This window comes from Pieris rapae, chromosome 2, assembly GCF_905147795.1.
Source record: "Pieris rapae chromosome 2, ilPieRapa1.1, whole genome shotgun sequence".
In the NCBI taxonomy this organism is placed as follows: Eukaryota; Metazoa; Arthropoda; class Insecta; order Lepidoptera; family Pieridae; genus Pieris; species Pieris rapae.
In genome coordinates this window covers 6475575-7005760 of record NC_059510.1, presented here as the reverse complement: position 1 = coordinate 7005760, position 530186 = coordinate 6475575, and the positions used below count along the sequence as shown (strand labels likewise).

The window sequence follows — 530186 nt, the reverse complement described above, 5'->3', positions numbered from 1 at the left end:
TATATATATATAAAAGAAAGTCGTGTTAGTTACACCACTTATAACTCAAGAACGGAAGAACAGATTTGGGTGAAAATTGGAATGGAGGTAGCTTAGAGCCAGGAGACGGACATAGGATACTTTTTATCCCGTTCGACAGCGTTCCCGTGGGACTTGACATGAAACGTCAGTCACTATAAAACGTGGTATAACAAAAAAGAATAATAAAACGCAAATGATAGCTATGTAATTGACGTATAATGACAGCTATGTAATGACGTATATATGACAATTTGATATTTGTAAGAAATCAATATTCAAAATATTTCTATTAAATAAATAATTAAATGTAATGATAGTGCCATTGCCCATTCGTATAAACAGTGAAGAGAACTATAAAACTCGGTATGGTCGTATGTATACAGTTCATCCAAAGAATGATGAATGTTTCTATTTGTTGTTGTTTTTGAATGACGCATTTAATCGAGTACATATTGGAACGGGAACGTGAATATGATCACCAGGAATTAGATTTAGTAGTTCAAACGAATGTACCCCTGTTGAATTACCAACAAAAGGAAGTTTATGATACTTTAATGAAGGCAAACGATGATGAAAATGGTGGTTTATATTTCCTAGATGCCCTTGGTGGAACTGGCAAGACATTCTTCATGTCATTAGTTTTAATAGTTAACCGAATATTAAAAGATTTACGCAATGACTCGAGATGTTTTGGAGGAGCAATGATTTTACTGTCTGGTGATTTCCACCAAATACTGCCAGTAATTCCAAGATCTACGGCTGTCGACGAAATAAACGCTTGCCTCAAATCGTCAAATCTATGGCGCTATGTGAAGAAACTGCAGCTGACAACAAACATGAGAGTTACATTGCTTAATGATACATCTGCTGAAGATTTCTCGGAGCAATTGCTGACTATCGGTAATGGTCAAGTACCTGTCGATGAATGGAATCAAAAGACGAACTTATCAACAATGTATTTCCAAACATTATTTCTAACTACAAAAATAATGAATGGTTGAGTGAGCGAGAAATTTAAGCGGCTAAGAATAAAGATGTAGATGACCTGAACTACATAATTCAAAATAAGATCATTGGAACAATGAATTCATTCAAATCTATTGACTGCGTCACAAATGAAGATGAAGCCACCAACTATCTAATTGAATTTTTAAACTCTTTGGACTTGCCTGGCTTACCACCGCACAATTTACGCCTTAACGCCTGGCTACGTAGTAATCATGCTTCGAAACATAAACCAACCAAAACTGTGCAACGGTATGCGTTTGGTGGTTAGAAAATTGAAGAACAATGTAATTTACGCTACGATAATGATAGGAAAATGAAGGTGAGGAAGTTCTTATTCCGAGGATCCCGATGATCCCAACCGATATGCCGTTTGAATTTAAAAGACTTCAATTTCCGATACGTCTTGCATTTGCCATGACCATCAACAAATCACAAGGCCAATCCTTAAAAGTTTGTGGTTTAAATCTAGAACATTCATGTTTTTCCCATGGTCAATTATACGTGGCATGTTCACGGGTCGGAAGACCATCAGCGTTGTTTGTTTTTGCGCCTGATAATAAAACAAAAATTGTCGTGTATCAAAAGGTACTTAAGTGAAGAGCAACCTATGTACTAAAATACAGAAATAATAATGAATGATTAATGTAGGTATTTAATTTTTTTGTATTTTTTCCAATAAAAAAAAACAAACTGCTTATTTATTGCCATTAAGGCGGAACAAAGTTCGCCGGGTCAGCTTGTTATATTATATAATTATTCTAGAAAATGTCATTTTATTTGTGATTTATCAAGTTAAACATAGAATTGCTCGTTTAAATATGTCAGTCAAATAAAAACTTAAATATGAATATAATTATATTATTAATATCTTTATTCGATAATAATATTCATATTTCATAATTCTATTAGTATGTAATTCGTACTTAAATAAAATTTCCAAAAAAACAAGATAAAATACCGAGCTAAGCTCGGTCATCTAGGTACTTATAATAACAGGGTTGCTTGTTTATGATGGTCTGCGTTGAGATATGGCCTATCATTGCAAAATATGATAGGAAGATTGTTAATGTTCATCAGCGTTTGGCTGAAAAGCTAGTCTTATGAATATCATATACGTTATTGAATGGACGTTACAATTAAATTGTTGATTGTTTGTTGACCGTGCCGGAAATAATTCGCCTCAAGTGACTCAAGTCGCGAAATGCAACGTGGTCCAATCGTACATTTATCTTGGGGCTCAGATTTCGAGCAATGGCGGCTGCATCGACGAGATCAAACGTCGTATGGACATAACGAGAACGGCGATGGACAAGATGCAAAAGATATGGAGAAACAGGAATATAACAAATGCCACGAAGACCAGGCTCGTAAAGACACTTATATTTTGCTTATATTTTGCTGGAGAAGAATGCTTGGGGCATCGTGGACCGAGTTTCGTAGAAACGTCTCGATACTTCAAGAACTCGGTGTTAAGCAGCGTCTATCTAACAGTACAATCTCGCATCCTTACATTCTTAGGTCACGTATCTCGGCGTGACGATCAGTCCTTAGAACGCCTTTTCGTCCAGGGGAAGGTGGAAGGCGCTAGACCGCGCGGCAGGTCACCTACACGCTGGACTGATCAGATTCAGGAAATTTAGGGACTCAGTCCGCCGTAGGAGAAACACTGAATCAGTGCAGCAGGATGACCTCCAATAGACAGCGGTGGCGAAGCGTCGTGAAGCGCATCACATCTGCGCCTTCTACTTCTACTACATAGCGATCACGACCGCTCTGGCAAGAGCGTACCGAATGAGAAGAAGAAGTTACAATTAAATCCATTCTGTACAACGTAAAACTTACGATTCTAAAGTAACATCTGGAATGTTGTTGAATATACCTCGTGAAACCAGATTTATTATTACATATGTACCTACTTATGTTAAATAAAGCTAGATTTAATGTGAAATGAAGTTATTGGTAATTGAATTGTATTTATTTACTACCAGTATCAACTAAATTAAATACAAATAAATTTAATAAACAATATTAATATCTGATCAACTATGAACTGAATATTACTAAAACATCTTACTATATTTATTCGTTTTAGTTTGGGGGCCAAAATAAAGAGGGCGTCGTCCATTTTAGTAGTGAGGGCTTGTCTATTGCCTTTCCTTTCCTATATAAGAAGTTACTCTGTGCTACCATTCTTCTCTTTGATATATAATAAAGAAGAGGTTATAATTAATATATAACTTAAATTGTGAAAATAAAGAAATACTAATATAATCGTAGACATTAGATATCTGTGCAATATACAAAGGAAATAAATTTGACTAAGATGGCACTTATGAAACGTTTATTTCTAAAAAGTATTTGTTTATATTATATATTAATATTAAAAGTTCAGTTAAATATTTTGTATTAACCTTACCATTTTATTTTTATAGTTGTTTATACACCTCGAGCATTAACTTACAATGTTCGACATTTGTCTACAGAAGTAGCATATGATGATAGCCCTGTGGAAATGGAAAACCCATTCACTAAAGAAAAGCGTCAATGTATACTTTGTAAATTTAATATAACGCCAGACTACAAGAACTACAGGCTTCTGTCACAATTTCAAAGTCCATATACAGGAAGGATATATGGAAGACATATAACTGGACTTTGTCAAACAAAACAGGCAGCAGTAGAGAGAGAAATCACTAAAGCACAAAACTGTGCTTATATGCCTTACTATTATAAGGACAAAACATTTTTGAAAGATCCTAAGCTGTTTGATCCTGAAAATCCAATCCGTTCACACAGATTTTAGAAACATGAGGTTAAATGATTGCAGTTGTAAAAAAATGCTGTAGCTTAATTAAAATTATACATATTAGGTACATACATTTTAATTGAAAATGTCAATATGGTGAAGTAATTGACTTTGCTTTCTTTAGTTGATAAAAATAATAAATAATTATTATTCATATATTTTATTATTATGTGCCTTGTTGCTTCTGAAACATTATATTATGGAGATAGATAATATGCACACATTTACAAAAATATAAAATTATTTAATTACAAATTAATATATAAGTATTAAGGTTACTGTAGCTTACTTGAAGAAAATATTTTTGAATTTGTTTTTGCATATTAGGTATATATGGTAAATTTATTTAGAATTCAACTTAAATGTTTATACTGGATAAAATAATACTATTATCATCTGGAGTAGTAAAGCAGTCGTTTTCTATATCATAACCAACTAGTTCCGGAGGTATATTTAAAGTTTTTAATATTTCGGAATAATCCATATTCTGACTATCTGGGAACTTCTTTTTCATAAGATCAAAAAGTTGAAAGAGTGCCTCTTGACAGCCTTTTTGCCACTTTTTAATTAAATTCCTAAGTTCTTCAGTATCCTCAGTCATTGCTTTGGCAATTAAGAGTTTTTTTTTTGTCTCAATTCTTTGTTTTAATTCATCAATGTCTTTTTGAGTTATTGATCCTGTGGACTTGGCTCTGGAGGGTTTGACCACTTTCTCATAAGTTTTTCTGACTAAAATGGTTTTTTTAGTAAATTCAAAGTCATCATCATCATTATCAAATGATTTTTGTAAAGTTTTTTTTTCTATCATTGGTTTACCATTTTTTTTTTCGTTTATATTGGGAATAGAGTTACGGTTAGTCTTCTTTTTCACCAACAATGTATTGACAAAATCATTACCTTGCTTTTTATTTAAATCACAAAGAGGCAAATCATCAGAATCTGAATCAAATAATGATTGTGAAACGGATGTATTTATCATTTTGTTTTTGTCTGAATTATTGTCATCTTGTTTGTGTGTTTTAAGCGATTTTAACATTTTCTTTTGTATAAGAACAATACATTCCTTATTTAAGTTGTTAGGTTCTTTAACCTTAAGTTCATTGGCTTGAGTACTATCTACTTTAGAAATTTCAGTTTCAAGTTGTTGAACAGTTTTTATATTTTTTTTTGAATCCACTCTAGACAATTTAGAGAGGGTTTTATTATTATTTTGAGGTGATTTACGCACAATTTCTGTATTTTTTGTTATGTCATCTTTGTTATTTGCATCTACATTTTGCATCATTAAAAGTACTTTTGTATTTTTCTTAGGAGGGATATTTCGTGATGGTGTATCACTAATGTGAGTGGGTGAAGAAATACATGCAATCCTTTCAGGTACTAATACTGTTTTTTCAGGGGATTGAGGTGAACAAGGTGATTCCTCGCTGATGATACATATCTTTCTCTTTTTACACTCTTTTGTAATTTCCGGGCTATTCTGACTTCTGGATAGTGGCGAAATAAAGGGCGATGGTCCTTTTCTATTAAATTTCCTGGATAAACCTAAGCGCCTACAAGGTGTCAATAGGGTTTTGCTAATTCCACCGGGAGTTTTAGGAGAATCTTCACTCGACTTCATTTTAATGAAGCTTTTGAATAAATAAAAATTATCTTTTATAAATCAAGCCTTTTGAAATATTTTTTTCTATTTTGTTTTTCGGCGCGCTTGCAGCTCAAGGATTGCTTATAGTTTTTTTTTAATTTATTTATTAGCCGGATACAAAGTCCATTGGCACTTTAAGAAAAGGTATAACAAAATATCTTACAAAAATAATTATACTAACTTAACATTATATACAATAAAATTATATAAAACAATGGTGAACTTTAAATTTTCTCAACTGTGTTTTTTATATAATAGTAAATAGATTTGAATAAAACTGGCAATTTCAATAAATCTTGGATACACGGCGGGGAATTATTGCTTATAGTTTTAAATAAGTGTTGCCATAAGCGAGAAAAGTAAAAACTGAATATTTGTGAGTGTAGAGAAGATATTGGTGGACCATATTTTCTTTTATTTTTCCCAACGTGACCGCACCTCCTTTCTGATTTTCTCATAAGTACAACGTGTTCCAATTCTGACTAAAATCTTTTTTCTTTTTTTTCTTAATTGTGTTATAATGCATTATCTTCTTTCATAATCAATAATAATGTAAAGATTTAAGTTTATGTAAATATTTTGTTTTTATATAGCTTATCCCTTTTAAAGTGTTTATTTATTTTTTTCCGCAAATAGTTTCCCTGCCTTTTGCTTGAAACTGGCATAAGCCATAACGTTAAAACTATTGCCATAAAAAAATGTTGTGTGGTTTTAGGAAACCATGTGAAAAGTGAACTTTTTCACATTATAGACATTTAACTAAAAATTTTTGGAATAATATTTCATTAAGGGTATAAAATCGCTTTTTCAATCTTAATTTTATACTTGGAAAATTGGAATGATAATGGGACTAATAAAAGTAGACCAAGTCTCCAACTCATATTTTTATTGAAACCTGTGTATTAGAGAGTACGACATACATAATACTAAACAATTATTTAGATTATATACCTAAGTACACATGTTAAAATTCTAGTCTATATTAGTTGAAATGAGGTGTTTTATGCATCATTGCTTTTGATGTCTCAAAATTGTTCTATACATTCTAATTTAATTTTTATGTAACTATAGAATTTATATTTAATTAGAATTACATCGTTCTTTGATAGCTTAAACGAATACGGCTAGCGCTAGACCCAGGCTGAGCTATTAGTTAGCCACGGAAGAAATATGGCATCGCATAATGACACTGACAGTGACATTTACATTTTACCGAAACTTCACGGAGAAAAGTGAAATTCTAAATTCTCCAATAATCAAACTGATCAAAAAACATACTACGCCACTTGCTATTTCGAGTTCGAATTCAAGATCGCGATTTGACTGGGATCTTGTCTATAAGTACGCGAAAGAAACGAAACTTAGCTTAAATACATTTAAATAAATTTATGTTGTGTAATATTGTGTAAATTTTAAGAATTAAGTTTTGAAAATATTACATAATGCCACTCTTAAGACTTACTTCAGGAACATTTGGACAACTGCGCACTTTCGCTACGTCAGCAGCTTTGGGAAAAAGAGTCAAAACATTTGCCGTTTATCGTTGGAATCCTGATGAGCCAGACAAAAAGCCATACACTCAGAATTTCGAGGTGGATTTAGATGATTGCGCGCCCATGGTTCTTGATGCATTACTAAAGATTAAGAATGAAATGGACCCAACCCTGACATTTAGAAGGTCGTGTCGTGAAGGGGTGTGTGGTTCTTGTGCAATGAATATTGATGGAGTCAACACTTTAGCATGCATCAGTCACATTGATCAAAATTTGTCAAAGCCTACTAAAGTGTACCCATTGCCCCATATGTACGTAGTTAAAGATTTGGTTCCAGATCTGACTAACTTTTACCGTCAGTACCAGTCCATAGAACCATGGTTGCAGCGTGATAATGAAGCAGCAAAGGGCAAGGAGACTCAGTTGCTCCAGGATGTTGAAGACAGGGCTAAACTTGATGGTCTATATGAATGTGTCCTATGCGCTTGTTGCTCTACAAGTTGCCCCTCATATTGGTGGAATGGTGACAAGTACTTGGGCCCTGCTGTTCTCATGCAGGCTTACCGATGGATTATTGACTCTAGGGATGATGCCACCTCAAAACGCCTTTCAAACTTAAAAGATACATATTCAGTATATCGATGCCACACAATCATGAATTGTACGAGAACATGCCCCAAAGGTTTAAACCCAGGACGAGCAATTGCTCAGATCAAAACACTCTTATCAGGAATGGTAAAGAAACAATCCCCAATAATGGACCCGGCTGGCCTTCAAAAACAATCTGCAAGCAATTAACTATGAAATGATTACTTAGTACAGTATTATTTATTTTGACATGTTGCAAAAAATGCAATTATCCTTTTGATGTAACCTATTTAATTTTTGACTGAACTGCTTGTTCTATTAGTTGCCGTAGGGTTAATACATAATGTTGTTTATTAAAAATCTGATTGATGTAAGAAAAATAAAATTGCCAATAATGCAGTTTTGTCAATATAATGTTGTTTCAGTACATACTTATTGTCCTTAGTACCTATGTACCAAGACTTATTGATATTATGAAAATAAAGAACCATGGTATGCTACCAACTTTGTACAATAGTTTTCATGAATAAATTCTTTTTGAATAGAAACCTGTCTTTTATGTATAATAATTTGTAGTTCTTGGCCATTTTTTACCAATAGGATTGAACATTACCTTTGACTAACATAAGTAATAGTTATTTTCACAACATTTTAAAATCTCATGTTAGGATAGGCCTCTAATATGAAGTGAATGATAAAAATTACTGATTAAAATTTTATTACTATTTAGTTGCTTTTAAATTTATTCAATCAATAAACTAGAACATGAGACTAAATGAAGAATGTGATTTTATATAAAGTTATGGTTAAAATATCTTATTAAAGAACTTGAAATATAATGTGTAATTTTATATATATATATATACACTGTTATTTCTATCATAAAACAAGTCAAATTTTTAAGAAATTATACACATTTAACTCAAAATATGCAAATATATTATAATTACATATTCTTTCATATCACAAATCTATTTTTATTTACATACATAAACAAATCTGAAGTAATAATAGCTCATCAGGAAATAAGGCATTGCTTTTTGCAGGCCTAGAACTAATTTGCAATCTTCATAACAAAGAAATCTTTAAATCACTTTAACTATACATTTTTACATAGTAGTTTAGTTAAAGATTTATTTGATTGCATATTCAATTAAGTTTACAATAACACATATTGGCAGTACCTTTGTTTATTTATTGTAGGTTGTTAGGAAAGTGTAATGGTATAAAATACTATCAACACTATTTTAAACAAATGTATTGTTTAAGATAGTAATTACAATACACTGTATCTTATAGTTTCAAGATTATATTATTCAATCAAATCATACAAATCTATAAAAAAAAGACTAAGGTGTTTAATATTCATACTAAAAGACTCAAATAGCTTTGAATCATCTGTATGCATCACATCAAAAATCTACATTAATAAATGTAACAAAACATTCAACTTTTTGATTATAAAACTATGATATTACTTATGTAAGAAAAAGAATTTACCATTATATAATTTGCTATAGTAATTTTATTTTATTTTACTTTCGTATGTAACTCATAGGTAGTAGTATAGTATATTACAGTCGTTGTATGATGACCAACATGTCAATATCCACCAAATAAATATATTTTTTAAAACAATTATTCAAAAATAACTGTAATGGAATAGAATATGTATTGGCATTTATTTGAATTTAATAATGGAAGTGATAGCTATTTACCATTTTAGCCTGGTATCATTTTAAAATCTAACTGACATTTCGCCTAGACAGAAAATGTAACTTGGGTTTATAGAGGTCTGATGTTTCATATCGTTGCACCATATGTCTTGGAGCCTTTACTTTCCCATTGGAAGTTTTTGTAGGAGTGTTCTGTTCATAGTTCTCTACTGATTTGTCACTGGAAGGACTGTTTGGTAGTTCTAGAAAAATAAAATTTTATGGTCAATGCAAAAAAAAGAAATATGTAGTGGTTCAGTGTTCATATTAAACAGAAAACTATTACGGCCAATAGAAATAAATAATAGAGATTTTTTAAGAAAAATAAAGTATGTGAATACCTGTCCTCTTTGGTCGTGGGAGGCCAACTCTTTTCGCCCGTCCTAAATATTTTGATCTGACACTGGCTAGATTATCAGTATTTGGTTCTTCTGTATCTAAAAAGATAAAGGTTTTTGTGTAAATGCACCATACTCAATCATATAGACGGTGGATTCATCCAATTACGTGGATTGTGCATTATGGAGAATAGACGCCATAGTTGTTTTAAATATTGATCTGTGATGTAATTAATAATCCATATTCATCAATATGGTTTATTAATTACATCACAGACAGAAAAGAAACACATATTTTTAATATAATAATGAATAAAAACTATTTATCCTAATATACTGAAAACTAAACTATGTTTCATACCTTGAAGTGTGAAAGGTATCAAATCAAGTTTAACGTAACACTAAAACAATTTTTATTTTGAACAAACACGAACGCGCATTCTTTATGCTGCGTGTGTTTAAGAATACACTTGCTTAATCCGAATGTAAGTACAATATAGAGATGTATTTAAGTGTCTACTCAAAATATTTAAAAGATTTACCTTGAGTGGTAGAAGTAATAAGTTCAGAAGTGCTCATTTTTCTTATTTTATAGGGTGTTAGAACGGGCCGATTATTATTTTCTGAGGTTTCATTATCATTAATTTTCCTTTTCATATTATAATCGATAGCGTTATCAATATTCGATTCGGTAATATAATCGATTTTTGGCATTTTGGATGGTGATCCATCAATTATATCGCCTAAGATAATTTGCATGATCTCTTTTCTAGAAGTTTTATTTACCATTTCTTGTAATTTAGCATCATAATCATTACTTAATTCAAATGAACAATCTGATTTCTCAGGACTAAATACTTGGCATTTTATATCTGAGTCACTAGACTGAGACTCGGAATCAATTGGTAATGATACTTCAGCAGTCAGATTCAAGTTTTTTACGATTGCCTTTGTTTTAGGCATTTTTAATTGGCCATTTCTATGATAACTGACAATGTCAAAGTCACCAAAAGTACTAGCAACATCTTTAAGTACATTTTCTTCATATGTATCACAATTAATTAGATAAAGCTTATTGCATAAATTTGTTTTCTTAATATATGATTTAAGAAACTCAGCATATTTTGTTTTTTCTAGTTCCGAGTTACATTTCTCATGTTCAGTAAAGAAACGCAATTCATCTTTTTCTATTTCTTTTTTACTTATTTCTAAATTTTCTTCAGATTTGCATCGTTTCCTAGATTTGTTTTTGTTTGCTCTATTTTCTTTGTCATGGAGTTGCATTTCATGTACATCATCGTTGGCGACTTTCTTAACATTTGATTGTCCTTTAATTTCTGAAATAGTGACGTCACCAGAAAGGGTTATATTTGTTTCTTTTGAATCAGAAGATTTTTCAATCTTTTGGCTTATTGTTTCTTGTTCTTCATCACCAATTTCAGTGTCATTACCTGCATTTAACTCTTCATATAATTCTGCATTTGTGTAGGTTTTTGTCTCAACATAAGTCCGTTGTCTTTGGCGTGGATCAGTATTTTGTATAATATATTGATTTGCTGTGTTAGTATTACATGCAAACTCTAATTCTGGTCCAGGTATACTAGAGTATACTTGACTTAGGCTTGGTCTGACATTCGCTTGAAACTCCAAAAGCAGAGCTGCTTCTTGATTCATACGTCTTTGCTCTTCTTCTAAAAATTTGCGCATTTTCATAATTTTCTTTGCTTCTTCAAAATTAGCTGCTATTTTCGGCTTTTTTAAAGTAATATCAGGTACAAAAGGCAATCTTGGTGGAGAAGCTACTGGGGTTTCTAAATGGGTTTCTAATCTGACAATAGGTTTGGTTTGTAATACTTCAGCTTTCTTACCCATATCATGTGGAGCTTCTTTATCACTTGGAGTGGTTGAACCACTCCCAGATGTGTTATCAGATTTACTATCAGATTTTGAAGTGCTTTCCTTTGTATCTTTTTTGCATTCTGATGATTTGGAACTAGAAGGCTGATGAGAACCTTTTGATGAAGAACTGCCATCATTGGAATCTCTATCAGTTGAACGTCTATTTGGATTCCCTCTACCAGATAGGCTATAGTGATCATCTGTATCTTTTTTAGACTTTTTATCTTTATCTTTATCACTAGATCTACTTTTACTGCTACTACTGCTTTTTCTGTCTCTATCGGCATGGTGAGAGCTGGATTTTGAATCCTTAGAATGCTTATCTTTAGAAGAAGATTTTTCGGAACTCTTTTCTTTGTCTTTTTGATTTGCCGATGAAGACTTTTTATCATCTGATCGGTTTGACTGTCTATGGCTGGAGCTTGAGCTTCGATGAGATTTTGAGTCTTTATGGCTTGATTTGTGAGAACTTCTGTGTCTAGATGAATCTTTAGTGTCTTTTTTATCACCTCTATCCTTTGACCTGTCTTTTTCGCTTGGTTTATGTTTACCATCATCTTTAGATTTTTTATCATGGCGACTGGTATCTCTACTGCTCGAAGGTTTTGACTCAGACTTTTTGTCTCTTGCAGAATGTTTGTGTTCTCTAGGCCTATGTGAACTTTTATGACTGCTTTTTTTTTCTTTTTTACTCTCTTCAGAATTTTGATCAGCTTCTTCTTTAATTTCTGTATTTACTTTACTGTTGGCATCACTTTCATAATCAATTTGTAAATTATTGCTATTAGAACTGTCTTCATATGCAGGTGTTACAAAATTATTTATATTAACTTGATTTAACTGGTTGGATAAATCAGTTTCATTTTTATGATCCATTTTAGGTGCATCCAAACTATTTTCAGTAGATTTAGTGTCTAATGCAAATCTAAAAGTACTTGGCTCTTTAATTTCTTCCTTTTTACCTTCTATCAGTTGGTTTTCAAATGCCTGTTGAGCGTCGCAAGAGTTTTCATTATTGTAACTTCTGATAGGAGTCAAAGGTGACATATTTCTACGTAATGATGAATCCGAGCTAGAGTCGTCGTCATCACTATTAACAGTTTTAAAGAATGTACCATTTTCTTGTTTTGGTATTTCATCTGGTAATGGAATATCTGTAGCGACATCTGGTTCTTTTGGTAGTTCTATTTTGTCTATCTCAACCTTTTCAATTTTTGGAGGGCTGTGTTCAGGAGGTGGTATATCTTCAGGTCTTATCTCTTCTGCCGGGAGTGGAATGTTTTTATCGTCACTACCACTTGAGTCATGTATTGTTAGTTCACTAACACCAGAAGTTTCCGCTTCTTCCATTTTCTCTGATACTAGTACTTCAGCTAACTTTACTTCTTCTTTTTGTTCATATACTGCCTCAGATATGCCATCCATCTCCATTGCCTCATCTTTATCTTCATTACTTTTAACTGAACCTGGACTTACTGCTTCTAAGTCTGTTGGAAGCAAATCTGCAATTCCATTTGATGTTTCAACTGCATTCTTCTTTCTTGTGATACCCAGATAGTCATAGACAAGGTCTTCTACTTTTGGAACAAATACTGTAGCTAACTTTGGGTTTACAACTTGATCTACTATTCTTTCAACCCCTTGCTCCAGGTAATTGCCACTGTAAAAAGAAATAAACAAATAAATTCAACACATAAATATTTAATATATTAACTGAATGCTACAGAAGATTAAAAGGCTCTAAAATTTCTAAAATAAAGCATTATGAAAAACTTTAATTGCAATGATTTGTTATGTAAATATATCACTTAAATAAATCAAAAGTTAAAAGCTTAAAAATCAATTTATTTTAAAACAAACTATCACACACTCTAGAATATGTTTTCTCAATTTTTCTCTTAGTTGATTCTTGTTGAGATCAGGTTTCCAAACTTGTCGGGCAAGGAATGATGATACAGAGTTCTCTACACGCTGGCGAAGATTCTGATATGCTGGCCTTGTATCTACATCTGCTATACAGTCTTTTCTAAACTGTAAATAAATATATTAAAATTAAAGGTGGCCAAGGCTATGTTGAAATTAAGGAGAATTAATATTTTATAGAGTAGTAATCATGTGATTTATTTTACCTAAAGTTTATCATTTTAAAGATAATGAAAATGAACCAAATGATGATAATATAAACTAGCATGCAAGAACCATATAATTTACATAATTTTAAAAGGTTCACAATCAAATGAAAAAAATTACATTATAATCTAATATAATGATGAATCTAATCAGAATATAATGATGAATACATATTAATAACTGATAAGTTGGTAAACCTCTAGCATATAATTGTATTAATAAAGATGAAAATATATGAGTTATTAAACTGAGTTGTTATAGAATATTATGTTGGTTGGTTAGACAGAGTACCATTAGTTCACTTGAACAAAGATTGTTTTTTTATACCATATAAATAGAAAGTACAGTAGTTATTAATTAAAAATAATTTACTATCAATTTTTCTTAATTAATTACTACTGTACTTTCATGGATATTAAGAGTCTGAATGTAAGTAAATGTAAAAAGTGTATTTGCTATATTCAGGTCCATGTATAGTTTAGTTTTCCAAAATAGTTACATCACTAAAATCATTTATATAGAATCATATAGTGAATTTCAATGCCATACTAGATTATGCGGATATAGCTAATAATTAAGAAGTAATATGTATGTTTTCACTACAAAATGTTATATTTTAAACACTGCTGTCAAATACTTCCCTAAATTCATATGGTCATCACACATTATGGTGTGATATCCAAGATAGAAGATTGTTTTAAATAGATAAAATTAATACAGTTTTAACATGACAGAGTTTACTGAAAATACATTCTACCTGATCGAAAATTCCTTTTGATTTCAGCTCGTAAACCAATTGATCAACTAAACGAGGATCTCCAGGTATGTACTGTAAATGAGCCATTATCAATTTGACAAATAAATAGTCATTAACTAATAAAGCACGAACTGTAAAGGTTTTATTTGCATATTTTATGCTACGATACTTTTTACTAGAATAGTTAATATTATCCCTTGACTCTTACACAAATAAAATCAAATGATCAAAACTTAAACTTTAGGTGCACTCAGACAAATTCCTTACTCAGTGTTGCCAACTTGCCCATATAAAATTTGCTTAACTGCTGTGGCCTGTGGAACTATGCCCAAATTAATAATATAACTTAACTAATTTAAGGTTACATATATATAAACGTAAACCAATTAAGTTTACGCCCTCATAAATTGTAATAGGTACATTATTTTGTACGATAATGTACAAAAAGATCGACTGCACTTGTATAGAAGTGTCTCTTATATTTATGAAATGGGGTAGTTTTTGCTAGTGTTGCAATTCCACTACCCTAAATTTTGTTACTTATAAGCTCAGTTGTTACTCTACCAAACAAAAAAAGCGTTTAATTTAGATATTTAAAGCGTTTACATATCTGAACATCCTTACAAACAACCACCACAAACTTAATTCGGTTATACAAAATAACTTTAAAAAATTCAAAAGAGAATATAAACGATACATATAAAACGTGCTCAGAAGTTTTAGGAAATCATATTAGGGAAGAGAATTTCAATATGACCTCTTTTTTTCCAGGCAGGCTTTATTGATATTTTAAATCTGGTTTGCAATAGCTTAATGAATGAATGAATGATCACCCACTGCGCTTGTGTTTTATGCATACAACTCCATCGTCTACGTAAAGACTAATGAAAATTCGTTTGTCCTTTATTTGTAATATATCATCAACAAAGATTAACTCTGCCGGAATCCAGAATGTCAAGTAGTCTATCAGTAGAATCCATCGCTTCTTTAAAGGTCGTAGCTTCAGTAGGTTTGTGAATATTTTCAATTTCTGCAATTTTCAAGGGAGCTGTGATATTTGATCTACTTCTTAACGATCTTATTTGAACGGATGCGGTTTCTAAAGTGTCACTATTTTTTACTGCTCTCCGACACCGTTGTTAACAGGGTCTTAAATGTTAGAAGAAACAGAAAGTGAGGCGTAGTTGCTTTCAATATTTGTTGGTTCCTGAATATTTCATCAGGAAAATATTATATTTATCTGCAGGCACGGGACCTGATATATCATAATTATGCTCTCTTAGTCTCATTAAAGGGTGTTGTAAGTCCGTACTTGTTTTCTTCGCAGTATAATTTCATTACTCGAATAACTTTTGAAGTAATGATATTGTTTTTTCGTAGGAATGTGGATTCTGAAAGCTTTTGATGTTTCATTGCAAATTTGTGGCCATTCGATCCCTTTTTCAAAACAAAAGTCTTACTACCAAAAATATGTATAAATGATTTACACAAGGCTTTCTACCAACCCATCGTTCAAATGGTGTTTGATTTTGAATGGCAAAGTTTTTGTTTCTATTTGCCAAATAATTAGAAGTAGCCACTGCCTTGCTCCAAAGTTTCAATAGTGTACTAGTAAGGGGCGGTAAGACGTCTTTAAATACGACACTGTTTTGTTCAGCAGAGCGTTTAGCAAAAAAGAAAAAGCTGTGACAAAATGTCGATGGCGAGAATAGATCCTTTAACAATATAATACTGATACATAGGTAATACAGGCTGAAGCAGTTCTAGTAAGAAACAAAGTACGGAAATACATTGAAAGTCCTTTGAGTAAGGATCCAAGTGCAGCTGAAACAGAAGGTGACAAACAAGCTAGATCTGAACTATTTCTTAAGATTTCTCCCTCTGAGCTTAATTAAAAAATGCCTTTCTGCAAAAGCCTTTTGGAGAATCGACAAGACATTTATGCAAGCAAAGGACCTGCCCGTACAGCTTTTTTACTGAAAAAACTAATCCTAAACTAAATTAGATGGACATGAAATACAAAGTCACCTAAACAAATTCATGGATATAGTTAAAAAACTAGCAGACATGGACTTAATTATCAACGAAGACATTTTTACAATATAAATGCTATATAGCCTCTCGAAAGAATACGAACGTCAGAGTCGCGATAGAAATACGAGATGTTCTACCAAAGCCTGAAGAACTACAAATAAAAAATATTGTAAGAATATGAATCTCGTCATACTAACAATATATCCAAAGACGATGAATATGAACCTCTATTCTAGAAGAAGCATTATTGCATTGTATAAAGTTTGTAAACAAAGAGAATATCTTTAAACACAAACGCCATACAATTTGTTTAAACCGCTCAGAGGAAAATAAAGGTAACCACGATCTGTTACCATGTCAAGTTTTAATAAGTCAACAAGAGAGATAGATCAGTTATAAAGGTTTTATTTATATTAAAGGAATACAATACTTTTCTATGATACATTTTTAAATCAACTTATGTTCTTATAATATGTATGTTACCAAGGCAACTTCTTCTATGCCAGTATAAATTAAACATATTTCACAGATAATTTAGCTTAGAAATAAAAATAGTCATATAAATTAGAATCGTCAATCAAAGTTTTTATAAGATAGACACGCCATTCTCGACTCAAATTTGATTTATTGCTGGATTGTATTATATTTTGGTTTTAGTATTAGCGCGGTCTGTAGGCACTTTACAGTTTACCATTGTCTCTGATTTATCTGGTATACACATTACACTATACATCTGTGTCTTTTATCTCTTTTCCTGTGCCCACTGTCCGATTGTTCATTGTTGACACTGGTTCAAATTAAAGTAACGGTTGTTTACATGTGGTTTTATTAATTAGAACAAAAAAACCAACTCAGTATGATAAAAAATAAGGATATTGACGAAAATATTGCCTGCCATTTAAACCAAATTCTTAAAACTGTTATACAACAGGACGAAAATGAAGAAATTGCTAATGGTAAATATAGTTTGAAGTTTTGACTTGACAGATCCTTTATTATTATTTTTCTGTAAAGCGCCTTGACAATTTTTTAGTAACCTTTTAAATTCTAATTATTTTATTAATACTATTAAATTACAAATAATTATTAAATAGATACTATGAATAAGCTATCTTCCTATAGTATAAGAGATATACATAAAGCGTATCGTGACAAGTCTTTGAATCCTCGGTGTTTAATTGATCAATGTTTAGATAGAGCTAAGAAATCGAAGGAATTAAATGCATTTATAACTTTAACACCTCAAGTAGCTCAAGAGCAAAGTTTAAAATGCCAAGAACGACTCCAATCAAGCAATAAATTAAATATGTTACAAGGAATTTCCGTTTCTTTAAAGGATAATTTTTGTACAAAAGGTATTCCTACAACTTGTGCTTCAAATATGCTTAAAAACTTTATACCAACATATAATGCTACTATTTATTCTAAACTAATGATGGCGGGAGCATGTCTTGTTGGAAAAACAAATTTGGATGAATTTGCAATGGGCTCTGGGACTGTTGATTCTATTTATGGGCCAACACGTAATCCCTGGTGCTATAATGACAATTGGAGAATCCCAGGAGGCAGTTCAGGGGGAAGTGCTGCAGCTGTCAGTTCTGGTTCTTGTGTTGTGGCTATTGGATCAGACACAGGAGGATCTACAAGAAACCCTGCTGCACTATGTGGAATAGTTGGCTTAAAACCTACTTATGGTCTTGTGTCCAGATATGGACTAATTCCGTTAGTTAACTCTATGGATGTACCTGGAATCTTGGCTAAAAATGTTGATGATACCGCTATTACATTAAATTGTATAGCAGGGCCAGATGATTTGGACTCAACAACTATAAAGTCTGCATTTAAACCTGTATCAATAAAAGATGACTTTGATATGTCTAATTTAAATATAGGTATACCAAAAGAATACCATTGTAATGATATGAGCATTGAAGTCATAGAGTGTTGGCAGTTTGTTACAGATTTGTTGGAAAAATTGTGTAAAATTTCATGTGTGTCTTTGCCACACACATCTGTTTCATTAGCTGTATACTCTATACTTAATCAGTGTGAAATTGCAAGCAATATGTCTCGTTATGATGGTTTGGAATATGGATTAAGAACCAAAACAAATTATTCTACAGAAGAGTTGTATGCTACAACAAGATCACAAGGTTTTAACAATGTGGTTAGGTCAAGAATATTTGCAGGAAATTACTTTTTATTGAGACAGAATTATGAAAAATACTTCCTAAAGGCTCAAAAATTACGCAGACTGATTTCAGATGACTTTAAAAATGTTTTTAATGGTGACAATAAAGTAGACTTGTTGTTGACACCAACTACATTGTCTGAAGCTCCTTTGTATACTGATTTTACTGTTAAAAACAACAGGGATCAGTGTGCTCTTCAAGACTATTGCACTCAACCAGCAAATATGGCGGGAATACCAGCTATTTCTATTCCTATTAAACTGTCTAACAATAAATTGCCTCTCTCCTTACAATTAATGGGACCTGCTTTGTCAGAAAATTTATTGCTAAATGTAGCAAAAAAAATACAGACTTTAGTAAATTTTCCTGTACTAGATTTTAGTCAAATTTTAAATAAACACTGAAATTCTTTGTTTTATTATACTTAAAATTACCTATTTTAGTTTAAAGAAATAGGTTTAATTCTTAGGTTCTGTGATACATACTTGTGAATGAAGATGACTAATGATATGACTTTAAATAATTACTTTATTATTGGGTTTTTACAAATTTGTATCTTAGGGAAGGTAATTTCTAGATTTACATTTGTATTTTTCCAGCAGAACTCACTTCTGAGATTTTGTCTAAACTAAATATTAGCATCAACAAACTGCCCCCAAAATCTCTGAAGATCCTCCAGGACTGTGTAAAATACAGAGATTTAACTTTAGACCCAATGTCAATTTCCTTATTGGAAACAAAGGTAATTTCTGAAAAATTTCAAGATGAATATGAAATTTTAAAGTTGAATCAAATGAATGCAAGGCTACAAATGAAAATAGACAGAAATAACAAGTATATTGAAGGTTTAAAGAAAGAATTACTATCTTCAAGGCAGTCACTGATGCAACAAAACCCAAACCCTGAGAATATCCATGAGAGTATTCGACAGGTGAAGCAGAAATTAGCGGTATATGAACAAAGCTGTGAAAAGGCTAAGGTAACGAACAATTAATGAATATAGTCAATCAAAGTTTATATTTCCACCACACCACTATATAAAAAGACATAGCTCTTAAAAATAAAGAGTATGTGTTACTTTAATTAAGTTTAGGTTTCTTAGAACTTAGATAATATTGAGATTCAAATGGACGAAGAGTAGACATTACGATTTAATAAAAAATTTAAATCTATTAAGTAATAAAGAGAAAAATGTATCTGACTAATTAAATTAAATGTTTTGGTTTGGAAATACAAATTCAAAAATCATTTATTCATGTTGGTAATTAATAATGTACACTTATGAACGTGCACTTATGAGTTATGATGTACACCTATGAAATGGTTGAGAACCTCCAAAAATAAAACAAATATAATGATCAGTTAAAAATTTCTAAAATTTACCTAATTGTTTGTTATAATGTAAATTTGCAATTATTTTCTAGACAAACTTCGCAAGTCTAAAAGTTGATGAAGTCATCTTGCCGAAATCCTTGATGTCATTGGTGACGTCACTGGCCGCTTTACGTGAAGAGGCAGCTAACCTAAAACGCGACGCTGATGATGTGCTCTTTATGAAAGAAGCAGTTTCCAATATGAAAATGATTCGCGGATAATTGTTTAAATAATTATATCTGATATATTGTAACATGCCACATGCTCTTGAGTATTTAAAATTTATACAAATGTAGATTGCAAGTTTCAATCTGTAAAAAACAATGTTTTGTTAGTTCCTAATGATTGATTTCAGTTGAACTTGCATGATGTTAATTAAGCATAATAATCCTTATATTAGCTTCTGATGTTTTTTTTATGTAGTGAGGTATCTATGATATTGTATTGCAATAATAATAGGGGCGAAAAGTCGTTCTCCACTCTACACTACACCTATATGGTCCTGTAACTAGCTTTACATTCCTACTAAAATAGAAATGTATTTTTATAACAAATAAAGACAAAATAATGATATGATGAAATAAGAAATGTCCAGCACTGCAAAACCGGGCTGGTAGTTAGTCAACGTACGCCCGAACCCAATAATTAATCCACAATCCCAGATTGAAAACAATCTGAGATCAGACTGTGACAGTCGATCTGACTCCTATCTAATATCAATCCGTCGATTGGTTATTGGCACACTTTTATCAATATTTGATGTTAGTTCTCTATCTGGGATAGAAAATGGATTAAGATAGGTTATTGGGTTTGGGCGTTATAGATTTTCTATTTAAGTGTAATTGCGTTTAATAAAATAAAAAAATATTTTTTTGTTTTATTTTTGAAAACTCACATGTTACAAAAAGTACAGGTGCCATCACATTTTTTAAGGGGGTTATCTATATAGATATATGTTATATTGACATATGTTTAAAATATATTTCTAAACCTGACATGCAACAGATTTTTAAAATATGTCTACAAACTAAGCAGTATCTCTACAATTCCATTAGACCTATTCAATGGTCCTTTAAATGTTTACCAAAGCTAAAGCTGTAGTAAAGCTACTTAGTAAACGATAACAAATATGGAAATAAATTCGAAAGGCGTTCATTAATAAACATTAAGATTTTTGGTTCGGCTCTGTTATGCTTGACTGCAGCGCCATCTACTGATCCAGAGTTAAATACTGTCGCGCTCTGCTGAGCACCCAGGTGTGCTGTAGCTGTGATGTTCTGAACAGATGACTTTAGAACTGAAAGATTTGTCGACTCTGAGTATTCCGATTCTAGCTGTGGCTTTTAGGGGAGTATGTGCGAATAGTGTTACGCGGTGAACGCGCAACTTGTCTTATTAGCTTTAAACACTAAATATCTCATCACTGTACGAGACCCGACCGATTTCCAATACATGTTTGCCCCGGCATTGCTCGGAATCAACCGCAAAAGTATTAGCATGGCCAGTGTAAAAAGCGTTCCCAGTGCAGTGCTTTTAGGTCAGAACATTTTCCGTCGACACCCAATTTTGACTCGCACAGTTTCACAGATAATCATACGCTAGAAGTTTCGCAATAAGTGTCTTGTCGAAGGCTTTCGCTATTTACAAGCCTCCCCTTTGAAGTCTATCGTAGCCCATCTGTGAGTAAGATACCTCTATACTAAAATATCTGCTAACGGTCACGGCGAAAACTATAGTGAAGGTCACTGATCGGATGCCGCTTCTCCTATTAAAAATTGACCGAAAGAATTTTTTAAAGGAAAATTAAATGGACTTCATTATTCTAAAGAACAATGAAGTGATGGGAATGGGGCGAAAGTTAGACTGACTAGAGCAGGAAGACTACGAAGTAGGGGACTTCGGTGTATTGAGACAGGCTTTCGGGCCGATGCCGTGTGTGTAAGTGTACCGGATAAGACAAGTTAAAACTGGAGCTAAGTCTGGAGCACAACTGCGCAGTACAATTGGAGGGACATCGTCCGGCCCACTCGACTTGTGAATGTTCAAGAAACTTCTTTCTGTTTCACTGGTTTTGCAAATACTCGTAGTATCTACGTTGCCGGAATACGCTTTCCGGTATTGAAGTATCACCCCGAGTAATCGTCGGTGGTTTATTTCCCTGATCATCCAGTTTCGCGTTATACGCACCAAAAAGTGGTGGAAGTGAGGGCTTCCTATAAATTCCGTAATACAGCTTTTGCAAGAGACTGAAAGCTCATTCATTTTAGCTCATAAGAAACGATGTTTTCAAATACATACCAGATTGTGGAAAAACTGTGGATGGCTAAATAGAAGTAGAGTTTTCTGAAATAAATGTATTCAATTATATTTTAATAATTATCCAAATCAATCCACGGACTATATATAATAGAAAATACTAAAAATACCCATCGAATTCACAATCTTCTTCCGTTTATTTCAATTCGGTATTCAGTATTTCATTCAGTTTAGATATTATTGGTTCACGTCAAGTTCTTTAAGTGGGTAAATAACACTTATTTCAAAGTAAAAAAAATAAACAAAAAACTGACGTAATTTTATTTATGTAACTTATTTTATTACTTCAATAGCAGTTTTGTTTGTACGATTCGATAGTACTATTCAACGTTTATGTTGTAAATTTGAAGCTAGCAAATAAGTTGATAATCTAGTATCTATTGTACAGTTATTGACATGGTGATGTCGGTGAGTGACCTCTAGTGTGTCGAGAAACGGTAAAATATCACCACTTTGCATAGAAATAATAGTATTTTATGTAATAGGCATAACATACTATTAAATTATCCCGTTTCTTGTAGTTCAAATAACAGAACATCTGATGGTGTCGATTGCATCAAATTGTATGATAAAAATAATTTGTACCTGTCTTTCATACTAATTCATAACTAAATAATATCAGTATATAAAAGAAACAGTGGCGCTTCAACGCCTTAGATTTCTGTATCGATCGAGTCTTAGATTTACATAATTAAATGTGAATCGTAAATGCACTCACAGTTTGTAGTTTATATTTCTAGTTGCAATTACCCTCATACACAGTACAATGTTATTAGTTTAAGTGTAGGTACTTGCAGATATTTGCATAATTAGGTCAATATCGCTAGTAAAACAGAAGATTTATATTTTTCAATACTATGTACTTGTGTTCAGGGTTTTACAGGGAAATATGCGAAGCTTTACTGCTGTTTTAATGAACACTGCAAAAAGAATATATACAGGTTGTGAGGATATAACTTTTTAAGAAAATTATCGTAGCTCTCAAACTGTGTAGTATCTATAAAAAAATTTCATTGACCAAATTTTTCTACTGAAACATTTTGTCTGTGGTCTCCTATTTAAACGTATACTCCAAAGCAGTGTATGCTATATTTCTATGTTTAAAAGTCTTTTCTGATAAACAAATACGTTGCATATTTTTTAAATGGAATTATTAAATTGCTTTTTTGTATATCTGATAATTGTCGCCTCTTTAAATCTAAAGAGGATCTAAAGAGCACTGATCCAAGATCAAAATAAACTTAGTTTATCAAGAAGCGATTATTATGGTCTAAGAATCGCTGTTATAGCAACTTCTTACAAATTTTATTATTATGAAGCAACATATGAACACATTATTCAATTAGTAGAACGAAAGTGTGTTTGAATAAAAATATTTGACTGCACCCTAACCAACACAAACGGGGGGATGTTTCAAAAAGTCATCGTACTTAGGGCTATCTAATAAGTGACTATCGAATTGGGCTATGAGTTAAGAATATTTCAACTGGCCGAAACATATTTACTTAAGTGAATCATTTGATTATGATGTAATCTAAAAATATTTTTTCTAATACAGTTCATAAACAAAGCCAGATCTGGATTGAGACTCAAGCTTCAATAACAAACCCTGTATAATCAATTGATTTTGTAATCATTGGTTAAAAATGAATTGTCCAATAACGTAATCTATCTTTAGTCTGTGGCCGGACGTTGGAGGTACCACACGGACGGTGAGTGACTTTTTTTATATAAAGTCTCGTAAATTTAATAATTATAGAATTTATATTTAAGACCTCGTTGTGTAATGCTTCATTAAATGCAGTTGTAACTTTCTCTTTGTGCCGGATATTAAACGAAAGTTTTTGATATAAACGGCCATAATACGACTTTTATCATGTTATTCTTATGATGGCACATAGGCTTCGATTAAGTAATAGTTTACACCTCATTTATGAAAAATAAATGAAAAATTATATTTTCTATGTCTTAATAACTCACTCAAGACGTTTTAACTTAAAATTTAAATACGTGCTTTGCTACCGTCTTGTGATTTTATAATAAAGATGATAGAAATAAAATTATAAATGAATTCATCAAATTAAGCATAGTAACGTATATACTTACTACGGTCATGGTGAAGTGCCAGAAGCCAGAGTGTACGGGAATCATTGCTCAGTATCCCGCATTCAGCGATGCGAAGTTTGATTTAAAAAATAGTGACAAATAACACCAAAATAAGACCGGCGTAATAGGAAATAAAGTATTGTACAGCTTAGGAGCAACAGCACTCAAAAATAGCTAATGGTCCATGAAGTAGAAGTGTAGACAAAGTCATATTTATGCAAGGATGCGTAAATAATCAAAAGTGAGTGCTTTTATTGATATGCGTAGCACACAATACAACCTTATTCAGGGTCACACGTTCAAGATTATCCTGTAGCCTTATGCCGTATTATAAAATATAATTCAAACTTCAATCTAGTTTGAAGAACTGTTCTACCATTTTCTATCTCTGAAGCTTGACCTTCGAGGAAGTAGCACACTGGTCCTGGGTTATCACTTTTTGAAATCGTTCTATGTTATCTTGTGCCTCATAGGTCGTTAATAGTCGAAACTTGCGACTTGTTATGTGTATAAAAATATGTTTTTATGTTCAAAATGATTAAGTGTTAGCTGACACATTTTTGTAACGTATTTTAAAATACATATTATTGTGCAAATATTAGAGGCTAATTTATTATTTGATTTTACAATTTCCTTATAATATCTTCTGCAATAAACAAGCATTTAGGCTTATTTATCATCGTTTGTCCGGTTTCTCGCGATTCAAGGTTCGTTGTACCTTAAAAATGACAAAATGGAAATAAGCTAACGGCTTGTATAAAATTATAAGACATCTGATTACCTAAATTTTATTTAAACAACGTCATGATTGCACCAACGAGCTATATGTTACCTATGTAACGGCTTATGTGATATTATACCGCCGCCTTTGTATACTTATACTCAGGATACTTTTTTTATTGTACTCTACCCTCTGTCGGTGTTTCTTTTTCTTTGTTTAACATTAGGGTTGCCTGGAAGAAATCCCTTTTAAGCGATAAGGCCGCCCGTTGCCTTATAACTTTTGTAACCTGTCTTTTTTTATTTTTGTTATGTGTATTTTGAATAAGGTAATAAAGTATTAATAAATAAATAAATGCGTTGCCGGCTATTTTACGCCCGATAAGCCGATAAACCCGATAACCTATCTCAATCCATTTTTGACTATTCGCGATAGAGATCTTAATCTAAATATTGATAAAAGTGTGCCAATAACCAATCGACGGATTGATATTATAGGAGTTCGATCGACTGTCACGGTCTGATCTCAGATTGTTTTCAATCTGAGATTGTGGATTACTTATTGGGTTCGGGCGTTAGATAAACTATAAATACGTACGTACGTGGTGGTACCACTGGTAAGGCAAGTAACAGTTACTTAATTTTGCACCTAGTAAAAACAGGCAATATAAGTTACGAAAAATCAGAGTTGTTTAAGGATCAACTAAGAAGACTAGTATTATAAATCTATTATCTATCTATCAGTCAAGTTTTCATTATAATTATGTATATCTACTTACTACGTTTAGGAAGCGCAATAGATTGAATGTTATGGTTTAAATACGGCTTCATGCACTGACCTTGTTCTAATTTCAGTAATAGGTTTACGATTGCATTTTACCAGATACGACAGGTCATCGTGTGACCTAAAAACTATACGTAACAGCTAATGTTTGCAGTATTTTTATGCGGCGATTAAATCAACAAACGCATCAATTTTACCTACAAATCTATATGTTTGCTAAAAATGTTACTAAATTTAGGTAAATAGTTTTTGAACATTAGTACATCTACATATAGATACACTTTTGAGATCGTGTAGTTAACATAGGATATTATTTTAATGAAAATATGAAAATACTATAATGCAAACCAAGCTATTAAATACTTACTATTCTAATGTACACTGAGCTAACTATGATTACATATATACACAAAAAATACACGTTGATTTTAAAACCTACTCTTCTGGCTGGTTCAAGTTAGTTAAAAATAATCCACAGAGACAGATCATCTACTTGCTAGAAACCTGATGACGACCTAGAGTTTGAAACGCCACTGGTTTTTAATAACACGTTTTACTAACTATTATTTATCCACAAATTAATATAGAAAATTCGAGTAGAGTCCAATCTTTTATATTCCAATCCAATTTCGTATTTAGAATTGGATATTTTTATATGTATTTGTATTAAAACATGAAAATAAATGTAAACAAAACGAAGCAATAAATAAAATATTATGAGTTCTAAACTTGAATTGTAATCAAGTGTAAATAACATACCTTCTATTATTTCTGTATTAATAACCGTTATACGATAATTTTTTTTTAATATTTAATTTTTGTATCGTAAATAAAATCGTAGAAATACATGAACAATTTTGTTTCGCATAAATTTAGCCACACTTATAAGTTTAAAAGTTTAAAGTCGCACTCACGAATATCTTTACGAACTTTACTATGCGTCATTTTCAATGTTGACATCATATTTAATTTTAGCTCAACTCTCTTTTAAAGTATTATAGCATTACTTCAATAAAACTATATTAAATAAGTAACTATCAGGTGAGCCTCCTGCCCGTTTGCCCCCTGTTCTATATAAAAAAATAATACTACTATATGTATACACAAGCTATATTTCTGTATCCCATTTAGTTGCATTAATTTTTCAAACCCTTTCCTGCGCAAGCGGGTAATAATTTAAGCAAACAATGCAAATTCTACAGGTATAGCAACTTAAGAAAAACGCATTGTACATAAGGCCAAAAATCAAGGATCCTTAGCTAGCCTGTTAAAACGACTTTTACGCTGGTTATATGACCAGATAGCTACTTTTCAAGTGCTAGTATTGTTAAAGCGTGCATCAAAAGATTTGCTTTCTTTGTGCAACACCCTTAAAACAAACGCAAAAGTGTGTCTATTCCTTGGCTCAAGGTGCTCACAAAGGTGACGACATAAACAGAAGTTTGTTTGTGAATAATAAAGTATAGACACACAACTGAAAAAGTGACATTGTCTATAAATTGAAAGCGTTGTCAAGCAACCAACTCGATTGTGCAGATACATTCATATATTTCTACAAGTATACAATGTAAAAGGAGCGAGTAATGTTATAATTATAGTATAGTTACAGTAAGGATTACCCGTTCTTCCGTCTATGTAAGTTTATTACACACGAATTACTCAGTATAAATCATCTATTTACATAATTTAAGTAGTTCACGGCCTCCGTGATTTTTTTTGTATATATGACGGATTCTCTCTCAATTATCGTTATTAAAACAGTCTGATATTTCTTTGTTAATACTTTTTATTCCGGCGACCTTCCCGTTCCGGGGAACCCATAAAAACTCGAAAAAATAACTAGACAAGCTAATACATATAAAACAGTAACAATGTTTACTTGTCCAAAATTATTCTGTTTCTAACTGAAAGTCAAGTACATAATATATTATTAAATACACCCGACCCTGATTTGACTGAGTAATTTATAAAATATATAACATGGCAGGTTCTGTGTAATTTACATAGTCATGCCATGTCATAAAACATATTGATTGAATTTCTACGGCTAATGTGAATAAAATATTATGCCTTTTTAAAACCTTTAAAGCTGGCATGCGATTCGAAACAATAAGTTTTGCTTTATATTATGCCATATGGGAAAAACAAAACGCTTTAAATAATATACATATAAGAAAAAAAAAATTGAGTTCATGAAATGATAACAAAATGCACATACACGTGTAATTTTGTAAGAGCACCTAGCTACTAAGTGAAATGTTTTCCTCAATCGTTGCAAAATATATATATCTATAATGAATATTAGTTCTTTTACTTAGGTATACTGTTGTATACCTATACTTATGAATACTTATCTTTTGTTTAATTTTATGAAATTGAAATTATACATAAGACACTATTTCTTTAGTTTCGATTTTTGCGTATCTGTTGCACCATGCGTATTGATTATGTAGTTTTTGGCGCCATTCAATATTCATGCGTTTTGTTGACCCTATACACACTATTACGCGGAAAAAGTTTTATTTTGCATAAAAATTAACCGATATAAAAAAAATATTTGAGTTCGTCAAATATTTTGAAAGCGTCGACGTAAATTATTTAAATATTAATAATTATGTAAATAGAATAATTATGCGATTAACGTTCTTAGGGCTTTGTTATACACAACAAACATAATAATAATTAAAAAAATAAAAACAATATTTGCCTTTTCGAAACTCGTACTCGGATTAGTAGGCTTAAACTACTGGTTCGTTACAACAAGAAGCGATAGAATGGGTCTATATATATGTTACATTAATGCGTTATTGTTAATCCACATGTTTATATATTAGTAATGATATTCAGACATATATAAATTATAAATACCAGGTTAATAGCGCAGGTTAGTAGCAATTTTAATGTTTGTTATTCATTGACTTTTCCTCTATGTAAAATAGAATAATGTTTATGTATATTGTACAATGTTATGCCACAATATATTAATAATTTATAGTAGGTTTTTAATTGTTCTTTGTAATATTAGCTATTTTAATACAACGGAAACTAAGGCAAAAAATGTTTTCCAGTAAGCAATGTGGGGTACAGTACTATGTGTGGTTGCGGCTAGCAGCCTGGTGATGGGCGAAGGAGAATATCTGCTCCCAGGTGACGTCATTCCCTCGCACTACGAAGTGAAGTTAGCGTATGACGTCGATCCTAACACTAACTTCAGTTACTTCGGTGTCGTTGATATTTTGGTAAGTTTAAAGATACATACTAGTATTTGTTTATTTTATTACTATTTAGCTTAGTGCACGTAGTTTTTATTTACGATCGAAAAGTGTTAAAGCGGCATTTTCGTCTAGCTTTCTCTATGCTTGAAAAATATTTAGGTATTGATAATATAGGTAACGCGTCGTTAAGTCCCACTTAGGCTACAGTAGGTTATAAACATAATAGATGAATCTATCATGGACAGCTGAAATCATTTTGCAGCTATAATTTACCGATGTGAATTACCAGTAAAACTGTTATAATTAAAACGTGATTAAATGTATGACATTTGTAATCAAAAAAATATCATGTCTATAAAAAAATTTGTTCAAAATAACGTACGCCTGTAATAATAATTTGGAACGACAACAAAATCCATGACGCATTCTTTATGTTCTGAGACTATATATTGGGGAATCCCACAAAAAGATGTATTACAGATAATTAAAATGTCACAATAAAACATCACGAACAGGCAACATTCGAGCACACACTGTACTAGTACAAACTGCTAAAAATATACATATGCAAATGCAAACTTATAGGAAGTCTCTGGTAATTTATAAACTAAAATTATACTTAGGTAAGTTCTAATGAAATAATATAAAAAAAATAACCGAAACAGATACATAAAACTGACTTCCAGATCTAGAAGGCTGTTTTTTGTTGAATTCCTAATTTAATTCACCTTACAATCGAATTCAAAAAATATAATTTTGAAGCAATGTTCTCTTTCAACATACAAATAATTAATTATTGGAAGGAACAAAATTCGAACAATTTCCCCACGGACAGTTCAAGATCAGATCCACAAATAATAAATGACAGCCTTGTAAAGATATTGCAAACGTTTGATTGTCATTTTGTTACGGTTTCAAAAGTTTTTTGGAGCGAACGTGGTTTGAATGGGACTAAAGCACAAAGAATAAATTAGCGTGCAATGGAAAGTGGGTTAGGGCAATAGTATATTTCTACTTTGTTATTCATTAAACGTATTTTCTAGGAATGTGTTACCTTAAATTACCTTCCCCCAAATGAAGCTTGATTATCTGTTAACTGTCGTCTCAGTTTTAATGAGACTACAAAAGATCACGAGGGACAAGTTAAAGTTTCTAAACGCATGAAAACATTACAAATTTAACTTAAATGAAAGATTATTTTTTATGAATTAGCAAAATGCATTTACTTAGTTATTTTTGAACGTACTTAGTTATTTAATAATTTAAATAAAAAATAAGGTAAATTTTCTGATTAGCCGCTTGTCTATAAACAAAGCTAGTTTATTGACCGTGACTAAATTATTTATGTAAACGTCATATTTTGTATTAATTCTGATATGTGGTTATGGTCACCTTAAATATATTTTCTCATTAAATACAATTGTACTTTACTGTAAAAATACTCATTGTTTACGGAATAAATTATTTATTCAGACATTGTAATATGCGGTTGTCATATTAGGTACTTACAATTGTTCATACAGACATATTAATATGCCTTTGTTAAAGCTTTTTGTTATCTTTATACATATTTTTAAATTCGTTGAATGTCTCCTGTCATCCTGGAGTTTCCTGGCGACTGCGCTGATATCAACTAATGATATACATTTTGCAACAACATATAAAAGGCGTTATTTATTTTTATCAGGGAAGCTACGCGGTTTTCTTAATGTTTTTAAAAATTATATAAACATATAGCAGATCGAAAGTAAAATCGTGTTTATTACAGAAATTACGCAATTGAGTAGTCTGTTTTAAAATATTTGCGTACATTGTGTAAAGATTAGTTTTGGTACCCAGTAGTCGACATTACAATATTGGGACAATGCCAATGCAATGACAATGGACAATATTTTTGGTAAATCTCATTATAACCGGTCTTTTAAACCAATGCGTATATATAGGAAAATGATTTGTACATATTTAGGGATTGATTTATGTAGGACAATTGTAATAACGGTATACTAATTACCTCTGCATAACAGGAAATTATTGTACCTAAACTTACGATTAAAATTATAGAAAGTTGTTCTATCAAACATTGTTGACCCTAGGACTGCTCGCTAAGGTCACTGTTTCTTGTAGCTATTAATTTAATACAAATAAATGTTGCAATATTCTATACTTTGGATTATATAAACTAGTAGATCTTTTTTGATTATTTAATTAGACTTTCCTTTAATTAGGGTTTCAGGTAATCTTTATGCGATTAATAAATTTAAAGTCAAACCAAATTAAAAAACCCGAGGCACTACAACCTTTTAAGGTCATCTTTGGGAATTCTGTTTCGTGATCAGTTGTTTTTCTAATAGCTTTTCGGATCTACTATTTTCTGCGTTCTTTCACCGTACAAGCGAGTAGAAAGACCATCTGTGGATTGAAATTAAACAGGAACTGATAATGCCGCTTTATTTCAGCTAAGAGCTAAGCAGCCAACATCTAAAGTCGTTCTTCACGCTCAAGACTTCACAATAGCCAAAGAAAAAATATATTTAAAGAGTGACAGCGATGTCTATCAAGTGACGGGTGTTGACCTTAACGATACCTATAATTTCTTAACGTTACAACTAGATAGAGAATTGAAAGAGGACGATAGTTACCACTTGACAATACCGTTTTTCGGAAACTTGAATCTTGGACTCGATGGAGTATACATCAGTTCTTATGTGGATAAAGATACTAAGAAGAAGGAGTGAGTCTTGGAATCTTTGCCTTTTACATGTTTACTATTTTCCTCATAAATTTGATTCTTCTATGAAAAATTACTTAAATGAAAACAATATTTTTAGATACCTTATAGCGACGCAATTCGAGGCAATATCAGCTCGTAAGGGGTTCCCTTGTTTCGATGAACCGATATACAAAGCCACGTTTTCGATTAATATCGGTCATTCTAAAAGCTTCACAGCTGTCTCCAATATGCCATTGAAGACTTCATCTAGTGACAAGTAAGTAAAAATACTTTGGCACATAAACTGTGTCCCCGGTTTGTTAAAAATCTGATACATCGAGTTCTTACAGAAGAACTACAAAATTGAGCCACAGATGTTGTATGGTCACCTAGTAATTATTAGCTATCGTGTTAAACGAATATTTGTCGTAAACCTTTTGGGAATTATGTTTGGATTTATTATGCACTTAACTCTATGTTCTTATATTTAATATATTTTTTAGTGCTTTAGAAGACTTTTGGCCGTGGGAAGTAATGCAGCAGTCATTTGGGTAAGTTAAGGTCTCTTAGGTTTCTATAGTATAATTTTACGAAAACCAATTAAATTATTGTTTAAAATTCTCTATTAAGTTACACCTCATAAATAATTTTAACACAATATAAAATATTTAGATGTAGTCACTGCCTTGCTTCTATCTAATTCTACAATTTGCGCCTGCAAACAGTATGGAAGACGTCATAGAATTGAGTCGCAATAATAAAGAGTTTGCAACCACTAAGCTTATAATAGCTCTCTTACTTTGGGCCTTATGACCGGCCAGTCAATGATTATACTATAAAGGATCCTCCCTTTAGGCCGGAGTAAGGCATTACATTTGTTCTCAACACCAATAAGTTTCTTTATTATAGAAAAAGAGGCAAAAATCAGAGTTCTTCAATTTTTATTAATTTTACAGAAAGCCCAGAACAAAATACGTGTGGGATGAATTCGAAAAATCAGTTCCGATGTCAACATATCTCGTGGCATTCGTTGTCTCCAACTTTGCGTATGTCGACAGTCCTCCTCAGTTATCCAGTACCAAATTCAGGATCTGGGCAAGGAATGACGCTATTGACCAGGTATTCAGATAAATTATTTTTGCAAATAAAAGCATTCGGTAAATTATTATATTTTTATTCAGTTTATATTAAGATAAAGAATCGAAATTGTCCGATTTAAATCATAATAGAAACTCATACGTAATAAATTGATTTCCTAATGCATATACACAATGTAATTGATTAACCAACTTTCAGCATGCGAGTAGATTATGTCGGCATGGCGTATGCTTCATTAAACAAAAAATTAACTTAAAACAAAGGTTTTAAGCTTTTTATATATATAAATATACGTATGCCATGTTATATATATATATATAAATATATATATATAACATGGCATACGTGCTAAAATAAGTTAAAAATCAGTAAGATAAATTAATCATTGATAACTTTGAAATAAACTTACGCGTTCAAAAATTTCCAAATAAAGTAACGATTTACATTAACATCAGTAAAGTAGCTCTTGAGATATCAGTAATTTGTGTATGGGTTACGTACAATATTGGTTATAGTGAAAGGTATTTGAAATCGGAATATTTTTGAATCACTTTTTTTAAAGTACCTTACACAATTTGTGATTTTTTTTTTCAGACATCTTACGCGGCCACAGTGGGTCCGCGTGTGCTCTCATACTTCGAAAAATTCTTCAACGTCACCTTCCCACTTCCCAAACAAGATATGATAGCGATTCCAGATTTCTCCGCTGGTGCTATGGAAAACTGGGGATTAATAACGTACAGAGAAACTGCGCTCCTCTATGACAAGGAACAGTCTTCTTTTATCAACAAAGAACGGGTTGCTGAGGTATATTTTAATATATAGTTTCTATATAATACTATTTATTTAGAAAGAAAAGCATATACATATATATTCAGCTATTTATTTTAAAAGTTACACTATATTATACATATAAATAAAGAAGTAACGTAACATAAAAAATAAAAAATTGTTATGACGGTAGATCATAACTTAATTGAAATTGATATTATATTATGACAATATATTTAGTTAAAGTTATTAAGTTTATTTAATAAAACACAGGCTGCAAAAATAAATAATAAAAATATTCTATGCCCTCTAAATATTATTAAGACATTACGAAATTGGCAATAACATATAATATATTGTTTCCAGGTAATAGCACACGAGTTAGCTCACCAATGGTTCGGGAACCTGGTGACGATGAAGTGGTGGTCAGATCTGTGGTTAAATGAGGGTTTCGCGACGTTCGTGGCTTCACTTGGGGTGATGAACGTCGAACCCACCTGGCATGCTGATATGAGTTATGCGGTGACCAATATCATGTCTGTGTTACACCTGGATGCACTGGAGTCTAGTCACCCTGTGAGTATATGTTTTGTAAAATTTGTTGTCATGTTTTTATCTATACATTATTATTTTTGATAGTTGTGGTAAATTACAAGCAGTCTTTATTCATATTAAATATACCATGAATTTTTATTATATTACGTACATTATTATAATTGAATTGTTGGAACGATTTGATTTTTTTTCACAATTTTTACAGTTTTGTTTGTTCGGAAGAAATTGCTTAGTAGCGATATGGTCCATGTATCGCCATGATTCTCTATTTTTAATATTAATAATAATTTTAATATATTGGCTAAAAGTGAATTATTAATTGAATCAGAATAACAATATTAATTTTCTGTTGTAAGAACACTTTCTCCGATAGTTAGATATATAGATATAGATAGATGCAGAAGTATTAGTTCTAAAACGGGTTATGTAAGCGCTCATCGCACATGAGTTGATTGATCTCAGGGATCATGGTCCTGTGATTGGATTTATGAAACTTTCTAATATTTTTAAATTAAAAATATGGTCTTTGGTTTTCGATGGGAATGGGAATCCTTTATCACTACGAGGCCGTGGACTGCAGATTAAAAAGTCCTTAAGTAGATCCGCTCCTGTTCCTACCAAATATGTACCTCATAGACCTAGCATGAACAGAATAACAGATGTTACGCGCGCAAGCGCGAGTTAGCGCTGTAAACGTTTCAATAAATTAAATCTTTGTTTCCTTCGCATCTTTGCCTTTTACATCTTGGTACTTATAATTATCAAAAATAAAAATACTGCATATTCGCTCCCTGTTGTTAATAATTACTTATATAACTAAAAAATACGTAGTCTTGCGCATAACAAGACAAAAATCTTTTCAAGATGTTATTTTACGTTTGTATAAAAACGACGCTAACAATAGAAAAATGGTATTTAATACATTGGAATTTGTATTATAACGCATTATCTAGTTAAATAATGTTTGTTTAAATATCATAAAAAACTACAATGTTGACCATAGCTAAATTCAGGGTGTCGGTTTTTTGTGTGAGCGCGCGCATCGTAAAAATTTACTCTCATAATTTCTCCCCAACTTATAGAATTAGAACTTCAATAATAAAAACTATTAATTTTCAGGTATCTGTAGAAATTGACAACCCGAAACGTATATCAGAGATATTTGATGAGATCTCGTATAAGAAAGGATCGACGTTGATTCGTATGATGTCAATGTTCTTAGGTGAAGAAGTGTTCAGGAAGGCGCTTCATAAGTAAGTATTTAGTTTTATAATATAAGGAAAGGAAATAATTAGGAATTTAATTGAAATAATAAATCACTGGTAATGTAGTGAATGACATTCGAGAATGTTCTCGGTATGAGTAGTACTGAGTAGGTGTTCTATCGTTATCGTACAATTATGGAACCATAGAGCATTTTATCCTTTTAGCTTTTGTTCTTAACGCATGGCTTAGTAGTATGTTCAGTCTATCTTCGAGAAGGCAAACCATCCATATCCCTAGAACGGTTCCTTCACCAAAGGGGTACTCCACCCACTCCTGAAACCGTTTAATGATGCCTTTTCCAAAAAAATATTGAACGAATACAATACAATTACAATCTTAGTATTTGTATTGTTTGTATTTTGTATTGGATTTAACACTGGCTCCTACGGCGAAGGAAAACATCGCGAAGTCATAGACTCAAATAGTTGTGTGTCAGGCCTAGAAGGCTGGTCACCTATCATCACTTGACTATTATAAAAAAAAAACAAATGGTCACGAAACATATTATACATAAATATTAGGCTGTAAAGGACTGTAGCGCCACGTTTCTGTTCACCTATAAATCTATGGAGTCGTTTTATTATTATATTATTCCAGCTACCTAATAAAACACTCGTATGGAAACGCGGAACAAGACGACCTCTGGGCGGAACTGACTCAAGAAGCCCAAAAGGCTGGAGGGCTTACCGCTAATGTCACGGTTAAGGAAGTGATGGACACGTGGACAAAACAGACCGGATACCCGATACTTGAAGTCCAGAGAGACTATTCTGAAAAGTCACTGACCATATCGCAGGTATGGTACCAAACAACATAGTTCTTATTTGAATGTACTATTATAGCTCTGTGGTTACACCAGCAATTATTCAGTTGTAGCATAATGTTCAGTAGCCTAGACTCTAGGCTATCGAGAAACTCTCTAGGGCCTAGATGTACTTTTTTATGTTAGACATATGCGAAAGCAATATGATTATGATAAAAAATATAGTCATCAATTCTTTGTAGATATTGATGACTAGAAACTGCGACATCTCTTTGCTCTGTTGTCAATAGTTTCAGCGTACGCCTTTTAGGGACTTTTATCAGTATTATTTTCAAAGCTAATCATATCTAAATATAAAAAAAAGTCGTGTTAGTTACACCAAGATCGGCTGAACCGATGTTAGTTATCTCTGTTTTGGTGGATTATTCTTTGTTTCAAATAGCAGAATAAGTAATAAAATATCGGATTAGTTATCGAATAACAAAAGTAAATAAAATAAATGAATTAATTTTACAAACAGCATCTGTTGACATAACTACACATCATTTTACATAGAATTGGTGAGTGAATTAAGTTTAACTAAAGTTAACACCGTTAACAGTCACTTATTAGACCATTATGCGAAAGGATGTTAGCCGGGTTACCTAGTTTAACATATAAATGACATGTCTATACTAGATTGGCGTTTTTAATATATAATATAATTCTTTTTTTTTCAGAAACGGTATTTATCTCTCGGTGGATCTTTCCGTACTAACTCAGCTTGGTGGGTTCCTCTAAGTGTTCTATGTGAGAGGGATACCATGGCTCAAGATGTTCAGTGGTTGTCAGACAAAGAGGGCATTGATAAGGAACACAGGTTTGAGCACGGCGCTAGTCCTGATGAATGGGTCCTATTCAATTATAATATGATTGGTTAGTTATAATTTTAAGTAACATTGAGGCTTTTCCATCACATACATTCTTAAAAATAAAATTTTATTTTCATTTTTTTTGTATTGTGGCAAAACCATTATTTTGTTATAGGTTGATTCTTTTCATACGTTTTTCAGTAGGATTCAGCATGACATATTCTATATTCATTTTTATATACAATATATGTAGTTTGTCTATCGAAATATTGGTACCCTATTACACCTCAAACAAAGAGAGAACATGTGATGCAGCAGCCTACTTAATATACATAGGAAATAAAAAATAATAATATAAAAACAAGTTTATTACCGCTTAGATTTTATAAAATGGCTGTAAAATGCATTCAATTCTACTTTCTATGCTTTCTATTATTTATTTCTTTGCTTTCTATATCATCGATTCGTAACTATAAATAGCATAATACGGACGTCAATAATTCATCACTACCAGCCGATAATAATTCCACAGAATGTGGAATATTTTGTCTATCGTTACCTAAACGTAATTCTACAGACGAAACCGTGCGTTAAATTGTGCTTAATTTGACGCAATATATCGCGTGTGTACGTCATAATCGAAAGGAACGCGTCATCACATTACCATCGCTTACTTTGTATTTTTAAATCGGAACCGGAGGCGGGCTCAGTTCCATCTCGATTTCCTCTGTCCAGAAAAACAGAAAAAAAAAACCATCACACAGAGAACGATTATATCCACAACACAGGCTCCCTAGAATGTGGACTAGCGCTAACGCTAAATTATATATAGATAAATAATAAAAAAATTGATCTAAATCAATTTCGTCACAACTATATTACTGTCATTAATATCTTTATTATTAATAGAAAAAACATATTTATTTTACAAAATCAAAAATGGGCGCAACTCAGCTTCCACTGCTATCAACAGCAATATTAATTTTCAGCGGGTCCATGCCTTGAAGTGATATACAAATTAAGCACGTGTTGATAATCAAAATCTCAAAAAAAGAAATAGCAAACAAATATAGAACATACATGACACAATGCAACTGATTTCCTATATCAGCAATCAGCTAACTAACCTAGTTACTGTTTCTTGTAGCCCCGTACCGCGTGAACTATGATGCTCGTAACTGGCAACTTCTGGTCTCCACTCTTACTAGTGACAAATTCGCCCAAGTGCCGGTCATGGGAAGAGTCCAGTTACTGTCTGATGCATTTGCACTGGCCTGGACCAACAAATTGGATTATTCGACTACTTTGCAGTAAGTTTTATATACTGTATTTCATATTAACTCTTTACAAATTTTAAATCCACAAAGTAGCTTTATCTATACTAACATAAATTCTAAAGAGTTGATCCTGTTCCTGTATGAATGGGATAAAGGTGGTTTTTTAATTAAACAGCTAAAAGTAATTCATAGCTAACAACATCACAGTCAACAACCCAGTCAAGCTAACATATAGATACTTTTTTTTTTCACGGATATTTTTACGTTATCAGTAGTATATTCACCAGAATCTAACCCATCATCTCTGAGACCTACCCAACTTTGTTACAAAGGTAATTGAAGATAGATTTTATTAATAGAAGCCATTCGAACACGAGAAATCAAGTCTATTTTCTCTTAATTAATTGGCGCTATAAATTATATGGGCCTCATAGTGTTCTGTTTCTTTGATAATGTTTATTTTATGGACTAGCTGATCAGTCTTTTATCTGTCATACGCCGTCAATTTTTGGTCTAGGGTATGCCCGTTTCTTCTCGATGTTTTCCTTCACCGTGCGTGGGAGAGAACAGATAGAAAGTCCATTTCTCCAAAGCGATGAGGAGGATCGCATATACGACCTCTGGGATGAGAGTAGCATGAAGCACTGCACTAGTCTTGCTCAAAAAATAACACAAAAATCGATAATTGATTGTCAGTCAAATGTCTCTTAAAGGCGCCAAATACGTTGTACGCAGGCAACACAACTTATGATAATACAACCTACTTAGATTGAAAATATTTTAATGAATTATTATTGAATATTAAAAATGTATTTTTTACCAATTATTATTTAAGATTGGCAAGTTATCTCCAACACGAAGACGACTATCTTCCCCTAATGACGGGCCTCAACGCGCTCTCGAAAATCGAAAATGTACTGAAACGTACACCTCATTATGGCGCATATCAGAAGTTCATGAGGAAGTTAATTAGAAGAACATACGAAAAGGCTGGTGGCCTTGCTGTCAAGAAGATATTAAATGGAGATGACTTGAATAGCGTAAAAATGCAGGTACGGTCATATTCTGTTTATTTTTCTAAATGTGCTTATAGAAGAGAGTGGAATGATTATTATAGTAAAATATAAATATTTGAGTGTGACTAAGCGAGAGTACTTAATTTATATTGTATATCGTATATTATTCCTATAGGAGGATAAAATGCTTTGTAACCATGGTTACGATGCTATTTTCGTAAGAAGAATGATAACCATCGGAAACTATTTTGTTAAATTAAGGCCTTTTTATAAAATATGGACTAAAAACGTGTTACTATTGTTACTATATAAATAATAACTAAGATTTCAATATCAGCTTATTTATGTGTCTACCTATGTACACTATACATTTTTTTATTAAAAAAATTTAAAAGGTAAATAAAGTGAAAAAAAAGTTTAAAGTTTTCCTCGATTGTTTGGATATTATTCTTAAATTTTAAATGTTATCAATCACAGAGTAATTCGTACTGACGAATTAGATGTTCTGAATCACTGTCGCGGACTTTACCTAAAACGTTATTTTAATTTTACTAAATAATATTTAATAAGCAATCTTATCATTATTTTAACGTGCTTAGGTAAGAACCAGTTCAACAGCGTGTCATGCGAAGGTGCCAGGATGCGAAGAGAATGCCCTACAGTTGTTTGAACAGTGGATGAATACTAAGAATCCCGATGAAAACAACCCGTAAGTATAAAATCATCTAAGCGATTCTACTTCCACGACTCTAGCGCCATCTACGCGGTGATCATCTGAAGTTATATTTAAAAAAAGCAAACAGATGCAAATTGAGGCAACAGAACGAGAATAGCTCTTAGCTACAACGCTTCGTTTTAGATATTTATAAACAAATATGCTATCAAAATATTAAAATGATATGAATTAAAAAAATCGATGAATCCAGCCGAGTTTCAGCTTAGCTAGATATTTTGCGATTTAAAAAAAAAAACCTCTATTATCTGTGGCAATGTACCTAAGAATATTTTTTATTTATCAATTGAATAAACTTATTCAGATTTTAAGATTGTTTTTTTACATGTTTGACATTTGTTCGCAGTATTCCTTTAGATCTCCGTTCGACTGTGTACTGCGTGGCGATAGAGCGTGGATCCGTACGTCACTGGCGATTCGCGTTGGAGCGTCGCCGGCGTACGAATGTCGCGGCCGCCAAAGATCAATTACTCCGCGCATTGTCCTGCTCCAGAGACATTTGGATACTTGCACAGTGAGTTTTTTTACTTGATATATATGTGTATATATATATACCATTTTTAAATCAATCTCCCATCTTATTTGCCACACAAAGTGGGAAAGGAAAGAGATTCCCTTTCCCACTTTGTGTGTACCACTCAATTTAGATTCTGTTCCATTTTTGCTTCTTGTCTCCCATCATTTGACCCGTCCATATTAGTTTACGGTATGCGTCCTTAAATATTGTTTTTATTTCAATTAAAAGATATATTAAAATAAATAAAACCCGTATTACATTGTATACAACGGGACAGTAGGCAGTAGGCTCACCTGGTGACAAAGCCGCCCATAGACATCGTTGGCGTGGCAACCTTTTAAGAAATGGTACGCTCTTTTCGTAAAGGGCCCTAAGACGAATCGGTTCAAAAAAGAATTTACCGGTATTAATCTTATTAAATATCTTATTGCAGATACTTGGAGTGGTCGATTACTGATGGTTCGGATGTGCGTCGCCAGGACTCTGCTTCGGTAATCACAGCTGTGATTTCATCAGACCTTGGCTATTATTACGGAAAGGAGTTCTTATATTCACGCATTGAGGATATTTACAAGGCGTAAGTTTATATAACCTACCTACTTACTATTTTTTTAGATACATGTATCTTCATAGAGATATCATGGAACATAACAGCTTAAATTAAGACAAGTAAGTAATCATAAAGATCATATAAACCATTGTTAAAATTATAGTGTTTTGTAGAACTAGTCTTCCTAAATCAATAAATAAATAAACCACTATTGAGTATGTTTTACTCAGCATACTTATAATATTTTTGAGCAGTGTTGACCTAGTGGTTTGAACATACTAGCCCAGGCATGTTGGGCTCGTATGTTCGATCCGCGGATGTCCGCCAATGGAATTCTGTGTCTGTCTATGTGCGCATTTATCACTTGTGAAGGAAATCATCGCAAGGAAAGCGGCATGCCTTCCCAAAAAGTCGACGGTGTGTCAAGCAGAAGGTTGATTGCTTGCCTATAAGAAAGGATTACGAAACAGATTCAGAAATTCTGGCACAGATACAGAAAGGTTGAAAGTTTTTTTTATTAATCAATATATTTTCAGATTTAATGGTCAGGGACGTCGTTTGGGCTACGTTATTAAAACTTTACTCAACCAGTTTACAACGCAGCGGGAACTTGACGAGGTATTTATTTCGTAATCCTACAGCTAATAGAAATTATATATAACAATATCAATTATATTAAAGATGTGGACAGAGATATTCCTATATATATATATATATATGATATATACAAAGAGGTTACATTTACAAACGAAGAAATATATAAAAAATATTAAATACATTTAACTAAGCAATACCTAATTCGGCTGTGTTGTGTGATAATTAGCGTTACGGATATTCTTAATACTCCTTTTACTACATAACCGTGATGTTTCAATTTTACTAACTACTCTATATGAGCAGTGTTTGTCTATTGGCCCACGTAGGTCACGGCCAAGGGCCAATGGATTTTTCTACGTGAGTATGGAACCACAGAGTAAAGCTCGAGTTACGACCTGTATCAATGATAATATAAACATCTAATCTGACGGTATATTTGACATTTGGAAGCTTAAGCAAACATTAAGATTCATAGAAAGTTCACTCTTCTATATTTAATTCATAAGTGCCTCTATATAAGGACAAATAGACAAGTTCTCTTATTGTTATGATAAGCCCGGGCAATAATCACCGTGACTCGGGCAGATGCGTTGCAGACTCATAGTGAGAAATTGTATACGGATATTATTTTTATTACGTTCGTGTTTTTTGAATGTACTTACTTCAGTAAATTTCGTACCGTATTTATACAAAAACATAAGTTGTTTTAAAAAATTTCCAATTCCTTAATTGCAATTCTAGAGACCAATTTACCTTTTTTGTAGAAATATTGATAAATGTGTGGAACTTTATATATATATATTATCCAGTTCAATACGAAATTTGATTAAAAAGTTACGGTTTTTAAAGGGAAAATTCTATTTGCAACGGTAGAAAAGCGACCGCTTTTATTTAATTTTTTGTGTGCATCGATTGTTTTTTTTTCAGTTCCTGAAATGGTACGAACAGAACTCCGAATACCTTGATGATGCGAAACTGGCCGTGTCTCAAGGTATAGAGCGCGCGCGAGTGAACATAGCCTGGATACAGCGGAACCAGGCACTCGTTGTTGACAAACTGAGGGAATATTCGCAGTAAGATATTGTGTTATTACATCGGCTGCGTAATTATAGATTTAACGTACTATAAATCATAATTAACTATTATTTTGTGTTACACTCAAATAGTGTCAAAAATTGTTTGATTAATTAAGAAGGCTCTCCGTTAAAAAATACTAGTTGAATATATAATTGTAAGATTTTTCTGTTGTCTCTATAAAAACGTAAAAAAAAATAGCCTATGAATAATTAGGATAACAAAAATAGCCTATTAATAGATTTATGAATGAAATGCAAATACATTATGGGCACTAACAAGATTTCATTTCGCGGAAATTTAGAACCGAATTATTATTGTTGTTTAAAGATGTGTAAAAATGGATACTATTTAGTATTCGTTTTGGTAACAAAATATTTATTTTTAAAGTGTTGACATTTTCATAATTTAAGTTCACAAATTTACAAATATTTTGTTAATAGCTGTATTAATTGTATCACTGTATAAATGTCACTACAGTAGTGCTATTGCTTATAAAAACATATTTGTGGGCACTTTGTGTAATGTGTATCGCTTTTTTTCGTAGTTAAAAAAAAATTTGAACAGAATGTATAAAAATATCCTTTCTCACCTGATTTTTCACAATTCGGCAAATGCGAAAAGAAAAAAATGCAATCCCTTAAGTTATTCGTACCTATTAAAATTATTTGGTGGTAATATTCCATACAATAATTACGATATTCACCAAATTTGATACAAAAAACACCAAAAACAATTAATTATGAAGTAAATAATTAACGGCTAATGTATTGTATTAATATTTATAATGTCATTAAAGCTTGCAAAAGGTAGATCGTAAATACACGTATTTTTAGATGCATACAGATTTTCTTTCCTAAATATTTTTTTTTGTCAGCATCGAATCTGCTGCTTGGAGAGAAAAGCCGATCTTCATGTCTTCACTATATGCGATACATAATATATCAAGTCATCGTTTAAAATCATTTTATTAAGACCAATTCATTGATTATTTAGGAACGTACTAAAAACCTGGATCAGTTAAATAATCAATGTTTTTTTAATTTAATTATTATTATTACTTATAAATATCTAAAGTTTATACTTATTTTTTAATAATAAATGAGAAAAATGTATCAGATTAACGAGAAAGGCTTCTGGTACGTTCATGAGTAATGCCACTAAATATTTACTTAAAATACATATAATGCGTTACATATTTACAAACATTATGCGTTATTTACAAACATTTGTCATAATTATTTTGATTTGCATAATTTTTTTTAATTGTCTATATTTTTTGTGTAATTATTTTTTATGTAAAAAATGTGATTCCGTCCATCAAAGGTTGTGTGTAGTTGATCAAGTGATTAGTGAATTTATTTATAATTATTTATAACTATTGTGTGTAACAAATAAATTGTTTGAAATATTTTTTATTTAAATGATGCCAATCATAACCTTCACCTTTAAACATCGAGTTGTATATATTTTGACGAATAAAAGCAAAATGTATTCACAAATTATATCCTTCGTTCAAACCAACTTGTAGGGAATGGAATTAATATTACACAAGGTTGAAATTCTTCCCAAAAACTGGAGAAATATTCAACGATTATGTGAAAGAATAATGAGACTAGTAGAACAGACGCCACACTACAAGTTTGACGTAGAACATAAGGAAACAAATTTGTGTGTAAATATTTAGCGCCACTGAAACATTTTAATGTAGATACATATATGGAAACTGACGTCAGACCAATGTGTGACACTTAAGAGGTATGGTTAAATCTTTACTGGTGATGGTAAATATATCGTGAGGAACCCGATACTTGAATATAAGACACTAAAAATAGAAACCGTCAGGCGAACACCGACTTGTTTATTCAAAAAAAATTTTTTTTTTAATAATCAAGATTGATATACATTTAGTTTTAACAACCAGCAGATCTACCAAGTATTTGACTAAGTAGTAACAGCTGGCTAAAATAAGTCCATGTCCAAAATTCGTAAAAGAAATCTGTCGTTGTCTGGGCGCTGTAAGTTTTTTTATTTGTTGATGCCATTTGAATTCGTATGATGATAAATGGCGTAGATAAGATTACATTTTGACATAGACATATTTAGACGTATTTCAAAATTCAAATGTAAAATCATTGAATATTAAATTACAGAGATTACGTTGACGATCCGAGAATTACACCACGGAATTTGGGACACTCAGTGAAGGTTATTTTACATCAAAATTTATTCCTTTTTACCTTGTATGCATTAGTAATTTAGTACTGTTGTAAATAATAAAAAATACATATAAGACACTAAAGTATTTATATTTATTTTCAATACTTGAAATATACAATACAATGCTTTGGATGGTCCAAAGCATTTAACGAATAATTTCGTGGGAAAAGGCCCTATCAGGGCTGACGAAACGACAACCGTGCCTTCATTCTTTCTTAGTTCTTGTAATATAAAAATAATTTCTCGTAGTCTAGTAGTAGATAGATTCGACAATGTCGTGGTAATTTAATAAATAAAAAATGTGGTAATTAAATATACGTTTATTGAATAATAATTCTTAAAATAAATGCTTCATATGGAAGTCGATGGCACCAAACGGTAACTTGTCAAGTGCAATATTTGTAGATAGAAGACCATAGATACATTATGCCAGATTATGATATAAACAAGTTTGTAAATTCTTTGTCTTATCTATGGTTGTCTTAAGTGTCTTCATTTATGAACACAATTTAAGGCACTTTTAATCTATATTTCTATAAGCTCTATAATCACTATAACCTAAAAATTATCTATGTTTGAAATTTATTTTCTAATTATAAACATACAAAATGGCAATTATAAGTGGCAGAACGCCATAGTCTCATTTTAATTAAATATAAGGAACACTATAAACAGACAATTATATAATAATTATTGTACTATGTACTATTTATACAGTAATATCTCAAATTTTGATAAAATATACTATCGCATATAATATATTATATACGTACATATTTTAAAGATATATTCGAGAAACTCGAAGTATTACTGTATATTTACTAACTAGTTTCAATAGAAAGTAGTGTTAATTTCACATTTAACTTAGCTTTAGTACATCCATTTTTGATGACATTTCCATAATAATACTTCCAAGTATAATTCGTTTTTAAAAGCCTCTATAGGTTTTGATATAAACTCGGATTCGCCTTACGTGCTTAAGCTAAGACAACTCTAAGCGCGAACTCACACGTTTATAGTTTGGAGCGGTAGGGTAAGATTCAAAAAGGAGACTTAGCACTAACGCCTGTATCACAAACTTAAATCTAGTTTCAAGAGCTGTCAAACCACTGTCTATATAAACATAATCTGACTTCCTAAAAGTCAAAAAATGTTAGGATTTAGAAATAAGGGAGTCATATTCCGCCCTAAGAAGCGGTTTTCTAAGTACACTTAAACTGCACTAGATATTGTCTCTGACTTACTTCCGATAACTATATATAAACAAGTGTACTACGATCTAAAGTCGCAACATAACAAATGTTACGTTTTGAAAAACTTGTAAAATTTACCAAAATGTTGTAAAACTTGTAAACTACCCACAAATATCGTCTTAATCTACTACAAGTATGATTCCATACTTAAAATATAGTATTTAAAGTATATAAATATAACTATTAGTGTTCTATCAAAAAATTTGTAAGATTTATTTTTTTCTATGAAAAATAAATCTTGTGGCATTATAAAGATTAAAGAGATAATGAAATTACTTAATAATAAAAAAGTGTGTATAATTTACACTACTCGAAATTTCGTGCATTATCAATACCGTCAAAGAGGTTTTAAATAAACGACGACGGAACCCAATTTTTTTTAAATACATACCTATATAATATTCATGACAAATTTGAAATTTCGTAGGATTTTTTGTTTTTTACTTTAATATTGATATTAATTAAATTGAAGCGGTAAGCTTGCTTGGATAAAACAATATTTTTCATACAAATACAGATGTAATTGGCAATAGAGTTTAATACTTTATCAAACTATACATTTATTTAACTATATAATGTATATTTATATATTTTAAAATTAATAAAAATATCTTATAAATGCTTACATTTAGCAACAGCATGTTTAATATTCACATTTTTAATTAAAAAAAAAAACACCAATATAGGCACTTCAATATCACGATATTTATCAAGATTTCTTTTAAGTCCTCACGTATTTTCTGTGATCAGGCTAGGCCTATGTCCGCGTCGCTTGCGCAGAGTTCCTAATATCTGTAGCATTTCTTTGACAGCCTCGGGTTGTTCGTCCTTGGGTTTCTTCTCAACTGCATGATCTGTGGACTTTAGTTGGAATTTGCCTCCCTTTATTTGGTCAACTATCGCGTCTATGGCCCCACCTGAAAATGTTTATTTATATTTTATTAATGTATTATTTATATTATTTTTAAGAGTAAGGGCCTGTTTAACAATGTATGGATAAAGTGCCAAATAGCTAAGCCACACATAAATTATTCGAAAGATAAAAGTTCCAAATAAAATACTTCACATTTCATGACGTTTATCGCTATCTGACAGTCGTGAAACGCAAAAATACTGTTTATCCTACAAATAAGTAACAAATAGCTTATTTGGAACTTATCCGGACATTGTGAAACAGGCCCTAAATATATATATTACTATACGTCATATTTAAAAAAGTTTAATTACAGATACATTTTGTATGTACAAATGTATTATTATTAACAAATGATTTTATAACCGGGGACACCATTTTTTTATAAATTCAAAATATTTATTAAAATTTAAGTGCGGCTTAAATTTTAATAAATATTTAATAATTTATATCCACAAAGAGAAATGTAATATGTAACATTTAACATATGTAAAATTTTTATTAATAATTATATTTAATGAATGCTAAACTTGTAAACTTAGGTTCATATTTTATTTCTCAAGACGCAATGTCAATTTGAGCGCTGTCAAATATGCCACTGTCAAATATAACTTCACATAGAAAAAGTGATTTGACAGCTATTGGAACTAGATTTCATGTTAATTTACGTTGTAGAATACGGGCCTTGTATTTGATCGCAAAAATGTATTTCGATATTAAAATTTCAAACAAATAGTGTAAAATGAAGATTCAACTAAAGAACATACCACCATTTTGTTTCGTCTTCTTCAACGTGCCCGACTTGCTTGCAAGCATCTTTGCCATATCCATATCACCCACGGATTCAAAGGCCACTGGAGGCGGGGGCGGCGGAGGCGGCGGTGGGGGCATAACTGGTGGGGGTGGTGGAGCAATGGGAATTGTGGTTATTGGGATTTCTGGTGGGATTGGTGATGCAGGGGGAGTTGGAACCGGGGGTTTAGTTATTGAGGGTAGAGTTATGGGGGCTTGGGGTGAGGGGGCAGGAGTTTGTGTCAGCGCTGGTTCTGGAATGCATTTTTATTATATGAATTGCAGTGTTGTATTTTTAATATTATATTTATATGAAAATAAGATCGTAACCATGGTAACAAACGCAGTACTTAATGCTACTCTCTTGCGATTAGGAATTACCCTCTTAACATTCTGGTACTTATTTTTAAATTATTTTTATAAATAATAAAAAAAGTGGTGGAGAGTTTATTGCCAGTCCTTCTCTTTCGCTCTTCGCCCTTGATTTGAGAACTGACAGTAAATGTAAAATTAAAAGCATTTCTTTTTAGACCTTCCTAAGTGTACATTATGTTACCTACTTGTATATGAAAAAATGATTTTGATTTTTGATTCAGCAATGTTGGCCTTTTGGCTTGAGCGGGCGGTTCTACACTCTGAGGTCATGTGTTCGAATCACGTCTGTGCACCAATGGACTGTTCTGTGCATGTGTGCCTTTAATACTCCCCCTTCCCACAAGTCCACGGCGTGTGTCAGGCATAAAAGACCGACTATATGACTTATTTTGTTATTAAGATTTTTCTATCAGGAAACAAAAAGATACCGAAAACTCAGCTAGTTCTGGAGTATAAATTAGAGGAACCTACCTTCTTCCTTGATCTCTTTCTTAATCCTCTCATTCCCACCACTTTCGAAGTAGCTAATGCGGCTTTTAAGCGCAGATCTCGGTTCACCTTTAGCTCTCTTATCAAGTTCCGCCAATTTCTTTTCAGCTCTTTCTGCTCTTTCTAACGCTTTCTGTGCATCTTCCTCTGCCAGTCTTATTTTCTCTTCCCATAGTAGTATGTCTGTATCTTCATGCTTTTCAGTTAATTGTAGCTGAAAGAAAGGTAGAATTAAAAAATACTACTTATTAAATCGACATTCCTCATATTAAAAACTATAAACTCGAAGACTCTTGGAGATTACTACCCGCAAAATACTTCGCCGGAAATCGAGTTTTCGGAAACCATGAAGAGAGTTGCGTTCCACAACTGAGCGTTTTTCAAATCAGCTTTTGCCGCTCACCACCACTTTGTGGAACCAGCTGTCTAGCTAAAAGGCCGGCAACGCACTCGCGAGCCCTCCGGCATTGAGTGTCCATGGGCGGCGGTATCACTTAACATTGGCCTCCTGCCCGTTTGCCCCTGTTCTATAAAAATTAAAAAAAAAAAGAGAAGCATTATAAGTAAGAACTAACCTGCAACTGCTGAACATGATCCCTATGCCTGTTACTCTGCTGTTCCAAGGCGTCTCTAAGACTATCCACTTCACCTAAAAGCAGCCCCAGGCGTTCATCCAGATCTAATTCGCCCATCAGCAATGCGCTCTGGTGAGCCAGTACTGTTGCACGCTTTTTGGCGTCGCGGGCTTCTGATTTGTAACTAAAATTAAAAAGATATACAGATGTTACAAAACTGATTTTTATCAACTGTCTCAATGTTATTCGATATACGCAACATTTTGAGAAAAGAGAGAGAGAGAGAGAGAAAAGATGTACCATCATCTATTTAATGTCAGCAAAGAATATAATATATTAGACATGGTTGAGACTTTCATTATTATCAGAGGCAGATGACTCGTTAAACTAAATACTTTAGTGATTACTATCATTGACATAAGCTAGACAACTAGGCTAGGCTTTATGTAGATCTTTATTATATAATATCTATATTTTATTATTATATATAATAATGATAAAGGGGGTGTCATATCATCCAACCTACATACACATTTTATTGTTGTAATAGTGGGGTTCCATTCTCAGTTGGTTACATTACCAGCAAAACCATTACATATATGGCGAATAGGCCATATTTAACATAATGAAAATGAAAGTGTTATTGAAAATTAACGATATAAAACACGGCCTTTAAAAGTTTTTTGGAGTAAAATACCTTGTCAATAATTATTAATTTATTTTCCATGTAAAAATATACAGTTACAAATAACTATATATTTATCAAAACACATAACGGTGTAAATTGTTGTGTCAAAACACATAACGGTGGCGCATTAGACACACTTTGATTGATGGTACGTCATAGATAATGGTGCGCCGCCATCTTGCTTAGAGAAAGATTTTGGCGGGTTTTTGAAGTTAATGTTTCTTTGAATTTTTAGAGCCAATAATAACAAATAAACTTAACAAATAAAAATTTGTGCAAGTTAACAATTTGAAATGGGTTTAAAACTCAAATAGTCTATTGTGTGGCATTGCAGGGTAATTGATACATGACTATTAATGAAAATAAACGTACGAATGACTACTATATAACACTGGGCTAATAATAACTTAATAAATTCATGCATTTATATATACGTACGTCTCGGCCATTTGTCTGTCTTTGTCAGCATTGTCCTTGAGACCCGTGACCTCTTCCATAAGTAGTTTAGACACTCGGTTGTGTCTCTCTATTTGAGATCTAAGTTCCTCCAACTCTTTCTCCTGTTGCGCGCATTTTTCTCTTTCTACCTCTAAGTCCTGAAAATGTAATGTTTGTTATTTATTGTCTTTCATAGATCACCAGTTGCACCAGATCATGTGAATAAATGAAAATTATAAAAAGGCAATCTTTGTATGTTTGGACTAAATATACTCGAAAAATACTGGACCAATTTCAAAACTGTATTTGGTTTCCATAATGTTTTATAAAAACACTCTTCTTCCGTTGGATATCGCATTACGCGTGAATGGACGGAAAAAACTGTTTTTTTTTCTTTGGTGTTTATTATTGGCAAGTATTATAATTTACCTATAGGTAAGACAAAGTGAAAGTATATTCATTGAATAAATAATATTATATTTTACAATTAAGTATTCAAATAATGCAAGAATTTTAGGCCGACGAAATGATAACGAGAATTTTCTTCGTCATTAATTATACTAAAATGAATAATTGTGTGACAGACAAAGAGAAGTAATCAACAACATAAAATTAAAACGACACAAAAACACATAATCCTACTTATTAAAGTTGCACTTATTTCATTTAGGGCCTGTTTCACAATGTATGGAAAAAGTACCAAATAGCTATGCAACACATAAATTATTCGAAAGATAAAATGTCCAAATAAGATACTTCGCGTTTCATGACGAATAGCGTCTGATAGTCGTGAAACGCAAAAATACTGTTTATCCTACCAATAAGTAATAAATAGCTTATTTGGAACTTATCCCGACATTGTGAAACAGACCCTTATTATAATATTTTATATATAATGAAATATTAATATATCATTAATAATTTTATAGATATGAAACAGTTTATGGATGATATAAAATTCGGATTAAGCTGATAACGGTGTAATCCCTTCTCAAAAACATTTAATAATTTGTAACTAAATCATTTCGTGTATCACAGAGCACATTTTCATGTCTTTGTCTTATCTTTATCATTATATCGTCCGAAATCGAAACCGGAAACTATGACATGTGCCTTACAAAGAGTTAATTGTATTTTGTCAATTTTCAAGTAACCTTATAGTTAAATCCACTTATAAAAAATAATAAATCAGTGGCGCTACAACCTCTTTAGGTCTTGGCCTCAGATTTTTAAATCTGTTTCATGATCATTTTTTAAATCTAATAGGCAAGTAGGTGATCGGCCTCCAGTGCCTGACACACGTCGTAAACTTTTTGTGTCTAAGACATGTCGGTTACCTCACGATGTTTTTCTTCACCGTTCGAGCAGATGTTAAATGCGCACATAGAAAAAAACCCCATTGGTGCATAGCGGGAATCGAACCTACGACTTTAGGTATGAGAGTCGCACGCTGAAGCCACTAGACCAACACTGCTCTAAATCTACGTATAAACTTTTCTATACTAATATTACAAAGAGGAAAGGTTTGATTTTTTGTTTGTTTGTTTGTTTGTATGAATTGAATAGGCTCCGAAACTACTTGGCAGATTTGAAAAATTCTTTCACTGTTGGAAAGCTACATCATTCCTGAGTGATCTTAAATAAGAGGAATCATAAATATAATCAAAAAAGAGAGACTATAAATAGAAAGTAGAGAATCTGACCTGATTCAATTGCACATTGACCTCGTGGGCCTCAAATTCGTGTAACTTCGCCGCATTGACCTCCGTTTGTAATGCCGCTATCTGCTCGGACAGTTCTGATACTGTACGCTTCAGAAATTCCACTTCTTCATTACTGCTCGCTTCAGATGCTGCAGATAATAAAATATAAGTATAACTGCAATATTTAAACATTTTAATACGAATGTTATATGTATTGTATTTGTGCATACCGCACCTATTATCGCGGCCACATGTTTGTTACTTGTTCCTTTTGTTAAGTGCAGCCTTGTTTGTGTGGGTTTATATATATTCAGTAAAATATAACGAATGGTAATATTGTAATAAGTTTGCTTTAACGATACTGATTTTATGTGGTCGGTAAGTATCACATAAGTGATTTTTAGAAAAAATGGATAACGGTCGTATGTTAAGTGACTCCTCCGCCAATAGACTGTCAGGAAGCTCGCAAATGCGTAGCCGGTTTATCTATTCAATTATAAATTTATAAGGTCTCTAAGCTAAGCATAAACGAATGTTTCGCTTTTAACGAACGATATTTCCTAATTCCTCATTCGAATTCATAGCAAATATTATAATAAACATTGCTTATCCATTGATATATAGGGAAGTGGATTAATAAAATCATTGTTAAGCGCCTATCTGGAACTTTATCCGCATTAACAAAAAAAATACTAAAAAAATGTTTAGTTTATCTGTAAGTGTAAGTGTCCATTTTTATTGTTTGAAAAATTTATATCCACCATAATTATAAATAAATATATATTTTAGAATAGATAGCAGATGTGTAGAATTATATACTTAGTCTGGCCATAAATACTGATACAATTAAAAATAAACAAAATATTACATTTTAATTTTGAATCTGTTATTTTTATATGATTGTCCATTAAGTTTTCTCATTTTGGCGCCAATACTTTGTATAATATTTTGCTATATTAAAATGCAGTGGGGTGATGAAGAGAACCGAATCGCTGTGATTGCATTACCAAAGTAGGTATAAAGCTAAATGCACATTTTAAAACTCTCCATACGCTTGGTATTTGTAAAATATTTGAGTACTGGGCTATTAATAGGTACAATGAGATCTCCTCTATTTGTGACAGAAAAATATCTGGCCTTCCACGTAGTCTTCTTAAGAAAAAGGTGGTCAAAGCAGTAAGGGAAAGAATTCGAAGAAATCCTGTCCGAAAGCAAAAGATTTTATCTCGGGAGACAAAGATAGCACCTAGAACCATGTTGCGTTTTTTAAAAGATGACTTAGGACTTGTAGCCTATAAGAGACGTTCTGGTCATTTCTTAAATGATAATTTAAAAAAGAATAGGGTGATAAATCGAAAAAATTACTGAAGCGGTACGCAAAGAGTGGTCACAGAAAAATTTTGTTTACGGATGAGATTTTTTTTACAATCGAGCAACATTTTAACAAACAAAATGACTGTATTTGTGCTCAAAGCTCTAAGGAAGCTTCCCAATAAGTCGCCAGTGTGCAACGTGGGAACTATCCGACTTCAGTGATGGTTTAGTGGGGTATTAGCTATGAAGGAGTGACTGAGTCATACTTTTGTGAAAAAGGTATCAAAACTTCGACACAAGTGTATCAAGATACCATCCTTGAGAAGGTAGTGAAGCCATTTAATAACACCATTTTCAATAACAAAGAATGGTCCTTCCAACAAGACTAAGCAATGGGTCATAAAGCTCGGTCTACGCAGTCTTGGTTGAAAATGAACGTTTCGGACTTCATCAGCGCTGAAGACTTGCCGTCGTCTAGTCCCGATCTTAATCCGCTAGATTATGATTTATGGTCAGTTTTAGAAAGTATGGCTTGCTCTAAACGGCAAAATAATTTGGAGGCCCTAAGACAATCCGTACGATTGGCAGTGAAGATTTTTCCCATGGAAAGAGTGCGTGCTTCTATCGATAACTGGCCTCAACGTTTTAAGGACTGTATCGCACCCAATGGAGACCACTTCGAATAAGCTTTTTATATTATAAATTGTTTTTTATTTATGTATTAAACTAACACACTGTAAAAGTAATAAATGTTATTTGCAACAGAAAAAAAAATATATTTCTTTGTTTCAGTATTTATGGCAAGACTAGGTATATGGTGTGCTGTACTTCAATTAATAAATAAAATAATTCGTATATTTTCCTGGATAGCAATAAAAAAAATATAAAGATAGTACATACATGTATCTGTAGCGTCAGTGATATCAATGTCAACGGTGGTAGGCAGAGCGAGCAACAGCGCCGTACTTCGTCTCTTCAGCTGCTTATTCTGCTTGTACCATTCACCCGCTTGTTGCATCACCCTGGAATTCAGGGATTTCATCATATGCATTGCATATATGAACAAACATTTTGTATATTTTAGTGCTACAGGAACAACGTAACTATTATATAGTTGAACAATACATCAACGTAGTGTCGCATCGTAAATACAAAGAAAAAGTAATTTAGCTTAATTAAGCTTATTTCAAACACACAATTCGTAAGGCGGTAAAAATATATCATACAGATGATTTGGTCTAAGGAACAAAACTATAGCTGGGACGGAATGGCGTCCCCGTTGTAAAATTAAAAAAAAAATTTCTCTATATATATCAATTTCTATATAAATATATTCCTGCGGTCTTATTTTATTATGACACATTGATAAACACAGCTTTTTGTTAGTAGCATTTTATTATTCACTCGAGTCATTACTCACAATAGTTTAATAACAATCCGAAGTAGTTTTCCATCGTTCACGCATTCGACACACATTTTAACTTTTTAACAAATCTTTAACGAACATAGTAAATTTTAAATTGAACCGTCTCGCACACACTTAACCAGAAAACTATTTAATATTACAACTTTTTCATCGGCAGTGAAATTGGTACCGAAATTATCATATTTAGCGGCATACAGGATGTTCTAAGCACGTTTTATTTCCTATGTTTCTTGTGGGAATTATAGTTTTGTGATGTTTGGAGTGGGAGACTTGATTTAAATATTATATATTAATAGTTTAATATTTATTTATTTTATTTATTCACACTTCGTTACAAAGAAATACCAATAACACAATACATAAAAATTGAAAGGTATGCAACGGGCGGCCTCATCGCTAACAAGCGATCTCTTCCAGGCAACCCCTTATTGATTTGGTAAACACAACTTACACCTATTACAATGTATTAATACAAAAGAAATAAATAAATTAATAACAAAGTACATACGTGGTCGCAAACTGTTACACAAAATTACGACCGTGAGTAAAGTACCGAATATACTGACTTACCAAAAATCGCAGAGATCATTTATAATCATTTATAATTACTCTGTGATAACAAACAATACTATTAAGGATTTGCAGTTCACTCATTAATCAAACTAAACAACAAATTGTCTATTTAATTTCTTTTTAATACGCGTATGTTTTGAACACCCTATGATTTGAGCTTTCTAGGCAAAATGTGGAACGCAAATTCGGTACATCACAAATTTATTAATTCATATTTTATAAGCATTGATCTTGCGCAAGTTAACAGTCGTTGATATTCTGATCGAATGTGTCGACATAAATATTAAGTAAGCCTCGATCTATGATTGATATTATTCTCAACTACCCACCCTGGCTATTACGAGTCTCCTTATATATATAAGAAAATATTTCATTATTCTTACACGACAAACACATCTTACAAATATTTTGTTAACAAATATTTTAAAGCAGTACATCACATTTGTCTCATAACAGAAGTGTTAAGAAGAAAAAAATTGGCTAATCTGCCTAATGATGCGTAGAGCATTTAAAATTATGAAAGTAGGAAAAAATTCATTTGTCGAATAAAACAGGAAAAGCAATCTCACTGATAACTTTCAAAAATATTTTAGTTAAATGAATGATAAATTTGCTGTCACTTTCTTAAAATATTAATAATTAAAATAATGACATAGTTCATCAAAAATTAATTAAAATCTTACATCTTGTTCCGTTACCCGGCCACACCGATATTTAACCTCACACTGAGCTAAGACAAATCACCTAATTACTTTATACTTAACGCATCCCATGCATATGCAAGGTTCCTTTTAATCATATGAATATGTAATGCAAGCCCTTACTTAATATTCAACCTTATTTGGCAGAAATAGTACACAATTTTCCTTAACCTTCAATGACGTATAATCAGAATATTTAATTCTCCGAAAGATTTTGCGTCATTCGGGACGCTTTTAGAATATTTAGAATTTTACATCAGACGACATTGAAATAATGTATTTCAGTCACGTACTACTAATTAGTTAAATTCTAGTTAATCAATTAATAATTTATGATTTATTTCGTAAACATTGTGTGATTAAGAAAAACATAATTGATAATTTGTTACTTTATAACATAACACCTTGTGATACCCATGACAAAAAAAAAACAAAGATTAATTCGCCTTCCCGTTTTGTAAAACTATATCTCTATCAGCAACAAGTTTACAACGAATTATTAGTTAAGAAATAATTATTAGCAAACTCTTTAGCTGACATAAAATTTCGAATAGGGTGGGAATAGGCGTAAATGGGTTACTTCAAATTACGTATACATTGAGAGAATATTCTTGAAAGAAAATCTTTGAGATCCTGCACTAAACACAGTAATGTAGAGGTATTATTGAACTTCTTCCCAAACCAGTGGTCTATAGAAAGAACTTGAGTACCTACGTCTTTCTGTCCCCTTCACTGAATTATTTTAAAAACAAATTTGATGGTCTTCAGCATTTTACTGCTAGTATGTTCACAAATAATATTAACTGCTAGTAAAACGCATTATTCGTTATTGCACATAAAGTTAAAGAGTGTCAGAGCTAATAAATGTCTAGTGTAAGTGTAGTTAAGCATTTCAGGTTCCAAGTTCTAGCGATAATATCAGTGATTTCTACAAATGTGATTGCAGATATCTCGGCATTACGTAAATGCACCACAAACGCCTACGTACTCCCACTTACAAATAGAGCAGTTATATAACGATTAAATAAATCGAAAAGGAATTCTAGTTACACTATATAATTGTTAAGAATTTATATTTAAGATGTTTTTTATTAGAATACAATTCTTCAATATTTTTGCTTATAGTACTAGAAGCTCCTTTCAGAGACTTATTTACGCTGCGACCTGTGCGGAGAGTACGTTGCCGGCCTATGACTAAGTAGCACATAATTTTAACAAACCTATGTCTGATACAAAGTATTCAGCGTCTTATCACAAGAATGTAATTAGGTAAAGGATTTGCATAAGCATTATACTTAACTACAAAGCATAAAACTTATTAACTGACGATCTTGTCAGAACGTAGAAAAAATTAAAGTGTTAAAGAGGTAGTAAACAACACAAGGTGCATAATAGTATTAAGTAAGACTAAGGATACAAAGTCGATAAGCCTATTAAAGAATCGACACGGCTAGACATTACCTGCATATAGCAAATTATATTATATTACATACTTCCAAAATAGAATTCCTTAACAGATAGATTTGTTAAAAAACATGCACATATAAATTAAGTCCATTCATAAAAACATACCCTCCATCAAACACCTTACCTGTCTCCATCAATAAACCAATACATTTTATATGAAGCAAGCATTTTATTTGATGTGTTTCTAAAAGTTTATAACTGTCCTCATTATTTTTCTTGAAGTAGTATATATAAAAAATGGGAGGTAGTGTAAGTGTGTCCACACACTGCCTCCCCAAGCTACAATCCATTACATTAGCTTGTAAACATGCTGACCTTATTATGTTTCTTGATGTAGTTAAAAACACAAAAATATGTGTATTCCAAACACACACCCTACCACCCACAGACTTCAATCTACTACTTTAGCTTGTAAACATGCTGTCCTCATTAATTTTTTATGTAGTATGTTTAAAAACACAAAAGTATGTGAATTGGACACACTTTGGCTACTTCCCCAAGCTCCATTACATTAGCTTGTAAACACAAGCCTAGTAACTACAGCTAACCAAATATTAATCCTAAAAATTCTATAGTTAGTATTTGTAAATTAAAGAAAAAAGGATTTCTTACTTTTGCATAACCCCCGAGTCAATTTCATGTTGGTTTTTAAGCTGTTGGTATTCTTGAAACAGTTTCTCAGAGGCATGCCGAAGCTTGTTGAGCTCCCGCTCCCTGTCATTGAGTTCTGCATCCAAATGATTTCTTTCTTCCAATAAAATATTATAACGACGTAGAAGATCATCATGCTCTCGACGAGCTGAAAAATAAAATAATGACAAATATTGTTACATAATAAATTTCATATATCAGGCATTTTAAAGCCTTTGATTCAATTATGTTATGTTTAACAGTATAGTTCCAAGCATATTTTGAGTATCTCACAGAGAATATTATTTTATTTACACATCTGTGTTCTATCAAATAGAAAAACTAATTAGTTCTCATTGCAAATTGCCCATTTTACATAGCTTATTAAATATAAAATGGATCAATATAAATAACAGAATAGTTACTGTGGTTAATGATCTCAGTCATTAACAAAATTTAGCCAGTAAGTTTCTGTTTAGTAACAATAAGATTTTATTTTAACACTGCACATTCTATATTGAAGCAAAAAATTCATTAAGTTTTTGTTTTAATTTAAATCTTAACGTTTGATTTAAAATTAAAAGTATCTAGTGATAAGGTAATGTGCAATACATTCATTGTTGGTAATAGCTTGATTAAACTGATATTGATTTGGATGTTGAAATAGTAACCTAAGATCACTGCCAAGATACTGGAAATAAACTTATACTCCTAAATATACTTAAAAAAGTAATAAAGTCAATTCTATCATCTCTTACAATATCTCATCTCAATAACTAAAAAGAGCTGTTGCTTACAAATAATAATAAAACAGATTATATAGATTAAGTGCATATGATTGTTAATTAATTCAATATTACATACTTTTGTTTGTATTAATATATAGAACCCAATAGAAACCATTACCAAAATATATGGTAAACATTATATTTTTGAGTTTAAAAATACTAATCAACATTAATAAAACAGTTTTTCAAATTAAAAAGATTATATAGGAAATTATTGCAGATTCACAATGTTTATGAAATCTAATGATGAGTTTAAAAGTTTCTTAAAAATTTAAAAGGATGTGAGATTTCTGAACGAAAATTAAGCCATTATTTTCATAATACTGATATTGGTGAAATCTGATTAACTTATAAATCATACCATAACAAATTCAAAAAATAGAAATGAGTCATTTGTACTTATATTTCTTCGAACTTAATCTTTGCTTGTTATAAAAATGTATTTACTATATTATAACAGATCAACATTTTTTTATGATATAAATTACATTAAAATACCTTTTTCAGATTTAAGGAGATAGGTTTTATGTTTTCTTTCGGCATCCTCATATCTATTTTTCCATTTTTCAACGTATGTAGAGAGCGCGATATTAGCTTCTTTAGTGTTTTGCTGCGCATCGGACTGCGTCATCCTGCCAGCAGTGGCTCGCGGGATCCTTGTGGTTGCACTGGGACAGAGTGAGACAGTACTCCGTCCGCCTTGACACTGATTATTGTTCGATGCGATCGCAAACACATTATCACCGTTCCTTTTAATCATTTTGCACACGCTCTTACTTGAATTAATAATTTGAGATCATTTTCATAATTTCCATAATTATAAATTTAATCTATAACTTAATGATTGTTTTAAAATGATTTAGCACATTATCATCATTATTCCCTTTGTTCTTGCGGTTAAGGAAAATACGCACTGTATTAATCCGGCACTATTGCATTGTGTCATTCGCGCTCACTTAGCAACCTTGGCAAAATGATATAGAAATAAAATTGAAATGTACGAGTATTAAAAAGAAATGTATAAAAACAGCACGACAAATGTCGTTCAGTGGCAGATTGCAACTAACTTTAAACGTATGCTTGCCTTGTAGTTGTGATATGATAATGAGAAGCACGTCATCGTTGAGTCATTCAGTCTAATGTTTACGTTTATTGTTTAAAGTAGATAGATAGTCTCTGATTTTATATGTATTTTTCAAATTAAAAATTAACTTTAAAACAGATTTCATAATTATATAAATTATATTCTTAAAATATAATTAGTTTTATCTAACTTATTCCAACCACATACCTATATTCCACTTATTCGTTGTTTTAATAAGGTTAAAATTATTAACTTATTTTATTTTTTCAGCGTTGTTTTTAGGTCGGGTACCCATTTCATGTGCATTGTGCGTTCATGTGCAAACAATAATTAGTTTACCAATAAATTGACTCGTGTATTATTTTTAAATTATAGGTAAGTACTTAACAATGAATGGAATAAAAATTACTATTTTTATTTACGTGAATTACCATTGGACGCCACAATTAAGACAACTACAAACACTGCATCACGAGAATCGTTCATCAATCGTACTGAATGCATTTCATCCAAGAACGGAAATTCTAATTTTAACATAGTTTCTAGTGAAAAGGTCCGCCCGTATTGCAAACGACAAGACTGAAGCGTGGGTAAACAGGACACAAATGGCCGGTCTTGATTTAATTGTCGCGATGAATACTTACGACGATCATGAGCTATTGAAAACTACATTTGACCACCCAGATGTAAAAATATATTGTGATATAAGCATTCCAAATAGGATAAACAGCAGTTAGCAAGCTAACAAGTAAAATATATATATTAATAGCATTATTCTCAAGTTATGGTATATTACGACTGCAATATTATAATTGTTTTCTAGAAAATTAACACGACTAAACTTCTATTCCACCTGTATATTATCTGCATATGTAGTAGGTATGCAAATACAATTAATAATAGAAACAAGCGCATAGGGATAAAGGTAGGTCACACGAAATACACAACGTAGAGTAAGTATCATTCAGGAAGATTCTTTATTATCTGACCTCGCTGGAACGATTCATACGTAATTTACAAATTAGAGTGAGTGAAGTCAAAGTAAGGATATAATAGCGGTTTAAGCTAATATTTGGATGTGATGAATTAAAAATAATAATACCTTACAGCACAACTTAATTAATTGGTTAACATTTAATATAAAAACATACTTGGCACATTAACTAAAAAAACATTTCAGGCTAATAAAAAAGCGAGCCGTTGGGGCCGGATGGCCTTACAAAACTTTTCCATATTTACAAAATGAGGTCACATTGAGGCTTACCTTTGTAAAGGGCTCCGGGTTCGAGCAAGGCAATCCGATTACCTCACGATAGCCAAATTGGTCTACCAACTATTCGTTATTAACTCGTTACTCAAAATTCGTATCGATATTTCTAACGCTTGCACATCACTAATAATAAGTTTTCTTCATAATTCAAACAGCCCTTTAAAAGACAGTTTACTAAAACTCATAATTAGGTAGACTATTATGATAATATGATAATGAAAACTTGAAATGAAGTAGATATTTTATCAATGCGTAACAGATCATTATTCCGTCATTATTAAGTCTGTGCATCATATGTTATTGCAATCATATTTGCAATAAACTCTGATTAAAGTATGCTGTGTGTTTTGTTTTTGTAACTTTTTTATACAAAAAACGGGGGCAAATGCGCATGGGGCTAGTCTGATGTTATTTGAGACAGCCGCCCATGGACCCTCAATCTCAGAGGGCTCGCGAGTGCGTTGCCGGAAGTTGAAGAGTTTTCTGACTGTAATTTGTTGTAACTATAGATTAGTGATGAGTCTAATTCATAGAGTCATTTAGAAAGAGCGCTATCTTTATTTTAGAGTTATTTTCAAAATAACCCTCGTCATGCAAGAAGTATGTAATAAAATTCTACAGGATTTCATCTCAAATGAAAATAACCATTACAAATATACCTTGCCCTCATTTTAAGTGCGAAATAAGTAAATTTGAGCACATGTGCGACGTTTATTGCTTCCTTGAACACATGATTCACGTCTTTGAATGTTATTATTTTTACTACGAGGATGAAAAGTTGGGATCATTCACCCCAGTTCTATTTTTACGATTTATCCCGAAGAAGATCGTAAAAGATGCGATTGTAAACAAAAATAGGAGGGGGCGTCAATTGTGTTCCAATTAACTGTCTTCTATTGACTTCGACCGTTAATTATTTAACAAATGGCGAGGTAAACATTAAACCACAATATTGTATTTACTAACTCGATAAATACCTAATGAGTATTAGTATATAAGATGAAATGATACGATTTGTGATATGATGTGGACCTAATACAAAATATTTTTAAGGTTATTATTTGAAAAAAAAATAGATTTAAGTTGTGTTGGTTCAAATAGACATAATAGTATCATGACGTGTCATCGCGTGTGTACGCGTTTTGCATTAGAGGTACCGTTGACCAATCACAATCGAATGGAACGCGCACAATGTGCTCGGCGGTGCTTAAACAGAAATAATAATTCAGAAGCGGTACGGTACAGCGCTTTATGCCAAGTAGATATAGATAATCGGCCATCTGTCAGGCATAGGCACGCACGTCAAAACTTCGATCAAAACCTTAAGATTATAAATAACCTTACTGCAACTTTGGTGAACCGGTTTTTTTGTGCAATTTGTTTTCTCGATCATAAAGTTAACATTTTATACATTTAATAGATATTCGATATTAAAAATTGGTATTTGGCTTGGGTTGCATCTTTCGAAAACTGTGCTAGAACAACTGCGCAATTATTTTATTTACATGAAGAACCTTACTTAATCCTTTATACGCGTTCTCAATATTCACGTTAAACTTACATAATCATTGTAAAAGGTCGTTCCAAGAGTAGGTCATTCCATGTAGGGTATGTTGACGACAATTGCGAATATATTCAATTTAAAACGCTTTTTGCAGCTGTCCAATTAAAATGATTAGACGGGACCGGACAAGCCATAGATAGCGTCATTCGATCTTAATTGCGTGTTAAAGGAGGATTGTCTATTTTGTAGTTAATCTAGAAAGCAATACATAAAAGATAGATTACATCATCTTCTTAAGTTTTTTAGTACAAGGATTTATTTGTATAAGTGGGTTGGTGTCCAAATATATAATTTGCTTTTGTACGTCTATATTCTGCTGTGATTACATAAGTTTTGACTAACCTATACAAGACGATGCCTACTGCATTTACTATATTATGTTGCTTACATTAAAGTAAAAAACTCTCTAGGCATAGGATACACAATCATTATGACAAGACAATGATCATTCTTGGCTGTACAAGTGTTAATAATAGACTCTATAATCCTCTATAGTCTATCTTTTATCACAGGTAAAAATTAATTTTGTAGTCTGTCGATTATTCTCTCTACATTATTCAAAAAAGCAACGGTATACGACAGTACAAATAAGCATAAATCTACAACCACTTATTTCACCGTTAAGTTTTTTAAGCAATTATAATTAATCAATTTAAAAGTTAAAAAACTTTATCTTAATGCAGGTAAGTGATTTCGATTGTTTTCTATTTTTGAATTAATTAAAATGTATCATATAGTTAAAACGAGATTCATAATTTTGTAGACACTAAAGTGTAGGTAAATTTTTGTAATGTAGATAAATTCTGCGATGTTAAAAATGTACGGTTACTGTGGATATGGAATATACTTAATGCCGTGGCTATCATGAGGAATCGTTTCAAGACTGTCGTTAAACGAACAAGCAGGCAAGTTGGTTGCTTGTCATGGGCTATACAAACCGTGACCAGACGTCCCGTTTTGAACGGGACTGTCCCTTTTTCCAATTACGAGTCCCGGTGTACCCGAAATGAACTGTGGGACGCAAAATTGTCCCATTTTCAAAAACTGCGCGACAATTTGAGCGAAGAAAAAAGCATGCCAAGAGTTTCGAAATCTTCACCAGCTATATTAAAACAAATTTGTTCTTCCGATGAAATATAAATACCAGTAAACATTTTGGATACTTACCTATATTTTGTGATTCGTAGATAACTTTTAAGCTAACTAACTTTAAACTGAAACATTGTCTTAATAATTTACTTTGTTTTTTTTTAATTGACTACTATATTTGGCCTAAATTAAACCAATGAACTTTTTTGAGTCGCAGAATAAATGGTCACTTTAGCTATACAGTTAAATTATTAAAAACATCGTTGTCATAAAAATATGCCTAAGTTAGATTTCCGTATTGCCTTTTACATCTTAACGAGCAACTTTAAAGGTGTGTTATGTGTGTGTGAAGGAGGCAATAGTCTACACGATCTAGTTAAATAATTATTTAATAAGAACGTAATACTGTTAGCGTTGTATGTGATGTCGTAAATCAGATTCATCTTATCTGTATTTGATACGTGATAAACTGTAATAAATAATATACCACTATTTATTAATGTAAAAAATAGATTCTGGATTTGTTAAACATTTTGCTTCAACATATAACGATTTTATAGCTTACTTTAGTCGAAAGGCGTAAATGGGTAAGTATTAAGTCTCTGTAAATGTACTTCTTTTAATTAAGGGAAACATAGGCTATACTTTAACGTGGTTAGTACTTGCATAACTATTACTCAAAGCTAACGCAGCTTTTTGGTGTCTTAAAAATCCCTGTAGCTAGGCTAACTTGACATATACATGACATTTGATAATTCTGGAAATATTATTGACAGCAATGGCGGTGTTATTACAATATGTAACTCAAAAGTGACCGTTATTGTTAAAGAAATAAATAAAAACAAAAATTACTACAAACAAAATTATAAAATAAGTAGCGAGTACTAAAATTTATTATTATACAGTAATCCGAAAATATTACACTAGACCAGAGTTCCCCAAACTTTTTTGTGCCGTAGACCCTTTGCCATGTTTTTCCTTGTTGGGTAGACCCAATACTTACCTGATATTGATTTCCTGTAAATTTCTAACTGTAGTGAAGTTTAGTGTTAAAAACAAAGTAAAAACACATGTCAATTTATATATTTATTCATTGAATTTAATGTCTTTTTGTTTTTACAAATTCAAAACTTACCAATATCCTACAACTTACACAATTTTATAAACATATGTAATAAATTTAGGTACTTTTATAAATAATGTATATGTTTTTGATATTAGTATGATGTAAGTAAATAGGTACTATCAGTGTATGTGTTAAGATCCACTAGCGTGGACCCCCATTTACATTTCATGGACCCCCAAATTTTTTCGCTAACGTAGACCCCTTGCAGGTTGTCATAGACCCCTTGCAGGTTGTCATAGACCCCTTGCAGGTTGTCATAGACCCCTAGGGGTCGATATAGACCATTTTGGGAATCACTGCAATACGAGTTATCATATAGGAGTATTATAAACGCCTGTTGAAAATATAATACACCTGTGGTTGTTAATTATCGCATTGCGCTAAACTTTTAACAGGAACTCATTATTCAAAATTTAAGTACATATGTATGTAGTTTAAAACATTTTGTAATACATTTATACCAATCGTATTACTGTAAAGCTGCTAGTTTAGTTGTAAACAGACGCTGCTATTATGGAACTGCAGATCATAGTATGGATTGGAATCAAATAAAATGGGCCAATTTAAGTTTAAGTTGGCGGTTACTAGTCTCCTTAGAAATTGGCAGATATCGCCAGATGGACATTAATAAAAAAAGGAAAAATATTGTCAATAAAAAGGGTTTGATAAAAAATACTACTAGCTGTCTTTACCTACTGACATAGATATGGATACTTCTGCAAATGTTATTTCTTTAGAAATCTGTTCAAAACAACTTGTATTGTATTTGCATCTTCTAATTTTTTTGACCCATTTTATTTTATTGTTGCGTTATTCTGAGAATGCTGCTAAGAACTATGTAGGTGTGAAAAACATTGGTCCTTCAAAGATAATTTTATCTAAAGTTGTAGTTGTAGTAGTAATAGTTAAACAAATAATACGTGAATAAATACGTAATTATGATTAATAAGTAGCATTTATTATATAAAAAATATGAATAAATAACTTACTAAGACATACTTTCTTTAATTTGATAAACAATTTAAAAAAACGTTATTAATTTCATGTATTACTATTACAAGTCTAGATAGAAACTTACACTTTATTTACTAGTAAGTAAAATACTTAGTTCGTTATACCCGAATAAGTTTAAAACTGAAAGTGTGATGAAATTAATTTAGATATACAGTATTTAAAACGGATGATAATTCGTAACAATTTATGTCGAATGCCGTAATTTTAATATCTGTAATGCATATTACACGTAGCGCCCATCGTAACGCCGGCCGTAGCGGCGTAGCGGGCGGAGTCTACGCGCTACGTGGGGCGGCATACCCCGCAATGTTGCCACAGTAATGAATTTAAACTACCAGAAAAAAATGTGATTTTAATATTACAAAAATGAGGTGCAATGAGATGAGTACTTTCGTAATCATATTGTATAACAAAACATTTAATTTTTAGTTGTTTTGATAGAATAGATTCTTGACAAGAATTTATTATTCTAAAATTAATCTTAATTTCTTATTTTCAACCATGGTACATAGGTGAAATCTGATAAATGCTCCTTTCCTTCTGTTAAAAGTAAGTTGAGACTTGTACAAATTTAGTTTTCTCTATATACTTTATACTAAATTGTAAAACATATACATTAAACATTTAATAAATCAGAATCTCCCACATTCCAAGCGAAATCGGGTAAGAGTATCACTTAATAACTACGGCAGTGCAATTCAAGACGGCGCGGCATAAATACGCGCCCTTTCGCGACGCACAATAAATAACAAAGTAATTTTTATATACCCATTTGTACGCTTAATAGTGTAAAAAAACAATTTTCATATTATTCATAAGCCGGTCAATGATTTCTTAATCGATTCTTAATCAATGCGTTCAGTTATGTTCGATCGTGGTTTGGGATTGATTTTTTTCAGTGTCACACTTTAGAGCGTTGCGGTATTTTTCGGATAGATTGTACATTTCTATGCGGAATTGAATTGAAATAAATCTCACATATGTCTCACAAAGATGTTGGGTATCGTATTTATTAGATATAAAAGCAATACTTTTGTAGAGATTTGAAATTTTTAGCCCTACATTTTATTAAATTTCAGATATTTCTATCGTAATCTTTTACACTTTACACTTGTATTTTAAATAAATTCAGGTGAGTTATAATTCTTTTAAACTGTTCTACTTGCAAATTCAAATATTGTGATTCATACTAATACTCAACAATAAATTATACTTCAAATTCAAATATACAGAAAACGATTTTCAAACGATCCATTTGTTTAAAAAAATGAAGGTTTTAAAATTGCGCTTGGAGACATAAAATTTATATTATAGAATATAAACAAATATGGGTAATATTACTATATACTAAACCATTTTTGTAAATAAAAATGTTTTATACTATAAATATAAAGCGATAATTTTTAAAGAAGAGATTTTTCTGATTGTGAGATCGCTTTTTTCATCCTTGAGAAGTACGAAACTTTTTTATTGATTTCTTACAGTTACCTTGCCCGGAGTATGAGTCAGAGTTTATTGTATGGACAACTAATCTTTTGGTCAGCAAGACGTGTAAGCGTAGCCAAAGAAAAGCTATTAAGTTTGCTTAGTTTTTTAAGCAATATTGTTTAGGTAAGCATTGAAAATCGTGTCCTCTTTTTCAAAACGAGGTTAAAAATATAGGTTACTCCGTGAGCTTTCCTTGTTTTCATTTTAGGCCGCACCAGGAAATCTAGACCAGTAATTTTTAGCCTACTTGATTGCTATTCGATACTGTGAAACCTTATTACTGAATAAATGGAAAATTAAATCTTTCAAAATCCTTTATTTATTACTTCAAAACTAATCATTTTACATAACACTTTGCCTTTTATTATTAATGATCTGATAAAGTCTGAGAAACATTAAAGTCTGAAATACTAAATCGCCATATTGAATATATCTTCAATCAATCAAATAAAAATCAATGGTTGGTCACGGTTTATAATGTAACCTATGACCTATGACTAGTAAGAAGTTTAATTTGATATAATTAAACTTGAAATAGCACATAATACTAAATAGTATTCATCGTAGCGAAAAGGCGTTGGCGTTCTGACATTTCGGGCTGGTTCCATTAAAGTTTCGTTTTATAGCAGTTTAACTATAGCTTCAACTTAAATACAGATTACAATTTCATAATAAATGTATGGTTCAATTATAACAATATTTAACCATTTTTAAATGACTGACAGGCAAAAGTATTAATAATTTTTTAATCGTTTTAGATAAAGTGATGTCTTCTTAACATATTTTAAAATATCATAATAAAATATTTAACATATTCATCTATGCAAAAATACGTATGTATAGAATTGTTAGAAGATGTATAATATATTTACATTAATACGATATTCCTTGTATTTACGTAATCTCGAAGTACAGTCAAGACAAATAGGAACCCGAGGAACCTAATTAGGCGGCGTACATTCAAGACGACATTAATTCAGACTAGTTTGCTTTATTTCAATTAAACTCTGAAACTAGATCACGTTTTGAATGTAACTCGTGCCAGAACAGTTTTAAAACTCATCCTTGTGATCCTTTATATGTATTATACAGTATGTCTATTACATTATCTCTAACAGAACATTTATAAAAAGTACTTTACACGAATGATGCAATTAAACTACTAATTAAATATCTGGTTATTCAACAATTTAGCAGATAGTCTATTGATATCCCTTTTTCTAGAATAAGAGTTATGAATTGTGAATACTCTCGGATATTTAGTAAAACTAAAATTTCAACTTTTTAAATTATTTTTTTGGCCAGGGTATAATATCAGGTTAATCCTTATACTTCTCCAATTAATCCTTATTTGGTATACTAAGTTTAAAAAAAGGCATGAATGTAACAAAGGTTTCGGAAGATTAACCTTAGATTATAGATTTTCTGTGATGTTTGAAATCACGTAGGTACTCGTAACTTAATTTATCCAACATTTTATTTCATTTTACTGACATTATGCTTTACTTCAATATTAATATGGATTGTCGCTTCCAATATTGATTAAGTATAAAAGGCAGATAGTGCAAAAATCAGTAACTAAAATGAACACAATTTAAATTCTTTGATCATGCCTGTGCTGAACCACAATCTTCAAAGCTAGAATTGTACAACAATACACCTTAAGTAAAGTGTATGGTACTGTAAATTGAAAATTTAAATGTATTTTGCTGCAGACTTCTAACTAATAATAAAATACAGCTTATGCTGTAGAAGGTTCCAGTTTAAGTTTTCCCATTTCTAAACGCATATACGTCACTTACGTTAGAGATATATTAGTGTGTGAAGTCAGAAGTGATATTAGCAACGTTGCTTAATATCACTTCTGACTTATATGCTGCTATTAAGTATACAACAAGGACTGAGAAACCAATTTCGAAAGGCAATTTTTGTCGTCAAAATATAACCGTTGGATATCTGAAAAACCATTTCGGCTGCTGTATTAAGGAATTAAAATACGTCTTAATTAATATTTCGTTACATACAGGAAAATAATACAATTACCATAATTAAATGTAAATGAGGGCTACTGGTGGCTTTATCCTATCAAGCGATCTCTTCCAGGCATCCCTTCTAATTTCTGTGTAAAAGTTAACGCTCCTTTAGGAAATATTGTTGTAGTCTATCGTACCAAACCCATCCCCAAATATTGTGATCGCATATAGAGGCAAAAATTGTCAACAATCCTTCAAAATCCACAAAAAACTTTACATAAGATAAGGAGGCATTTGTCCTTCTAGCTTGCTTATGCAATCAGCGTGAGCTTATCTAGACATTGTTGTATAAGCAAATTGTTGCGTAGTTTTCTATTTAGGCGAGTATCTAATTTAAAGAAAAGGCTATCCTTTATCAATTTTACACGTGTGTGTTCTTTAGTTTATTTACAGGCCCTTATACAAATCAATTATACAATAATAATGTAAACTAAGACTGTATCGTCGACAATAAATAGTGATATCATAATAAGATGTAAAAAGTGAATGGATGCGTATTGTGTAAGCTAAAAGTGAAAGTCAGTCAGTGCGGCTAACGGATCTACGCCGTGTGAACGCGTGCGACAGAAGACAAATCCGCTAAAACTGATATCACTTTGGAAACCCTATTTCTAAAGACAAAGGAAGGAATAGATTAGAGAATAGATGCTTTTGGAGAGTTTTGGATAAAAGAAATGACATCTGGAATAGAGTGTGTATTATTTTGAATTTGGAATAGATATACGCAAAGCGTAGAATACCACGAGGTTTTATCACATTTAGTGTATTGCCGCCCCCGGCGTTCAGCCAATGACGCTGAGGGTTCCGCCCCGGAGCGGTCCGACGCTTCTAGCGTTACTTCTTATACTCCATGCTGGTAAGTAGTTTTTGTTTAATTGGACATAGTAGATATATAAGTAGATATTTTACTTGTATTACTGGCTTTTATTTATTGAACAGTATTTGAATCCAGAACCTAATATGAACAATTAATCAACTTGTAATAGAATAGTAATCAAAGTAAATAAATAAAATACCGGACAAAATTTCAAATCAGTCAATTGGTTAATGCTGGATTATAAGAAAGTGTTTGTCTTTGACGTGTATGGGCCTTATTATTTTCTATACATATCGATGATATTATAGATCTCTATACAATCAATCATTTAGCCTCGACCTAGTCCAGTTGTTGTTACTACCTTCATATACTTTTTATCTACCGTCATCATCGAAACTTAACTGTAACAGTATATATAACGGGAAACTTAACCAGAATTGCATAATTCGTGATATGCGACCAAGTACCAACACCATAATGGTCACCGTAACATTGTTTTTTTTAGTTTTATTCACTGAATACTTAATAATTTGTCGCAGGTACTACGATGTAAGTAATTTGCTTAAAATTCTTTTAACCATTAGCTTTTCAAAATAGTTTGGATTTTGACGGAGGTGTGTCTCGGAGTTTTTTACAATCTACGATAAGCATTTCCTGCTTAACCTTCGGTTGGTAATAGGTTTCTGTCCCATACCCCAGACACGGGACATATGCGCCTTTCGTGACCTTTCCTAATGAGAGCGAGCTCAGATCAATATAGTACATGAATGTCAAGTGCATATTAGTGGGACACCTTACTGTATGACCTTATCTGACGTACTTGAATAGATTTACTTTGCACGCTTCCCTAGTTCACTTGTGAAAACCTTTATTTTAATTTACACTTCGATATTCGAATAGTATTTTAAATTTCGAATGTCCTATTCTCCTTTGATTGGATCCGGTCAAAGAGTGACATTTAAGAAAATCCAAGATTTTTTGTGAACAGAAAATCTTCAATTAGCAATACACATATTTACATTAGGATTACATTCATAACTAAATAAAATATCTAATTTATACAGTAATAAAAAGTATTTGACTTGGCTATCCCCTATATCGTTCACAGAGCTTCGCCATCACGTTGTAGTATTTTTTTTAGATTTTTGAGCTTACAGAGAAAAATAAAACTATAAATCTGATCGTGTCCTTTAAGATAATGTGTCATTTTGTATTTGTGTCTGGTAACTAGGTCATGTTATTGTCAAGGATATAAACCTGTTACCAGAGTCTACTGATTAATGATGTTGAATACAAAAACATTTAGATGCAACCGGTCTGGGAATTTTCCATCACATTGTGTTATTAATGAATAGTTTGGCTCAAACGAGCGTTTTTTTACACAATATTTAATTTTCTAGGGCAGGCATTTTTCATTTTGTTTTACTACTGCAAATTTTTTTTTAAAGCCCAATGAATCGAATCTAGGTCAAATTTGGACAAATTTGAGATAAGGGCATCTAAAACTTAAAATAAATTATACATCTAGAGTTCAAACTATAATGTAGTTATATTAAACTAAAAGTTAAAGCTAAAGTTATTTTAACTGTTAAATATGTCCCAAACTACAATAAAACAACAGTATACGTTTTACACAATGTTAAAAACTTCATTATATCACTTGGGTATATTGAATTAGCCTTTTTATCGTGATACTTTTCCGTTAAGTAGATTGTCGTAATCCCATAATCGGCGCGCGCCAGCAGCGTCGTTAACACTTATTGTTTTACACCCCACCCCTTTACGTGATGTTCTCATAGTATTAACATCTTAGTATCAAGTGTCCGTTTCTTTACCAAAGTGAAAATATTTTCATCCGTACTGCTGTATCGCATAATATTTAGTACCTGAATGACCGAGCCTTGCTCGGTTAACTTTTTTTTTTATAAATTGTGTTTTTTGGAAATTGTATTTAAGTACGAATTACATACTAATAAAATGATGAAATATGAATAATATTTTTTGATCTTACAAAAAAAAGTAAAAAGTAAGTTTATGTTTAAGTTGATAAAACACGAATAAATGACATTTTCTAGAAATTATTCCTAGCTAGATCGATTTATCGCCCCCGAAACCATACTACATTTCATGTAAATCGTTGAAGCCGATTCTGAGATTCCAAATACATATATATATGTATATATATATTTATATACAAGAATTGCTCATTTAAAGATATAAGATACTAATGTGATACAAATATCAATATCAACATTATTATTATTATTTATTCAAATTCTTTTGCGCGATGGATAACGATAAATATCGGTTTGCAAAGACATAAACAAATGTTATATAATATTTTATAATCGCTGCAAAAAATTTCTTATCTACATTCCAATTACGGAATTAAAAACCTGTATCTATAAAGTTAATTTAGAAAGTGAAAGATCATTGAATCAGGTGGTTTCAAAACAAGGTTCCCTGCATTATGTTAATGGTCGCCCCGGAGAAGATATATTGCGATGGGGTGCATAAAATTTTAGATGGGATACACTGATTTGATAGAGGAAATCTAGGGAAATTGTTATCATAGCGTTGAACCGTTCATTGTTTATTTAATACACCGTTTCAATTAAAAACCTATAAATTTACGTTTTACTTTTTAAGTTGCTGTCAAAAGGAATCTATAAAAATAAAAGTGAACAAACTATCATTGCATTTTATTTTTTATTATTCTCAAATAGGTCAAATTTGTCCTATTTTCGATTTCATTTGTAGTTCAACACTTAGGAAATATCAGATTTCTACGGAATGAAAAATCAGAGTTTTTGTAAAGGAAGAATCCATATAGATACATATATTGTTTTTCACTAATATTATCTACATAAATGTTAGGATCAAGGCATAAGAGACCATGGTTTAATGTTTTTATAACGGACGAATTGCAAGCATGAACAAAAATTCATATAAAATCGATGAGAAAACATCGTTGGCTAAATGAAAATGGGGAACATTCATCTGAGTAATAGGAGTTTTGTGAACGTGACTTCGCGTCAACGAAATAAATTTTATCCTTTTGAGCAACGCATACTAATAGCGTTCCGAGAATTTCTATATAAATTGAATTATTTTATTCCTCGTTTGAAACTTGTTGATTATAACTGTAAGAAAGCGATGGTTAAATAGAGTTGCAGGGCTGGAATTTGCCTAAAAATATCCATAATTCGACAAAACTCGGAATAGTTTTGCACACCTGTAACGATGATTTAAATCTCATTACACCTTCTCTCACTCTATGTGTAAAAATACTATAAACATATTAGTTCCCTTTGTATTGCCTTTTTGATATTTGCAAGTTCACAACTATTTTCACAGTCACATACGTTAGTTAGATAGTTTTTATTATTATGATTGCGTCGCACGCTTTATACATTTTACTTTTTTAAATCATATTATTTAAATTATATATTTTTTTATATTGTCTTGTAATGTCCATTGGGTTCTACAACTATTCCTATAAAGTGTACTTTATAGGAATACAACCTTAACCTTTCTGAACTTTTCTGTAAATATAATACAAAATGTAGTTAACTGAAATAAGTGGTACTCAATAATACTAGTTACAAATTTGATTCTGCTAATAATATAGCTATATGCACAGAAATTACTGAATACCTTCGATCAAATTTTAGTTTTCGATAAGATTTTAACAAAAGAAACAAAATCACACGTGGTGCCCGTAGAACTTCAACAATATTGGCTTCAAGATTACAAGACGAATTAAATTTGAATTTTCAAGTTTAATATAAATTTAAAATTGATAAAAACTACAATGAATAATACAGTTTTATAATTAAATTTTATTAATTTTGATAAAAACTAAAATAATTACAGTTTCAAATTCGTAGGAACGACAGTATTAAGAGACAGACACATAAATTCATAAGATTTAACGTAGGCAAAAATGAGACAGGAATATAATAATTTGCCTTTCTCAATTTCTTTTAATCTACATTCAAATCATGACGATGCTAAAGTTTTTCACTTTCAAATAAATTAAAATATTAACATCACCCGAAGGTGCCTGACACATAAGCTTGTATAAATATTTTCCGAGTGTTCCGAATGCAGCAAAGCTTTTTCAATAAAAATAGTCAGATTTTAATCGATAGCACAGTACATTTATACTATGTTAGTAGCGCACCAACGAGGTCGTCAAGAATAAGTTTCCTTTGCTTTAATGTAAAACGGCGCAGCTGCGTTCGTTTCAAAGAGCTTAGAATCCTTGAAATGTAAGCCTTCAATGTATGTTAAATTTTATTGTACATTTGTAATGCTTTATGTTGTTAAGGGTAGTCTGTGTCGTAGCCATACGTCATAGTCTAGTAAAATAAGAAATATTAACCGGAGTTTTCAAGCTTAAGACCCATATTCAAGACAAATATGGTCATTTTTTTAACGTTAGCTATAAACCGGTTTAGTTTTTTTTCTAAAATCGAAATCACTATGAGACCAATCTAGTCCATCATCCTACTTAAACTATTTAAAAATTGTGGACTTTTACTTTGAAAGCATTTGGTTTATCTGGAAAATGCAAGTTATTTCAACGATTTCTGTCAAGTTCTTGGCACTTCGCATTGTTTTCGCTCAAAGGGTTCACGTTTAACATCTTATTTGGATTTAGCGGTTTTCGATAAAACTCGAGACCCGATACATTTTACTTCCTATAAAATTGTAATAACTTTGAGGGGTTTAAAAAAGTTATAGCTGATTCTCAAGAAATGAAATCGTTAGATGTGAATAACCCAGTTTTATTCACATTACGCATTATTTAAGACGTAGAAAACATATCAAAGGTTTTTCCAAGTAGTTTGATATTGATGTAATCATCAATAAGTAGTAAATGTTTAATCAAATTATAATAATTGTTTAGGTTTATTTCCTAATATTCACGTCCACATACATGTCAAATTGCTTTTTTATTTAAAAATCTAACATACTTAATCTTTTTACAAATGTGTATCGCTTCGCTTCGCCATCGTCGCTTCGAATCGAAACAATATTGCACAATAAGCTGCAGGATATTGGAGACTTGAATTTATAGCTGATATAAAATATCCAATATGCGTTCGTTCCTTTTAACAAGTTACAATAATGTTACGATCGTAGATTACACTACCATATAAATTAAAAACAATATTGTAAATTAAATTACCTTGAATTGTATAGTAATTATGTAATTTAAAGTGATAATTTGATGATTTTAAAAGTATAAAACCAACTAATTGCTCAGTAGCAATGAGTTATTGAATCTTCTATGAGAGAAATTTCCGCAATCTAGAGTGGAATGAGTTTCTTGCAGAAGGGAATGTCGGTAATGTACAGACGGAAAGTTAGGGTGAGCTAGGGTTGATGGAACCAATTCAGGAATAAAATTTATACGTTTTCTTAATTAGAATTATTACACCATATCTAGCTTATAGATTGAGAATAGCTTTTTTTTTCATACGTCTAATATCTTATTTAATATAATGATCTTTGTATTATCTAGTGAATAATTACGTTACGAATATCTTTATTCCCAAGCCCCAAAGGTTTTATTTACAAAATGATAAAATGTTAAATTGAACGGTGAACGATTTATTTGTTAATTTTCACTTAATTTTACTATCGCTTTAACAATATAATTTAATCAAAAACAGACTTTCGTCTTCGATAAACAAGACAAGCCATTCAAAATATTTGTTGGTAGCCCTAAAAGAGCCCTTGCGTCGCAAATCTGAGCTCGGCGGAGCACGGGGCGAGCGTCAATCAAAATATCTTGTAATGGGTTCGTTCCCTTCAGGATATTAGGAAATACTCCTGAGCGATTATATGTATCACTAGTCTGCGCCAGCAACTTTGTTACCTCGTGTTATATATAATAGTAGTAGCTCTATTTATACGGACTATGCGGTAATTTATTTTGCTTACTTTATATTTTTTGAAAGGGTTAGGTTGTGTCTGTATCATGTATTGTTAGTACGCAAATAATTTGTGTTAAAGATAGAATTAACTTTTTAGCGGTAGAGTGCCGGCGTCCTGAGCCGTACTATGGCCGCATAATCGGACGCTTAACTCAATATGCCCACGGCATACGAGGCACGGCTTATGCCGTAGACGAGAACACAGTCTTTATACGAGGCTTTGCATACGATGGGACTGGACCAGACGCCTATTTCTGGATTGGAGATACCCCTCAACCTTCGCCAGAAGGCATCCTTGTGCCATATCCTGAAGATTATCCTAGCAGGTAAGAATATGACCGTATTAATTAAATACCATTTACGAGATATAATTTGAGAATATCATAAAAAAGTCCTTTTTGAGGACTGAGGTCCATTAAATCTCAGATATTGAAATTCTTATTTCGTGGTAATAAAACATAGTATGCTACAATCGAGTGGTAATAAAACATGTATCTATCATTTTGTATCGTATTTTTTACATAATATAAAACTTTTCATGCTTGTTCAAACGCTCACACTAAAAACCTCATTCTATTAAAACCCCGTTAGGTATACAAATGTAGCGTGGCGCATAAATAGTGATTGATATCAGCCATTCGTTTAAAAGGAATTTACTAAAACCTTTTCCATTAGCATTTTATATCTAAATAGGTTAATATCGTCTCGTCAGTCGTTAAAGGATTAATCATTTCATTATTTCCTTGGTTTTTAACTAAGGGGCAATGACCGAATGGTCTTTCAAGGTTTAAACATCCAAGTTTAAAGTCGCGTAGCATAACAAAATGTTTTTCTGCATTTTTGCGGATTCATATTGTTGCTTTTATATATCAAAGTCAATATAAAGATTTCAAAGCACGTTTAAATATGTTGTATGATTAAAGTATGTAGTATTGTGATTTCCAGTATTTATTATTGTATTGAAACGGAGAATGTTCAGAGTTGTTATTCAGATTAATACCTGCAGCTTCACGTCAATGTCGTCGTTCCACAACTGAAATTGTGAAACGTTTTTTAAGGCTGTTTTTGTCGCGCACCACAACTATGTAGCACTAGCATCCCACTGCTGTAGACAGAACCAAATCGACTTAGGGTCCTTGAAAAGAGACAATTCTAAAAAGGCCGCCAACACACTTGCGAGCCCTCTGGCATTAAGAGTATTCATGGGTGGCGGTATCACTTCATCAGGTGAGCCTCCTGCACGTTTGGCCCATGTTCTATAAAAAAAGTCGCTTAGTTAAGAATGTCCGTAATCTTGAGATATATATTACAAAGAATTAAAAAGAAGTATATCTTTCAGCCGAAAGTTCACAGCGTTGAATATCAAATTCAATGTTTTGTCCCTTAATGGCTTGGATGTTTTCAGAGATCCACCGGTATTATCAGCACATTCCAATTCTGATATCCTTTTGCGGTTGCCAGGAGGCAAACGCCTTAGAGACATCAAGTGGATCAGTGTGTGGTGTCGTAGATTTACTGTAAGTCCTTTACCAATGTATAATACATGGCGAACACAGTATCAATTAAAATTTTGTGTGTCCTGCCTTGGCTTCTTAATTTAATGTTAAAAGCGTACAGAGTATTATTATGATGCCCCTAAGACCAGAGACGAAGACAACGGTATCTTAAAATACCGTTTAGTTTAGTATTAGGAAATTAATATTCTAAATTATATCTGTGTATTAAACAATCGGAGTTTAAAAATCTTTTACATAATATTTTTATATTGATTTGACTAAAAAAATATATATATATATATACATAACTTCGTTTCAAATTCTTTGAACCCTATTGAACTAACTTATAATTAGGTATTTGTAACATTGACGGTTCTCATATTTTTGGTTTACATTTTACTTCGTTCTATTTGTATTTTTTTAATGCCTAATCTTTTGTTTTATACTTTTGTAAGGAAGTGCAACCCATTACCCACCTCCTCACAGTTCTAAAAGCAAATAATTATAATAACACTAAATGTGTTGTTACTGATTCGAAATTGGAGATAACGAGATAATTTTATCTTTATTAAATACATTCGCAATTATAAAACATGTAGTAGATATTAGAATAGTTACGTTTTACTTTCATTATGAACGATCAAACGAATAAGCCAATGAACATGTTATCACATATATAGGTGTAATAATAAGGATCAGACAGAAGGATAAAATGACAGTCCGTTAAAGGCCAAAATATCGATTAGAAGGTGGAAGGCGGGGGGAGCGACGCGCGCAATTTAGCTTCCCGCCAAAATGTCAGTTTTGTCAAATTAACTTTTTAATTTACCACAGACTAATGTACTTACCGAACTCTCAGTCACTCTCAACATAATATGCAATATTATGTCGTATATTACTTTTAAGCAATATACAATTTTCATACGATCAGAGCATCTGTACATCACAACATTGTGAATACACAGCGATCATGATATACCAATAATTTGTTAATGTTTGTGTATTTTAGTTTTACCGAAGACAATTTAGACTGAAGATATATATTTAACAGCATAGCAATTAGTTGCATGTTTTCAGATATAATGTACATGCAATAGGCAAATGTTTTTATTTGAGTTTTTATTGGTAAAAATAAACAGTTACCCAAAATCTAAATAAATTTAGCTCACTGCCACATGGACCAAACTTTCTAAGTTTGTCTAGTTATTAATTTTTAATTATTATTATTAGGTACTATGTAAACTACATTACTAAGAAAGTTATAATGTGATATATTTGTGAGTTGGAATAAAATAACAGAAGCACAGTAAAATATCCGTACCTAACAATAAATTTTAATTTACACTTTCATAAAGGTTGAGTTTCTGGAAATACGGAGGCTTTGCTTCATTGAAATCGGATATTTCAGTTACAAGTCAAACTTTAATAATAACAACAATATCACGTATCTAGTAGTACCAAAGCTGTGCCGCTTCATCAAATTTTATAAATCATATTTTGCATTTTGCATAGTTTATAAAACACGTTTTAGGTAAACTTTGGCGACGTGTTTGTCCCTCCCGGATTAGACCCCCCAAGACCACGTGTATTGCCAGAGTTCAAGCGACTTGCTCATGGCCTGCGATCTGGTAACATTAGCGTGTTGGATGCAAAGACCTTCTACATTCCCAACTTGCATTACGATGGAGCTGGACCTGACGCCTACTTCTGGGTTGGGAACGGTAGTGAACCCAGTCCTTTTGGAACAAAGGTTAGCGTACTTTATAATAAATCATTACTATTACTTAGGGTAGAGCACCATTAGATATTGTTTTTTGAACTTGGTAAGACGAATTAATTGAATTGAATTTTTGTTATCACTGCAATGAATTAAACTTTTCTTTTTTATTTAGAATCTTTTTAGACGTAAAATAAATAATAAATCGTATTGGTTTTAGTTAGGGATATTCTTTAGGTAGATAATACAAACAAAGTTTGTGTCTAGGTACCTAATGAAATGGGATCCCTCAACCCTCTCCGAGGCTACCAAGGTGAGGATATAGAGATCCAGTTACCCGGCAAACTGACGGCTTATGACATCGACTGGCTTGCTGTCTGGTGTGTAGAATACAGGCATAACTTTGGACACGTTTATATTCCTAAGGATTTAGATGTACCACCTGCGTTAGGACAGACGAAGATTACTGTGAGTAATACGATTTATTTATTATATGTATTTGGATATAATCACGGTCGACTAATGCTCTCTATTGGGATTCCACATTACTTTAGTAAGGGTAAAAGGTCCTTTTTCGACATTAGAGATGGAAATACATTTGCGCATTTAGAAAGTAGCAGTAGTGGGACCCGTCCCACACCAGAATCCAATGTGTTCAGAGACTGGGTGTGCAATACTCAATAAAACCACCTCAGGTAGTCATTACAAGGCCGCGTAAGTGGCCGCGACCCGATCTTTCTCGATTCTGCCTATCTTTCGGGGCATATATTTAGGCCCATAAAAGTGTTGGCTTAGTTATAACACCTACACTATCCGTGAGATTTACGCTACGTCGCTGGTAGATATATGTTTTGGTCTGGAAACAATTGCCTGTAATGCATACAATTTCGTAGTCTTACAGTGTTGTTGTTTTAACAGGTTTTTTTTAAATATCCAATATGTTAAAACTGTTATACAAATGTTGAAGTTATACAAAAATTTTTTGTACATTTCATCATTATTTTCGTACATACGTTGTCAAAAAATATCTGCGTACGTTTCTCATGTCTTAGCTTTTAACTTATTTAAATTTATAAGAATAGGAATGTTGTACAACTCGATATTTTTTTATTAATTTGTTTTAACGAATATCTCTTTACAATGCAGCTTACTGGAATCATACATTGGATTATCGCTTTTCAGGTTAACAGGAAACCATCAATGCTAACGAAACTAACAAAAACTTATATTCAGCCAACATTTTTTTTGGACTGGTTTTATTAATTGCATAAACTGTGTTGATATTTTTAAAATTTAACAGTCATGAAAACCTTAAATAAATATTGAAATACTAAAATTATCAACACATCATAATATATAATAAAATGTATTGTGTAACATAATGTCTGTGTAATAAGACTGCTTGCAATAAAACTAATCACTATTTCTTGACATTTTCTTCCGCTTCCATTGGAATACAAAATTTAACAGCCTGCTTGGTGGTATAATCCGGTGAGTGCTTTGGAAATAATATGTACAATTTTTTAATATATGTGTATTCATTTAACAATATTTGTATTGACAGCAAATAAAAAAATATTCCAATAATCTTTTTTCGTTTAAATAATACTTTTTACTTAAGATTTAACTAAATGGATATTACAGACGAGTTCAACCACTTCTCAGACGCCATATAGCTCTACTAACAATTGTAAGGAAATTCTTGATAAAAGGCTGCAAGTGCGATGGGAGATACAGGTAATGATTACTTATGACTATCAATTATATAACTAGAATATTAATAGTTTTTTAAGTTATACTTTTATTAAAACCATATTAATTTTTCATGTTACAAACTAAATAAACTACTAAGACATGGTCCTTCAACATAAATACATTACTTACATGTATGCATACGTACACCGCAGAGCTACAGCGACCTTCGACCATCTTGTTCCTAAAACCTGTCATAGTATTGCAATTTATAAATATTTGAATACGCTGTCTGGTATTATCACGTGAGAACCAAGGGCCTTTATTGTAGCACAGTAACAATAAAATTAGCTATGCAAATTATATCCGTCATTAAAACTGAAACCTCAATTTAGTAAGACACAGCTCAAGCAATTCCAGCTATTACCATCCCGAACCCTCCCTCCCACATTAAACTCTCATATTTCATAATTTAATCTACATAAGCGCGAGGGCGGGAACTGAATTATTATGAAATATAAAATGGGATGTTTCAGAATATGGACGAGTACACTCCATGTTTCATTCAATTGTTAGTTTATTACTCACGGTTAGGGTACACTGAACTTAAATGCATGCCTTACTTTATAGAAAATTAGTATGTTGTTGTATTTCTGATAAAATTAAGATATAGGCTTCCGGATGTTGTTAACCCAAAATGTGTTTAACATCGTATTCGTAGAGTATAAGCGATGGGAACCGATTGAATATATTATTTTTAATTTGACTTGGATTTATAAACTACAAGAGAGTAGTGGTGCGACAGTTAGACGAAGTCATATGACCGTTTTTTTTAAATCCCTGAAATTCGCTATAGAAATCGAAATAATATTATGTGTAAAACTGATCGAAGTTTATTATTAATAATATAATTTTCGTTACAAGCGAGTGGTATGCAGACAAATGTAAAGGTAAATACGATATAATAATGTAAAAATTACCCTAAGAGAACCAACCTATATAGAACAGACCTATATGTTATATTCACATGAAATAGATAATAAATTCTTGTTTTTATTCATACCTACAATATATTGTTGTATTCTGAAAGTATCATACCAACTTTAATATTGAGGTTTTGTAGTCTATATTGTGTTTCTACCCATAGCGCTGGTTTCTTAAACTTGAGATTCTCGTGGTACTAAAACTAAATATCGAAGTGGGTATTGCTATCGTATTTTACAGAGTACCTACTGATTGCTATGGTCATGAAATAAAAATGGAAATTTTTATTTCATGACCATATGACCTTATGACAATATGACCTTATGACCATATGACCTTATGACCATATGACATGACCATGACATGTAAATATGCAGCTCTTCTTACTGCATATAATGTTAATCTGAAATAGAAAACCTCCCATATTTACACAAAAATATAAGTTTAATAATGTATTTGTATATCTCCAGGGTGACCTAATCCAAATAACGCTGGCTGCCCGTCTTCGTAAGGAGCAGTACATGGCATTCGGTATTTCTGGTGCTGAAGGACGTCCTGCTATGCTTAACGCTGATGTCGTTGTGGCATATTGGGATAATAGGTAACTCACATACAAAGTCATAAACGTTTGACATGGTTATAAGATTTATTTAGTACGGGTATTTGTTTTGTGATATTATATTAGTTTATTAATTATTGATGCTGTGCAATTGAAAATGATGATATAACCAGTTCCGAACACTGCAAGTCGAAAGAATAACACAATGGTCTCCCCAGTTATGATCTGATATGATACCTTCAAATATTATTAGTTGTCTGAACGCAATAATGTAAATTTAAAATATGACATGTAAAGTAAAATGCAACAACCATCTGAGTAGATGAAAAGTAACGTCAATAATATAGTATTGTTTCTTAGTAATGTAGTATTTAAGTTTGCCAACGAATATAGCAATAAAAGCTAACATATAGGAACACACAAAAATAACAATACAAACTGATGATACATCATTTAATAGACATACACAGCTTGTTATTTTCAATAACTATAATAATCAAAATAATTCTTACATAATATAAAAATGTGACAGCGAAAAGGCAAAAATAATAATGTCATCCAAGGTTTTGGAAAAACTCTGCAATACTGTGGGTAAGTTAATAAGAGTAATTTTTTTTTATATATAAATGTGTCTTCGCTAAAACATCATGGAACATTACGATCTAGCCTAACTTTAGACTAATAAGTAATTTAAGTCTAACGTAATTTACTAAAAAGGATATTCATCATAAGGAAGTGTCCAATAGCATTACTTACAGTCTCTAGTAAAAGAAAGACACTCTGATCTTGTGTTCTAATTTTAATGAGAGTCTCTTAAGTTTATTTTTGAGAGCAATAGAATATAACATTCAGATCCGGTAAGTACAACCTCTTATCTATGGACAAATTTTAAAGAGTTTAACTGATGTGATGCATAGTGCGGGCACCACATTAAAAAATAAAATCATTTATTCATATACCTAAGTAGGTAACACAATGTACACTTGTGAACGTCAAAAAAGAGATATATATATTAAATGCTTCCAATTTTACATTTACTGCCAGTTCTCAAATCAAGAGAGCTTAGAATGAAAGAGAAGAACTGACAATAAATTCTCCGCCACTCTTAAAATCGGCAAGATATTTGTTTTACACAATATTTGTATGCATCTGCAACGACCTTGTTTCACATGACATCTTCAGTTATTAACAGTTAATTAATAATAATAAATAAATTAAAAACAAAGATTTGATAGATCAGTAGCAGGCATGGTGAAATAGGAGCACGTACTTACATTCTCTGCAATACTCGATTATCGACTCTATTAAACCACAAACGAATAACAAATTCTTGGTGGGCCATTTTTTGGAACCCAGATTAGACTATGACAATTGCAAATCCAATATTTTGTATATTTTGTACATAATTTATCAGATATTTTTTAAATTTTCTATCCATATTTCAGATCAAACCAACCGCGAGTAGCAGACTACACAATTACTCACCTTGCACAGTGTGATGGAGAGAGAGGGGTGTGTCCTGATGCCAGACTCGGTGGAAGCAACGATGTGGTACTTGGTATGTCCTCTTTAAATTTCGTACGACACTACAATTATGTTTTCATAAAACTTAATCGGTAACCCAGTTTTTTCAAAATTGCACATACAGTTTTACCAACGAACACCAGCCAAGATACGTATGTGTATGCAAAGCTGACATTATTATATATGGATGTCTTCAAACATTTTAATACAATTAAAAAGGAAGTATTAAGTAGTATTAACTGTTAAATTGTCTATAGTCCTCAATAAAATTTATAATCCCCAGTTTCTGGACAACAAAAAGACGGTGTAACAACCATAACTTACCGTCGTCCGATTGCCGCGAAGGAGCCTATGAAGGATAAGGAAGTGCTGACGTCACGGTCTCAGTCTGTTATAGCAGCTTTTGGGCCACTCAACTCGAGATATGAGGCTAATGCTCACTCATTTATGGATACCACTAGAAATGATGTCCAACTCGACTTTGGAGCCTTGGTATGTATCATTGATTCCAATTGTAATATTAAATCTGATGAAATATTACAAATTTCAAATAAATTTTTAAATTTCGCAAATTACACATCAATTATAATAAGAGTATTTAATTTAATTTTTAACAGTCTTTTCTTTGTTGTTTATTTATTTGGGGGCGTCCATAAATTACGTGAGGTGTTTAAGGGGGGGGGGGGGGGTCTCGGCAAATATCACGCAATTTTTTTTCTGATTGAAACAAAAAAAAAATTATACTATTTTGGTCCATTTAATCCAGATTGTACATGCTTAAGATTTAATCTTAAGCGTAATGGTAATACGATTAAGATCACTAGTCGTAAATAAAAGCACGAAGCAAATTTGTTTTTTTCTTTTTACAATAACAATCCAACGCGTTTACGTAAGAAACTCACATTTTGAAAAATCTCTCGTGAGATCGGGGGATGGGGGAGGGGGTTGAATAAAATCTCACGACATCTCACCAGGGGGGAGGGAGGGGCAGAAAATTAAAAAAAAAACACCTCACGTAATTTATGAACGCCCCCTTTTGTATAATAACAATTTATTTTTATAAATGTCCGCGTTGTGTTTTAAAATTGTGTTATAAAATAAGTTTTTCTTATACAGAACGACAATACTTGTGTCGGTTTGGCTGAACTTGAGGCAGGCGGACCGGCACCTTGGCCAGCTCGAATAATCGCAGGAGTCAGCAACTTCACAGCTCGGATTGGTCCCGCAGGTGGAAGGAGAGGATACACTCCTATTACTGGTACATTACTCATTAGTTATTGTACGTAATCATCACTGCAAATAACTTAACAGGCCATTTTTCAGATTAATGTTTATCAAAAGGGTAGGTACGTTTATAAGTACTCGACGTAGAACAAGAACTTTACTTTTCATACTTATTATAATTTGTCTGATTGCGTAATTTGGTCCTAAAATTTTAATATTCACCAGTTTTTGTCTATCATAAATTCTTTTTCATTTCACGCAGACAATGAAATCACAGACGGATTTCTGCCATATGGTAATTATTTTTAATCTATACATGTTTAAAATCTCATTTAATATTTAATCTCTGTAAGGTAAGTACCATTAACGTGATGTCGACAGAAAATTTAAATTAATTATTTTCTTAGATTTAACCGAGTTGTATTTTTTCAGAAATCTTATGAATTTGTATTCACAGAAAGTACTTAATAATATTTAAAGCTTTATTAACAAAAAAATTTTGTCTACTCTTCCCTCCACTATGGTCCACTTATTTCTATCCTATCAAGTCGACACAGTATAGAGATGACCCTGGCATGTGGTTTCTAGATCATTCCTCCATAGCCTGATCCTTTTCTCTTGCGAGTTGCGAGGCAGCCATTCGGAAATGATTCCATTTCTTATGGCTCTATATATGGTATAGATACTTACGACTTGTTATAAATTAATAAAAATAAATTTTCGTGCTTTCAGGACATCCTTCTTGGGGTATCGCCTGGTATATCAATGATATGTTGATCCCTGAAATATACGTTGAACGCGGGAAAACGTACACTTTTTTGGTAGAAGGTGGTGACGATAGGACAAATCCGGCTAAGTATGTACCGACAGTTTTATTTTTAAGTAGGTAACAAGACTAGTAAATTATGTGGTTGGTAGAGATACATTTTGCCGTCGGTTTTTTGTAATAATTCTGTGTAAATGGTTTTCTCATGGTATTGAACCTTGGGCATCGAGAGTATCTAATGTGTTAATCAGTATGCTACGACGATTAAAAAATATGTTTATTTAGCAGCAAGTGATGGCGGAATACATCTGTGGTATCTTAAAACCCAGTAAGGGGTTAAAACTAAATATTACAGAACAGAAAAAGCCTATAATTTATCTATAAAAAATGTACCTATTATTTGGATTACAAAATGCGCAGCACTTCTGACATTCTCAAATTATAATTAAATTCATGCCTATTATTTTTCTACTTCTATTCTTTAGATTCCATCCATTCTACATAAGCGATTCTTCAGAAGGAGGATTTGGACAAAAGCGTGAGGAGGATCAGAGGAAGCAACGAGTATTTGCGGGAGTTGCCTATGATAATGAGGGATACCCCTATCCAACAGCTGGTAAGTTTATTCCCGTACATTTCATTTCGGAGTTAGCGCTAAAAGTGCCATTTGCGAACCGGTCACACCGGGCATTAATAATGTTAGGAAATGACTGCAATGTTTCTCGATATTTCCACAACAGACGTTTTCAACAAGCTAAAATGTGATTTATAACCATTTCAAGAGAGGTTTTACCACATTTCAGAAAATTTTAATTGGCATAAAGTTTTCTGAGTGAAAGTTCTAGGTTGTAAGCCGGAATGATACGCGAAAGAAACGGAAGTTCGGAACCTTGTCGAAGTCAGATTGAACAATAAGAATATGTTCATTCATTCATAAGTTTTCTATTACATTTCAGTGGGACGATACTGCGAATGGACACACAAGACAACAGACCAATCTAGCACTTCTGAAACATTTGAAGATTACCTTCAGACTCTGCAGCTGGAATGTAACGAGGGTGAACCTGCTGCATTGGAATGGACTGTCGCACACGAAACACCTGACTTGCTTTATTACCAGGTAATGTTGGAACACATAGGAAAAGATCTTTGACATGAAAATAATAATTATCTGTTTCTGGCGTATTTCTCGCCGAGGTGTAGGTAATGTTAATCATTCTAGTAAGTCTAAACAAAAACATGATTTCACATTCTTAAATTTCAGTGTTACACGCATAATAACCTTGGCTGGAAGATCCATGTAGTTGACCCAGGGACACAAATACCACTTCCGGGCCAAACAGGCGTCTGCTCAAATTTGGCGCCATTACCGCTGTCAATTATCGCGCCAATTCTGACAGCTGTCCTGTACGCACAGCTTAGATAAAGGGAACATATAATAATATTGTCGAGCTCTGGTTCATTTTTTTAAAGAATTGTTCTCGATTTCCGAGATTACCTACTCTGTCCAAATAAATTAATATTTTTGTACGTGGTTGGATATGTCAATCGCCGTACCAAAATATAAATTTATGAACAACATACCTATGCTAGTATAATATTACTATAGCCTGAGGCAAATGATAGTAAATAGAGTAAAACGGTTTAAAATTGGTAGAAAACCAGAGCTCCTTTCCTATAATTGTACAGATTATGTTATGAAAGGGTATTTAATGTCAATATACAAAATATCAATTTCATATCAAAATTAAAACGCATATTTTGTGCATCTATCTTTACATTTTAGACTTATTTGAAGTTTGTAGACCTATTTAGAGATTTTATTCATAGATATAATTGTATGAGAGAACGATGATGCGTCTTCTCTCTTTTCGTAGTATAATGTATGAAAGAGACAAATTAATGTTACTGTGACAATAATAATTATAACCTATAAAGTAAAAAAAAATTCTTTAGAATTTTATCGATTGTTAAATAATTATACGGATTTCACTCAAAATAATTCAAATTATTAACATATATTTAAAAGTGAATGTTCTCAACCTATGTAATATTGACAATAATAGTATTAATTATTAATTATTATAAATTCTTTACTTATTAAGGTCGTGTGTGCTTGACAATAAAAAAAACTGTTATAGATTTATAGAACTGTTTTCGAATTTTTATCTTACATTTAAGTTTGACATATGACTGTTGTAATTTTGACAATAAATTCAATATATTATAAGAATAAAACTAATGTTTAAGTATACAATATGTATTTATATAAAATGAGCCTACATTATAATTGTATCTCATGTATTGATATTTATAATTTTTTCATTAGAGTTTTATATAATTTTATATAGAATATATTAATTATTAAGATAAATAGTTTTCATAAAATTATAGACATTTAATTCTATATACTAAAAATGAAATATGTATATTACCAATATTAAAATCCAGCTTATAAGGGAATTGAAAAGGAATTACAAACAACCTAATAACTTATTTTAACCACATACTACATTCAACGCATTTTCACTGAATTTCAAAATTTTATCTGTATCCTTTGTCTTATGATCTGTAGATGTTACAAAATCACATTAGATCTTGGTCGGCAGAAAATGTTTAGCTGAGGAATATATTACCAATAGATATTATAATAGATCAGACTACGCACAATGTTGAATGCACAAATGAATATAGCAAAATTTTTATCTGACAAATTAACATAACCATAAGATTATTTATGTATAAATTTGACTCAAAAAAATCTTACATTACCTCATAATATTTGCAGTTAAAAATAATGGGTTTTAATAATTTAAAACTTAGCTTTGCTTCCAAAAAATAACATACTAATCGAAAGTAAAAGACAGCCAGTTTCCTGCTTATTGGTGTGAGTGGAAAATGTATGAATAAATAACTAAAACCATACTATTGGAATAAAATGCAACACGACGAGTTGTTGATTTAACTAGTTAGTAAAAAGAATCCATACAAAGATGGTATGAGAAGCGCTAAAAGAAAGCCGAATAATTATTCCTCTTTATTTTAGCGTCTTTTTTTACAATTGTAATAATAATTGACTTTATATGGCTGTAGCCAAAATACATTAATTAAAACTTAATACCGACACACATTTCTACTGAGGAAAAGACAAGATCATTTCTAGTCTTTCAAGTCTATTTTTTATTTTAGGCATTAAAAAATATGTACGTATTCACTAAAACATATACATTAATTATCGACTTATTTTAGAAATTACACACAATAATGATTTATATACACACATGAAAATCACAATGATAATGCCATTATCCTGAAATACTAAGTGTAAATATTATAATATGTAGGTCTTTTATAATATTAAATTTTGTATAAATCGGTTGAATGCAATGCTGTGAAATTATTGCTGGTTCTTTTAAGTACTTAAAATTTGAAATAAACGATTTCCCTAAATGTGTTTTTAATGTTCTCTACATATGTATTTACTTATTTATTTTTATCTGGAGTCTAGAAAATTTTTATTATAAACATGGTTGCCTGATTGACTGATCGCTTCAGCTTTTAAGTAATCTGTATAATACCTACGTCAAGACGTGTGTTGAATATAAAATTATCTAATTTTCTTGTTGTATATCTGTGGGTCAAGTGAACACACAGATGTTCACACTTCACAGTTCACAGTTGTCAAGTTTTAGTGAATGCCGAAAGGTGATTCATGTTGTATTTTTGAGCATCTGTCACCTTACTTTAGTTCATAGTTGTATTTTAATTTTTAATTTATAACAACTTAAGTAACATAAGCATAATGAAAAGGTCTTAGGAATATTGATAGACTTTGTGGTTAAATAAGTTTAAAATTAACATGAATTCTATGTAAAGAAACTGTCACATGCAAACGGAACTGTATTATTCAAACAATCTTTTATTTGTCTAGACCAAGCATAAGTGATTTTTTATTTGAGTTTGAAATCAGGATTATTGATACAACTATGGTGGTAAAGGTATGGTATTGTCGAAATTTGTGTGTAACAAAGCTAACAACTTATACGTATCTCCGTATGAAACCTTTGTAGTTTGTTTTACCATGTGTCACCTTATAAAAAAGGACAACAGTTGTTGTCAGATGAGTACAGTTAATTTTTTTGGTTTGTTACGATGTGTAAATTCTTGTTTTTGGAACGAATGATTTTTGATTTGAAGTGAAGATATTTAAAATGTTAATATCAAAATTTTTAAAAATTACAGACAATCCAAGAAAACCCACTACCAGTAGCTTCTCGAATGGAGCTAGATAAGCCCAAGGATTTGCCACATCCTGCTCCAAAGACAACTGTCACAGTGCCTGCACCAACCCCCTGCTTTAGCTTCCCCTCATTGACAAAGACTCCACCCAATGAATTGTACAGGAAATTGTTGCCTGCCATACTTTTTGTGCTCACATTTGTTACGGTTATGACTATGCTCCTAATTTACATGGATACAGTTGGTAAGAATTTTTAATAAATATTTGGTCAATCTCTATCTAATTAAAAAAATACAAACTACTTGTTTTGTGAATCCATTGATTTCAATGAACATCACAGACACCCTTAAGAACTATATTTAGTCTCAATATACATATTCATAAATTCATTTATTTGAGATAATATGTATTTCAGCATTAGGTGCTCAACAGTTCCGTCTTAACATGTCTCGTGACTATGAGCTGGCTCGCATCCCTGCTGAGTCAGCCACATTGGTAGCTTATGTGAGGCAATTACACCTTGCTCCAAGGCCGCCTAAGACCCCACCTCCTGTTCCATCGATTACAGATAGAGTGGAAGTACTTGATAAACTCTATGGAGAAATTGTAAGTTATCTATTTTTTTGATTACTTTCAATTAAATTAACATACCTGTAGGTAATGTCAAATAAAAACATTGCATGGGGAGAATATTAAGTTCACATTGAGTTACTTTTGCAATTTTAGAGTCTAAGAGTTCTCATAAGTAGAAGAATATGTAAACTTTTCTTTTATTTAAAAGTAGTTTTTATTTTATATTTTTGTAAGTTGTATACTTTAATAAGTTTGTATTACATGTCTTTTTAAATAAGTTGGAGGTAAAAGAATATTATTATAATCATTAATTTTATCAAATGCACCAATAAATAATTGATATATTAAATTTCAGTACAACGGAACATTTGTTGAGTTTATGCCGCGTGGCGGCCGTGAGCCTACTACGGCTTATCTTGAAACTGTTCGTGGTTGGAGAGGAGTTGTAGTAAGAGCAGCTCCTAGAGACTTTTTGGCACTGCGAGGAACAGCCAGTGCCCTACAGGCTTGTTTAAGCCCTACTACACATCCTAGAGAGGTAAGCACTAGCTGTAACTATAATGGTATAAGGGCCTGTTTCACAATGTCCGGATAAGTTCCAAATAAGCTATTCATTACTTATTGGTAGGTTAAATAGTATTTTTGCGTTTCACGACTGTCAGATAGCGCTATACGTCATGAAATGCGAAGTAGCTTATTTGGAACTTTTATATTTCGGATAATTTATGTGTTACATAGCTATTTGGCACTTTATCCATACATTGTGAAACAGGCCCTAAGTATATTATTATTGTAGATTAGGAATATATATGTACACAACAACAATGTATGTCAAATTGTTACAAAAATGTCGTTATAATCAAATAAAAAATAAACGTAGTATTTACAATCAAATTTGTCATAATCTTTTAAAACAGATGGATTTTGGAAACAATGATTTTATTATTTTTATATATCTTGTGTAAATAAACTATTATGATACATAGGTGAGCTACCAAGAGCCAGATAGCAGCGGTGTGTCGTTCAGTTCGCGGGTGCTTTGCCTACCTTTGTATACAGTGCTGTTGGCAGCAGATACCGCCACTGCAGACTACGTCCTTATTGCTGGAGACTCGGCCCCCGCTGCTCTCACTCATTTGCCTTTTAATGAACCCAGTGTGCGGCTACAGGTATATTTTCTTCCTACTAAGATATTTTTTTTTATTTCGAATTCTACTGTTATTTAGTCTGTATGTTATACTACAGATACTTAATTAAAAATAATTTATTAACTTACTTAATTTTAATATTTTAGTAATATATTTTATATTCTGATTGCGCCTAGTTATTATAAATTTAATCAATTTTTTTTTACAAGTATGTATTCCAAAAGGATATGGTGCCAAATTAGTTAACTCGAAACTGCTGAAGCGATTTTAATGAATTTCATAGATGCATTTATAATATTGGTTATTGATTACTGAATCAGAGGGCTGGTTTTTTGTTAATGTTTGTATTTGTAATGTATTAATGTTTAGTTTTATATTATTATTATATAGTTTTATATTTATACAGTATTGATTACGGTATTTTAGGTAATCGAATTCCGTTCTACGGATATGTCGGCTCGGAATAGAACCACTGAATTCCTGCTTGGTAAGAACTACACTGTGGCGGCTGAGTTTCGAGACGGCGTTATGTATGCACTTAAAAAATCACTGCCATAGACAAGTGCCTTTCATAGACTAAAGTATTGCATTGCAAATTTTTAATTGAATAAAAATGCATTATCCCATAAATCATTACAATTGTAACGATTTTATTGCGTATTATATTGATTATGCAAGGTTTCGATAGGTTTTTGAATAATTATAGGTTCCCAGGAAATATTTTAGTTTGGAATCAGTTTTTTTCTATACTATAATCTGTGTGTGTTCAAGTCAAAAATATTTTATTCGATTTTGTGTATGTAATCAACATATGTTTGCACAATCCAATCAAATTAAACGGGAACTATTTGCAATGCAATGGTTTCATATTAATCGCATACCTACACTGTGACGTAGACGTCATATAGAATAATGACAATACCTAATTATCGAACAAAAAGTATTAAAAAAATATTTTGTGATGAAAGCAGCTGTTTATGATCAAATTTTAATTCAAAATAGTGACATTATACTATAATAAATTTGAAGATATTTTAATTCAGTGATTTTAATTATATGCTTATTATTTTAACTAGATTTAAGTGCCGCGTAATAATTAAGGTTAGGGTATGCACTACACTAGAATCTCAAGTTCCTTGCATAACTATTTTTGTCACATTTACATCAATTCACTATGCCCACAAAAGTTCAGTGCGCGGAGCACTTTTTACATAAAAGTATTTATATAATTACGCGTGATTATGTATGAAATATGTTTCTTTTCTCTTTAGAGACATCAATGTTGAATGTTGTGTATTCTCAGTATTATTTTCAAAAAATTGTGTCGTAATAATTTAAAAGTATGTGCTCAATTTTAAGTAATTTCAATGTCCACTAGTTTTATCGAATATTATAACAATTTGTTAATTAAAAAGACTGATATGGTTTATGATTCTCATTTTAATTTGATTTAAAATTTTATTTTTGTATTATTTCAGTATGTATTAATAAGTGATTTTAATGAATTTGATGTATTCTGCTGCATTCTGCTGCAAGACTTTATTTTTGTCATATTCATATGATTAAAAATAAAGTGTTGCTTAGTTCTAAGTGAATAATGTTTCTTTGTAATTAGACTAAACTATTGATTATAATTCAAAGCGCTTATTTTCACAATTAAATCGCTTTAATAAACTTATATGGGTTTTATTATACATTCAAATTAACATACTATCGTTAAACCCTAATTAAATTACAGTAATATTCATCATTGAATTTGCCATAAAAGAAGTGTACTTCGTGCTCATTACCCACTGGCTTAGGCTATAAAATTAAATGAAATTGGGAAATTATCATACTCGGCTAATTCCCCTTCGTAAGTATTCAGCCCGACTATTTATTATAAAAGAAACACCAATATACTTTTTGCGCTTCTTTCGACATAAGGGGATGATTTTTGACTTGTCTAAAGACTGATTTGCAGACATACATATACTTAGCGATCGGAATACCTTCGCTAGCGTGTTTCAGGGTATGACATCAACGCAATGGGATAGTTCATATGATATCTGTTATATAATAACGTATTAATAGCGCAGCCTCATATCACTATTATAGCGCGTTAGCCGTTACCGTCATAAAGAAATATGCAAGCTTCCGTATCATTTTTGTGTTACGAAAATGATGAATTGTCATTATAATATCAAAATATGAGATTTGATAAACATAATATTATATTAAGAATGCTTGCACAAAATGTGCACGAAGTTTACAGTGATACAAAAGGTTTAGAAATAAAAAATCAAATATTTGTTACATATTTTAATAAACAGTCGTTCTTTTACAATGTTATTTACGATTCCTATATACAATATTAGTTAATAGTTAAATACAGAGTTTCGCGCGAATTAACAGAAAGCGACTATCTCTTTCTTTCTGTAATCAACGTGACAAATAATATTTGTCTCAATAATGCTTTTCAAACATTCATTATTTAAGCCTAAAAATCAGCGTATCAGTAAGTTCTTAAAATAGAAAAAAACCATTAACTTTGCTGTTAACTCGCGATTTCCCTTAAAAAAAACTTGTGCGAACAACTGATGAAACTAAATTAGTCGAAATAAACTATTCATGACAACAACTAGAAATAAAATTTTAAATAATATTTATTGCTTTCAAATCCCTAATGAGCGGAAGAACTTATTTTTTAAATACATAATTATATACACAGGTGGGCTCTAGAAATATAGTATATATTGATTATATGACGTTGATATTTTAAATGAAATCCATAAGTTCTGTTAAAATGTTATTAAGCATTATAGCAAACGCTACATAATAGACTTAAATATTGCATCAGATTTTATTTTGAATTAAATTCAGAATAGCACAGCAAGAGATTTCTATATATTTTCATTCAATGAACATCAGAGATAAACTTACTAATAATAACTCAGTAGAAGCGCAACTATGAATAATTTACGTATTTCGCTGAACCCTATGCTTTAAATAGATAGAATACCTTTAAAAACTTGTTAGAGATGAGAAGGTTTTCTTGATTTAGCCTTAATGTGTTAATAAACGCGTTTAATTTACTTTTGAAGAAATGCGTGTCAAATTTTTCACTAAAGTCCATGTACCTAATTATCGGAGTTCACCCACCTACGACTTATACAATTAATAACATTGGTTTTCTCGAATTAAAAAAAAACTAATCTATTTGCACCTAAGAGCACAAGACATTGTGTAGTATAAATGAATCTTCCACATACCGACATACATATGCTTGTTTTAATATAGAAAATTATTTTGACGGTAAATTTGCTACATTTCAATGTGTGAAGCCATCTTTCATTTTGGTCCCAACTCGCTTCGTTTACACTACACAATACTACATTAAAAACAGAAGTATAGTCAGCAACAAAATCTACGTTATTAAAAAACTGTTTTATCACAAAACTCCCTCAGCACAAACTTCATATCTTGTCAAGTGAAAATAAAGTCAGTCGCACATATTTTATTTGCAAATTCGGCACACAATAATATTTTTTTATATTCCATTACGCGAATCAAGTCTCCATGTCTGTGCTAAGGACGCCATTATGCCAGTATATTTTTGGGGCTGACAGAACTAAGCTTATACTAACTGAGCTGCCTTTGCCACAACAATTGTATCTGAGCCTTCTCCATTTATAACATTTCTCGTCCATAATTTCACTAACCAAAATGCACTTTAAAATGAAAACACTTGTTTAAAAGCATAACATCACTTGAAATTCAGACTTATCCATTTTATACAACTGAGGGGTTATACGCCTAATCGCTTGAAGATTATTTACAAAACATCTTGGGACCACAGCTGTAATGTATTTCGTGTGTATGTAATACTGTGAACAACTTAGGCCTGCTTTTATATACAAAGTACAATTTCATTTGTCTATAGACCATATAATAGACGGATTTTCATTAGTTTAAACTATGCGGAATTCAAATACACCTGGGCCCCAAAACCAATAAAAAGTCAATATTTAAATGAAAATGACATTTCATTAACAGTAAGATGCGCGCGAAAAAGTCAATAACAATGATTTTGACAAGTCTACGGTCTCTGGCGATAATAACCCACTCCTGAGTGCTTTCTAATAAGTGAGAGTTTATGGGACGTTATACGTGTCTACAAGGAATTTAAGTACATTATAAGTACATTACTAGTAGGTTGTCCTTAACTGTATGGAGCATTACTAAAAAAAAATTGTTGTTTGTTTGCATTTAATTGAATAACTATGTACGAATAATTATCAATTATCTATCGTCTATGTTTTAGTACTAATATACAGTAATAAAACTAAACCTTTAGTCACTATTCTTGAGCATGTTAATCTTGAAATTAAAAAAAAAAGAATTTAACGAAAACGAATTTAATAGAACTAGTTCTGTAAACTTTGAACAAAGTATCTTAAAACGGAATTGACGTACAACTACTTCTACGTATATTTAAATAGCCCCATACATTCAACTATGTCGATATAAATACATAACACTTATATTACGCTACTGATGAAGCAGGTATAAAAATATTCTATCCAACTTCATAACAACGACCAACGGTTGTAACTGATATAGGTATGGCAGTAGAATGGCCATAAGACGAGGTGTTCCCGCTTTGTAGTCGCAACAAGCAGGTTATGATAAAAAATGTTAGACAATTTAGAAGAAATGCAATTTTAGCCAAACCTAGAGATCAATAAAATACGATTTAGGAATGTTTTTATTAAATTCAATACTTTTATAATTGTAATATTCATTGACCTTTGGAGTGAATAAAATTATCTTACACTAACGAAAGACGCGCTTTTATTCTTCAAATTGTTCTTGTCTTCTCAACGTGTACTTATATACACGTACGTAGATAATAAAATCATGATTTTTAAATGATAATTCTACGCATTTTATCTGCGTTTAATCTTGTGTTATTAAATTTATAATCGTTAAAGATCAAACACATTAGTTTTTAAAGTTTATGTATTTTCTAATATAATATATATTAAATATAATATCATGTGATATACAATGATATGCACGACTGTACACGCTTACACATGTAATATCAACTCGTATAAAATTGAAAACTCAGGTCTCTAACGATTTTTAAGCAATGAATTTAGTTACCAAAGCCAATATTTACAAAAATGCTACATTGGAATGCTTAAAAAAATGATTTTCGAATAATTGTATTATATTGCGGTTATGGTGTAAATTGAAGATAATCCGTCCGCAGAGTTGAGAAATGATTAAAACTATCTTCAATATTTATCTTCTTATCAAAGTTATTTTTCTGTTATTTGGAATAAACGGGCCGTTAAGCTGTCGTTGAACTGCAGTTCTTTATTAATGTTTATTTTTTAAAAACTAGACGGCTTAGTTTAATTTGATACTAAAACGCAATGAAATAAAAGTTTCATTTCCAAAAAATACACTTCCTCGATTGTAAACTACTGAAAAATATTTATCTTGATTCAAACGTTTGCAAGATGTCCTCTGATCTGTGTCCCGTCCTAACTTTAAGTTTGTACGTCGTTTGCATAACTATTCATTGCTCAAAAATTTAACTTTGGCATATATCTGCCAATAACAAATATCATTGGAGGAAATTGTGATTTTGCGGCCTCATGTTGTTGTTCACTGGGAAATTGTTGTTAACGTTGGACATAGGCGTTTGCCACATTTGACCCGCCGCCATGTTGTTTAACGGCATCATGTTGGGCATCGTTGGTGCCATATTTGGAACAGGTGCCATGCTGGGCATACTCGGTAGTATGGGCATATTAGCGTTTACATTGGGTTTATGCGCTGGACTATTGGGGCTAGATTTAAGCTGATTGATGGTTGGGGCGGGGCCGGCTTTGGGCGATCTAGGGGCCAACAAATTGTCGACATTGATATTAATAGCGCCGGACGTGTCGGCCCACGTTGCGCCCAATTTTGCTGATGGCTTTGTGTTGACCAAAGCTGGCTGTTGTTGACTAACTGGTGCAATCGGTTGAAGCAGGTCCACAGGCGTTGGCTGTAAACCTAAAGGGAAGGACAGTGTCGGTGTTAATAATAAAATTATATTATTCAACTCTCATAAAACTTATTCGTCACTTCACCAACATTAAGGGGATAAACAAACAAATGATATAGAGACATATTTATTCAACTAACGGTGGGTACAGCATTTTCAGAAACATTTTTAATAGACAGTTAAATTGTGCACTATTTCAGCTCGCATTTACATTTAATACTTATAAAGCGGAATACTAAAAATTATTCACAACTATAGACAATTCGAGAAACAAATGCGTGCTTAATATATTCCTCCACAAATTTCGTATAGAAATTCTGCATAAACTTCCTAAAGTCCCTGGATTAGTTAGTCAAATTCTTCTCGATCAAATGCAACACTTGTCCGGCGAACACGCCCGCTTCAGTTTTAGCACCGCTAACATTCATCGCCAAGTCAATGTTATTCAAATAATCCATAAGCCAGGCGCAAATCTCTGACATCATTGAGGCAAATTCATCCCGAAGTATGGTTGGAGGCAAAACCATGACTATAGACGCTATTATTGATATAACACACGTCTGAATCTTTGGTTCTGGCGAAAATCTCATGTACAAAACCATTGGAATTATTTCCTTGCAGTAAATTGCGACTTTTGGACAATTTTTTGACGCTAAAATCACGTTGCCTACAACGGACAGGTATTTGAGTAGGAGAATGTTGTCAACGTCTTGCTTCGTATTCTGATAGCTTAACGTCAATTGACGATGACCAAAACCCCCAATGAGGGGATAGAAAAAACTGTCAGCCACCGCCGCAAACTGATTCTTCTTCGCTTTCGCAAAAGGGTGGGGTCTTTTTGTATGGAAGTATCGAGTTTTGTTGATCAATCTTCGTCTAATCACTTCTTCTGAGATCGCGTCGTCGGTTTTTTGCTTTGTTTCAGTCTTAGGTTTTGGTTCGGTCTGTCGAACATCTGCAATTCTGTTCGCGGCTTCGGATAAAACATCTAGCATGAAAATTTTTGTGGCAATCGAGTATCTACCTACGTCTGTGTGTATTTCTTTGCATAAATGTTCCGCGGCGTCTTTCGGATGAGCGCAAACTATAGCCACGGACGTGTTGAATCTAATACTGTCGAAATTGGAGACATGAAACTTTTCCTCCAAATGCACGAAGAGATCCAGCAACTCTATGGCAAGAACTTTGTGTTCGAGCTTCATTTGTTCGTTGACTAATGCGTCAGCGCTTTCTAGTGCCACTTCAAAGGTTTCCTGTTCTTTGGCATCTCTAATCATTTCCAGTAAATCTCGCAAATAATTGGGTTTCTTTTTTGCCGACATTGGCTCATCATTACTCATATCATAAGGCTGTAAATCATCATCTGAATCCAATTCCTCGTCAATTCCATGTTTTTTTAATTCATCCAATTTAACTGATATGATAGTTTTTACAATTGCTTTAGTTTGTTCAGATGTTTTAACTGCACACGTGATAACAGAATTGTTAACGGGTCTCTCTACATCATCAACTTTAAATGCAATAAGATCTAAGATTTTACTTAGATTGACTGCAGTTGATTCATTTCCTGGGTTAGCATGTTCTCTATCTATGAGGCATTTATTTGTAACACCTTTAAGAACCTTGTGTATTTCTACAGACGTATTTCCCATAGAATTGTAATCGAATTTTAGTTGATGAACAGCTTCTCTATCTTTGCTGTCAACTTCCGATAGAATTTTAAAAATCAACTCGATCGTGGCCATTCCAATACATCGATACTCTTGTGTTATGACGTCAAGATGCTTGGACATGCCTCTGATTAAAATTGTTTTTATCTGTAATAAGTCCCAATCGTCCGGATTTTGTTTCCAGAGTATTGCTCTATATTTAATAGCTAATAACAGTAATACAGACGTATACATATGTTGATTAACGTCAGTTACGTTTTTTGATCTTACATCAGACCAAACTTTAGCCAAATTGAGAATCAAGCTTGATAGAATATCCTTGGAGTTTTTGCTTGTAGCAACATAATATAACAAATTTTCTTGTATTGCAGTATCTTTATAGTCTTTTAAATGAATGTTGTAAGGCATTTTATATAATAAAATTTCGTTCCAATCTTTGCTTGAGTCAATGTTATCGCCAAGTAGCGTTTTAATAGGCTGTTCGTCGTTTTTGTAGTAAATCGGACATCTTTTGAACAAATAAAACACGAGTTTATCAATGGCCCTACGATGTAGGCGATTCAATAGCGTCTGTAAGAGTTTTCTCCTCACGAACTTACATTGATCTTTATTATCTGCATCGGTCCAGGCTATGATAATATCAATTAAATGAAAAAATGCCTCTGTGTTACTGTAGTAAGTTAAGAATTTTGAAACGAGATGCGAAACACATGCAAGATCATATCGGGCACCTTGAAAAAAATTACTCTCCGCCATAAAATCTAGAGATCTGACAATTTGAAATACCACAATATAGGAGAAATTTTCATGCGAAAACTCCTTGGGAGTTTTAATTTCCAGTCGATTTGCGACTCGTTCGGGCAAAGTTATGAAGTATTGAACATAGTTCTCCCATTCATTTTGTAGTTTCATTCTATCTTGTCCATCACCCATACTGTTTGAGCAATCTATTATAGCGGCTAGAATCGCATCACTTTTGGCATATTTCTGTAAAATAAATGACGTGGCTTCCAGGGCCAGTGCATTTCTCTCTTCTTTCAAAAAACCACACAAAATAGACAAGCACTCTTGGCTCAGATGAAAGCCTTCTTCGATTGTGAACAGCATGACCATTTCTTGTTTGAGAATTGGCCATTGTTGAAGGAGGCTTCTACATGACGAGAGTAGTTGACTGTAGGCGTCCAAATGGTCATTTAAAATTTTTTCATCGCAATCAAGCAATTTCTGTGGAGTTATGGGTCCGGGGAGGTAATTAAAAAGGTTCATTAAACAAGTTTTTATTCGTTTTAAGTCCTCTTCAGATCTAATTCTTTCTATGTTCTGTAGTGTATCAACGAGGTGAGATATTTCTGTCTTCAGTCGGTGACTGGATCTCTCGCAGCCTGGAAATTAAAAAATCCTGACTGTGCCCAAAAGTAGATGGATCAAACACCGAACATTTAAATAATTGTTGGTCAAGTGACGAAAGAAATTAAATATAACTGAGAGGAGTGTTCCTTAATAAAGTCAACGACAATAGAAGAACAAAAAGAATAGAGATGAAAAAACCTTAATAAAATTAATAGATTTAAACTAACATGTAGTTTTTACGTAATTGTAGTCAATTTTTTTACGGAAATCTTTTGAACAAAATTTGACAGCCATGTTTTTTTTAAATTTACGATGCATAAGCAATTACCACTACGATTTTGATAAATCCTGAGTGAAGTTAATTAACGATACAAGTAAAATTATTCAAAGGAAGATTTAAATAATACAAACACAGATCAAGAATAAAGAAAACTGCAAAGATATTTAATAAAATTTCTTTCTTTTTGTGAGCGGATTATATAATTTTTTTTTTCAATATTAAAATACTTCGTCAATAGTTTTTATATATATATATACCAAGGTAAGATTACTTATTAAATAATTTCGTTAGTTTTAAAATGATTTTTTTTTACTTTTAAAGCTTTTATCTATAAACGGATATATATCTGCAGGTAATATAAGTAAGCTTACCTTGCATGGGCTGTAAGTGGGTGTGCGTGATGTTTGTGCTTGCCAGTTGTCCGGTGAGTGAGTCTAAATCAAACCCATTGTCCGGAGGTGATAGATCACTTAGGAGGTCTAGGTTTGATGCTGGCGCTGAAACTATACAATTTATATTTAAAATTCCATGGCTCCATGTATATTATGTTAGAAGGCCACTTGGAAGTTAAACTTAATATACATAAAATATATTTCATATAAGGTGTGGGATTTTTAATAAGACTGTATGTAAGAATGTCTGTATGTGAATATCCGAAACTACTAGTTTTTTCGCGGTCTTCACCAAAATAATTACTGAATGAAACAAAATATTAGAAGATATAATTCATAAATATCTCTGCTGTTTCTGTGTATGAATTAATATATATATATTAATTAATACACATTATGAATTAATAATATATATATATATTATTTTGTTTTCTTGTTTTGATATTGTTTCTGGCATAAGCCGGGAATAAATAATGTATGTTAAATACAAACCATTTTGAGTAATGTTGCTATCTGTGAAGGCGCTAGTGAAATCGGCAAAGCCATCACTGGATACAGCGGGTGCAGTGAACGCGTTCGTAAAATCACCAAATTCCTCCTTTTGTGTGGGCTTCGGCTCTTCCGCTCTGTAATTTAAGTTATTAAATTAATTATAAAATTAATTTATAATTAATTTAAAATAATTAAAAAAATCGCCTGAATTAAAACCTGACTCACCAAAGCTATATATAATTGCATTTAAGTAATATTTCGTCCTTTTCTATCAAATTTTGTTTACGCTTTGAAGACACGAGTGCGTCAATGGAAATAGTGACATTTTTGGCAAACGGGCAGGAGGCTCACCTGATGTTAAGTGATACCGCCGCCCATGGCCACTCTCAATGCCAGAGGGCTCGCGAGTGCGTTGCCGGCATTTAAAGAATTGGCCTCTTTTCTTGAAGGACCCTAAATCGAATTGGCAATTAGACTGAATTTATTTTTTTACCTATATAATAAATTAAATGGAAAAATTAACATTTACCCTCTATCAAAATATGAATGTAAAAAAACGGTTACTACTTGGCTGAAGACGTTGAGTTATGATGAAACAGAAGATTTATTAACTGTTACTCTGTAAAACACCAAATCACCCACACACACACACGCACACACATCGAGTCACACACAAGCGCATACGCACACACACACCTAATTTAATTTTACATCTCTGTTTGCAGTGTTTTTCTTTTAGCATTTACTTTTTTCTTCTATTGTATATATACAATGTATATAAAATGACCTATTGTACGTGTTCCGGTTCGGTGGTGGAGAGGCTGGCTATCTGTCACTTAGGTGTCCTGTTACAAATACCAGTCTCTCACATACACTTTTAAATGTTATCTTAGTTTAAATCGTAACCTTGTATGTATATGTGAGAGAAGAAAATAAAGATTATTATTATTGTTATTTATTTTGTATGAAATACCTTGGATCAAAGTCGTCTTCAACTAGATTGGCAACATTAGTGCTTGTTGTTTCAGCAACTGGACAGGTCTTAAATAAGTCATCGAGCAACTCCTGAGACTTGTTCGTTGCCGGTTGCTTAGTTACTGGCGATGGGGCAGTTGCCGCTTTGGCGTATGTTGCTGCGGCACCTGAAATTTTTTTTACTCTACAATTACTATAAAGTTAGATATTATCTAGTCGATAAAAGGGCCTGGGATTAGTGATGGGCAGGCTACTTCTAATTTGCTATATTTGTTTTAAATATTGTAGTATTGTTTGATGATTTGCTTGACTTTGATGATACTTTTAGAGAGGGAACTTGAACTAGGTCTTGGCCACATCTACTTCTTTAATTTTTTATTAACTATAGTAGTTTAGTTTCTCCACGATATTTGGATTCATTGTAAGTGCAAGTGCTAATGGCCCACATAGAAATAAAATTGCATCGGTTCGAGCACTTAAACCACTACATGTAGGATTACCTCGGTTGATTTTCTGTAAGTATGGTAGAATTTAAAGTGTGTTTACCTAGGTCAATCTTCTTAGCAGGTGTAACGGGTTTAGTACGAGCAGGACTACGTAGGCTGATGTTAAGCGGCTTGTGGCGGTCTCTTACTCTTTCTGAGGCCGGAGGACTTTCGTCTATCACCTCTGAATCGCGATACACATTTTCTCTGAAAAAAAAATTATATACTAACGCTCGCACCCAATAATTAATCCACAATCCCAGATTAAAAACCATCTGAAATCAGATCGTGACAGTCGTTCGATCTCTTATATGCATCCCAATAACCAAACGCTATGATGACAATCCATTTTTGCCATTCACTCATATTTGATAAATATAAACCAAATATAGTAAATAAAACCCAAGTAATATAACAATATACATGTATATGTTTAAAACATATCAAATAGTTTTTAACTATTTTAAAAACTTGTGTAAGTTCATATCTTAAGATAGGATGGCACAGTTGAACTGTTATTTTCATACAAAGGTCTATATTGTATCGACAGATGACTATTACAAGCCGTCGATTGGTTATTGGCACACTTTTATCAGGATTTGGATTAAGAGGTCTATCTCAGGTGGTCAAAAATGAATTGAGATAGGTTATTGAGTTTGCGCGTAAGTTTAACGACAAAAGCACTTATTTACTAAACTACTCTGCATGAATTGACATGAAAACCTAAACTAAATTAAAATAAGAAAATATTGAAAATTAAACAGGAATACAATCTAATAAGTACTTTAAAAGATACTATAAGGACACTGAATTCGTATTCCACTTTTAAAGAGAGCATATTTTTATATTCAAATTAATTTCATATCCTAGGCAACATCTTTAGAAAACAAACAGGTTGTTTTGACAATGAGTTCAATATAATTGTTAATCTATGTTATAATATTATGTATGGTAGTATGTTTATTTACTTCTGCGGTTTCTTCCCTCCATTTTCTCCATCAGAATCCTCTCTTTCATAATCATCGTCATCATTTCTTTCCTTTGGCTCATCTGGAATAGTTAGCCAAAAATTTTATAAAACAAATGAAGGTTATATATATAAATATTAAAAATTGTATTTTAAAGATAAGGAATGTATGTTAAAAACATGAATATTATGATAAGAGTGTTAATCAGAAGCACTTGAAAACAATTTATTTACCCCATGAAGTGTTCCTATCACTGTACTCTCCCCAGCCTCCAGAACTTCTGCCCATACTCCCCATGCCCTCCATTCGCCCCATTCCCATACTGCTCATACCTCCTGTTGCCTCAGAGGACATACCTGGAATAAATTATAATTCACATAAAACAAACATAGATTATGTCTGCCAAGCATTAATATGAACTACAAGTTGGCAATAGCATAACCAATGTTCCTGTAAATAACTAAAAGATAAGGATATATCATATATAGGAATATATGATAATAATAAAGAAACATATTATGGAGTTCTGTAGGCATTATATAATACAAAAACAATTTTTGTAAAATTTGGAAACATTTTCTTTAAGATTATCTTTTCAACAGGTTATGCAAGACAAATAATTTTAGTAATCAATTCATGCAAATACATGGATATTGTGTTTATAACAATTAATAGTATAATATTCTAGTAAATTACATAACTTTACATCATATGTATATTTAATATTTGAGAACAAATGTGATGTATATAGCATCAATCTTGAAACATACCAATATATTTGTCCTTGTTCTTCTTGGCTTTTTTCCTCTCTTCTCTCAACTTCTCATCATCTTGAATAAAGTCTATCAGTTCACGGACTTTGTGCCGCACATTTATACCCTAAAAAAAATCAATGATAATTCAAATATTAATAAACATTATAATACATAAAAAAATTGATGCCTCTACATTTTTGATTAGTATTTCAAACTGAATTGTGTCTTTATTTCAATACAATCTCAGTGGCATTGAAGGTAATGTACCTAGATCAAGCAATGAGCATGTTTATCAACAAAGTTTACCAACACAAACAGTGACCACAAGGATTTTTTGGTTAATAAAATATTTTTGCCTGCAGGCATATATTTTAGATAACGTAGGGTTTAAGTATCATAATTTAATAAGTTGATTTTTGATTCTCATCATCAATCATATTGAATTTTATCATAAATTTATATTGTTTTGTTATTATCTAAAAACTACAACAGGTTAGATTATATTTATAACTAAGGGATATATATACATTTGAAATAAAAGGTACAAATTTAATAAAACTTCTTTTTACCTGATCTTTTCCCAGATCATCAACGTAAGTGTAGTTTTCCAGTGACCTCAAGTCATAGATATGTTCCCGAGCTGAGGTTACTACACGCTCAGACCCATTGCGGACCAGGTAGCTCAAAAGAAGAAGACACTGTGGAAAATGAAGGCTCAAAATTTGTATTTTGATATTATATAATAGTTAGTTTGAATTTTTAGGCAAAGATGAGAATACAAGAACTGAGAATTTGCTTCTAAAGTTTATTGAAAAAAAAGTTACTTTAATTTGAAAATTATTGTAGTGTATACAATAAGTGCCTCTGAATTCACACATTAAAATATATAGTTTTACATAATACTTGAATATTACATTTTCAGTTCCATTCAACTCAATTCAATGTATTTATCAAAAATCTTAATATTTGTACAATATAAAAGTAAGGTATATATAAAACCTTAATATATAAAAGGACAGTTTAAGAACCTAGACAACAGAATACCTTGTAAGTTCTTCTCCAGTGTGATCTATTGTCATGCAACATTCTCCGCCAGAGCATAGACATGACTTCAGGAAAATGCTCATATGTGAAGGTGGCTAACGCCAATTCCTGCATCTGCTGTCCAGTTGGTCCCCATGCCTCATCTGATGTTGCTTCTCTTACTTTGCCCTCAACTTCTGTGTAGTTCATTACTACATTGGTTCTAAAATATTCGAGTTATTTAAATGTTTATTTAATATAATTTTAAACACCTTATTGGTTTCTATCAAAACTAATTGACTAGTGTCAAGTAGTAGTGAGATTTGTTTAATATAATGGTTTATATAAAACAAATCTCAGACGCATCCTCACTAATAGAAGATGTCCAGTAACAAATTATAAATGAAGTAATAGTAATAGTGCCAACAATTTGAATTAAGTAAAGATGTAAACATGTTTCTGTAAATGGCAAAATAGTAGATGTAATAAAAAGGAGGTTACAAATAGTTTACTTTCAAGGATAACTTTCCAATTAGTTTACTTGTAATTATTTAAAAATATTAAACTATCATTTATCATATAAGCAAAATGTGAGGTCAAGGTTGTTATAAAATATAATTTTCTTCACACACTAACATATTTTATTTTAGGTAATTATATTTCATATAATATATGATAAAGAGAGAGGATAATACTTCTTTATTTTTTATATATATTACAGGAATGTAACAAATCTGTTGTAATATAAGTTTCAAAACAAAATGTAATGTCACAAATTGATAAGATTAATATTATCAGTTTCCTTACAAGGGAGACATATTTGCAACTATATATAAGTAGTAGTGTAGAAGGTAGTTGTAGATTACTTTATGTTTAGATGTACATATTTTATTTTATCTTTTTCCTAGGATTTATAAATGTATTAAAATTATACAGTTTTATAACAAAGCCATGTACAATAATTGCACTATGTAAATACCATAAGCAGAATACACTAGCCATACATTTATTCACATTTATCAATGTGAATTCATTTAAAAGTTGGAATTTGAATGAAACTGACTTTAAAGAAAAAGTTATATTCGGGTTTGGCAGTTCTCTTTGACGACTGAATATTTAAGGTTATAGTTTAGGTAATACAAATAAAACTTTAAATTAAAGTTACAATTCTGAGATGCAATTTACATACAAATGAGTTGAAATATTGTTGTAACTTACACTTTATCCGCCAGCTCTCGAACCTTCCACATGCTGATAAAACGATCCATTTCACTGCACTTTAGTTATTTGTAGACTTAGAGTGAACAACTTGAATAAATTTCCGTTAATATCACGAATTTTTAACTATAAAGGCAATCTGATGATTTGGCTGACATTATTGAAAAATGTAAAATGGCGACGATGATGGTCGTACACCGATCATGCAATTGTCATTTGTGTTCTTGTCAGACTGACACGACATAAGGATACACGATGAATGATGATGCACATAATACAGATTATATTATACAGAATATCAATAAAATCCACACGGTTAAACTTTAAAGTACGAACATAGGTAAGGAAAAACTAAGTAAACTGCCTAGTCCACACGCTTGTCAAACCTTGACAAGCCTTCACAAATCCAAATGTGTGGATGGGGCGATTGGCTTAGCTTGCCTAGGTTTGCGAGCGCTTGTCGCTGATCCGATCGAGTGTCGGCTTTTTGGGCACAAATCAAAGGAAGTTTGCGGTCCATCCACATGTTTGTGCCTTATTAGTATCGCTTGCGCGAGTTTCACCTTAGTGAAAAAAATGAGCGGAGGAGTGGTAGAATGGTCGATTGATAAAGCTCTACGCTTTTTAGAGCTTTATCAAGGAGAACCATGTATTTGGAACCCGAAAGATAAGGAGCACAAGGACAAGAAAAAAGTTGCAGATGCATGGAACCGGCTCAGTGAAACTTTAAAAATTTCCGTGAAAGAGTTAAAAAACAAAAAAGAAATACTGATGGTCACATTCCGAAAACATTTTAAGAAGAAGCAAGATTGTATTCGTTCTGGCTCAGGTAGGTATTTATCAGAAAAATATTCAGTACCTACCTACCTACTTATAGATTTATCAAAACTGTGTTTGTCGTATTTCCTTTCCTATAATTCGTTACTACATAGGTAGGTACCATAATAACACTCTAGTTACTATTACCAAAACTATATTGAATAGGTAATAAATACCTATATGTGTAGTAAGGTGAGTGTACAGTCACATGCACATGATAAGTAAACACGTAGCAAAATTAAAATTTCGAGGAATGGACAGATATTTTCTTTTCAAATTCTATATAAGTAAGTACACTGAAACTATACCTGCTGATGAAGCTACATTGCTGGCATGTTCGTATTTTTCAAAGATATTTAAGTTTTTACTTGGTGGACTGAATACATATTAAGACACGCGACTGTACCACTTGTTCAATTCAATTAAATTTAGTTTCAATTTGATGAACAATCACCGATACTCTATATATACTTTCTTTCCCTCAGGTGCAGGTGAAATTTACGAACCTACATGGTTCGCCTACCAATTGATGGAGTCGTTTCTCCTCCCCGTATATACGAGAAACACGGGTCTCAATTCGAAAACGGTGAGTAAAATAATGGGTCTGTAATAATTGTATTATAGTTTCTTTATTATTATGTTTCATAATGCAATCAGTAACTCACATCGTTATTAAAATGAAAAAAATATTTAGACCTTAAGTATTCGTACTTCTGCAAAAATACGAAGTAAATTCTTCCCTTACATTAATGGCATTTAATGGTGACCTTCTAGGTAATTGCGGTAAATTTTGTATTACATTATATTCGTTTATGTAATTGCGCCATGCACCAGGTCTCAGCAGATTTCCATTGTCATCATATACATCTAATAATCCGGGTGGTCTATATCTATCTGAAGAACTTTTACTATTTCTATGAAAATTATGTAATAGTACAAAGGTCATCGTAAGTTCTATCACAACGTCTTTATCTAAATTGATAGGTCTTCGAAAAATTCTAAATACAGAAGCTAAAATTCCAAAGGTGTTTTCGACCACAACCCGTCATCTAGATAAACACTGATTGAATTTTCTTTTTGGTGAACCGATATCATGATTGCCTGGATAGGGCTTCATGACGTGTGTACTTAGTACATCGTATTTGACCCGGGGAGTGGGCATGGTGAAGGAAAATTAATTTCATTCCTGCAAATCTCTACCATAGTAATGAATTGTTGAAAACTCCACCGTCACTGATTCTCCCTTGACTTCCTATGTCTACAAAAATAAATTTATAATTGCTATCAAGTAATGCTAGGAGAACTATGCTAAATGTTTTTTTATTGTTATAATATTCAGTTACACTGTGAGGTGGGCTTTCAATAACTATATGTTTTCCATCCAGTGAACCCACGCAATGAGGGAATTTACTTCTGAATCCTCTCTCTATAGCGATCCAGCCTATTGCTGTTAAGGGCAACTGAAACAATACATTTTTTGTGTCATTAGCGTTGATTAATACTTAGTCACTCGTATTTTTATTATAAATTGCCTGGGACCCGCGGCTTCGCCCTCGTAACGTAACAGATAGACAGACAGACAGTAGCGTAACAGATACAGACAGTGTTACTTCGCATTTATAATATTACGTATGGATTACTTTACTATCATATTATTGTAATAATTAATTACATAAGAAATCAAATTCTTGCAGCAATCAACGCCAAAACCAGAAGCCAACGATACGGAAAACGATACTGAGACGACAGAAAACCACAACAACCTGGAGGGACCCTCAAATTTCATCGCTGCCAGTTCATCTACGCCATCAACAAATAAATCTACGGAGAAAACGCGTCGTCGCCAACATCAGGATATGGCTGAACAACAAATGGCCTCGGCGTTTAGCCAACTGACTAATGCATTAAGTCATAGATCTTCGGAGGTAGTCAAAGAAGATGACGAATGTGATCTTTATGCTAAGCTCCTAGCTAAAAAAATAAGGGAACTGCCTAAAGACGATAGGCGATTATTGATGTACGAAATAGACGGCCTATGTATTAGGCGAATTAACCGGAGGTCATTTTCGCGTGATACACCATCTCCTAACTATTTCGAACCTTATGCCCGTAGTTATACCGCAAACCGGCCATCAAGTGCTCAAACCTCATATTCAGAACCCAGCTCAAAACTGTTCATATCTTCCCATGACTACGAACATCGTCCGAAATCATGACAGGTCATCCACTCCATTACCGCCACCCGCTGAAAATATCACGCAGCCCAACCTAACTCTTTGAATCCATCTTCAAACTCCATGAACATTTTATCTGAAGAAATAATAGTGCCCTCCAACAACACCTTGATTAACGAAGCACTCCAGAATACATTTCTAAACTTTGAAGATCAAAATATTGAATAATTTCATTGTATTTACGTGTTGTGTATTTAATTAAAATTATTTTTCATGCTCTAAAAATGTGTCTTGTTTTCTAAAGTGCAAACTTAGTAGACTAGTGTACTAACCTGCATATAATAAAAATATTTAAATACATCAAACATGTTTTACCTTAATTTCATCATTTAGAACTTTATTAATAGCTCTGCAAACTTCAGGTATGATTTTTGATATTATTTGAACAGAAACTTTAAACAAGTAGTGTAAACTTTTGTAACTATCACCAGATGCTAAAAATCTTAAAGTTATTGCAAGACGATATTTCGCTGGTATAGCTTCTCTGAAGTCAGTATCTTTCTTTGAAATGATAGGGGAAATTCTGCTTAGCAATAATTCAAAATCAGTGTAAGTCATCCGGCAGAAGTTATCAAATTGTCCAGAGGGTTCAAGAAGGAGATCATTGAATTTTTCTTCAATAAATTTTCTGTGAAAAATAAATAAAAATTATGCACATTGTGTTGATGTGCATTGCACAACCTGGGGAATTAATATAAACTCTTATAGCAGGCTCGTTTAAGAATCGCTGTCATTTTATTACGTTGAAAATTGAACTGTAACATAGTAGTATTACATTACAGTAGTAGTATAGTAGTAGATGACAGCGATATCTAAACGAGGCTACTGTAACAGCTCATACTAATCCCTCTGGGCCGTCAAGTTCGACATTATGGTAGGCGTCCGAATTCTTCGCCGATGAATGAGTATAGTTGATCAGAGATAGGTGCACATGAAAAATTAATGCAAATCGATTCAACGCGATTCTTCTTAGTCGACGCCTACCTTCATGTTCAAAAGTAACAGGATATAATTAAGTAGGTAATGAAAAGCGATAAATATGAGTAAATACCTACCTAGTGCGGTTTCTATGAATTTTTATCATCCACCATCTTCTTTGTTGAACTTTTCGCTTTCTTTTCAATTTGCTTTTTTAATAATAAAAATAAGTTAAGCTAAACGTTATGGCAGATAATACCTCGACGTCCATCATGCTTGTGTCTCCTGAACACACTAACAAGCTCGCAAACGTGTGGATAACGACGTTTGTCTTACCAAAGTTTGCCAAGCGTTTGTAGAGGTTTGAAGTTTGCGGCGAACGCCAAGCGTGAGGACGAGGCATAAAGCTTTATTAAACTTAGGTCAATAATGTGAAAATTCTCTCATTATATTTATTTTCAACCAACATTTATTTTGAAATTTTACACATATAAAAATAATAACTAAGAAATAAACCCTTTGTATATACTGAATATTGAAAGCTTTTATTTGCAAGCACTAGTACATAGCTTGTTTAGTAAATTTTTTACTAAAAGAAACGCAATTACAATTTTACAATTTGCTTTAACATACTGGACTATTTGTTTTTATAGATTAAACTATGCATTATTGTTTTTCTTAATTTTAAATTTATGCAATATATTAACTACAACCTTAAGAATCATAGTCACATTCAGTGACCATCTTAAATGTCACCTTATTCATAAGTTGAAAAGGCTCAATGAGTACTTTGTTTAACCATTTCATATTTGGGCTAGCAATATAAAAGCACCCATGTTCATCCATTGAAATCTTCAAACACAATTTTCTTCTAATGAGTATAACTCATTAGAAGGTCATACATCATTTTTTCAGCTGATCATTTTGTGGTTGCGCATAGTACTGCCATAATTCAATTGCTTTGTTTGCTACTACTTCTTCACATTGTTCTGGAATCTGTAATAATATTATTATTAAATTTGAAACATAATAAAATAGAAACTAAAGTCCTGCAAAACATTCATTTCAAATGACATTGGCCAATCCAAACATTTGTGGAAAGGATAATTGAAAAGACTATATATTTATTGAGAAACTAGCACCTAAAATTGTATATATATATGTATGTAAACTTACCTCAGATACACACTTTAGCACCTGATCTGCTGATGTTGCTCTAAGAATATTCCTCCGTAGGGTCATAATTAACATCACTGCCACAAAAGATAGAATTTTTGGTGCCCCACTACATACTTTATCCCAAATCCTGAAATACAAAACAATGAATAGTATCACACAACAAGTAACACAACTATGTATTAAAATTATCAATGAATGAAAAGTTATTTGATATTATATACTTTATTGAAATTATCATAGAACCTAACTACATACAATTCAATAAATTTATAACTTACTTTGTTAGTGAACTATCATCTAAAACTCCAGCAAAGCCACAGTTGAACCATTTAGTAAGCGGCAACTTCTCTAATGCCTTGATTTCTATAAGGTGGCTGAAATTATCAAATTCATATTGTACATACACAACTTATTTAGGTATATATTAGATAACTTTATATGAGATGCATAAAAGACATGTTTAACATCATGTAGAGAATTATCCAATGAGTATGGGAACACATTTCTGTTACCATCAAATCCAAAAGTTGAAGTAGGAATCAAACCTTTATTTAGTATGTTTAGATCATATTAAAATCAAATTATATATTTTTTTTATAAATGTTATGCAATTTCATATCTATGAAATGTGTGCTATTTTCCTTTTATACCATATAATGTTCTTACACAATATATAAAAGTTACATTTATGTCACACTATAATTACTTGTACAACTCTCCATCCTCCTTTTCCAGCATGTTCTGAAAGGCTTCCTTTAGTTTTACTAAATCTTTTTGCATATTTCGAACAATATCTGTTAATCCCTTGCTGATCCAATAAACATCTACTTCATGGTCATATAATTCTAACAATGATTTAGCTATGGGAATAAATGTGTCTGCAGACTAAAAATATGATAAAATACATTATTAATGTAATTGTATTTAGATATAATATTGTAATAAGAACTAATAATCATAAGATTGAAAATAGTGCCAGACAACATAATTAAATTCTTGAACTGGCCAGATTCAATATATAGTTTAAGTATGAAATTATATCAAATATAAAAAGAAACTGGTAAGAATTCCCATAAATGGATGGATATATTATGTTAATAGGTATTCATATTATATATTAGGTATATCGTAAATTTGTAATTTGCAATAGATTTTAATGCCAGTGAATCTATAATAATAATTTAGTGAAAATATTTAAACCTTCACATTAAAAAACATACAGAATAGTTGGTCTCTGGAAACATGGGTGGTTCACGTTCTTCTAACTCAAGCAACCACATTGCTAACAGCACTTCACTTCGAGGGGCTGTCATCTCTACTCTCTCCAACATTTCAACTGCATACAAGAGATCATTATATTGTTCTGTCCGTTGTTCCATCACAAATTGATGCGAATCAGCATATACTGGGAGGATATCTATGAAATAGCAATAAGTGAATATAAAAAAGTGATTGATTTTTAATAAATAATTAAAGAATAGTTATTAAATTATGTTAATTGCAATAAACTTTGTACTTTGATGTAATAAGTGTAAAGTCTCTCAGCTTAAAGTAGGAAATTGCTGAGTTTAAATGTATATCTTACCTAATAACACCTTCCAAACTAAATTTCTATATGCAGCTGGCACGGTAAACCTCAGACAGAACTGTTTCAGCTTTACTCTATCCCACGGTTTCTCTTTCATAAGTATTTCCAGCGATTTCTTCTCTTCTACCCCACGGCATCCGACTTTTTCGTAATACGATGAACGAAAATTACGCTCGTCCGTCATAGTCGGCATTTTGGGATGAAACTGGTAGTTTTTAAGTTTTCTTACATATATTTACCTAAGCTGCATTATCATTTATTTTCATTAAATTATTACCATGTGACATATATGTTATATTAAATAATAACAATGAATCCTGAAATGTCTTTTGTTCTTTGTTGATTATTAGAACGAAAACAAGCTATTTTTTTAACTGAAAACGTTAGATTAACAACTGTTGATGACACTAACAGTGACAGATTACAGAATACTACAAAACTTACACTGTCTTTCCTGCCACAATTTCAAAGAGTACTTTATGCGTGATTTAATAATACCAATGTATATTTCTATTTTTTATGATAATTAAACTTTTGATCTACTGATAATATACGTAGAATAATGAAAATGCGTTGAGAGAAAAACTAAGCGAATAAAAGTCGTTGAATAAAAGTGAGTTGTTCCTAATTCAAAAATGTATCTTTTATGTCATTGACAAAACAAAAAAGACTGTATCCCAGCAACTAGCTTTGGTTGAGAATTGTTAGTCAGTTTTTGATGCGAATTGGTATTTAGATATAATATCTTAGTACCAAATGAATTCCCAACTTCCAAAAACAGATTCAAGTTTTATAGAGGCTAAACGTCGCGAGTTAAAAGAGTTTTTCAAAGATAGCAAATTTTCTGAGAATGTTATTAATAATGTTATAGAAAATGAATTAAAGCCCATTATTGAAGATAAATACGAGGTTGTCCCTTATATTGCTGCATCGGGTTCTGGAGATGTAAAATCCGAATATGAAGTGATGTCAGGTCAACCTTTTACGGAAATCGCTGATTATAACAAACCTTTAAATTCCGCAGAAGTAAAGGAAATGATAAAAGACAGTCCAATTATTGCAGAAAAAGCTCGCCAAATACAAATAACATCTAACCGCGAAGGACGAGCAAAAGTTAATATAATTCCGTATGATCAAATTAACATGGACACGATTGACGAAATGACTCAAGAGCTTTATGAAGCCGATGGCGATGCAGACAAAATAAAAAAAATAAAATATAAGAATATGCAGGCATTGTTCAAGTCTGTTGACGAATTTGCAGGAAGAAAATTTATAAAGGATTCTGTTGACGAAGAAAATAGAAATGAAAGTCAAGAATCCAGTAGTGATGAGAGAGAATTCGAATCAATAGATAAAGTCGTTTCAGAATTAACAAATAAATCACATGAGACTCGCTTTAATGAAACAAAAGATATGCTACAAAAATTGGCGGATAAATATGATGATCCGAATCAAATAGAAAGTCGAGATCGGTCTAGGAAACTAATCATTACAGAGGATCCAATATTAAAGGCATCTTCATCTCAAATTATCAAAGGTGTAATAAGACGTTCAGCAATTGACGAAATCAAAGAGAATTACAAAATCAATGAAACAATGAATATTTCTCTACTTGATAATCCAGTAAAACTGGACCTTAGATCAATACAATTAAAGCAAGAACCAAATGCAAAAACTATATCCGAAGACGAGATAATTAACGCGGAGGAGGTTTTTCCTAAGACCTTTGAAGCAAAAATAAAACATACCGAAAAGGCGCTAAGAAACATTAACTCTATTTTAAGCTCTATTGAAGTTGGTAAAGATAAAAAAAATACATGTGTTGATGCAACAGATCAAGACCTAATAAGGATATCAAATGATAATTGTGTAGAATCATTAACTGAAAAAAATGATAATGAAGAGCAAAGTAAAGTTAAATTAGACGTAAAAAAGGAAGAGTTACATCAAAATATTAATGAATTAGGAACTTCTGATAACTTAGAGAATAAACAATTAGAATATAAAGAAATGAAAAACCTAGCTCGCAATATCGTCGACGGAGCTGAGAACCTCAGCTTATTGATACGAGAAGACATAACAAATAAACTAAACAGTATGAATGAACTGTTGAATGATGTAAATGTTGCCCTAGAAAACTCTAGGAAATCTAATTTGGCTTATCAAAAACTGAGAGAAGAAAGCGAACAGAGGATAAAGAGTAAAGAAGACCGCGTAGGCAAAACTGAAGACACGGAGCTTGGTGAGAAGAGTACCAAATGCTCTGTGACACAGTTAGACTTGAACGATATTCATTCTGCTATAAGTAGTCTTAATACGGAAATACACTGTCACGAGGACCGAATAAAGAAGAGCAAAGCAAGCTGTGAAATGAGAACGAAACAATGCAAGGAATTTGTCAAAGAAATAAATAATGTGTTACAAGTATCACATGAAGTATTACACCCTAAGCCTATTTCTTCCGCTTCTATAGATAATCTTACATCTCAAGAAGTTTCCACAAAAACTTCTAGGATACCAGATGATAGATCAAAGAAAACACGCAAAGAGTTATGGGATGTTGAAATTGATTGCAAAGATGAAAAAAATAAAAATATGCCTGATCCAAATCAACAAGAATTAAAACGTACAGAGCGGATTAATGATCTTTTGTTAAATATTAAAGATAAAATGAAAGATAATAAGGAAGTCTTGAGAATAGCAAATAATTTATTACATAGTGGGAAAAGTCAAAAAGTTTCTGAAAATTCATGTAAAATAATAGAACTTCCAGCTGATAATGATATAAAGGCACAAGGGGACCATATGCGCAAAGAGGAAAATAATGCCATTCCAAAAGCATCCGTGGTCCCGTTACTTGAAGAAGGTAACTATAATGTTATATATTATATTAGATAATATATTAGATAAATACCTTTCAAAAAGCTATAACCGCTTTTGCACTAAAAGGCTGTTTCACGTACGGAGTTGATTTAAAAAAAAGAAAGAAATTATTATTATATTATTTTGTTACATTATGTCCACAGGTCGATGGTGTCGACCTTTTGGCCTTTTTACGCAAAACGGACCAAATTCTAGTCTAGTTGTGGAAATTGAGCCCACCTACCTAATACCTAATGGAGTCCTTTATATGTTTATAAATTCGCAACGCATTGAAGCATTCAAATATCATTTACTCAACCCCTTAGCTTTTATTAGTACACGATTTTTTCATAGGCTTTCAGACAGATATGAGATAGGAGTTCAGACACCTCTCTTTAGAATTCTGCGCGATTATAAAGGCAACACTATAAACATTAATTGCTAAACAGTGCTGGATATATTCGATAGTGTACTGATCTTAAAAAGTGTGTATCTCATACGTAATCCATTATTTGCTGTTAATTATTTTTCTGCTTCACAAAAATTTCTGGTATTTTTTTGTGACTTTTATGTTAACCAAAGCCATATATTTTAGATATAATAAATTGATGTGATAATTAAAAATGACGAGTTATGTAAATAACGTAGGTACCTAATTAATTCGCGTTAATATTTGTTACATATTGTTTTTAATTTTACAAATCACATCAATACCTAATCTAATCTATCATTCTGCCTAATAAAGAAAACGCTTCACCATTTTCGGAGTCGATTTAAACGATTTAATCTGGTTAGACCGAGCACTTGAATTCGTTATCCCGACGGTTAAGACAACAATACACTTTGTAGTTCCGTTTGAAGGACATACTTGGTGTAAATTCTTATAAGACTTTTTGCCACGTTTATGGATGGCTCCATGCTTATTTTTTATCTGCTAACTGATATAACTAATAAAAATAATTGGTATAGATAGTTTTCAGTATCCTCTATTATCTCTATTTTATGTTTTTATTACCTACCTTCCTGTTTCTGGTTGGTACTTTACGTAATTCTGCGTAAACACAGTTAAAGGCAGAAGCTACTTATTTTTTATACATTTTAAAATATTTCTTCCTTTGCTATATTAGATAAAAAAGATCTTGAGACGGAAAAAAAAGATGAAGTAAAGCAAAAACAAAGGGAGTTCAAAATGAAAATAGAAAAAGAATTAGAAGAAGAAAATAAAGGTCCACGAATGACGAAGGAGTTTATCCGCAAACTGTGCAAACAGCATAAGCTTTACTGCACACCATATCTTAACGACATATTATATTTGCACTTCAAGGTAAGCCATTGAAGATATTTCAAAATTAATCTACTACGTTTAATAGTTATCTTAGCTTTGTATAGGCGATGTTTTCGAAATAAATCTAGTCACGTTAACCATATTTATAATACAGCTCTCAATTTTTGGTTAGGCGATTGTGTGAAGCCGTTCTAAGATGAAACGTTTATTTATAGGGTTTCTCAAGAATCGAAAACCTTGAAGAGTATACTGGTCTTAAATGTATATTCTTAGAAAACAATGGTATTCAAAGAATTGAAGGTTTAGACACTTTGTCGGAGTTAAAGTGTCTATACTTGCATTACAATATTGTACGTAAAATAGAAAACCTGGATGGTTGTCCAAAGCTGGATACATTGAATTTGGATCACAACTTTGTAACAAAGATTGAAAATTTGGATGCCGTCCCAGATCTTCATACCTTGAGTATAGGCCATAATATGTTAACTACTGTTGGTAAGTACTACGTGTAGGTATGGTAGACAAAATCGAAGTCCTTTATCTAAACTCACTTCTTACGCTTTTATTGTCATTCTATAAGTCCGTTTAGTACTTGTATTTGTTTTGTGCTTAAAAAATACACAATACATATACATTTTATAAACGCAGTTTATAATTATTGAGCATAGGGAATACCAGAAGAATAAAGCGCTCGCTGGGATTATTATAAATTTTGATTCATGTGAATCTTGTATCAAGTTTGGTTAAGTGTTTCTTTTTTGACGGGACAACGTCTTGCGTTACCTCGCAATTCGGCGTTACCTCCGGCGCGTCGTTACCTCTGATGCGCTCCATTTAAAACTTGAAGTGCAAGCGTATTTATTTATGCGTACAAATAAAAGTAACTTGATCAATTCAATTGTGATTTCCATTTACCTCCTTCTCTATATCCATACAAAATATGTATCAAAGAAATAAAATTAAAATTTTCTTTTGAAAAATGCAACCATTCTATCAGTATTTTCTTATGACGTTGTCACGTTCAACTATCGTCAGTAAACGATTTTATCTTATGTGTGTATTTAAATAAATAAATATAAGGGTTTCAAACAAGATCCTTTAGAACTTTCAATAACACATCTACAATAAATAGGTATGTGATTTAAAGTGAATAGTATTTAAACTAATGTATTTGAATACTTTGCCTTATTAATACAATTCTTTTAGATGATCTGGAACACCTGAGAACTTGTAGAAATCTCTCAGTTGTGGATTTATCATATAACCGATTGGAAGATCCTCTTATAGTCGACGTTTTGGCTGATATGAGCATATTAAAAGGTATTTTATTAAGTAAATATTGTAACGAAAGTATTTTTAGTAAGAATATTATATGAGCTACCGTAATTTTAATATAATTCTTATTTAACATACTTTTCAGTCAGTCACCCTTTAAGGGCAAGAGTTGAGACTTAGCACGAACTTCCGCATTTTCTAGACTCTAAATCTTACCTAAGATACAAACAAGTCAGCCAACAGCCAACAATCTAGCTAAATACCTACTCCATGTAATTTTCATTTCTTTATAGTACTGGTATTAACGGGTAATCCAGTCGTCCGTAATATTCCTGCCTACCGTAAGACTTTAACACTGCGACTAAAAGAGTTGCTGAACTTGGACAACCGTCCAGTATTCCCGCGGGACCGTGCTTGTGCTGAGGCGTGGCAGCGCGGCGGTGTGCAAGAGGAAATTGCTGAGAGGCAACGGTGAGAATATTAGAGACATCCTTGAAAGATCCCTTTGCGTTACCATATACAACATTCAATAGGCTGACAGAATTAAGCAATGTAGTTGTAGAGTAATTGAAACGGTAAACTGAGTAGAAGACAAAATTTGATGTAAAGTTTATTAAAAAAAAGTAATATACTGTATTGCAGCTGGATTGCCCGAGATCAAGAAAAAGTAATGGAGAGCGTAAGATATCTCATGAAAATGAAAGAAGAGAATAGAGCCAAGAGAGAGGCGAGAGAGAAAGAAGCGAGGGAGCAAAATGGTCTTTCACCAAAGGTACTTTTAAAAATCTCTACTTTGGACTTAACACTATAAAGTTCCTTTAGACTTGTAAGAAAGGTCAACACCTAACTATGACTAAATATCAAAAGAAACAGAGTCTCATAGTAATAAATTTTACAGGACGAAGAAAAAGAAGAAGCAGACGAAAAGACAACAGTAGATGAAAAAGTACTTGAAATGAAAACCAAGGATGGTGTCGCAGTAGACATGCTAACGGGGTCTGAGGCTGAAGATAGCACTAGTGAAAGCTCCAGTGACAGTGATGGTGATAGTGAAGGTTTGGTACCTAACGCTAAGCTAAGATAAGCTGCATTCATATTTGTTACATTTGTATGGCGTATATGAAGTGTAATTCGTAATTATTTAGTTTTAATATAAAAATTAAATGCATTATATTTCGGTGTTTTGCAGAACAAGAAACGCCGAAAATCGAATGGTCACAAATCGAGAAAGGGAAGACTTTAGTACAAGAGCTGAAGGAAGAGCGTCATAGCGAACCAGTTGATTATTGGACCGGCTTTGGAAAACCACCTTCTACGGTCATGGGGGATGTGTAAGTAATTTAAGTTACCTTAAAGCAATACAAACTTCTTAAATTTGTATGCAATGTAATGCTAGAACTAAATCACGTAATTGTCTGAAGCATCAATTAACATTTTAAAAAATCTCATTTCTGAAACGGCTAATTTTAATTAATTATTGGAAACCATTTTTACCATAAAATTCTTTTATTTTTTCCCTTTAGGCAATTCTCATCTGAAGCACAAGCATTAAGTAGCATACTCTTCGGTCAAACACCACACACGACAAAGAAAGATAGTAAGGGGAATGAAAGTAAGTACCCATACTATATTAAAGTTTGACTTGTTAATAATTAAGATGTATCATAATTACGGTGATATTACAGAACCTAATACTTCAGGCGTAAAAATAATCGAAGTACATAACGACCAGTCATTAAATGTGGATACTCAGAAACCATTATTAGAAGTAATTGAAAAAAACACAGTCGATGAAGATACCCCGATACATGAAAATGTGACAAGTAATATTACGGAAACGAATACAGGGATCATAGACCATGACAGAAAGTTATTGATAGAAAAATGTAGTGTTTCTAAGTCCAAATTTTTAACTTCCAAAAAAAAAGTTAATGTAACTATTAAGGAAGTGCATAAAGAAACAACGGGTTTAGAGGAAAACATGGTAGGAAATGATGGAAGTGATGAAACAGCTGTAAATAATACAGAAATAGAAGAAACTGGTTATGACGTAATCGGTGTTGAAAGAAGACGACGTGGTAATCTATATTTTCTTTTGTTATTCAGACATGATATAAAAATATTATTGTTACCTACTATTTAATATTTTGAAAGTATTTGTTTGCCGACCGACATGAGATATTCTAAGAAGTGCAAGACGAAAACGACTTGCGATCGCAATTTCCTGCTCAATTTTCTTGCTTTTTTTACAATATTTGAAAGATTAAATGAGCTAAACACGAAAATGTATCTGACCTTAGCCTAAGTCAAATTCTTAGTTTACTCGTATAACTCCAAAATAAATGTTTGAGGGTTGTATAAAATCAATGAAACAGAACACGCAGGCTTTGGTACTAATTGTGTTTTGTCAACTGTTTATGCTTTAGTCGAACAAAGTAAAGATGACGGTGTAGCCCTTATAAATTTTCTCGGGAACACTGACGTGGAGACAAACGATGAGGCCTTGCAGCCAAGTTCTGAGGACCTGGAGATATTTGCAGAACTGGAGCGAGAACAGATAGAGAGAGATGCACGAATCGCACGGGGAGAACCTGCTGTTGATCCTATGGTGTTTACTGGTTTTATTTATTAATTACTCTCCATTCAAACATTTTCACGGCGTATAATGGTATAACCATGCTGTTATTATAGACGTAATTTTTTTTGTACAGTATATAATGACTATCAAATGTTTGTGCTATCAAGTGGATAATTAAAAAAAATATGACTGTACCTCTCTTCTCACTGTAAAGTTATGACAGAAGCTATCTCTGTTATAAGGTAAAGTACATACGCACAGAGTCAATACTGATTTTTATGATTTTCCTCCTTGTAGAAACTTTACGATAAGAATATAATGGATGAGTACCATAAAAATTTGGAGCGTGTGCCAGCGCATCGGGTCACTGAGAAAAACTATGTCACCACATACAAAAATGACAACGCGTTCGACCGCATCGCTCTCAGCCAACTCACTATGGGAGAGCAACCAGGTAATAGTTAGATTCTATGAGAGCAAGCAGACATTCATTGTCATACTTTTTTTTTTAAATGATATTGTTATTGTGTACCAAGCTAAAAAAATGATGCTTAACTTAACAATCTTTTAACAGATCCTAACAAGGTTAAGCTCACTCACGTTCCGGGAGCTGTTCTCTTTGAATATGTTGAGAAGCAGAAGCCCATCGAACTTCAATATGAGATAGGAGAGGAACACTTCGATTCCCCGCGTAAGAATTTTTATATGTTGCGTGCTTTATCCCGGGAATGCAATCAGGTCTCAAATTGCTTTGTAGTGTATCCTGTGTTATCATGTGTTAGGTAGGTAGGTAGGTGGGCTTAATTTCCGCAACTAGACTCGAATTTGGTCCTTTTTGCGTAAATGTTATCATGTGTTATTTATGTAACGGATACATAACATGATTATTATTTTATCACTTCAAGCATCATCAGACGAAACACAGTCTATACACATAGATAGTGATTCAAACAGCGAGGATATCGACGTGATACCAAAACAGGAAACAACTAAAACGAGACCAAAAACAGCAGCAAGTCGACGCAGTTTGACGCAAAAAGATGATGCGCAAAAAGGTGATGATTTTAAATTATTATGAATTAGTTTTAAGGTGTTAAAAGATTTATAGTTTGCATTGACATATAATATAATGTAATAAAACAAGGCTGAACATTTAAATACTTACTAATATATTAAATGTTTCATTCTTGGGAGTCCGCAAGAAGAGATAAATAATAAACAATCGCCAGTATATACAATTTACTACCCAAAATAAATGTAACAACCACCAACTAGTGATTGGCATGCATATAATATATATAAACATACTAATCGTTCGGTTGACGACAAAAAGCGTGTATCGAAAAATCATGTAGAATTAAACCAGGCCAGTTGAACTTGGGACCACCTAGTTGAGATGTACCTACATAATTTGTGAAAGTTTTTGTGTTATTAAAATGTTTCTTAAATTTGGCTTAATATCATTAGGCGCAGTAGAAGTCAATGAACCAAGTACGTCTGGTGTAAACTCGGCAAGAGATGAAGCTAAGCAGTCAATTATTCAGACGATCAATAATTCATGTGATGATGACAGGTTTCCCTCGCAAGGTAGACTTACAATAAATTACTATACTTATTTCTCATATACATATAAAACGACTTACATTAACATTACTACTAAACATTTGACGGTCTTCTGTAATTAAAATCGGATGTGGATGAGAAAACAATTATAGTAATACTAGCTGACCAGGCAAACGTCGTTTTGCCATGTATATCATTTATAATAAAAAATAGGGGTTGATCGTAGAGGGTTGAAAATTTAGGGTTGTATGTATTTTTTAATGCTTCTGCTCTATCTTCAAGAAACGGCCTGTCCCTTAATATCCGTCCCCTCAAAATAAAAGCCGAAGAATAAATGAATGAAACGTAGTAAATTCAGCTTTTGTTATAATATTTGACACTGTTCGTTCTGAGTATTTATAAAATAATATTTATTGCCTATTTGAAAAACTAATCATTTTAAGGAATAAATTTTGCTGACATGGAAGAAAACGCTCGTATAGAGGACACAGTGGCCTCGGAGATTTTGGACAAAACTTTACAATACGAGGAGGCAGAGCACTATCGACAGTGCGGGATCGTGACATCACACGCTGGGAAGGTCGATAATCGCACCAATTCTATCATAGAGAGCATCTCGGAACAGCTGGATAACCAGTATACGGTATGATCGTTGCTATATAACTCAAAAGTTTCCATATCGTCTAGGTATAATCTTTGTCCATAATTTTTAACCACTGTAAATTAAATTCCTTATAACTTATTTCCACTATTACGGTATTTTTTGAACATTCACTTTTGCAAAATAAACTTTTAATTGTAATAATAGTTTAAAATCTTTACAGATTCCCGAAGTATCCCAAATAGTAGATGCACATATAGGCTTGGCTGAGCAAAGATGGCGTGCCGGCGAATACGTCCATTACATTCCAAGTCCACCTGAATCTATAATTGACAACGTCAGTGACAATGACACAACACTTGTACCAAGCAACGAGAGTTTGTTGGAAGACACTCTAACTGACGAATGTAAACAAGTAATGGCAAATAATGAAGCAAATGATTCTGGAATTGGGAACGATAAACTTGATAATTCAAAGGCTCTTGAAGAATTTTATGAACCTATAACAAATGAATCTGAGATCCTTAATCTTTCTGCAAGTGAGGAAGTCTTTGAAGATTGTTTTGATACTGAAACCAAGAGTTTTGATAGAGTTGATGAGAGCTATAGTTTGGAGATGAAGATTGCTCTAGGTATTGATAAGAAGTAAATTTCTTAGCATACGCACAAGAAGTTAATGTATCATTGTCAAGGACTTAAGTTGCGCGTTTCTTTGTTTTAGTTTCTTTTTTTCTTATTACAAATACGAGCTGTCTTGATAGTTTCACATTTGATTTTATAGTTTGTGTGGTAGTTAAATGAGCATTAGACACGTTTAAGATTTTTAGGCTCAATTCTTGTAAGCTACGTTGATTACGTCGTTAATGTGATGTTGTTATTATCAACATCATTCGTTTTATGAACTACAATTATCTTCAATTGTATAAATCGTTGGTAGCCGCCCTTGTCATCGTAAAACTGTGGTTGTTTGTCTCTTTCGATACAACTTCGTGTTATTTTATGAACCTTCGACATTAAACTGTACGCATGTTTTACAATTGCAAAACCTACAGTTTAACAGAAAGTTTTATATAGATCCAAATTTAAGGCTCCGACACACCTTACATTAGCTTGAGTAACAAAATATGCACTGGATTATGGAAATATAGGGTTGGTTGTGCACTTTGTAGGAAAAAATTAAAACGGGAATTCTTTTTTAATTATCTTATTAACTTGTGATTAGGATTGTTTAGCTAAAGAGTTATTTTTTGTTTGCTTTTAATTAATTTTTGTTGTTTAATAAAACATTATTTATGAAACTAAATTATTTATTGTTCCGCCTTCTTAAAATATAATTCTTAGTTTAAATTATACATCTAACAACAATGATATAAAAATAGTTTTCATTTACAACAATATATTTACAAAAATATAATTAGTAATAAATAACATCCAAGAGTTGGACAAAATATTATAATAATTTTTGGTACTTTTCTTAAACAAGAACGCATATAGATTTAAATTAGTGTACTATCTCAAATGTGAATTTTGATAAACTAAAAACTAATAATCCTCGAAATTTTGATAACATAATTACTAGCAGGTTATAAAATACATTAATAAAATTATAGTGCAAATGAAACACTGGTCGATAAATTTCAACTGCTAATATCTATTGACAATAATAGAATTTGCTGCGTTATCCAATTATTGGCACCATGGGTAGTTTGTTGAATCATTTTAGATTCAAATGACCATTCAAGGCCAAATCTAAAGTAAATGCAAAATTTAAATAATTGCGTCAAATTATTATCTAAAAAGGCAATTTAAAGATCACTTCTGTATATACAGTGAAGTAAGCAAATATCAATATTTCATGCAATTAATAAGATTTTCCAGACGGTAGTTAAAATACTAATGAAAAAAAATGTAAATTGACATCAATATGTTATCCAACGAAAGTGTTATACCAAGTAAAAAATCACATATTTCATTAACTTTTTTGACAACAACTACAGTCAAATAAGCATTGAAAAGAGGCACTTCAAATTTAGTTTTGACAAAGTTTTTTTTTGTTGGACGCTGTTTCGATGACGAAATTATCTTTGAAAATAAACTTTTATAACTTCAAACCAGCTTAAAGAATTTAAAGCAGCTTTAGATTTTACTCATTATACCTTTTGATGTTTCTCAACTAAGCGGGATGTTGTTTAAGATCGAATATTTCCATAAGCAATGGTTCAATGGGGTTCACGTCTAAATAGACCTCAGTAACTTCTGCCGCGAATCGTCTCAGTTCAATGGTCTTTTGGATGAGCTTCAAAAAGGTTGATTTCGCTTCGCATCCAGGATATACGCTTTCCAAATAACGCCGGAGGAGGTAGTAGTAAGAGTTCTGAAAATTGATTTTTGTCTAGTAAAACGAAAACTATAGAATCGTTCCAATACAATTAAACTGTCCAAAATATTCGCAGATCCTTTGTGTCTAACCGACATTAAAAAAATGTTTTTTACTTATATATTGAAAAAATTGTAAATGTAAAACATTAAAAAATGCCAAGAATCTACCTTCCTTAATAAAATATAATCTTAACATTGGTGTTTACGTAATATAATAACTATGTTTGTGCGTGTTACATACGACCATATACTTTATTTTATTATGGATAGATAATTGTATGATTATTCATTAATTAATACCAATTACCTGTTCCAATTTGATAACATCTCTATGCACAACTTTTGCCCTGTCTGGTGTAAATAAAAGTAATGCAGACATAATCAGTATGATGTGCTCGTCTGTCCGCCATTCCGGCCTGAAGGACCTGATAAATGCCTCATGCGACCGATAGATATCACCTTTTGCAAGTTTTAATACATCTGTACGGATACTGCTAAAACACGACTGGCTATGTGGCAACTGAAAGTAATAATTATGAACAAATTAAAACAGTATTTCCAAGGAGGAATCTATTTAACGTATTATATTTTTGTACAGATAAATCTAAAAAAAGATTACAAATTTACAAATATTTAACCGAATTGGACTATTTTTATGACAAAAGATCTTTATTTCTTCAAATACAATGAATATGTTTTTAAGGTAATATTTTATTATTTCGCTGGGAAGCCACCTATGTAAAAAAAATGCTTTTTTTATTTACCTTCCACTGGTCTCCTTGTCCGTCATACGTCATGGCACTGCGCAAAACCATCATCTCTATGCAACCGCCTTTTAGTAACGCCACCTTTTAATTTTAGTCATACTTTCAGTGCGTATAAGTAAATAATAACTTCTGTTTCATTAGTAACTTCTTGGACTAAATGCAATTTTTCAGCAGCAAAAGTTACGAATTGTAAGATATAATTTAACGTAGATATAAACGCAACCAATATGACTAGTTATATAATTATTTAGGTATTTTACTATGGGTAAGCAGGCGACGATGTGGATAAGGAGATATGAATAAAAGTCGCCACTAGGCCACAGGTTGATATGTCGACGATTATGGGTGCATGGGACGACGCGTCACCATGGTTACGCACGATGTGACTCACATTTCACTCGCGCAGTTTAAAGCGAATTTTGTATGAAAGAACTATACCTGATCTTCTTCGCACATGTTCTTAAAAGCATTTATCTTCTTCGCCATTTTGATCAGCCGCCTAATTGCGACTGCGGTCAAGTTAACTATTGTCACTAGACGCGGATCGTGTTTATTGCTGAATGCCTGAAAAATTATAAAGGCGTATTTCCAAAATAGTCTTAAATAAGGCTCATTTTAAATGTGCATCAAATAATTGTATGAAAAACATTAAATCAAATTTCATTTAAAAAATTCGATCCGTAAACTACCGAATATATTATGCTCTGATTAAATAGCGTTCATTCTGTTGTGGTCGACAAGAATTCGAATGAGAGATGTCTAAACTCCTGTTTTTATAGACGGAATTCGGAAGATTCTGTTGATTTTTAACCTTGGTAATGAATAAGGGATAATAATGTAAATATTATGTACTGAATTTAACAATTTGTATAAGAACGTAACACCGGCTAGAGATTAGAGATCTCTGATCGTACTCTGGTCGCTGATTATACGGTCAGTCAGTCAAGTCGCCTGTGAGAAAAACCTTCAATCATGAATGTAAGGTGTCAAGTAAATGACATTTGATTATCTTAAACTTTAATTACTTCAAAACTACGCGAAAGTAACATTTGTGGAGCGCTTACAAAAAACTATTCATTTATTACTACATAAATGCAATAATTTTTATTTTACTTTTATAAATTCTAACTTATAATGTTAGATGCTAGCCTTTAAGTTTAGTAATATTATTGTTCAAATAATGTATTAATTTATATCTATAGCGAATAACTCAATAATTCTTAGAAAAATAATAAGAAGACGATTAGCCAAGTACTTATAACATACCTTAAATCCTGAAGTATCTCCAATAAGTTCTGAGACGTCGTCATCAATGGGCGCGTTGAGGGCTTTGTTTGCTACTATTAGCTCATTCAACTTAGCTCTTTCTACCTATAAGATTGATAAAACTATTTCTCTCTATTTCCAGACTGGTAAGATAAAAGATTTGTCAACGTTTATTCATAGAAACTAAATCAGCCCATTATGCTATTATTATTTGGCAAAATTCTGAGGAGACTACACATATAAGTGGACTTTTATCATAATACTAGCATAGAAGATCAAACACTACTTTCGTTTAAAAAACTAGGATTGTAACAAAGGCATAAATGGGTTTGTCCTGTGGATAATCTGCATTTTAAAGTACACACACATGGTCTTATATTAAGGCAAGATCTTCACTATATTGTGTTATAGTAAAATTGGTGCAACTTTACGCTATCTTTTTAATGAGTTTTGGGTTAATCTACATATCTTCTTTACGACACATGATTAAACAATTATGATTCATAGATTTTAATTTTTGTGATTGAAAATAGTATCCAATCCAAAAGCCATTCTAACATTAATTAATTATTCTGTAGTTCTATACAAAGAAGATCAGCAAAATCTTTAGTTGGGATTCCCACACATAATCCAGTCAACATAGATCAAGTATTGAAGTAATTGTATACTCTAGTAAAATTGACATTAAATTATTAATTCACACCTCATTCAGTTCCCTAGATGAACTGTTTACATTTGTAAGTGATGTGTAAGCTTCAAATTCCAATTTTATTGCTTCACACAATATTGACTCCATAGAATTAGGCTCAATTCTGTAAGAAATAGCATTATTTTACACAAAACCTATATGAGTAGTATCGAGGTCCTATACTATTATTCTTCTTTATCACTTACAGTAAAAGCATGCCAGTGATTTAGTTTTGTTATCAGAAAATATATGTATTATTTAACTTTTATGAAATATATAATTTAAGCTATAAAATTTATGTTTTTTTTTATTATTTTGAATTAGATTAATATTTAAAATTAGCTAATGGAAAAAAGTAAAGTTGTATTTTGTTTTGTCTGGAAATAGAAATCATTATGTAAGATTTTTCTAAATCAGAGAATCATGTAAGAACACCATAAAATAAAGGTTATTATCGTGTGATTAAATAGTGTCAATTTTATTATAATACCTTTCAACATCCTGTAATATTTCTTTAGCTTTATTTACATCGGCATCACTTGTGGACGGAATTTCTTCATGACTCACTTCATTTAATATAACTGCATGTGATATATTATCTCCATTGGTTAATAATGACCTGTTATATTATAAAATAAAATTGTTTTATGATAGTAGTAAATATTACTGAAAGACTATATATATATTATGTCTTTTTGTATATATTTATTTGTTATTTAGTAATACTTAATTATAATTTATTAAAATTCTAGTTAGTTAATGTATGTATGGTAAATGTATTCTAGTAGTACATACATATGAAAACTGAAAAGAGTAACAAGTTATATAAATGTAGAGGCCATTCAGTATCACTTCTATTTCAAAGTCACTTTAAAGATAAGGATAAAGTTACTCTTTTGTAACTAACCATATCTAACATAAAATACTAATAAAATACATAAAATACTAACTTTATACTCTCTTGTTTTGTAGTTTCACAGTACATGCTATCTACTTGATTATTGATATAACCTAGCTTTGCTTCATGCAAATCTCGACTAATAATCAATTTTTCATTTATTGGTCGCAGTTTTACATACTGGGTATCACAGCTTGATTGTGAATTATAGCCATAGAAAGGTGGGGAACTCAATGAGTTTTCCATATCTGTGCTTAACGGAGATTGTACTGTGCTATTTGGGCTACAAGTAGTGCTATTAAGAACATTATGTTGTATTGTAGATTCAATAACTGGAGGTACATCTTCCTTTCTTATTTTAAAGCTTGTTACAGATTCATCACCTTCTATTATCTGACGTTTCTTTGCTCTGTTTTCTTCTATTTTCCGTCTTTTTTCAGCTTTGTCCTCATCTGACATTATAAATTCCTTCACCATCCCCACTGCAAAACATTTTTCGAGTCTACATTTCTGACAAAAGCGTCGCGTAACCACTGTAATTTCGCAGTTGTCCGAAAAGGGGCACTTGAATTCTTTGTTAGTAAGGGCATTACGACGGAAAAATGCTTTACAACTCTCGCAGGATATCGCATTAAAGTTGTAACCTAACGCTCTATCACCACAAATTAAACACACTTTCCGCAAGTTAGACGGTACCTCCTTTTTCTGGCCCGTCGTTTCATCCTTTATATTGTCCTCGGTCTTCTCCATTTTCACAAGCACATACCAAAGTTGAATATCGAAACCAGTTTATAATAAAAATTAACCAATTTATTTGGCATAATCTTACGCGTGAAACGTTAACAAGAGAGATAACACTGCTCAAGTTACATGCGAATATATCGCGATAAGACAACGATTTATTAAAATAATTTGATTGCAATGTTATGAATTGTGGTAGGTACGTAAATAAAAATAATAAATTGCCAAGGCAGTTCGAAGGTGTAAATGATGAGTAATGTCGATTGTCATTATATGATTTGTACGTCAATGTCAATACTCCATCAAAGCAGTCTATTAGAGGTCTTAATCTATAGAAATAAACGGAAGACACTGACTGAAATCTCCTGAGATACATAAAATTACGTACGATGATTTATTCATAGAACTATCCAGTGTATCAGAAAAGGAAAAAACTGTGGGTTGGGTCGCTTGTCTATTAAAATATTTCGGTTCCGCGATAAGATTCTGGGTGTTTCTAGAGAACAAATAAACGTCTATCGTAGAGAAGGCATCTAAAAACTTAAGCTTGGCGGGAAAGCGATTGTTAAGAATTTGTACCCGTAAATAACATGCATTAATTTATTACATTACTGACGATGGTCTTCAGTGTAATGATATTATATTTGTATAAATTCAGCAAGTAGGTTTTCTTTCGAAGGCAATTGAACCCAAGCTAATGTAGGTACATAGCAATCCATCAATTTTAATAATACAGTAAAAACCGTTTACGACCTCATCGTTTAGAACAACATACCGGTTATATTGACCAAAATCAAAGGTTCCGGTTGAATTCTATTGTATTAGGTACATAATAACAACGTTTTAGGCTTTACGACTATCAGTTTTTACTAAAAAAGAGTTTATTTGCCTTTTCACAATTTTGCTTTTTACAGGTTTATGTAGCGTCCTGTACGCCTTCCATCGCGAATAGAAAAATGTACAATGATGACTTAAAACTACTACTAAATAACAAAGAAAATAAAACTAAATTATGAGTGCTTGTGTGTTTGAATATGTGTAAATGTGTATGACTAAGGGTGTGTGAAAAATAATCTAAAATCTGGCTATGGATAACAAATTTTCTATTTCTTCATCATCAAGCCTGTTTAGAAATTTCGAAACAGCCACTTTTACTCTTTATGTGTAAGAATATGTAGGTAAGAATTAAGTTTGTTGTACAAAAATGGCCCAAAAAAGGACCGAAAATTACGTGAATATTGAGTATTGTGTCCTTACTCTGTTTGTTAGTTCGTTGGAAGTCTTGCTTTAAAATATAATTTAAAATACACGTTTATCTTATTGTGAGGAAATCCCACGTTGTTTCAAGTACAACCATTGAAAAGCGATGGGCAGACCAATAGGTAAATAACTTAGCATACAATTAGCATTCTAAAGATACGGGACTGTATTTTTCAGTAGCAAACAGTTAGAGTTATAAGGTTGATATGTGTGTGTGTGTGATATAGCATCCTAGCTCCTAAATGAATAGGCCGATTATGATGGTCTTTTTAATTAGAAATCTGGCGTGATCGAGTTGCTTCTCCTACGACTTATTAAGCGCGCCATGATATTTTGGCGGAACTTGAAGGGTTTTTGCAATATAAACAAATATCAGTTGTATAGTCGAAATACAATGCGAAATATTAATATGTACCTACCTATATCAGTAATAATGAACTGATACTATTTCGATTTAGAAGTTTATCGGAAAGTGCTAATTGTTTTAAAGATTGGCAACAAACGAAATTTTATGTGATAAAAACATAGGTTTTAATTTGAACGTAAAATAGGAAGTTTCTTCTGATGCAAGACGGTTCAAACGATGACTTAGCAAAAATATACCGTTGTACGTGTTTTATTTAATGTTTATAACACACGCTCCAGTGAACAGAATTTTTGCAATCAAGCAAATCTATTTTATGAATTCAGCATCTTATGTTATAGTCAGTAACAAATTTAGTGCGTTGTTTTATTTTTTAATGCAATGCGCAAATATAAACGTCAATAATTTAAATAATGAAGGGAAAAATATACTGCCCATTCTCAAACGGCGTAGAAAGCAAAGTAATAGAGAAGTGTTTTTACAAACTAGTAGATACTACCTGAAAAATCTAACTTACATATTAAGTATTAAATGTACCTACTTTTTGCACATATGCAAAGTCACTGGTAATTATTTTCTCACGATAACGGATAAAAACACGAATAATTAAATAAGTTAATAAAATTTCACATTAAATATATTAAAAAATTATGTTTTTGATCAACGGACACAGAGCCATATAACATATAATCCGTGAAGAAAAATTATCAATAATAAAATGGCTGAGGTTCATCCAAGGTTTACGTTGTTATCGAAATACGAAAGATAATTATCTGATAAATAGCACACCTGTGTCTAGTTCTATTTGAAATGAGTCAATTTATAAGAAAAACGGATAGTGATTAGATTTGAGAGATAAAGTTAATCTATAGTAAATGTATTAGGTAATATTATTTGGTTTAGACTATTGGTATCAAATGTTTTAAAATCCTGTAGCATAGCGTTGAAACCCACATATAAACTTGGGTTTAATACCAAGTGAACTTCATGAGTCATTATAGAAATATATTTAATTATTTTATAAAAAAAAATTTTATTAGATATAATAAAATTTTCACGCTATCTATAACATACCTTCTCGCATCACATAAAATGACTTCCGAGTTTTCCTTACGTTTATTTATCAAAATGTTGTACCTTCACTTATTAGTCTTTTGTTTTAGTTTAGTTAATTCGACTATTTATAACGTCAAAATTTTTACAGACAATTATGTAAATCTCGTAGACAGGCGCTTCTTAAGTTTAAGTGTTGATCCTAAGGATCTGTTTTCATTTATTGGAAAATATAACAGGTCAGTGTATTTTTTATTTAGGATCTTTTTTAATATTATGTTTTTAAGCAAAGAAAATGTAAATTTATAATCCTACAGAAATATTTTTTACGATTGTTTCACTTCAAAATTATTTAACATTGTAAATTATAGATTAGTTCTACTTTAGGATCTAATATGTTTAATGAATAACAACGTTTGATATTTAAACATTTCTCCTAGAAGACAGAATGAAAAGTATAAACCATATATTCCTGGCAGAATAAAAACCCTATCTTGGTTCGTAGCTTTGGCAGATTTTGGATAATGGAAGAAAGTTTACACATTCCTTATTTATAAAACTTTGCAAATATTTAACTTCTGCCCTTACTTATTTGCCAAGAAATTAATTCTCTTTTTAAAACTTTAGCAAAGAATGCAGTTGCATGGCTTCTGCTTTGACGCCGGCGTTTCTGCGAATTGCTGGGCCGTCCACAGAGCACCTTACATTCAAAAACAACACGTTCGCTATTGATAATCAACCTAGGTGGCAGTCTAAAGGTTTTATTTTTTTTATTTCAAAGCATACATTTTTTTATTACCATTCATCAGCACGGAGAATGGAGTCCCACAAGAACCGGTAGGAAGTTTTGTAGATGCTCTTTTAAGAACCAAAAATTTCACATCAAATTGAACAGTATGTAACATGTTCTTACTAATGATGTACGTAACTGATACTAAAAGCTAAACAATTTTACAATGTTTTATAGATTTATATCATTATTTCGGAATATTCAGATATGTTCTTCGTTCGTTATAGCTTAGTAAGTAAAAAAAGTAATTACGACTTTACTTATAATCGTAATTAACTACAAATGTTATCTGTCTCAATCAGCAGCGAAATTATAGCACGCACATTAATTTTAATAAGCTAGAATCTAAAATAACATATTTTGTTGGTGTCTTGTAACTAGATAAAGTGAAGATTGATTGGTCCCTGCTAAATGACTATACTTATATACGTGTACTTCTGGTGACAGGTCGGACTTGAATTTGTATAAATAATAATTATTAATTTCTGCGTTACCTTGACATTACGAGTACCTGTTTACGTATTGCTCCCGCAAAATAAAATAAAAATGACGACGTATAACAGTATTAAAATGTTTATTGCCAGCTTTTCTCCGTCCTACGCCTTCCTTTGAGAACTGCCAGTAAATAAAGTATTAGTGGCATCATAATAATGTACAGCAAAATTTAATGTTTTTTAGATGACCATATAACAGTAACACGGAAACAGTGGGAGAAATTCATTAAATCGTCGAATACTACTGGATTCGACCTGGTGTTTGCCTTAAACAGTGATCAGAAGACTAAAGCGGGTATATGGGACGCAAACACCGCTTTAGATGTTTTAACAACCGCTGATCGATTAGATTTGGCTAATGTCTTTTGGCAATTGGGTTATGGTAAGTCTTGAAAAGTATTTTCACCAGAATAAATCATATAACAATAATACTGTGTTTATCCTGGAAATTATTAAATACAAAATTTTATCAATATTTAATTACATATTACAACTCCCAAGATTTTTATATTTTATACATTTAACATGAAGACGTGTGTATTGGAAATTGTTGTATTAAATAAAGCTTTTTAGTTGGTATGAATTGTATTGAGAATTTCGAAGCATATTTAAACATGGTAAGACGTGGAGAAGGGATGTGAATTGGAGTAATAAAATTAAATAAGATTCTATTTTGTAAGATAAATTTAATGTTTATTTTTAGAATGCAAGAACCAGTCTATAGAAGAATACCTTAACGATTTGGAAACCCTTAAAGTAATAACAGAGACGTTTTCACGTCCTGGATGGAAAGTTGTGGGAGGTGACGTCACACCTTGTCTGCATCTAGACTCCAAAAGTGACTTCGCTGATTACGTTACCTTGTCAAATGACGTGATGGACGCTTTGTTTTTAAATGGGTATGGGATGTTCATCATTATAGTGAACAAGTATTGTGCTAAAAACCCTAATATTAAACTAGATTTTGTCTTAGAGTTAATATGGAAAAAGTAAAAATCATTAAAATATTACGTAAAATAAAAAGAAGTACTTGACACCAAATCGTATAAAATTGTAATATAAAGCAAGACCGATAACATAATATTGATTACAGCAACTCATCCTCGCAAGAACTTGAAAGAATGTCGGAGAAAGACCGTAGGAAACTACTTAAGGTCTTCGCTAAGAGTCAAGTTCCGTTATGGCTGACAGAACGGACTCATACAAAAACGGAGTTGCACAGGGCAGCCGAATGGCTTGCAAGTCTTGGCTTTGCAGCCCGAAATGGCTTTTCGATACACTACAGGGATTTGCTTGAAGAGGAACTGCATGAACCTACACTGGTAAGGGCTTTCATTTCACCTTTTGTAACTAGATCTTGTCTATGAACAAACGGAGTATTTTTATAAAGAAATGTACTTCAAGTATATTTAAATATGACGGATTAAAGAATTTATAATTAGGTAAAGGATTAATATTGTTTTGGAACTATATAGAAACAAATTGATAATTATATTAAAAGATATCTAAGCCATACATATCAGGTTCAACAACTTTTGTTTCATTAGATTTAACACTATGACTACTTTTTCTTGAAAAATTGTTTCAAACATGCACCATGCACCACAGAACACTTGTATTCTAGTCACCTACGTCACAGCACAGTGCAACGATTTGGCTAACTAGATCAATTTTGTTATAACCATATTTCAGTCATGAATAAAGTTTTATTATTATTTTTGTATTGAATAGGTTTAACATTCAACCTTGTTAGTAGGTTTTTGTCAAATTGTTACTGCGACATTATAAATCTTGCAGAGTTTCTACATGGCGCTCCTATTCAAAAATCTGGTTGGTGAACGAGTTTTGGACGTCGACATAGACGTAACAAACGCAACTCTCTTCGCACACTGTACTTCCCTCGGTCACAAACCTATTCCTGGTGCTTTGACACTTTATGGTGCTAATATGGATGATGAACCAGCTCGGTTCTCAATCAAATTACCCAAGAATGAATTAGGGGGTGATATTATGCAGTTTGTACTAAGTCTTGATAAAAATCAGTGAGTTTCGCGTTTCGCAGATTATGAATTTTTAACGAATTTTAAATTAAGTTCATATTATTTCTCACGAAAAGGCAAAAATATTTAGCTAATTAACCTTCTCGTTCTATTTCAGATATATTTAATATTTGTTAATTTATGTAATCTTGTTTGTTTTAGAAATATTGTGGTAAATAGCCACGCCATGTATTACGAAGGAGATATTCGGCCAGTAGTTAAACACGTTCGTCCATACAAATCTTTGCTTATAAGCTTGCCTCCTAAATCATTTGGATTTTGGGTATTAGCAAATACTCAAGTTCAAGCTTGCCGTGACCTAGCTAAGGACACATTTGAAGATAGTGTTGAAGAAGTTGTTGTTTTAAGTGAAGAAGAACCAAGTACAAGGAGAATTAAACGATCGGATTTAAGTGAGAATAAATTAAATGGTAAAGAAATATTAGACCAAGTAAGAATTAGCTTGGCACAAAATAAAGCAGCCTTACGGGATCGAGTATATGGGATAAATAAAGACTTACAGAAAATGCATACCATTTTTCAAGCCAAAAGGAACAAAAATGCTTTCAATAGACTTAGAAGAGAATCTCGTAATAGCCATGAACATTTTAGGAAGCCCAGAAGAAAATTTGTGGGAATAAGTAAAGATCTACCGTTTAGTTCTAATTTAATAAGCAAAATTCTTGATGTAACAAGTGACTTTACACGAACCAAAGATTTTTTGAAGAAAAACAATAAAAATAGCGTTATAACCAAAATTAATAAACGCAGAAGATACTCAGAGCCTACAGAAATGCGAATAAATAGAAAAGGTGTAGATAAAAAAATAAATACAGAATCTTTAGACTGTAATCATGGATTGGATATTAATAATAAGAAATTAAACGACGACTTGCAATTGCAAAGACTTGACGGTGGCGAAGATTCTACAAGAAAACGACGTAGTATTGCACGGGATAGTTTACGAAAGTATGACGAAGTTGATTCTCTAGAAAACGCCATAGACTTGGATAGTAAGGAGAACAGAAAATTTTCTAAAATTTTCGATAAAGTAAAGAAATTGGGAAAACTACCTATGGATATTGCTCTGAAAAATGATGACTATGAAAACACAAATGACAATTTAAATGCAATTGTATTGGAAACAAAGATAGAAGATGATGGTGCGATAATTAAAATCAGCGAAAATCCAAATTCTAAAATAATATCAACACTCGAAGACGTAATATCATTCTTTTCTAATGTCAACAAGAAATTGAAAAGGGTTTGGGATATGACTACACTTTTAGACTAATTTTTATCTAGGATGAAGATTAAATGTTTTCTATAAATATTATAATAGAGTATGAATTTTTAAGATTTTCCCTTATTGTATAATTAAGGAATTGTTGTGATATTTTAATAATTTAGTTAAGATAAGGTGTAACGAAATAAAACAACAAGTGGTGGTACAATGTAGTTTATTTATTATTTAACAACATGGTAGATACACCACTTTCACACTCACAGAAAGTTAATATGAAAATGGCTACCTCTAAACTTTATACATAACTAATAAGGAGTAAATAAATTTAACAATGCATTGCAACAGTTAGATATAAATCAATAAGTAGCGAAAAAGCCTATTCTAGTACGAAACTACGTAAGTGATAGTAGAGACAGTTTAAATTGGAACTAATTAGTTGCAAGACCTCAGAATGGCAGTCTGTCGGCCGAGCTCGGAAAATGAGAACTTATTAGTAACAACAAGGTTTTCACAAAAGCTCAATCCGATTTATTTACCTAAAAACATTTTCAACAATAACCTTTTTCGTTTTCCTCCATTACTCTAAGTTAATTAATCGTGGATAAACTACAAACTTCTCTTTATAATAACAATACAACATGCTTATGAACCAAGTTCATACTTGATTAATGGATTACGATTTATTCAATTACATTTTGTTATACACAACTTTTTAAATATTTAGTTTTAACTTCCATAAACTTGCAATTTTAACACTAGATGTCACTAATATTAAAAGCTAACGCACTAGGTGATCTTAAATTGGCCAAATAACTATCCTATGTGAACAAGTGAAGCAGGTACAAGGTACGAGCGAGTCCTCAAAGTTGTTTCAATATTATTTTCAAGGGCAGCAAGAACTAAAGGGCTCGTCGAACTGTACATGCCTTCACGTAAAATCCTATTTAAAATATCATCTATGAAATTTTTTCTTAAATAAATACAAACAAAGACTTTTACGGACAATATAGACATTATAATTTTGTTAAAAATATTATTCAAAGCGCAGTTTTTGCAGTCTGTGGCATTTGAACATCAGTTCCTTGATCTTCAAAATTATTTCTATACTATTCGGAAAAGTCTACAAAATATATAAATTTATCTAACAATCAATTAATACTGTGTGTTGAAGCTCTTGTGTTAGTGTGGTACGAAGTGTCGTTGTCTCTAAGTTGTCTACTTACTAAGTTTTTGCTTTTTGTTAACTGATTTTTAAATCGCGTATAGTTTTATTACGCCTTTTATTTCATCGTTGGAATAATTAATAATTGCAATATATGTATGTTTATTCATAAGGTTTTTTATTTTATACTGGGAATTTCAGACACGCATATTGAAATAAGATATTTCTGGCAGATGTTAAATTAATTTATTAATACGACGACGGCTGTAAAGATTTCAGTCAGGTTAACTTTTATATTTACTACCAAAACATTTTGATAAGCACGTTATTATATATACCATATACAACTTTATTAGTCTTTCTTGAAAACGAATCTATCCGCCGTTTATAAGTTTGTAAGTACTAACGGCTATCTAATAACCGCATACATTAGGAAACTGCGAGCATAGTAAAGCAAGGTTGTTTAAAAAGACGGTAGATATTGGCACCGCAAAGCCAAAAAGTCACACCTACTAAAGAATGTAAACAGATTTAATATAAAAACAACAATAGTAACATTACCCTGAGTATAAAAGTCATAAGATCAATCACTCAACTGGTTTTGTTTTGGAAAAGTCAGAAATTGGTCAAATCACTTAAGGTCTTAAAAATTATGCTACAAATGTAATAAATAAGTCAAATTCTCACGGAATTTATAAAATAATGTATAACTATTTCTATACTACGTATCTACCTTGTATAAACCTCGTTTATATAAAACATGTTTAATCAAATGAAAATTAAGTAGTTACCTTGAAAGACTTTAGGTTGTGAGTGTGTGAAATCGGTTAATTATATACATAGTAGCTTAATACAAGTGAAATCGAATAAAAAATCATGCGACAACCATTTGATATCACCCAAATTCCTTCGCGTTTCGAAGCAATCATTTACCTTACCGTAACCACTCGTTATACGTTGCTATACACCAAACATCTAAAGCTTACTTACATACAGTTGCTTTAAAAGCGTCTACTCATAATCTGTGGATATTTGAAACGTGTAAGAAAGACAAATGAGAGAAAACGACACGTCACACTTTCAGAGCTTTAAAATTCCATGCAGCCACACGCGACGGTCAAGCTTTTTGAAATTAGTGACAGTTAGCTAATTTATTAATATACATTACATCTAAAACTCGCTACGTATCAAAATAATTCTCTAACCAACTATATCTACGTAGTGAGAGCCAACAACGAAGATTATAGTTCTACAGGCGAAAGGTAGAGAGGAAAGAAGAAGGTTAAGACGTGTACAAATTTCGTAGGCTGAGCTGTTAGGATCTGAAAACATTAGTCATGATTGGTAACATGAAAGTAACTGGTCAAAGTATTGATCGATCGTAGTTTGAATTTCATATGCATAATAAAACATTGGCAGCGAGCTGCTAAGCCAATGTTCAAGCGAGTCAATTTAAGAAATTAAAATTCATGTCACCATTTCAGTAACTTGTATTTATTGGCAGAGTTAGTGAAAAATGGATTCGTTTTCAGATATTCAGTACTCGAGCTCTGTATCCAAACGTTAATTTCAAAATTGGTCATGCCAAAATCATTTAAAAACAGACGAGTTGGAATCTTACGCTTATTATTGTATATCCCAAATATCTACGAACAACCGTTTAGCTAATCTGTCATGCGCATACATAGAACTATTACAATATATGATTAACCTAGCCTAACACACGTACACGGTGAAGATTTAACTTTTATCTTAATTATTAGAGATTGTGAAGTTTTAAATAGCTTATAGAGACCGGCCGCTTGACCTGATCGGATGATTGTGAGTTTAATGAGTGGCTAGAAGTGTTAGCGAGGCCTATTGAAGTAAGCTAAGAAAATATATTGCGAGAAATAGGTATCTTATCTGAAAATATAACTTTATACAGAATCAGAAATTATTGATTCATATTTACATTGGGGTGTATATGGAATAGAGTTTTGCAAAGGTAGTTATAATTGACCTGAAAGTATAAATGATGAAGGTGGCAATAATTTTTCAAGCTTTGCTATGAGAGCGTAATTATGTTGAAGTGTGCTTTTCGAAGATGATCATAGTATTTTAGTGAAAGATCAAAAAGGGAAATACGTAAGAGCTAATGTACGAGAATGGAAGGGCGCGAGCGGTCGGGCCGCGTCGGGCGCACAGCGTTAGTTTATTTTATTCTTATATCACAGCTTTTGACGATAACAAATCTTTTGCATTTGCAGCTTAGTGGAGTCTAATATTCGAACAATTATCCATTCTACAATTCGTTAACCTGCATTCCCATCCGCAATACAACTCATTGATTAAGTTTTCCGTATACAGTTGTTTCAAAACGGACAATAGGCTGGCGGATCTTCATAAACGTACGACACCAATCGCTCGAAAAATTTACTCGCACAACATTAACTTTACTCTAAGCATAAAACATCGATAAACATTAGATTCGCGTCAACTACTCTAACTGACAAACGGAACAACAAGGTGTCGTATCTACAATATTATATACTAAACGAACATTGATCTTATATTAGACATGCAAGAACAAAATGACAACGAACATCAGCGAGTCACGCTCGATAACAACAATATTGTTAACTATGAATTACAATTTCGATGTGGACTTTAAGGCTAGGTCGATAAGGTATACTATCCTAACGGAATACTTGACACGATCCGTACGCATTGCATAAGCGAGCATGCAAAAGATTTAGAGGCAAAGTCGAAGAGCTGAGAGAGAAGATCGAAGAGCGCAAGCCACACCCAGTGCCAACTGCCAACTGCCGGCTGCCAAGTGCCAACCGGGTCGAGGGGAATTTGGATGAAACAAATATTACAATCGAATACATTGTTATTTTAATGTAAGTCGGAGTCCAAGGGGAAGAGAGAGCAGAATTAGACGCGTGCAAGACTTCTTAAATTATTCGCGCTATTTATACCGTAAGTTGTATTAAAATTTTCATCTTTACACTTAAATAACAATATATCACAAGCGTTAACATATAAAACAGGTTATCCTAATGTCTGATCGCAGCAGCGATGACTTTTTGACCTAACGCATCAACCGCGGTTGTGTCGGGGCTCTTTATTATGAATGTATAAAAATATTATTGCTTATTATCAAGCACCAACGCGCCACTAGCCAACTACGTCCGAAATAATTTAGAATTCAAATCTCTCCTACGAAATGTTTGAGCGAAATGGTTCTGAGGGTTAGTACTGTGTGTGTGTGATGTGACGGAATGATCAGCCTCGGCCGCGATGCTCACTGCATCACGCATTTGCTCTCAATCTGCGACTTCAGCTCGTTCACCTGGGTCTCGATGGTGTTCTTCAATTCTGTAACGAATAGATGTAATTTTACGTCTTGATATTATTTTAGCTGGGCGTACAATGCGCATGGACTCAAAGTGCGTTTTTTTAGAAGGCCTATCGGTTAAATGTACATTTAATGAATACATGAGCAGTTTAATATTTCTACCTGTGTAATAAAATAGTTATCAATTATTTTGTTTCTAATAATAATTTACACAATTGAGCGAATGGGCATGAATAATCTTACTTGTGAACTCGTCCTGATCTTCGAGTTCCGCTTCAGCAGCCAACTCCTCGGGAGTTTTTTTCTTCCTCATCAGAGGGTTGTCTGGCTCCTGTTGCTGTTGCTCAACCATTTCCTCTTTCTTTGGGATTTTATACTGAAATGATAAATTTTCATAAGTCAATACTGTTAACTAACAACAATTATTAAAGAAAATTTCAGAAACATGTGAAATATACCGAATAATATATAGGTATATTTCTTTAATCCCTAACACGGCTATTAATTTAATAGTTGCAGATTTTGTCAATATAGAAAAAAACAGGGTAAGCATTCATACAATGAAATTATACATATTATTACAAGTAAAGCATAATATCACCCCCAATTATGCTAATATATATTATTATAATATATTTTTGCGGTACATATATTAGTTTAAATATTTGAATAATTAACATCACCTTTTATATTAATAACAAACAAACTCAGAGTATTTACAAAATTATTAACCAACATATAACATAATATACAACTGTTATTGTCTATAACAGATACAGTGTTATAATAACTAAACATACAATTATAGGTCAAATATTTCTATAAATATAATATAAGTAAATGTTTATGTTGGCTGATGCAACCTGTTCAGTTACACTGGCCCCTTCCCATCTACCAACAACAGAGCTGGTGCGCTAAAAAAGCTAAAGCCTGCAAATACAGGGCACCGAATGATTTGTCCCATTTGTTGTCGAGACCCTTGGTCCGTGGGGTTTTAGCGCTATAAGGCTTTTTAGGGAAATATCAAAAAGGTTAGTCGATATCACAGGAGACCTTCATCAAAGAATTAGTCTAGCTATTCAAAGGGAGAACGCTGCCAGTATTTTCGGAACCTTGCCTTTTAATAATATATTTCAAGATTACTTATTGTTTTTATTGTTCTTTTATTTATTTATTACATAAGCATTATATTATATGATTTAGTATGTATGCTATTTACAATAATAGAATTGAAATTATATAAATAATCAATCGGTCAATGGCGCAAATCGCAAAGTACATGAATATAGCAAAATACTTTGTACCAATACTTTTCATAGTAAGCAATATCGGTTATGCTCAAATTCCACTAATTTCCCAAAGGGTTAAAGTTAGCATACTGAAATATATTTCAATCTCCGCTTCGTTACGATTTAAAAAGTTTCTAGAAAATTATGGAGAGGCTTTTTAGATAAGCTAGAATTACGAAAAACTTTTTGGTATTCTTTTTATTTTACTTTGACTTTGTACTGTCATATATAATGATCACGAGGTTGAGAAATGAGGACGGCATAACGAAGAAGCCACTACGTATCGCAAATATAGAGCGTGTTACGTAAAAAAGCAATCACGTTAAATAGTTTTTTCCATATATAAATAAATCATACTGGTTTTAGTACCACTTCGAACGAAATAACAACCAGCATTTTGTTAAAATAAATATAACTGATATTTAAGTTTACATAATATGCTACAGTTATATTGATCTCAGATTGCATTTATTTTGAAGTCTTTTGATGATTTTTATAGGCAAGTGATCTGGCTGTCAATTATAGATCTAAGGCATGACGTGTTCTTCACAATGTCTTCCCTTACCATACCTGCGAGTTATAATAAAAATTATTTTTGCAGCTAGAATTTATACGTTCCGTTTGCCTTAGCAAATAGCAGAAGGTGCCTGTACACTGTACTGTACTTTAGATGCGATGAAAGAAATCCAAAGATAAAAATATGTAGGTCCAAAATCGGCATTATTATCAACTTTTATAATCCTCTTGGTTTAAATCTCCAATTTGCATGATACTTTAATTTAATATTTTTCCCCATCATTTCCCCCGGGATCTCATTATAGGAATTGGGAGTCGCGTCTTGTCAACACGCCACGATCTAGTATTAGTTTCATTAAATTTGAAAAAAGTTTGCCTCCATTTATTTTTCAGCATTAAATTACGAAGTAGGATTAATATAAATTTACATATTACACAAGAAGGGAAGCTACCAAATGTTCTTCGCTAGGAGCTTACTAATAGCTACATATATATATTGAGACGGATTAGGCAGTTGTTATATGAAAACGAAACATTATTCATCAACTTACATAAATAGAATTAATATTTACTTTACCATTTGTAATATTATTTGAAATTAAGAGTGATAAACATTGGCAACATTTTTAGTATATTAAACATATTGTTGAACGTTCGTGTTGCTATACAATTTTATATACACATGTAAACTATAAGTACCTACAGCAAAATATATATCATTAATATATTTTTCTTTCTTCATGACGACTATGCCGCAAAGAAGTCAACCTGACTCGATTAGGGAGTCGCACAGAGATGGACTCCCTACTAGAGTCAATTTAACATCCAAGGGCTCTGCTTCTGTCTTCTTCATTCTTCTTATTCTACTCGAGCTTGATTTGAAAAAATTGTTAGAAAAAACATCATTCACATAGTATCAGCGTAATTGAAAACATTGTTGTATTGTATTTCTAAAAATAAATTACAAAAGTTCAATACGTCAAATATAAAAGTCTATTGCTTATGATATTAAAAAAGGTTCAAGTCCACTTGACAAAGCAATTACATTATCCAATTCGCACACAATGTCAAAATAACACAAGCACTGATATACTGAAAAAAAATAAGCGGTCACCTAAGATCTTAGATTAAATTATTAGTTTCAAAAGTATCCGTCAAGTAGACTGCTGCCGACAATTTATCCGGAATGAGATCGTAACGTGGTTAGTTCGCAATCTGGTGGAGATTGCACCCTAATACTTGCTAATAGACTATCGATGGACAACGGCATAGACAAAAATTGCTTTTAGCTGAAGAGTAGCAGAACGTCTAAATTCTTTTGGTTAAATCGAACAGTTTTAAACTAAACGTACTACACCGTAGAGAAAAGGTATATTTTAAAATCAAGATGGAGTATGATATAATAGTTAATATATAACATTTAAAACAAAAATATTGTATAAATGTAGTATTGTTTTTATTAACATAACATTTACACATTTAAAGAAAACATTTTTTTAACGAATTAAAATTATGTATTATTTTAAATTTATCCAACGTGTTGGAAATATTGTATAACAAGAATAATGTATGTACATATAAATGGCAGACAGGTCTACTAAAGGAGGCCATAATGTTCGACACGCGCTTGGCTTGTGCCGGAAAATTGTTTGGCGCGGGGAAAATTACGTGAGAACGTTAAGCGTCAGCAAAAAGTCTAATCTTTTTTCAAACATCATTGAGCTTTTTTAAGCTTATTTTACATTTGGGAAGAGTGCGTTTATACTGTGTTAATCACAGTGGTATTATGAAGATTACGATTATTAAATAATGACTTATTAATCGTTTTAATAATTCAAATTAGTAAAGTAATTATTTTCCTCGCAAAAATTATTACAGAATTAGTATAAAAATGCAATGAAAATAATTTAATTTTTTTTGATAATGTGGAACAATTGATGTCGTCAAAGTGTTCAGCTTTATCAAATATAGTATGATTTATCTGCTAACCGTACCCTGCGTAACGTTATGGAAACATTCCAACACGGGGTGATTTTTCTGCGATCCGTACAAGCGTGGAATAGGTTTATTGATTTTCACTTTATTTGCGCACGTAAAGTGTATCGATACGTTTAATGCAACCTTAACGCAAATATTTTACGACGAGCTGGGAGAAACTTTCATATTCGATAAATAATTTTATGGCATAGAATCAGACGTGATGGAAATATGAACTGATTAGATAGTTTTCAGTTGTTTAACTTAATTTTGACACTCTTGTAAGTTTGTTTGGTAGGTTTATTCCATTTATGATATTCTAAATTGAGAGGCTGAAGTATCAATTTATAAACTTATTTCCTTTTCTGTATATTAAACCCAAATCTTAATACAGCCCACGAAAACCAGAGATTTCTTTACTTAGAATGCTTTTGTCAATATTTGCAATAATAATATAAAAAATTTTCTATGTATATTATATCAGTATAAACATTTATGTTAGCTTATGTCAGAATTCTTAATCAAACATAATGTGAAGCGTCGATTCCGTAACAAAAACATTTTTGCATTAAGTGTCATTACATAACACGTTTATGGAAAGGTTATTTTGACGAGAATGTGCTAGCGTGACGACCTCGAACCGTCGAAGCCTCTTGCGTATCGACTACTCCATATTATAGATACTTTGTATCATACAGTTTTCCATAAAAATAGGTTATTTATTTCGTTATCTTGAAAGCTAATTGATGGTACAATATATTTATAACGGTATCTTTACGATTATTAAAATTAATGAAATATCTTTCGAGAAATAGGTATATTTTTTTAAATAAGTAATCCATATTCTGGAGAAAAGCGTCAGTTTTTAAGTAAAACACGTTTTCTCCAATCACATCAGTCAACAAAAAAACCTATTATAGTACTTTTGGCAAATAAATTGCGTCTTTTCGCAAGACGTGAAGTCCCTAAGCATCCTCCTGTCAAGCGCTCGCGTCTCTAATGTGTTAGTCCATCTCGACAACACAAATAGAACACTTTACGAATTAAGTTTTAAATTGACCTTTTGGTCTACGGCTACGGTGGAATCTAAGAGCATCGGAGCATACATAATTTGTCTATTTCAAGATTATTTTTTCAGTGTTAACGTTTAAAAAAAATAACTCTTGGCACTAATGTTAGGACAACCTGCCAGTTTCAAGAGTGTTGCCTCGTTGATGGGGTGTTTAAAACTTAATACTATGCATTTCAATTTTGGTTTTTTAAGTTTTTGCGACCAATTTTTTTCTTATAGAATAGTACTAAAAAGGAAGGGTTTAATTTTAGAGTCACATGTTCTAGATAGTTTAACACATAGTAGACGGTTCTATGTAAAGGAAATGTGTCGTTTGCACTACGTGAAAGTTGATCAAAGTTTTAATTGTGGGGTGTGGCCCCGGTCCCCATTGGGAGGCATTAATAACACTTAATTACTGTATAACTACTTCAATCAGTTATTGGCACGTTTTTTTTTGCGAAAATGGCTGAGATAGATTCTATGTTGTTCGGGCATAGTTTATTTTTTGCTAACTTTAGTAAGCTTAGTTACTTGAATAATAAATGTTTGTTGGAGACATTACAGATTTTGCAATAATTTTTAACGCAAAAAAAATATTAACCTTTACGAAAAAAAAATTGTGTTATCAAATTTATACTCATATTACATTATCTCCTAAACTAAACATTTCAAATGCTTTGGCGTTTATATATATTTTAGTCAAACGATTAAACAAAATTTTGATAAAACACGTAATTTCTTAGTTAGATTCTCGACGATAGATTGTTTTATGAGAATTTAAAAACCCTAATAATATAAATAATTATTTCCTGACCGGGATAAGCCACAGTGATTAAATATTTTCCCGTCTCCGAATGTAGAAAACCTTGTGAAACAACTAGTACAGTAATTGTATAATATATTTTATTCCAGGACCTAACAAAACGAATAATGGAGGATTTCCGAAGGCGTCTAATAAAGTAGCCTAATTTCTTACGTATGGCATTTATCGACTTATACGGAAGGTTATTGGAATCTCACTTTTTACGATAATAGACTCACTAAAAGATAATGGTCGGCCAAATTTCCTTCGGCTGCTAAACGATTGACCAATCTAAGTTTGTGAGATAAATTATGTGAAAATGATACCGTCAAGTAGCAATTTGATAAATTTGATATATTCCAATATCTATAGGGTAAAATTAGCTGAGTATTTTGGTACCATTATTATGACAGGAATCGGTATATAAAATATTACTAGTAGTTGTAATGAATCTTAGATTTAAAGTTCCGTTATTATAAGTATTGTAGCAATGACTACTGATATTTTGAATAAAAACACACACATTTATACATATGTTACGGGGTGGTTATTGAATATACTAATCATAGCTTTAAAACTACAGAATAATATGAAAGTTCTTATGGGTTTCTCTGAGTTATGTAACTGTAGTCCAAAAACAGCTTACGTCTACCAAAATATATCTTCCTAATATTTGGACCTATTTTGTTTATATACTTACGTCTTATTAAAATCTAATAGACTTCATACACATGAAAAATTGTTAATGCTCGCTGGCTGGTTTTACGTAATTATTACAGTGAATATAAGACTGAGATTCTAGTTAGTACAAGTCGTAACAATATTAGCTGTGGAGAGTAAATCAATAACTCCGAGTTCATCACGAAGCGACAAATAACAAGATCTTAGCAAGTTTCAGTGGGAACTACGATCTACGTTAGTTAGCTGCCGATATAGTGCGGCTCATTAACTAGTGCCTAACTTTAGTTAGGACATTAAGATTTATATTTTTTTTTTATAAGGCAAAACCCTTACGGTAAATTCCACTAATAAGCAATACCAATAAGGTACAAGTAATTTGACTTTCAAGTAACTTAGATAATTGTCTAAAATGCTACTAACACTTAACCTTAAATTTGGTATCCTTTGACGAAACTCAACAAATTTCGTTACAGTGCCGTTTGAGCCCAAAATGGCTACTAATTTACAGACACTAAGTTTTAAAAGCCTCACACCTCATACCATATAGTGAATATACAAAACCTTGTCCATATTTCATGAAACAATTTATTTCTTTGTGTGTTTAAAAACACTATGATCTCTTATTCTTATTTCTTATTTATTGATGTCTCTTAATCGATATTTTGTAGTAATTAATAATTTGCATCTTCTATAATGTTTCTATTAGGTACTGAAACTGTGATTATTTAACTGTAAAATTTGAGTAACTATGCTATCTAACTGTTTTACGCTTCTTAAAGCCACTACAAGACTCGCTTCTTTATTACTATTACAAGTCCTGTCCTAGATTTAGAAGAATTACGACTATTATGAACCACTTTCTTTGTCGCAAGTCATTTAGTGTACCCTTTGACATTAGGCAGCCGCCATTTTGTCGTAAATTGCCTCAAAATGGCGTTGGTCAAGTACCGCGAAAGAAATTACCTACGAGTGGCTCTTTGCTGAATTCTGTTTGAGGGATTTCGATTGTTTTTTGGTTTACGACTTACGTGCTAATGCCAGGACGAGGAAAACTATTAGGAAAAAAGCTAAAACTTTTTGGTGTTAGTTTTTAATATATTACTAAACTGACTTCTTAATATATAAATTAACGTCCAGTATCCGTAAATCGTTTTAGGTTAACAATGTATGTTAAAAAGCATTGAAATGTCATTAAATATTATTCAAAACTTAAATGATGCCTTTTTATTATATCCAGAACTATATCATACTATATAATTCGTTGAGGTTATACATTACAAAAGCTACGGCAGCCATCAATTATTGCAAATACTTTATCTGATTTTAGTGTTTGCTTCTTTCGTAAAAAAATGATCTTGTAAAATACACAAGGTTTATACTGAAATAGCTCATTTAAGGGTGATTTAAACTTGATCACATTCATGTCAACTGACAATTTGCATAAGTTGTAAACTTTATGGCTCCTTATACGAGTGTTTGAAATGTTTTTACAAATTTTACAGGCGAAGTTACTTCTTTAGAAAATCCTTACTTCGAAAAGTAAACAAATATTTAGTCATTTTGCGCTCTTGTAGCTAAACGATAAATTACTTTTAAGGTCTTTCCCTCTTTTCCGTCTTTCATACTTAAGCTGCCGATCAAATTTATACAACTCGAGGCAACCCTCGAGTTTTATCTACACTTTGTATTGTTTTATTCTTAATCGAATATGATAATGAAGCCCTTATCAGCGTTGTATTACTAAAAAATACACGAAACAGAATATTCCAGAACTATTTGGAGTAGTTTTATTTAAGAATAATTATTTGAAAATAATAAAAATGCAACAAAAATATAGCTTAGTTTCTGAAAATGTTGATGAAATCAAAAGACTATTGCTTGTTAACCGTGTGTAATCTATTCATTTTCATAAACGTTTTTAGAATTAAACGTTTGTTATATGGGCTTTCCGAAAAACGTTCAAACATTCCAGTTAGCAAAGCTGAATCGTTCAGTGACAAAGCCAATGACGGGCACAATTAGTGCAGGAAGCGGGTCAAGCGCACTTGTCGCGGACAATTTGCTCGTCACCCGAGTACCGGTGAGAGGGCTGGCGTTACAACGCGTTTATATTCATGTGGAAATGTTGGAATTTTGTAAAAATTCTAGTTTAAATTTCATTTTCGCGTGCAAAATTTAAATTACCATGGAATTAATAAAATCAATTTACAATTACAATTTTTTTACGGAATCGCTGTACAGTATCTTTGAGTGTGTCTCGTATCTTGTTTTAGTTTGGCTTATCCGAAACGACACTCACCTTATCCCTAATCTCCTGTCGCATCTTCTCCCTCTCTTCCTCCATCTTGCGATGTTTCTCCTTGCGTCTCTCCTCAGCTTCACGGATGGCCTCCTGCCGTTCACGTTCCGCTTCTTCTTCCTTCTCCTTGTCGTCGCTGTCATCGCCGTCACCACCAACTGCGCCTGCAAAAGAAAATATTATGAATCTTGCTTTCTTACAACAGAACCAACAAGAAGAAAATTTCTTATACGGTCTCTATAGGAGTAAGAAAATATTTTAGGATTACATATCATAGAGATCGTATTTTATTCAAGAGGTTATAGGTCCTATTTAATCGCTTAGCGGCTGATTATATAGCGGCGGCATTTATATTTACTGATTATAATCAATCGTATACAGTAAGAAGGTAGCAAGAGTCAAAGAGAACATCGATCGTTTACCAGCTGATGAAGACCAGCTTATTGTGCTAATATGCTTTCTGATTAATGCTATTGTTTAATTAATCTTATCTCTTATTATAGAACCAGAAATTGTTTCGCTAATGTTTTGTTTTGGAATAATTAAAGTGTCTGACCAACGCTCCTGGAGATTTATATGGTTAAAAGTTGAGAGTTAATTTCACGATCTCGGAATTAAAGTTAGGTAACGAACAACTTGGGTTTAAGCTTCCTTTGTTTTATGCTTCACAAATATTCGATATGAATCTCTTTTGACCGGTAATTAGGTTTTCGAGAGATTATAAGTGTGATTAATATGGTAAACAATCACGATACGTAGCATCTTAATGACAATATGAAGTACAATTTAAAAAAAATTAAGGATATTTTAGGTATAATATTTATGAGTCTAGAGAGTAAAGGAGACAAAGCATTGTTTGTGTTTGGTGAGACAGTGATAAGCAAATGTAGTTAAAAACCGTAAACAGAGCGGAATATCGAATACAATAAAAAAATCTCGACCCCGATGGTGACGTGACGAATGCTCAGATTGACGTGTAATGGATTTCTCTCCCCACGCTCGGCCGGAATTCGATCGCAGCCGGTTTGTACTAGTTTTATTTAGATCCTTTTAATACATTTCCATAGGATTTTGAACGAATTATGAACATGAAGTATTTATAGAATCATTTCATCACATTCACAGTGTTTTTTTTTCAAATCAGTATTTAAAGGCCCACCAATGTAACGTTTATTTATCGCACTCAAAATACAAAAAATATAAATTTGATTTTCAATACTTTTAGAAAATAATCTATCACACGACGAATAAAAAAAGATATTTTAACTATTTTAAAAACTGGCCTGTAATGGTTTTTATCTCCCATTTGACAGTACATTACTTTTTTTATTTAGAACCACATTAGAGTAAATTGAATTTTTTTTTGTGGCCGCTGTGTACATTTACGATACAATCATTACTAACTCTATTTTACTGCTATACAAAGAATTTACATAACATCGAATGAAAGCCTCAATGTACGAAGACATTTTATATACAGGCTGTTACCACACGACGTAGTCATGCAAAGGGGTTAGGGTGTAGCACAATAGGTCATTGACCCAGGGAGGGGTAGGCGAGTGTAATTCACTGGACGACCGCTTACACGTAAATTGCTTGTGACAACACCGGCGCGTATGGCAAATAGTGGCGACAAAGTTTCATAGTTATTCGTTCAGAATTTATTTGCAATAACATTTTATAAAGATACATTGCCATAATTAGAACTACTTTTATTGATGTGTAATATATATTCTACGAGTATCTGTGCTGTAGAAGTGAATTTTAATTTGTCACTACGGCGTAGCAGTACTGCGTACGTTGGTTTATTGCTCTAAATTTTTGTATGTAATTTGTAAATATAATGCATCGTTATACGAATGTATAAAACATTATTTTTGAATTGTTACCATTTATAATCCCCAATCAATTATCATTTATTTGAAAAACCTACGCGAACTTCTACGAAGCGAAATATTAATTTGAAATATCTCTTGTATTTAATTTCTTCAATTAAAGCTCTATGAATATTCATCAGAGAATTTGAATGGTAATCGCTTTTTTCAAATAGTCCTCTAATGAAATATTGATAGCAGAATACCTAAAGGAAATTCAATTATTGCAAATAATTTATTAAAAGTTTACTATGTGGAATAAGTGGGATAAATAGCTGTTATTTCTTTTATTCATAAATAAAGCATTAGGATTATAAATAATATATTATTTAAGAGATCTTTTTTGAACAAAATATTGTATCAAATCCTTTTTTCACTAAAAACTAAATCAGATGTTACGGATTTTTAGCCACTCATCACTATTTGATCAATAATCCTCAGAGGGGGGTCTATAATACTTTAAAACACCAATCTAAAATTTTAATACAATTCCATAAATAACACCAAAAGATTTTATTGAAAATTAAAATATAATAAAATTTCTACTCAATGAAATTCGCATAGAAACGGGGGTTTATTTGACAAAATCTTGTTACAATCTCAAAAGGAGCTTTACTTTACAAGTTCTCAGTAGCTATAATTTTGTACAAAATATTCCTTTGAGTGAATAAAATCAAATCAACGAAGTCAAAAGTCGGTTAGCGGCGGAACAGAGCTGGAGCAATTCAATTAAAACAGAAAAGCCACGGCGATATCTCTGTAAATAGATTGCTCTGTGGCACATCGGTCTTGTTTATGATAGCTCTGTGGTCTATGTCTTGAAAGTTTGTTCTGAAGTCTGTATACAGCAAAATTAGTTTTAGTCTCCTTTCGGAAGATACCTACTGGACTTTGACTACGTGCTACTAAAGTACCTTATGTTTTTATAATTCAACAGTAAAACTTGTTTCTTTAGAATAGAAGTATTAATTGATAGGTAGTATAAAAAATGTTACGAAAAGTAAGGAGTGGAAGCCAATATAAAAACTAATAATAATACCGTTCGTTCTACCGTTTCTCTATGATTATGTTTGTACCATATCAGTAATCTTGCATTAAGTCAATTATAGTGTGGACAATTTATCGTCATTTTCCTACAAATGTTGTTTAAGTATAAAAATTTGATTAAATGCCTTCGTCAGTTTTACGTCGAATTAAAATTCTTCAATTGATAGGAACACGTAAAGGAAAACATCCAAACGCTCTTCAGTATGCACTTCGGTATTCTGGGTGAAGTGGAATTCCGATCATCTGACGATAATTATTCGTCCCCCCTCGATGTCGTAGCAGAGAAATTTAATTTAGCCAGGCATTAGGAAAAAGGCGCCTGCGACCGATTCGATTATTAAGCGATAAAGGATCGGGTATTCGTTTTGAAACACGGTTGTGGCATAGGGGAGTCTTGACAATGTATTTATTATGTATTTGTAAATTTCGCTACACTTTCGTTTACACTTTCGTTTACACTTTCGATTACACTTTCCACTTTTAATCTATTCAAGGAATCTTATCTCTGGCTATCTTAATAACACTACTACAAATCTTAATATATATATAAATCTCCTGTCACGATGTTTGTCCGCGATGGACTCCTAAACTATTTAACCGATTTTAAATTAAATTGGCACACCTTGAGCAGTCTGGGCCAACTTAAGAGATAGGATAGCTAAGATGTTTAATTATAGTCGCAATTTTATTTTGTTGCAAATTATTTGTTTATTATTTGATACAATTCTAACAGATGGCGCTGTGTTAAAAGTACCAACGTTTCACAGACACAGAAAGCTATCTACCTTTAACATAAGTTTTCCTACCGTTTCCCTTGAATAGTTTACTACTATGTAATAACAACAACCTTAGCCACAGCAACGCTTGGCCGAGTCTGCTAGTATAATATAAAAATTGATTTATAATAAATTAATAAGGTATAAAAATATTGAAATAAGGAACACGTCTATGGAAAATTGAGCAGGATTTTTGCTGTTTTCATACTACAGTAATGACAGCACCACATTCATCATCATACAATAAGTAACTCATTAGTTTTTATAGTCTATTAATTACGCCCGTATTATCACAAGGAAACGTAATTGTGTTGTTTACAAAAATATCCTTGTTTATCGATCGTAAACATAACGAGAGCGGGTCGACGTCAACACTGTCGTTAAATTAATTCCTGATATTCATCGCACCCTGTGTCAAGAATGAATTACATCGTAAACAAACACATACTTCATATTGGTTATGATAAGCGAATATATGATGATGTCATATGAAAAAAGAAAACTTTTATCTCAAGAATCAATTTAAAACAGGAATGGCGGCAATCTATTTCTGATTGTTCAGACAAATCTCATAAGCCAAATTAATTATTTAAGCTTGAGCATGAGTTAAAGGTACAAAATTGTTTAAAAAATGTTCAAGCGCCTACTGAACTTCGCATTCAAGTAATTTTATGGGTATCATTCGTTTAGACTTCTTTCTTACTATACCGACATTTAAATCAAGTCAATAAAGTCAGCGTTTGCCTAATTAAGGTAGGTAAACAACGTAATAAGCTTGTGTTTATATACAATGAAATTAATGTACTAATTGTACCCATTGTACACATAGCTCGAACTGTTCTTCAAACACTTTCGATGGCGGAAAACTTAGGTCACGTATATGTATAGCCTTATCTACTTTAACTGTGCTGTAGGGTTGATATACATACAAACACATATTTAATATTTTACAGAAATAAACTGGTTTTACATCTTTTTAACTTGAGATAATATATCAAGTTACTAGACACTCTGTGTGTTACCTTTTTTGAACTTAATTTGTTGTGATAAAATATGGTCGAATAGAATCTTTGGTTTCTACTGCAATATAAGCTGCGCTGGGAGTGCGTTTGTATGTTTGTCTTATTACAAATATATATAGAGCAAAATCATTAAAAGCAAGTAGAGCAATTGGCCGGGACTTTTATTTGCCCAATGTGACTACTATCGATAGTAATTAATTAACAAAACAAATGTTATAGTCATTAAAAGCTTTAATTTTGTGGTTTTATTAGTTATAGAGTGCATATTTATATTTTGATTATGCGTATAGCACAATACAAAATCACTTTCACGGCTATTAAACAAAGAATATTTTTTATGACGACATAAAAAGTACATAAAATTTAAAGGGCTTCAGTTTTCATAAATACGAATGTGATTGCTTGTTTACTGTTTCTGGGTAAGTGCAAAAGCTAAATTGTAGAATTTAAATTGAGATGGTATACGGATAATCTTTTCTTAGGTCGTAAAAAAACAGAATTTAGTTCTTTATTTTAAGAGGAACATACATCATACGTCTGTCGCTAAAGTGACAGTTGACATTGACATCAAATTTGTGATCCAATCTAAGTAATCGTATACAGAATTTTCTTATTTATGAATTAGATTTATTATATGTTTTAGTCTTTGGAGTTTTACTCCTTCCTCATGGGGTGACCTTCCATTTGTTTTAATTTTTTATGTATGAATTGTCGTATTTAAAAATATATATTAGACCTACTTAATACTGATTAAACTTTAACTTGGATACTGATCTTAGTTTATAAGTATGTAGATGTCACTATAATATTTTGCCTTCGGTGACAACACTATCTTTCGTTTGGATAGGCTTAGCGAATATCGATCTGTCTAATAATAGACTTGCCTCGACAACGAGCCTCTGTATATTTTATCACAACCTTTTCACTTTTAACTATTGCTTTAAAATTCCATTTCTCCGTTTTTAATTGGTACGACGTCAATTAAAATTATTTACGGTTATATTTTTATTTCAGTAAAAAAGGAAACTATTTAGAAATATTTATTTTTAACATACTTTTTACGTACTTGGTTTATTTTCATAGTATTATTAATAGCAAGTACTATTATTTCTATAAAATGTTACTTGGCCATATTATTTTTAATTACCACTTAAGGATTTAAAGAATAAATGTTATAAATATAAATATTATATTAGATTTATTAATGTAAAATTTGCAATTAATTTATTACTTTAGGAATATTTCTAAAAATACATACATTAAAAAGTCTTATTATATTCAACAATCTACTTCAATGTTAATAAAATAATAAATACGTAAAAAGTACTAGCAATGTTTCGTAATAACCAGGATTATTATCAGTTATTAAGAGCTCTTGAGGGCCTCTAAACGCCGCTCTAAGTAATTACTAAGACAAAGAAAATTTAAAACAATTGAGGCTAATACGCTTAAGTAACTTTGAGTTCAGTCAGTGTAAAGTCTTTTATATTTCTTATAATATATAGAGTAATAGAATCCGTCTGTAGTAGCTTTAATAAAGCTTTTTTTTGTTAGTAAATTAATTTAATAGATAATACTGAAATCGGTCCTGTCATGTGGTGTCTTCGGAATTTAGTTTATTTAAAATTTAATCAATAAAGCATGTAGCGTTAAAGAAATTAGTAATGTTTTTAAACAAATATTCTTCTTAATTTCCCTTTTCAACCTCCTTTCGCGTACCAGGCAATTATAAAGACAATGGAAGTTCAAACCAATTATCTGCGCTGTAATGAGCCGTTTAAGTTAGTTACAAGTTTGAAACAAGTTGGGTTTTATTACAATAATTGAGAATCATGACTATAGAATATTCCTTTATATAAGCGTAAAAACAGCTGAAATAAAAGTAATATTATTAAACAGTATTAATTACATTAATTTGTTATAGTTAAAATATTTAATACAATGTAAAGTACGGTTTATAATAAGCTCTGTTCGTAACAATGCCTTTTTATACTATTATTTGGTAGCCTTAACTTGACAGTTATAATAATTATTAAAATTTAAATTAGCTGAAGTATGCCGACCTTTTCTGATTACGTCAGTGTTTAAAATCTCAATATATATACAATGTAAATAAATTAAATGTACCACAATCCAATACGTAAACAAATAAAAGCCAGTATTTGCTCAACCAAGTATTCGCACACCGTATGGCGAATATCATCGTTATCACACAACAATAATTTACTGCCACGGTGATTACGTCACGTACTCCACTGATTGGGGGACGAACTTGTGACCATACTTCACGACGCCATGAAAATATCATAAGTTTTTGTGTTTTAACAAAAGGTATTAAGGTAGTTTTTACTAGATGCCTAAAATTTGTCGCTGACTTAATAATATTAGACAACTTGATTGTATTAATTCCATCCATATACTAAGGTAAACTTCAGCTTTGATTTTTATTGAAAAAAATACTATTTAATCGCCAGCCTAGACTTATGAGGCACCTTTCTCTCAGAATAAAAAAAAATAACAATAGTAAATAATAAACTTCAAAGTGTGTTTTATATTGGAATAAAGACCACACTTTTAATAAATTTAGAATATTTTTTAAGCTCTGAAAATCTGTTTTATGGCTTTACAGGAGAGTTCATTTAAAACTCTTTAATTTTATTTAATTCTCACGGTAGACGGTCCCTACCCTTTCGTAGGCTCTATTATAAAGTCCGTCCCCTCTCGACTTGTAGTGAAATATAAATTATTCAGTATTCAAATATATTGTCCTCGACCGAGCGATAACGTGCTTGCGTTTCACTATTTATAGCTTCAGCACGGTAAAAGGGATGATCAATTTAACTACCTGTCAGGGAACTCTGTTTTTAATTATATAATGGATACATTATTTAAGATTCCGACTTTCTGTAGGTAATTTAAACGATAAATTAAGAATAAGATGCTTATGTTTGAATAAACAATATATTTATTTATTTTTACAAATATATTTTTAGAGTGTTCCGTTATTTTTGTATCATCACCAGCTGACCTGGCAAACGTCGTTTTGCCATGTATATTATTTATAATAAAAAATAGGGGTTGATCGTAGAAGGGTAAAAATGAGGGGTTGTATGTATTTTTTAATGCCGTATCATAAAAAAAATTAAAAAAAAAAATTAGGGGTATGAAATATAGATAAAAGCCAATTTTCAAACCTACTGAATATGCGTATAATATTTGATAAAAATCGATCAAGCCGTTTCGGAGGAGTATGGTAACTAACATTCTGACACGAGAATTTTATATATATAAAATTACTTTATATATAAGATTATTAACTTATTTGAATGCACCTTAAATGTACAGTCAGCTAATGTAAACAAAGATGTTGTGTCTTCCATGATGTTGCACATCGGTTTATCTCTTTTACAGCAAAGAGTTAAGTTAGGTTAAGAAAATACATAGTTGTTTTAAAGTGGGTTACTAGTATATAAAGTAGAGTGATTCTCAACGCGGCCCGGAACTCGCAAGTTTTAATTAAGAGACCGTTCGCCATTGATTCATTGGTGGAGCAATAAATAAAATTTCACGGATTAGACAATAGCATTTTTTATGTAGTAACAATCATATAAGCAGGTATAAGTAGTATTGATCTGTATATATATAAGTAGTAGTAACCTGAATTTAACGTTCACTTAAGTTCTAATGCAAATTAATACCTATAAAAAAAAGTGTGTAAGTGGATCGTAAATAGTCATCCGGGGGTATTTTCCGTTCCGTTAATGGAGAAAAATATCAAACACAGTGCCTGAATAACGTGACCTTCGAATATAAGCAGACAATTAATTTTTCTAGTGTTTGGTTTTAAAGTGTCAAATGCGAATTTGCTATGGGACCTTTTTTAACGAATTTTGGTCAAGTTCTTAAATGCAACACAACGTCAGTATAATGCGACTCAAGAATAATATTACGAACACATTTCTTACAATATCAATAGCAAATCTGTTCATTCAGAAGTATTTACGAAATACCTTTCTGTAAGATCTCGTGTGAAAATACGTAAGCCTTTTAAATCCCGTACCACAAACAGGATAACGGCGAAATAAACATATTTGAACGCAAGAATAGCGACGAGCTCAGAACTTTTACAAATTTTTTATTCTTCACACTATATGGTTTTAGTTTTTTTTATAGAATAGGGGGTAAACGGGCAGGAGGCTCACCTGATGTTAAGTCATACCGCCGCCTATGGACACTCTCAATGCCATAGGGACCGCGAGGGCGTTGCCGGCCTTTTAAGAATTGGTACGCTCTTTTCTTGAAGGACCCTAAGTCGAATATAGTTTGAATGTAAGTACTCAGAAAAAAACAGTGTTCTCTCACTTGTAGGAAAACGATAGTTTGCCTTTTTATCAAACCCAATCCAGAACCTATTCCTTCATTTAATAAGTATAGGTGTGTCTGAACTTAGAAAACATTTAATATACCATTTAATTTTGTATTTTGAAGATATTTTAAAAGTAATCGGTGCATCGCAAGTTAATTAGGTTTGTTATTAACTTTTGGAACATCAAATAAGAATTACCAGAGCTTATCCGGGTATGAATGATCCGGGTATAATGCAGAAACTCGGGCGCAAATCCGTTCACATTAATTCCACGTTTTATTGTACTGGGCTCTATCAATATTTAGGTCACGATCAGTAACCATTTGTTTGGCCGAATAAAGCGGAATTTCTACATTGGAACTTGAATTTTATGTTCATTGAAATAGTGCTTTTGCATTGTTTATTTTAATTTTTACTTCGAAATGAATCAAGTATTGGAGCGAAATTGAATAAAGGTAATTGGACTTTGAATGTTAATAAAACATTTTTATATATAGTTAATCTTTTTTAAATAGTAGTAAAGAAATTTAATTTCAAATTAATATTTCTGTCAATATAACATAAATTAACAATGAATTGATAATTTTGTGTTTTATTAACGTCTTCCTTCATTTTCTTGCATTCTAAGGAAACCGGCATGGAATTGGCATGTATCGGGTACAGCTACCTATTAGAAGCTACTTTCTGATTAAAAAAAACAAATAATTACGAAGAATGGTTGTAAACCACCGCGGCATAATATGATACTTTTGGATAACTAAACCTAAAACTTTCTTACTATGTATGCAAGAATGCTCCGCGTTGCTAATTAAAAAAATGATGATTATTATAATAAATATAACAATAATAATCTGTTCTATCTAAAAGTTAAAGACGGAAGAAGGTTTTGAATACAAAATGAAATAGTTCATATTGTCACGCAAATATTTATTCTAGTGTATTTTGCATATTATATACATTATGAATATTGCGTGTGCGTTCTACAAAAACTTTACGGCTTCCTGCATTATATTGTACTCAACCTTTGACCTGTTAATGTTACACTCGCGGATAAAGTAAGTCACAGTCGTGCTAGCTACAATTTATATATTCAATTGTCTGTAATTTCTTTATTATTAATCTTAGGACCTTTACACAAATTATTCGAAATTCCTCGATCTAAGACCAGATATTTTCGAAACTCGGTTATATATCGTTATATTTAATGTCCGCAAATCGGTATATTTAATGCGACTAAAAAATTCTTGCAAAATATTTTAAAATCTCTGGTATCATTAAATGACTATAAAATAATGTTTAGCATTATTATCCTCGTATATAAATGCTTTGATAATAACAATGGCGGAAATCAGTGTTTCGTTATCCTGCGTAGTCTATACATAGAAATTGAACCATTTATAACCATAAAATGACATATGTACCTAACATAATTTAATTGTGAAACAAAATGATTGATACTTTAATGGCAACAGTTAGCAGAGTTATATAGCACTCTCAATATAAACACATAATAAATCAGATTTATCGTCGAACAGTAAACTTTATCGAATGGAATTTCAATTAGTTTCCTTCAATATCGTTAAATGTTCAATGTTTTAAGTAATTAAGTCCAATTATTCATGTATGTTTTGCTCTAACCGAATGATTTTGTTCGAAAATGGGGCATAAATTTAGTTAAGTTATGATTTTATTCCAAGACATTTCAATATTTGTAAGTTATCAATTGTTTAACTTTATAAGTATTTTTATTCTAAATTCAAAAATATATTTTATAAATTATGTGGTTCTAAAAAAGTCATATACCTAGATGTGCCTCATGTTTAATTCTAGACATTAGTGAAAACTGCAAGAAATTCCCTGCAGTAGTTATTGCGTTTAATGTTATGTGTCCTACATAGAGGCGGAGGATTATTTTTTACATAATATTAGGGTAGACGAATTAATTTTATTATTGACGTTTTGTAGGCATTAATAATTTCTAATACGTCTATCTAGAACTCGATAAATATATTTGTCATTGTTAAGACAATTCCCGTAAGAAATGTTTTCGATAGACGATGTGTTTTCGATTTATTTTGCAAATCCGTCTAACACAACAAAATATTGTTTTTACAGAATTAAGAAAAGCGGACATCACAGCGGGTGGGGCTATAAACTGGACGGCTACTTAGCTCCATTTGCCCGTATATATTTCATACAAGCCACCGTTTTAATCCACGTCCGCTAAAAGCTTTCTACTGTAATGTTTGGTCAGCTCTCACTCCCAAACACAATTGGTTAGACAGAGAGGGAAAACCTTTTGTGTTTTTTCTACCAGACTAAGATTTGCGAAGTATTTTTTAGCTTCTTTGATATGAACCTTTGTTTGAGATTAGTAAGAATTCGAATATACCGTCGGATATTCTCATAACTTTGACATTTCTTACTTCTTAACGTTTTAACATACCCTAATTAATTACTCCCCTATTATAATAAAGTATTAATGTATAGGTATTTAAATTGTAAGTTTACTTATGTATATATAACGCTAAAGTAGAATAGATTTATTAATACTATTTGCAAGAAAACGCTACGGAACTCGTAGCAACCTCCGCCTCGTAGACGTCTACGGTCATATAATGCGGCTCGTAGCATACTTAGAATTGTCTACGAGTGTTTGACTACGTTTTTAGACCATTGTTCACTGTATTCTGTTATTTCAACTGCTAATATTTAGCTTTTGTTCAAGCTTATAATACTTCTCTAAGTATTCCAGTCTCATTAACATATATTTCGTAAAACAAACGGTAATTACCGGGATCCTGTTTAATTTTATAATTACTCCACCCTTTAAATAAAGTCTTGTGTCTTTTAAATATAATTATATAAAAAAAACATTATTTTATATCCGTAGGTATCCTAAGTCCTTTCTTAAATAACAAGAACATCATGTAGGAATTGATAATGTAATGCCATACGCCCTCTATTAAAGAAATATAAAAAGAAAACGATAAAGCAAGACCAACATAAGGAGTATTTTATCTCAGTAATATAAAGTTATGTATGTTTTAAATTTGGGCTTAAATAATGTAGGTTAAGCAATAAATTATAACGGGCCATTACATCTAGGGTTCAGCACAGCAAGGTCTAACCTACTTGGCTCTTTGCCAAACTCAAACCCCTACATACACTCGTTGAACATGCTTACCCAGATCTCTATATAGATTCAGCTTATTTAATGATAAGGTTTCTTCCGATCGTAAGTTTTGAATAAAATTAAAAAAGGAAGTCACGGAATTGATCCAAGCTTGGTTATGCATATATATAGATGTAAACTTTTTATGATGAAAATTTAATGATTTTTTTCCACAAATTACTATAACATCAGTTTTATTATTATAATTTAATTAATTTAGATATTCTAGTTTCTCGTTAAAAAGGATGGTATAAAGAGTTTAATCTTGATACGGTATATTCTTTATTTACGATATAAAGTTCTATTTAGTCACTCAAGTCTTTTTAATAAAAGCTGTTGGCAAATTAAAATATAAGCAGAGTAAGAGTAAAAACTGCAGTAATTAAAAGTGACGCATAATTTAACGTAACCACATAAAGGATTATAGAACCACACAAAAGTGTATTAAACTATATTTATAAAGGCTAGTTTAAGATCACTTACCTATGAAATTCATCTTGGTTGGGTTTTCACTTATCCGAGAAAAAAAAGCCTTATCTACCAACTCATAACAAACTTGAAATATAAAAAATATTATTTATTTCCCTAATGAGCACCAAAGTTTTCTATAGAAAATACATGATACGTATCGTTAACTAGTACTATAATAGAAGAAGAGAGTTGGGATCTCGGAAAATTACATCGTGTTCACGACACGACCGGCCGCCGCGGGTAACGGAAGGCCAATGCTGGAAGTTCTGACATGCTACGCTATTTATGCCGTCACTAACGCACACCAGTATCGGGCATGCGTTCGAGATACTCACACTAGTGTAAAATTAAGTGCGAAGGGAAATGGAAGAGCCATTGTCAATCTGTAATGGGGAAGGAAAAGTTGGTTCCCGTCAATTTGTGTATAATGATTGTAATTGCCGATCCCGTTCTAATCATTTATGCGGATCTCCTGGGCGTTATTCAACCCTAGTACTTTACACAAAAAGAGATAAAAAAGCTTCTAAAACCGATACGATTCAATGATTCCGATAAATAAAAGAGTAAAGTAAGAAAAATTGGCCGTATATTTTATTCGCTATTGGTTGAATGTGTGCGTTGCGCATGTGTAAGAACAAAGAGGCCGCTGGCTATAGGCGTGGCCTTCTGCCTGTGTGTGTGCATTAAATCTTTTATAGGTCGATGCATTAAGTAATTTACTATAATATCATGCATTTGACAGAGTACACTGGAAATATATTGCAGCGCTATTCTAGAGAAAATAAACTACTCGATTTACAAAATATTTGTAAAATCAACTTGATAAAAAACTTGAAGAATAATACTGAAAATGTTAAAACGGAAAGAGCTCTCATTTAGAGATAAGAAATTCCTTTCTTTAAAAAATGTTATCTTTAAAATATTGATCATTCAGATGAAAAAAGTCAGAATTTATAATATTCATTGAAGAAGCAAATATATCACAATTATAGTATTTAAAATAAAATGTGTAATAAGACAATATATACTTTGTAGAATGTTGTAGCGTTTCGTAGCAATAAAGTTGTAACGATGCATGGCGCAGGAACCAAATGGTGGTTTGATCAGATATTTCTTATTCTTTAATTACAATACATTTATATAAAAAGCAATTTATTGTCATTCATTTCTAATAAATTTATAATATATATATATTATTTTTAAAACCAATATATATATATTTTTTTTTGAACCAAATGTGCAACCAACAATTCTATCGTCACAAGCACTGTTTTTAAGAATGAAATTTGTGTTGCAACTAGCTTTTATTCATTGAAATTTTATCAGCGTGTTACAGGATTATTACTGTATTCTGTGCAATAAAGATAATAGGAATAGGAGAACTGAAAATAATAAAAATCATAGGAAAAACAGAAATATTTCGGCCGTTGCAATTGTATATGTTATTAAGTTAAGATAACTGCAAGTTATGAGATTTTAAAGCATATTTTAATGAGTACCCTTCCAGGCTTTCACGTATTTAAAGTAATTCTTAGTGAACTATTCACAGCACGCAATTGAATATAGATTAATAGAGCATAAGAATTCAGATTGTTCCACAGCGGCGTAATGAAAGCGTGGCATTTTAATATAATATTCAAATTCAATGTACGAGTATATAGACGTCGCTTTTGGTATGCATATAAGGATATAATTATTGTGAATGATTTACATATTATTAAATGCGTTAATAAATACCAAGTTTAAAAGTAAGTAAGTTAAAATAGCAAAAAGTTTATTTAATATTTCATCTTTATGTATAAACTAAATAAAACTGATTAAACAGAACAATTTTATAGATCATTATTATTTAAATTATATTTTGTATCAAATTTACGTTACGTAAGTATTTTACGTAACATTTAAATTTACGTAGCAAGAAGTTTCCTACGGCCTTATTAATTTTATTGATGCCTATCAAGTGGGAATAGCCCGGAACCTGGGGATTGATTTATAATCTAATTAAGAACTAGCTACATAAGCCTACGAACAAATACTTTCCTTTTTAGGTTACAAAAATACTATCCACAGACAATATGTGGAAAATGTTTAAGACATGTCAAAACATTCTGGAAGCTCAAAAATATTTTTGTATTATTATTATTACTCTACATATTATATTGACAAATATGTGCACTTAGCATGTTTTTTGTAAATGTATTTATATTGTAAAAGTAAAGAATTCAACCGAACAGTGCATTTTATTGTTATCTAAAGCTAACCGCAGCATTCCTATTAGCATTTAAAAGAAATTTAACTAGAAAAGGCTTTATATATTTGTTGCACAATAAAGTTGAAAAGCAATAGAAAACTTATGAATAATATTACGGATAGTAAATATATACTTATTTGTTCTTTAAAAAATAATGGACAGTTAATTCACTTTTGACCTCTAGGTAAATTGAGATAGTGAAAAAAAACATCAACTCTTTATATAGTTAGAATAAGTTAGATGAACATTACCAGTTTTGACGAGAAACTATGTCACTAGTACAAAACAAAATTTCGCCCTGGGCACGTCATAAAAAAATATGTTTAATGCTTAATATTTGTGATGATTGCCTTGTCTAACTATTTATCAAACTAAAATATAATAAATAAAATAATATAAAACATAATACATGTGTATAATTCCCTGTGTGGTTAATTTTTTATTTTATTTTAGTAATATGTGTTATAGTATAGTAGAAGTTGTATTATATTTTATAACGTTAATCAGTATATAATTTTCTCTTTTTCTATTATATTAGAAATATTACGAAGATGAAACCTCCGATTGCCGTGTATATCAAAGACCATAAATAAATTAAATTAACAAACGGGAAATCAACGTGTCAAAAAACTCCATAAATTTAATTATTTCCCATCAATTGGTGGTGTTAGCATTGCGTTACATAATAATGTGTTTTTGAAAATTATCGGTCATTATTAATTTAAAATAAGAATTGATAGATTTAGGTCGAATTTGTATCGATCTTAAATCTGAACACGCAAAGCATGACCCACTAAATAATTTAATGGACAGCTATACCTTTATATTGCTACGATCGATGACAGAAATCTTCAAGAATAAGCTCTGAAAATATAAGTAACATAGTCTTATTATTTCCATTCAGCTATTTCCTTGGCTTTTCTTTTAATATAAATTATATGATGCGAAAAAACATCGCTTTTATTGTATAAAAATGAGTATGTTTTATATTTTTCGCATTTGTGCTTGCATAGATTATACCAATTCAGAAATACGCCTAATGAGTTTAAAACATAGTTTGCATAGAAGTGGTTCAGAGCGCTATTTAAGTCATGGCATTGAACTACTTACCCACACTTCAGCCGCTTTTCAACTTTAAAACCGTTTCAATTTAGTCTCGAATATATTACCGATCGTTTTCACCCTAATTCGAGAGTTCCTTTTGCAGCTCAAAACTTGGCTAGTCTGCGAAGTTTGACAAAAACGATGGTTTAAGAAAAGGAAAAATAATGCGAAATCCGAAAAGCGTTTCGTTGTTCAATGGTGTGAAGTAATTCGTAAGTTTATATGAACCCGGCCAGCGTTCTTCGCTTTTGCCTTTCAAAATAATTGCGTAATTAAAGTATGAATACTATTGGACCTTAAAGTATCCTTAGTCCTTTCTTAATTGAATCAACAGTCGCAGGCATCAGTAATTAATTAATTAATTTTAGACATGCATCTATCTGTACGGTTCCCTATGTTGATAAAGTTTTTTTAAACATTTTAGTAATGTGTGTTATATAGAAGTTGTATTAAGCAATCCTTCTAATTTTGTCTAAAAATCAACTGCTTAAATGTCTGAAACTAAATCCATCTCGTTCATGCCTACAGTAAAAATACACTCATCGTGCTCTAATACGGAATTTATGTGTAATGAAAAGTTAAGTGATTTGGAAGGGTAGCTGTAATGGCTTAGATATCGCCGAATTCACGTGTTATTGCTAAAATTTTGTATAAATTTTCGTCGTTAAGGCTTGATATTAGAATTTAAATACTGTTGGGATGTTTTACTAGAAGAAAACACTTTTTCAACGAATTGAAGCTATTAAAAATTTATAATTATTTTATATATAAATTTTCCGACGTTTCGCGTGCTTTACAGCGTGCGTGGTGACGGTGACTGAAGACAAAGGGGTGTTGAATGTCAAAAAGTATTACAGCTGTAGAAAAGTAATTATCTGTATTTATAAAACATAGCTTTTATCCATTGAAAAAGTATTTTCTTTAAATGTGTAAAAGTTATGTAATAAAAGACAATACTATGTTTTATATGAATTTTATAATTTGTATATTGAGGATATATATTTGTATAGTAAGTGAAAACATAAAACTGTGTAATTTTTGTCTGTCCTATTTTACCTTACAAAGATGTGTTTAACAGGGGAGGGGGTACCAGTCCGCATTTTTGTGCTTACCTGAAAATAAAAGTGTTAATTGTAATTTGCATATATGATACTAGGAGATGCAACAAATCATTCTTACTATAAAGAGCCTGTTTGACATGTACATCATAAGGTTTCTTTACTAAATGAAAAACTATTCAGATTTTCAGTAGTCAAAATTCAAAATCGTTTACTGCATCCTTACTAGCAATTACCGAAAGGAATAGATTTCTTTGTAAATTCTACTGAATACTTGGTGAAATTTCAAGTAAAGTCTCGAATAATAGTAAGACTTTAATATTGTTGATATCAGGTGTTTCGCAGTCGGTAGTGGAAGCGGACGGACGATAAAACGGCCGCCACTCAGCATTGATTTCATTTACAATTCATTTGATATACTTAACAGAAGGCGCCTCGGCCCTAGGGTTGGTAGAGAAAAGATTTTATGTTTACGTAGCTATACTTAAAAATTTTAGCAATTCATATACTAATTTAATTATTTTGACAGCAATTAAATTGTCAGTCAGTAAAATCTCAGAAAAACCATTAAAGAAACCTCTTATTAAAATTATATTATAAACAAAAGATAAACAGCGTTGCGTACATTACAACCTTCTTAATTCATTTTGGGTTGCAACAAAACAATTGGGATGAATTAAATTTTATTAATTGGCCTGTAACAGCCCTAATCCCGTATAAGGTTACACAGCACAAGTGGTCCGGGTAAATAAGCTTTCTTATTCACCCCCCTGCCCACTTTCATACCCCTCCGCCCGCGATAAGTGTTAATGGTCTGTTTGCTTTGCTAATTAGAATAGCTTTTGTCTCTGTGTTTCGGCTTTATTTTTTACATTTCGGTATAATTACGTAATTATATTATACGGAACACGATCTATTTAATGTTTGCAATGGTCCTATAATATTCGACTGCGTCCTTACTGGCCGAACAATTTTAATAATTCATACAATGATAAGTTAATACTTAATTTTTAACATAAACCTACAGGATAACCTAAGGGTAAAACCCAATTTCTATGTAGTTTGTAATATCCGTTGTTCTGAGGTCGTAAATTTGGAATTAAATGGCACGAAAACTGAATTGCTATCGCTATTGAATGGCCTGAATGCACGTAGTGAAGAAGTGCGTTACTTTGCCATTAGTACTAATTAAGTTTAATAATAATAATAATCAGTGGCACTACAACCTCTTTAGGTCTTGGCCTCAGATATCTGAATATGTTTAAATCTAATAGGCAAGTAGGTGATCAGCCTCCAGTGCCTGACACAAGTCGTCGACTTTTTGGGTCTAAGACATGTCGGTTTCCTCACGATGTTTTCCTTCACCGTTCGAGCAAATGTTAAATGCGCAGATAGAAAGAAAGTCCATTGGTGCACAGCCGGGGATCGAACCTACGACCTCAGGTATGAGAGTCGCACAATGAAGCCACTATATATTCAGAATTAACTGATTCTAAAGTTATACATTAAAGATCGAAATTTCTAATAGGCTTGCTGAAAACTGACTCGAATTGTATTACGTTAACACTACTGTATTTTTCATAAAAGATGATTAAAGTCTGATGTTATACATGTAAAGCGAAATATACAATACCCGAAATCCTTTTAAAACATAAACGAATTTTTAGAACGCAATCCAACTTGTGTAGGCGAAAAAATAACCCGTGCGTCTTTGACCTATTCTGCCAAGCTCTGTATATAATTAAAAATAAAAGAATCTACAAACAAAGAGTACAGAGGTTTGCGAAAACAAAACGAGCAGTTTAAATACAGTTCCGTGTGCCTTGTAATAAAACCTAATTGCTCATTTGGGGCTGTAGTTACCAGTAGCAAGTTGTTTGTTTTATGTCTATGCTTTTGATTAGAGATATTCTAACGACTATATTTTATTTACCAGTTTGAATAGTCTCAATAAACTCCGTGAAATCTTTAAATATTACAAAATGGAATATCAAGTTTGTAAACATTGTGTTAACAGACATGCAAACATTCAAAAACATACATATGTGTGATTAATGTTTGGACATGCAAATCTCTCCTGTCTATTGTAACGATATTTTAACTATGAAAAGACACAAGGTTTTCTTAGTTATATTTCATGAACACGTTCGTAATAATTTTAAAGCTATGTATATATGTATGAGTTATAAAAATGTTTGCTAACAATAAGTAAATTTTAAATTCTGTATTTCTTACGTATACGAGATAGAAGTAGAAACAATATTACCAGAACAAAACTTATTAAAGTTGTGGTACAATGTTTTCTTATAAAAATAGTAATACCAAAAATTCCCAACACACAAATATGATTTAACTAAATAAATTTCTTGCTCTTTTATTAAAATTAATTTAATTAAACAAAAAAAAATCAATTACAACCTTCAAATATAATAACTAAAATATTTTATTAAAAGTCCTTTTAGGCAAGACTCCGAAGATAATGGCGTTCCTCCTTAGAATAACTAATTTTTTTTTTTTGAAAGAAATAACTTTATTAGACACAAAATACATTAATTGTTTCTATAAAGTAGAGTGCACTGGCCCCCACACTAGGATTCCCTGTGTTGTGGGCAGCCAGTCTCTTCCTTTTACATCTAAACGTTACTTAATTAATTAATTCTACTTAACAAATTTATACCCATACTATTTGTACGATAAGAATGTTTTCTGTGTTTATCAAACTATAGTAAGTATAGTTAGTATATTCCAATTAATATAGTAAACACTATATATTACAAATATCAACTGAATAGTATATGGTGTTCAATATTATAACGCAACCCGACATGGGTGTCATAATTTTCACTACGTATGCTTAATTATTTTTACTTTAAAAACACCTCTGAGATCTTTGAAAGTGTACATTTGCTAGATAAAGTGTAGAAACACATCGAGGCAATTGCAAGGAAAATAGTTTGGTTTACAAAGCTAAGTTGCCTTAGTAAATAGAATGCAGTGGAGTGGGCTGGACGGAAAAAGCTAACGTAGACGGGACGTACGTATCAAATTAGCGTATATTCTATCCGCTATCAGGCTGAGTGGCCGATAGGAGGCTACGTAAGTGATAAGATCTTAGCTTTAAGTAGAAGCCACACTGAAAAAAAATTGTGATTTGCCAATCCTTATTTCAAATCTCAATCAGAATACGCTATTTTAATTATAGCAGTAATATTAGATATAGTTTTTATGAACGGGTAGGTATATTATCATTTAATGACATTTAAGTCAACCTTAAGATAAGATTTAAAAACAAACTTCATGTTTTGGGTGATACATTATTACTTGTTTTCCATGAGTTCAAATTAGAGGTGTGGTAATTTCTCTACCCGCATTCGCCTCACATCTAAACTAAATTAACTGAGTCATAGCTTACAGTTTGCACCACTCCGTATTTTCTTTCGTATTAATTCATTGACAGAGAAGATTGAAAAGCTTTCTCGGGTTTATTTATTAACGAACTTACCTTTTATTTTTTAAGACATTATCGTTTATGGAACAATATTCGATAGCTACCTTCATTTTTAAATGTGAGTGATCGAATAATTCGGATATGTAACATATCGAACGGTTAAATGGCTTACAATTTACATAGATTAGAGTATCATATTACGAAGATATGTAGAAAAGAAAGATATTAAATAGTAATTGTAGTCGAAACAATTTCTTTATTAGTTGTTTTTGGCCACGTATTCTGATTATCCATAAGCATAACTAAACAGAACTGTAGCTTTAAATATAACAAATACAAAAAGAGAACGTTTTATGCTGAAAACCTGAATAGGTTCTACTGGAGGTCCCTCAGGATATATGCGAACAAAGCCGCTGCTATACTATTATTAGACCCTGTTATATGACAGATTTACGTAAGGAATATTATTAGAATTCAAATACCTTCATATTATACAAGTATAAACAGGTTTTCAGTTTGACTCAGCTTAACGAGCCAAAACGTACGTATAATTAATGAGTCTCTTAATGAATTTCTTTCACATACAATATTGTAAAAGCCGAAACATAAATATCTAAATACAAATTTCTTCCGGTATAAATACCAGGTAAATTTATATAAGGTCTACTTTCAAATAAAATATATGTAAGTTATAAAGTTACTATTACAATTATCTATATTGATTATACACATTTTGATATCTATATTATCCAAGACATTATGCATTTTAATAAATTGAAATCATCAATTAACATATGGATAACAACAGGTGAAACGATCCCTGCTTTATGACTTAACCTTTAGATGTAATCATTGTTGCATAAATGTAACATCTATCATATATATCTGCTATATTAACTACCTTTTTGTACGATTTGCACTTAGATGACTATTACAAAACCAAAGGTAGAATACATACTTAGGTAGAATACAGATAACCAAGCAAGCCATATTATGTATAACTATAAGCACCTATGGTACTCAATAGCAAAAAGTAATAGTGACAATTAGAACTAATTATCGTATTTTGTTTACACAATATCATTTCTTGTATTTAATTTTCACCATGATTATGACGATGATAAAAATATAATATGTTTTAACTACTAGTCTGCATACACCTAGTAGTACATTTAGTACTACTAGGTGTATTATCGTAGTAGTATCATTTTATAAAAAGAATAACATGTTTAATCACAGGCTTCTGACATAATGCGTAGCGTAAGTATATACAAAAAACAAATTAACAAAAACCTTATTTTAGTCTAAGATTAGAAATTCAAAAATGATTGCGTATAAACAAATATATCAGTGAACTAAACATTACTGATCACCTGTAAATTATTGTTCACGAGACACGAGTTAGCCTAGTGATTCAGTGAACCACTATAAATCACTTTGAATTAGCATTTACAAATTCGAAACGTGTCGTATTACCATTAACAATTCAAACACGACTGGGCGTTACCAAATTATTTAGTTTAAAATTTTAATATGATCATTTCAGTCATAACGTAGTAAATTCATATGGTGAAGGAAAACGTTTATAAATTAACACACTATAAATGTCGCCTCCGCTGCTTAGTGGTTAGACATATGGGCCCTTACTCTGAAACTTTTAATAGCAATACCCACAAAATTTACGAATTTGCGACATTGAGAGAATTACATCGTCGTTCGATGTAGTTCTCTCAATGTCTCTCTCGTGGAGAACACAGGCGTTGGTGTTTTTTTTTCAGGTTGGCAAAGATAGCCAACTTATATAATATATTATATGGAAAATATGTTATGTGAGTAATATATAAAGGAAGTGCCCTTTTTCAAGATGTTACTTAAATAAAACCTAATATTCTAAGAGCCACTACAATAAAATCACAATGGAGCTGAGAAATAACCGAATCTCAGTAATTTCGTCCATAGTGATCCGTCATTTTCATTAATTATACGTATAATTAATCACAGGGGCGTGGGTTCGGTACTAGGATAACAACACACCGAAGAAATTCATTTAATAACCCTTTATTATTCATTATTTTACTCGCCAAACCTAATCAGATATAATCAAATTAATGATTCCACTAGTAGTGATGGCGTATGCCTCTAGTTATATATTTATTATTATATATATCAGAGCCAAATTAGAAATTTAAATAAATTCTTATTCTAAATTTGTTACTGAATTATTGCATATTGTAATATCTTTGTTATTCTCTGAGGAAAATGTTTAATTAATTCCCAATTAAAATGATTAGGGTTACAATTATTATAGTATGCTCGCGACATAGTTAATAAACATACAATCTGGAATCATCCTAATGTTACCGAGAAAAATATTAATATTACAACAAGTATCTTCGCAAAATCAAAACAAAGATTAAACTAAAGATTATTCTTCACTGATTTATTATGAAAAGACACTTGTTGCTAAGGGGCCTAGAAAGGGGGAAAGGGGGAAGAACAGACGGAGGATTTGCGGCGATGTCACGCGCGCTCTATCTACCCTTTTACGATGCATTATAGGATGTCTAGTATCAGTCATAGGTGTGAGCGATTACATCAAAAGTATTGCCAGCAATATATATGAATGTGTTGATAAAATCTTTAGAAATACATTTTCCTAAACTTTATTATTCTTATTAAAAAGATTTTATATTAAAACAGAATCTGGAAGTAACCAGACCATATTTCATCTTTCTAAGAATTTCTACAACATCATTTACAAAGTGTTAATTATTTTTAATAAAGCATGCTGTGAGCAGCTACTCTTTATTATACTATTCTTATTCCTACCATCTTTGTTTAATGTAACCGTAGTTAATGGTTTTATATCGTCTCTGTATCGAATTATATTGCAGGTTTTTCAACGTTCAGTTTTCCGTCTTATCACCTATAACTTACACCACCCAAACAATTGCTCGGATAGAAGATGGCACGCAATAAGTTAGAATTTTCCTAATAGTGTTCGGAGCGAGGCGACCGGGAGGGAAATGGCGCGAAAATGATGCCGACAATGTGTGAGATTCGTGATATCATCTTCTTAAATATACCTTTATAATTTACTATCTTAGCAGTGCAGGAACTAAACAAAATATTTTTATTGTTACATAGTTTTTACCACATACTTATTTAAAGCATAAAAAATGCCAAAGAATACTAATTTAAACTGCTAGCATATTGATTACTATTGAAAAATAAAATCGTGTTACAGTCGTCTCTAAGTCTTCTTACATCTGTCACTAGATATATTCATATCTAGTTCATAACTGAGGAAATGGTTAAGTAGCGTTATCATGTGCGGGATTGGCGATCGCTGTAGGAGGCAATCCATAGCTCCATTTAGATACCAGGGCATGATTCAGGGATCTAAGCTGTCAGGAAAATACATCCTAAGCAATCCTTAAATAAAAGTACAGTCTGTACTACCAGTTAAAATATATATTATTTAGTTCAATCGAATATAATAGAAAGCTAATTGTGTATTATATAATACTTTTGTATTCTCAAAGCCCCTTTACCCTACCAGATAACCAACAAAATTACTTAAACAAATTCCTCATTATGTTGAGATTTATTCGATCGAGAAACTCTTAGGGAGGACACTTCAAAAATTCAGGAAAAGGGTACAATCGTCGTCCGGGCGCTTGTTAAAACTTTTAAAATTATCGTCTTAAATGTTAGTTTAAATGCTTTGGGATTAATCCTTTAAATTTTCTAAACATCGCTGAATAGGTTTCGTTAAAATGTATAAAACAATTCTAACAAAATACGCAATGTAAATTAAGTGTAATATTTGAGACATTAATTATAGTCATCGTTTTATTTAGCCCTATATAATATAACATGGGTAAATAACTACAAAATACTTATGATTACTTATATTTTTTTAAATTAAGTTGCAGAAAAGGCTATTTATTACTTGCGTTATTTAAATATAAACGTATTGTCTCAAACAATTCTTAAACACGAGTTATATTGGCAACTATGTCGATTTATCGCATCTTAAAAAGGCCTGAGCCTCCAGTCGTTATCTATAGCGCAATATATCACAATAATGGAGCCGAAACACAGTGCGATTGGATTTAGCAAACTATCTGTCTATTGAATTTCATCTTTATTTATTGGGTTTGAGGAAAATGGCCCAAATGGCTTCTAAAGGCATGTCCACTTCCGGTCGTGGGCCAAGATGGCGTCGCGACAATTTCCGGCCCTTGACCGCCATTATTAACTCACTTTCTGCTTTGATTTTACGTTTAAATTGCTTTGATAAAAACTTTTATCCCTCATTAAACATTGAAATAAAATGTATTAAAAATTAAGGAAATTAATATTTTCAACGAAAACTTACGTCTATGTATGAATTTAGAAATTAAATTTAAAGCTATTAGACAAACAATGATAATAATGAAACATAAAAATCTTTTATCTTGAACAATGATGTCTATAGGTTTCATTCTAACTATTTATGTATTTACGCAACGAATTTTGTTCGTAAACATTATCACGGATTAACTATTACACTCGATAGTAATTTCTTGACATAATGAAAATGCTTTATCACTTAAAGGGTTACTGGTATATGATTTCAGAATGAACACAAATAATTCATAAGGATATCCATCAGCTCGGGTCATTACCACTCACAATGACGTATCATGTTATCAATCTTCTACCCCTTGATCAAATTAATATACCAAAACTGTGTTTATTTGAACCAAGAAGCCTTTGTTATAATTTAATGACTTTTATTAACATAACTTTTACACATTTAAAGAAAACACTTTTTTTAACGGATTGAAGTTATGTATTATTATTGAGAACTTATATTTATTTAAACAAAATTTTAAATTTATCCGACGTTTCGCGTGCTTTACAGCATGCATGGTCACGGTGACTGAAGACAAAAGTTTACAATAATACTAACTTCAATCCGTTAAAAAAGTGTTTTCTTTAAATAATTTATTGATTTAGCTTGTTGTATTTAACTAGAACCCCTACTGGCTGTGGTCTAGAATAATAGTGCATGGGTAAACGGTTCGAAACCCAAACCTGTTGTAAATTGTATTTACGCAATTGTATATATATGCAAGGCTATAAAGCCAAGGGACCTTAGAATTTTAGTCAAATGCCTAAGATGTTTTTCCTCAAAATTTATTAATGTTGTACTCAAAATATAAAAAGGTTCGTTAGTATATACTATATTCGCAGCCATACATATTATCTTATATCTGCTTAACTTGAAAATATAAAATGTATGTAAAGACTCAGGTGTTCAGACTCATATTGAAATTGAAAAATGTGCCCGGCCAAAAAGGTTTATGATAATGACATGTCAAAAATGATAGCTGTCAGAATTCTACGGAATTAAAAATCAGAGTATAGTCAACTTAAAATAACTCAGGAATTTGGTTTACTACTTTATCAAACTTCTCGGTTTCGGATTCAGGTATATATATTTGTTTAATTTTATAACATTCATTAAGTGTTATCAAGTAAGAACAAAACTATACACAAACATAAACTATAAGTACGGCGGTATAAGTTGTGATCATCAAAGTAACATTCGTCAAGGATCGTTAGTTATCTAAAACAAAATAATGAGACCCTTAATCGACGCTAGTTAGAGTATGTTATCGTTATATACTTTAGAAAGAAAATAGATGAATCACCGAATTGTATGTATAAGTATGTTTGAAGAAAAACAGAGAACAAAAAAATCACAACTCAGGTGACCTATTTTAACCTTTTCCCAATTCCTATATCAAATAGCAAACAATTTAAATAAGAGCCGACAATAAATCGTAACAGAATCTTTGGGCAGTGTTGCCATCAGTATAATCAATATTCTCCCCAAAATTCGGGAAACGAGATCCATCAGAATCGGACAGATAACACGGGCATACGTCAAGGTGAGCACCTCATGTTAATGCATTTTGTGTTACCGTGATTTATTTAAGAGAAAATAGTTTTGCGTTTATATAAAAATATCGCTTTATGTAAATTATGTAGTTGATGTTCTCTGTTCGGCCATCTACATAACAAAATACACAAACAAAAAACGTATCCATAAATTTGTATTTACAAATGAAACCTCAAAGTTAAATATAGAGAGAGAGATTTAGGAAACACAATTTCGTTATTCTAAGATTAAAAGCAGTGAACTAAGGAAAATATGTTTTTAAATAGAATTTAATTATACTAAACGATTTTATTAAGTTAACATCACGCGCTGGTAACAAAATATCTCTGTTAAAATAAAATTATGTGAGAAACAAAACAGTGAAAAACGTTTATTTATTCGCTATTCAACTTCATACAAAATAATACTGTCTGAAATAAAGTTAATAATTTCTTAAGAGAAAGTGTGGACATCTGAGGAGCGTTTGCATTCACGGACGAAGTGATTCCATTTTCAAAATATTCGAATTGGGTAAATACATATTTAGAATATACTTAAATATCCCGTAAAATGCCTTCATTTAGTTAACATTAACATTCAAAATTGATATCAAACCTTATATGAAAGTATACATACGGTAAAGCTTTCACAATGAACACAAACACATCAATTTTTTTTTAACATTAGAGAGTTTTACTAAGCTCTCCTTCAATATAACATCATTTGGTAGATTTAATTTTTGCACATATAAGGTTACTGAACCTATCCAATTAAAACCATTGTCAATTCTAACAAGGTAGGTAGGAAAGACCGAAGCAGGCTAAACATATGAAAACAAATTCTTGAACTTGCGCCATAGTGGTTACAGAAAGGTAAGCGTAGTGAATAGCTGGATCCAGTTACTTGCCCGATAACAACGATCGATGACGTAATAAAATTAGTCCCGGCGGGGGTCGTAAGAAGCCTGATTTGCGTAATCAAAGAGCGTCTAATCGGATTTGCTGCGATACACCCTTATGTTTATATTTTACTCACTTCCTTTGTCGATTTTAATGTATGTATAAATTTAAGTTTATAAAAATATTAGCCGCCCTCGCGAACTTCGTTTGTTCTTTCCAATAAATGCCTAGCGTACCTTTTTAATACATACCAACATGGAACATTTTGCTATGTTATCCCAGAGACTGTTCGGTTTCCGGAATTAAATTTTTCACAGATTTTTTGGTTATTTTTCTTTTAGAGTTCAAGTTATAAATTCTTAACTAACAAATAAAAAATGGTTGATCGTAGAGGGTAGATGAAAATTAAGAGTTGTATGTATTTCTGTATGCTGTATCATAAAAAAATAACAACAAAAAATGTTGTCTAAAAAATAAAAATAAATTATTGGGCTGGACACCCCTTATCGCTTAGGATTCCAAAGATAGTAGCCGATTCTCAGACATACTAAATGTATATAATGAATTTCATAAGAATCGTTTCGAACGACATGGAAGCTAACATTGTGACACGAGAATTGTATAGGTATAGAGATAACGAACTAAAACGCAAAACTTAGAACAATTAATTGATATTGAACGTGTCTCTTTAAGTCCTTGTGAGGCATCACTTTAGATATTTCTCAAGGTAAGTTAAGTTCGTAAACTTTGAGAAAAAATTTATTCAATACCAATACCCTTGCGTAGGAAGATTAAAATTGAGAGACCTTTTCTCTGATTAAAGAATCAAACTTTTTCAAGTCAGAGAAAATAAATGATTAAATTTTAAATTAGATATATTTAAAAGTATGAAACGGTTACGATAAGTTTAAAAATAATCAAACGTCAAAAAGGCTCGTACCAGCGTAGAATCTAATCAATATGAGAATGGCACTCATTCCCGCGATAATTTCGCTTCCGACAAGATGGCCGCCGCAATTTCCGCGCCACACTTGAAGCGCGTGCATTTGACGTGATAATTGGCCTTTTCTCTTGATATTCATATCTTATTTCCCAGTTATTTGTGCTCAATCGTCCACTGTTTGATATTGGGGGCTTGTGTGATTTTTGGTAGACAATGGAAGGTTTAAAGGGTTGATATCTCATGGTTCACTATATTTGTATAATTTTATTAAAATTTATAAACCATAGAAAGCATTACAATTAGCAACCAACTATTCCAAAATTGAAAAAAAATTATATATTAAAAACTTTATTTTTATCTATAAAAGACAGTACCAGAGTAATTAAAACAAAACTAATAACCAAAACACTTTATAACTCTTGCATTATATCCACAAAAATAATTGCTTACCTCAGTATAGTGACAATATTAATAAAGACTTCTTCTAAAGACAACATTCGTTATTTTTATCAAACGGTAACTTTAAATCATGAAAATGTATTGTGAATGAATCTTTTGTGGTGAGGTTAAGCGATTGAGATTTGAAAATGTATTTTTGTCGTAGTCTGTGAATCTGCAAGATTAATTTGCGTCGCGCCGAGAAAATTAAAAACTGCTCGGATTATAGATCCCAGCCCGCAATCCGATTACAGGATGTCTTGAGATAGCTATGCTCTTCAGATTACATAAATTACTATTAAATACCGCAATTTAGACTATTATCTTTATAAGTCATCCAACAAATCAAAAATAATTCCCAAAGTATCTAATAAGATAAAAACTCAAATCATTACATAATATGTAATCTTATTAAACTTTACAAAGAGTTAACGTCGGTAATATAGAAAACTTATCTGTTATATTGAATGCAGGCTGTCTGTTAATACATAATTTGACAGTTTTATCCTCCTCTCTGTTCTTAAACTGAACTACCCCGAAAATCTATTCAAAGGCAAGTTCAGAGAGTCCCAGAGTCACAGAAGCGGATAGTAGTAGCGAAGCGGTTTACTGAAGCGAGTTATCTCTCGCGGGCAGCTTTGCGATTATTTGTCGGTAGGACACTTTGATATTAATAGCATATTGACAATATTACGGACTCTTGTCAATTTTCTTAAAATTGAGATACAATACCATAAATGACCTTATTTTAAAATATTAAAAAATATAAACAATTAATTTTAAAATATAAAAAAGAACCCCTCAAATTAAACTACGAAAGTCATAATTCAATAGAAATTATTTCACAAAAATACAAAAGCGTTTACGAGATTCTGAATTCTAAAGCAAAATCATCAAGGTAATTCAAAAGCAAGCATAGATGTCGCTAGTATTTTTCCAGTATCTTTACAAAGAGGGTTTTATGTGCGCGTAACCACAGCAACTGCTAAATTGTCTGTGAAATGAAAATCGCTTCTGTGAACCGTTAAGCCTTCGCGTTTCCACACTTGTGTCAATCTAATTTTTTTAGTGCAAATTTTGATATGCACGAAGAAATGCCTTTAGTAGCACTTTTGCGAAACTTAATTTATTTAAGCTTATTAATCAAAAAGGGGGAATGAATAAATAAATTCTTTTATAGTAAAATAACAATTAAATGCAAAAAAATATTCACGGGTATAGTCTACAGTTTACGCGTCTTCGTGACCCTGTTACTGGGCATAATCTATGTATGTCAATCATAATTAAGTATTAAAAAGAAAGTTTGTCTACAAATAAATAACGAAATAGAAATATCAAAGTAAGCAGCCCTGGCATCACGCGTAAGTATGTCTGGGCTACGTGACGGACTTTCAGACGACCCGACTCCGACTTGCAAATATTTCGCGCACTTTGAGTATATAGACTATGATTTAGAATCTATTACTAGATAGAATATAGTATAGTTGTACAATAATATTGTACGTTACATAAATTTCAAACATATTTCTACATATAAAAAAGAGTAAGTTACTAATAACTCTAAATCTATTCTCCTGATTTAGTGTAAACCTTTAACAAGAATATATTTTGATAAGCAAAGAAATTTTAATAGTGTATTATATAACTTAAATTAAATTTCTTTCTTAAACACCTAATATAAACCGCCAATTTATATGTGGTGCTAATTCTTTAAAAAAATTGAGGAAAAGTATCCAAATTTTTTCTTTTCAAATTTTTCTTTTCTAAATTAAAACCCCTACGTGACACCCAAAATACATGCAAAGACAGTTTTCTAAATTCGTTTGACTCCAACATAATACGTAAATAAAAAACCAACTGAGCCGTAAAGAAAACGTAAAGTACATTTGACGTGAGGGAACAAAAGGCATAAACGCTCTAAATCGAATAACCCACTTTCTTATTTAATACCCTTATTGTTCTAGAGGTCCCTCTCGATATTGACGCTGTGGTATGCGGCAGGTCCCAATATGGCGTCGGCAAATATCACACCCCCCTCAGCAATGTCGGGAATTTGTGGGCTCGCTTTTAACTAGGACGTGCCTTGCCTCACGATACGCTCGGGCGACGCTTCATAAAATAAATGGACTTGAAGAATTCATGTACCACGCTTTGTGCTTATTTAATGTCGTTCTTAATTATTATGTGTTTGATAAAATAATAATATACTTCTTTGCTTAATATAAATACGTTGACTAATTTCTTTTTACTTTTTATAATAAAGATCCACTTAAAATTACAGTAAAATGGAATCTTATGTGTTTTCCATACTAATATCATGTTCTCATAAAATTCTTCGATTTTCATTAAGGTATTACCATACACACATTTATACATACCATACACATATTATCTTCTTTTGTTTTAATAGACTAATTCTATTCTGATTCTAGCTGTATTCAAGCGATATACAGTTAACTTATTATACATTTTATAAGAATTTGCAATAAGTATTGGACGTTATAGGAGTTTCTCAGTATTGGACAGAGATATTGTTTACATAGAAGTAATTTGCTAATTATAGTCATTTGTGTACAATTAATGGTCCGTTATTTGGAAATCAGGGTACAGACAGGTTTGACTAAAGTTCATTTTACCTACAGAGGGTACTATAAATCCATATTGTTATTCGTAAGCAAATTATTTTCACACCTATACGAAACTAAATATGGTTGTTTTTTGTTTGAACGCATTTCATTGGTTAAAACAACGAACAGTGTGGTCTGATACCTTCAAATCTGAGTCATTTTGTCTTTTTCATTCATCCGCATAAGTTGTTCGTGCTAAAACATTTAGTTTTTGCAATTTACATTTGAATATGTCTATCTATAACAAAGAATTTATTAACGTTGATGAAGTTTACCAATTGGTAAGTTCTTTATTATATGAATTATTACGTGTTTTTAAGCAAGTGTAGATTTATATATAATATTGACTATTTAGTTAGTAAAAAAGATGGTGGACTTTTTGTGGTGTACATATCTTATGATACGTTCAAATAATAATAAAAAGTGGTACCTTATCAACTGAGACCCACTCAGTTTTGTGTATTTATTTCGTGATAATTAATATTTCTTGATAGACATGTAGTGTCATCTGACAAACTACTTCGATTTTTCGATAAGTCAGTTTCCTCGTCATTTTATCCATCTGCGTTCGAGCGAGTTTTAAATCCGCACTTAGGGAGAAAAAGTAATTTGTGCACAGCCGTGATTCAAACGCACGTCTTTGAGAGTACGCCTCTCCACCAGCTAAGCCAATACTTTTGCGTTGTTATTATGTTAAAGTATTGAACTACATATATAAAAACCGTTCAAATATACTTTCAGGATCTCAATATGCAGAACAAGAAGAAAGAACTACTTAGAATGTTGGATGAATATGAGCTGGAGCAGTGTATTGTGTGCTATCGGCTCAGATGTTCCTGCCATTCTAAATACCAGCCGATCCAACATATAAGGCCCACTAAAGACGACCACCAGGCCTGGGTAATGGCCAGTACTCGTAGAGAAGAAGCCGACAAAGAAAAAAAGGTTCTGCAAGTGAAGCAGAACCTTGTCAACAGCAACAGCTGTAGTGAGGAAGCTATAGATGCCTTTTTCAAAGCGTTCAAAATGTCTTCCAATATATCTGTGACGTACCTGTCAATTAGACTCGCGGATGCATACTCACAAATAAAAAAAAAACAAGAGTATCGTTACTTCTAATTTCATACAATGCATAACTGTTGGCTAGTGTTACGGACTGTGATAATGTGATATTTTGATACTGGGAATTGTAATAATATGAGATTAATAAAGCTATTAGCTATTTATAAGAGGTAAGTATTAATTAACTTGTTTATAATGTGTGCCATTTAAAAATTGTATCAAGACTGAGAAAGCCCGGATACTTAATATTGCGGCTATTTTATTAAGGTAAACGGTTATTAAAAATCCATTGACTGAATATTTTCTTCAATGATTCCATAATGGATAACAAAAGATTTTGAATTATATTTTATGTATGCCTAGACAATATAGCTTTTTCACAGTGATTTATTTGTATACTTATATATTTTATAGTAACAGAAAAAGTGTTTATCGCTATTTTTGAGGAATATTGTCTAGCTTTTTACACCTTGTTATATTAATAAGAAACTATAAAGTTCAAAAAGACGGCTGATTGTAATTATCTAATTGAAATATCAGTTTTATAATACGTTATTATTTAGTAATATATATTTTATGACTTTTGATAATTTACAAATTATATACAGATATATATAGAAAAATCTTTAATTAAAAATAATATTACTGTTTGTGAATCTTTTAAAGTCATAGGATAGTACATAAATCGAAATAAGCGAGAATAAAAAATTAAATGATTTAATAGCCAAAAAGTAATGTATATGGTACAACAGAAGATTAAAAATGAAAAAAAAATATTAGACCATGAGAAGTAATGTACAATGTTGATAGTATTTACTTGTAATTCTTGTAATAAACGGGTATGAAAACGTGTTGTTTATTGACTACATTAATCCATAACTGTAATTAAAAATATTGTTATTCGACTTTTTCATGATTAACCAGGTAAGTATTCCGATTAATTTAATTCATTACGACTTTAAATATACTATATACTTTAGAGAATGACTTGCTAGAAAGTTACACATAGTTGCATTGTTCTGAACATCTTAATTAATATTAAGACTTGTTTCCAAAAATAAAAGCACTGGCATGTAAAAAAATATAGTTATACATTCTTATGTCAATGGGCCACTTCACACCAAACAAGACGACACCGAAGACTGAATAATAATCGATATGTAAAAAGTGCTCAATAGACAAATTGTAACATTAGACCGAGCACGATGCTGAAGATGTACCAATAGCAAACACACAATATGGGAAATCGAAATTTATATTATCGCATTCGTATAGGAAATACTTAAGTTTTATACTACCACTTATCTCTCTTAATATTTTTTTAACATATGCCAAAACTCGAGAATTTACTGCAAATTCGACTTATGACAAAGAAATCCTTTAAAATCGCAACCCGACACATACGGGTACTTTTATTCAAACTAATTCGCAGAAGGAAACTATCTTTCATAAAACTTGTAAGACTTTAAATTCAAATCCGCTCTTTGAAGCATTGTTTGAAAGATATTTTTAAATTCTTTTTAACTAAAACAATGGAAATTATTTATTTGAAACTGCACCCAAAGGCACCAGTTGTAAGTTTTATTTCAAATGGATATAGGACTTTATATTTATAAACTTAGATACTCTATTTATGTTTTACCTTAATAAAAAATTGAACAAAAGACACAGTAATAAGATTCTTTTGGGTTGTTTGGTTATAATTAACAATAGAAATTAATGTAAATCATAGACCTACGTATTCATGATCATGCTATACTCTAAATATTCATGTGCATGAAATCAGTACAATGTTACATGTTTAAATACAACAGAAAACTGGGATCTTCTCACTTCATCAGATGCGATCTTTATGCTTATTTTATACTTTCTTGATTATATTATTAGTAGTACCTACTACTAAATTTCACTTTCTCAACAGCACATGTTTCAAATGAATATACCTAATAATCATCCCGGTTAGAAATCTTTATTTTATTTTTATAGAACAGGGGGCAAACGAGCAGGAGGCTCACCTGATGTTAAGTGATAACGCCGCCCATGGACACTCTCAATGCCAGAGGACTCGCGAGTGCGTTGCCGGCCTTTTAAGAATTGGTACGCTCTTTTCTTGAAGGACCCTAAATCGATAAAAAGTGTAAAATGGAAATATGTACTTTCTATTGAAAATGTTCTAAAGCTGATCGAACAAAATTATTGGATTATAGCAACAGATTCCGTAACATAAAAATAAATAATGCAAGTTAATTGAGTTGAAAAATAAATAAATATAAGAAAGCTTGCCCAGACTTATTTTTGAATTACAAGCATTCAGTCTTTTTTGTGCCAGTCGACATCAAACTATAAATATCGATGGGAATCGAAGCCAGGACTCGTACTAGACGAGCAATCAAATCGCTTCTGCTTCTAATTTTTTTTTACTTGACAAAAGCTATCTTAAAATTGAATATTTAAAATTACAACCAAATGTTATAATAACTGTTAGCTAATAATACACGTATACCTAAAGTAGTAAAGTTTAAAAAAAAGTAATAATGACGTTTACTCTGGTGGCTGTTATGTCAAAGTCAAGATGATAAATGCTCCAACTTTTTGACAGATCTTTGATGTTTTTGCGGATGACAGCTACTTTGTTTTATCTAAAACTTTATGTAAAAACCTAGGCTGTTGTTTGTGATTTGTGACGTCTCCCGCTATTCGAATCTCGTGTGTCAGTAGATACTCGTCAGTCAACAATTGATTGTCGTTCATCAATAGGTTTGCCTTTGGTCAGTTTACATCGACCTGGCATACGAAGAGCACGCATTACGGTTTTTACGAAGATGGCGGCTATCACATCCACACCAATAAATACAATTACCCGCGATAATTTAACTGTGCTCATCAGGAATAACAGGTTGAACGAGTCCTTGGAATTTGCTTCGGATACTGATAAGGTAACTATATTTGGAGTGACATTTGTTGATGCGAGAAACTATTAAACAGTGTCTTCATACGTATATTTACTATTAAATTAATGTATATTATTATAGTTAAAATGGCATTATTTTTATAAGAAAACCTTTGTGTGCAAAATTAATCTAAAATGTTCCGTTTCTACTGTCTTAAACGCTGAAAATTATAATTAGTAAATAAAATTAACAACACAAAAGGTACAGCAGATAATACACCTACCTATGTTAATTAAGGGAAGAAAATTAAACCATCTATTACATTAAGTATGAACGGTTTCAATAAATAACATATACATTATAGTTAAAATCTGTTATAACGATATCGAAGGGACAATAGCCGATGACGTTATTATTAAGAACCTAATAGAATAGAGTTCAGCGTTTGATTTTGCTCAATATAACCGATATGTTGTTTTAAAAGATGTTATCGTAAACGGTTTTGACTGTTATTATGAGTGTGACTTTTACAACATTTCTAATTATCGATTTTCGTTTAGGTGTAGGAATATAAATTGAAAGTAGCAGGTACTTCTACAAATAATACAAAGCAGCAGGTAGCCGACGAACGGATGGTTTGATCCTTTTTGCCCCAACTCAAATCGTGTGTCTTTTCTATCTTACAACGTGTTTATTATTCTGCGAAGTTCCTTAATAATCCATAGACAATTTGTTGTTGGATTCATATTTATGCGTTTTACACATTTATATAAACCTAATTTGATATTTAAACGCGAACTGATAACTAGATGTTTTGAATGTATACATCAGTTGTGATAGATAGGGAATAAGTTATATTTTATATAGTAAGTTATATATCTACGTACTACTGAATTTCTCGACTTAATTTTTTTATAATTAATTTATTGTTACATTTTATATATTGGTCGTAAGTTGAAAATATAAGGGGACAAACAAAAACGTAATTCGATTGTTAGATTGATGACTTGAAAAATCTTTCTTAATAACTTAGTGGCATCTAAAGCGTTATTTCAAGTACGAAGCTTACTATTTAGGTCACGAATAATTCATGAACTCTCGTAGAATATTTTCTCGCGTTTTTGTAAATATGTAGGTACTTCAGTTTAAATCTAGGTAATACCTTTTTGACACAAAAATGAAACATTTGAAAATATTTGTCATGAACTGGCTGGTTAGGTTAGGTTTTGTGTTAATTATTAAAAACTAGCGACCCGCCCCGGCTTCGCACGGGTGCAATGCTTTTAATGCAATGTACAATAGTTAGTACATTATTTTGATAAAACTCGTAGGGTTCAGCCTGCGTCTGCAATGTAAGCGGAAAAAATGTAATTATTTACGACATCACATTAGAAACCTCAAAAATAACAGTACTTCCTCACTATTTAATGGATGTTATTATACATATAAACCTTCCTCTTGAATCACTCTATCTATTAAAAAACCGCATCAAAATCCGTTGCGTAGTTTCAAAGATTTAACCATACATATGTCCCTTACATATGGACAGAGAAAGCGACTTTGTTTTATACTATGTAGTGAAATATAGGGTATATAGGGTTTTTATGTATTGTGTTAAAATAATCGCAGCACTATTTACGCGAATCAAAGATATACCTACTCGTAAAATAAAAATAAAATATAATGTTAATTTATATTGGTTCTCGAAATTATATCATTTTCTATTTTTGTTTAAATCTGTATGTATTACAAATACATTTTTTTTATTTTCAGATGGAAACTGATTCTCCTGTCCGAACACCTCTAAATCTTAAGCCGATAAGCAAAAAGCTATTCCATTCACCAGTCGAGGACATTAGTCCACAGAGGCCAGAGTTTGTTTCTAGGAACGACCGAAGAAAGCAGTTAAAACGTAAATTAAGAAGAAGAAGTCTTATCCCGGATGATGAAGTAAAAATCAAGATGGCGTACGTTGAGGAGTGCAATAGAGAGGGATATAGCCCAGAACCATACGGGGGGATGAGAAAGAGAGTGTTAATCAGTTTATTTCACAATAAGGAGTATTGTATGGATTGCTGTGATTAGTATGAATCTAATATTAATGTAGTTATGTTATTATAACTTTGATTATGTATAAAACAAGGTGTTATTATGAAATAGGAACAAAAAAAATTATGTAAAATAAAAATAATTACTGTCTTCCAGATTAAATGTAACTATAAGTACCGAATCTATAATAGATTAATTTTAAGGATGTATGGAGTAATTTTAAAGATTTATAGGAGTATATTTAAGGTAACATTAAGATCAACCCTTTGGTTTATGGGATAATATGTTATATTGCAATAAACGAGAATACAGGACTGTAAAAAATATTTAGATTAAAATGTATTGAAATATAATAAAAAAATTAAGTCTTAGTTTTATTGAGATTTCCTTATATATGTCTTTGAGATGTGGATATATCAATATTGGGAGCTGGTTTTGGCCACATATACACAATATAAGATTATTATCTAAAATTCAAATCGATAGTATTTAAATGGTTGTGTATTGTATTGCGTAATACCCATTTGGTAGATTACTAGACAACTTAAGACTCATAATAAATTGTCGTTCTTACAACATTGTATACAGTGAGCAGGTATTATTAATAACAATAACATTTTTCAACGGGAATCGCTTACAAGTAAACCCACGGGGAAATCAGCGTTTAAGCGGTTTTTATTCATTAGTCGCATCCGCAAGAGACATTTATCTGTGTCTGCTATCTGGGGTGTGTCTCCAGAGACGATGCTATTATATTTTGTTCTACAATAAACACGATTTTAATGAAGAATGTAAAATCTTAAGACGTTTGACAATCATCTTTGTATTAAGATTTTTTTATTGTAAACCGAAATATTTAAAAAATCGCTCCTTTTCACGAAAGTGAATGAAAACTGTGAAGGAGAAAAAACAGTAGATTTTTCATTGCAAGTTAAAATAAGTATAAGCAATGATTAGGAGGTTTAGACAACAGTAGTGTTTGTAAAAATGTTTTTATTTGTAATCTTAACATATATAAATCTCCTGTCTCGTTTTCCGCGATGGACTCCTAACTTAACTACTTAACCGATTTTAAATTAAATTGGCACACCGTCAGCAGTCTGGTCCAACTTACCTTCTTTCCTCTCCTACCGTTTCCCTTGAATTGCTTACTACTATGTAATATAGCAAAAACCTTAGCCACAGCAACGCTTGGCCGAGTCTGCTAGTAGAATAATATAATTGTCAAGAAGAGTGGTCTCTTTTTGGTGTTGGTGTTGTGGTAAGTTAGGGTTTTATAGTTTAAAGCTGTATATTGGACAACTCATTGTTTCTGAAGCCGAGATTATGTATACGTAATATGTTATACTTCACATTATTGACTTTCGTTTTCAATTATAATAAATAGTGATCTTCTAAATAGTAAGATTCAGAGAGGCCACTTAGCACTATGACTTATGACGCGGAGTCACATTTTACAATGCGTTTCTGAACCTTAAGCTTACTTTCTATAACACACAAATAATTTACGACCTTTGTTTGATTCGTAAGATACAGTTTAACTTATAATTCAAGCTGGCATTCTTTTACCAAAATAAATATTTTAATTAAATTATTTAACTACTAATATGTATGTTGCGTAAAATTTATAATATTTATGTGAAATCAGGAAAAATATTAGGGAGGGTTTATCATCGGACGACGGCGGAATACGAAATTCTACGCATCACCTCGACGTCCATCGTTCCACAACTAATCGTTACTTTAGGCATTTTTACCACTATTATATGGAATTCACTGAACTTTCAAACAAATTTAATCTTAAAAGGCCGGCAACGCACTCGCGAGCCCTCTGGCATTGAGGGTGTCCATGGGCGGCGGTATCACTTAACATCAGGTGAGCCTCCTGCCCGTTTGCCCCCTGTTCTATAAAAAAAAAATTGACTTATGAAAAGAGCGTATTATTTCCTTAAAAAGCCAGGAACGCACTCGAAACATGAGTGTCCGTCCATGAGCGGCGGTATTGCATCCTACATAAAGATAAAAGGTAATCTTAAAAAAAATAAACCTTTTGAGGTAAATTTAGAAGTAGGTACAGTTAGGTAAACAATAGTTTTGGTATTTGATAAAGACGATAGCACAATACAGCGCACAACAAATATTGGCCAAATAAGCATTTCTCACGATCTTACGACAATCGCTAGGTATCATTCCTTATAATACATTTTATATTCTTATAAATTGAGCGGAGATTGTAATATAAAATGATACTTCATCGTTTTGAGAATAAATGCTATAATTGATGTACCTATTATTGGTACTCCCTAGATATTTATCTAATGCGACTTACATATTAGAAAGGCTAATGTTTTTTTAATTGTATATAGAAACGGTTGTAGTAAAAATTAAGTCTTTATATTATACTAGCGACCCGCCCCGGCTTCGCACGGGTGCAATGCTGATACTAAATTCACTACAGAAAATCTGTGAACGTTGTATATAAAAATGTGGGTTATCCATAAGAGATAGACATATACCATCAGGGACTTTTCTGTAGACCTTTTCAATGTGTACAATACTTAGTACATTATTTTGATAAAACTCGTAGGGTTCAGCCTGCGTTTGCAATGTAAGCGGAAAAAATTTAATTATTTACGACATCACATTAGAAACCTCAAAAATAACAGTACTTCTCCACTATTTAATGGGTGTTATTATACATATAAACCTTCCTCTTGAATCACTCTATCTATTAAATAATAAAAATCGCATCAAAAGCGAAGTTGCGTAGTTTCAAAGATTTAAGCATACAAAGGGACATAGGGACAGAGAAAGCGAATTTGTTTTATACTATGTATTATTATATATCTCGGTCTAACACCCGAAGTCGGATTTGTTCATTAATAGTTTACTTCAGCCCTTGGATGTGTTAGCTAATGAATTTTTCAACTAAATTGATCAACTTTCTCACTCACTGTTTTTAAAGCTATATTTATGTGTACGTGTATGCTGAAATAATATATTACTACTATAAGATTTAATATCCAAACAACTTCCGTCACAGATACCTTCGAATAAAAGCGGCGGATTGAAAGGAAACAATTTAACTTTTTTTGCACAAGGCCATAAGAATAATATTTTTGATAAATACACACCTTTAACTGCGCTCAACTTGTTTCCCACCATCTGCTTTGCTACGAATGCCGCCATCTTGTTTTTTGTGTGATTACTTTATCTGAAACAGATTATTTTTTATTTTATTAACATCATACCAATGGATGAAAAAATTTCAGTTCTAACAATTACTTAATAAAATTGTCAGATTTCAATTAAAATCGTTTTTATGAAACAAATGTACTTTACTGAGTAATTTTATATTTCTTAGGGACATTTTATTTCATAAGTAGTCATTAAATTCTTATAATCGTTAAAAGCTTCCATTTTGAAGTCCATAACAATCATAAAAGAAAGTAAATTTATGAAAAAGCCATTAATTTTAAACAGCATCTTACAATGAATCATTTTATCTGTAGATCATTAAAAATTGACAAAGTAGAGGTGTGGTGGTCATTATGCCAGTTTAATACAAGTTTAAGATTTCAAATTGCGAAGAGTTTTAACTTTTAATCGTTTATTTAAGCGGAGAGGTTATATAAGTCAGCGTTAGATTTTTATATAATTTCGTATAAAAATAAATAAAGTATAATTTAAATAATATTTACTTAAAAGATACTGAAAATAATAAGAACCCTATATTACAATTCGAAATCAACAGTGTTTAATTTTTTATAAAAGATTACAGTAAATGTTGATCTGTAGATTTATTAGACCAAGTAATTAATTTATTATTAGAAAATTCCAATACAATATTTGACAATTAAACAAGATATTATTGATAGTAATCGGTCTAAAAGAAGACCTGCCATCTAGCGGATCTTGTAAGAACTACAACGTTCCGTTCGAGGTCCTGTAGGTACGAGATTTTACTAAGGTTACTAGATGGCGCTTCAATAACTTGTAAGAAACCAGGAATATTACGTTTGAAAAACAAACTAGGGCTAACAATCTATTTTTATGAACTGGATTATTACTTATTGACACGACTTAGTTTTACACGTTAATATTTAATAAAATAAAACCACTCATGTGACACTAGGATGCCAATCATTAATATAAGAGAAAATCAATAAAGGTTTTTTTTAAATAAGACGTAATTTCTATTTAAAAAAATCATTAAGTTTTTTTTAAGTACATTGAGTACCGTAAAAATACTAACTTAGATTAAAATCTTTCCACCACTTTCAGCCACTTCAAAACTTGACATTTTCCCTGTGTTTGATAATGATTAAAATTGGGTAACTTTTATATATTTTTTTAGAAATACTGTAGAGGTCATTTTCTTAGCTTGTCGAATTTTAATTCTTATACACTCTTCCTTCTACGTCTTACACATGTCGGCTATATATGCTTAATCCTAACAAAAAATATTAAAAAAACTCAAAATTTACGTAATCCACAGTTAACCGAAAAGTTCAACAAATTCAGTTCAATATTTACGTACGGATAAAACAGTTTTTGCTCATTTGTAAACTCCACATATCATAGGATTTGTCCCAAACTTCGTACATTTTATTCCAACGTTGATATATACGCGCCACTATTGTGCTTCATACAAAATGAGGACATATAAATTGCTGGCATATTTTTAAAAGTAACGATTCAAACTGTAAAATTACTCGTGAACTTGTTTGTATTACAAAATATTTGCATGATATACATTTCAATTGCGGCACTAATGTTAATGATTTGAGTGCATGGAGTATAGGACTTGTAACGTCTCTATGGGCCATGGGTCAGATCTGTTTGGGTCAATTTCAATTATTATTATTTTATTGACAATCGATGCCATCGGCTATTACTACTACTAGGCTGATGCCACATATCTCTTCTTCCCTAACAGAAATACTGGGAGTGAAATGTTTTAGTGTGCAGTGGAAATTATGTATAAGAACGCCCGAAATATTTTGTACGAGAGTTCTAACAAACGTTACTAATTCACATTATTTACGAAAGAGGATATTATATTGTAACGTGTTTTTATTTTAACATAAAATAATTTTGCCGTAAAACTTCTTATTATCTATATATATAAAAGAAAGTCGTGTTAGTTACACCACTTATAACTCAAGAACGAAAGAACAGATTTGAGTGAAAATTGGTATGGAGGTAGCTTAGAGCCAGGAGACGGACATAGGATACTTTTTATCCCGTTCGACAGCGTTCCCGTGGGACTTGACATGAAAAGTCAGTCACTATAAAACGTGGTATAACAAAAAAGAATAATAAAACGCAAATGATAGCTATGTAATTGACGTATAATGACAGCTATGTAATGACGTATATATGACAATTTGATATTTGTAAGAAATCAATATTCAAAATATTTCTATTAAATAAATAATTAAATGTAATGATAGTGCCATTGCCCATTCGTATAAACAGTGAAGAGAACTATAAAACTCGACATGGTCGTTTGTATTCAGTTCATCCAAATAATGATTAATGTTTCTATTTGTTGTTGTTGTCGAAAGACGCATTTAATCGAGTATTGGAGCGGGAACGTGAATATGATCACCAGGAATTAGATTTAGTAGTTCAAACGAATGTAACCCTGTTGAATTACCAACAAAAGCAAGTTTATGATACTTTAATGAAGGCAAACGATGATGAAAATGGCAAGACATTCCTCATGTCATTAGTTTTAGCAACTGTTCGGGCGAGATCCAACATAGCGGTTGCAGTTGCTTCTTCTGAAATAGCAGTCACATTGTTAGAAGGATGCCGTACGGCTCATTCAGAATTAAAATTACCGTTAAATCTTCAAACTATTGAAGAACCAACGTGTAATATTGCAAAACACTCAGCAATGGCAAAAGTTTTAGCGGCATCGAAAATCATCATCTGGGACGAATGCACAATGGCGCATAAACGTGCATTAGAAGCACTTAACCGAACATTAAAAGATTTACGCAATGACTCAAGATGTTTTGGAGGAGCAATGATTTTACTGTCTGGCGATTTCCGCCAAATACTGCCAGTAATTCCAAGATCTACGGCTGTCGACGAAATAAACACTTGCCTCAAGTCGTCAAACCTATGGCGCTATGTGAAGAAACTGCAGCTGACAACAAACATGAGAGTTACATTGCTTAATGATACATCTGCTGAAGATTTCTCGGAGCAATTGCTGACTATCGGTAATGGTCAAGTACCTGTCGATGAATGGAATCAAAAGACGATTTTATTAACAACAAGCTGCCCCGGCGAACTTTGTTCCGCCTTAATGGCAATAAATAAGCAGTTTGTTTTTTTTATTGGAAAAAATACAAAAAAATTAAATACCTACATTAATCATTCATTATTATTTCTGTATTTTAGTACATAGGTTGTTCTTCACTTAAGTACCTTTTGATACACGACATTTTTTGTTTTATTATCAGGCGCAAAAACAAACAACGCTGATGGTCTTCCGACCCGTGAACATGCCACGTATAATTGACCATGGGAAAAACATGAATGTTCTAGATTTAAACCACAAACTTTTAAGGATTGGCCTTGTGATTTGTTGATGGTCATGGCAAATGCAAGACGTATCGGAAATTGAAGTCTTTTAAATTCAAACGGCATATCGGTTGGGATCATCGGGATCCTCGGAATAAGAACTTCCTCACCTTTGAGATTTCCTATCATTATCGTAGCGTAAATTACATTGTTCTTCAATTTTCTAACCACCAAACGCATACCGTTGCAAAACTGTGCAACGGTTGGTTTATGTTTCGAAGCATGATTACTACGGAGCCAACCTTTAGGCGTAAATTGTGCGGTGGTAAGCCAGGCACGTCCAAAGAGTTTAAAAATTCAATGGGATAGTTGGTGGCTTCATCTTCATTTGTGACGCAGTCAATAGATTTGAATGAAGCATTGTTCCAATGATCTTATTTTGAATTATGTAGTTCAGGTCATCTACATCTTTATTCTTAGCCGCTAAAATTGCTCGCTCACTCAACCATTCATTATTTTTGTAGTTAGAAATAATGTTTGGAAACACATTGTTAATAAAATCGTCTTTTGATTCCATTCATCGACAGGTACTTGACCATTACCGATAGTCAGCAATTGCTCCGAGAAATCTTCAGCAGATGTATCATTAAGCAATGTAACTCTCATGTTTGTTGTCAGTTGCAGTTTCTTCACATAGCGCCATAGGTTTGACGACTTGAGGCAAGTGTTTATTTCGTCGACAGCCGTAGATCTTGGAATTACTGGCAGTATTTGGCGGAAATCGCCAGACAGTAAAATCATTGCTCCTCCAAAACATCTTGAGTCATTGCGTAAATCTTTTAATGTTCGGTTAAGTGCTTCTAATGCACGTTTATGCGCCATTGTGCATTCGTCCCAGATGATGATTTTCGATGCCGCTAAAACTTTTGCCATTGCTGAGTGTTTTGCAATATTACACGTTGGTTCTTCAATAGTTTGAAGATTTAACGGTAATTTTAATTCTGAATGAGCCGTACGGCATCCTTCTAACAATGTGACTGCTATTTCAGAAGAAGCAACTGCAACCGCTATGTTGGATCTCGCCCGAACAGTTGCTAAAACTAATGACATGAGGAATGTCTTGCCATTTTCATCATCGTTTGCCTTCATTAAAGTATCATAAACTTGCTTTTGTTGGTAATTCAACAGGGTTACATTCGTTTGAACTACTAAATCTAATTCCTGGTGATCATATTCACGTTCCCGCTCCAATACTCGATTAAATGCGTCTTTCGACAACAACAACAAATAGAAACATTAATCATTATTTGGATGAACTGAATACAAACGACCATGTCGAGTTTTATAGTTCTCTTCACTGTTTATACGAATGGGCAATGGCACTATCATTACATTTAATTATTTATTTAATAGAAATATTTTGAATATTGATTTCTTACAAATATCAAATTGTCATATATACGTCATTACATAGCTGTCATTATACGTCAATTACATAGCTATCATTTGCGTTTTATTATTCTTTTTTGTTATACCACGTTTTATAGTGACTGACTTTTCATGTCAAGTCCCACGGGAACGCTGTCGAACGGGATAAAAAGTATCCTATGTCCGTCTCCTGGCTCTAAGCTACCTCCATACCAATTTTCACTCAAATCTGTTCTTTCGTTCTTGAGTTATAAGTGGTGTAACTAACACGACTTTCTTTTATATATATAGATGTGTTTCCAAACATTATTTCTAACTACAAAAATAATGAATGGTTGAGTGAGCGAGCAATTTTAGCGGCTAAGAATAAAGATGTAGATGACCTGAACTACATAATTCAAAATAAGATCATTGGAACAATGCTTCATTCAAATCTATTGACTGCGTCACAAATGAAGATGAAGCCACCAACTATCCCATTGAATTTTTAAACTCTTTGGACGTGCCTGGCTTACCACCGCACAATTTACGCCTAAAGGTTGGCTCCGTAGTAATCATGCTTCGAAACATAAACCAACCGTTGCACAGTTTTGCAACGGTATGCGTTTGGTGGTTAGAAAATTGAAGAACAATGTAATTTACGCTACGATAATGATAGGAAATCTCAAAGGTGAGGAAGTTCTTATTCCGAGGATCCCGATGATCCCAACCGATATGCCGTTTGAATTTAAAAGACTTCAATTTCCGATACGTCTTGCATTTGCCATGACCATCAACAAATCACAAGGCCAATCCTTAAAAGTTTGTGGTTTAAATCTAGAACATTCATGTTTTTCCCATGGTCAATTATACGTGGCATGTTCACGGGTCGGAAGACCATCAGCGTTGTTTGTTTTTGCGCCTGATAATAAAACAAAAAATGTCGTGTATCAAAAGGTACTTAAGTGAAGAACAACCTATGTACTAAAATACAGAAATAATAATGAATGATTAATGTAGGTATTTAATTTTTTTGTATTTTTTCCAATAAAAAAAACAAACTGCTTATTTATTGCCATTAAGGCGGAACAAAGTTCGCCGGGGCAGCTTGTATATTATATATTTATTAACTTCTCTGCTATAATGTATTTATAACTATCGTAGTTGTTTAAATTATCTTTAAATTCGTGGGGCTTAATTCTTAATATAAACTTGATTTTCAACAATACCCGCATACAAGTTCTGTATAAAATAACTGCTCTATGCGGTAAGTTATAGTAAAGACGTCTTAAACCCGTAACGTTCTCTTAAAAACTATTTTAGTATTGACCTGGTCTAACCATCGCTAATATTTCATAGTCCGATAAGACTCGGGTCAATTCTGGGTCAAATTTACGAGAGCCGTGCGTTTTACTACCCTTCCTACCCGGATGTGGTACGCCCGGATATAGCCGGCTCATTCTGGTCGTACAATAAACTCCGCACGGTTTTGTCAGATTAAAGCCACCGTTATGGTTATAAATTTGAAAACTATCCCTTGGCTTTTTGTGTGAACACTATCGGGTTATGTAAATTGAATAATATAAAATAAGTATCGGTATTATTAGAAGAATTGGGATTTGCCAGGTCTAGACGAATATTTCTTGAATCGCAGAATTCTATTGAAAAAGTTTTATTTCTTGTTAGGTCTAAGGTTTGAGCTTATGATGGTCTTTATCGAGTAAATTCCAATGAATTACTATTTCATATTCGTAGTTTATGGTATCTAGAAAAAAATTATGCTGTTATATACTTCTAAATTATATTTTCGTGCATAAAAAAAGAAATGTACTGTATATTGATAAGGATTCGAAAAAAGTATCTTTGCAAAATTTCTAACAGTTATTTTATTTCGTGTTGAAGGATAACAAGTAGTAGCAACTAGCAAGCAGCGAGCGCTCTGACAGTTTTGATGTATTGAACTCATATCGCCATTGACGTGTGATAAACAACCACTGTACAACACTACACTATTAAAGCATGTACAGCATGTGTATTGATAACTTTATGAAATGTTTGGACATTTCGTGAAGTTACCAGCTACGACTGGGCATGTCGTTGAATAGCGAACATTTAAATATATTATACGATATACTTACAATATTTTACATTTTTGAAGACAGATAATTAATAATGTCATTGTATCAATCACTAAACAGTGTTTATTATTTAATTTCCCGATTAACAGCCATATTCAATTGTATATTTTTCATAAATTGCCCAGTTTCAATTATTAGCAATAATACTAGTCCGGTACAACTTATAGTTATAACTAAATCTTATTATAAAAATCACCAAATTTAATTAAAAATAATACACAAGAAAATAATTAAATACAATTTTTTTTTGTTTTTAAAAGCTTGTAGATGAGTTATCGACGGTAGATTGTATGGAACTTGGCCATCCTATTCCAACACTTTATGGCGGAGATTCTAAACGAGTTGTTTAAGAAGGAGAAGAAGAAGAAGAAGCTGTGAGATAGAATTTCCAAAACGCGTTTAAAAGAGCGTAACATATAGCTAGAAGGACCTCAAAAATATGAATTGTTTTTTAAGATAAGAGGGATTTGGGATTAATTAGAATTGAATATGTATAGAAGTTGAAGGGTAGGATATTTACTTTTTTGTTTTAAAAGGTTCATTTATTATAAAGTTCTATAACAAAGGACTATAGTAATTGCAACATTCTACACAGAATATGCAAATAAAATAAGAAATATCCCAAGTTTAATAAGTAAGCATTACGCTTCAAAAGAACTCAGCCACGCGCGTAAATTATCCTAATTTTGTACCACAAATCCCTGTTCTTGCAACTTTTTGAATTACCATTTCTGTAATATACGAGTATTATATTTGGTATGAGTTGTGGCCCAGAATAATTTTTAAGCTACATAAATTCCATCGATTGTACCATAATTATAATTATAAGTTATTATTTTGAAGGGGTTTGAAGTACGAATGAAGGTCAATTCAAAATGGATGGATGACTTGAAAACTGGAACAATTTTAATCAGCCTACTTAAGTTCGTTCAAACTAATACTAGGTAGTATTAGTTTACTACATAGAGTAATTAGTTCTTCATACTTTAATATTCAAATTAACCAGTTAAACCTACAAATTCCCTTAAAAAGGGCCAGTCCCGTACATCCTTTGGAGCCTAGAATCCTAAAAAAATAATTTTACTACTTCTATTCTTAATTTGTATAACAGGGGTCAAACGGGTGGGAGGCTCACCTAACCTTAACCACTCACGGACATCGCCAAAAGGGTCGGATGTCCGTAGCCGCCCTTTGAGGAATTAGTATTCTCTTTTCTTGAAGGACCCTAAGTCGAATTGGTTCAGAAATAGGTTGTCATTGTTGTCAGTATCAGTTTTCCAACTTCAGACAGTGATTACTACGCCGGGAAACATTGCGCTGTATTAGAAACAATGCCTTAGCTAAGCCGTCTCTTGTCAATTGTCATCTTGGAACTATTTGTTTGTATACAAATACATATCTTATTCAGCTTTGATAAAACGTAATTGTACGCAATAAAACTTTATGTATCAACGATTCAACCTTTATTATCCTTTGACTATGACTTGCTAAATTGCATTGACTAGTTCTATTTCAATGCAATTTTTCTGCAATGCGAAATGTAAAAAGAGTTACCTTTGTCCGACTGTAGTGCTGTTTAAATATGAAATCGATATCTGGCATACTGCCTAATGCTGTCCTTATTACTTATTTTACGTGGAAGGACAAAAAAGACCTTCTAAGTATTAAAATTTTCCCTTATTAAATTTATAGAAAAATGTCATCTAATATTGGTTTAACTAAAACCTTTTTGTCATAATTGATAAAGGAAAAATTGGGATCTTAAACTTATATACCATATAAGTATATGGTACAGATGTTACCGTCTATGTATTACATAGACGGTACATACATAAACTTATATGGTATATTCGGTCCGCGCTCATACATGCGTTATTTATTAATGAAAAATAAATTTTATTATATGTAATCCTAAATTATATAGGTATAATATAAATTACATTAATTTATAATTCCATTTCAGTAATAACATTATAAAAATGTATTTGTTGATTTGTTTGAGTAATGTTATAATAAATGAGCAAAAGCAATACACATCAAAAATAAAAACGATACCTCATCTCGGCAATTATCCCTTCGTTCCGCCATATTTATCACACAGATTGGCGGCACTGTATGTAACCGAAATAATGTTGCCCATTTAAATATTCATACAAACGTTACAATTCATCTGTTTACGACTGCCTTGGGATACATTTTTAATCTATAGCTTTTGAACTTTAAATGATAATTTAATTTTAAAAATTGATATCCGTCAAATGACGTCGATTTAGTTCTCTGGATAACTTTGCAGAATATTGAATCTAGTCAGAGCCACTGAGACTTTCTATATACGCGTACGAAAGAGAAGTACAATCTTGAGATTCCTTTTAAAAACTTGTCGAAAATTGTGCATTTCATTTCAAATAGACTTCTGATACAGTGAGCACTCAGGCTAAATCGGTTTTGAGTCAAACGGAATAAGATCCGTCTGTGATTCAATACTAGTTCGGAGCTCGTGGTCATTACGGTAAAGCTGATTGATTTGCTCATAGACGCTGAGCTTAGTTTACGGTTACATTGTGGTTACTAAAATTAATTTAAAATATCCTGGAACATGAGTGTTTTTGTTATAAAAATAGTATAAAAACATTACGTTGTTCTAACACATCGGAAGTTGTTATTCTATTAATAAATAAGAAAAACATCCCAAACAAGGTACAATTTCAGATTAAATTTTGTGCCGTTTAAACTTTTACAACTTTTTTCATCGTTACTGTAATAGTATACATACGTTATAACTCGTAAATGCTTGCCTACTCTATCACAGCATTAATACAACTAATTAAATAAAATTATCTTGAAATTTCTCACTTATATAGAGTAATCAGTCACTGATATACTGCCATTGCTACAATTCTCACGTCGGAGTCGTTAACTGAAAATATTAGACAGGCGTGACTCATCGGAAAAATTTTGTGTGACGGAAGCGAGTTGCAATATAATATATTTATTTATTTTGTACTCCTACAGCTAACACAAATTACATATAATAGCAAACAAATACACCGAGAACATAGCCACAGATGGAATACATGATACATTATATAACAAAAAGATTTACAAAAGGGAACAAACAAACAAAGTATTTAATACAATTAACTAACTGATTAAATTTAATTAATTAAGCCTAAATTGGTTGTGTTGTGTAATGGTGTAAAAGTGATATAGATATAGTTAAATTAATATATTATTTAGTTGAAACATACAACGTATACTGGGAATTTAATTTATTTGCTTCCGGTTTGTCCAAATAAACACGCACGGCATCTTTTTCATATTTTGAAAAAAAGTATGTCACCTTTGGATAATATAGCATTTTGACAATGAAAGTATTTTCTTAAAATCGTTCCCATACTTTTCGAGTTTCATGTAAACAAACACATAAAAATACAAATGTTTCTTCTTTATTTTATTTCTTGTATACATTAATATACTTCAAAAGGGTGTTAGGAGAAAATTTGTAGTCAACCCCATTTAAAGCAATGACAACAATTAATTAACTTTCTCAAGATTATCTTACAAAAAATGTTTGCCAATTAAAATTAATGTTTTCAGTAAAACAAAGTGAATTCGATTAATGCTGTTATTTTTATATATTAAAATACAGTTTTGTTAACATTCGAACAAACTATTTAAAATATATTTAGAATTTGCAAAAGCATGTTTCAAAAAATATATGTTTACCTGAGACAACCTATACTGGTACGATCGCGACCGATACAAGAATATTTTTTTATTTTAAATTCAATTAAAATTGTAATGAAAACTTGTTTTACAAGTTTTCTTAAATTGTCCAACACATATCAATAACAGGAATATCTTTTATACATATTATGATTGAGACGATATCGGCAGTTTTTGGGAATAAGATTTTTTTTATGTTTAAGTATTGTAATTTGTGTTCTGTTCGGTTTCTGTGTATTTTCTACATGTATACCGGTGAATACAAATGATTTACTTACTTATATTGTACAACCATGTAGACTAGTACCTCTACCTACATAAGCAATGAAACGATTGTGATTCATCTGTAATCTTTTTTGTACAAGTTTAAAACTAAAGTTTTAGTCGGATTGACTAAGTAGTGTCCGGAATCTGGCAGGTATTAACAAAGTTCATGGCATGGATTTCCTTTTAGGAATGCAGAAAAAGTACTTAAGCAAATTGTTTGAGTGGAATTTATCATAGTTACGTCATCGTCTGTACTTTAATAATTAATATAAGCTAATTAATATAAACAGAAAAGGTAGATTTTTAAATTGTCATAAATAAACTCCAACTCTATCGGTTGTGGAATAGAAAATTATACCCGTGTATTTAAAGTTTAAATAAAAATTATAATGGTTTCATTTGAGGGTAACTTTTAGTAAAAATAATTTGTAATGAAGATTCTATGAAACTAATTTATGGTGGTGACACACCGATCACCCACAGTGGTTTATCCAAAGATGGTGAAGGAGGAGATTGTTAAAACTACGGCCATTTAAATTCTTTTTAAATTTATAGTAGATATTTAATAAAAATTCAGTCTCAGTCAATACATAAGTCATGGCACACATAATGCAAACCACGCATAATCGACTTTTACTTGCACTAGCAGGTACTTCTAATTCGCTCAAACGCAATGGCTCAGATGTTCATTACCATTTGCAATTTAATCCTTCTGTGAACGCAAATTCACTGATTCAATAGGAAACCATTTTGTGACTACGAAAGAGCGCTAACTATAGAGTAATTTCTCCTTACCGAGTATTGTGTCACTGTCATTTCTCTTTATTGTTATTTTGTTACGCTCTTATTAATAAACTAATTAAAATATCTTTGTCTTCGAGGCAGAATACATACCACCTCGACGTCTGTGGTTCCACAACTGAGCGTTACTAAGCAGATTTTCTAGGCATAATCACTATGTGCAACCATTGAAGTATTTTCGAACCAATTCGACTAAGGGTTCTTTAAGAAAGGAGCGTACCATTTCCTTAAAGGCCGGCAACGCACTCGTGAGCCCTCTAGGATTAAGTGTCGATGGGCGGCGATATCACTTAACATCAGGTGAGCCTCCTGCCCGTTTGCCTCCTATTCTATAAAAAAAAAAACAAAACTCAATATTGAGATTACGATTAAGTTTGTGAAAACATTTGAAACAATATGAAACATGTACATATTTATGATCACGAATGAAATCAATAGTTTTAGATATTCTTCCGTTATATAATTTTCTCCTTAACATATTAGGAATGAAGTAAGATTTCAATAGAAAATTTTCGCTTTAAGTCTCTCTTAACCTAACAATGAACGCCTCTCTTAGAACCTTCGCCTTTGTAATTAGCCCTTAACTGAGGAATGACGTGTTAAACGATGTGAAATTACTCAATTATCTTTGAAATTAATTAACTAATGTAATTAGACAACTGAAGCATACATATTTCTTTGGTTATTAAGTTGATAAATTAGTCACACGTATTAATATCATGGTTTTAGATCCTATATTAAAATGTAGTAAAAAAAAACAGTGTTGGTCTTGTGGATTTTGCAACCATAAGAGTCAATGGAGTGTATCTGGCACATCACTTAATTGCCTATCAGAAAAAACAAATGTTCTCAAAACAGGCAAAGAAATCTGAGGCGCAGACCTCAAAGGTCGCAAGCACCATTGGTTTGGTAATAAAAGAGATCTCTGAAAGGCATCACTTGAGAAAATCTCATTTTAAATATTAAAATATTCCGTTGGCCTTTCTTTTCAAACGTCCTGGGTCTAACATGATATGCCGTTATAATTACAACCGTTACGCATACAAAGAAACCGGTCCAAAGAAACCAACGACTTACGAACCAAAAAAAACGAGTATCTGGTTTTATCCGTATTAAATAAAATATGTGTTTTTGTTTACATATTAATACCAGGGGCTGGTAAGTATAAGCCACGCCCATATGGGTGCCAAACCCATTTATTAAACGAAACACGATTAAATAAATGTAATTAAATGTGATGTATATTCGTGTAAAGTAAGCAATGTACCGGCGGGAGCCTAATCAGGTTCTCCTAATATTTGCAAATTTAAATAAATTCAAATGAAGGTGGGATCCGGTGTTGTGGAAAGTGGCTCTTTTTCAAATTATTCCAGACCCAATCGTAAGGTACCTTTGACCTTTATGTTAAACCCAGATTACGAAATTTCCCAATACGAAGTTCGTACCGGTTTTATAGTGGGGAGTTCATTTGATTGTTTTTAGAATATTTACGTTCGAAATGTGAATGAAAATAATAAAATGTTAATTCTACGTCTAAAAAAAATTACTTAATAGTAATATCTAATTGCTATTATACATTAAATCTAAACTTTAAAAAGCTAACCAAACAGCAAAGATATTAATATGTATATACATATATAAACATATTTAAAATGAGAGAGACATTGAGTAAAATAAAATAAACGAGTTTTAAATGAAATAGCCACTGTAATGCTTATAAAATATCAATTTTATGTTCAATAATCCAAAATTAATTAAACAATCGACTTAGTATATAATACACTAAGTTCAAAAGTTTTCTGCTAATTTTATACCTGAAGTGAGATACTTCAAGTTTTATTTATGCATATCATGCACAAACTGCTCCCGCTATAAAAATAAGTCATCGATATATCACTGTTATATCAGTCACTGTACATCAAAAAACCCAAAACCAATTACAAAAATATATTGGAAAATTCAGATACTCCACGACTAGGACATCAATCAATTATGCGATGTCAATCTATCTTTGGAAAGATTTATCTATGAAATTGAATCACGATAAAAAATATAAAAATTGTTTGCGCTTGGATATGACACTAAAAAGAAATTAAATACCCCATTTATTACTTTAATGACATTTTAAGAAGCTCCTGGTCAAAGTATATAATGTAGAAACACTTGGATTCCGCCATCTTGTAATTTTAATGGAATGTTTATGTTGCCGTAAAGTAAAAATTTATGTTAAATCATTTTCGAAACATCCTTGATTTCCACGGTGTACATTTTCATAACAAAGAACGGGCGAGGCATGAGACATGACAAGAATGCGACACAGCGGGCAACAAGAAACATTTCTTCGACAAACATTCGAGAGATTTGAATACTGTTTTCGGAGTGCAAGAATATTATTATGCATGGAGTTGTGTATAAATTTAAAACATTTTAATTTGGTAAACAATTTTTTTAAATGCCTGATATTCGCCTTATTTTGTTCGAAAATGATAATTTACGTTAAGTTGCGTGCGTCATGCAGGTACAAAAAAACTTTTCTTCTCTTTCTATATAAACAATTAACATCTACCTCACATCTCTTCTTAATTTTAAAACTACAACCTTGTATAACATGACCTTTTTTGTACAAAACAACTTTTACATTTGGCAATGAAATAAGTTCCATTACTTTTGTATACTTAAGAGACCCTGGGTAAGTAGTTATTCGAAAGAAGTAGTGTGGTAAAGACCGTAAATAGAGAATTGATATATTTTAGTATTTTAAAGTAACTACTACAGTCTTATATAATTAAAACAAATTATGTTTTTCTTTTATGATTCCATTTCTATACTAATATTTTATCTATCTTTCGAAATTACATTTATTATATACATAGAAATCAACTTATCGCCTAAATGTTACAGCCACTAAATACACCATTGAACGTCTCTTTCCTGCCAAACATACTGTCAGTTAATACAAGGACGGAAAATGGTACTTTAATGTCGTCCCTGATACAGATAAAGCAATGACTTCCTTATTTAGCGAGGTAATATCTCTACGGCCCATCGAAAGACATATTTCTTGGAAAAATATTTTGGGATTTTATGATCTATCAACTGTTTACATCAGATAATATCTATAGTTTTCCATTCCTATAGACTATATAACTGAATAGAAAGTACAATCTACAACTTGAGTTCTAAATAGACAATTTTTATTAAAGGCTCAAAGAGGTTATACAGAAAAGTGAAAATTCTGTTACAAAAAGGAAATGATGATATTTTTTTTATATTATGGCCCGCACGGTTTGTGCATTGTGGCCCAGGGTCAAATGATGATATTTCTATTTAGATACATTACGATTAAATTTGAAACTATGTTTTTATTATATATGTAATAGGTAATTTCACTCAAGAAAACAATTAACAAAAACGATACGTCTTATTGAAGTTATTTCTACATCAAATAAAATAAATTATATTTTATTTGACTCTTAGAATTAATGTATATATTGCCTGCACCAGGCAAGTCAATTAAGTATTTAGGAAGTATTTAAGGTATTAAAATAAACTTGAATAATGCTTATAATCTGAACCAGATGATATTTTCCTAATATTTCAACAATTCATTTTCGTTGTTGAAATCTGTTTGCACCGCGAATAATTCTAATTTCTGTTAACATTTCACGTACGCCAACGTACGTTGCCGTTGAAAATACTAAAGCCAACACGTTAATACGATTAAAACTTGCTTAAACAAACTTTAACGCTATTTTAACACGTTCAGGGAAAAAGCTTTTACATTTTTATTATTATCTTTTAATGTGGCATGTCTCAATATCATAGTTTTATTTTAAAATGTAATAAAACTTCAACAAATTATTATTATAGAGTATATAGAGCTGTTATTTTCGATGTATTATGTTAATCAAACGTAATTTATCTCTATAAAATTATTTTCCAAAAACGTTTAAAATTGCGAGTGTAATGGGAGCTATTATTTAAACGATTAATTAAGGTTACCTTATGTAATTATATCGTTTGGCTTTGAGGTTTTTTAACCTCACTTAATGAAGACGTGTTCATAATTACAGTCTCATTTATTTAAGTTTCTTGCAACCTATTTCATTAGAGTATCTACATTTACATCCAATAGAGTCCTAATCATAGACAAACCTAAAACTTCAGCCGTAAACAAAACGTGGAGTACGTATGGCATTTGATACCGTTATTTTTCTAAAATTATTGTCATGTAAGGATGCAGGTGCCACTCAGTGTGATTGTATAATCAAAGATGTAAGACGAAACGTTGTGTTTAATTGTGATAGAAACTGAAATAACATCCTGAGAATCAGCCCCCGTACCCTGTAACCTAGCGATAGTGATACCGATTCCGATGTGTTAGTGTGCAAGTTCGATGTAGCTTTCTGAATATCCGTAGCGCTGGTGTCGTAACCTTTGCGCGGTAAAATTCATGATTCGATTGAACAGACCGGCATCGCTTTCAACGCAATTTGAAGATGGACCAATCACAATCGAAGAGAATGAAAATCGTTTCGTCAATTGTTTTACATTCCTACCGAGAACTTAATTCAAAGACTCATATAATCGTGGGGTGGTTCTACATGTTCTACATTTTCTAGAGTTATATGTGACACCCAAAAGACGCACACATATAAGAATATTTTGAAACTGCGAATAAAAACACTCGAGATTAATATCACAGTCCATACATCAATAGCGAGCTCAGCCAGGCGTCACAGGTCGGGCCCATAAATATTGCACCACGTTCATTTACCTTTTGTTTGTTATTGATATAGTATATTTATACGGCCCTGAGTTATTTTTTTATCGGTCTGTAATATTATAGACTCGAAATGTATTATAATTAATATGTGCTAAATTGTGTGGCTATATAACGGTTTATAGTAGACTAGTTTTAGACTGGAGCAGATTTGGCAAAGTGGCTTAAGTGTGCGACCTTCACGGCTGAGGTCGCGCGTTTAAATCCCGGCTATGAATTTCTATGTGTGCAATTAACCTTAATTCGTACGACGATGAAAAAATCTAAAGGAGCCAACCATATCCCAAATATCAACATATATCTATCAAGCACAATAGGTTATGAAAAAATGTTAAAAGAAATGTTAGCACCTACGGCCGATGCCCAAATAGGGTTACAGTAACTGTGTTATTATTATTTTACTGAGCCTGTTCGAGTTTTCACTATAATTTTTAAAGCATGCCCAATTCACACATGAATACTAAAGCTGCGAACGTGAAATTAAATTTTATACCAGCGGTCCGTCCCGACTTCGAACGGGTAGAAATTAATTTTTTAAGTATTTTTTGGTGATTTTGATATGTTTTTAATATTATAGAACATTTTTACCGTCAATAGTTTTCGCAGCGCCATTATCACTTTATTGCCATTATATTTTTAGTAGGGATCCTTATTTTATTTACTTTACTCCTTATAATATTATTATGTATTAGTAAAAATGTCGTCGGGCTCTTGAGTGGGTAAATATTGTTTAATATTCTATTCATACAGCAATGAAAGCCAAGTAACCCGAAATAGCCAGGATATCTAACTTATTATATTTATAAAGAGGCTTTTAAAACGATGTAAATATTAAAACGCAGGGAAGCGTAGGGCTTAAGGCGATAAGGCTTCCACTTCCAACTGACCTACTTCACTGAATATAGTGGCTATGTAAACGTAGTATGCAAGGTTCGGTGACTAACCAAAATTTATGCAGGTTTAAGTGTAAGAATTTCTTTTAAAAAAGACGACTGTTTTTTAGTATTGAATGCGTATTATATTATACTCTTACCCGATGTATTCAATTTTTTATATAATTAGAATTTTCGTTGCATAAATCCTTACATACACAGTGTATAACTAGTCTGTAGGCAGTCGCGATGCGCCAGTAAAAAGCACTGAATCTTTAACGATCAAAAAATATTACGATTGAAGAACACTACAATAAGCAAAATCAAGTTCTAAAGGAGCTGCTAACATGGTCGGAAAGGTACAACGCTGTCATCATTCTGTGTTATAGCCTGTCTTATCAAGGAGTCACAAAACTACATTTTTGTGAAAAAAGGAGTGAAAACTTTAGCTAAAGTATATCAAGATACAGTCTAGGATCATGTTGAAAAAAACATTGCAATTTTTTTTTTAAATTACTATGGCCCTCATCTACCTACCCCAGACCTCAATCCTTCAAATTACTATACTTTAAAAATAATTGCTAAATATGCGTTGCTGTCTTTTAGTTTAAATGGAAATCTACCGCAATTTAATATTTAACATCTGAATTAAAGATAAACACAAATTTAGGTTAAAAAAATTAAAAACGTTTGTTACAGTGATACTATAGAAAGAAACTAGTTCTTTAACAGCAATGTATCAAAAATAATTAAATTATTTGACTATAAACTAACTCCTACGTCAAATTAAATAAAATTAACAATATACGTTCTTGAGTATAAAGCAGAATGGACGTAATTTACATATAAATGAGAGCTTTATCGATGAGCATCGAAGCGTTACGTTTTCTGCCTTAATTTCAGAACAAAATTAATAAAAACTTTATAATAACTTATTCCAAATAACTTTAAATTACTGTCGAAATCGTCCATTCAAAGGGATAAAATTTGCGAGGAAAATTATATTTGTACGAGCTATGGCTGTTCATTTTTCTCACTCAGGATTACTTAGTTTTATAAGCGTGACGATTTCCTACGTCTGACTTCCGGCCCGACAGTATAGACTTAGGCACTCTCTTAACATTTAATTATTATTTGTATACTCTATTGATTTACGCGAGTAGGTGATATAGAGTAAAACTAAAATCCTCTATTATTTAAAGCACCCGATGACCATGGACCCGTACATTAATAATTTATTAAGAGATTCCACTTAAAGATGAAGAATGCAGGTTGAGACTGGTTCACATTTAGAACGTAGTTATAAAGACGCAGGTCAACCTACGTATGTGCGTGTTTGATGACTATAAGGAAAATAGATAGAGCGAAGGACATATATCAAGGCACTCAAAGGAACTATGTGAAATTTCAGAAAATAAATAAACAATATCCCAATTTTTATTTTTATTTTACGCGACTATATCCCCTACGGAATGTATCGGATTAATTGGAAGAAGGCTTGGCTAGAATTTAATAATTTCCATACATGTCTGAATTAAAAATCCAGTTTAAAATATTCTCTATATGGTATATTTTTCCAATTAACTATTAAGTAGAGAGAGAGCAAAAATATTAATAATGAGTCGTGGGTCGCGAGCCCGCTAATTGTTAGTTTGCCTGCACATTGTGCACTGTGTATTGTGACGAGTATAATAGTTTATACTCATTGTTCACTTTATTAAATAATTCAAAGACTTTCAGTTAGGTCACCTTTAAACTAAGCAATTAGTTCCTCAGGTTCGCACAGATAAAAATACCTAAACAACTTTTTCGTTAAATCAATTAAGCCACTAAAACTGAATGCTGCAAAAGCGTTATCTCTTAGATACTTGAGTTTTTTGGATTGATTTTACTATCTTAGCAAGATTTTAACAACTAAGTTTCTAGCTATTACTTATTTTGTTGTGAGCAGTTGTTAGCCTAGTGGCTTCAGCGTGCGACCTGAGGTCGTTGGTTCGATCCCGGGCTGTGCACCAATGGACTTTCTATGTGCGCATTTAACAATTGCTCGAACGGTGAAGGAAAATATCGTGAGGAAACCGACATGTCTTAGACCCAAAAAGTCGATGACGTGTGTCAGGCAGAGGAGGCTGATCACCTACTTGCCTATTAGATTTAAAAATGATCATGAAACCGATTCAGAAATCTGAGGCCAGGACCTAAAGAGGTTGTAGCGCCACTGATTTTTTTTATTACTTATATTAATCAATCAGTACATATACAAATACCTAAAACATATAATATCATTGGGTAAATACTTTAAAGTTCACAACGAATTAATCCGAAACATTCCGTAAATTAAAATTTCACAATTTTATTAAAAATAGTTAAAACCTCTTTAAACTAACATAAGCATCGGAAAGAAAATAAAATAAGTAAATTGACAGGCACAGCGCAGTGCGCTCCACAAATAGTTATTGTTCACTTTAATTATACTTATTTCAGTTATTATGCTGCTAACATTACTATTATACATTTGCGCAGAGACTTTTGTATAGGTACCTTTGTGTTTGAGTTCATAATATATAATGTGGTAATGATGACGCGGTTAGTAATGTGATAAATTATTTTACATCGTTTATATCTTAAAGGAACTTATCGATTTATTTTATACTAACATTTACTATAGAACCGAAAGTGGGGCGATGAAATAACCTCGAGCACTTAATAGTAATATTTGAAGCACTTCGACAGGAACTAAGTTAAAAGTTAGCGCTCCGTGTCTGGACCAAGTTTTACTTTAAACGGTCCGAAGTTTCAGTCATTTCTCACTTTAAACTGTGGACTACTTTTATAGTTATAAGCAGATTTAAACGTACCCACGAAACTCAGAAGGTATAGATCACAAAGCACACAACACTTCCTAATATATTTTAGCAAGGAATTATCGAAAACTGTGACAATATAAAGTAAAAGTACACAAAGCCTAGATGTTGCAACTAAAATGTGAAACGGATTATTTAGACATTTACAAACAAAACGGTTCATTGTTATTAATTAGCCTTATAATCCTTATATTATCTCGTTTGTAGGCCTAATAATACAAAAAATTAATAAGCATAAAAATTCTGAATAAAAAGCTTTTATAATAATGAGAAGACTGGAATGATTATTATAATATATATTTCCTCTTTCTAACATTAAAGTGATTACTCTGAGCCTACGCAAAGTATATTTTTATCCCTTAATATTAATCAATAAATTACTAAATCAATGTCATATACAGCTAGGTGATTTATTTATTTTTGTGTGATACATATTGATATGGGTAAGTATTTTCATTGTTTTTATTTCTATAATAGACCACGTGGCGCTCTCTGCATTCATCTATACAAGCAATATCTACGTAATTATTTACCGTAGATGATACAATTATCACAAATTCTTTTATTATTTATCTAGAAGAAATTATATGAGTCACAATGCAATGATACTAGTAAAAATTTGACCAAAGATAATTGTACAAATAAGGTATATTCACGAAATATCAATTAATGAAGAGATGGTATAGGTATTAATCGAGGAGTCTAGTCTGTTTATCTAAGACTCAATCTAGATAATCGAAATAGCTAAAAGCGTACAGTCTGTCTAGATCGAGTTTCTGGGCCATCTCATTGACAGTATAGCGATAATATCAGAGCAAACATATTAGCGAAGATCTATTCACTGCAGTTACCCTATTTATAGACTCAGTGATAGCGCTCACCAGAATATGAAGTATTTTCTCTTTACTTTTGTTTAAAGGCTGGCAACGCACTTGCGTGTGGCTGAGTTGATAAATAAAATACTTTTAATGTAATGATTTATTCGTATAAAAACCTTATGGTTTTCTTTAGAATATAACCACAGATTAACGAATGTTTGTTGATATAGAAAATAAGTAACTTTAAGCTTTAATAATATAAAATAAATGAATCACCAAATTTCTGAATTTATTTTACGGTCATATTTCGATCTAATAAATGCATCTACTTCATCATCAGCCTCCAGTCGACACACGCCGTCGACTTTTTGTATCTAAGAGATGTGGTTTCTTCACCGTTCTATCGAATGTTAAATGCGCATATGCGCGATAATGCAAAAGAAAAATAGAAAGAAAGTCCATTGGTGAATCGATCTTACGACCTCAGGTAGGGTCGTATGCTGAAGCGATTGGGTCAATATTGCTCCTCATTTAAGCTTTGTAAATTGTTTTTGATTTATTCATATTAAAACACACAGAAAATAATATAGGCCGATTGAAAATTTTTTAGAAAGCATATCTTCTATACGTGTATGTATTACCTTAATATAATACTATGATGGTAGTATTAATGTTGCAGACAATATATATAGACCGATGTATGAAAGGACAACTTCTAAGATGGATCTGATCTATTTAATTAATGACGATTCAAAATTTTCAGTGCTAAGCGGAAGTGTCAGAATTATTATAATATATTTTACATGTAGTAGCGTAAGTAATATGTGTCAGTAGTTTAAAATCATTCTGGCTGATGACGGGGCTACGTCATTACTACCTTTTACTAAAGTCTGCACTGTTAAAGCATTTCTACTGTTCTCATGTGTCAGCGTATGAATTTATTCATTCTTTTCATTTTCATTTCTACACCAGACAGTTTCAAATAAACAGCGAACCAATTCGTATACGAGAATAGAGAAACAATGAGACGGATTTCTAAGAAACAATACCATATATTTTTAGTGCAGTCACAACAAATTCAATCCGTACAACAAAACTGAATTCAGCTCACGTCTCGCCTAGACCGAGACTATATTACTTCAAGTTTTAACACACTTTCTAAAGAATGATTATAGTTTTGAACATATATTATAAAAGTTCCTATGCCTTGTATCTTGAAGGCTACAAGTTTTATTAAAGAAATAAATATATATAAAATAATATTTATTTAAATTTAATAATTTTAAGATGATTATACCGTGGTCGCATTACCGGATGCAACAATTTCACAATTTTTTGTTGTGATTATAAGTTTGGAGAAAGTTATAAGAATTTTTATGAAGAAAATATCAAGAAAAATTGAGCAAAACATTAGATTTGAGAAAACTTAACGACTTTATTCATTTTACGTTACTACGAACAAATTAGTAATCAAATATAGTTTAACACAGAGCATCACAATAATAAACACTAAGCTTTTGAATAATTATACCAATTTGAAATAAATATTCACAGATAAGACAGCACAACGTCTGTCGGATCAGTTAGTTAATTAATGATTGGGCTTCATCCCCTATCGCTCATCTAGTTGTGAGCTTCACACAAGACTTAGTCCATGTTTAATATATAATGTATCAGTGATTTGTAACTTGATACGATCTCATCGCAACAATTCAATCAACTTAGAACTTTTTGCTAGTATCGGTATCACAGTTATTAATATAAATTTATTTAAACTCTGTTTCGTATAATCAGCCAAGTCATGTAATGAAGTAAAGCCTATTCAAAAGATAATGGGTATACCTATTATAGGTAATATTTAAATAATTTTACATTTAGTCTGTTTTCTATTTTAAACAGTCTATAGTAGTAAATAGCAACAAAAGAAGTACGAGAATAGTTAACGTAGTTAAACAAGTAAAAATCTCGAGGTCGTTACAATAAAACTGTATATTATGTATTCCCAGTATACGTTTTACAATAGCAGCACAATAATTAACAACGATTGTAGCAAACTTGTGGCCTATTGAATACAATAGTATAATCAAAAATTAATATCCGCTCCAGGGTAAAAGGAAATATTGTATTTTACACAGTAATAAATGAACCCTCAGGTCATTTAACAATTCTCGTATATTTCTTAGTATTAATTGTATATAGTTCATAATTGCTGTTGGTCGTTATCGATTTGATTATCGCGGTCGCATTAAGGTAATCACAGTTGACAGAGATTTTCTATATATCTACATATAAATATGGAACGTTTAACAGTTTTACTTTGGCCATAGGATATATATTTGGATGTATACATTCTAATCATCCCGAGTAATTCTAATATAACCATATCTCACAGGCCTTTCCTTGCACATTCCAATATAACGAGCCATTGGTCCGACCACGTTTCACAAAACCTAGACATTAAATTTGACACTTTACACTTAACTGTAAATTTTCAGAGAAGTAGAGGTTTTGTAATCAGCCACAACGAAATTGAGAGCATCATGACGTTGAGCAGTGACCAAGCGCTCCGAGAAGATTGGTACACCACAAGCGTGAGAGTGTGTGTGACTGAGTGTGTATACACGGAAGTTCGAGGTCAAAATAGACTACAAGTAAGAAGCTCGCATTTAAGGGACTTAATCTAACGATCATTTGATGTCTCTGACGCAATAGTATCCTTCATAAAGTGGTATTATTCCCATATACATTTTAAACTATGAGGTCTGATAGGTTACTAAAAGTTCTCAAGCATCCCGAGGCAGCAAAATACTCAATTCATAAGATGTCATATAAAACACACAGAACTTATATTATTTTAATGCAAATATACGTCATACGTCGATAATTTGCTGAAAGGCGTAGCAGTAACTTCGCATGTCTTTTGATGTGATTCAGTGAACATTGCGACTCAATGCACTAACAAGATCAAACTCTCGCTCTTTACTATATTAAGTTGTTGACACAGCAAATATTAGTAGTTGTATGTTTGCCTTAACGAACTGATTAATAAAACGAATATTGTATTGCAAGCTTAAACTTTGAAGTGTGTGTGTGTGTCTCAATATCAGAACATGAATCTCGAAACTTCTTTACGAAAAAAATGATTAAGTAATATTTTTATAGAAAATCTAATGGTTTTACTAATCTAACCTTATGTTTATTACCTCAATTATTTGTTATCATGATCTCTTGAATGTGTTTATTTGTTGCCTTCACGCGTTTAACATTATTATAGAACTAAACATCAGAAAGTATCTACGATATATTCTAATTGTAATACTAAATCAGGAGCGTAAATATATTTAAAATAATCAATAACTACGTTACAAAACCTAAATCATTTCCAATGCATGTATTATGACGAAAAAGTGATATTAATAATACATCGTACCTTCATCTACACTTAAAACTTTGCACAGCATACTTAAAGCAAAATGACCAATAAAATAAAACACGTCTGAAGTAAATAAGGCCACTCGTTATATAGGTTAATTCTCTATGTGATTACGTGGCCCGCTTCACCGAGACTTACCACTTACATACTTCTTACAAACTACACTTAACACACCGCACGTTCCTATTTCAAACTCGAGTTAAAATCCTTTGTTCTCTACTTGACTCAACTCGTATAATTGTAGTTTGTGCCCTTTACTATTTCAAATCTTTAATATGCATTTAGTGTACATAGGTAGCTTTAATATAAAATGACAGTAATAAAAATTCTTATTTGGCAGTATATAGTGTAGGTTATAACGGATTACCTTCACATATATTGACTAACTAATTTTTTTATTATTTCAGTGTAAATAGTACTTACTTGCTGGTTGATTTGTATTTTATCGACTTGGTATAAAACTTTTAGAAAAAATGTATTATTCAATAAATGATTATTTGCGTGAGACAGTGTTGTGAATATTTATTTAATAATGTATGTCATGATATGTACGATACAAATCATATAAGAATAAACTAATAATGTAAAATGTAAAATGCCTTTATAGACAAATTTGCGCGCCATTGAATGTGGCAGAATATGCGAACTAACGATTGTACCACCGTACACATTTTTGCACCATATTCTTGCAATATTATAATTACAGATACTTATATCTTATATATTAAGAGCGGTACATGTTGTACAATTAAATTTACATAAATAAATGAAATACATTAACATATCAAAAATACTGTTGCTATTTTTGATATATTAAACTATAGATACAAAGATCATTATTAAATACATTAATAAATAAATCCGCATTGCTTTATGATGAGAAACGGAATCTAACTTAATAATCATCTTATAAAATACTGAAATAATTAACTTAATACTTGTATGGTACCGGATCTGAACAAAAATGGTCAACAGGACTATAGAGTCCTGTTGACCATTTTTGTTAATCACTCGATGCGTCATGTTAATGTCTGTTCGTTTATTCAAACGCAACGTTTGCCTTGCGTCTGTTGATGTCACCACCCAGATAGTTCAAGAATGAAGATAACTCAAAGAATGCCAAGTAATGTACATGTATCCTAGTTTTCTCTTAAAGTATTTTTCGATACGAGTTCAAATATATATAACATATTTGAACTCGTATCGAAAAATACTTTATAAGAAATATTGGAAAAGGATCGAAGACCATAAAAATAAATTATTCAATATCATAACTCAAGTCTCAATACAGCGATCTCTATCGGGATTCCTCGCTTGACTCGACTTCATAAAGCCCGCTTTATAAGTCTCTTATACACACATTCAGGACTTTAATGTTGCGGCCAGTTATATAATATATGTATATCTTTTACATTCCGTTGAAATAGGACCAACTAACATATATATTATAGAGACAGAAAATATGTAACTTAAAAAAATATTTAGAACGTTTTAAGCATACGCCTTTTATAATTTGACAGTGAATAAAAAAAGTACTATAAAGAATAGAATGTTATGACAAAAAGAGATAAACATCATATTTTAATACACACATTTTAAAGATACAGCTGCTACTGCAATGTCTGGAAGATAGCCATAAAATCAAAAGAGAATAAGAAATATTAAAATATCATCTTTATAAATTACCTTAGATTTAACCATTCAATGGTTCTCAAGGAACTGTTATCAGGGAAATCAAGGAAGGCGTTACGCTCCCTCATATCCGCATTCGCCGGGTTAACGTTATACGTAAATACGCTCGCGCCGGAAACGCGAAATGAGTTTCATAAATAATGGAGTAGGTTATTTTGAAAATGCACTTCTCTACCCAACGGTACGTCATTTATAACGTTATAGTCGCGACGAACGGTAATATTTGTGGCGCAAGTATATATTATTTTTGCTACATTAAGCTGTCTTACTTGAATGAAAATAAATATCATTAATGCCTTTGGCGAAACCACTGCTATTTTAATTTCATTTATGGACAGTTAACATTGACACTTGAAAAGTTAACAATAACTGTATGATGCTATTCAAAATGTTATCGCTAACAGAATTCTCGACGACGTTTTGTAGGAAAGGTACGTCAACAGAAATTTCTACGCATATGTAGCATTATACAAGTTCCAAAATTAATAAACATCGTGATTTTTTCTATCGATTTTTATTATGATTAATATTTATCCAGTCCAGTAATTATTTGGAGTAGACACGTTTTCCGTCTATGTCATGTATCGTTTTCTTATGAAGCAAGTATGATGATCAGCTCAAAAATGTTTACGTCAGGTGTGCAATACAAAACTTTTTGTTTGCACACCTCGTTAATAAACTAAGCCCCCCCCAACCGGTCTTATAATTCTAATAACAGTCCCATTAAAATAAAGATTAAAGATAGACCACGCATAAGGTTAAGGCCAAATAACATGAAAATAATCCGTCACACTCTTAAGTGATAGTCTTTTCATAAATATGAAAAAGAACAACAATTCCAATAACTCATCTAGACAATTATCCCTTCATCTTTCAGGCACATTCATCACAGAGATTGCCGACACTTTATGTAACCAAAATGTTGTCGGTTATAAACACTCGTATTTTATCTTTTATTTTAATATTTAATGGAAAATCTAAAACGTTTTAATGAGTTAACTTTGTGTATTTCATTGTAGTTATATTAATTCAGTATATAACAGTTTGTTATATTAATGTGTAAATATGTATAAATAAAATGAAAATGTTTTATAATTCCTAGTAAACCACGCGGTGCACACAAAAGTCGAGAAGCTATTTACGAACTATTTGCGAACGAGTTAAGAACCTGCAATCCCTTGTACTACTGAGTGAGTGTCATGATAGTTGTATGCAGAAATTACTTTTGCTATGGGGCGATATAACTATACTAGAAAAGAAATCGGCATACCAAAAAAGGTAAAGGCGTCACAGAGAAAGAACCTTACATTTCCTTTTATGAAAAACAAATGAAGGCGAAACCGATACAAACTCTGAGGCCCTGACCTGAAGCTTCAGCCTGAGGTTAAAGCGCCATTGATTTTCAATAAAACTAGTAAACGTTTTTAATTCGTGAACTAAAAGATAAACAAGAATAAACTATAAAATAATCACGAAGTCTCAAAGTTATAAAGATATCACACCGTGACCAGCGTTTTATGTGTGCAGGGTTCAAACTAAAGTGGCTATATTATAAATGATATGTACTGATAAGAGCTAAATGCGTACTGGCAATGAATTGAAACAGGAACAAAGCTCGGCCATATAATAGTACTAAAGGATCGGGTCCCTTTTCAATCTATTGTCCCTCTCATAGTGCACACTATAGATAAGGACGTATTCAATTTAAGTTTTCTATGTTATTTCACTAAAATATTGCATGTATATATACTGACATAGATCTAAAATATAATAAATATTTTAGTGTAGAGCTGCGTCAGAATTATCGCTGCATCACATTACTGAGTAATAAAATTGGATCGAAGTAAAGGGTTTAGTTAAAAACTAGTGACTCATGGTAGGATAGACACACTGTAGGAGAGACAGTTTTGAGTGTTTTGGTGGTTCAAGGCTGGGGTTTTGATCTCGAGTGGCCGGAACCGCAAGTCTGTGAATGTGAGTGAATGAGCTCTCTATATCGCATATTAAACCGGGTCCCTTGGGTTAAATGCCTGGCGAACCCAGAGGGTCCATTTTAAGAGCGTGTGAAGGGCTGCGCTGATTTAAGTGGGTGGGATCTCGTTACCCCTCTGAATAGCAGAGGAATTTGCAGCCCCACAGTCCCCGCGGCAAGCTGATGAATGATGAATCCATGGCGCGGAACTGCGCATTTTCACCTCATTTAAAAAAAAAGACAGACAGGTTTATCATAAATAAATGTAAAGTCCTTTTGAAGATTTTTACCCTATTTAGTAGGTTCAGCCATCCCTATTTATTAGAATAATACTTTAAAAAGCTGTCAACAAGTCACTTTCAATATCAACAACAGAGCCTTTTGCGAATGAATTTTAATATTTTCTGAATACTTCGATAGCTTTTTGCGATGTGCCGCGGTTCAAAGAAGACGCTCGTTAGGGATTCCTTCCTACAATTTAATAACTCACATTTTATATTACCTAACGGAATTTTACCAATTTTTACTTTAAAATTACTTTTATACTTGTTGAGTTGAGAGTATAGTTTCGTCGTCGATCAATATAGTATTTTAGCTTTCATTAAGGAAAGTAATGGGCTCTTATAAATAACTCGAATTAATAGAAGCTCATAAATTACTCGGTGTTCAATAGATGGCAATATTAAGGTGAAATAGTCAATAATAGGTAATATTAATTTATTTGTAGTATAATAAAATTATTTATACATATACAGTAATGTGAATTTTCGTCTATACGCCGTTGTCATTGGCTCTTATGAGATACGATACTTAAACATTAGACTCGACCGCTAGCGACTGAGACATACTATACAGCGAATATCTGGTCTTCATATTACTAAGTTTAGCATATGGATTATGTAAATTAAATCCACCATTTACCAATTTTTAAGAACAGCCTAGTCCAAGAAGAATGCCTGATATTGACGCAAGGCGAACGATATTCAATTGACGAGCAATAGCTGGTTATATATTTATTTATTAAAACTTCGTTACATTACAATATAAAAGTTGAAAACAAATTAATGAAAAGGAGGGCAACTGGCGGCCTTCCAGGCAACCACTAGTGGTTACTTTAAGGACATTTATTAAAATTGTTTTAAAGAAAATACAAGATAACGAAATTTTCTTGAAGAGTGCTTGCCGATACAAAGTCTTGTTATTATAAAATTATTTTATTGTCTTATAATACAATAAACATACATTAGAAATTTGCCATTACATTCGTAAAACCGTAATCTACACATACATTCAGCTGAATAAACATTAAACAAAGCTCCAGTCCCCAAGCTCGACTCTGTGAATCCGTGAGACATTCGCATACAAATGTCCCCAATTACTTGCTTCACTGTAATGACTCGGCTGATTACACGATGTGGTCACGGGCACTCGCTATATAACTAAAACTTTTATACGTTATCTACCACTTAGGGGTAGAAAGTTGAAACGTTTTGATAGCTGGCAATTATATTAATATATGTAAGATAGTTTTATCTTTTGTGGAATATTAAACGTTCAGGTACCAGGTAATTCTTACTTACTTATATAGCCTCTAACAAGTTATACATAATTTAGACGTTTAAAATTTCAATTCCAATTATAATTTTTCATTTGGTCTTTTGTAGTTATTTTTGACAGCAGTGTTGGCCAAATGACTTCGACGTGCGACTCTCGTACCCTATAGATACAAATTTAGTCCGACAAAAAGATTCGTCTCACTAAAGTACAAATTAACTAAAAAGCTTCGGTTGAAGGTCAACAACCTCTCAGGCAGTTTGGGAAAAGAACACGTAGCAATTTATTTCTACACAAATGTATTAGAGCTTTCCTCTAGCAATTATTCTAAAAACGTATTTACCCTCTATGTTAATTGCTGGGTACTATATTAAAAGCAGTTTATTTGTTTAAGCGATAGTAATAAATTGCAGGTCCGAACATTTAATAACATATTCTCTCTAGAAAAGTTCAATTTTATTAAACTTATATTGTTTGTTAACAAGTATAAGTTGTAAAGGAATATTGCGATTTTGCCACAACGCCACAATAATGAAACTTGTCATACATTATTTACTGACCTTACATGAGCCAACATGTGTTATTAAATTATTATGTGGATAATAATGCATGTTAAGTATAATTAATGCAATGCATCGATCCATTGAAAGCAATTATCGGGTAGCGAGTATACCAATTACAGGATAGTGGATTAAACGTGGTAATGCGGCATTGAAACCTACTTTGATGTCAGATCGCCTGGATAATAACTAACGTTATAACACACGAGCTATTTAAATAATTTTTCATTAAACATAATTGGCTTATACAGGGGTTATAATGAATGCAGACAAAGGAAAAATACTTCCATATTATAAATTCCATTAAAATTACCTAAAACTTAACACCCGTTAACCAAGGCACATATGTTTTTAACCTAATTAATTAATTTTTTTTGTGTGTATAAGCTTCATTAAATCAGAATGTTTTATGCGCCTATAATTTGGGTAGCACTAGGCTTGTGTTTGTGTTACATGCATGTATCAGTGTCTACTTTGTTGGTGCAACAAATAAATAAATAAATAATTAATTAAAAAAATAAATAAACTTATCTAGAGTCAATTTGAACATAAATCTATGAACCAATAATATTTATTACCTAATTACGGTTTTACCGCTTTATAAGAACAACGGCAACTCTCTGAGTTGTAGCTGAAACGTAGCAATCTCGTAGCGTAGGTGTGACTTGTCGTAGAATTCAACGGCATGATTGTCTTCTTTATGTCCTATAACCCCTAGGTGGGGCAGAGGGCGTCCACAGCGAGCCTCCATCCCGTTCGGTCTTGCGCCTCGTGCTTCACCTCGCTCCAAGTCCTACCAGCTCTCTTTACCTCGTCCGCTACTGTACGGCGCCAGGTTTGTTTGGGACGGCCACGCCTTCGCTTTCCTTGCGGTTTAAAATAAACGGCATGATTGTAGATTTATACTATTATTAATTTCTTTAGTTATATGTAAACACCTATCAACCGGTTTCCAGTTTACTCAAAGGAATTTGATACAAAATAGCAAACTCCGTGAAAGAAATATGAATAGTTAAGTGACAAAATGAAGACGACAGAATAACAACAATGTGGAACGTAAAAAAGTTTTATAAGAGTTTGCATAACATAATTTCTAAAATGTATGTAAGAATTTTATTTCAATATATACGATACACATTTCCGAGTACTTCTGATCTTGACTTTCACATCGCAGTATGTTTGCACGAATCATACGTATGGCGTTTTCCCATGTGTGATGATATTGTATTAATAATATATGACGCAGAAAGTCCCTTATTAAGTTTCGTTCAGTATCTGTGAAATTTTATTTACATATTTCCATTTCAAGAATTATGTTACACTTTGTTAAAATTCTTTATTCCATTTGAATGCATTGATACTTCCTGTCAAGAAAAAAATAAAAATATAAGGCTACAAATATATTTCTTACAAAAATTCAAGTGTCAAGTTTACTATAATATATTGATACCAAAATATTTCATAAAAATGTATTTCTTTCAAATTTATCCTAGCGCTAGTTTTTATATTTTTGAAAGTTTTGCACTACGACCATTGAATAGGTGTACCGATAAGCTATCAAGGTTTGCGACTAATGATCTTACTTTAAATTTTAAACTTTGGAATTTCGGCTCCATATTTTTTTATGTTTGTATTATTCTACAACCTACCAAGCGAAGGAGAGGAAGACCATGTGCGCGGTGGGCTGATGACTTTATAAAAGCTACCGGTCTTCTGTGGCAAAGACTTGCCAGGGATAGGAAGCACTGGAAACAGCTGGAGGATGCCTTTGTACCAGAAAGGCAAGCTGTACAAGATGACAGCTGTGCAACAAAACCTTAAAGAACTTTTTTATATACATATATATTTTTGTTAACTTTCTCTTGTATTGTAATAAAGGCTTTGAAATTTGAAATTTAATTATTCTACAAATGCTTATCATGTAGACGTCTATGGAATAACCGGTATGCTTTATTGAGGGCTTACGATACTCAAGTGCACAATTATGTATCTAGAAATCCGTTTATTGCTGAAATCTCCATACACAAACTTATTTATAATCTTTGTAACACACGGTTAATATTGTAATTTTACTGTAATATATCACATACATGAATATTTACTAATCTAAAACTTTTACTTTCGCCTTTGATAAGCGAAGCTTGAACCTTTTCAATATTTCTCTTCCACCTGTCGACTTAATACGAAATTATATTCGTACCAACTCTTGTGAGCAAAGATTTCAACTCTGGTTTTATCAAAATGAAAATTTGTTTAAATGTTTATCTGACGACATTATGACATTATATTATATTTATTGACAAGTAGTTCGTACTAATATTTGCTTCTTGCCAAATTTTAGTACGAAATAAAATGAATCCCAATAAAGAAAGATTAAATAAATGTCCAATGAGGTAACTAAAAGAAAGAATAGCCAATTTAAAATGTATAGTAGGTTCATGGGCATAATACCATAATTACGGATTCCATACGAACAAATAACTGTTGTATACACAAATAATGAGAAAAGATTTGTGTATATTAATTGCAACTATATTTTATTAAAATACATATATTGTTGATTGCGTGTAATATAAGGAAATACGTTTAAATTTTGAAAACTACGAAAATCTGTTCCTGTATACATTAATATCTCTGTGTGTTTCACTACTTTACTACACGAATAAAGTTACTTCTCTGTAAGATTAGAGAGCTTTGTCAAAATCATTATGAGAAAAACATTTTCTTTACTAACTATTGTGGTACTTGTATTTTCCAACGGCGACGTGGCGTCGCGCCGTATATTAATTTACATTGTTTGTTCCATGTCTATCTTCCTTCAGATTGAATCAATACAAAATAAACGCCTCTATTGCATGAATTATATTTCATGTAAGAATGATGTATTGGCATAAAGTTACTTCAAACAACCTCAAATAGACTATATGTAAAATTTATGGCGTGGAACGAGAATACATCTCACCATAACTGATACAAGGTATTTTATATTAGGGGGTATTTCTAAAGCAATCAATTAGATTAGTAATTAATTAAAAAAACAATTCATAAAGATCTCCTGTTACATATAACAAACAACAAGGAACATATTCCTAGCTGCCCTCGCGAAATTCATTTCCTCTTATAAAATTCTTACTTACGCACCTTTTTATATGGAACATTTTTTCTATTTCCCAGAGAGCCTGGTCAGTTTTCAAGTGATAAATAGTAAAAAATATTGGCACTCCACTCGAGTTTTACACTTAGTACCTTATTTTGCGATTCATATTTATTTATAAATAAAAAAGAGGGGCCAATCCCTAATTAAGGATGGTATGTATTTTTATATGCCGTATCAAAAAATAATATAAACCGGGAGGATGAAAAATAGATGTTGACCAAATCGCAGCCCTAACCAATATGCATACAAAATTTTACGATCCATTTCGCAGGAGTTTAATGACAAACACCGTCACACAAGAATTTCATTAAATAGTATATATATTAGATATATATTATTTGTTAAATTTAAACTATCATTAAATTAATCTGCCGCGCACGAGACCTTTAATTAATAACTGAGAATTTCAGGAACAAATTGTTTCTTATCCTATATCCGTAGCGCTTCCGTTGCACGTGTCAACCTTACAAATTAACTGCACTCGACGATTTATTAGCAAATCGAGCACACATTTTATACGTTCAGGGATTTATTTCTGGAAATGACTTTACACAAACCAATTTTCAGTTTAATTTTTATAGAAATGCCAATATCAAGAAGTAAAAGAAAGAATTGCAATTTATTATTATTGCAATACAGCATCTGGGCAGCAGAGATAGTTAAATATAGTGATGGTGCAGTAGTTTAAGAGCTAGTACTAATTTTTATTTATTTTTGTATACTTATCCACACTCGTTATTTTCTCCGCAAAATTGAGTTAAAACAGTAAAGAAATTGGTAAAATTATCGTGTGAGCAACACGCCGTATAAAAAACAAGGGCTAGAATTTCTCGATACTTACATAAGCTATTTAAGCTCTCGAATTTCAGTCTGAAACCCACAGTGAACCTTACAAAGCCTTAACACCTTCATCGATTTACTGTAGAAAGACATTAGCATAAACAAACGTAACTATCTTGTAACTAGGCCATTCATATTCAGATCGCATTGAGGCGAGATGTCACAATTCCATTGCAGCTAAAATATATACGAGAATCTCGATAATGTGCTAGTAAATATATATAATAAAGATAATAAAATGAAGAATAAAAGTAAAATATATTAATGTTTGTAAAAATGGTTTCAAATTTTAGTAATTTAAATGGCAGTATTGGTTCATTTTTGGCAATGTTTTTCACATAAACGCAGACATCAAGAAGAAGGGGACATATGTTCATCGCTTTTCAATAGTCATGAGGTTCATTTTACTACAACTACATAATTACATAATCTGCGGATAAAGCCTACAAATATTGCATACAATTTGGAGTGAGTCAGTTGTAGTACAGATATTGTTGGAACAGAAACAATCGATACACCTTGGCTCGGCGCCAGCCAGCCCCGTCATTGACCGCGCTCACAAATATATTTTATGTGTCATAAACAAACTTGCTATTCTACTATTTATGGTAGTTCTTTTGTTTATGGAAAAGTAACTAATTACTGTCAGAGGGAGCTATAACAAAGTCGAAGGTAAAAACCCAATGACGCATTAGGGTATATTTTAAGTAAATAGTTTGTTAATTAGTCACAGCCCTAGCTTTCGGGTAAGTGCCTTTATTATTATTTTTTTGTACCTAATTAATCACTTTGCACTCCTAGGTAGTTTTCTTATATAAGATATTTTTCAAATTGTCTTTTTGCTTATTTAACTAAATGTGATCTAAGTGTAACCAGTACGATCATGAATAGATAGATTATGTTATGGATTCTTCACTAAGAAAATGTTTGGTCAAAAAGTAGAGAAATAGTACCTGTATTTATTTTGGAGGAAACCTAATAAAGCTGACTTTAACGCTCCGTACCTGAAAAAAGAGTAAACTTCTTTTTATATTGTTTAAGATGACATAAGCATTTTATTATTATATTTATTTAGTGAACTGTCTGTCCTAAGCTTTATAATATAAAATTAAGGTATGGTAAGCCATAAAATAAAGACTGAATATCTGAATAGTTACTGAATAATATCTTAATCTAACAAACGATTATTTTTTTAAGTTTTATAAATAACTATCCCGACAGACGTTATCCAATACACACGTCTTACTTAAAAAAAACATATCTAATATTGTAAATCATTATCGGCTCTAAGAACAAATGTTCTCATTATATGACATTATGAAAATTAATATGACATTTGCATGCATATTTTGTATGTCTGAGGATTTTTTAAATTATTCAGTCTAACTGTCCACTTTCATGGTAAAAAAACGATTTATAATTATTATTTTAGAAATATCATCAACATCTGTCCAGCCGTTTAGAAGCATAGATACGAACACATGCACGGAAGATTTATATATACCAGCTGTTAATTTGCTGTATAGATAAATAAAATTGTTACCCACTGCAGCGCCATCAAGGCACCATCCAAAAAATCATCAAATCGGTTCAGCGGTTATACTTACTTGTGTATGCGTTAGTGACAGTGACATACACACGTAAAGTAGAATTATATAAATATATAGATTTAAAATAATTTAAAATTATCATCTATTTATTTGTATTAAAACTACTTTGTATCCATATACTTAACAAGAACCAAAGAAAGAAAACGTATTTTTTACGTAAATACTTCTTAAAACACCAGCCATTCGAATACTATTTTTAAATTCTGTTAGAAATTTATAACAATATATTACTTCACATGCCATCGCAACGCAGCGGGTTCATAAATCTATCATTTCACTTTTAGTTTTATCTTTATGACAGCAAACTAAGATTTCAAATATGTTTTCAAGTTGTGGTCTAAAGCTTTCGTTAACAAGGTTTGTTTTAAACTTGTTTGGTGTAGAGTTGTTATTAGTCAGCTCGTAATGTCCGCTGCAGCGTTGTTTGTAACGAATTGTTCGTAACTTTGGTTAACCAATAATTACCATTGTCTATGAAATACGCTCTTTAATTAAAAAATTGACCTATATTTGAAATTATTGTTTATTCCAATAATTAAAAGCTTTCTGTTGGGTTATAGCGGACCCCATACCTGTGGTACGTTTGAATCACTACACACCTATGGAATTTTCTTTCTATGTTCGCAATATGCACTTGCAAACATCGCGAGGAAACTGTCTCAAACCAAAAAGTCGATGATAAAGACAAAAGACAGAAGTATACAGACGACTGATCACCTACTTGTCTAGGAAAATGAAAATGATCGAAGAAACGGATGCAATCTGAGGCCAAGCCCAAGGTTTGTAGACTACATCATATTAAATATAAGAATCGCCAAACTAATTATTATAAGCGTTCTTATTTTCAGTGCAAAAGACTATAGCCAGTCGTGTAGTTCGTATCTGAAGTCTCAAACTCGTAATGCCCATAACCTAATCATTCCCAATAAAAAAAGATCGACATGTCTTGAAACAAATTTTGGGTTTGTCTGTTATTTAAAAATAGGCAAGGGATGATAAGATTGCTAAAATCTAAATTACATATGTGATATAAAATCTTTTTTGAGTTTTATGATAATCAAAGGAATACTAAAAAGGTTTTTTGCTATGATATTAAAAGGGAGTAATCCCTCGGCCCGTCCCAACATCTTGCGTATTGTGTCGCGTTTTATTACATTTTTAATACATTCGAGGAAACAGAAGCTACCTTTTATGTTAAATTTCTCGCAATCCTCTGAAATTGATGAATAGAATACTATAAAATATTCGTGCGAATCAATTTTGTATGATTTGTGTAATTTACGAAAAAGTTTTGATTGATATTTTCATAACAGTGATACATAAGGTATGAACTATAATGACCTGACTGAGGCTGACCAATAATTTTAATATATAACAATTATTATTAAATTAAATAGAAAAGTGCTCCGTGTTATTATTATACACGATTTAATTTTGAACAAACAATTTTAAAGTGATTTATAAAGCAAAAAGAATATAATTCAATATACGAATTGATAAAAAAAGATAATAAAAATCAATTTAAATTAGTAAGTACAACTTTAAACTAATTTTAGTAACTTCAAAATAAATACGTAAGTCAAGTCAGCTTACACATAAAATTATTATGCTTCATCGTCTTAAACACAACAAATTTGCTAAAAACATCCGAAATATTGACGAGAAAATTATAACTAATAATTATATCCGATTGCCAATTGGGCATAATTGTGGAATATCAGCTATCACAATTGAATTGTATTCACATATCAAGGCAATAACATTCGGCTGCAGATTTGAACAATTGAACGCATAACTCGCTAATACGCCAATTCACACAATAGACATGAGATTACACTAGTGTCTATGCTAATGACTCTTACCGCTATGATAACATTCAATTTAAGAGCATTGAATAATAATCGTGTCAGACATAAACATAACACCATAATGGGATTAACACATTATTGAGTTTATTATTGACCATTATTATGACCTTTGCCGCTTCGTCCAGAATCTCTGATACCGTGAAATTCTCAAGGTCGATGCATTTAACCACCACCTCTGCGTTAATATATTGTTTCGCGTGTCTATTAACATTTATTTGTACGATAAAGAATCAATCAATTTATTCAATCACGATACAAAATCTACAACGTGTGCGGCACGACGCACCTAATATTACCAAATCAAAATTATCATATATATATGTGATGTACCTGTATAAATGTAACATAATATATATGTGAGTTTTTTGATCGCTTTTTTACTACGTGGCATTTTGTACTGAATTTGCAAAGCCAGTACCGTCCCTAATTCATAAAATTCAGTATTCATCACAAAATATTGAATAACTTTTATTATATAAAAAAGACACAAAGAATATATGGTGCTGATTGCCTAATACAAATAAAAATTCAGTAAAAAACATTCAATTTTAATATTGCACCTAAATACATACCTCAGTAATGGGTCCCTTAAAATAAAAATAACTACGAATGTAAGGTAAGGCGATATATAAAAGCTAGTGTGTAAACAGTTCAAAATGAACGATTTGCTGTCTTTGTTTTGCTAATGCATATTTCATATTGTTAACACGTTTGTTAACGAAAAAACCTTAGCTTTAAAAAAGTTGCATCAAAATGATAAATTCCATAATTATTATTTATCTAGCATATGAGGAGTAAACTCGGTGTAATACATGCTTCGTCTACTTTTTACTTTATGACATAAATAAAGCTGTCAGTTTGAGCCGCAAATGGGTACAAGCGGTTAATGAAAAAGTTTCAGAGCTTACGAAGTCTAAACTTACTACTCTAACCAGTATTATGTTGGACCAAAACTTTGCTCTTTATTTCATATTCATACATTAAACTGCTCGTCCAGACTTATTTTAATATATAATATTAAAAATCAGCAATATAATATATTATATGGGTAGTGCGTGCGGCAACCTTCAATACATGCTCCGTCTTACCGATATTATTAAAAATATTATTAGTGAATAAATACAGAGTTTCAAGAAAAATGGCCTGAAGAATTCTTTTTTATCTTGCACAATAGTAAGCCTATTTGTTTGCTGTGTTATGAATCCATTTCAGTAATTAATGAATTGTAATGTAAAGAGTCATTACTCAACTAAGCATACTACGCTGCACTCACAGACAGGACAATTAAGAATAGACAAAATCCAGAACTTACCGCAAATTTGAATAAAAACAGCAATGATTCGAAAAAAGAACACAGCTTGATAAAGTTGTGAGAGCTAGTTAAATACTTATCTCAAAATTGGCAAAGGCATTAAAAGTTTGCGGTATTTTGTGTCCTGAAATGAAAATTGATTTTGAAAGAATTTCATCGTCAAGACGAACTGTTGTTCGACGTATAGGCTAGGATGGCTTGTGATTTAAAAACAACCTTGACTGACCGTATAGCTGGTTTTTAATCCTTTTTCATAGCATTAGACGAGAGCACCGATCTGTCTGATACAGCTTAACGGGCTATATTTATTCGAGGTCTTGTAAAGAAGTTCAGTTGTTACTTGTTACTTGGGAATTGCTTTCTTTAAAACCGTTAAAAGGAACCACTACTGAAAGAGGATACTTTTATTGAAGTTCAAAAGATATTCACAAGTTTTGGCTTGCCATGATCTAAATTGAAGTATGCAGTGATGGTACGACTTCTATGGCAGCTATAAAGGTCATCTGACTTCTGAATAAAAAGCAACACTGTTAAATGACAATATATTATCATAGATAAACATTATCCACCAACAGAGCTCGTGTTGTCAGTCCATTCGAATCCAGAATGTTATGAATCTGGTAGTGAAAACCATCAACTTTATTCGATCCCGGAGCTTGACCATCGTCAATTCGAGGCGTTTTTGGATGAAATATCAGCTGAGTATAACGACGTAACTAAATATTGTGAGCAAAAGAAAAATGTGAAAACGGTTTTACGAGCTTAGAAATGAGTTAGCAGACTTTATGAAAATAAAAGATAAACCACTATCTGAATTAAGTGATTCTAAATGGAGATTTGACTGAGCATTTCTAGTCGATCTAACTATCTAAACAATATATATACTAAATTTAAACATAGTTGACAAAAATGAGACGGCTAATGGTGACGTGTATTTCGCTCGTATATACCTATTAAAATTAACTTTCTTATGTAAATAAAATATTTTTTTTGTAATGAGTAATAGAGTTCTTTGAACATTCTCACGTATATTATGTGGCGATAGGATTAAATGTAATTTATTCCAAGCATTTGTTATCTAATGACTATTTAAATATAATTTATTATCACTTCTTTAATAGAGTAGTTTACAAGATTAGAGATTATTTGTTAATTAAAACGTAATAGGAACATCATTAAAATCCTTGCACGTAATAAAATAAAGAAACCCACTGAAAAGTTCTCGGCAACGCGAGAAACAAAACTTACTTTGAAAATATTTAAGAATTGGAATTTTTGTAGTAAAAATATAAAAAAGCTGTTCCACAAAGTTTTAATACGAGTCTGAGCTTATACGGGAAAACTAAAAACTGACTAACGACAGCTTTTCTGCGTCGTTCGAACAAAATAGACTGTGTTATTTTGCTTTTGCGTTTACGTAAACTTTATCCTACATCTATTTTTCTTCAAATCATAGTGATATAATTTGAAACAAAGCAATAAGTACTTGCAGCAGCATTGTACAGAGCAGTGTCGTCCAGAGGTTTAACGAACGCCTATAAATTCCGGCAGGGAATTGATCTATTTCTTTCTCTATGTGGGCAGTATATAGCATATTATCAGTTGCTTGACCGTTAAGCATTGTGAAGAAAGCTGTATGACTCGAGAACATAAGGGCTGATCGGCTACTTACCTAATAAAAGAAAACTATCAAAGATCGTGAGATCAAGGAACCATATTGTAACGCCATTTAATTATTTTATATTTTGATAGAAATAATATATTCGGCACAGACCTGCCCAAATAAATATCTACTTAGAAGATGTATTATAAGCGTCCTACTCATTCTATTTATTTGAATTTAGCTACGTTTCTTTACAATGATACGTAACATATGCGGGCGAAATATAATATTGATTTGCTTTAATAATGCAAACTATATTTATAATAACTAGACTTGTTTAACTAGGATAAGGCGCCTACAAAGGTTAACTTAAGGCAAACCTAAGCATAATAGACCCTAAGGTAACTTAAAGTTTAATATAAATAACTAGCGAGTAACTTGGACGTATTAACATTTATTTAAGGTTATTAATATTATTACCACCACCCATCAAATAAACGAATTCATTCATTATTCGAAGACACAAAAGTATCGATAATATTTAATGGGATTATAGGTATTACAGGCTTCACATGAAAGAACGTTGTAAGAAAATATAACACAGCGTAAACAAAGCGACATAATAAGTTGCAAGTAAAATCTATCGAGCCTGGCTCGAGGCCAGTTGAAGCCAATCTTGGTATTGCCGAGAAAACAATAATTTACGTGCGCTCGTGAAAAGAAAAAGCTGTCAGCGGTCTACGAGTCGCGTTTTTTCTCTATTCTTTTGGTCACTTGAGACAAACTTCACTTCACTTCAACTAAGAATAAAAATAACTTTAATAACCCAGGCATGACGGATTTTCGTTATACGTAACAAGGCGGTCGTTGGCGAGCTAGTGCCTTACTATAAAAAAACATTACATTGAATATTGAATAAATAATGTATTATATTTTACTTGTAGAGAGTATGGAAAACTTAATAAAAAAAAATTATGTGTAAATATTTATAACAAAATATTTATACAAAATGCATTGCGTATTTTATTTACAAATAGTTTAGTTTAGTATAATCATTTTAATATTTGCTATATAAAAATCGAATCGAACCGTAAATCGACGCCAATAAAGAATGATTCTCAGTACGCTACCATTAATAACATGATAAAATCAATCTCGGCAGATACAGCAAATACTGGGTCACAGCCTCACTACTCACTCTGACTGTTACTTTAACAAGAATGAATGAATTACTGTTATGACAAAACCTCTTAAAAATAGACTAAAGTACAGCCAAAAAAAGTATTAATAAATAAGGCAAATCTTTAAGGCATTTCAAAATAATCTTATATAAAAAATTTAAAGTCTGTTGAGTTGGTTTGCCGAGTTTTGCAAAGTGGGTCATGCCGAGTGTAATATTATGCGATCGTTTCTCATGTTTAAAGAGTTAATCTGGCACAGATGAGAGATTTGCGCTCAAATATCTTATATTAATTTAATATAGAGTTACATTTTCAGAAGTAAGAATATGTAATTATTAAGTTGTGTGTATGATCATGTAAGCAAAAAAGAAGCAGTGTTGGCCTAGTGGTTTCAGCTTGCGACTCTCATCCCTCAGGTCGTGAGTGCACCAATGTATGTTTTGTCTATGTGCGCATACTCGGTGAAGGAACGCATTGTGAGGAAACCGATATGCCTTAGACTCCAAAAGTTGAGTGTGACAGGCACATAATGCTGAACTCCTATTAAAAAAAAACAAAAATGTAAAGTCCTGATGGTTGTTGAACTATACTAGTATTTTTAATCATAAAATAAAAAATAATACATACCTTATTTGATAAATTATCCGTATTTTTGGTATCGTTAACTCGATGACATATAAAAATCATGAGCAAATTTTATAAGTTTTACAATGTATGTAAGTATGAAGTATTAAAGATTTTCAAGACCGCCACCTCAATTTGGTAGACGATGGAGTATAGACGGAGCAGGGCGTTGATAGAAGACTCTTAGATATGTTGTATTGGGGGCTGGCGGTTTGCCAAATACTTTTGGCATCCTGCCAGACTTGTGTCGATGTCTACGAACGAAGCCTTATTTACTATACTTTAAATATATTTAAATCAAATATCATTTGAAACATCCATGTTGTAGTTAGATTGGACAAGGATTATAATAAAATAATTGTTTACCCTCAAAACGTTTTCACATTGATAGTAGTGATTTAAGAGATGCCTGAAGTGGCTGTGCCTGGGGTGAACCCTGCCTTTACAACAGTATATTTTATCACTACCGTGTATATTTTATGAATACGTACATACCTACACATCAGAAGTTTTTACGTTACGTTAAGTTTTGTATTAGTTTGGACTTATTTCTAAACTTATATAATTAGATAGACACAGTAAGATTACTTACATAATTATAATAAGTCTAAATTAAACAGACGTAATATATAATATAAATTAAAATTAAGTTTTTATAACTTCGAAAATATAATTTAAACAAATTCATGACCACTTTTTGCTTATTTAAAATCCCAAGTGTTATTAATATTTAAAATTAAAAAATATGAAAGTGTATTTAGCAAAGTGGTGCGAGATTACAGCGCTTCCTTCCGCTTCCTCTCGTTAATTTTAATTTAACAAGATGGAAGTTATTAAAAAACTGGATTATCTTGTTCGTGTCAAGTGTTTGCGTTTCTCTTAAACATGTATCTCGCGAGCCCGCACAGCGGTCAAAACATTTCAAATTGGGTTCCACCTTTACATTAAAATAATAACATCAAAAAACCGCGATTTAAATTGAAAACTTATAGTGTTTATGGTATGTACAATAGTAGTAGTACAATATGTAATACACAAAGACATGATGACTCGATATGATGTTGTCTTACAAAAACATATCCCCGTAAACTAACTGTTGTTTTAGTTTTATTAACAAGGATGCAAATTCGTAATAAATTCACAAATCTAAATGAAATATGATACCGAAAGAAACAAAGATATGGTTATTAGCTTTTTATCTATTTCACGATATCTTGAAACCCATAAGAGACCCGCAACTAGTAAGATTATATAATAATACTGGGTTAATACATATATCAAATACTTATTTTATGAAAATAAATAGGTAAAAATCAGCAATGTACATCGATATATTCAAAAACCATAATAAAATAAACTGGATTCGAGTACAAATAGAGTTGTCTCAAAACAAGTCTGCAGCTCGTTGTGCATTCATTGCTCGGTCGTTTCAGTCTTTCGTTGTTTGTACACTAAAATTTTAAGTTTACAAAGTATATTCTGAGCTTATCATTCTTACTAGCTTTAGAGGACATAAAATGTTTTAAAATTCTACGAAGATTTTAAATAGAGACACAAACAGTATACAAAATATACATCTTAAAGTAATTAGACTGATTACAATAATGCAACCATTCCGCTTATCATTAAAACATTTCAAACCCTTTACCACTTAAATATTAAACACTGCTCTAGTATTCGTAGCAAATGTCGTAGAGGCTACAATATATAGTAGCAACCGATATTTGTCGGTAAGATGTAGAGAGCACGTGCTGCAAATGTCCCTAAGAGAACAACTTTTGATAAGTTATTTCAGTTTGACTTTTGGATATGTTTTTCTTCTGAGAGAAAGTTTCTGTTATTAATCGAGGTTTAGTAATAATATAATGCAGTATTCAAATATTTTCTAACCGATAGAAAACATTTGCCGTAATTTAACTAACATGTCAATAAAAGTCTAATCTCGTGAGTAATATATAATATCAAAATACAAATATACGCAGGTATCCAAAAGTTTCACTATCTGAGAAACAAAACAGCATCAGAGACATAAATTCCACTAAAGCTCTCCCACTCTCTAAAGCACTCGTAAGCATTATTGAAGGGTATCTTTCTTTACACTGTCCGTTATATTGTAATTACATTTTCATTTAAGAAAGGAATTGCATTTACACAAATTGGAAGGACAATTCCAAATTCTCCCGTAATAAATCCATGTTCGGATTGCATTAAACGAAATAGTGTCGACTTGCCCACCGAAGACTCATTAGCATAATTGCAGTTAAATTCGTTGCTATTTGCACGACCAGTTTAGAATAATCCTGCCGTCAGTTAAATTCATTCTGACTAGTAGGTTTAGCTTGACTGGCTATGCCGAAATAGTTTACATAATACATTAAGCTATCATTGGTTGACCTAGATCTAAGTCGAATAGTTTATTCGGGTATTTTTAAGCGAAAAGCGCTGTTCTCTTTGAGGTGTTATTTTTAGAGTTAACTGTAGTGATTCTTTAAAAGAAATCAATTTAAGTGAGTATAATTCACTTATATTCACTTCAATAATATATTCACTTCAATATATTCACTTAAGTGACTGTAGTTAACTGTAGTGATTCTTTAAAATAAATTAATTTAAGTGAGTATAATTCACTTATATTCACTATATTCACTTCAATATATTCAGTTAAGTGAATACTTAAAAAAAACCCAAAAAAATATATAGAGTACGTTTCATAAATTTGATTTATTATAATATTAGAAAAATAAAGTTTCGTTATATTTATACTGAATATTAGTATTTTGTTCACAAGAAATGTATGATGTAATGTAATAAATTGATGACATTAAACCAGGGTATAATTGTGAGGTATTAGAACAAGAATATTAATAAGTGGATTTAATTTCGAAGCCTTTAATCGTGAATAATGTTGGAGTGTATGTCGGAGTTAAACCTAGGGATTTTGTAGTGAAAGATTTGACAACTCCTTTTGTATGTGCTACTTATACAGGTTACTATAGTATCAACGTTTATTTGTACAAAATATTCTATTCAACCTCAATTACTTACTAAATATGATTATGTACTTATCATTACCCTAGATAATGCAAACGGACGGACTCAAAAAGCCTTAAAACCTTATGTACGTTATAGTAAAGTGTACTTGGCACAACAAAACAATGCAAACAACTTGCTCCGAATTCACTAGCAAATATACTGTTAAAATCCCGTAATACTCAAATATCAAAACTTTTTCTGTTTATTCATTAACGTTCTAAATGGTAATAAAAAGTTTTATCCTCAGTATCCAAAAAAATCCTAAAAACACTATATCCGTAACCACTGTTAAGGAACACAAGTACACACAATTACACAAACACTTAATTAGTACATACGCACAGTATACGAGTATATTATTATTTTGCTTAATACGTATTAATACATTTTTGTAAATAAAAGAAATAATTCAACCCCGGCTGTACATGACAGCTGTTGCCAGCAGCTTTAACAGGACAATAGGCCTACATTTTGAAAACCTTTGCCAAAAATATTCCGAAAATCGAGATACTCCTACATGCGGGACATACGTTTTGAAACCAAGTAAAAATATTTTGCTTTCTCCAATCTCATAATCTCGTTCACTTTATTTCAAGCACAATATTATGTACAATTTATCTCTGTCACTCGTCACACCCTTAATTAATGCCGCTCAGACACACCATTTTTTACACGCAGTCCATCTATTTTTTCATTGCTAGGTTTTATTATCTTAAACGATATATTGCAGAGAAAAGAAATACCCTAAAAAGTACATAATATACATGTAAAACGTACAACTACATACAGTTGTGGCTTTAATTCCGTGTAAATATTATTAAAATTAATGCTTGTCCTAAGTGGAAAATCTCACTAAATAAGAAAAAATTGCTAAAATTGGCAATTAAAAAATACTATTTCAGCTTTAGATGATTGGAAGTATTATTTCGATTACAATATCCTTTAAGTCCGTAGCGCTGTATTGTATATGTCTTAATAAAGGCCAAAATACTAAAATACAGATAATGGGGAAGCGATTTTAAAATTAGGGTTCATAAAGATATTTAACTCAAATAGTGTTTAGACACTACGCGGGCACGTAAAATAACACTATCAATTATTATCAATATTATATTATTATTGAATACATTATCAATCTCAAGAGAGAATATTGGCAAACGTCAGTATAGTTATGTTTGTGTGCACTTGGGACACATATGCATCAAGTTGACTAGTTGGCTATTCGATTCCTACTCTCCAAAAGCTTTTGTATAAATAATAAAATGTGTATTTCCCCATACATGTTTCTTTTTTTAAATATATGTTATGTATCGTATTTGTTGGCTGTCGCAGTAACGACACATCATTATACAAAACAACATTCATGTGGGATAGAATACGCCTCATTTGTTCTTCATTTACTTACATTTTCTGGAATATCATTAAAATCCCGATTCTATAAGAACTTGTGAAAAATAAACAAAGAGCTTTTTATTAGACATTGAACAATTTAAGTCATACCCCTACATTTATAATAAAACAAATCACTGCTGACTGCTGCTGCATTAAACTGATTCAGTTTTTTTGAATGAAGTAGACTATTGGGAAGAAAATGGGTAACTGTTTTTTTACAATTTTTTTGATTTCATCTATGTTTTGACCGTCGCAAATACGAGGTAACTTTATAATTTTTCAACCTATTTTTGTTATTAGTTTGAGGTGAAGTTATTTTCAGACTTATGTGTATTAAAAGTACACTTAAACATTGTTTTACTAATTTTGCTGTTAAAATTTTATTAGTGCTATATAGTTAATTAATAGTTTCCATAATAGTTATTCCCATTTCTTTAGCACAATAAAAATACTTGGCTCAAAAGGTTAGCTTAGACACAAAAATAATATATCCCGATTGTTATATATTAACATACCTCAGGCGGACAATTAGAGAACTCTGGGGAAGCTTTTTACGTCATAATATTTTTATATAATCTTTTTAAGAATATTTCTGTCTTATCTTTTTAACGAGGAAAAGGTCCTTTAGATTATTTCTCACTCTACAACCGTTATATTAACAGTTCTTAGTATAATTTACTTAGGTAATAGTATATGTTTTATATAATAGATGATGATGGAAAATATAAAAGCAGGTTGATTTAATAATGATACTTCATATATTATGCGAATATAACTTTTTTAATGCGGCTTTTTAAACACGACACATGTGAAAAAATCTAAAAAAAACATGGGTATATAGATTAGAACTTTCCCAGCGCAGTTACACACCAAAGTTTAATAAAGCTTTTAATTTAACCTACATTATAAGTTATCTGTAACAAGGTCAATGCCTTAACATAATAATGCGTCATAAACAAACTTATGATATATAAGATGATTAATTGTAGCTATTTAACGGTTTGTATATTTATTATATCATCTTATATCACTTTAAAAATAAGTTTTTTTTTCATTCATATCTCTTCACCACGGTTCGTTTCTTCTTCCCACGGTTAACGTAACAAAACACAACATAATTATTCAAGTCGAACCAGTTTATGAGATAAGCGCATTTAACCAACGAATCAAACCCTTCAACTTTATAATATTCGAATGGATTTATGATTATGATCGTATACGGTATACGTAGTCGAGCAAGTAATAATTGCATAACACGGTCGCCTTGAGACATCAGTCAGAGTGGAACAATTATAGTCGATATTGGCAGAGGGAGTCTATGATTAATGACCTTGGTCTTGCTCTCTTGACAATACCTAACCAAGTTATGATGTGACGGGATTTAATTTCGGTTCAATAATTTCAGAAATTTCCTTAAATTAAAGATAAATAAATATGTAGTTTTCGTGGCAATTTTCTTTATATAAAACATTGTTTTGTATTCAGAAGTTTATAAATTAATTACCTCAGTAGAAAGTTTTTGACGCCAACAAATAAAGTTCACCTCAGAAACCAGTTTTTGTTTTTCTCAAGATTCCCATTATAATTGGGTGTTTACCATGAACAATTTTCCTTAGGCTAATAACAAAATCGGCTTAGAACCGTTTAAAAATTATGCTATAATTCACTTTCATAAGATATTTTTGAAAGTAAACAAGGGTAGGCTGGGGGAACCTAATCGTTTAATTATGTTAAGTGTTCCGCCGATATTGATAAGTTATTTGGAAACACTCTGACTCCTCCCATTGTTTAACTCTAGGGATTAAATTATTATTAATATAATAAATAGGATGGTACATGTAGAAGAGCAGAGTTGGCCTAGTGGCTTCAGCGTGTGACTCTAATCCCTGAGATCGTAGGTTCAATCCCCGACTGTGCAGTGACATTTATTTCTGAGTGCGCTTTAAACATTTGCTTGAACGGTGAAGGAAAACATCGTGAAGAAACCGACTTGCCTTATAGCCAACAAGTCGACGGCGTGATCACAGGAGGCCGATCACCTTTTTGCCTTTTAAATTGTTAAATGATCTGATGCCTAGACCTAGAAAAGTTTGTAGCGCCACTGTTTTTTTTTATTATAGTAAATATTATTTATTATTATATTTTATTAATTATTATATAATCAATAAAAGGAATAAGATATCGAAATCTGTTAAAAATTCTGCAACGGCTGAAAAGAAAATGACTGAAATGCAACAACCATTTTTGGTCTCCAACATACGTCTTTAACCTTTGAACGTGTCCTCACAAATCACCGAAGGCGGGGAACAAATGAAATTATACGCTTTTACACAACTGAGACTTAGTTTAATGTGCACTGTACGTATAATATAATGAAGAAATATGGACGTCTTTCAATCCCAATTTTTATTTCATAAATAGTTGTTAATGATTTAAAAACAAAGACACATTACTGTTATAACATTACTTGAGAAAATCTTTGCACGAATCGCCATTACAGTTAATATATAAATTATTTGTATTTCAATCAATTTTTTATCTATGTCGCAAATATATTCAAGTATGTCGCAAAATCTTCCCCAAATACGTCTAGGTATTTTTGTTGAAAGTGTAGTGACAGTGACGAAGTGTCATCAGGGCCCTGAGAGAGGCGTCCCATGCCCAATCCATTAAGCTTTTAAGACTGCAGAGAGAGCTCAAAAAAGAAAAAAAATTGCCTAATAATTCAATATTATGTTTTGCATAAAGTGTCTTATTTAGGTTATACGGAAACTACATTTTTGCACTCCGAAATGACACTGACTGAAAAATATTATTTAATTGATGCTTTAAACATTATTCAATGTTTCTTAGTTACTCTACTGGCACAACGATTTAATTTGAATGTTATCCTTCAAGACGAGAGAACGAAATCTTCTAGAATCTTATAAGTTGAAAAGAAGTTGATTCCGTAGAATCACTTTAAGATAACTTTAAAAAACATTTCTACCATCCCTTTTTTCCTTCTCAAAAGATGTATGATGCTTATTCCTATTATGTTGAACAATTAATCAAATTCTCCAATTCCAAATAAATAATTAACCCCCGCCCCCACGAGAGCTCGGCCATCAGACAGCAATTATCGATTGGGATCGTTCTGAGTGACAGACAATTACGGAACCCACATCACTAGACCAAGGGTCACTTGAAAATGCTACACACGTTTTATACCGCTTTATAAGCCCCCCTAAATTAAACTTTAAGATAGGAATCATTCTAATTTTCATTTGAAGGCAAGGGCACACACTTTGCATACATGGTATAAGAAAAAAGTCGGTTTCCTCATCTGCACATTTAAATATTCTAATGAACGCAATAGGTTTTTGAAATGAAAAAAATATTAATTTTAATTACATAACTTTTTAAGATTTTCATCGCCTTTTAACTGAAGTATACAAAAGCAGATGGTTTTATATTTTTTTAAGGTTACTTTTTTCATTTAACCCAGGTCACTTCACCGTTAGTATTATGGGTATAATTGCCCGTCTGTCCCACGCGATACAGTATAAACGAGCCAAATTTTCACCAAAACACATAAAAAGTTATACTTTTTGCAAAGCTCGTTTAGCGTACTAGTTTTATTTGGTAGGTTCGTTATTACTATGTGCTTCGTTTTAAATCCAAAAAAAATAAGTGATATTTTTAAATACTGCCGTTCAAGCGACTCCGCGTTTTTCAAGGCAGTTCTTTTAGTACTTTGTGGAACCAGCTGCCCACTAAAGTATTTCCGAACCAATTAGACTTAGGGTCCTGCAAGAAAAGAGCGTACCAATTCTTAAAAAGCCGGCAACGCACTCGCGAGCCCTCTGGCATTGAGAGTGTCCATGGGCGGCGGTATCACTTAACATCAGGTGAGCCTCTTGTCCGTTTGCCCCCTGTCTATAAAAAAATAAACTATAGATACCCGAAGAAAGTGTTTTTGCTAAAATAGCACTTACTGGGCACACAATTACAACAATTGAGAAAATATTTCTTTATGCATTTTTTAAAAGGCCTTATGTAAAACTAAATATGTTCGACTCCACATTTAAGTGGAACGAATTAATTTCCTTATTACCGCTATATCAAAACTTACAACTATATATATTCTACATCAGTGTAAAGTTAGTGACATAAAAAGTTTTAACGCCTCCAGAGAGCAATAAGTGTAAAATGTACGCTTTATGAGTTTCCTCCATTAGCCGATATCGTGTAACGACTCTACTCACAACTTACACAATACACTCGGAGACAATGTCATATAAACTAGTGATCATAACGGATAAAATAAAAATAAGACTTAGGTTATGATAGTTTTATAAAAGTATCATCATACTATGAACCCATCGGTTTTAAGTAAGGAAATATATTATATATATCCTGAAGAACAAACAAGATATTTTCTCTTTTGTAAGACAAGTAAAACTAATTTACACAAAATTAAACTCCAACTCGAGAGCTATATTCAACTAGTTTCGCAGTTATTACCAAACCAAGCAACAACCTAATTACTCGATTCCTAAATCGCCTTATGATGCAGAAAATAGGATTAGATTCTAAAACAATCATTATTGTTTTAATTAACCTATCTGAAAGTCTAATTATGGCCTAATTTGTAAGTTTGATACTTTTCTTAAACATTGTTTGCCAAATTTTCGGCCCGTTTAGTAAAATAACCACATCAATTAACTGTTGTTTGATTAGAACATATAAATATTCGTTTCACATAGTTTTATCTTACACATAAATTTTCTATGAATAACAAAATTTAATTGGCAGTTCAGTATAAAAGTACGAAAACAATATAACGAGACAAAATTGGAGTGCGTTAGAAAGTATCGTAGTTCCGGAAGCGCGGGATTATGCGCCCGCCCTCCACAACTCCCCGCCCGCCCTTGACATACTTCCGCTTAGCGCAGCCTACACAATAAATGCTAGGCTATAAAGTGTATATATGTAGTGTGGTATATAATTAATATTTTGTTAGTATTACAATATAATAGAACAAAATTGGACATACGTGTTGTTATATTATATGCACTTTATTTCTATGTACGCATTTAACATTCAGTCGAACGGTGAAGGAAAGCATCTGAGAAAACCGGCTTCTCTTACACCGAAAACGTCGACAGCATGTCAGGCATAGGAGGCTGACGCGTGCCTATTCTATTAACGAAATGATAAGTTGTAATGCCAGTGATTTATTTATTTTAAACGTTTTCATCCATTCATAAACAGTTAGGTATAATATGAATAAATTCTAGGTTTAATTTCCGTTAAAATTTAAATATTTTGTTAGTAAAATATTTAACAATGAAGTCTTATTTTAGCGTTGATAAATCGCTTGTTGCTTTCAGTTGGTAAAAACTCTGTAATAAAATTTATTCTAACCAAAGACATTAATATCACAACCTACGTAGTCGTCGCTCTCAGTTCGTTTGCCACAACAATACAAAGAGAGGGACAAATTGCTTGCATTCAACTCTGCATCACAACTAGATATTCTCAGTCTAGTCTTTTATAGTTTTACAGCGATAAAAGTAGATCAAAACTCTTAAAATTTCAAGATATAAAATTCTCCAACAGTATGTCAGCGAAATACGTATCTTATATCTTTAAACGAGCAATTCTTGTATATATATATATATAATTTTATGAAATTTAGTATACGGGGGGTTTCGGGGGCGATAAAACGATCTAGCTAGGAATCATTTCCAGAAAATGTCATTTTATTCGTGTTTTATCAACTTAAACATAGAATTGCTCGATTAAAGATGTCAGTCAAATAAAAACTTAAATATGAATATAATTTTATTTATATATGTATGTAATTCGTACTAAAATATAATTTCCAAAAACACAATTTATAAAATTCAAAAAAAATACCATCATCATCATCATCCAGGTACTTGAAGTATTAAATATGATCTGATTTTTATTTCGCGTGCCAGTTCGGTGCATAAAAATGCTCTTTTTCAGTTGCGCTACAAACTTTGTTGTATCTTGGCTTTCGATTACTACAAGGGAGAAACTTTATTAATATGCAAAACTTATACAACATGGTCACCATATTTGTTTAAATTTTCAAGTAAATGTTAAACACTTTGACGTAATTTCTTGCTATCTATGTAATAGCGAACACAATCTGAGGGCTTTTCTCTTATCGCATTCATAACTACTACTGTTTTTAGTTTTACTTTCATCCAACTTCGATTTTGTTCTCTTCTAATTAGACTCTTGGGTCGTGGGGTTCATGTGCACAGGCTCTAATTAAAGATTAAAGTTGGCGCCTGGTAGATAATTTTGTAGGCTTCTCTCGCTCAACGAATAAGTATCGCAATACAGCGAGGAAATGCTGACAGAGTTTGAGGTACACTGTCACAAGGACAATTTTTTTTATTTAATTTTTTTTTATATTTTATTAATTTCTATTTTTTTTTTTTTCTATACTTTTTTAAATTAAAATGAAACTATGACTGATCCAAAAATTCGCTTTGCACATACAGTATATTGTTATTGTAAAAATAATTTAACGTACATAACAATTTCTGGCATATGGTACGTTTAATAACAAGTCCGTAACTTTATAGTAACAACCCTAACATTGGCTGTAATGTATTTGTCGAGCTACGGTTTTATAAATATTCGTAGCCAAGTGCTACATGCTACGTTTTTCTGCGATAACATCAACAGAGTTACAAATAATGCTACGAAAACATAGATACTAGATCGCAAAATCGCTCATTAAAGGAAAATAATACCGTTTATTTTTCTGTATTGAATAGTAGACGAGACATTTTTATATCTCTAAAGATAAACGGTTTTTATACTTATCTACTCTATCTTATGAATGAAACCCCGCAATATAGACGTCTAATAGTTATTTGACCAGTCGGCTTCTTTATACCCAACGTAACTTTCCTTTTGTGAGAAGCTTACTAAAATATTTCGTAACTGCAGCTGAAGGGCGCTTAACATAAATTCCACGCTTGGACGGGCTACGGTCGACAGCGTTCGTAGCCACAAGCGGGTCATTTGTTAGCTGTGGTTGTGATCTTATCTATACAACTTATCTTACAACTGCTGTGCAAGGATAACAGCCGTTATACATTATGTATACGATTATTTTTATTTTAAAGCATTGTGAGCACAATAGAATCTTTCATTGACAGCTAAAATGTATTCGAACCTAGTTTTGAACCAGAAAATATTGCTTTAACGTAACACAACCTCTGTTTTATTTTTTATTATTAATTTAGTAAATAATTACTTACTTTATTTTAATTGTTTTGCAGTGAAACAATACAGTTTAGTTCTTGTGTTTTACATAAACTATACCGCATTCATTACATTATCATTTTCTATGGTCACCGTAATGATAATGTAATAATTATTGTTGCATATGTTTAAACTATATAATTCGTATATGCTATTATGCGTATTACGTTGATTTTTTAAATATAAATAGATCAAAACAGACATGTAAACTGACCTTATTGAAATATCTTGAGAACGTACACACACTGTCTACCTGAAAAGATAAATGTGTTAATAATATATTCGTTATATAAAAACAGTTTGTATGCAAAATCCATGTTCGCTGAAACTATTCAAAAATTTGCATACACAAAATACACGAGTTTGCAATGTTAGGAAAACTATTGCAAGAGCGTTCCGAATCCCGGGAATTGTATTGAACCATGCACATATATACACATACTCGTATATACAATTGTTAACAATGCCGACGGAGGTGTGTACATTGCTTGCTTTAAGTAAAATATATGTAGTTATTGTGTAAAAAAATTACAGTATCTTATGTCTAGGCCTCAGATTTCTGTATCTGTTTTGTGATCATTTTCTAATAGGCGAGTAGCCTTCCTGACACACCCCGTCGACTTTTTGAGTTTATGGCATGCCGGTTTCCTCACGATATTTTCGTTCACCGTACGATGGTTATACGCGAACATAGACAAAAGAAGCATTGATGCACAGTCGGGGTTCCAACTTGCGAAATCAACAACTTCAAGGATGAGAGATGATAAACTGACGCCACAGATCTATAGATAGTTAACGTAAATATAAAATGTATCTATAAACTAGCTGACCTGGCGAACTTTGTTCCGCCTTAATGGTAATAAATAAGCAGTTTGGGTTTTTTTATTGGAAAAAATACAAAAAAATTAAATACCTACATTAATCATTCATTATTATTTCTGTATTTTAGTACATAGGTTGCTCTTCACTTAAGTACCTTGTGATACACATTTTTTAATTTTTTGTTTTATTATCAGGCGCAAAAACAAACAACGCTGATGGTCTTCCGACCCGTGAACATGCCACGTATAATTGACCATGGGAAAAACATGAATGTTCTAGATTTAAACCACAAACTTTTAAGGATTGGCCTTGTGATTTGTTGATGGTCATGGCAAATGCAAGACGTATCGGAAATTGAAGTCTTTTAAATTCAAACGGCATATCGGTTGGGATCATCGGGATCCTCGGAATAAGAACTTCCTCACCTTTGAATTTTCCTATCATTATCGTAGCGTAAATTACATTGTTCTTCAATTTTCTAACCACCAAACGCATACCATTATGTAGTTCAGGTCATCTACATCTTTATTCTCTTTCTTCTTTTTTATCAGTAAGCAATGTAACTCTCATGTTTGTTGTCAGCTGCAGTTTCGTCACATAGCGCCATAGATTTGACGATTTGAGGCAAGCGTTTATTTCGTCGACAGCCGTAGATCTTGGAATTACTGGCAGTATTTGGCGGAAATCGCCAGACAGTAAAATCATTGCTCCTCCAAAACATCTCGATTCATTGCGTAAATCTTTTAATGTTCGGTTAAGTGCTTCCAATGCACGTTTATGCGCCATTGTGCATTCGTCCCAGATGATGATTTTCGATGCCGCTAAAACTTTGGCCATTGCTGAGTGTTTTGCAATATTACACGTTGGTTCTCCAATAGTTTGAAGATTTAACGGTAATTTTAATTCTGAATGAGCCGTACGGCATCTTTCTAACAATGTGGCTGCTATTTCAGAAGAAGCAACTGCAACCGCTATGTTGGATCTCGCCCGAACAGTTGCTAAAACTAATGACATGAGGAATGTCTTGCCAGTTCCACCAAGGGCATCTAGGAAATATAAACCACCATTTTCATCATCGTTTGCCTTCATTAAAGTATCATAAACTTCCTTTTGTTGGTATTTCAACAGGGGTACATTCGTTTGAACTACTAAATCTAATTCCTGGTGATCATATTCACGTTCCCGTTCCAATACTCGATTAAATGCGTCATTCGACAACAACAACAAATAGAAACATTCATCATTCTTTGGATGAACTGTATACATACGACAATACCGAGTTTTATAGTTCTCTTCACTGTTTATACGAATGGGCAATAGCACTATCATTATAATTAAATTGTAAATTGTAAAAATAATTAAACGTATTTATTTAATAGAAATATTTTGAATATTGATTTCTTACAAATATCAAATTGTCATATATACGTCATTACATAGCTGTCATTATACGTCAATTACATAGCTATCATTTGCGTTTTATTATTCCAAGTCTGATTCTTATTTGTTATACCACTTTTTATAGTGACTGACGTTTCATGTCAAGTCCCACAGGAACGCTGTCGAACGGGATAAAAAGTATCCTATGTCCGTCTCCTGGCTCTAAGCTACCTCCATACCAATTTTCACTCAAATCTGTTCTTTCGTTCTTGAGTTATAAGTGGTGTAACTAACACGACTTTCTTTTATATATATAGATATACTGCATATTTCAAATATGAAAGACGTCACCCAGTTTTTCGACATACTTTTAAAAACGTCATACTACTATTTTCCGCCGACCGCGACGATGGCGCTTGAACTTATTTACCTTTTTTATATACCTAAAGAATTTCCACATAACTCTTTTAGATTGGAATATACCGATGCGGCATAAAAATAGCATCATTAAGACTTTGTAAGAGCGGCGAGACTCGGGCCGCAGATAAGTGGCCTGCATTAATCTGACCTCATTAGAGTGTAACTTTGCCAGAAACAAACTTTGAAATCACTAGAGGCTTTATTTTAATAGACTTCTTTTTGGATGTGTGATTACAGATATTATTTTCAAAGTTAAAGATGAAAATACTATTTCTGGAAAATAAAATGTTTTCATATAATTAAAAAGACAAGAGTTGTAAAAAAAACTGGGGTTTTTGCGGAGGGAAATGGGGGCCAGGCACTGCCTCGAGAGGTAATTTCAAAAATGTCGAAATTTTAAAATCTATGAAAATGAAATAATTTTTTACATCAAAATGAATTAAAGGGAACAAAAAAAACTTGTTTGAAACGGTGCAAACACAATCAAAAGATTTACTGTAAAAAAGCAGTTTTTGATCAAATTTACTGTCAACCCGTTAAATGGAACCTACGGAACACTTGAACTTTTATCTATGATAAGCAAAATACATAAAAAAATAAAACAACAAAGGAACGGCTTGCAGTGGTACGGCAAATTGCTCAAATGCTCTGATATTTTGAATCGGTCGGTCATCTCAACTTACTCCGCGGTCATAAAAGTATTGACCAACATTTATACTTTGGGCCTTCAAATGACTAAAATTTTAGGGGACACAATATTAAATAGATGATTTATTAGTCACTGATTAAGAAATAAAGTCAGTGTTATATTTAAATAGTTTGTGCTTGTTAAGATAATCATTAAATATTCAGAACGAAATAATAGAGAACCTAAAAAACTTGTCAAAGTAAGAACAGTCTATTTGAGTCTACATACCTTATCTAAAGGGTTACTTTGACCATATATTTTTACTGAGCAAGTATAAATAATCTAGGCCAAAAAATTATACGTATAAAATACTCAAAATACTATCTATACGGAATATATCGAAATACAAGTGTGCTTTTAAATTTACTGTATTGTACAAAACCGAGTTCAGTATAAACTGGGTCACAGAACAAACAAATAACGTGATAAAATACTCAGCTAGAAAAAAATATGGAACTCCTATAAACTCCATTCAACGAAACTTGAGTATTATTTTGATGTCAGGGTAAGGTTTCAGAAGTCAAATTAAGTTTTTGTTTTACTATGTGAGTCGTTGATAAAGTTTTCAACAAAAGTAAATCTCTGAACAACAATAATTATATTGTCTACTTGAATACACTTCTTTGCGCAATAGTCGTTTGATTCATAAGTGTATTTGTGTTCATTTGTTCACCTGTCGGCTCCGTTACAATGTTTTTTTTTTCTGTAGAGGTTGTTGATTAGACATATAGAAAGAATAATACCTAAGTTTACAACTGAATGTACTCGTATTATCATAAAACTTAATACACTATAATTAACTATTGTAATACTGCCTTCAAGAAGGTACTATTTTGTAAATAATATATGCTAAGTAACTGACCTTATGAACATTAACACACAATCGATATGTTTAGTTTAAATTTAAATTAATAGGTACATTTGCTACATCTTTCTTTTGTGTGATGGCTGGAATAAACAAATATTACTAAATCGCTACTAAAATTTAAATATTAAAGTACATGGATGGTAAATGAAATATTGTAAAATACCGTTTAATCTAAGCAAAATTTAGTAAAATCTTTAAAATGTTGATATTATTTTTAAAAAAATGTTGTTATGTCATGGTTTTCACCATTAGATCATAATATTGTTCAAGAGATAAGAATACATTTATTGTAACACAAAATGAATTCCTTTTCATAAACTAACGAATTAAAGAAAGAAGTAACTATATATATTTTTTTTACAGGTACAGTGTACACTATTGTAGATTTACTCTTGTGTTGTACCGAGCGGTATCTAGGCGGCCGAGGGGCGGTAACATTTTACAACGGTTGTATATCTCCTTTATACTGCCACTTACAACTAACTACACCATTCGCTCCGTATCTAGTTGATTTATTGATTTAAGCGGCTACTAACTATATTATTCAATGCAAATGTTGTTGTTCAATACGACTACTGTCAATCGTAAGATTTTATGAAACAGTATGAAATAGTTTCTTAAACAAACCTTGTTTCTAAATGCAGATTTTAATAACTTTAAAATGACGCCAGGTTTTGCAGTAATAATTTTTTATTGTTTCTTGGTGCCTGTCATATTCCGTCGGGATATTTTTGGGTATAAAATGTGCCGGCTTTCTATTGAATTTTGTAAACTTCGATCTCATGAACTCAGTCTCTATACATTATTTTCTATATAGCGTTCTAAATATAAAAAAAAATTTGCTTTTTAAAATATTAAGGGCCTGTTTCACAATGTCCCGATAAGTTCCAAATAAGCTATTTGTTACTTATTGGTATGATAAATAGTATTTTTGCGTTTCATGACTGTAATTTATGTGTTGCATAGCTATTTGGCACTTTATCCATACATTGTGAAACAGGCCCTAAATATTTTAAACATTAACCTCATAATAGAAGTCTATGTTTTAATTCTCTTCAAAAATGTTTCAAATGAAAACTTTATCTGAAAAAAATTGCGGAAATTCAGTAACACAATTTCACAGAAAAGCCGTAATTTAAGGAGGTTAAGTGCCGTTTTATAAAAAGCTTAAAAGGCCGTGTTTCCTACTTTGTAGAAAAGGCGCAGAGCGGTCGTTAGGAATCACGCAATTACGAAAATGACACAAACCACTTCCAAATTTCACTTATACGAGGTATTGAAAATCGAGAAATCATGTTGGATAACGAATTAATAATAACTACTAGATGTTATCCAAATATTAAATTAATTAAGCTACGAAAAAATAACACGGAGCAAGGATCTGAAATTCAAATTCAATTTAAATTTAAAATCATTTATTCATATAGGTAACTCAATGTACACTTATCAACGTCAAAATAAAATTCAATGCTTCTTATTTTACATTTACTGCCAGTTCTAAAATCAAGGCTGTAAAATGGCAGAGAAGAACTGGCAAAACTCAATTTTTACAAATAGCGAAGTATTTTTTTTTTCACAACGTTTATAAGGTGCTGCAATCATTACACCATACTCCACATGATATATTATGTAATGAATCATAATAAAATAAATTAAAAACAAAGATTTATCCTCTAGCTGCAGGAGGCATGGTGAAATAGGAGCACGCACATACATTCTCGTGGGAACAACACGAAATCATACTCATAAAAGTAAAAATATTATTGACTATAGAAGGACATACTTAAAAAAACATATATTAAATCGTACAATTATTTAAGAAAGCTTTAAAATATTAGAAACAAAATGATAATATTTACCAAGCCGTGCACAGCTCATCTCTATTGAGATTTGCTGTGTACGTAGAGGCAACTACACTTTCTATTCTTTAACTTATCCCTCTATAGAACGGGTTTGCGACACGGAGAATCTCGAAAGCAGGCGAAAACAGCTCTACGTGCTAACTTTAATACCATTGAAATTTTAATCTAACGCATTTTCGGCCGCATACAGAGTTTGCAATAAACTGATTTGCAGTCAACCATACACTATATCAATAAGGCGTTTATAATAAAATATCCGTTCCTAACGACTGTAAGCCTAAACTGTAATATATTACCAGTAAACGAGAATATATTTCACATTTGCCAGCTGAAAAATTTAATACATTTAACAGAATCTTAAATCACACAGTCAGCTATTTTGCTAAACTAAGCTATGTGTACGGGAAGCGTCGTATCTAAATCTTGTTAAGAAGTTGTGAAGGGCAATTAATCAGGAGCTATCTAAATCTCTGCATTAGCGGCCCGCATAGGCCGTGTGACATTTATCACGCCTACAACTTCGCGCCTCACGCAAAGGTTTTCAAAGCTTCCTAAGCTTACGGCCATTAAACCTGTGAATTTATCGAACAAGTATGAATCAAGTAAATAAATCTCAAAAAGGAATATGTTATAAAAAAGGATATAAAAGTGAAGATTGTTGAATTAAATAAAATCTAAAATCATATTTTAGAAAGTTTATTAGTTTAAATATAATTAAACATTACACGTTCTTTTAACTTTAAATTTAGATATTTCTCGCCCGAAGAATATATACATATACTTACGAACGGTAGGAAATAATGAACTAAATCGATGATGAAAAAATTACTTAATGCAATGTGGGAAAAAATTACTATTTAAAATGTCTGTACCTCTAATAGCGCATGGGCAAACATATGTTTATGTCTATTTCATTTATGGTAATGTCATGTATGTATATGTAGGTGATGACCAGTTTCGGCCGCAGTAATTTTTCGCCGCTAATCAAATTCAATATCTATTACGAGCCACGTAGCCGGCAGTCAATTTAAAATGCATCAAAGTTAACAATGTGGCTGGTCTTACAAAGCTACAGACGCTCGTAGCAAGAGTTTCGTGGCCAACTCGTAGCAGGGTGTCGCGAACAAAGTTTAATGAAGTGCTTTCCGCCTGCGATTGAATCTGTAGCGTGGAAAGTTTTACGCTGAAAGAATATACGAACGATTTTTTGTGCGTGACTTTTAGATTTACAGCTTAAAATATATAATATATGTATATAAAGGAGTGGGTTTAAAGTAGAATTGAGTATTAACATTAATTAAACAGCTTAAAATCTCAATTTTGATAATCTTTACCAAATGTAAACTCACATTTGCAATATTTCGGTTAATTTAATAAAACTTCAACTAGAGCAATTACATAACAAGACGCAATCTAAATAAAAAATAATGTAACGAAAATCTTTCTAGCATTTTATTAAATACTTGTAGCGAGACTGTAGTTATATCAAAGGAAGCAGTCTTTTAACACAGTTCGCAATTACAAAGCGAAAATTACAAGAAACATTAACAAGAGTTTCTAGACTAGTTTCCGCGGCTTTGACTGCAATGTCAGACATTTGTGTCAGACACTTTTGTCAGGCTCTAACGAAGATCCGTCAAGATAAAGTGCCTCCGAGAGCACTTTGACGTTTGTTGAGATAAATGTGTCAAACGCTACATAGATTGCGTCCTAAGCACAGCTACTTGTGAATATATTTGACAACATTTGTTTTCTTTAGATTTATTCTAGTTGTTTTTATTTTGCTAGAGACTGTCCAATTACGTGTATGATGTGATGAAGTAGTTTTTTGTAAAATGGATACCATTAAAATGATTTAGTTTTTAGTAATTGATAATAGTTAATTATGTTTTTAAAATGACAAACCTGTTCAGTGCTACTGAAAGATAAGTGTTAAGTTTTTAAATGATTTACAACTTTTATTGTTATGCTTGACATACAATATAATACTAGCTAGTAATACATAATAATAATAATAATCCAGCCGCTCTCATATGGGATTGAGCGAGCTGAGCTTAGCCTCAGAATGCATCTGTTTGTTTGATAATTTTTATTTCATAGACAAGTAGGTGATCAGCTTTCCGTCTGACACATGTCATCGTCTTCACGATTTGAGACAAGCCGGTTTCCGCACGATGTTTTCTTTCACTGGACGAGATAATGATAGATGAGGACATAGACAGTATTAGTGCAGCCGGGGATATAATCTATGACCCAAGGCATAAGAGTCGCACGCTGAAGCTAGTGGGCTAACATGCTCAGTGATAGATATAGAAAAGGGATAGTTAATAACTAAGCAATGTGATCTCCTTTATTTCGCGTTACCCATATTATATTTATTGAATTGAATTTATGATCCAACTGCTAGTCCCATACATAGCTCAACACACTCTACAGTGCTACCTAGTTTGAGAACGAACAATGTTACTAACGGAGTTAGTATAAAGCTCAGGAAACTTTATCAATCTGACGATGGAGTGTGACACATCTGTAATCTGATTGTCTTCAGAAATATCCACTTGACATACGAGTATAATTGGTTGTGTATAGTGTAAAGTGGGTTGGTATGTCTCTTAGTTCGTGTTAAGATAAAATAGATTACTACACAATGCACTATTTTTTTAGTAATATGCTTTATTTAACCATAATAAACTTATGTGATAGTCCTAGTATATTACTATTTTTAGTTGTACTAATTTGTTTAATTATGTATTTCCACGCAACTTTGATGTAATGAAGCATCTTAAAAATTAATTATCAAGAAGTGTCCGAAATAGTGTCTTTTAGAATGGAAGAGTTCCAGCAACGCCGCAAATAAACCCCTCGTTGGGAGTTTGAGACTTTTGAAAGTTCTGTCCTTTTCTGCATAGAGAATCTTCAGGTCCAAACGGCGAAACTATTTAGAGTACAGGACGAGCAGGAGATGCGCAGTGACAATGGAAGTCCCAACTTTATTGCAAACATGATATGCGTCCTAATGTAATGTTCTAATATAACTGAGCATTGCTTAACTCGATGAGATCGAATAGGCTTGAGAATCAATGGTAATGGTAAGCCTCGGCTTATTTTAATCAAGTATCACAGTAGTACATAAGGTACGAATTTCGGATGCCGAAACAAGCTTCGAATGCATAACATTTACTTCACTCCCTTTAATGATCTTATCCTCTATATTTAAAGACCTGCTGAAGCAACACTTTAACGCTGTACAAATTATCGCTCAAACTGTTTCAAAGCCTCAAACTCTTATGCGAACCGTCAATATTTTGTCATCTCTTCTTAGTCCAAATTTTTTACAACTGAACGTGAAGTGGAGAGTTGCTATCTCGTTGAATAGCTTTTTATAATTAATATATCTTTATGGACGCCGCCAACGTATTGAAACAAATTGAACCCATTCCCACTGGAATAATATTAATACTAGTGTTTGGCAGGGCGACGTACTTCTTTATATATTTGCTATCTTCATTAACTCCATGACAGCGTATTAATCGGCCCACTTGTATGGTTTATTCATTCGACATTTGATCAACGTTTCTTCCAAGAGCCATGTCATCGTCATCGGATTAGCCCATCAGCCCTTATTTTATTTTAAGAGTCAACTAGGCTCAGCTAGGAAGCGTCAACCTTGATGGCGTGGTCTTAACGCTCAGTAAGGTTGTAAAAAATATTTGGTGTTATCTTCGACCAAACGATGTCCTGGGTTTTGTCTTTGGGTCCGTGCCTTGAGCAGTGCCTTCTGGTACTAAAACCACCTAGCCGATGGCGTTGTTTATTTTTACTAAAGAAATTTGATTTTAAATAATATGCACACTGTGCATGCCTAGTGGCTTCTGATTAAGCCTCAGCTTCAAGTTATTTATGATACAAAGTGTCGAAACCGCGCGAAAAATATATGAACAAAGCAAGAATAGATTTTTAAGGTTATTATTTACTTCGTCCGTGAAACGCGATAGCAGTCCCGAGGTATTTATGCCTGCTTGAAACCTAAATCATGTCGCTTACAAAATATTTAATTTGTCCTCCGATATATTTCTCTACTTTTTTGTTAACAGATCCTAGTATCGTTATAGGACGGTAGTTGTAATCTTTCATTCCTTTTTTAAAGGCAAGTCTTACACATCCTTGCTTTTCGTTGTTTGGATAAAACCCGTATTTAACTTTGTTTAATTAGACTTTTTATTGCAGGAGTAACTTCGTTTTTAATTAACTTTACGTCGGATACTTTTATATTATCAAGGCCCGGTGTTTTTCGAGCATTTAGATTTAGTATATTTTTTTTAATTTATTTATCGGTCGCGGATTGGAACAGTACCTTGAATTCGATTGGTCACACATGATGTGTTTGATTATTTTGTATCACAGTCAACGACACTTTTTTTAACAGCAGTGCTGAAATGTAGGGCAAAGATGTCAGCTAGATGTTTAATCGGGATAACTCTAGACACCCCGTCTTTGTAGTCAATTAAGCAAAATTCAATACTTTCCGTGACCATAATAAATGTACAAAATGCATTAGAAATTGTAACAGCAAGGATCTATGTAAGTTATAAGGCATTTAAAATTAAAATATAAGTTCTTTAAATAGGCTTAGAAAAGACTGGTGTTTTTTTATATACTTAGGATGTCATCTAGAGAATTAATCTGATAAATTTTACTCTCCTTTGTTTTTCTCACCAAGACACATATTGCCTTATTTCATGCCGAGTATGAATTCAGTGTAGTTTTAGTGTTTTTGCTTAAAGATTCCTTTTCATAGACCCTATTACTGATGTATTCTTTTGGGGATTCTGGTATATTTTGACCTATTCTTTGACACTTAACTATACTGGCAGTGATCCATTGTTGCTGAATATTTCAGGAGTTAAATTTTATTAAAAGTAGTTCAGGTCTATCTGTATCTCTCTATCTGTCTTTTTGACCTTTGGGTTGACTGGTTGACATCCTCACATCCAACACGTTGTTCATCTGCACTGACGTAGAGACCGGAAATCCGCCACCTTTAGCGTATGACCCAGTATCCCTTGTTCCAATGACGTAAGTTGCTGCTCCACAGCACATACCATAAGTTCTAAATTTTTGTTTATGTTTGGAAAATCGTAGTTTTTCTTTTCTTGTTTTGAAATAGTTTCTCTATGGACTGTTCCATTGATGTCAACTGGTCTGTTAAATGTAAAACTATACGATCTTTTACAACATACTACTTGGAAATGTTCTGAGCTATATTCAGTTTGTTTACTGATAAATAGCTTACATGCAAACAATATTACTTTACTTGAGGTGGCATTCATTCACTCAAAAGGGTAACCTTTGATCTATATATTAAGAGTTGTATTGTTTGACGCTTTGTTTGTCAAGGGCTTTATGTAAGCATGTTACCTCATTGTGCCAATATTCTGTCACAGAATAAATAAGGCATTCCTTGTATAAGCAAATAGACTTTAATAAAAGTACAACTATAGTCAAATATAATAATAATGCGTGTTATTTATCCCGGCTGAAACGATATATAAAATTTCTTAACAGTAATATAGGCCCTAGTTAGGACATTAAAAATAATTAGAAGTGAAACTGTGGGTACTGTTCTTACAATACTGCAGGCGTGTCAGACATATCCAGCTAAAATATAAAATCGCTTTAGATATTATTCAGTGTGGCGTAGAATGATAAATATATGGCTGGACAATATTAAACAATATTGCTAAATAAAATTTGTTTAATTACACATATTCATTTAATTATTCCATTAATGCCCAAACCTTTATAAAAATCAAGACTTCATTTTAAGAAACATGCTAAGCTCTATGATTTAATACTTAAGAAATACTGCACGAAAACTGTCGGAAATGTTCGGAATGAATGATTCTCAGTAGGCCGACGAGGGTACGCTACAATAGCGGGATATAAGCAAAGAAATGGAGACTCTATTAAATCTAACACACTATTCATCTTGCAAAGAAAACCCATCAAAATATATATAATTTACCTATACTATGTATATTGTGAAAACCATAAAATTTTCTTCAAAGGACAATGCTTTGTATTGCATAAAACATTTTTAAATTCAGAAAAAAAATTGGATAATAGTATGCTTCATTTGTAAAGGACATGATACAAAATGTACAATTACCACACAAAGGCACTTTAATTAAAATATACAGCTCACATTATGTCTTTCTGGCATTCCTCGCGTCGCTTTGTTGATTGAAATAACTGCGAGCCGGCCACGGAATATGAATTATATTGCGAAATACCTAGGGACAAAACATCACCTGCTCCTTAAAATTATAATTTATTTTTGTATAATATTAGTCTGAATGAAATAAAAGTCTTTTATCATAATTGCTGCTAAGCATATTTCATAAATACCATTGTGGTTTTGAATAAATGTAGTAAATCGTAATATGAAAGAATTAGAAAAAGGAGGGATTAGGGGCGGCTAAACAAGGCATCTCTTCCATACAACCATTGTAAACTATAAAATCACAATACCAATCAGCTTTGAAAATTTAATCTTTGATTTAAATTCTAATAAGTCTCTTAAGTTTTAATAATGAAAATAAAAATATTTTCTTTACGGAAAATAATATAAAAAGGACAAAGTCATGCGCTCATTGTAGTATGAATGAAATTTGAAAACAATGAGCCGTTCTGTTGGTGACACAATTGGATAAAGCTGGGTTGGCTAAGGCAGAAAGTGTCGAGGCAACTTGAGGGTTTTATTCGTGAATTTTTAACAAAAACTGTCGGTTTTCGGATACACTTAGACATCGCGACGAGAATATTTTAAATCCAGTGGTGTTTTCTTGAAAACATCACAGAATAATATTTATCACTTCGACCTTATATTTAGTTACAAAATAGGTATGTATATATATATCTTTTACAATTAAAAGATGAAATTATATAAGACAACCCTATTCCATAATATATTATTTTATTTGTAAGTAATAAAAAAACATCATATCGGATGTGTGTAATTAGGTTTTACGTAGTTAGTATGTATTTTATATATTATTGATGTTTTCCTTTCGTCAATATTTCAACCTTTTACCAATACATAATATATACATATTATGTATATCATACATAATATATTAGTAAGTATATATAATTTATGATGGAAATCATCGACTATATCTTTAGTATAATTGTTTTTATTATATATAATTTGTTATTTGTTGGAGAATGAAATAAATAAATAGATATTTATAATTATGTATTTAATTAAAAATACAAAGTGTTATCGTGAGTTGTGTGCGGGCTACTCGATTGTGAGGAAGTCATTATCACACGTTCTATAACATATTTCCAGAAGTATGTAATAGTAGTCAACATGCGTGATGTTTGAAAGTAGTGCTTCAACCGTTTTTCCAATGTCCTGGTTTGGGTTTACTGTTTCTTTGATCATGTTTCCTTTGGTATGCAAGTTGGTGTCAGAATGACTCTCAGTGTTGATTTTTGTGTCTAAAATATACCAGTTTTCTTACGATGAAGTTGTACTTGTAAAAATAGAAAGAAAAATTAATTACATCGCCGGAGTTTGAAGGCATAGCCTCGGGGTAAAGAGGCGCACGCTTAACCACCGGCCAAATGCTGATCATACCACCAAAATGTATCAAAACTAATTAAGCAGATCAACTCATATCTAACTTAGTACCTATAGTAATAATGAGACAGATAAATTATCCTTGAATCTATAAACCAATTTAAAGGCTGCCGACCTGACAATACAAAAAAACTTTAGCTTTCATTTTCGCCACTCCACACTATCTAGCAAATCCGTCAACTGTCTCTCAGCTGTCAGATTATGTGTGACGTCATTGTCATTGGCTTAAAAGTTTCGAGAGAATAGGTATAATATTGGAATGGAAATGAATTTTCGCTAATAAGACGAACTATATAATTTACGAATTAAATTAAATGTAGGTCAAAAATTAGACACCTTTCCCTATTATTTGCAAATAGATAATAACACGCGCTTTATATTAGGTCATACATCAGATGACGTAATTAATTAATATAAATTTAGGTAAGTTTCGGCCCGTCCAATACAATTAAATTGCTCATTTATGTATTACTTAAAAAAAGGTAGGTTTATTATTATTACGTAAGACTTATCAAAACAGTATTTGAATTCGACATACATACAAAGGTGGTAATTGTACCGTTGTATGCTCTAATTACTATACGCGATTTCAATTGAAAACTAATTGAGTTAGCTGTCGTTCTTAAGGAAAACTTACAACTGCGTACTACGTTTTATCATTGCTTCACATTGATAAAGAGATAAATCACGATATCCAATATTTATATTGCATTGCAGTGAATCGCTGAGAAATAAACAAAGCGAAAGTGTATAAGTGTCAGTGCAAACGTTATGACTCATTTTGCGATTATCGCAGGCTTGTTCAATAATTCAATGTCTTATCATACGTCAGTTGAAAGAAATAGTTTTACATGGACTTACCAGCTATATAGTAGAGTAGCAGCGCGGTGAGGTTATGGCGATAATGGTCACACAACACCAAATAACGTGCTCCCCATACGGCGGCCGGGCGCCTACTGCCTCGCGTCGATCGATACGGCGACATGCTGCGTTGCGTTCACAGAGACGATGTTTTACTAGTTTTTTATCTTTTAAATTCGGTCATCACTCTAATTTTAATTGATTTTCAATTCATGCGTTTAATTAGCCAGGAACACATGCACATCTGAAAATTATGGGTCAGCGTGGCAACTCTTGGCGAACTTAAATATTATGTATGGAATATTTGGCGAACCGAAACGTACAACCATTTGAAAATATGAAGTCATGTTTGCGTAAGAAATTTTATGAGGAACTTCTTTAGCTTAATTTTATTTCTCTATGTAAAATGTTCTTATATATTTATATAAGCAGGTTTTGTAACCAGCCAAAATAATAACTATACGAAGAATGCGGTGCGCATTCTTCGTATAGTTATTATCCAGCACTAGAAATTCATATATTCAAAAATATGTATTCTACAATGTAGTAGTTCCGATAAAGGCACATTTTTAAAATAAGTTTAATCAGCAACAACATTAAGTATCTTCGGGTTAGTTAAAGACCTTTACTATTAAATTATTTACGTACTGTTCCATAACTAAAAATGGAACAGTACGTAAATAATTTAATATGGATCAAAAGGGAGACCTCAGAGCCGACCCTTAGTTCTTACTAAAAATAAAAGTCGCATTAGTATTCGTGGTACCATATTCTTAATAAACATTTCACAAGTTATTTAAAACATAACCTTTGTCGCTATTCCTCTTTTTTTATATAGAACAGGGGGCAAACGGGCAGGAGGCTCACCTGATGTTAAGTGATACCGCCGCCCGTGGACACTCTCAATGCCAGAGGGCTCGCGAGTGCGTTGCCGGCCTTTTAAGAATTGGTGCTCTCTTCGGAGCTAGAGTCAGCATCTCTATACATAACGAATATTTGTTGATATTTGGAAATGTAAAATTGCCAAATAGCCTCCAAGAAGCATGGTGTGCTCAACTGAAGCCGGTTCACTCCGGACAAATGCAAATGTATAAACCGCTAATTTGTCCACACATGGAAACCTGTTCGAACCTCTGGGCGGGAGATCCCCAGTACCAGCTCCTTCCTTACTTGACCGATTTAACGTCGGGTAAATTGCGTTGGCGTTGCGTCTTTCTGCATTTTCCACCCCACTTGGACGTACCCCATTCAGTGGCAACTCCACGGATTTATATCATCGTGACAGAATACGAAATCCCACCCATATCACCTCAACGTCTATCGTCCACAACTGAGAATTATTAAGGCATTTTGGCAGGGACTTTGCCAATAAATTCTATAAAAAATCATAAATATAAGTGTATATATTATAAAGATACCTTACCTAGGAGACCTTTTAGAGTTGGGTGCACTAGTCGTTATGAGCGATCTTATCAACAAAATTTTCTTTATTTAATTATCTATTGACAAATTATTTTTATGTTGGGCAATTATTTTAATTGGAAATTATATTCAATACAAATTCAAAAAAATTCCACAGAATTACGCTACGACTGATATAACGGAGGTGAAACCGAGTGGCATTATGTAAAGGCTTTATTAGAAGTCCGTTTAAAAGTGATACGGTAAACTTATTGCATAATGTCTTTGTTTATGTAGCTCATCAGAGGTGTCGTGACAGCGTAGAACAGTAGAGCATAATTTTCCACATATTTCAGAAGTCCCAACTCGGAGCGTCACCTGCATCTAATTTATTGTTGCACTTCCTATTAAACTTCATTGTTTAGTTTCGGCGCTAGTAAGGATAACGTGATTAAATTTCGCTTTAATGTATTATATAGAAGGAAAATGCGTACAAAAACCGAGAGATCTTATCAAGAGATTCACCGAAGCATTGTATATATCCAAGTTGAATAATACTCTGATCCCTTACCGAATTTAGCCTAATGGCATATAAAAATACAATGTTTTTTGAATATTGTTTAAGCATTTATCCTTGAGGCAGTATTTAAGAAACATTTTTAATTTTAAACAAAAAAAAATTTTTTTTCTAGAAGCCCTCAATTACATACTAAACACATCCTTGAAAAACATCAATAAACCCAATTATCTTAAAACTCCTGTTTTATTGAGTAATTGATAAAATATTAATAGAACAAAGTTCACTCAAATTTCCTTCAGATTTTAAGTCTTATGATAAAATGTAATGACATGCCAAGTTTGGAATAGCAAGTATATCGACAAAACTAAACCTTAACTACTTGCCGTTACTCCGCGCATTTGGAGTTTCAGTTCTTTAGTAAATAACATCGCAATAGGAACACTATTTCAGTAAAGAGTTTCAATTCACTGTAACGAAGTAATTTTTAAGCATATTAATAGTGATTTCTTATATCATAGCTATGATTATAGTAGCTTATTACTGTGTTTATGTTTACGTAATACGACAATGGAGTATTTAAAGATATAGAGCGAAAATGGCTTTCTTCTGACTAAACAATTTAGCTGATAATGTCTTTAGCTGAGTTTGAGAATTGGGCTCCTAATGCCCCGATAGTAATGGAAACTAGCAGTCACAGTGTGACTCTAAAGTGGTCCCCTGGAGACTATAGGCATCTCCAGAACGATCTCGTGTATACGGTGCAGAGGAAGGAGAAGATGCCACCCTGGGTCACTGTATATAGGTAAGTTCCAATCATCAGATAATGTAATATATTTTATGTTCTATTGATCAGAACATGATTATTAAATGGAATGTCGCAAGCGAACCCCTATTCAACATATCCTTTATAATGTAAGCCGCCTTCCTTAAATGTCAATTACAATTTAAATAATTAATTTACCCTGAAGATAATATTATTACGTTGTAAAACGGAATCCAATGTCTAAGGTAAAACTTAGGAGTTTGAAAGTAGCTTTTATAAAACACATCTCCTTTAATAGGTAATTATTTTAAAGTAATTGTACTCACCTGTTTCTATTTTAATTTTAAGATTTTGATGAGTTATTGTATACAAGTATTCTTAGATATACAAAGTCTTACTTTTTAAATGAGGTCGACACTTTTTAAGTTTATTTTGATGATAAAGGCGTAGCTCAAAGTTTAGCTACTAAATTTTTGGCGTACCATAATTTAGAGTAATCTAATTTGTATTGACACTAAATTATAACGAGCAGTCAACCGCTGATTGCGCTAACAAACGGTATACTATAATGTTATTATTGAGTACAAATTATCAAGCTGATCACATATTCTGTCATAACCGCATTATGCTTGCTGTTGTAGTTTATAAGTTATGGACCATCGTACTAACATACATAACAGCAATGATTTATAACCTAATATTAACCAACCCGTCCTCAGGGGCTCTATATCCATTTAAGGTCTTTATGCGTTTGGAAATATTGAATTCTATTTTTGAACAAGTTTGAAAAAACTTATTCTCTCATTTTGAATAGTTACGAGGTTGGATCTTACGAAGAACATATTCGATTATGAAAAAACGAGTATTATTTTAAATTTCAACGGTGACAGATTTATAGTTTCTATTTTGCTAATTACTACTTCATGAAATTAACATCCTGTTTAGCGAGCACCCTTCTTTATATCCCCTAACCGACAGATACGCCACTTAACAATTAATACGACATTAACAAGGGACTTTACAAGGGATTTATTAATAGAAACATCATAATATAATTATTTAATCGAAATTAATTTTAAAGATCGTTGAATTAAACTTATGTTCTATATAATATTGCTTAAGTTTACCATACCTTATCTTGTCACAGATCATCGTGATTTTTTGTGAAGTGTTTTTAAATAAATGAGATTTTATATAGTATACTCGTATTTTAAAAGCTCTTCATATCTGTAAGTGACAATATACTGTCATAAACAATTTCCTTGTTAACGAGATATAAAGGTATATAATAGCAGTCCCACCCTAGACCTTGATAGGATTTTACGAGGCCCATTATATTATGTAGTCGTGTTGGCGACTAGTTAACCCTTCGTTTGATTTACAACTGAACAGCCATATATTAGTCGTTACAAAGGATTATTAAACAGATTTTCACATGAGCATTGCATTGCCGTGGCTTAGTGGTTAACGCTTATGTTCAATTCCCGAAACAGACTGATAGGCGAAAATAACAGAAGGGAAAAAGTAACACGCTTTTTGCAAGGGTTAAATCTTTTAAACCAAACAAAAACGATTAAGTATAAAACAGTAAATGGATTAATAATATGACAAACAGTAAAAGCTTTAACTTAAGTTTATTTTCCGCAAAATATATTTTTTATCGTGATAATATAACACAATTTATTTGTGAAGGTTGTAATTATCTATGCACTATATGTTATGATTGGACATCACCAGAATATAGATTAACTCTTTTCAGAAGATTTGGCATACGTATCATTCTGATAAAAAATAACTAACAATTTAAGACTATATTTCTAACAAACACATCCCCATCCCAATATACATTGAGACACAAAGAAAATATTTGCTCGCAAAAACCGTTCAGGTGTTTGACAATCTTCGTGATATTTCAGCGGCGGGAAAACATTGAAAGCAATCGAGAACCTGGCCCCCACACAGCCTCACAAATTCCGCCTCAAGATCGCTTTCAAACGTAGAGCAGCGAATAATCCAAAGATGAATGATCAGCCTACGGATAATTCACAGTTCGACGCGAGGTTACGGTATTATTTCTACGGTATACGTTCTTTACAATGTATTTTCCAAAGAACAAGGATTTGTATGTAATTGAATTTTGATGACGATTAGAATACTCTTCATATTATTTATATATTATCCCTCCATAAATACAACTTATATGTAAGATTTTTTGTTACTATTTAAATATATTACGAAAATATTTACTTCTCCATTTATAAATAGGGAATATACAGATCCGAATAAGATTTTACAGTCACTGTGGTCTGACGAGACTTGGGCAAATACTGCCAGTGATGGCACTACAGTTGCTTGTCTGTGCATGGCGGTCCGTTGCGGATATGGCAAACAAGTAAGCAATATTTTCTATTATGCATAGTCATTTTATTATTTATCCGTTTGGATTTCATAAATATGAGATTAAAGTTTACAACCATTTATAAAAATTCCTCCTTCACAATGCACTGTTTTAACTAAAGTTTTCTTTTGTCTCTTTTAAATAACAAGGTCATCTTCTCGGAAATATTGATTTCTTAAAGAATAAATGTATGTTTTAAAATATTATCTAATAGTTCTGTATACTAATAAGATTCGTTACAAAGTTTGCACCCAGAAACCCATAGTATTATTTATATAACATTTTATTATACAGTGTAAACTCTATATAACGATACGAAGGGACTGTGCATTTTATAGCGCTATAGAGAGCTGTCGTGAAATAGAGAGAAGAAAAATCAGAATTAGAAAAAGAAAAACTATATTTCAGGCTAGTCTTAGTAGGTATGTACACAAAAAGAATCTTATTTGAAGACTATTGCGTATAGTCTGTTATTTTTGACTGACTTCTTTTGCTGCACCAGTAATTTTGTTGTATTTTTTTACTTATTTTATTCATATCTTGTGATATTGAGGCATCTTGGTGATAAAGGAAATAATTTTCCAATTATTTAGCTGCTTTGAGAGATTTTTAATGCTCTGTAGAGTGTATTATTGTATGGTAGACAAGCTAAACCAACCAAAGTCAATTGATTTCGTCGCTTTAGACAGTCTGTCGTTAAATCAAGTAATGTTATATGCAGTTTAAACTGTACATGTATATAATTGAAACGAATAAATGAAGCCAGTGAACCGCCAGTTGCACAGAGAATGAACAAATTAATTATCAGTCACTAATTAACTTGTCAACGACAATCGTGTCGCGTCTGCACTGAGCGCAGACATTCATTTGTGTTTATTTTGTTTGAAAAACAATTATGCAAGCGTCAAATGGAGACTCACTTGATTGGTCGTAAAATTGGGTGATTATCTTTATGATGTATATACATTGTACGTGTATGACTTATTTGTCATACTTTCTGTTTTTTATATGATGTAAGGTTTCGGTACGACGTTAGTGTCAGTGTAGCTTCTTCTTCAATAAGAAAATGTATATAATAGAAATCTATTTATTATGAAATTCAAGTTAAGATCGCCGTACATACATTAAAAGATTTGAAATGCATGTACGAATAACCACAAAAACGTTATTTATTAAACTTAGGTAACATTTAAATGGGTGATATGGACCTCTAATAATACAATTGAACCATACCAAAGTTTCAAATAGTTGGCATTTATTCCGTTTGGAACATTTTAGATGAAAACGGAATATCATCTGGCCGGTTAATGAGGACCACTTTGTCAATTATTTCGTGATTGAACTCGTCTGGGTACAAAGGGATTTAGAAAGTTATTTGTATTGAACAGCTGAGCCTTCGATATAAATAAAATTCTATTATGTGCGGAATGAACGAAACTTTGAGATATTTCTACCAAATGACTGGATTATTGGTTAAATGTTGTTCATTATGAGATATTAAAAGAAAATGTTTGTAAATTGTCTATTCTCTTTATAATATCTTTTGATCGCCTAAAACCTTTTGACCCTTCTGAAAACAATACAACGAAATTTAAGCTATTTTGCCTTTGTATTGGGATTGAAATTTTCTGGAACTAAATGAACAAACTTACTTGGTTTGTTAAATAGAATCTTTATAAAACAAATATGATAACAAATTCCTACAACTAAAACTCTTCAAAAGCAAGTATATCATCATAGTCATAACTTCTGTGACTAACGATTTGCATTTCTCGTTGAACAGGTGCAGCAGATGCTAGATGAACGCCCAATCCTTCTGTCTGCCATTAACGCTGCGACAGGCCTAACACCGCTTGCAACTGCTGTTATAAAAGGTAAGATTTTGACATAGTTAATGCGAACGACTTTATTATTTTAATAATACTTAACCTTATAAAAAGGCAATAATTAATAGTCTTAAATAAAATATTCTGTCGTTTTCTCTGGCGAATTATGTTTCCGCTATAACGAACAGACTGTTAATTAAAACTTTGATGGAGTAAAGTTATATTTATTGTTTCGCAATTAGGTCTTAAATTATTTTTAAAAAACACAAGTATCATGTCATACAATTTGTCGTTATCTAAGAAATTAAATTAATAAGCTCCTTATAGCATTATGATTGTATGAGTGCAGATTTTTTCGTTTGATTTTCTACAAATTAGGATTTAAATATTTCAGGTGATACCAATATGGTGGGAATTCTGTTAGGTCGAGGCGCAGACTTGGAGCACCGTTCTAGTATTGGACGAACACCGCTACACCTAGCCGTTTTAGCTGGACACAGCTTACTTGTAGAACTACTTATAGATCATGGCGCTGATATAGAGGTATTTACAGGGATGTGTATTTCGAGATTTCAAACCTAGTCCCGATCCCATCATTGTATATTGAATCAATATACAATTTGTTTTATTCTGTTAAGTAAATTTTACTATACGTTAAAGCTATGTTGCAGTAAAGTAGTTAGATCATAGAGTTAATTGAATTTTGATTGAATATCGATCTTTAATAAACTGTCTAGAGACTCAATTAACTCTCTGATTTAACTACTTCACTGCGACAGCTATAGTTATTTTATAGAATTGTCGCTTTTTTAGTAAGCACAAAAATCTTGATCTCAAAAAATTGTGTCCTCTTAACTACACTCTTAAATAATTAAACAATATTTGTAAAGTATTGTTCGAATACAGGCTCGAGATATAAACCACCTAGGCGTGGAGCACCTTGCAGTAGACTCTGGTAATCTAGAAACCCTAAAGTTTGTTCTGGACCGAGGAGACCTCAATGTTACGGATAATAATGGGTGGACACCCCTATTCAGAGCTAGTAAGTTTAGAACTTTAAATGCGTTTCTTTTGTAACTGAGGTTTTTTATGATTCATTTGAAAATCTCGTATGAAATTGCAAGTGTTTTAGTCCTTATTTTACGCAAGTCTATTAGAAATATTTAAAAAAATGTTCTATCTAGTTTATATATTACGTTGTTAGTTTCTATATATTGCGTTATAATAAGCAATATCTTTAGCAATTTCGCACATAAACCTTCAACCTGGACAATACATTATTAAATAAATACACGCAAACTGTTTCCAATATTATCACTTTCTACCTACGGTTTGACAGTCTTTTAAACTTATGTAAGCGAACAACGCTGACGTAAACCGCTTAAACCCCACTGAAATAAACGTTATCGAAATGAAACATACAATATTCCTTCTCTATGCTTTCACATTCATTGCTGGAGCCATTTAAAAACGATTTCATGAATATTTTGAACTTAATCCAAACGGGTATTACGCTTTACTTCGATATATTGTTGACGAATGTGGATTTTCATTTAAAATATTATCGAACATTCCTACTTAGTCTTATTAAAATCCGTTGTTTGCGGTTTGTAAGTCTAAGTTCGACGATAAATTATTTTACTGTAAATCTAATCGATTTCTAAAAGATGTTTTGTTTTGCCTTATGATGAATCACAGTCGATCAAGTCGATCGTCGACCGAAGCATGAAATTTCCTAGTGGCACGGTTATTAAGTTGTACATACAATTTACTATACAAATAATGTAATAAATGATTTAAAATACAACTATGAATGATGAAATTACTTATAAATCAATTCTTTATACACTATTTCAAACATATCTAATGTTTCATCCTTATTTCACTCTTCACTTTACTTTTTATTCTAAAATATAAATTGTATATTTATACCCAGTTTGTCAAGGAGCAAGCACGGGTGTTATAGAGGAATTAGTGAAACGTGGTAGTACTTTGAAGGTGACTGACCGCGCTGGCCTTACTCTAATTGCTGCAGCCAGACTTCTCACTGACAAACAGTAAGTTTAGCTTAATACTTTAGGAGAGTCTAGTTTTTCTGTTAAATTGGCCTTCTACACTTACCTACTTCTTACTAAACATGACTATTAAAATTTTCGTCTTTACTAATTTATATTGAAGAATTTATCAACCACTATGTATTTGAGTGTATAAACCTGTTATTGAAAGAGTTATTGTTTCAGAGTTCGGACCCAGGTCCTTTGAATAATACGCTATTGGTGCCAACTACACTAATATTGTTTTATTTTAGTGGTAAGCGACGTGACTCAGTTTTGCGAATGGTTGACGCACAGTTTCATCACGAGAAGGTGGTCGCCAGCTTCACTCGAGTCACTAAGAAGATTTCCAGTGTTCAAGCTCTGCGTACTAATAAGTGATGCACATGTTGTGTTGTGCCTTTTTAAGTTAAGTCATGGTTGATCACAGTTGTTGTTTATATAAAGATTTAAAACCCGTATTATAATAATTAGAAATGTTGTAAATCTAATCAAATAGGTAAAGTTTCGTTGTGGTTTCATGTCCACGATATCTGAAAAGTACCTGAATTGTCGAGATTGATAATAAATACAATAATATAAATTAAGAGAACATTTTATTTACGTGTTTATATCGGTATAATATGTTTTATTTAAATCTGGAGGACCTGGTTTAATCAACTACTGATAAAACGAGTTTGCGTATCCAATAACCACATTAATGATTAATCTTTTAACCCCCTCCTACGTGTATATGTGATTGAATTGCCTAAATTCGTGGAGTTCGGACTCTCGTTTTAGCGTCACATGATTATTTTGACAATAAGACACGATTATAAAATTAAATACTAACTTTATTAAAATTAATAAAAGAAATATATTTACAACATCTTTAAAACTAACAGAGTATTGAATTGCATTACGCGAAAGCTGGTAATCGAGTAATAGAAGTCAGGGACCTGAAGAGTTGGTGGCGACTACTCGCGATCCTGTCGCATGTGCGAAAGACGCCACAGCCTACATACGAAATGCATTTGATGGCAAGCCAATAATTTAAACCAATAAATAAATAACTCACTTATTTCTTAGCACACCTTATACCATAATATTAAAAGAATAAGCTGCACAATTGAACTCGTCGAGTAGTCGTGAGTTACGGAGCTATTAGCTTGAGTCGATTGCTCCTCAAACTCCATCTGATTCATTTTATTGTTACTCAATCTTTCAGTAACTTGCCTCTGTTCTTCCATTTCAGTTCTCTCAAACTGTGCAGCTTTAGTGTCACGTTTTGTCCGTGATTGTTCATCTGTGTCTAAATCTTCTTCATACTCTTCCAAATCTTCATCTTCGTTGTTTTTATCCGAGTTACTTTTTGCTGTTTTTTCTTTTATTTCACTTCCTTCTGCTTCCAAGTCACTGGTTATTTCTTCAAGTTTATGAGAAGGATTTACCAACTTTAAATGAGTTGTCCGAGTATCCTTGAAATTGGATATTGGTGCACTTACTCCGTCTCTTTTTATATGTTCCATTACTTGTGGCGGTATTTCACCTAAAAATGGGCCAAACTGTGGTCTCTTTAATAGCAATTCTGTATTAGCTGGTAATTTTGCTGAAAAAAGTTTCACGGGGGTTTTATTTATATCTGGTATACTAGTTAAAGTATCTGCGGAAACTGTTTTACCATCATATGTTGTAAACGTTTGATCATTAGATAGCTTTTGTGAGTGTTCCTTTGGTATTTTAGGATCTGGCGGTAAATAACTTGGTCTGATTCTATCTGACTCCATTATTAAATCAGATCCAACTTCTTTTTCCATATTTTGTTTACTGAATAAAGCATTCAGTTCAGACTCAGTCTTTACATAAACTGGATGTGGTCTATCTTCTTTGGCGTGATTTTTTGGAAATATTTCTTTTGTTTTATCATTAGTTGACAGCAGATGATCCGGAGGAGATGGAATGAACATGGGTTCAAAAGATTCTGTGATTTTATCGCTCGTATATGCATGGTTGGTGTTGATATATTGTGGTGATTCTTCATAGTCTTCTTCAATGTCAGTGTCTTCGCGTCTATTAGCATTGCCTTCATATTCGGCAATTTTGTCTTCACTTGCCATTAGAGGTTCCCTTATTATGGGTTTGAAACCACTTTCAATGACTATGGAATCGGGTTTGAAACCAGTATTCAGGGCAGGAGGGAAAGATGTGTCTGTAGATTGACCAATAAAATCAGAGGATTTAACATCATTTTGTGAAGAATGTGATTGTTCTACAACTTTAACTTGATTTACTGTAGGTTGATGATATTCAGGTTCAAGGGTCGAAGGAGACCCGTTTTGCTGACTTATTAATGCTATATGCTGGTCCAGTGACATCGGGTGGTCCATAGGTTTACCAAGTATTATTTGTCCAGGTTTAGTGAAATATGTTTGCTGTGTGCTCTGTTGTGGTACTGCGTCATTAGATGATCCAGGTAATGTTATCTGACTTTTAACAACTTGATTTGCTATTATGTCTGTGCGGCCTAAGCTTAAAGTTTGACTTTGTTGAGATGGCACGGGCACATTGTGGCTAGGTTTGCCCATAATAATCGACTGTGCTAAGTTATTTGTCGGTTTTTGTGCAGGTTTTGGTGCCTGTTGAAAGAAAGCTTTATGGGGGTGAAGCGGTGGCATAGCTTTCATTGGAGGAATATTCGGCATTTGTGTCTGTCTATTTCCATTCATTGGTGGTCTTGTATTAGGGTACTTGTTTGGTTTTTTTGGGACTCCATGAGATATATGTGGATTTGGCATTGGTAACGGATAACCTGAATTGCTTTTCGGGTAGGCAGGATAGGGCCTACGTAGTTTTATTTCAGGTGGAGCTGGACGCCTATATGGTGGTCGCATATTTCCCGTTGGTTTATTTTGTAAGTTTGGTCGCATAACAGCATGAAGTGTTTGCGGTTTTTGGTTCGGAGGCAACATAAAAGTTTCGGGTACTTTGCTGGTTTCAATGACGTATTCATCACCTCTTATCGGTTGTTCTGAGGCAAAGCTTTCCTTAACATCTTCATATACTTGGTATTGTTGTGGAGCTAGTGGATTAGTGGAGTTTCTCTGGAGCTCGCCATTCATTGTTTCTTCTAAACTCTCCACTGCTTCTATAACATCTTTAATTTGTCCATGAGATATTGGCAATTCATACTCGTGTCCGTTCGTATATAATTTTCTATCGGGGTCAGGGTAAATTTCTCCTTTGAGACCGCCTTCACCATTATTACTACTGAAATCGTTATAATTTTGTTTCGTATTGATTATTTTTTCGAATTTCTTGCGATGATCAAAAAAGCTAGAATCCGGTTTAACGCGACTCTGTACCTGTATTGACTCTTCACCAAGTAGATCTGTAGGCAGCGCTACGCTCTCTACAACCCGACTCTCCTCGGCTTCAGTGGCGTCACACTCATCAACAATATTTATTTTCCAACCAAGATGTCGGTGTGTGAAACACTGAAAATATTAAAAAAATGAATAACACGTTACAAATATACAATTAAATCTATATAATCGTCACCATCTATTGAATAGAACCTCATGCGAAAGAAGATTTGAAGAGCTGAAACAGAAAATGGATGGATTATATACAGAAAGGAAATCAATTCAATATGAGACCAGAATGGCTTTAAGAACTGATTATTTGATAAACATGACATAGTTAAAAAGTGTTAGAGTTCACAGTGAAATAGAAATTAGATAAATGTGTGACACCATTGTAATGTAATGGTACCTGATAGTATACAGTATCCGGAGTATTCTTGTCTGGGATCCAAGTGACTACACCCGGGTTTCCTTCTTCACAAACAAGTGTGAGAGACCGCTGGTAAGCACCGAAACTGGGGTATTCATCGGCACTTGGACCTTCTGAATCTGGAGTCCAGTTGCAAAGCCGACCCACGCCCGTGGGTATTAGATCACCGCTGCGCGTGCGACGTACTCCCGCATATATTTCAACGCCCTTCACGAGATAAATAAAATTAAATTGTTGAGTTTGTGTATTTTTGGCAATCCATACATTTTTGGATTGCCTGTGTAAAACCTCCAAAAATGTATGGATTGCCAAAAATACACAAACTCAACAATCCTTTAAGACCAATAGTCAGTCATATCGACTCACCCACATACAAATTAGCCAAACACTTAGCATCAATATTATCCCCTCTCAGGGGGCACACTAGTGCTTATGTCAAGGACTCTTACCATTTTGTGGAAACATGTAGAGATCTCAAATTACTCCACAACGAAACTATGGTGAGTTTTGACGTTGAGTCACTATTTACAAACTTACCACTAAATGACTGCCTAGATATAATTTCAAAAAGACTTAAGGAACAGAACATGTCACCAGATTATGTAGATATTGTAAAACACTGTCTCACATCAGGGTACTTAATGTGGAAAGATGAGTTCTATGTGCAGGTTGATGGAGTAGCCATGGGTTCTCCGGTGTCACCTATAGTCGCTGACATCTTCATGGAGGACTTTGAGGAGAGAGCTTTGGCCAATGCCCCGGTTAAACCTAGACTGTACAAGAGATATGTCGATGACACATTTGTAGTACTCCCCAATGACAAAATATCTACATTTCTAGCGCATTTAAATTCAATACACAAGAACATTAAATTTACTGTTGAAAAAGAAAACAACAACTGTCTGCCCTTTTTGGACATTTTAATTATACGCAAAGCAGATGGCACACTAGGTCACACAATACACAGAAAGGCAACCCACACAGATAGGTACCTCAATGGTGAATCCCACCACCACCCGTCACAACTGCTCTCTGTCGGTAAATGTTTGTTTCAGAGAGCCCAACGTCTTTGTGATGCGGCCCACCTCAAGGAGGAACTACAGCATGTCAAACAGGTGCTACACCGAAACAAGTTGCGCATCCCCCGGCTGCATCACAGAAACAAAAACAAGACACAAACAGTTCCTCGCCAGCCAGCTTACCTGCCATATGTGAAGGGAGTTACAGATAGAATTAGCCGGGTCCTAAAACGAGCTTCCATTAATACAATTTTCAAGCCGCACAAGAAGATTCAGCAATTCCTAAGACCAATCAAAAGTAACACCCCATTGCAAGATGCAGGTATATACAAACTGGATTGCGACTGTGGCCTGTCTTACATAGGGCAAACTAAACGCAATATGTCCAGCAGACTCAAGGAACACATCGCGGACATAAGACATAGACGACACACAAAATCAGCAGTCTGTGAACACACACTAGATAGGCCTAATCACTACATACGCTTTGACCAACCGAAAGTACTTGCGAAAGAAAAAAGATTCTTCCCAAGATTGGTACGCGAAGCCATTGAAATCAAAAAACACGCCAATTTCAATAGAGAGGACGGCCTAAAATTATCGAACACCTGGGATCCAATAATATCCAAATTAAAATCTCAAAATAAACAACCCGCGAAAATGGAGGACACCGTGAGCAATTTCTGCAAAAACCCTACATCTTTTAGTCGATACCAACTCCGGGGAAATAAATACAGATAACACAACATTTTCTGCAGCTGTAATACTTTTTGACATTTAACACCTTTGTCTTCAGTCACCGTGACCACGCACGCTGTAAAGCACGCGAAACGTCGGTTTAAATTTAAAATTATGTACAAATAATTATAAGTTTAAATATAATAATACATATCTATAATCCGTTAAAAAAGTGTTTTTCTTTAAATGTGTAAAAGTTATGTAAATAAAAGACAATACTATCTCTCACCTTCTTCTCCGCATCGTTCTTGTGGAAATACCCTCCGACCGGGTCATTAGTGATGTAAAATGGATGAAATCGTGCCGGCTCAGCTGAGTTAGAGCCTCCCTCAACAACAAAAGTATACTTCTTCCCTCGCACAAGAGTCAGTTCTGGTATCAGTAGACCGTTAATGTACCACGATATACCCCATCCGACATGGCCTAGAATGCAATGTATAAATATGTATAAAATAAAGAAATAATTCCAAAATTTAATGTATTTTAAAATTACCAATCTCTATGTAACAATATTATCGTAATAAAACTTGATGAAACATACCCGTAATAGCGGAGTATCCCTGTTTACCACCTGTAGGTCCCATTTGAGCGTAAAAAACACCATCTGGTGGTTCATAGCATTCTATTCCGGGGATCTCCCAGGGGACAGACTTGGCGACAGGCGCAGGAGGAGGAACTGGATTTGGCTTGATGACAGCCTAAAGGAATAATTACATAGTTAATGGGCTTAACCCTAGTTTAAAACAAGCTACTTATATTGTTTCTGTAGAGTTGGATGTAAAAATGAAGTGTGTTCTTTCTTTTTTTGCTAAAGTATGAATTACTAATCGATATTTGTATATAATATTCTGAATAATCGCCATTTTCATATAAACAAAAATTTATTCAATACTGTAAAACTTTAATTATAAAAATGTTTTTAATTAATTGTGGTGCCTTGCACAAACATTGATAAAGACTTATCAGGTGAATGTTTGATTTTTTATAGAGGTTGTTTGAATGTGTTTTAAGCTTATAAGGGTATATCTAAAATAGAAATATTTAACATTCAAATTGAAACCGAGAACATTCTATGTACGATAAACATATGAATACATTTACTTCTTTGCAGGTTGAAATGATACAAATTTAAACTGAATTTATTTTACTATACTTATAAGATAAATATTGTATATACACATACATAGAACATCTTGATATTTAAAACATAAAAATTATTTTATTGAGTTTAGCAACGTTCCGAAAGATTTAAGTAAAAAATCATATCTCATTCCTGAATATTTATGAATATTTTAATATGGAGAGAACAGACCTGTGAGCTGGTTTCCCGGTCTGGCTCCTGGGGTCTGGTGGTAGGTGAAGCAAGCTCGGGTGACCCGTCTTCTTCTCCTTCCGGCATTGGACAGTTCCATAAGGGAGCTCGACCGAACTCCAAGAACTTGTCACCCTGTAATGGACACATGGTATTTTTTTTCAGAGCTAATTTGATTCTCGTGATTTAATTTGAATCTACGATAACAATCTCATTTGTTTCATCTTTAACTGTAAAATATTATCGTATTTACTCTATTAACATTTCAAAAAGTATAGCGTTAAACCGTATAACTTTCTTCATAATAAATAAATTTATTCAATTTGTAACTGTATAATGATTTTAAAATAACAAACCTTAGTAAAGTATTGATGGTAGGAAACCTGGCCCGCCGAGTTAATTGGTCCTATAGCCCAGATAATCGGTTGCGATGCGTTTGTAAATATAGGCAAGTCTAGTTTATCGGAAGCCCGTAGAGGTCGCTGGTACGTCACTATCGAATACCCGTTGACTAGTGCCGCATTCAAAAGACGGATGGAGCCTGAGTGTGGCTATGAAAATACGATTAAATTCATATTAATCTATATATATAATAGTACACACCAGGGTTGGCTTCAACGACTAACATCCCTGTGGTTGTAGGTTCGATCCCCAACTGTACACAAATAGACTTTCACTAAAAAAAAACATCATGAAGAAACCGGCATGCCTAAGTTGACGGTGTATGTCAGATACAGAAGGTTGATCACCAAATTGATCACGGAATAGATACAGAAATCTGTGGCCCAGACCGAGAAGGTTGTAGCACCATTAGTATATAAAATATATTATAATAAAAATGTTCGTCACGGCGTCACGCCCCGGCGGCGAAAGAGTTATCAAAGCGTACGGTCCATATTCTAATTCGTTGACGACACAATCTCGTCTTGAGCTATGTTAAATCAAATTCTATCAGAAAAAAAAATCAGCATCTGTAACTACTTCTAAGTATCTGACAAAAAAAAATAGTAGACTTGAGTTAAAAAAAATTAGTACAGAGTTTCGCTCAACCTATCAAACGACGCGCCTGATTAGTTTGACCCATAACTTTTGACATGGAGACATTAATTTTCCGTATCAAACTCTATCCGTATCTATCTAAGATTGAGAAACCGTCATGTGCCATTAGCGAGGTCTCGAGCACACATGATCCAATCTCAATATAATATGGTTTAATTCAATCGAGGCAAGAGCCGAGATTATTATCGACTAGTAATATTTAGCTGCGAGCACCTTAACTTAATTTGACAGCCATCGCTATTGAATTACTAAACAAAATTATAAGCCCTATATGTTACATCTTAAGGCAGTCCTTGGTATGATGTATTAAGTAAAATTATGTTTATTGTTGCGTCACAGGGTATAAAGTTAAGTATGAACTGCGTCGTAGCTCATAATGTCGCAATTCCACGAATATGTTTGGAAGTAAACCGCATGAACTGTATATTGTTTAAGATTAGGTGAAGTATTCGTAAGTCGTTTTAATTAAATTAAACTTAGTTTGTAGATATTTTCGCACCGCGTATGAAAGTTGACTTAGGTTTAAATAGCTAAAACATTTCTGCTACGTTTTACTAAGTCTTAGGCCTAATGAATTCTTTAAACTGTTGTGTTTAAGTTAGGAACAATATCCATTAAATAGTGAAGAAGTACTGTTATTTTTGAGGTTCCTAATGTGATGTCGTAAATAATTACATTTTTTCAGCTTACATTGCAAACGCAGGCTGAACCCTACGAGTTTTATCAAAATAATGTACTAAGTATTGTACACATTAAAAAGGTCTACAGAAAAGTCCGTGATGGTATATGTCTATCTCTTATGGATAACCCACATTTTTATATACAACGTTCACAGTTTTTCTGTAGTGTTTTTAGTATCAGCATTGCACCCGTGCGAAGCCGGGGTGGGTCGCTAGTGGAATATAATTCTGACGTCTTTAAGTCAATTAGGAAAATTTTTAAATGCATCCTTACAATTTGCCTTTATACAAACGCCTGTTTCGCCACGTGACGAACCTATGACAACTCCAATATCTTGTTTTTTGTCAGCCCTACTTAATAACTAGCTTACTTCAAAAACTTCATCTGGACAGGATCCGTGTCTACCAGCGCATTGGCTCTTGGACTCGAGGAAGTAGTCGTCAGCGTAGCCCTTTAGCGTTTCCTTGTCGATCCAAGTCACACCAATATCACCGCCAATCATTTGGGACTTTTCTGGATGGCCCGAAATACCGAACGACATGTATTCACCGTCCTCTGAAAATTAACGATGGATGATTAGATCGCAATTAAATTAGAGATTTATCTTTAGGTAAAAAAATGTTTTAAGGCTTTCTTTTGGGCAATGGATTACTCAACATGTCTTTACAAAGATATTTTTTCACAGAATCCGTTTCAGGACTTCCATTTATTTGTCAACTAGAATTTTTTGAACTAAAATCTCCGAGTTATACCTGTATGTTTTCAACTAACCTACGAAAACCTTACTATGCCATAAAGGATATGTTATGTTTTAATTTTTTTACCTAGTTTAGCGACGAGTTGTATGACGACACTGTCCCCAGCGACCGCCCACCTCACTTCGAATGCCAGGTCATCATATAATACTTCACAGTTCAGCTTTGACTAAAAAAAAACATATAGATTATTATTTTATTAAAACGTATTAAAATTAAAAAACACACATGCAAATCGATTACGATGAAATTATATGATTAATGTTTATGTGTTTAAAACATATCTGGCAGACAGTATACCTCAATCTTTGTAAAGTTTTAAAGTATTTATAGATAACAAGTGCTATTCTTATGAAAACTAATTTTAAGTTAAAATAAGCATTAAATTATTATGTCATGGCACTTAAATATGAAATTACGTAAGCGCTCTCGACATTTCCCTTTATTACTGAAGTGTCAATAAGTCTACGAAGTGGTCTAAATAGATATACGTAGACACGTAACCAGGTTATATGTTACAAAGGCGGCCAATTTGCCTCGGGTCGGCGGAACCTCAATTTGAGGTAATAACTATCTGGCGACAGGTTTTCTAGTTCACATCGGTACTATAGTTACCACTTGGTTTCGTCTACCGATTTCTCCAACATGCCTTTATTAATTAGTGGTTTAATGATTAATAAAAAGTCAATATAGGTATTTAAAGTGTATTGATTTTTGGTAACCTTGATAATTTTCTGTGTATGTTTTTGTAGTTTATGTAATTTTTTTTGTTTAAGAAAAAAAGGGGTAGATAAAATAAAATGCAATAACCAACCTGTTATGAAACAAACTTGCACGTGATGCACATTTGTCAATTGCTAAAACTGCAGTTAGTTACTGAATATAGTTAATAGAATTTTAAGGAAAACCCATAAATATACCTATTTTTTTTTACTCAAATAAGATTTATTTGAAATAAAATACACGACAAAAGTTAAAAACTAAATTCTCCTTTTAATTTTTTTGTCAATACTTGCCAGAGAGATTCTCAATTATATATACAATAACTATGTTAAAAACCTCAAAAGCTCTAAAAGTATGTTGTATGTATGCAAATTTGACGTCGGTTTTAAGAAAATGCAAATCCATATATAATTTAAGAATATAAATATGAAGTTTAGTATGAGACAGATATTGGTTCGTTTTATGGCGTAAAGTTATTCATGAGGGTGAATCGGGTCACTTTGGGTCACTGGGCCTCCGCAATGCGTACAGAACCTATAACTCAGTCCTTTATTACGTTTGTCAATTTGCTTAACTTCTTAAAAAAGGAATTTAGACCTCTAAATTACAGTGAAGATGGGATCATTATACAAACATCATATAATACACACGCATACACAAACTATTCCTCATAACAATTAAGATATAGTGATTTAAAAAAAAGTAAGAACTTACTAAGTTATATAGAACGTACTATGTCAGCAGTGTAACTTCTTTGTAAATTAATTATTACTAGTATATTATTACTCTGTTTTTCTATATCTATATTCACACTGTATACATCCTAATGATAATATCAATAAATAAAACAATTTCGTTTAGTGCACTAGATGTTATGCGAGAAAATTGCCATCTAAAGTTCTAATAAGTAACTACTAAACGAATAGACAAACCACAAGTTCTTGACGTTAATATTATTATTATTATTGCGTTTCATCAAAGATTTTACTGTTATGAACCTAAAGAAGTTTCACTTCAAAAACATGAATAATTTCAAACTAAGCATACAGCATCAAGCTAGAGTTGTGTTGGCTGAGTGGCTTCAGCGTAATACTGTCATCATTAATGTCGTATGTTTGAACCCCGGCTGTGCACCAATGGACTGTCTGTGTGTGTAGAATTTTAACACTTACTCGCTGTGAAGGAAAACATTGTGAGGAAACCGCCATGCCTCAAATAAAAAAATCATGTGTCAGTAGGGTGATCACCTTAATAATAATTATAGTACCTAAATATAAAAATAATTCAAGTCCAAGATCAGGCAATTTCAACAATTGAATTAAAAATTAGCTAATCTGATGGCATTACCACTATTAATAACGTCATCTTACAAGGAAATACAATTAAGACGTAGTTCTTAAATAAAGATTAAAATTAAAATCTTAAATAAAGACCCTTGTGTTTTCGAAATAATTCTTGATACAAATCTAGTTGAGCAATAAAAACATAGAAAGATGAATAAAAAGTAATAAATCTAATTCAGTTTTTCTAGAAAGTACTATTCGAAAGCCGGGCATAATAAAACTACAGTCGTTGCCAATTCGCTTTGGAATTATACATTATATAGATCCTATTCTGTGCGACCACTGCCCTACATGCTCACTTATTTATTATGAAGCCTACACTGTGACAATGTAGATAATTGTTTCGCAAATGAAGTGTTTGGTATGCATCGTATATTTCAAACCTATTATAACTATTAGTGTTTCAGTGAGTTTTTACTAGTGAAAAATTATTTAGTTCCCAAATAAGCGCTATTTATCAAACGTATATTGTTTTACGCACCTTTACGTTTGTAAGATTAAAAGTACTTAATAGTTCAACATCATTCATCAATCAAACTATATTTATAAAAACATTACTAACCTGGTCGCTATCGTCAATCATCATCATCAAAAACCCGAAGTTTCTGATAATATATATTTGAACTGTTTGAAAAATAAAAACAAATCCTTAAATTATGCAAACTAACCATCTCGACTTGTTCAAATTTAAACTATCTAAAACTTCTTTCTTCAACTAGAAATATACGTTTCAAAGTATTTTTCAAAGAGAAGTTTCTTTATAATTCTTAGAAACAATTTATCGTGTTTTCATGAAGCATTAAATGTAATGGATAGAAATGAAACGAGAAGTGCGCGCCAAGCTTTATTGCTATGAGTATTTATCGTTTATTATATAAGTTTACAAACTATAATATAAAATGTAGAAAAATAGTAACAACTTACAGTTATTTGATATCACAAAGAGTACAGTTGTCTTTAGATTCACATACCACGAACACATACTTGATTTTCTCTGTAACACGGCACTCTTAAGTAATTTGAATATTTCAAAACTAAATAAACAATAAGCTATCGGAGATAAATTATATTAACTGCTGTTATGTAAAAACTTTGAAATCGCACAATATGAAATGGATCCAATTGTGCACGTGCATATATTTTCATCAATAACAACACGATTTCAGAGCTGTGTACAACAAAAATCAATAATGTTAGGTATGTTTTCTCATGAAAATCTGATGAAGCGAACATCTCTATAATTTATGACTTAATAGAGCAATCACTGTGCGGCTTACAAACTCACTAGACCTCACACAGCTATAATCATAATAATTAACATCAGAATATAATGTTATCTACATGTAAGCCGTGCAGCATTAAATGCCTACATAATATAGGCAAGAATATCTTTAATTCTTATAGTATTCCAAGATAATGGTATGGCGAAGCAACTTTTGCATATGTTTATTTAAGTTTTTAACGATAATTTGAAAGTCAAATATGAAACAAGACTAACTTATTTAATGTTTAATGTCATGTTACAAAAAGGAATCGATTTACGAATAAGTCTGGTAGAAGTATAATTTTCTTCAACACGGTATAACTTTTTACTAAATCAAAAATCAAAATATTTTCATAGGAATATAAAAAAAATAGTCCCCGCATAAGAGCATCTGTACTCAACTTAAAAAAAAACCTTTTTACGAAGGCGCTTGAAAACTTTTACGACTATCCTAAAATAATATTTTATATGATATAACTATTATATCACTCTTCACTGGCAGTGCAATGTATGCGGTAAATCTACGTGTAACCGTAAACATTATGTGTGTAATTCTATCAAAAGTTAACGCACTTCACAATTTCAAGGATAAGGAGGCAAGACTATCACGATCTTTAATCAATTAGTTACGCTAGATGACATGAAGATTCATACAAAGAACCTCATTGCATAGGTGAACGCATCGCTAGTGTCGGATGGAACGGGACGAGCGAGGTCAGTTGGTGAGAGGAGAAGGGCGGTTAGGCAACACCAGCCGGTGGGGTTACAGAGACCTCCCAAACGGGTCAAGGTCAAATCTGTAGTCCTGAGCAGCGCTTATAGGCACCCCTTGATAATGTTGGGCAAGCCGTGCCTGTTCTACGTGGCCATCTTGTACATAATGCGGACTATTAGAGGCACTTCGTAAATCAAAATCTCTTTGTTGTCGCAGTAACTCGAAGTACTGAGCCTGAAGAGCTCTACGTCTCTGTTCGTTAAAATACTGCTCAGTTAATAACTCCTGCGTTTCCGGATACAACAATGTAAATGTCTGAGGCTCAATTTCAACTTCATATTTTCGTGTATCTTCTTGATATGACGTTGGTTCTGAAGAAGGTTTCGAAACTGGTTGTTCAGTGGAAACTTTTTGCTCTTTGTTCTCTGTAGGTTTATTGTCTTGTTTAATAACATATTGATCTGCACGACGTTGTAGATGTGAGGGTGCGGGGGAATGGTCTAAAAGAGGAAGTGCAGCACCAAGCCGGGAGGGACGGTAGGTCGTGGCTTCGAGGCGGGGTATGGGCCGAGTTCCACGTGCCTTGGTCTCGCGGGGGGTACTCGCCGACAGCTGCTTGTTGCGGCTCTGCAACAGGAAACTCCGCTCAAGACAGGATACATGGATGAGATGAGGAAAGGAGGTGATAGATGGGTATTAGTTGCTAAGCGACCGGTTTTACCGGACTAATAAGCTTAAAGCGAATGAGGTCATTTGTTTAAAACTTATCTAATTTAATACCTTGTCAAAAAATTACTGCGCCGTGTTTATATGAATCCTGAATTGTGCGCCTCGAATATACACTAAATAAATAAAGTTAATACAATAAAGCTAAGACAACACGCGGTTACAAAACATTTGCTTACAAAATCTCGAGGAATTGATTAAAGAGGCTGTTTAACGCTCTCGAGTGTCGAGTGTCGGTGCGAGGTGTCAGCGGCCGCAAAACTAATTGGAGATGTTTATTCGATTACCTCACAAAATTTGCTTCGATATTGAGAAATATTCAAGTTTCGCAAAATATAAATATAAAGGTTAAATATAAACTATTCAAAGCTAAGTTGTCTAATAGAACCGACGTGAGAGAATGAATTACACAAATGAACCCGTTGGCCTTAATCTATCGTTCAATTAATATCCAACTTCTATTGATGCAAAAACTGCTCAACATTCAATAAAGAGTTATAACCTTTTGTCTGCGGTTTTGTAAGCAGTCTCGGTCGTCCTCGGAATAAAATAAGTCTTACAATATCCTAATTTTAGTGGTACGTTTCTTAATATAAGATAATTAATATAAGCCTCGATTTATCCTGCATCAACTCTGGACAGATTATATAAATACATGGATACAAACGTAGTATGTAGATGTAGCGTTCTTTGAAAGATATCGAAAGCAAAATCTCAACAGATTAAAAATACATAAAGGATGTCGTATTGCTTGCTAGAAAACATTTTTATCTAGACTAGACATGATCTATACTCTAGATTCACTCAGCTGACGAGTTAGGTAATGTTATGGTAACGACAAACATCTCATAAGACCTGTGAAACTCGTTAAAGGAAAACACGTTGCACTTTTCTCGGTGAAATTTCACAAAATCTTCTGCTATTCACAGAAAAATGCACGTATGGATCACATTTTTAAAGATATAAAACGTGTTCCATTACATGAGAGTTAGCACTTCTTTATATAAATCTGCTATGTTCATATATATCAAGTACAGTATACTTAGATTTTTTGTCTTGTCCGCCGCATCGCATGTCGGGAAGCGGATAAGGCTCTGCTGTTACCGCATCCCGCATAAGGCGATTGTTGGTGGCACCTTGGGGTTTTAGTGGGTATGCACAATAGCGAATCCCAAATAACACTTCTGCACTAAGCAGTCGCGCCGCGGAAGGGTATGCGCAATGCATTTCCCCAAGTAAAAAAAAAAGATTTTTTGTCTGTTAACCATTTATAAAGTTGTGTCTCCTCCATCCTCAACTAAGAGGTAATGGAAATATATACAACAATATTCTAAAGTAAATAATCGGGATCTTAAAATTAATTATAAATGCAAAACCCACGAAATCTCTTGTATTCCGTTTACGATGCGCGTTTAATGTTGTTACGACTTCATAGTATCGTCAGTGTTATTACGTAATGTGGAACTTGCTCCATATTGTATGAAGACAATTGCAACGAAGCAATTTGCGAAGGGAGTGGGAGTGGGGGTGGATGTAAAGTTTTTATGTAAGGAACATTTGGCCCCGCGCCTTTATTATAGTAAAGCCGAGCAAACACGAGCAATTCTAAAAGAACATTTAAGTAAGACTTAATTTAAGAGTAAATTTTATTTTAGAACTTTTACTTAAAGAAACAAATACTATGTTGAGAAAATGCTTTCCAAAATCTTATAGTTTTGTCTCAAAGCTTAATTGAGATATGTTTTCGTTTAAGCATTTGCTTATTTGAAAATAGTCAAAAACGTAGACCCGTTCACATTGTTATTAAGAGTAATATAAATTTATTCGGAAGCAATCTCAAGGTTTTTAACAAAGTGCATAGTCGAAGCGTCATTAAAATTCTATTTTTTACTAAACATAAAAACACTGACTGCTTTGTATGATATACAATAATATCTTGAATATATGCATTAATAAAAACATATTTTTTTTGTCAATAGCTTGTAAGAAATAAAATAACCGTATCATTAGTATAATGGTTAGCATTTTTAACTGTAGTTCTATTGGCTTCAAATCACCGATAGGGACGACAATATATGTTATATTTCATCTCACAAGAAAAGTTAACACTTCCGTGTGTCAAATGTGCCTGTGAAGCTGTTGGTCTTGTTATGGCGTTACAGTAAACGAATTATTATTATTATTATTTAATAATAATCATCAGATTATATGTTATAATTTTGAGGCAATTTGGGAATGCAAACCCAACAAATTGTTTTCCCTCCATAACTAGGCCGCTCATATTTTGCTGTGTTCTGTTTTGAAGCGGCTGTCGCATTGCGATATTAAAGCGGCTTGCTGAATCATTATTATATTTGTGTTAATACATACATTGATACATAGATGGTAAAAAATATTCGTATCATTCAATAGTTATGTACTTAAAAATATCAGTTATTCTAAAGTTAGCCTCCTCGTTTACATAAGGCCTAACGTCGAGATGATTGGAGCAGATCCAAGCGGTCCGGCCGCTTCGACGCCGTTCATTTCGCGATTCGAGTACACTCCTCGCCACTTCAAATAAGTCCTAATTAGAGCATTGAACACTAGACATTTTTAGACAGTTTTAGGACGGCTTTACAAAATATATTTATATGTCACAAGTAGTAATTTAAGACTTCTATTAAGAACAATCAATGGCTAGCCTTGGCTACCCTCTACATAAAGCCAGCTTCTTCTAGACCTTGTTGTAAAATGAAAAAAGTGCGTACGTACAAAGTACACATATGAGAAGTGAAACTTCTTTCTAAATTACTTATTACTCAGGTAAAAGCCCCAATAGATGGTCATGTATATAATCACTGCACGTATTTATAGATATATCTACATTCACATACACTGTTTACATAATATATAAGTGCCAATGATAATATAAATACTTAAAATCTGCGTTTACTATAGACGTTGTGCGACAAAATTGCCATCTATAGTATATATCTAAAGTAATATGTAACTACTAACGAATACAACAACCAATTTTCTCAATCTCCCTTTCTCACTTTCTCTTAAACGGTCTAAATCGTTATCTCCCTTTTCTTCATCAAAAACGCTGCACATCTTCGTGACGTTTCATCCGTAAAATATTTTACTCTCAATTTTACTTAAAGAAGTTTCACCTCAAAATACGAAATATTTTTTTATTATTAATACTAAGCTATGTCCTAATACTAAAAGCATTTACTACGAGGCCAAAGACGCCCTTAGCCATATCCTAACTAAATCCAATTTCACGGCTGGCTCCACGCCCAACTTGACGTTAGCATGTAACTGTCAAGACCACGGTTGCAAATTTATTACAAAAAAATAAGCATTTTTTGCAAATCCACTAAGGAATATTTAGTATAAAATAAAAAATATTTTACTGTTTACTTTCAGCTTATAAAAATTTTCCAAATACCCTTTTCAGAATTTTTATCATCATATCATATCCATTGCCATACCATAATAATAGATGTTAAACTGGCTACAATATGAATATTCCAAACCATAGCTGTACCGCCATGCGCTGAGTTTAAAATTTCCGCTTTACGCAGCGATTAACATAATGTTATCAGGTACACTAAAAATACGCCAAATACGAAACCAAAAATATAATAAACTCAATTAATTTTTAAGCCACTAATGCAAATGTAAATAATAAACGACTATAAAAGCAGCCGCGTCGAGGCTCGCAATGCATTAATTTGCCAATATAGTATATAGTATTGTTTGTGGCATATTAATCGTGTTCGATTGCCGAGACGTAATATATGAGTTTACCCTTGGCCCACTTCTGTTTATTAATTATTAGTTTCGTTAGCCTGTATGATATGAAAAAGCTTAGTATCAACCGTACAAATATGTATATAAAAACCCTAAAAGATTTTTATTCAAATAAAATCTGTACCTTTGTCGTTTATAGATACAATGCAATCTGTTTCTATTATTTAGTTTTTTTAATACACGTTTGCAAATTTATAAATATATCTAGACCAGAGAAACAAATCTAAAATCCAGTTTCTACAACACATACGGTGCCCTTGAATAGAATCGCACCCAACCCAAATTAACCTCAGAAAATATCTGGCTTTTGGCTGATAGCCGATTGCAGAACAAACGAGAACACAAAAAAAAAATACATATAAATATGTATGAAATGATTTCTTTCTTCAGGGTTGAATGATTTCTTTGGATGCCGCTTCATAATTTGCATTCCTTTTTACGTATTTGTTTTGTAAGTCAATTGTCAAAGTCAAGATGATGTTGTACAAACCTGTGGTGATACACCAAGCATCTTGAGGCTAGGCGGGACGTTGGAAAGGACGGCACGCGGCAAGGTCACATGGGCAAAGTTGACTGTAAAAGCCTCGCACCAGATTGCAAAGTGTCCTATGTCAAATACGGTCAGCTCCTGCGAAATTACAAAAATCTAAATATTTATATATATTTATTTAACAACGAAGAACAGACAGTTTTGTTATGAAATCAAACCAAGAGTTACACGATCAAATTAGCAGCTTCGTATCTAAATAAAACATTTTCTCTCATCTACATTTACATATACATGTATCTCTAACTAAACGAACTCAATTCCAACTTGATATGAATCACGTATAAAATAAATTTTTAATTAATAGATATAGTGATGGAAATGGACATACCCCTGGTAATGTTAACACAATGGTCTTCTTGTCATATTTGCGAAGAGGCGTCTCTTTCCCATTTTCGTCTGGAATTCGGATCCCCTGCGGAGATGGCTTGTCGCCACGTCCTACCCAGAACTTTGCATCTGTAGAAATTTTATTCATTAATTAATAATATCAATATGTAAAGTAACTTTAGATCATTTTTGTAAATTATAATGTAACTAAACCTTATTTTCATCCCTAATAAAGGATTTTTATTTATGTCATTCCTGTTTGTGCTACGTTTACACAGTACTGAGAATTTTAGTAATATAATATAAAATAATTATTACAAGTAGATAAAATATAACATATACACACTATTACTTCGTACGAATAACGTAAAATGATATGCACAGCAGTATTCATTATAGATCATTGAAATAAATAGCATTGATATCGGAATTGTTTCAATCCCAACATCAGGACGGGATGAAATTCAATATGAAGCCGCGATAAGACCTCTCCCCCTTTCCCCCTATCAGGGTACACCCCGATATCCGGATAATGTACATTACCCGGTCACACATAGGATTCCTTTTATTGCATCGATTCGTGTATCAAATGATAATTTGCTCTATCCGGTTTTATCGGGGATTTAAGATCATTGTGTTCGTTTCTATTGAGACTGATATTTGTTTGTTTTATATATATTCATAAAGACATCTATAATATGAAAAGTAACAAATTATGAAAGTATGTAAGTAAGAAGTTCAAATAAAAATTAATAAATTTATCATTCGGCCTTCATTAATACCTATTCTATCTAAAGCACAGATCTACGTCAGTCCTCTAGGTAAAACTTTTTTTTTGCAACATCAATATCGATAGAAACACATATGTCGTTAACTAGGTTTTATTATTTTAATTTAAAGGCTAATTTTAAGCCTCAACAATTTTGTAATGATGCTCTTCATACTCTTGTATACGTTAGTGACAAATGCACGTACGGCGTCGTTTATTGATATTTACGTAACTCGACGTGTTTATTTACTTAAAACATCTGTATGCAAATTAAGATTTATAATTAATTGTTATTTACTCAACATTATCATATTACAGTAATTATTATTGACAATATTCGTTATGTGCGATAACGCTTATTGAAGTGTTAATAATACATTTTGTACAGTTAGCAATTTTACACAAAATAAAAACCACAGGTGCTACAACCTCTTGAATTCTAGGTCTCAGATTTCTGTATCATCATAAGTAAGTACTTATAACGTAAGTAGACATAACTATGACGTAAATAAATAAAAAACAAATGAACGGTGTTATTTTAACTTTCCTTTTTTGTTTTATGTTGCCTCAAAAAACATTTGACATTTGATGTTATTGAACCTTTATTTGCACTTTATCGGGTAAAAATCTAAAAGATTCTCCCCTTGACCACCATGGCTGAAAAGCACTCGAATTGGGTTATGTAAATAATTTAAAAACAAAAATATATCCCATGTTTAACTTTTCGTTATGAGGCCTATAATTTTAATTAAATATTCGGTGTTGTATAATCGTACTTAGAACAAAATGTCGCAGCAGCATGTACAAAACAAACAAACAACATAACTGGGACTTGATAGATTTGTATGACACAATGAGGTCATCTAATGAAAATACATTCGTTTTTATCGCCTCTATATCCCTAGTCTTTGTGCCCGCCAACATTCCTTTACACCTTTTAAATCCAATTTATTTTTTATTGTTGAAGGGATAAAGGAGCTGAGACTCGCTTAATAGCTAGTTGTGATGAACATACCAACACGTATAGTCTGCAGTGACAAAATCTTTTATTAATTTAAGTTGATAACATTTAAAAATGTAACATGCTTGTGGTATCGCAAAACCTATAATAGGATTAGGATTGATTTTTGTAGCAGGACACATTATACATAATTATATTTAGATTTTAACAAAGTTCTTTCCGTAGCCCGTAGCTCACTAGTACTTTAGCCACGTAGCACACGTCTACAAATGCTTGTACTGTTTAGTTACGCCATGTACCTTAGAAAACATTGTTTCGAACTTAAGTTTGAGTCGTAGGTGTGAGATTTCTTACTACTTAACAAATGCATTGGTGAAAATGTCATTGTTAGTGCAATAATAAACAAAACACAATACAGTTTTTCCTAAATAATACTAACACGCAAATTATTTTAAGATTGTGATATGACATCACCATCACGCTTGCTTACCATACAGTACGGTTACCAAAGCACTTATTACTTACATCGATAAAGAAATGTGAGATAGTTAAAAACTTGACTTACCAGGCGCCTCGCCATCATAAGAAAAATTAGGGATGAGTAGGGTCTGCGCATCCACCACAACTATGGGGTCCGATGACACACCATGTACTCCACGTAGTGCCCCAACCTTTGCTGGTTTGGGATACTCCAAACTCTTGGGTATCTCCACCGAACCAAAGTTCACCTGTAACCAATAAAAAATGAGTTACCTACAACTTACTATGTGTATGTATTGTAATAACACGGAGAGGATATTGACCCCATATAAAATGAAATATGATTTCAAATATGATTTCAAATATGGATAAAAAATAATTTGTAAAAGAAATAAAGAAGGTATTCCTTTTTTGAATTTTTGAAATGTCAAAATTCCCAGACACGGCGCTATCTATATGTGGCTTGTCTGTCGGTGCTAGTTTATAGGACTACAAACAAAGCGGGCTACTGTTCATTAAGTAAGCGTTTACATAAACTGCATCTTGTCCAACTCCACGATAGTTTCGTCTATTTATCTTAGCAAATTTACGTTTCTCCTGAGACCACCGTATGTATGCATAGTGCATTTATATATACCTATTAATAGCTAGTTTTAACATGACATTTACAAGTTTTATCAAAAAGTTAAACTGTATATTTTCCATTGCATTATGGGTTCGTTTAATATACGTTTTTTTTTTATCTAGGTTTCTGTTTGGTTTAAAGTTAAAGTGAAGTAAGTTATTTAAAAGCAACCTTCTGCGTTTAAATGAACCTAGTCAGTTGTAGGCATAGCACCACCAGGGACTTTTTGTCAATTAGAGCATTTAACTTGCTCGTATGGTACGTCGTGAGAAATCTATGCCGATGTCTGTAGACGCAAAACGTCGACGTCGTATGTCAGGCACAGAAGATTGATCACCCACTTGTCTATTAGAAAGAAAAAAATAATCACGAAACAGATTTATAAATCTGAGAGACCTGATAGTTAATTTTTAAATAAGACTTCAATTGAAATATTAAAAAATACATGTGCATGTAGTTATGTATACGCGTCAGAAGCTATATTTCTGTGGCGTAACAAGATAGAATGTTTTCAAAGTTATCTTCTTATTATCTTTCGCCTTATTTAACGTTTGTAGAAAAAATGACACTAACAATAGAAAAAAGTTATTACATATATTGAACTTTTAGTTTTTGCTGTTTAATTATATCCCACTACCTACTAAAATAAAGTTTGTTTAAGTATGACAAAAATATATCTATATAATCAAAGAAATTGAATTTTTTAAATGTTGACTATGCTAACTCAGGGTGTCGGTTTTTTGTGACGGTGTGCGCGCGCATCGTAAAAATATCATATTTCCCTAACGTGCCAGAGGAACTATTATAAAGAAGCTTTTCTACTTACGGAATAGTCATCGCACCAAACTGAAAACCAGGCGTAGTCCTTAAGGGTGGAACCATCTGGCAATGATAAAGTAATACTCTCTCCCCGGTACTTTCGTAGAGGACTAGTCCCACCACGCTCATCCCGTAGTCTCACAGCGCCTCGTGCGCTCGGCGTCTTGCTTGTCCCAACATAGAAATACGCCGCTGAAAAAATACACTCATAAGAAAAGAAAGATCACAATTTTACATTAGTATGTATGTGTCAGTCTGGTTGGTTCGTGAATACCTAATGCTTCATAGTAATTTTAGCTTCCTCACCTTAGTACGTGACTTATTTGCGCTAATATTAGAAATATATTTTAAAAAGTGAGCTAATATGGTTTAATATTTAGATGGAATACTGAAATTTGATATAATCTATATACGGTTCAGTAGAAGTTATTTGGTTTGTTATAAAATTTTATATTAATTATTTTATTATATTAAATTTAACATAGTATGCACACGTCTGTAGCGCCCCACAATCTTAGCTCATTAGTCGTACATTATTAAAGAACATATACGCGAAATAAAACAACAAAATCCATATGAGAATATAGGAGTTTTATATATATTATATAAAACTCCGGATCCATCGCTCAAAACATTCACGCAAATACCGCAATGTTATTGTTAAAGATAAAAGATATCTTTGTTACATCAACAGTATACTGTCGTGTTTATTGAATAGGATTGTTTAAAATCAACCGATATTGTTCTCACGCAAAATTTTATACAAATAAACGTTTTATCAGCGACCCGATTGTTTCACGCATTTCTCGACCAAACCCCTATATTCCAAAGGCACTGACGTGACGTCATTTCAATTCGCCTGATGGCGAGGGAATTTTAAAGGCAAATTCAGCGGAACAGTTTCTATTCTGTGAGATGTAAAGTGGATAGATTAGTTTGCTGGCTCCGAGCTGACACTTCACGTCTCGCCTCACTGCCATCTCCGGAAACTTTAAATTCCTCGCACAACCCCCGGATCATAGAGAACTTTGTTTTAAATTTAACTTTTGACTTTCGAATCCCGTTTACCGGAGAATATAAGCTTTTTCAATAAGAAATGAAAATAAACGCAAAGTTTTGTCTAAATTTTTACCTTTCATTACTACGTAGCATTTTATCTCCGTTATATTTGTGTGCGAGGTGCAGAATATAATAAATTAGTTGCAAGTATTATTATGAAACGATAGTCTCTTGTTGTTACGCTTTAATCATGAAATTAAGATATTTGTCTCTTCTATTATATATTATAAATATTATCACATTCTATTTAAATACAGCCTTTAAAATAGAATTAAAACATTTCAGTATAGAATTTACGATTTAGGGAGCGTTCAGGTATTACGTCACTCAATTTTTAGAGATCCTTGACCCCCCCCCCCCATGTAACGCGCCGTAACGTTTTTCTGTACCCAATAGTAAAACGTTTCGTTACCACCCAGTGACTCATTAAACCTAATAGATATACGTGGTGTATAGTATTGGAAAGTCGAAAATAATATTGACTAACTAACCCCCCCCCCATCCCTAAAATTCCTGACGTAATAATTGAACGCTCACTTAAACTAAAGAAATCAGTTATAGTAAAATCAAACTTTAACTAGCGGTGTCTTTTTTAATTAAACTAAGGCCACGTTGTTAAATTGCGTTTAAAAAAATGCCAACACAAAAATATTTATATAATATATGTATATAAATATACACAATATATCGATAACCTGTATAACATTTTGATACGAATCTATTTACCCTTATATTAACTAATATCTCCGTATTCGCTCTCACTGTATTCGCTGCTAATATTTGAAGTACGGGCTGGCACTTAGTCGCCGAAGAATGAAAAATAATGATAAAATACATTTACGCGGACATCGGCAAGGCGGCCAAGAGGCTATTGGATTTTTCCTAACCTTTTTATGAGGCCCTCAAGTTTATAACCACTTGAGAATCAAAGAGGTACCTCCCGAGGCGGAGAGGAATCAAGAGAAACGGTAAATAAATCGAATCTGAACGACATTTCATTGTGAACTCTTTTATTCGAGCACTTCGAGCAATCAAGTAATCATATTACTCCACTCATTAAAATCCATTCTCGGAGTACTGTCATGAAAGCCAATCTTATGCTTAAGTGATTTGCTTTAAGTCTGTAAATTTTTCATAAGGTAATATTATACTATTTAATTTCGATGTCATTTTTATATATAACCTATTATGGTAATAAGACATATTTAATAGAACATATTATGCTTAAATGTGTGTCTAATGTACATTGTACAATGTACGTACATTAAATTAAATTAAATATTAAATATGTAAGATCTACATATATTTATTTAAACTATTTCTAAGAACTTTAATAAAACGCCAAAAAATAGTACAGTTTACATTATATAACATTACGTTATTGACTGCAACTTGAAGAAAGTTTATTTGAAATTATGTGTAATATTTAAGATAATGGTACTAGTATAAGAATACTCATTAATCATTCTTCCTATTTGTGTTTGTGTGTTACACTTCTTCATTCTGTGTCCATAAATACAAAGAACTTGTAATCGCACGAAGTTAATTCATTTGAAAAATTCTTCGCTCAAAAACTTTTTTAATTTGCTCGCATTGTTAACTGTTCAAAAATTCCGCTCTTTAATTTTTCTTTACCTGCTTACAAATATAAATTCTGGTTTTAATAAGGTGAATTGTATCACAAATAGACAATGTAAATTATTATGGCAACATTACTAATATTATCAAGGAGAACCTGTCAACACCATGTTCAGCTGTCACTGTCACTCCAATAATATCTAACGCCGTGATGTACCCGTGACCAGGCTACAAGAACAATTATTTAATTTATAGCTAAATATTTTTATATTGAAATGCGTAATCGGTGAAATCTCTATTTATAATGACAAATATTTTCGGTTTTTATTAGCCCAAATATTATTGAAGTGGTTGCAAAAATAAAATATTTCAACATTTCGCAATTACAACTTAACCTATATGAAAAATGGAATTATATTTTTACATTAAATTGATCAAAATGTCGTAGCTCCAATTAGTACGAGAGCTACTCATTGTAAAGGTCATATGATTCTCCCGCCCCTGGCCTCTCCTGTGACGTCATTTCTATCAGTCATTGAAAAACGATTCGGGTTACTTAGCAATTACAGAATCTATAACTTCGCCATATCACTACACCCTATGCTTCCTTAAATTAGACGTTAGCTGATTAGGTATTAACATTCATAGCTAAGCTGAACATTCTCTGTTCTTTTCTTAATTATTATATATAATTTACGATATACGAGTATAGTCTTTTTTTTTACTCTTCTCCCCTGCCATCGTGTCCAGGGACTTTATATATCTCACTTTATTTTATTCAACAAACAAAAAATAAATACATTTCACTGCTACAATTTGTGAAATAGTGTATTGGAAGTGTTACGCGTCGGGAATTACGAGTATAGTTAGAGATATTTGAAATGACTTTCTATATTTACTAATTTACAGATATTTTGTATAAAGTATTACAAAATTATATGAGGGATATGGTTTTCTCAATACATAGTTGATGATCGTAATGGTTTTTCAGAAATATATATTTCAGATTATTTTATTCATTAAAAATAATTTTACAAATCCGACTTATATAATAAATTAAAAATATAATTGTACTTAATTCTAATGTACTTAATAACTAACTTTAATATTTAATAATTAAAATATATTATTAAAAGCGGGAGAAGGCAAGGTTCCGAAGATACTAGCAACGGTTTCCCTATGAATAGCTAGACTAATTAAAAAAATTGAAATAAATTACTACATTTAACACGGAAATGATTGCATCGTTAAACCATAATAGTAAATAATTTGTAGAGTTTCTAATCGGTTAAATCAAAAATTTAATTACTGTGAAAGTGTAACCATTTTACGGTGAAACGGGCGTTCGATATAAGAAAAAGTAATTTTTGTGATTGAACATTGAATAAAATTAAGAAGTTTCTACTAAGCAACAATGTTTTGTTGATTAATAAATTGAAATTTTTAAAACAAGTAGATGAAAGGATTTAACTTAATTTATAAAGGATTTTCAGAATAATAAAAAATGCCTTCTTTTATCAAACTTGCAATTCCAAAGTAAATTATTTTTATAATAATTATATATGATATCGTAATTAATAGTCACGTTATATTCTGTGCTGTGCTAAAACCACTAAATGGTAATATTAGTTTTACACAAACATGAGTTTATTTTCTTGTATCACAAGCGCACGAAAGGCGTTCTTTGAAAACGAAATTAAGTTCCACTCGAGAGCTGTGAATTCAATCATACAATGTATTATGTATGTAAAGACCTACATTATTAGTGTTCGCGAACACGTTTGTTTAATTAAAGGTAATCTTCCATAAGACTGAAGCTTGCAAATTACGTGTTTTCAAAGATAATTGATAGATAACTATTTTGCTTGAGTAAAACGAGCTTTAAGGGCTTTTAATTGTGAAATAAGTTTATGCAATATTTTTAAAGTTCAGCATAAGCTTTAAAAACTCAAAACTATTTATCTTTATACATATTAAGTTGTATTTAAAACACCAATTTTCGTTGGTATGAATCGTATATTTTAACAACCTTTTGTAGTAATTACACTTAACTGTTGTAAAACGTTACTATGCGACTTTTTTCATTTAAATTACTAATAATAATCAGATTAATTTGGGTGTAATAACATAAAATGTGAGTAAGTAATAGGAAACAACTCGCTCAATAAAGCGAGTACAAAGTGAGCCAGTATCGAGGGCCTTTGGCAGCACAGCTCTTGGGAAATCTACCAAACGGGAGCGCAACAATATCATGCAGAGAAATATAACGGAGCAGACTTAAATAAAAATTAAGTCGGTATATCTTAACTACCGATACAGCAAATAAAAGCAGCGTTTGGGGACTAAGCGGCCATATGTCCATATTTGTACCATCTACGAAGGCTGTGCACCGATGAACACTTTTACACTATGTGCGACAGTAAAACACATCCTATACCTGACCAGGACCGTAAGAAATTAATAATGAAAGTAGAAACTGAAAAGCAAATAAATTTTAGAGACTTAAGTTCATGAATTAAATTCTTAATAAATTTTTACTCCAAGCGTTTAATATTCTTACCCCGAAGGTACGTGGCTTACGTAATTTATTTGACGAGATTTCATTAGACCGAGAGATTTCAGACCGCTCTCTAGTAACGTCATATAAAAACTAGCAATCTCCCCCGGCTTCATACAACAATTGCGATCTTGAAATTTAGCTATCGTAAAATACCAATAGCGAATTGACTTCCAACAATTATTATTATATTACAAAAAAATACAGAAAAGCTTGACAAGTAAACGTAAATATTACTGGTGAATCACTCTATGTTTTGTATAAGTATAAAAATTATGTATAAGTATAAAACTGCGTGACAAATGGTGTAGTACTTTTTTAATTAAGCGCAATCGTCTGGTCGTTCAAGCTACGGTTGAGGACTTTTACATTCGTAGGAAAATAAAAAATCTTATCCCATGACTGTTATCCCTACTTCAGTATCTATTTGTTTAACAACAAGATAAATTGCGAATTATTCGTTGCTCTATAATTACGTGATTATTATCTTACATTACCATTATCATTATCATTACTGCTGAAACTTAAACTGTGTTTGTAAAACTCATCGCGAGACATTAATGAGCTCGTTATTCACACAGTCGACTATATATCACTACCCTATACAGAAATACAGAGAGATACTAAAATAAGGAATAACATATCTGTGTAACATTAATTATTGTATACAGATGCAACGCATAGATTTGGTGAATATTAATCTGTTAGACTAATCACTCAAAAAATTGGACATTTTTTTCTTTACTAGTAGATGATTAAAAATTAATTAAATTTTTTATTTATTAATTTTTTATTTTATTTATTCCAATACATTTTTCTATCTTAACAGTTAGAATTCTATCTCAATCGATAGAACTCCAAAATAATTCCCACACCAATTATCCTACATAAAAACACTTTTTTAGAAAACTAGTGTAATTATTGCAAAGATTTAAAGGGTCCAGTGTAACAGTTATGCAAATGGAGAACACGGAACTTCTTAGGAGTGAGATTCAACTTCCAGAAGAACAATTATAGTTTCGACTTGGAAAACATGTAACTGTTTATTATCTCTGCCAGTGCAACTTTAAACATAATAAATTCTTTTTAACTGAATTCTTTTGTTAAGGGGTTTTTCTTAAATATATTCTGTTAAAAACAATTAGATTTAAAAAAATATATTTTAAAATGTTATGCATCCATAACTCATTTCTTTATCAAGGTAATACTCGTTTATGCAATCGGATAAACTGGTTGTAAAGTGTAAATGCAACCCGAACACGGAAAATTATACAGTCGTACAAATTCATACTGCATTATGTAATAAATAAAGCTCTTTTTACAGTTTCAAGTTAGAAATATATCTCAGAAAATACATGGAATTCAACTAAATGTTTCTCTAAGTTTTAAATAGTTCCGTATGCTTAGTAGCCTGAAGGGCCAAAGACTCATTTAACTTTACTATATTATGTACGTATGTCAACCCACTTATTTTAAATTTGACTTCAACAAATATAGTGTAATAACATAAAGGTGACAGCTGGTGATTGTAATTACTGCCAATTCAATGTCTACATAAAGATATGAAAAAATAATCTAATCTACTCAATTATATAATTAGTATCGATCCATTATATATGTGTTGTATTGCTTTTTTATCAATAAGGAAACATCACAAATACAAAATATGTAAAACATATACAAGTTATAATTATAAAAGTGCCCTTAAGTACTCATAAAACAACAAAAATTAAAGAATACTATAATAGGCACGAATATATAAACCCAAGAATTTATAGTACCTACTACATATACACAAAAAACAACAGTAACACCAACGGGCTCTTTAAAAGGCCCTTGACAGCAGTCGGCGATAATAAAAATATATCAAATTGGAAAACTAAGGTTTATAGGAATAACAAATTATATGTATATGGGCACAAATCCCGATTTAAGTATTGTGTTCTTTGATATTTGAGTAGCGTAATTATATAGGTAGTGTGTAGAATACTGACCTGGCCCAACACCGTCATAGTTGAAGTCCTTGAGGTAAACTGTGCGTGAGTCGACAGCGTAAAGTCTCCCTCGCACGCCGTGTTGAAGCTCAGATAGAGCACCAACTTCAGATCCATACTGGAGGCACTCGCCCAGTCCTGAAGACAAAAAAATTGTATAAAGATTGCTGCAAGATATCAAAATAGTTTTTGGATAGTATCAACAGAAATACAGGGTCATAATATATGAGAACTAATAAAATATAACAGTAATTTCGTTTTTAAATAATTATTTGAGGAAACTTCTTTTAATACAGAACAACGATTCTTTACTAAACTTTGTGACCAAAGCCTGTGCACTTCCTTGCTAAATATTATTTTACTTCAATATTTCCAAACATTATCACACACACAAATAAAATTATACACAAAAATCTAATGTAATAGAAACATAGAATATAATGAAAACTTTATTAGTTGGTTATTGTTTCAACAAGTATCGAATAAATTCATTTTGAAAGTTCGTGTACGAATTAGGGGCATAAAAGTTCAATATACTAAAAGTGTATGTGAACGTCAATAAACCAGTTGGTCAGGTTCTACTTCCCATAAAAGAATAACGTGAATCCATTAGCAGCGGGAAGGAATGTGCAAAGAGGTTGGAGGGAAAGTTGACAGGAACACTCTCACTTCCGTCAACAAACCCTTGCAATTTGCATGAATAACTTTTATTTATATAGACACATTCAAAATTTAAAACATCGTGCGATTATTGAATATTTTATTTTTTTATTTAACTTTTTTATCTTTCAACTTTCGTGTCGTTAATTTAAATTATGCTCATACATAGATTTTGTCGTTGAGAGCAGTTGGCAATTGGCCTAGTGGCTTCAGCGTGCAACTCTCATTACTGAGATCATAGGCTCGATCCCTGGCTGTGTACCAACGGACTTTTAGTCAATATGCGCATTTAACATTCGCTCAAGCGGTGAAGGATAACATCGTAAGGAAACTGACTTGAACTGCCTTAATCCGAAAAGATCACCTTTTTTCCAAAAATATTTTTTTTCGTTTGATTCATATCGTTCACATGTTTAATACTGTACACGTTTTACAATCCCTTTATTTTTTTGTAATAATTTATTGTTAAAATAATCTTTTTTAATACGTTGCACATTTGATCTACGTTGATCGCATTGTGTACGCGTTTGATAAAGACATCAACGCGTTGACGTATAAACAAATCAATATATAAAACCAACCTCAGCTTTTCATTTTTCTAAACCAATGTTAAACGATTATACTTATAAGCAATCATTTAAAATCAGTATGTAGTAAGTACGTGCAACGTTATAGATTCTACCAAAAAGTGATATTAAGTATTCCTATTAATGCAAAAAAGTTAACAACTTTGACCTGACAAGTAAGACAAGAATGTCTATGTACGACAGCAAGAAAGTACTTTAAAGAAAGTGATCTGCCGTATATGGTCATAGAAAAATCTAACGATGCTCCAATGGTATTTAGACCTAATGCATTAGTTATAGAAGCGTTTGTCGTACACAGTATCGGTAAATCGAGGTGAACCTTTCAAAAGGCTTACAATAAACCATTTCATACAACCACTATAGAACCGGTAATTTTAAGCACGATTATATAAACAAAAACACACTTCAATGATTAGTTTTTTTAATACTAGCAATGTGTTTTTGCGTATTGTAACGGTGAATTTAGTAAATAGACCAGTGTCGATAATTTTTGAAACCAAAAAAAATTACAGTAGGATGAAACCCATTAGAAATGCAGGGGAATATGATCAAAATGAAAGGAAAAATAAATTACGGTCGATCCGAGTTCGGGAAGTGGGAGGGGGGTGACTTTTAAGGGGGAAAAATTGTTTATCTTGATTTCCGGCGAAACTACCAGTCCTATGGAAAAAAGTTAAATGGCAAAGTTGTAGGTCATAAAAAGATCTACAACTTTGGTATTTACAATTTTTTCACATAACCTCGAAATTTAGGTGAAAAATTCAAAAAACCAAGTTTTTAGTTTTTTATTTATATCTTTTTTAAAAAGTTTTTTTTTTCTACGAAATTTGGTGAAAACTTACCTTATTATGTCCCAAATATACTGTAATTTATTTGATTAAAAATATTTATTTTTTCGCCTCATTTTAACTTAATATCAAAAAAGCACCCTAATTTTCAATCGAAAATTCTGACGTCAAAATTTCAGCTTTTTTCAAAAAGTTTGGGGGCTTTTTGTTTGTTGAAATATCTACTTTCTGATGGTGTAAAAAAAAATATACATTACCATAGGAAATATTATTAGAAAATGCAAAAAATTGAAAAAACCTCAAATTCGAAAATTTTCTTTTAATTATGTACAATTTTGAGGTATTTATTAAAATTTACACTTTAATTACTCAAAAAACGTAAGATTTCATGCTTCATTGATAAACGAAAAAATTGCAAATTAAAATATACTTCTATAATTAACAAACAAATAAGTTAATAAAGTTAATATTTAATAAGACATATACAATATTTTGAAAAAGTTGTAGAATCTTCTGTAAATAATATTTGTAGATGCCTATTTATTGCTGTTTTAAGATAATTTATATACCTGAGTGACCTTCGGTGAATTTAAGCCCAGTGTAAGTTATTTCATTGAGAAGTGGGGATAGACCTAGGAGGGTCTGGGCCTTACTGCTACCTGCTATTTCGTAGCAGCTGTAAAAACCGTTAGCCAGTATTCGAGATACAGAGTAGTGTCATCGTTTTTAAAAATACACCTGCAGGCTGAGTTACTCTAAGTGATTTGTGAGAAATTTACTTTATTCAAAGAAAAATTCAAAATTCACCGAAGGTCACTCAGGTATATAAATTATCTTAAAACAGCAATAAATAGGCATCTACAAATATTATTTACAGAAGATTCTACAACTTTTTCAAAATATTGTATATGTCTTATTAAATATTAACTTTATTAACTTATTTGTTTGTTAATTATAGAAGTATATTTTAATTTGCAATTTTTTCGTTTATCAATGAAGCATGAAATCTTACGTTTTTTGAGTAATTAAAGTGTAAATTTTAATAAATACCTCAAAATTGTACATAATTAAAAGAAAATTTTCGAATTTGAGGTTTTTTCAATTTTTTGCATTTTCTAATAATATTTCCTATGGTAATGTATATTTTTTTTTACACCATCAGAAAGTAGATATTTCAACGAACAAAAAGCCCCCAAACTTTTTGAAAAAAGCTGAAATTTTGACGTCAGAATTTTCGATTGAAAATTAGGGTGCTTTTTTGATATTAAGTTAAAATGAGGCGAAAAAATAAATATTTTTAATCAAATAAATTACAGTATATTTGGGACATAATAAGGTAAGTTTTCACCAAATTTCGTAGAAAAAAAAAACTTTTTAAAAAAGATATAAATAAAAAACTAAAAACTTGGTTTTTTGAATTTTTCACCTAAATTTTGAGGTTATGCGAAAAAATTGTAAATACCAAAGTTGTAGATCTTTTTATGACCTACAACTTTGCCATTTAACTTTTTTCCATAGGACTGGTAGTTTCGCCGGAAATCAAGATAAACAATTTTTCCCCCTTAAAAGTCACCCCCCTCCCACTTCCCGAACTCGGATCGACCGTAATTTATTTTTCCTTTCATTTTGATCATATTCCCCTGCATTTCTAATGGGTTTCATCCTACTGTAATTTTTTTTCGTTTTTTACTATTTTTGAAGGCTTCGGCACTGGTCTAAAATATATGTTTAATGTTAAGAAAATTAACCAGTTTACGTAGAATAAAGTATCTTTAATGTATAGAATTCATCAGATGTAGAATTATAAAAGCAACTTATCACAGTGTCAGTTCAATAGTCTTGAACTAAACCAATGCATATTAGTTAACACAACAGTATACTTATGTATATTTAATTTAAAACTTATTATTGTTATCTATGATATGAACTTAAGATTTCTGAATATAAAATAAGTGCGTGACCAATAAAGCCATGAAGGTGGGCAGGTACAGCTGACAGCGTGATTATATTCAACCGGGTCTGCCCGTGAACTGAATACACAAATCTGTGCCCTGGTTTGTTTTAATGTTAGTTGTTTATCGTGTTTCTGTTATAGTGAAACTTTATATTATAAATGCGAAAGCTCATAAGAATGTATGATGTCAAGGTCCGTGTTCTAGAATGTCTATTATCTTATTTTATTTTATTTTGACAATGTACAATACGGGATTGTGACTTAAGATGTGATGTGTAATACGGCTCTTATTCCTTCAGAGGCCGTTCAGACGCAGTTTAAGAGGAATACCTATAACTTGTATTTCTTGAATAGGAGTAAACAAATAATAATATGACAGTTTTTATAACTAGAAATAGCCTTCTAGTATCTGTGTTTGTGAGAACTTGGTATAATCGATTCAATGAGAAAGTTTACATTAAATAACAATGACAAATTCAATGTCCAACTGTGCACTAAACCTTTCTGTAAAGTACCCAAAAAACTATATTACTATTAACAAGCCTTAAAAACAACTCACACCTACCATAACTTAATAAATATATCGTTCGCATACAAAAAATATATTATTATGTATGTATGTATGTTATAAAATAATACTAAGTAGGCTAATAAATTAAGAAAACCATTTGTAAAAACCGCAGAACTATCATAAATGATAATTTGTAAAAACGTGAAGGTCTACCTCTAAATCTATCTAAAAGTATTCTCATAAATATATTATTATTTTAACCAAACACCTCATGCAAAATATAACAAACTACATTGTTATAATATATGAACCGCAAGCCATAAGTAATATATAATGAAAATAATTTGTAATAACCGCAGCACTATAAATTACAATTTTAACAAATGAATTATAATTTCTAGTTCAAAAATGTTATTTCCGGTCGACCCTAAAATTACCTCTGTATTATAACACGATTTCCTAATTTATCTTATTCAAGGGTGCTGCGTCAAGATGCTACAGATATGAACATAATTAACTTAATCACGTCATTAACCTTCCATCTCTGTGTCGAATGGCTCTTAACTATTATTGCAATGATGTAAACGAAAGCTACGCAATTCGGCACAGTAGGGAACATGGCATTTAAAAATTTCTCTTGCAAATGACTGTTCAAATTTAATTATGTACAACTTGAATACATCAAAGAGATTTACTGTGTGAATCCAACTGACGTTATTCTGTATATATGTCTTGAATCAAAAAAAAATATTTATTTATTTATTTAAAATACAGATTATAAGTCTTAACTATTCTCGGGTCGATTAAAAATTTCACAAAAATCTGCTTAGCCGTTTAGGAAATAAACGCGCATAAATATCGTCCAACACACATATGACTTTTAGGGCTTCATTTATTAAACATTACTAAGATAATAAGACGTTGAATAAATATAAATTATTCTTGTAAAAAAGTAGTATATCTAAAGTATAGGTATAGGTATAGGTCAAAGTTCACCCCGCAATTTCCTATTATACTGAGAAACCTTTGACTTGTGTATCAGCTCTTCATGGTGCATTGGCAGGCATCGAAATTACGTTCAGTTCGAGCCTTCTTAGGCTGAGGTTTATAGTGCTAAAAGTCTTTCTCACAAAGAATTTCAACTATCGCAGTAAAATAACGATTTGAACATTGTTTTATCGATTATATCTAGAACGGTAGGTGTCGCGTGATTGGAAACTAAATCAACATTACTGTCGCTCTCTTGAATTTCATAATATTGTAATATTCTTAAAAAAATTGCATAGACACATTACTAACCCAAATTTTTTTATATAGTAGGGGGGCAAACGAGCCTGCGGGACGCCCAAATAGGCAGTCGTCACTGCCCATAGACACCCATTTTTAGTGGGTGCGATGCCGGCCTTTAAGGGAGGAGTACGCTCGAATTTTGAATTTTTGGTGGTCCGATCTCTCAGGGAAGATCCCCGGTTAATTATGAGGTTAATGCATTTAATAGACGAAAATTTGAGATATAATTTATGGTACATGCGTATCGTTTCCACGCACTGTTCTGGTCTTCTTTTTTAAAACAAAGAACAAGATAAAGAACCACCGACAATAGCAAAAGAAATTTTAACCTTATGCAAATATTTCTAAAATAATAACCAAAACAAGTTCTGTGTGTTTAATCGAATAAAATTGATCTACAGCCAGTTAATTTCATCAATGTTCTGTCTGATTTGATCTCAGTGACTTTCACTTTTACTTGCTGATTGATCGATACGGATTCTTCGTGAGAATATTTTGTAGTGACGTTATGTCGCCTGACGAATTACTGCACGACATAGAACTTTACATTGGGATTTAAGTAGGAAAAAATGATTATAGGGTACAAAACTTATAAATAAAATCGTTTTGAAATCGTTTATTTATAATATTTCACTAATAACTAACTAACTAACTAACTAATTAACAAGTTTTTACTGCAACCGCATTAATTTAATAATATATAATATATATAATTATTTTACTTTGAATGATGAACGCAGTTAATACAGATGGCACAGTTAATGCAGGACCACAGTTAAATACGCTAAATGTAAACATATGTCTTATACTCGCGATTAAGAACTCAATGTTTCCTAGATAAATAATTCCAAAGACAGTTTAAAAATTGATGTTAACCACTATGCCACTTATTTTAGTAGAAATACTCGAAGTTATGAGATGCATCCACGTGACATTCATCAGATGCCAGCGCATCGCTTTCCTTTCGCTCTCACTTTCTATGCGTTTTTGCCAATCCTTTCTTACCCCTCTCCTCATCCCATACCCCTGTAACTGACTGACTTTAGATATTTATCCTGCTTGTATGACTTGTGAAATGATGTGCAATTTAGTAAATGTCATTATTTGTGCATTTTATATCTAAACGCTTACTTAACGTTGTTGTGTTGCCAGAGACTACACAATTATTATTGAAATGTGTTGTTACGTCATAAAATGCTACATTGACGATTGAGTAATGAATGTTGGTTACTGTTTGTTTCTTAACAGGGGTAAAAGGTTCTAAATGTGTCGTAATAATTAACCTTTTAAAACGAATATAAAAATAAATTTAGTAATTTCTTTATACTAGACTGGTTTCAGCAATCTTGATCAGAGAGACTTTAAACTAAAACCAATATAAAATCTAAACTCTGTATCATTGTAATGCGAGACCAGATTTATAGTATTTTATGGTGGACATAAAGTAATCAAATGAAGGTAAATAAATAAATAAAACTTTATTTATGACAAAAGGGTTGTGACAAGATTCATCTAACGCTAGTCCCCTAGGTCTTGTCTATTATTAGAATGCATTTGATACATATAAAAATTAGTTTATTTTGAAATATGCCATTAATTTACGGTTATCTCGAATTTATATATTTTTTAATCAACAATATATTTTTGACATGGGGAAATATTAATCAGAGGTAAGTCTCGTCTATGAATTTTACCCTGATGATAATCAGCCTTGCTATTAATTATTTATACCTAATGATCCAGGTGTGGAAGGTATATATGCGTATTTGTTACATCGTTATAATTTAATGAGCAATATATCAAATTTCACTTTGAACACCTGCTTAAAGATATCATTATAGAATTATATCATCGCCCTATATAAAATTAAATAAATTCACACATACCTCAAAACGCAAATACAATTAAATTTACATTAAATCTGTTTGTAAATTAATTAATTTAATTAATTCTTAATGTGTGTGTTTTATTAACATGTACGTTGTTTTTATTTTTAAACCTTCCTTAAATAATAAGTGCTATAATAATTATGGTAGGTACTATGGTTTCAATATTGAACTAATGAATGTAGTTAGAGGGAGTAGCAGAATCGAGTGAAGTCAGACGAACTTTGTTCGTGGATAACTTCACCCTACACTCTTACAATGCCGTACAACCCTCACTATTTGCCATTGTGGCTGGCCCAGACAATACGACATACATTAAAATGAGAATATAAAGTTTTGTTCACTTGGGTTTGTATGAATGAGGAATTGGAAAAGTTGTGGTTTCAGCATCATACCAGTTTGCATTTGTTCTGATTTGGCAGTTTTATGTGTTCAACTTTAGCATTAGGTAAGATGATTTAAAGTAAAGAAATTATCAGAAATAAACTTAAGGTAAATGATAGTAATAATGCCTCATTTGCAATTATTTTTTGAAGACGGTTGTTAGTAACGTTCAATAATTTTCATCGAAGGCTGGTAATATAATTTAATTGTTACATTCGTCTAAAAGCCTGAAATACACATTGAGAAGAGCCATGCAATAACACATATGGCAAGACGCGTATTGCATCAATAACAATGATTGCATACATCGACTCCCACGCTGATTGCCCAATACTATACAATACCGGAGGCATTCTGTCAGATTTCTGAAATATTGCAATGGGTTGTGTTAGACTATTTAGGGCAGTGTAGGGCGGCAAAAGGTAAGGGCTGTATGAAACGGTGTAATGAGTTGTAAGACAAGAGTAGACATACTTATCGCTTTATAGCTACATTTCTTGGACATTTTCGCATTCTGGTTACATTTTTCTTTACATGGGTTAAAGGTGAACGCTTTAATGGTATAAGACGACACCATGTGATTTATATTACAATTGTAAACCACTTTGGTATGAAAAATCGAAGTAAATCCAGCTAATCAACAATGTATTAAAATCTAACGCTGACCTGAGGTTAAACTAAAATAAATGTTTTTTGCAACATTATTATTGCTTACCTTAGATATTGTGTAAGAAGTGTACAGCATTTCGGTTAAGAAATACAATGTGTATAATTAAAAAAGCATTAGGTATATAATGTCTTCTATGTTCGGCAAAATCGACAATACAAAGATCATTTAAAACACATTAAACGACTCCCCAGCAAAAGCGCGCGTCTAAGCTATTTGTTTGTTTGCCGTTTATGAAACCATGGCCGTAAACAATATCTTAGAATCATATAGGCCTAACATTTATTACAAATGGCTATTAATTATTTGAGGCTTATATTATCTATACTCGAATGTATGTATAGTTTTATTATTATTATTAGTTATTTTATGTTATTTATTACAAACAAAAACACACAAAATAACAATAATCAAAGAGAATAAATTAAATAAAAATATAATGAGAGGTATATATATTGTTTTCCTTTTCCCATTCGGTTCGTCAATCTCAAGTATGTAATGCGTGTGTGCTGTGGCTGTAAATGGCCATGCCTCAGCATTTTGCTGAGGAGCAGAATTTTCCACAGCCCTGGTCATTCTGCCAGAGACCACATCAGCTAGTTTGCGCCTCAGACGCAAAGAAAAATAATAAATTAATACTTAGTAATGAAATGATAATAATAATATTATTGAAAGTTAGCAATATCGGTAATGAAGTCTTGTGTCATATGGTGTGAAGTAAATAAAATTAAATTAAAGGCTAAAAATAAGTATATGTAATTGTTAAGATTTTTTTTTTTTGGCGGATTAAAAACTTTTTTTGGATTTTGTGGGATTTTTGTTGTGTTAGATTAATTTTATACCTGCGACTAAAATTAGACTTTAATAATATAGGATGTACATCTATGATTTTGATACATTAGGTCCAAGATTAGTTTCTCTGTGTTCTTAAATATAAATAAATCTGAATTCAGGTAAATATATAATAAAAAGATGTATATATTACCGACAAAGGTTTACACACAAATTTTCCAAAAATAGTAGTGGAATTATACATTCATCTTTAGCTTCACGACCAACAAGATAACAACATATAAAGCATTATTTCTGAGTAATTTTTTTCTCGGCTACTCAAAATTATTTAATATTTATAGATATGTGCTAGTGTCATATTATAAGTGTTATATCGGCGCGTGCACCGTTCAGAGTACCGTTGTGCTTGCCGAGTGAGTGCGAGGAATGTATGCGGATCACTGATCGTCGGTGAACACTGTTCTCTATGTCTTTAATATCGAATTATAATTCTTAATTTAAACATTAAAATAAAAACTTTAAATGTCAGTACTGCTTAAGTTTGGTTTGAATGTAAGAAAAAGATCAGACATTATATAGAAAGAATAGGTAACATTAGTTATTGAGTTTCGCGCTATATTAAATTACTTCGTTTTCCCAGTTAAGTAAGTGTATTTTAAAATCAGTTTTTAGTTATGACATAATACGAAAAGATCTTTTACATTCATTGGAAAACATGGTATTCGTAACTTAAACAATTGTTGAAGTACAAGAAATTTACGCAGAAGAAATGTTCAATATTTTTTTGGTTTAGTAGACACAGGTAAAGAGAAAACATAAGTGAAACTCCTGCGAAAATTCCCCAGTCCTCGCTGGGGAATACGGGACTTCACTTTCACATCACGTCAATACTTCTTGAAAGCCCGATTCTATTATCCGATTTCACGTCCTGAATTAGTATGGTGAATAAAATAAAATAGGTAAACTTCTTTAAATCTTCGTATAAACATTTGTAACACGCCCTTCTTGTTAAGAGGTAGGCAGCGTAAATTTCCTGAATCCACACAATGACAGATCGTTGCGTCACAAAGGAACAAGCGAAAAGGATCGTTATCAGTCGTTAAAGCTAAGAAGTGCCGTGCGGTGAAGATGTAATCAGAACACAAGCGTTTACATAATCTCACCCTGGGGTCGTCTAGTGCGAGTTTATGACAAAGAATAATCCATGTTTTGAGAAGTTTTGAAAACGTGCAATCCTACGTAAGAAGACAATATGACGTCATAAGGCACATTTTAGTTAGGTAACTGTAAAGATATTCATTTGCCGTTAATAGCCTGTCGATATACGAAAACGAGGCAGTAACGTTTTAATTCTAAACTCGCACTAGGCACATACATCACCTGTAGGTATGAATTGGCGGATACTGAGTACGCACTGCAATTACTATTGTGTAAGGCATAATGTACTTTGCAATAACTATAAAAAAAAGAAATCGCTGAATTGCCTCAAATAACCAATATTATTATAACGTTATTTACAATTATCGTTACAAACAATATAAGCAAACCGGTGCTTAAAATAAGCTCCAATAATCCACTCAATTCATTTCTGCTAAATAATATTATAGGCCATTACGAGGTGCTACTGGTTAGATCATGTTAATTTTCCCCCTCCCTTGCTGCAGCGGTGGAGGGTGAACTGGTTGGAGACGAGAGACGAAAAAAGAGCAGAACCAGTAATGCTGGCGCCGGCGCCCGCTCACGGTCCCTTGCATGAGAAGAAGCGATTACAAAACCGTGATAAAGAAGTTTTTGAGATAGAACATAATACAACCTATATTCAATGAATGCTGTGTTTGAGCTATTTTTTGCTTCCCTACAAATATAGGTAACGGTAATAAATCGATTTCATAAGATTTTTTTTTTATTTTAAATTACATTATCGGTATAAGCAGTGTATTTTTATTATCGATCACAGTTTCAATAAATTTTAAATAATAGCCGACTGCATATAATATATATAATTACTAGGTGCCTCCGCGAACTTCGTTTCTCCTTAATGAGATTTTACACACACACAGCAGGTAGGCTCACTACCTGTTTAGTACGTACCAACATGGAACATTTTGCTATGCTATCCCAGAGACTGTTCGGTTTTCCGGAATGAAATCTTTTTAGGTTGTTCTGTTCTGTGAATTTTTCTCTGTATAAACTTCAGAGTTTCAAATTTCAGGGTTATATGTATATTTACTAATGCAGTCTCATAAATTTTTTTATTTTTTTTTTATCTAAAATTGAATGCAAAAAAATATGCACACAAAATTTCATGAGAATCGGGAAAGCCGTTTCGGAGGAGTTTAACCACAAACACCGCGACACGAGCATTTTATATATAAGATAAATAATTTTAATTACATTTATTTCATTGGACGATTGTGTAGGATGTTTCTTTCCTGAAACAACATCTCGGCAGCTCACGTGCTGTAACCCTTTATAATTTAGAGCATATGACACGCTCTCAGGTCATCGTTTATACCAGACATTCAACCACATTTGATTACCATAACTCGACATTTAGCCTAATACCGACATAAATAATTATCACAATGGATGTCTAAAATATTAACACTACATTAAATGTGAATGTCAACAGAGCTCTAAATATTTTAAACGCAATAAAACTTTTTCTTTTGAATAAAAATCTTCTAACAGAAAAAATATTTAGAACTTAATCTCTATTCAGACATAATACATATTTAACATACTTTGTTTTATTATAAATACGCTGAACTTAACTAACTTCACCCGTGTGTAAGTTGCAAGTTTAACGCAATCGTCTATTTGAGAGATTTTGTGAAAAATCTTAGTTTTACACTAATATTATTCGTACAATTTTTTATCTTGTCACACCTATAAGTAGAACTCCGAAAGACTCGTTTATCTACATACTTAAGTGAAAAAAAACAATTGTAGTAGAGAGAATTGTGTCCCAGAGCCGTCCAAAAAGTATTTTATTGACGTAACGAAAAAGCCTATTGTTTTGTAAAATTATTTAATTGTGATGAAATAAAGTTTTCTCCACATTTACAAAGCGTTTGATTACAATAACACATAATATAACGGGACAATTCAGCTTCACTTTCTCACGAGAACTTCTCAAGGTGACGAGAGATCTTGTCATTGTTAGTTTAATATTATTTACATTTTATATTGCTGTCAACAAAAATAGTATTTATATATATTTACATGGTGTAGTAGTTACTAGTAAGCCAAACATATAAGCTATCTTTAAAAATATTCTTTTTATTTCTTAGACTATTGATAATAATGTATTATGGGAAAATAAGATAAGATGCACAAAACATTTATCATTTCCCATAAAAATAGCGTGCGAAAAAAAAAATTTTTTATTTATCAATTAAAATTACAGTACCTGCAAACTTATTTTGTAATATAACGTCTTTAGTTGTATGACATAACGGAGTGTTTGCAATTTATTTAGGCTAAAAAGTAGGACATATATCTCGTGTTCTTTCTATTTCTAACATGTATTAAGTGTACGAAAAATTAATTCCGAACATACAACGCATTAAGGCACAAATTGTTTAGAATGTATCGTCATGACAGTTAGTTCGCGAGATTAGGTTACGATATAATATATAATTTGGAGGGCAACAGGTCAACTTTCGTCGTAACTGTACAGGCATTGGATGTGAGAGGATTGCGTATAATATCCAGGTTAATCGTGTGTAACTAAGGCTAAAACTAGGCGTTCCTGAATTCAGGAATCGCAATTGTGCGAAATACTTTTTTACATAGAAAAATATTTAAAAATGTATCGAATGGGTTATACTAGTTGCATACTTAGATAACGTGAGTTAAATTTGGGAAGCAAATGAGATTAACAGTTGAAATAAACATAAAAAAATGTTATCTTAATCTCGGAATAAATATTTTTTATAGTTATATATAACTTATGTATATATATACGGATAGAAGATATGTTGAGGTGCCTAGTCATAGATTATTTTTTTTACCAAAAACAATTTAGTAATTTTAGAGGCAAAGGAAAGGAATAAATGTGTCACTAACATTTTGGTTACAACTTTACTGGCACAAGAAAGTTGCCGCGTCGCATGATTCTCGCTTATGAACTCATTGATTTGCAGCTGAACAACATGTCTACGGTATATTTACAGTTAAAACAGCGGAAAATATTATTTTAATCGCTCAATACTTGGCTTAATCCGGAAATACATCTTAAATTAATTAAATACAGCGAAACGGTTTCGCTGTATTTAATAAGATATGGCTCAATCTAAAACTATTTTTTAATGTAGCTTTAGTCTGTATTTCTTTTCGTTATGATGTAATTAATTATAAAAAATTAAGTATGCCGGATTCGCCACTTTTTAGTGTAATTATATTTCTCTTCGTCTTATTCTATACAGAAGAAAGCCTAGGACTTAATTCTTAATTAACTGTAGAAATTTATATGGCAAAGAAACTCACCAAAGGCCAGCAGCAGCGTAAACGCCGCTAAGCCCAACATCTCGTCTCACTACGCGCACTATTTGTATTGCACGGATAAGCGCACCGAAGGCGTGCGCGTGCGCTAAGTCACTGGCAACAGCTGTCGTGTTGACTAAGACATCAGCCATCATCCGACCGTGGGACCGCTCTCTCGAAAGTTAGCTATGAGCCCTGACTGTACTCGATTGTGCCTCATAGTAAAATTTGTATCAAGTTGACATTTAAGAACTCAACACAAGATCATCTTATATACTATTTAATAAAGGCGTTTATTGTTCTAATGAGAATAGAGAGAATAGGATACGTCTGTAGTCCTGATAATGTTCTAAATTTAACCTGTCTTCATTGTTGCGGATTATATTGTCGATATGAAATAAAATATAATCGTCTAATTTCTAACATAGGCTGAAGTTAAATATTGCAAAAGTAAAATAATAAGTTTCAGTTTCTTATAATTCATTGTTTATTTAATCAATATAATTTAATTAAAAAGTAGCCAAAATGATACACCAGCATGTAGATTTGCGAAATTAAATAATAGTGTGTGTTACCCATCTTCTACCTATTTTGATATCATATTCTTTACCTAAAAAAAGTACTTAATAGATATATTAAGAAATAATTCATAAATATCTCAACCACCAATTAACATATGTTTCGCGTATCAACGTTATTTAACGTCCCCTATTTAGAAGATAAGCAAACAACGAAAAATATATAAATAAGAATGTTATAATTCTTTATAAATAATAAGGGAAGACATAAATGAAACAAAATTTCACGAAGATATTATTTCGTAATGCAGCATCTTCAGACGATTTTAATATAATTTAAGTTCTCGTTCCAAACTTCTTCGTGTTGTTTAAATTGTTAAATTAATTATTATTTTGAACAAAGTATTAATAAGAGAGTGACGTTTGATGTTTTGTCTAAAGATGTGGAGAATATTAAAAACGAAACTTGGCGCTAAGTGTGACTGGCGATTGTCAAAATCCGATGCATTTTTGACGTATGGCGTTCAGACTTCGCGCTAACTCTCGTTTCTGAATTTTATTCTTAAAGAGTAACACTGTTACAACTGAATAAATCAAACTTCGCATCTATTATAAGATTCTGATATCGTACTAAGGTTACTGATATAGTTCTAAACGTCATTTATATACGACTACAACATATATCTTTATTCTCATAATTTACGACCTACATTTATAAATTGGAGGTATTTAATTATAATTTATTAATGATTATTCAAATAATGAATTAATAACTTTCACAAATCGTTAACATTCGCAAACCACTTTACCTTTTAACATAATTTAAAGATTAAATTATTCGCCAAAAATAAGAATACATTAATGTATTATAGGAATTAATTATTATAAGTGCTAAATTACTAAAATAGATATATTTCATTATTTATTATTTATTACTCCTTATTTTAACTCTAAACATTTAATACGGCAACTTAAATAGAATCTACTATTACTCATTTTAGAACTACTATAAATAAAAAGGAATGTGGCATTCACTAAACTGGCAACTGGAAAAATATAGCCTTCGCTGTGCTATCGATGTAAAAAAAAGCATAAAAGTGAAAGTGCAGATTTCTGATTGGTTCTTTTAAAGATGATTTTTCCTGCCAACCAACCAGAGCTAAACAATTCTTAGTTTTATCATGTTGTTTGAGTAAACGAAGGCCTAGCTGGCCTACCTGTTTATTTCTTGCTGCGAGTGACAGATCAAGTTGTGCTTAGTTTGAGGAACCGGAAGTGACCTTTTTGTAAATAATACTCGAACAGAAAACCATGTAAAGTTCTGAAAAGTATTTTTAAATAAATATTAAGGATATAGAATGTACAGCATATGGTTTATTTTCCTCACATTTATTGCTAAAGGTGATGATACAACTTTTATTTTTTCAACAACTTTCTCTTTTAGAACTTGGCATTGTGAATCATCTTGTTACATTAAATTGCAGATTGTTCGTCACAAGATGACGAGGGACCCTACAGAGGAAAGCATATAGGAAAATTGAATTCATATCATCATCAGGTATTTTATCTGTATTAATGACCTTTTACTTTTTATCACATCAATGTTTTCTTCATTCCGATTAAAACTTCGTTAAAAGACGAATAATCGTTATCAAATTAGTTTAGACAAAGTTGTTCCCACTAGTACTTACTTGCAAATATGATCAGTATTATAAACATAAATATTTATATAATTTCAAAGATATTGAAAGTCACATTCAGATTGAAAATTTTGTCAATACTTTAGGAGTACAAACTTAACAGTGATTGTACATAATCTATAAATATTGTTTCTTTGTACAAATATAGAACATTACAAAATTTAGACAAATTGTATCCTAGATGATTTAATGTTTTTATATTTGGCAGCATTAAAATGTGAGAAGAAGAAATATATACTGAATTTAAATTCTGGGATAATAAAATAATAGTCTGTACTTGCCTGGTTTAATTATTTAAGGTATCGGGAGATGTATATGCTGTAGACGATTGGACCCTACTATTGGTGGACTTTAACTATGATGGAACAGGGGATGACACATTCTTTTGGGCCGGGGATTCTGGGCGACCAGGGCCTTTAGGTTTTATTGTCCCTGATCAGCATGGCAAGTAAGTGGTGCATTTTTTAGTGAAATAAAACTACTACATTACTGTGGAATATAAAACATCTATCAAATTGGCGATTAAAAAGATTGGTGGAGAGTTATTGCCAGTTCTTCTCTTCCATTCTACACCCTTGGTTTGAGAACTTGATTAGAGAGCAGTAAATGTAAATTCACAATTAATTAAATTTTTGAAGTTCATAAGTGTACTTGTTTACCTATACAGATATTTTTTGTTTGTATATTATAGAATAGATAAACTCTAAAACTTTTTGAGTACTGCACATTTTGCATATAAAATCAGGAGATATTATGCTTCTTCAGGTTCTATTGTTTATATTGCAAATATACTGTTTTCTTCAAAATAAATTTTGGCTTAATAATAACTATACTATAAAAGAAAATATGATAATCAATAAGTATGAATTTATTTAGTTCTTGATTTATTTAGTTAACAGAAATATACATTTTTTCAGGACAAACATATTGGAGCGGTATAATAATGAAGAGGTGAGATTACGTCTACCGGACGGCAAGCGCGTGTCAAGATTGAGTTGGTTCGCGATATATGACCTTGCTTCCCAAAACGCTTTTGGCGATGTCTACGTGCCTGAGGAATTTGAGTCGCCAGCGCCGCGTGCGCTCACACCGCTTACACAACTGGGAACCATAGACGTGACTAGCGGTCCCGTCCGTTTCCTCGATGCTAGCACGGTGCTAATACCAGAACTGCGATTTGACCCGGGCGGTGAAGATGTGTACTGGTGGACCGGTGTGGGCCCTCAACCGTCAGCGCGGGGTGTGCCATTACCCGATGACCTGGGATACCTGGAGCCGCTGCGAGCGCATATGGGCGAAGACGTAAAGTTGCGATTGCCAGGTGGGCGCTCCGCGGCGGACATTGACTGGCTGGCACTATGGCATCGGGCGAATGGGACCGCACTGGCAACTGTACTAGTGCCCGATTCACTTAATGTGCCACCGGCCGCCGCAACCCTGCATCCTTTTGTAACCCGACTACCACGATGTGAGCAGCTGCATCGTGATCTACAGGTTTCCTGGGACATCTTTGGTAACCAGATTTCTATACAACTAGCAGGAATGGTAAGTAACTAATAATATTGGGTGTTACATATCATCATCACTTGTGTTAAAATGGTATTTAAGAGATTCGCATATGCTTAGTCAAATTTGATGATTTTATTGTAGCATTAGCGTTTTCATTTGTTGGGGCAACCTTATCAGCCTAAATGTAAATGTCTAGGTAACAAATACCATCACTAACTATGTTTGTGAAGTCCATAGCCATTAATAATACTGTTATATTTTTTGTTTAAACTGAAAGTATGTATTAAGGTGTACTTCACAATGCATAAAGCTTTGCAAAATAAGTAGTTTACGACACATCTAACAAAGGTTTGATAATTTCCTGAAAACAAAATTAAAAAGGGTCCTTGGTATGTTTTAGATTTAAAGAGATCAACTTTTAACCAAATATAATTACTGGTGTTATATGTGCATATTATTTATCCGTAGATAGGGGAGAATGAGTACATGGCGTTCGGCATCTCTGGCTCGACGACCCGGTCACAGATGTTGGGAGCCGACGTGATCGTAACCAGCTGGGACAGCGCTCTACAGCGTGGCCTCGCGAGGGACTACAATGTGAGCGCCGTGGCGCCTTGCGTGCAGGTGTTAGGCGCCTGGCGTGGAGTCTGTCTAGATTCACTTCTTGGTGGAACTGATTCCGGGCAGGTTCTGTTCGCGGAACGCACCGATGGGCTCACAGTCATTACCTACCGCCGTCAGCTGAAGGCTGACGACACGCTGGATCAAGAGTGGCCAACAGACCGCGCCGTCTTTGTCGTATGGGCCGTCGGCCCGCTGGACCACCTCGGCGAGCCCGCCTACCATCGCCTCAGGCCCGCGATCGATCATCAGCTTGTATTGCCCCACGATTCGCAATCAAAGTCTCGATCGCAGTCGGAGTGCCAGCGCTTCTCAATCGCGCGACCGACACCCTCGCGTCCCTGGGATCGTGCCGAGTTATTCGATCCAGCTTTGCGTGTGTTCTCGTTTAGCGTGGGGCCAGCGGGTGGAGAGCGAGGACTGGCAGCGCGAATTCCCGCGGCACCGCAACGCGCGCTCTACGTCAACGGACAACTCGCGCCTGACCTGCAGCTCCGGCGTGGCCTGACTTACACGTTCCGCGTCCGCGGAGGCGACGAGCCGCACTCTGCGACGTTGTACCACCCGCTAGTGGTGACGAGCGAGTCTCACGGCGGACTAGAACGGCTGGGCGACGCCACCCAGAACGTTGTGCGCGTGTTGGCGGGAGCGCGTCGAACTCGACGCGGTCGTTTGAACCCACTGGCGGCGGGTGCTTTATGCCTCGCGGAGAGAGATCCGGCGGCTGACTCGCGCCGCGACGCATCCTTTGAAACGTTCCGGGCTTTTAACCGTTCATTGCGCTGGCGATGCGGAGATGGTCGTGCTGCCGAGCTGCAGGTGACACCGAACTCGACGTGGCCCGATATGGTGTACTACCACTCGTTCACACATTTCGACATGGGCGGCCGTATTTTCGTCGTAGACCGTCACCGCCGAAACATCGCACGTTCGCCCGCTACTTCGCTTCGTGTCTCGCTAACATTGATGCTAGTCGCCCCGATACTTATCGCTGCACGTATAGTGTAGTGGGCTCGAAACTTTTTTTTACAAATGACAATATCATGAACCTTCTACGAGATATGAGAATATTTTGACGTTAAAAGACGTAATGAGGGCATTGAATGCAGATCCCGACCAAAGCTGTGATACATAACAATCACTGCCAAGTTTTTTAAAATTACGTGTTTATTGTGCAGCTAAAAGGCTATATTAAAAGAACTGAGATTATTTTTATAGAAATGTTAAACTTATACCAGTTACTACCACAAATAAATATTGAAAGTAAACCGATATTTGTATTATTACTTTTGTTATGATTGTTACTTTCAGCTTTTGCAAGAATTTGTCAAATGGCCGGGAAGAGGTTTGGATGAGGTGGGAGAAAGTGCGTAGTTATTCCTTTGATGCTTATCAATAAGATTTAAAATCTTCCGTATTATTTTGTTTTCCTGGGACAAGAAGCGGTTGGTCGTTACAGTCGATGATATGGATAAAGTTGTCTTCGTTGTAAGCGATATGTCGCTGTATCCGGTGTTGTTATAGACGGTATGTTTGCTGAATAGTTTACTAGAGATTCGGGCGGGACCTTACAATCTGGCTGTAATAACCGATCGGTCGTTGTAAACGATGACGTTATAATCGGTTTCAACTTTACTTCTGTTATTACTCTAACATAGCTAGTCTAATACTTTTATTGTCTTTGATAATATACAATACGGTTATTTTAGGTATTCATACATAAAATCTAACTCGGTTAACGAGGCAAAAATAAGATTTTTTCCATTAGATTAACTTTTAATTATTTCCAAATATACAAGATACAATATATACATACATACTTATGAATGATAAGGTACTTATAATGAGCTACGGCGGTAGCATGGGGCGATGAAGATCCAGAAAATCGAGCAGGGTGCGCGGCAGCAGTTGGGCGTAAAGCGTTTGAGCAGCGGGCAAGTGTGGAGGTGGCGGTGCGGCCGCAAGCAGAGCGCGAGCTGCAAGACATGCCAGGGTTGTGTGCATCAGAGTCCGTATTCGTGCCCCACCACTCAAGGCCAGCAACTCGCCCGCCGAGTCGCCGAACTTGTTGGGCTGGTCCAGATGTGCACCGCCTGCTAACAACGTCTCGACCATTTGTAGAGACTGATTGTAAGGAATGGCCGCCACATGCAGCGCCGTCGATCGTGCCTCGTTGCGAACACGAGGATTGGCACCGCACGCCAGCAGTAGTTTAGCCACCTCCACACTGGGAAAAACGCCCGCCTCGTCCGTGAAGTACGTTGACCGCACCACGTTTAGCCGCGAAACCACCAGATGCAATAGAGTATCGCCTGTGTGAGCACTGCGTATGTCGGCCTCCACCAGACGCCGAGCGGCTGCCGCTGTACTCTCGAGTTGCCGGTCATCGCGCGCTGTCGCCAGTAGTAGATGTAGCAAGTGTGTCACGCAGCGCAGAGCACGATCAAACGTCTCCGCCTGTTTTTTGTGCATCGGTCTCGCGTTCAAAGCGCGACGGCACTCCGGTAGGTGATCCGCGACGAGTGCAAATACGCGCGCCACGTCCTCGTGACGCGGCAGACGAAAGGCACGCTCAAGACGACCCGCCTGCGCGTCAATCAATAGGCGAGTGAGGGCACTGGCAGTATGACAAGCGTCTGCGTGCAGTAGCGTGTCGCGCACGATTCGCACGTGCAGCGCCCAGGTCCACAGATCGATACAACGCTGATACCGGCCGGCGTCGGCATAAGCTGCGCCTCGATACATGAGCCGAAACATGCAGTCCTTGTGCGAGGGCCCTAGTGTCCTTGAAGCCACCAGCAACGCCTGCGTTCGCAGCAAATCCGCATCGGTTGCCAACTCCTCGAGTTCTTCTAGGGTGCGCCACTCGTGGGCTCCTTCGAGAGCGTCGCCGGCGACCGCCCAAAGCGCTTCCCCGTCTGGTTCCTGCGGCAGCCAAGGCCGCTTCTCGATGTAGCCGTCGACCTCGTAACGGATGTCAGTGGCCCGACGCCAAGACGCTAGAGCCGCGGCGACGTCATTGAACTCGTCGAGCTGCGTAGCACCGAGCAATTCGTGCGCGTCGGCGCATCGCTCGGTCTCGTACGGTACCGTGGACAGTAGGAGCGCAACAATTTGTGAGGCACCTTTAAGGCAGGCAGAGCGTAGAGCGTCGTCACCAGCGCGCGACGTTAGATGGGGCGATGCACCATGGCGTAGAAGCAGGCGCGCGGTTTCAACGCGGTGCTCCTGGATTGCATAGTGAAGGGCAGTCTTGTTCTGGGTATCACAGGCGTCGACTCGCGCACCGTGCTGCAATAGATAGGCACAAAGACGTGCTGACTGAACTGAGTTAATGAGGCATGTACCTCCGTGATGGTTGGGCCGGTTAACGTCAGCGCCCCGTTGCACAAGAAATTCTACAATGTCCAAGTGCGTCATGAAGCAAGCGGAGCGTACAGGCGTAGAGCCCGAGTCGGAGGCTGCATTGAGGTCGGCTCCCGCATCGGCAAGTACTGTGAGGGCAGCGAGCCGCCCGGCTACGGCGGCGCACCACAATGGCGTGACAGAGTGCGCTGAACGATCATCTGGTACTTCATAGACACCGCGCTGCTCCAGAGGAGCATCACACACGTGAACAAGATACTCAGCTAACTCAGCGTTGCCCCTACGGCACGCGACGAACAATGGGGCACAGCCATCGCGGGTACGAGACACAACCTCGCGTCGTTGGACTGGAGACAATCTATGAAAAAATAACGTTTTTTTTAGAAACAATCTGGTCATGCAACCTTTTTTCATGATATGAAATTTTAATTTTATAGTCGGCTGCAGTCTTTCCCAAGTCACAAAATGTCCCAACTTAACAATAAAAGGAATAGGGAACAGGGAATCTGAACCATTATAAAAAAAGATATGTTAACTAAAGAAATCTCCTTAAATTACTTTACTAAAAGGACATATTACACTGAGTAAAAAATTTAATAATTACATTAATAACACAAATAAACAAGTACAGGTATGAAAACCCAATATTGATATATTGTAATTACCCCATAGATCTTAAAAAATTTAAATCATATCTCTTTATGTCTAATGTAGATTATTTAAACGAAATTATACCTCCACAAAACATCATTAGTACTTTTTAACAAAGTTTAATTTGTAACAATTTTGGGCCAAGTGTTAATATATCAAACATACAACAACATACACTAGAAAGATCACCTTTCAAGTGCAGTGCGCACTCGGGCAGTAAGACGAGCTCCAGGCGCGCTATGCCTGCACTCCTGCATAAGCTCGTTAGCTATGCTTTCTAGCCGTGCCTTCTCTGCTCCTTCGACTTCGCCTTCTCGCGACATCTCCCTTCACTGCCACACTTACTTACTTCTTATTACTCCTCCTATCAGAACAATTGACCCATTTCAGTTTACTCCGTCATCACAAAAGGATCCCTTTGTTTCAGAACAACTGTATATTTTACCTTTCTACGCATTAAATGACGATGGTGCTCCATTTAAACGAATAAAAAAAATTATCATTTCGTTACTTATTTTATGAATATTTTACTTAAAATCCATTAAATCTTCCTTTATTTCAATCTCTTAATACAATATTTTCTTTAACTCTTGTGAAAAGTAAAAATACAAAATATTGAAAATAATAACAGAAAGTGTGAACTGGAAACCACAGATGAACATTGAAATATAGAACACAGGTCACAGGCTAGAAAACATTATCGGCGATAGAGTCGTGTTTGTTGTGTACTACACGTTTGGTCATTTCATTGTTCAAGAGAGTAAGACGGCAGGGGACAATTAATAATAATCGGTAGAGAAAAAATGAAGATAAATCATTCCTATATAGAACATTAGACAATCATAATATGTCGATACTTATCAAAACAATAAATCGGTTCGAGCTTCAAAAAATATTTCAAAATTTCGGGTCAGTCGCTTTAATGTTGATAACGTTGAATAATTTTAACTAAAAATATAGTACATATTTATTAAATCAGGTAATATTGATCTGGATATAGCTAATTGTTTCTTTTGTAGAGCGCTTTTTCATTTTCGCAAATAAAGGCCACTGCATACATGACGGGTAAATACTTCGGACGGGCACGTGATTGCCTCGTTCAAAACGGGAACGTGGTGCAAACGCATACGCACCGTGACATTGATTCGGATCTAACGTGCTAGTGTTGTGAACAACGAAAGATGGATTTTTCAATTCAAGAATTGGCTTTAATTGCTATTGCTCTAGATGACGAAGAAGCTACGACCGTCAAGAAAAAAAGGAAATATGTTCATACGTAGCGAAATCACGGGCGGGACGGGGCACGCGCGGGGCGGGACGGGACGGGGACGTGCTAAACATCGTCGCGGACGATATTTTTCCCGTCCACGTTCCCGGCCCGTCCATATTTCCGTGACATATACGTTTTTGGATACATTTTGTATGCAACGATGTTTCCAAAACTTCCCGTCACGTCCCGTCCGGATTAAAACCCGTCACGTATGCAGTGGCCTTAATTCCACTCTTCGCATTGGTTGAAACGAGAGGTGACAGATTGTCGTTCTAAAATCTAACTTCTAATAAACAGTAAACACTCTCACCGTATAACCTTACTAATTATATAGACTTTAATTGATTGATGCGAGTTAATTAGAATAAATAAATCTAGTTTTTTCTTCAAAAATGGATGTCAAGTCCTATTTACATGCTTGGACGACAAAAAAAGGTTTAACACCGCAGTTTGATATTCGTGCTACCGGTAAGCGTTTTCATTTATTTCTGTGCTAATCGTAAGAATAACGATGGTTTTAGAAATTAGAATGCCGATAATATAGGTATTATTCCCTACGCATGAGTTTGTCTTTAAAAAAGTTTATGTGGATACTATAAGTAGGAGTATCGTTAAAGATCAGTCCACAGTCCAGTAAATCACCACTTCTACCAGTGGTCTTTAGAAAAAAGAACTACTATGCTACTGTGATAGGAGCAGTTGGCCGATCAATATTTGCATTCAGAGAGCAAGAATAGAGACACAAGTTTCGCAAACTATACACTACACAATATACATTCAGTTTCTCACACCTCTAGACTAGACCTCAGTCTGCTTGCTTGTTTCTCTCGTCTTCGAAGCAGTTTTAATAAGTAGGGTCCGCGTTTTTTGCTTTTTGTAAATTTACAAAATATGACATTTATTTTAATAATAGCGTGAAATTATTTCTTATTCAAAAGCAGCTGCTTTGCACCTCAGCTCAGATGGTATTGAATGGGTTAATGGTATTTTAATTATTTCAATGGGGGCTTTGAGATATAAGCTATTTGACATACAAGTAGGCTTATGGAATGAATTATACTTGTATGTCGAGGTATGACTGTACTGTTTTATTTAACCAGGGCCTAAACATCGCCAAAGATTTCTGTGTGAAGTTCGCGTAGATGGCTACACTTATGTTGGTGCCGGCAACTCAATCACAAAAAAAGAAGCTCAAAAAAATGCCTCCCGAGATTTTATTACCTTTTTGGTGCGTTCGGGAGAGGTAACAGCAACAGAAGTTCCAGCAGATGTACTGATTAAAAATGAACCCTCAGATATTACAACCCCAGCCTCAGGCATTGATAATATGCAACTTAAGGCAATACAAAATAAACCAGTTTTTCAGGTATTTGTCAAATTTGTGTAAATATTTTAAAACACTGCAAATGTTTCAAATATTCAAAGAATAACGTATCTTCGAATATCTTATAGAATCTTTACTATACTAGCTTTAATATTTTAGGAAGGAATGGGACCAGAAAAGATGGGCCCTGCTTACCAAGCTTATGGTGGGTCATCTGAGAATTTTACATATATAGATAGAATGCAACAACAAAAGAATGTTGAGGAGGCTGAAGACCTGGATGTTAATGCTGCACTACATGGTAATTGGATGATGGAAAATGCAAAGTCAAAATTGCATCAGTTCATTCAAGTGAATAAGATCAATGCTGATTATGTATATAAAGCGGTTGGTCCTGATCACACGAGGTAGTCTTTGTATTTAATTTATATATATATATATATTTAGTTTATAGTTTCAGTTATGAATAAGTTTGCATTACAATTCACACAAGTTGTCATATGCCAAATAATTGATTTGACTAAGAACTGTTGTGTTGATACAGGCCTAATTACTTGTGTTAATACATTTATGTTAAAATTTCATAAAATATTTATTTATTTAATTGTCATGTCAGCATTAAGACTTGAGTTTATTAAACAATAAACTCAAGTCTTTTTGCTGACATGGTAATTAAGGCTGAGGTCAGACAAGCTTTAAATTAAGGTTCACCAATGCTTCCTTGAGAGATCTAACTACCCATAACAAAAACTGTAGAAAAATTAAAAATGCTATTTTTTGTCCTGTTCACACATCTAAAAAGCAAGTAACACATTTTAATTATACCTAAAATATTATTTAACATCATTTACCTGTAATTTTTTACTTTACATTCAATCCTTAAAGACAGCATTTTACATTATTTTTTTACAACAATTTTTTTAAAGCTTATTTTGTTTAGCACCATGCATTCTGCATTCATCTAAAGATATAGAGGCAAGTTTAAACCAGAACTGAGAACTAACTCACCCATATTTCTTCTCAATATTGGTACTAATAGTTTTCATTGATAGTGTTTTTTTAATTGCATTTATATGTCACAAAATTATTTTTAAAATAAGTGTTTATTTTATGATGACCTTATGGGAATCAAAAATAAATCTTAATGTTAATATCCATAAAATATTTTATTTTATATATAGCTATTTTTTAAAATGATCATTTTAATCAGCCAGCTATGGCATGATCACAAATTTTTCTAAAGTCGTAATTCATATTAAACACTATCGTTTTATTCGTGATCGTAATTGCGCTGTGAAATGCTAAAATAGTAATGGCTAGCTATCTTTATTGGTGTTAATAGTTTTGCAATATACAAAACTGTTGAAATCACCAAACGCATTAACACTTTTATCCATAATGCCATAAAGAATTACTGATAAGCTGTAAGTGTTATAGAGCTACCTCAGCTTTTTAAGCCACTGATTATTCATAATGTTTGAAAAGTTAGTGGCAAATTTGTGTTAGAACAAGTACTTCTGTGAATGTGACCAGTGGGATTAAGTGGGTTTTTTCATGTTTCAAGCACATATTAAAAAATATATGATCTTAAAATAATTTGAAGTGATCTTTGGAAAAAGGTAACAATGATTACTTCTATTGGTAAAATAAACCCAAAACAGTCTAAGAACGATTTGATTGAGGTTCTAATACCATCTTAATTAATTACTTAAAAGTCTAGTTTCAGTATTAAATAACAAACAAGCATTCTAAAAAGTAAAGAACTAACTTTATAGAATGCTTATCTGTGTTTTTGGGTGGTTTTAGACTTCAGCATAATTGAGCATTTTATAAAGTAAATTGTCTTAGATTTTGTTTTGGGTACAGGTTCGTGCGCTATATTCGTGTCTAAAAACTACTGGTCACATTCACAGAAGGTTCCTACCACACTTGGTAAGTAACTGTAATATATATGCATGTTGCTTGTGGAAGTAGATAATAAATTTTGATAGCTCGACATACTAAGGATCTGACTTTAATCAATTATCGTTACGTTTAATTGTAACTACCATAGTAAATGTAATATAAACAATATCTTTAATACTAATCGGTAATGTATCTTTTATCTTCAAAATAGAGAGCATTAAGTAATACAACCGATTAGGTCAATAAATTAAGGGATATTGATTTTCTTTTCCAGTGCTTGGATAAGATTATAATAAATGTACATCATACAAATACATCTCGTAATGTATGACTTACCGATTGTAAATTACACAATTCCCAATTGAAATTAATAAAAAAATAAATGCATGCCTAGCTACATAATCATAATTGGGCGTGGCTTTTTAACGTTATGACTAAAAGTAATTTTAAAATTGATTTATTAACCCTTTCTTCTTTTATTTATTAACTTTCTTAATTCAAAAGTATTGCGTGGGATTTTGTGTATATTAACTTATTAATACATTGGATAAATAAACTTTAAATTAACAGATATGTATGAAAAACTGCATTTTCAGGAGTTTCTGTTGCGAGATGACGATTTATGTACGTCAACTCGGCCGCAATGTCACCGGCCGCGAAACAGCGTCTAACAAACAAACTGCGAGTAAATCTTGTGCGTTATCGTTGGTTAGACAACTATACCATCTTGGTGTAATTGAGGCCTATAGCGGAACACTAAAAAAAGACAGGTAAGATATACCTTATTACTGTAGTGACGTAAGTTTACACATAGTCAAAATAAAAATATTAACATTTTTTATTATTGGTGTGCTTACGGACTACCCTAAAAAACTTCTTTAAACTAATTAAATATATTCCTAAACATTTCACTTCTAAAGCAAACACTTTTGCTATATATAGGGTGGCAGAGTTGCCAGTCCTTCTCATCCGCTCTACGCCCTTTATTTTGGTAGTAAATGTAAATTTAGACTTCCCAATTAATATGTATAGGTACATTGTTACAATTAGTAACAATCTTAATAACCTTATCGGCTCGAAAGATATCCAGAAGTGATTGTTAGATTTATTACTTAATATTTTAGGTCTGCGGAAGGCTTGATGAAACCATATCCTGTGGCTATCGATCCCAATCTAGAACGACAAATTGAGGAGGCATTGAGTGGTATGGAATCAAAAATTTACTAGTATCTAACTTATAAGCATACTGTAGCCGCTAGGCGACATAAAAACCTAATTTATTATTAAAACATTAGTGATGAAATGACGGCTTGGAGTGATCACGCTTCGGCAGCGCGCAGATGACAAAAGCCGCAGGTCAAAAGGCACTCATATTTATAATAATTCGCGCGGCCTGTATTAATTTTCTCAAAATAACGCTCAAAACAAGCATTGTTCATTTAACATTTGTTTAAGATAAGCTCATTTTTGTTTAGAAAATATACTTTGATTCGGCAAGTAATTATTTACTTAACTTTATTATAATGATACCCTTTGTTTATTTAAAAAGTAATAATATAATAATTGCAACTTCACATTAGTATATCTTTCGAAAAAAAATTTTGTACATTGTTAAATAATTGGCTTGTTGGTAGAAAATTTGTATCGATTTTTATTTATTTTGACAAAACTATGTATAAGGGAAATGGATGTAAACAGATGAAGAATATATTTCTGATAGTTTAAATAGCGCACTGAGGTTCAATCTTTTCAGAGTAAATTTATATTAATCTTAGGGCCTGTTTCACAATGTCCGGATAAGTTCCAAATAAGCTATTTGTTACTTATTGGTATGATAAATAGCATATATTTTTACGTTTTACGACTGTCAGATAGCGCTATACGTCATGAAATTCGAAGTATCTTATTTGGAACTTTTATCTTTCGAATAATTTATGTGTTGCATAGCTATTTGGCACATTATCCATACATTGTGAAACAGGCCCTTAGACTCATGTATACCTAGGTTACCTGATAAAAGTATGACTAGAGGTAATGTTTTATAGAGCTAGATATCGTGCCGGTGGATGTAAATGCACCACAGGAGAACTCTGAGGGGCCGGGAGTGACGATAATGCAGACGGACCGAATTAAAGCTATGAAAGAAGCCAAGCAAACCGCATCTGGTGTTGTGTCATGGTCGCCTCCGCAGCCCAATTGGAACGCGTGGACTGCGTGCAATATTGGTAAGTATAGTATTGTCTCCGCAATTACAGTATTGATTACTCAAAATTTGTATTAATATGTAAAAAAATTAAGAATCATATTGCTGTCTCAGTGGTAGTGTCAATTTTTTAAAAAGGCATGAAGATTATATTTTATCATGTACTAGGTGTTTATCTACTTTTTTTTTCCCCAAATTTTTGTATGTATCAAGCCATAAATAGTTGACAGCATTATCATATTTTTTGTTAATCATAGACAATATATGAAATAATTTGTAACATATACATGTTCAGGCTATAAGGAATATCATGATTATTAATTACGAATCTCCTTTTATTTACAGATGAGGGACCTCTAGCCACAACAACTCTAGAGGAAATCAGCTCTGATCTAGAAGGATGTCACAGGAACGTGTGCCAAAATAGCACAATGTATCAGGTATTTATTCAAACATGACCAACTTAGACTAATACAACAGATATAATACACACATTTCTGAAGGCATCTAATAAATATATATAAAAGTCATCGCTATTAGTATTTAGTTTCCTACCAGATAATAAGATTCCCAAATTAGCCAAATCGGTCAAGGTATTCTCGAGTTTTAGCAAAAAAACATACAGCAATTCATTTTTATATCTATAGATTTGTGGAATATTGTCGTAGATTAGGGTTAGACATATCTACAGTAATTGATATGGGCCTATTTCTTATTTGGATTTTTCCTAAGTCTTATTTGTTTTATTTAATATATATGTACATTTGGGGTGTCAATGGGTTTTTTAAATGGATGCTATTTAAAACTTTTTAGTAGAATAGAGATATTTCTTGTATTTTTACTGCTTGTTTTTTTTAAAAAAATGAAAAGGCAAGTTATTTAGTTTTTTTTGTTATACATTTTAAAAGCTGTAATAGAAGATTAATATATTTTCAGGAAAGTATTCGCGAAAGAGAAGCATTGCCAGTTTATGGAATGAGGTCGAAAATAATGGAGGCGATTAATGACAACCCTGTTGTTATTATACGTGGTAACACAGGTTGTGGAAAAACTACTCAGGTATGAAAAATTCTAATAAAAATCCCAAATAAATTTAATTATTCTTAAACTGTTTAAAAAACTGTAGATTTTTAAGGTCTATTGCCGGTTTCCTCACGATGTTTTCCTTCTGTCTACGACTCTGTGTGTGCTACTGTTTACACACATACACATACACGTTTTAGCAAATAGGAGATAAATCAAGGTTGCGACCACCTAGTTAAGGAAAATAAAGTTTTTTTTTTTTTCATTTTTTAGTCATTGTTTTATTGTACGCTTTACTACGTGCAATATTAAATGTGTGGCGTACCCCTACAAAACGTTCTTTCTATTTAGTATGAGAAATCTTAGTTTCACCAAACCATCACAGGACAGTGTATGATTTTTTAAACAAATGAATAAAGACTTATTTACTCATAGTAGGGCTATAATGCTTTAGTTAAAACAGTGTCATTGGATTTATTTAATGGAATTAAAGTCTGATTTGTCATTCCGTAGAATTCTGACATTACTTAAGTGTTGCTACTGAAAAAGTTCTACACTAAAAAGGGAAAAATTGGGGACAATTGGGTATAAAAAATGTAGCTTAAAATTTATTTTTCTCTTAATAACTATTTTATAGCGTTTGACATTGGACCAATCTTCGACCCACATAGCTATTTACCTGGTCTCCGAGTTAATGTTAGATATCGAATGCCTACTTTAATGTTTATTGACGAAATATATACGACATTTTTTAAATTTTCAGGTATGCCAATTCATATTGGATGATTACGTAGCGAGTGGCCAAGGCGCATGGGCGAACATATGTGTAACACAACCGAGACGGATATCCGCTGTTAGTGTCGCGGAGAGAGTAGCGGCCGAAAGATGTGAGGACCTTGGGAATAGTGTGGGGTGAGAAATATAACCTTTATTAAAAATATAACTAATTAATAAACTAGTCCTGAATTTATATACTATACACTTGGGAAAAATTGATTAATGGGGTTCTCATTGAATCAACAGTTAAGTTAGTCACAGATTACTGAAAATGAGAATATTCGTGACAAAACATGGCTTTATCTTATTAATTATTTAAACGAGCAATTCTTGTATATATATATAATTGGAATCTCGGGATCGGCTCCAACGATTTTCATGAAATTTAGTATACGGGGGGTTTCGGGGGCGATAAATCGATCTAGCTAAGAATAAATGATAGAAAATAACAAAAAGGTGGTGTTTGAGTAGTCCCAATTTAAACTGAAAAATGTATCTTCCTGACATCTATCGGCGAATAATAATACTATTTTGTTTTAAATTTGTTAACGACACAAAAACACTAAGGGCCTGTTTCACAATGTATGGTTAAAGTGCCAAATAGCTATGCAACACATAAATTATTCGAAAGATAAAAGTTCCAATTAAGATACTTCGAATTTCATGACGTATAGCGCTATCTGACAGTCGTGAAACGCAAAAATACTATTTATCATACCAATAAGTAACAAATAGCTTATTTGGAACTTATCCGGACATTGTGAAACAGGCCCTTAAGCTATTCCAGCATATATAATCTATATTGTTCATATTTCATCATTTTATTAGTATGTAATTCGTACTGATATATAATTTCCAAAAAACACAATTTATAAAAAAATAAAAATACCGAGCAAAGCTCGTACATCCAGGTACTTAATTTTATTAGTCTAAATAATTATTAAAATTCTATTAACTGAAGTTAAACGTTTTAGATACTCTGTGAGGTTTGAGTCAGTCCTTCCGCGTCCATACGGTTCGATATTGTTTTGTACTGTGGGTGTGTTGTTGCGGAAACTTGAAGGAGGTCTAAGAGGCGTCAGCCATGTACTTGTGGATGAGGTAAGGTACAAATTGTTAGACGTACACACCTAGACTTATGGTATGTGTAAAAAATCCTGTAGCACTACGCCCATTTGTCTTGGTGTCATATTTCTGTTTCGTTATCATTTGTTTTTTCTACGCATGTAGGTGCAGCCTTCTGTGCTTGACACACGCCGTTAAATCTTAATCTAAGGCATGCCGACTTCCTCACTGTTTTCCTTCACAGTACGATGGCGCAAAAGTAAAGTATAGGCGCACATAGTAAACTCTGCAGCATATATGCTATTTAATACTTTCACATATTTATTGTTGAAAAATATATAAACTCAACAAATTTAATTTCTTCATTAATCAATTCATCGACATCTTTTTATCGACAATCGCACGCAACCACAAAAACTAAAAACAAATTACCTGGAAGTAGTGAGTTGTTGGATGCTCTTTATTGTAATCGTTAAAAAAATTTTTTTTTAAATCGTGGTTATTTCATCTTCATAGATCGGCACAGGGCGTATACTATGAATTTTTTGTACTATTCTGTGTACTAGGCGTTAAGAAATAATAAACATCTATCCGTCCTTTGCGTTTAGTACGATTTTCTTATATTTTTTAGGTGCACGAAAGAGACGCAGATACAGACTTCGCTCTCATTCTCCTACGTGACATGGCGCATACATATCCCGATCTACGTATAATACTCATGTCGGCCACCGTAGATACTACACTATTTGTTAACTACTTCGGAAACTGTCCCGTTATCGAGGTAATTTGAGAAGGATTAATAACAGTTTTAGTCTTAATTTTTCAATTATGGCTTATTTGACTGCTACAAAATTGAAGCCCGTATTTTAGATGGCATTCAGTTAATTAGAAGCTATGAAGGCATAATCCTGAATAATTATGACATTTGACTGCGATCAAGAGGAAATGGTGATTTGAGATTAGAATGAGAATATGTCTTAACTACGTCTGAAATACCTTAAGTCTATGATTAAAGATTAACTTATTTTTTATATTTTGTCGGATTAATTTATGAAATTTTGGGTAACATTCCGAAGAGGCTAAATGAACGTCCAAATATTTAAAAAAAAAATTGGAAAAGGATTTTGAGCCTTATGTACTTAAATTTAACATAGTACTAACAACTTGTGGCTCTAAATGTCAATACTGTAACTTATGTAGTCCTTAGTGAAAAATGTAATAGCCTTTCTGCAATCACATCTTTGTCTTAAATCAAACACAGTCAATATATTGTTTCAAAAGAATTAACCCACTAGCAAATAGATCCTGGGACGGCGCAATATATTATTTATCATTAAATTCTAGGTTCCTGGCCGTACGCATCCAGTCCAGCAATATTTCTTAGAAGATTGCGTTGAGCTTACCAACTTCATGCCGCTACCAGATACGAGAAAACGGAAGGTATCAGGCAAAAAGGCGAACCGCAATGAAGAAGACGACGATGATGAGGAAGGTAGGTTACGGGAATATTTAAGGATTTAGCATGTGGTCGAAAAGTTCCACATTGTTCTATTGTTATTATAATAATTAGGCTATTTGACATATATATATGAAAAATACTCTGTATATACGTAGAGAATACAAATAGCTTGTAATAATCATGTTTTATTTATAAAAAAAAACATAATATTTATTTTTATACCTCAGTCCGGTGATACAAAATTGCCTGAAAGTCTCATTGACGATGACGTCACATGCTTATAAATTTTATGCCTTCATCCATAATCGCAATACAGTCTTGTCTTTTCATCGTAAAAACCTTTTTTAGAATTTTGATTTCTGTTTTAAAGCGGCTCTTGGAGAAGAAGAGGAAGATTTAAACAAGAATTGTCAGCTCGATAACAGTTACTCACCACGCACTGTTGAAGTTATGTCGAAATTATCAGAAAAAGACGTAAGTAATCCTAAACAATTATAGTGACGTAGTCAAATAGTGTAATAGTACTAATAAAAAAAAATAACTACGGAAATCAGTCAAACATTATTTTAATCTAATCAAACATAGGGTGTTCAATAAATATTAATAATGCGATTTTCTTTGGAGAGAAATAAATACTGGCAGGCACTAAAGTCGCCGCATTTTAAACCGAGTTGACAGGAAATAAATGTCACTGACATTAGGAATGTACGGGCAATGCCACCCGTTATATAATACTTATTTGTTCGGTTGTTACGAGTAAGGGTCGTTGTTTTTGTATAAATACAAGGTTTTTTGTTATGCCACTAATTACATTACTAACGCTTCGTTACGCAATTCGCACAATGAAGAATTTATCTCTAACGTGGTTTTGAAGAATTCAAATAGTTTTTTTTTTAATATAGAACAGGGGGCAAACGGGCAGGAGACTCACCTGATGTTATGTGATACCGCCACCCATGGACACCCTCAATGCCAGAGGGCTCGCGAGTGCGTTTAAGTGACATTCTTCTTACAAATTAAAACTATTTACTTTGCAGATAGCGAAAAATTATTCTTATTAAATACTAAACATATTTGATTATATCGATCATACCTATCCATTTATCGATATGCACCTCTACAATTCTTACTCACATCACTACACCCCTATAATACCTGCAATTCCGAGCGAGACTGTCAGATCGATATGATTTATCATTAGGTTCATAATGCGTCGACGATAGATATAATTATAATAAAAAAGCTGATGAAATTTTTTACTACAGAGCTGATAAAAGAAAGGATACACTTTGTTTTAACACAAATCGAAAACTAAATTAACCGAGTTTAAAATCAGAAAAGCAAATTCTCGATGGCGTTAAGTTCCGAGTTTTCTTTCGTAAGCTAATAAAAATAAATTGCCTTTTAGCTAAGTTTCGAGTTGATCGAAGCGATTCTTCTCTACATACAAAGCCTGGGTCAGGACGGTGCGATTCTAGTATTTCTGCCTGGTTGGAACCTGATATTCGCTCTAATGAAGCACCTTAACCAGCATAGGGTTTTTGGTAATCAGAACCAGTTCCTCATACTACCACTTCATAGTCAAATTCCACGAGAGGACCAGAAGAAAGTCTTTCTCACACCGCCTCCAGAGATTACGAAGGTAAAAATTTATCTTTAAAATAGCAATAGCATTCACTGCGAAAAATCATTATATATTTCAAAATTATACTTTTAATTTATTATTTTACGCAGACTTTAGCTCTTTTCCAAGTAATGAATAGATACTGAGCCAACAAACATAATATCTTGTAGTTTACCATTTAAATATGGACTCCTACATGTTTTTTAAATTATTATTAAATATTGGTACTAATTCTGAAATAATTCGGAAATATCGCTAACTGGCCAAACAATTTTCATTTATATTAAAAATAAAAGACATCTTGAATTTGGCATGATGATTAAATTTAACACAAATTTACATAATTAAGGCATTCGCTCCACCTAATTATACCTACAAGAAATGAGCTTAATATATTTTCAGGCAAAATTTTAATATTAACTCTTTAGGGTTGTCATCGGAACATTATTAAAAGATACACTTTTCTCTACTATTGAATTCTAAGTACTAAGAAATTATATTTTTATTTTCAGGTAATCCTGTCTACAAATATTGCGGAGACATCGATCACTATAAACGATGTTGTATACGTTGTTGACTCGTGCAAGGCAAAGATGAAATTGTTTACGTCACACAACAACATGACGTCATATGCCACTGTCTGGGCTAGTAGGACCAATCTTGAGCAGGTATTAAAAATATTTTAATGTATAATATTTCTGATAAAATATTCGTTAAAATTTAAATATTCCTGATAGCTATTGAGTACAAAAAAAAACTTATTTATACCCCGCCATTTTGTCCTGGTACTTCTGTGACCTCAATATTAACATGTATATTATTCAGCCAGCCCCTAGTTGTATGGACACGAAAATTCACAAAATGTAATGTTTAATTTTAGAGTTTCAGACCAAGCAAAATATTTTTTTATACATTTCTTTAAGCAGTAGTGAAGTATTTTTGTATCTGAAAGCGGGGATCGACCTCTAGGCATAAGTCAGTTAGGCGGATATACTCAATGGCTAATCAAATAGTCTTAAATTGAATATTTTATTTATAAAAACAAAACCTTAAGTCTAGGCATTGATTGATATATTAATTTTTATAGAGAAAAGGTCGCGCCGGGCGAGTACGTCCCGGTGTTTGTTTCACGTTGTGTTCGCGTACGCGTTACGAACGCCTGGACGAACACATGACCGCTGAGATGTTTCGCACTCCACTGCACGAGCTGGCTCTAAGGTGGGAAATACAACAATTGTATTTATATTTAGAATTTAATTTTCTGCTTGTATATAATATATGTAATTTTAATAATAAGAAGACGGTATGGTACTGACGTATATGAATAAATTTTGTTTCAGTATTAAGCTCCTTCGGCTGGGTAACATTGGTCACTTCCTCTCAAAGGCCCCGGAACCACCACCGCTAGATTCTGTCATTGAGGCTGAAGCCTTATTAAGAGAATTGGGTTGTTTGGACTCGAATGATGCCTTGACTCCGCTTGGTACTATACTTGCAAAATTACCTATTGGTAAGTCAAAATTATATTGTTGAAAAAAAAATGATATACTTTTTTTTTGAGCTGTCATTGCAAGGTTAATTTCGTATGGTGGACATATTTCTGTATAAGGTTTAGATATAATTTTTCTAATTTACGTTTTAAGATACAACAGTTATTGTAACTTATCTGGGTAAAGAAACTGAATTAATCAATTGAAGATGATTCTTTTTTTTATATTTTTTTTTTTAATTTTCAGAACCTCGTCTCGGCAAAATGATGGTACTTGGTTTCGTGCTAGGCTTGGGTGACGCACTCACAACTATGGCGGCCAATTCCACTACATTCCCTGAAATATTCACTGTCGAAGGCCGACGTCGACTTGCCTTACATCAACGAGGTCTCGCCGGGGATAGGGCTTCGGATCATGTCGCTATGTTAAACGCTTTTCAGGTACATGCAAATGGTATTGACATTTTTAAATATATAAATTTAAGCTCACTATATATATATAAGTATATAGTGTAGGAGCTATTTATTTATTAATAAATTATTAACCTGTCTTCGGATGGATTACAAATGCATTCATTAAGCAATAATTTTTTGACAGGAAGTACCTTCGCAAAAAAAGGGAATTTTTTATTGTAAATTATTTGCAGTTATGGGAGCGAGAGCGATCTAAAGGTGAAGAGGCGGAAATGCAATGGTGCGAGTGGAAAGGAGTACAGCATACGACATTGAAGGTCACCTACGAAGCCAAATATCAACTTACAAGTAAGCTTTAAAACCATATTTATCAACTTAGAACTGGGCAGCCAGTTTCAAGTTTTATTAAATATGATTTTAAAAAATATAGAAGCCTTGCAAAACCATTACTTTGATGACGGTTTTCCTGTTTTAAATAAATTATATGAAAAATTCAAATGATAACATTGAAATGAACTTTGGCCTGAAAATAAATAAATATGATTTATTTTGTTAAGCATTTAATCCAAACATTATAAAAAACCATTTAATCAAAAATGGGCCCAACTCGGCATATGTTACTATATACGATACGAACACATAAATTATATTTAAAAAAATTACTACATGTTTTGACTATGTGTAATTTTTTTGCAGATATTTTAACAACCTCTGTGGGGTTTTCTGAAGAATGTTGTATTCCACAAAGATGGAACCCTTATGGAGAGGACGAAAACTTGGACATCGTAATCGCGTTACTCTGTATGGGACTTTATCCAAATGTCTGTGTGCATCACGGAAAGAGAAAGGTATATATAGTCGTATTTTGTTTTGTCGCTTACGTCATTAGCTTACGTCACTACTTTAACTAAAAATGGTCCTAAGTTTTATTCTATAGAAACGTTACGTTAATAAAGAAAATTTGTGTGCCTTCTTTAATGCTAAGTAAAATTATTTAAGAAATGGTGACAAGGACATGTTAGTACAAGCAAAACTTAAAAATCAGATCGAAATGCTCAGACTGACAAATGAATTTCTGAATCGATTTATCGGTTCCTTATTAACGGAAATAATTCTTATTTCACTGTGAATCGATACAAACTAATTTATCTGCAACAAATACACGCCAAGACACCAAAGCCTTCTTCATCAAATCTGCATAGACTCCAATTTCGTTCTGAAATTTAAGAGCTGCAATTACGATTTTAATTTAAAAGTTGGCTCGTGTAACTGACCGTTCTGCCTTTGCTCTGGTCGTGGTGGAGATCCGCCTCATCGGAGGAACAGTCATGGAATAGGGAGTGCACAACAGATCAGCCAATTTTTTGACAATAGATAGAGATTTTCTACTTAAAATTTTCAGGTACTAACAACAGAAGGCAAACCAGCCTTGATACATAAGACGTCAGTCAACTGCAGTAACCAAGAACAGAAATTCCCTTCACCGCTATTTGTGTTTGGAGAAAAAGTACGAACACGAGCGATCAGCTGCAAACAGACGACCATGGTGGCGCCTTTACATCTATTACTGTTTGGATGTAGGAAGATTGAATGGGTATGTATGGAATTAAATAAACATGGACTTATAGTTCCATGTTGCATAAATAATGATGAAAGTGTTTTTTTTTTTAAGTAAAATAGTACTTTGTATGAAACGCATAATTCTATCCCCGTCCCACATCGTAACTTCTCCCCCCCCAAATTCGTTACGTTATATACTTCTAAATACTTCTCAACAAAGTATGTGGCAGTTCTCAAGACAAGATTGGGACGAAAGCTATGTTTCTGATTGGAGTAATATTAAGAAATGCGACTTAACGCTATCTGTGAATCCCTCATGTCAAACCTTACCATTAAACTTGATTTCTTTAGTCTATGTAAATTCTCTTTTTTTCTTCTTTTCTTTTTTCCCAATCTTTTCCCAATTTGCTTATTAGGATCCTGAAATATTTGTGGAAGTTCAGTAAAGGTTTAAACGGTACATAAGTAAAGAACAATAGTAAAAACTTCATAGCTGAGAAATATTGTATAACTCTTATATTTTTCTTCCGGCCTTAAGAAATTTGTGTTTAATATCTGTAGTATGATTTTTGATCTCTTGGTCCATTAAATTAAGTTATGACACTAATATATATAGGTGAAATGAAATTCACCTAGTACTGTAACAAATACCTGTTTAAGACGTTTAATGATAAATAATGATAATTATAGATAATGATGTTTTCAACCAGATTGACAACGTTATTCGTCTAGACAACTGGCTTAACTTTGAGATGTCGCCTCGTACCGCGGCACTGATAGCAGCTCTTCGGCCCGCCATTGAACGCATTGTCGAGAGAGCTGCCGCAGAACCAGATGCTGCTTTGCAATATTCACCGACTGAACAGAAGGTAAACAGGCAAATAACATTGTCTTAGTCCTTTTCATAAAGGTTGATCTCATTATTATATTTATGATTTGGGTAATATGTTTTTACGACGATCTATTAACGCTTCTCGGCATGTGGGCTATTTTTTTAGCAATCAAAAGGCAATTCAAAACAGTACAGCCCGTAGAGAAATAAAAAAAGGATCTCAATAAGTTAAGGTTGAAGGATCTTGTAAAAAAAATTTAACAGTTATATTAAAAGACTTAGTACTGAAGACATAATGGGTTAATCGGAGTGGGGTCAGTAAGAAAAGCAATAAGTTATCACTCATTTTACTAAGAACTGCCATAGTATATGATGAAAATGAATTGTAACATAGACTAAAAATAGTCTGTTAACCGTTACCATAATTATAATAATAATGCTAACTACAGCACTATACTAAGTTCACATTTTATATCACTTTTAATTTTCAGGTACTTAACTGTGTAAGGGCTTTGTGTCAGTTCACAGCCGGTGATTATGAAATACGTAGAGAAATATCTGTACCAACATTCCGGTCAGATGGACCGAAACGAGGCTATAATCGAGGCTGGGGCACTAATGGACCAAGGGGAGGTTTCGGAAGTAGCTCCGGGTTCGGTGGAAACCAAGGTTATGGACAAAATGGCAGCTTTGGTGATCGTGGAAGTTTTGGTGGTCCAGCTGGATTTGGAAACCGAGGCGGTTCCGGCAACCAAGCTGGGTTTGGTAGTCGAGGCGGTTACGGCAATCAAGATGGTTTTGGTAGCCGAGGCGGTTACGGCAATCAAGCTGGTTTCGGTAACCGAGGCGGTTACGGCAATCAAGCTGGTTTTGGTAACCGAGGCGGTTATGGTAATAATGGGGGATACGGCAACCGCGGTAGGTTTGTAAACCGTGGCGGTTATCGTGGCAGGGGCAATATGTGGTAGATATACTTTAAGTCTCTAGATTAAGTACAATAAACTCATTGACATTCTTAAAATGTTTTATTTTCTAAGAATTAAAGTTCCTAATAGTGTTTTGAAATAAAAGATAAATCTATAATGCCTTAAGGGCGAAAGCCTTCGTCATTCAACTGGGGTTTGAACGACTATCAAAATAAAGTCTTTATCTGGAGCAACCATCACTTCACTTTTCTTACTTCGAATACGTAGAAATGTGAGGTCGTTCGTAGGATCTAGATCACGGACGACAGACTTCGCTTTGTCCACCAAAGAGCTAAGCAGACCGGCGTATTGCACAGAAACATGATTATCCAAAGTCGATTTAATGGGTATTCCTTCACCATTCACCACTACAACTCCTACTACTCCTTTGTGCATGGAAAGCTTGCGTATAGTTTCTTCAGCTTCGTTTGCCATTTGATAAATATAGTTTCTGGCAAAATTGATCCCAAATCTTAAAATTTAATGACATTCTAATTGGAATTGACTTTTTATAAATAATATGTTTTTTAGATATACAAAAAGTATTTATATATTTTTAAAAGTGACTAGGAAATGTTAAGACTCCTGAAGTACAAGTCGCGTCAGTTCAGACCCTGCAATACATGTTATGACTATGTTTGTAAATTAGTAAGCATTTAAAAAACTTAATGGGTATTTATGACACTCATTAAAACAATTCCCAGCATCGTAATTTCAGTATACAGTATCGTAATTTTATTTAATAATTTTAATTAATAACTTTGGTTTTTGTTTCAAAATTTGAAAAATAAATTTCTTCAATATTTTAACCCAATAGGAATAGTTGGTTTAACACACCAGGGAAACAAATTAACGTAATTGTACTTATCAGTCCCTTTTCATAACTGCATCAAAATTGATGAGGTTTAGAATTTTTATTAGGATAGACTGATTACAGACATAAAATTAGCCTTAAATTTTAGTCACTGGATGAATGTAAAACTAAAGTAAACATTTTTTTAATTCAGCTTTATTTCTTTCTTTGTCTTGTAGCCTTTTTATTACTTTTATATAAGAGATTGCCTGGAAGATAACACCAGTACCTGTGTCCACCCTTATTTATAAGGATTTCTATATAATAATAATTTTTAAAATGATAAATTTTAAGTGTCACAGTGTTTCTTATATGCTATCTATTTCTCTGTATTCTTGCTGTTCCTTTTGCATTTGTTGAATTTGTAAATATATTGGCATCCTACCACTCCTTAATTTCTCCCTTTTATGTACTTTTAATTGATGTTTCATCATTTGCTTACGATATCCAAATGCTTTGTTACATATGTTACAAACATGTTCCTTAATGCCTCCATGATCAATTCGACAGTGTTGATCATATGTCCTTTTATTATGAAAACCCTTTCCACAACATTCACATTTAAAATCATAACTATCTCTATGGGTTAAACTATGCTTATTGAGATTACTTTTAGTTAGAAAACGTGATGGGCATTGTGTGCATTGATAGGGCTTTTCACCAGTATGAGTACGCATATGTAATTTTAGAGATTCGGGAAATCTCCCCCTGTAAGGACAAAGAGTACACTTAAAAGGAAGGTGATAGAAATGTGTCAGACGATGTCTTGTAAATTCGCCTTTGAAGAATGAATGTTTACCACATATATCACATATGAACTGTGTTTTGTTATGTAAAGATAAGTGTCTTTTAAAGTAAATTTCTTTGTATATCTTGTTACAAATAGGGCACTGGCGAGAGGCATTTTCATGGTCTATAGAGATGTGTTCAGTATACTCCTCAAATACCCTAAATGTTTTATCACATTTTACACATATATAACTTTCATCACGGGTTGTTTTTGTTTGTTTTCTAGTGCTTTGATCTTCATATATGAAGTCATCTGCATCTTCATTATTATCTGAAGGCAATTCGCGTAAAATTTTGTCTGAATCTTTTGCTGTATTCCTTAAGTCTATTGCATTTTGTAACTTGGAATGACATTCATCGCACAGATACTTTGGAAAGTCATCGTTTTGGTCTATTACAATATCAGTGATTGAACGAAAATTCTCAGATATATCGTCCAAAAATTGATTCCCAAATATAGGAACGGATCCCTCTTTAAGACAAACTCTGCATTTTTGGTACGTATCCTGGTTACTTCCTGGTTGCTTTGATGATTCGTTTGTAGTTGAGTTAGACACAGAGCTATGACGTCGTCGGTGTAGAAAATTTAAAAGAATCAATCCTCCAATGCCAACCATATCTATTTTATATGTTTAAGCAAAATCCAGATAATTTTATTTTATTTATTTATATATTGTTAAAATGACTATGCCCGGATTTAAATTTCCTACGTTCTCTCCAACTATGACTTTCTATTCAATTAAAAACAAATCGTATTTTAAGAATGCGGTAATATTATATTATTATTGTAATAATATCTCAGTTTTGCATTGGCCATGTGCATTATCCTTGTTTGGTTTTAACGTTATATTGAAATTTTAATCGTTGATTATTTATAAATGATAATACGGTTAATACCTAAGAGTTAAGACACGTCAAACGAGACTTGTCAGTTGTCTAATGTCTTGCTGCGTCATAGACTAACGTAGACGGACTATGGTATTGACCAGGCATCAGCGTACAGCGTGGGAGATAGCGAATATTATAATCCAACTATTTATAAAGGACATGAAGTGTGGCAACTACCTGACGTTGGTAACATGATTCGCAATTTAGTCGGTTTACACTGGAAAATATGTTTGGATCCACCAAGCTGACCAAGGGCTCGGTGGTAAACAAATAAAACCCGATACGCAAACAGAGACAGAAAAACTGATACTCTGATTCGCTTGCACTTAAGTATTTCACGTTAATGTCTTATCTCTTTAGTTATTATTGTTATTTTAGAAGCTTATCTAGTTCTATACTCTATCTACGTATACTAAGTACTAACTCGGAATTCGGATAACTACGAGTCTACGACTCCCGTATGTCAAAATCGATCACTTACATTATTTTACTTGTATTCAAGTTATAATTGTCAGCCTGTATTGTGTAGGATAAGAAGATTATGTCAGTTGTCTATTCACATTGTGACATTTGTTATTTAAATTTTATATCAATAATATAATCAAACATAACCTTAGCAATTTAACAAATAATAATAAATTGTTACATATTTGTGACTTATATTTAAAATTTTGTTTTAAAATAAATAACTCATCACGTAGAATTATGTTCATTTAACAGACATTATTAGTTTATTACTATCAGACATTTTCAGTACTGCTAACCTATAAGAAAATGAATTTCGTTAAAGTATGTGAAAGTCCTCGGAATATATTAGATATTATACATACAAATCCCTATTAATTCGCTTGGTAAAAAAATTTCAGCAATTATGGCGTTCAACACCAGCCATTCGAGGCGCATTTGTGATGAACTATTCCCCTCTAAGACAGATGTCGGCTATTTCAATAACACCAATGAAACTACTGGAAAGCGTACCGCCAAGCCCCGTAGAGCTGGATAAATTATACAAACGTGTAGAGCTTGAGATGAGAGGCATAGATCCTGCAGTGTTATTGAGCTATTCATGGTTTTGTATTGCTGCTGCATCACATTTAGGCATTGAGGTCACCAAAAGGTTTGTGTATATTTGTATAATTACACACGCACAAGCTTTAATTATGATAATCTATAAATTTTGTGTTCCATGTTATATTAAGCAAATATTTTTAGTCTATTAATTACTACTTTAACAGAACCATTAATTGAGATTCATGAAATTGATATGATATTACTGTTATATATATATTTTGTATAAAATGCTCTCCTAATTTGCAGTTGGACACTCAGAAAAGCTGAAAAGGAAAGACATACATTGCTCCGTTGTGTCCATATTTATAAAAAGCACAGAGTACAATATGAAATCAGAACTTACTTTAGATTTTTACACATACAACGATTAACAGGCTCCACTTGCGATACATATTTGGAGTATATTGAAAGAAACTTGCCTGAGGGTTGTGCACTGAAAGTTACGAAAATTGAATGTCAACATTTACCTGACCATATTAAACCCCCAACAGAGGAATAACAATAAAGTGTAGTGTAGCTTAGTAAATAAAAGAACTTAAAAATTGTTATAATTTTATTTTCTTAATTATTATTCTGTGCTTATTTTTGCTAATTCAAAGAAACATTTATCATAATTATGGTAATGTAATTAATTAGATATATTAAGAAGAATGAATATTTACATAATGTGATCCTAAGAAATTGTCTTGGCTTTTCTAGGTAAAGACATTTTTATATGAAATTCAGCTATTTGTGACAAAGATTTCATTCAGTCTTATAGTCATATATAGTCTTACTGTTCATGTTCTGGTGAGAACATGACACAGCCATGTTTATTTAATACAGCATAATGAGACTGATTTAGTTTTTATGAATATTATAAAAAACTGTATTTTTCAAGGTACCTCCTTTAATAAATGTATAAAAGAAAGAATCCCTGCGAAATGAAGTAGGATAAAAATTAATATTTTTTTGGCAAGGAGGTACTTTTAAACCTATTCTATTCATACTGATGATTTTTACACACTGTAAAAATGAAGAGAATAGCAAAAGCTAGCTCTAATGCATGAAATATTAACATTACAGCACACCAAATATATTCAAGTCTTAGAATATATGTTTGATAAATAAGAAAATAGCATACTCCAACAGCTGATGGTATTGTTAGGATGACTGAGAAAAATACAGGTACCTCTGAAAAATAATTACTATTTAATCCATTTAGAAGATTCACATAATGCATCATATTTACTTACTCATCATTTGAGTCCTAATATCAGAGCGTAAAAATTGATTTATTATACTAGTTTTTATGCTAAGACATATGACCACAAATATCTGGTTAGGATAGCTTAGGAGGCTTAGTTACGTAACTTTGTACCTTTTAGATCAATAATCATAACAACTTACTTTTACTAGCAAGGTTTCCTCTCCTGCCAAGAAATATACGCATGACTTCTACCAAACATAACGCACAAAATATACCAGCTTCAGTCAATAAAGCATTTTCTGGGTAGGAAACATTTATCGCTTTTAAAATACCCATGGCCACTTCGCAAACGAAAAACATTCCTAAATAAAATGAGTTTAGGTACATTAAGATTTCGTATGCAAAACTGGAATTAACATTTGCTACTTTAGACATCGTTTTGTATATAATTTAAGTGTAAGGTGTAATAATTAACCGTGTTAAATATATTGAATTTCGGCGTACTTGGGTCTTGGTGGTTGTCATGACAACATGCGCGACGCGGGTTTGTTCACATTTGAACGGAAATGGTAAATGAAAAGCGGTGAGCGGGAAGTTTACTAAAATTTATCGCATTTGTTAGTTATAATTAATATCTTAATGTTTAACATTTATAAATTAACATTGTTAAATGAATTTAATTTCGGTGTATTAGCTACAAGGTTACGGTGTCAAAACTACATGCGCGACAAGGGTTTCGTTCACAATTGAACGGAATCGGGAAATCAAAAAATGCGGGATGTTGACTAAAACTTATTGGTTTCTAAATAAATAATAAAAAGGCAATCAGGTAAGCATTTTCTTGAGGAAAAAAAGGAAAAACTTGTTTTGGAGAGCAAATCTAAATGAAAGAGTTACTTATTAATACTATATTATTTAACTCTATTATGATGGTTTTACCGTTGCACATCAATGCACTTTGCGTAAAATTCTATGTAAGAAACAGAAAGTGGTTATACAGGAACACGGAAGATAAGAAAACCTATACAGGCTGTTTAATTTAATAAAATATTGTCTTGTTTTTTACTACATATATTATGTCAAATGCTATTTCTTTATTCATTTTTTATGACAACAAGTTTTTACCTACGTAACATTAAGTAATTATATAAGTAATTATCACAAAAAATACTATATACTAGGGTATTGTAGTTTTTATTAGGCTTTTGAGATTGCTAGAAATAAAATTTTCTAAAACAATTATATCACCTTTAAGCAATACGATCGTGTCATTCACGTTGAAATGCAGACAAATATATTTCAAATAGTAAATAAACTATCCAAAAGGAATGTGAACACTCCATTTAAGTGAGAGTTAAGGAAAACTATCCACGCAATAATATAGCACGCAACCAATAACCATTGCGTTTCCCTAAGAGGTGGCCACTGGACGTCTTCTGTGTAATACTAATGTTAATTTTTTATCTGTGAATATATTTTTCAAAATGAGAACAAAACCGGTGTTATCCTTTTCGAAGTTGGACGAAGAAACTGGCGCCATGCTGGATAACATGTTTGATAAAAAAGATTGCATGGTAGAAATTAATCCTGGCCGCGTGATTTTACCAGCGGATTATATGACTATCGGTCAAGATATACTAGACATGGAAGTTTTGGATAGCGATGTCTGGATGTGCTCGTATCCACGAACGGGTGATTCTTTTTTGTACATTTTTTTCTTCTGAATTTGAATTCTAAATTCTTTCTAGGTTTTTGATCTTGCTCAAATATCTCTTTTTATAAATCATATCATATCCATAGGTAAATATATTTTTTTAAATGTATTTAGTAGTCAATACTTCACTTCATGGGCATTAGGACACGCCTTTTATGTTCCATTAAAATTTGTGTTGTTAATATAAAAAATAATATTGTTTTGAGAATTAAACGCAGGATTCCCGAGCAATGAAATGGACAAATTATTTTTTAAACCTGTTTCTTAGTTATTAAAATAGAATTATTTATATTTGCATAGCATTTGGAAATAATTGTAAAAAAAAATATTTAAATTAAAGGCTCAACGTGGGCACAGGAAATGGTGTGGCTGATTGGACATGACTTGGACTATGAAGGAGCCAAATCTATACAACAAGTTAGTTCCTTCACTAGTGCGTTAACTTATGTGCCATAAAGTATATTGTTATAGTACTGACAATCATTATATAATGATATAATAATATGCATTTTAAAAAGGCTACAATTATTGTTTTAATATGTAATTTTTGTTCCATTGTCTGTATCCATAACTCTAGCACTCAACTCTAGGTATGGTGCGTACCTACTATAAAAAAAGTGGGGCCAAATCAATAAACAGAAATCACGCTGTGTATATCATCCGTTTTGATGAACGCGTTTATAAAAATCTATAAGATACTATGTATAATTTAAGTGTAAAAATACTGAGGTCGAGTTTAGCAAAAGCGCTTTTTAATTTATGATTGCGTTTTTATAGAGTTAGATATATTTTTACAAAACTAAAAGTAAAAATAACGACTACTAAAGTCCTCAAATATTGTGTTAACGTATATACATATTTCAGTTATAAATATTCCAAAATAATATTCTATAGCTTTTCAAAATGGCGCCTTTTGATAAAAAAATTCTAAGTGGGTAAAAGAAGTAATGGATACTAAATTCATACATATATTGTTATAAAATATTCAGATCCGGTGTCCATTGGTGGAGCTAAGCTGTATAATGGTGGATGGCCACGCGGAATGGCATGACGAGTCTGTAAAAGGCACTTCAGTGGATCTTGTAAAGTATCGTCTACCTCACCCCCGGTACATCCGTAGCCATCTACCCTGGGACCTGCTCCCCACTGAGATCGTGAAGGATGACGGGACTACAAAACCGAAGGTCGGCGTTCAATCTGCCAATAATCTAAATAATCATTTTATACAGACTTTTCCAAATCTAACTATTGCCTTCGATTAGCCTAGCGGGTAATTATGCGATTCTAAATGAAACTGACATGACTTTTTTTAGTTTTTTTTTAAATTTACAACATCACAGAGAGTCATCATCTACTTGACGTAAATAAATTATGAACACAGATGTAGAAATGCTTCTGTCTATGGCGTTCGATTATTTGTGTTTATCGTGTGCTAGACGCTTTTGCCACTAACAGATGTGTTTTAAATGTTTGTAAGAGAATTTCCACTGTTCTAGTATTTGATGTTCTGTAACTGTTCGTATATTTTCTAACGTGTTCTTCAGGTAATATACACGTCCCGTAACCCTAAAGATATGGTAGTATCCTACTACCACTACTGCACGTTGGTTCACGGATTAAAAGGTAGCTTTGAGGATTTCTGTGATTTGTTCATGAGAGATCATGCGCCGTTTGGTCCAGTCTGGAACCATATACTTGGTAAGTCAAGGCTATTAACGGAATTTATTTCATCTCATACAGCTATTTGCTTTTCAACGATTTATTTATACCAAGTGCAATTTTCTATGTGAAGGAAACTTATCTATGGAAACGATATTTTATTTCCATCTATAAAATTAACGTGTAATTTTTTTACGATTTGCTCCACTAGGATTCTGGAAACGTCGCCACGACCCGAACATACTGTTCATAAAGTTCGAGGAGATGAAGCGCGACCTACCAATGGTTGTTCGTAAAACAGCGACATTTCTCAACAAAAATATGTCAGACGAACAAATAGACAAGCTTTGCGATCATCTATCCTTCCAAAACATGAAACAAAATCGCGCCGTGAATTTAGAAGGCATCTTAGAAAAGTCCTTTGGTAAAAGCTACTTGGAACAGACGCCTTTGCGTTTCATTAGAAAGGGGGAAATTGGAGATTGGAAGAATTTTATGTCTGATGATCTGTCTCGGCGATTTGATGACTGGGCTGAACAGCATTTGAAGGGAACAGAGTTGAGCTTTGAATAATATTGTATAAAGAAATAATAGTTTAATAATTTTGTTTAATATATTATGGATAAATATTTTTTTACATAAACTTCAGTGTTCATTTCATAGTTAATAACATTTATATTATTACTGTCCAAGCAGTGAGGTGCATAATAAAATTGTTTTAAGGTCATCTTATTGTTACAAATATTTAAATATTATTAAAAAATATAAATTTTAAAGTAAAGGGTAAAGGTTGTAATTACGATGTTTGACCTCAAGATTACGATTTAATTACGGTTATGAAGTTATTCTGAAATTTATAATAATAAATGTAATACATTATTTTTTGTTGTACGTAGTACTTGTTATATTATTTATTAATAAATAATAATAGTTTGTAAACAACGTTTTGCTCAATACAGCTTTTTCGTTGAGTTATTTTTAAGCAGACTTTAATAACAAAACCCATTTATACAGTAGTTTTATTTCTTAATAATAAAGATTGCTAAGAACGTTTTTTTTATTTATAAACATTTTGTAATGTATTAAAACATGATTCCCGACGAAACAACAACCCTTTAAAAAATTAATGATCTGTTCAACGCAGGTACTATCTACTAGAATATCGGTTGTTTATTTTTTACCTATGGCTGTTACTTCAGACCTCTTTAACAAAATTTGTTGTGCTGAAACTTCTGAACATATTGAAAAAAGTCAAATAATAAAGAAAAGAGACTTGTATACAAGTTTCTCTTCTAGTCCTAATAAAATATAGACACTTAGATATCTGATAAACTGTTTTCGATGACTAGATATTAAAACACACATAATTAGATATTTAACACACATAACTGAGGAAGTAAGAATGCCCCATCGGATATCACTTATAAATAATGCACGTATTTAATTTGATTTGGATTAATTACTGATATTTTGGTTATTAAAAAGCATAGAAAAGTCTCCACATTTATTACTTAAAAACAAGAGTCTATTTAAATATATTCGATGTACACATAGCAGAGAATGATGCTTAGATTTGTAGTAAAACAAGAAATACTGTTGTTTAGATTACATATTCAATGGCACATTGACGAAAAGATAATTTCAAGAGACGTAATTGATTGTCACTTTTAGAAACTCTTTTGTTTCAGTTCCTACAATGGATATATAATTACAATTTTATACTATTTATATTACATTAATACACATTACAATGTTGAGATTCGAGTACAGATTATGAAAGATATCCTTAGATGAAGTGTCTCGTCATAGTAATGATATATTACATAATTTAATCACTAGGTGCTTGAAGTAGGGATATCTCAATCAAGCGATTAAGCAAAAAAATCCTATCACTGTACTACAATTTGTCTTTAGTTTAAGAACTTTAATATTTTAGTTTAACGGCTTATATGCATACATCAATACCTGTCCATAAATTTGCATAACATCAGTTAGGTGACTTACATAAATATTTTTATAATATACAAGACGATTCGTATTCTAATATAAAATTGTAAACATTTAAGTACAATATTAATCTCAAAACGACTAGAAAAGTTGTTTAATTGACCTACATCAATTTTTCCCAACCTATATGATAATGATATACATGATATTAGTAAGAATATAATATATGTGTTGACCCAACAATAAACGCATACATTGCACAACAATAAGCATAAATCGAAGATTCTTTCGTTACAGCTTTAGGAAATCGGTGCTCTAAGGAGCAAGGTATGTTAGTTTTATTAATGTCTTTGTAGATTATTATAACTTTAATTGTAATTGATATTATGTAGACATATATAAATATCTTAATTTAAAAATAATATTAGTAAATAGGTCGAAATTAATAATTTAATACAAATATACAACACTACCTAAATATAGTTTAATCGTATTAAAAGATCTTTATAATATTTGGAAATTTAATATCAGATATTCATACTGTTAAACAGTAAAACAATATAGTTTATCTTATATTTATTTGCTATTGTCATTAAGTAAAGCTCGCGTCGAAACGGTATTTTTTTTTGGAACATCTTTGAATTTGATTAACTGAGATCTACGTAAATCTAACTTTATATTATCTAACCTAGGTGGGTTTCATTTTTGGAAATTTGATTGCGATATAATTTGAGTAAAATTTAAAGCATTTGGTACTGTATTTGTAACATTTGTGACGAATCTTAAAACTAGAAACTTAAACAAGCATTGAGTAATAAACCACCATATCATTAGTAATTGTGGTTAAATTAAAATATAAATCTAATGATATCTTCAACATTTATATAATACTCATACAAAAAATTTTAAATGACACATAAATCAAGCCTTTATAAGAAATAGAGCTGCCTACGGTAGCCTTAAATATACAATTGTCTAAATTTTGAGTATTTATGTATTTTTTTATTTTAAACACAGACTGTAACAACAGCTACAATCTACGACTGTAATCACTCCGATGACGTCATACCCTAAAACACGCTAACCAAGTTATTTGGACTGCTAGGGATATACACAATTTCTAGACCTTAGCAACTGGGCCGGTCAATTACTAGTTAGACTGGTGGAGATTTCTCTATTTTCTTTAAACTTTCTCACAAATTATTAATACTTCCACCAACGATACCGACTTTATACAATTGAAATGACTAATATATTGGTATAATACCACGTTTTGGTAGTAATATCAGTAGTAATATATTATTATATATGTTATATTTTTGCAACGTCATAATATTTCATATGTTTTGTATGTGATAAATAAAATGGTAGTAGTCTAAGCGACACTGGCTTCCATTTAGAGCAAATAACCTTCCTATTTAACTTAAGAGATACTAAAGAATTTTTAATGGAATGTCGCGATCTCTATCCTTTAGCATGTGTTTTTTAGCCAGCTTACGTCAGCCGATAATAACATCCACTTGTTCGCTAGAAAGTGCTTTATAGTCCCTGGCCCGTATTTCACAAGATTTTGCGTGATTAAGACAGTACAAGTAGAAAAATATAAGAAAATAACCATAGCTAATTCCTGCCTGGATGCACTTCATAGACAATAGTCAGATATATAATTCTTTCAATACCCTTTTCAGCATAACATTTAAAATAAAGAAAACGTGTGTACACGCGTTACTAGTTATACTTCTTTGGCGTAAAAAGATATAAATCTTTTCAAAAATTTTATCTTTCGGCTTTATGACTCTAACAACAGAAATAAGAATAAATCTTTAAAAAAAAAACTTCAGGGGGTCGGTTTTTTGTGACTCCCATCATTTTTCCCTAAGGCACCAAAAGAAGTATAATTTCAATTATGGGTCCGTCAAATTAAGTCAATTAGAGAAAACCCACATAGCAATGTTCTTAAACTTCATTGTTTGTAATATCTCTAAAATTAAGTGGCTTTAATATTTAATTTTTAATCCAGTAACTCTACAAAACAACGTGATTCTCGCCGTTATAAACCTTGAAAAACGCGACAGCGATCCCGTCCTTTTTCTGCAATTTTGATGAAATATCTCAAAATCAATATAACATCGGACATAATCTATTTTATTGGAACTGCACAATTGCTTTTTTTTCAATCCAAGTACATATGTAATGACAATAGTAGGTAATTTTTGCTTTTACCTACATTTGTCACTATTACACTGTATACTTATAAACCATTTTAAACAAAAAAAAATCCGTTCTGAAGAGGGAACTGAATGTCATTAAAATGTTGTTAGAGAACTTACAGAGAGCAAATGTTATCTAATATATTTTTCCTATTGTAGTTCTCTTTAATACCCATAGTGCTGATGTCGCACTAATGATCGCGCAGTACAAAATATAATATTGAAATCGTGATAGTCATTGAGAGTTACAGAGTACCCGTACTGATATTAAAAATGTAACCTTACTTATGGCCTAAAGGTCTAGATACCAGGCCATAAACTCCTAAAAATTAACCTTACTTTGTACTTTTGAAATATTAAAAACAATAAAAAGACTAGATTAAATGACAACTGGGGTTACTAGATTTATGTCTCACGTGTGGATTTCCAAATGCGCCACAGCACTGATGATGATTAACATTTTTTGTATGATGATGGCCATGAGGGTTTGTCGGAGTTTGAGGTTTTTCTTTCGAGTCTTTGGGATTTTTGAGGCATATTTTGTGGTGTCCTGGAGCTATTCTCGCCCGAAAACGCCCCACTTTGCCCTGTTTCGGTTGATTTTGTTCTATATTTTCTGATACCGTACATATATGGGATAAACCTGTGTTTGCGTCTTGGTATTCTGTGTCGGTTTCTGTGAAATAATTAAAAAAATATTAGTAATGAACACCATTAGTATTTGCCATAGAAATTCAATTAATGGTACAGCATTTTCCATGATTAGTATTTTCAAGTTTAATTAATGAGTAGGTACATATTGCGCACTTCTCAGGCAAGGCGGGATCCTATAATACGGATCCTGCCTCCTGGATCCACCTTTGTTCTCAGATCAGTGTATAAAACATAAAAGGGTCTATTTTGATCCCATTCTTCAGTTCGTTAGTAATAACCGCAAATTGCACCATTATAGTTTTTAGAAAAAAAGACAATAAGAAATGCTACCTATCTCCTCTCCATTTTGTGATGCCGCCCGAACATGTGTGATAGTGGTCTGTGTAATGTGAGTATTGGGCCCATATGCGGTGTCGTTACCCGGCGCCGAACAAGGCGGAGACAACCGCTGGAAAGAAATAAATATTGTAAGAGTATTTCGGGATTGTAGTAAATGTTAAATACACATATGTTTTCTTAATTATTAGTTGTTGTTGCAATAAAAATCACCAAAGCAATGTTAAATTAGCATTTATGACAAAATATCCATGAATGAGCCAAGGCTGTACATTTCGTTCACTCAGGTTTCCTTAGTTTTATAAGCATGATGATTCCCTATGTACGTGCCCTGGTTGTACATTTGGATCACTTATATTCGTTTATTTTCGTGTATTTTCGTTTATCTTCGTTTATTTTCGTTTATCTTCGTTTATTTTCGTGTATTTTCGTTTATTTTCGTGTGTTTTCGTTTATTATCGTCTTTTAGTTTATTTTCGTTTATCTTCGTACTTTTCGTGTATTAACTATTAAATAAATCTTAATAAAGAAATCGTGAACTCCAATAGGCAGCGGTGGCGGAACGTCATGAAGCGCATCACATCTGCGCCTTCTACTTCTACCACATAGCGATCACGACCGCTCTGGCAAGAGCGTACCGAATGAGAAGAAGAAATAAATCGTACAAGACTCGTAAATAATTTGGAAAATACTTTGTCTTTTCAGTGTTCAAACTTTCGTAGTTTGTAACAATGTCAAATTTAACGAATTATAATTGTACAATTTTTTAAAGTTTCATTTTCATTCATCATTCATCATTCTCAACATGTCCAAGGTTGCCCATACCTGCCATAGACAGACTTGTATACAATAAAAACTTTAGCGTCAGATGTTTTAAAGTAATAAAAGCAAAAAAAGAAAGTAAATATTTTAGGTTACAAATATTTATTTACTTACGATATTTTCAGTAAAATATTCTTTGTCCTTGTTTATAACGGGGGTTGTTCCCACTCTGCATGGAGATGTTGAACTGTAACTAGGAAATAAATTATAAAAAGACCTAAGGTCCTAAGAGTATTTTTCATTAAAAGTGAAGTGTTTCAAGATTCTTCAGGAGTTAGGAGTTTCATTCTTATTTTATACCCAAGGCATCACATTAATTTACACCTTAAAGCCACAAAAAACATTTATAAGATTTTATTAATATTTGAATTTAACATTAAAAAATCAATACTAACTGTGAAGAACTGTCTATAATAGCAGCCCTGTTTTCAAAATAATTATTGTTTAATCGAGAATTTAAATCAATCCCGTCATGTCAATTTAGCCTTAAAAATATTACCAGAATGAAGAGTTAAGGCTATCTAAGGTCCGTTGAGGTTCCAAAGATTCCGCGTCAGTCCACACTGCACCAACACTCGCTGACGTCGACCTGGATTCGGGAAACGGCCGGAATTCTGGAAAAATAACTTTCATTATAATTAAAGACAACAGTAGTAGTAATTACACAAGTACCGCGCGAACTCCGTACCTACACACCAACACGGAACATTTTGCTACGCTACCCTAGTGACAAACTTCAAAAACTGTCAAATAAAAAAATAGGAATTAATTGTAGAGGGGTGAAGATTAAGGGTTGTGTATTTTTATATGTTGTATCATAAAAAAATATATAAGAAATTCGTGAGGTGGACGTCTCATATCGCTTAGGGGTATATTAAATTTGATAAAAATCGGTAAAGCTGTTTCGGAGGAGTATGGTAACTAACATTGTGACACGAGAACTTTATATATAAGATATAATATTATGCATAGCTCTTTCGGTGAACGGGAAACATTATACATATATATTTATACGTGCGAAAAGTCACAAATATCTTCAACAGTTAAATCACGCTGAAAAATAAAGTTCATGAAGTGTAGTAACGTAAATCAAAACTTTGCATTAAAATTTTACTGAAATAAAATACAATAAAGAAAACTTGCTTTTAGTGACTTCTTAGTTATTAAAGGCTTAAAATGTTATATATTTATTTTCATAGTGTAATTCTATATGGGTTCCACCTAAATTCCAACATAAAAACCAACTTTCGGATCACGTTCTCATGTCGGCGACATAGCCCCAAGTTTTATTTTAATGAAACTATTATTATTTTTTATTATTTATAAGTTAAGTGTTAAGCCTGTTAGCTCTGTAGATAATTATCTACAGAGCTAACAAAATTACGTAGTAAACTTACTGCACAAATATTCACAGTTTGATTTAATCTAGAATTAATGATAATGTTTAATATGTCTTACCTCTGTCTTTATCGGTTCTATTCGGCGAATTGGCAATGCTCCGTCTGGCAACATCTTGGAAAGTGACAGGCGAATACATCCGTCTCTCTTCTGTGGGTGAAGTTATAATCGGCTGTTTCAAAGTTGGAGAAATTACATTTCCCGTACTAATCAATGATGTTGCCGATGTCATGTTAAAATCTTTATGGTTCAGCTGCTGAGCTGAATGTTCTGCTATGCTGTCTCTTACATCAGCTGCTCTCTCCCATTCTAACTCTTGTCCTGGTTGTATTTGAGAGGAGATCACTTTTGTTAGAGATGGGCGGGACTCTCTTCCTTCAAGCCAGTAAGTCTTCATTGCGCCTGAATTTGTTAAAACACGAATCAGAAAAAAAAGTGGTGGGAGGCTTGGTACATATTTTATTTCAGACATATATATGAACTTGAATTATTTGAATTTATTTTCATATTCCCCATAAGTTTCTATCCTCGATACAATACTTTTTATTTTGCTCATACAATATTAGAAAACAATAAGGTAATAATCAAATTAATGTTAAAATTAAAGTAATAGAGAACACTATTCGGTAAAAAAAAGGATGTGTAATGAAAAAGAAATGTATCAGGAAAACTTTGGCTCTAATAGAAAAAAACATTAAAGCACACCCACTTACAGCACATACCTTTCCCTTTAACTTGTATCTCCCCTCTTTCAGTGACCATATACGATGGCGATAACAACTCTTGAGTTGTTTGCGATATATGAATTCTCATTGCTTCTGAGGTAGACTCCATTCGAGAGGCAGTGTTAACAGAATCACCAAAGAGGCAATATCGCGGCATCTTTAAGCCTACTATTCCAGCTACTACAGCCCCAGAATGGACACCAACTCTGATTGAAAGATGGGATCCTGGAAAATATTCGTGGTCAAGTGAGCTTCGCAATTGTTTCTTCTCATACAACAAAACCGGTTACAGCAAAGCAAACGAAGAACTAAGCCATTTATTATTATTATTAAGCATTTATTTCCATGTGAAACATATATCTATAAAATTACACATATGCTTTACAACAATTACAATTGTTAGACGTAGGTCGGGGAAATAACCTTAATAACCCTTAAATAACACCACAGCTATCCATAGGGATCCCAGTTCTTCCATAGCAATGTTAATGATATAAATTGTACTATAATATTTCGATAATATTTTTTACTACTAATTTTTACAACGTTTACAAACGTTGATCTTAAATACGTTTAAGTTGAATTTAGGAATAGTATTTCGTACTTACCGGTGCTAGGATCCTTTAAATCCGTGATAGCATCTACCATGTCGAGTGCCATATCGCAAACCTTCTCAGCGTGATTGTCTTCCTTCTCCGGAGCACCAGAAACAACCATATATGCATCTCCTATTGTTTCCACCTATATTGGATAAAGTTTTATTATTATTATACTACTTATATTATTTCACCATAGTAGAGTATAAGCGTTTGTTCTTGGTACAGATTAAGAATTATAATTGTTATGAAAGCTATTTATAGTAAAATATAATTGGTTCTTAATTTGGTACAATTGCATCTTCATAACAAAAACAATAGTTTTCTATTTATTTATTTATTTACATAAAAACATTTATTATCCTTTCAGACATGTATGTCTATAATTAATGTATATTTAAAATATGTGTTTATCAAAAGTTTAGTTAAATTCGGATAATATTTTGATAATAACAGTTAAATACATGTATAAATCTTAATGATAAAGGATCAGATATTATTATATACAAATTGTGAAAATAAAATAAATACATAAAAAATAGTTGCCACGTCACCACAGCACTGACTTTTAGAGGCCACTTATGTAATTACAAATATTATCAAGCTAAGAACGAGCACTCAATAGAAAGATGTTTTAAAAATAGTATATAGGTAGTATTCTACTTTGTTTTTTAATTATGATTTATTTAAGAGAATTAACCTTGTAAACTCTGTTCCTCTCAGTCAGTGTGTCGAATATGGAGTACATAGCATTCAGCATGGAGACCACCTCCATCGGAGTAATGCGAGAGCATATCGCTGTGAACGTGACGACGTCAGAGAAGAGAATTGATACGCTATCGAACATCTGGAAAATAAATTGTTATTGTAGTATACGAATTTAATATATAGCTTTTTATTTTGAGTGATTATGATTAATATAAGATATGCGTTGCACCCAGCATTAAGTTTTATTACCTCTCTTTATGCGGGTTGGTATTGGTTATCTGTAAAGTCGGTTTCCTGACGATAGTTGAACGTGACAACGTCATAAGAAAAAACTGATGGAATGGTTGCATTTCACAAGTCACAAATAACAATCATATTGATCAAGTTACATTTATTTGTACGCATAAATACAACTATGTAAATGTTTTTACGAACGAACGCTGCCGAACGCGGCGGCCGATAGTGCCACTCGTTCCGCGCTCTCCCTTTCACTTCAAGCCTGAAATGGAACGCCTCAGAGTGAGGTAACGCCGCATGCGTCATGTTTTTCAATTAAGAAATTTTTATTTTACTGGGACAGGCGGCAGAACTTCTTTAATTTGATTTGACGATTTTATTTAACTTATCTATGTCTTTCGATCAGAACGTAAATACAATTTCACAGAAAGAGACGAGAGTACTTTTGTGAAATGAGTGAGAGAGAGTTAGACTGATAACTTTTTATAAACAAGGAGTTTTACTCCGTAATTACCTCGCAAGTATCAATGGGATTCTCTCCATTCCTCAATCTGTCAGCCACCTGTTTCGGTATCATCTGGTAGAGTAGCTCGTCTGTTCTTTTCATCTCTTCATCCAGTTTGCGCATAGACTCTTCTAGTTTCTTACTCTTCTGCTGCTCCTGGTCAAGTGCCAGTTTGAGTTCCACAGACTGCTGGGTACCGGCTAACATAAGATCTCTGAAATATAGGTAAGTTATATATTTTATGCTTATTACTCAACTTTACAATTATATCGAGAAATCCTGTCATCAATTTCTCTATGGACGTAATCACTTCTACGATGAAGGGAAAAATCGTGAGGAAAGTACTATGTAATAGACTAAATATAGATACTTTTGATTATTATACTTTTGAGGAAGTCTCTTCTAGATTAAGATTCTAGATTTCGTCTTGTCAATAGAAAAATAGTCGACGGAACAAACGCAAAGACAAGAGAACGCCCTCATTAGAGGCATTCAATGGAACTTTATACACAATCATTTTTCTATTTTATTTGGTTTCTATGTTTGAACCTTGTTGTCTTTGTTCAAAATTAGACCTCAACCTTGAAAATTTACTGTTAAGTATTCAGAATAAACAGAGAAATACCTTTTTCTTAAATTCTAGTTTTAATGTAAAAGTCTCAAAAAAAACAAATTTCAATTAAATTTAAAAACATTATTTGTAAATTTATACGATATTTAAATAAAGTTATGCATGGATGTACCTGCTAAAATCATGCATAGACAAATCATTGATATAGAGTCCAGTGGACACGAGGGCAGACAGATCTGGCATCACTGGAGTTCCTAAATACATCATCATTCTCCAATTGTCCATATAAATCATTTGACCTAAAAAAAATATAAATTGTATAATACATAACGTCTTTATGTTTCTGATAATTATATAGAATTAGGATTACTACGAAGCACCAATGTAAATAATGATTTATAATACATATAACTAACAATGCGCGATAAATTGGAGAGGATGGCCACAGAACTTAAGTCGGAAAGCAGAATTATCAGAAGAATATACAGAAGTGAAGTAATACTGTTAAACAATAGTATTATATAATATCTAGCTGAATACTCGTACTTGGTCAGATAGTATCTATGGCAGATGCAACAATAAAATAAATCTTCACAAGAATAGCAAAAGAGTCTTACACAAGTCATGCACAATTAGAAAACGAGCGTGGTAATTAAAAGGAAGCTTTTCAATACTTGTGTACTACCAGTACTCATATGGATCTCAAAGCACAGCATACAAATCTACAGGTGTGCCAAAGATCGATGCAACGTTATAGGGGAGAAAAGAATACATAAAATCAAAAATACATGAATAAGAAGAATAGCTAGAGTACCAGATAGTGGCTAAGGTAGTCAGAATAAAAATAAATAAACTTAAATGGAAATGGGCGGATCAGAAAAGTTGAGCAAGAAAGTATAAAACTGTTGGAAAGGTGGAAAGACCAGATTAAGGAAATAACAGGAAACAAAATGGCCAAAATTGACACAGTTCAGACAGGAATGACGGGGTTTGGAGATGGTCTGTATCAAAAAAGGCCTATGTGCCTTATATCTCAAAAAAATTAGATGCTATAAATAGTATGTGTTTGTTTTTTAAAGTATCAAAAATAAAAGGCTTTTATTATTTTTTATTAATATACCTAATTAATACTAATTACTAATATATTAATTGATATTAAAAGTTAAATTTAGGTAAAAGTCAATGCAATAAAACAAATCAGCAAAAGTTGAAATTATTATTTTGTGATACAGTTTTCAATAAATCATTATTTTTTAACTATAGTTTAATAATATTAAAATATTATTAAAAAATCTAACAAATGTCATTATATCTAAAAAATAACTTATCGCATCGTACCATAATAACACTTTTGTGGCATAGGATGTATAGACCTGAATTCGATACAAGAACAAACATTGGTTTCGAGATGAAAAGCCTGATTACCTGATAACAAAACGTCATTTGTTTACGTCAACATCGTTTACGGGATATAGGTTTACCCATCTTACTAATGTATTATAAGTACTATAAGTAAAATATTTGAAGGCCGCAAGTTTTTTTTTTATAGAACAGGGGCCAAACGGGCAGGAGGCTCATCTGATGTTAAGTGATACCGCCGTCCATGGACACTCTCAATGCCAGAGGGCTCGCGAGTGCGTTGCCGGCCTTTTAAGAATTGGTACGCTGTTTTCTTGAAGGACCCTAAGTCGAATTGGTTCGGAAATAACTAAAGTACATAAAGCAACATATCAAGACGACGTTATGTAAATCTCGTCGTAGTGTTTCCTGGTGTATGTAAAGTATTACTACTATGTGCAATAGTGCTTTTCACTTGTTGAAAATGGCTATATAGTATTTTGATAGCCAATTCGCATGACAAAGGTACCTTTGAGATGTAAATTGATAATATCGGGTAAAGGTCGTCCATCGTATGCAAATCGTTTCTTACGAACCATACCCCGCACTGAAAATTGCCTCAGATATATCGTTTAGCCGTAGTAGTTTGATAAACATGTCCGATTTGGTTCAAGTTATGTTTAAAATTAAACGTATTGAAATATTTATAAAGGAACGAGTTGGAATTATTCATGCATTTTGCTATATCTCCAAATACTTTTCTCGGAAGAAATAAGAAAAGTGAATGGATTTTTAAGACGAGCTAAAATCCCACGCACATCACTCACACCTCATTTCATCTTAATAATAGCTAAAATTTTGTAACAAATGGCAATGTGAACATTGAGGTGGTTTTATATTTAAAATCTTTAAAAACCCGTAGACAACAAATAAACGTTTTGAAATAAAATCTCATTATTATTATTTAGCAATCATTGTTCTCAGGATTTGTTTCCCAAGTAATTCGTGTTCCAACCGGCATTTTTTTTATAGAACAGGGGGCAAACGGGCAGGAGTCTCACATGATGTTAAGTGATACCGCCATGACACTCTTAATGCCAGAGGGCTAGCGAGTGCGTTGCCGGCCTTTTAAGAATTGGTACGCTCTTTTCTTGGAGAACCCTAAGTCGAAATGTTTAATTTAATTTAAGTTTTATCGAAAACGTGACGATTGCTAGAATAAAAGACTTTTAAGTAAAATGTAACGACCAATGTTAGACTCGTAGTTTGAGTATAAATTCCGATATTGATGATAGTCTAAGCAAAAATATGATGACAAGGGAATTGGAGCAGGTGTATTTTTGCACATCGTGCATTCTTTGTATTGGCAATACAATCTGCACATACGGTTATTTGTTGTTAGTTCAGCAACCAAGACTCAATTAAGTATTTCAATATTTTTTAAATCTTCGGTACTGGTTTATAAAATAATTTATAATATAACTATAAAATAAAGTCATTGAACCAGTTGTAATCCGGTAATTATACCTTTCAATCGCAGGTTCTCTTCAGTAGTGCAGTCGGATTCATCAGAGAGCCGAAGCAGATTGTTCCGTCTGTCTGGTGCCTTCTCATGCATCACCGCTTCTACTGTCACCAGTTCGAATATATTGTTGGTGCGATTCAAAATCTAAAATTTAGATGCAGTTAGCGTTCAAGTATTACGTGACGAATTTGGGGGGGGGAAGGTTTGGGATAAAAAGTCGCGATGCGGGGCGGGGATTTAATTATGTGTTATTGTTAAAGATAAGGGTCAAGAATCTCCAAAATTGTGTGACGTAATACTTATTAAAGTATCTTCTTAACTTAATAAGAAATCGAAAAATTATTATTTAATAAAAATTATTAAATTATGGCAATTCTAAAATCATGTTTGTAAATTACAATCGTTTTTAAGAGGGCGTGGCCAAGGAAGGCTGTTCAAATTTAAAAACAGAATACATTTACCGTTTGAAACTTGAAAGCAATAAGTGGTCGGACCAAATCGAACCAGTTGGTGATTTTCTTCCCCACCAGGTCTGGTAGAATCACCATCAGGGAGTTACCGATACTACGTACCACCATATCCGATCTAAAACCATTTAAGTTAGACGTCAACTTTCTCTTCTCTATAATATACAAGAAGATTGCAATATTTCTAAATTTTGTTAGGCGTTTTCTATTTGAACCCATAAAATAAGAATAATGAATGCCTAGTACAATATTAGTGCAGTGTCCGGGAGATTCAGAGATCTAAATAAAAAAAATCTCCATCTCTTTCGCAGCCATAACAAACAAATAACATATATATTATTAGTCTATGAAGTAATCACAAACAAAAAGTGAATATGTACTTAGTACCTATAACTTTATTTACTAGCCAGAAATTTTCGAATATAATAACGCTAGATTCAGTTTGAGTACATACCCAAATACAATACAAAAAGGGAATATCTCAAAAAGCACCGAAGCGCTGATTGGTAAATGCTTCTCTTCTCTTGTCATTGCGAGTGAGGCCAGTGTGAATGCACGATTGTCAAATGTCAATTGAAACGTCACATGGACAGTATCAAATAGTAACTCTTCTCTAAGTAACTCTATTCGCATCTCTTTATGGTAGAAGTGGCGAGCCACCTGAAACAATGTACGTTAAATATTTAATTAACTAATAATAAAATTGCTGGGATCTTTGTTCTTATCGAACAATGGAGAAGTATATATAAAAAGTATTTTACGGAATTGGATTAAACGTGGCTTGAATCTACTAATATTGTTTTGCTAGTTATTAAATTAAATTCTTATATTCGCTGTTAAATTAACACATATTTTAAATAAAAAAAAACCGAAAAGGCGCGAAAATCCAAATACATCATCACGCATACGCCCGCGTCCTATTTTCATAGTTCTAATTACTGTTCTAAAAACGATAAATAGAAGATAGACTTCAAATTATATTATTGAAGAATATTTAATATTATAATCATGGTATTTGTCATAGAAATGGTTGGATTATCGTGCTGTCAAAATCCTTATTACAACTTTAGTTAATTTTTAATAAAATACAGAGAAAATAATTGTAATTTATAGTAATATAACTTAAATAAATAAACACATAAATATTATAATTATAGTTTTTGAATGTAAGTAAATTGTATTTTTCATAATTTACGGCTTTATAAATCGTGTTTCATATTGTAATATATTAAAAAAATAAATAAACATAACTTAACACGTACTCAACTCAGTATGTGTTAACACAAGATGGTAATTTTCAAAGAAAACAGTACAGAATTTCTTCTTACATTTGCTTATCGAAAAGTATTATAAAATCCATTATCACTATCACAAAAGGAGGTAAGGACCTCGTTAAATGTTAGTACCTCTATTGTCGATGTCGACTTACAAAAGGCTTTTAGAATCTAGACTAAGTTATCCTCTTGGGACTATTAGCACTAGTCTCAAGTATAACAAGTCTTTAAGGGTATTTTAAGAGTTTATATACTGAATTATTAATTATTTATGTTAGATTTATAAACTTAATTTGAGTTTATACTAGATTTAAAATTGACTGGAATAAAATGTGTAAATTTGCTACAATCATAGAATAATTGATGTAATATATTTATCCTGCCACTGTACTGAACCTTATTCTATTATTAATTATATAATTTTGATTATTAATTTAGTAGCATAGCAGTTTCCTTACTGGAAGATCTGATGGTAAATTATTTTTTCTAAAAGCGCCATCTATGTTACGTAGTTATTATTAATTGCACACAATAAACTCATGGGCGCTGGTCACTACGTATCTTCGTTTATCATAATCATATAAATTTACGGATAGTGAACTATCAGGGGGCGTAGCTCAGATGGTAGAGCGCTCGCTTAGCATGCGAGAGGTACCGGGATCGATACCCGGCGCCTCCAAAACAGTTTTATTTTTTATATGTCATATTTTTTTCGAAAAACTTACCTCTCTTATTTGTCCCATAGCATAATAAACAAATCCTCTTCTCTTCGACCGATAGTGCAATGTGAGGCCTTGTCTTGTTTCATTTTCACATATGAAACTTGGGGCCCGCATTCTTGGGTAACTAAATTTTAAATATTCATGTAAATTGTCTAGGCCGTTAAGAAAATCTCTCATGTGTCGTCCTAAAACCGATAGAACGCGATCGTAGCCATACTGTGAGACGAATCCAACGAAATATACACCCATTTGATCCATAAATTCCTTTTCCGTTATACCAAGAACCTGTAAACACAAATTAACCGTTTCTAAAATTGATATGTTATATACCTTATAATAATTGATATTGAAGGTTATATAATAATTTGGGTTCCAATAAAAGGAATAAAACATTAAAAGCAAATACAAAAAAATCCTACTTTGGAATAATAATACATACTTATACGTGTTGTTGTTACATATTATGTTACATAATTTGTACTTAATAAGAAGTTAATAAATGCAATCCAAAATCAGTACAGTCAAACATTAATGTTCATCCCGTCGCGTCGTTACGGTATATCAGAATAAATTTAGAGTGTACAAGAACACTATCCATAATTTCGTAACTAATAGTGTCGGGGATGTAACTCAGTGGTAGAGTGTCTGCTTCGCATGCTGAAAGTCCTGGGTTCAAATCCCAGCATCTCCAACACAAATACCTTTTTTCTAATTATTTTTATTTTTATAACCATGATATTTTTTTTGATTTTGCAATACAACAACTTATCAGAAAAATTATTAAAACATTTATTCAGAATGAAGTAATTTTTGGTAGGACTTATTTTTCTTGAATTTTATTTCTGTTTTGTAGTAAGTACATATATTTCCAAATAATTTATGGTAGGTAGCATAATTATATCTGCAACAATTTAATGAATGTTCATATGTGTATTATTTAAATCATTTTAAGTACCTATATGTGATATTTCTGCAAAAACCATTTATAATGAAGAGGAACAAATTCATTTACTAAAAAAATAATACAAATTTGATATGTCGGTTAAAATTTTAACAAAACTAAAAAAAATCGTATGTGGCCCATGAGGGGATCGAACCCGCGACCTTCGCGTTATTAGCACGACGCTCTAACCAACTGAGCTAATGGGCCGTTGTAACGAAGTCTGAAAATACTAATCCTGTTGTTAATTATCACTCTTTATAATCAAATCAAATTTTACGTATATTATATTCATAAAACGCGCGATATTAATATTTCATAGAAAAAGGGTCATTTACCTAATTTGTCGCAAGATAAAGAAAGAGTTCACTCGCTAACACATCAAAGAGTTTATTTCAATCGATAAATATTATAAATGTATCATCACCTCACTCGATTGCTTGCCCATTAGAAATATTTTTAGCTCAATATTTTAGCATAACGCAATCGATGACGTATGCATACTTCGGTAAATCTATGTATTCAAATATCAGCAAAATCATTTCCATTAGTTTAGCTATTAGGTATTTAAGATTAAGAGATAGTTTTTCTAATTTACTTTGTTAAACTTTTATATACGTATACCTACTATAATATTAAGTGATTTTTGGATTTAGGTAATATATTTTGTTTAATAGTACCTATTTTGAATTTTTATGCTAATTTGACACATCCGGTCCTGTTTTTTGATATACATATATATGTCCGAGTGCACCATTTTACTTTAGAATGAAAGCATATATTTAGTATGTTATTTAACGGATATGACACGAATTTATTGAGTTATTTACATAACTTGACCTTTCAAGTGAACTTTGTTACGATGTTCAACGTAGTCAGCAAAATTAAAATAAATAAGTTTTCTTTAAATGTGTGTCGCATGAACCTAACAGCCTCATGATTTGTGTTAGACAGATATGTTTGAAAATTCTATAAATATACATCAGTTTCCGCGCTTGTATGGCTATTACCAACATCAACCAAGAAACAATTTGAATATCTACACAAACGCGTAGCTCCATCGCACCACCAATGCAACCTAATTGGTGCGTCATTAAACTAACCATATCGCCCTACTGATCGGCTACATCAATATTAATTAATATTAATTTGAAACAGTAATCGATACCTACTCAAACGCAACAAAAATATAACATAAATTATTGGTAATTATAAATAATGTAATTTTTATATGCCAGTACAAATCATTAGTTGTAAAAAAAACAAGTCTCGCAACGAACGCAGTTGTTCTATTGTAAAAAGTTTTCAAATCAATGTAAGTAATACCAAGTTGGTCAATTTATTCAGTCGCACTTAAGGGACTTTCAGCTTTAAGTTAATACAATATTAGCTTACCTAACAAAATCTAATAGTGACCATATAAATATTAGAAATATTATGTTTTAAATAAATACTACAATGAATTTGTACTATACCGTGTTTAAACAATTCCTGCTTGGTGACTGAAAATTCAAGCTTCTAATTTTAAATAATTTACTGAACTGCTTCGATAGTGCCGAATTTTCGCTCGAAAGGGCGCACTGCCGTGCCCCTATTAAACGTAACATTTGTTATGGTGGTCTCTCACACCATATAATATAACGACGCTTATCATGTTCCTTACCTCTTGTGCCGTCTTGGCCAATCGAGCAATGAGATTCTCAGGGTACACCTGATGAACGGAGAAGGAGGGTTGCTCAACACCCGCCTGCCGTCTGATGTCCTCCCATTTTTCTTCGCCATACGTCTGCCGGATGTACTCTGCCATATTTTCTAGTAATAGCCCGTACATCTTGATCCTAGGAACAATAATAATTATAAAGTATTTTGACAATAAGAGTGCAAAGTATAAAGCTTTCGTCGATTGGCTAAAGGCCATAAAATAAGAGAAGATGGAAAAGGTTTATTACAAAAAAGAACGATATTTTCGTACACACGGAACTATTAAACTAAGTTAAATCAGTTTTTTGTCACTACATAATTATGCACTTACATAATGGTATATGTGAGAAAAATATAACAAAGCATCCATTAGAAATTCTATTAAATTTCTTCATTACAAGCACTAAATATATTTCTCAACAATTACTTACCGCTAAATGCCTTGTGGGTAGACTAAAGCTGGGGATAATGGATAAAAACAAACTTAATAAATAAGCAAAATATCTGCTTCGCTTTATTAAATTACATTTAATATATAAATTTTAATAAAAAGGGTTTGAAAATGAATTAATTTATCAAATTGAGTTATTATATTGTTGTGTAATATTTGACCATGTACAGACAACATAATAATAAATTTAAATTTTATCTATTTAGATTCATTATCTTCCTAAGCATTTGTAAAAGTAACTTTTTATATTATTTTTAAATATTTCTATGGTAAAGTCGGGTTGGTTTTTATAAATGTATTTTTCTATTATTATAATATGTAATATTTAATAACTAGTCATGTTATTCAATAGATCAAATTAATAAAATATAAGATGACATTTGCATGCCTATTCATATGTGGCGGATTTTTGTAATTTATGTAACTAATTGTAGCAAATAAACGATTTGAATTTGAATTTGTCACCTTCTCGGACATTTGTGGACCAAATCCAGGCCGTACCTACTGAAGAGGAATAAGCCAAAACCAACGAGCATGGTGAATGTCATGATAATTATTATAGTGATATGTCAGGACCTTAAGGAAATAGAGATTTCTGGCCTATACCTACCCATTCGGAAAAGGCCGATAAAATTTTATAAGTAAATCCAAAATATTTGTAAATTTTTATTTTTTCGAAAGACTACTTAAAGTTAACGTTTATGTAACTTTTTTTATATGTAGCAATAAAATAGTTTAATGGATAGGTTTTATAAGATTTTCTCAGTATTAAAGTTTGTAGGGCAATCCCGCCCACATTCAATTTAGTTAGACCGAAAATCCCTTTCTATCGTAAAAATGGATACCTCAACACATTTTCTTGTTGAAAAGGTACACTGAGTTTTCTTTTGTTTTCCACGTTTTTATGACCTACCTAAAAAAAGTTTAGGCAAAATTTGTATTGACCCACTGTTTTACAGTTCTTACTGTTCTTGTGCATATTCGTAAACGTTGCTTATGTGTGTGCGTAGGTACTTACGGTGCGTGTGTTGTCATCATTAATGGTCCAAATAATAAAAATATCTTAAACTCTTTGAAATGTCGTAGGCAACTAATCTCCCTCAACCATCCCAATTGTTACATTATCAAGCGAAGCTTTACTTATTAAAGACTGTGTTGCCATAAGTTTAATTAATTAACGAAAAATAATAATCTAAGTAGAATGCTAATCTTTAAGCACAAACGAATTAGTCTGCCAATATATTCGATAAATCGAGAATCAGAGAAATTTATATTCTGAAACCGAAACCCCGTAATACACGACTCTAATGAATTATGGATGGCGTTATCGAAATGGACTTTTTACAAAAATCACTGAAGTGAACATTGGTAATAGCCATTTAACACTGTATATTTCCATTTAATAAAAATCAATTTCAATCAAAAGTAATTTATCATTATATTTCAATCAACTACGAACTATCAAAATAATACGAATATTTCATAGTCAATTTTCGAAATATTTCTGTATAAAAACTGCACATCTTTGATTTATAAGAGGGTTCGTTACGGATGTACGTAAATCACTCCCAAGCTAACCCATGGGATCGATTCCTACTATTTTTATGACGTTTGAAGGCGATTGACTAGTAAGTGTAGTATATGGGATAAAATTACTTCGGTGTCAGAGAAAACTTGACATATAAATTTAAAAAAAAATCATATAAATTTATATGAAATAGAAGAGCAAACAATATAGTATAATTATGTACTATACTACTTCTGAAACTATAAAATAGAAAGCACGTGGCTTATAATTATGTTATTTAATATCATTCCTTCATAGTATTGTCTTTTATTAAGATACCTAACTTTTACACATTTAATGAAAAACACTTTTTAAATTATGTTTAAATACAATAATACATAACTATAATCTGTAAAAAAGTGTTTTTCTTTAAATCATTCCTTCAGTTTCCATTTTTAAATGACACTTTCTTATCAATGTTGAATATACTGCGCTTAAATTTCTGTTCTCGAATACTGGGGTATAGAAGGATTTCTTACTTTACTTTTCTCTTCTCTTCTTTAGTCTAGTTATTATGGTTTATATATTTTAAGCTTACTAGCGTATCACAATCCAGTATAGTAATATAGCGACTGCTATAATCATTATATCCCACTTTAAGGATATTGACTAAACAAATAAAATTTTGTAAAAAGATGGTTTTTTCTATGTTTAGCCTTCGAAATTTTCAGCCCACCTACTACTTAATTTAACGGCAATACATTAGGAATCTATAAAAAAATAAAATAATTGTAACACGAGACACGTCTTAGCAATGCGATTGACGCAAACCATTCAACTATATTCGACAAGTTATGGATATAATGTTCTCATACAATTGTTGTTATCGTCACATTATTACGATTATAACTTCCTTAATTCATACAATTTTCAGTTATTTAATTGTTTTAACGTCCTGGTACTTAAGGCGGCACGCTAACATTGCAATCGTAAAAAGGAAACATAACATAATTTCATTAAAATAATTAAAAGTTTTTAAACTTCATTGATTCGGGTACCTATTTTTTCGAAAACATTTTGTACAACACGATATACAAAAATCGTGACCAGAGAGACTTGCACACTGAGTTGACAGATAATTATTTGATATTATACTTTGAATATAGTTAATAAAATTTAAAATTATATTAAATGTTGCCAGAGTAACAACATAGGTACTTCCAAACCGAATGGTTCATCCATATTTTGTAGGGAATAGACAACTATACTAGTAGTACTATCGCCTTTGAATTTTGTTGATTTTCTGTGTGATGAACACATTCAGAACACAACTACACCACCCAAGAAGGTCACAACCCGCTCTCCGCAAATATACCATACTTAAATTGACTTATTGTTACTCGTTGTCTATCGAGATCATCGTAACCCTACACTGGTCAAAGCAAAGGGCAAATCTATTATTCGTTTATTTCATCAATATGCAACGATTCCTTAAAGAAGCCGAAATAGACGATAGATACTTTTGTAGGACATACATTGTTTTTTCTATGTATTTTTTTGTCTTCCTTTCTGTTATGTATACTCTAAACGTTGTGATTCAATAATAAACGTTTCTGTGTATTTTTTAGCAGATATAAAGATACTATAACCCTTATTTTTCTAAGCGACGGCGATCAGCGATCTGTGAATTGAAACTAAAACCACAGAGCTTTGTTTTTGATACCAAATTTAATCAATTGGCTTGTATAAAATATGGCTATATATTGGCAAAGGCTATGGACTTAAAACATTAAGTATTCGCCGAACGTAAAGCTCATTAAGCCTGTAGGCGTTTTAAACCTCATTGGAATTTACGAATACTAATTTCATGGAAACGACAGATTCAACACGGCTTACAGTGTTCCGACTTTTCTCATACAGAAAACAATAATTTATTTTATTGCTTGGTAGCAAAACATACGCGCATTTTGACGCCTATAATTAGGCGGAAGATAATGCCGCAATTAACTTGTAAATGTACAGCCGGCTTGTGAGTAGTTAAACTACAATCCTAACCAAAGTTGTATATAATAAAAGTAATAAAAAATATATAAGTAGAAACAATTACATTTAAAAATTGGGCATATTATGTAGCGTGCCTAATGCTGGCTACATTTCCTTGCTGTATTGCGATGCTTATTTATTGAGCGAGGTAAGTGTCAGCTCTGGGGTCACGGGTAGAATTATGTAGAGTTTAAAGTAATAGTAGGCGGTAAGTATGTAAACCGAAAGAGAAACGATAGTGCGTTTCGTTTGATTGTCATTGGTGAAGAATATATCACATACACATCAACATGATAAGTCATCATCAACGTTTTCTTTTTACAGCCTCATGTCTGTGATTAAATAACAGATTAATTGAGACACAGGTCACTCGCCTAATAAACGTCAATGATTTTAGAAACTAAATTTAGCATCAGACCAATTGTCATTCAATGTTCATAAACTGTCGTAGTATTGTATGATAATACACATTCACGCATACAAAATAATAGTATCTCGTATTTGGAAATGACATATAGTGTGTAGATGAGATATTGAGGTACGTATAAAAGTATTAAATAATAATTATTCAATGCCTTAATTTTAAATTTACAGAAAATGGACTCGATCAGAACCCCATTACTTAAAAGGCGAAGTTGTGACATTAACATCAATCTTTTTGATTTCAGCCATTTTTTTCAGACGTGATTTTTGTTATTTTATTTGAAACAGTGAATGACCCTTTCATCGGATTATTTAATTTAACATTTCTTCTCATTGTTTATTCAAAAATTGTACTGTAGTAATGCGATTTTAAAGACTCGACAAAATAGAAACGAAGTTCGATTTAGCGCTAAGCTCAAAGTATCTTTCATTTGTTTTATTGGAACTGTGCTTTGGTTTTTAACTATGCGCTCTCCTTTATGCTACTTGTTTATATTATATTTCAATTAAATGATCTTAGGCAAATAATTATATTTAATTTTTTAAATGTGGATATTAGTTTCATTCGGGTCAGGCTTAATTATAAAATTACTACGGTACCAAAAACGAATTACCAAGAATTAAAATACCAAATACAGGTATTTTTACAGAAAATACTAATAAAAAAAAATCTAATATAGATTTCCAAAGTGACAACTTTTTACATATATATGACACAAACAACCTAATACAAAAACATAGACAAAAACAACACAAAATACAAAATATTTACAATAAAACTATTTCTTACAGTTTGTCAATTCACTAAATAGACAATTAAAATTATTAATTACTATTGAAACTGCGTCTATACATATTATAGCATATTTTTTGCTTTTATAAAAATATTACATTTTTAACTAAGTTAAGTAACAAAATATTTAAAAATTTTCAAGCATTTCTATATATTTTTCTTCATTGGACGCCGGCACCGGGTGAGATTCGATGATACTTCTCATTCATTACACTCTTGCGTTATACGTTCATAGTCAAAAAATTCTGTAGCTAAATTGTGTTCATATATATACAGTAGGTACTGTTTTTCTACGCAAATGAGCCTACGTATACGAATAAACTTTAGTAATCGCTGTCTGCGGTCTCAGCGACACTACGCTTTTTGTTTAGTCTGTGGCCTTATGAATGTCATTAGGCTGTAAACAGTAAGATTTCGTAAACATAAGTCATACCATATCCATGTTTTCAAATCACGTTCAAAACTTAAATTGCTAATCCGCATTTCGCCAGAGTCATTCATGAGTCCATTGTATTAAATACACCTCCAAAATATCGTATAGTGTTCAAACAAAATTATCACGCGCTTACCCTTTTTGACACAATAGGGAAAGTGTTGCGAATAATAAACAGATATCAAGGTTGTTTCTAAATATAACACGTGATAACAATATCTAAATATTGAAAGACGACTGTGTATTGAAATACGAATAAGTAAAACCTTAAAAAGGAATATGTGGGTGTAAAAGATTCGGTATCTTCAATGGATGGATTTAGAAGTGCACATAAACATAAAGATAAATGTAAAATGTAGTAAAAATATAAGAATAGAACATAAATAATATGTAATGATTAACTAATAAAAATATTTTTTTCTCCAAGAGGTCACAAAGTATAAAGTTGGTACTTAGGACTACACCGATGAAACATTAACGAAAAACTTTAAAAAAAGCTGTTCTGATGTATCAGTGGTAATATTTCGTGCGAAATTTATGTGACACGAAAACTCCATTAGGTAAGTTGATTCTAAAAGATTCGGTTACATAACCTTTGGCACGACTGGTATTATAACCCTTCTACCTAGACCTTTAGCCTTGTAAATCGGTTTCTATATATTCTACAAATGATATTTAGGCTTAAGGATTGAAGCTATCAAATTTTTGGGACCTAGGTCAAAACCTTGACTGTGTACCATGCGGTAAAAGAAAAAAAATCGCGATGGAACTAGGCTACACTCGATCTATTAATATTTGGTGTTGCTAAGTAGACACCATCATGTTTCCAATTAAAAAAACCAAAGTAAGAAGCCAATTGGAGTGCAACGCAATGGTGTGAGCCCCATATGAGGCTAAATACAGTCTCATGTTAGTGCGAGTCGCTCGCTGCCTCCCTTGTATCCACTTTTGTCCCCGACTCTGTTTGTTCTGGATATGGTGGGTTACGATCAGCTACGCCTCAGAAGAGAGCTATCTGTATCAGTGTATTTATTTAAGAAACTTACGGTTCGGATTCATAATCTGGGTATAATGGAGAGACTACCTGTAGACCCGACGGGTACCTAGTCGAAACCTGTGGCTTCCATCTAAACTTTGTATTGGATGTACCGCGCGAACATTCCAACTTGGTTAGCAAAGCGCCACTCACGCGAGCAATACAAATAATCAACAAAATTTCTATTGAGGTAGACCTATTTGTTTGTAGACTGGCTGAGTTCACAAGAGTTGCTATATTATTAGTTAAAGATTTAGGCATATAAATTTTTAATGTAAATATATGTTTTTTGTGTAGGATAATCGATGTGGGTTTTATTTTGACGATCTATCGAATTAGTTGTTACTATTAAGGTAGAATAATGAAGTGAAATAAATAAATAATATTTATTTACGTACATCGGACCAAGAACTGACTAAAACTCTCCACAACTATCTTTATTCGCCAAGATTTTTTTATTTCACGATGACAGATAAATAATTGATAACTAGCCTATTCACGTATACCTGCATACTTTTATATTTGTCAAATAGATAAAAAATGTTTTATATTGTAGTCTATGTCAAAGAGAACCGGTATGGCGGTGGCGATTGGACATATCACCATAAAAGCAAAATAATTACAAAAAAGAAAAATATATATATAAAACCGTATTTAATATGAACTGGTTAAGGCGGAGGCAATAAAGTTAAAAAAAGGGAGAGGCTATCATGGTCTAAATCAGAAATCGATACGAGAGGGGCGGACTGCATAAAATGGCCGGCAAAGTGATTAACTGTAACGTTTTACCTATAAAATTATACTTCAGTAGACCTCTTTCGTAAAAGCATACAGTTCAGCACTTCGATGTTTTTAGTTTAAGTTTTATTTAGTTATTAAAACTTCATTACATTACAAATGAAATCAAATAACTAAAAAAATATTTATTTATTTTCCTTATCTCCTATTTTTGCAGTAACTTAATACTAATACAATATAAAACTAATCTAAAAACAATATAAACATAACGAGTAAAAACTTAACACCAAAACCATTTTAGCCAGCCAGAAAATATAATAAAATATTAAAGGATGAAACGGGCGACCTTACTGCTAACAAGCGATCTCTTCCAGGCACCCCTAGTAAAGAAAAAAAGGGTAAAGTTCAAGAAGTGCATAACACACAAAAATAAAATTACAATTAATGTTGAGAAATTATAATTACCAAATTAAAACTAAAATACAAAGAAAACAATATAATAAACTAAAAGCTAATCTTAAAGTTCAAGAATTAGAATTCAAATTGCAATTATGTACAAAGAAATATGAAAATACATGAATTACAAAAAGTCACGGTTCAGCAGGATAGGATATGGTTAAGAAGTGTTTACGTAGACGACATTTAAAAGCGGTCATGGTTCCTCCATCGTATGGAGTCCATGTACATATGTCGTATGTATTTCACAACTTTATGGTATCATAAACGACTTGTCTGAAAAGGATGAGCTGCGGAATTTTCAAAATGCATTAGAGCAGCGTAACATATGAGATAAGAATTTTTAATATAGAAGGGTGTTTCGGTATTGAAGAAGATATTGATATATTGAAACGATATATTCAAAATCAGAAGCTACGTGCTAACTATTTCATATACGTGTTGTGTTAGTAAACAAATAGTAGCAGATATATACAAATTCGGTGAATCAATGCGATATTAGTGAATTTCATTTCCATCAATACACGCGAAATATGTGGTCGTTAAATTCGCATTAGGCAGTATTTTATGTCATAATTGATTATTACTACGTCATTTCACAAATAAGGTTTAATATGTTTTGTTTCATTATCGAAAATAAAAGGTAAAGAGTACGTAATCATTTTATTTAGAAAATTATTGGTGTTTCAGCTAGATATAGGGTATTTTCTGGTATTCTTAAACTAAATGCTTCAATATAATTTTATGTAATCAAATTTTATTGTGATATAGTTTGTCATTTCCTCTAAAATCGGTGAAAGTCTCGACTGAATTTATTAGTATATATATTTATACTATAACTAGGAAGTTCTAGTTCTAAAGTATTTTAATAATATTATGTGTATATGTGTATTAGATATCTAATTCGATTTCAATTAAAAATTAATTTATGAACGAATTATTAAAGCTATTTATAGCTGTATTTGTGCTAAGCTCTCTTTAATTAAGGAAAAGCTATTATTTTTCATTAATTTTTCAAAAAGGATTTTCACTAACGTAGCTTAACACGTATAATTTGTAACTATTGCATGTGCTTGTTGTTAAATGTCGTAATAATAAAATATTTATCTATTTAAAACAACAACATATAAAGAGATAATGAATCGTGTTGTTCAAAATCTATGTGTCAATGCGACGTGATATTTTTTAATCTGTTCTACGGCCTCGGATATATTTTTTACAGTCACATTCTTTAGCGCTCTAATAAGAGCAATATATTTTGAAAATATTTATGACATTACAGCATAATAACGACATTCTACGTTATTTAACCAAGTAAGTTTTGGATAAAACCGGTCTGCATTAAAGGTTTAATAAAATTTCAATTAAGCCTTTTCCTCTAACTGCCTACTAATTAAAATGTGGCGTAACTGGTCACAATTAAAAACCAAATTAAAACTTTTTAATAGATTCTAATTTTAAAATTCTCATTCCATCCACGTGTTCTAATTTCAAAATTAGTTTGATTTCAATTTTGATCGCGAACTAATTAATGTCACCCGTCATCAAGCGATATGACGAGTCAATATTTGGGAACGCTTTGAAGTAGCAATGCAAATAAACGCGGGAAAGGCGACAGCGCCATATTGCTACCTTATTTTCATACAATTATGTTATGTAGCACAAAAGAGATATTGTACGAAATATAGAAGGTATGTATGAACTTCCTCGTATTTAAGTGAATTTAGTATGTCTTTTAAATAGTAATGGAAGCAACAAAAATAATTACTAGAATATAAATTTAAATGAATTATAGAAAAAGTTCTATATACTTACCTATAAGATATCTATGAAATTAATTTATTAAAAACAATTATGCAAAGATACAATCAACTGAAGTTGTCATAAAAATGAAAACCCATAAAAACATAAAAGTTGCCAGTTTGTCGATCAAATTAGATTTTATGGCGATCATTTTTACTTATAACGACACAAATTGTCTTTGGCCTTAATAGACACTCATAGACACAGGAATGCCAGTCAATTATCTGTGGCAAATTGAAAGCATTTTTTTATTAAGCTCATGTCCCTTTGATAACATTTTGTGACTAGGAATTTAATTTTCCCTGATGTTACATAAATATGTATTGAAGCTAGAAAGCAAAATATGAAAATTCGTACAAAAGTTTATTATGAAGCGAAATGTAATATTTTTACGGGTACTCGCTCAATCATCTTTTTTGTAGCTACATAATAATCCTCGAAAACTGTGACTTTTTGCTACAGTATAAGCCATAAGGTATCTTTCCTAAGAACTATGGCTTTGTAAAAATACTCCGGCCTTAACAAGAATAAAGAATAATATGGAATAGATCAAACAGGTAAATTTATATAGGTAAGTACATCATGATTATGCGTACCACGAACCTTTTTTGGCTGTTCCGTACGCTTGTTTTTCCTCCCACATAAAGTATAATAATGTACTTGCCTATAACCAAGCAATTCGATAAGTGAAACTTTTGAGTTTAGTACGCAAAGAGTCTTAACTACAGTAACGGTTCAACGATTTTTAAGGTGAAATTTCAGGATGGAAATGCGACGTGAAACTAGTGTCGCGAAAGGGCCTGTGTAGTGTGGACGTGTGTATTTTGATGCCACTACACGATGCCACGATGCCTGAATTCATATGATAAAGACTTAAAACTGGAAGTAGTAGCGAAAAAAACGCAGCATGATTTGAAGTTTAAAATTAAATTATTTTTACTCATTCGAAAATAGTTTTTATAGCTAATTAATAGATTTACTACATTGCACCGAAATGCACTCTTGTATCATGTCCTCGAATCCACCAACGTCTTTTTCCTTAACAGTCCAGTTAATAGTCTTTTTTTATATAGAGATTCATCTCTTTAGCAGCATTGAATATAGAATAATATTGCTTTGATGCTGCTGGGGCCATGGTTACTGCGATACTGTGGATTTCACGACACTAATTATTTTACGAAATCACTTTCGCATATATCGAAACTACTTTCGTGAAACTGATATCACTTGCCTGCCACTAATTTCTTAATGGAATTCCGGCTTTAGAGTACGTAATTATCTGTATGTCTTAATGTCACTTGTGTTTAGTAAAGCGTTATCTTCTACAGAATATATAATGAAAAATATTATCAAAGTCATAAGTATATATCTGTTTTTATTAAAAACATAAAGCAATGAAAGGTTATATACAAATGTAATAACTAATTTGCTATGCCTCGAGGCTTAGACTTTGTGACATGACCTCATGAATATCTAGTAGCTATAGACTAAACGACTTTACAAATCGTTGCAAGTGAACACAGTATTTCTACAGAATTCAATTAAAGTCTATATTGCAACGTCTAAGAACTTGTGCACCTGGACCTTCGAAATGAATTCTAAAGAATTATATTATCTTTGGGTGAAAGAAAAGTGTATTTTTTGATTATTTTAATTACATACTTAAATAATTTCAAATATAGATATGTACTAACAAAATATTTCTGTTATCATATGCTTTTAATTTTGCAATTTTCTGTCGTTATTATTTCGTGAAGTAACAGAACTCAAAGATTAAACACTTAAACCTTAGATTAATCTGATAGAATCCGAATACTACTTTCAACATAGTATAAGGTATGGAATTTAATGTGAAAGGTGCTTTCGCTGGCAGGGGTGAAATTGAATTTGTTCGCGCAGTTAATGCTTTAACGTACCTCAAAACGTGAAGAAGTCATATATAATTTTATTTATTAGATGTTTATAAATAAAATGTCAGGAATTGTATTATATACATCACACAGTATTCAGTCAGTCGGTGTTTGAAAGCTAATATTAATCAAGCATAACTCTCTAGCATCGAGAGTGTCCATGGGCGGCGGTATCAGTTAACATCAGCTGAGCCTGCCAGTTTGACCCCTGTTCTATAAAAAAATAACACGTACACGTTGTAAACTCTAGTTAAATATCATAAATAGTCTAAAAGTGTCAAGAACATTTCATAAACAAAAAAAAGTTCTATTTGTAACTTTTTTACAGCTGTAAAAATGCCAGTATTGCATTGTTGACTTCAAATACTTGCTACGACATCTACGAGAGTGTCTACGAGGCTACGAATATCGCTGCAAACAATGATGGTTTTTTTTTGTGTTTATATGGTTAGGACCGACTAGAACCGAAATATGCCGTTTCACGATAGAATGCAAGTTGCAAGCAAAATAATCCTTATAATTAGTCCTTTTCGATACCGTTATTCAATGCATACATTCTGAATCTATTTATGTACGACAAGCAATATTTCAATATCTGATACAGATCCGATTATTGACTGATGGTGCAGATCACAGTGACAGACCCTTCGATTTGACCTTAACAGTGACGATCACGATTCACGGTCAATTGAGTCGTAGTCAAATCATTTTATAAGTTATATTAAAATTATTTAATTAATGAAATAAAAAGATGTTTTTCTTCATAACATTCGTTTCATTACCAAAATCATCATAATGTTTACAATAAATATTTTATTGGAAAACTCAAATCAAGAGCAAATTGTGTTTATTTGAAAAATAATTTATGGCCAGCGCGTCTCCTTTGTTGGGCTCAGGCCTCCAGACCTCTAAACCGGGCATTGATTATCTTTTGATAATAATCAATCTTAAAGTAATCATTTAACACTCTTTCCTTCTACTGCCATTTGACTCTTTGGTCTGCTTGTACAGGCACTTATCGGTGCAGTCCTCACTCCTAGTCTCGCAGAAGACTAAAAAAAAACTAAACTAACTAAAAACTTTTCGTGGGAAAAGCCCATTTCCGGCACAGGTACGCTCGTTAAAACAGCCCGAGCTGAGCTGTCAAGGCCCATCAGACCATCAGCGAGAATCTATTACAAGAAAATGCAGTCTCAGTTCGATTGAGAACACGAACCAAGCAGAAGCCTTTACGTACGAACAAAGGAGACTCTAAAGTCTGATGCTAACAAACTAATTTATGAACTTAGCAACGCGGACAAAACGTTTTCAATAGTTTACCTGTGCTATTTTTGTTCATAATCAGGTTGTGCTTCGCTTTTGCTATAGTTTTCCTTGCTTTTTGTACGTCTCTTTTTACTTTTTTTGTCTAACCTCTCATTCCGTTCTGCATATCGTAGAAATACTGCATAATGTTATAACGCACACAAGCTGTATATTTATGTAACCCTATATATGTTTTTCAATTTAAAAAAATCTTAACCAGCGGTGAGGAACGTAAAAGAACAAACAAAAAACCGAGAAACAACATCGAAGAGAAATCGTAGATTCGTCTATAAGCCTAGACTAGAAATAAACAAACTATTTATCTCAGTATCATTAGCATTTGCTGCAATTATCCTGTTTTGAGCGAATTCACAGAATCACAAAATTACCATTCGAATACCAAAAACATAGCAATATAATTCAGAGCTCCGTTAACTTCAAATCCGCTAGACCATGTAAAGCTTTACCGAACTTCGTTGTATGTTTGTGAAAAAAGCAACATTACTGGTCACTGAACTGAGAAAATTTGTACTTAAACTGCAAGGATAAAGTATTGTACTATCATAATATTTTTTGTATGAAGTCCTGTAAGTCCCAATAAACTGACTGACTGATAACTCTTTAATCAGTAAGCTGATTATCTTATATATTCAGGCTTAGATATTGTCATATACTACTTATGATATCCAGAAAGTATATGACAATATCAGAAACAGGACTAGCAGTCCCGTATTACTAAATCATATTTTATTGATGTTTATTTTTTTTAAGTGCTTCTATATATTATATGCATTGGTGTTGTTACTCTGTAATCTTTTGACTTGTTATTTGTGTTGTGTAACTGTTAATAGTCTGTGAAAATAAATAAATTAAGGTATATAAATGTGTGCAGTATCTTTAGAAGTTACAGAAATAAAGATTCTACAACCATAATACGTCACACTTAACGCTTCGCCTCGTCTCTGAATCTAAAGGTAATTCCGATTATCACACGATGTTTTTCCTTACGATCAAGTTAACTGTGCATGTAGAAAGTAAAACGTATTGGTGCACAGTCGGGTCTTAATCTCAGACAATTTATATTGATCTCAGAGCTCAGTATTACGTGTGATGAATATATTGTGTAGTCTTCTTCTATGGGTGATCTCTAATAGCAACGATGGCGGAACGTTGTGAAGCGATACATAGCGATGACGACCACTGTCAAGGGTGTACCGGATAAGAAGAAGAAGTCTTTTGCAATGGAATATCCTAATGCAAACCGTCAGAATATATTTTGGCATGACTGAGGGTCAAAAACCAAACGCAGACACAGCGCACGCTTTAATAATTAACTATTTAGCCACACTCAGAACCAGAATACAGACCCATCTTTATACAAAAAAAAATATTTTTATTTTAAATTTATTTTATTTTATTTAATAAAAAAAATATTATTAATAAATTGAAGTTTTTATTATTAATATAAATATTAATTGAATCTCAGCTTAATTCAGTCCTATACTCAATTGATAATAAAATATCTAAAACAAAATAAAGCTAATAAATCTTAAAAGCAGACATTGTGAGCCGAATTAAAAAGACAGTGATAAGGGTCCGTAAACAATCGATACGTAAGCCAAAAAACTGATGCAAGATTGTAAAGATCTGGCAAAGTCAATCTTCTAAAACCAGAGAAACCTTCATCGGGGAATCTGAATTGGAATATTTTTATAAACACTATTGGTGTAGGATGCATATGAAATATTGATAATTTTGTAAGTATTAATGTCTTTATTGCCATGGTCATAAATTTAATAACGAACTAAGTTTAAGAGATTGGCCAATAACACGAGAATTAATTTCATTCTATGAATTGTACCAGTCAAAAAATAATAAATTAAACATGAATGCATATTAAAAGACCAAGAAGAGACTTAGAGAACATGTTTCGTCCCGATATCAATCTACGTATGTAGCAATGCTACGTCGTCATCGGATTAAATATGTAATTTTCATCTCAAACAATGTAGCAATTACGATTATTTAACCCACTTTATACAACTATGTTTCTTTGTCTCGAAAGGAACAAGATTGTCCTTTATCGATTTAATTTATTTTATGAACATTTCAATTTAAATATCTCTGCATAAATGTTTTGTTTAGAGGCGTTTATCCCAGCTTATAGAAAGGATCCGCGGGATTTACAAGCACACTATTCTAAGCACGTTTCAGGCCCTTCTACATATTGTATAGCCAAGCTGTTAGGTAATACATAGAAGTTATTTATATCTTATCTCTCATAAGTGAAATATGTTTACTAGTGTGTTTAGTTTCAATAAATGCTTACAATGATGCAGTTTAGTATAAAATATTAAAATGAAGCATAGTTTATTGACATTTACAATTGATTTTATAACGTGAACAAAGATATAGTCGGAATTTTTTGTAATTTCCGTAAATAAGTTTAGTACTGAACTGACGAATGAAACGACTTTTCGGGGTAGCTTTCAATAATAGATCATATCACTGGTGTTATTACTGGTGTCGCCACATGTTAGATAAATGGCGGTGACTCAAAGGCTGTATTTGACATCGTCACAGGTGATGAATCCAAAAGACAATCAGCTCAATGGGTGTTTCTTTTCGAGGATGGGCCAACTAAGGTAAAGAAAACGAAAGTAGTCAAGAAAAAAATATGTTTGCCTCATTCTTTGGTTGGAAAGGACATTTCGCGACAGTCCTGTTAGAAGATGGAATAACAGTTCCTGCAGTCTGGTTTCTTAGTCGCTGTTTGCCTGTTGTCTTGGAAAAAAATTGACAGCAGCGCCCTCGACGCAGGTTCCTCCTTTATCACGAGAAAGCTACAGCACACTCCGCAAATATGCTGCTGAATATTTGACTATGGCAGGTATAGAGATAATAAGTCATCCGCCAAACAGTCCTGACTTGGCGCCCTGCGACTTTCATTAATTCCCAAGAACTAAATATAAAGTTTGAGGGATTCGCATTACGATACCTGAAGATGCGGTGAAAGCGTACGAAAATGCCATTAAAGAGATCCCTAAGGAAGTATGGGCCAACTGCTTTTCTCAGCGCTTTCATTGAATTCATCGATTTGTAGAGAGGAACGGAGATTACTTCGAAAAACAATAAAAGAAATGGCAACTTTCTACATTAAGCCGTTTTTCATTTTCTAAACATTTTCAATGTAATTTATACCTAGGTAAGGTATAAATAAAGCATATTGTCAATATTAACATGCACAGGAATTGTTTTAACTCAGATACAGTCAGACTTCTTAATAGTAGCTTAATAGCACTTATAATATACAGTTATTATCATGAACTCAAAATAGATCCGAGAGTAGGATACAGAATTATTGCTATTAAAATTTATTTAACGTAGGTTAGTTTATGGTTCATTTCTGTATAATTAATTTACAAAATTTTCTTTTTTTTAAGTTAATAGTAACGAAATAAAATCTCCTTATTTCAATCGAATAGTCCTAGGCATTGTTAGTTGGGTTGTGATCTGTAGTATTCAGTACAATTATTTGTAAAATGAATTGTAATTCAACAATATGTACAAGTTACTTTCACAACTGAATATAATGTTTTAATCTGATAAAGTCTACCCCTAACGTTTAGCGAACCCTTGTGAATATCACTTAATATCCTCCCAGTAAATGAAATCTTTCAACTCAGTTTAATTTAACTCTTAATAAGTAGGTACGGTTTAAAGGTGTTTTAGCTTGTAATATTGTCATTGTTCTGGTAAAAAAGTGAAACGCATAATTTATTTTAAGCTTCCGTTAGATAAATTACTAATGTCATATCGTCGTTTCATAAATATATAGACTGTATCTAAACAAAATCGCTTTAAATATTAATAAACCGATCAAAAAGTTTGTGAAATCAGTATGTAAATAACATTGTAGTACGTACATTTCGTGATGTTTTTGTTAAGATTTATTTTTTTAAACTAATTGTATTGTAACTATTCCATGTGCGTATATACTATATATCCGTAATTATACGTAAGTAATAAAATAGGAGTTGTAGAGAACTTTATGACCTTTTATACCTATTGACTTTTATAAGGGCCTTAATAAAATGTTAGATGTAGAATAATCCCAGTAAAGTTATACTTATTGGAGGATTTTATGAGCTACGGGAAAATGGAGTCCAATTAGGTATATTTCACCTTGATTGTATCGCGCCTCGCCGACAAAAGATATATATTGTATTGCGTAAGAAATTATAATATATACATTTACAAGCAAAGTTTGGTTGGTATAGGTTATTAGTTGATATATTTAGACTTTCTTTAAACAATGTTTTGGTGTTTATGGCAACGTTAGGTACAATTTGGTTATCGTAACGCTTTTTATAATACTTTTGGGGAATAAATTAAATCTAGTATAGCTAGTACCAGCTTGTATAATCTATCAATCGTATATAATCAAAATTTGTTTTCCTTTCTCGAATAGGCTAGTTTTAGACTCGCTGATATCTTGATATTAGTACTCTAAGATATGACTCGCATGTTTAGTACTGTCAGATCTTTCTAACATTATATCACCTTTAAACAAACTGTCGCCTGAACGAGGTTGGACAAAATATGTAGTATAAAAGTAAAGGTGGTGAAGTCAAAAAAGGTTCCCTATAAGTGACCTACTTTGTTTTAGTTTAAGCTGACTAGTCAATTGAGTTTCATCGGAAAACTTAAAAGCACTGTAAGTTTTTGCTTCGTAAGATATTTTCTTAATACGCCGTATCTGTATCTACGACACAATCGAAAGCAAACTTTCTGCATGTAAAAGTCATTGTGAATTGGTTTGCTAATGTTTCAATTCTTTATTGCGAGTTATGTACGAGTATGTGTGTGAACTATATTAATTGCACTCTTTATCATAACTCTAATACTCCGATCACACTCCCTCACGAGAGCCGGCGTACGAGTCTAACCGACAGATTTACGTGCTACGTCATCTGTATCATCGGTGGTCCTGTGGTATTCGAACAACGCCATTTACCAGGTTATAAAATTAAAAAAAAAAGAACAACGCCATCTTCCTATAAGTTCACCAATACAAAGGTGTTTTACGATAGTAATTTATTCCACATTCTAATATAAAAACTAAATTAAAAGTAATAATCTGGTCAAAGAGCTTGTAAACAACAAAATATTCACGAAACGTTTGGTATTCCATTCGGCAGCCTTTTTCCATCAAAGGCTTTGAAGGCATAACGTTTATTTTAACAAAAAAATTAGTTTAAGCGAAATACCAGGCCACTGATTTAACTAGAGACGTATTTTGCGAAAATTTTGGTTGTTGTATAATTCTAAAGTTTTGAACCAAATAATTATTAAAATTTTGCCCGGTCTTTATGAGTAAAAGCCATGACCCATACATAGCGTCTCACTGTGTTACTAGAATTAATAGAATCTATAGTTAATTACCCCCTTGACCAGGTTTCGATAGCAGAAATTGGAAAAGATGTAACTTCGTTTACTGTTTAAAGGTAAAAAAAAATATTTTACGTATATATTATAATGTTTAAAAATGATTAAATCTACAACCATTGTGCAGAAATACCAATATTTTGTATCTTACCACGTCTAGGATTATAAACAAATAACGCCAATCTTATCTTATTAAAGTTAAAGTAATAGTAATAAAGCTCCCTAATAAATCCCTAGCTTTGCGTCTCAAATGAAGCAAAATAAAATCAACAATATCACGATTTAGATAAGACGTGGCTGATTAAACATAATAAATAATTAACATAGGATTGTAAAGGTTGTACTGACATCTGGGTTAGCGGGATAAAGGGATTTTCAAACGTTTAGGTAAATAGTATGTCGTCCCTGGTTTGAACGCATTGTCTTATTTAATTTATGATATTGTCGAAGTATTGTTGAATTATATATCTTGATGACAAAACAAAATAATAATACATATAGCAAAAAACAACCCCTTCTAGTTTCATCTTTTTGTAATTTATCTTTCGTTATTGTATAAATTATTTTAGTTCTCCAGTGTAAGCCTAGTGGCTTTAGCGTGCGACTCTGAGGTAGTAGTTTCCATCCCCGACTGTGCACCAATGGACTTTCTTTCTATGTGCGCATTTAACATTCACTAGGACGGTGAAGAAAACCGGCTTGACCCAAAACGTCGATGGCGTGGCAGGCACAGGAGGCTTATCACCTACTTTCTTAAATAGTCATTACTTGCCTCAATAGATTAGATTGACAAATTACCGTGAAACAGATACAGAAATTTGAGGCTGAACTAAGACGTTGTATCGCCACTGATTTTTCATTTTAGCTCTCCGTATATTATCTAGATAAGATAAGCGCTTCATTATGAATAGATCCATATCTACGCATTCTTGTGCCACCTCTTTGAGGATAAAGAAATAAGAGCTTAGTGATATACACGGAAGTTGACAAGTCTATGGTTTGATAATAGATACCATTGACAATGGTTACCACGCACGTAAGAAGGTTACACGCGTCAACAATTACTTGCCTTTTAGAGAAAATTATGTTTTATGTCCTATTGTGGGGGATTAATAAAATGTTTTCTTAAAATACATACAGATTAGGAGCGTGTACGCACGTTGGCTTATTCGTTCGTGCAGAATATTAACTGGTTTTATATTTGAGATTGTTATTTAAGTAATATTTATGACTTTAGTACTTCGGAATGAGTTTTTCACTTTTGAAAATATATTTATAATATATTTTTCTTCTGATATAAAAATAATGTCTATATTCCAATATTGTGATGTTTTTTTTTATATGGCAGAAGTTGGATTTAAATAGTACGTTTAAATTAAGCTTTCAAATGTTGAATAGTTTTATTTATCTCAATTCGAATGTAATGTCACTTTTATTTACATTTATAAGTATACGAGTGTGTTTTACGTCCATTCTATAGTAGAAATAATATTATAATATTATTTCTACATTCTTCTACATCAAAGCCCACCAAAAATAAATTAAGCGTCATAATTAAAGAAAACAAACTGAAAATAGCTTTCGATTACTCAGAGTAAATTGATTTGAACTAATAAAATATCTTCTGTTTCGTTTTTTGCTTAATATCATTATTCCGGATATTGACCTTATATCAAAAATAAACACTTATAATATTTTACTTGAAACTGACATAAAGTTATAACTTTTGCCATTTAAAAAAAAACACATAACATCTACATTTAGCATAAAACATATTTTTAATAAGACTTTTTCATTTAAACGCATTAACTGTATTTCAAGGATTGTTACTATATAAATTTATTTCAATAATGAATTCAAAATATGTACCTATTACATTATTTTACTGAAATATGTACTTCTAATGAGTAAGTACTTAGCATAACGTTACCCAATATGTAGGCATAAACAAACCTTTAAAGCGTCCAACTGTTTAATAATCACCTCAAGGTTTAAACCTTTTTAACTTAAAAAGACACTGAAACGTCACAAAAATAATTTTTTCATAGACCAACTTTGCGCGGGAAAAAACATGTCACGAAATGTCACTGAATTGTGGCGCGATCGAGTGGCTCGCCTTGAGTCTATAGTTCGACTGTTGTCTTTGTCATCTGTGAAGCGCCCGCAGGCGCGTAGCATCTCCCATCTCTATCCAGGATTAATAGCGAGACTTTTAATACGGCACACTAGATTATGGTACGTGGGTACTAACCTAACTGCACAAATGTAATGTTTTTATTGTAAGGTAAAAAAAATCACATAGTATATAGTATATACTGTTACAACCACCTTAATTGAAAAAAGAGCTCCCTTATATAAAAATATAATTATTTCACAATTCTAAGTGACTTTTATAGTACTTATTTAATAGCATTTGTTAAAAAATGATGAAATTTTCTAAAAACCTGAAGAATCTAATATTAAAACGCTGTTATTCTCTTAAATCGGTTTAAATTTCTTATTGTTCTATGTTTTCAGCTAAACCACTGTCAGTTGTAGCCCTTATTTAATGGACACTTATCCACGGATGCGTAAAGCTTAATCACCAATTTTAGGAAATCAATAGCAATAACAACAGATTAACTACATCTTCAGATACCCAAAGTGTATATTAATAAAGAGTACAGACACCTATATTTTTGTTTCAGCATTATTAAAAAATATCGTTAAGTCAGGATATAGAACGTTTACCGTTCTAGGCTTATTTTTTTGTATGTATATAGACCTACATAGTTGTAATATAACATGAGACGCTGAAATATCAAAAATAATAATAATAATAACTTTTACAGTCTCCTATAAAAGTTATTATTATTATTGATATAAAGAATGCGATAAAAACCAATAAAAATCATTCAAATAAAACCAAAATCTTTATAAGCAGATGTAATATAGAATAAAGCATTTATTTTAATTATTAAAGATCCTTGTTTCCTGTTTCTTACTCTCATCTCACAGAGTTTAGTATCGTAATTTAAAATAATCACTTCTTTTATGCCACATTTAGACAGATTAAGAAAGGTAAATGGATCTTCGCCTTAAGATAAAAAGCCTTTTAAACATTCGTAGAATAAAGAAAAAAATAAAATACACTTATTTTTGTCGCTCTGTATACTAAAAATCTCTACGTTTAACCGTACAGAAAAATGGCGTTCTTATCATACACGTTAAAAAATGCACCTTCCCCTACATTCATAGTAAAGATATAAAATTATTATATCATGGTCATGGTCCTCATAAAAGGACGCACGATTGTTACCTTTTTGGATGACATTAATAGACAATGAAGCGCTCACGCGACAATGATACCCGTATACCATTGTTAAATATTACTTATCACATGAAATGTCATATGAATTTTCTGTTGTATTCTTCCAGGGTTTATGAAATACCAAGTATAAAATGCCTTGTGATACTACTATAATCCTATTGTACGCAACCTATGCTAGTTACGAAATGGAGAGAAACTGTATACGTACAGCACCTCTGTACCCATGTACAGTTTTGTTACATAAATAAATAGCCCGCTCAGATGGAAGAGTTAGTTGGAAGCGGTTGTGGTAAAAGAAACTGTTTATGAAATGTACTTAGTACCGGGCCCGAATGTTCCTCTTGGGTTAACGCATTTCTCCATCGCGTCACTTAATTGTAACGGTAACATTCTAGCGCATTATACATTTTCTTTAAAGGCAAGGTAACCAGATAACCTGGAAAAATTAACGGAAGTGGAAGTTAGCATCTATATATATAAAAGAAAGTCGTGTTAGTTACACCACTTATAACTCAAGAACGAAAGAACAGATTTGAGTGAAAATTGGTATGGAGGTAGCTTAGAGCCAGGAGACGGACATAGGATACTTTTTATCCCGTTCGACAGCGTTCCCGTGGGACTTGACATGAAACGTCAGTCACTATAAAAAGTGGTATAACAAATAAGAATCAGACTTGGAATAATAAAACGCAAATGATAGCTATGTAATTGACGTATAATGACAGCTATGTAATGACGTATATATGACAATTTGATATTTGTAAGAAATCAATATTCAAAATATTTCTATTAAATAAATACGTTTAATTATTTTTACAATTTACAATTTAATTATAATGATAGTGCTATTGCCCATTCGTATAAACAGTGAAGAGAACTATAAAACTCGGTATTGTCGTATGTATACAGTTCATCCAAAGAATGATGAATGTTTCTATTTGTTGTTGTTGTCGAATGACGCATTTAATCGAGTATTGGAACGGGAACGTGAATATGATCACCAGGAATTAAATTTAGTAGTTCAAACGAATGTACCCCTGTTGAAATACCAACAAAAGGAAGTTTATGATACTTTAATGAAGGCAAACGATGATGAAAATGGTGGTTTATATTTCCTAGATGCCCTTGGTGGAACTGGCAAGACATTCCTCATGTCATTAGTTTTAGCAACTGTTCGGGCGAGATCCAACATAGCGGTTGCAGTTGCTTCTTCTGAAATAGCAGCCACATTGTTAGAAGGATGCCGTACGGCTCATTCAGAATTAAAATTACCGTTAAATCTTCAAACTATTGGAGAACCAACGTGTAATATTGCAAAACACTCAGCAATGGCCAAAGTTTTAGCGGCATCGAAAATCATCATCTGGGACGAATGCACAATGGCGCATAAACGTGCATTGGAAGCACTTAACCGAACATTAAAAGATTTACGCAATGAATCGAGATGTTTTGGAGGAGCAATGATTTTACTGTCTGGCGATTTCCGCCAAATACTGCCAGTAATTCCAAGATCTACGGCTGTCGACGAAATAAACGCTTGCCTCAAATCGTCAAATCTATGGCGCTATGTGACGAAACTGCAGCTGACAACAAACATGAGAGTTACATTGCTTACTGATAAAAAAGAAGAAAAAGAATAAAGATGTAGATGACCTGAACTACATAATGGTATGCGTTTGGTGGTTAGAAAATTGAAGAACAATGTAATTTACGCTACGATAATGATAGGAAAATTCAAAGGTGAGGAAGTTCTTATTCCGAGGATCCCGATGATCCCAACCGATATGCCGTTTGAATTTAAAATCCGATACGTCTTGCATTTGCCATGACCATCAACAAATCACAAGGCCAATCCTTAAAAGTTTGTGGTTTAAATCTAGAACATTCATGTTTTTCCCATGGTCAATTATACGTGGCATGTTCACGGGTCGGAAGACCATCAGCGTTGTTTGTTTTTGCGCCTGATAATAAAACAAAAAATGAAAAAATGTGTATCACAAGGTACTTAAGGGAAGAGCAACCTATGTACTAAAATACAGAAATAATAATGAATGATTAATGTAGGTATTTAATTTTTTTGTATTTTTTCCAATAAAAAAACCCAAACTGCTTATTTATTGCCATTAAGGCGGAACAAAGTTCGCCAGGTCAGCTAGTTAGAGATAAACTTTATTAAGTTTAATTGAATATATTTTTGGAAAAAAATTGTGCGTGGTTAACACTTTTAGCTGTCCAGAAAATTTAGAAAATCTTATTGTGGTATACTTAACGCCAAGCAAACTCGCTGGACCAAGTAAAGGCCCTCCCAGTCGCGGAGACTTATCGACGACAGTGGGAAGTGTATGAAATTGTGCAGCGTCACTAACACAACGTTCTGAAATGAGCGTGACGTAAGTTAATCACACAAACACACAAAAGAATTCATTAAGGAAGTAATTTCTATCCAAATAACAATTACAAATAGAATAAATATTTGCTCACAAAGTATTCATTAACTCTATATCTTTATTGTTCTAGGTGTCTTTAATTATAAGTCATGGTTACTTCGACAATTAAGTCAAAATTGTTTTGTTAATGGACGCCTCAAGCCTAGTAATGGAATATCCTCTAGAAAATTATACGATATTCATTAAAATCGATTTAATGTTACTTTTGAAGATATAACTTGCAAATTAATATAATACGTTGTATTGTGTTAATTATAATTCATATAAGAATTGTAAAAGTTTGATTCTATCTCGTTTTGGAACTTTTAACTAACTATAGTTGAACTATAGTTGGGATCATACTAGTGAATATCAAGTAATGTAGTCTAATCTAGGATAGCCAAGGATACTTTTTTCCCGTGCGCTTTCAGAATGTAGGTTTTTTTAGGTCTATCCGTAGCTGAAAAAACTGAAGATATATAAGCATAAGCAAGTTTACCGCGATGTAATTCAGGTTCAGTTTAGCTTTAAATGTCTGTCTATATCATAAGAATTTGTTCTTTTTCAGCTATTCTTTCAACTGTATATTGTAAGAATGTTGACTATAGAAAACTACCTACTTCTTTGTGAATTAGTAAGTTTTCTACAACTCTCATCGTTTTCGTGAGAATTATTAGCGAATTAAATTGTAATATAGAATGTAAAATCTTTATGAAATAGATTAGTATTCCCGACTTGTTTGTAGAAAATAATTGTATTCTCGCGTAGTTCATTAAAATTACAAGAGCGACCCATCGATATTGTTTTCTGCTTCAGTGATCGTTTTAATACAGATTAAAAGAGAAATTATGTTCTGTAATAAAATTATTATTTTTATGCAGCAATTAAATTTTTAACCACCAACGTTATTGTGGCAAATCTAAATCGCAACATTTTCAATTAAACCAAAAATTGTCAAGCACAGGACTCATCCTGTCTGACAACTCATGTGTTTGACAATTCCTGGTTCCTCAGTCCTCTTATATAAAGAGAAGGGGGGCTATATTCTTAAGTTCATGTTCTTAAGACTGATTCTATAGAAATATATATGCATTACTTCGTATTTATAGAAATTTTCATTTTGTCATGTTAAGACGCTATGACCACTCATCTTAATACGCTGCCTAGTAGCAGCAACTGTTAACAAAATTGAACTAAAGTCTTTCTTATCTGATTAGAACTATTTATGCGCAGTTATTGGTGATTTATAAATGACTTATATTCCAAAAATGATCGGTATAAATACTACATTATAAATGTATCTCATTAATGGCATTATTTAAACAACGTAAACAATAACCAATGAATGCGACAATATTGTTAACTTAGAACTAGCTGCCCACTCGAACTTCGTTTCTCCTTGATGTGATTTAATAATATTACATTTATAGTGCATTTTTTGTGCATTTCTTGTAGTGCATTTTTAGTACAAACAAATTTAGTATAAAACAACATTTTTAGTATAAAAACGTGGTTATAATATTTATTTACGAAATAGAAAGATATGTCAAACTGAATAAAACCTTTTATTTTTTTAAAGTCTAGTAAAATGTCATTAGTTTCTTATGTTGATATATAAAACAAAACTTTCTTTAATATCCATAACTTTGATTCTTTGATTTTTTATAGTAATATTATGTGTTTAATAATAATTTTAGTTCGTTCGACGTTCTACTTGCCAGTAATTCTTACTTAACATAATTATTATGTTGTTAAACTGGATGTGTGTAAAAGGTACTACGATTTCAAAGACATCAAGTTCTACGAAGTCGTTTCATCGAAATGTTCCTAAGTGTTTTCTACGGTACTACAAAAGCGAAGCGAAATGAGATGAGATTTACAAAATACAATGAATTACAAATACATTATGCTTAACTTTATAACGTTACTTTTTTAAGGTAGTTTGCTTTTTGAACTTTGCTAAGGTAACGTTTAATGATTTCTTCCTTAAAAAAATAATTTAAGAATATATGTAGCTTGACTACTTTTTCATTAGAAAGTTGAAGATATAGAAAATAGTTTAATTAAATCCTTTTAATTGAAACATCAGGTCACCCCGCCCTATCGCTCAATAAAAACAACAATTTTGGGGTTTATGCAACTTGGTATTTTGCAGCATCAAAATCGACTCAATCCAATAGGTAATTGATATTGATACTCAATTCGTACAAAAGCGATTACATATACACTTTTTGAAATAAGTAACAATGTATTGTATAAGTTTATTGGATGAAGCATAAAGGCTGCTTTTATCTCCTAAAAATATAAAATATGTAGTTTATTATTTTATATCAGCGCCATCTAGTATATAATATAAACAATAAAATAATAAACAAAATAAATATTATAATAAGTCTACGAGATAATATGTTGAGTCGTTTTACAACTAACTTAAGTACATAGATTAGTTCAGAGATGGCGTAATTTCCGTGTATAGTCTTCCTTTGTCAAAAATTGTATGAAATAGAAGTTCATCTTTGTGCATAAAAATATTGTTTATATATAAATATTCCTTAAAAGATAATCTTCGAGTTTTGAAAATTTTTCAATTATTTTATGGTTTTAATAAAATCTCAAAGCGCTCGTCCTACGGTTTTCAAAAATAGTATACTGTCAGTGTCAATAACTCATATTTTCTCAGATCCTCGAATTTGACATTTTCCAAGTCTAGTCATTTGTTTGTTTCTATCGGCGCGTGGAAGTATATTAATTAAAATGTCTAACAAAAAGAATAAGGTAGAGGATGTTAGTGAAAGTGAAGAGGAACAAGAGTTAGATAGCGAGAGGGACTCCGATGTTGATTCTGATGGAAACTATGTCGGTGAGAAGGTAATAACATAACCTATAAGGCACATGTTCTTTTTAACTTAGCATCGTGTTAAACATACGAAACATAAAGAGGTTTTTCTAGAAATACTAAGAAGTGATGTTTTCGTCTATTAGGTTTTCTAACGTTAGCAATATTACTGTAAAAATAGTTTTCTAACGACAGCCGAAAGTCAGGATTTTTCCGGATGTATCTAAAAGTATCAGTTTCAGTTATGCGTTTGTTTGAAGATTTTTGTGTTCTTAGGAACTCCAAGCAGACTTTGAAGGCAGAAATCCAGAAGTCTGTGACTATCATGGAATAAAACAACTGTTAAGGCAGCTGTTCTTAAAATCAAATGTTGATCTGGGAGCACTAGCTCAAATCATTATTTGTAAGTATACATTTATTTAAAATACTTTTGACTATTCAGGTACTATTTAACTATAATTTGTATCTCTTCAAAACAAATAATTTCAGCACAAAACTATGTGGGAAGTGTAGTAAAACAATGTTTGGATGATGGTATTGATGATGATGACGATGATGTTGGCGATGGTGTATTTGGAGTTACTACACTTATTAATATTACAAAGAAAAAGGTAAATTTACTAAAGAATTTAATTTATTACAATATTAAAAATTTCCTCTGTAAAGGTTAATTCCCACCTGACTTGTATGCCACTAATTGGCCATATGATTTGTTAATTGGTAAAACGGTTTATGAATTATGGGACTTCACTTCAGTTATCTAGACTATAATGCTTACAGGATGAGCAATGTATCAAACAAATCAGAGCTCTACTAACCACACTAGCGAATGAAAATGCTGATGAAAAGACAAAAACTCTACTCAACAAGGTCTTGTCTGATGATGGTAGCCAAGTTGGACTAATTATAAATGAAAGGTAATATAAGTTCTCAATTTTTTTGTGAATATACAGATAAAGTATTACTTTTTTGTAGTATCAAGAATAGTAGCATTGTTATCAGATACCTGTTAAAGCTATTAAATTAACTACTTTATATTTCATTCAATTACTCACACATGTTGATCTACTGTATGTGTACATTATAAACCAATCAGCAGTTTAGTTTGTTGCCTAAAATAAATTATAGAAATAGATAAACAGGCATTTAGCAGGTTAAAGAAAAAAATTTTTCTAGGATCCTAAACATTCCACCAGCAATTAGTGTGCCACTTTTCTCATCATTACAATCGGAGGTGGATAGAGCAGTAAAACGCAACATGCCTTATACATTCCAGTATCTCTTATGGATTTGCAAAACTTATAAAACTAGTGGTAAGTCAAAGTAATAAATATGTTTAATTTTATAATAAATTAAAAGTATTCAATCAATGTTCCATACAACACGAACAACTTAAATTCTAAAGGTAATGTTATAATCATTATTTTATTAACAAAATAACATTGATGCTTAAACTTGACTTATATGTATTATTATAAAATACTTATCTTGAGAATATTTTTCCAGAAGATGAATCTGATATACTGTTTGCCAATCAAGAAGAAAAACCTTTATTAGATGTAGCAATCGCTAACTTTGAAGTAGATGTAACCGAACAAGCAGAACTTTCTCAGTGGGAATATGAAGGAGGCGCAATGACACCATACCGAAAGGTATAGCTTTAATTTAAATTTAGTTATTCCTTTAACAAAGCAATGTAAGCTTGGTTTCTAAAAATAAATTCTGCGTTTATGTTCTGGAGACCTACTTTTACATCAATGAATTTCTCTCTGTATTTAATACATACAGGCCTAGGATTAACTAGTACTTTATAGAAATTAGTTATTAAAGCAACTAGATCCTATAATTAGTTTAGACAAGGAAAACCTATTAAAGAAACTAATACTTTTAAATTATGTAATCTCAGTTAAAATAACAAAGGCTTAGGAATTCAAGTATATCTATTATCCATCTTTTTGTGTGACAACAAAGCTATTTAGGAACTTATGAAACATTAATTTCAGGTACTCATATTTGACGGCAGCAAATTTAACGAACTTATAAGGCTCATGAAAGAAGAGGTAGAGAGTGTTTAAGTTATAAGTTGCTGTTAAGTTATGCCATACAAATGTATCGTATTTTTCATATTTATATAATTAAGTCTTAATAAAATGTGATGTAAGCTTTATTACTGTATTACTTATTTACCATATTCCATTTATTATTTCTTCCTTAAAATATGTTCTCTATATAAATTACATAACTAGCTTAATTGTGGAGTGGGGCTGTAAATCAAAACAGACAACAGACAGTAAAAACAGCAATTTTCATAATATATTTTATTTTTATATAAAATGATTGTCCCTTATCCTATATGATAATCTTATACTAATTTTAAGTGATATAAAATTTTAAACAATCTTGCATACCTCGAGATTTAAGAATATGATTTAGCAAGAACATAGGCGTCTTTCATCAAAAAATCTCTTAGAGAGCAAAGCCCCTTCAAAATCTTTGTGTTTTGATCCATTTTTTGTATATCTGTCTCTGAAAGTGTCTTGTCATGAGCCAAGTATCCGTTGACGGCGTCTTCTGTCATCCAGTGTGCCGGTAGTTTGTGCATATTGAAATGCGATGGGTCCGGATTTGCTGGCATCGGGGTAAGCGATTTCTCCCATGGGGTTATGTACTTTTGCTCTGAATGAAGACCTTCAATGTATCTGTGAAGATTATGTTTTAAAATTAGTATCCTTTATATTATATATTAATAATAATATGTTACACTGTGTACAATTGGCATAGTTAATTTAAGAACTATAAACTGTAAAATTTAACAATAAATTTCAATAGTAAGTGAAGAATCAGAGTCGAGACTTAGCGCGAACTATGACTCCAATATTTGTAAGACACGGAAGATTACTCTAAAAACGGAAAATTGGCCAGAAGCCTACCACGAGTATGAATGAAGTATACATCTGCTGAAATAATTTCTAACTACAATATTGTTTATAGATATTTTGGATATACATACATATTATTTTACCCAATATTAGCGTTTAGTTCGTTTTCAAACTCAGTACAGTTACATACAAGGCATATATCTTCTTCTTCTTCAAGTGCCACTCCATTACTGGCATATATAGAGAAGATTAAATAGGTACCTGATGTATGTGTCGGAGTGTGTAACACGTTGCACTCTGGGTGGCGCGGAAACGAAAAGGGGCTCCAAGGCTGGTCGGGCTCCGGTGGGGGGCACTCCACCTTCGCCGCAACCCGGACTTGGCGTGCTACGAGCCATCGGCGACATGCCCGAAAGAGATGCTAAAAAAAAATTTAACCTCATTTACGCCCAAACCCAATAACCTAACTCAATCCATTTTGACCATCTGAGATAGACATCTTAATCCAAATATTGATAAATGTGTGCCAATAACCAATCGATGGATTGTAATAGACATCTGTCGATACAAGCTAATCATGGCAGGTCCGATCGGTGTATATGGATAGACCTTTGTATGAAAATGACATTTTAACTGTGCCAACATCCTATCTTAAGATTTTAACTTACACCAATTTTACCAGTTTTTACAAATAACTTTATTTGATTTCTATTGATTATCAAATATGAGTGTAAAGAGTGAAGAGATTGTATTCTATCTGTTTCAATCTGAGATTGTGGATAACCCAATAATTATTGGGTTCGGGCGTTGACAATTTAAAAAACGGCATGAATTGTAAACAGCCTTCGGTTTTTGGTATAAACTATAAGCTCTATAAGTAGCAAAATATCGCTTAATATTCTATTAAGGTAATAGCATATCTTTATATAGGCCGGAAGAGCTAGATCAGACATGAATAAAAATAAAAAAGGGGGCAAAGTACTTGTCTCTCCCTTTGAACTTATTAAAAAAATATTATTTGTTATTAAATGACATTTCTGTAAATGTTATCAATTGTGTAATAATTACCACCAGGTGACAAGACCCCTGCACGTAGCGTCGTTGTGTAAGCTTTCGGCGGCTTCTTCGTCGATGGAAGAAAGTTTCTGCAGATATTAAAGTACATATTTAATTAAGATAAAAACAGTAATTCTGTAAAGGCAGGCAAGTTCAGCATAAGGATTTTTTGAGATGGTAATTTTATGCAAAATGATTTACGTCACTTCAATACATCATATGAAATTATAGCTTTCCGTTGTAGGAAATACACTGAAATCTATATTGAGGTATTAAAAGGATTAAGAACTCCATACTGATTACCTAATATTCTTTAAATTAATCAGTACTCAATTCGTACAAACAAAAACGCAAGTATGGCCGCGCGGGTAAAGTATTGCAAGGAGCCCAAATATAACATTTTGACACAAAATGCAACATAAAAATATATGTGTGCGACGTCACACCAATTTGTTTACACGAAAACCTAAGTCTTACCTTGAACGTTCATGTACGGCCGTCAATTTTCCATTGCCCTTGTTAATGTGCAAGTCCCGTACGTGCCGTAGAAGCCTTGGCAGATTCGGGAATGGCGCCTGTCCCTTACGTACACGCATGCACGTACGCCATAAACACGGATACTCTTTATTCTCTGTAGCGTTTGCTCCGCTTCGGTAGTGTTGTTGCACGTGGCCCGCTGTAAGTGCAAATTTATTATTTTATACGTACATATATTTAATTTTTATAATCCATAAAAAAGGACATGCTTTAAGGACAAAAAACGTTAGCGTTTAGTGGTTAGTGTAACGTTTCGTGGTGATATTGTTACGAGGATCGGATAGAAAACGCAGTAGTATCTCAAGGGTTTATTTCTTAACCAATAAAGAATTTGAAAACACTAATTAACCGATACTAGCTCGTTGAAAGGCACTTTTAAATTCCCCTACTATAGGAAAACAATCGAGAAGCAACTAATAATTATTAATATAATCTGGTTGTAGAATAATAAAAAAATGTGAAAGCACCTTAAACGATACTTACGCTCCAATTTGCTTTTCTTTGTTTCAATAAATGTTCCAATCACTAGCAGCGTTAAAATTTTATGTCGTTAGTACATTATAAAATGTATTGCATACATTAATCACAACATCAAAAATTCTATGTATGCATAGGTACTTACTATTTCCGCCCTCCCCAATGCAATGTTCCATACAATCATTTAGGTCCTCAAACTGGTAGTCACAAGTGTCCCATGCGCACTCGTACGTCATTTCCATAGTAGTCTGAAATAATAGAGATATATAGAATATCTATATATCGTGGCCGGATTTCAGAATCGTTAACTATCGCTAATTATATGTATTTAAAATTATATTTTCTGTTAATCAATTCTATATGAATACCTACACTTTATAAATTAAATATTAGCTCTAGTTCTTATGTCAATATAGAATTCAATTCCAAAAATTGAATTAAAACTAAGCTCTTACTATCGCTTATATTCGGCGGCATCTCAAATGCGATCATAAGCTTCTTCTTCTATTATAAAAAAATACAGAGCTGGACAGACTTTTGGTCACAATCCTACCTGATGTTATTTATTTATTTATTTATTTATTTCCAGTAAATTTTCCTATCTTAACAGTTACAACTAATGCAATAGAATTCCATTATAAGTTAAGTGAGATAGGGCCTATTGGAAGGGCAGGCGATACCTATTTAAGCGCCGCCTCCAAAATTATATTAGTACTCACATGTTGAGCGAGCTCTTTCATCTCCTCTGCAAGTCTTGCTGCTGTCTCTTCGTTGCACCTCGCAGCCCTCTCTTCCCAACTCTGCTTCGTCGATCCCGGCAGAGACCGCCATTCATTGCCGACTATTCGAGATATTTCACCTGAAAAATAACCCATTTATTAAAAATATAATCTTTACTGGGATTATCTGAATTGTAATCAGTGATGAATCAGTCATTTAATTATATAGATGTTAAGAAGTGCACCGACAATTCTAAAACCTACCAAAGGTTTTACGTACACACGTAAAGGAAAACAATATGGCACTGGACCACTGCCAGATTGTTTTACCATTTGCCGCCCTGAGGCCTAGGCCTCATGCCTCGGCAAATGGTTACGTTAGACGACCGCGGTTTTTATTCGTACCCTCAATGGATACTCACCTCTCAAAAAGGGCACTCATGACACAATGTATGGAAATAACTAATGAACTGTATAGGTTAACCGACATCATGCTTCTTTCCTTACATTTACTGCCAGTTCTCAAATCAAGGGCGTAGAACGGAAGAGAAGAACTGGTAATAAACTCTCCACCACTCTTCTTAATTCTTTTTTTAAAATTAAAATAAGCTTTTGTTTTACTGACAAAGCTACTGTAATAACACATACTTATATATAGTTTAATTTTAATAGTTTTCTTGGAATCATTTAAAAGGTCTTACCAAAAGTACACTCTGGGTTATTAGCGACAATGGCTTTGCGAACTTCGCTTGAATAAAGAATATATCCAGTTACGATCTTCTGCTTCTGATCTTTCTTCTTCTTGCCGGTTGTGGGTGTAGAGGAAGTATTACTCTTCTCTTGTGTTGGAGTTTGGATGAGAGATGGATTGTATGGATTACTATTACCACCTGAAAGAAATAAATTTTCACTGCATCATATAATTACATAACTAAACATTATTAATTAAAATATATGTGCCTTCATCAATTTTTTTTACTTTTTAATTATCGTTATTTTATTATTATTAATTATATTTGTTGATACATAAGTCTAGTTTCACCATTTTAAAATATCACTTTTCATCACAGCATAAATTCAATTCGAAAGAAAGGGAAAAAATAGTTCAATTGGACGGTTTAACTTTTAACGGGTAAGGTATGGAATTTTAAAGAGTTAATCACATATCAACAGCAAGTTTTAATTTATTAACATTAAGTTACCAATTGACAAAGGCGTTGCGGGTGACGCTAAGGAATCATCGAGAGAGTTCTCCAGAATCATTTCCACGTCCTGGCTGCCTATCGTTGTGTTTATGAGATTCGTAAATTGAGGCTTTACATCCTGGAATAATTTATTAACCCTTCACATATATTTCATACATTTTTGAAGTAATTTTTTTTATAATAAAATTGCTGGAAACTAGTCTTTAAAATACTAATTATAATGAAACTACATAATAGAATTAATAAAATTAATTTAATTGAGTTTCTCTCAAGTCTCAATACATTTATTATCACGTCTACTTACCATAGAATCGGAGCTATGAGGATTATACGTTTTCTGCGCAAACGCAACTGCCGTTGTAACTTCTTGCGTTGATGCAAGAGCGGGCGGACCCAGGGGTTTGGGGAAGTAGTATATCTGAAAATGTTAGTTATTTAATATACGTTGGAGGAAATCTGCATGCCTTAGACTCAAAAAGTCGACGGTATATATTAGGCACAGAATACTGATCACCCTATGAAACCTAGGGTGATCTAGGGTGACCTAGGAAAAACAAATGATCAAGAATCATTTTTTTTTTGTTCGCTCGAAAACGATAAGGCTGCCAGTTGCTTTTCATTAAATTATTTTCAATTTTTTTTATGTAATGCAACGAAGTGTTAATAAAACAATAAATATTTGGTAAAGCCTTCTAACAGAAAAACCGGACCATTTGAAATCTAATGATAGCTTTTGCGTCTTAAAATATTTAAATATAAAAACTTATTTCAGCACGATTTAGAATCATTTATTTACTTAGAAGTATTTTTTAGAATCAGCTAATAGAATATCTACACCGAAGAGAAAAATAAATCCTCACAGAACGCCCTCTTTCCACTTACTTCATCAACAGTGACGTCTTTCGTGTGTTCAAACTTCCTCAAACCAGACTTAAGTTTCCGCGCAATACGATTCGATTCGTCGTAAAGCGACTCACACACGAATATGTCGTTCTCTGAAATCTCTGTAGGGCGGCCTAAAATAAAAAAAAAAGTTATTTTTTACAAGCAAAATTATTATTACTTTCAAACTCCCTTGCATATCTACTTGTTAATGTATCTAATGTACCTATATCAAATAAAGTAAAATTGTTTTGTTAAAATAAACTTACTGATTATATTTTTTATATAATATTTACAAAAAAATTATATTTTTCTTTTTTTAAATAATTTTGAAAAAAAACTTACATTTAAGATAATCATCGTAGTCCAAAACCGAACACTTCCCAACAATGCCAACCAACGGACTGGTGTCATGTAGCGTTGTTAGCAACACTTCTTGCTTGTAGAAAGGCTGAAAATACAAGTAAATACTATATAAACAAGTGATAATGAGACACATCTTTAATTGAATGCTACTTTATTTTTCGTCTATAGAAATCCTTAATTGTTCTGCTACATCACGATAAAATTTCAACTTGTTAAGCGGTTGGACCGCAGAATTTGAAGGTCCATGAACTTAATGTTGGCACTTCTTAAGGCTGGCAAGTCGTGATTTATCAGCTCAAATATTCAAGCACCACTTTTATTATTATTATTATATCTAATTCCAGTATTTACAAGTTCTTTCTAAGGATAACTTATCATTAATATCACTATTTATTAAATATGGATTTACCTTGCTTATGATATTGGATACCTCTGCCGGGAAAATAAAGAATGGACCGCGGAAGTAGCATTTGTTACTGAAACAAAAATATATTCATTTTACTTATAGAACAAATAGATGTTATAACACAAATTATTTAGACTAGATTTATTCCACTAATTGTTTCTATATTAAAGAAAAGTATATAACATTGTATGGAAACAATTCCAAGCGAATATTTATTTAACGACACAGTGTCAGCATTTTCGTATTAAAAAACTATTTTACATTGATTTATATAACTTTACTAGCAGGCTCGGCCCAGCGTTGCTGTGGCTAAGGTTTTTTTATATTACATAGTATTAAACTAATCAAGGGAACCGGTAGGAGAACTTATGTGAAAGGTAGATAGCTTATGTGAAACGTTGGTTACTTTTAACACAGCGCCATCTGTTAGAATTGTATCAAATAATAAACATATAATTTGCAATAAAATAAAATTGCAACTATAATTAAAGATCCAAGCTATCCTATCTCTTAAGTTGAACCAGACTGCTCACGGTGTTCCAATTTAATTTAAAATTGGTTAAGTAGTTTAGGAGTCCATCACGGACAAACTTCGTGACAGGAGATTTATATATATTAAGATGCAGAAACGTTGAAAGTATATTTGGTTTTATAATTAACTCACTCTCCAGTCTCCCAAATGGTGTCGACCTGCGCGATGAGCTGAGTCCCGCCATCAGTGACGACGTACACGTAGTCTCCGGTCTTGATGACGCCCGAACACACTGTATTATATTGTTCATAGTATGTGTTCTCATCGTCCGTACCAAGAGGGTTGTACATTACCACGTCCTATAAAAACAAAGGTAAACATATTGAATTAATTATTGATCATTAGAGTTTTAGTATGTATTTATACTGTGTTGGATGGTCCATTTACTATGTAATACTTTAGCCATAAGCATTCTCTAAAATCACTAACACACAATCAATTATCGGGGTCGAAACCACGGGGCACATATAACTGTGAATATAGTTAGCGTGAATATAGTAAGTGTTTAGACTTATTTTTTTACAGATAGATAACAATATAGTCTTTATTTTATTATAGTTACTACATAGTGTTATAATGAAAAAATTGTTATTAAAAACTCTACATATGTGATTTATCCATAACGATCCATTGCCATGAATGACCTTAAAATAAAAAATAACTTCAAATGATATATTATCCATTTATTATAAAGGTACGTACCGGTCTATCTTTCTCTTGAACATTCTCCAATACTTCAAGTTCCGCCAGCTCGTCTTTATGCTTCTCAACTCGTTCACGGAATACTGACACTGTTCTATTGGGTTCCAACGGTACCTGAATTTTAACATATGTTTTTGTTAATAATCCTTTATCGCAACAAATATCAATTATTGGCTTCAAAAAAGATCGAACTGTATTTTCACAACTGACTTAATGACCCCGTCATCTTATATATTTGTGTGTTAAAACTTGTTAGGTACATTTTTTTAAACAGACCAAGGAGATCGAACTTCATATCGTTGCGGTTCATGACATTTTCCTTTGAATTATTGTTATGTAGAGGGAGAGTAAAACTTGCCGAGTTTCTTGCCCGTTCTTCTCAGAACAAGGCCTCCTGGTAGTTTTGATCTTTCACGAATTTTGTAAACGTTTTTGACATTCATAAGCATGCCCTAAGACGCATCTAAATTGAATAATTGAATTTTGATTGATTGATATTAAAGTTATGGAACACAAATTTCTAAAGCTTATAAATGTATAATAACCAAGTAATAAGTTTTATTGGCAAAAGTACATCAAAACTTCCAAGATAAGAACAGTTTTTACTGAAAATAAGATTGTTGTTTTTTAGTATTTTATTTACTTATTATTTATGTTTTCCACCTTCACTGAATATCCACAAATATTTCAAGGTCATAATTAGCCAAATCGATACAGCCATTCTCGAGTTTGAAGTTCGAAATGAGCCAAACATACATAAATAAACTAAATTCTCCTTGCGTCGAAATACTAAATCCAGTTGAAACATGGAACTTCCTATTAATAAAATAAATAATAGTCTAATAAATAGCATTATTTCAGTACTTTTTGTTTCATTCTATCAAATTGTGTTTACGCTGTGATGAAAAAAGATAAGAGCACTGTGGTAAAACGGTGTTTTTTTTATCAGATATGTATAGGAATCCAATATGTGTTTGATATACGGGAGCCTATGTGACACTGACCTCTCGTGGTAAAAGTGTAGCCTCTTTCTCAGCCCCTTCCCAAACCTTGATTTTCTTGAACCAGCGATGTTTTGTATTGTATCTGCTCTCACAGACAAACACGTCCTTGTCAGAATAGCCTGATGACAAGGATTAGTGATAATAATAAACGTAAAAACTCCACTTAATATTCTAAACTTATCATATCAAAAATTCAAATTTAATTTACTGTTTTTTATTTAAAAACATCCTCTTATCTATTAAAAAAATAATTGTTTCAAAATTTTAAAATAAAAATAATTTAGACATAATATTAAAGAAATAAATATTGACAATAAGTATTCGTACTTTAGAATAAAATTATTTTAAATTTTATGAATGGGATTAGTATGAATATCAAACCTTCAGGCCTAAACTTGAAGTACTCCTTGACATTCATAACATAACACCGTCCAATCACTTGTTCCAAAGGCACACTGCGGTGCGTCTCAGTCTTGAACACTTCCTGTTGAAGGAACTTGCGCGTGCGCACATGGAACGTTTCGTGCGGACTGAAAGTTTTATGCGACAATTATTTAACTTTAATAAAAATTATAATAAAAAAATCTCTGATACTACGAGTTGTTTTTTTCTAGAAAAAAAAATGTGAGCCGTCACGGGACGCCTGGTAGATGTGAAACATCGACATTATTTTGTAAAAGTAATATGCGGAAAAGTTCAGACTAGTAGAAACTAATAGGAACTAAATATGTCATAATGATAAAATAAAATATTACGATTTTTTTTCCAGATAACGATGACTATTTGTTGAATAAATTGATAATTATTTTCATTAAATATTTTTAATCTGAAATTTACTACTGCATTTAGACTGTATATCATATAGCGTGGCGACGCGTCGCCACGCCAGAAATCGGTTTTACGTGCGGCTATAGATGTTTCACATCAAAATGACATATCCAAGGAGCAGTTTATTTTTATGCAGCTAGAAAAAAAAGCAAAACATCAGGTGAGCTTCTTGCCCGTTTGCCCCCTGTTCTATATATAAAAAAAAAAACTTCAATAAGACTTACCGGAAATACACATTAGCGTATACCATAGGTACATTATCCGTATTGGTGAACAACCTCTCGATTTGCACAATAGTTGCTTCTTTTGTTCCACGTTCAGGCTGGATATACACGAAGTCTCCTTTCCCATATTGTGTTTTGGGAGGTGCACCACCCGATAGAAGGGATTCATCTGTGCTCGATCTAAAATATAGATTTAATTATCATCTTTAAATGTTGTAATTGAAGTTAATATATTTTCGATGACTATACAGAGTATGAGTATGAGATTTTTCAATTGCTTAAACCCAAAAACTTGGGTTAGTTAATAAACAATTAGAGGTTCATGATATATGATGCAAAATTTAAAATAAAAATTAAATAAATACAGATAATACAACATTTTCTACAGCTGTGATACTTTTTGACATTTGACACCTTTGTTTCAGTCACCGTGACCACGCACGCTGTAAAGCACGCGAAACGTCGGTTTAAATTTAAAATTATGTTTAAATACAATAATACATAACTATAATCGGTAAAAAAGTGTTTTCTTTAAATGTGTAAAAGTTATGTTAATAAAAGACAATACTATAAAAATTAATTCAATTCGTTTAGGACTTGTATTTCAGGATTTTCTGACACATACCTGGTCTCATCATCTTCATCGTTCTCTTGCAATAGCTTGCACTGTTTCACCAGTTCCACTGACGTTGTCATGGTATCTCTTGTGAAGTTCAACGCTGGAGTTACCAAAGTGTTTCGACAAAGAATGTCACGTTGTTCTATATAATAGGCCTGAAGCTCCACAGAATCTTCAAAGATTTGACTGTCCGTACGTGAAAGACGACGGGCCCTAAAAATCATTTTTATCCGACTTAAAAAAACGAGTTCCACGTGTATTTTTTTCGCCCAAACATCTTCATACCTTGTATACAACTAAATAAAAGTTTATCCATTACATTCCTAGTCAATACAAATAAGAAATACTTATATTTTATAATGTTGAGTAAATCTACTAAAATAATTAAAATGTTATTTTTTTAGGAATTATTTGACATGGATATACAAAATGAGCGAAGTAAATTTTGTAAATGTAAAGAGAAAAAAAATCAAAATATTTAAAATAAAACTAATTTTTATATACTGTTTTGGCGTTTAATTGTAATATTGAAATATATCTGGTACTTATAGCAAGAAATGTTTTAAAATAAAATTGTTGTAGGCATAACACAAACCTCTCAAAAACCGCAAACATATCCTGTTGGAAGTTATCCAATCGTTTGTATAGACCCTTGTCGAGCCTACGTTTGACAAGATCCAATGAAATGGCGCGCACTTTCTCGCCATTCGCGGCTTCATCGTGTTCCGGAAGTTCAGCCATACTATCTGAGTAACACCTGAAATATAACATTTAGTTTCTGACAGATTGAAGCATATTATTTATATGATTACGTTCTAATTTTAAAATAAGAAATTATTCAAGCATTTTAAATATGGAATTTATTTCATTACTACGATGCACAGGGGCCGTTAAACTATTACGTAAGCAAATTTACTTTACCCCCCCCCCCCCCTTCCGATTAGCAAAAGTAAGCAAAGCTCATACATAAATGTATTATTTTTTTGTAAAAATAGTATTTTGTAGTAATAAATGAAAATTGCATTTAAGTATATCCTCAAGGATGCGGTTTTTGTCGTCTTTGTCTTATAATATTTTGAATAGTCATTGATCTTTTGAAAAAGAGAGAGAGAAAGAAAAACTCTTGAGAACTAGTACTTTATATACAATCAATACAACTGATTTAGAATATATTACCTTCCTTCCTCATCCTGATGATTATAGACTGTAGTGAAAAGATTCAGTAAGAGATCCTGTACTGCCGCTGGCACATCTGGTACTGCATCGTCATCCTCCCTATAGAAAATATGTCATTAAATAAAAAACTATTAAAGCCAAAAAAGAAAATAATTCGAATTTGGCATAGAATACGCTTAAAATATTAACTTAATAGTTTAAATCATAATATTTTCTTAAAGGAAAAAGATGAGCCCCGAGATGATGTTTCAGGCACCAAACACCTTAGTGATTTATGGTATCTTTGTACTCTTAAAAATTTATTTATAACTTTAAGCATTAATAATAATAAAAAACTAAAAAATGTTACACCTTGTTATATATAACATGTCAAGTAACTCTATATACAACTTGTAATCACGAAATGCCTTAACTAATTAAAGGAGTTATACAAAAAGTAATTATCGGATTAAAAAACAAATTATTTCGAGTATATAACAAAATTTCTAACCTCAACATTTGCTTAGTCTGCAAACAAACTCTTTGCAGGATCAATGCGTCCTTATATATCTGCGAATCTGGCTCGTTATATTTGCAAGCGTTGTCAAACATTAGTATGAAGTCCGATGCCAACTCGTTAACCGAGGTATAGACACTGTTCTTTAGTTTATGGGCGATTCGTTCCATGTCAATAGGATTTTTTATCAGCTCATAGTAATCTGGGTATTCCGTTTTACTTGGAAGCTTCATGAATATCAGTGCTAATTGTCGATTAGCTAAAAATACAATAGAACTTGACTATTAAACACATTTGATACTGCTGATAAATAGCGAACGGGATAAATCTTGAGCAAAATTATTTCAGACAACTGTCATTGGTGTTTCGTAAGAATGGTCATCACTACCGTAGGTAAATAAAACTTGGAGTTATATAAATGTTATAAATTCGCTTATTAGATTCAAAATTAGCAAAAAATCAAAAGACGTAATTAATTTAACGCGACATAATATAAGGTATTGAAGTATACATATATATAGCCTGCATAAGTCGTTTTGTACGTATGTAGTTGACATCTTACTAAAAAGTTGACAGGTTATGCCAGATGACAGATCAAAATATTAAGGACGGTATTGAATTAGATAGAAGAATAAAGCTGAATTATTATATTATATTATAAATTCTTAAATTGAGATATGTAACGAGTGTGCAAAATGTGTCATGTCAGAACAAACAGCGGACAAAAGCATAGACAAAAATGTAGTAAAAAATACCTTTAGGATCTCTATAATCCCTGATTGCGTCATACAATGTTCGTAATTTTTGTTCAAATGGTGTGAGTTGGCGGGACTTGGCTGGCTTCATGGTCTTTATTGGAGTTTTCCTTTCGACGCAACTGTTCAAGTCCTTCACCTTCTCATTCAGCACGCGTTCTAGTAGATTTGCGTCCTGCAACAAACTTTTAATCTACAGAACTTGTAACAAATCAAATGTGAAATTAGTGTAGTGTTTAGCAGATATTAAGTGTCAATAATACACACACACGATGGAGCTATCTATGGATTACTCTAATTATAGGCAAATATAGTTCTCGGCAAAACTACCCAGGGTTTAATGGTCATGATAGAAATCACTATTGTGTCGGTCGAATGTTGTATGACTTTAAACTGCATGCATTAATACCAATAGGTTTACATCATATTGTATATGTCATATAAATAAACAAAAATACAAAGATGTTTTAATGACTTATGAATACAAAACCGTATTGTTAAAATATAATCATTGTAGTCTCTATTTGATAATGTGTGATAAAGACAGCATCACAGACTAGAATGTTCCATGAGACCTTTTAAATCTTTTTTAAATAAGAACACTCGAACCGACAACCACTAAACACCATTTACTAGAATTCACTCGAAAGACAAGCTTTACATTCACGGCATATTATTTTGTACGCCCATGAGCACCGACTTTACATACCTTTACGATAGACTTCTGCTTGTATGGCATCCTCTTCTATAAACAATTATGTTAGTGTTAGACAAAATAAAAATGATGCATGACCAGGTTAGATAATGCAGGAACTATGAAAAGTGATGAAATTAAGAACACATACTAAAAAAAATACAGCTATCTCTGTCTCTACGTGCTATACATATATTTCATCGGTAATATTGACATAAGCACTTACCCCTTAGTCATAAAAATAAATTTAGGCTAAATCCAGATATCTAAGTGTGAACTAATGGAGTCTTAACTCTGACACTTGTCAGAAGTTTATTAGATTTAGAGCTCTGACATCTGTCACGTGGTCACATAATTTTGACACATGGGAGATTAAGTTCACACATAAATCTATACTAATATTATAAAGAGGAAAGGTTTGATTTTTTGTTTGTTTGTATGAATTGAATAGGCTCCGAAACTACTTGGCAGATTTGAAAAATTCTTTCACTGTTGGAAAGCTACATCATTCCTGAGTGACATAGGCTATATTTCATTTTCAAAAAAAAATAGGCATCCTTACTAAAATTACGATAACATTAACATTTGTTTATTATTTGATACAATTCTAACAGATGGCGCTGAGTTAAAGGTAGTTTATAATATCATAAATGGAAAAGCAATTAGATATTTTTTTACCTTAAAATAAACTTTATTCTATGTAAACGAAGTCGTGGGCATCGACTAGTCTTACATATAAGAATACGTTCCTTTAATGAGTTACCGGTTAAGGTTTTTTTTAATTTATTTTACGACGTTGGCAACTAATTTTTGCATTAGCATTCTCAGGCCGTAATAACAAAAATATGCATAAATGTTAGTATACACTATGCGCTAATACTAACTACAATGGGTTTCTAAAACATAAATGTTTACCTCATAAATCATAGATCCTTCTTCATTAAACTGACGACAGTTTGAGAACATCAAGCGGAAGTCTGAGACCATTTCATCCACGGAGGTATAACGATCGTTCTGTAAGAAATAATTGAATATTATAGAAATTGATAAGGAATTTATGTTTTATAGAAATTACTTTTTTCAGGGTTTATATATGTATTAAATAAATAAATCAGTGGCACCACAACCCCTTTAGGTCTTGGCCTCAGATTTCTGGATCGGTTTCATGATCAATTTTTACTTCTAATAGTCAAGTAGCTGATCAGCCTCCAGTGTCAGTGTCGAAAATGTTAAGTGCACACATAGAAAGAAAGTCCATTAGTGCACGGCCGGGAATCGAACCTACGACCTCAGTTTTGAGAGTCGCACGCTGGAGCCACTAGGCCAACACTGCTCATTTTATATATATTATTAAGCTTAATTACCGCATAGATTAAAGATAACCGATTTAAGGTTGTGTATCTTATGTATACTGTATTGGCACGAAATATTAAGAAATGAATTTACGAAATTTCTTTGCTGAGATATTCATACTTGTCTAAAACATTTAGTAAGATACAATAAAGTTTAAGTTTAATATTACATTTATCTAATTGAAATTGTCTCTGCATAAGGCCGTAAACACACGACAGAAAGAAAGACGAAACTAGTTCATTAACGAGAGAACTTAGTTAAATTTAGATTTACCTTGATATTAGCCTCAATAGTAAGCATATCGATCGGCCGGTCAATGACATTATAGTATTCGGGATACAGCTTCTTGCTGGGTTTCTCCATGAAGAGGAGCATGGGCTGTCTTCCATCAGAGCAGGTAAATTCCACCAACTGCTTGGAGATGTAATGTAGTTTCTTCTTCAGCGGCATATTAGGTTTGAGTGATGGTGATGGAGACGGCGATGGTGCGACGATTGGATTAACGCGTGGACGACCTGACATATCAATTAAATTTTTACAGAACGATCGATTATTTATTCTCGACACCTAGGTTATAATAATAAAAAAAATATTAATTTGATTTTAATTTTAGCACCAAAAGAATACTTTTAGACAAACACAGTTCAAAAATATGCATCGAATAAAGAAACTGATATTTTTTTAGAAGCGAAAAAGAAAAGCATTTGCTATAGTAATTTAAATGCGTCGTTTCTTACCTCTAGGTCTAGGAGTAGCTTGTGATTGGTTCTTGACAGATGACAGGCTTTCATCATCACTGGAGGAACTCTGTACGATATCCAGCAACTCTTGGACTCGCTGCTGCATTATTCTGTGAATGGAAAATTGATGTTAATGTAGGTAAATGTTAATACCGGGAATAAAACTATTAACAATGAGCATTTTACATTCATTTCGAATCACATGACTTTAAACAAAAAGTATTTTTAGTAGTTAGTACCGGACTATTCGTAGTTTAATCTGCATAAAAACGGCTTAAAAACGAAAATAATAAAAATGTATCAAAAGAATCCATAATTAAATGTGTTTTTTTTATACTTCAATCACGTGACACTAAACAGTAACAGATTTGTCGACAGATGACGTAGCAGAATTAAGAATGCTAATTACTACGTTCGTTTACGTGTTCTAAAGCATGGTATTTGAAATTTTAATTTAATTTCTATAAAAATAGAAAGAGCACAGCGTACTTTACTAAAAGTTATTAAATTTAAGCCATTCAGATATCCGACATCCGATCTTTACGCAGAATGCGACGTCCTAACAATCAGACGGCTATATATTAAAAATATAGTTATCCAACAACATCAAAAATTAATTTATGATGAGGCCATCGCTAGTAGACGTACACATGGAGTCTGTCCCACAATACAAACAAAAACAAGCTATATCCAAAAATTTCAATGCTATACAGGCCCCATGTTGCACAATAAGCTTAATAAAATACTAAATATTTATCCCCTTAATACCTATCAATGCAAAAAAACTAGAAGAATGGCTAAAAACTCAAAAATATTATTAATTATATATTATTATATTGAAGTTGAAGACTTGTTTCTTAATATAAAGTAATAAAATTAGGTTTTTAATTTTTTCTTTTTCAATTTCTTACTTCAGACTTAATAATAATATATTGTTGTAAATTTAATATAAAAATACAATCTTTATAATAAATATTAGTTTCCATACTAAACAACGATACTAACTTCATTTCATATCCAAGTTCACTCATTCACAAGATTTAAAATAAAAATATTTTGTCGAATTTCACACTTACACCAATCTAACTAACTACAACAATTTAAATTTGATTCCACCTCCAATTGGTTAAATGAACAAAAATAAACGTCCAATTGCAAACAGTTTGGCTAATTTCTTGATGACACTGGAAGAAACTAGCGTTTAAGGTACAGGCTAGGCCTAGTTTAAACGCTAGTGCTCATAGATGTATATTATATATAAGGTTGACCACAATGAATGTTGTGTAATGTGGTATTTGTTTTGGGTCAAATAAAGAAACTTTTTATTAATTTTTTTTCTTATATAATAAATTTAAGCTAATAAATACATTATATGTAATGGTCATAAGCCCATTGTGATTATTTAATTAAATCTGCAAATTTTTAATATTTATAACAGAAAAATACTAAAATAACTTGCACTTTCTTTTGAAAATCAGGATTTATAAAAATTAAATAGATGCTTTAAGGCCATTCTTTATCCAAATCAATATATCTGAATAAATTCATAGTATTTACGATATTAATTTTTTAATGAAAACAATGACGACCATAAAACGCAGATGCCGCAGATGTAACCTAAGTTAGCGAATGCGTTACCGCCTTGCCGGCCAATAAGATAGGAATATTGTACTTTTTTTTCAATGTGGAAGTCATATCTCCCAAGAACTCTGCTGGAAGTCAATTTCACAGCTCCCCCCAATTCGTAATATATACGTTAAATATTATACGTTAAGATAACGAATTTCTTTAAAATAACCTTAAAATTGTAGGACAATTACCTTTGCAGTTTAACAGCATCCTTGTAAATCCTTGATGTGCCGACATTATACTGTTTGGCGTTCTCAAACATAATATTCATGTCGCCAGCCACCTCCGACAGAGTCCCATAGTTGCCTCGACGTATTTTGTTCTTTATTTGATTCAAAGATACCGGGTTCTTGATTTCTTTATAGTAGTCCGGGTGATCGCGTCTCGATGGCAGCTTCCAGAATGGCGAAGCTAGTGGGGCATCTATAAATGTTATTTTTGTTCCCTTCTTAAATATAGGTATGTATTTAGTCTTTGAAAGATGCCTGACAAACGTCGCCGGAAGAAATACAATATTGAAAATAGCTTGCAACTAAATGCTGTTTATGTAAAATAAATTTAAGACGGAGATGGTAGCTATAAATCACACTAATACGCGCCAAATTATTAATGCATTTTTTATTTACTCCGGCATAAAGTGAAAAAACCTATCTGTCTTGGGAAGTTTAAATTATTATTCAATATAAAAATTATTTATTTATTTATTTAAGACATTAAATTTGAAATAATTTAGAGCTTTGAGACATTTGAGCCGTTCAAACGAACTAGTGACGTCACGTAACACAGAAAATATTTGTTTTCTGTAGGCGTTTCAGTAATTTTACAAAAAATTGAGAATATCTGAGTCAAATCTTAATTATATGGATAACCCCCATTGTAAAATATGTTTTATAGCTAAGTTTTAACTGCAGGAAATTTGACTTTGTCTTTGTTGAAGATGTCAAATCACCTAGATCATATTTGTAAACCTTAAAAACTATTTGAAGTGCGTACATAAACTTCTTCTGCTTAGCTGGCATAATAGAAGAATAACACCAAACAAACACGAATATGCTAAATTATATTAAGTTATCCATAATAAATAAATCTTTAGGTCTTGGCGTCTGATTTCTCAATCTGTTTCATGATCATTTTTAAATCTAATAGGCAAGTAGGTGATCAGCCTCCAGTGCCTGACACACATGATATAGTAAAAAAATCTCACCACCTGGGCCCATATGATGCCAGACAGATTCTAATAACTTCCACTGTGGCGAATCCTCATTTTCATTCTTATCTTCATCACTTTCGCTTTCGTCTGATGGCTGAAATGTTTTACCTCGACCCTTAAAAAGTTTTAAATGCTTTTAAGATTTTTGTTAAATATCTTAACTTGACTTTATTGTCCTAAAAGTAATAATTGTATTGTTACGAAGACGGGTCGACTGTAATGTTTTTAGATTTTTCCACTACTTAGAGAACTGTTTGTATGATACGCGAGAGAGAGGGAAGATCAGAACCTTCTCGAAGCTAGATCGAGAACTCTATAACGCCGTACGACAAGCTCGTAGCAGTGTGCGAAAGAGATAGCGAGTACGCGCGTTCTAGAATTGTGCGATCGCTACTCAGTAGTTCGAGACTATTTCCACTTTAAGTGACTAGTGACAGTGTTTTATTGTGTGTGTGATTAGAACCTTTCTGTGCGTAATTTACGTTTTTTTTAGTGTAAACGAATTCCTCGTAGATTTTATTGAAATAAACTCTTGAAGAAATCGACGGCGTTTTCTATCCGATGCCCTAGCTCGTAACAGTATATTTATATAGTCAAAACTGTTTACAACTATCGGTTTTTTGCGACCAAATATGAGTAGTCCCTTCGATGTCGTTATAATAGATTTTGACTGTATTATATATATTTAGAATTTATATCAGATCTGATTTCATTGAGATTATAATCTATTGTGCTTATGTATTATTGTTATATTGTATGTCGTCAATGGTTTTTTGTATTTATTTTTATTTCATGAGATAATAAAAATAAATCTCACAATATTTACATTTTTATACTTAACTATAAATATATTATATAATAATTGATTTGTAGTACTGTTTTATAAGTAATAGTTCCTGAACATGTATGTTGTATGATGCTTGTAAGCATAATTTAACATATATTTAGTTTTGATTATCATATCTTTATTACACAAAAGCTTAACATTAGTTTTGATCTATTGATCAAGGCCTATTTGTGGCAGGCAAAATTATTTAGGCAACACAATAAATTAGTGAAGTACATATATTTCCATTATATGTACTTCACTAATTAATTGTTGTGAAATAGTACTAAGGTGTACAAAGTTCTAAAAATGGGGCAGACACATGTTTATATAAAATTGAGTGAATAAATTGATACTGAAAAAATGTATAGTAAAAACATGAAGTTTGCTTAACTACACGACTAATTTTATTTATGTTTACCGTAACAGAGGGCTCTCCATCTGATCCTGGGGGTTCCATGATGGCCATAGTTCTACTTGATAAAAGTGGAACAACACGTGATGATCTCTTACTGCGAATACGCTCAGACACTTTGGGTCGTCCATGCTGCTCAATTTCTTGCTTACGAGTTTGGATTATCTGAAAAATATAGAATATTTAACACATTATGATGAGATGGAATATAAAGGGGTTTGAGTTTATATTTACAACTAGTATTTTGTCAACAAAATAACCGATTATTACTTATAATAATATGCACATTACATTAGTTTAAGATGACATTTGTTTCACTTCTCAATCTTTTGCACAAAAGAAAGTTTAAATTTTTTTAATTTCTTAACTAAAACTGACAATGCAGTACAAAAAAACACATACTTTCTTTAACATTTTTGCATCCTTATATATCTGGCTGTATGGCTCATTGAAGAGACAGGCATTTCTAGCCATTAACAGTAAATCTTTCTCCAATTCACTTAAGTTTGAGTATTCACTTCCTTGTATCTTCTGTGCTATAGTCTTCAGGTCAATGGGAGTGTCTATTACATTGTAGTACTCAGGGTAGCGGCGTTTTGATGGAAGGAATTGGAATGCAACATAAAGTGGTCGGCCATCTGCATTCGCTGTCATTACCTAGTAATGACATACAATTTTTAGAGATGAGATTTGAATAATGTTACATATTTCTGAAAATGTTCTCCTCATATTTAAATAGCAAGTACAATTCCGCTACCTACAAAATACAGATTTTTACATTGCAATTATTAAAAACACTTACAGCATTAAAAAGTTCTTCAAAAATGCTGTCCTCTTCATTATTAGTAGAAGTTTCTGACATATCTTCAGCCACATCTGATCTTCGACTTGATGAGCTTGTACGAGATACCTTAGGAACTTTCACTTCTTCACCTACAACGTTGTAAAACATTTCTTTACTTGTACTATACTCATATAACAAAGATAAATGATTACATACTGCCAACATTAAGAAACATACCACTTTCAAGACTGTGTCTGGTTTTTGTATACAATTTCCACATTCGGTTAGCGTCTTTATATTCTTCTGACTCAGGCTTATAAAAAGCTTTAGCATTGTTTACAAGGAGTTCAATATCTGCAGACAACTCATCTATATCCTCATATGTATCAGTTTTTAGTTTCTGCTGAACCTACACCGAAAAACGTGAAACTATCTATTAATGCCATAACATTCTCCTTAATAAGCTAGACTGAATTCGGGAAAATTCGGATTTGCATATTAGCAAGAGCCTAAGATGATTTTATTCATTACTTGCGCCAGGTGAATGCCATGAATTAGATTAAATTAGCAAAATAACCTTAACTACATAATTATGAACAGAGTAGTTGGATCAAATTCTTTACTGTATTTAACTCACTCTAAGTAGATCAATAGGTTGCGATACAACTTCATAGTATTGGGGTTCCTGACGTCTTTTAGGCGCTCTGATAAATGAGTCACACAGAAGAGTTCCATCTTCCTTCTTGAAAGTACGAATTGTGTCGTACAATTGTTGACATATTTCACCCTGCAAGGTATTTATTCATTTATATTTTAAAATATCTTTGAAGGACCTATATAAAAAAAAACTGGTTTTTGTGCATACCGGCTCCAATTTTTTCTTCTTGCGTGATGGTGGAGGGCCTGGATTGCTCAGCTCAACATCATCACTATCATCTCCATCAGCTCCTCGGCTTGCAACAGACGATGCACGACGCCGCTTACTCATATTGGGACGCCGAAAGAAATTATTTTAGTAGAGCTAACAGTACTAAAATATAAAAGTTTTTCAAAAATTTAAATACTACAACGTCAATTCTCACGAAAACAAACTGGTTAGTAAGATAATAACATCATATTTTTGTTTAACTTCACGTCAACATTATTTAAAACCATTGCGCGATTCGACGCATTTGATGCTCGGCCCGACAGCTATTAGTTAAAAACTTTTTGACAATTGACATATGTAATATGCACATCACAGTCAACAATTTAATTGTTTGCAATATAATATGTACTTGTATTCTAAAAAGCAAAACTCAAAACTAAGAAGTAAAAAGATAGATCGATAGAAATTATATTAGTTTTTATATGTAATATTTGTGAACTGAAAAATGCAAATGAACTCACTATTATAAATATCACTTTTATCATTATTTATAATATATTATAGAATATAATTTTTGTTTGTTTTTTGTGGGTACCCACATAAAGAAAAATAATTATCTAGCTCAATCTTTAATTCCGCATATATTAATACTAGTATCTGTACAACGTGGCTACTGTTCTTATTAAACGTTTTTTACTTTTATCTATCGGATCCCTCATTTTGAATTACAAAATGACTGAAGTAAAGTTTTGTAGCTACTTTAAGAATTTTATTCTTTGTGGGGAAATAGATTTCCACTGCCTATTATGCCAAGAGTCATTTTTTTATTTAGAAACTGTGGATAAGCATCTGAAATGGGAGAAACATAGGAGCTTATTGAAAAAGCAAGCATACGATGAGCGCTATAGAAGAGACTTTTTGTTTAAGGTACGTAAAATTCCGTAACCGTTACTGTACAACAGCGGACATGGAATTAAAAGTTCATATTTTCTTTATTCATTTAGAATGAAACAAATGATACTTACGCCGTAATATCAATTGTCTTATTCGCACAATGTTGCGTATTTTTTATATTAGATCAACCCTAAATTACATATGTGATTTTCTAATGTAGAATAAAATTTAATAAGGGTAAAAAAATAACATCAGCCTAAAAATCAGACATGTCACCTTTTATCTCTAACGAAAATAGGGTTTTTGATGTTAACTAGTGACCCGCCCCAGCTTCGCACGGGTGCAATGCTGATAAAAAGCAGGTTTTTATTATGTATTGTTATTTCCGTCGCTGGAAAGCTCCGATAATATATGCGTTCGATCGCTGCTAAATAAACTGTAATGGGCTGTATAGATCTATATTAAATGAACAATGTATTCAAGGTATTTAATTGGTTCAGGATTAATGCTGTATTGGTTAAAATCGCTTTGAAAATTAGCCATTATTTGTGGTAAAAAGTAAATGACAAAAAAAAGTTATTGTGGGTTATCTATAAGAGATAGACATATACCTTACGGACTTTTCTGTAGGTAGACCTTTTCAATGTGTACAATACTTAGTACATTATTTTGAAAAAAAAAATCGTAGGGTTCAGTCTGCGTTTGCAATGTAAGCGGAAAACATGTAATTATTTACGACATCACATTAGAAACCTCAAAAATAACAGTACTTCTCCACTATTTAATGGATGTTATTACACATATAAACCTTACTCTTGAATCACTCTATTAAAAAAAACCGCATCAAAATCCGTTGCGTAGTTTCAAAGATTAAAGCGTACAAAGGGACATAGGGACAGAGAAAGCGACTTTGTTTTATACTATGTAGTGATGCCACAATTTTTTGTAAAATGGCGGTATCCGCCTACATTTGCCATTGTTAGTAACTACCTACTATGTATAATTTCATATTCTTTATTGCTTTTAAGACGTATTTATAAAAAAAATATTAAGCTTAATAGTAAAGTCACGATACGTCAATGTACCTTAATCTTATAGGAAATTCACATTATATATATATTATTACAGATCAGAGACGATTTTTACTGTGAGGCCTGCAACGAGCTGACTACTAATCCTAAAAAACATAGACAATGTAGTTCTCATGTTGAAGCTAAAAGTGTTTTAAAAAAACCTAAGTTTGAAACAACGAATTACCCAATAACGAGGCGTTCAGATGGCATAGTTTTTATTGGCGATTTCCAAGTTAGCGCCTTAGAATGGCATGGCATAAAGAAAGATTTCTGTACCGTATGCTCTAGACAGATTCAAGATGTAACGATTCATAATACTTTGAATGTCCACGTAATAAATCTGATACAATCAAAGACTGTTAAATGTAACGAATATTATTATAGAATGGTGAGATCACTTGAAATTCTATGTTTTAAGTGCCGGTAATAAATAAAAATTTATTTACTCCGAATACAATTAATATACCTTTATCGTATTGTTATCGAACGATGATGATTAATTTTTTTTTTATTCACAGCTAAGTCAAGATAAATTCTACTGCTTCATATGTCTTAACGTACATGATATTTGCATGATGGAAGATCATATGACTGAAGATTGTGATGTAGCAGAAAGATATAAAAACAACTATTCGAAAAAGGCATATCGAAATATGAAAAATTTAGTTGAAACTGATCCTGAACTTCATAGTGCACTTCTTATCATGAGCCAACAGTACTATAAAATAAATGATAAAAAAAGAGAAGCAGAATGTCGTATTTGTAACAAGACAGTTAAAGCTGATATAGCGGTTATGATCAAACATAAAGATAAACATGAAAATAAAAGGGATTCAGACTGTGATAAGCCATACAAGGTGAAGTATTCAGAAGTTGTTGACCACGGAAAAAGAAGGCACGAACTGGTAAAGTATGGCAAGGATAATTATATTAAATTTAATACACTAGTAAGTTGGGGTTATTGTACCATGTGCCACACGAGAGTCTCCGCTAGCATGCGACAGGTATTCTCTCATGTGCATGGAGGACGTCACAAGTGTTTTCTAGAATTACAAGGCCTTAGGAGACCGAGTAAACATGAAAAGACCTATTGGAGAAAAATAAAGTTTACAAGCTTTATGACAAGCATATTTAAAATTAACGGCTCTTTTTATCTTGTTAACGATCAAATACAAATACATTTTTCTTCGTTTATGCTGTTAGGAAACTATGGCATTAATACAGATCAGTACATATGTTTTGGATGCAATGAAGTTATAGAGAAATCCGACGCTCAAAATCATTGCAAAACAAAGAGCCATGTAAACAATATGTTAGCCTGTCATGTTATGACTGACTATGATGAAAAGTCAGAATTTATTCGATTGGTGAGTACCTAAAGACTAAATATTCTTTATTTGCTAACAGCCAAGAATGGGTCGTAAACTTATTCTTTTTAATTCTTAAAGAAGTTAAAGCATACCTACCTAATTTGAAATTTTATTGGTCGTCGTGATTACAAAATAGTTTATGTAAAGTATTAATATCCCTACTAATATTATAAATGCGAAAGTAACTCTGTCTGTCTGTCTGTCTGTCTGTCTGTTACCTTTTCACGCCTAAACCGCTGAACCGATTTTGATGAATTTTGGTATAGAGATAGATGGAACCTTGGGAAAGGACATAGGGTACTTTTTATCCAGATCCCGATCCCGATCCCGGAATTATGCGGGTGAAAACGCGGGGTGCAGTTATGTATCGCATAATTCAAATACTCCTAGCCAGCTTTTAGAATACTTTCTGCCTGACATGTCCATCAGGCCCATCGGCCTATACACTATGAATGTGTGAGTGTGACGATGCATGGTGTGGTGTGGCGGGGCTGGCGGGCGCGGGCGCGCTGCGCGGCGCGGCGGCAAAGACGTGCGGGGGACGCGGATGGCTCGGTGGGAGGAGTGTAGATCACAAAGTATGCTTACCCGAACGGGCAGACACGTGAGGGCAGACGTCGTTGGCGGACGCATGCGATATCTACAATTTTGAGCTGCAACGTATTCGCTTTCTTTACGTTTTCATTGGTGTTTAGGGTTTCTTGGATAAGCATTTTGTGTTATTTACTTCGTTGTTTTGGTTGTTATTATTAGTTTAGCATAAGTTAGGTAGGTAGAATTATAGTTAATAGGTAAAATAAATACTTTAATTCATTTTTAAGGATAGGTATAAAATTGTAGTAGATTAGTAGGCAGGTTTTTTTAAGTTTTTTCACATTTAGTAAGTAGTTACGGTACCTAAGAAGGTCAGCATAGTTTTTATTGAGTATTAATAGGTAAGTAATGTTGTTTTGTGAATAAAATAGTTCCAGTAGTTTCGCATATAATTTTATCGATTCATTTTGTTTTTATTCCATGTGGATAGTATATTTTTTTTAACATTTAGTTTTAGTTTAGCAATTCGTTTTGTTTTTGTTTTATTTCATGTGTATAAGTACCTATGCCATTCCAATTCAAAAGAGTACAATTTCCCCTGAAAGCAGCATTCGCTATGACGATAAACAAAGCTCAAGGACAGACACTCAAAGTAGCTGGTGTTCATTTAGAAAAAAACTGTTTCTCCCATGGGCAACTGTATGTGGCGTGCTCACGAGTATCGAGTCCACAAAACCTACATGTTTTGACCAAAGAAGGAAAAACAAAAAATGTCGTATACAAAAACGTATTAAACTAAGTTAAGTCAGGGATCAGGGTCAGGAAAAGTCTACCTATGTTAATCTCAATAATTCAATGTGCCGGCTTCATTAGAATCGTTTCATTATAGTTTCAGAGCCTATTCAGTCCAAACAAATTTACACGAAGTAGTAGTTCTACGCAGACGAAGTCGCGGGTAACAGCTAGTCTAAATATAAAAATAATAATAAAGAACAATTAACACAAAAACCATTGAGCCGTCGCCAACAATTTTTTTAAATCTTATTTTTCGTTGAATTTAAATAAGGTATGAAGTTATGGAAGAAGCAGAAAGATCTTTACATTTGGCACATGGTTCTATATCGATTAGGCTAGGATTGATTTTATTTTTATATCATTTCTATTTTTACTACACTCACGATGGTTGCTAGTTGTTTCCAACACACTAATCGTTAAGATTATTAGGATTTACTAAGGTATATGAGAGTAATAATCTTCAATTAAAACTAGACAAATGTAATTGAATTTCTATTTGTTTTAGATTCGCCCAAACCTATATCACTGTGCCGTTTGCGATCTTATATTACCATATTGGGATAATGTACGTGGACACATATCAGGACTTTCGCATGGTGCTCGTAGGCGTGTATGTCTTTTACCTTTCAATGAAGCAAGTATTTTACGGTCGATGCACGGTCCTACGTTAAATAGGAATAATAGTGTTAATATTCATCTCAAACGTCTAGGTCTCATTTAGAAGTTTATGCAGAGTTGGCTTCAGAGACAAATCTTTTCTTCTTTCTTTCTCTTTTGCCATTATAAATTCATATGAAATTTATTGGACGTAGTACGCGTTTAAATAAACCATTTCAAACCAATTGTTTCCAGCAAGAAAACGATTTTGTCGCGAGTTACATCTCTACATAAAGCATCACTTTTATTCAATATTGTTCTTAGTTCATCCTTATTAAACCTATATCAAAGTACATGGAGCTTCATAAACTTGTCATTTGTAGATCCTTGTCACATCAGAAATCAATTATTATGACCCCATTTGAAAAATGTTTGTATCTTCAAATTTGCATTTAGAATTAGACTTTTATAAATTTTTGCTGAACGGCGTTAATGGACGAGATTTATTTATTAATGACATGTTTACCACTTGCTGTAGCTGTACCATGTGGTCGACATAATATTTGGCCACATTGATCAATATATTTCTATAGCTGCTTGTCTGCTTTGACAAATATCGGTAAATATTTGTCAAACTCATGGTACAACTACTTGTAGTATTTTATGCAAAAGAAAAGCAAGTTAATAAAAACTACAATATTTTCCTTAGTCTTATAATGATAAAAATATTTTGAGAAAGAATCTTAATTTACAAATTATTCTAGATACAAGGGTCATGACAATGCATAATGTACTGGGATAGGATATATCTAAGCCTTTTTAAAACTATTAATACAGTTGTAGTCAAGACCATGTATTTATAAAAATAAAACCTTAACATTCACTAAACCATTGAGGAAAATGTGAGAGTAACATAATAAAATTCCTTGGAGAGATCTTTTGCATTTCATTTAAATATCCTATGGTTTTCCTTATATAATCTTGTTTAAAATCATCTGGTAAGTCTTGTATTTCTACATCTAGTAAAATAACTATATGGATTAACCTTGTAGGGTACAAGCTGGCAAAATGATCATTGCTTTTAGTTTTTATAATACATTTAAAATTATAAACTAAGTCTAAGATAGCTGAATCATAGTTGGTAGAGGTTAATACTGAATTTAATATGGAACTGCAAATTTGAAAGCAATTTGGAACTTCAGCACTAGTACACAACAATCTTTGATATGTAATGTCGCTTAATTCTAGATTTAAGTCAAGACTTCTATTTTCAAGCACTTTAACACATAAGTTTAATAATATATTTTCTATATGTGGTTTCATTTTAATAACAACATCTGAGCGGAGAATGTTTTGATCCCATAAATTATTCAATATAGTAGAACACCTAATATCACTTGTGTTCCAATTAATAATACTGTCTGATAAATTGTTAAAAATACTTGAATCTAAATTAAGTAAAGCTTGAACTAATTCTGGATTGATTTCAATATTATAACATGATTTCATATCAGTATCTTTGCAAGTTCTGATCAAAAAGGCACTTAACTTTTGGTCCATTTCACTCTTATTGTTCGAAAAAACTGCATGTTTATAAACATCTACAAGAACTGCAGTATGATTTTCATGTATATTTAAATGGCCTTCAGGGTTTACCTTGCATATTTTACGTATGTTTTCAAGAACTGATAGTCGTAAGTTTGTGTCCACATTTGTGTTTTGTCTTGAAGTCAAAACTTGAACGAAACTTTTTGATAAAGCTTTCGCAACGGCTGGATCTAATAAAGGGTCTTTGAAAGTAACTACTGGGCAGGATTCATTAAAAGACTTGATTGTTTTCTCTATTAGTTGAGGGTTCATTGTAATATTTAATTTCACCACTGTACGACTGAAGAGTGAAGGATTAGAATTAGATCCGTCAGCGGTCAGACGGAATCCGTCATTTTGAAAAATCCACAGCAAAAGAAGAAAGAAAAAATATCAGCCACAGACTAAACTTTAAGCGAAGTTTTGCTAAATTTAGTGCCATCTAGTATCAAGCAGCAGAGATATTAAATTAAAATTTATCATAGTAGAGGGAGCTACTATTTGCGATCACATGAAATCAGTGAAGTTTGCGGTAAGAAGTACATATAAACAATTAACAAATGGTTTATTATGGAATAAAGTAGAAAATACTAAGTCATTTTTTTATCTTCGCCTGGACTGATAGGATCTACTTGATACAAATAATAAAAATATAAAATAAATTAAAGACTAACAGAAAAATTATATTATGTATTTTTTCAGTGAGTAATTTCTATAATTTTGTGATTAATTGCTTTAACAATTAAAAGCCAAATTTTTATGTAGTTTAGAATTGCTCACTAGTTTAAACAATACTACTTAAACCTACTAGGCACTTTCAAGATAGAGCTATCTATGTTTTTGAATGATTTTATAGTAATAATAATACACCATTGGTTATGATTTAAAGACATAATTCTTAAATAATTTTATCAATGGCTTAGATATAAATTTAAATAACAGTATTTAGGTGATAATTTTATGTAAATGGTTTAATTAAAAAACATTATAGTTCCAGCTTTCATCATTGGCTGTAAAAGGTGAGTACTAAAAAGTAATTTATAGTTATAGAAGTACCTATTAAGGACCCCTTTACGCAATTTCTGCCTTTGTACAGACTATAAAATATTCCCACCGGCAATTTGGTGTTGAAATAATGAGCAATTCACATTTGCTCTAATGTTGCCGTCTTAAAAAATTCGAAATCACGAAAACGCAATAAAACATTAAATGTAATTCAAAATAGATGTAAGACGATAAGAAAGCTTCAAATGTTTGAATTAACATACAAATTCTGTATTATTGTAATGTCTTAATTAGTTTGAATTCGCACCGTTAGGCGGGAAATTAAAAAAAATAACCTCGATGATAATTCATAGTCTATGTTTCGAATGGACGTTTCGAAAGTGTGTGGGGCCCGCTTAATAAATTACCATCGGGACCTCACAAGAGGTACGCGAGAGGTCTAAATACGTGGGTTTCACCACGGCTGGCCCCGCCCTGACAGAGAGAGAAGATGCCAGATAATTCGGAGCAATTTATGTGGAGATAAAATTGTTTGCTTAGTGATTTTTATTACGATACTAACTTTCCGTAGATGTATGCGTTTTTAAAAGACCGGTTTATTGTTTTTTTCTATTACAATCAAAATTATTAAAACTAATGAATTGTTATTATACTTAAAACGTTTTCCGGTATTAAGTATGCCTCTTTTGTAGTCTTTCAGAGTGTATTAAAAAATAAGTGTCATAACGTTAATTCTGAAAAACGATACCTATACATGCATGAGTTACCAAAACGTAACACACGTTATTTACATGTATATATTCTGACAACGTGCGTATATAATAAATGGTAATTTTAATCTTTCGGACGGCATAATTCTTCGCTAAACAGGTTTTGATCACCACGTCTGCTAATAAGAAATTGACAAAAAGCTTTAATTTACCTCATGCACGATTACTACATAATATTAAACACGTTTATTACCCTAACAGGTAGTTTTATTAGGTTTAAAGACATTTATTCTCTATTATTTAGTTTTATTCGACATAGTATCTAACGGAATATAAGCATTTATTCAATAAAATTTCAACTGAAGATGTGTGGGTCTTGTACCAGATAATACCCTTTTTATCTGACTGTTCTGACCAGTATTAAAAAGATTTTAGAAAAATACTGAGAAGAAATAATAAAAACGTATTTTATCCATGTTGCATTTTCATTTTCAATTTTAGCCATTATTTTGATATAACCTGAGCGATAGATTTAAGCCCGAACCCAATAAATAATCCACAATCTTAGATTGAAAATATACCCAATCGGGTATATTTTCGTGACAGTCGATCGATCTCCTATCTGCATCCCAATAAACAAACCCTACGAAGACAATCCATTTTTGGCGACACTCTTTACACTCATTGATAAAATTATAAGTACATATGTTTATTTAAAACATATCAAATAGCATTTCAATTATTTTAAAAACTGGTGTAGATCATATTTGTATGAACTATGAACAGATCAACTGTGCCAAAATATCTATCCCAGTGATTCTCAACCTTTTTTTTTGTCACGGCACATATTTAATGATTTGAAAGTTTGACGGCACACAATTAAAGATTTTAAAATTTGGCGGCACACAAAGAAAAAGCTAAAAATTATATATTTACTACAACACACTACATAAAACTACAGATGCTATTAAATTCTATCACAAGTATTTTAATTTCAAAATAATTTTTTTTGTATTATGTCAAATGTATAATGTGAACTGTGATAAACTGATATATTTACACACACACAAGCACACAACCAAGAATCGACCGTACGGTCGTAAACTTGAGAATTTGACTACGGCCGCTGTTGTCATCTTTAATAATAATTATTTAATTAAGATCAGATAGCTTCCGCAGCTTTTAGTTATAAATTAATTCAAGTAGCTAACTAAAATCGAAAGTGCATAGTTAATGTTAGGTAAGCTAATGCAGAAATTGAACAAATCAATAGCGATGTCCGAGAATGATGGATCGGCCACCATTACCTGCCCCATTCGCGCCATCTCGCCCGTGTGAACTGCGCTTATACGAGATAGGGCTGTAAGTTTGCAGAAAAGTGTATCTATTTTGTAACAGCCCGAAAAGAATATTTGTTTTCTTAAGGATGTTTTAGAGTGACTGATTGTAGTATTGTACATTATATATAAAACAGATAAGACACACATAGGTAAGCATTGGAACAAAAGCCCACTACTACCCGATGCCCAAAACTATGCTCTAAACTCTAAAGCTTAAATGATGGCAGGGCATATAGAAAGCCTGTCAGATGAGTGATGGATAACCTGACTGTCCTGACCTGATTTTTTGGATTAAGTTTACTTTGATTTTGGAAGAAATAAAAGGATTTCTATTTTATTTTAGATAGTAGGTACGTTAAGGGTCTGTTTCACAATGTCCAGATAAGTTCCAAATAAGCTATTTATTACTTATTGGTAGGATAAACAATATTGTTGCGTTTCACAACTGTCAGATAGCGTTATTCGTCATGAAACGCGAAGTTTCGAATTCGGGACTTTTATCTTCCGAATAATTGATGTGTTGTATAGCTATTTGGTACTTTATCCATACATTGTGAAACAGGCCCTAATTAACATAACTTGACAGCAGTCATATTATAACTATTCTCGTAAAAGTAATTGGCAACCCTAAACAGTGCAGTGAAGTTATCATTTGCGTTACGGGACTGACATTAGACGAAATTATGATAAATATAAACTGTATAATATAAATATAAACAATGAAAATTTCCGTAGTCTTGGAAGCTGTAACGTAACTACGTCAGATTAACAGAAAAAAAGTTTAAAAAAATATTACTTCTAAAGTAATAAAAAATATAAAAGTACCTACTTCTCGCTTATTAACGGACTGTTTTATAAGTACTCTGCGATTTTTTACGCTTTTCATCTATATATAAAATGCCTTTATATTCTTTCAAAAGTACTTAATTACTGTTATGACTTATATTTTTTAGTTTATTAATTACTTACTTCAAAAATCAACGTCTTAATTAGAACCAAATACGAGCGATTACAAATGACACGTCGCAAATATTCATTTAATTTAATTTAGATATTCATTCGGTTTCGTTTATGAAATCTACATATTATGTTACTATAAATACTGAATAAAATAAACTTTCAAAAATTAAAACACTATCAGATTAATGTCAGTGAATCAAGCCAATTTTAACACACATGCTTACAGAGCATCAGTGTTGCCAGACGTCCCGATTTGTAGATTAAAATTTAGTGTCCCCGCGATTTATACCCAAAAAGTGGGAATAAAGGGATATACTTTTTGGGGATAACTCACCCACTAAAACACTGACATGATTTTTTTGTAAAGATCACAATCTCGCTGTTGGCCTTAAGGGCCTTTACAGCTCAGCACGGGCTGTTTTGGCGAGCTTAGCTCGCCCTGAAAGGGTCCACTGCCATTCACAGAAATGGCACCAACTCCAAAAAAAGATACCAGGAATATATAAGAAGTATCTTTCAATTTTAATTATTCTAACATCAAACTGCTCCTACAATAATTTAAATTGCCGTATGCCAGACATAAACTGTGCGTAAATTAAGCAGATTAGAGATAAGACTCATCGAAATTCTACAGATATCCTATGAAACTTTTTTTATCTTTATTAAAGAGAAAAGCGAAACTTTAAAAAAAAGTCTCACAGAAATATCATCCTACCTAATTCATATAAATAAATATTCACTCAATGTAAAGTGCAATTTGTAATATTAATTATATTCCAATCGAATTTGTTCGAAACGCCTTGTTTTTGTAACGGATAAAAGATTTTTGATTTTTTAAATTATAATAAATAAAGACTCAACTATTTAACGATAGTGTTAATCTGATTTAAAATATCAGTTTTTTACTAAAATAAACCTTCTATAGTTTTTTGCCTTTTGTAATCTATTAATAAATATTTTAAAACTTCTAATTTTATACTTTTTTTTACTGAACGAAACTCCCGCTTTTTTCATTTAAAAAGTTCCAAAATACCAATAAAGACCCAAATGCATTCTCCCCATATTTGGTTAAGTCTGTAAGCCTTCTAATTGTCGTTTCGATTTAAAATCATTTTGTGTTATAGTTAAGTAAGCTGTAAGGTACAAATTCTTAAAAGGCCGGCAACGCACTCGCGAGCCCTCTGGCATTGAGAGTGTCCATGGGCGGCCGTATCACTTAATATCAGATGAGCCTCCTTTTGCCCCCGTTCTATAAAAAAAAAGGTTTTTCTAAATAAATAAATATTCGATCGTATGATTAATTGTCCACGCTTCGATGTATCGATAAGTATGGATTAATGCAATTTTTATACTGTCACGTCCATTATTCCGTGAGATTTATTGAAGAGGTAATCATGTAAAAAACGTTATGTGGTGATTCGGCCATTCCAGTTGTCTCGTTACAGACCACCGAGTGCGTGCGAGGGAGATAGCATTACGATATGGGTGGCCATAATAAAGGCCAAACAATGATCTATTATTTCAGTACTTGCGCAAGATTGGTCTCTAATTTTCTTTTGCTATAATTCTAAATTCATAGTAGCTTTTATTTCAGTTATCGATTTGAAAGCTTGCCTCATTAAATCATTAAGTCTCGTTAAACAATTATAAAAAATGAGTTTATTTATTAATTAGTTGTCTGGAGGAAACACAATATACCTACAGTCTTTCTGTCTATTGTGTCTACTTATTACTATTAGCAATAAACAAATAAGTAAAACTCTTTGTGGCCCCACCTTATAAGGTATGGGTCTCAAATTTCTGTTTCTGTTTCATTATTATTTTTCAATCTAATAGGCAAGTAGGTGATCAGCCTCTTCTGCCTGACACACACCGTCGATTTATTGGGTCTAAGGCAAACCGGTTTTCTCACGATATTATCCTTTACCGTTCAAGTGAATGCGTACATAGACTGAAAGCTCATTGGTGTATAGCCAGGGATCGTACCTACAACCACGGGATGAGAGTCGCAGGCTGAACCCACTGGGCCAACACTGGCGTACAGTGTACCTACACACTTGACACTGTACTAGACGCTGTAAGATTTTTTAGGTAACTGTTGTTACTTAAGTGAAAAATTAAAAAGCATTTATTATTTTTTAAACTCGTTTTATAGCGACTATATCGATTCAGTAGTATGTATCGAGGAAATTTTGTGTTTTGATTTTTTAGCGCAAATTGCCAAACGTAACGAATTACAACTTTTCATCTATTGTTATTGATATAAACGTTATGGTACTTATTTAACGAACTGCTGTTTAGTTCACAAAATATGGAAGGCATCATTGGGGGTGGAGCTCACTTTTGTTAGGTTTTAGGAGATAAAAGGTTTTTTATCTCCCAAAACCTCAAACCCCACGTATTTTTCCACGTATTATATCCAAGACTATATCCAACATCAATATGCTACGAGTCGTTTTCTATTGAGATCGCACAGCTCTTTTTCATAAAACATACTACGCTTAAAACTTCGAGACTACTCATACTTACTACTTAGTTCAGATTTTACGCCCACTAACTTGGTACTTCTTACAAATCAAGCTAAATATTACAATAATATTGTAAAAGTTCAAAAAAAAGTCATTCCACTCGCGAGGTTTCTTTACTAAATAGGTAGATATGTGAACAAAATAAGGTCCCGCACCAAATTGTTCGGGGAAATAAAAAAATATCAACCTTATATACCACAATTTTTTTTAATTGTGAAACATTTTGTGGGTATTTTTTTAAGTTTTTTTTTATTGTAAACAGATGTATCCGATTTGTTTCCTTAATAAATAAACCGTATGTGCTATGTGATAATCGTACGTATATATAAAATTAACTGCCATTAATTAACTTGGACATTCCTTCTTGTCCAAAATGTTATTAACGGCAACTTCGACCTCATTTATTCCATAAAAGAAATGGCAGCGCTTCAACCCTTGGTCGTAACCTCGGTTTTTTGTTTCTGCTTCGTGATCATTTGCCTTTTGCTTTTAAGCAAATAAGTGATCAGACTTCTGTGCCTGACACGGGATCTTTGTGTCTGAGGCATTCCTCGCGATGTTTTCCTTCACCGTACAAGTGACTGTGCGCTGCGAAATGCGCACATAGACAGAAAAGTTGGTGGCTGGAGTTCAAACATAGGACCTTAATTCTTATGAATAAAAGTGACACGCTTAGGCCACTTTTCTATATCAATCTCATGATTCAGAGTTTAAGCGTCTAGCTACAATTATTTTTATTTTGACACTTTTGCAATGTTTAAAAGTCTATATAATAAAAGTACTATAAACCAGTTAAACATATATATAAATAATTATATCCAAGCCTATAGCCATGTGTACTCGTAATGAGTCTTGTAAAATATTAACGTTTACAGAAATTTTTTGATCACGCGATGTATTTAGACAAATTACAATCTTTACACAAACATGGCTATTGACATGGCATTTTATATAACAAATGGCTTTCCATCTTTCCATCATTATTAACCTTGACTTTGCTTCCAAAATTAATCATAAGAAAATGAAGAATAATAAAAATCACTATATGTAAACTGTCATGTAAACTAAATTTTGTTACAAATTTACATACCTTGATATTTTATATTACAAAATCGATTATCATTATCAGTAATCAATTAAATGCGCTAAAAATATAATTTATTAAAACTAACAAGAATTAAAATCAATCATATTTATAACCAGAATGACCTAATTTCATCCAGGGCGGTCTAATTTACCCAACGCAATAAAACCTCTTTTTGACATATCCGTGGCAAAATCCTAACCGATACCACCCTTTACTCCGTTAAGGTGTTAAGAAAAGTCTTGTTATATTAGTGAATTTGTACTTTATTCTCTAGGGCATAGAGTCAAGATTTATATCTTGCCATAAAGAAGTTTATTAGACTACAAAAGCGCCGCCGTGCTCGTCGGCTCCTTTGAAGCGGCCGCCAGTAATTACATAAGAGTGAATGCCTTGCTTATCGTACGAATGAAGTGAACAGGATTTCAAGAAATTAACATCAAAGTGATGAGATTGAAAAGTGTACTTAGCGTGGGATTTGTATGAAGTCTAGCATTGGTTATTGGAAAATAGATTTCCTTTAGGATATTAGGTTTCGTAATAATTCTCTCTATTTCCCGCGTCAGTTCATTTCGCCTCAGTCATGCAATATAAACTGATCTGAAAACAGATTCATGTAAAGGAACATTTCACGAATTATATTTATTCAATTTAATTGGGTTGTCGCATACATTGCAAATTGCAATAATTAGTTCTACGATTTTATAAACCATATTTTTAGCTATGGATTTTTTATTTTGTAATTCGGTTTTAATACAACTGAAAGATTCTCCAGATTAAATCATTAGTTTAAAGGGAGCCGTTCAAGTATTACATAAGTATTAAACTAGAAATTCTTATAAATAAACGTAAATAATATTTAGAAAATTATTAAATACTCTGTGATTACATAGAAAAATTTAAGTTTGTACGTATAATATCTTTGTACTTTTAAGCATTAGACGTTACAAATTGCGTAGATCAATTATTGTGTTCGTAAATTAACCTCCCAAAAAGATACTTAGAAAGCGGATTAGAATCGAGAACTATGTCAGTTTGAAAATTGCGTTTCCGATTGTAATTAAAAGCACTGTCATTAACTTGTGACGAATTAAAGAGGCGCGGGGCGGGCGCCGTGGGGCGGAGCTTTCACTTCAAAGGAGCCGCCGCGGCGGGACAAAGGGAGATCTTATTGACGTGTGAGAGAGATAGGTATATTCAACAGTAACTGTTGGAGTGAGACGGAGTTAATGCGTTCGTGTAGTGAGTTAGTGAGACGTCGAAAGGGTTGATTCAAGACAAAGTGGTGTGCGTGCTTATCGATATTTTAGTTTGATTCAGTATTTGTACATCGTTACTATGTTGTTGTGTCACTTTTGGGGTTAAATACACTATAATATTTCATGAATGCAAACTATATAATATGACATATTTTTTTTATATAATGATTTGTTTTAGAATAAAGTTATTCTAAAATATTATTTTATTATGTAGTAAAATTTCAACAAAATTCTATATAAAACTGATTCGCTTTTTTTACTTTATTTACTCAATCGCTAAATTTTAAATGTTTTATGTACCATATCATGTCAATATACAATTTACATAAGATAAGAAAATATCGACAACTGCCCAGAAACCAATGCGCACGCGCATCACTAGCAATAAATCTGAGCCGCTAAAGAAGCTTACGTCATTGACGTATTGTTTATAAATCAAAGACCGCCTCGCGAGTTCGTTAAAATATACGACCGAGTTTTTAATAAACCTAGTACTAAATTTATCGCAAATTTATTTATTTATTAATCAAATAGATTCTCTATCAAACAGTAGTCGAGTGGTTAAGCTATTTAAACCAGAAGACGGAAGTTTGAACTCCTTATGTACCTTAAATTTTTGTTCTATATTCATTACTAGGGTAGGAACATGATTGACCGAAGATTTGATTCGAATGAGTCACAAGACAAATGCGTTTTGTATGGAAAATTATACTACAAACACAAAAATGTGTCTGTTCTGTGCCTTCTTGAACGTTAGGTACGGGGCTTAATATGATAACGAAAGACAAAAAGATTTTTTTTAAAAACAATGAATATTGTTATCACTATACAACATATCAAAACTCGTAAATCGCGTTCCGGGATGGTTAATTTTATCTTTGAGTTATAGAAAAACCCAACAATACTTTAAATTCCTTAAATAAACAAATTTCACCGCACCTTATACACTTTTTTTATAACATGATCACAAAGTCGTACGAAAGACGTCCCTAATTCGATAATTAAAGAGCCCTGCCATTAAATCGAATTATCTATGACACGTTCACTCAGAGAAGAAAAGCTAACTACTCATTAGTCGTAATACGACCAGCTTAAGTTGACCTCAAAAAGTCATACCGCGTTAAGCAATTTCATATCGCTGTATCAGGAGAAAAGATCTGTTGTGACTGGACGCAAGTTAATAGAAAGAGTGCTGAGTCATCCAGGTAGACACTCCGATATTATAAAGTGGTCTCTCAAATTAATCTTCCCACGATCGCGAATTTGATAAACTCGTACCGATTTTTTGACAAGCTTTTAGCCTCTTTTGCAAGAGAAATGAGTTGCAAATTAAAGTGTAATTGTTGCGCATAATGTAATGATCTTTTTTGCTTAGGCGTGACAGTCATTGGAGCCACACCTGTTATTATTACATTAAACAAACAACGCGACGTTAATTTATTAACATGTTACATTTTATAACATCAAAATTAATTGAATTTTATCATTAATTTACTACGATGCACGAAGATTGATAATGACCAACTTCATCGGAAGCTAATGTTAAAACTGAAATTTTAATTGCACTTTCTACGTCACACTGCGCCATAAGTTTCTTAGGTTATTATTACTTAGGTACTTATACTTATTATTTAGGTACTATTAGTATTTTAGATCAAAAATCTACTACAGATTATTATTGCAGTAGCAAACCTCAGTGCCTTTATGACATCAGTGGGTTTATTTTTTGTCGTTTTGTTATATAATCGTCTTATCATTCAACTTGTAGTGGAAAACCGTTAAAAGCATAAATATTGTTGTGATGTGATGTGTATGTGATCTGCCTCCTGTGCCTGACACAGCCCGTGGACTTTTTAGATCTAAGACAAGCCGGTTTACTCACAATATGTTTCTTTACCGTTCGAGCGAATGTTAATAGACGATAGACAGAAAGTCCATTGGTGCACGAATGGAGATCAAAACCAAGCTCGTACCTTAAGGATGAGAGTCGCACGCTGAAGTCACTAGGCCAACATTCATATTTTACGTTCCATAAATCATTCATTTCAGATTCACAAGCTTCAAGCACCCACTTAGGTTTCTTCAAATGACTAATTTGAATCCTAAATTGGTCAACAGCTGGCCGATTAGGCACCACGCCCTCAGACAGTCCGGCAATTAGCCATCATTTATCTTCACACCTCTGTCAAAACTTTGTCGTTTCGGAAACATTAAAAAACGTACCACTAGATTAATTTGACCGAATGTTTTGGGCAAATGGCCTCTTAAGGTGTGAATTAGACGATTTTTCTCCTTGATAAAGGTTGACGGACTGTACCTTTGTTAATTATGCACGGTTATCCGTTAAATTTATTTAATTACATGATTCGGGACTAAAGTGGCTAGAGTCTGTTAGTTGATTGATGAGATGGTCATTTGTTATGCAAAATCCCAACTGGAAAAAATCCCTGGTTCTGTAATGGCCGATGTTATAAACGAGGCAAGACAATTTGTGTATTTGTATGTAACAGATCAATTGTTTATATCTTCACTTGAGTGCAACTGTCATTATTACATCACTGTCATATTATGCATTTAAATACAAATTACATTACACTGCCAATTATATTTTTTTCTTTATAGAACCCCATTTCCACACATACTTCAAAGGCATTTTGGGAATGGATGAATAAGTCTTAGGTTTATTCACGAGTGTAAGTGGCACAGATTTCGTTTCCCATTTAATTTATTCAAAGCGACATCTCAACATTACACTTGTTAAATGATTATTTCATTTGTAATAAATGTACGAGGCTATGTACCTATGTTTGGTGTTGGTGAAGTATTTGCTTAGGATTGGGAGTTCATTTTATAGAAAAGGAGGCAAACGGGCACGAGGGTCATCTAATGAATATGCCAGAGGGCGAGTGCGTTGCCGGCGCTTTACTCTGAGAATATTTTCAACAAGTAAATTACCTATTTGAATAATAATCACTTTACGATTACAATGTCATAATATTAGTTATTTTCGTAAAGCGTTTTATGCGAATGCTAAACAGCCAGTCAATAAGTTAATTATCGCGATGCCATCGATACGATGTCATTGTCCTCTCATTGACTGGCTCGTAAGCGACACTCTAACCGCTATTAAACCGCCTTGTCAATTTATATTGTCTCGTAAGTAATTCCACATTCCCGGGCCGATTGTGAGGCGTTATAATGACAGGAGGATGACGTATGGATTTGTCGCTTATGGCGTTTGGAGGCGCGAGCCCGCGGCCACATCAAAGAGGTGGCCTCCTTTGATGGTGCCGCGGTGCCGGTCTGAGAGATGTGCTTTGGGCGTGGGCTATCGATACTTTTGATTTGCGTGGGTCGAAGTGTCGATAGCGAAAGCTATTATAAAAGCGAAAGACATTATTAAATTTAATTTATATTACAATATAAAGGACTGAATTCCAAATACGCTTGCAACGATAAAGTCTTTGGCTTCGAAATGAGAAACTATCAGCGCTCCCCGTCGTGTGTCACCTCCTGTTAATTGCTTTCACCTGCAGGAGGTCATCCTCTCTGTACTCTAATACTTCGTTCATGTCCTTTGCCATCCAACCTTGTACCCTGGGTGCCCCAGCCAAATGGTCCAAATATACCTGGATGGACCTATAATGTTGACTCGACTATCTACTCTTCTATTTTGGATTTTTTTCCGGACTCTCCATCACCCGTCCCTCCTTCTCAGCCCCAAGATTGGGCACAAAACTAACTTCTGGAAATAAATGTAAATAAAAAATCTTCTTGAGAGGATGCACCTACAAATACTGAAGTTATTATATACGTATATACAAGAATAAGTAAGGACTGAGCTTAAAGTGACAAGTATAAATAAGACTTTATATATACTACATACCTATAATATTTGTCATGCTTTTCTTTTGATTTTTTTCCAAACGACTTGTATGAGATTACTATTAAATTATTTTAAACAGTGAACAGTCCTTATATCGATAAATAATAAGCACTCATTCGCATTCATCACTTGATAACCACAAAGCAAAACTATCGACATCGATAAACTTAATAATCTCTTTGCACAACAATGGCGGGCAATAAAACGAATGGAGCACGTATTTTGACGTGAGCGGCGCTTCTGGTCTTGCATCTCGCTCTAACGGCACCTCTCGTTCGCACTAACTGAAGTGTCTCGAACGCTATTATCGTGTTGGATTAGATATTTTCGAAAATGGAATAATAGATGTTGGACTGTGACTACGAATGGTACATTATAGGCCTTCGCCTTACTTAGCGGTTAACTTGTATGGCTGGGTTCGATACCCGACATTACGGCGAACCATATTTTGGTATACATTCGTTATATCGTCTGTAAATCGGCGTCAACCAGTCACTTTCCGAGTGGCTTTATCCCCTTGGTGTTGCGTAGAGATGTGGGGTTTTTGTGCATCTACTCGAGAATACGAAATTTCAGAACTAAATCGACCTACGCCCTTTTCTTGAAATATCCAGAAAAGGGCGTACTAATTTTTAAAAGGACGGCAACGCACTTGCGACCTTTATAGTCCATGGGTATTGGTATCACTTAAAATCAGACCAGAACATCATATTACCTCCTGTTTTATAAAAAAACAAAACTGTGAGTGTCTCTACGGGAATCGAGCCTCGCATTTAACACCGATGGATAAAAATTGTCTATTTTTGAATTACTAATGCCGGATCAGAATGGAATCGAAACAATTATTAAATGTCGGTAATGTCTGTGATGTTACAAGTATGTGTGGCTGAGATCACAAATCCCTACATCCAATCAAATGGACCGCCCCTTTGTTGACCTGTCTCGTTTCGATCAGGGATTGACAACATTTTTTAATCATACATTTCTAATTTACTACTAAATTTCTTTTAAAATATTAAATTCTAATCTTTCTAAATCTATATGACGCAGATACTCCGTAAGTCCAATCCTAAACCTATGTATTTGCTTGGTTGACCGTTTCGAGTCTGTTGTGTCTACCTGCATTTTTGTTACTGTATTTGTTTTGTGAATTTTTGTATAGGTACCTTCTGTGCGTTCTAGTAATAATTATTTAGTCTTGTAATGTTTTTTTCTCAGTAAGCGAATTTTTTTAATTCATATGAGAAATAAAGTTATTCTAACCGTAATATCGATTTAAAAATATTGTCAGATTGTCTTATCATTGTTTTTTCCCAGTTATATTATTTTGGAATTCAGGTGGGGCTGAATATATGTTTTATATTGCGTGTATTGTTTTTATTTCTTTTAATCATTAGACTTAAGTTATGATGTTAGTTTACCACCATGCAGCGTACTCGTGTCTCTTGCAATCATTACAGATTACCCTGGAGTCAGCCAGGTATATAAGTGGATTTGAGTGTCTGTAAATAACATTTTTTAAATGAATCTATAATATTACAGAAATAATATAATAAAGGTACCTGTAAAAGAAGCGGAATCATTATAATAAATTGTTAATTGAAATAACTAAAGAAAATTGTAGTGCAAACTGCATGTAAATTCGGGTGATACAAAGTTATACTTAACATCGATATTTCTAGAAAATATTTTTTTGAATCTTATAGCTGACCAACGGTTACGTAGCCCTGTATTGTCACTTATACTCTGACATGTATTTAATACATGTCGTATTAAGATATCAGCACTTCGGGTACAACAGTCTAATAGTGCCGACTAGTTTCGATAATAATTAACGCGTAACGGAACGTTATATTTATTTGTTAACTATACCTACCGCATATAGTATTTGTAATTTAAAAATCGAATATAAAATTGAAATATTTAGAAATGTGTTTTTAAATTTATTTTAGTGTTCATTGCGAACTGAATTTTAAATCTTTCGTTGTTAATTTTCTGTCTAGTCTATTAAGTATATTATTTACGAATTGTAACCTGAATTGTTTATAAATACTATATATTTATTTAATCCTCTGAAGCAAAATTATGTAAGCATTAAAGAAAAATCAATGACGGATGTAGGTATGAGATTGACGTTTATTAAAGGATGTTAATGATAATTTCAGAGATTAAAGCATCACGCTGCGCCCGCGCCTCGTAAAATACACTGTGGGCTAGATCTGCGTTACGTCACCTTTAACACTATAGGCCAAGGGCTAGCTGATTAATTGACCAGGGTATTGTTTTCAGAAGAAACAGTTCTTAGAGAAGAATTAATTATTTATTATTAGAATTATTATTTATAAGAATTGACATTACTTTTACATTACTTATATCATTGACCAAACGCTACTGGCAATTAAAATAATTGAATCAAAATCCTACTTAATAATTACCTAGAACCGTTCTTATAGACACAAAATAAATCATAATTTTCATGTGGTTTTAGGTGTCGCCTGTGAGACTCGAACCTCGGCTAAAGCCGTCGCGGGGTGGTCAATCGCCTGAACGGCAGAACGGAAGCTCATTGGAGTGAGCGAAGTACGCAGTAAAGGTACTCGCCTTCGGAAAGTTCGTCACCTCTTACACTACAATATACCACCAAACAAGTGCCTCACTTCAAAGGTGAATAAAATTACGATTATGATATTTCGTTTGATATTAATTGTAAACGTAAACAATATAAATTCGGACGCCTTTTGATATTTCATAGAGATTTATGTTCGTGGCGAAGTAATAAACTTCGTGTAAGAAGGAATTTGTAGATCTATTTTTAAAATTAGGTATATTACATATAGGTGCACGGCAGTTCTGCGATACCTGAATGAATAATTATTGAACAATTACAGAATAAATATTGAAGGAACGGGACATATGTAAGTATTGTAATGTGTGGTTAGTATTGTCCATGGGTCGGGTTGTCTTTCTTCCTACTAGAGGTCCTGCTAATCTGTAAAGGTCATGCTGGCCATGCATTGTACTCGTGTACGGGTGCGACATATATTAAACCAAATCATACGCACATACAAAGTTTAGTTATTTTAATAAGATAAATGTGTCCTCACACAGTAGTAATTCATCTAGAATGAAAATAATTTCATACTAGATGAATTATAAAGATTTCTACTTACTTAGTGTAAACTAAGTTTTAGCACTTAGACGCTCATTTGGTCTGTTGTGCGTTAAGTCCTGGCTAATTAAGCCCCTTTCAGAAGCTGAAAAGTTTATTGGGCGTAGCGATATCACCGTATCGATGGTTTCTGTTTGTTGGGACAGCGACGCAAGACTACGTGGCTGATTCCTCTGAAACAGTCTTATTGAACAATAAATACTTTGATCATTTAATTAAGAAAAACAAAAGGCATTTACAATCTCAAATTCAAACGCCATATTAAAAGATCACATAAAATATAAACAATTATACAATCGAATGCCGGTTTAGTAGTGAATTGGTCCTAATTATGTCGAAATAGGCGTTAATAGGACACCTAATGGCCACTTTTATTGCCCAAAAGGCACCGACAAAAGCCTTCCGTTGTTTTTATTGGCCCCTTTTTTGATACTAACTTATTGGGCAAACATCTTGGATCATCGATTCGACAATTTGAGCCTCAATGTTTGAGATATGCCTCAATATTTGCTCATGGAACGCCCACACTGGGGGCTGTTAATATACTATACGTAACATAACAGGCCCCTATCTCTATGGCGATTAAAAAATATCTTCAGTCGATAAAATATTAGTGTGCTTCACTTCACCCCTGATCCAGGATTTGATGACAAAAGTAATGAACTATATATATATATTGTATATATATATATTTACTCACACCAAAATATCTGTTGATTTAACCACCAACCCAAAATCTTATGTGGTCAGACATTAGTATCCCTAATATATCTCGGATGACCTATTCTAATATCATAAGCTACGAATCTAAAATAATGAAAGCAAAGGGGCTGACTGACATTACGAGTGGGCACAGACAGCTCCTTTCACTAATTTTATTAGCGTCATTCCTCTATTGAGATGTTTTACAGTCGCGTGAAAAAGTTTAATCCTAATTAAGATATAATTATATTCTAATTTGGTTTATTTATTTTTCAAAGAATATATTTCGTGTCGTGTGTATGAATTCAAAATGGATTGTAACTGAATCTTATAGATTAGCCTGCGGCTAATAAGCTTAAGCAGAAAGCTTTTCGGGCTCGTGCGTGTTCGTTTTAAAAATTGGTACTTACGCTCTTATCTTGAAGAAGTTAAATTGGTTCGGCAATGTATTGGTGGGTAGCTGCTTCCACATAGCAGCCACAACATACGCTGCAGAAACTGTCTTAAAAGTTATGACGGATAAAATCCAGGAAAAACGGTGCGTTGGTAGAAGGAAAAATCATAACTTCGTAAGCTTATGTTTTGACTGTTATTATGAAGAGTTGCTGCATCTGGCGCGGAACAAGACATCCTACACGAGACTTACTCGTCTACTTCCAGTATTCTCCTCGCCATTGCAGAAAAAATAAGAATAATAATTGTATGAACACTATGTTAATAAATGTATACACAAGAACTGCATCTGTTTCAAAGATACTTTTTTTTATTATAGGATAGGGTAGGCCTGTAAAGATTCGATTACCGTATTCGTAAAAACCGCCGATTTCCTGAAGAATTATTGAATATTGAATGAAGGAAATGATGAAGGAATTAGAATATTAATTTTACTAATATATATTTATTAATTAAAAGATTAATTCCTGTAAATAACTTACCAATCCCATAAAACAAATTGATAATTAAAATTTTATCCTCGACTGTACATTTCGAAATGCAAGTTTCACAGTGCACGATCGCTAATCGCCAATAAACGCCCATTACAACATAATTGTACTTTAATACAAGTCACAAACATGACAGGACCACTTCATTATAACCTATTGTCGTGTATTCATCTCTTTTGTCGCGGAACACTATTTGGCTCGACGCGTTTTGAGGCTTCCTAAATTTGCTACGGCTTAGTAAGGCTGATTACACACTTAATAAACTCGTTAGATATTTGTAATATTCCTTTTTTAAAGGAAATTTCGTAGTCAGCTTGGAAGAGTTTGAGGCACAGCTCGAGCTGTTCTTGAACACTTATAAATTAACTAATTAGCTGTTGACAGTGTTAGTGTAGTGGTTTCAGCGTGTAGATGTCATCTCTGATATCGTAGATACGAACCCACCTATGTAACAATGGAGACTGTACTGTCTATTTAAAACTCGCTCGGACAGTAAAGGACAACATCATGAGGTAACCAGCATGACATACATAGACTCAAAAATCTCAGAAAGCTATTGAAAAAAAAGTGATCACGAAACAGATACACATATTTGAGCTCCAGAACTTAAAAAGTTCTAGCGCCATCTTATAAAATTTATCTTACTTAAAATTGATTAGATGCATTAATATTATTTGTTTAAAGAACCTATGTGAGACTTCCGCTATAAATTATCTACCTGTACTTAGACTTACTATTTAGAAATATGTATTACTGATATGGAAGTGTATAGATGCCCTAATAAATGCATAATGGGGTAGCAAAATGTGCAAACGATTCGTCAAAAGCAGATTTCTCGTTAATTCGTCATAGTAGGCTGAAGAGCCTTTTCATAGGCGATTGTGAGGAAACACTTAAATACACCTTAATTTATTTTAAAAAAAGTACTAAGGCGAAACTTTTAGAGTGAATATTCTATTAGAATGAAAAAAAAACTTTTTTTTTATATACATTTGCAAGTTGTAGTTACCTACACCTAGTAAAAAAGTTTAATTGTAAGTATATAAAACTAATTAAATATTTATTTTAATATTAAAAACCATTTATAAATTATATTACTAGACTTAGTATGTTACTAAGTTTAAGGTTAAGCATGATGATACTATGACAACTAAAGGTTGTCACGTGGTTTTTACTAAAGCCTGTTAGAGGCTTGTTCTTACGTAAGAACCAGTCAAAATATGATGTGTCTGTCTCCTGCCGAATGCCAGGTTTCATTAATAGATAGCAGATGCCATAGCCAAAGGCGGGTCCAGATGCTAAAGTAATTCATCATTTTTGTTTTATTTTTAGCCCATGACCGCGTCCTTTTCCATAAATTGCCAACAGTACAACACCTAAAGTGTAATCCACTTTAATTTATTTTAGGAAACTAGTTTTAGTGAATCGTAGGATTTAGATTAATAGTGAAGCCTATGCTAAAGAACGCATACTGCTGATCAGAACATTATGGGCTCGTATGGGTTATATTACTGGGTTCTTTGTAGAATGCAAAAGTGGCATTGCGGGCCATTGCAGATCTTTAAATTGCTTTAGTTCACTAGTTCTTTATACAGAGGAATATATGAATGCATCGGGAACAAACCTAGGGTTGTAGAATTATTAATTAAAAACATTCTGGAATAATGATAGTCTATTAAAGCTATAGTAATTTTACTAACCCAACTATTAAAGTAAATGTAAACTTTGTTGTCATAGAATTGCATTTATTACACCCCCTCAACAAGAGGTTAAAATGTTTACTTACTGTTCATAATAGTCACATATTAATAGAATGAAAATAAGACATCCGCTATCATTAAAATAAAGAAATAATTAATACTTGCAAGACACCTTGAATGTGGGGTTCCACGTTTAAAACAAACGAAAATAACATATTGATTGTACGTAATTTTGAATTTCGAATTGCATTCAAAATCAACAACTGTTTCTTACCACTGTATTTTGGCCTGCGAATTCTTGCGCGCTTCAAGACTTACCAAGGTTCGACACGCTTCAGTTATAATCGTCATGTAATTAGGACAGATGATGCTGTTATAGCCTTTCTGTATATGCAATAAAGGCTTATATCCCTTGAATATTTTTTGGTTTATATTCAATTTTCTTGGTTTATCGTACACCGACGAGGGGCGTAGTTAAGTTGGTCACATATTACAAAGCACGTTACACCCTAACATCACGCGTGCTGACCTCAAAATTATAGCATTATTTTAAACAAAGATGCTTTGAATTTTTTGTAATATCGATTCTAATTACTTTTAGAAATTAACAGCTTTTACTCATGTTTTACCGCCCTCAATGTGTTTTTTATTTGAGTTTAATTTCTGCGGTTTCTTTGCTTATACAGCATACGTGTAATTTCTTTACCGTACAATTAAAGATGTTATGAAATAATGTTTGTACTTTGTATTTAATTGTGGTTTAGCTGTAACTTTTAAAGTTTCCTTACAATACGGTGGTTGTGAATTTTTTAAACTTCACTATCACGGGTTCATATATTTGTTGTAAGTACTTGAAATAATTATCTCATAAAAGCTCCTTAAACTAGTTCCAACTTCAAAAGTTTTCAACTCAAGTTGAAAATGAATTTAGCATCATGTGAGCCCGCGTATTGCCCTCTTACAAAAAAAAAATATTGCATATAAAAATATCTATTTACGATAGGTACTTGATATCTATGCAAAATTTAAATTGAACCCACAATCTCGCTTGGAGGTCCGCTTCCACTCGTCCATGGAGGTAACTTTCATATTTTAAGTGATACCAGTATTTACCAAATTCATTCACTCTCATTAAAACAATTATTTATTGTTTACGCTTCATTATGTGTAAAGACACAGGCGTAGTTAACGTATCAAATTAACATTTAAACTAACCAAAGTTTATGCGTGTTAGTTTAAAACGCCAGTTTGTGTAGAGCTCACGGTGGTGAAGATTTATAAGTAATCGGAGGTCAACAGTGTTGGACGTGGCGGTAAAGCAACCAATTAACAAATAACAAACTTATCCGTAACCAATTCTCGTACAGTTTTAACAATTTTAATTTTCGAACGCTCAGGCAAATTGACATAGGTTTTAAAGTAAGGTGTACACAAGTGATTTTAACAGTAGGTACCTATAAATCTTGAAAAGTGAATTTTCATTGATTTTTGAAGTGAATTAACTATTCAGAGTTCAATGACCTAGGGGTTATGACCATTACTAACCTCGCACAAATACGCTGTATATTTTAAGTAGCTATTTTTAGATGGAGAGCCAAATAAATAATACGATTTTCTTTTATTATTATGAATATTAACTGTGCAATGGTTTGGTATGTTATGGTTGGTGGACTCAGTTTCCGCACTTAGATTCTCACTAAATCCATTGTGCGTAACCAGCCTAGCTCCTTCTAGAAAGCCTGGGCACTTCACAGCCTTCACGAAGCGAGCTCACTGCTCCAAAGATTGCTGCACGTTGTTAAGCCTCGCATTCCAGGACTACATGGTTGACTGATTCCTCTGCACTGAAACAAAACAACCAAATTCACAGAATGCATACCTAACAGCCTTATCTTTTTGAAATAATATTGATATCATTTTGTAGATTGCTTGAGGGGTAATGGAGTTAATATATTAATTAATTATTAATATAACTCAACAGTAAATTACATAAACTACGCTAGAGTTCGATAAATCGCGTTTTGAAAAACAAAATATACTCATATTAAAAGGTCAAACATGATGATACTTACGACTATCATAAGGTATCAATGTAGACTCGCCCTATCCGGCTATGTGCTTTCGGCACGCGACAGACATCAAACAGAACAGCGAATACAGGAATTATGAAAGTATCAATGTAACGAATCGATTTCAAAAATACCTTATATCACTGAATTTAATTAATCCTTGTTCTGAGGCTATATCCATATTTCACATTCACTATACAAGACCAAAAGCATTACATCTAACGCTTGTTCTCTTTTATATTTCGTTCACTTTCGAATCATTTTTTATTTAATTCACTAATAAAATCTTAAGCAAAATCTTAAGCAAAATCTTAACGTCTTATGCTCAAACTGATACTATACTTGTGTTTTATTAAAATTATAGTAAGTGGTATGTAGAATATAATCGACGCATTAATTTGAAGACCATCGCTGCCCACGACACAGGGAATTCTAGCATAGATGACACTTTCACATTTTACTGTACATTTTTTGTTACGTGTTATCAATATTTTGTTCCTTATATAAAATAATACGTAAGATACCTTTGCTCCTCAGGTTACGCGGAAAACTAAAACGTACAACATAGTGGATCAACGAATACCTAATCTTTAATGCTTTAGTCCAGACGTCCTCCGTTGCACAAAAGCGTTATCAAGGCAGTTTTTGCCGCGCACCATCCCTATCTGGCCACTGGAGTAACCAATTCGACTAATTGGTTCGGATCCTACAAGAAAAGTGACAGGTCAGCCGCCTGATCGTTTGTCCCCGTATTTCTATGGAAAACCAAAAAGTAACTTTGGCTAGTTTCAGTAGGAAGCTCCCAATGGCTTTATTTCGACTGATGTAACACTTTGGTTGGTTTTAGACTTAGTGTTATGTTGCGTTTCTCATTGATTTGGTTTAGCAGTTTTTTTTTTGTTTGGTTACTTACTTTAACCTGTGTAAAAAGGCTTACTATAAAGTTATTGATTATCTAGTTCATAAAAGGGCCTGGGATTAGTGCTGGGCAGGCTACTTCTGATTAATTTGCTATATTTGTCTTAAATATTGTAGAATTGTTTGATGATTTGCTTTTTTTAAAAAGAGTACCGAGAGTTTATTACGCCGGCTTTTTCTCTCGGCCAACACATGAGTAGAAGACATGAGAGAACATGAGTAGGGATGCCAACAGGCTCGAATTTAATGATGTAGAATAAGTGATACCATGATGATCTTATGTTCTAAAATAAACGTATTTTTTTTTATTATACATTTTATTTGAACTTATGTTATGTGTTACAATATGGTCGTAGTATTCGTTTGAGATGTAGCGTAAATAATATAAGAATAATAAAATCAGCTGTGTATTTCAGTTCAATTACACCATCTTTTGTCAAATTGACAGAGTTTCACTTCATTTGTTTGATTGTCTGTACTATTTTTTTCTCTTTATAATAACTTTTTTTTTTACTATCTTGTAAGTCTTAGAGATTAATTCTGCAATAGAATATTTCCTTTAAGCAAAACTGTCTACGGTATTATGCATTACATTAGGTTTTCCAACGTACATTAGGTAACTATCACGAGCGACATGTTACAGCATTACACTAAAGAATATGTTTAAGATATTATTATGACTTTCTTAAGCATTTTTATTTTACTTTTGCTTAAACTTTATGATTCAGAAATTTCAGTGTGTGTCGAAATGTGTAAACATACCTAGGAATAAATTACAAGTTTAAGTAATTCTTAGGCACATAGAATTCAGATTAAGCCCTTAGTATGTATTTGCGTGTTGTTCTAACGAGTATGTAAGTGCGTGCTCCTATTTCACCATGCCTCCTATTTTTTATTCTTTATTACTCAATATGTCATATGGAACATGGTGTAGTGGTTGCAGCTCCTTACAAACATTGTATAAAAAAAACTTGTCGATTAAAAAGAGTGGCAGAGAGTTTATTGCCAGTTCTTCTCTTCCGTTCTACGCCCTTGATTTGTAAACTGGCAGTAAATGTAAAATTAGATTCATTTAATATTTCTTTTTTTGACGTTCATAAGTGTACATTATGTTACCTATATGAATAAATAAATTTTGACTTTTGACTTTTGTCAAGAAAGAACTAGATTCTGAGATACGGGAGTAGAATAGGATATCTACAAATAAAACAGTTTCTTCAAGCTACAGCTTAAAGTTTTTGGTTCGTCTTGTTTTTTTCAGACAGCTTTTGCATTCAATATTATCATTTTTATTCATCGGCAAGTTGGCCACGAAACATAGGATTTTTTTCAATTAGATTCGAAACTTGAATCTGTATTTATTAACAGTCGTGTATTACAAACTTAAACACCATTTTTCCCCTAGCTGTGTGCTGTGTTACTAAGCAATTGCGTTTTGTATGTATAACGAAATATATTCTCTCCACTGGCACCCTGTGGCTTTGAAGTAGCCTTGGACACCATGGCCTGCATTGCTAAAAGAGTGTTTTTCTCTACGTTCAACTACGTGACACGCGCCTCTTTTGCCTCCGTCAATGTTTCAGCCATTTTGGAGCCAACAGACACCTCTAGAGGCGATGGAAGCGGGCGCATAGGATGTCGTAGATCCCTTTGAAGGTGTGACGGGCTTTGGTATGGAATGGTATTTGTGTGGACATGTTAACCCCGTCTCGCCTCCCTTGGACAAGCAAAAAAAGGCTGGGGCGTCCGCAGAGTAGGCGGAAAATACTATACACTATTGTAAAGGTTAACGAGTAGTTAAAGAAACAAATAGTTTAGAACACATAAATTTTATTATTTACAAAGAACAATTTACGACAGCATAGCACATAGCTGTATAGCTAAGTAATAAGTATAGTAGGAACGAGATTTAAACACATATGTCAAGACCTAGGTTAAAATCGAGAGACACGTCTAATCTCTTGACAGATTTATCTCTATTAATTTTTCATTACGACAGACAGACGCGTCTCTGGGGGTATAGTCAAGATGACTTATCAGTAGTTCATGTAGAAAGTCGAAGACTTAATTTGTAATTAAATGACAGTACGTGTCGACATATTTTCATACAATTTTAGTTTTCGACTTTCTACATACGCTACTGTTAAGGCATCTTGTCTAAGCCACCTAATCATAAACTGAGCGATTAAAGCCGTCAAGTGTCAAATGTGTTGACAGTTGACAGATTTCCGCTTATGAGGGTAATGAGGGAATATTTCGCTACAACTTTACAATATTAACACCTTTTTACATTTAATACACTACACTTCTTATGTCATAGAGAAACAAATAATATAGACAGTAAAAATATCGATTACTATAATTATCATTGTATGAAGCACTTTTTGTTCTATCTTAACGATGACAAGTATTTAACAAATTATATATTGCAGTAGCTTTTCTTTAATATATCATTACAGTAAAACAATTAATATTGTGAAATTAAATGAAGTGTTCCTACTAATTATTAATAACAATATACTAAGTTTACTCACATAAAGAAAATTTACAATCACATTTATAAAATAAGTTATGTTTCACTTCAAAATTTTAACTAATATATATTAGAATTAATCGTCTATTAATAAAATAACAATAAAGAGTTGAAATTATAATACTGTATTTATTTCATAATTTACTAAGATGAACTTCTGTTAAAATAGTTTAAAAATAAATGAATTTTGAAGTGATCCACAGAGGTAACTTAACATTATGAATCTGTACATTATAATATTTACAATAGGGTTAATATCTGGCATGAAAGAAATTTTTATTGCACGTATGATAACAATAATATCCCAAGAATAATTCATAATAAAGTACCATGCGCATATCTTATACACGAGCGATCCAAAATGAAAACAATAATTTACGAATAGATTCGAAAATTTCACCTTTTCCAGGATTTATAAACAAACCTCGACTTATCAAACAAAACACGACTTTTGAAATACATGTAATTTGTTATTGAAATCTTTCTTTTATAATTGTTAATATAATGTGATTATTTTGTGAAATTTGGAAATAACTCATCTATTTTTTTAAATATTGACGATGATAAGAGTACCAGTGTGTTTAAAATCAATTTTGATTTGATTTTGAAGTTAGATTATTCGGATAGATTTTAACCAATATAAGTTGAAATCTGGGTTTAAATTCAGAATAACGACCTAAATGAGCCTCTGGAGTAATATTTAAAGCGAGGAATGTTCTACAACTTGGTCGTAATATAAGGACTGTTAACGCAGTTATTTTGTTTATAAATATTTTTAAAGCCCACGACAAGTAACGTAAAAGTTCGTATATGGGATATCATTGATTTAAAAATGAAAAACTGTTAATAAATTAAATTATATTATATTGTTGTATTGCGATCTTAACGCCAGATTTAATAAATAAATTAAGTATCTCTATTAAGTACTTAAATAAATCACATTTATACTCATTTGTACAGCGTCTAATTATATACATATTAAATAAAAAACACTAGTTCGAAGCACATTCGATAAAGTTCTATCGACAATTAAATAGTTCGATTCGATTTTTAAAAATCGAGTAAACGCCTGTCATAGACGTCTGGCGCGATAGAACGCGCCGCCTCGTTTCATTTAGACGCGCTCACAACTAAATTCGTCGCTGCTTCTTCACTTGCCCCTATGCTCATAGCTTTCTTCTTTAAAATGCCCAAGTCTGTCACATTCTCGAGGAAACTCTTGTGAGCTGAAAGGACTTTAGCGCTTTCTACGTCTTTTTTCAGCTCCTCCATGTCACGTTTCAACTTCGCTCGTCTATTTTGGAACCAGGTGATCACTTGAGCATTGGAGAGACCGAGAGAGCTGGCTATCTCATCACGATCGGCCGGAGATAAATATTTTTGATATAGAAACCGTTTCTCCAGCTCAAAGATCTGATGGTTTGTGAATGCCGTTCTGGACTTTCGTTTCTTTTTCGGTTGGGGCCTCGAGTTGAAGAGGTTCAGGTGATTTGACTGAGCATCTGAAACAAGAGAAGAATCCATTATTGCTTGCTATTTTCTGGAAAGTAGATGTCTTCTGTTATCTTATAAGGATGTGCATAGCATAAAATATTACAGCATTTAAACTGTATCACCATCTATCAAAGCTAACCTTTGGATAGCTTGTAGCTGCTATGCCCACAAGTCCGTAACAACATAGTTCTACGTATTTAAGGAAAAAAGTAACGAGGTATGAAGTTAATTGAAATAAAAAGTCAACATTTTGAAAGAGCGTCACGAAATTGTCGATACTACGTCCGTGCGTATCGATTATCGAGCTCCCAACTTTATTGATTATACAGCCCTAGCTAGTAACGAGATGCCATATTGATTACACGCTGTTCGACGTTTGAGCGAGAGGACATTTTAGAATCCTTTAGAATAAGAATATCTAATTAAATTAATCTGTAATTAAACTACAGTCTATTAATTAAACCGTTGAAAATTAGTAGCTAAGTATCATCAAGTAGTTCTTATTATGCTTAATGTAAAGGTATTTAATATTTTTAAAATAATATTATTTATTTAATTAAAAGTTTACTGATAATCCACAGCTTTTTAATTAAGATAACATTTAAAAATTTGCCAAAATGGTTTACACCATACATAGGTAAGAAGATTATGTACCAAGACAATTTACTAATACTTGAATGGTTGAGGTGTGTGTGGAAACGTTTGAGATTATTTTAACTTATAATTCAATAAAGAACGATATTTTGAACTTTTGAACCGTAAAAAAACGTAAATCGTTTAATCTGTTAGACAAAAACTTTTACGCACCCACCACGGTTGCAAGAACAAAACGTGATGGTATTTTGTTTCATTTAAATAATCGTGATACAGATGGGAAACTGTTAACTCACTAAATACCTGGATTACGATAACTTGACATTCACTCATAAACGCTATCGGCGTGATTGTCCTTTAGTTTAGTCGAAATTTAAAACACGAATATAATTGAAAGTTAGTGGTAGCCAACGACAACAGAACAAAATTGGCGCGAATTGTGCCATTGCGTCAGGTGCAGACTGCACACCATGACAGATTAAGAATTTTTTACATCACAAATCCTAACGATGTCTTTGTATTTTACCTTTTTGGCAGTTTGGGTGTTTTATTCAGACCTAATTGAGGTTCGCATTAGTTAAGGATGCGATTAGGCCGTGATTAATACGTGAATTGCCCGCGCGGCGATTCGACGCGATTTTATATAAATTGTTCTCTTTATTTCGATTTCTTTGAAATTGGACGTGACGGTGACTCAATGGAATTCTACCTAATGTGTTTTGAAAGGTTTCATCAAACGATGTTAGAATAAAAAATAACACCTTGTGGGTTGTGAATGTTTTATTGGCTAACCTTTAAACTCTATAATAAAACATATTTACGAAATAATATAACCAGCGGTCGATCGATGTATGCAAATATAATATGGTTATAGTAAATAATTATGATTATCACTACAAGACAATTATATTTTGAAATAAAATATTAAATAAAATAATCCAATTCCTATACACGCAAATATTAAATAGGTCTTCCATAACTTTTGTATGAGAAAATTGCAAGCATTGAATATTTTTTAATGACGCATTGCGGATACTTAGCCGCTAAGTTGTAAATAAGTTTCAAAGAAATTATACATTAGCACCTCTGTATCATACAAAGGATAGGCAGTTTAAGTTAACGACAACGTTAAGTTTTATTAATATGTGCGGTTCACCGCTGACATACCATTGATCTGAATAACACGAGGAAACATGTCTTATATTTCATCAATTGTTCTTGATATAAAGTATTATTCGAGCTTTCATAAATAGACAGAGTGATTTAAATGAAATATTTATAAGTATAATCTTTTTCTTGGTTGCTTGCATCGGCTACCTTGTATCCATCGATGTTTTGATGGGCTTAATAATAATGTACCGCCTTATTACGCGCCATTTAATAATTATATTGTTTATTTTACGTCCTGATGGACTGAAAAACTATATATAAACTATATATCTTAATATATATATTTCTTGTGTGCGTGTGTATGTGACTGAACTCCTCCTAAACGACTGGACCGATTTAGACGAAAATTTTTGTGTGTGTTCAAGGGGATCTGGGAATGGTTTAGATTCACAATTTGGTCCGCTGGACAATGTTTTTTTTAATTGATTTTCAATTTATTAGTTGTTGTTGATTTTGGAATGTTTTACATTGGATCCGACAGACGGCGCTACCATCGTAGTGTCAAATTTTAAATAATATTCGAATTTTAATTTTAGTCTGTCTCGAAATTTAAAAAAAGTTTTGTTATCATTGTGTTATATCGTGTGTGACCATGTGCTGGATCGTTAGATATTGTCATAACATTTGTATAATAATTTTCATCAAAATGGCTTATTAAAAATTGAAATTTTGAAATTAAAGACGTGTAGACAGGACAACGTCTGTCGGATCCGCTAGTGTATATATAAACCAATAAACATGCAAATTCAAAAAATGTATTTCTTCCTTCTTCTAAACAATTTAGAAGAAGGAATTTCCATACAATTTTCACCATGGGAAATTATGTACCTAGATAAAAAACTCGTATTGAACTTTCACGAAATGAAAAACGGGTGATACAATGTTGGCACTGATTAATTTTTTAATACGTCGAACGGGATGCCCGTATGTCATTGTGTGCTCGTTAAAATGTAGATAGCTGAGCGTATTTTTATGATACATTTTATGACAGACGAGTTACATTTTAGCCGTGCGGGCGCTTTATTGCAGTGCCATAGACTCGGATAATGTTTTAGTGCCTGATAACAAGATGAACGCTTTCTATAGACTATATTGTCATAGATTGGATTCCTTACATTATCTATGTTACCCTAATTAAGTGTTCCCAAATACGATGAAAGCAATTCAGTCCTACATTAGTAGAAGATACGCTTAATGAAGTCGTGTGAGTACTGAGACTCATTTGTTTTCCATCTAAATGGGTCTGAGGACAAGACAGGATATTCAATTACGCCTCTCAAGTTGACCCTTCGTTCATAAAACACTCAGTGAGACGACTGATAACAAAAGGTATCTACGTTTAGGTGGTATGTACGCAATAGTCAATATATTGAATAATAGTTTTCAATCAGTTAAATTACCAACGGTTAAAATATCAATTAATTCAACTAAATTTTAGACTCGTTAGCGAAAAAAGCGTGGCAAAATCAAGTGACGTGTGTTTCATTCATCGTTCACTTGATTGATCGGTTGATTGGTAGAAAATCGTTCGACGGTCACGGACCGATCTAGAAATAGATTTTTTATGTGCTACGTGGAGCTATTTTGAATCTTTGGTTCTTTTCGATTCCTTTTTTTGAATTCTTTTGTACGACGTGTCGATGGTTGTCAGCGACAACTAAACAGTAAATTGATAGTGTTGTATATTGAATTAAAAAGTTACGTGTTGTGCAGAGATTTTATAATGTTTTAATTAGTTGTTTTTATTCGTTATTTTTCCACAGTGAAGACAAATAAGAGGAGTGCATGAAAATAAGGTTGATTTTAATTTCGTTACTGAAGTAAATGCTATATAAAAATATCAAATTAAATAGTTTTATCCATCTGTAAGCTGTCTCAAAACAAACAAACATGGAGTCATTATCCAAAATTAACACACACATTATTCAGTCTGTATTTTTTTGAAAATGAAGCGGTTCACATTAAAAGCGGCGTCGCGAGTGAACGGTTCGACTCCCATCACGGGCGATTACCGCCGTTTGTAGACAGACAGACAGACATGCCGGCACAATGGCCCGTAACCATTCTCTGAGCTTCTTAATTGGGGATAAGTATCCGGTTTTTTTGGTGACAGATTTGATACAAATATTGTACACAGTTAGTGTTCGAAATTCAAAAAAGATTTGACATAACTCTTTAATCACGACAGAAATCTGTCATAAATAATTTCACTGTTTTCTTTTTTTAGCCATAAAGTCACAAAATGTTTCTTTTGTACCAGTCCATAAACCTTAAATAAACTTTTATTTTTTATGTAATCTGGTTATATAAACGCTTATAATTGTAATTGATAATTCTAAATACGTCTTGTGGTAGAGGTACGTGTATAATTAGCAAATCCGTCATATTGACATAATTTATAATCGATTTTCTGTTTGTTTAATAGCTTGTACTTCCAATATTTATTCAAACAGTTTTAATGTATGTGCTGATTATTCTAGGAACTATGTTAAACGTCAATATCTATTTAGCAAGAATTTCCAACCCACGTAGGAAATATTTAATAATGTAAACAATAGTAGGTTTCTAAGCACCATATAACCAAATTTATTTTATATATTTATTTAATTTCAATACAAAGTGATCCATAAACACATATGGAATAATCATATTTGACTGCCCTATATATAACTCGTCACACTGAGCTGTTTCATAGGCTTACACGTATTTTACATATAAATTTAAAATACACAAACATATGATACAGTTTACGTTACAGATATAATAAGGAGTACGCGAGCCTCGACTTATTTCCATAGTACATAATATCTCCAAACGCGTCAATCAATAATCAATAATCAAATCCAATTAATTTTTAAGATCACATTAAAATGAACACTCACACATTTATACACCCTTTCACATTCACACACACCTCCACGAATAACTTATTAATAAATTGTCTTGTTAAGTAAAATATTATTCTTCGTACCTGGTGTGATAAGTTACTGATATATTTTTTCATTTTAAATTATTAATATTTGTTGATAAGTTGATAAATAAATAAAATATTGAGTAGGAAAATCCCGCAAACCACATTCTCACGAGACTTGGGAGCAGGGACCTAGTTCACACAATATTCGGGAGTACAAGTCACGTTTATTGGTTTTACGCTCGTTGACCATCGTATTACCTATTCAATTGATCCAACATTACCGCTAAAACCGCAATTTTTATCGTCAATCGATCTGGGAATTCGATTAGAAAGACTAACCTCAAACATATAATGTAGGAAAGAGTCCTAAAGTTTTAAAAATGTAATTATAAGAAGGTGTTCTTTAATATACCAGAGGGCTTAGTCAAGATGCCTTAACATTAGGGTATGTAGAAAGTTGAAAACTAAATTTGTACGAAAATTAGTTTGAGTCGACAAATCTTTATAAAAATTTAGTTTTTGACTTTTTACATAAGTACACTATTGTATAAAGTCCAAGTGTGTTTCAGGTATAAATTAAATTTGGAATTAATTAAACTTTATATACGAAATAATATAAGAGAAAATGTAGTAAAACTGTTGATTTCAAACGGTTGCAATTTGGTCCACTTAAAAAAACTATGGTCTAACTTGATCCATTTACAAAAAAATCGTTTACGAACGGCTCAATACTGCGTTCATGTCTCACAGATGACAGTGAAGTGATTTTGTCATGCCTACGCGACAATTAAATTTAGTTAATTGCATATTGTATTTATCGTGAATAAATTTATGCTCTATGTTGCCACATAATCGTTTGTCTTGTATGTTAATATTCGAACAAGACTTAATTTAAAGATTTATTACCCACTTTTGTTACTAAAATTGTAAAGACATTTTCATAAGAATAATCTTTATTTTCACACAGATATTTAGTACTTTCGCTTAGCTTCGAAAAGGATTTTGATATTTACCAACAAATACATATTTAGAATTTCGAAACCATTTTAGAGACTTTAAAAAAATGAAAATGTATCTGTCAAAAAAATGTCTATGCTAAACTGGCGACACCGGCATGCACCAAAGAGGCGCTTAAATTCTAGAGCATCCATAAATTACTAGCCCATAAATATTACAAATATTTCAATTTTCAAATTCCGAACATTCGAAATATGTATATAAAAACAGTGCACGCGTAATGTACTCCGGCAGTTAGTGCATCGGCCGTGACAGAATAACGAGCGATGGTTATCTTAAGAAAAGCCGCTGCCGACTCCTACTAATGAATAGTTTTCATTCAACAATTAGCGCATTTGTTTTCAATGTATAATTATAGTTTACGCGTTGGCAAACTATGTGAAGTAGATTGTTAATCAACACAAGAAACTATTTGCATTGTAGTAGGTACCTGCTGACGAAAAATATTATAAATGTTCATCACAAACTACTTAATTATAAATATAGATTTATTTCATATATTTAATGGTTCAAGATGTAAAGTTTTACATTTAAAAACTCAGTGATATCGCAACCCGGACATACAGCAACCACTATTTAAGTGTCACTTGTTTAAGCTGAATCTGAAGCTAAAGCTCGCGGAATATGAATAGTTAGTATTAAGAATATTTTAGCACTAAATCACCTGCATCATGAGCACACCCCACATACTAACTATTACGTACCTACATATCCTCACATACCATGACACAAAACAGCCGAATACCTAATATTACTAGTTAAAAGTATTAAATATTTTTTATTGATTTGTAAATAAATGTTTGAACCTTTTTGTATTTTATATGTATTCCATCTTAGGAAATATCTTTAGTATAATTGCTTTTTGTTATATATGATATATAAGCTTATCCTAAACCTAAAATAAATAAATATTGGAAAAGGCCGTATTTGGAAATGTTCCCAATGTGATCTCCAAGTCCTTACGGCGTTCTAAGATTACGCCCCTTTGAAGTCGCTGTCGGCTGATAATATTTTTTACAACCTCTTCAAGCCCAAGTAGTCACAACAAACCATTTGAATCCATTTTAAGAGCACTTGAAGGATTTTATGTTTTATTTACTGCCTCCCGCTCGTTTGTGGCTCTGTTTTAAGAAATATTGATGCCTAATTAATTAGTGTAATTGATGTTTCGTATAAATCTTAATAACCATTGTATAACTGTCATATTGTAATGCGAATTTAATTTGATAATTGTTATATACCTTCATTATAAAGCTAATTATTAAACAGTTTTATCCTGAATTTAACGGCGAAGAAAAGAAATTGTATATGTTAAGAAATATTTAAAATCCTGAATTGTATATTATTATTATTTAAAAACTAGCTTCCAAGAACTTCGTTGCGGCCTAATGTTATTTATCCAACCTTTTTAAGCTACATGCCAACTTATAGAACATGATATGCTTTCTCATAGAGACTTCGTTATCCGGTATAAAAACCTAAGTGCTAAAGAAGTTTGTATTTTTCAAATTTTTCTCTCCACACAATTCCTCAGAGTTCAAGAAAAAAAATACTCGATTTGATGTAGAGATTTGAGCAACATATTTTGCGATTAATTTTTATTTATATAGATCTTAATCATGTACTTGGAGTGAAACACTTCCTATACCTTCATATTTTTATTTGCACCATCTGATAGGAATCAAAAAATATCTGTACGTAATCGCCCCATTGTTACAAACGCTTAAGAAATACACTTAGTTTATTTACTCTTATAATTAATATTACATTGTACTATAACTCTTGAAGTATCTCTACAGTTTCTTGAATAATTAGGAAAGACAACTATTATAAAGACTTGAAATAATTACTTTTAAATTACCTCCTTATCAAGTAACAAACAATTATGCAAGTCACGGTTAAAGCATAAAATATTGCTGATTGAATATTTATGTCTTTTTTAATTAACTCACAATACTAAAAACGTTTAAATCGTGGATTTGTTTTTAGCCAAACAACGATTATTTGATTAGAAGTTGCTAAAGCAACAGGCTTTTAAAAATGCCATTCATTGCACTTAGCCCCATCTTAGTCTTTTTAAAATATTTATGCCCCTCTAACATGCATAAATAAAAAAATAAAAAATAATTGGTTGCTCAAGAATCTTAAATGATAGGTTGTAGGAAGAATTAACAAGGAAGCTGTTAACGTAATGCTGTAAGTAAATATTTAAAACATATAATGTAAAGCTGAAATTAAAGTTCCAAGTAATTTTGGAGTAACCCCCTTAACAATTGAATTGGGCCCCGTGGGGCGTGGGACCAACGTTGGGAGCACTGGTATAAAAAAATTAAAATTCAAAACATGCACATGATTCCAACCCTTTTATTGAAAAAAACTTTTGGAATAAGTTCTTTAAAAATACTGGCAGCCTTCAAAAAGACGTCACTTTTTTAGAAAAAGAAAAATTTAGATAGCAAACTAATAGAATTGGTAGCAGTTAATAAATCACGGGAGAGCAATAATGTGGGCTGAGGGATCCCTAGGGACACCCCAAAGGTACACTTCCTTTTGTCACCTAATTGCCTAAATTGTTATTAGCGGGAATAAAGACATATGACTATTTATAGAGTGGATGAAAGATGCTCTTTTAATAGTGTCGTTACGGTAGGAGAATGACAAATGCGAGCGTCTGAAGTCAACAGAATAGTTGTTAATAATACCGGTTATTTTTGGCTTTCGATTTCTTGGGACTTTACAAATATATTTTGTATCTATGTTACGAAATAGAACCGGAATGATATTACTATCACGTGGTCGTTCACCAACCAGATGGACCGATCAAGTAAAGACTCATCGTCTTCAAAGCTATAATAGCAGTGTCATAAGAGAAGCGCTGGACAGAAACCGGTGGAAGCAGATAGTCCGCTCAAGACGTTTCGTTGCTGACCACGACGCTCAGACAGAGCTGCCGACTAAAGAGAGAGATATATATTACTAACTAAATAATACTATATTATTATTGGTATAATTTATATAAATACTCAATGATATCTCTTACTATATGTACTTACCATAGACTAAACAGAAAATATTGGTGGCATTTTGCAATTTTAGAGCATTTACAATTTACACGTAAGAACGGTAAAACAATGATAACAGATCATCATAAAATAAGCTAACAGACTTCAGATAAACGACTTCTATTGATAGTTTCCTTCATGCACTATTGAGATTCCTCTACCACATACCTAGGTATAGGTAGTCCATCATAAATGATATTTAAAAATCTGCAGTAAAACGTTTAAATAAACGACAAATACATCGTCGCCTAATAAAATATCCGATTTTGTGTGCGGTCTTAGGAAGTGTTACCATGTGTACCAAAACATAACGCCCCGCTGACAGATTTAAAAGTGAATTCGTTTACAAAAACTACGCTTTTATTTGTAAACGAATTTGATGAGCTAATGGGATGTTGTTCACAATAGATGTCTTCATTTTGTTAGTTCATTTTTATAACATGAGCCAAATCAACTCATAATAATATCGGCGTCATAATTGTCATTTATATTAATTACTAATTATGTTTGTATGACATTTATTGTTTTTGCAATTATTGTACAATAACAGGGACGAAATAAATAATTTGGTAAAATACCTCGATTTAAAGACACACGCCTAATTTACCCAGTGTTAAAATGCAAAGTTACACATGACAAATACAATAAGAGTTACACCACACAGAACTTTAAAGAACTTTTTATTACAATTCCAGTATTTCCACTGCAGTTTTTTCTAATGAAATATTAGCTACACTCGAGCAAATTGCTTGTCAGTGCGACGCATTATGTCATATGTCATGTTGACAGATATATTTAACGCCAGGGTGGCATTTTAGAGTGTGGCATTTTTATAAAAAAAAAACTTAAATTATTTAACATCTGAGTAGATATTTAGTAAATAAAAATGCAATTCTATAACTGGTTTAGTGGTTAGCATACCGGGCGTACTAGGTCCTAGATTCAAATCCCGGTGAAACCAATTTAGAGTTGACACACAAGTTTGACGACCTACTTGATTAACAAGAAACATGAAACGAACACTGAAGGCGTTTTTACTGAACAACAATTTAATAACTACTGTTATTCTTACATTTTCTAAATCTAATTTTGCAACTTCCAACATAATCCACAGTATTCAACATCAATACATATCACTCAATAATTGGTCAGTAGCATAACTTAAATTGTCGTAAGCGGCGAAAGAAATAAAAAAGCTAAACTTTCCTAATACTAGCCAATATTTCATTCAGCCCTGAGGGATTGAACGTTAGCTAATTTCGTCCCCCGCAATTTGTTACATGCCTGGCTAATTGAGACGTATGTCCGCTCTATGATATTAACATTAAGACAATGATCATTTAATGGTATATTATACGGACAAATTGATGACTTCTGTGTATCAAATATTCAACCTACTTTAATCTCGAATGGTCATGCAATAAACATTATATTATTCGGCTGAGTACCAATGACTTAATAATTAGTTTATTTATATTTCAAATTTAGGAATACATTAATAATATAATTTCCTTAATTTTCCTAGATTAAATTATCGATCTAGGAAGATCACAAAAAAATCTTTCAATAATAATGCGATACATTAAAAGAATTATTCAAAATAGTATATTATGTTGATACAAGTATTCGATTTCAATAAAATGGCGCCAATTTTCTCTGTCAAAGCCGCGCTTTGGGAAAACAGCGGGAAACAATCGATGCGGTGTGGGCTGCAATATAAACGTCAACGACGATTTAGATTTATTCCCTTTTAGCGATTTATCTCGCAGACTTTGATTCACGCTATCAGTGATCGTGATTATAATCTATGTTAGAGGGAAGCGTACAGATTGTTAATAAAAAAAGAACTTTGACAGATCGTGACGTCCATAAAATACAATCTGACAGAAAAGCGCGGCTACACAGGTATTATTTCGATATTTGGCATTTTCTTGTCTCGGAACCCAAGGCTTCTTTTGAGTCTAAGGAAAGTAAATAATTATTAATATTTTAGGGGCTATTTTACTTGTAAAGTATGTCATATATAAAAGGCTAAAAATATATATTTTTTTAATAATTGGTATTCTCGTTCTGAAAAAGTCATCTAACAGGTCATCTTCACTCAAGTCACGTAATCAAACGCTTTGGTATCCCTTTAGCAAACAAATGCGATACCAGCTTAGGGTGACGATTTAAAAGGATACCGGGTACTTCAATCGTATTCCATTTGTAACAATTACTTGCTCAGACAGATGTAATTGGAATTTACAAGGGAAACGTTACGTAATCTTGTAGGGAAATAGGGTTTCTATTCAAATTGTTTGATCGGTTTTAATAGTATTCGTGGTGTACACAAAACACAAACATTTATAAGTTCAACTAATCTATAGATTTTAATATTATGAAAAAAAATATCTGTAATCATATTGATGTACGTTTAAAATATATTCTTTGATTTAAATAAGACTGATTCCAAATTTGAAATTGAAACGAATCATGGACGAATTAATTTAAATTTAGAATTAAATTCGGATAATTGTACGTAAGTTAAAATGAGACAGCTCTTTACTAACTTCAAGAATTTGTTAGCGAACGTTAAGGGTCGGGGTATGGGGTATGGGGGTTGTCACTATCGGGGCGTTTTCCATTTCACGCTCCGTTCAACACTGATGACACCGCATTCCTACGACCAAATGGCTCGACAAATGAACAGAGGGCGCTGCAGGACACGCCCCAACACGTCATAACTGTCTCTTCGGCTGTAGGGACGAAATTGATTTGAGGACATTGAGAGGGTAAAGCCACAGTGGTCATTTGGCTTAACTTGCCCTGGTACCAAAGGAACTCTTATCCTTTTCATATAGAAACAATTAAAAAAAACATTTTTGACGAACAACTTCCGACGATCAAAATATTATATTTTAAATATTCCCAAACTAATAACTCATGGCTTAAATTGGCAGTCAAGTAAAGGCAAAATAATATATCGTTATACAAGCCTGCACACATTCAAAAAATTGTTTACTTATCTGTTTTAAACACCTTTAATATGAAATGCATTTGTGTATTAAGCATAGTGTCAATAACTTTATCATATTGTATTATACATATCACCTCCAATTGTGAGACAGCGCAATATAAATATACTCCATCAGCAGAACCTCAAATCCTTAGAGCAATTGTAACATAACCAAGGACGAAGTTTACGGACGCCTTAAAATGAGAACTATCAAAGAGGAAATTCGGTGACTGGCAGCTAAATACAAAGAGCGGTTAACCTATCACCCGAACGACCTGTCTCGCTACCCCATATGTGAGACGACTAAAATGTCACCATATTCTTGAGCTAGAAGACAGACAGTAGCCTTAGGCAGAAGATGAGTAGATGCTTCTAATGGGAAGCCACTCCACATGACAGCACGACAGACGGCTCGCTTCGCTCATAGCATTACGACTGATTGCAAATACCCGCAGAAAAAAATAGGTTTTATTTACTGCTGTGATTACTATCGAAAAGCACATATGCCTTTCGCTTATAATGAAATATGAAACAGACAGATAAAACCTCTCTGCCTCAGTTATATATAAATCAAATGTCTTAATACAGTGTTCCTATGTATTTGTAGCGGCGTTAGTTATGAATATTTACATAATTTATTGTTATAAAATATTCCGTAAATGGAAACGTATTTGCAAAGCTAACACGTAAATCATCACATGTAATTGTGTACCCAATTATTAATACAAAATAACAGACCAGAGACAATTACCTCTACAATGTTGTGAGTAACAAATTGTGCTATTAGTCAGCTTAGATAGCATTTCGTTCGTTAATTATTACTTTGTAAATTATATTGCACTTTACCAGACACCTGTAATCAAATATTATTATAAATGAACATGTACTATTGTGCAATAGTATTTTTGAAAACCGTTGAAATCTTAAAATTTGGTTAAATATTACTTACTCAACAAATAATTAAAATTAAACAAGTGATTGTAACGATAACATAATATGCTTTTCGGTATAAAAAATAAAACATGAAAGATTTGTGTTTTACTAGGTATAAAATGCAATATTGTCTACTATTTACACATATTACAATGAATACACATACATATATACTAAATCGCTTTCCTTTTTAAATTATAAAATTTTACGCTGTATGCTTTACAGCAACGCTTATGAATACCATAAGATTGCGTTGCCTTTTTATTATTTGACATGTAGGTATGGACCAAAAACAAAGGAGACAGTCTCTATGCCAATCAGACAAACAACAAGAGCGCTCGTCTTTCATGAATGCATTCTAAATTTAAATTATCCATAGAGTTATTTCCCGTTTTATAAAAGGGATTGCAGCCTACCATAAAACTAATATCAGATACATATATTAGCATAAAACACGTTCCTTTCCATAACTCTGAAGTGTTTAATCATATCAGATGTAATTTGAAATCGTATAAACAATGCCCACGCATTTGCATTTTATGTTCATGAAGCCATACTTATCTTGAATTTTATGCTACGTATCACCTTCTACTAATATTTTAAAATAATACATAATATATTTGGGTTTACAATTATTTTAATAAATATCATCACTGAACCTATAGATTTTGTATATCAAAAATAGTTCATATTTGCTAGGGTTCTAGATTGGAGCACTAGGTTTGTAAAAAGCTTACTTTATTTTATTCGCGTGTATTGATGGCTTGTATTTTACGTCTTGGACGTAAGACTTTGACTCTGACAATTTGCTTAAACTATCATTTATTCCCTAGTAATCCATTTCTATCGTAGTTAGTAATCATTACGATTAGATATTGTAAGGATGACCTTATTTAAAGCTATACGGAAAATTCCTTAAATATACTCAACATCCATCGTCTATGGTACATCTTATACACTATGGTATATAAAAACAGAATCGGAACGCATCAAAACCCGAGCATATCAAATAATGGAAAAAGAAAATGGTTCCATTTTCAAATGACTACCTTCCACCTGCGCGTCACGGGATTTGTCGCGGGCTGCGCCCCGTCGGGATTCTAATCGATTAGTCTGTATCGGTATTATAATCGATAGTATTCGATTTATTCAAATTGTATGTAAAAACGATTCATGTTACTGAAGGCAGCTTTTTACGCTTTGTGTTTTTTCAGGGGTGATTTTTAGGTGAACGCCGTTATCGGCGCACACAAAAAGTTGTTAACAACAATTATGGTGTAGGTAAATTTGATTTAAAGTTTCTTTTTATTATATACTATTTTTCAGGTTCAAACAACTGTAATTTGATAGCTATAGTGCTGAATTCATCTGTTACTAATGCTGTCTTAGCGTAGATTTGATTAAAATAGATATCATATATTCCGTGCACAACCGATTTAAAAGAAACGTTTCAATTTCAAAGTTCTTAAATGTCGATCTTGTCAACTAACGACCTAAATATAAAGAAACAAAAGCTATTGTATTATATTAAGACGTAAATATAAGTAGCAAAGTAGTTACTCTAAAGTATAATCGACAAAAAGCAAATCGATGTATAATGAACGAGTTCTCAGAACTATGAGGCACGCGCAGTGGAGTAATAGTTACTGATTTGTTTTTATTCGTTCCTTTGTGAGACAGTTGTCATATGCACGGCACCATATCTAATTTATACACAAGTGTATACTAACGTACGTTTGTGATCAAATTCTAATGAACGCCTCGTTCTGATACGTTAAGGAAAAATGTCTTGTACGTACGCACAATTGTAAAGGAATTTTGTATAAAAAATCCAGGAGCATCACCGATTACACGCCTAAGATATGTCAGACAAATTGTTCTATAGCGACATTAACATAAATAAAAAAAACTTTTTAGTTCTAGGCCTCAGGCTGTAGCTGTTTCACGATTATTTGTCAATCTAATAGGTGAGCCTCCTGTCCTGGACACACCTAGTCGAGTTTTTGGGTCTAAGACAAGCCAATTTCCTTACGATTCCTCCACCTCCATTTCCTCCACCGTTCGTGCAAATGTTAAATCCGCACATAGAAAGACTTTCCATTGGTACACGCCGAGGTTCGAACCTACGACCTCGGGGATGTAAGCCGCACGTAAGATAACACTGCCCTGCTGCTGTTTAAAGCTTTTTATTAATCTAATATCTATAAAGCTTTATTCGTAAATGGAGCTTAAATAACTAGATTAAATCTAAGAAAACTGAGATAATTTATGAGACAGAGAGACATAAATCTTCTGCAATCTGAACTCAGATCTTAGACAGATTTAGCTTCTGCAATCAGCAATAGACCGTTATGTTTAATTAGTATGTGTGATTCTCCCGCGGGGATTTGCATTTTAAAGATGTAAATAATATGTAGTTAACGAACGAAATAATTTTGATGATACATTATATTAACACGACATTATAGGACGAGAGAAAAAAGGTTGAGTTTTTGTAAACAAGTTTTAAACAATCATGTTTGGCAGATTTTTAAATGTGGAATTTAATTGTGGAAGTCAAAACCTTTCAAACCTTATTTATTATTTATCTATGCCGCGGATATAGTAGGTAGTAGTATTGAGGGGAAGTCATTGTTTTTTTTGTATAGTTTGCCAGTGATAGTAAATTACCTATCCTCTGGCTAATGCACAAACAGTGTTAGAGCCAAAATAATTACCTATCCTATACCTAAGTAAGTTATGGATATTTTTCTTTGATATTTTAAATAATATACTTCTTTGTTTTATTGTACAAGAAACCAAATATCTAACGAGTCGGTTAATTAAAATCTAATGCTTTATTAAAATTTCAAAACTATTATTGATTTAAATGCCTGTTCTATTCATAATTCTTTATTGGTTTTTAAACTATTCACGAAAAAAACTTTAGTGCATTTAGTTTATATGTTTTAAGAGATTTATCTATAGGTACTGCCCATGCTTCAGTCTTGATTGTTTGATATAAGATCATTTGCGTATTTATTTAGAATAATCATAGACTAATCACCGCCTTGCTTGTATATATTTGCGCCCTTTTATTATTGATTTAAGCGTGACTTTTTATAGCTTGCAGGTGCAATCACAAGTGTTTAGTATCTCGAATGAAATCATACGATTCGATGAACTTAGGCCGGGGTTAGATTTTACAGCATGAGACTTCTGGAACTATGAACGCTAGTAATAAGTAAAAAGTAGTAACTTTATAGTGTAACTACCTTTCAACCTACTAAACTATAGTGGTGATTGAGACTTCCTACCCAATCTTACTACTAGTAAAGTTTAGCGTTTTAGCCTTTTAAAGCCGTTTATTGAGAGAAAGACTTGGTTATTAACATGTAAATAATAAATGAAACATATTTGTAAACAAACTATTAAAACAACACTAAGTTTTATAAAACTGCGCCCGTTACAAAGACATATCATTGTATATGAAGGTTATTTATATTAATTCCTAACCGATTTAATATTGTATTTAAGCTTGTCAAATAAAATAAAAATATCAATTTAACGCTCCAAGTGAGAACAGTAGTGACAATTTATTGATATAAAGTTGCAACCCCGAGTTATCTGCCCGACCGCGTCGGGACAATCGCGGCTTTGTGACGGCAACACTTTGTTATTTTGTCATTTTACGAACCACTACGCGCGTTATTGAATTTATTCTTTTTAAACGTCACATTTTACGATAGACCTAATATAAATAGTTTTAGCTATAAATACATGTATGAAATATTCTACAAACAATTTATCTTTAGTTAAATGAATGTCATTAGCATATTTTTTACAATGTATATATGTATTTATATTTATGGATGTATCTGCAATTTATTAAATTAATACATATAATATAAATTAATAATTATTATTTTTTATATGTATTTTTAGAGAAGGACATCATCTAAAACAAGCGTAATATGATAAAAATATGTAGGTACATAAGATGCAATACAGTTTAAGTCATAACAGAAAAGAATTACTTAACAACATTGAAAAATCAAAAATCTAAATGTTTAGTAGAAAACTAAAAACACAAAATTATGCCTAATGACACAAAATCTTGTATTAACATTATGTCAAATTAAACTGTACAAATGCACAATCTGTTGTTGCCGCATCGAATCGCCCTCAGAACATTAGTTTCGGCATTAGATTAGGCCTTTGCCTTCGCCGCCTGCCCTTTGCTGTTTTAGTTAATTGTTAACAGTGTCACCCTTTGCTATTTTAAGCTTCTTAATTTAAATTGTGTATATTGTAATTGAATGTTCTGAATTACGTGTTTGTAAACGCACTCGTACTGAGTAAATACTTTTAAAATAAGATTTGTTAGGTGGATAGGATAAAAAGTTTGTGAGTTATAAATTAAAGAACTAACAGAATATACATAATCGTTATCTTATAGAATAGGTAAGCGATTTACCTATTTTCTAGCATTAATATATGTAACCAGATTACAATATAACACTTAATGTATGAAAAGCGTCATGAACTTGGAATGAAGTGTAGTCGCTTTCAAAGAAGTGTGCTTTTAAACATATGTCATTCAATTCCAGGAGCACTGTTGGCTTCAGCGTACGACTTAAAACCCTGATCTGGCGGCTTCGATCCACGACAAAAAAATTTCTGTCAATGCGCGCATTTAAGGCTCTATCGCAGCAAAGCAAGCATTGAGCCGTAATAACAATTACTTATGTAAAACATTAAATTAATATAAATTTATCTTCTTTTTCTGAAATGGATTACATGGTTTGCGTTAAAATATATCATGTAAATTTCAAAATCATATTCTATATAAATTTTCGTCATAAAATGAATTCAAATTGTGAAAAACTGGGCATGTTTGGTTTTTTTTTTTCTATCGAGCGAAGTTATTTAAATCGTGTATCGATCTTTCAAAATGGATACATAAACTACTCAACTCCACCACATATTTTTTTCTTGCCCTACTTTAAGAAACGATGACAAAAATAGAAAGAAACAATGAACTTAATTGGATTTTGGCGATCGGATAGGTCGTTAAAGTGCGTGGGTTGATGGAAAAATCCCGAGGAAACCAGCATGCTTTAGAGTTAAAGAAGTCGATGGCGATTGAAAGCAGATCACGCCCAGAGCTAAAAGGTTGCGCGCTGTTGTTTTCTTCAGTTACTGCAATTTTATTTGCTCATAACAAACAAAAATTATGTATACAATATACTTTAACAAAAGGGCCTATAGTGGTATAATTTATTAGCTGGACTTGCGTGTCTATTGAATAAAGATCGTCACGAATAACAACTAGATACTACTTTGACCCATATAGTTAGTATGACCGCCTCTGTGGCTTAGTGGTTAAACTTGTGACCTATAACCCAGAGGTTCTGAGTTGCATTTTCTAAAATATTAGTGTCAGATGTTAATGAATGGAGGGCTGCCCAAAATTCTTTTAAACACAATATTAAAGGATTGCGAGACTAAAATCCTCTTTCTTCTAAAGTTTTACGAATGTATTTATATTTGGTCTATTAAGAAGACTGTAATTATCAACGCGCGAAATAAACAAAAGCGCCTCCCACCAAACAAATAGGCTTTTTGTGTACAAATATTAGGCCGGACACACACAGAACGATAGAAAAAACTCAACCTTAACGAGTCCTACCGACTACCGGTCAAAGCGACCGCTCGGCGCGAAACAACGTGGGCGTGGCACGTCACGCACAAAACAAACAACCAAACGACAAGGACCGAAATAGGCTAAATATATAAGAGTAAACGAGACACCTTGCGAACACGACTAATTTAAGCCTGGACAATAATTGATGGAGACGAAAACAAACAGTGCTGACAAAAAACGATGGCGGACGAAATCTTCATTAGCAGAGAGCGCCACCGGATTCCTAATTTAAAAAGCGGTGATTCGACATTATACGTATGAAAAACCTATTTAAAACGGGAGCTGTAAAAACAAAGCAATGACAGGGCGAAATGTTGTGTTATACAGGTTGTTTTGTAAGGAAAATTTTGTTACAGTTAAGTGACTTCAAAAATCCTCAAGAATCATCCTACTATCCAGTGGGTCGTTACGACTACATACATATATGACATATGTCGTAGTGGTTTTCGGAGGTCTCGGGTTCGATTCCTGGCGAATCAAATTTTACTTTAAATAATAAATAATTGTGAGTCGAGATCGACTATTTGCATATTTTAATAAAACATACGTAGATTTAAGACGTGTTTAGACGCTTCAAAACTTTATACAAAAATAATTTTCACAGAAATATTAATATTTTACTTTAGCAAGGGACCCCTTTAACAATGATTTTATATTTTGCAAACCATTATCAATTACCTTCCTCAGAAATCACACTATTGCCTTCAGTTTGAAGATACTATTTTTGATCAAAAATGTTTTCCGTAGTGTTTAATCGTACATACTAACTCGGCCGACTTAATTTAATACTAATAATACAAGGATTAAACACGCTGTATAAAGTTATTAGCAATGTCCGTTAAATTTAAATTACTTAGCAGTAGCGTCAGTTTATTTGTAATTAATGGCGTAATAAATTTGGCTCAATCAAGTGGCAAATTAAATAAGCTTTGATCGAGGCAAATGTTAAATGTACCAAGATTTAATAAGTAATTTATATAAAATACAAGTGTTCTATAAATTGTAATCGATGTTTTGAAGGGACGAATATTTCAAGATGGCTACCGAAAACTTTATTACGTGATTTTCTTTAACCATTAAGCGTTTTGTTTTTGCTTTTGGGTTATAAATCCTTTGTTGAATCGTTGTTCTATCATCTTCAATTCTTTATAAACATACTTTTATTAATTTATTCGGTGACATGTTTTAAATAATATATTCCTGATCTATAACTGTCTATTTAATTCTTTAATGAATTAATACTATAGAGCAGTGTTGGCGTAGTGGCTTCATCGTGTGGCAGGCGCAGGAAGCTGATCATCTACTTGTCTATTAGATTGAAAAATGATAATGAACTAGTTCTAGCGCCACTGAATTTTTTTTGTCTGTGGGTGATTTATCTACTACACGATAAAAAAATGCGACTTCGTTTTAATCCAATTACTAAATTTGATATCGAAGGAGGTTTGTATCAAACCATGTTATTGAATCTGCACGAAAATCAACTTTTTATCTCAACTTTCCACGAAAACGGCTAAATATTGTCGAGGACAAAAAACTGTCTTGTTTTTTACTCTCGGCGCCGGAGAGCTTGTACCAAATGTTATGACATTTCATAAGTGGGCATAGATACGAACCTTTTAAGGCACGTGTTTTGTTTTAACACAAAATATGAGTGGTTTTATGTGTTTTGCAAAACATTTAAACTCTGAGACTATTAGGTAAAAATGGAATGTATGTATGGATGGGATATATCTAGTACATCTTTTTCAGTAATTGTGGAGATTGTTATAAGTTTTGAAACATAGATATATTTAAATATCTATGTTTCTCCGATATCGTATCCGACAACGTGCACATACGTGATATACAAACTTGAATATTTTTTAGTTAACGAATATTTATAAATTCCAGTGAAAGATTTTGTTTTTTAATATAAAATCATTCATATAGGTACCTAATCTTGAATCATATATCGAAAACATATTTGTTTCTATGTCTCACAATCGGAATAAAAAATAATACTAGTGTTAAATTTTTATCACCAAAAAATCAACACCTACTGGCAATAACATCCTTGATGACTTTGTGATCGTAGTGTATTCACAGTATCGAAACCCGTTTATAGCATCATCGTCTGGCCGAATTCGCGCCGGGATACCATGCTCAAAAAGTTTCAAGAATGCATAAACTGGCAACATTTGACACGGCCTTACGCAATGTGTGGTCTTCTTTTGTTTTACTGTTAAATAAACATCTCAATAACCCAAAGATGTTACTAATTTATTGTCTAAACAATATCCGTTAGTTTTTTGCACCAATTGCAATATATTTTGTGTGATATATTTATATGGCCGGCCGGCCTATTTTTAGATTATTACTGCTTTTGCTAGTAACATTTTTTCTCTATTTTAGCATACCTACCATGTAAGTAAGTTCTGCCACAAGTCATTTTTAATGTGTATTTTTTGTTTCTATATGGTATTAAAGACTTTGATTTTTATTATATAATTGAACTGTTTTTCTAAACAAATCTTTTTTATTAGTGTTGGAAATATGTATACTTAATTGGATGACCCAGTGAACTTTGTACCACCTACATATATATGTGTCAAAGTTTAAACAGACACTTATTTTACAAATTTTTCAAGGCAATAAAAAAATATATGACAACAACAATTTATTTCTAACTAAAAACCCAACAAATACTTCGAAGCTAGAAGCAGATGGATTAAACAGTTGTTGTTTAAGTACTTTCTTTACTTATTATTTGTGTATTTACCGTTCCCTGAACTTCCACAAATATTTCAAGATCACAATAATTACAAAATCGGTCAAGCTATACTCGAGTTAAAGCAAAACGAACATAAATTCATTTTTATATATAGGAAAAATACTGTCTCTTTTATACAAAGAAGTAACTTCATCAGATAATACAGAACAAACAAATCATTTATAAGAACATATTTGGTTATAGCTTTGAGCGCAGTTAATAAAACATAACACAACACCAGCTTTTCCATTTTAAAATCGTACGCGTTTATACGACTACCCTCTCGTTAAAACAAATTGGTAACTTGAGAATAATATCTTTAATACGATTTCTTCATAAATTTAGATGATTTGGTTTTGAATTTTGTTTGTCACAACATTACCTCATATGGACTTATGAAACGTACACAACAATCACGAGTAAATTAATCTTAAATACGTTAATTTTCTTCAAAGTTTGCATATTTAATACAAAATCACAAACTTCTGTTACAAAATACTTGTTCTAAATATTAATTTGTTGAGGGTATTTAATAACAATTAAGACACATGTAACATAAGATAATGTGAACAATTAGTGTAAGGATCTGTAATGTCGGCAGATTTGACGGATAATGGGATAACATGATCTTTTGTAATCCTCGATTGTCTGTGGTTTAAGTTAAAAGCGATGAAAACATGTCTTTCATTTGTAAGTTTTATTAGAACTCGAAATATAGCAGAGGTGACATTAACATTGACAATAAACAAATCTATGACCTTCTTAGGTTTTAGACTCAGATTTATATATAGAACAAACATCATGAGACTGATAAGAGTCATGTATTGTCGGCTTGTTATGTATTAGTACGCTTTAAGGGCCCTAAATCATATGTATTCGACATTTAGTGATAAAAATGTTCTGAAAAAAGTCTGAGTGATATAAAGGGGAGGTTCTATAGCTCTACAATTGTTACCATAAATATAAATAAAAAGTTATTATATAACATAAAGACTGCTAAGGTCATTGACATTTCTTATTTCATCTCAACAATATGTAACAACTCTGCGCTTGTAACATACGCCTAACCATACAATAACATGTTACTTAACTGAGGTTAGGGCAAGGGCGGGTTACCGCACTTCATACATGTATTATTTGACTACGAATTAACTGAGAAAATTATTCCCTTCGCAACATTTTAAGACATAATACAGCTTTTAGATAATTTATCTCTTTGTTTACAATACATCTTTTTTTTTAATTGCTTCTTACAATGTAACACTTTTGTGACAGCGTGGACGCTCAATTTTGTAGTATGTGAATTGTTTGATGCTTTTTATACAAAATATACTTAGGTACCCCAAGTCAAAGTCTAGGTAAAGCATAAAATCTTAATTTTTAAGCTTTAAAGAGAATCACAAAAAATCGCATATACAATATTGTTTTACGACCAGATTTAATCGACGGCTGTGGAGCTTGCACCATAACCATGACAGAGGATCAGAAGCTACTGTTGGCAGAACGCAATGTATTGCGTAACATTCTAGGGTTAACAGGGAAGCAGGACGGGTCATGGAGAGTCCGAAAAATTGCCCAAAAGAAGTGTTGGTAGGTTGGTTGGAGGCCAAGACAATTTTTGGGTCGCTCCAGATTTTTCTTCTCTAATATATCTTTACCAATAAACTGAAACTTACGATTCAATATGATAAAACGTTTCCAAATAAGTATATACTTAGTACCTGTCATGTTTTAAATAACAATCATTTTAAAGAATAAATTTAAAAAAAGAATTTGAACCACAGTTCAAGATACATAATACATAGGTATTGTTTATAGACACAGAGTTTCAAGACAACATAATATCAAGTTTCACCGGTTTTAACCATTGTTCAGCGGTAAACTTGTTCACCTAAATCGTAATGGCGCACTTTAAATACTAAATAGCCTATCGCATTGTTGTTACCGACGGTAAACTAGAAAATGACTGGATGCAAAACGACGCATCCACTTAGTTACGGTAACTCGAGTTTGCCTCAGGCCTTTTCAATTCCTATTTATGAAAGCTATTAAAGTAGGGAAATTTAAAATACATTTAGATAATTTAATTGCATTTGGAAGTGGCGACGATCTTGTTCTAAATAGGCTTTTGAGTATTACTCATATTTTAAAAACGCACATACGTGTACGTACGTACGTATTGATACGTACTTATATAGGTTTGACCTGCTCTGTCCTATGCTGATATATAAAATATTCTTATTGTGCAAAAATAGTTTAATTAGAAAACTGTGTTTTGTAGAAATCATAAAGTACCGTGAACATGTCAAAAGAATGAGACTAGATGCCCACAACAGGATCCCCTCAGGGCATCCAGTCTCATTCATCCTAGTGTAGAATTAGTAGAATTAGTCTAGCTATTCAAAGGGGGAACGCTGCCAGTATTTACGGAACCTTGCCTAAAGGGACTCCTTTTAATAATATATTTTAATTTTTACATTTTAAGGTATTAGGTATATTAGAATTAACTACAATCATATTTTTTCAATCTATATGTGTTAAGGAAGCGAATAAACTTATTTATATGTGTTTAATTTTTTTTGTTGAAGTATAACTGTAACAGACAATGTTTGATTTTTCATATTCCTTACGTAAAAATAATAACGACGTGCTTGGTCCATCTATCCGCGAGTTTGTAGTAACAGCAGAAATCATAAATAAATAAAGATGAACCAACTGATAATCAATAAAATTAATGAAGAAAAGACGTTGGATAATCAAATAGTATCAAAACACTCGAGTATTTTACTGCATTATAAACAGTAGATAAGCTTTACAGCACCGCTCCTCTATTTGGATGTAAAAAGGTGTGAAGTGAAAACTTTATTACCAAAACCGGTCAGTTGGTTAATTATCTGAATCAGGTATTTAACTGCAACTTTAATAAAGAAAAAGCATGCGTGACAGAAACAACTTATTCAATATTTTATTGAAAAACGGTAGTGGAAATATTAGTTATTACATCCTCTTTCGCTTTACTCCTCACATAGCAAAGGTTTATTGTATGACCTCAGCACTCACAAAACGAGTCTTTAATTTGGTTATATTATTTTTACATTAACATTCATGACGTTAATATTATAACTGTACATGTTTTCTCTTATAAAACTATACAAATTTTAAGTTAAAAGGTGTTTCATAGATAATTTGTAGACAAACATCAGCCTTCATACCCAAAACATTTATTGATTATTGAGGAATCGAAGACATAATCGAGCGACATTTCGTTAGTGCCGACTAGGGACGATTAATTTCGTATGTAACAAAGTCAAAATCATTTATTCATGGTGATAACGATGTACACATATGAACGTCAAAAAAGAAATATACATCAAATGCTTCTAAATTTAAAATTACTGCCAGTTCTCAAATCTAGGGCGAAGAACGGAAGAGAAGAACTGGTAATAAACCCAGAGGCTCTTTTACCTCTGCCTTTTAATAAATTTAATAAATGTATTAAAGAAAAGCTGTGTAAAAAGGCTTACTATAAAGTTAGCGACTAGTTGATAAAAGGGCCTGGGACTAGTGATGGGCAGGCTACTTCTAATTAATTTGCTATATTTGTTTTAAATATTAATAGTATTGTTTGATGATTTTTCTAAAGAGTACCGAGAGTTATCAACGCCGGCTTTTTCTCTCATCATACACCCTCTGTCTTCTTTGCCGATGAGTCGGGATGCCTACAGGTTCGAATTTAATGATGTGGAATAAGTGATACCTTGATTATCTTAATGTTCCAAATTAAACGTATTTTTTTTTTAATTCCCCTTAACATAATAGAAAATAAAATGTAAATCATACTATTAATACATTCAGAATTATATTAATAGTCAAGAATTGATTCTATATTTAAGTAGTAATACTAAAATTATCGCTTTTATTTTAAAACATGTAAAGAGGTGTGAACTACAGAATCTCAATTACGTAGTATCCAGACTATCTAATTATACGATTTCATATATTAACGCCAGCTTTGCCAATTACATCGTTAGTATGTAATGAGCCCGGTTCAAACTTGATTACTAGATCGAGATATTTCTAGACTTCATTATGCTAGTTATTGAATAGATACGAATATATTATTTGCGCTTTATCTTTCTTATTTTATATAACAAGAAATTTTTAACAATTTTCTAAAATCCAAAAAACATGAAAACTGTGGGTAAAACCTAATTAGGTCTGGGTCTTTTATTTTTGAATCTGTTTCAAGGTCATTTGACAATCTGATAGACAAGTGGGTGATCAGCCTGTGCCTCGCACACGCCGTCGTGTTTTTGGGACTAACGTGGATTTCCTCAGGTTGTTTTTCTTCACCATTCGAGCAAATTAAATACGCAATTAGGCAGAAAGGCCATTGATGCACAGACTGGCATTACATACGACCTCAGAGATGAGAGTCGTACTCAGAAGCCACTAGACCAACACTGCTTCTAATAGATTTCTTTTTTAAATTTTCCTTATCTAACTTTCGTATGATTACGTATTTATTTGGAATTAAATATCGCTCATCATTTGTTTTGCATTTGTGAGGTACAAAATTGTATTAGATCAACGCGCTACTGTCAGTTAATGAAATTATGAAACACCTGTAATGGCTAATCATAGAAATACAATAGGAACAAATTGTCGTATACTTAATTAACTTGATATGTGTACATAAAATAAATTTCTGAACGTATAAATTTTTGACAAGTAATGTATATATCAAACTTCTTACTTTCGTTTGCTAAATTCTAATTTTTTTTTAATCTACTCCATCATCCGAATATTGTTGATTTATATTGTGGAATCGAAACCTTAAAAATGGTCTTAAACTGCAGGGGATTTTACCGTACACTGGTATACTGGTACACTTAAATATGCAAAATACAAAAACGAAGTTTAAAAAACCATGAAAATTGTTCTAGCCATTCTCGAGTTAGTAGTCATCATTGTTTTATATATTAATATGACACACAGTCTTAATACTTATGTTGTCTATTTCATAGAATTGCCGTTTTCGCAATAAATATTGCCCGCATCGCATGTTAGCCAATCATAATAGTTTAATATTGTCGGATTTCATTAATTAGCCACAACTTTACGATATCATTACTTATCTAAAACCAGCCAGCAATCGTTATTTACGGAGACAGTTTGACAGGTCACAGTTTTGTTCACTAAATACCACAGAAAATTATTGTTTTACAACCAAAGATAATAATTACAGATAAGGATTATGGGCATTTCCTTTTAAATAACGCAAAATAGGATTTGTTTGAAAGGTCGTAAATTTTACTAAAACGGACAGAATTAATATTTATGAAGATTTGAATAGAAAATGTAAGGCTCAATGGTGTTAGTAATTGGATTCTTTATATATTTACTAGACGTGTTTTACGCTGAAGAAAGTGCTAATGTACAAAGTAGACTGAATACTAATATATCTATCGCTTCAAAAATAGATTATGTTATTATTTGTGTAGGTATATGAAATCCCCATATACAAATGATTGCAATAGCAAATGTTCTTAACATTTGCTATTATTATTATCTTTAATCTAAAATCTCCTAATCAATAAATATTGTTAGTCTTCATCATCATTGTAGCTAAGTACTATTAAAAACACCCAAAAGAAATTCTAAAAACCGCGATTTTCCGTGTCTACTTATCTCTATAAAAACCGTATTAATTTTAAATGGCTTCGGGCAACGAAATTATCGTTTTGAAACTAGCTTCAATCATGATGTAATGTCTTTAAATATGCCACGGTGTGAATCCATCAAGCGGCCTCTTTGATCTGTACCGACGGCCAGGAGGCATTGTCTTTTGCCCGCTTTTTTATACCCGCACATAACATATTAATAACTTGTTAAATAAAATTTAAAGTTTTGATTAATAAATAAGTGTTTGAAAGCAAAATACGTTCTACAGAGCTTGAATAATGCCTATTTCACTTCTGTAACGCAAAACAAGAATGAAATTAATCCTTTGTTTGAAAGAACTATTTAATAGTGAAATTTTGTTAAATCATAATTCAAGTCAGATTAATTAAAACGTATTAAATATATTGATTGACATTTTAATAATATAAATATGTATCGAAGAAAATAATTCAGGCAAAATGTTTTTAGGCCATCAAACCTAGAAAGACTTACTATATTATAGATTCTATAGTCTGTGATACTCTATAGTATAGAGTTAAGACTATAGTTTAAAGATGTCGTGGGAGTACGAAACGATTAATATCAAGCGTCACAAATCAACTCGATGAATTAGACAATTTAGTGACGTCACCTAACGGACCAAATCAGACATCAAACAGCACCGAATCATTACTGTTACGGTATTTAGTGTCAACTTTTTCTCGGATAATTATAAATGTTAGAAATTAACTGTGGAAGCTCAAATGAGCTTTCCATTTTAGCAAACTTAAAGTCACGAGGGTAACGCAACTAAAATATTATTATAGATGAATTGTGGTACAAAAATGTAGTTGCGGAAAATTATAATTAAAGATTTTTACCATATTCGTTGTCTAGATATATCTAACATATTTATGAAAGGTTCATGTCACTTGTGATTTCTCTAAAGATATGATCAAACAATATTGATGATTTATTATTGCATTTTAAACTAACTTTTTAGTAAATACCAACACAGAACATTTTGCTAACACTAAGCAAAACTACATTTTGTTCATAATTTTAATTTTTTTTTCTCTCCATAAAATAATTCCGCAGGGATAAAGGAATAACTCTCGGAATAATTACTCGAATTGCTGCAGCTATCTTCGAGTTCTGTCCTTGGATTTTTTTATATAAATATTTTTATAATCTATAATAATAACGCTGTCTCTCCCTAACTTGGAAAAGATATTCCATTCTACGCAGCAACTCATATTTTGCTTAACACAGACATTAAGTTATCAAAGCAATTAATCAATTTTAATTAAATTAATATTAATTGCGCACAAATAAATAAAACAATAAGTACACCTGTTTCACAGCAAATTAATGTTACCAAATCTATTTTAATAAAATTTTATTGCCATTTTAAAATTGAAAGCGTATAAATTCTCATTTGAATTCAGCATAAATTACATGTTGAAAAGTATAGAATAATTTAACGTGTTAATTAATGTTGGTAAAATTAAATTAAAATTAATCGGCTTACGAAGTCAATTTAATATACATACTTCTAGCCCTTTCTCTTTGAATTTGTGTCATTTATCTACGTATTCACGCCCGTGTACGACACACATTTTTTACATTGCTTCTTATAATAAATTTGATTAAATCTATAGTTTTCAGCATTTTTAATAATAATAATTTATTATAAGAATATGGTACGAAAATGTTTTGGTGGTACAAGTGAAATCTCGCATATTCTGCCACACGGCGTCCAAATTTTACATTTCAGTTAGAAGCCTACAGAAAGCATGTCTCCCATTGTTCAAAAAGCCAATGCGAAATATGTCTGCAAATATTTCAATAAAATATTTATTATTATTTTCGATTATATTTTATTCGATTATTCATTATTTTCGAGACCTTTATTCATTAACAAATGATTTTATTTTAAAAATTCCATTTATAACTCTTATTTTATATCAATTTTTAGGTTTGTGTCCAGAAATCGTACTTGTTCCTTGATCATTTTTAACAGGCAAATTTGTCATCAACCTTTTGTGCCTGTCACGCGCCCTCTGGGTCTAAGGGATGCCGGTTTCTTCACGATGTTTTCCTTCACTGTTCGAGCGAATGTTAAATGCGTAATTACCCAGAAAGTCCATTGATGCACAACCGGGGACCGAACACATGGATGAGAGTCGAAAATGTTTATGTTTCTATTCATTAAGCTGATAAGATAAAGTTTTCTACAATAAATAGACAAGGTAGACGTAAAAATAAAAAAAATCTATATATTCATTCAAAAACAGCATAAAAAGTAATGACCTAAGGATATTAATATCGCAAATGAGAATTTTAACCGACAGTTAATAAATAACGTTTTATTATTATAATCCGTAGACTATTAGGTTTAATACGATATTGGTTTTCAAGTTTCGACGTAATCGGTGAACGGACAGATTGATGTGTTTATTAGTGTGAATTAGTGCCCAAACCGGTTTCATGTAGGTTATATTATATATGGCGGTACTAATAAATAGAAAAGTATAACGAACGAAAATATTTATTTAAATATTATATAGTAAAAGTAACTTCGAACTGATTATAATAAATACTAATCATGTATTATATTTTTGCAACTTATTCATTTATTTTAGTAAATTTATCAAAATACAATGTATTTATAAGCATTATGTATATGTCATTACTATTTATTAATGTCAAGGTTTTCCGAATGTTATTGAATAAAATGCACAAAGGGTGTAAATAGAGTGTACACGTAAGAAAAGCAGAAGAAACTTTATGTTTATGTATCGGTTTCATAATCATTTGTCAATCTGATGAGCAAGTATGTGATCAGCCTGTTCCTGACATATGCCGTCGACTTTTTGGGTCAAAGGCGGCAGGCTTTCTCATGATGTTTTGCTTGGCCGTTTGCCTGTTAAATATGGACTTAAACAGAAAGTCCTATAATGCACAGCCGGGGCTATTACTGCGTTATCTAAGTTTATATATAATTTGCAACAAATTAAATCAAAATATTATAAGTTTGAGGGTTAGATAGTTATAAAACCGAAAGTTAGGAGTCAGTTCGTCTCGGGTGCCGGTTAATGGTACTTTAATAGCTTCGGCGTTTCACAAAGACATTGTGTTTCATTGACCGCAAGGTAGTCGATTTTTGAATGAACATTGGTATCTTGAATCGAATTGTCTATTAACATAAGCGCGGTGATGGGGCTTTCCTTGAAAATTTTGTGGGAATTAGGATGTATAAGGGGGCTTTTTCTGTATATTAATATTATAGAAAAAACCTCTAATATTATATTTTTTTCAATTTATTTACTTTATACTAGATTTTTATAACAAAAGATTTTATTCAATTTATATTAAGCCTAGAAACTAGCCAAAAAACTGAACTACTTAAACTCCACTAGAGGTTTTAACTGAAGTTTGAAAAATTTATAATACATACTTCAAAATCTCCAATACATACTTTTTTATACCACTTGATATGATGAAGATGGCTAAAGTTAATACACGCTAAAAATGTGAAATTCAAAAATTGACAGAGTGTTTAAGCTTAGCCACAATCCTCTTCTAAAACTTTTATTAAAATAATAATGTAATTTTATAACTTGGATAAAATGTCTTGTTACTGAGAACACAAATCTTCGAGCTCTGCTTTGTTTCCCAGTTAAGTAATACTGCTAAAGTAGATCCTTATTTTTATCTTTATGCTATTATTTTATCTATTTAACTCTTAAAGATATTTATGTCCGCTTCCGAAGCTAAAGCAAAACAAAATGATAATGTTTCACATTCACGGAAAAGACCGTAATTGGACCAAATTCTAAACATAAAAAAGAGTCCGTGCACTGAATGTTCAAAATTTGAATTTGAACATCGAGTGTTGCCATCTTGACCACTTTAAATAATTAATGCAAAATCTATAAACTACAATATTTGTTTACTTGGCACTTGGTTTTATCGATGTAGATAATACAATAATCTATCATAGACAAAACTTAACAGGCAAAGTCACATAAGCTTCGAAATTCAAATCAAATTTTTTAAATTTCGATTAACACCCGCTGCTCGTCATAACCTGTACGTGACCGCGGCAATGCTTTGATATTCAAACTTTTTTATTTTTATCTCGGCTACCGGGCAAAGGGCTATTCATGCAAAATCAGAATCGTAAAGATTTATTGTGTGTAGGTTGTGTTGTCGGGTGGGCTTTATTAAAATGCTTATCCTTTTCGGGTGTTGAGACATCGTTAGATATTAATGCTATTGTTAATACATGTAATATTAACAAGGTATTAAATAATATGTAGTTTATAATGTTTAGAACCTATTAAGCTATTTAAAAAATATTTCTTGCCCTTATTATCCATACTACTGAGAACATAAATATTCCGCGTTAATTATGGTTATATTTAGTTTGTCTAGGTTTAAAATTTTTTTAAAAAAGATTTACACCAACTGAAGAAATGATCATACTAAACTAGATTTGAATGGAACACTAAGATTGGTGAAACCGCATAAAGCCGGTCGGCAGTCGGCGGCGCGCTAATTGGAGGGCGCGGGATCAAAGCGAGCCGACTTTACGTACATTGATTAATTCCAAATCCGCAATTAGTACCTTTGAAAACATATTGGTACATCTAGATAAAATAATCTTAAAATTAAAAAGCGTCTATCGCACTATTTCTTTAAATGTTACAGCGATCAGACCTAATCTCAGATATTATGTGCATAATAACTGTATTAGCCATCTGTAACTGAGTCGTTTTGTATATATTCCAAAAACATCACCGGTAATTACAAATTTACCCTCATAGACAGGAAAACTATGAAAATCTTGCAGCTCGAAACTACGGACTAAAATTCGCGCGCCGTGCCACATGTAGCCCCTAAGATAACACTGCTTAAAACTATTATTATTTAATTAAAATGAAAGAATGAAATTGATCTATATAAATATAATAAATCAAATCTAATAGCAATAATAATTAATTAGTAATAACCTCCTATCAAACAGACTAAATGTTCTGTTACTTAACTGAATAAAAATCCGTCCCTTAGGGGCTATTCGCACCTAACGTAGTAAAAGCGGTCCTTTTAACAAGCTTAGCTCTATATTATGTCACAAACATACAAAAAGCTAAACGATTAGTCAATACCGCCGTGTAACTCTTACTAAGCTTCAAAAGAACCGCCCTTTTGTCCGTCTGCCCGCATTTACCCGTGAAGTGCTGAAGTTAAGTCAATTTCTTACGCCTTTCACTGTCGCTTTATGTCATTCGAATAAGGTTCAAAACCGCAATTAAATCTTAAATAGACTCATTACTATGGGATTAAAGTTAATTTCGATTAATTCACTTTGATTATTACTCGGAAAAAGAATTAGAATAGAACATAACATTCGAAATTTAAAACTCCGCTGTTATTGTTTGTTGAATAAGTTTTCGCACCAAAGAGGAATAATACGTACGTTACCTATGTGGTCTCCCAGCAATGTGAAGAATTTAAAAAGAAAACAAAATTTAAATTTCGAACTGTATAAGTGGCGGGTAACCATCCAAAGCGCTTCTAATTTATAATGAGCGGTTGTAATAAAATTGAACATCGATCTAGATAGCATCGATCGATCGATGAAATGGCTTAATCTTGCGCTTACAGTAGAGAAAAAATATAAAATAGCAAGCTTTCGTTATTAAACGCGATATAATAGAAATAAAAGTTCATAGTAATTTGCAATTATTTTCTTAAGAGCAAATTTTTTTATAGACACTTTCTTGCAACAATTTTTCTTTTTAAACTTGTAACCGGTTCCCTACAGATGTTGCGCCGTCGGTGGTCGAACTTGGAACTAATTGTGAGCCATTAACCCGATTAATGCTTGTCTTGTGAACACTTTAGTACAAATGGATCTTTAAAAAAGAATTTCATGTGGTTTGTGTTATATTCAGCCAATTAGAGACGTACAAATGTGATTGCTCCAATTTTAAAACTCTTTAGGTGTGTTACCAAAAAGGTCGGTCAGACTTGCAGCATTCCATTTTTGAATTAGCACTACATTCTATTTTTAAAACATCAACGAATTGTTTTCAGTCTATGCTGTAGTTATCCTTCTCACATAAATAAAGTCTGCAAAGTTTAAAACGGTAAAGAATTTAAATGTGAATATTTATTAAGATTAGCACTTGCGTTTCGATCTCACTTTGAGTTAATAGAAAAAAAACGAAATATCTTATTTTTAAATGACTAAAGACATAAAACCGAGAATTTCTGATTGTTTAGTAAATATGTGCTATAGTTAGTGCACTATAGCTGCCATTGGCCAGGCTATTAATACTCGCATTCAATCACAACCACGGTGGGTTTAATTAAAAACTCTATTACTCTACACTTTGCGCTTAGGGTGTTTTATATGGATAGTTTTACGAATATACCAAAGTTAGTTCCGTTAGTAACGGGGCCTATTTAAGAAAAAAATGCTCATTTTGACTATTTATTTGATGATTGAGCTTTTATTGTACAATGGATACTTGAATGTTAATACATATACCTATCTACGAGCTAAGCTGAAAATTTTTATTTTAGATAAAACAGTTTCCATGCATAAATAAATTGTTAGTTATAAGATTATACGTCGAGGTAGTTCCAAACATTAAATCTTAAAAGGTCGGCAACGCAGTTGCGAGCCTTCTGGTAGAGTGTCTGGACCCGTGGTATTAACTTGAGCTTACTGCCCTTTGTTTTCTATATTTAATTTGTATTCAGATGTTCAGGTACTTAATAAAAGTGCGCAGGCGTATGTGTTTATGTGGCCACCGTTATGAACGATTCCTAATAATGGTAGTCGATTAGTCAAGTCAGGATTAGAACAACAATACGGCCAGTATTGTGAGCAAATAGACGGCTTATTGCGCTATTTGTTTAATGAAAATACTTCATCCTTTCTAACTTACATTGAACGATTAAATATAATACTGGATAGGAAATAATTTTCCCATAATCCGGGAATATGGAGACATATATATTATGTTAAATTATCTTACTAAGACACCTTGACTATCACAAAACAATGTTTCGTCGAAGTTTAGATTAGAAGAAAAAACTTTATTACACTTAATAAAAAAGGATGTACCTATAGTGAAAAGAGAAATTAAACCCCGCCACACAGAATTCCTTGTGTCGTGTGTCCCTACCTACGCCTGAACCCAATAATTTATCCACAATCTCAGAATGAAAAAATAGGATATTGGCCCAGTTGAACTGTCATACAAAGGTCAATCTACATACACCGATCCGACCTTCCATGAATAGCTTGTATCGACAGATGGTATAATTGGTTATTGGCACACTTTTGTCAATACATATTTGGATTAAGATGGTCAAAAACAGATTGAGATAGGTTATTGGGTTTGGGCGCTAGTCTCTAGCTTATATGAATTGGTTAGGTGTCTAGGTTTAATGTGGTGTAGTCGGTGTTTGTTTCCAAAAAAGGCGCTTGATTGGAAACCGCAAGAAAAACGAAAGCGTTACCAGGATCCTGCCATACAGTGGCAGATGAGGCAAAGAGAGCCGGGAAAACTCGGACCGGGGTGAAATACCAGGCTCAAGTTCACTGTGTCTGCCCCATCTAGGGGTTATAGGACATTAAATCAAGTAAATACTTTTAATTGTGATGGCCTAGCTTCTGCATAAATCTATCTATCGCTCGCTCGTATGGTAAAGGAATATATCAAGAAGAAACCGGCATGTCTCAAATCGAAAAATTGATATTTCACTTGTCTATGAAATAATCAGAGTAACGGATGCAATACGAAGCCAAAACACATAATATAGGGTAAAGTGCCACTGAATATATTACTTTTCTCATAAAATAAAGACTAGGTAACAAGACTACCCGCAATCGTCTTTCGACACCTTCAACGTCTGTGCAGTGCCAAGTTAAAAGGTGAAGAAACCCAAACCATTATCCCCAACCGCCAATTAAATTATTCTCACCTTACAAAATCGCCAGGACAATAAAGAAGATATAATTTCGAGATGCAATAATGTTGCAAAACACTTTGTCATCTGCGGTCGTATTTGTACCAGAGGTTTGGTTGCGTTTTATTTCAAACCGCATTCAATTTGAGACGCGGAAGCCGATTCAATTGAGATATTTGGCAAATTTTAGGTCATATTTTTATATATATATGAAGACTACGTCTGCAAGGGATATGATTACTCCAAGGTAGCATGAAGGTGATGCTAGCACTTATAACTTATATTTAAGTATCGTCGTTTCCCAACGGGCCCACATCCTACAGGTGGAAATTAGAGTTGGCTATTCGAAAATTATTTAAAATTTAAGTTTCAGTTTATCATAATATGTTCTAAAAATTTACTTACTGTGTTCCGTTAATAATTTCTTCCTAAAAACTATCATATAAGTTTCTAAAAGCTTAAGAAGTTTCAAGAAAACACTGCGTTTTAATGTTCGTTCAACATTAAAATTTTTAATAAGAATATTGTTACTCAGTTTTCTGCCACTGATTGCTGTTGTTAAGGCCCACTTTAAAACCAAATTAAAAACAGTTTCCTCGCAAAATACAATTAAAAACAAATTAACTACAAATAGCGTTCTTCGCTAATAAAGATAGCGTAAAGTTTTCCATTTCCCGCCCTGTTATTTATCGCGCATATCTGTCATCCGTCCGCCATTGTTCTATATTTGAATCGACCAATCCGAGCGCGTCATTCTAATCAGAGTCACCAGAGACATAAACAAACATAATTCAATTAACTGGTTATGGTCGCAAGGCTTGCACTTGCCCCCGGCACGAATTAAAAAAAATCAATCAACTTGGCGCTCATGTTTAGTTTTCTTATCGAGTCTTATCATGTGTGACAAATTGTTGGCTAATAGATTGCTTTATCAACTTTGAATAATGTGTGAGAATTATAATTAGACCGTATTAATCGTGTTTATATACAACATTGTATTTGTTAAGATTGGTAATAATTTGTTACTGAATTTTAATAGGGCTGTACTAAAATATTTACAATAATTATTACTTATTATTTATTTAAATAGTACACAAGAACAAATTGCCTTTCATTCAATAGAGACAGTAAGTAATGTTATTTGACACTTTCTTATGTTAAATCTTGCTTAGAAAATTGGGTTAGCTTTTAATTAGATACTTATTAGTGTTAAGCTAGGCTATGTCGTAATATTAAATTATGTCTATGTGCAGAGACAATTTATTAACATTTAAAAAAGTTATTATATTATACCTAATCGTATTATCACCATTAACTTGTCTAGAAAAGTTATCTAAACACAAATAATAAACTTTGAATATTATATCAGTAGACATGTGTATATTTAATTATTGTTTTATGTATTTTACTGCAGAGCAGGCGGTAAATAATAAAATAAAATATTGTCTTATCTCCAAATTTGATTCTGTTCACTTTGGAGTAGACTCTTGGGTTGTAGGGTTCAAGGGCACAGGCGCTAATTAAAGATATAAGTTGACCCCAGGTAAACAGTACCGGTGACCCCAGATCTGGAGATTTCCTTATTCCACGAATAAGTAGGTATAGCCATATGCCAAACTAAATTTCTTAATTTTTAAATCAATTTTTATTATTATGTAGGTTAGGAATATTATAAGGATGTAAAAAATATTGGGTTTCATTGCATCGTTATACATATCTATATGTATTACAATTATGATTAGTGTACCAGAAACAAAATTGAGGATAATTGAAAAAGCATTTGTTCGATTCAAAAATGCATTTTTAACATCTTCAATTGTTAGTATTTGGAACAATGATCTTTATGCGTCAAAATATGTTTAAACAAACATGTTTCTTATTCTGTGCCCTTTGAGGTGATTTTAGCTTGAATGAGTATGAATGAACGATATGAATGCAACAAGTCGTGATGCGAATTGAATGAGATGCGCAATTTTTGGAAAATGAAGATTCTTTTGATTAGCTGTGGTTTTGTATGTATTACGCTGTAATTATCTGTGTACAGATGGCGTTCGCCACCATTGTTATAGAAGTATTAAATGTGAATAATTATTCTTTTAATTATTTTTAAAATGAGTCAACAGCATTGAAATATAAATCGCTTGCAAATGAAAGAATTTATAAGTTTTTATAAAAAAGAAAAGTGATATTTTTTTATAAACCTTTTTAAGATAAAGCAAAACAGGACAAATACAGGGACCAGTTGTTTTCAGCGTGTGACTCTCATCCCTGAAGTCGTAGGTTTGGATCCGGGCTGTGAACCAATGGACTTTGTATAGGTACGCACATTTAAAACTAGCTCGTACGGTGAAGAAAAATGTCAAGACTGGATTTACCTAGAAAGATCAAATGACCACACCTAGTTTTTTTTAATTTTGTACTTTAAGATATATATTAGATAATCAATACTAGAAAATATACGTAAAATTTACTAAAAACGTAAACCATAATAATAATTTATATTATAAGTAGATATCTTCAGTCTTAAATTACACTACCTTAAATAAAAACAATAAAAATCAATCAAAGAAAAAAATATATACCTAACTCGACCACCTGACGAAAACTCACAGAACCATCACTAAAACACATAATTATTGTAAACGTCGGCGTTGAACAAAGGAATCTATTAACTTATCTAAATCAATATCTTGAGAATTATCTTCGGAATTGGAAAGGTGAATCTTCGGACACATCGCTACACTACTGTGCAATTTGGACAGGTGTAAAATTTCGACCTTTTAACTACATATAATGTTTTTGAATAAGTGTTAGTATTCAAATATTATATTATTTGTTGATAGGTACAATTAAAAGGTAATAAATGCATCTTTTAAATTCTTTTCCAAGAAGGTATTTTTTTAATGATTTTGGATTGTGTCACCCTTTTTACTTTTTCTTAAAATTTTAAAAAGCCACAGAGTTTGTTATAAAAATATAACATGTACCTTATAAAACACTCATTTTATATGTCGGTTAATGTTCTATAAATTTGACCATTCGGTCGGTTTATTTACAAAAAGGCCTGTAATTCGGAACTCGGGGTGTCCTAATGTCAGGGTATTAAATAATGACTTGCTGCATACAAAATAACCCCCACGATGTAAAACAGTGCACCTTACATATAAATCTATAGATCATCATATTTGGTAAATTTTTTCATTGTATCGCGAATATCGAACTTTATTCACGTAATACATATAGTAAAGGTTTTTTTAAATTATTATTACTATTGAAGTGTATGAAATGGTACATGGTAACATAAAACATTAATTAAACTTAATAGGAGCAGCTGGTTATATTATCAATATAATTTTCTAATTTTTTAAGAACCTAAGTCCTAGCTTGTGGAAAGAGAAACGTTAGTAATATTTACAAAAGTCATGCACAAAAAATACCCCCAAAAGTTCATGAATGCATCACATTTCGTCGAATGACTTGTATTTCGATGGAGAAGATAGGACACGATGAAGGTATCCGAATAATATAATTAAATTAACCGCACCTGCCCTGCTCTAATTTTATATGAGTGAGGAAGACAAATAATGCACCTTGCAGTATAATTTTTGGGACATTACAAAATTGTATTTTTGATAAATTGATAGTCATTAAACAAAAAACACTTTCTAGGTACTAACGGTATTAATTATTGGATTATTTGCTTGCATATTTTATTAAATATTTCTAAGCGCCTTATAAATCGGCCTAATTGCATTAAACCAAACAATATTTTGTGTCTTCTCAACACAGCATGAACATAGTTTGCGTTAGAGACACAAAAAGCATTAGATTGATTTTATTTTTATGAATAAAGAGGGTTCTAATTTCTGTTCTAATCAAATAAACGCAATTTTTACCATAATTAAAAAAAACACGTATAATATAGAGCACAACTAAATACACGAAAAATGATGTAAAATTTATTTTTTAAAGCTCCATAATGGATGATCGACTGACAGGACTAACTGTCAAAATAATTTCATGACCATGACAGGTACCGCAAAATATGTACAGATTATATCTACAGACTTCGAAATTTCTTGTAAATAAAGGAAAGTATATAATCTATCATAATTATTTTACATGAAAAATTTATTCAACCCCATTTTCTCATAACAATATGAAACACCCCATCGATTTCCAATTTAATCGAACTACGAAATCAATTAGTCAGCATTCTATGGTTTACTATAAATGCGTTATAATGGCGGGAGCTTTTTGCCGCCTTTTTTCTTTTTTTCAAATAGAAACGTGCCGTTTCTGACACCTTTCGGACCCCACACGGGCAATTTGTGGAGTAATAATCTCGAACAGTGGGATTGAATTATTGAAACTTTTTATAGTCGTTTTAATTATTTTAATATAATGCTATGTAATCGTAGAAATAATTTAGATAAAAAAAACGAAATAGATATAGACTATATACAAATGTATGCCGTTGTCTTTGGTTTAGCACGCATTTTAATAAAGCTTTCTAAACATGTAAACTCTCTTGGTACATAATTCAACGTTTACTTACAACTGTCATTGTCAGCAAATGAGATACAAGATATCTTATAGAAAGCACTCTTATGCCTTACTATAATTGCTAAAAAGAGGATTTATGTATCTATTATACCTATGTGTCATATTATATAATATAAGGAAAAAATAAATCAGTGGCGCTACAACCTCTTTCGGTCTCGGCCTCAGATTTCTGAATCTGTTTCATGATCATTTTTAAATCTAAAGGCAAGCAGGTGATCAGCCTCCAGTGCCTGACATACGTCGTCGACTTTTGGGTCTAAGACATGTCGGTTTCCTCACGATGTTTTCCTTCACCGTTCAAGCAAATGTTAATAGCGCACTTAGAAAGAAAGTCCATTGGTGCAGTCGGAAATCGAACCTACGACCTCAGGTATGAGAGTCGCAGGCTAGCCAGCTAAGCCACTAGGCCAACACTGCTCTTATAATATAAGTATCGCGACTATTACGTATATCTATGTGCAGGTTGCATTTAAGTTAATACGTCTGAAATTAACTGGTAATAAACTAAAATATATTGGCTGAAAATAGTAAAAAATATATCTTGACACTATCATAGCAGATAATCTATGGTTTCACAATTGCTCACAACTTAAATATACTAAAAAATAGTCTATGCTGTAGTAAGTACAATAATGATTTGTAAAAAATATTCTACGTATTTAATAACTATCAATTTCATTGGTTTGTACATAGTATAACGTAATTTCATCTCAATTATATATAAATATCACCTAACAATGAATATAGTTATCAAATAGACATTAAATCTATTATTTTAATCCAGATCCTATCATAATAATCGCTTCATAAATATTAACTATCACTACAGGCAGGACATTGTTACACAAAAAATTGCTATATATGTACCTATTTATAAAAATATAAATTAAAGTAGGTAATTTATGTTGAAGCTATGAAACCTCAGTACTACTTATATATGAAATTGTCTGTAACAAAATCAATGTAATTTAAATATGACGGGAAACTCGGCACCGATTACTAATGGACTAAAAAAATCATTGTCTATGGAAACGATTTTACATCCGTGTTACATTTATATAATGGTTGGTATAATATAGATGTTCCGATCATTATTGCCCCCCGGTGGGGGTAAAAAACATTTCCGTTTAAGAATACAAGAAATTACTTCCTCAATCAACGGGTGTCAATGACAAATGACTTTAATATTTTTATCTTATGATAGAATGCATTTTAATTTATACCTGCGTTAGATGTATCTAATGAAAGGTTGTTTCACTCTTAAATGTAATTGAATTAAATAAAGCAAATCTTTCGTCTGAAAATCATAAGTACGACCAAAGATAGCCCTTATTATTATATATTTTTTTTAATTTATGTGTTGGTAAATTTATATTTATATCTTATAAACCTATAGGCCAGATAACAAGACATTTAAACCAATGTAAATAAAATGTTTTTTTATTTACTTACTTTTTGGCTTTGGATGGTCCTTCAGATGGAATAATAGTTTAAAGTTGACTTAAGATAACAGAAATTCAAAGCAGTAAATCATTAACTTTTTCGCATTGCACCAATATAATAAAATAACGCATTCTTAATTTAAACATCATCGATTTTATCATGGCAACATTTACACATCCCGCCTTCTGACGTTTTCAAATTTGGAATGCTCTTTAATATGATGTCTTCTTTTGTAAAATAACAATGGCGTTTTTGCAAGAACCGTATAAATTACACTTATAGTGTTCAAAAGACTGAATGGCTGCATATGCATGCGATCTTTGGAACCTCATTGATTTGCTATTATTATGCCATTATTGTTATATTTGAATTTAATGTTGAGAAATAAATTTACTCATATAAGGGATATTATTGCATCAATATTGTTTTTCGTAAAAGTCTTAAAGAATATCATGGTCACATTAAAGATTAAGAATGTAATAAAAGTGAATGTATGTACACGCCTCATGAATGTTTAATACACCAACATAGTAATTGCCAAAATCATCGATGACAATTTAAAAAAAACACGATCGAATAATGACAGAGCGCCTCGCGCCGCGCGCAGATGCGCCATTCAGAAATCTTTCAATTACGAAAGCCGCTCTGTAATCATAAAATAATCACCTATTCCGACACAAAGCACTCGATATTAGCCGTGTTAGCATATCTCTTTGTATTCGCCCAATAAGTGTACGCCTCAATGGGAAAGAAGACGTCGTGTGCGTCCGGAACTATCATTAGCGTTCGATTTTCAAATCTGACATAAATAGTTTTCAATGACAATTTTTTGAAAAGGCAAGATGTGATTAATAGCCAGTTTATATTTAAATATAGTAAAAATAGTAAAATGTAAGAATGTAATATTTATTTACGGTTTAAGTTTTAGGTTTTAAAATGGCCCAAATGTTTGTATCGAGATTTTTAAAACATGTTTTTAAATACATCTGCAAACTAAAAGTACATTTTAATGCAACTATTCAACGATATAATTGTGATAATTTTTCCCTAATTCTACTCAGACAAAACATTGCTTCCACTTAAAAGTTCTAATGAGTCCTTCTATAGCGATACTACACCATATAGGTATTATAAGAACAGATAAGTCGTACGTATGGCACATATACTTTTAAATAATAAAAATCGGCGTTATTTAATATATAATACTTCCGAATTCGAAGTTGACTAGATACCTTTTTTGCCCTACACAAGTATTTTCTGGCTAAACATAATGAAGCAAGTGTCTAGTGGAGACTAGACATCATAACGAAGCTGTAAATTCGTTTTAATAATAATTGCTGAGGTAAATCGTAAACCTTTAGTTCTAATGAAATAAACTCGAAAGGTCAAAGTTTTATTCGAAGAAATAAATTGGAAATTAATGAACTTCATACAAATAAAACTACTTGTTCTGACATATTCATTAAAATAGGAATTTTATAATCTGAACAAGAAATTTTGGCAAAAGACAAAAAATGTTTGCTTAAGATTTTTGGAAATTCAACACTAATGATAAAGTGTCTTGAGAAGTGAGGCTCTCAATCCCGAGGTCATGTTTTCGAATCAGGGCTGCACCAATAGATTTTTCTTTCTGTTTGTCTTATTTATTTATTTAATTATAATAATTAGCTGCTTTCACATATGATGAGAAGCATGCTAGAATGGTTACAGTTGCTTAATTGTATGTATATAATATTGTATCGTATAAATATTTTGAAAAAAAAAACCTTGGCGATTTAAGAGAGTGACTATATTTGTATAAGTTTGCCATTTCTTCTTTTCCGTTCTACGCCCTCAGGGGACTTTTAATGTAAATTCAGAAATATTTTCTGACTTATGTGTAGGTGGACATGGATAAATTATATTTCGAATGTATTTGTGAAAGAAAAAATCGTCTAACAAATTTAAAAATTACGTGTGAATAGAAGATTCTATTTGTCAAGACCCACTTTAGATAGGTTTTTAGCTTGTAGAGCCACTGGATTAATATTATCCCATAATTCGGCTAATAATCAATATCTTTTAAAATGATAAAACGCGTGAATTGTCACTTTGTTGTCAGAAACTTTGTTTTTGTCTGTCAAATTGTTTTATTAGAATTTGGGATAGCACCGAAGGCTGTATTAGAAATTACTTATTAAATACTATAGAATATTATTAATAACGTAAGGTGCTGGTATATGTTAGGAGAAAAATTAGAACAAATATTAGTATCGTGATACATTTCAACATACATTTCAGTTCTTAACCTGAAGGCAAAATAATTTAAGTCAAACAACAAGCTACATCTCGGAGACACTGTTGAAGACTTTAAATTATCCATTTTTGTTTCATTTTAATAGGTCTAATCTTATATATATTTCTATCATAACTGAAATGTGAATATGTAATATTACAAAAAATCTGGCAAAGAAAACTTTCTAATTTCACTTAAAATTCTGATTTCGCCATTCGGTTAATAAATCTATGTATATAAACTAAATACTAATAGTATTATAATTGAGAAGTAAAAGTAATCATAGGAATCATTAGTTAGGAGCCAATTGAAGTCTTAATACGTATTTGATGACGGTTGTATTGACAACTAGTATATACCTAGGTATAGACTGTAATTTATAGTTTATGTCCAGTATTTAAATGGTTTGTACCTGGCCATAAAATCTGCAAAGAATCAAATGGTTTGTTCGAAATTCGAATGCAAAATTTATACCAGATTTAGGTATGTGTAGTTGATTTATTCTATCCTGGTATTATGATTATCTAATTGTTGCTTCTCTTGTGTTGGGGAAAGTGGTTAAATAAACTGTTTTGATGTTGATTCTTATATTTCATATGTTGATGGCTATTTTATATTCTACGTACGAAATATGTACTATACCATATCATTTTTAATTAACCTTGTCTTTTTCACGTATCTTCGTAATTAAATTATTGAATAATATAGGTATTTAAATATTGAAATAGGTAAATAAAATGCTTTTACTGATTGAAACGTTAATATAGATAACGTAATTTGGACCAAGGACGAACTATGAATGGTAATTGAGCCATTAGGCCTTATGTAATGTACAAAATTATTTTTGATTTATATTATTTATTTAGCCATTATATACAACATTTAATGGAAAATATTTCAACGGAATTAAATCATTTGTTGTTGTTTCGTTGCGAGCACTTGTCAATTAAATTAGTCTTTGCTTTTTTGGCAGAGATTGTAAGTAGAAGTTACTAGAGACTAAATTATTAGGCGTACAGGTCCATAGACTCTTAACTGGCCTGATGGCTAGAATATATCTTTTTGCAGACATAATCATATGTGTAAAATAATGATAAGTGGTCTATATAAAATAGAATATACATAATTTGTTAATATCTAATACCGCGGAGGGCTTTACAACTAAGATAATATGACAAGAACGAAAGCTTATGTTTCTTAAATTTTATTTAAATTGTATGTCAATTGTTTTATAGTTTTGTAACAATTATAAACGATAACTGTTCCCATGCAAATATGGGATTTTGTATTTTATTTGTTTAATTAATTACGGTTAATATAAATTTTATAATAATAAAGTGGATGACGGAAATATGACTGCTAAGTTTCGGGACTACCGGATTTATGTTATAAAAAAAACTGCGCAACATGAAAGATCTATTGGAAAAAATATTTGTGGGAAAATATGTTTTAATTATACTAAATATTTATCTGATCTAATGAAATGTGTTTTTGTTTAGATAGATTTACTTAATGAACCAGTCTGTAAAGCTAAATGCAATGTAGTTATGAAACCCCTTTTTAGTTAGATAATATTTTTAATATTAAATAAATTACAAACATTCAGTTAATAATAATGACAGTTGAACTATTTTTAAATAATCATATGGTATTGGATTCCAATTGGAACTTTTATCACAGTTAGTTAAATTTAATAATTAAGCATAAAACATAACTTTGTGAATGTTATCAATGCGAATAGGATAGTTTTTCAAAACTTACCTCCATTGTCAGGACTGTTGGCTTCAAATGTTTTGCTGGTCATGTGGAAAAGGGCATCTAGAGGCGTATGGGCAGCAGAACCCTGCTGCGGAGGCCGCCGAGGCTCCGAACAGCAATCAGACGCTGAAGAAGACCTTTCCGACGCTGAATCGCAGCATTCAGCTGGCAATTCTCTCGGTCGTAAAAGACCTAGCGCTGCTAAACGCCATCTCTCTCCGTCCAGCAAGGCCGCGCCAGCTAAACGCTGCAACCGCTGCAAGCGCTCGAACCCCGACGCATCCCACGGCCTGACAATACGCGGCGGAGTCCGCGGACTGTGCGACAAAATGTCCAGAATCGAAAAACTTTTCACACCATCGCCGCGCCTCTCCTCGACCGGCTCGGAGGCCATCTTCAACCGTTTCAAAGGCCGGAAATAGTCCTGGGGTGACGGCGAACGCGACGGAGCCGGCGACGGTCGCCCAACACTGATATCGTCCTCAGAACAGCTGTGCCCTGACATTGACTCCTCCTCCATAGTTCAATTCACATCCATCACACAACTCACAGAAATCGGATGCAACATAGGATACGGCTGACAGATCGACGCGCCTCGATCAACTGACGTAGTGTGTGACAACCTTGCCGCGGGCGGGATGAGTGGGCGTGGCCTATTTTACGCCGACTAATCAAAGCTCGTGGCGTTAGTGCGAGCGTCCTCTAATTGGTCGATGCATGCTCGCTGGCTACACGGGGCCGTCACACATGGCGCTCCAATAAAAGTTTTTAATCGCGTTAGGATTGGGGGGAAAGATTCGTGGTGATTAATTTAGCTCGGCAGGAGCGGAGGCCCGTTTAATTACCAGGATGAAGACGCGACTCTAACTACGGATCCATTATTTAGCGCCGATAAGACTGACGTTTGTCACTCGAGAAATTGCCAGTTTTCTTCATTTATAGTTCATCGGCTAATTGTCTGTCGCGTGAATTGGTTATTAGATTTATAGTCGAGCACACCACATGCTTTGCCGTATCGTTTTTTTTTCTCTCTTACTCTGAGTTTTTAATATTTATGAACTTATTTATGATATCATTGGGTTAGAGTTGTGAGTTAAATAATTTAGCATGATATTGCTGTTTTGTAATACAATATTATTAAGATTATACAGTCTACCAAATTAATTTTAATAATTAAATTTCGTAGGTAGGTTAGGCCTTGCTTTTAATGGCCGTCAAATATTTTTTCTATGTATTTGAACTTTGACATAGAAATTTGACAGTGCTTAGGTGAGATTGAGACTTGAGGCAGTTGGAATACATATGGGCCATAAAGAAACTGTTAATTTGTTTTAGCTACTAACAATACTTCAACTATCATATGACTATCCATACATCGGTGGTCTTTATTATCAGACGAGCCTAATAATTCTTAAAATGCTGGTAACGCACTTGCGAGCCTTTTGGCAATGTAAGTAAGTACCTACCTACCCATGGGCACATTTTGGTTTATGGTTTTCAAAAACAAAAGAGGAATAATTTGCAAGACGCCTAAAATCTAGGAAAAGGTGCCTGCTAAAAAACCTTAAACGATCTTTCTACTTACAAAAATAAAATAAGCATTGCAGATTTACTTTACTATTAATATAACTTTTACGCATTAAAGAAAACAATTTTTAACGGATTAAAGCTATGTATTATAATATAGAATGGTCACCGTGACCACGCACGCTGTAAAGCACGCGAAACGTCGGCAAAAATTCAAAATTATGTAAAATAATTATAAGTTTAATACATAGCTTCAATCCGTTAAATAGTGTTTTTTTTAAATAAGCATCTTTTAGAAATTATGGGAAGATATATTCTTATAGTGTGTTAGACCATAAGTTTTGACAAAAATTATAAATAACTTTACTATTTTTACATTTTTTTTCTTTGGTTGCCTCTCCGTTACTGGAGATTGGCCGTTAGTCTCGTGAAAAGCGTGTACTCCTGTACCAGCAACTCTTCCATTTGTTTTTAAATATAATCCCGCTGTTGGTCTTCAGGGTCTTTGTAGCTCAGCCTGTTCTGACGAGCATAGCTCTGCCTGAATGGGTGCGACGTTGCGAATTTCTATCTTCTGCCAACACGGCATGTGGATTATACGCATTATAATTAATTGAAGGAGACGGTAGCAGTCATGTCTGTGGACGCCCTCTGCCCCACCTAGGGGTTATAGGACATAAAGAAGAAGAATAAAGAAGTAGCAGTCATGACACATAATGACATTTGCATGCCTATTTTTATTTGCGCGGTTTTTATACTTAATCTAAATGTTTCCATTTTGCAAAAGAAACGTTATATTTATATAAAAATCGAATCGCCTTTATTTAAATAATTCAAAACTGACACCTTACCCATCTAAATCACATATAACCGTATATAAGCCAATTAATTCCATTAAATTTGACACACGCACGGCGGCCATTTTGTTTGTTTACATTAACTTCACGCTTCGCGAGCAGCTACGGTGTGGAAAAAGTAATCTAATACATTGACTTGGGTTGATTATTCATTATTATATGATGATTTGTTAACCGCACCTGCTGTTAACCTATTGTTATTTACGAGATGACTTTTGCGTCTATGTTGTTTTTAATTTAGAATTATTTACAGCAGACCCTCAGACGTCGTACAAAGGTCTTAACAATACGCTATAGAAGAGTTCTAGCTTACTTTTCGAACCAAATAACCTGGGCAAGTTGGTTGTCGTCGGCAAGGTAAAAGGCAAAAGGCTGAAGAAAATTGTTGTGAGAGCTTATGACACCAAGTCACGATTCTCACAGGTAATCTCAACTAAGTAGATATAGGTCGAACGAAATGGAGAAATATCACTAGCAGGCACCTTACAATAACACGACTTTCAGCAATGAAGCAGCTAAGAACACTAGAGCGATTAATAAATAGAGCCATACATGTAATACACTAACTTACAACTGGTAGTACCTAAATGTAAATTTACAATTAATTTTATTTTGTTTGACGTTCATAAGTGTACTTGTTTACCTAGATGAATAAAGGTATTTTGTTTGTTTGTATAATGTAAAATTTGTGAACCCAAATGTGTGTGTGTGTGGATAAAAAATAGCTTCCATAACAATCTGATTACTTACCATAGGATTTTTTTTATATTGTTTCTTTTGTTGACAACATCTTTTTTCTTATTTTAAAAAAGCATCACATATGTATGTGTATGCGTGTATCAGTCTTAGGAGCGACTCCACCTCTGCGTAAGGTCTGTTCATAAGCTAGTCTTTTAACCGTTTCTTTTTTAGATTTTGGACGGATTTCTACGGAAAACCCCAAACTATTTACTATATCCAGTTCTGTAAAACTGAAACGGTTAATCAACTATCAAAAACGGTGACTGGCGAAGGAGAGTTCGAGAACGATATTGTATTTCATTTAAAAATTCATAATCAAGAATCAATTTTTTTAAACATCAATGACATTGAATATCTCGAAATCTTCCTAAAATTCAATTGTAAACCTAATTTATAAATACGATTATACACAGCACTAATTACGCGCCATTTCCCACAAAGCTAACTCGACGCCATATTGCACTTTCCCGCGCTATGATTGGCTAATCATTTCGATTTCCGGTCAATTACCATTCTCTATTATTACTCATTTTGACTTTTACATTTCCATTATACTTACAATTGTGTGATTATAGTGGGATTGTTATAATTGTAACGTTGATCTGTATTTTGAATAGCTGTTCTTAAACAACTAGATAATGTAATAAAAATACAAAATTTAATAATTTAATTTCTAATCTTACTACTACGTAAGATAATAACCTACTAAATTCAGGGACAAAGAACACAAATAAATTGCTTTATGTAAAATAGAATATATTAGTATCTATATATATTTTTTTTATTTACCTATTAGTAAAAAAATAATTACGAATTACGTAAGCAATTTTAATGTAAATTTAAAAGACATGGCTACCAACCAAATATATAAGAACTTTTTCATGAAAAGCAATGGTTAATATATTCATAACAAACGTCAGAGAGCTGTAATTATTTCCGAGTAACAAATACTATCCGAGCAGTTACCCTATATTTAATATTTGGTCGGAATTGTAAACGGAAGCAAGCTAACTACGAACCGTCATTAGGGGTCCAGCTTGGGTTAACTTTAACGCATCTAATTCTAAACGGATTTTTGGTTATGACGATGGATTAGACACCATTTTTTTAATTTCTACAATATTATAAGGAAGTATAATAAATAAATAAATTATATAAGCTAACCGTATACCATTTTAAGGGTGAACTAGAATATCGTAATGGTTAAGATACCTACTCGTTATTAAAAATTTAGGTAATCTATTAATTGTAATACATAACTGATGAAGACCCAAAATGTTTGTAAAACTTCGGTGTGTAAAACAATTCAATTTTACTTAAGGAGTTATTAATAATAGTAATTAATAACTCAATTTTATAAAAATCTAATTTAGTTTCCCAAAATATATTAGTAGGTATTGCTATTTTTATACATTTTTCATTTTGAGCTGCATTAAGGCTACTAGACAAGCTACAAGCTTTCGACATTTACCTGAAATATTGCTACATTATTAAGCATTAAATCTAGTGTGATTGTTAGTTGTGTGACTTCACTCAATTTTTCCCTTCATTATAAGAATACATTAAAGTTAATAAAAACTATCACTAATCCATTGTCCTTACCGAGACTGCCTCTAACCGCAACAATAATTTTGGGAGCGGTCATTATAACACATCTCAATTTAGTTTTAACACATAAATCGTAATAACCATGGATGCGGGTGGCCGTCCACGTGGAAGGTAGGCTTAAATTGTATCAATTGATTTGATTAATTGCATTGGTAATTAATAAAAACCTTATAATTACAGTGAAATTGAGTTATAAATTGTTTTTTTCTATGAAATACATTTGAAGAATATCCTAAAGAAAAACTAATATATTCATTTTAACTTAAGATAATATATTTCAGCTCTACATACTCAAAGAAAATGCGTAAATATAGCATTCCAAAACATCTTTTGCTAAGGTGTGTTAAAAATAAAACCTTTTTGCTTTCATAATCTTTTTTGCACGTTCCAATTTCACAATCCGGAAGTCCATAATCAAGGGCGTAGTAATTTCAAACTTTGACATCTCTATTTGTAACACAATGTGTGGCGTATATTTTTTTTTAATAGTGTTATAGTTTGTGGTTATTTGGCGCCTTTCTTTGTAATCTGTAATTATTTTAACATCTGTCATTATGCAGCTTTTTAAAATAGATAAAATAATTTAAAATTTTGTTTTAATACAATACAGCGATTTCAAACAACTCTTATGAAACAAAGTTTTTACCTCAGCATATTTCTGTTTCGGTTACTTATAAAGTACTTTCTACATACCAGTAATTTTCAAGTTAATTCATTACGAACATAAAATTTTAAATTAATACTTTTTAATTTTATTCTTGAATAGTGTGTGTTTTTTTAATATAGTTTACTTTTGTTTTTTTTAATCCAGTCATCTGTGATTTTAGTCATTACAAATGTGTACACTGAAATCTTTATAGTTATGTCCTTTAAACAGGAACATTTTCAGATATTGAAGTTCTTAAATTCGTTAAATAAAACCTCAGAAAAACTGAACCGAATCTGTCAAGCGTGAAGTGTTTAGTGACATTATTAGTTTCAATACCCGATTGAGACGTCGTCACGCCTAATGATCTATATTGTCACTGCGCAGATGTGATCTATTGCGACTATGTTTTAAAGAAATCGGAGATATTGCGATAAATAGCTCATTTAAGTATTCAGTGTTAGATAAAAAAAACGAGTGTGCTTATGACCACACGACTGAAGTGAAAGTTAAAACCTGAAGCTCCATCTGTATGTATATAAATATATATATATGGTGTGTGTACAATATAAACATTTTTGTACATATACATATATTAATTTTCTACAACTATTTAAATTTATTTTATGTTTTCATTGGTACAAACTATTCTTAAACTATACTTTCATTTACTAGCTATATCAGAGAAAGAGTGAAAGAAAATGTGCGCGGGCACTGCTGTCTCTTGCTTAGGTATATCCCCCACTCAACTTCCGTTCGCCTTGCCCGATCACACTTTTCGTAACGCGTTCGCCAACTAATCAACTGAGTCAAGTGTGCGTAAAGAAGTTTCAATTCAAAAATCTATGTTTAAGCGAATTTAACTTAGGTTTTTAATTCAAATTCTTTCTATTTTTTGTGTATGTTCTGTATTCTTACGTGGACTAGAATACCTGGCTGATTGTCACATGATAAAGAGAGTAAGGTGTAGGAATTATAAAGCTTTAATTTTTAATAGGTAGTTAATAATATACTTGAGTGATTAGGTGGCTCCAGTGGTGCGCTACAAAAATTATATAATTGTAACCACGGACGTCAATGTCGGGCGGAATTTAGTATTCTGCCTCGTTGTTTCATGATGAAACTCATCTGCCCGTATTAATTCAACAGTTTAGAAATAACTCTTCTGAACGCTCTCCATGATAAATGCGGTAAAAGATACAGAGAAACCCCACGTCTCTACGCGACGCCAAGGGATGAAGCCGCTCAAAAACTGACTGATCGTCGATACTCGCTCTTCGTTGAATACAGTCAAGTGAAAGCAGCTGGTAGTGGGAACTACCGCCCAGAGGTCAGATCTGCATTTGCGCTTTATGGACCGTAGCCCGAAATTAAGGACACTGAGCTTTTTGGAGGCTAATTTAGACTTCCCTTCCAAATGACCGCAAAAATATAATAATTAAACGAAATATGACAAAACATTGTCACCCTTTTATATAATTAAAAATGAAACATGTCAGTACCATTTAATTTGGTACCATTTATCACTATTTAATGTACTACCTTTATATACTATTCAACGGGAAGTAAATTAAATTTCATCAGAAATTATTACAAATTTATTTCATAATACATTTTAGCGGGCTCTGAATACAACGACCCTTTACTTTCCGCTCATTAAAAAATAACAAATATTTGTTGCATTTATAAAGTCTACATTTTATACATATTTTTCTTGTTATCCTAGTAATATTCTAACTTCCTTTAGTAGGACCTTCTTTGGTAAAGGGCTCCTTCAGATTTTCAAAAATATCCCTGGTTATCGCTGTTTTTCCCAATTCGCTTCCAGCTAACGCTTCAATCCACCTTTTTTGGGGCGCCCTCTTCTCCTTCTTGCTTTCCATATGGTTTCCTGGTCTTTATTGTTCAATGTATCCCTTATATAAAATATGTACGAATGGCCTGAAAGGGTTTTAATAGTTCGGTACCTAACTGTAATCGAAATAATTTCGTAAATTGTTAAACAAACAGTTTAAAAAGCAAACTCAATGAATCATCCACTTAACATATTTTGCCAACTACCTCAACTCCCGCTAATTTTCACGTTGAGCAGCGAAAACGGGTTCACTTCCTATCTTTATCAAAAAGACAACTAATATAAATGCATTCGTCTTTTAGCGCCTCTGTATTTAGGCATCGTTTGATCCTCCTTTACAAATATTTAAATTTGGAACTTTGATATCTATGGCCGGCGCACAGAGTTCGCTTTGTTATATTCTATCTATGGTCATCTGTCATCGACGGATGTCACGTTATGATCATTTAAAGTACACAAAGGAACATTTTTTTATTCGAATCTTTTCCAACCATCATTCAACATTTACATTACTGGTATAGTTTAATACTGTTTGAAATATTAGTGAGAACAGAGTAATGGATCAAAAAATCGCAATGATTACGAAATAGGCCATCAATAATGTTAAGCATTCTTTGAGCGGTGAAGATTGACAAGGAATGTGGTGATTGTCATCGGTTCCCAACTTCTGACTGATGGTTGCGGGACTTTTTAAAAGTTGTAATTGTGGTATTAGTATACTTAAGGAAAGTAAATATTTTAAAGGATCTCTATTACAGACAGTTAAAATGAGTGTATCCAACATTTCGCATTTGTTTTTATTTAAAGTTCGTATCCCGTCTACATATTTTTTATAAGAGGCTTACCGAATGTTATGTGAGATAGCTGTCTATGATAAAAGTATGTTGTCTACCTGTATACCGAATCCTTCGCTCTTTACTTGACCTTGACTTAGCCAACAAATAGAAACGACGGGCTACCAACACAATGCTTGTTCTAATATTAAAATGTCTTGTCCTAGGAGCTGACATCATACTGCATCTTAAATAGGTCTTAACAACCTTAAGGAGTGTTGGCTTTATGGGTTTAGGGTCTAATATCTGATATCGTATATTCGATTCAGGGCTGTTCCAATGAACTTTTCATATATGCTGGTTTATTTTAGATTGACACAATGTATAGAGTGGTGTTGGTCTAGTGCCTTCAGCGCGTGACTCGTGATCATTGAGGACGTTTAGGTTAGGACCTCGCAGGTTCAAACTCCATTGTGCACTAACGCTTTTTGTGCCTTTGTGCGTATTTTATTCTCGCTCGTAAGGTGAAGGAAAACATCGTGATTCAGGCATACAGGCAGCGCCTGTTAGAAAAAAAGTAATGAACACGAAACTCAAAAAATACAGAAATCAAGATTAACAGAGATTAAGATGTTATACAGCCACTAGTAAGCAAAAACCACACGCTTAGAAATTCAATTGAACTTCATGATATAATCGCCGTACAGATTTGTTTGAGTGAAACCAGATTGAAGATGTTTCAAAAATGACCCATTTGGAAAATGATAGCAGACCACTAAAATGTGCCTCTGATAAATAAACTTTATAGAGTTTAAATATAATTTATCAAAACAAACAGCGTTTAGGGTAATTGTTTCAGCGGGAATCGAAAACTTCATGTTAACCAACGATTAAATTATAAAGGAAATTAAGAAAGCTTTACAATTTTCCTATTTATTCACAATTGTTTTATGTAAAAGGAGTCAAACTTGCAAGAGGCTCGCAAGTGTGTAGCCGGCTTTTTACAATTTATGATATTATGTTTTTAAAAACTAATAATGACCTGATTGTATTTGCCTCAACACGCAAGGAAAGGGAATGGTCGCAGAATTTGACTCGGAAAACAGGATTGTCGGTCTTAGAATGAATGCCGAGAAAATAATAACCAATTTCTTATTTCAGAAAGGAACTTATTACGAAACAGAATTATAGAATATGTAGCTGAATACTCATACCTCAATGTATGTATGTAACAACAACATAATGTGTGATGTAACAACAAAATCTACACCAGAGTAGCAAAAGCATGAAAAGCTTTTTGGCACTTAGTGAAGTAAAAAATAAGAAGCTTTTCAATACCTAGGTACTTGTGTTCTATATAAACTATAGCCGTGTCCGACTTATGGAACGATATATAATAGGGAAGAAAAGACTGCAGCTGCCGATAATTCAGAACCAATTCGATTTAAGGTCCTTCAAGAAAAGAGCGTACCGATTCTTAAAAGGCCGGCAACGCACTCGCGAGCCCTCCGGTATTGAGAGTGGCCATTGGCGGCGGTATCACTTAACATCAGGTGAGCCTCCCGCCTGTTTGCCCCCGTTTCCATAAAAAAGACTGGGTAAAACTACTACATTAAGAGAAAAATAAATAAACTTAAGTGAAATAAATATAAAGTAGGTATTTGAAATAACTATTAACTTATATGTTTCCTTTAAGTAGACTCAGGTATCATTTTAGCGGCCACACTGCGATTAGCACTGCCTATGTCGCTTCTTATTACTGAACTCCTAATTATGCCGCAATACGCATCTCAAACGCGCCGACCGCTTTCATCTCGCCGACGTTGAGTAGGTTCACGTTGCTTAAGAGGGCGGGGGCATAAGCGGGTAGCGGATATAATAATTGTATACGCAATGTATCTTAACTATTTCTTTATTAGTAATCTTACAGCTAACATACATATCATAAAACAACAAACTTAAACAGTAGGTATACAAAGCAAAACAGACATTACATTGATAATCAATATATATTAAAGAGAAAATATTAGTAAGACAAAGAAAAAAGAAAACGAAAATTGAACATTAAAGAAAACTAAATTGTTACTAAACAAGGTGTGCTAAACAATGTCAAAGTCTACCCTTTAAATATTTCCTCACATTCTCTTTGGTGTGTTGGAATCATCAAGATCCTCATATTTGGTCGCATAGTTAGATAAAACCTGGCGAAAAAAATAGCGAATTATGCAGGTAATTCGTGTTCGTACGTGGTACTTGGAACGGTATCTTCTCGCATACGGTGGAGCGATTCTTAGAGAAATTAGCGACAGCAAATCTTATCATTTTTAAATTAAGAAAAAGACGTCTTGAAAAGAGTATTTTATAAAATTGTGATTGTAATATTTAAATTTTCTTTTTTGTAACTATTAAGGAAAGGATAGTTTGTAATATATACTGTAGAAATTGCATGCGTTCCAAATATGCCTAAGAAGCTTTTGGGATGAATTTTGATGTAGATAGTAACAGTAGTCCATATTTAGTTTTTCATGTTTTTAATAAATTTTGTTTCTCAGGTAAACCACGAAAGCTTGGACGCTCAAAAAATTTCATAAAAATCGGTAGAAAAAAAGGATTGGAACTAAAAAAAGATTTTGAGGTTGATAAATATTATTTATATATTTTTACTGAATTGTTTTATTAATTTATGTATTTAACACAAGATTGGATTAATTATATATTACTTAATTTTATGGACAATTTTACGTAAATTACCTTACCTAATAATTTTTGTTACATAACTGGAAAGGCAATTCAAAATGTAAATTCTTCACTAATGTGTTACCGAACAGATTCATGGACTAAGTAATAGCGATTTTTTTACCGTCAGTAGGACGTCCGCTATCGCTTGTACTGCGTAGTACCCTTACAAAGATTATTAAAATGCGGCCAATTTAAATTCTCATTAGAATGCGATCCTCGGATATTATAAGGCCCATTGAGTAGCACTTTGCTATTTACAATATTAGTATTTGTTAATTTTAAGGGTAATACACTTTACCCAATTGAAAAGCGTTTGATTACAGTCTTAAAATTGCTTCTTTTTGTAAAACAAAATAACACTGTTTCCCTAGTGCCATGGCGCCGTGGGGTTTTAGTGGGTATGCACAGTAGCGAGTCCCACATAACCCTTCACCACCAGGCAACCGTGCTGAGGGATGATGAAAAAAAAAGAAAAAAAAGTGCCTTGAGCGTGCGACTTTCATCCATGAGGTCATAGGTTCGATCCCTGGCCGTGCACTTAATGTACTCTCATTCTATGTGCGCATTAAACATTCGCTCTCGGCGAAGGGAAACATCGTGAGGAAACCGGCTTGTCTTAGACCCAAAAAACTCGATGGCGTGTGTATACTTGCCTATTAAGTTGACAAGAACAATAAACAGATTGAGAAATCTGAGGGCCAGACATACAAGGGTTGTAGCGCCACAGATTTTTTTATGAGGACGGACGAAAAATAAGGACGCCCGGATTACTCTCCATTAAGAACTAAGCGGCGAACCGGTGTATACTACGAACAAATGGATTTCCAAACAGATAATAGATAATGTAATAACTTAATGCTCCTTTTAACATTTAACCAATATTAGATAAATCAATCGTACTATTTTGTTTTATCGAAAAATCTCCCTTATTACTTAGAATTAGAGGTGAAATTTACGTGTACTGTTCAAAGATAGGTCGGATAATAGTTCATTAACCATTTAGGTCGCAAATGCATTAGTTGGATTTGGTTATGTTATCGATATTTCTCTATAAACCAAGAATTTTGATAATAATATTATGGAACAATTTACGAACGTATGAAATCTTAGTTGAAGCGCAAATTATTTGTAAGGTTCCTTATATTTGTACTTATCGTTTAAAACTGGAAACAGCTTGTGTTGGATTTGCAAAAAGACTGTGATGAAAAATGTCTTGACAGGAAATTTTCAGTATCTCCATAGAGGCCTTTAGCAGAGTCGTTTTAGAAACCTTGCCGTCTTAATTATTTGCTAAAATGATCTTCTTTATTCCTGCGACATTCGATATAACTTGGTGCTTTCCTCTCTCAAAGAATATAATAACTTTTTAATTTGTTTTTTTTTTCAATTATTATTATTACTTATTTGTGGGTTATCTTGTAAATACTGAATAAACAAATATTTGATTCCTAAACAGGAAATGATTAAAAGAAAAGAAAAAGACAATTTCATTTTTTTTTGTAGTGGCTAATTTCCGATGCGTTTTAGACGCAATTATATTCAGTGTAGACATAAACTAATTAGCCAATTAGACAGCCTCGCCCGTCCGTGTCGATGGACGGATATAATTGTGATTTATTGTCTGTGGTAATACGTGAAAATATTGCGTTTAAAAATATTTTTTCAATAAAAATATATTTTTAGTTGCCGTTATAGTTGAAGCGACATAAATCTCTAGGACCATAACTACAATTATCATATGCTAAAAGCTTAGGGTTTGGGCCTCAGATTGCTGTACCTATATTTTTCGCGATTTTTTTTTTTTCGACGACGAATCTACGATCTCAGGGACGAGATTCACATGCTGCAGCCACTAGGCTGACACTGCTTTGGGATGATTAAAACATTGTTAAATATCGTGTTTTTAATTCACTAGAGTTGACATTTTTTTTAGTTGAAGAATAAAAATTTAAATTAATTTTGGTTCCGAAATACTTTAGTGGGAAGCTGATTCCATGAGAGGCAAAAACTGCCTTTAAATAGGTACGCTCAGTTGTGAAACGACAGCCTTGATGTCCAAAGATAAAATTCAGTTGCTATAAATCTGAAAATAGGCCGGCAACGACTCGCTATTCTTCTGGCATTATGAGGATCTATGGCAGTATTTCTCAACATCAGAAGAGCTGTTTGATTTTTGTTCCATAAAACAAAAACAACGCTGATCATGAGCTTCTGCAATAGATAATATATTGTTTCGTAGTTCTCACAAAGGTACCACTTGTATTGAAAACTACTGGTAAACGCATAATAACAGGAATTCATTAAATTGCTAAATAACTCGACATTTTATGTAAACAACATATTATGATGTGTTTCATTTAAAAACAATAAAAAGTTTCAATTTACAGGTTAATAATACCTACTACGTACTCGTTTGATACTTAAACAAGATTTGTTAATACATATATGGACACAGACATGTGTTCAAATTTTTTAAATGTTGTTGTAAATTCGCATTAAAATCAGAATGAGTCTGGTACTGGTCACTTATTGTGTAGAAGAAATATATAATAGTATTACATGTATACACAACTAAATGTCACGGACGGCTATAAATATATTTATTTAAATATATTAATAATAAATTTTATAATCTATCTAAGTGGCTTGTCCATAAAATGTGCGATTAGATCTTAATTAATTTGCTTTGAAGTGCATTCTTGTTTCAGAGCAATGAGCATTCTCAATTGGCGAGTGGCCAAATGCTAATTAATATTGCTGATTAAACCAATTTAAATAACGTATCTTAAATAAAAGTAGCAAATGAAGTAGGTATTGGTTGATGTGTACTTAACATTTAAAATACGGTTTTTATAAACAAAGCTATACGTATTCTGTATCGGCTTGCTCTACAATATATTATAAATACTTAATCTTTACTAAATTCAGCTTAATGCTGCTTCTAAATAATATTATAAACGTTTAAAATTATATCATATTTCACGTTTCAACCGTGTGTATGTTAATTATAGAAGATAATTAAGTTAATGCTTAAAAAATACCGCATTGCAGCGACATCTAGTATGGATTAGCAGTATAATAATTATACTTCTGCTATTGAATACAAGATGGCGCATCAACACTGGCACAAATATTTATTAAACTGTAGAATTATAGTTATTGGTTGATTTAAAAATATATATCTACTTCAAACACATTTCAATTATATAAATGGGAATGGGGAAAATGTTGCTTTATTTTAATAAAACTTCTGATAATAAAACATTAAAATACCTTAAACATTAATTCTCAATTTCACGTTTCAAAATTGTTAATATTTGATGATAATTTATTTGACATAAAAAATTTTACTTAAAATAACAGCGCATAGCGACATCTAGCATTGATTAGTAGTATCATAAATATACTAAAGGATTATCATCGTGGGCCCTCCCAGCCCCACCGACACACAACAACGAGTGCTGCGAGAGCGAAGACGCTCCACAGCGCCTACAAGGCCCAGGGCCGCTCCAGGCCCGCTACAACGACCGCCCCGCCGTTGTGCGGGACGCCAAATTTACACCCCCCGCAAGCCCACGGGAGTAACGGGGCTCCCGGCGCCACCGCCTGCTATACAAGATGACGGTTTAGCACGAGCATACAATTTTATTAAAATGACACCTAGTGACAGTAAACTGAACGTATAAAGTGTTACGTTAAATACAATTTGGCTAGAGCGTTAACATTTTTATGTAGATAAGTAATTGATAAACAATTTAGTCAGTTGGCATGTTAGTTTTAATGACTATTCCACACAATTATACTAAATTTTAAACATTCTCCTGTATTGGGCAAGAACACAAGAAAATTTACCAGTAGTTTGTTCCATTCAGTTGAACGTAAAATATCTCCGTGAGTTTTATAGCAACATTATACGAATCCAGTCTAATTTCTGCTTAAAACAAGTTTTTCAATAAGTATTCTGCTTCGAAAAAAAGAGAAAAAAGAAATGAATACTTAATTTTAATATTGAATCTGAGTGACAACGAGTGCCGTTGTAACTCCTGTCGATTCTGTTACACCGTGATTGCAACTCATTTCACAAACCGCGCTCCCTTCGTCACGCACTTCATTTTTGGAATGTCACGGCATTCTAGCAATTTCATTTTTCGTTTTTGTTGTGTGTGAAGGGAGGTGGTAGATGACTTACTAAGTGAGTTGTTGTCTATGAATATCTTGACAATTAACCCATTTTATTTATAAAAAGAGTTAATTGTCAAAATTTTCACAAAATACATAATATTTACTATTTTATTCGAAATAAAAATAGAATACGTACATCAATCATGTTTTGGGGGACCTAGATTGAATTCAAATTAGATTAATACACTTGCTTAATGTAGTGTAAATATAAAAACGTCTTGCCAATTATAACCTATTACCTTATGAATATTGTTAAAATGATATTGATTTTGACCGTAAAGCCCATCTGGCAAAGGGGCCACTTAAAGGTAAGTTATAAGTTTATTTATTAGTACATCTTAAGTTACGTGTTTTATTCATAACTTCCAATGAAGAGTATATATTTACTATTTATTATAACCCTACAGGCGACCACTGACAAGCCGTGGTGTTTGTGGGGACAGACAACTTAAAAACATTAATTATATTTCAGCACGAAACAAACGATACCTAGCATCTGGATATATTATCACAATTTAAGAATATTATCTTAACAAAAAGATCATGTTACTCTTAAGTGATACTCTCAGCAAATGGTCTAAGGATTCAAACTAAAGAGATGGATAGATATCTTAAATTTCAAAATGTTACTAAAGGTGAGTACCAAAGGTTTCATATAATATTTTGTTCAGAATAAATGAATAATAATCATGTTGGATCAAATCTATAAGCTTTCAATTGCTCAAATTCATACCATTGTAAGTGATCAATGTTGAAATGTTGGAAATGACATTGCTAGTTATAAATAAGTTATTATTTTATAAATATAGAAGCAATCAATATTAAAAAGGTAGTCATTGCTGCTGACTCCAGTTTAGCACTAAACATACCCTTTATGGGCCTGAACCATAGATTTGTTTCATTTATAAATAATTATTTTAATGAAACAAACCTATGGTTCAGGCCAAACTGCATACTTTTCTTAGATTTTTGGGTTGACTCAAATCCAAATCAAAGAAAATCTAGGGCAAACCTTTATTAAGATATAGGATTTTTATTCATACTATTGAATCAAATATTATGTGCAAAATAGTGTAATCAGTGCCTTTCTTACCATAAAACTCTTAATAATATTTGGCTTATTTATGAAACTAGTTTTTAAGAAACTTTTCTTAGAATTACAATAGTATTCCATACATTCTTTTTAAATTTCACAAGATACTACACTACGCTTGAGGTTATCCTAATCAAAACAGTTTTAGTTTTTGTGTGATGTTTGTATTAATTACAATTAATAACTTGCATAAAACAATATAATTAAATTGCTATTGCTATGCAATATTATTGTGTCAGTATGGTCACATGCCACATCTCACTATTTACAATTTTAACAGATAACAATTGTCTTACAGCCATCAGTGGTAGTCGTCAAGAACGAGGCAGATAATGACCAATGATTGAAAAGAAGATATATTAAACTGAGATCAACAATTGATTTATATAAAAATTTTATAACTGTGTTTAAGATAAATGTGTACTTCATAATATTTTCTTTTTGTATTTAATAATATTATATTAAAAAATCTACTATTTATTTAATGACTGCCTAATAAAACCGTAGTAACCTTAAATACATGGCTAAGCAGAACTAAAAAATATATATGCTGCGTTTCTGTATAGGTAAATAAAAGAACAGAATAATAACTTACACAACATGATTTAATACAAACTTAAACTTAAGTATAATAAAAACTAATCAAACCCAGCCTCACATAGAGCTAATCAATTACTACTTTATTTTGTAGACAAATATATTTATTTATTTTAATATATTTTCTAATTAGTTAAAAGTAATTGTTATGATCAAAAAAATTAAAAAGCTTAATAAGTACTTAAACTTTCATGTACATAGTGATGGTATTTTATACTTGTGTAAAGCAGAATAATGTTTTTATTCAAAACCTTAATGTTATACCTATCAATATTTATAAAGATATAAGAACCGCCAATTTTGGTTGTTCGGGCTGTGATGTCATTTATTATAAATTGAAGGATAGTTGAAATTCAATTATTTGAAAAAAATGTCATTGATACAAATGTGATATTCTTCTTCAAAGGCAGAAAAAATCAACCAGGATTTCTTGAACATTGGAACTCTGAAATTATTACATTAATCATTTTAGTATACCTACTTATAAAATAGGATGAATCTACTGGAGACAAGACATGATGAAGAGTGCATTGAAAAATTAGTTATGAGACAAAAATTTATTTTATTGCTAAAATAATCAAAATGTTTACCTTAGATTATCTATTTACTAGACTCTTCGTTCATCTCAGCAGCCCATATAGGAAATGTTTTAGGTTTCGTAAATACCACATAATTTCTTGGGTATTGGAAACAAGCGATAGTAACCAACGCCAAGAAACCAATTGGTCGTTTCATGCCTTTTCCTTCGCCATCTATAGATATTGTATTTTTTAATTGTTTACATAATTTATTTATTGAAATAGAGGTTTAAAGTGGAAACGGGCCTTCTGTAAGAATAAAAAAGTTCTATTTTACTAAACTTAATGCTTATAGATATAAATAAATTTATCGTAAAAAAATGCTGCATTTATAAATATTAATTTATAAACTTACCACATATATATAGATTGTCCTATATTAGTATATTTTCACATAAAACAACCTTTAACTTCGCTAAAAAAATGGCTAACTCACTTGTAAGAGGCTTATTACACTATGCGATATTCAGACTGACTTAGTAAGACTGTCTTAAAATCTAATTAGCAAGCTCGCTATTACACTAGACTGAATACCGCATGCTAACTCATTTTTACTCATTTGCAAAGCGTACGTAGTCGGTGACGGATGTCGCCATGTGACTTAAGAAACTACCTTAGAGTAGGAGCTGCCGAGTTTGAATGACTATTTAAATGTTATATTAGTAATTTATATTATTATATGTAATTTAATAGATACTCCATACATTCAATATGGCAATAAAAATGGCATGTCTCGGTACAAAACAAGAACAGAACCAGGCTGGCACACTTTAGTATGTTGTCATTAGAGAATCGCAGAAAATTTATTTAAATTTATTGACACATCGTTTGCAGCTAAGATATTCTATAATAAGATTGATTGTCCGAACCTTCTTTCTAAATTTAAGATTCATGTTTGTTTTTACCAATGTATCAGTGTGTCGAGCGTTGGCTAACTTTATCTATAAAAAATAAAAAACATTCCAAAGTACTTAGTTTTCTTGCGAACACTCCATGGTGCACGCGGCCACAGAAAACAAACATGTACAAACGTCTTTGCTCTGCGACTGCCGCGCGCTGACTGAATGATTTAGCGTGCTAAGTCTTATTACACTACACGATATTCAGCAAGTAAGCCAGTAAGCACCGCCGAACCCATTCGGTCGGTCTAATTAGACAGGCTAACTGGCTAACTCTTATTACACTAGGCTGAATCTCAGTAAGACTGTCTGAATATCGCGTGGTGTAATAAGCCTTTAAATCATGATTTCACATAGGAAAAAGCAACTTTTAATTTGACGTAAAAAATCGAGTTCACTGCCGATTTTAATTCACATGAGATGTCAAATGGTAAAATAAGAAGACTTTTTGAGCGTAAAGTGCTTATTACACCACGCGATATTCAGACAGTCTTACTAAGATTTAGCCTAATGTAATAAGAGTTAGCCAGTTAGCCTGTCTAATTAGACCGACCGAATGGGTTCGGCGATGCTTACTGGCTTACTTGCTGAATATCGTGTAGTGTAATAAGACTTAGCATGCTAAACCATTCAGTCAGCGCGCGGCAGTCGCAGAGCAAAGACGTTCGTACATGTTTGTTTTCTGTGGCCGCGTGCACCATGGCGTGTTCGCAAGAAAAAAAAGTACTTTGGAATGTTTTTTATTTTTTATAGATAAAGTTAGCCAACGCTCGACACACTGATACATTGGTACACAAAATATAATTTTTAATATGACAAGCACTTGGTAAACATGACATTCATTTAGAGCACATACAAATATCAATCGAAACAATTATTAAACAAAACACACATTACAAAAAAGAAACAATTACAAAAACTAAACAAAAATCGATTTTAAAGTGTGAGGGGAGCAACTATGGATATCCAGACCAAGCTTGTTTATCAGAATGCTTAATCTGGATATCGGAGAGCTTTGACCAAAACGCGTTCTACGGAAATGAGGGACAAATGGAATAATGGGATGCCTAGGGTATCAAGAGGGTACATGAATCTTAAATTTAGAAAGAAGGTTCGGACAATCAATCTTATTATAGAATATCTTAGCTGCAAACGATGTGTCAATAAATTTTAATAAATTTTCTGCGATTCTCTAATGGCAACATACTAAAGTGTGCCAGGTGCCAGCCTGGTTCTGTTCTTGATTTGTACCGAGACATGCCATTTTTATTGCCATATTGAATGTATGGAGTATCTATTAAATTACATATAATAATATAAATTACTAATATAACATTTTAATAGTCATTCAAACTCGGCAGCTCCTACTCTAAGGTAGTTTCTTAAGTCACATGGCGACATCCGTCACCGACTACGTACGCTTTGCAAATGAGTTAGCATGCGGTATTCAGTCTAGTGTAATAGCGAGCTTGCTAATTAGATTTTAAGACAGTCTTACTAAGTCAGTCTGAATATCGCATAGTGTAATAAGCCTCTAAGTGATGTGAGTCTTAAATTTTAGTTCCAAATATAAACAATCTCATTTGAGCGGCGCTTTTGTCGCGGTTATTGTTTATCAGAATACTAAATTGTAACCTGACACCTTCAGGAGTGATTTGAGTGCGGAATCCGCTGTGAGAATTTGTAAAGTGAGTTACAGAATCGACAGGCAGTTGATAAAATCCACAATACGATAAATCGCCACGCAGCTATATTTTTGGAAAGATCAAACAAAGGTCAAACGCGATAGTCAACATCATTTATTTTTTGTATCCGTCTGCAAATCTTCTAGTACTTTCTTATGATACCAAAAGTAATTGAAAAATAAGTTAATTACAAAAACAATTTTATAATCAAAATACTTAAGTATATATGAGGTATAAATGTTACCTAATTGTAACATACCATATGTTACAATAAGGTAATTAATACGTAGTTTTGGTATTAGAAATAAATAATACATATAAGAAACACAGCAATATGTTTCTTTTAAATGGAGTGCAACATCTGTCAAAAGCAATGAATAGGCGCTACCGATAAGTGTATTGACGTACTATTTTACCCAATCTGTAACAAATTTACGCTATACATAACAAATGAGCTGGGGTTTTCCCACAAAGCAAGTAGATTAGGACATGTTGTGTGGAATATGTATTATTTAGAATTTAGATAGCCTCGTGTTTATATTTAAATAGCTTAGATTTTTGACTTTGAAACTTAAATTTCTATTATTTTCCTTAAATTCCTTTCCTACTTAAATTTCTATTTATATATGAAGTTATTATCCTGTAGTTTTGATATCAACGCTACGAATTCTAAAACAATATTTAAATAGGCTTTCCTTGCTAGATGACTAACTAAGTATGAAATAATAGAGCGAATTATCCCTGAGCATAGATTTGTAAAAATATAAAAATAGGTCTCAGGAGGGACCTGAGCTTTATGCTATAAAAAATTAATTTTTAATAAATAAACAACTAAGGTAAAAAAAATTATATGTAAAAAAAGTAAAAACTATGTAGCGGACGCCAACATGTATGGGGGAAAATTTAAGCCTAAAAACTTCATAGGACAATATTAAAATTTCACTTGTTGTCAACAAACAGTTGCAAAAAAATGGGGGACAGCTACTTAGATTTTTTTTTTAATTATTATGTAAAAGATTTATATTATTGAAAATGATGTATAGCAAATTTAATAGAAGTTAATTGTTATCTGTAATAATTTTGTAATAAACCACCACGTTCCTATGCGAGATCTACATCATGCGTCATCACGAACACGCTTCACGATAAACAAAAGGTTGGGGAGAGCCCAGTTTTTATCGAACCGCATATTTTGATAGCTATTATCATTCTACTTTGATTTAAAAGTTGTTTTATTTTTCTACAAATCTCTCTATATCTACAAAACAAAGTTTTACATCAACTGAAAAATTTAAAAATATATTTTATCATTATTTATTATAAAATACTACGTTCAGGTGTGATTTAGGCAAGTTAAATCCGGAAAATCCATTCCGTCTGCCTTGATTGTTAATTAAACATGATTAAAAATACATTAAAAATTAATTCTCATTTCACGTTTCAACTATGTTCAAATTAATTTTTATTTATTTATTATACAATATATACATTATATTTTATGTTTTTGTTTATCTACGATAACTGATTCTGTTTGCCCACGGGCAAAGGCATCATAAGTTAATTATTGATAATAATTTAATTGACTTATAAAATTTTAATAAAAATGTCTTTACTAAAAACCTTATGGCAGTAACATCTAGCATTGATTAGTAGTCTCATAAGTCTACTGAAGGAACATCTATTTCTATAGTCCAGACATTTAAGTTTAAATTAGGTAAGAATTTCGGAATTTAAGATACCCAGCAGTAGCTTGAGACAAATGTCACTGAAGTCTATAATGAAGACCAGTTTGAAATTTACCAGCATCCGGAAGACGACGATGAAAAGGAGGAAGATGATTAAAATTTTAAATTGTAGTTTTTGTACCCTTTATTCCATGTTTTTACTTTTAATAAAAGTAAATGGTATTTTTAATAAAAAATGAATTCATATTTTTTTTGTTTTATTGTTTTTTCATATTTAAGTTATTAATTAGGTTAAAATTCAAATATAATTCCTATATTTTCTTTAACAATTGTGCAATTACATGGGCAGATAAGTGTTGTTAAATAAATTAATACTGAATAAAAACTGGATAGGTTAGGAAAAAAATGGTAAAATATAACATAATAGTTAATAAATATTGACAAATATTTATAATCGATTGATTTATCGATAGTTCATCAACTATATATGTCTGTTTCCGACCGGAGGCCAGGTTGACCTCCGCCCTCTATCTCGAAAACTGTTCACCATATGAAACATTTTTAGAACAAAATTTGTAGAGAATTTCTACAATATTGATAATAAATACAAATAGCAAAAAACCCAATTATCAATGTTATTAAGTAAATCATAACAATGTTATTTACTAATGTTCAAAACTTCCTAACTAGTCCAGTTGATAAAATCCACAATACGAATAAACTCCACGCAGCTATTATAGGTATTTTTGGCAAGGTCAACAAGGGTCAAACGCGATAGTCAACATCATTTATTTTTTTAATTCCTTCTGCAAATCTTCTAGTACTTTCTTATAATACAAACGAGTAAATGAAAACACAATCTACCTATTACGAATTTAAACTCAAATAATATAGTCCCAGTATGACTGCCGTTGGGCGATGACGTATTGAAAAAGAAACAAATGAACAACGTTGTTGAACAAAAACAAATAGGCCAGCGTATTTGGTTTTCGTCTAAAGCAAGTTGGTTAGGACGTCATGTTGTGTGGAATATCAATTATTCTGATAGCCTCTTGACGTGTCGTGTAATGACCTTCAAATGCAGAGCATTTAATAAACTGACACCGTCCAAAACTCGGGCGGTGGCCTTGGACAGACAGAACAAAATAATTATTTAGCCGCTATCTGGTTCATTATTGTTCCTGTTGTTCAAATTTATCGGTATTTTTTCTATCATTTATGTATCAAAAAACTACAATAGTTATCACTTCCATTTATTAAATTTGTATGTTTGTGAAAAATATGACAATCTTTTATACATTACAAAAATAATTGTATCAAAAAATACTTACTGAGGTACTACATTTAAATCTTAGTTAATAACAATATTGTGATAAGAAATTTATATAAGGTAAATAGCTTTTATAATACATTTTTCCAATTTTATTTAAAACAAATATATGTATAAGTACTGTATTATTGGTATCATTCAAATCCTGGACACATCCCATGAAAAAACCATAAAAGTGAATTAAAAATTAAATTAGTAAAAATGTATTAAATAATTGACATTGATATTAAATGTGTTGACATTATTATATTAAATATAAACAATGATTAATATAAAAAAATAGTAATAACATAACAAAAATCATACACAACATTAAAAACTGATCAGATAAACGTATCAACAGAAATATCACTTGCACTAGTACCTCTTACAATGTCGCGTAAACGCCTTGTAAGTCGTTGTCTTGGATAACATTAACAGATATAACCAATATGAGATCGCAACCAAAAATAAATACTAAGTTTTAAGGACTTTAAGCATTTGTCAAACTATACAACATTCGTCCTTAAAGAGGTATCTGCAAATGGAAATGTTATATTATATTTACTTATTTTAACATTGTAAAAACATTACAGATAATCTAGATCAGTGATTCCCAAAGTGGTCTATATCGACCCATAGGGGTTTATAACAACCTGCAAGGGGTCTACGTCAGCGAAAAAAATTGGGGGTCCATGAAATGAAAATGGAAAAAAAGGGTCCATACACTGATAGTACCTATTTACTTACATCATACTATCACATAATATCAAAACATATCGTTACGTTATTTATAAAAGTACCTATGAAGTAAATAATATATATATATATATATATATATATATATATATATATATATATATATATATATGTATATATATAAAATCTCTATATATATATACTAGCGGATCCGACAGACGTTGTCCTGTCTACACGTCTTTAATTTCAAAATTTCAATTTTTAATAAGCGATTTTGATGAAAATTATTATTCAAATGTTATGACAATATCTAACGATCCAGCACATGGTCACACACGATATAACACAATGATAACAAAACTTTTTTTAAATTTCGGGTCAGACTAAAATTAAAATTCGAATATTATTTAAAATTTGACACTGCAATGGTAGCGCCGTCTGTCGGATCCAATGTAAAACATTCCAAAATCAACAACAACTAATAAATTGAACATTAATTAAAAAAACATTGTCCAGCGGACAAAATTGTGAATCTAAACCATTCCCAGATCCCCTTGAACACACACAAAAAATTTCGTCTAAATCGGTCCAGTCGTTTAGGAGGAGTTCAGTCACATACACACGCACACAAGAAATATATATATTCATATATATATATATATATATATATATATATATATATATATATATATATATATAATATGTTTATAATATTACGTCTATTTTACTTAAATTCAAATAATAAATGTATAAATTAACATTTTTTTAACACTAAACTTCACTACAGTCAGAAATTTACAGGAAATCAATATCTGGTAAGGGGGCGTCCATAAATTACGTGAGGTGTTTAAGGGGGGGAGGGGGTCGAGTCAAATCTCATCTAATCTTACGTTGGAGAGAGGGGGGTCTCGGCAAATATCACGCAATTTTTTTTCTGATTGAAACAAAAAAAAAATAATACTATTTTGGTCTATTTAATCCAGATTGTACATGCTTAAGATTTAATCTTAAGCGTAATCGTAATACGATTAAGATCACTAGTCGTAAATAAAAGCACGAAGCAAATTTGTTTTTTTCTTTTTACAATAACAATCCAACGCGTTTACGTAAGAAACTCACATTTTGAAAAATCTCACGTGAGATTGGGGGTTGGGGGAGGGGGTTGAATAAAATCTCACGACATCTCACCAGGGGGGGAGAGAGGGGCAGAAAATTAAAAAAAAACACCTCACGTAATTTATGGACGCCCCCTAAGTAGGGGGTAAATCTAACCAACACGGAAAATGGGGTCTACGACACAAAAAGTTTGGGGAACTCTGCTCTAGATTATAACTTAAACTGCGTTATCATATGCATACCTAAAGAAGTAAATACACGAAAGAAACTGATAAAATAATTACTGTTTAAATTTATAAAAGTCTACAATAATAATCTTTTAAAGTCTTTATCTTCCTTTTTACTCTTGCCTTATGTGGAGTGTCTGAAAACTAAAATATATTTTCGAGGCCGTCCCCAAACCATGGCTTATTAGACTTATAAAAATATTTTCAAATGTTTTTGAAAAGTCATCCTGTCAAGACTATTGTAAACTGTGCATTGTAATATAAGAAAAATGACCCAGAAGTTTAAAAATTACATAACTTTTATTCCTGCGTAATAATTATTTTATTAACCAAAGTTGTATAGTTATGTTTACCTTTGCGGGGTTCAATGACTTTCTAGACAGTTCGTTACAAACAACCACCAAAAACAGTTTTCATTTTGTCTTTAAAATAATAATTCTTATCAATTGCTGGCTTGTCTTGTAAAGTTGAAAACTATTTAGTATCTATCTAAAACTATCTATCTATCCCTATTTAAAACAAAAATCTTTAATTTACGTGAATTACACTCATTAATTATAAAATACATTGATTTTAAAAATAAATTTGTCACGGCTCGTCACTTAGAAATCTGGAATATTTATTCTAAGCTAATTTGAAAACAAACTGCGACTGTATATGGCGTTCCTATGTAAATTAACGCAACATTTGGTTTAGGCGAACTCAATGATTCGCCCAAGTAATTCAATCATTCATTTCAAATTTTTGTTATAGGACGACTGACGTCATCTTTCGCAATTGTGAGACCTTTAAGAGTAAATTTTGACCTAACCTCACTATAAACATAAGATACGTTATGTTATTGTATCCTTGGAAGGCTCGACATGTACGTCTATTAAGGTAAAAGTCAATAAAATAATCACGGAAACTGTCTTCCGACTACTTACAATCACTCATCATGAATTTATAAAAATAAGACTCTTCCCTCTTCAGTTCTATACTAAATATGCGTAAACAACTGAAGTACAAAAACATAGTATAATCCATAAGACATTAAGTAATTGGGTTCACTTGCGATAATTAAGCGAACAGTGAATGACGTAATCTATTTCCAGCGATCCAAGATCGTTGTTTATACATATAATGCTGGATCTCATATATTTTTCAATAAAATAAAGAACGACGAACAGCTTCTAAAGAATTAGATTTTTTTACAAATTATTATAAATAGGTTGTGCATTTGATGGATGTAATATGTATATGTTTTCTATAACTCAAATCATATTATCGCAATTTCTTTAGCAGTAAGGTTTCGTAATTGCGTAATATGTTGTATGAGTTGCTATGAGAGATGGTCACGCACGGGCTTTATGGAAAATGTTGGGGCAACCCAGCTGCCAGGGGCCCATCGAACTGGTATAGCTAGGTATTATTAGTATACTTTGTTTTAATAATTGCGGGATTTTTCTCCAAACTTTTCTAAATCCACAAAACAAAATCCTTACCACATATTTTGAAACGGAAAATTGTATGTACATATTTGATTGTTGACAAAAATATTTAAATTATAAAGCTTTTTAGAGAAATAAAATGTAGGATAACACTTCCAACCTTTCACGTTAAAAACATCTTACCTGCTGCTAACTATAATCCTATATACCTAAATAAATAAAAATTCGGGTTTTTCATTGTTTGCCATAACTAACTTATAGGGGTACGAAAATGGCCTGAACTTTTAAAGTCTTTGTGGAATGCCAGAATATCTCTGCACGGGTTCGACTATGAAATAATCAGTTTCTTTTGGGAGGTATGTATATCTCTTGACAGCTAAATTGACCGCGAAACAGCTGGAGGCTGGAACAGAGGTATTAAAAAAAACGACAGATTTTTATTTTATAGAATCCCTATTCCCCCCTGGGAAGCCCAAAAAGAGCAAGCATCGCAGACCATAGACACACTTTAAGTGGATGCGATGCGGCCGGTATTTTGAAAAAACGTACAACATTTATCACTTTATTTGTATGTTTGTAAAAAAAGATTATCTTCTATACATGAAAAACTATAGTAGACATAAAAACTGAGGTAGTTCATTCAAATCTTAAGTTATTGTAATAATTAATATTACAAGGCAAATAGCTATTATAATACATTTTATCTTAGTAAAACAAACCTTTAAGACCTGCATTACTGGTAAAATCATCATATTTCATAATATATACTTTTAAAACATTTCTCTTTTTTTTAAGTATAATTCTAAAATTTAAGAAATCTTTCAACCTTTGGAAGTTAAAAATATTTTCAACACTTGACATATATAAACGCTTCATATATTCGAACCCTGGACTCATCCCTTAAATAAACCATCACAGTTGCGATTATCACAAGCACTTTCCTGATGTAAAACCTGCCTAGATTTGTGGCGTATGTACGCAATAATTTATAACGATTCTACAATAAAATGGCACATTAAATACAAATAATGATTAACCTAAAAAATATGTAATAATAATCATAAATAATAATTATAAATAATAATCAAAAACTAATAAAAATGCAGTATAAAGGTAGATCATAGACACACTTTGACTTATGACAGAAAATGGGGAGACAATTATTGGTCCTGGAGCCTTCTATTTAAACTCTTCTATTTTGTTTAAATTATAAAGCCGTTTCTTGACGGACCTTAAAATATTTTCTTTTGAAACAGTGTCAAAGTCATCGCCACTGGGTCGCTGGATGAATCTAACAGCTTGTATCAAAATGTTTATGGCGTGTTCATCCAGTGAATTAAAATCGCACGTCTTTAAAGCTTTGTCTGTGAATACTTCGTGTAAAAGCATGCGACATAGGTCAGTCCTCGTTTTTGCCGCCCTTACAATGTACGACTTTGCTACACCATTTACATACACACCACTGTCAACTAGTAACTCGAATAAATGATCAGTTTCTTCAGGATATCTCAAAGTCCATCGAGTAGCAGAATTTTCTTTGGCATTTGCAAGCTTTGTCCCGTTTTCCTCTTTCAGTTGCAATTTAAGTTCGATGATTTGTTTTTCTTTCTCGTTGATTATTTCGATTAGCTTTTGGTATTTATCATCGACTGTATTCTCTTCATCGTTGTAAGATTTCAAATCGTCTATAAAATCTTTAAGCAAACAAGATTTCTTATGAATTTCTTTTTTAGCTTCGTCCAGTTCTTCCTGTTGTTTTTCATAGGATTCCAATTCCTTCGTTAAAGTTTGCATAAATTCTGGCGTTAACATATCATCATCGTCTAAAGCTCTCTCTATATTTATATCCTTAGACTTTCCCGATTCTCTAAGTTTAGTTTTTTTTTCGTTTTTCGTACGTCCTGTTTTAGCCTTCCGCTTTTTTCCATTTTTTTCTAAATCAGCTGGATTATCTTCAGGACCTAGAATATTTATAATTATTTTCAAAACCTCTAAATAACATGAACTGTTCCATTAAATTAAAGGTTTTAAACAAAATAGAAATTTACGTTGGATGTTACCGTTTGACTATTCATAAATTGCAATTACTAGTTTATTTATTTTATTAATTAAGACAATTTTTACATAGATAGTTTAGTCTATATGAAAGAAGCAGAAGTATAAAATAACCACCGTTTAAATCTGTTTCTTCATCATCTAGTTTCCGAGAGTTCAAGTCTCTACAAATATCTCTTGCCGTTTGTGCTGTATCTGAAAAATAAATTTATGTATATGCAAGTATATATTACTACTAATCTATTTGGAGTTACGCCCCGAGATTTTAGCCAGACGTAGGCACTCCTTTCAGCACTAATCAGCATAGCATAGCATTTTGTTATACGTGAGTGGTAAGGATAGTAAGTGAAAATTATATCCTCTGTTATATGAAGCTTTCCTCGTTGACTCAAGAACCATACACTAAATAATAATATAATCGGGTTTGTCAATCAATCAATTAAGTATATCATTATTAGGTGACCGATATTTAAGACCATTGTCACTTTTAACATTAAACCTTTTTGTTAATTCGCGCTCTTAATTCGTAACTTAGGGTTAGTGTCGCCGTACCAAAGCCTTTAACTTGTAAAGTTTGAGCACACCAATCTGCTAGACAAAACCAGCATTTTCGAGGGCCTCTAAGTTGTAGGAATTTATCGATCACAAGCTGACCTGACTTAAAAAAATAGATGTTGTCCGATTCTCAGACATACGGAAAAAGCACACAAAATCTCATTAGAATCGGTCAAGCCGTTTCAGAGGAGTTTAACTACAGACACCGCGACACGAGAATTTTATATATAAGATTATGCCAACAATGGCGCGTAATATGGAAAATAAAGGAACCTCAACAAGCTTAAACATATTGCAAACAAGAATTGATATACATATAATATGTAAATGCCTACTACATATCTACATTCTCTATAAAACATGTAGAGTGAATTTAAAATTATGCGTCGCGGCTCACGGTCACATCGAATACTGCTATTTGCAAACTAAATTTAAAAACAACTTAAAAAAAACTGTACGAGCTGACCGCGTTAGTATGTATATAAATGTAATTTTATAATAAATAATATTTTTGTTTTTTATCTGAATGAATTCATATTTAGACCATTAGTTTCATATGTTTGTTAAATGACACCTGTCTCAACTGCAAGAGTTAAGATTTACGTGTAGGTTTTGAGCCAACATTACTATAAAAATTTAAATCTATAAAAAAACAATAAAGCATAAAGCTATATAAACTGTACTAGATAAACAACTAAAGTAAAAATAAATATCGGACGCTAACATATTGTATTAGGGAAAATAGAAGACTAAAAACTTCATAAAACAATATTAAAATTTCAATTGTTGTCATCATACAACACTTGCGATAAAGGCGAACTAACAAACAGTGCATGACGCAATCTGTTTCTGGAATCCAACGATCGTTGGCGCCCAAATTTATATTATGCTTAATTTCGTTATAAAAAAACGGGATACAACTACTAAATTAGACTTTTTTTACAAATTATTATGAAAAAGTTAACGATTTATATTTCTATAATTCATTGTCATATACAGCAATTTTAATAGAAGTTAATTGTTAGCTTTCATTATTTCGTAATATACCCCCCGGCATTGCTATGAGAGATCAATACCATGAGTCATCGCGCACACTTCATGGTAAACAAAATGTTGTGGCGATCCCAGTTCTATTATTATTCTACTTTGTTTTAATAATTGTTGGATTTTTCTACAAATCTCTCTACCAAACAAATTTATAAACACATCTTTCGAAACTGAAAATTTTCAAAATATATTTTAACATTATTAAATAAAATACCACTTTCAGCCGTCATTTAGGCAAGTTTAATTCGGAAAAACATTCTGTCCGCCTTGATTGTAAAAAAATGGTGGATAGAAACTATAATTTCACTTCTTTGTCCCTTTCTGATAAACAAAAATATAAATACATAACATCTTACCTGCCGTACGTTTAACTTTACCCAAGAAATAAGGCCATTTATCATAATAAAATTTATTCTTCATGCCTGGTTCTATGGGATATGTGAACACAGTGTAATCTTTTTTATTGATTTGAATTACGTCACTTGCGGGTATATAAATAAATTCATCCAAAAAAGCATATGGCCTTTCTAGAAATTGCAGTACGTAGAATGCTTTTTTTGGTTTTTCGTCCATTATCTAGAAGAAAAAAATCATATTAAATTAAGTATCTGTCTAAATAAGTGTTAGCCTAGTGGCTTCAGCGTGCGACTCTCATCCTGAGGTCGTAGGTTCGATCCCCTGCTGTACGACAATGGACTTACTTTCTATGTGCGCATTTAACATTTGCGCACGGTAAAGGAAGGATCGTGAGGAAACCGACATGTCTTAGACCTAAAAGTCGACGACGTGTGTCAGGCACTGGAAGCTGATCACCTACTTGCCTATTAGATTTAAAAAAATGATCATGAAACAGATTCAGAAATCTGAGGCGAAGACCTAAAGAGGTTGTAGCGCCACTAATTTATTTATTTTTTATCTGTCTAAAGCTTTTATGAGGAAGAATTTTTAACCATATGAGCGTAATGCAATTTACGTATGCATGCTGAATGTAAAATTAATGAATTTTTGAACAATGCGCCATTAAGTGACATCGTACTTGATCACTTAATGGCGCACAAAAATAAACAAGCTCTATAGGCTACCGGCTATTTTGATGTTTGGGATATGGCGTTACGCTGCGGGGCGGGGATTTGGGAAATTATGCGTTATTGTTAATAATATTTTCGACACAAATAGCAACCTAGGTTTAATGACGAATTGGTAACGAAAACTTTATTCTTCAACGCCCACTTATGTTTTTATTCGTTCGAATTTAACAATCAACATTATTTTGGTGTTGGATCGAAGAATTACGGTGCTCCCAATCGGAGTAGAACAAAATGTTACAAAATACACACAAAAAATATTTTTCATAATAGAACTTACTATATATAATATAGATACTGTTGCACTAATTTGCGTTTATTTATAACGATAATTGCTGTAAATTCACTTTTTAGCAAACTAGTCATTACAAACAAACTGCACAACACTTCGCCTCAATCCCTTTTGTTACACTATTAATGATATGATAATAATAGAGCGCCCACTGCCCCCGGTCACAACTCACTAGTCAGTAGTCAATGTTCCACTACCACCAGATAAGTCAACGCGCCACAGTGGCGGATCTAATGTTGCCAGCTGTGGAAAATAATTTGCAATCTATTAACAATATTCAAGGAAAATATCAACGTGCTCCATATCAAACATTATTTAAATAACCATATGATGCAATAAAACAACACCAATTTTTATTGTAAATTACTGAAATTGTAATGTGTATCGAAGACTCTGAGATATCTCTATCACAATTTTTATAAAATAAAAGATATGCTTACCCCTGTAGCTTGGCTTACTTTTTTACTAAATAATAATAATATTTTTCGAAATATATTAAAATATAAATTTAATTTAAATCCACTAAATGTAAAAACTCCCATATAACATGGTAAAGATAATATATATTATAACATGCAACCCTTAACTCTACATAATTTTCCTGTCATGGCGGCGCCTTCCTGCGAATATTATGCACACGACCCTCCTTCACCCACAGTATTGTTAGAGCAGTACTTTTAAATACAGTAAAACCTTCCAGTAAAATCTTTTCCAAAACGATTTCACAGGGACCAATGAACGCGTTTTATGCGGGAATGAGAAAATAAAATTACACTAATTATTTTCTAATATCGTAGTAAATTTAAAATAGAATATATTAAATTATAAATATAAATTACACTAAATACACAGTGTAGTTATAATTATATTATTTGAAGCAATCACTTATTTTGGAGCGTTGTTGTTGTCAATCAATGGAATTATGCATCTATTTTTAATCTGGAAGTGACCTACAGCTACCCGTCCATGAACTGAATGCCGGTCATCCAAGCTCGAGATTGTGCGTAAGATTGCTCCCTGTAACATATTATGATATGTAACAAGCAATAGCAATCAAATATCTGGCAAACGTAACATTTGGTAAAGGCCAGGACAGTGTCGCTTTATTTGCTTTAACAGATTTACGTTATTTCCTTAAAAACAGAGTATTTATGGCATCAATTTATTCGTACTCATGTGAGTTGTCTCACGGATCGTAATTTCGCAATAATTCGGGAAGGGTTGCCATCTCGAATTGTATACTGTCTCCGATTTCCCACTGATTTAGCTTTGAACGTGGTGAACGCTACTCGCTGCCACAAAATATATGGTAATCTATATAATAATCCGGTCGATTTAGACATCCAAGGTTACAAAAATTCCCACTTCGCTGAATATTGGCAGGATTGTTCAATACACAATTATAAAGGAAATGTAAAAGTCATCAATCCGGCACGTGCAAAAAATTGTACTCGGGGACAAAGGTCACAAAACGGGTTTTTTGTTTTTAAGTTTTATCATAAAATTAGCTCAGATCAAAATTGTAGATCAGATGATCCATAAAAAATGTCTAAAAACATTTTTCCTATATATGCCACCGTTTTAAGATATAACGATTCCAAAAGTTGAAAGAGTTGTAATCGTCATAATATGCCCACGTTTCCACGCTACCTTTGAGCTAATGTACTTAGCGCGTTTGTTTAATGTGGTTTATAAGCTATCACCAACGGAATTCGCTTTCTACGATGATTACTACGATGAACTTAATTTTGCTGAAAGTCGCGAAAAACCCGTTTTGTGACCTATGACCCCGAGCAAAATTTTTGACACGTGCCGGATAGATGAGGACTTTTCACATTTCCTTTACAATAGTGTACTGTGTATTGAACAAACCTACCAATATCCAGCCTAGTGGGAATTTTTGTAACCTCACCCCTATTTTTTAGTCTAATTTGTTTTTTTTTATATTAATCAATTCTTTCCTAATTTTTAAATTTTAAAGTATTACAGTATTGATCATTGAAATTCACTTGATTTTGCGTTGAAAGATTTCATGTGTAATCTCTATTATTACTTAAATAAACGCAAACCGCAAATTTCAAGTTTACGTGAATGTGAATTAATTTTATTTAAATTTTTTGGAAACTTGCGTATATTTTACAACCGAGGTATTTTTATAGCACTATTTATTAATATTTAATATATGTTAACAACTGTTACCTTAATATTTATCTACATGTAAACTAGATCTTGGCTAAGTTAGGTCCACATTTATGACAATATCAATTCAGTCAACCTCAACTGATGGGGTGATATTTTAAATCTGTATTTGCGGAGGGAGAGCGGCTACTATGTGTGTAACAAACCATAGGCAATGCAAGCCGTAGCGGTGAAGGCTGGTCGCCAAAGGCGCGTAATATTTTTTATGTCGTAATTTTAAGCCAACTTTTGTGTTGAAAAATGTATTTGTATCTTCAATGAATATTTAATATTTGAAATTCAACCAATGTGCCGTTTTGAATAAAATAATAAATGGTCACTTTACACATGATGGACGTTCGAACCTACCTTCCACAGACAGAATAATAAATTTAAGAGTAACTTGCGCTATGCTGCAAAAATGTGAGTGTGGTTTTGAACTTCCATCAGGTGAGTTTTTACATTTATCGTTATCTGGTGTCTCCAGTTGGTGTCTGGAGACACCAGACCCCAACCACTCCAACTTAACAAATTTGTGGACAGCGGAAACTTGTTGGTTTGATTTTGTTTTTCAAAGCATTCCTAATCTGATCAATAATTGTAATCCCTTATGAGATTTGATTTGATTTCCTTATTCATAACGTATATGGTATGAAATGAGCCTTCCAAGTCGAGTGCCGCGGGTTTGAACCGCACACCTTCGAGAAAAGGTATTTTAGATAGCTATTCGAACCAGCACATTGGAGTAGCTATTTATTCCACTTTGTATTATACATTGTGGGATATGTCCATTAAACTAGAAACTAAATACTCATACATACCCTTTATATAATGAAGTAAACAGGGAAACAATACTCAGAATCAGACCTGATTTAATAGTTTAAAAAAATTAAGATCGGTAGTGTTTTAGAGAAACAAAATGGAGGATACACATAAAAACATAAAAAAGTATATTATTACCTGCTGTACATATTAATTTACTTTACAATTTTCGTGCATGCTGCATATAAAGTAAAATATGTTTGTAATACATGTTTAATAATATGTATTTAGAAAAGAAAACAATAATATTTCGTTGAACAATAGTTCTTTTGGCATAATAATAAACAAAACCAAGAAAGCTTTACAAGGC

General features: G+C 32.3%; 36 protein-coding genes, 3 long non-coding RNA genes and 3 other non-coding genes across 66 annotated transcripts; 23 read left to right on the top strand and 19 right to left on the bottom strand.

Moving 5' to 3' along the window:
- Positions 1 to 3222: 3222 nt before the first annotated feature.
- LOC111003394 (28S ribosomal protein S18c, mitochondrial) lies at positions 3223 to 3989 on the top strand. Its single transcript, XM_022273904.2, has 2 exons — positions 3223 to 3383; positions 3462 to 3989. The coding sequence occupies exons 1-2, from the start codon at positions 3353 to 3355 to the stop codon at positions 3830 to 3832; spliced, it is 402 nt and encodes a 133-aa protein (XP_022129596.1). The 5' UTR covers positions 3223 to 3352; the 3' UTR covers positions 3833 to 3989.
- Positions 3990 to 4119: 130 nt separating this feature from the next.
- On the bottom strand, positions 4120 to 5581 carry LOC110993944. Its single transcript, XM_022260415.2, has one exon. It carries the CDS (start codon positions 5454 to 5456, stop codon positions 4194 to 4196), a length of 1263 nt encoding a protein of 420 aa, XP_022116107.2. The 5' UTR covers positions 5457 to 5581; the 3' UTR covers positions 4120 to 4193.
- Positions 5582 to 6709: 1128 nt separating this feature from the next.
- LOC111003618 (succinate dehydrogenase [ubiquinone] iron-sulfur subunit, mitochondrial-like) lies at positions 6710 to 8109 on the top strand. Its single transcript, XM_022274273.2, has one exon. It carries the CDS (start codon positions 6923 to 6925, stop codon positions 7769 to 7771), a length of 849 nt encoding a protein of 282 aa, XP_022129965.1. The 5' UTR covers positions 6710 to 6922; the 3' UTR covers positions 7772 to 8109.
- LOC111001503 (biorientation of chromosomes in cell division protein 1-like 1) lies at positions 7959 to 14681 on the bottom strand. Its single transcript, XM_022271812.2, has 5 exons — positions 14401 to 14681; positions 13384 to 13544; positions 10157 to 13173; positions 9618 to 9713; positions 7959 to 9479 (listed from the first exon to the last, which is right to left on the bottom strand). The coding sequence occupies exons 1-5, from the start codon at positions 14485 to 14487 to the stop codon at positions 9307 to 9309; spliced, it is 3534 nt and encodes a 1177-aa protein (XP_022127504.2). The 5' UTR covers positions 14488 to 14681; the 3' UTR covers positions 7959 to 9306.
- Positions 14682 to 17180: 2499 nt separating this feature from the next.
- On the top strand, positions 17181 to 20867 carry LOC110991637. Of its 2 annotated transcripts, none has more exons than XM_022257196.2 (3): positions 17181 to 17390; positions 19229 to 19605; positions 20051 to 20867. In XM_022257196.2, the coding sequence occupies exons 1-3, from the start codon at positions 17291 to 17293 to the stop codon at positions 20219 to 20221; spliced, it is 648 nt and encodes a 215-aa protein (XP_022112888.2). In that variant the 5' UTR covers positions 17181 to 17290; the 3' UTR covers positions 20222 to 20867. The 2 variants fall into 2 exon arrangements, with proteins under 2 accessions (XP_022112888.2, XP_022112813.2); XM_022257121.2 differs by having other exon boundaries at positions 17183 to 17390; positions 19226 to 19605.
- LOC110991570 (glutamyl-tRNA(Gln) amidotransferase subunit A, mitochondrial) lies at positions 17420 to 19037 on the top strand. The gene has a single exon (XM_022256998.2). The coding sequence runs from the start codon at positions 17534 to 17536 to the stop codon at positions 19028 to 19030; it is 1497 nt and encodes a 498-aa protein (XP_022112690.2). The 5' UTR covers positions 17420 to 17533; the 3' UTR covers positions 19031 to 19037.
- A 3055-nt stretch (positions 20868 to 23922) lies between the features above and the next one.
- On the top strand, positions 23923 to 44330 carry LOC110992408 (aminopeptidase N). The gene is made up of 19 exons (XM_022258259.2): positions 23923 to 24028; positions 28995 to 29165; positions 31598 to 31872; positions 31970 to 32128; positions 32355 to 32402; positions 32808 to 32970; positions 33544 to 33756; positions 34087 to 34296; positions 35395 to 35528; positions 36139 to 36337; positions 37024 to 37219; positions 38303 to 38465; positions 39268 to 39484; positions 40048 to 40157; positions 40528 to 40695; positions 41132 to 41275; positions 41785 to 41866; positions 42773 to 42918; positions 43797 to 44330. The coding sequence occupies exons 2-19, from the start codon at positions 29001 to 29003 to the stop codon at positions 43891 to 43893; spliced, it is 2889 nt and encodes a 962-aa protein (XP_022113951.1). The 5' UTR covers positions 23923 to 24028; positions 28995 to 29000; the 3' UTR covers positions 43894 to 44330.
- A 1114-nt stretch (positions 44331 to 45444) lies between these two features.
- LOC111003468 (shootin-1) lies at positions 45445 to 60344 on the bottom strand. Its single transcript, XM_022274022.2, has 9 exons — positions 59763 to 60344; positions 58459 to 58645; positions 54580 to 54701; positions 52366 to 52514; positions 50663 to 50820; positions 49537 to 49720; positions 48944 to 49175; positions 48073 to 48351; positions 45445 to 47309 (listed from the first exon to the last, which is right to left on the bottom strand). Exons 1-9 carry the CDS (start codon positions 60022 to 60024, stop codon positions 47122 to 47124), a joined length of 1761 nt encoding a protein of 586 aa, XP_022129714.2. The 5' UTR covers positions 60025 to 60344; the 3' UTR covers positions 45445 to 47121.
- A 6779-nt stretch (positions 60345 to 67123) lies between these two features.
- On the top strand, positions 67124 to 88724 carry LOC110993678 (protein Skeletor, isoforms B/C). 4 transcript variants are annotated; one of them, XM_045634350.1, is made up of 17 exons: positions 67124 to 67164; positions 70315 to 70788; positions 76795 to 77023; positions 78103 to 78214; positions 79725 to 79943; positions 80178 to 80378; positions 81381 to 81401; positions 81555 to 81647; positions 83057 to 83187; positions 84591 to 84703; positions 84953 to 85161; positions 85786 to 85927; positions 86156 to 86188; positions 86626 to 86749; positions 87145 to 87275; positions 87616 to 87779; positions 87924 to 88724. In XM_045634350.1, the coding sequence occupies exons 2-17, from the start codon at positions 70722 to 70724 to the stop codon at positions 88083 to 88085; spliced, it is 2151 nt and encodes a 716-aa protein (XP_045490306.1). In that variant the 5' UTR covers positions 67124 to 67164; positions 70315 to 70721; the 3' UTR covers positions 88086 to 88724. The 4 variants fall into 4 exon arrangements, with proteins under 4 accessions (XP_045490306.1, XP_045490308.1, XP_045490309.1 ...); XM_045634352.1 differs by lacking the exons at positions 67124 to 67164; positions 81381 to 81401 and having other exon boundaries at positions 70322 to 70788; XM_045634353.1 differs by lacking the exons at positions 67124 to 67164; positions 86156 to 86188 and having other exon boundaries at positions 70323 to 70788; positions 87924 to 88723.
- A 1622-nt stretch (positions 88725 to 90346) lies between these two features.
- On the top strand, positions 90347 to 94296 carry LOC110993583 (protein Star). Its single transcript, XM_045634356.1, has 6 exons — positions 90347 to 90657; positions 90902 to 91142; positions 91315 to 91505; positions 91828 to 92010; positions 92459 to 92641; positions 93047 to 94296. The coding sequence occupies exons 1-6, from the start codon at positions 90646 to 90648 to the stop codon at positions 93176 to 93178; spliced, it is 942 nt and encodes a 313-aa protein (XP_045490312.1). The 5' UTR covers positions 90347 to 90645; the 3' UTR covers positions 93179 to 94296.
- A 610-nt stretch (positions 94297 to 94906) lies between these two features.
- Positions 94907 to 108493, bottom strand: LOC110991296 (clathrin interactor 1). Of its 2 annotated transcripts, none has more exons than XM_045631046.1 (11): positions 108272 to 108476; positions 107075 to 107276; positions 106600 to 106728; positions 106046 to 106154; positions 105509 to 105631; positions 105276 to 105357; positions 104369 to 104514; positions 103821 to 103989; positions 102848 to 102981; positions 102335 to 102466; positions 94907 to 98671 (listed from the first exon to the last, which is right to left on the bottom strand). In XM_045631046.1, exons 1-11 carry the CDS (start codon positions 108319 to 108321, stop codon positions 98238 to 98240), a joined length of 1710 nt encoding a protein of 569 aa, XP_045487002.1. In that variant the 5' UTR covers positions 108322 to 108476; the 3' UTR covers positions 94907 to 98237. The 2 variants fall into 2 exon arrangements, with proteins under 2 accessions (XP_045487002.1, XP_045486999.1); XM_045631043.1 differs by lacking the exon at positions 94907 to 98671 and adding an exon at positions 98778 to 101715 and having other exon boundaries at positions 108272 to 108493.
- A 169-nt stretch (positions 108494 to 108662) lies between these two features.
- On the top strand, positions 108663 to 111607 carry LOC110991862. Of its 2 annotated transcripts, none has more exons than XM_022257448.2 (3): positions 108663 to 109100; positions 109576 to 109676; positions 110785 to 111607. In XM_022257448.2, the coding sequence occupies exons 1-3, from the start codon at positions 108848 to 108850 to the stop codon at positions 111304 to 111306; spliced, it is 876 nt and encodes a 291-aa protein (XP_022113140.2). In that variant the 5' UTR covers positions 108663 to 108847; the 3' UTR covers positions 111307 to 111607. The 2 variants fall into 2 exon arrangements, with proteins under 2 accessions (XP_022113140.2, XP_022113224.2); XM_022257532.2 differs by lacking the exon at positions 108663 to 109100 and adding an exon at positions 109191 to 109425.
- On the bottom strand, positions 109738 to 112679 carry LOC123690556. Its single transcript, XM_045634141.1, has 3 exons — positions 112380 to 112679; positions 111640 to 111952; positions 109738 to 110550 (listed from the first exon to the last, which is right to left on the bottom strand). The coding sequence occupies exons 1-3, from the start codon at positions 112406 to 112408 to the stop codon at positions 110287 to 110289; spliced, it is 606 nt and encodes a 201-aa protein (XP_045490097.1). The 5' UTR covers positions 112409 to 112679; the 3' UTR covers positions 109738 to 110286.
- Positions 112680 to 112766: 87 nt separating this feature from the next.
- Positions 112767 to 115404, bottom strand: LOC110991995 (TBC1 domain family member 7). The gene is made up of 6 exons (XM_022257653.2): positions 115007 to 115404; positions 114642 to 114838; positions 114128 to 114306; positions 113700 to 113795; positions 113419 to 113548; positions 112767 to 113238 (listed from the first exon to the last, which is right to left on the bottom strand). The coding sequence occupies exons 1-6, from the start codon at positions 115200 to 115202 to the stop codon at positions 113146 to 113148; spliced, it is 891 nt and encodes a 296-aa protein (XP_022113345.1). The 5' UTR covers positions 115203 to 115404; the 3' UTR covers positions 112767 to 113145.
- A 313-nt stretch (positions 115405 to 115717) lies between these two features.
- On the top strand, positions 115718 to 126410 carry LOC110993870. Its single transcript, XM_045632682.1, has 17 exons — positions 115718 to 117878; positions 119002 to 119198; positions 119375 to 119654; positions 120366 to 120479; positions 120728 to 120905; positions 121077 to 121206; positions 121333 to 121489; positions 121624 to 121765; positions 121958 to 122046; positions 122120 to 122512; positions 122861 to 123042; positions 123310 to 123466; positions 123587 to 123703; positions 123918 to 124057; positions 124404 to 124599; positions 125019 to 125218; positions 125400 to 126410. The coding sequence occupies exons 1-17, from the start codon at positions 115766 to 115768 to the stop codon at positions 125823 to 125825; spliced, it is 5211 nt and encodes a 1736-aa protein (XP_045488638.1). The 5' UTR covers positions 115718 to 115765; the 3' UTR covers positions 125826 to 126410.
- Positions 126411 to 126601: 191 nt separating this feature from the next.
- Positions 126602 to 132325, bottom strand: LOC111003536 (nuclear hormone receptor HR96). Its single transcript, XM_045633450.1, has 8 exons — positions 131227 to 132325; positions 130767 to 130895; positions 130292 to 130400; positions 129589 to 129693; positions 128761 to 128886; positions 128320 to 128403; positions 127863 to 128075; positions 126602 to 127550 (listed from the first exon to the last, which is right to left on the bottom strand). The coding sequence occupies exons 1-8, from the start codon at positions 131922 to 131924 to the stop codon at positions 127350 to 127352; spliced, it is 1665 nt and encodes a 554-aa protein (XP_045489406.1). The 5' UTR covers positions 131925 to 132325; the 3' UTR covers positions 126602 to 127349.
- A 2322-nt stretch (positions 132326 to 134647) lies between these two features.
- Positions 134648 to 139356, top strand: LOC111003309 (heparanase). The gene is made up of 7 exons (XM_022273778.2): positions 134648 to 134831; positions 135220 to 135350; positions 136061 to 136258; positions 136580 to 136775; positions 136970 to 137198; positions 137674 to 137918; positions 138078 to 139356. The coding sequence occupies exons 1-7, from the start codon at positions 134668 to 134670 to the stop codon at positions 139207 to 139209; spliced, it is 2295 nt and encodes a 764-aa protein (XP_022129470.2). The 5' UTR covers positions 134648 to 134667; the 3' UTR covers positions 139210 to 139356.
- Positions 139357 to 139358: 2 nt separating this feature from the next.
- Positions 139359 to 261720, bottom strand: LOC110992808 (complexin). Of its 7 annotated transcripts, none has more exons than XM_022258891.2 (7): positions 261613 to 261720; positions 247278 to 247316; positions 228098 to 228148; positions 192855 to 192934; positions 152285 to 152448; positions 143910 to 144042; positions 139359 to 143686 (listed from the first exon to the last, which is right to left on the bottom strand). In XM_022258891.2, exons 4-7 carry the CDS (start codon positions 192907 to 192909, stop codon positions 143613 to 143615), a joined length of 426 nt encoding a protein of 141 aa, XP_022114583.1. In that variant the 5' UTR covers positions 192910 to 192934; positions 228098 to 228148; positions 247278 to 247316; positions 261613 to 261720; the 3' UTR covers positions 139359 to 143612. The 7 variants fall into 7 exon arrangements, with proteins under 7 accessions (XP_022114583.1, XP_045490358.1, XP_022114503.1 ...); XM_045634402.1 differs by having other exon boundaries at positions 247278 to 247312; positions 261613 to 261717; XM_022258811.2 differs by lacking the exon at positions 228098 to 228148.
- Positions 183866 to 185090, top strand: LOC110992724. Its single transcript, XM_022258693.2, has 2 exons — positions 183866 to 183999; positions 184460 to 185090. Exons 1-2 carry the CDS (start codon positions 183949 to 183951, stop codon positions 184835 to 184837), a joined length of 429 nt encoding a protein of 142 aa, XP_022114385.1. The 5' UTR covers positions 183866 to 183948; the 3' UTR covers positions 184838 to 185090.
- Positions 187478 to 189970, top strand: LOC110993195. Its single transcript, XM_022259384.2, has 2 exons — positions 187478 to 187716; positions 189445 to 189970. The coding sequence occupies exons 1-2, from the start codon at positions 187603 to 187605 to the stop codon at positions 189754 to 189756; spliced, it is 426 nt and encodes a 141-aa protein (XP_022115076.2). The 5' UTR covers positions 187478 to 187602; the 3' UTR covers positions 189757 to 189970.
- On the top strand, positions 227867 to 229660 carry LOC123690663. The gene is made up of 3 exons (XR_006751268.1): positions 227867 to 227890; positions 229315 to 229533; positions 229603 to 229660. It is a non-coding gene; the product is annotated as an uncharacterized LOC123690663 (long non-coding RNA).
- Positions 261721 to 264064: 2344 nt separating the features above from the next.
- Positions 264065 to 271136, top strand: LOC110992643 (ankyrin repeat domain-containing protein 50). 2 transcript variants are annotated; one of them, XM_045634383.1, is made up of 8 exons: positions 264065 to 264335; positions 266213 to 266356; positions 266562 to 266688; positions 268478 to 268568; positions 268915 to 269063; positions 269427 to 269562; positions 270457 to 270577; positions 270829 to 271136. In XM_045634383.1, exons 1-8 carry the CDS (start codon positions 264163 to 264165, stop codon positions 270953 to 270955), a joined length of 1068 nt encoding a protein of 355 aa, XP_045490339.1. In that variant the 5' UTR covers positions 264065 to 264162; the 3' UTR covers positions 270956 to 271136. The 2 variants fall into 2 exon arrangements, with proteins under 2 accessions (XP_045490339.1, XP_022114271.2); XM_022258579.2 differs by having other exon boundaries at positions 266213 to 266362.
- A 253-nt stretch (positions 271137 to 271389) lies between these two features.
- LOC110992333 (protein Skeletor, isoforms B/C) lies at positions 271390 to 314346 on the bottom strand. 4 transcript variants are annotated; one of them, XM_045633434.1, is made up of 15 exons: positions 314211 to 314345; positions 300201 to 300338; positions 293020 to 293204; positions 291654 to 291816; positions 289360 to 289487; positions 288972 to 289109; positions 279979 to 280078; positions 279525 to 279709; positions 277771 to 277965; positions 277415 to 277549; positions 276644 to 276800; positions 276332 to 276525; positions 274325 to 274552; positions 273916 to 274047; positions 273686 to 273820 (listed from the first exon to the last, which is right to left on the bottom strand). In XM_045633434.1, exons 1-15 carry the CDS (start codon positions 314248 to 314250, stop codon positions 273818 to 273820), a joined length of 2121 nt encoding a protein of 706 aa, XP_045489390.1. In that variant the 5' UTR covers positions 314251 to 314345; the 3' UTR covers positions 273686 to 273817. The 4 variants fall into 4 exon arrangements, with proteins under 4 accessions (XP_045489388.1, XP_045489390.1, XP_045489396.1 ...); XM_045633440.1 differs by having other exon boundaries at positions 273703 to 273817; positions 314211 to 314346; XM_045633432.1 differs by having other exon boundaries at positions 271390 to 274047; positions 314211 to 314344.
- Positions 314347 to 315941: 1595 nt separating this feature from the next.
- LOC110993411 (protein Skeletor, isoforms B/C) lies at positions 315942 to 319827 on the top strand. Its single transcript, XM_022259710.2, has 5 exons — positions 315942 to 316126; positions 316210 to 316283; positions 316725 to 316873; positions 317343 to 317970; positions 318403 to 319827. The coding sequence occupies exons 1-5, from the start codon at positions 316084 to 316086 to the stop codon at positions 319561 to 319563; spliced, it is 2055 nt and encodes a 684-aa protein (XP_022115402.2). The 5' UTR covers positions 315942 to 316083; the 3' UTR covers positions 319564 to 319827.
- Positions 319591 to 323242, bottom strand: LOC111004136 (protein fem-1 homolog A). The gene is made up of 3 exons (XM_022275044.2): positions 323018 to 323242; positions 322762 to 322936; positions 319591 to 322279 (listed from the first exon to the last, which is right to left on the bottom strand). Exons 2-3 carry the CDS (start codon positions 322893 to 322895, stop codon positions 320404 to 320406), a joined length of 2010 nt encoding a protein of 669 aa, XP_022130736.1. The 5' UTR covers positions 322896 to 322936; positions 323018 to 323242; the 3' UTR covers positions 319591 to 320403.
- Positions 323243 to 324100: 858 nt separating this feature from the next.
- On the top strand, positions 324101 to 340552 carry LOC111003861 (dosage compensation regulator). 2 transcript variants are annotated; one of them, XM_022274638.2, is made up of 23 exons: positions 324101 to 324310; positions 324943 to 325208; positions 325326 to 325573; positions 327668 to 327841; positions 328196 to 328275; positions 329117 to 329296; positions 329620 to 329714; positions 330211 to 330333; positions 331061 to 331209; positions 332049 to 332175; positions 332771 to 332920; positions 333484 to 333631; positions 333969 to 334072; positions 335007 to 335240; positions 335735 to 335890; positions 336310 to 336440; positions 336563 to 336732; positions 336959 to 337152; positions 337359 to 337473; positions 337822 to 337973; positions 338528 to 338719; positions 339396 to 339554; positions 340009 to 340552. In XM_022274638.2, exons 1-23 carry the CDS (start codon positions 324235 to 324237, stop codon positions 340483 to 340485), a joined length of 3900 nt encoding a protein of 1299 aa, XP_022130330.2. In that variant the 5' UTR covers positions 324101 to 324234; the 3' UTR covers positions 340486 to 340552. The 2 variants fall into 2 exon arrangements, with proteins under 2 accessions (XP_022130330.2, XP_022130411.2); XM_022274719.2 differs by lacking the exons at positions 324101 to 324310; positions 324943 to 325208 and adding an exon at positions 327080 to 327098 and having other exon boundaries at positions 325410 to 325573; positions 340009 to 340551.
- On the bottom strand, positions 340524 to 341297 carry LOC111004058 (dynein light chain roadblock-type 2-like). Its single transcript, XM_022274920.2, has one exon. The coding sequence runs from the start codon at positions 340915 to 340917 to the stop codon at positions 340624 to 340626; it is 294 nt and encodes a 97-aa protein (XP_022130612.1). The 5' UTR covers positions 340918 to 341297; the 3' UTR covers positions 340524 to 340623.
- A 174-nt stretch (positions 341298 to 341471) lies between these two features.
- Positions 341472 to 343078, bottom strand: LOC110993773 (zinc finger protein 525-like). Its single transcript, XM_022260188.2, has one exon. It carries the CDS (start codon positions 342739 to 342741, stop codon positions 341644 to 341646), a length of 1098 nt encoding a protein of 365 aa, XP_022115880.2. The 5' UTR covers positions 342742 to 343078; the 3' UTR covers positions 341472 to 341643.
- A 531-nt stretch (positions 343079 to 343609) lies between these two features.
- LOC110997243 (28S ribosomal protein S10, mitochondrial) lies at positions 343610 to 344627 on the top strand. The gene is made up of 3 exons (XM_022265307.2): positions 343610 to 343801; positions 343879 to 344129; positions 344330 to 344627. Exons 1-3 carry the CDS (start codon positions 343787 to 343789, stop codon positions 344580 to 344582), a joined length of 519 nt encoding a protein of 172 aa, XP_022120999.2. The 5' UTR covers positions 343610 to 343786; the 3' UTR covers positions 344583 to 344627.
- Positions 344628 to 344641: 14 nt separating this feature from the next.
- Positions 344642 to 346089, bottom strand: LOC110997269 (transmembrane protein 216-like). The gene is made up of 2 exons (XM_022265337.2): positions 345473 to 346089; positions 344642 to 345256 (listed from the first exon to the last, which is right to left on the bottom strand). The coding sequence occupies exons 1-2, from the start codon at positions 345705 to 345707 to the stop codon at positions 345063 to 345065; spliced, it is 429 nt and encodes a 142-aa protein (XP_022121029.1). The 5' UTR covers positions 345708 to 346089; the 3' UTR covers positions 344642 to 345062.
- Positions 346090 to 346661: 572 nt separating this feature from the next.
- LOC110997266 (luciferin sulfotransferase) lies at positions 346662 to 349265 on the top strand. The gene is made up of 5 exons (XM_022265335.2): positions 346662 to 346964; positions 347327 to 347403; positions 347976 to 348170; positions 348531 to 348684; positions 348857 to 349265. Exons 1-5 carry the CDS (start codon positions 346757 to 346759, stop codon positions 349216 to 349218), a joined length of 996 nt encoding a protein of 331 aa, XP_022121027.2. The 5' UTR covers positions 346662 to 346756; the 3' UTR covers positions 349219 to 349265.
- A 3177-nt stretch (positions 349266 to 352442) lies between these two features.
- LOC110997273 (soluble guanylate cyclase 88E) lies at positions 352443 to 387788 on the bottom strand. Of its 2 annotated transcripts, none has more exons than XM_022265343.2 (16): positions 387621 to 387788; positions 367284 to 367458; positions 364684 to 364965; positions 363139 to 363344; positions 362679 to 362802; positions 362220 to 362361; positions 359527 to 359653; positions 358793 to 358997; positions 358034 to 358180; positions 357346 to 357478; positions 356726 to 356962; positions 356073 to 356414; positions 355114 to 355228; positions 354729 to 354807; positions 353787 to 353904; positions 352443 to 353478 (listed from the first exon to the last, which is right to left on the bottom strand). In XM_022265343.2, exons 2-16 carry the CDS (start codon positions 367449 to 367451, stop codon positions 353177 to 353179), a joined length of 2727 nt encoding a protein of 908 aa, XP_022121035.2. In that variant the 5' UTR covers positions 367452 to 367458; positions 387621 to 387788; the 3' UTR covers positions 352443 to 353176. The 2 variants fall into 2 exon arrangements, with proteins under 2 accessions (XP_022121035.2, XP_045490336.1); XM_045634380.1 differs by having other exon boundaries at positions 356735 to 356962.
- Trnaa-agc lies at positions 364565 to 364637 on the top strand. Its single transcript has one exon. It is a non-coding gene; the product is annotated as a tRNA-Ala (tRNA).
- On the top strand, positions 365300 to 365371 carry Trnaa-cgc. Its single transcript has one exon. It is a non-coding gene; the product is annotated as a tRNA-Ala (tRNA).
- On the bottom strand, positions 365757 to 365830 carry Trnai-aau. The gene has a single exon. It is a non-coding gene; the product is annotated as a tRNA-Ile (tRNA).
- Positions 387789 to 394095: 6307 nt separating the features above from the next.
- LOC110997236 (protein BCCIP homolog) lies at positions 394096 to 396406 on the top strand. Its single transcript, XM_022265292.2, has 7 exons — positions 394096 to 394271; positions 394516 to 394642; positions 394729 to 394850; positions 395020 to 395156; positions 395416 to 395552; positions 395746 to 395891; positions 396243 to 396406. Exons 1-7 carry the CDS (start codon positions 394158 to 394160, stop codon positions 396312 to 396314), a joined length of 855 nt encoding a protein of 284 aa, XP_022120984.1. The 5' UTR covers positions 394096 to 394157; the 3' UTR covers positions 396315 to 396406.
- Positions 396407 to 396546: 140 nt separating this feature from the next.
- LOC110997239 (protein polybromo-1) lies at positions 396547 to 417936 on the bottom strand. Of its 7 annotated transcripts, none has more exons than XM_022265296.2 (34): positions 417619 to 417936; positions 417391 to 417540; positions 416991 to 417162; positions 416772 to 416902; positions 416372 to 416626; positions 415976 to 416134; positions 414723 to 414843; positions 413710 to 413941; positions 411887 to 411999; positions 411423 to 411664; positions 410712 to 410810; positions 409812 to 409847; positions 409103 to 409277; positions 408342 to 408606; positions 407852 to 407950; positions 407271 to 407432; positions 406682 to 406888; positions 406057 to 406236; positions 405386 to 405534; positions 405005 to 405123; positions 404001 to 404114; positions 403431 to 403597; positions 402770 to 402836; positions 402340 to 402445; positions 401995 to 402128; positions 401417 to 401530; positions 401110 to 401230; positions 400609 to 400797; positions 399908 to 400047; positions 399334 to 399436; positions 398652 to 398850; positions 398187 to 398263; positions 397380 to 397539; positions 396547 to 396938 (listed from the first exon to the last, which is right to left on the bottom strand). In XM_022265296.2, exons 1-34 carry the CDS (start codon positions 417739 to 417741, stop codon positions 396656 to 396658), a joined length of 5163 nt encoding a protein of 1720 aa, XP_022120988.2. In that variant the 5' UTR covers positions 417742 to 417936; the 3' UTR covers positions 396547 to 396655. The 7 variants fall into 7 exon arrangements, with proteins under 7 accessions (XP_022120988.2, XP_022120989.2, XP_022120990.2 ...); XM_022265297.2 differs by having other exon boundaries at positions 413710 to 413929; XM_022265298.2 differs by having other exon boundaries at positions 413710 to 413929; positions 414726 to 414843.
- Positions 417937 to 418234: 298 nt separating this feature from the next.
- On the top strand, positions 418235 to 423820 carry LOC110997271. Its single transcript, XM_022265340.2, has 4 exons — positions 418235 to 418548; positions 419644 to 419976; positions 420107 to 420955; positions 422793 to 423820. Exons 1-4 carry the CDS (start codon positions 418354 to 418356, stop codon positions 423006 to 423008), a joined length of 1593 nt encoding a protein of 530 aa, XP_022121032.2. The 5' UTR covers positions 418235 to 418353; the 3' UTR covers positions 423009 to 423820.
- Positions 423821 to 449413: 25593 nt separating this feature from the next.
- On the bottom strand, positions 449414 to 496183 carry LOC110997263 (homeobox protein BarH-like 1b). The gene is made up of 2 exons (XM_022265332.2): positions 495600 to 496183; positions 449414 to 450780 (listed from the first exon to the last, which is right to left on the bottom strand). Exons 1-2 carry the CDS (start codon positions 496114 to 496116, stop codon positions 450389 to 450391), a joined length of 909 nt encoding a protein of 302 aa, XP_022121024.1. The 5' UTR covers positions 496117 to 496183; the 3' UTR covers positions 449414 to 450388.
- Positions 496184 to 510526: 14343 nt separating this feature from the next.
- On the top strand, positions 510527 to 512300 carry LOC110997261. The gene is made up of 3 exons (XR_006751263.1): positions 510527 to 510832; positions 510997 to 511159; positions 511916 to 512300. It is a non-coding gene; the product is annotated as an uncharacterized LOC110997261 (long non-coding RNA).
- A 65-nt stretch (positions 512301 to 512365) lies between these two features.
- On the bottom strand, positions 512366 to 513234 carry LOC123690662. Its single transcript, XR_006751262.1, has 3 exons — positions 513148 to 513234; positions 512805 to 513041; positions 512366 to 512659 (listed from the first exon to the last, which is right to left on the bottom strand). It is a non-coding gene; the product is annotated as an uncharacterized LOC123690662 (long non-coding RNA).
- A 9156-nt stretch (positions 513235 to 522390) lies between these two features.
- On the bottom strand, positions 522391 to 527179 carry LOC110997253. The gene is made up of 4 exons (XM_022265318.2): positions 526865 to 527179; positions 525856 to 526075; positions 524015 to 524092; positions 522391 to 523803 (listed from the first exon to the last, which is right to left on the bottom strand). The coding sequence occupies exons 2-4, from the start codon at positions 526070 to 526072 to the stop codon at positions 523022 to 523024; spliced, it is 1077 nt and encodes a 358-aa protein (XP_022121010.2). The 5' UTR covers positions 526073 to 526075; positions 526865 to 527179; the 3' UTR covers positions 522391 to 523021.
- Positions 527180 to 530186: the final 3007 nt, after the last annotated feature.

What these genes read in the sequence shown, in the direction of transcription:
- LOC111003309 (XM_022273778.2), top strand. Translation starts at nt 134,668, where the DNA reads ATGTTGTACCTTCACTTATTAGTCTTTTGTTTTAGTTTAGTTAATTCG. An exon ending in ACCTAGGTGGCAGTCTAAAG is followed by an intron (nt 135,351 to 136,060) that starts GTTTTATTTTTT and finishes AATGTTTTTTAG; the next exon opens with ATGACCATATAACAGTAACA. An exon ending in AACTGCATGAACCTACACTG is followed by an intron (nt 137,199 to 137,673) that starts GTAAGGGCTTTC and finishes TAAATCTTGCAG; the next exon opens with AGTTTCTACATGGCGCTCCT.
- LOC111003861 (XM_022274638.2), top strand. Translation starts at nt 324,235, where the DNA reads ATGGATGTCAAGTCCTATTTACATGCTTGGACGACAAAAAAAGGTTTA. An exon ending in CGAAATTATCAGAAAAAGAC is followed by an intron (nt 334,073 to 335,006) that starts GTAAGTAATCCT and finishes ATTGCCTTTTAG; the next exon opens with CTAAGTTTCGAGTTGATCGA. An exon ending in GATGTAGGAAGATTGAATGG is followed by an intron (nt 338,720 to 339,395) that starts GTATGTATGGAA and finishes GTTTTCAACCAG; the next exon opens with ATTGACAACGTTATTCGTCT.
- LOC110997269 (XM_022265337.2), bottom strand. Translation starts at nt 345,707, where the DNA reads ATGTCTAAAGTAGCAAATGTTAATTCCAGTTTTGCATACGAAATCTTA. An exon ending in AGGAAACCTTGCTAGTAAAA is followed by an intron (nt 345,257 to 345,472) that starts GTAAGTTGTTAT and finishes ATTATTTTTCAG; the next exon opens with AGGTACCTGTATTTTTCTCA.
- LOC110997253 (XM_022265318.2), bottom strand. Translation starts at nt 526,072, where the DNA reads ATGGACGAAAAACCAAAAAAAGCATTCTACGTACTGCAATTTCTAGAA. An exon ending in TAAAGTTAAACGTACGGCAG is followed by an intron (nt 524,093 to 525,855) that starts GTAAGATGTTAT and finishes TTTATTTTTCAG; the next exon opens with ATACAGCACAAACGGCAAGA. An exon ending in TGAAGAAACAGATTTAAACG is followed by an intron (nt 523,804 to 524,014) that starts GTGGTTATTTTA and finishes TAAATATTCTAG; the next exon opens with GTCCTGAAGATAATCCAGCT.
- LOC110997239 (XM_022265296.2), bottom strand. Translation starts at nt 417,741, where the DNA reads ATGAGTAAGCGGCGTCGTGCATCGTCTGTTGCAAGCCGAGGAGCTGAT. An exon ending in ATGGAGAGCCCTCTGTTACG is followed by an intron (nt 414,844 to 415,975) that starts GTAAACATAAAT and finishes AAACTTTTTAAG; the next exon opens with GGTCGAGGTAAAACATTTCA. An exon ending in TAACCCAGAGTGTACTTTTG is followed by an intron (nt 400,048 to 400,608) that starts GTAAGACCTTTT and finishes GTTATTTTTCAG; the next exon opens with GTGAAATATCTCGAATAGTC.
- LOC110991637 (XM_022257121.2), top strand. Translation starts at nt 17,291, where the DNA reads ATGATAAAAAATAAGGATATTGACGAAAATATTGCCTGCCATTTAAAC. An exon ending in AAATGAAGAAATTGCTAATG is followed by an intron (nt 17,391 to 19,225) that starts GTAAATATAGTT and finishes GTATTTTTCCAG; the next exon opens with CAGAACTCACTTCTGAGATT. An exon ending in AAAGCTGTGAAAAGGCTAAG is followed by an intron (nt 19,606 to 20,050) that starts GTAACGAACAAT and finishes ATTATTTTCTAG; the next exon opens with ACAAACTTCGCAAGTCTAAA.
- LOC111003394 (XM_022273904.2), top strand. Translation starts at nt 3,353, where the DNA reads ATGGCACTTATGAAACGTTTATTTCTAAAAA. An exon ending in GAAACGTTTATTTCTAAAAA is followed by an intron (nt 3,384 to 3,461) that starts GTATTTGTTTAT and finishes TTATTTTTATAG; the next exon opens with TTGTTTATACACCTCGAGCA.
- LOC110997263 (XM_022265332.2), bottom strand. Translation starts at nt 496,116, where the DNA reads ATGGAGGAGGAGTCAATGTCAGGGCACAGCTGTTCTGAGGACGATATC. An exon ending in CAACAGTCCTGACAATGGAG is followed by an intron (nt 450,781 to 495,599) that starts GTAAGTTTTGAA and finishes CTCTTGTTTCAG; the next exon opens with ATGCTCAGTCAAATCACCTG.
- LOC110991296 (XM_045631043.1), bottom strand. Translation starts at nt 108,321, where the DNA reads ATGGATCGTTTTATCAGCATGTGGAAGGTTCGAGAGCTGGCGGATAAA. An exon ending in GAACAAGGACAAATATATTG is followed by an intron (nt 105,632 to 106,045) that starts GTATGTTTCAAG and finishes AATTTATTCCAG; the next exon opens with GTATGTCCTCTGAGGCAACA. An exon ending in CCACTTACAGCCCATGCAAG is followed by an intron (nt 101,716 to 102,334) that starts GTAAGCTTACTT and finishes TTTAATTTCCAG; the next exon opens with GCTGCGAGAGATCCAGTCAC.
- LOC110997271 (XM_022265340.2), top strand. Translation starts at nt 418,354, where the DNA reads ATGACTGAAGTAAAGTTTTGTAGCTACTTTAAGAATTTTATTCTTTGT. An exon ending in ACGAATATTATTATAGAATG is followed by an intron (nt 419,977 to 420,106) that starts GTGAGATCACTT and finishes TTTTATTCACAG; the next exon opens with CTAAGTCAAGATAAATTCTA. An exon ending in AGTCAGAATTTATTCGATTG is followed by an intron (nt 420,956 to 422,792) that starts GTGAGTACCTAA and finishes TATTTGTTTTAG; the next exon opens with ATTCGCCCAAACCTATATCA.
- LOC110992408 (XM_022258259.2), top strand. Translation starts at nt 29,001, where the DNA reads ATGTGGGGTACAGTACTATGTGTGGTTGCGGCTAGCAGCCTGGTGATG. An exon ending in GGAATGACGCTATTGACCAG is followed by an intron (nt 32,971 to 33,543) that starts GTATTCAGATAA and finishes TTTTTTTTTCAG; the next exon opens with ACATCTTACGCGGCCACAGT. An exon ending in AATCCCGATGAAAACAACCC is followed by an intron (nt 40,158 to 40,527) that starts GTAAGTATAAAA and finishes ATTTGTTCGCAG; the next exon opens with TATTCCTTTAGATCTCCGTT.
- LOC110993195 (XM_022259384.2), top strand. Translation starts at nt 187,603, where the DNA reads ATGGCGGCTATCACATCCACACCAATAAATACAATTACCCGCGATAAT. An exon ending in TTGCTTCGGATACTGATAAG is followed by an intron (nt 187,717 to 189,444) that starts GTAACTATATTT and finishes TTTTATTTTCAG; the next exon opens with ATGGAAACTGATTCTCCTGT.
- LOC110993678 (XM_045634350.1), top strand. Translation starts at nt 70,722, where the DNA reads ATGACGCTGAGGGTTCCGCCCCGGAGCGGTCCGACGCTTCTAGCGTTA. An exon ending in TAGGACAGACGAAGATTACT is followed by an intron (nt 80,379 to 81,380) that starts GTGAGTAATACG and finishes AAAATTTAACAG; the next exon opens with CCTGCTTGGTGGTATAATCC. An exon ending in AAGTGCGATGGGAGATACAG is followed by an intron (nt 81,648 to 83,056) that starts GTAATGATTACT and finishes GTATATCTCCAG; the next exon opens with GGTGACCTAATCCAAATAAC.
- LOC111003468 (XM_022274022.2), bottom strand. Translation starts at nt 60,024, where the DNA reads ATGATTAAAAGGAACGGTGATAATGTGTTTGCGATCGCATCGAACAAT. An exon ending in CACTGACGCTACAGATACAT is followed by an intron (nt 52,515 to 54,579) that starts GTATGTACTATC and finishes TATTATCTGCAG; the next exon opens with CATCTGAAGCGAGCAGTAAT. An exon ending in GACAGACAAATGGCCGAGAC is followed by an intron (nt 49,721 to 50,662) that starts GTACGTATATAT and finishes TTTTAATTTTAG; the next exon opens with TTACAAATCAGAAGCCCGCG.
- LOC110991995 (XM_022257653.2), bottom strand. Translation starts at nt 115,202, where the DNA reads ATGCCGACTATGACGGACGAGCGTAATTTTCGTTCATCGTATTACGAA. An exon ending in GATGATAGTTCACTAACAAA is followed by an intron (nt 113,549 to 113,699) that starts GTAAGTTATAAA and finishes TTTGTATTTCAG; the next exon opens with GATTTGGGATAAAGTATGTA. An exon ending in TGCTAAAGTGTGTATCTGAG is followed by an intron (nt 113,239 to 113,418) that starts GTAAGTTTACAT and finishes ATATTATTACAG; the next exon opens with ATTCCAGAACAATGTGAAGA.
- LOC110992333 (XM_045633432.1), bottom strand. Translation starts at nt 314,250, where the DNA reads ATGTTGGGCTTAGCGGCGTTTACGCTGCTGCTGGCCTTTG. An exon ending in CTATGACGGTGTTGGGCCAG is followed by an intron (nt 293,205 to 300,200) that starts GTCAGTATTCTA and finishes GTATTTTTTCAG; the next exon opens with CGGCGTATTTCTATGTTGGG. An exon ending in TTATGATGGCGAGGCGCCTG is followed by an intron (nt 289,488 to 291,653) that starts GTAAGTCAAGTT and finishes AAATTTCTACAG; the next exon opens with ATGCAAAGTTCTGGGTAGGA.
- LOC110997236 (XM_022265292.2), top strand. Translation starts at nt 394,158, where the DNA reads ATGTCTAACAAAAAGAATAAGGTAGAGGATGTTAGTGAAAGTGAAGAG. An exon ending in TTAATATTACAAAGAAAAAG is followed by an intron (nt 394,851 to 395,019) that starts GTAAATTTACTA and finishes TAATGCTTACAG; the next exon opens with GATGAGCAATGTATCAAACA. An exon ending in GGACTAATTATAAATGAAAG is followed by an intron (nt 395,157 to 395,415) that starts GTAATATAAGTT and finishes AAATTTTTCTAG; the next exon opens with GATCCTAAACATTCCACCAG.
- LOC110993870 (XM_045632682.1), top strand. Translation starts at nt 115,766, where the DNA reads ATGAATTCCCAACTTCCAAAAACAGATTCAAGTTTTATAGAGGCTAAA. An exon ending in TGATATGAGCATATTAAAAG is followed by an intron (nt 120,480 to 120,727) that starts GTATTTTATTAA and finishes ATTTCTTTATAG; the next exon opens with TACTGGTATTAACGGGTAAT. An exon ending in CACTATGGGAGAGCAACCAG is followed by an intron (nt 123,467 to 123,586) that starts GTAATAGTTAGA and finishes ATCTTTTAACAG; the next exon opens with ATCCTAACAAGGTTAAGCTC.
- LOC110993411 (XM_022259710.2), top strand. Translation starts at nt 316,084, where the DNA reads ATGTACAGCATATGGTTTATTTTCCTCACATTTATTGCTAAAG. An exon ending in TGAATTCATATCATCATCAG is followed by an intron (nt 316,284 to 316,724) that starts GTATTTTATCTG and finishes TAATTATTTAAG; the next exon opens with GTATCGGGAGATGTATATGC. An exon ending in GTCCCTGATCAGCATGGCAA is followed by an intron (nt 316,874 to 317,342) that starts GTAAGTGGTGCA and finishes ACATTTTTTCAG; the next exon opens with GACAAACATATTGGAGCGGT.
- LOC110993583 (XM_045634356.1), top strand. An exon ending in AATTTACATGGATACAGTTG is followed by an intron (nt 91,143 to 91,314) that starts GTAAGAATTTTT and finishes TATGTATTTCAG; the next exon opens with CATTAGGTGCTCAACAGTTC. An exon ending in AACCCAGTGTGCGGCTACAG is followed by an intron (nt 92,642 to 93,046) that starts GTATATTTTCTT and finishes ACGGTATTTTAG; the next exon opens with GTAATCGAATTCCGTTCTAC.
- LOC110997273 (XM_022265343.2), bottom strand. Translation starts at nt 367,451, where the DNA reads ATGTACGGGCTATTACTAGAAAATATGGCAGAGTACATCCGGCAGACG. An exon ending in TGGCCAAGACGGCACAAGAG is followed by an intron (nt 364,966 to 367,283) that starts GTAAGGAACATG and finishes TTGTGTTTACAG; the next exon opens with GTTCTTGGTATAACGGAAAA. An exon ending in AGAGAACCTGCGATTGAAAG is followed by an intron (nt 359,654 to 362,219) that starts GTATAATTACCG and finishes TATTTTTTTTAG; the next exon opens with GTCAAATGATTTATATGGAC.
- LOC110997266 (XM_022265335.2), top strand. Translation starts at nt 346,757, where the DNA reads ATGAGAACAAAACCGGTGTTATCCTTTTCGAAGTTGGACGAAGAAACT. An exon ending in ACGGGACTACAAAACCGAAG is followed by an intron (nt 348,171 to 348,530) that starts GTCGGCGTTCAA and finishes CGTGTTCTTCAG; the next exon opens with GTAATATACACGTCCCGTAA. An exon ending in AGTCTGGAACCATATACTTG is followed by an intron (nt 348,685 to 348,856) that starts GTAAGTCAAGGC and finishes TTGCTCCACTAG; the next exon opens with GATTCTGGAAACGTCGCCAC.
- LOC110991862 (XM_022257448.2), top strand. Translation starts at nt 108,848, where the DNA reads ATGAGCGGAGGAGTGGTAGAATGGTCGATTGATAAAGCTCTACGCTTT. An exon ending in TTGTATTCGTTCTGGCTCAG is followed by an intron (nt 109,101 to 109,575) that starts GTAGGTATTTAT and finishes TCTTTCCCTCAG; the next exon opens with GTGCAGGTGAAATTTACGAA. An exon ending in CGGGTCTCAATTCGAAAACG is followed by an intron (nt 109,677 to 110,784) that starts GTGAGTAAAATA and finishes AAATTCTTGCAG; the next exon opens with CAATCAACGCCAAAACCAGA.
- LOC110992808 (XM_022258891.2), bottom strand. Translation starts at nt 192,909, where the DNA reads ATGGCGGCATTCGTAGCAAAGCAGATGGTGGGAAACAAGTTGAGCGCA. An exon ending in CAAGTTGAGCGCAGTTAAAG is followed by an intron (nt 152,449 to 192,854) that starts GTGTGTATTTAT and finishes TTTCTTTTGCAG; the next exon opens with GCGCAGTTGGTGGTGACGGC. An exon ending in AGATCAGGACGAGTTCACAA is followed by an intron (nt 143,687 to 143,909) that starts GTAAGATTATTC and finishes TATTCGTTACAG; the next exon opens with AATTGAAGAACACCATCGAG.
- LOC111003536 (XM_045633450.1), bottom strand. Translation starts at nt 131,924, where the DNA reads ATGGAGAAGACCGAGGACAATATAAAGGATGAAACGACGGGCCAGAAA. An exon ending in GAGATACTTCAGGATTTAAG is followed by an intron (nt 128,887 to 129,588) that starts GTATGTTATAAG and finishes ATAATTTTTCAG; the next exon opens with GCATTCAGCAATAAACACGA. An exon ending in ATGTTATCAAATTGGAACAG is followed by an intron (nt 127,551 to 127,862) that starts GTAATTGGTATT and finishes ATCAATTTTCAG; the next exon opens with AACTCTTACTACTACCTCCT.
- LOC110997243 (XM_022265307.2), top strand. An exon ending in GGCATTGAGGTCACCAAAAG is followed by an intron (nt 344,130 to 344,329) that starts GTTTGTGTATAT and finishes CCTAATTTGCAG; the next exon opens with TTGGACACTCAGAAAAGCTG.
- LOC110993944 (XM_022260415.2), bottom strand. Translation starts at nt 5,456, where the DNA reads ATGAAGTCGAGTGAAGATTCTCCTAAAACTCCCGGTGGAATTAGCAAA.
- LOC110993773 (XM_022260188.2), bottom strand. Translation starts at nt 342,741, where the DNA reads ATGGTTGGCATTGGAGGATTGATTCTTTTAAATTTTCTACACCGACGA.
- LOC110992643 (XM_022258579.2), top strand. Translation starts at nt 264,163, where the DNA reads ATGTCTTTAGCTGAGTTTGAGAATTGGGCTCCTAATGCCCCGATAGTA. An exon ending in CCCTGGGTCACTGTATATAG is followed by an intron (nt 264,336 to 266,212) that starts GTAAGTTCCAAT and finishes GTGATATTTCAG; the next exon opens with CGGCGGGAAAACATTGAAAG. An exon ending in AGACTTCTCACTGACAAACA is followed by an intron (nt 270,578 to 270,828) that starts GTAAGTTTAGCT and finishes GTTTTATTTTAG; the next exon opens with TGGTAAGCGACGTGACTCAG.
- LOC111003618 (XM_022274273.2), top strand. Translation starts at nt 6,923, where the DNA reads ATGCCACTCTTAAGACTTACTTCAGGAACATTTGGACAACTGCGCACT.
- LOC110991570 (XM_022256998.2), top strand. Translation starts at nt 17,534, where the DNA reads ATGAATAAGCTATCTTCCTATAGTATAAGAGATATACATAAAGCGTAT.
- LOC123690556 (XM_045634141.1), bottom strand. Translation starts at nt 112,408, where the DNA reads ATGATAAAAATTCATAGAAACCGCACTAG. An exon ending in ATTCATAGAAACCGCACTAG is followed by an intron (nt 111,953 to 112,379) that starts GTAGGTATTTAC and finishes TATTTTTCACAG; the next exon opens with AAAATTTATTGAAGAAAAAT. An exon ending in TTCTAAATGATGAAATTAAG is followed by an intron (nt 110,551 to 111,639) that starts GTAAAACATGTT and finishes GTATTGTTTCAG; the next exon opens with TTGCCCTTAACAGCAATAGG.
- LOC111001503 (XM_022271812.2), bottom strand. Translation starts at nt 14,487, where the DNA reads ATGGCTCATTTACAGTACATACCTGGAGATCCTCGTTTAGTTGATCAA. An exon ending in CAAAAGGAATTTTCGATCAG is followed by an intron (nt 13,545 to 14,400) that starts GTAGAATGTATT and finishes ATTTATTTACAG; the next exon opens with TTTAGAAAAGACTGTATAGC. An exon ending in CCCACGACCAAAGAGGACAG is followed by an intron (nt 9,480 to 9,617) that starts GTATTCACATAC and finishes TTATTTTTCTAG; the next exon opens with AACTACCAAACAGTCCTTCC.
- LOC111004058 (XM_022274920.2), bottom strand. Translation starts at nt 340,917, where the DNA reads ATGGCAAACGAAGCTGAAGAAACTATACGCAAGCTTTCCATGCACAAA.
- LOC111004136 (XM_022275044.2), bottom strand. Translation starts at nt 322,895, where the DNA reads ATGTCGCGAGAAGGCGAAGTCGAAGGAGCAGAGAAGGCACGGCTAGAA. An exon ending in GTGCGCACTGCACTTGAAAG is followed by an intron (nt 322,280 to 322,761) that starts GTGATCTTTCTA and finishes ATTTTTTCATAG; the next exon opens with ATTGTCTCCAGTCCAACGAC.
- LOC110992724 (XM_022258693.2), top strand. Translation starts at nt 183,949, where the DNA reads ATGTCTATCTATAACAAAGAATTTATTAACGTTGATGAAGTTTACCAA. An exon ending in TTGATGAAGTTTACCAATTG is followed by an intron (nt 184,000 to 184,459) that starts GTAAGTTCTTTA and finishes ATATACTTTCAG; the next exon opens with GATCTCAATATGCAGAACAA.